Genomic DNA, 447,450 nt, shown 5'->3' with positions numbered 1-447,450 from the left:
GAAAAACAACAACAACAACAACAACAATAATAATTTATACCCCACCCATCTGGCCGGGCCTCCCCAGCCACTCTGGGCGGCTTCCAACAAAATATTAAAATACAGTAATACATCAAACATTAAAAGCTTCCCTAAACAGGGCTGCCTTCAGATGTCTTCTGGTAGTTGTTGTTCTCTTTGACATCTGGTGGGAGGGCGTTCCACAGGGCGGGTGCCACTACCGAGAAGGCCCTCTGCCTGGTTCCCTGTAACCTGGCTTCTCGCAGTGAGGGAACCGCCAGAAGGCCCTCGGTGCTGGACCTCAGTGTCCGGGTAGAATGATGGGGGTGGAGACGCTCCTTCAGGTATACTGAACCGAGGCCATTTAGGGCTTTAAAGGTCAGCACCAACACTTCAAATTGTGCTTGGAAACGTACTGGGAGCCAATGTAGGTCTTTCTCTGTCCACCTCCTCCATGTGCAGAAAGTAGCCTTCTATACAAAAACAAACCTTTGCATTTGCTGCTGCACCCAGTTTTGCCCCTAGCCCCTGAGAAAAGGCATTGACCAGTGAACCACTCTGGGAATTGTAGCTCTGTGAGTGGAGCAGGGAGATCTTCCAACAATTCTCAGCACCCTTAAAATGCAGAGTGCAGCTGGGGCCTCAGTCTAGGTGCAGACGTGATCCAGCAACAGGATCAAGCCAAAGTCAATCTCTCATGGAGAGTGCACTTCAGTCAGGAGCAAGGAACCAAAGGCCTGTGGTGTTTCCAGCCCCGGGTTTCCTGACCCCCATTGCTCCGCCCCTTTTTGTCTCTGGCTCCACCCACCACACAGCCCTTGGGGGGGGGGTCTCGCATAAGGGGATACAGCCCTTGGGGCTAATAAGAGGTTCAGTATCCCTTGGCAGGTAGGATTGCAGTCTCAGCAGTTATTGCCATCCGGCAGCATGCCACCCTCACCTTCCTGGCTTAGTTTCATTTTAATATTGCATAATTGTTTAATTGCCCTTCTGTGTTTAACATTGCTCAGAGCCATCAGGAGACCGGTTGCTGCTGGAAGGTGGGAAGGCCCAGCTGGTCAACAAATTAAATAAATAAATCTTGGAACGTTGCACCCGATAGACGGAGTTTTATTTTCATTTTTCCCTAGGCAATTCCGACCCGGTGGAAGCACCATTTTTGATGCCATTTTAATGCACCATTACCAATGGCCAGGGATGATGGGCATTGTAGTTCAGCATGATCTGCAGGGCCAAAGTCTCCCCGCACGTGCCATAGAGCAAGGGCCGCCAATGTGGTGCATTCCAGATGTTGTGGACTACTACTACTACCATCCTTGGCTGTTTGTGGCCAAGATGGCTGGGGCTGATGGGAGCGGTAGGCTGCATCAACTAGAGGACATCATGTTGGGGAACGGGGACCAAGGCAAGACATTCTACAGCCTAAGGCAAAGGACACACCCACACCAGTCCACATACAGAAGCCAACAGACAGTTGAACTGACCTGACCTCTGAATCCAGCAGCAAGCCAGGCACAGAGCTGGAGGCTGGGGAGGCACCAGCTATGAAATGAGATCAAGTACAGGGCCTTGAGCTGTCTCCTGGAGATCAGGAAACCACTGAGCCGGAGACTATATAGGACAAGAACCCTCGGAAGTACCGTATTTTTCGTTCTATAGGACGCACATTTTCCCCTCCAAAAATTAAGGGGAAATGTGTGTGCGTCCTATAGAGCGAATGCAGGCTGCGCCGCTAAGCCCAAAGCCAGAACAAGAAGACGGAGCAGAGCGCTCCGTCTCGCTGCTCTAGCTTGGGGACGGCTGCGGGCAAACCTCTGCAGGGCAGCGGGGCGCTGCGTTCCAAAGGCTTCAGGGATCTTTGAGGCTGGCGGTGGGGGAAAGCTGCGCTTTGCCCCACCGCCAGCCCCACAAGCTCTGGTGAATGTACCTTGAACGCACCTTGTTTTAGAGGGGGAGAACAAGAAAAAAAAATTTCCCTGTTCTCCCCCTCCTATGGTCCGGTGCGTCCTATGGTCCGGTGCGTCCAATGGAGCGAAAAATACGGTACCTCCCAGACCAACAGGCCCTGTAAATTCAGAGCCTGGACCCTGAGCAGTGCCTTTTCCCAGGAACCAGATGTTTTCCACAACACTTCGCTTCACCAGTGGAACAGGAAACAGGAGGTTAGGTTAGGGTTAACAGATGGCCCCCGTTTCCCAGGGACAGCCCCCAGATTTGTGAATAAGTCCCCAGACAAATTCCATCCTCAGAATGCCACTGGATTTCATTTAATGTCCCCGGGAAATGCAGCAGCAGCAGTCTCAGCAGCCCAGAGCATTTGGCTCTGGCTGGCTTCAGGAGCTGCTCAGAGGTCCCCATGTGATGGTGGCGCAGGGGCTCTAAGATGCAGCTTCCGGGCTGCCTCCACCTTCCCTGACCCCAGCAACTAAGCTGTGAAGGGAGGCTTCGTGCTGCCTACTGGAGCAGCCTCCCAACTCCTACTTGCATGCAAGCAGGAGGGGGCAGGGATCTCTCAGTTAGGCAACGGGAAGCCTCCCTTCCCAGCTGAGGGATCCCTGCCCCCTCCTGCTTGCACTCAAGTAGGAATGGGATTGGGGCTGCTCCGATGGGAAGGGAGGCATCGTGCTGCCCAAGCCTTGCCACTGGCACTGCTCTCAGCTCTCCTTCTCTGCCTTCCACGCCTGACCCACCACGCACTGCTTCCACCACCACCACCACCAACTCAGGGGCTGCCCAGGCTCACGGAGAAAGGAGATAGAAGCCTCAGAGGAAGGGGAAATGTGGCAGTTGAGGTCAAGGTGGCGGCCACCCCTCTACCACCGCCATCACTGCAGCATCAACATCCCAAACGTGTAGTATGTATGTATGTATGTATGTATGTATGTATGTATGTATGTATGTATTTAGTCCCTGGATTCATTGGAAAAATCTGGTAACCTTAGGTTAGGTGATGGAGGAGAAGTGCCCCTCTTTAGACTACTTTGAGGTTCTGAAATTCTCCACCAGAGGGTGAATAATGGCAGAGGTAATCTGGAGACAGAGGCTTAAAAAGCCTCCAGCTGTGTACACATTACCGTTTACTCTGGTTCCAGCTTGCTCCCGTTGCTGGTGTCTCAAGCCAAGCACACAGGACATTAGTCACAGATCTGTACTTATCAGGTTTCTTGAGAAATGCTGCTGGCTGATGTGTTTCCCCCTTGGATCCGGATGGAAACCGCAAGCCAAACTCACTTTGCAGTGAAGCTGAGACATGTCCATTTGAGGCAGCCATTGCCCATGTGTGCAGATGACGGTTTTGTGAATCGGAGGTGTGAAGGTTGGTTTCAGGAATGGAGAAAGCAGCCAGGGGATATGTGTCAGGTGAAGACATCACCAGCCCCTCAGTTGCTTCCAAATGCAGTAGGTAAGTTGTAAGCAACCTCATCCACACTAACCTTTTGCCCCATGCTTTCCACGCACATGTCTGAGCACTTTAAAAAAAATGCCCCACCAGTTTCCCCAAGAAAACCTGCTCTTTAACACTGAAGTGGAGCAAACAACAATTCATGTTTTTTGTGGAATTGTTTTCAGCAATAAATAGGTTTTTGTGGGGCAGGGCAACAACAGAAGAAGCTTGAACATGGAGCTTTAAAGTTCAGACTGTGGCATGCAAGGAAGTCTGGATGAACCCTGTACAGTGGTACCTCTGGTTACAGATGCTTCAGGTTACAGACGCTTCAGGTTACAGACTCCGCTAACCCAGAAATTGTGCCTCGGGTTAAGAACTTTGCTTCAGGGTGAGAACAGAAATTGTGCTCCAGTGGCGCGGTGGCAGTGGGAGGCCCCATTAGCTAAAGCGGTGCTTCAGGTTAAGAACAGTTTTAGGTTAAGAACGGACCTCCGGAACGAATTACCGTATTTTTCATTCTATAGGACGCATATTTTCCCCTCCAAAAATGAAGGGGAAATGTGTGTGCGTCCTATGAAGTGAATGCAGGCTCCTTGGCTTCAGCAATAGCAACGTGAAGCCTCCGAAGTGCAGTGGGAGAGCTCCCCCCACGCTCCAGAGGCTTCGTGTTGCTTTCGCTGAAGCCGCCCGAAGCCCCCGGAGCGCAGGGAACTCCCGCTGTGCTCCGAAGGCTTGCGGATAGCTGCCTGAAGCTTTGCTGGAGAGGCGCTGCACAGTTTTCCCTCTCTGCGCAGTGCCCCTTCAGCGAAGCGGGAGGAGAAATGGAAGGGGCTCTGTTTCTCCTGCCGCTTCGCTGAAGTGGTGCTGAACATTTTTTTCCTGTTCTCCCCCTCCTATGGTCCGGTGCATCCTATAGAGCGAAAAATACGTCAAGTACTTAACCCGAGGTACCACTGTATTTTTTACGCCACAAATGTGTTTATAGCCCCAAGGCTGCTCACACCCTTTGTCCAAGTGAGGTGCTAGCTTGGAGCTATCCATGGTCCTGAAACTTATGAACATTAAGAACTGCTATACAAGGTATACCAGGACATTCTATACAAGATCTCAAAGTAGCTGTTTTACTACAAAGGAATTTCAGAAATAGACTGGAAAGAGAAACTGCTGAATTGCAACTCATTACCAAACTCAAAACCATGGAGAGACCTGGTCTGAACAGAGACATTGGATTCTTATCTCATTATACATGACTAAGCCATGTTTCACCTTCTCACCCCTTGCCTTTTCCTGTAAGACCTATTGCAGTCGTTAAGAGTCGTCAACAGGCTCATCTCAGCTATCTGCCAATCTCCCATTCCCACCACCCTTCTGAGTAATACCCCTCCCCACCTTCTCACTATATAGAAGGGTCTGGCAACTTCTGTTTCAGTGTATCTGAAGAAGTGTGCATGTACACAAAAGCTCATACCAAGAACTAACTTAGTTGGTCTTTAAGGTGCTACTGGAAGGAATTTTTTTATTTTGACTATGGCAGACCAACACGGCTACCTATCTGTAACTGTATTAGGAACTGCTCTGCTGCACCCGGCCAATGGCACTTTTTGGTTCAGCAGCCTGTTCTCGCAGCAGCCCACATCCATGCAGTACGGTTCCATTTCATCCAAGAAAGCTGTTGACTATGGCGCAGCTCCTCTGTCTCATTGGCCAGGCGCACATTTACCTTTAAATCCCATCTTTTCTCCAAGGGGCTCATGGGGTTCTCCCCCACCCTTCCTTTCCTCTTCACAACAACCCTGTGAGGTAGGTTATTATGATTTTATTTCATAAAATGTATACGCTTCTTGATTGTGAAAAAGAAAAAGAAACCTCAAGCATGCTTACAAAAAGATAAAGCAATGAAATCAAGAAAACCTTATAACCCTGCTCTAAAACATACAAAAGTAAAAATGCTAAAGCAGATTAAAATTTGCATCAACTTTCTGAGCATCTGGCTAGGCCTGTCTAAACAAGAAAGTTCTTAGCAGGCCCTGAAAAGAGTAGTGAGGGCACCTGCTTGATCTCAATAGGCAGTGAGTTCCAAAGTGCTACACTAAATGGTAGAGTTATTGCAAATGCAAAATGGGTATTATGTGACATGTGTAGTAGGGCCAATTTCGCAGATTGAAGCAGTTGAGCAGGCACAGGCAGGATAAGGGGATCTTGCGGGTAAACTGGTCCCAAGTTGTTAAGAGCTTTATATACTAACAGCAACACTCTGAATTTGGCCTGGTAACAAATCAGCAACCAGTGCAGATCTCTGAGCGCAGGTGTTATACGCGGGTGGCACTGTGGTCTAAACCACTGAGCCTCTTGGGCTTGCCGATCGGAAGGTCAGCGGTTTGAATCCCCGTGACGGAGTAAGCTCCCGTTCCTCTGTCCCAGCTCCTGCCAACCTAGCAGTTCAAAAGCACGCCAGTGCAAGTAGATAAATAGGTTCCGCTGTGGCGGGAAGTGGTGTTTCCGTGCGCTCTGGTTTCTGTCAAGGTGTTCGGTTGCACAAGAAGCAGTTTAATCCTGCTGGTCACATGACCCAGAAAGGTGTCTGTGGACAAACACTGGCTCCCTTGGCTTGAAAGCAAGACAAGCGCCGCAACCCCATAGTCGCCTTTGACTGGACTTAACCCTCCAGGGGTCCTTTACCTTTAACCTAGTGCTGTCAACTGTCGTTCTGCAGCATTCTTCACCAACTGCAGCTTCCGGATCAAGCAGGAGGGAAGCCCCACAGAGAGTGCATTGCAGTAATCCATCGCAGCAGGTTAGGGTGGACAAAATCAGCATTCATTGCTCCACCCACTTGAGCCTCTGGCCCCGCCCACCACTGGCATGCAGAAGGGAACATGGGACCTCAAGCTGAAAAACGGATCTCTATCTAGTAAAATGGCAAGCAATTGAACCCGCTGTCAAATTAACAGTGCTTTCACTGCTGCCTGGATTAGATGTCTACCATCATAACCTTCCTCGGCCTCTGCGTTTTCTGTTTCTGCTGGCAATTCTAAACAAGCAGTCAATCAATCCATTAATCAATCCTGCAGGTCTCTTTCTATGTACGCTGTAAGAAATTCTGATGCATGCTGCAAAAGTTGGCTCTGTTTCCTGATTTTTTTCCCCAAAGGTGGAGAGGGATAAGAAAGCCTGCAACAACAACAGCAACAAAAGCTATTGCGTCACCCTGTCTAGAGAGTGCCATTAAATCAAGCCCTTCTGTCATTTATTAAGAATTGCTGCTGGTTTGGAAAACGGGTATATATTTCACCGTTGACACACTTCTTGCAAGGAAGACTCTAGCCCTGCCAGGCTTGCTATTGTGCTGCTGTCACCAATTCAATCGTAAAGTACTTCCCCAAAAGCCACTGCCCGGCCAAGTGACTCCCCCGTGGGTGCTGGCAGGAGCGCTCCCAGTCGTAACCTGCGAGGGAAATTATGGTCCTAGTACAATACGCTATCTCCACCACCAAATCTCTCTCTTCCTGGCATAATAATAATAATAATAATAATAATAATAATAATAATAATTTATACCCCACCCTCCCCAGTCAGAGCCGGGCTCAGGGTGGCTAACAACAGTAAAATTACAGGAAAAAACATGAGGGGGGGCAATTTAAAATACAGGTTAAAATGCAAATTAAAATGCAGCCTCATCAAAACCATAAGGGGAGGGAAACATAAGGGTCAGACTGAGTCCAAACCAAAGGCCAGGCGGAACAGCTCTGTTTTGCAGGCCCTGCAGAAAGATGTCAAGTCCCGCAGGGCTTTAGTCTCTTGTGACAGAGCATTCCACCAAGTCGGGGCCAGTACTGAAAAGGCCCTGGCCCTAGTTGAGACCAATCTAACCACCTTGTGACCTGGGCAAGGCTTCAGGATCAGGCCAACAGCCTGCCTAGTCCAGCATCCCTGTTCTCAAGGTGGCTGACCAGATGGCTGTGGTGAACGAAGCAACCAGGCCCTGAGCACAGGAGCAACACTCTGTCCTCCTGTGGTCTCCAGCAAGGCATTCATTCAGAAGGATCACTGCCTCCAACTGAGCAGGCAGAGTATAGTCATCCTCAGTGTTTCCCAACCTTTTTTGGGCAACGGCACACCTGTTTAATGAAAAAAATCTCGCGGCACACCACCATTACAGCCCCGTGACGTCAGCGCGCAGCGTCACGCCGGGAGGGACGCACGAAAGTGAAAGTTTTTAATTTTTTTCCCTCCCCCTTGCCGGGGAACCTCCAAGCTTTGGGGGTGGGGGGGGAGGAGGCAGCAGAGCGAGGGACTGAGGGACGGCGGCAGCTGAGGCGGCGGCGGCTGTTGTGGTGGTGGCGGCGATAGCGGGCGGAGGAGGGGGCGGCGGCGGGAGTTGCTGCTGCTGTTGTTGCTGCTGCTGCCCGGACATGCCGTCCTCCTCCTCCTCCGCTGTCTCGCGCTCCTCCCTTTTGCAAGCGCTGCACCGCCGCTCGGCACCACCACCGCGGAGCCACCCCCGGCTCGACGCGGATCCTCGCCGCCGCCGCCTCTCACCGCCCGACTCACCCGCCTCCCTCCCACGGCACACCAGCCGACGTCTCACGGCACACTAGCGTGCCGCAGAACACCGGTTGGGAAACACTGGTCATCCTGGCTAGTAGCCCTCTAATATCTGTCTCCTCCATGAATTTGTCTACGCCTCTTTTTAAGCCATCCATGATGGTGGCCCTCATTGCCTCCTGCGGGAGCAAGTTCCAGTTTAACTGAGGTGCTGGTCACTGGCAGTGGCGTAGCGTGGGTTGTCAGCACCCGGGGCAAGGCAAGTAATTTGCGCCCCCTAACCCGTGGATTTGCGCCCCCTAACCCGTGGATTTGCGCCCCCTAACCCGTGGATTTGCGCCCCCTAACCCTAACCCCCAGATGTTGCGCCCGGTGCTGCCGGCTCCCCCTGCACCCCCCACGCTACGCCACTGGTCACTGGGCTGCTGTCAGGGCAAACTGGATTTTAATTGCTGGATCTAAATGTGTGTGTCGTCCTCCCCCCTCCCCCTCCCCCAGAAATGGAGTTCCTTTTTTCTTTTTGTATTTGTATTATTCTTATTCTTATTTGTCAGGGGTGCTGGTGGTTGCTCACGAGCAGACAGCCAGGGCTCTGACCTGCTTTTTACAGGTTTTATTTAGTGCAAACTATGTACAGGCAAGAAATCGAAAGTTCATGTCTGTCACTTGCAGATTCCGGGAGTGGCTTCTTCCTGTCCCTCCCCCCCGCCAGCATAAGAACTTAGACACCCCAAATCTCCGCCTCCTTTCTTTACATTTGACCCCCCCCCCTTGTGAAAACTAGGCGACGGAAGCGGCATGTCTGTTTCCCGACCAGTCTGGCTGGGCGAGGTGCCAGGGCTCACAGTAACCTCTTTGAGCCTTTGCCTCACTTCGCCTCTCCTTTCTCCCTCCGCTTCGCCGGAGGTGTCACACTCTCCACTCCCTGACGAAGTGTTACTGCTCAGCAACATTGGAGGCTCCCTGTACGCTTCTGCCCCCTCCCCCCTTTCGATGGCAGTACCCTGGCATTATTTTATTTTGACAAACTAATAATCATAAATAAATAAGAACAAAAATGTGCACCCCACCACCGAGACCATTCCATTGTAACTACCCAACCTCCCAAAATTTCAACACCTCTTGCGATGGTTTGACCCCTTTCCGTTTTAACACTACAAATTCTACAAACGCCCTCCATATCTCCTCAAAATCATTTCTCCCACGTATTCCCCTCTTACCTTAATGGCACATGTTCATTTATCATTAATAGCTGTATCCCCCACCTCTTTATACCATTCTTTCATTTTACATTCTGCGTGCCCCTTCCACTAAATGTGTTCTGATGCACTTTAACCCTTCTTTTTAACTGGCTTGTTTTTATGACTTTGTATTTTGTAATGGTGCTTTTAAAAGCTGGAAGCCACCTTGGGGTAAAAGGTAAAGGTAAAGGACCCCTTTACTGGAAGGACAGATCGTGAAGCTGAGGCTCCAATACTTTGGCCACCTCATGAGAAGAGAAGACTCCCTGGAAAAGACCCTGATGTTGGGAAAGATGGAGGGCACAAGGAGAAGGGGACGACAGAGAATGAGATGGTTGGATGGTGTTCTTGAAGCTACCAGCATGAGTTTGATCAAACTGCGGGAGGCAGTGGAGGACAGAAGTGCCTGGCGTGCTCTGGTCCATGGGGTCACGAAGAGTCGGACACGACTAAACGACTAAACAACAACAAAGGACCCCTGGACTGTTAAGTCCAGTCAAAGGCGGCCATGGGGTGTGGCACTCATCTTGCTTTTCAGGCCGAGGGAGCCGACGTTTGTCCACAGACAGCTTTCTGAGTCATGTGACCAGCATGACTAAACCACTTGTCAAGCAGAGGCTTGACAACCATATGTCAGGAGTGCTCTGATGGTGTTTCCTGCTTGGCAGGGGGTTGGACTCGATGGCCCTTGTGGTCTCTTCCAACTCTATGATTCTATGATTCTATGACTTCTCATGCAACAGGACACTGTGATGAGTGCCAGAGCACATGGAAATGCTGTTTACCTTCCTGCCACAGTGGTACTTATTTATCTACTTGCACTGGTGTGCTTTCGAACTGCTAGTTTGGCAGGAACTGGGACAGAGCAACGGGAGCTCACCATTGTCATGCAGATTAGAACTGCCAACCTTCAGATCAACAAGCCCAAGAGGCTCAGTGCCACCCACATCCAAGCCACCTTGAATCCTAGCTTGGGGAGGAAGGCAGTATATAAATATGTCAAATAAATAAAGGTGTGTTGTGGTTTGCACCTGGTCCACAAATCCTTTGAGGCTGCCGCAATGTCCCTGCCCAACAGAAAGCCTGCAAGTATAGTTTAAAGTCTTCCCCAGGTGTTGCTCCCTATCATCTGGTACTATGAGGTAGACTGCCTCTGCGTATGGAGACTCCTTTTAGCTGTCCTGGCCAGGTGGTGTCATTGCCATCAATCTCCCTTTCCCTCTTTATGGGTTTGTTTGGTCTTGTGTAAGCCGGTGTCGGATCCCACAAGCTGAAGGTGGTGTTTCCTGTGCGAAGGAGGGGGGCTTACCTTTTCTCCAAAGAGCAAGATGTGGGAAGATCAAGAGAGACCTCCCCGTCCATTCTTGGCACTTCAGGAAAACATTCGGTCGCAGATGGCCTCCCCGCTCCTAGCAAACCTGGCTCAAGCTTTGCACTTGGCATCCCAGTCATTCCCGTGCAATTTACCAAGCCATGCATGAAACGGTGGCCTTGAACAGTCCCCATCCCTATCTCTCTCTCTCCCCCCTGCACCACCCCACAGTCCCCTGGGCTAGCAGAAGACATGAGCTGGCTGCTTCCTGACAGCAAAAGCGCCACCCCCTCTCCCACCCTTCTGCGTCTCGGGGGCTTTTTAACTCAGCCAGACAATCCCCTGGAGAGATTTCCTGACTTTCTCCCTCTCTCTCCCGCAGCTGGGGAGCAGGAGGTTATCTGAGGTTCACAGGAAACAGCCCCCATGTGCTCCCCCCCTCCCTCATTCATTCACAAACACAAAAATCATTTCATCTCCAAACAAATCCCTTTTTCATTTAGCATCCAAAGGGGAAACAGCTTTTTTCGGTGGGGGGGTGGGGGCGGGGGGGAGGAGGCTGGTAGCATGAAGGGCATCTGAATTACTCATCTCTGACTGGGTAGGTCAAGTCAGAAACTTGTATCTGTAGACTTTCTGGCTTTTCAGAACCCAAACACGGACCCTGAGCATTTTGGACGAAAGGTGCTGTTTTCCACTAAACGTATGTCCATTCTGAAGAAAACCGTAGCTCAGAGCTTTCCCAGACCCTTTCACTCATGACTGAAGTCTCTCATGATGTTTTTGCTGGATGTGCAGCACCGAAGTGACCTCCCTGGGGTGCAAGCCTAGGCAGTGTGTCTGGAGGTCTTGGGCTGCCCAGACGAAAACACCACCACCCCTCTCTCAGCCTCGCTGGGGTGGTCCAAACAAAAGCAGAGCAAGACATTTGGCAGCAGCTTGGCTGCAGGAGTTGCCAGAAGGAGGTGTACAAGGCACCATCCAACCGTGTTAGGGACTCCGCTCTGGATTTGTGTAGGGCTCAGCTTTCCAAACTGTGTGAAATGACACATTAGTGCAGCGGTAGGCAACCTAAGGCCCAGGGGCCAGATGCAGCCCATTCGCCTTCTCAATCCAGCCCGCGGACGGTCCAGGAATCAGCATGTTTTTACACAAGTAGAATGTGTCCTTTTATTTAAAATGCATCTCTGGGTTATTTGTGGGGCCTGCCTGGTGTTTTTACATGAGTAGAATGTGTGCTTTTGCTTAAAATGCATCTCGGGGTTATTTGTGGGGCATAGGAATTCGTTCATTTTTTTCCCCTTCAAAATATAGTCCAGCCCCCCACATGGTTTGGGAGACGGTGGACCGGCCCACAGCTGAAAAAGGTTGCTGACCCCTACGTTAGTGTGTTGGTTGCAGTGTGTGGGTGTGTCACGCAAACGCTTCCCCCGGGGCTGGAAAAGGAATAGTTTAACCAGTGGTGAATGAAACACCTGGGGCAGAGTGTCCGGAGTGGGGCAAACTGCCCATAGGGGCAGGGCACATGGCGCCCATAGGGATGGAACAGAGGGCTCAGCATCCCATGCCATCCCTATAGGCGCTGCACACACACCCGTGCCATGCTGTGCCATTCCATCCCTATGGGTGTCGCAGCATGCCTCTTCCCTATGGGCTCCACATGCTCCATGCCATGATGTCCCATGTCATCCCTATGGGCACCATGGCGGCGCAGCCCATCCCTATGGGCACCGTGTGCCACAGGGCACACGGTGCCCATAGGGATGAGGCGTGGCGCCCATAGGGACAGGGAGTGCAGCGCCCATACAGGATGGGGCGTGACGCCCATAGGGACAAGATGTGGTGCACAGCACCCATAGGGATGGGGTGTGCGGTGCCCATATGGGAAGGGGCACTGTGGCCATATAGGGATGGGGCCACAGTGGGGCCTCAGCTGCTCTATAACTGGTGGGGAGGCAGAGGGCGAACGGTGTGGAACCTGCGGGCACCGAGACGCGTGGCTCGTGAACACTGCAGGCCCCGCCGTAACGAGTGGCGCCCGCCATTTTGTCACCCCCCATCAGGGTGGCACCTGGGGCAGACTGCACCCCCCTTTCTATGCCCCTGACTTTAACCTGTGATTTGCTAGTAAAGCTGATTGACTGTCACAAAATGACGCATGTCTAAAAAGTGTGTCACCAACGTGAAAGGTCTGGAAAGCTCTGGTGTAGCATTTACTCTGTAGCTTTTTCTTCTCCCAAAGATGTCCCCTGAGACAGCGGGCATGCGTTGTTCCTCAAGGTTTATTCCCAAAGCCTTTCTCACAACTCCCACCTTCTACCCATGCCAGGATTGCCTGGTCACTGACACACCTCACAGAACCCCCCATCTCATGGTTGTCACCAGGCTCCCCTAGCAAAGGAGTTGGGGGAACCTCAAGCTTGGGCTGGTGGTCCTTGCTGGCTTCCTTTGGGAGGGAGTTCCATAGTTTAACCACATCCTGCATGAAGTACTTTCTTTTGTCAGCACCAAATCTTCAAATATTCCCCTTCACTGAATGCCCCACATTCTAAGAATATGAGAGAGGAGGGAAAAAATTCCCCTCTGTTTTCCCCCCACCATTCATGACTTTTACTCTCTGTTTCCCTAAACTAAAAAAACTGCAAACCTTGCAACCTTTCTTCATCGGTGAGTCACTCTGATCCCTTGATCAGTTTGGTTGTCCTTTCCTGAACCTACTTCAGCTCTGCGGTACATACAATATACAGTGGTACCTCAGGTTACATTCACTTCAGGTTACAGACTCTGCTAACCCAGAAATAGTACCTTGGGTTAAGAACTTTGCTTCAGGATGAGAACAGAAATCGTGCTCCGGCGGTGCGGCAGCAGCAGGAGGCCCCATTAGCTAAAGTGGTGCTTCAGGTTAAAAACAGTTTCAGGTTAAGAACGGACCTCCGGAACGAATTAAGTACTTAACCTGAGGTACCACTGTATATATTTTGAGGTGAAGCAGTCAGAACTCAGCCTCATTGATTAGAAGCAAAAGTGTGCAATGTAGGTTTCAGGCTACATTGGAAAAAAAGAACCCTGCAAAAACTGTTTCAGCAAAGAAATACCCCCGTGGGACTTGCATAAGCGTACAGCCTGTTCCTCAAGCACCCTTCAGTTCCCAGAAAGAATTCTGGCCCCCCTTAACTTTGTGTCGTCTTCCCTTTCAGCATTTCTCTTTAATTGGCTGGGATTAGCTACTACAAAATTAAGACAGAAAACCGGGGCTTAGCGTTTGTCATGGTGGATTGCAGATCCTCAGTTCCGGCATTTCCCTAGACATCCGCTCCTCGCCTTAAAAGATGGGCGCTTAACACAACTTGTGCTGCCACTCATTCCTAAGGCACGTTGACTCAAGGGAGGAGAAGAGACAGCCGATTGCTATGCCTGCTCCCTGCCTATTATTAAATCCCTTCTTAACAAGAGGGTGTGAAGAATTAGTCAGGAATAACGGAGGGAAAGGGGGGGGGAGATTTCAATCCAAAGCTATTAGAATCTTGTCAGACGCACCACTATAGCAGTTATCATGACTCATGGGCTCTGTTCTTTATAAAAATATTCCTAAGTCTTCGGGATATATATTTGAATTTCTAAGCAAACGCCTTCTCACATAACAAGCAGCCTGCACCTCGAGGCTGCTGGATGAGGCCACTCTCATAAGCAGGACGAACTACCTAGCGCCGCAGCCCATTGGGGGGCCTTTTCAGCGGTGGCCCCCACAGCTACAGAATCCTTTTGCCAACAAAAGCACCACTGTTTTCTTTTAGCAAACAGGCCCGGATTGCCCCACTTCCAACAGGCTACCAGAGACTGATGTCATTTGTGAATAATTTTGACACTGCTGTGTATTATGAATTACTCATTGTGAATTGCATTTGTTTGTTTCTTGGATCAAGACACCAACGTCCCGCCAATTAAAAGAGGGGTGCGTGTTTTTCAGTGCCACGCTCCCGTGCGAGCCAGATGGAGCTTCCCTGTCTAAATTCCCTGTCCCCGTTACCGACAGCAGCTCCCACAGCAAGTGCCGGACTGGCCCCTCCAGTTTCCCCTCTTCCCTGCCATCAACCTCATTTTCAATGACTGCTTCTCTTCCTCAGGCAGAGGAGGAGGAGACTCTGGACCTAGCGGGGGCAGCCTGGCTTGCACGACTAGCATCTTCCCTTCCTCCACCTCCATAGGCTCTCACTCAACCACCTTCTTTTGCGTGAAATGAGCACATTTTTCTTTGCTGAGCTCTCGCAGGAGCCAGCTGACTCACATGACAGCACCAAAAACGCAACAATCCAAAGCCAAAATGGCTTCCGTAATTCCAGGATGTCCCCATCGCATCGGGACAGTTGATAGCTATGCTCTCTGCAGCTCTGTTCCTGCATCACCTGAAACCAGACAGGTGAAGAATCAAGTCTCCTTCCTGTCACCTGAGTCCTTCATCTCTGCCTCTTCCTCCCCCTCTGCAGATTCTTCCCTGCCAGCCATGTCTCTGACATTTGCTCTCGTACTTTCTTTCTTTTTTTGTTAAATCGTTTTTATTAATTTTCCAATTAAAAAAACCAACCAATTAACATATCAAATCATAAGCCAATAAAAATAAAAAAGATCAAATTATCTTCCAAACTGTAGTTATTAATTTTTGGGCTCCTGGGCCCCATGGGAATTTGCTCTCCTACTTTCAATACCCACCGGGTTCTGGGAGGGGTGAGTCTGGAATGCTTTCTAAAGATGCTGTGTCCGTCATCTGTCCCCCCTCTGGTTTCTTCTTCCTCCTCTCCCATTATTTTCCAGCGTTCCTCTTCATTTGCCTCTGAGCTGTGACCTTCCTCAAGCCCCTGTTGTAATTCTGAACTGTCTTCTTCTTCTCTGGAAAGGTGGTCTCCAGCATTCCTCCTCTGCCCAGTCCCTAACATCACCATACTTTTAACATTTGGGCAAAGGTTACTGCTACTGCATACTCTTGAGCAGTGGCGTAGCGTGGGTTGTCAGGACCCGGGGCAAGGCAAGTAATTTGCGCCCCCTAACCCATGGATTTGCGCCCCCTAACCCTAACCCCCAGATGTTGCGCCCGGTGTGGCCGGCCCCCCCTGCACCCCCCACGCTACACCACTGCTCTTGAGTACCCCAGAAAAAAAACACTGTCATGTCTGGCTGATTGGGACCTTTCCTCCGATCCAACAAAACAACTCTATTGGCGCCGTCCCAAAACCACGGAAATGCTATGCAGGCCAAGAACAGCCATCTAGATCCTCAAGTTCTTTATTTCCACCCCTTCCTGGATCTCTCTGGCTGCGTCCCCAGCATTGGCTCCAGATAGCCTGGTAGGAACAAACATCCTGCCGGTTTGCTTCCTCCTGCAAGAGAAGGAGCAAAGCCAGCAGGAAGTCCTGTATCCCCCACCGATGGGCAGAACATTGCAATCGCGAAATGTCATGGAACATATGAGGTCCAAGGGGGGGAGGCCGCATTTGAGGATGGGCGGGGGGTGAGAGCCAAACAGACCCATCGTTTCTGTTATATAGCCATCCTCAATTAATGTCATTGCTATTTAAAAACAGTGGTATAAAGCAGAAAACACCACCCCATATCCCATAAATTATAGAATCGCAGAGTTGTAGGAGATGCCAAGGGTCCTCTAGTCCAAACTCCCTGCAATGCAGAAATCTCAGCTTAAGCATCCCTGACAGATGGCCACCCAACCACTGCTTGAAAACCTCCAAGGAAGGAGAGCCCACCGCCTCCCAAGGGAGACCGTTCCGCTGTTGAACAGCTCTAACTGTCAGGAAGTTTTCCCATATGTTTGGTCGTACAAAGCCTCTTCAATTTTGAAGTGCGGTTGGGGAACGCAATGAATGAGAATGACTTTATTCTCGGTTTGGGCACCTCGTCTTTGATAGCTGTGAGTCCTGAATTGCAGGGGGATGAGCCTTGGGGTTTGGCAATTGATGTCGGGCAGGGCTTAACGCTGGCATATATCACTTGCGTGCTAAACCCCGGAGAGCCGACGGATGGAACTGGCTCCACTGGAAAGCATATTGCTGGCGTTGGGAGTCTTGCAATCAGCAGAGTGAGACCCAGCAGAGGCTTAGGGCAAATTGAGTGCTTCCTCATGAGTCTAGTGTGGTGTAGTGGTTAAGAGTGGTGGACTCGTAATCTGGGGAACCAGGTTCGCTTCCCCGCTCCTCCACATGCAGCTGCTGGGTGACCTTGGGCTGGTCACACTTCTCTGAAGTCTCTCAGCCTCACTCACCTCACAGAGTGTTTGGTGTGGTGGAGGAAGAGAAAGGAGATTGTTAGCCGCTTTGGGACTCCTTAGGGTAGTGATAAAGCAGGATATCAAATCCAAAACTCTTCTTCTCTCTTCTTCTCCAGTAGAAGCACCATGGGAGAGGCTGGCCTGATCCTGAAGAATGGAAGCAGCTCAGAGAACTGTGGAAGCTGGACACAGCCATCAAGGCCAATAGCCATCAATAGCCCTCTTCTCCTTTAATTTGTCTTTCAAGCCCATCTAACTTGGTGGCTGTCACTGCCATCTGGGGAAACAAGTTCCATGGGTCAGCGATACACTGATTTTCTTTTCTCTGTCCTGAAATCTTCCAACATCCAGCTTCATTGGAAGTCCACAAGTTCTAGTGTTATGAGAGTAGAGGGTGCGGGTGGCACTGTGGTCTAAACCACTGAGCCTCTTGGGCTTGCCGATCAGAAGGTTGGCGGTTCGAATCCCCGTGACAGAGTGAGCTCCCGTTGCTCTGTCCCAGCTCCTGCCAACCTAGCAGTTCGAAAGCACGCCAGTGCAAGTAGATAAATAGGTACTGCTGTGGCAGGAAGGTAAACAGCATTTCCGTGTGCTCTGGTTTCTATCATGGTGTTCCATTGAGCCAGGAACGGTTTAATCCTGCTGGCCACATGACCCAGAAAGCTGTCTGTGGACAAACGCCGGCTCCCTCGGCCTGAAAGCGAGATGAGCGCCACACCCCATGGTCACCTTTAACTGGACTTAACCCTCCAGGGGTCCTTTACCTTTACGTAAGTGTTATGAGAGAGGGGAAAAATATTTATCTATACCAGACATCCTTATATACACTTCTTTTTTTAAAAAAAAAAACAACACTTTTATTAAAGATAGCTTCATTCACTTCTATCATGTGGCCACTTACTTGCCTTTTCTCAAAAGCAAAAAGTCCCCAGTGCCAAACTGGGGTAGCTCAGTCGGTAGTGTGAGAATCTTAATCTCAGGGTTATGTGTTTGAGAGCCCCATGTTAAGTGAGAGGGTTGGAGGAGATGATCTTCATGGTCCGTAGAATGCTATGATTCTAATGGCCTATGAAATGCTGCAACCTTTCTTCTTTTTTTAATTTTATTTTATTAACTGTAATGAATATAGGGGTTGCTCATGTGTAAGTTGCTGCCACTCCTGGCTATGTTGCCTTGTTAAACCTTTCCTGTCTGGACAGCCCTTCACTTCGTGGCTGCCTCAGTCGCTAGCAGAATCCGTCAGTGGGCGTTTCTTAAACCTTTTCCAGCATAAAAGCTGTTTGACCCCAAGTCTCCTCCTACTCTCCCTGCGTGGAAGTCTTCTGTGCAGGGAGGGTGTGGGTAGTGGAGGACCCGTGCTCTCCCCGCTGGTCTCCGGCAAGGAGTCCTGGAGCCCCCTCGCCGATTCTCCCATCTGCCCCCCTTTATCCCTGGTGTTACGCTGATTTCCTTCCCCAGCTGATGAGCTGCCTCTCTCCCTGCTGGGCCCTTCTCCAGCATCGCTTGAGAGCCTTGCCTCCGCCTCTGGCTCCTCCCCCCCAGGACCCCCTCCACCCCCAGCCATTAACATTCTTATGTCACATATGTATACATTATCATATTACATTACAGGGCATATTATAATATAATTTCCAACATGTATACAAATTTATATACCAAATTTATGTATCTAAAAAAAGAAAAAAGAAAAAAAAGACATAAAGCTGTTTCAAAATAATATTTGTACCAACACTACGGACTTCCTGTCAATCTCGTTGTATGTTCTTTTTTTACAAATGAATGTACTCTTATTATTGTATATTTCTTTACATTTCATCTCATACATTCCTATATCAATATGTACCCTTAATCTTGTTTCTCAACTCAATTTCTCTCCAACGTCAATTGAATGTTAGCATAGATAGCGAACCTCTACTATATTTTTGAATATATATCTTATATCTATCCCATGGGATGGGATAGAAATGCTGCAACCTTTATTCTTAGGGGAGACAATCCATTGGATTGAATGGAGTCACCTGCCATTACCTCTGACCATTGGGCATGCTGGCTGGGACCGATGGCAGTTGGAGTCCAGCCACGTCCAGACAGTCGGAAGTCTCCCATTCCTGCCATATCGCATTGACAAGGAAAAAAGCAGAGGGAGCAGAGGGAGAAAAATCACTCTGCTGAAAAGCCACTTGGTTTCCATGCCAGACTTTTTAAAAAATCACCAGGAGCCCCTCTGGGGGTCCCTATCTGCTCTTTTTTCGGAGGGTCATTGTGGCGATCATACACAGGGCCCCCGGATGTTTGACAGTCTATTGACCCTGTGCCGCCACTGCGATTGCTTTTTCCACTGCCACCACCCCGTATCTCACGGGGACACACGGAGTCCAGTCCGTTGTTAACATAAACAAATCATCAAGTTTATTTTTAAATGCAGGAACAAGCTTATGATTTCAGTTAGTTTTTCTTGACAGTTCCTTAATCTTAGTTCCTAACAACTTCAAATTGATTATTCCCAACTATCTATCTGACTCCACCTAACAATTCCTCTCACAACACAACTCTACCAACCCACACCTAAACCTCCCTCTTCCTTCTTCAACTCCCAAACCTCAACTCAACTCAACTGACTTTCAAAACCTCCCGCTCTAACTTTTATTCCCCCCTTGCATTCTCACTGGCCAATCGCATCACACCTATTTTAACCCTTTCTTTATGACCCATCCTAGGAGGCAAACACCACAGTCATGTTTGCTCTTCAAGCTGCTGTGCGGCGTTTTGTTTTCAAAGGCTTTGTTCGCAGAGCTGGATCCACACATTTACAGCACACACCGTCCCCCAAATAATGCCTGGGGCTGTCATGGTTTGCTTAAGAATGCTGGGAACTGTAGTTTGGCGGGGATGAAAACATAGTTCCCGGCTGGTGGGGAGGAAGCCGCGTGCTTCAAATATGTGTCGGGTGGGCTTTAGAAATTGGTGTGGGTCTGCTGTGAGCAATTTATTTAAAAACTGGGGCTATTGGGTGGGGGAAGAACACAGGCTTTTTGATACGAGGCCAGAACTCAGGGGTGAACCACATGTACCGTGGGTCCAGTTTCAACCCCACACATCTGAGGTAGCTCAGTTGGGTACTGAGAATGCCAAGGTTGCAAGTTTGATCCCCGTATGGGGCAGCTGCATGTTCCTGCACTGCTGGGGGTTGAGCTAGATGGCCGTCCGGGTCGCTTCCAACTCTGCAATTCTGTGCTTCCATCTCCAGGTATGTCTGATCCTTGTACAGTGGTACCTCGGGTTAAGTACTTAATTCGTTCCGGAGATCCGTACTTAACCTGAAACTGTTCTTAACCTGAAGCACCACTTTAGCTAATGGGGCCTCCTGCTGCTGCCGCGCCACCAGAGCCCGATTTCTGTTCTCATCCTGAAGCACTATTTCTGGGTTAGCGGAGTCTGTAACCTGAAGCGTATGTAACCTGAGGTACCACTGTAACTGGAGAGGGAACGGCCATACATAGCTCAGTGAACAGAGCACAGATGGGCCGGGGCTCTGACTCAGTATCATAAGTCAGTTTCTACGTTTCCGTAGCTAGTAAGGAAACTTGTCATGTGGCAGTGATAATCCATGTCTTAGCCCATAATTTGGGACTTTACTGAGACTTCTTGTTTATGACGTATTGCGTTTCGTGTCATCTATATTTAGAGGGCTGCATAGCAGAATGATTTTTTTTCCCCTGCCCTAGTTTTAATATAAATTATTACACTTGAATCAGCTTCTGACCTAGATCTTGAGGAACAGGAGATTTCGTAGCTGGGATCCAGAGAGGTTCCCCCTGCATAGTGACAGCATCCGTTCTCCTAGGGGGCCCTGGCACACAGCTAATGAAGAAAGGAAAAGACTGTGCCTGGGAAGAGGGCTGCAGCTCAGGGGCAGAGCATTTTCCTTGCATGCAAACAATTCAATCCTGGGAATCCTGGCAATGTCCTCTGCCTGAAACCCTGCTGCCAGGCAATACTGAACCAGGTGGCCTGATACTGCCTCATTTGCGGGACACTTTAGAACAGGCATAGGCAAACTCGGCCCTCCAGATGTTTTGGGACTACAACTCCCATCATCCCTAGCTAACAGGACCAGTGGTCAGGGATGATGGGAATTGTAGTACCAAAACATCTGGAGGGCTGAGTTTGCCTATGCCTGTTCTAAGGTGTCCGCAAATGAGGCAGTGTCAGGCCAGTGTCAGCCAGCTCCTGGAGCCAAGCTGAAGCTTGCAAGCTGCATGTATAGTCTCTTTAACATATATAAAACAATAAAGGCACTCTCTCCCTCCTGGAGATTCAACACACACACACACACACACACCACCCTGGCTGCCACTGGGAGGTTACCAGGTAACTTGCAGACTTCAGGTAAGCCCCAGAGGTCTGGCAACCCTACCAAGCGCACTGATCTTGAGTTCTTGATAGTTGGCATCCCCGGATCCCTGCACTTCTGTTAAACAGCAAAGGAAGACGCCACTAGGTCATTCCTTCCATGGGGCTTTTTCAGATGAAGGCAGATGCGCAGCCAGGGATGCTGCACAGCAATGGGGAAATGCTTAATGAGAAGAAAAACATACACAACACTCTTAGCCCCGCCATCACGATAAGGTATATTGAGGAGGGACCATAGTAGAAGATCCAGACATTTGCAAGTACAGAAAATTCTGTGCTTGTGTGAAGAAAGAAAGAAAGAAAGAAAGAAAGAAAGAAAGAAAGAAAGAAAGAAAGAAAGAAAGAAAGAAAGAAAGATGATTGATAGATACAGTGGCGTAGCGTGGGTTGTCAGCACCCGGGGCAAGGCAAGTAATTTGCACCCCCTAACCCGTGGATTTGCGCCCCCTAACCCTAACCCCCAGATGTTGTGCCCGGTGCGGCCGGGCCCCCCTGCACCCCCACGCTATGCCACTGGATAGATATAGAAAGATGATAGACAGATGATAGATGGATAGATAGATGATAGATAGATAGATGATAGATAGATAGATAGATAGATAGATAGATAGATAGATAGATAGATGATAGATAGATAGATAGATAGATGATAGATAGATAGATGATAGATAGATAGATAGATAGATAGATAGATAGATAGATAGATAGATAGATAGATAGATGATAGATGATAGATAGATAGATGATAGATAGATAGATAGATGATAGATAGATAGATGATAGATAGATAGATGATAGATAGATAGATAGATGATAGATAGATAGATAGATAGATAGATAGATAGATAGATAGATAGATATAGATAGATAGATATAGATAGATATAGATAGATAGATAGATAGATAGATAGATAGATAGATAGATAGATAGATATAGATAGATAGATAGATAGATAGATAGATAGATAGATAGATAGATGATAGATAGATATTTAAATGTATATTCTGAAGGAGCCCAGAGCATCAAACAAACAAGTGATAAAATCTGGGGGGATGCAGGGGTACGCATACACCTAAACATTTTGTGAGTCTTTGTACTTTTTCTGATTTGAACTATGAAATGGTTATTTTCTTGAGTCAAAATGAGAGTACCCCCTTAATTTTTTTTAGAAAAAAAGCACTGGATAAAACAACCAAAATGTCTAAAAACAAATCCAACACAGATGTAGATAGGGAAAGATCTCTACAGTCGTACCTTGGAAGTCAAACGGAATCCATTCCGGGAGTCCGTTCAACTTCCAAAACATTTGGAAACCAAGGCGCAGCTTCTGATTGGCTGCAGGAAGTTCCTGCAGCCAATCGGAAGTTGCAGAAGCCCCATTGGATGCTCAGGTTTCAAAGAACATTTGCAAACCAGAACACTCACTTCCGGGTTTGTGGCGTTTGGGAGCCAAAAGGTTCAACTTGCAAGGCGTTTAGGATCCAAGGTACGACTCCCCTTCCCTTCTGCCCAGCTGGTAAGCCGACAATAGCGACCGGTGGAACACTGGATGAATTTTCATGCTCTCTGGCAGCCTCAACCTAAAGGCCACCGGGTTGACTTGCTGTATGATTTCAAAGGGACCCACCCTCCTGGGTTTGAGTTTCATACAACCCCCTTTCCTTGTTGGAAGAGGAAGGTCTTCAGGAGGCACCCAAAAACAAAACAATGATAGAGATGAAACCTGTGTAATATGCCATGGGAGGGAATTTGAAAAGCCCAATTCCTATATTGTACAGAACGAACCTCCTGATAAGATGGGTATCTTGCCTGAGGCCTTCACCTGCAGAGTGAAGTGATTGAATGGGCACATAATGAGTGAAGTGTACGTTTTTTTGGGGGGGGTGTTAGTATCTTTATGCCAAGTTATGACTCCATAATTCAGTTGCATCCGTTCAGGCAGGCTCTTTCAGACAAAAGCTGGTGCCGTAATAAATCCATTCTTCCTTTTAATTAAAAAATGCAAACTATGACAAAAGAGGGAATTCTTTCTTTACAAAGGCAATAAAACAACCCCACCACCAAAAACACTAAAAGCATAAATAACGTAATATCCAGAAGACAATTACCCTATTTTCCATGCAAGTAGACACACATACCGTATTTTTCGCTCTATAACACGCACCCGACCATAACACGCACGTAGTTTTTAGAGGAGGAAAACAAGAAAAAAAATATTCTAAACGAAACAGTGGATATATGATTTTTGTGGTTCATGCTGTGGCCACAGACATGTGATCTGACAGTGAGTTTGGAGTAGCCCAATGCAAAAATCCTGAGGATCCATGTGGATCCATGCTTTGTAACCACGGAGGAGGGAAGGAAGGGGAACCATGGATCCTCTGCTCATGACTGCAGTAGATCCCCCCCCCCCTGCCACCCGCAGGCATTCGCTCCATAACACGCACAGACATTTCCCCTTACTTTCTAGGAGGAAAAAAGTGAGTGTTATGGTGCAAAAAATACGGTACTTTCCCCAAAAATGAAAGGATTAACAGTTAGCATCCTTGTTTCCCTTTGCTTTTCAGTTACAGTCAAACCTCGGTTGTCAAACGTAATCCATTCTGGAAGCCTGTTCGGCTTCCAAAATATTTGACAGGCTTCTGATTGGTTGCAAGAGCTTCCTGCACTCAAGCACAAGCCATGCCTGACATTCAGCTTCCAGAAAACATTCGAAAACCGGAGCATTTACTTCCAGGTTTTCTGCATTCTGGAGTCTAAACGTTCGAAAACAGAGCCATTCGGGAACTGAGGTTTGACCGTACTAATAGTCCAACCAAAATATAAAGAGTGCAGTGGTACCTTGGGTTACATACGCTTCAGGTTATAGACCCCACTAACCCAGAAATAGTACCTCGGGTTAAGAACGTTACCTCAGGATGAGAACAGAAATCGTGCTCCGGCGGCGCGGCGGCAGCAGGAAGCCCCATTAGCTAAAGTGGTGCTTCAGGTTAAGAACAGTTTCAGGTTAAGAACAGACCTCCGGAACGAATTAAGTACTTAACCCGAGGTACCACTGTATCCGCCTACCTAAATGTACTTTTCTTTACCTTGGAGTAAACAAGAAGGACCATACACCCACTGGCTTCTTCATTTGCCCATAAAATCAAGTCGTGGCACAAAAAGAAATAATCATCAGTCTCTGGAGGCAAGTCCTCTAGCCGCTCTCAGCTTGTGGGAAATCTTTTTCTAGAAGAGCAATTTGCCAGACTTTTGAATGCCAGAAACCTGATTTAAATGCCTTCGAGAAGTTGGCCACTGTTGCTGTGGCCGATAAATCTATTAGACCTCGACATGCCACAGCAGGGGCTCTTTCAGTTTGCGTTAGATTCAACCGCGAAAACACAGCGGGCCGGACAGATGGGTAACTGTTCACTTTGCGACCTCCTTCTAGAACCCAAGTTCCCCTGTTCTATAAATATTCCACTGCCGGCACCTGTTCCCTGGGCAGGCGTGCAGCAGAAAGCATGTTTTCTCTCCTCTCCCCCTTTCCTCACATTCATTATGGATGAGGATGGAACGGATTAAACAGCCAAGTCCCGCTTACGAAAGGATCTCTGCTTCTGCCCTTGCTGGGCAAGTGCAATGAGCTTCACAGCAGGGCCCCAGCCACACAGATGTGAACGAGGACCACTCACACTTCCCAAAATACATGACCTTCAGGGAGGAGGGGAAATAATTAAATCCAGGGCCATCAACCAAATTCCTCTTCTGGATGTAAAGGGAAAAGGAGGCCAGCGGGGAGAATTCACAGCTTCTTTGGATTGCAAGCTGTGGTGGGCAGAGACCTGTGTTTCAGAGATGTGCCTTGTGGTTTGTTAAAGGTAAAGGGACCCCTGACCGTTAGGTCCAGTCGTGGCCGACCCTGGGGTTGCGGCGCTCATCTCGCTTTATTGGCCGAGGGAGCCGGCGTACAGCTTCCGGGTCATGTGGCCAGCATGACTAAGCCGCTTTTGGCGAACTAGAGCAGCACACGGACATGCCGTTTACCTTCCCACCAGAGTGGTACCTATTTATCTACTTGCACTTAGACGTGCTTTCGAACTGCTAGGTTGGCAGGAGCAGGGACCGAGCAACGGGAGCTCACCCCGTCGTGGGGATTCGAACCACCGACCTTCTGATTGTCATGTCCTAGGCTCTGTGGTTTAACCCACAGCGCCACCTGCATCCCGCTTGTGGTTTGTTAGGAAACCCCTATTGCAGACCCTTCGAGTTTTCCTATATCCCAGGGACAGTCCTGGAATGACAGAAGCCATCCCGGTTCTTGATTTGACCCAAGAATGTCTCAGTTCCCCTTTTTCCTCCCATCCACATCTTGGAGAACAATTAAAAGTGGTGGGTGTGTGGGTGGGTTTGGGTGGGTGTGTGTAGGTGAAAAATGGAGTCCTGTTTATACTGAAAATAAAATCCCTGCACCAAATGAAGGAAATGGTGAAGGCGGCATACGAAGGCCTTCCTATGCTTTTGAAGGAAAATGTCACCAATCCATTGTGAATCCTTTAACTGCTATGTTTCAGCAGCCAGCCATTTTTAAGGAAATGCTTGGAGTGACTATTCCTTTATCGTAAATGGCGCCACACGGTGCCTACCGAGAAGTAAGTCCCGCTGTGTTCAGTGGAACTTACTCCCATGTAACTGGGCAGCCTTGCATTGCAATCCTAAGTGTTTTTACTCAGAAATAAGTCCCACTGAGTTCAACAGGATTTAATCTCTGGTATGTTCCTGATCATTCTCACAGCTTCCATTCTTAATATCCCAGTTGAAGGCGTTGCACACGATCCCTTCCCTCACACCCTTTTTTTCCTTTACAACAGTCCTGTGAGGTAGGTTAGGCTGAGAGGTTGCAATTGGCTCAAGGTGACAGATGTACGTATCTGTGTATAGACACCTATGAGTTTGGAGAAATCAAACACGGGAGAAGCTTCCTGGTGTACAACAGAATGTCCCAATTTTCATCGGAGAAATGCTGGAGGGCATGCTTTTGCCTCTGCACAGCTACAATCCTCAGAGTTGACTGGGAAAAGGGATTGAGGGGGGATGAGGGTCTCCTCGCCGCTTTCAGCACCCATAACAAACTACAGTTCCCAGGATTCTTGGGGGGTGGGGCTAGGACTAAAGTGGTGACCCCTACTGAATTCAGTGGGGCTTACTCCTAGGTACGTGTGGTTAGGATTGCAGCCTTCTTTCCTAGCAGAGCAGAGATGGGGAACCCAGTGGCGTAGCGTGGGGGTGCAGGGGGGGCCAGCCGCACCGGGCGCAACATCTGGGGGTTAGGGTTAGGGGGTGCAAATCCACGGGTTAGGGGGCGCAAATCCACGGGTTAGAGGGCGCAAATTACTTGCCTTGCCCCAGGTGCTGACAACCCACGCTACGCCACTGGGGGAACCTCAGGCCTGGACCCCTTAGGCGGCCCTCTGGGTCTCTCTATATGGCCCTCAGTACCCTCCCCAGGCCGCACACACTCTCTCCTGACCACACTCTACTTTGGATTTGTGCCTCAACTCTGAGAATAGATGGAGGCTAGGGAAGGACGTGTGAGTGCCTGCCGTACAGAGGTAAGATTTGCATTCATTGCCTCGCCTGCTTGTGGCTCTGGCCCCTCTCACCACTAGCAAGCGGCCCTTGGAAGGTTCATTGGAAGAGAATGTGGCACTCTAGGCTGAAAAATGTCCCCCGTCCCCTGTCTCAGGGAATAGTCTCTTCCGAAATACCTTCCGTGCCAAGGTTACTGTGTCTGTCACTTGTTCCATGAGATCAGCTTCAAACGGTGCCCTATCAGTGTTGTCATCCCCGTCTCCATCGTCCAAGCCGCAAATTAAAGAATATCTGCAAAAAGGAACTGATTCATGTTCATTTTCCGAAGCGCGAAGACGTGCCAAAGAGGCTCTGGCAGGCGTTCAGACTCTTCCTGGCTGATTATAATCACGGGAATATATTAATACCCGTTCTGCTAATTTGGCCCAGGCAAGCTTCTAAATGGCTAGCCTTCTCTCGGAGAGCAACTCGGATTAATTTTGTCTTTTATTAAGGCAATCGATCACCCTCTCCCGGGGAGCAGGAATGCAGGCACTGTAGGGAAACAAATTGCTTCTGACCTTCTGGGTGGCATCTCCCGGTTCTCAAACGAAGCGCAGAGAGGCCAGTGGTTTGAGCAAGATAAGAGCCACAGCTCGCTGGAAGAGCATCTGCCGTGGGTGCAGAAGGTCTCGGGTTTGATCCACAACATCTCCAGGTAGGACCGAGAGAGAGAAAGAGACAGACTCATGTCCAAAATACTGACGAGCCACAGCCAATCAGGGCAGAGAATACCAAGCAAGATGGATCAATGGCTTGGTTCAGTATAAAAACCCAAGGTGGCCTAATGGGTCAGTGCACCTGGCTGGTAACCAGAAGGTTGGTGGTTCGAGCCCAGCCAGGGACAACTGCGGGGAGAATTCCTGCGTTACAGGGGGTTGGACTAAATAACCCTTGGGTTCCCTTCCAACTCTACAGTTCTATGATTCTATGATTCCACCATCAATTATCTGTTCTGGGCCATATGCAGTCATAGGGAAGATCATCTGCAGATCATTTGGGGGTGAGGATGAGACCAGGGCTCTCCTGGGGGATTTTATCTACAAGGGAACCTCCCAAACTATGATCTAGCATAAGACATTTCATTGGCCAAAAAAGTAGCAGGAATTGTGTTGTGTTGCTACAACCCAATTGGGTGACGATAGCATTATAATGTACATACAGTGGTGCCTCGCAAGATGAAATTAATTCGTTCCGCAAGTTTTTTCTTCTTGCAAGTTTTTCGTCTTGCGAAGCACGGTTTCCCATAGGAATGCATTGAAAATCAATTAATGCGTTCCTATGGAAACCGCTTGCCAGGCTGGCGGTGCGGAGAAGGGCTTTTCTCCCCACCGCAAGCCTTCAGGACAGGTACGGGAACAGAGGGGAAGGGGCGCAGCGCTTCTCCTCTGTTCCCGGGGCTTGCGGTGGGAGGAGGGTTTTCCTCCCCACCGCCAACATTCAGAACAGCATTCTGAATGTTGGCGGTGGGAAGGAAAACCCTCCTCCCACCGCAAGTCTTCAGGACAGCCATCCGAAGGCTGGCGTGGGGAGAAGAGCTTTCCGCCCCACCGCCAGCCTTCGGAGCAGCCTTCCGAAGGCTGGCGCGGGGAGAAGGGCTTTCCGCCCCACCGCCAGCCTTCGGAGGAGGTCTGAGGACAGTGGGGAAGAAGCGCTGTGCTTCCCCGCTGTCCCGGAGATTTCCCTATGGGCTTTCGTCTTGCGAAGCAAGCCCATAGGGAAATTCGTTTTGCAAAGCGCCTCCAAAACGGAAAACGCTTTCGTCTAGTGGGTTTTCCGTCTTGCGAGGCATTCGTCTTGCGGGGTACCACTGTATATAGGAAGGTAAATGATTTGTTTATGAATTTCCTTATATACAATGTTTATGACAGTTACGCATGTCATGGAGAAGGTGGATATAGAAAAGTTTTTCTCCCTCTCTCATAACACTAGAACTTGTGGATATCCAATGAAGGTGAATGTTGCAAGATTCAGGGCAGGTAACAGAAAGTACTTCTTCGTGTAGTGCATGGTTAAAACTATGGAACTCCCTCCAACTGGAGGCAGTGATGGCCAGCAAACTAGATGACTGAACAAATTCATGGAGGATAAGGCAATTGATGACTACTAGCTGTGAAAGCTGTGTTCTGCCTCTGTGGCCAGAGGCAGTAGTAATAATAATAATAATTTATTATTTGTACCCCGCCCATCTGGCTGGGTTTCCCCAGCCACTCTGGGCAGCTTCCACAGAAACCAAAAAACACTAAAATATCATACATTAAAAGCTTCCCTGAATAGGGCCGCCTTAAGATGTCTTCTGAATGTCAGGTAGTTGTCCATCACCTTGACATCCGATGGGAGGGCATTCCACAGGGCGGGCGCCACCACCGAAAGGGCCCTCTGCCTGGTTCCCTGTAGCTTTGCTTCTTGCAATGAGGGAACTGCCAGAAGGCCTTCGGCGCTGGACCTCAGTGTCCGGGCAGAACGATGGGGGTGGAGATGTTCCTTCAGGTATACTGTGTTACCATAAAGCACCAATGCTGCAGCAAGCAAAGGCTCCAGCAGCTCAGTCAGCTGCTTGTGGCTGGAAAGCCAGACAGGATGTTTGTGACTGTTGCCATGGAAACAAAGGGGCAGTCCAATCTGAACTGAGCACCGGATGTTAGCTCAGTGTGTGTGTCATATGACCTGTACTGGAAGTACATGGGTGGAGTTTCTTCTTGCTGTTGTCGAGTGCAGACGTGTTTCTCTGTACTGATATGAGAGACAGAAATAAAAGATGTAAATAGTTTTCTGTCTGCTTCTTTCCCCTCCTTGGGGACACCAAAGGGGAGAGAGGGTGAACGGTGTGTTCCTCTCACACATCTGAGATGAATCGCCGGGACCTCGCCTGCTTATCAGCAGAGTGGAGACGCGGGGAGGTCGACAGGAATATCTGCCGGTGCCTACGCTGTGGCACATTCCTCTGACCCAAGCAGAATTCCAATAGTGGCAGCCTTCGGATGGTTGCTGTTTTCTTCGATCCATCGGACATCTGCATGAGAGGCTGGTGAATTGTCCTCCTCTGCTCCATGGAAGCCTGATTTGAGAGGCTGATTCTCTGCAGCCAGAAGCTGACCAGAAGAAGCTGACAGCCAAGCCGATGCTCAAGGTATGAGACTTTTAAGGGCTTAGAAGAGTGAATGCAGATTGATTCATTCTCTGCTTCACGGAGAGCGAAGTGTGGGAAAGCAGCTCCAACTTAGAAGAGGCCTGCATACCAGGCATTTTTGTGGTTTCCTGTCCGAGGAAAGGAATGCGCTGTTGCTAAGCAACGTCCTTCAGAAGGCTGTGCCTCAGACAGGAGAAATGGAAAGTTAATCGAGAGGGCTGGACAGTCAGACTATGCCTCAGAGAGGCGAAAACAAAGTTTTGTTATGACTAGGTCCTCACGAACTGCTGGAAGGGACTTTCCAACGCAGCCAGTGTCAGAGTTGCCAGGTGTCAAGAGTGTAAACAAGCCAGCTATTGGATTTTAGAGGCTTGTGTTTTAGAGTCAGTGCAAGGACTCAAAATGGATGCTAAGAAGGGGGGAGGCTTGCCTTCTCCACCCCTCCTGACCAATGACAATTATTCATCTTGGTCTGTAAAGATGAAGGCCCTGCTGCAAAATCAGAGACTGTTTGGGGTGATTGAGAATCCCATCCCAGCAGCACCAACGCGTGCTTGGGAGTCACAGAATGTGAAGGCTAGGACTGCTATAATTCTGTGCGTCTCAGATGATCAACTGGTGCATATACAGCATTTGGAATTTGCGCAAGAGGTTTGGAACGCGCTGCGTACAACGCATCAGAGAGATGCTGGTTCTTCAGCGTTGCTGTATTTTGAGAAGTTGACCAATCTGAGATTAGCGCCTGATGGAGATGTTCAAGCGCACCTGACAGAGATGAAGTTTCTGCGTCAACAGATGGTGGAACGCGATTTCCGTCTACAGGAGGAAGTGTTTTGCTTCATGATGATAAACAGCCTTAGCCGCACCTACAAGGTTGTTGCCAGTCAGCTTGGTTCCCTACCTGCCGCGCAGCTAACCGCGGAAAGAGTGTGTGCTGTGGTCCTGAACGAACACGGCAGACTTGCTGCACTGGAAGTGAAAGACAGAGGGAGGCAAGAACAGAGTTCAAATCTTCCCACTGGTGGTGCTACCTCAGAGCATGCCGTAGCATTGAGTGCCGTCCGATGCTATAATTGTGGACAGACTGGGCATCTACAGCGAAATTGTAGGAAGCCGCGACAGTCAAAAGGAGCCAAGAACAGCTCTACGAAGCCTGAGGCGTCAAGCAAAAGCCGTACCAACAGCCAGTTGAAACCTGCAAAGGCGATGATGGCGAAAGGAACCACGCCAGATGTTGGGAACGCATTCATAATCGATACCGGCGCCACGAAGCATCTCTGCCCACACAGAGAACTGTTTTCGACGTTGAGGAAGCAAAGCTTCACTGTGAAACAAGCCAACGGTCAAGAACTGGAAGCGACCGGAATTGGAACTGTGTATCTTGAGAGTCTGAACTTGACTATAAGCGATGTTTACCTAGTTCCAGAACTGAAATTTAGTCTGCTGAGTGCTTCGCAGATTGCAAAGAAGGGACTAAAACTGTACTATGATGCTAAAAGATGCAAGATCTACAAAGATAGAGAACTGTTTCTTACTGCCAAAGAGAAAGATGGACTGTATTTGTTGACTTTTGATCAAAGTGATTACATGAAATGTAATACTTCTGATTCTAATGAAATTTCTCTTGCAGGTGTGACCAGTGTGGACACCAAGAAGGTGACCAAGAAGGTCCACAGAGCTTTTCAGCGGGTGTTTGCTGATGTGATTGGTCCTCTAGAACAATCTAGAGGCGGTGCAAAATACTACCTTGTGTGTGTTGATTGTTACACTAATTATTCTTGGGTTTACTTGATGAAGAAACCGCAGGAAACTTTAGAAAAGTTTCAGGAGTTTTGTGACAAGGTTAAAAGTATGCATGATGCTAACATTGATTGTCTTTTCACAGATGACAAGCCAGTTTTTCTTTTACAGGATTTCCAGAGGTTCCTGGATGAGAAAGGAATGAGACACAAACTTGCTACTTCCGAAGAAGCATGGAAGAAATGTGTCTGTGTTAGGGTGAACAAAGAATTGCAAAAGGGGATGCATGCGCAATTGCTGAGTTCACATTTACCACATGATTATTGGGCCGAATCTCTAGCGTCCTATCTTCATGTGTGGTTGAGAAAAGTCTCAACAGAGTTGGGATGTTCTCCTTTTGAGAAGCTGTTTAATAGAAAACCTTCTGTTGCCTATTTCAAGGTTTTCGGGTCTCATGTGAGAACAGAAGCTCCAAGTGGGGTAAAGAATGCCAGAGGCATCTTTGTGGGTTATGAAAAAGGTCTCTACAGAGTAATTTTGTCTGAATCTGGTCAGGTGATTCTCACAAAGTTTCTAGAGAGTGCTCCTGAACAGGAGAGAGTGATTGTTCACACTTTTTCCACAGATGATTCTGATGATGATGATGATGATTTTTCTGATGTCACAGATTACAGTGGTACTGATGATGATGACACTGATAGCTCAGACAGCTCAGTTGTCACAGTTATTGAGAGGAAATCTCAAATAATGACTAGACCCTCAGAAAAGGAGGATAAACCACTGATTAAGCTTAGTACTGGTTCTCCAGAGTGTTCAGAGGCTGAACCAGAAAGCAGAGAAGAGCAGCAGATCTTACGAAGATCTGAGAGAGCAACGAAGGGTGTACCACCCAAGAGGTATTCAAAGGATTTTGCTAACCTTGCATATGTTGCTGTTGTAAACGATCAAGGAAAGATTGAAGCTGTGTCTGAGTCAGAGACAAAGGCACAACAGAGAGTTGTTAACCAAGGAAATGCGAAGTCACACAACCAGAGAGGTACATTGGTAAAACCAGTGGCGGGTAGTTCCAAGGGTGGAACTGAAACAACAGGGGAATGTTATAAGTATAACAACTGTTTGTTTTCTTCTCTGGATGACGCTTTGCTCGCAGCACGCATTGATACTTTAGGGGGAGTATGTTACCATAAAGCACCAATGCTGCAGCAAGCAAAGGCTCCAGCAGCTCAGTCAGCTGCTTGTGGCTGGAAAGCCAGACAGGATGTTTGTGACTGTTGCCATGGAAACAAAGGGGCAGTCCAATCTGAACTGAGCACCGGATGTTAGCTCAGTGTGTGTGTCATATGACCTGTACTGGAAGTACATGGGTGGAGTTTCTTCTTGCTGTTGTCGAGTGCAGACGTGTTTCTCTGTACTGATATGAGAGACAGAAATAAAAGATGTAAATAGTTTTCTGTCTGCTTCTTTCCCCTCCTTGGGGACACCAAAGGGGAGAGAGGGTGAACGGTGTGTTCCTCTCACACATCTGAGATGAATCGCCGGGACCTCGCCTGCTTATCAGCAGAGTGGAGACGCGGGGAGGTCGACAGGAATATCTGCCGGTGCCTACGCTGTGGCACATTCCTCTGACCCAAGCAGAATTCCAACATACTGGACCGAAGCCGTTTAGGGCTTTAAAGGTCAGCACCAACACTTTGAATTGTGCTCAGAAACGTACTGGGAGCCAATGTAGGTCTTTCAAGACCAGTGTTATGTGGTCTCGGCGGACGCTCCCAGTCATCAGTCTAGCTGCTGCATTCTGGATTAGCTGTAGTTTCCGAGTCACCTTCAAAGGTAGCCCCACGTAGAGCGCATTGCAGTAGTTTAAGCGGGAGATACCTAGAGCATGCACCACTCTGGTGAGGCAGTCTGCGGGCAGGTAGGGTCTCAGCCTGTGTACCAGATGGAGTTGGTAGACAGCTGCCCTGGACACAGAATTGACCTGCGCCTCCATGGACAGCTGTGAGTCCAAAATGACTCCCAGGCTACGCACCTGGTCCTTCACTGGTTCTAAATGGCTAGCCTTCTCTCGGAGAGCTGAAGACCAGTTGCTGGAAACCACAGGAGGATAGACTCCTCTTGTGCTCAAATCCCACTTGTGGGTTTCCATAGGCATCTAACTGGCGACTGTGAGAGCAGGGTGATGGACTCGATGGGCCATTGGTGTGATCCAGCAAGCTCTTCTTATGTTCTTATAGCCCACCTTTCTCCATCAAGGAACCAAAGGCAGAATGGGTATGAATCCATGGAGGTTTCCCATCCAGGTACTGGCCAGCTCAACTCCTGCTGGTGGCAACCTCACATGCCTTCGCACCACACCCTGCTCAGCATAGTTCTCACTCAAAGCACATGCCTGAACTGTACAACCAACACAAGCGCAGTAAACAGCCAAGTTGTTGAGTTCACCCAGGGCCGGATTTAGGTTTGAGGAGGCCCCTAAGCTACTGAAGGTAATGGGGCCCTTTATATCTCCAGCTGTCCTTTGTCAACAACAAATTGTCGCTGTTTCTTGTGTTGAATATATGCTATATGGTAATTTGCACATAACAAAATATGTATTTTATCAAAGTAATTGTTGAACTGACCAGCAACCAGTCCATGTAGAATGTAGGCATCCTATACAGTGGTACCTTGGGTTACATACACTTCAGGTTACATATGCTTCAGGTTACAGACACCACTAACCCAGAAATAGTGCTTCAGGTTAAGAACTTTGCTTCAGGATGAGAACAGAAATCGGGCTCCAGCAGCACGGCGGCAGCAGGAGGCCCCATTAGCTAAAGTGGTGCTTCAGGTTAAGAACAGTTTCAGGTTAAGAACGGACCTCCAGAATGAACTAAGTACTTAACCCAAGGAACCACTGTACATAGAAATGAGCAAACCAGTGATATTTGAGGGAGCAGGCTAGCAGGCGGGGCCCATGACTTACCTCATAGGAGCCTACACAACACAAAACACTGTTGCTGTATGTAGATTTATTTTGTTTTTTATCTTATATTTTGGAAATGTACATCCAGTGGGGTTTTTTCCCTTTAATATTTTTGGGGGGCCCTCAAGAAAGTGGGGCACTAAGCTATAGCTTGTTTAGCTAATACATAAATCCAGCACTGAGTTCACCATCCCTCATGCTGATGGGTGAGTTCATGAATGTGCTCCATCCATAGCAAGTCAGTGCAGACGCACACACACAGGGGCTCTTCTTCGGCAGAAGTAGATGTGCAGGTTGCAGAGCAATCTTGTAACTTGGCAGCACATCTGTTGATTTTGCCAATTCCTCATTTCCCCACCCCCCTAATATTCAGCTGTCTTTCCCACATCTCTGCATCAGAACGCGCTTTTGTTGTTTTTAAAAGAGCTCTCTCAAAAACGCTTCGGCATCTTAGCTTGCATGATAGGAGGGTCTGGAAGCCAAGCCTTACAAGGCATGGTTGAGGGCAGCGGCGGAGGAAGCCGCTTGGGCGCCTGGGGCGGCACGCCCAGGAACAGGGCAAGCCAACCATAGGGTGGGGCCTCCAGAGTCTGCCTGCCTCCTCCCACTCAGCCACCCTACAGCTGGGGGGGCAGCGGGCAGACCGTTTGGGCAGAGCAGAGCCTGCGCTCACCCAAGCCACCGCATCTCTCCCAGGGGAGAAGCGTGGCTCGGGCACGCTGCAGGCCCTGTGGTGAGTGCCGCCCAGCATTTTGTCATGTTCCTCAGTGGTGACACCCGGGGCAGCCCACCCCCACCACGCCCCCTTCCTCCACCCCTGGTTCCCTGGTTGAGGGAGCTTGGTATGTTTGTTTAGCCTATGTGCTGGGCCCGGGGGTAACCCGAGTAACACGGTCCAGGTCCGGTCCTGAATCCAAGGGTTCCGCGAGGAGCCAGTCCAACAGGACCAAGGCAGGACACAGGCAGGAAACCAGGCAAGGTCAGGCACGGTGTCTCAGGTAGGTTCTAGCAAACAGCAATGTCGCACCTGCAACCTGGGGCGGGGTCTGACAGTGTTTATCTTTGTCGGGGTAACGGCCAGTCCTGATCCCCCGGTGATTCACCTCCCTGTCTTGCCCGAAGGTGAGCACTCATCTTGCGAGTACGCAGGTCTCTCCTTCTCTCAGACCTCAGTCTCTGCAGCTCAGGAGGTGTCGATGGGTTACTAGACCCAGAGGCCGCCTCAGCCTCCCCTGACCCAACTGGTAGTGGAGCAGCTGTAAGTAATGGCCCAGCTGAAGGTAACGATGTAATCCCCACATCTGGAGCCAGGGCAGGCTCAGGCCCTTGACTCGGCCCAGCTGGTGCTTGTTGCAGGGGAACCTGTGCAGACTGGGGCTCTTCAGAATCAGGCCCCAGACTAGGTGCAGATGCCGCCTGAGGCAAAGGATCCAGTGCAGACTGAGACTCCTCTGGTTCCGAGTCTGAGCCCAAGTCCCAGGCCATCACAGCCTGGAGAAGAGGAGTCTGAGAGCCATCTTCAGATATCTGAAGCCAGGCTATCATATGGAAGATGAAGTAAACTTGCTTTCTGCTATTCCATACAATAGGAACCTTGGGGTAAGAAATATTATGAATGAATGAATGAATGAATGAATGAATGAATGAATGAATGATGGATCAAGGAGCACCCCCAAGCCACAAACCTGCTCCTGCAGTGTAACATCATCCAGAACAGTTTTTCTACCCAATTCTGGGACCCAGGAGCTACCCACCCATGGAGCCTCTTCCTTGCTGGGATTCAGCTTCAGCTTATTGGCCTCCATCCATCCCACCACTGCATTCAGGCACCGGTCCAAGTCCTGCACAGCCACACCTCATTCAGATCTCAAGGAGAAGGAAACCTACCTCAGCTGCTGCCCAGTATGTGTGATATAAGACACTGTGTTGCATGACACCCCAGTGTTTAGGAATGTGCATTTACACACTTGAGAGCTAGAGACAAGGGGGGGGGGGGACACAAGACCCTAAGAAAAGATCTGTTGGATCAGGCCAATGGCCCTTCTAATCCTGTTCTCACGGTCGTCAACCAGACGCCGGCGGGAAGCTTGCAAGCAGGATCTGAGTACAAAGGATCTGTGGTTTTCTGCAACTGGTACTCAGGACCATTATTGCCTCCGAGTGTGGCTAGCAACTTGTCCCGTCAGGCTTCGGGAAATCGGCTTCCTCCCCCGTGGCCATAAATGAACAGATCAAACGAAAGGGAATTCTTACCAGTTAAGTTTCTTGAATAAACACAGCGAAGGACGAAAGAAAGCTTCTAACCGGAATGGTGGTGCTCCCAATTAAGGTCATCTCCCTTCCATCCCTGTGATGGCCTGGGATTCAGATTTGGATGCTGAACCTGAGGAATCCCAGCCTGCACAGGACCCCCCGCCTCCAGAACCAGCTGAGCCGGGGCTGGGGCATGAGCCTGAAGGGTCCTCACCTGTGCTGGATCCTCAGGTGCAGGCACCAGCTGACTCTGCTCTGGCTCCTGAGGTGATGGAGGACCCATTGCCTGCAGGTGCTCCACCCTCAGCCTCGTCAGAGGAAGGTGAGGTTGCCTCTGGGTCCGGTAACCCTCCAGCCTCTCCTGAGCTGCAGAGGCTCAGGGCAGAGAGGCAGAGGGAACTAAGTTCCCGCAGGAGGAGTGATCGCCTCCGGGCCAGAAGAGGTGAGTCATCTGAGGATCGAGGCCACCCTATGCCTTGGGGCAGATAAAAGCCAGCCAGCCCCAGTCCCAAGTTGTGGAGCAACATTGTTGGTAGCCAGTTCCTGCCTGAACCCTGTCCTGCTTTCCTGCCGGAGCTCTTGACCTCACCCGGCTCCCTGCCCTGCACCCAGCTTCAACTTTGACGGACTGCCTCCATATTGAACCTTTGACCTCAGACTGGACTTGGACCTCGCTTCTCGGTTAACCCACGGGACCAGCACAGTCCCTATTAATCTATGTCACTCCTACATTTTGTAATCTGAACTTGTAGCCTCTGAGCTTTCTGTTCTGCCGCTTTCCGAGCTCTCTGTGACTTTGGAGAAGGAGGGGTGGATGCTATCCAGAGACTGTGAATCTGTTAACTCTCTCTCTCTTCTAGTGTTTCTTCTGCTAGCTGTTCCCCATCCAGTATTTCCCAGCTTCTGCCTTCTGAACTGTGCTCCTCTGCAAACCACTGTCCTCCTGCTCCTGGGAAGTAGTTTAACTATGCACTATATACAGAAACGCTTTCTTTTATCTGTGCTGTCTTTGAACGTTCAGCTTCCTTGGAGGTCCAGGCCTTCTCGCGTAATATGAGTGGGAGAAAAAAACTTCTCTGTCCACTTTTTCTACCCCATGCAGAATTTTATAGTTTTATGCCTGTTTTCCTCAAACCAAGAGTCCTGTATCCAAGTGTGGGATCTACAACATCAAAACGTTGAGAGGAAGCTGAATTGTGAAGGCCGGACCTGCTTAGCCCAATCCTTGCATGAACAATTTCACCAGGAATGCCTTCCTGCTACGTGTCAACATATTGGGTAGAGTAGGGTCTCCCAAACTTGGGTCCCAAGCTGTCTTTGGACTACAGTCCCCATCATCCCTGACCACTGGTTCTTAGGGATGATGGGAGTTGTAGTCCGACAACAGCTGGAGACCCATTTTTGGGAAACCCTGGTTTAGAGCAGCCTTCTCCAACCTCCTCCCCTCCAGATGTTGTGGACCTTTAGGGGTCATCCACTTGTCCTATGCCTAAAAAACATGGGTCCAAGGGGTTTTCTGCTTGTCGCGTGCTTCTAGACATGGAACTGAGAAGTTTCCCCTGCAGCTTTCCTTGTGAAAACCAGTTTTTTATGACTGAATGGGAGCAAACATCATAATAACATTTCAGTATCCATCAATTCTATCCAAAGAGAGAGCATAGTGTGTGTGTGTGTGTGTGTGTGTGTGTGTGTGTGTGTGTGTGTGGTGTGTAGAGCATGAGACTGTTAATCTCAGGGTTGTGGGTTCGAGCCCCACATTGAGCAAAGGATTCCTGTATTGCAGGAGGTTGGACCAGATGACCTTCATATTGTTGTTTTTTAGTCGTGTCCAACTCTTCGTGACCCCATGGACCAGAGCACGCCAGGCACTCCTGTCTTCCACTGCCTCCCGCAGTTTGGTCAGACTCATGTTTGTAGCTTCGAGAACACTGTCCAACCATCTCGTCCTCTGTCATCCCCTTCTCCTTGTGCCCTCCATCTTTCCCAACATCAGGGTCTTTTCCAGGGAGTCTTCTCTTCTCATGAGGTGGCCAAAGCATTGGAGCCTCAGCTTCAGGATCTGTCCTTCCAGTGAGCACTCAGGGCTGATTTCCTTCAGAATGGAGAGGTTTGATCTTCTTGCAGTCCATGGGACTCTCAAGAGTCTCCTCCAGCACCATAATTCAAAAGCATCAATTCTTCAGTGATCAGCCTTCTTTATGGTCCAGCTCTCACTTCCATACATCACTACTGGGAAAACCATGGCTTTCTCCTTCATGGATCACTGCCTTGCTGTGGCAGAGAAGCTATGAGCTATGCCATGCAGGGCCACCCAAGATGGACAGGTCATAGTGGAGAGTTTTGACCAAACGTGATCCACCTGGAGCAGGAACCGGCAAGCCACTCCAGTATCCCTGCCAAGAAAACTCCATGAACAAAGATGACCTTCATAGTCCCTTCCAACTCTACAATTCTACTGTGCAAAGCGGGCCCTGGAAGGTTCCCCAGAACGAAATGTGGCCCTTGGGCTGAGAAAGGAGAAGGCTTCAGAGCTGGTCCTTTGCATCTGGGCAGAGTTCAGACAGGAGAAATCCATTATTGAGACACTCGTCCTTCTGTGTTAGATGCATTCCAAATTCACTTTTCTCCCTTGGAGAGCCTTTATCTTTATTTCTCACTCACAGCGTTAAATCTGTTTACATGCCTTGCTTTCCCTTGAGAGTGGCGGACAATTCATCGGGGTTCGAGGGATGTTTAGTTCCAGCCTGTTAGTTAAAAACCGGGAGAAGTGCTCTCTGCAGAGGAAAATAACATCTCAGCTCTCCACCAGATACATCAATAACGTTTTAACCCCCTGCAGTAGCCAACAGCTCCTCAACAGGGATCCTTTGCACATTTCCGGAGATGGACAAGAGATCCCATATCCAGCAATGCAAGTTTAATGCGCCCTTTTGAAATGGCACAGTGGGAACTGTGTTTGACAATCTCACCCGATGGGAAGTGTTGAAAAATACTAGGAGGAAAGGGAAGGGGAAATCACAGCAGAGCAAGAACAACAACAACAACAAAAACCACATACCAGTCCCTCAGGACCAAAACAGCTGCTTGTAATGTAGAGTCAGAGTATGTGAGGTGTTAGGGGAGGGGTTTACCTCTGGTGGGATACGCATTGTGCTCCTTCTGGGGTAGTTTGTCCACCTTTGGCCCCCAACCTGCAGTCAGCTCCCACCTGTGGCTCCTAGAAGCTGTCAGCAGCCACAATCCCAGGAATGGCTTAGTTTAAGGTTACCAGACGTCCCCGTTTCCCGGGGACAGTCCCTGGATTTACAGATCAGGCGCTGTGGGTTAAACCACAGAGCCTAGGACTTGCCAATCAAAAGGTTGGTGGTTCGAATCCCCGTGACGCGGTGAGCTCCCGTTGCTCGGTCCCTGCTCCTGCCAACCTAGCAGTTCGAAAGCAGGTCAAAGTGCAAGTAGATAAATAGGTACCGCTCTGACGGGAAGGTAAACGGCGTTTATGTGCGCTGCTCTGGTTCACCAGAAGCGGCTTAGTCATGCCGGCCACATGACCCGGAAGCTGTACGCTGACTCCCTCGGCCAATAAAGCGAGATGAGCGCCGCAACCCCAGAGTCGGCCACGACTGGACCTAATGGTCAGGGGTCCCTTTACCTTTTCCTTACCCCATGCAAAATCTATTGAAGTTGAAAAGTGTCCCCGGATTCATTGGGGGGGGGGGGAAATCTGGTAACCATAGTTTAGTTTCTGCTTTTAAATGCCTGTTGAAAACTTTACTATTCCATCCGGCTTATGCGGGTCCCGAAGAGTGCAATTGTCAGGAGGCTGTAAGGAGCATCTGGCTGGTTGTCCAGGAAAGTATAAAGACAAGGAAAAGTTTCTTACTATCCTTTTTTATTTCCAACTTTACAGAGAGAGACTATAGAACCCCCGGCCTCTTGGATAATGGTCTGGTCCCAAGTGAATCTCCACCCCTGTCTCTTCCACTTCCTCATTCGTCATACGGGTGCTGCTACGTGCCCTCTGTCTTTGAGCTCTTTACTCTCCTACTTTTAAGGCCTGCCAGGTTCTGGGCGATGGAGGGTCTGGAATGCTTTCTAGTGACGACGTGTCAGCCAGATGTTGCTGCGGTTCTGCCTGCTCCTCCTCTCCCATTATTTCTGATTTTATCTTTCTTCGTGCATATGCTTTTCATTGTATGGCTTTGTGGACAATTGTCGTAAACTGCTGTGTGTGTGTTTTTTTAAAAAAATGATCAGCGGTATATAAATATTTTCATAATTAAATACATAATACTTGCACAATATTTTGAATAATATTCCATATACAGAATCGACAGACGGAGAATTGGAAGTCCTTCTTCATTTATTTCTCTCGCCTCTCTTTTCTTTTCCGTATTTTTTTTAAATTATCCTTATTTCCTGTCTTCTTGCATCTTCTATCCACTCTGCTCTTGTTTTAAATTCTATTTTTGTTTAGACTGTTTTATTTAGACTGATTTTTATTGTATTGTAGGCTGAAGAGCTTCAGTAAATAATAATAATACTTGCACAGCCAATGTTCACTTGCAGAGACCACATTCACTTCGGAAAATGTGTTATTACAGCAGCGAGACTTTTATATGAGCAGAGATGGAAGGACTTGTCACTACCGACAACAGAAGAAAGGCTGTTAAAATTAACAGACTTAGCTGAGATGGCAAAACTGTTTAATCAGAGAAAAGTCGTAGTTAACATTTATTGAACACTGGAAACTTCTCATAGACTATTTGCGTGAGAAAGAAAATGAAATAATGACATTTGAATATGAGGATGGAAGATAATGTTTCTTTACAGAACGTGGCTTTATACCGGCGTGGCAGAAGCAAATATTGCTTATATACTCAGACGAAGAATTGGAAGTTCTTTAATTTCTGAACTTTATTTTCTTCTCTCTTGTCTATTTCTTCTTTATTTCTCTCTCTCTCTCTTTCTATTTTCCCTGCTTTGCTTTTCTCTCTCTTCTTTTCTATGTTCTTTTTAGATCAATGTTTTAGTTTGGGGCAAAAAAAAAAGATATTTGATATTATTTCTCTTGATAAAACCTAATGAAATTTATTCCAAGAAAAGAAAAGAAAAGAAAAGGGAAGGTTTGATAGCTATCAGCCACCAGCCAGCAAAAGCCATTGAGCTGGTGCACTGCACTTCTTGACTTAACAACTGTTTCCTTGTTTGTGTCAACCTCTGAGAGTTTCTCAGGGGCTCTCACACCTGAGCCCGAAGCAAAAACAACCCAGGTAGAAGCAATTTGATATCTGTGATATATGGGGGGGAATTCGTCCGCACACTGCTCTCATGCTCCTTCCTTACTTCCCAGGGATCCATTTGGAATTTTATTAAGTGCTCATTGGACATGTTGGCACTCAGTTGCACAAATTATTCAAGAGCTTTTTGTGGTGCATGGTCTCAAGGCAATTCAGCCCCCCCCCCCCCGGCTGAGCAAACTATAGACCCAAAAAAACGAGGGCATAAGTGGAGAGGCAAACAGAGCGGAATTGGGATAGAGCTAATGGTGTTCCTTAAAACAAAAAGGGGAAAAAAGGAACATTCAGGAAACATGCAATTTTTCTCTTTTTTTGTAAAAGGAGGTGCAATCCCAGGGGTTTGCTAACAGCAGATGAATATACTCATCTATTCAGACAAAAAATATATTTTAAAGCATTGCAGTTAAGGTAGGTTTCTTCTATCTAGAAGTGCTACAGACCGCTTTTTTCGGGGGAGGGGTACGCAGAGGTACGCACACCGCTAAACATATTGTGAAACTAAGTTTGGCCTCATTCAGGGGCAGGATTTCAATATGAGTAGGAAAATGAGAGTACCCCTAAATGTCTTTTGGGGGGAGCACTGCATACATTAAGAATTGGTTCAGCCTTTTCCTGCTTCCCTTAATCGTCGCCACCATCATCATCATCATCAAACCTTTATTGGCATAACATACAAACATTCAGAAAAAATAGGCCAGTGTGATCCTGTCGCCATTTCAACTGTACAGTCATTTGCCAAAGGCAAGAAGAGGCGAGAAATCTATTTCATCTTTGTGGGTCTCCAGCAAGGGCAGGATCCTGTAGCGTATTTCAGCGACAAAAAAATCAAATATAGGAACTTAGCTACTGTCTTGGTAAGCTCCTGGTCTCTTCCCGGTAATAAGAAGTATATAACCTCTGTCTCTGGTTTCCATGTTGGAATACATAGATGGTCTAAAAATTGTTGGCAGAGATCATCATACCTTTTACATTTAAGGGCCATGTGAGCTAGAGTTTCCACCAGGTGGGCATCACATGGGCAGATCCTATCTCCTTCTGCCATACCTGCGAACCTACCCCAAAGAAGGTTAGAAGGATTAGAATTGAACCTAGCCAGCGAAAGAGCCCTTCTTTCTTGTGGGTTAAACAAAAATTGTAAATAATTAAGGTTAAATTCCTGCGCCCAAGAGAGTCGCAAATAAAGAGGGGAACGTGTTTTTTCCGCAGCTGAGATTAGCTCCTGGCGACTTCCCTTAGTCACAGTGGTGTAATGGAAAGGTAGCACAGGGAGCTCCATGACTTACCCCCCCCCCCAAAAAAACCCCAAAGGAGTGATGATGTCATGTGCCAGAATGCTAAGAAAATTAATAGCAGATCTTCTTTCCCTTGGCAAGCAAATGAGGTGATGAGGCATTCGAGTTTGTGATAAGTTACATAGAGGAAGTCAGAGAAGGAGGAAAAATAGTTGAGCAGAGGCATCATCTTCCCTTTTTTTGATGGTGTTCCTACTTCACACCACTAGGTTTTTTTAAAAAAAAATATATTTTATTAAGGATTTTCTTGTTTTACAGAAGTAAGTGTAATGCCTCGTTTTTTTTTTTCCATGTAACATTTTTACAAATCCGTTTCATTTGTTGAGGCATTAGGGGGAGAAGGGGAAAAAAAGGAAAAAAGGGGGGTGGGAGGGAAGATGGATGGGGGTGGGGGTCGGGTGGCGATGTTTCTATTATGCTTAATGTATGTAGAGTTTGATGTCAGCGTTGCTTGTGTTGTTCACTTGTGTTCCTTTGGTGGTGAGAGAGGTTGGGGTTGGCCTAGGGTGTGATTGTTTGTTTGTGATTGGCTGTGGTGATCTTTGTTTTCATGTGTGAGTGGGGTGGGTGGGTGTTTTGGATCAGGTTAGCCATATTGATTTGTATACTGTTGGTGGATTATTGTCATTGTCTTGTTGGGCTGTGTATGTGATAAAGGGGAGCCATACCGGGGTGAAGGCGTCTTCTGTTTGTCCCCGTGTCAGTTTCAGTTTATTGGTTAATTTTTCTAGTAGGGCTGTTTCCCATACTATTTGGTACCATTGGTCCATGCTTACTCCTGACAGGTCTCTCCAGTGTCTGGCTATGATGCTTCTGGCTGCTGAAAGTTGGTGGGTTATGAGTTCTTTGTGGTGTAAATGGGCATTGTTGTCTTGGAAGACTTTGCACCACTAGTTTAACAGAACACTGCTTTGCCGCGCAGTTTGCTTTCTAATTTCTAAGCTCTCCTGGTGGTTTTAGCACCCAGGAAGGTAAATGGTTAAGCAAAACAGGTTCTGGAAAGCAATATTACGAGGAGGAGGAGGAGGAGGAGGAGGAGGAGGAGGAGGAGGAGGAGGAGAAGAAGAAGAAGAAGAAGAAGAAGAAGAAGAAGAAGAAGAAGAAGAAGAAGAAGAAGTTGTTGTTGTTGTTGAAGTTGTTGGTGTGATTTACTTTCTGCAGCCTCTCAAGCTAGCGTGCTGCTTGTTGCTGAAAGTCACTTTGATCTCCTCAAGTAATTCAGACTGCGTTTTTCTCTGAATGACACCTAATCCCTTATTAGCTCATCCAATGATACAAGTGTCTGTTCTGATTCCATGAAACTATCCAATCCTTCCCATGGGATGCAAGTTTTTGTTTTGTTTTTTAAGCACTAATGCAATATGATTTTCTCCCCTTGGCTTTTCCTTTTCCCTTTCTCTTCCTCTAAACCTGTGGATAAAAAATAAACTGGGCAGGATATAAATATATTATTATTATTATTATTATTATTATTATTATTATTAATTATTAATTATAATTTTGTTTCTCTTAAGCCCTTATCTGTGCTATACATTCAAAGCTGTCTCATGCCCCTTTAAATAGCCATGGCTTCCCCCAAAGTATCCTGGGAAGTGTAGTTCATTAAGGATGCCGAGAATTGCTAGGAGACCCCTGTTCCCCTCACAGAGCTGCAATAGCCAGCGTTCCCTGGGAAGAGGGATTGTGAAACCACTCTGAAAATTGTAGCTTTGTGGAGGAAACAGGGGTCTCATAAGAATTCGCAGCACCCTTAATGAACTACAGTTCCCAGAATTCTTTAGTGGGGGACCACAAAAGTGGTATGATAGTACTTTAGCTGTATAGGGCAATTGCATGCCCTTCAACTTTTCTCCGATGAAAATAGGGATGTCCTATTCCATTATTATTATTATTATTATTATTATTATTATTATTATTATTATACACCACCCATCAGACTGAGTTGCTCCAGCCACTCTGGGCGGCTTCCAACATATATAAAAACATAAATATTAAACATTGAAAAACTTCCCTATACAGGGCTGCTTCCAGATGTCTTCTAAAGGTTGTATAGTTACTTATCTCCTTGATTGAAGGGGTCACAGAACTCCATGACCTCCAACATATCTCCGATGAAAATAGGGCCGTCCTAAGGAAAAGCGGGACATTCCAGGATCAGATCAGAAACCAGAATGGCTTCTATAAATCTGAGACTGTTCCTGGAAAATAGGGACACCTGGAGGGCTTGCAACTAAGGCCTTACACTCAGCTCTCCTCCGGAAGAGGTTTAGCTCCGAAACTTGGAATGTGAAATCCTTTTTTCCCTTTGCTGCACATTTAGGAAGAAATCAAGTGAGGATCAATAATAAAACTGAACACCTGCAAGCTTCTAGTGGCCAGAAGAACTCAAACCTTGAATTAGCATGATCACGACACCAGTTGTTCCAGAAGCTGTCGATAAGGAGCATATTTCAATGAATTGATCGTCCTGAAACATTCCAGATGATCAAATTCTCTTCACATCCTTCAGATTTGGCAGACCACACCTGGAGTCCTGTGTCCGGTTCTGGGTACCACGTTTTAAGAAGGGTATTGACAAGCTGGGGCAAGCTTGTTTCAGAGGATAGAATCCAAACCCATGGATTCAAATTACAAGAAGGAAGATTCCAGCTAAACATTAAGAAGAACGTTCTGACGGCAAGATCTGATTCGACAATGGAAGCTGATGGACTCGCCTTCAGTTTTGACAGAGGTTGGATGCCCATATTTCAGGGGATTTTGAACTATGATTTTGTGCATTGCAGGGGCTGGACTAGATGGCTCTATGGGTCTCTTCCAGCTCTACAAGTCCATGGTTCTAATCTTCATTTTAAGCAAATCAGGGTGAATGACCAATACATAGGTTGTCCAGAGGACCTCAAAGATGGGGGAAGAATTGGGGCAATGATTTCGAGGGATGGGGACCTGAACAGAACTGCCTCATGCCAACTGCAACATATACAGCTGCAATGTATGGGGTTTTTTTCTCTCCAAATACTCTGCAGTATCGTTCGGAAAACTGCGCCCTAAGGCGACTCTGAATTCTGAACTGATCTGAGTGCACAGAACATCCTTAAAGTTGAATATTTGTTATAGAGCTCCACCTATTGTCAACATGAATTAAGAGAGGTCCTGCATCTCATTTCTCCATCGTGGAATTTATGGCGGATCTTGAAAAGTCCTTTTCTGGACAACCAAATGCTGTTCTCACCACAATGCCCGCTACCCACCACTGATCAAAGCTGCCAACCTTTCAACTGGTCTCTGTCATAAGGTGAGTGTGAGTTATTAACACTGTTGCACTGTGAAAAGATTCGCTCTGGAATTGATTTTTGTGTGTCAAACTGCTGGTAAAATTGCAAAAGCTGTCCAGCGTGAGCTTTCCCCCCTGATGAACTGGCAACCCTGATACTGACACAAATCCTGATAAGGGGGCTGCTTTCAACAAAAACACAACACGCAACAATTTCTTTTATACCTAGGGTTTTTTAAAAAAATGTACACCCAGCCCAACATTCTCAAATGAAATTGTCTAGAGCACCTAAACTTTGGAACTCCTGGCCTCTTTACATCAGGCAAGCTCCTTCACTGTCCAGTTTTCAGCACCTGCTAAAAATATTTCTGTTTAGGCAAGCCTCTCTGAACATGTAGAAAGTTGGTGTCTGTTTTAATCTAGTTTTTAACATGTTGCTGATTTTAACTATTTTGTGAATGTTTTAAATGGGTTTTTAATAATTGATAATTTTACCTTGCTTTATTTTTTCAGTAAATCCTTTTAGGTTTTTATTGCTACCAAGCGGTATATGTATTTTGAGAAAGAAATAATTTTTTAAAAAAATAAAGCAGAGAAATTTCTGGCCTGTGGTCGTGATTTGGCCTTTGACACCCTTGATATTTGTTTTCAGGACCCATTCAATTCCTGTGACTCTAACTTGTTCTAAACTGTTTTAATATTGTTTTTAATATTAATACTGTTTTTAATTTTGCTGCCTTCAGACGGCTCGGGGGTTGGATAACTCCATACCCTCCAAAATTTCTCCAGTGAAAATAGGGCTGTCCTAAAGAAAAGGACACGGGTGGCACTGTGGGTTAAACCACAGAGCCTAGGACTTGCCGATCAGATGGTCGGCGGTTCAAATCCCTGCAACGGGGTGAGCTCCCGTTGCTCGGCCCCTGCTCCTGCCAACCTAGCAGTTTGAAAGCATGTCAAAGTGCAAGTAGATAAATACCGTAGGTACTGCTCCGGCAGGAAGGTAAACGGCGTTTCAGTGTGCTGCTCTGGTTCGCCAGAAGTGACTTAGTCATGGTGGCCACATGAGCTGGAAGCTGTACGCGGCTCCCTCGGCCGAGTCGGCCACGACTGGACCTAATGGTGAGGGGTCCCTTTACCTTTACCTTTACCTTTAAGGCAAAGCAGGACATTCTGAGATCAAATCAGAAACTGGGATGGCTTCTGTAAATCCGGGACTGTCCCTGGAAAATTATTATTATTATTATTATTATTATTATTATTATTATTATTATTATTATTTATTTATTTATTTATTTGTACCCCGCCCATCAGGCTGGGTTTCCCCAGCCACTCTGGGCGGCTTCCAACAAAGATGAAAAATACAGTGGTGCCTCGCAAGACAAAATTAATCCGTTCCGCGAGTCTCTTCATCTTGCGTTTTTTTCGTCTTGCGAAGCACAGCTATTAGCGGCTTATTGGCTTAGTGGCTATTAGCGCCTTAGCGGCTATTAACGGCTTAGCGGCTTTAAGAAAAAGGAAACAAACTCGCAAGAACTCGCAAGACGTTTCATCTTGCGAAGCAAGCCCATAGGGAAATTCGTCTTGCGGAACAACTCAAAAAACGGAAAACTCTTTCGTCTTGCGCGTTTTTCGTCTTGCGAGGCATTCGTCTTGCGAGGTACCACTGTACACTAAAATGTCACATAGGATGTTAGCAGCTTGCTGACTATTGCAAAGTAGTGGTATTGTGAGGTTAGGCAGGGAATGTGTGAGAAAGGTCAAAACACTGCAGAGGAAGCCAGAGTCATAGCTGTCTTGATTCAAGCTGCTGCCTAGCATTTGAGGCAAAATTGAGTCTTTTTGCTTCCCTCTTCTCATATATCCCATCACAATGGGACAAAGTAAGATGCAGCAGAGAATACTTTTGTCTTTGTTCTGCACCATCAGTGGATTATGCCCCCCTAGAAAGTTGGCCATTCAATAAGAAATCTCAATTTATTTGAAAATAATTATATTAAATTGTGGAAAGAGGTTAAGAAAGAATTGGAAAGATGGGAGAGAATGAAGCTCTCCCTGCTAGGCAGAATTTCAGCCATTAAAATGAATTTATTGCCCAGGATGCTGTTTTTATTCCAATCAATCCCAATTGTAAACAATTCAGGCTGCTTCAAAGAATGGAAAAAAGATATTTCTAAATTTATTTGTGGGGGGGGGGGAGCCAAGTATTAAACATAAAATTGTGATAGATATAAAAGAAAGTGGAGGTTTTGCTCTGCTAGACCTGCAAATGTATTATGAGGCAGCCTGTTTGTGTCAGTTAAAAGAATGGATTACATTGGATAATACAGATATGATTTAAAATTTGGCTGGCATGCATGTCTTTGGCATGGGAAGGTGAAAATTTATAAAAGTTTTATGAAACCTATTCTTAGGTAGAATCTGTATAGAGTTTCGGAGAAATATAAAAATCTGCTAGAAAGAAAAGCACGTTTATGGCTATCTCCTAACAAGGCAATTACAATTAAGAGAGTTAATATGGATAGACAATGGGCAACCCACAGGGAATTGCTGCATTTCACAGGGTGGGGGGTGGACCCAAACTGAAATCAATGGAAAACTTAAGGAGTCATGTTATGGACTGGTTGCAAGATCATCAGTTACATTATATGTTTAAATTAGATAGAAATAATGTTTTTTTCAGACCAAAGCTCACAATTTGAAAAAGAACTCCTACAAAACAAAGATAAACTTTTGTCTAAAATGGATAACCTGTTATTAGAATGAGAAGCAAAAGACGAGCTAGTCAAAGCCTCAATGATGCACTGGGCAATAGATAGAGGACACAACATACTGTAGATTTTAACCTCTGGGAGAAACTCTGGAAAAGCAACTTGAAATTTATAGCATGTTATTCTTTGAAAAAGAACTATTTGAAAATGATTCATAGATGGTAACTAACTCTGAGTAGGCTTGCTAAATTTTACAAGGCAGAATCAGATAAGTGCTGGAAGTGTAAAGAGGGAACGTTCTTTCACATGTGGTGGACATGCAAAAAGGTAAAAGAGTTTTGGGAAATGATTTATAATGAATTGGAAAAAAGTTTAAAATTACTTTCCCAAGAAAACCAGAGTCCTTTTTGTTGGGGATAACTCAGACTGAAATCCCCAGGTGTCAGAAAAGGTTATTTATGTTTGCAATAACTGAGGCCCGTGTTTTGTTAGCCCCAGAATGGAAAGTGAGCGAGGTCCCAACTAAAGAAGATTGGCAACTTAATTTGACAAAATACGCACAACTTGCAGATTTAGCATATAGAATAAAAGAGCAAGAATAACATATGTTTAAAGAAGATTGGGAAACGTTTATATGGAAAATAACTGTGCACAGCTGAAAACGCTGGCAGCCTTAAGATAAATTCAACAGAGTAAATAATCTTTGACGGGTGTAATAGTGGAAAACCGATTGGAATAGTTTTGTAAAATATGTAGGGATGTAAGATATGCAAAACGAAGCATGGAAAGAGAAGAAGGGAAGTCACTGATGTTTTAAAGTGTGTAAAATAATTGTAAAACAGAAAATTATATATATAAAGTTTGCCATGAAGGAATGTAGTCCTCAGGCGGCAAAGTTTTCCTAGAACCAAATTAAATGATGTGCTCCTGTTTGCAAGTACAAATTCCAGGTGCTTAAAACTAAAATCTACAGTTCAGAGACTTTAAAAATGAACCCCCCCCCCCAATTCTGCCCCCGCTTGCCACTCCTAGTTAAAAAGGGAGCTGGCCACAAGCCCTGAGCTCTGCCGTGAGTTAAAAGGGCTGTCAGATACACTTGCTGGAGGAAGTGAGTTAATAACAAAGGTTTGGTGTCCTAGAAACGGTAATTGTGATGAATCAAAAAGACGAAGAGAACTGTTGGGACTACTCGAAAGTTGTGTGTGAAAAGGACTACTGCTGTCAGACAGAGACGTGAGTGGCAAGATCTGGCTCAAGAAGTCATTATTTTGTTGAAATAAAGTCCCAAGATTGGCAGAAAGATGAAGGCTACAATCTGTGGCAAGTTCTCAACAGTGCCTTGACTCTTTTGACAGGAACTGATGCAGGTATTTCTGTGTGGGTTACCCCTCAAGGCCATTTCTATTCAGCTATAACAATAATAAAAGAAAAATCCTTAATTATTTGATTTTAGATGGGAAAACCTTGGGGTGGGAAAGGCTGTCTCCTGGTGCCAAAATGACAACTGGGTGACGTGTTGCCATTTTCGTCAGCGGATTTCTAAAAATGTATTTTATTTTTATTTGGGTAATGTGGCATTTTTATCTGTGAGTCCCCTTTGTCGGCTGAAAAGTGGCTCATCCCAAGATTTGCATAGAAATCCTTTTCGTCTTTCCTCCCCCCAACCAACCCATGCCATGTAATTCTATTTTGCAAACTGCATGATAACAAAGCAATCAGTCCCAGATCTCTCACGTGTCATTTATTATGGTATATGATTTGGGGAGGAGGGTTGGAGCGAGATAAGCATTAAACTCAAATAAACAGTAAGTAAAGCAAACATCTGACATAGCCCCTCCAAAGCAGCTGTAGGTTGTGAACTCTCAAGAGAAGCATTTATGAAAGTCAGGAAAGGAAGCCCTGCTGTGTCAAATTGATTAGACCAGTGTTTCCCAACCTTTTTTGGGCAAAGGCACACTTGTTTGATGAAAAAAATCTCGAGGCACACCACCATTACAGCCCCGTGACGTCAGCGCGCAGCGTCACGCCGGGAGGGACGCACGAAAGTGTAAGTTTCAATTTTTTCCCCTCCCCCTTGCCAGGGAACCTCCAAGATTTGGGGGTGGGGGGGAGGAGGCAGCAAAGCGAGGCAGGAAGGAGAGCGCGGCTTGGCTGGGTGAGCTTTGGCAGGGGCAGGGAATGAGAGCCGCGAGGCGGGCGCTGCGGACGGAGGCGCTGCCCGCCGAGCTCGCAGGCAGCCAGGCAGGCAGACGGCGAGAGCCCCGCGCTGGGCGGCCTCTCCTCGTCGTCGTCGCCCCGCCTCTCACCGCCCGACTCGCCCGCCTCCCTCCAGGCAACATCTCGCGGCACACTAGTGTGCCGCGGAACAGTGGTTGGGAAACACTGGATTAGACGTCCCCTTCCTTTCTGCATATCAGGCACGAATCTTTATGCATGTGAGAAAAGAGAGGACAAGCACACTCATTCCAATTTGCAATCAAAAAGGCAGAGGACATTTTGTGAGACCATCATCACAGTCTACATTTAAAGCGCTATGATTCCACTTTAAACAGTCATGGCTTTCCCCCAAAGAATCGTGGGAATTGTAGTTTGTTAAGAATTTTGAGAGTTGTTAGTGTTGTAAACAAAGTCTGCCCTTTTCCCCTTATGGGGTATCCAAGAGCCCGCATAGAGTCCTTATGTGGGTTCCCTATTGGTAGGAGAAAATAACAGAGGCCAACCAGACAATATTGAGAAGCAAACCAGCTAGTAAGCCTGATCTTTATTAAAGCTGTTGCAACAGGGTTTTCCCCCATACGCAGGGGGACAGAGGAGAACCCAGAACCAAGGTGTGCCTGCCCTTATATAGACATTTTAAATTTCCTGCCCTGGAGCTCAAGACCACTCCTCCATACATCATACATACATCACAGAAGGGGTGTAACCCAAGACCACCCCCACAGACATCATACGTACATCACAGAAAAGGTGGTCTACAACAGAAATTTGAATGTTGTTGTTTTTCCTGTCTGCCAGGTTATCTGATTGCCTTTCCTGGTAGTCTGCCCATTCCTTTGAAATGGTGATTACTAAATTCCTGTAACAAGGAAGGTTTTTTTCACCTCCTCCCTCCTTGCAGAGAAACATTTGGTCAGCTTGGGAGTCAAAATGGTTTCAGGACTGTCTTCCTGTGCTGCGTCAGACATGTGGTTTATATATTATATACGTGTTTGCTTGGTACATTTATGAATGTTTATTATATATCTAAGACCTTAAAATTCTTATTACATTGGGAAACCCCATTTCCCCCTCAGAGTGTCACAATTCCAGAGTGCTTAATAATCAACACCTCTCCCTAGGAAATCCTGGGAATTGTAGCTCGGGGGGGGGGGGCATAGCCGCATTCCAACAATTCTCAGTGCCTACAGCTCCCAGAATTCTTTATGAGAAATCCATGAGCGTTCGAAGTGGTATCATAGTGCTGTGGTAGGTAAAGGTAAAGGACCCCTGGATGGTTAAGTCCAGTCAAAGGCAACTATGGGGTGCGGTGCTCACCTCACTTGCAGGCCAAGGGAGCCGGGCGTTTGTCGACAGACAGCTTTCCAGGTCATGTGGCCAGCAGGACTAAACCGCTTCTGGCACAAAGGAAAACCGTGACAGAAACCAGAGTGCACGGAAGCGCAGTTTACCTTCCCGCCACAGCGGTACCTTTTTATCTACTTGCACTGGCATGCTTTCGAACTGCTAGGTTGGCAGGAGCTGGGACAGAACAATAGGAGCTTACTCCTTTGCGGGGATTCGAACTGCCAACTTTCCTATCAGCAATCCCAAGAGGCTCAGGGGTTTAGACCACAGCGCCACCCGCATCCTACCTGTGGTAGGACTATGTATTCAACGTGGCAATGAAGCAAGGGTATTCTGATAAACAACAGACAAACAGAGTTTGAGGGAAATCACCTTTATTTCATAACTGCAGTTACGGTGCCCTGTCTGAGGCAAAGTATGCAGCTCAGTCCAGGATTTTATAAATTTCGAAAGGTATGCCCACATGATACAAGAGCACCTAGATCCATCTCTCTTATGATACCAGATGAGCAACAGTTCAAGAAGGTCATTACAGCAGGCAAGCGTGTAGCCCCAGTTTCTTACATGGCTTTCCATCCTTCCCTTAGATCTTTTACCAAAGATATCATGGCCACTGGTCCCATCACCTCCTGGCAAATAGAAGGGGAAGAAATGGAGGCAGTTTAGTTGTGTTACCGGAAAAATCCGAGGGCTCCCTTGGACAAAAAGTAAAGACACCAACCAGAGTAAATTGGAGCAAATCAGCAGCCTGTAGGCTTGGCCTTTATTGAACTGTTGCAACAGGGTGTTCCCCTCACTTGCAGAAGAGAGGGGAAAAGCACAGAAAATGGTGTGCAAGACCTTATAAAAACTTTTGAAATTCCCATCCTCTAGGTCAAGCCCACCCCCAGAAACATCATGCATACATTACAGAAAGGAGGGGTTGAGGGAGGAGTTGTGGTGGTAACCTGAGTGTCCTGTCACCTGGCTGGTTCCCTTCTACCCCTCCCCATGAGTCATTTTCTGAAGACAAAAGGTAGTCACAGTTTCCTGCCCCCTGAGGGAAGATCTAATCATTGTCCTTTGTTCCAGTCCATGCTGAATCCACTCCCATATGCAAGTTCTTTGTGATCTTGATTGTCTTCTGTCTGGGATCATCAGGGTTGGCATAGCAACTGGGCAGGGCTCCTGTGGATGTGCTGGTATGGTGAAGGGATTATGGTGCCCTGTATCAAACCTTCCCCATTTTGTAGTCTTTCCTTCGTGGAGTAAAATAAAAGTGGAACAGTGCAAATCCGATGTATGGTTGATTTTCTATGAATTTATAACAGAAGTGTAGCGTATGTAGTGTGTGAGTGTGTGTGAAGTTTGTACAAACTGAATGGTGGGGGGGGGGGTCCTGCTACAGTTGTTTTTACTTTCTTGGGCTCCATGATCACTGCAGATGGTGACAGCAGTCACAAAATTAAAAGATGCCTGCTTCTTGGGAGAAAAGCGATGACAAACCTAGATAGCATCTTAAAAAGCAGAGACATCACCTTGTCAACAAAGGTCCGTATAGTTAAAGCTATAGTTTTCCCAGTAGTGATGTATGGAAGTGAGAGCTGGACCATAAAGAAGGCTGATCGCCGAAGAATTGATGCTTTTGAACTATGGTGCTGGAGGAGAGTCCCATGGACTGCAAGAAGATCAAACCTATCCATTCTGAAGGAAATCAGCCCTGAGTGCTCACTGGAAGGACAGATCCTGAAGCTGAGGCTCCAATACTTTGGCCACCTCATGAGAAGACTCGACTCCCTGGAAAGGACCCTGATGTTGGGAAAGATTGAGGGCACAAGGAGAAGGGGACGACAGAGGAAGAGATGGTTGGACAGTGTTCTCAAAGCTACCAGCATGAATTTGACCAAACTGCGGGAGGCAGTGGAAGACAGGAGTGCCTGGCGTGCTCTGGTCCATGGGGTCACGAAGAGTTGGATACCACTAAACAACTAAACAACAACAACAATTGACCAGCTTCCTGGTGGGTTATGCTTACCATACAAGTACCTCTAGCTAACCTACATGCAAGCATGTTAACATGCGAGGATTTCTCTTCAAAGAAACCTTTCATCCTTCCCCTTTGATAGCTTGCCAACTTCCTATAGCTGCTCAGATCAGATCAGTTCAGCTAGGCTCCCTCTTGGCGAACTGCACCTCTTGGCGAACTGCAAATACTGCAGAGGGAATGTTTGCATGGACAGGCGAAGTCCCCCAAACCCTGGGCGCGTGGAATAAAGACTCAAGACCACGTGCTATGGGATTAAAATTGGCCACAACTTTATTATGTTTCAGATGTGGGTAGACCTTGACTCAGGCACTGGGCGTTTATCCCTCCCAGTCCCCCACCGGGGATTTGGGGAACACCAGGGTTATCCAGTATGTGGGGAGGGATGGGCTGGCTCTGGAGAACATATGTTCAAGCAGAGAAAGCCTGCCCCTGTTACACCGCCGTCGCAGGGGAGAGCAATTACAACCTCTAGGCGTACAGTGGACGTTTGGGTTGCAAACGTGATCTGTGTGGGATGCATGTTTCTAACCCGCAGCGTTCGCAACCCACGTCTGCGCATACACAGATTTGTGATGCGCAAAGCACAATTTAGCACTTCTGCGCATGCGCGACCGCCAAAACACAGAAGTAACCCATTCCAGTGCTTCCGGGTTTCAGCGGTCCATAACCCAAAAAAGGGAACCCGAAGCGGCTGTAACCCGAGGTATGACTATACTACCAAAGCCTCCCCTCAAACAACCCCTTTAATGGGGAAGAAGAAGAAGAAGAGTTTGGATTTGATATCCCGCTTTATCACTGCCCTAAGGAGTCTCAAAGCGGCTAACATTCTCCTTTCCCTTCCTCTCCCACAACAAACACTCTCTGAGGTGAGTGGGGCTGAGAGACTTCAGAGAAGTGTGACTGGCCCAAGGTCACCCAGCAGCTGCAGGTGGAGGAGCAGAGACACGAACCCTCTGGACACTTCCTGGAGTCCTTTTTCAAGTGGAAAATAGCTTTGGAATGGAGGAAACTGGCAAAGGAGTTGATTTTATGTTATTTTTAAAGCTAGGTATCTTCCCTGAGCTGTCAAGTTGAAAGGATACATTCAGGCATAATATTTGTAACATTTAACAACTTTAAAGATGTGCCCCCCTGCCGTAATTTCCGTAACCGTTCCCTTAGCAAGTATGCGTCCAATTGCAGCCTAATTTCTTTTCTTTATAGATAGAGGTAGATCGATAGATTCGTGATCGCACTGGCTTTTTTTAATCATCACTCATAAGATGGATCCTGAGTTGACAGTAGTCGTATTTAATCCTGAGACAGTTGTCCAAAAAAAAATAAAAAGGAGACAAGGAACAAGGAAAGAAAGGGTTCAATGTGTTTGCGCCCTTTTAAGAACCAGTGAGCTGGAGGAGGGAGTGATTTAATGTTGCCCCAGCAGCCTTCGCATTTTTCGTGAGTGCAGCCTCAAAACCTCCTGCCTACTGACATTGCCTATGACTCTAGGCAATGTCAGCTTACCAAGCTGGGTCAAAAAGAGGCCGCTTTTTCCTGCTTTTTAATTAGACAGAAATGAGCTCAAATAGGTTGGTTGACTTACGACAAAGCCCACACCAACCCTAACCAGCTTTGCCCCGGGGAAATGGTGGCCAATTAAGTCGATTGTGGCTGCCATGTAGATGGGTGCAGAATTTGCAGGAATCTAAGAACAAGGACGCGGGTGGCGCTGTGGTCTAAACCACAGAGCCTAGGGCTTGCCAATCAGAAGGTCGGCGGTTCGAATCCCCGCGACGGGGTGAGCTCCCATTGCTCGGTCCCTGCTCCTGCCAACCTAGCAGTTCGAAAGCACATCAAAGTGCAAGTAGATAAATAGGTACTGCCCCAGCGGGAAGGTAAATGGCATTTCCGTGCGCTGCTCTGGTTCGCCAGAAGCGGCTTAGTCATGCTGGCCACATGACCCAGAAGCTGTACACCAGCTCCCTTGGCCAATAAAGCGAGATGAGTGCCGCAACCCCAGAGTCGGCCACGACTGGACCTAATGGTCAGAGGTCCCTTTACCTTTAAGAACAAGGAGGAAGCAGTGGCATTGCCCCCCTGTGCAGTTTACATTATATCCCTGGGTTTTTATTGATTTATTTTATTTTATTTTAAAATATCCACACACAGCATTACTAGACTTGCTCTTCACAAAACATGATTGATCCCGGGGTGAGGAGCAAAGGCATAAAGTAAATAAATAAACAGGAAAGTAATATGCCAAAATCATATAAGCAGGTCCAGTCAACATCGGCAATTCTGTCCTAGGTTAAACTGAAGCGGGAGGAGGAATTTTACCCTTATGCTATTCATATAATCAGTTATCAGTTATCAATATATTCACATATGCTCACACATAACCAGAGTTTTACAGTGATTTTATAGTCCATTTGAATCATAAAAGCTTTTGCCTGCCTAACAGCGAAACTGCTTGAAACCGCAAGTTTACAGAATGAACCTTGCCCTAGTGCCTTTTGGGGTCTCTACAAAGAGGAAGCTATAAATCAGGAGATGTTGATACATCTCCCCCCCCCCCTCTTGTCCAGACTCAGTCTGTACACGAAACAGGAAGGTTCTGACCACAATGTCCTTAAAATGAACAGATATTGCAGGGGAGTTACAGTCAGGAGTTCCTCCTAGCTTTGAGTTTCTATTTTCCTTTTGCTCAATGTGGGGGAAAGGTCAGACTGTGCAGACAAAGAAAGCAGAAGTTGGGAGTAGTACTCTGTACATGGTCAGGAGCCTGGCTGAATGTGCTCATTGGTTATTTTTGCTGGCGTTCGCGTATGTATTTGATTGTGTCATGATCTATGATACTGTACTCAGATATATAACCCCAGAACTTCAATGCTCTGGGTCCCAGTCTTTTGGAAAGGATTCCAACTGGGTCCATTTTATTGCTCAGCAATAAAACCTCACCTTCTTTTCTCCAGTTGCTGTGTCTGTCAATCCTTCAACTCTATTTCAGTTGGTACCATTGCTAAAATATTTGCTTCAAAACCAGCAAAAAAGCAAAAAAAAAAAAATTGTTTCCCGCGGTCGGAGATAACCCTTGAAGGAGCCCCATGCAACCTGAAAATGTGATCTACAAACAATCTGGCTGTTTCCTCTGCCGTGACCGCATGTGAGCAAGCTCTAAAATGGCACATTTTTGTTAGTAGATCGACCACTACCATGACCGCTGTCTTCCCCCGGGACTTGGGCAAATCGGTCATAAAATCAATGGACACCACCTCCCAAGGTTTCCCCGGCGTGGGTAAGGGTTCCAGTAATCCTGCGGGGGCAGCCCGCTCCCCCTTTGCCCTTTGGCAGCGGTCGCACCCCCATACATATTCATGTACATCCTCCCTCACCCTGGGCCACCAGAACTGCCTGGTGACGAGCATCATGGTTTTGTGCTGTCCAAAGTGTCCAGCTGTGGGGTTGTCATGGAGTTGTTTGAGTACCTTCCCCCGTAGGGTCTCCCCCGGTACATACAGCACCCCCTTATAGTACAGCACCCCTTCCTTCTCCTCAAACCCTCCTTGGGCTTCTCTTCCGTCTCGGAGTTCCCGGATTTTAGTTTGTGCGAACACGTCGTTTCTAGTAAGTCCGGCCAGTTCTCGTTTCCCCACCAAGGTTCCCCCACACACCCATCGGTCCTCGGGGATCACGTGTCGTATCTCCGGCGGCCCCTCTCCTTCCATGTACTCCAGCTTCCAGGAGAGAGCATCTGCTCTCTCGTTTTCCTCTCCTGGCCCGTATCGGATTCCGAAAGAAAACTTGGAGAACTCCTGTGCCCATCGAATCTGTCTCTGGTTGAGCACTCGTGCGGTCCTCCAGTATTCCAAGTTCTTGTGATCTGTACAAACCTGGATCTTGTGCTGCGCCCCTATTAGTATATGTCGCCATCGACGAAACGCTGCATAGATCGCAAGCAGTTCACGGTCATACACAGTATAGTTTTGCTCCGACTTGTTCAGCTTTCTCGAGAAAAAGGCACACGGTTTCCATTCCTTCTCGCTCCTCCCTGGCTGCAAAAGAACTGCCCCAATGGCTCTGTCGGACGCGTCGGTCTCTAGCCTCATGGGTTTCTCCAGATCCACGTGCAGGAGCTGCTCTTCCAATGTGAATGCCTTCTTCAGTTTTTCAAAGGATTGCTGGGCCTCCTCTGTCCAGACGAACTTCCTTTTGCTACTGAGACAATCTGTGATGGGTGCTGTCAAGTGGGCGAAGTTCTTGATGAACTTCCTGTAGAAGTTACTGAACCCTAGGAACCTCTGCACGTCCTTCCAGGTTTTGGGAGCCTTCCACTCCAGCACTGCCTGCACCTTGCTTGGGTCCATCGCTAAGCCTTTGTCCGACAACTTGTACCCCAGAAACTCGACTTCTCTGGCGTGAAACTGACATTTTTCCAGCTTGACCCACAAGTGGTGCTTCTGCAGTCGTTTTAGCACTTCCCTGACGTCTCTGGCATGTTGCTCCTCATTGACCGAATAGATTAAGACGTCGTCCAAGAAGGCTACGCAGTTCTTGTACAGCAGGGACCCCAACACGTGGTGCATGAAAGCTTGAAAACAGGCGGAGCCCGACTGTAATCCAAAAGGCATAACTAGGTACTCAAAGGCCCCCAGGGGTGTGAACATTGTGGTCTTCCATTGGTCCCTCTCCCTCATCCTAATCAAGTTGTATGCTCCCCTGAGATCAAGCTTGGTAAAAATTTTCCCCTGCCTCACCCATGTTAAAATGTCGTCAATCCTGGGCATTGGGAAGGTCACTGGTTCCGATACCAAATTGACGGCCCTATAGTCCACAACGAGCCTGGGTTGATTAGTGTCCTTTTTGTCCACAAAGAACACCGGACTGCCCCCTACCGCTTTTGATTCTCTTATGAAGCCTCTTTTCAGGTTCTTGTCAATAAATTCCTGCAACTCCTTCATCTCCCTGTCCGACATGGCATACAGTTTACCCACCGGTAGCTGCGCCCCAGGGAGCAAGTTGATTTGGCAGTCAAAGGGCCTATGGGGGGGTAGTCTATCTGCCTCCTTCTCGCTGAAGACCTCCTGCAGGTCAGCATATTGTGGTGGCACCTCCCCTTTCGGCTCCACAGCTATCCCAGCCACCCTGGCCACGGTCATTCTTGGGGTTTCCCCCCCTAGACAGTGTTCCAAGCAGTAAGCGGACCCAAAGGTGACTGTCCTCTGATGCCATGCCACCACTGGATCATGTTGTTCTAGCCAGCTCATCCCTAATATTATTGGGGGCCCTGCCAGTGAGGCTACATGAAAGGCAATGGTCTCCGTGTGCCTGGCAACCCCCCATTCTCATTGGTGGGGTCTGGTGCATCACTTCCCCTCCCAGAAGCTCCCTGCCATCAATGGTGGTTACTTGCAAGGGGAAATCCAGGGGCAGCAGGTGGAGCTGGAGCTCTAGTGCAAAGTCCTTGCTGAATAAATTGCAGGAACTGCCTGAATCCAACAGCCCCTTCACCTTGACTGGGTGCCCATTCGGGAGTTCTAGCACCACTTCTATGGCTATAGCCGCCCTGGGGGGGTCTGGTTGGGGCACTTCTATTGGTTGCTGGCCTGGCTGCTGTGCCCGCTGAGTGGCAGCCAAGCGTTGGCGTTTCCCTGCTCCTGCCCCTTTACCATCTCCTCCTCACCCCCTGCAGCTCCCACCATCCCTTGCCAGGCCTTTCTTTGCGGGCAGACCCAGGCAAAATGTCCTGGCCGCTGGCAGAGAAAACACTTCTTGGTGGAAAAGACCCTGATGCTGGGAAAGATGGAGGGCACAAGGAGAAGGGGACGACAGAGGATGAGATGGTTGGATACTTTGGAGGAAGCTATGAGTTTCTTAAAAAGCAGAGACATCACCTTGCCAACAAAGATCCGTATAGTTAAAGCCCTGGTTTTCCCAGTAGTGATGTATGGAAGTGAGAGCTGGACCATAAAGAAGGCTGATCGGCGAAGAATTGATGCTTTTGAATTATGGTGCTGGAGGAGACTCTTGAGAGTCCCATGGACTGCAAGAAGATCAAGCCTATCCATTCTGAAGGAAATCAGCCCTGAGTGCTCCCTGGAAGGACAGATCCTGAAGCTGAGGCTCCAATACTTTGACCACCTCATGAGAAGAGAAGACTCCCTGGAAAGGACCCTGATGTTGGGTAAGATTGAGGGCACAAGGAGAAGGGGACAACAGAGGATGAGATGGTTGGACAGTGTTCTCTTTTTTTATTTTAAATTATATTTATTAAAGTTTCAGAAAAGATTACAAAAATTAAAAAAGAAAAAAGTAAATACAAAATACAGAAAAGTAAAAACAGATAAAAACAAATCAATCTTTCCATGTCTTGTCTTTCATTTACTTGTTTCCCTGACCTCCTCACACCTCCCTTTTTTGTATTCCAGTTCAGTTAGTTAATTCAGCAAATCCTTTCCCTCTTTGTTTTTATCTTAATCCTTTATCTTAATATATTATACCTTTAGATTCTCACCTGTTAACAATCCAATTTTTACATACTCCTTTGTAACATTGCTACTAAAACCACTTAACTTCATTCCGACATCATTCTAACATTCATTAATTTTACAGTATTTCTGTAAATAGTCTTTAAATTTCTTCCAATCTTCTTCCATCGACTCTTCTCCCTGGTCTCGGATTCTGCCAGTCATTTCCGCCAATTCCATATAGCCCATCACCTTCATCTGCCATTCTTCCAGAGTGGGTAGATCTTGTGTCTTCCAGTACTTTGCAATAAGTATTCTTGCTGCTGTTGTAGCATACATAAAGAAAATTCTATCCTTCTTTGGCACCAATTGGCCAACCATGCCCAGGAGAAAGGCCTCTGGTTTCTTCAGAAAGGTATATTTAAGTACCTTTTTCATTTCATTATAGATCATCTCCCAGAAAGCCTTAATCCTTGGGCACGGGTTGGACAGTGTTCTCAAAGCTACAAACATGAGTCTGACCAAACTGCGGGAGGCAGTGGAAGATAGGAGTGCCTGGCGTGCTCTGGTCCATGGGGTCACGAAGAGTCGGACACGACTAAACGACTAAACAACAACAACAAAGCTGAAAACATACACAAGACCATTCCAGCAGACCCCTTCAACACAACGCATCAATACATTTGTAATGTCATGGAAGCATAAACGTATTAACTAGCAATTTATAAAGTATCCTAAGTATTATTCTTAGGCTTATAAATAAACATTTTGCAAAAGAAACAAAGCTCTCCGCTGCAGGTGAGTCTGTGAAGACCTTTGTTGAGCCTGGCTGAATTGCCAAGAACATAGACTGCATCACTTTGATACACAAAAAAATGTAGTTAGCAGAACTCCCGGAAACATCTACATTGTCTCTTTCTGTTAGAAGTAGTAATTTGGTACTTATCATAACAAAGCCCAAGAACATGTGGGTGTGAATGGATTGGTATTATTATTCAGCCAAAGCAGTATAAGGCTGTGTTTCCCAAGGACAAAGAAAGCCAGAGGAGGTTCAAAAGAACTGCAAATAAACTGAGACTTTGCAGCTTAGTGGCCTCCAATATCCTGTGGGGTACAGTAGGTAAAGGTAAAGGACCCCTGACAGTTAAGTCCAGTCACGAACGACTCTGGGGTTGTGGCACTCATCTCACTTTACTGGCCGAGGGAGCCGACGTTTGTCCGCAGACAGTTTTTCTGGGTCATGTGTCCAGCATGACTAAGCCGCTTCTGGCGAAACCAGAGCAGCACACGGAAACGCCGTTTACCTTCTTGTTGGAGCGGTACCTATTTATCTACTTGCACTTTGACGTGCTTTCGAACTGCTAGGCTGGCAGGAGCTGGGACCGAGCAACGGGAGCTCATCCCGTCGCGGGGATTCGAACCGCCGACCTTCCGATCAGCAAGCCCTAGGCTCTGTGGTTTAGACCACAGTGCTGTCAGGAGCTCAGCCTACACTTAAGTAGGACCCTGGCAGAGACACATGCCTGACTGTCAGGTTCCCTCCCTCCTAGTTGATCGTCCGGAAGCTGCAAAAGCTTTCTTCAGCCCGAACATCACCCCCTCCATTCCATTAATCTACGTCACTCCTACGTCAGGTAATCTGAGCTTGTTGCCGCTGTGTTCTCTGTTCTGTCACTCTTAAAGTCCGTCTAGTCTTAGGAGAAGGGGGGGGGGTCAGGAATGCTTTCCAAGGACACTGAATCTGCCAGCTATCGCTCTCCTGGTGTTTCCTCTTCTAGCTGTTCCTCACCTAGTATCTCCCAGCTTTTCCCTTCTGGGCTATGCCCCTCTGCAAACCACTGTTCTAAATCAATACTGTCCTCTTGCCCATGCTAAGGTTCAGGAAAGGGGGGGGCGGCTCCCACCATTCCTCCTCAGTCCAGCCCCCGACAATAATTGGATAAAGCGGAGGGAGGTGTTTCTTGTCAATATATATATATATATATATATATGGCTGCATGGCCATATATTTAAGTAGGACCCTCAGATTACCTGACGTAGGAGTGACGTAGATTAATGGAATGGAGGGGGTGATGTTCGGGCTGAAGAAAGCTTTTGCAGCTTCCGGACGATCAACTAGGAGGGAGGGAACCTGACAGTCAGGCATGTGTCTCTGCCAGGGTCCTACTTAAGTATATATATATATATATATATATATATATATATGAAAAACGCATTGTATAAGGGGAAATTGCTTTGCAAAAATCTGTACAGTGATACCTCGGGTTAAGTACTTAATTCATTCCGGAGGTCCGTACTTAACCTGAAACTGTTCTTAACCTGAAGCAAAACTTTAGCTAATGGGCCTCCTGCTGCTGCCATGCAGCCAGAGCCTGATTTCTGTTCTTATCCTGAAGCAAAGTTCTTAACCTGAAGCACTATTTCTGGCTTAGTAGAGTGTGTAAACTGAAGCGTATGTAACCGGAGGTACCACTGTACATTACAAGAAACTTGCACTAAACTGTTGGTGAGTACGTTAGGGTTGCCATATTTCAAGAAGTAAAAATCCAGATACAAAAAGTTTTAGGAAAGTTGTTTAGCTTTTGGGGGGATGGTTTCAAAAACCCAGACATTTTCGCTATTTCCAAAAATTTCCCCCAGACGCTACTTCTGGCGTAGGAAAATCCGGACATATGGCAACCCTAGAGTTAATTGCAAGCTACTGTGCAGAGCTGAACTTAAGATTGGGAAAATGAGAAGAAACAGAAATGGAGGGATTCACTCATCCCGAATCTTATAATTGATTTCTCTAATGGAATTGTTTAGTCATTCAGGACAGACAAAAAGGAAGACTTCTTCTCACAGCGCTAAACAACTGTATGGATTTTGCTGCCAGAAGATGTGATGATAGAATAATATTTACATGAAGATATACAAATTTTTGACATAAGCAGGAGAAACACAGAGCAAGAAATCCAGAGCAGAACAGCTGATTAGCAAGCAGACTTGTCAACAGCCCACAAGCAGATTAGGGTGAATGCGGACAAATGCTTGTTGTCATACAACAAATCAGAATAAATGTTCAATGAAGACATCATATAACCACTGAATAAGCTTTGCACAGGCAAATGAGGATGAATGCTGAATAAGTGGGCAGTCTGGAGGAGTCTTCAGTAACTGCTCTGGAGGAAAATCCCCCACAACCAACTGATACACATAATAGATTGTGCAAGTGCTAATTAGTTCCCAGAACATCTAACCAAGGAGATGACTTTGTTTAGCATTAATTAGCTCTGAACAGTAACAATAAGGCATCTTTCCACAAGTACCCCTGTTAAGTTGGGGGTGAACATATCAGACGACACAGCAATTCTTCAGATAGCTCTTGTTTATTCACAGAACAGAACAGAACAGAACAGGGCTGAAGGGTGCAGCCAACCTCCTTATACAGAGCTCCACTACAACACAACAGTAACAACTTTCTGTAACTATCCAGTCACTGAATGTCACTTTCAATTCCTTATTTGCATACGTGGACCTGAGTGAAAACTATCTACAGTATCCCCCTGCTGGCCCAGGGTGAGAACTTCAGTACATAACAACCCCCACCCCTTGTCATTGGATTAAGTCTAAATTGACATTTTGCAGGAAATCTATTTCCTTACTCCCTGCCAGGAGGGCACCATCATCTCCTGCTTGTGAGTCCCGATTGGCCAGAGACCCCTTGTGACCTCCTGGCCCCTGTGCAGCAGGAAACTTGCACCAATGTGCCTCGCAATGACTCGGTGCTTGAGTGAATTAGCTTGCAAGGTCCTCTTCTTTGATGCAATCATTTCTCTGTTGCGAGTACGCGTGAGAGCTCGGCACCCAAAATGGCTGCCAAGGTCTCGCGTGAAAAACAGGATGTGATTCGAGAAATCCAGGGAGTAGAAGGCTACTGATAGCTACTAGCCATGATGGCCATGCTCTGATTCCATGGGAGGGGAGCGTGCTCTTGTGTTTGGGTCCTGCTTGTGAGTTTCCCTCACCAGTGTGGTGTAGTGGTTAAGAGCGGTGGACTTGTAATCTGGTGAACCGGGTTCACGTCTCCGCTCCTCCACATGCAGCTGCTGGGTGACCTTGGGCCAGTCACACTTCTCTGAAGTTTCTCAGCCCCACTCACCTCACAGAGTGTTGGTTGTGGGGGAGGAAGGGAAAGGAGAATGTTAGCCGCTTTGAGACTCCTGAAGGGGAGTGAAAGGCGGGATATCAAATCCAAACTACTACTACTACTACTACTACTACTACTACTACTACTACTATCCTTCTTCTTCTTCTTCTTCTTCTTCTTCTTCTTCTTCTTCTTCTTCTTCTTCTTCTTCTTCTTCTTCCAGGCGACCTGCTCACTGAGCATTCATCCTGAGGTGCCCTCCACACACATTTCTCAGTTGTCAGGGACCGTGCTGAAGAGGGCTGCACTGAGGAAGAATAGTGGGAGTCATTGACCGTACACCCATATACAGCCCACGTCTTCAGTGCCTTCATGGGCTGGGTGTTGGGAGCACCTTCTTCGACCTTCCAATCACAGGAACACAGGAACAACAGTGCAGCATTCCTGGTGCAGTGGACTCACATTTGCTATTGTGAGCACCTCAAAAGCAGCAGAGAAACGGAAACAAAACTGTGGAGGTTTCGTTGCATACCTAATTTTATTTCTACTGATTAAACAAATAAAAGAACATAACAAACATGTACGAGAGATTCAGCTCTCTCATACTGCCATCTAGTCTCTAGCAGGGACGCGGACTTAGAAAAAATATTGGGGGGGCCCGGGAAAGCTCATGAATAATAAATAAGCTCATGAATATGCAAATAAAGTGGCTCCAGCCCTAAATAGGGCAAGCCACGCCCCCCAGCCAGCCGATTGGTGTGGCCAGTCGGGATTCCCCTGTTCTCGCGGGATTTCCGGCAGTGCCTCCGATTAGGGCGCGCGGCTGGCTGGCTGGCGAAGGAGCAGGCGGAGGGAGGAGGAGGCGAGGGACGGCGGCGGCGCTCTGCTGAAAGGGCGCCCGCCCGAGATTATTGGGGGGGCTGAGCCCCCCAAAAAAATTTTTGAGGGGGCTCGAGCCCCCTCAAGCCCCATGGAGTCGGCGCCTATGGTCTCTAGACAGATCAAAGAAAACAGGGCACAATGCTAGGGACGGCAGTCTAGAAGAGTGGTTTCCGCCCCCTCCTTTCTCTGAGACAGAAAGTAAAACAAACATGATCTGGTGATCTTTGCAATGGGAGGGATGAAAATACTGGCAGTCATCCCCTTCCCCTGATCCTGATCCTGAGCAGGAGGACAGCACAAATTTGGAACAGTGGTTTGCAGAGGGGCACAGCTCAGAAGGCAGAAGCTGGGAAATACTGGATGGGTAACAGCTAGCAAAAGAAACACTAGAAGAGATAGAGAGTTAATAGATTCTTCACAGTCTCTGGATAGCATCCACCCCTCCTTCTCCAAAGTCACGGAGAGCTCAGAAAGTGTCAGAACAGAAAGCACAGAGGGTACAAGATCAGATTACAAGAGGCAGAAGTGACGTAGATTAATAGGGATGGTGGGGAGAGTATCCCTTAATTGGGAGCACCGCCATTTCTAGGAGATGTGTTCTTTCTTCTCTCGCTGTGATTATTAAAGATTCTAACTGGTAAGCCGTTCCTTTCATTTGATCTTCCTATCCACTGCCACGGAGGGGTGGAGGCCGATTCTCCAAAGCCTGACACCAGTAAAGGTAAAAGGTAAAGGTAAAGGAACCCTGGACGGTTAAGTCCAGTCAAAGGCAACTATGGGGTTGCGGCGCTCATCTCGCTTTCAGGCTGAGGGAGCTGGCATTTGTCCACAGACAGCTTTCTGGGTCACGTGGCCAGCATGACTAAGCCACTTCTGGTGCAATGAAACACCGTGATGGAAACCAGAGCACACAGAAAAGCCGTTTACCTTCCCGCCACAGCAGTGCCTATTTATCTACTTGCACTGGTGTGCTTTCAAACTGCTAGTGTAGCATGTGAAAGTAAAGTAGATGCCCACTTAGAGTGAACAAGGATCAGGCAGACACAGCTTTTTGGAGAAAGAGAAGGTGAGGTTTTATTGCTGAGCAATAAGGACCCAGTTGGAATCTTTTCCAAAAGGACTAGGACCCCGAGAAACACAAATCCTGAGGTCTTTATACCTGAGCAAATCACAGCAAATCACAGATCATGAGACAATCAATCATGAGACAGTCACGAACGCCAGTGAAAATTAGCCAATTAGCGTGCTTCTTGCTATGCTCCCAGCTCCTGGTCAAGCGCAGAGTTCTACTCCCAACTTCTGCTTTCCGTTGTCTGCACAAATGATGCACAATGATGCACAATCTGACCTTTTCCCTAGTTCTGACAGAACAGGGAGCTTTGGAATTTTTGTGGTTTGGCCCTTCCTGTTCTGTGGACTATTTTAGCCTGCATTTTGTACCAGTGTCTCTGATTCATGTCTTCCCCTTTGTTCAGGGTACAAGGATGTTTCTAGGGGAAAAGTCAGTTCTAAAGTTGCTGTTCCAAGCAGTTTGCTGTTAGCTAAGGCAAAAGCTTTCCTTTGATTCAAAATGGATTATAAAAATACTGTAAGCCCTGATTATGTGTGAGCATATATGAATATATTGATTACTGATAACTGATTATATGAATAGCATAAGGGTAGCCTTTCTTTTCTTGCCTCACTAGGTTGGCAGGAGCTGGGACAGAGCAACGGGAGCTCACTCCATTGCAGGGATTCGAACCGCCAACCTTCTGATTAGACCACAGCACCACCCGCTTCCCCATTTCCCAGTAACCTCACAGGAGTCCTTGCGATTGCCACACCACTCATTCGCCTCATTTTCCTTCTTTTATTCCAAGTTCCTCTTTTGTAAATTTTCAGCCACTGTACCTACATGAAAGGGTCATGTCTCCGCTGGAGAAGCGCTGCGGCTCACTGGTAGACCATCTGCTTTGCATTCAGAAGGTCCAACATTCAATATACGGCATCTCCAGGTAGGGCTGGGAGGGACTCTGATCCAAAAACCCCTGGAGATCCCCCTGCAGGTCGTTGTAATTGACGTGGGCAAAAGCTCACCCAAGGTTCGGGCATGGCGAAGTCACTTCGTGCCAGCAATGGCGAGACACAGCCAAGAAGCACTTCAAACAGACCGATTCAGATTTTGTTTCTACAGCAGCAGAATGGTAACAGCTTGTCAGGCAAAACAGGAAAGCTTGTTCGGAGATGCACCCCAAATTGAATTGTTGCAGACCCTTTTATACATGCAAGTAAACAAGAGAATTTTTCCTATAGTCTATCTGTTAACACGCCACCACCTTAGCTAACCACTAAGAACATCCTCCCACTAACCACATCCTATAGAAATCTTTTGCAGCAACAATAAATGCAGAGCCAGCAAGTTCTTGTTTTCAGCACATGACTTTAAGCTGTGTCACTGGAGTCAGATGCTGGAGTTTTTATTTAAGGCAACGGACATACACTTAGCAACAGTGTCACATAAAGAGTCACTTCTCTTTTTTGGTCATTGTCTGCAATGACTTAGTTGGATCGGAGACGAGTGGATAAAAACCCAGCCCTCCGCACACTGCAAAAGCAGTGCTACTTTGCCAGACAACCTCTCCTATTGTGCCTACTAGCTATTTTCCCCCTGTTTATAAAGACAAGTTGGATCCTTGTTCGTTTGAGCTTAAGCAGAGAAAAGTAGTTATGGATGCACCACGGAACATTAAGCAGTAATTTGGAGGGCAGGGGGACAAGAGACAAAATTAGCTCGTGCGACAGCATCCTTTAAGAGAGGTTAAGCTGGCTGACTTCACCGAGACTGTTGGTGCATAGCGACGGAGCGCTTTCTCTTCTGCATAAAAAGATCATCACCATCATTGCCGTAAGCATTTAAACTGTCCTTTCTCAGTGCAGAACACTTTGCATGCACGGTTAAAGTAATAAGAAAAGAAGAAGAACCCTGCTGGATCAGACCAAAGACCCCATCGAGTCCAGAATCCTGTTCTCAGCTTGGACCACCAGAGTACCATATGAAGCCCACAAGAGGACCTCAGTACAGCAGAAAAAGGTAAAGGTAAAGCAGAACCCTCCCCACTTGTGAACCCTAGCAACCTCCAGATTGGTGATTTTCTGCAAGTTTGTTCTGCAGTATATATATAGTACACAAAGGGATGCGAGTGGCGCTGTGGTCTAAACCACTGAGCCTCTTGGACTTGTTGATCGGAAGGACAGCAGTTCAAATCTGCGCGATGGGGTGAGCTCCTGTTGCTCTGTCCCAGCTCCTACCAATCTAGCAGTTCGAAAGCATGCCAGTGCAAGTAGATAAATAGGTACCACTGCAGCGGGAAGGTAAACTGTGTTTCCGTGCGGTTTGGTCATGCTGGGCATATGACCCAGAAAGCTTTCTGTGGACAAACGCCGGCTCCCTTGGCCTGAAAGCGAGATGAGCACCGCAACACCATAGTCTCTTTTGCCTGGACTTAACGGTCCAGGGGGTCCTTTACCTTTTTTATATTTATAGTACATTAGTGGTAGATTTTACTGGATTGTCCAGGCATCAGTCTGCTTTATTTCTGTAACTATCCAATCACTGAACGCCACTTTCAATTCCTTATTTGCATATGCGGACCTGAGTGAAAACTATCTACAGTATCTACACCCTGCTGGCCCAGGGTGAGAACTTCAGTACATAACAAAAACCTTTTGAGATTTTGCAAAGCTCAACAATTTCTGTGTCCGGATTTTCACTTTTTGAAATATGGCAACCCGAGTAACGAAATTGTTTCATTTTTCTTGTAGTCAGCAGTAACACAAGCTTAAGAGAGAAACAAAGAAGAAAAAGCGCCCCAGATAGAAAACTCTTTCGCAGGAATGCCAGTGGATGGAATAGTGTCAATAGCTACATTGTACTCAGTAGGGCTGACTTCTGAGTAGATACACATCAGATTTCCGGGTCAGGCTGTGCTTTAAAAATTCACTGTAACATTGTAGCCTGCTGTGGTTTGTACAAGCTAGAATCCAAGGTCAGCTTCTTATATTTACACAACAGAGAAAGGCAGCAGTAAAACCTGGAGAGGGATATTAATGGCAAAATCATAAGTCATAGATCATAAATTGTGGTTCCTTTCAGGAATTCTGATTTAGTCTGAAATTGCTTCTTCAAGGACCTATACCTTTGCTTGGACACTTTAATAAATTTTAATAAATTTTTAAAAATCAGCAAGCATTTGCCACTCGTTTAGGGGATGAAGCTCTGTTTCTATGCCCCTGCTGTGATAAGTTCTTAAAAAGCAAAAGTTAACAAATCTCTGAACTCGTTTACTATCCTCTGTGAACCAAGTAGATAAACTGCTTGCTTTTATTAGAGTGGCAGGTTATAAACTTGAGGACAAGGCTGAAAGTTTCAGGTCAAAATCCTGTGTACACTTATCTAAGAGTTAGCAGGAAGTGGGACTCACTTCTGAGTAAAACACACATACGGTAGGATTGGTGCTGTAGATTTCAACTCCTACTTATTTACTTCATTACTTCTTTTTAGAGACAGTAAATTGGAATGGTCAGGTAACAGAAAAGCAAGCAGAAAATGGGGAGGAAGGAAAAGTAGAAAACAGAACATATATAGTGAATTGTTGCGATGGCTGCGAAGTTAATTTAGAACCCGAGGGTTGCAAAAAAAAGGGGGCAGAAGGTTGCAACAGATTATTATGCTAAATGAGATGTGTTTAATCTGTGTATGAGAGAGCAGGTTGCTTTGTTGGAAATGTCAAGGGGCGTAATTAAGATGTCGGGACAAGGTCTAAAACGGGCATGGAAATGTGCAGCTCCGTTTTAAAAGTTTTGTTTTCATGAAAGAGAGCGGGCGGTGGTGGAGTGCTTAAAGAGTGTCAGACTAAGACCTGGGAGGGACCAGGGTTTGAATCTCCCACTTAGCTATGATGCTCACTGCATACCCTACAACAATTCTCCAATTATAATAGGGACGTCCTAAGGGAAAGTGGGACATTCTAGGATCAAATAAGAAACCTGGAAAGCTTCTGTAAATCCAGGACTCTCCCCGGAAAATAGGGATACTTGGGAGGATATTATTGTTATTTATTCTGACCACCTCACAGGGTTGTCATGGGAATGAAATGAGGAGGGCGAAAACCACATATGCCACTTTGAGCTCCTTGGTGGAACAGGTGAGATACAAATGCAAGAAATAAATAGAAGCTCTTTCACTTTTAGCTTGAGAAAGATTTGTGGTGAACTTAAGGTTGTGCATACACACATACTTATTCCGGCTTGGCATTTTTCAAAGGGTTAGATTAGAATCAACCTCCTGCAGTGCAGGAATCAATAGGTCCTGTGTGTTCAGTTGGACTTACAGCTGTGTAAGTTTGCAAAGGACTACAGCTTTGTTGTTTAAAAAGAAACGACTTAACTTGTTGCTATGCTTTTTTTAAAAAAATAAATGTATCATAAAATCAAATAAGGAATGCAGAGAAGCCAGTGTGTTTATCAGCAAAACAAGAGTGCTCTTCATCTGCCAAGTTGTGTCCCATTAATCTCCAGGCCCATTTCACACGTTCCAGGTCAGGAAATTAAATTGGCCCCAAAGGATTGACGTGACTTTAAGTCGGTTCGCTTGAATAAATCTTTGCTCCTCTCTACCCCCTGGGCAACTGTAGCCACTGCCGGCCCTCTGCTGTGAGCTTCTGCAATGCATACGTGTTCCCCACGTTCACACGTTACACGCGTATGAACAAGCCGAGGAAACCACGCGTCTCAGTCCCGCCCACCCCCGCTCCGAAGAAGAAGATGCTGCTCTTTCCGGGCTGTCTCCCGCTCCAGATAAATTATAGCCTGCGCTCGCCGCTGATTGGCTAAGGCGCTTGAGCGAGGAGGAGGAGAAGGGCGTGGCAAGGCAGGATACGACCGCTCCTGATTGGCCGAGCGGACGTTCTCCCCAGGCAAGACGAGGCTCAGCAAATAGCCAACGCTTTTAGCGAGGAGAAGGATGCCTCGGCTTCTGATTGGACAGAGAGAATAATTGCTTGATGGTCTCCTTGCTTTAAGCGCCTGCGCGGTTAATTCCTCCGGTTGCTGCCCTTACCCCTCTTTTAACGCCGCACGTGCCTTAGAACGATGGCGCCGTGAACGTTCCAACGGCCTCCAACGGCAGACGCGGCGCGAGAGGGCGGCGCGAGGCGAGGCGAGAGAGAAAGAGAGCGCGGAGCCTCCGTTGAGCGCCTGCCGCGCCTGCGCAGACTGGTGAGTAAGTGGGGGAGGGGCGGCGTCTGTAGTTTTTTTGTTTTATATCCCAACTTCTTTTGTCCAAGGAGCCCGAGGTGGCGCGCGTGGTTTCTTCTCCGTTATTCCCCGTGTTATAAACACTACAACCCTGTGAGGTAGGCTAGCCTGAGAGGGAGTGTCACACCCAGTGAGCTTGGTCGATAAATGAAATAATATGTAAGTTTGTTCTGGGTATAAGCTCTGTATAAGAACAAACTTAGTTGGTCTCCAAGGTGCTACTGGACAGTTTTTTTAATTTTTTTCGACAGCTACCTAACTGAATCTGAAATAATGTGTGTGTATATATGCATAAATATACATAATATACATATATACATAAACACATGCAAATATATTTCTAGGGAGGGAAAATACGCTTCAGGTGGTAATGGAAATAATTATCAATTTTTTTCGACAGCTACCTAACTGAATCTGAAATAATGTGTGTGTATATATACATAAATATACATAATATACATATATACATAAACACATGCAAATATATTTCTAGGGAGGGAAAATACGCTTCAGGTGGTAATGGAAATAATTACCATTATTTATTACCCAACCCTTTACAATAAGATCCTGGTTACGTATCTAAGTATGCAATGTACTCAGGTTTTATTAGTATTTGCCGCTAATTATTGTCATTCACAATAATTGGCATAAGACTCTTAAATGTGTAATGTGTAGATTGGGGCCAGGTGGGAAATGGTTGCTCCAGGAAGACGGGAATAAACCCCCCAAAATGGAAATAGACAATATTTTTATTTTTATTAATTGAATTGATTTGCCGCCCTATACCCTGAGGCCTCAGGGTAGTTCACAGAACAAAATCAAAACATAAAACCACAGAATCTATAATCGAAATAAAAGCAACAACCCAGTGCCGCCACCCCCCCCCCCCGTATTTAAGACCTTCATTTAGCTTCCGTGGATATACAGTTAGATATAAAAGGTTTAAAACTCAACAGATTGTGGATCCGTTCAGATAATGCGTAGGTAAATAGGTGACAATGTTCCTGTTTATACTGCATGCATTACATTTAGTGTTTGTTTATTGCAGGGGACTCTGCAATAAAACTAGCAGTAATCTGGGAGGTTCAGGTCAAAGTTGCTGACCTTTTTTTAGGAAGGAAAGTCCAGGACAGAAATGTTCAACTTTTTTTTGGAGGAGCAAAAGCTGTTGAGCTTCTTTGGTGGGAGCCAGTGATCTACTACAGGCATCCAGTGATCTACCTGTTGGACGTGCCTTTTCCCCCTCAAGGTGGCATGCACAGAGTTATGGGTGATCATTTGTAAATAGCGTAGTATAGCCAGTCTATGCTTCCTTGCATGTACCGTTCACTTGGCCAGAACATGCACATTCCATTCCATTAGCTCTTTGATCAACACAGTTTGTTATTAGTTCATCAACAGCATCCATTTTGTGGTGGTGGTCTTCAGCCATTTTAGGTCCATTCAAATAATACCATTCATTACAAAAGTAAGTCCTGGCAGCTTCTGGATAGACCACATCAGTTTATTTACAGGAGGTGATCATGAAACACCTGTGTTTGATAGATAAGAATGATATTATTCTTAGGATATTTTGCTTGAGCAAAAAGGCATAAATTCAGATTATTTCTTATTGGCCAAGATGTTATTTGAGAGAATTCGCATTGACATTTTTTAAAACACACACACGTAATATCATTTATTTTTAGCACTATAATAATAATAATAAATTTTATTTATATCCCGCCCTCCCCAGCCGAAGCTGGGCTTAGGGCGGCTAACAACAATCAAAATAGTCCAACATTCTAAAACATTCATTATAAAATTAATTAAATCAAATTAAAATCAAATTAATGGCAACCAAATTAAAATCAAATTAATGGCAACCAAATTAAAATCAAATTAATGGCAACCAAATTAAAATCAAATTAATGGCAACCATCAAGCAAAATTTTGTGCAGATTGCCAGAGGAGGGGGTCAGGCTGCGCCCTGACAAAAGGCCTGGTGGAACAGCTCTGTCTTGCAGGCCCTGCGGAAGGATGTCAGGTCCTGCAGGGCCCTAGTCTCTTGTGACAGAGCGTTCCACCAGATTGGCGCCGCGGCCGAGAAAGCCCTGGCTCTAGTTGAGGCCAACCTAACCTCTCTGTGGCCTGGGATCTTTAGGGTGTTTTTATTTGCAGACCGTAAATTTCTCTGTGGGACATACCAGGAGAGGCGGTCCCGTAGGTACGAGGGTCCTAGGTCGTATAGGGCTTTAAAGGTTAAAACCAGCACCTTAAACCTGATCCTGTACTCCACCGGGAGCCAGTGCAGCTGGTATAATACCGGATGGATATGATCTCGCAGCGAAGACCCCATAAGGAGTCTCGCCGCGGCATTCTGCACCCGCTGGAGTTTCTGGGTCAGTCTCAAGGGCAGCCCCAAGTAGAGCGAGTTACAATAATCCAGTCTGGAGGTGACCGTCGCGTGGATCACAGTGGCTAGGTCAGGGCGAGAGAGATAAGGAGCCAACTGCTTAGCTTGACGGAGATGAAAAAATGCCGCCTTTGTTATAGCTGTAATCTGCGCCTCCATAGAGAGGGAGGTATCGAAGATTACACCCAAACTCTTAACGGACGATGCTGGCACTAATTGCACCCCCGCAAGAGATGGGAGTTGCCCCCTCAATCCCATATCGCTCCGTCCCAGCCAGAGGACCTCTGTCTTCAAAGGATTTAACTTCAACCGGCTCCCACGTAACCATCCAGCCACAGCTTCCAGACATCTGGTCAGTGTATCTGGGGCCGAGTCAGGATGGCCATCCATCAACAGATAGAGTTGGGTGTCATCAGCATACTGATGGCAACCCAGCCCAAAACTCCGGACAAGCTGGGCGAGGGGGCGCATAAAGATGTTAAAAAGCATCGGGGAGAGAATCGCACCCTGAGGCACTCCACACACCAAGGAGTGGTGCGATGACAATTCCCCCCCAAGCGCCACCCTCTGTCCCCGACCGGAGAGAAACGAGCGCAGCCATTGAAGGACTGTGCCCTGGATCCCCACGTCGGCAAGGCGGTGGTCCAGAAGTTCGTGATCGACCATGTTGAAGGCTGCTGACAGGTCTAGAAGAATCAGCAGCCCCGACCCGCCTCGATCCAGCTGCCTACGGAGATCATCTGTTAAGGCGACCAGAGCCGTCTCGGTCCCATGACCAGCGCGGAAGCCGGACTGGAATGGATCGAGAGCAGATGTTTCATCCAGAAACCTACCAAGCTGTTCAGCAACGCTCTCTCAATCACCTTACCCAGGAATGGAAGATTCGAAACCGGGCGGTAATTGGATAGATCTATTATCGTCGGACGGCGCCGGCTCCCGGCCTCTAGAGTGAGATGAGCGCACAACCCTAGAGTCTGACAAGACTGGCCCGTACGGGCAGGGGTACCTTTACCTTTAAAGGATCTAATGATGTTTTCTTTAAGAGCGGGCGCACCACTGCCTCCTTCAGTTCCCCTGGGAATATCCCAGTGCCAAGGGACAAATTGATGTTATCACCCAGGGGGGCCCGCACCTCGCCTGGACACGCTCTAATCAGCCAGGACGGGCACGGGTCAAGAGGACAAGTGGTGGGCTTTCCAGCTTGGAGGAGTCTGTCCACATTGGCTGGGGATACCCGGTCAAAGTGGTCCAATACTGGACCCGAGGACAGTCGAGGGGCCTCCAGTTCCTTTATTGTATCCAAATTGGCAGGGACCAATTGTATAGAGACCAAATTGGAATTGAATGAGATTGATGTAGCTCGCAGAACCTGGAGAGAGCTATTAAAGGATGTGTATTGCAGGTGGGAGAGATCTGGAGCAGGTATTGGGAATATGAATACCAGATGACCTGTGGGGGTCAGGTTACCCGAGTTTCAAGTACCATTTAACAACCTGGCCTTTGCTTTGGTTTTATAGGGAGATCCTCACTTTATTTATTCAGACATTTGCAACACACACAGGTGCCTGTATTGTTTTATCACATTCCTCATATATACTGTATATACTACAGATGCTAGGATAGTGAACTGGTGTCGTTAATTTACTAATATGTGTCCTCCCAAAGGAGCCTGGAGTGGCAAGCAACAAGTGATAAAACAATACAAATGCCTTTAAAACAATTGCAGCACAGGTGCAGACTGTCAGGATTTAGTCAAGTAAGTCCTGTACAGTGGTACCTAAGGTTACAGACGCTTCAGGTTACAGAATCCGCTAACCAGAAATACTGCTTCAGGTTAAGAACTTTGCTTCAGGATGAGAACAGAAATCGTGCTCCAGCAACGCGGCAGCAGCAGGAGGCCCCATTAGCTAAAGTGGTGCTTCAGGTTAAGAACAGTTTCAGGTTAAGTACGGACCTCCGGAACGAATTAAGTACTTAACCTGAGGTACCACTGTAATTGAAATTGGTAGGGTTACGTTTCTAATTTGGCCTTTTCTTCTTGGGAGTAGTTTAGGGGAGCATGAGGAAGCAAATACTGGTTTGGGGAAAATCTAGGGCCCAAAGGAATTTAATAATATAATTTTTATTTTTACCCCGCCCTCCCCAGCCAAGGCCGGGCTCAGGGCGGCTAACAAGCAATAGTAAAAACAAGTTGAATGAATACAACTTAAAAACAAGATTAAAATACAACAATTAAAATATTGAAACATTAAAATGCAGCCTCATCAAAATTATTCTCAGCTGCTTGGGTTTTAATAGCCCTATGAAGTTCTCAAGGTCACACCCATTCTAAATTGGTGATAACTTGCAGCTGGGCTTGTTTCCAGCTATCATCTCCTGAGTAGTTCTGGAAGAGTCATGAGTCCCGCCCCCCGCTTTTGGATTGGTGGGGGAATAAAAATGGGCTGTTCCCTTTTCAACATGATATAGAACATATTTCACCTTGCAATTTGTTGGCCTGTTGCCTGGTCACTAAGTTGGGACGTGCCAGGCCCGTCTCTCGGGGAGCAGGCACTGCCAGTATTGGTAAAGGAAGTGCAGGGTAAGTTTAACTAGTGAAGTCTTGATTATTATTATTTTATTGTGTGGTGGTTCTGTAATTACAATGTTTAAAACTTCTAATTTGTCTTATTTTGTGGAAATTCTACCTGTGCATTGGAGTAGAGCAGTGGTTCACAAAGTAGGTGAACCAAAGTAGGTGAACCAGGTTAAGTATGACCTAGGTAGGTGTAAATGACTCTGAAAAGCTGAAAAAATTGTCCAGTACCACCTTAGAGACCAACTAAGTATGTTCTGGGTATAAGCTTTCATGTGCACGCACGCTTCTTCAGACAGGTAAAATGGATTAATCAGTTCCAGACTTTTAAAAACAACCCCTAAAACAACAATTTAACATGAATTTTACTATCTAATGAGACCACTGATCCATAAAATGAAAGCAATAATCGATGTACTGTACTATAAAATAAGTAAGACAGTATTGTAGATGATAAATATATATATATCTTACTTGCACTGATGATAGTCATTGTTTGGATGGGGGGCTTTTATCCATTTCCACAGTCACAATCAGTCAGTAGCTGAACTGGCTTCCACACAGTTACAAAAACAAATTGACCAAAAAAGCCTCAAAAACGCAAAATAAATAGCAAAAACAAAAGCGCCAAACTTAATCCATTCTGGAAGTCCGTTTGACTTCCGAAATGTTCAAAAACCAAGGCGCAGCTTCTGATTGGTGCAGGCGCCCCAGAAACAATAACCAACAACCACATCGGATGTTCGGCTTCCGAAAAATGTTCAAAAGCTGGGACACTTATGTCCGGGTTTTCGGCATTTGGGAACTAAGGTGTTTGAGAACCAAGGTGCCACTGTAATCCTTTTTATAGGGTAGGGTAAGTTAAGGGGCACTGGGGGTGAGTTTATAAACCAAGGAGTCAGAGGCCTCTAGAGGTTTGGGAGCCACTGGATTACAGGATCTGTGTGGCTGTTCCCCGATAGTTTTCTCTTGCTATAAAAATCTGTGAATTCATGGAAAAGACTGTGGTCCTAAATTCAGTGTTCTAGATTGCTGAGGCTTCTGGTATAGAGAATTCTTTTTATTTCTTTTATTAGGAATGTGCAAGCAGGATAAGTACTAAGGCACATTCCAGCTCCTGAGAAGCCCTGGTTGCTAAAGTTTTGAAATTGTACCCCTACTGGTCTATAAGTCTGGGTGGTGGCAGTATTTATCTATTGACTAAGTGGGCATTGGGACCGGTATTTTTATATCTCACAAGTGGGGATTTGAACCCTCATCTCCCAGTTCCTAGTTCCACACTCGAATCACTGCACCACACTGGCTTCCTAGAGGAGTACTGCTATGGGGTTACACGTATCAATTAAGAAGGTAAATAAATAAATTTACTTTTGCTGGTTCTGTGCTGTGGAACGCTGTTCCACCAGAGACTTAGTAAGCATCCTAGCTGTTGACTTTCAGGCATCTCTTAAAGACCTTTTGATGTCAACAGGCCCTTGCTGCTGTTTTGATTTTTGATTAGCCAGCCACCTTAATGGTTATCTGTAGTTTTATTTTTTAACACGGGGTAGTATGTTTTTACATTGTGCACCACCTTTATATTTTATGATATAGCAGTGTGGAGAAATAAAGATTTGAATGGCAGCCACCACCAGAGAGCCAGAATTGTTTGAGAATTATCCTGGTTGTGGTGAACATTTATACTTTTTTGTTTGTTTGTTTGTTTACTTAATGGTAAAGGCCTCTAGGAGAGTGTACAGGAGGGGTTGGGCAGCCTAGTCTCCTACATGTTTTGGGACTTCCATCAGCATACTGGAAGATGGATTGTAACTCGAAGAAGCGTAGTTGGTCTGGTGCTATTAATCCTTCATATCACTGTTAAATGAAGGCTGTTAGAAAAACAGACAACCCCTCTTTCTGTCTCAGGCCTGACAGTTGCTTATATTTGCCCGACCTGAATTCCTAACGGAAGCCTCTCATAGCTGCCGAGCTTGCATGGCAGAGGCATGGGCCTCCCTTGTTTAGAGATAACGCGGCTGTAATATATTGGGAGGACTCCAGGATTAAATGCATTTTAGGCATGCAGCCCAAACCATGGGATCTTAATGTCTGGTGTGATTAATTTGGCAATTGGATTTTGCAATTGCGCCTAATGCATATAAACCTCTAGAATTTGACCCAGAATTTGAGCCTCAACACAAACCAGGAACAGCAATGCTGTTGGATTGGCTAGACTGGGGTCTTTCTCTTGGCTTTTGTCTCTGGAGCTCCTGGAAGCTGAATCAAAGTGGGTGCCATCTGTTCTCTGGGTATGATGTTGTACTTCTGTATAGGTTGCCTGCTGTTTAATAAACCTTAGACTTTCTCACCACTTGTGTGTCTTGCGTTTGCTTTTGAACCCCTGAAGAAAAAGAACCCCCTTGCCTTTGACAAGACATTAGCCCAAGCATTGGCTAAGAGCACGGTGGGAGTTGTAATCCAACAACATCGGACAGGCACTCAGTTGGGGAATTGTTGGCAAAGTGGATTTATGGGTAGAGAGGGATATGTGCCCTCTCCAGATGCCTTCTTGTAGAGTTGTATCAATTCTCTTTCGTGTGGTCTGAATTCCCATTCCCAATTACTTGGTCTGTTCAACCCACAAGCTGAAGTCAATATTAACATACGAAACACAGAAGCCACCAAATGAATTTCCAAATAAGGGAGTCCACTTCTCAAGGTGCTGGTAACTTAATGGTGACTTAGTTTTTCCCAGCAGACCAATGTGTTTCAGCCAAAAGGTTACCTTCAGGGGATTTCTATAAAAGAGACGTAAAAGGAATGTTGGTGTAATGCAAACAGTGGGTTAAATTACACAGTGCTTGGGCTCATGTCTTGAGGAGCACCCCCCAAAAAAAAGTCTGGATGTTCAGAGATAAGGTGCCAGGTGCGCTGAGTTACCATAGCAACACCAGCAGGGTTGAGTGTATGACTTGCTGAGTCATTCATCCTCCCATTGTTTCAGGAAAAATAGAGACAGATCTAATAATTTCAAGAGCACTGCTTTCATGATGTCCTGTTTGCATGTCGGGATTTTGCATATCAGCGTTAGCTAGCATGGTGAAGGTGTTAGTTGATCTCTGTATATATGTATCTTCAGAGACCAGAAGAATTGTTTATAGTAGGCAGTAGTGTTTAGATTTGTCTTGTGTTGGAGACAAGAAACATTTTGTTACTTTGAACTGCATTGGAGAGCAGCTTTCCCCTTAACTGGGGACTCTGGAAGAAGCTGTTTGGAGGAGAAGGATATCTCTGAAGACTCTGCTGGGGCTCTGCATGCTCTGAGGTGTGGTGAACTACCAAGTGACTCCCACAAGTAACCAACAAGGAACACCTGCAAAGCATAGTATTAATTCCGTATATACAGTGGTACCTCGGTCTAAAAACAGTCCTGTTAACGAACAATTCAGGCAACGCACTCCACAAGACCAGAAGTAGGTGTTCTGGCTAGCGAACTTTGCCCCGGAAGACAGAAGCCGACCGGTGGTGGGAGGCCTCATTGGGGAAAGCATGCGTCAGTTTAAGAACACTTTCGGTGTAAGAACGGACTTCTGGAACGAATTAAGTTCGGAAACGGAGGTACCACTGTATAAACATCCATCAAATAGCTCCAAACTTAAAAAAAAAACCAACCAAGATAAATGTCCAAAAAGGCAAGTTAAAGCATAAGTGGTAACCATGATTTGTTCTTGGCATACTGCTCATGGTTTGAGGAAACTAGCATGAGCCTGGGTTCAGATGTAATGGCAAGTTTCCACTTATGGGCACCTTGGTTTTAAGAAGCATACTGATGAGCTGAAACGCTTGTGGATGATGGTGTGAGAAATGAGGATGTTTCTTTTTCACATAAGCCACAAAAGTACCCAATTCTTACAAGGGCAACCAAGATGATCAAGGGTCTGGATAGCAAGCCTTACAAGGAACGGTTGAGGGAATTTGGGTATGTCTAGCCTGGGGAAGGAGACTGAGAAGGAGATATGATAGCCCTCTTCAAATATCGAAAAGGCTGTTGAATGAAACATTAGAGCAAGCTTGTTTTCTCCTGCTTCGGAGAGTAGGACCCGTAATAATGGCTTCAAGTTACAAGAAAGGAGATTCCAACTAAACATCAGGAAGAACTTCTTGACAATAAGAGCTTTTTGACGGACTTGGGAAGTTGCAGACTCTGCTTCCTTGGAGGTTTTTAAGCAGAGGTTGGATGGCCATTTGTCATGAATGCTTTAGCCGAGATTCCTGCATTGCAAGGGGTTATATTAGATGACCCTTGGAGTCACTTGCAACTCTACAGTTCTGTGATTAATAATAGTGTGTGGTGTGCACACAGGCCTCTGATATATTGAACTGACTGCATTTAAATCTGGTGTAGGTTTAAATTAAATGTAGGTTACCTGACTCAAACTTTAATTAGCATCTTAAGGAAAATAATGTTTGATCTCGACTCATAAGATTTAATTATTGTGTTTTAGGGTGCAAGAAATTAATCCAAACATGGATATCAAAAAGCCCTTGCGTGCCAAAAAGACGATGACTCCAAGCGCCCGAAAGCAAGTGAAGATGCTGCGTGAAATGAAGGCTGTCCAAGCAGCAGAAAAATTGGCAAATGGTACCTCCGTTGTGGATAATCATGTCCATTTAAAAAGGGCTGAAACAAGTGGCTTAAGTCAGAAGTCTCTGAAAGAACCTAACCTTCAACCGGAATCGAAAGGAACTCTGTTGCACCCTCCAGCATTAAGGGAGTCCGTAACCAATTTAGTTGTTAATTCTGAAATGAAGGCTGTTCAAGCAGCAGAAAAATTGGCAAATGGTACCTCCGTTGTGGATAATCATGTCCATTTAAAAAGGGCTGAAACAAGTGGCTTAAGTCAGAAGTCTCAGAAAGAACCTAACCTTCAACCGGAATCAAAAGGAACTCTGTTGCACCCTCCAGCATTAAGGGAGTCCGTAACCAATTTAGTTGTTAATTCTGAAATCAGTATTTATAACAGTAGTCGTGAAGGATCCCAAGATCTTCCCTACAAGGTTTGCACTGAAGAGTCTGATTTGGAGCAATTTCTGAATGCTGGAGCCTTACAGGATCTACTGTATTATTACCTTCAAAAAGAACCCAGTTCCTCATCGCATAAGCCGGTGGAAGTACACTTGAACTCTGAGCCGCTTGCCCAGCTTTCTGGCCAATCGGAACATGAGCTTTCAGTGACTTCTCCTATGCGCAAGATCCCTGCCTTAGAAAAGGTAACCGAAATAAAAGATGAACCACTTGTTAAGCAAACCATGCCAGTATTGGAACAGGAAGGCGACAGATTCCAATTGCTTGAGAAAAATACTAATTCTTCAGTTCGGCCAGGTAATCATTTTTTTAAGTTATTGTTTTTACAATCATTAAGATAGTGTATCCTCTCAGGGCAATGTAGAGTAAATGTAACCAAAAGTGCTAAACACAAAGAACGGTAGATAAATTTGAAATGGGGGGGGGTGAATACAAAATAGGATACTCATAACAGAGACTCACTCATTCAGCTGGGAGAATCGTTAGAACAAAAATGTCTTTGGTTGTTCCAGAAGGTGCAGATAATGGACGCCTGTCTTATCTCGTTACGGATATAGGGCTAGGTGATATATCATCCAAAACCAGCTTGAAGTCCATATTGTGATACTGGCTTCATAGTTTTTGACCTGACAATACATTATGAATCACGGTGTGTGCGCTATGGAAAAATCAGTGTGGGGAAAACCATGAAGGCTGCCTTGTGTCACCATAACCACTTCCTGTCCACAATGCTCACTATTCACATGGAATACAGCTCAAGAAATCGTTGCTTAAGCTTTAGAAGACCAGATTTTGTTGCTAAATGGTGGCCACTTGCGGAATTTCCCTCCTGTTGCCTCTTTCCAAGAGTGAGTGTGATGCTAGTTTGAGGCGGTTACAGAAGACACTGTGCAGTTCATTTTAATCAAGTGAAATGACACAGTTGCTTAACTTCAGAGTGTTGGCGTGACTGAGATCACAGTACCATTTCAGGCCCCGTTCATTTCTGCAGAAACTAGAAAACTGCAGCCTTTTTTAAAGTTTGAACCCTTCTTACATAACACTGCTCCAAAGCTTTCAGGGGGGTGGGTAGGTGTTTGCTCTTGGCTAGTATGGGATTTTTAAAAATATAACTTACTGCAAAAGTTGCCTACTTCTTCAAAAACTAGAGCGAAAAACTTATTGCAGTACTGATTTGGCTTCACAAAAATCTGTTGCAGTGCATTGCTGATGTGATATAGTGGTTAGATTGTCCGATTAGGACCTGTGAGACCAGACTTTAAAGCTCACTGGGTCACTTTGGTCAGTTGCTGTACCTCGGCTTAACCTACATAGTGTTGTTATGAGGATAAAATGGGGAGGGGAGGACCATGTACTCCTTGGACAGAAAAGTGGTATATAAATGTTGTAGTGGTAGTAGCAATGCTTTCTGGATTTCTTAGGGAATCCCTTCTGTCTCCTCAAAGATGGGGCTCCGAGGAAAAGGAGAATTTCAGAAACTAATGAAGGCATCTTTTCCAAATGCATCAAGAAATCCGATGAAGCCAGAAAGGTTGGCGACAAAAGCTCTGAGAAAAGACATATTGCATTGGAGCAGGTGAGTTGCCTTGTATGAGAAGTCACTGCAGTTGTGCTGAAATAATGAAATTAAAGCAGGGTTGAGAATGGAAAACTGTTCTGGGTGTGTGGCTTGTGCTGTTCTGGTCATCCTAAGTGTGCTCTTGGACTGATTTTTTTTTTTAAAAAAATGGCGGGACTGAAATGTCTTGATAGTTTTGAGTTGTTCATTTCAGCCTTGCGTAACTGCTGCTATTTTTGTTTCGATAGCTCACTTCAAGCCCTCCTGGGGCTGGACAAGTCCAAAGGTAATGCTGCACATGGCAGTGATGTTGCTGTGTAAATTGGGGTTGGGACTCTCCCACCAAACTTAAGCCTTGCATCAGGGCTGACTGCCCAGTTCTAGTCCTGGATGCAGCCAATTCCCTCCATTTCTAGCCTGTTCCGTTCTGAAGGCTCATAATGAGTAACAAATTGTTTTTATTTCTTAACCAAAACTCTTTAATGAAAGCTTTATTTTGCTGTCTGATCCAGGGGCTACCAAGTATTTCTAGTAGGCATCACTATTATTATTATTATTAATTGAATTTATTCCCTGCCCTTCACCATCAGGTCCCACACAATTAAGAATAGTTAAAACACATTACAGTCACAAGAATGTGGTGGGTTCTGAAAACGCACATCTCCAGTAAAGAGGTGTGTTTTCATTTGCCCAAAGCAAAGTTGTTATCACTGAACTATGGCCCTTTCCCACTGAAATGCACAGGGAAATGCTGTAGTCCAGTTCAGAATGTGCCTTTCTGCATTGTATGCTTTTCTCTGTATTTCTGTTCCTCTTAATCTTTTGCTTTTCAGTTAACCAAAGCAGCACCATCAGTAATAAGCAAAGAGGGCACATAGCTCTCCTAGACCCCAGTAACAGAACTTATAGGCTGATACCATGTCAATTAGAGACTGACCAGAGCCAGTGGAAGATGATTGACAACTTGATAAGATAAAGGGAGTTTTAGGTAAACAACTCCAAATATGGGGTGTCCAGTTGGAAGGCCAGGTAAAGAGTCCATGAATATTGCAGAGATGATAAGGGCACGAGAGCATGTATTCTGAATGCTATATAGATGCCTTGAATTATGTACAGTGGTACCTTGGTTCTTAATCCGTTCCAAAACCAAAGCATTCCAAAGCCAAGGCGCGCTTTCCCATAGAAAGTAATACAAAACAGATAGATCCATAAAATGAAAACAATAATCGATGTACTGTACTATAAAATAAGACGTTGGATGAAGATTTTCTTTTTTTCTATTTTTTGTTATTAGGACTATTCTATATAATTGATGAATATTAGAAGGATGTATGAAATGAAATTGCTTGGCTCTGGTATAAAAGTTCAAGGGATTAAGAAAGAATATAATGGTCAAGAGAAGTTATTAAAAATAAGATTTAGGTTAAGGTTTTTTATAGGATAATGAGGAGAATAGAGTAAGGTAATGTAACGAAAGATCAGAATAGGGTAAAAATTGGATGGTAAGGATTTGCTGAACTAACAAACTGAATTGGAATACAAAAAAGGGAGGTATGAGGAGGTCTGGGGAAATAAGCGTATGGAAGATAGGTTAAGATGATTAATGTGTTTTTAACTGTTTTTATTTTGTATGTTTTTTCTTTTTACTTTTCACTTTTTTGTTATAACTTGAAAACTTTAATAAAATATCTATTAAAAAAATAAGAAAGTATTATAGATAAAAATACTGTAAACTTAAAAAAAACCTTAATTGCACTGATGATAGTCATTGTTTGCAGGGCCTACAAGACAGACCTGTTCCGCCTGGCCTTTGGTTTGGACTCAGTCTGACCCTTATGTTTTCCCGCCCCTTACGGTTTTGATCTATGGTCTCCTTTTAAAATGAGGCTGCATTTTAAATTGCATTTTAACCTGTATTTTAAATTGGTTCCCCCCCCCCATTATGTTTTTATTGTGTTAGCCGCCCTGAGCCCAGCTCTGGCCGGGGAGGGCAGGGTATAAATAAAATTAATTTATTATTATCCATTTCTGCAGTCACACAATCAATCAATCAGCTGAACTGGGTTCCACACAGTCACAAAAACAAATGAACCGGAAAAGCCTCAAAAACGCAAAATAAATAGCAAAACCAGAACTGCCAAATACAATGGTACCTTGGTTCTTTAACTTAATCCATTCCGGAAGTCAATTTGACTTCCGAAATGTTCAAAAACCAAGGCTCAACTTCTGATTGGTGCAGGCACCCCGGAAACAATAGCTGACAGCCGCACCGGATGTTCGGCTTCCAAAAAACATTTGAAAACCGGAACACTCCACTGGGACTTCCAACACGCCTTTCCCTTGATTGGGAAAGGACCAGGCGTAATTTTCAGGGCTTCTTTTTAAAGGGTAACAGTGCCTGGGTATATGCTGTTGTTGGAATTGGACTGTACATTAAGAACTCTGCCTCTACCTGATCCTGGACAAGAATTTCCCCAGTTAATTTGGGGGGGGGGACAGCTGCATCTACACCCTCCTGTGTGGCAGAGGAGGGTGTCTATTCATACAGAAGTCCTTAGCCCAAATCCAAATAGCTGCGTTTTAGCCTCTTCAATTACATGGCTTTCAGCAGAGATTTTGCAGGTACCCTCGCTTTTGACTTTGAGACATATTTAAGCTGGCAGGCCTTTATCACAGTTTTAAGTTTGTTTGTTTGTTTGTTTGTTTGTTTGTTTGATCAGCCAGTCTCACCTTAATGATTATCTGCAGCTTTATTTTTAATTTTTTTTTAATGGTGTTTGTTTTATGCTAAGGATGATGTGATGCTAATGAACTGCTTCAGTTAATCAAAATCCACAAGGACTTTTGCACATGACTTTGGGCAGGCAGCTTGACCTGGATTTACGTACGCATCATTTTAAAAAGTATTCCATGTATTCAAGCAACCCGGGTGCATGGAGTTTGTTGCATGGCTCTTTGGATCCCGGCCTGGGTGCATGCTGGATGCCCGTGAAGCTGTGGTTTGGGGTGAGCAATGGAAGGTGTTGCAGGAAAAAGTTTTATTTGTGTTGGACTTGTTGCTTACTGCCATGCAAAAGGTGCTGTGCGTCGAGTCAGAGCTTTTAAAACTTCCCGCTTTCTAAGAATTTCTTGATTTAAAGGGTGCATGCTTATATGTGTTGTCCCCCGCCCCCCCATTGTAGGTCAAATGCTTTATTCAAAGTCAGCTGGACAAGTCAATGAAAACCTTGGATCACGGGCTCGAACTTCTAAAGCAAAGAATCGACCACACGCAGTGCCTCCGGAAGCATGAAGCGATAGCTATTAAAATTGTAGTAAGGCAATGTTCCATTTTAAAAGCCTTGTCTGTCAGTCATGGTTTAATACATGAAAATTATAGGACACAAACTTGTACATATGCACAAGCAGGTTTTTTATTTTATTTTACTGGAGCCTGTCGTGTCTCTAAGAAGCTGGCATCAGAAGCTGGTGTTATCAGGCATTTGCCAAGGCCCATATCCGGACAAGAGGTTCTTTGATGACCTCTGGCTCTGCTTTGCCTCCCTGCTGTCACTGCCTGTCCCTCTGCCTTCTCTGAGTGTTCAGTGGCAGGAGCAAGGCAGAAGAGGAGGGAGCATTTTGCCAAGGGCCCCTGCAAAACCTGGAGCCAGCACGTTATATATCTGTATATAGAAATATGGCCCATAAGTCACGTGTTGTAGAGATCCCACTGCTGGCTGCTGTTAGACTTGTCAGTTTAACCCATGGTGTACAAATGTCTGACACCTTGCATGCAGCTGAGACCCTCTACTTGGCATGTTAAAGTGGCACAGGAAAGGGTGCTGGCCTGCCAGGGTGGCTGAGGGATGCAAAGAGGACTTAAGGGGGAGGGAGTTTTAGGAGTGGGCAGTTCAGGAGCAGAGGGTTAAAGAAGTAAGGCAGAGAAGGGAGCAGTAAGTCAGGGAAGCAACACTAAGGAGGAACAGAGAGCAAGTGCAAATAAACCTTTTTGTATGGCAGAGAGGGTAGCAAAAGTCTCTTTGTGGTTGCCATAAAAGGGGTGAGAGGAAGGGATGATAGACTTGCAGTTGGCGCAAGCAGTTTGGTGGTGGGATTCCTTTTCAGACACTAGGAAAAGGGGAAGTAGCAACTCGGGACATTCCGTCAGATTTGTTAGAAGCCATTGGTCATTGCAGAAACACAAATGATGTTAGAAGTACATCCTTGAGCCTACTAGCCAAACCCTTAGCTCCAGATATTTAGAGTTGCTTCAGTGCAACTGTGAATGTTGCTCCCCTTGTTCTAAAGTTTTTCTGCAGGCCAGTGCAAGCTCTTCTTTCTCTTTCTCTTGCAGAAGAAAATCTCTAGGCTTGACAGACGCATTGATGCTGTAATAACAAGCCAGAAGAGAGAATCATCTAGAAAAGTAAGCATGCTACAGCACTATACAGTGGTACCTCGGGTTAAGTACTTAATTCATTCTGGAGGTCCGTTCTTAACCTGAAACTGTTCTTAACCTGAAGCACCACTAGCTAATGGGGCCTCCTGCTGCCGCCAGAGCACGATTTCTGTTCTCATCCTGAAGCAAAGTTCTTAACCTGAAGCACTATTTCTGGGTTAGCGGAGTCTGTAACCTGAAGTGTATGTAACCTGAAGTGTATGTAACCCGAGGTACCACTGTATTATACTACAACACTCCATCATCGACAGAAACAACTATTGCTAAGCCATTTTCCCAGTGTCTTAATTCTCTTGAGCTCAGAAACTGCTGCAGTGCCTCAAGGTGACCAGTGCAACACAGTCATATGCATGCACTGTAATACCATATGTGTTTGAGTATGACTGGTTAGGCGTGCAGAAGGGAATCTGCAATGGATTCTGCGCCTTGAAAAAGAAGTTCTGGCTTCACTTCATAACAGAGTGCCTGACAGGCCACTGCAGGGAGGTTGGAATTTTAAAATGTGAAGGGGTTGAGTTGCCTTCTAGGGAAACTAGCAGTGCAGCAGATGACAACAACAAAGCCTTTATTTATTTTTTGTGGTGGGGTAAGGCTTTATCTTTCCATCTTTAGACAGCCGGGTTTTAAGAACAGTGGAGAGCAGCTCCTGTGTCTGCTTTCACAGCCGCAGTTCCCAATGTTCTTCACAGACAAACTGAATGAAGCAGTGGTCTGTGGGGACCCATGATCTAATGGGTTTAAGTCAAAAGTTTCAGGTGAGCATCAGGAAAAACTTCTTGACAGTGGGACCCAGATGTTTACTGATGGAGAACAGAAATAAACTTTAGTTAGCATGTGAGAGAACACAACAGTTACACCGGCTTTAATACTAGCAAGAAGGAGATGCTTCCTTTATGAAGGAGCCTGATTATTCATACTGGAATATGTGGAATAGCACAGTGTACAAGTTATTTTTTTCTCTTTCCTTCCCAGGCCCTCCCTACAAGACCACCTTTGCAAATTGAAATAATGAATTGCCCCAGCCCTCAGCATGGCAATGCAAACAGCATGCCAGCACCGTCAAAAGAGAAGCCATCCAATCTTAACAAAGCTATCCCTAAAAACACAGAAAGGTAAGTCTCCCCACCAGCATGGCAGCTGGCCTTGTTCATTTGCTGCATGCTTGGGAAGTGCAAGTATTGGTCCATGAAAAGCAGGCTTACATTGCTGCTCTCTGCATTTAGCAACACACGTGCTATAACGCCTACTTCCCCCATTATTCATTTCACAAGTAAGACTTTGTTGCCTTAAGTGGAGGGGCTGGGTTCTTTTACATTTCTGCACAATCTATTTTGCTTTCTTTTTTTAATCAGCTCTGAAGACATTATATGCCTTTCTTGGGGGGAAAAGAGCTCAGACGTGGGAACAGTGAATCCTACAGGTACATGAAACTAAATTCTCCTTTCCCCTATTTTAAAAGAAACTTTTCAACAGTATGAGTCTTGTTTCGCAGCTGATTATTAGGTATGTGTTATATATGCACACCATCTGCAAAGGACAATTAGCATAGTTCGAGAGGCAGAATAATACTCTTTCATAGAATTGTAGAGTTACATGGTACTTGTAAGAGTGTAAGTCCCATTGATTGCCTCGTCAACTGAATTAATCCTTTGACTCAGCTTGGCTGTCAAACTTGGCGGGCAGCTCCTGGGCAAAATTGCAGATTCATTTGGACATAATTTGATGCCAGAGTTTGGCAATACGTGATTGAGCTCAGAAAGAAGACACGTCATGGTACATCTGCAAAACCAGATTCCTTCATCTGCCCCACCTGCAGTAAAGCACGTTTCTCCTATACTGGTCTCTACAGACAAAGCAGGCACTGTAGCTCTCCAACGGTTTGACTTTATCCTGGATGATGCACTCTTTCATTGTTGCAAATCTGATTCCACGTCCAATTTAGCAGATTGGTGAAGGCTCTGTGGCAAGACCACCTGGAAGAATTCTACCTTCATGATTTCTATATAACCATATATCCTAATGATGATTTTTATATATCCGTGTATCCTAATGATGCTTAAATCACTAAGGCTTCAGTAGGGCTAGAAGTGCCTAAATCTCAGGAATCCAAAGTTTCCCTTTGCCCTACTTCTCTCTGCCCTGCTATCGTGCTTGAAGGAAACAATAAATCTGATGTGTTGGCATTTCCTATAGGGAACCTTCCCCAGACTGTTTCTCATGCTCATGAGATGGAGGGTGAGATGGAGGAAACGGGAAAGAGAAGTCGGCCACAGAATGCAATGTTCTAGCCAATAAAAGATGGCGGGGTTACTCAAGCTTCAACGGTCAAATAGGTTTATTTTCCTCTTTATAGCTGAAAATTAGGGTAAAGGGCATCATGATGCACTATATTGGAAAAGCAGAACTATTCTCTACATGGGCATAGGAAGGGCTTTGCCCCGCTCATTGGCTTGATTTTGCTGCAATATGTAATGCCTGACGATGTTTGTAATCAGGTATATAAACCCAAAGCCCAAGGGGCTCGGGTACCGAGGCTCTGGAAAGTATTCCACTGGGTCTTTATTGCTCAGCAATAAACTTTGGCTTCTTTTTCTTCACTGCTATGTCTGTCGATTCTTGGACACATTTGAGTGGGCAACAGGTATTCCTTTATATGCTTGCAACAGCTGCTGCAGAGGGAAGCCATGATCATTTGTCAGACAAGTTCAAGCGTTTTAAAATTTTCACTTCTTTCAAATTCCCTTAGGTGTTCAGCAGAAAGAAACTTCTGTAAATGCCTCTACTTCAGCTGAAACTCCATGCAACTCTAAGGTCAGCTTTAACATCTCTTCCCCCACCCCACCCTGTCCATAGAATTGTAGAGTGGGAAGAGACCCCAAGGGTCATCTAGTTCCCCCAAAGGTCCACCCCCTTCCAAGGTAGTCCATTCCACGTTCCTAAAGTTTAGTCAGAATCTCTGTTCTTGTAATTCAAAACCATTGGTTTGGCACCTGCCCTCGGAGAAGCAGAAAATAAGTTTCCTCCATATACCAAGTATTCTTTAAGATTCTCTTCTCTGGTGCAACTAGGATTTTATTCCTTTCCCCCATCCTATAATGAACGGATTTGAATGATGAATGACTTTAAAGTGTGTGTGTGTGTTTTTTTTTGGGGGGGGGGTTAAGCGCAATAAATAAATGTGTCATCCACATCATCTGTGGCTGTGACATTTTGGGCCTTGCCACATGATCAAAGTGTGCCCAGTTATACTGAATTTGGGGACCCTCTTAAGAGATGGAACCCTCCGAATCTTGCTCTGCAAGGTAAGTTGCCCTGGCCTCATTTGAAACACTTGCCTGCCCATCTGCGCCAGCTTCAGTCCCAAAGGAATTTACAGTAGGCGAACGTTACCATGGGAATCTTGATCAGTGGCAATGTACTACCTTAAATCTAGAATATGAACAGCTTGTTTTATCATAGAATCATACAGTTTGGTTTGTTTTAGGAACATATAGTAGGAAGTATGCTGGAACGGTTCGGCAAGTTGCTTTCCAACGGCTTACAGAAGTAAGCCGTTCCTATGCCCTCACCCCAGTCTCCATTCATCCTCCATCCAAGCAAGCGGGAGCCATGATCAGAGTTCAAGGACCTACACCAGCCAGGCAAAAACATTTGAGCGGGAGCACAGAGGGAGAGGCCTGGGGAAAATGTCTGAGAGCCAAACAACACTGGAGGGAAGCATTCAGCCATCAGGCTCCCCAGTCCTATTACAGACCAGGACCAATCCTGAGAAACCTCTAACTAGTTTTCGGCAGGGACGAGCCCCTTGTCCCAATTTTTGGCAGCACATTTTTAAAATTAGTTGTAGTACAGTGGTACCTTGGTTCTCAAACGCCTTGGTACCCAAGCAACTTGGAACCCAAACACTGCAAACCCGGAAGTAAGTGGTCCAGTTCATAAACTTTCTTCAGAAGCCAAACATGCTCCGTTTTAAGTGTTACGCTTCCGTTTGGAGTGTTACGCTGCGGTCTGTCTGCTTTTGCTATTTATTTTGCGTTTTTGTGGCACTGTGTGTGTGTGTGAGAGAGAGAGAGAGAGAGAGAGAGACTGAGACTGTGTGGAACCCTGTTCAGCTACTGATGGATTGTGTGACTGCAGTACATTGAACAATTCCTTCCTGTAGCACCTTAAAGACCAACTAAGTTAGTTCTTGGTATAAGCTTTCGTGTGCATGCACACTAGTACATTGTTTATTGCTTTCATTTTATGGATCCATGGTCTCGTTAGATAGTAAAATTCGTGTTAAACTGCTGTTTTAGGAGTTGTTTTTAAAAGTCCAGAACAGATTAATCTGTTCTGCATTACTTTCTGTGGGAAAGTGTGCCTTGGTTTTGGAACACTTTGGTTTTGGAACAGACTTCCGGAACAGATTAAGTTTGAGAATCAAGGTACCACTGTACTTTATTAGCCACCATGGCTAGTAGCCATTGGTGCAACATTCCAGCGTCAGAATACCAACTGCTGGGAATTGCAGGTGGGCAGCTGGAGGCAGCAATGTTCTGAATACTGTTTGCTAGAAACCACATTTGTGCTCAAGCCCTGCTTGAGAATTTTCTACATATGTTTGGTTGGTCGCTGTGTGAGAACAGGATGCTGGACTAAGTGAGCCTTCGGCTTGATCCAGCAGTCTCTGCTGAGGTTCTTATGCTTACACAATTTGAATTCTCTTAATTGCAGGACCCATTATTTATTGATTTGACTGATGAAGGAGATGACAGCAACAAAGGTGAGGAAAGTGCGTGCTTTCATATCCATGTTAATGTATTGGCGATGTTTGAAATGTATAAATGACTTTTCCACACGCAGTGCCCAGAACTAAATAGGAAATGTAAAACTACATAAGCAGTATCTTGCGGAGCAGCAGTATAGCCCTGCATTTAATTGATACATATATACTTTAGTTTTCTGGTGAGTTGAAGCTGTTGCTGTGGTGGAATGTGACTGGCACTATTGGTTTCCTGCCTTTGTTGTTGTTGCTGCAATGGTGGACTTGAACATACAACTGATTCTGCTAAATAGTAATAATAATAATGTTATTATTTGTACTGCACCCTTCTGACGCGGGTGGCGCTGTGGTCTAAACCACTGAGCCTCTTGGGCTTGCCAATCAGAAGGTCGGCAGTTTGAATCCCTGCGACAGGGTGAGCTTCCGCAGTTCAAAAGCATGTCAAAGTGCAAGTAGATAAATAGGTACCGCTCCGGCGGGAAGGTAAACAGCGTTTCCGTGCACCGCTCTGGTTCACCAGAAGCGGCTTAGTCATGCTGGCCACATGACCCGGAAGATGTTCACCGGCTCCCTCGGCCAGTAAAGCGAGATCAGCGCCGCAACCTCAGAGTCGTTTGCGACTGGACCCTAGCGATCAAGGGTCCCTTTACCTTTACTTTATCTGACTGGGTTGCCCCAGCCACTCTGGGCAGCTTCCAACATAAATAAAAACACAGTGAAACATCAAACATTAAAAGTTTCCCAGTACAGGGCTGCCTTCAGACATCTTCTAAGATTGTATAGTTATTCATCTCCTTGACATCTGATGGGAGGGCATCCCACAGAGTGGGTGCCACTACTGAGAAGGCCCTCTTGTCTGGTTCCCTGTAAGCTGTCAGTGAGGGAACTGCCAGAAGACCCTCGGAGCTGGACCTCAGGGTCCGAGCTGAACAATGGGGGTGGAGACGCTCCTTCAGGTACACAGGGCTGAGGCCCATGTATGTTATACAGCTGGCTGGGGGCTTATGGGAGTTGTAGTCAGACAACACCTGGAGGGCAGCAAGTTGAGGACAGCTGATGTATATGCTCGGTGCCAGCAATATTTAAAATGCTTCATTTTGTAGGAGTTGGTAAAGAAAAAAAGTATTGCAAAGAAAACCCTTTTTTTATATATATATAACATTTTATTGATTTTCCAAAAATAACCAAAATAAAAAACAATGCAAAAACAAAACAAACAAATTGACTTCCCTCTAATCCCTTCCTTGGTTCTATTATTAAGATACTGCATGTCCATTGTTAAATTTGTAACCTATTTATATCACCTTCGTAATAAATTACAAGTAATCTTAAAACCCTGCTAATGTACTAACCTGTGTACATCGCAACTGTATACAGTGGTACCTCTGAGTACGTACTTAATTCATTCCGGAGGTCTGTTCTTAACCCGAAGCACCACTTTAGCTAATGGGTCCTCCTGCTGCTGCCGCGCTGCCGCCGCACGATTTCTGTTCTCATCCTGAAGCAAAGTTCTTAACCCGAGGTGCTATTTCTGGGTTAGCGGAGTGTGTAACCTGAAGCATCTGTAACCCGAGCTACCACTGTATATGCAATAAACACCTTCCATTCTTCCTTAAATTCATTATTATCTCTTCCTCTTAATTTCATTGTCAATTTTGCCATTTCAGCGTATTCCATTAGTTTAATTTGCCAGTCTTCTTTAGATGGGACACCTTCTTCTTTCCAATATTGTGCTACTAAGAAAACCGATTCACCCGTAGAAAGCGTGGTCCTAAATCATCCTCAGCCTGTCCTGCAAACATCAAATGAGGTAGCTAAATGATTAATTCATTCATTCATTCTTAAGGGTATTTGGGGTGTAAAGGGAGGAGTAGTACCTCCAGTGGGGGGGCATGTTGTACTCCTTCTGGTTTGTTCAGGGTCGTTTGTGCTGTAGATGGAAGTGAGGGACAGATGGGGTTTGTCAGCTTGCGAAGAACTCTGATACTAAACCTCCACTGCCTTGTGGGGTATCTTCGGGGGGAAGAAAAGGCTAAGGAGTAAACCCTTCATAAATCTGGAGTGGAATCCCTAAGACAGTTGGATGGTGCTTTGTATGCCTCCATCCAGCAACTCCTGCAGCCAACGTCTTGCTCTGCTTTCCTTTGGACAACATCAATGAGGCTAAGAGGAGGATCTGAGCAGCCCAGGACCTCCATCCACACTGCTCAGGCTTGTGCACTGTGCAGGGTCACTTTGATTCTGTTAACGCAGCATTAACAAAATGGGAGGCAGCGGTTGTGTGTGAATGGTCTCTGCAGCCACAGCAGGCGCCGTGATTCTCCAGCAGTTTGACTTCACCCCTGAAGATGCACTCCATTGTCTCTCGAGACTGGTGCCAGCGATATTAATTCTTAATGGCACTAATGCCTTTTTCCCAGCCCTGGTGGTGCCCATGAGTCTCAGAGGATAGCCTGAAGGCATCTGAAGCAGTCCCACTTTACTCCCAGGTAGGTGTGCATAGAATGGGGAAGGATGAGAGCTCCGTGGGAGAGCATCTCCTTTGCACGTACAGTGGTACCTCGGGTTACAGATGCTTCAGGTTACAGACTCCGCTAACCCAGTAATAGTACCTTGGGTTAAGAAGTTTGCTTCGGGATGAGAACAGAAATTGCGTGGCGGCAGCAACAGGAGGCCCCATTAGCTAAAGTGGTACCTCAGGTTAAGAACAGTTTCAGGTTAAGAACGGACCTCCAGAACGAATGAAGTTCTTAACCCGAGGTACCACTGTAGATGGATTGGTCCCAGTCTCTGGAAGTGCGATTCAGGGGGCAGCGGCATCCCTGTGGCAGAGCATCCACTTCACATGCAAAAGTTTTCAGGTTCAGTCACTGGCATCTCCAGTTAAGAGTTGGGTAGTGAGCGATGGGAAAGATCGTTCATTGATTGTTTCCTATTTAATAAAATATATGGACCTCTTTGTTGGGATACTGCCAGGGAGATAAAGTCCATCATGGCCCCCAAGCTGGCTGCCGGACGATCCATCGACCTCCCGTAGTCACACAGTATGAGCTATTAGCGACACGAGTTTCCTGGAAATACCTTGCCACATTCCAGGGCTCGTGCACACTCTTATCAGCAGATAATGCACAGCCAGAAGTCGCACTCAGGAGAGCATTATTTACAAGCTTTTATTCAGTTTGTAAAATCTCAAAGGGTTCACAGTATATACAACATTTGCTAAAATTACTTCAAAACTTAAGGACCCTGCTGAATTAGGCCAATGACCCATCTAGTCCAGTGGCCAGCCAGGCGCTTGTGCAAAACCCACATGCAGATGGGATCACAAAAGCACACGGCCCACCCGCGATCCAGTGGCACTTTTTTCTTCCTCCGGGCTACACTTTCAGAATAAAAATTTGCTCGCACGACACCAAAATTTTAATTGAAAAGAAATGCATTGGAAAGAACAACTAGGATTGTCTTCAGTATATCACTTGATGCTCTTGGTTCTCATTTTGAAAAGATACCTTTCCACGTTCTGTTAAAAAAAAACCCACTATAGTATGCTAAACTATGCGAAAATGATTAATTTTTTCTTGGATCATACTTGAATCTTCCTGCCACACTTGCCATCCTCTCCTGCCACATGCAGCATAATAATTGTAATAGGAATTAATAAAAATAAACTGCAGCAGACAGAACTAAACCATCTTCAGTATTGACAGGTGAAAAACTCCAAGCTAAACCCGGAGCTGTTGGTAGAAGCAGTCCCCCCTTGGTGTGTGCCTAGTCTCCACGGGGGTCTCATTCTGCAAAGCAGGAAACAGCCCTGCTCCTCATCACAACCAGCCATATTTCTGTACAGCCAGGAGAGACCCACCTGCAAACCACAGGAACCTCCTCTGCCCAAGACCCTGCAGAGCCGCTGCCAGTCAGAGTAGGTGTTGCTGGGCTTAGATGGACAAATAAGCTGGCACAGAATTAGACAGTTTCCAATCGGGTGGGTAGGTACGCTACTTTGCTGGCATTAAACTCTGCTGTTAAGGAGGGGGCCCCCCCTTGTCCCCATAGGTGAGTCCCAACACCGTATCTGATTTCAGCACACAGTCGGATCTGAAATATCAACAAGAATTTGTCAGGCACTGATGGCAGAGAAGCATTCCACCCAAGCCATACCGAAGGATGAGCTTCATCCTCTTAGCCACTAGAGGGCCATCTTGCAATATAAGCTGCACATCTCTTAGCCCCAGCGACAGGAATGCTACAGCACTTGGCGTTTCTTCAGTTCAGGGTTTCCCAAACTTGGGTCTCCAGCTGTTTTCGGACTACACTCCATCTTCCCTGACCACTGGTCCTGCTAGCTGGGATTTGTAGTCCAAAAAACAGCTGGAGACCTAAGTTTGGGAAAATGCTTTAGTTCAAGGCTGGGAAACCACATGTAATTGGACTCCAGATCCCATCAGCACAGCCAGTGGTCAAGGATAGTGGGAGCAGTAGTTCGAGAACAGCTGAACGGACACAGGTTTCGCACACCTGATGTAATTGGGGTTCCCAGATCAGAATAACGCCAGTTTGGCAACACAGGGAGCACGAATCAAACATGCTCTGTGGAGAGAGGGGTTTCGCTTTGAACGTTGTCTCTTAATAGTTTTGCGTTATGGAGAAGTTTAGGTGTGGGAAGACAGGCGCATCAAGCTAGTTGTGTCTTTTCCTGCTATGCCAGAGTTGGGCTTTTTAGAAAATTTTGAACTAGGTAAAAATTGCGGTGATTTGCCTTTACCAAGCTTGTGCCTTTACCAGGCTTTACAAAGCTTGCCTGATGTTTATCTGCAACCCGCATCCATTCATTGTTTACTAATGGACCTTGGTGGCGGCGAAGAATAATGCGTATAAGATTATGATACTGCAAAGTAAGAGCAGTGACATAGCAACAAGAATCCGCAGTTCAGTGGCCAAAGAAACCTTTTTTTTATTTTTAACCTCTATTGCAAGCCTAAACTCAATTCTGAGTTTTAGCCAGCCTGACGTTCACCACGCAACTTTCGGCCACTCATGTTTACTCCTTTGTGATTTCCCCTTTCCTCCATTTCGGATGCATCCCCTTCTTAAATCTCGGCTCATGTGTAAGTTCCTTATGCAGCCCCACTGGTTTCTGTAGATGCCCACTTTCCTTTCCTGTTGGAATTGTCTGCATTTGTGCCTTCAGTATTTCACCGTTAAGAATTCTAGGAAGGAAAACAGCATGTGTTTCATAATGCAACATTCCCTGTGGGATTCTTGTTGCTGTAGCCACTTAACAAATAATGATTTTTCTCATGGAGATGCGGATCTGCTAAGTGTCCGGCAGCTTGCGGGGGGGGGGGTGTTGGACATACTCCTTGGCTAAGCTGGTGATTTAGCTTTGCATGTGGTCTTGATTATTAGTCTTATTTCATAAAATTTCTATACTGCTTGATTGTAGAAAAAAACCTCAAAGTGGTGGCAGGTGGGTGAGCAATTGGAAATGTAAATTTACATTGTTGTGATTTTGCTTGTTTGCTGTATGACAGATTTGCTTAATTGTTTGCTGGTTCTATTTATATGTTTTTGTAATTTTTGTATATTTTCCTCCATTTATTTCTGTTGCTTTGTTTCCTGCTCTGGGGTTGAAAGCATCCGATGAAGAGCTTGCTATTAATACTTTAAATGAGTAATATATAAGCAATGCAAGCAAGGAGAGTAGCCTCGTTTTTTGTGCGTGAGACATACACAGGGTTGTCGCCAGTTCCAGTCCTACACAGAGTAGACTCATTGAAATTAATGGAACCACTTTAGTCATGACCATTAATTTCAGTGGGTCTGCTCTTAAGTGGGAAAGCCCGTACTTCCTTTCTCTGCACGGAAGTCCCTTTAGTCAGACATGTAAATGGTTGAGCTGAAATGGATTGTTCCGGCCCTTTTTAGCCGCCCTGTTAACCGAAGCTCCTGCTTTCTCCACAGGTCCCTGAAGCATTTCGGCACCTCCCTCCGTTACCACAGGTTGAGCAGCAGCTGGAGAGCCTGTCCAGATTCAGATATACCCGTCCACCTCAAAAGCTGCACCTCACTGTGGTTCAGGTGGAGAAGCCCAAAGGCATTGGCCTGCGGTGGGAGGTCAGAAAGGTGGAACCGTGGTGTGCACCTCTAGATAGCTTCCACTTGTTCGTTTGCATGGAGTTCGTCGGTAAAGGTGTGCCGGCCAGCTGGCTTAGGGTGCGGGAAATTAAGGCCATGCCTCTCCCCATGGGTTGCTCGTTAGCCCAGATTGCTGATTGCTCCAAGTGTTACTTTACCATCCAGTCAAAGGACATTTATGGACGTTATGGACCCTTTAGTGACATTCATGCCATTTCGATGACGTAGCTCCTGTGAGGGGGGATCTAGGCTCCTACAGGACGTCTACTTTATGTGTCCCTCTTCTCTCTATGCTGCCTATGGCTGGCGCCAGTTTCAGGATTCCAGTTACGGTAAGGTTTGACACCTCACTTCTGAGACTTCCCGTTGACCTCTTGCCTTTCTGCGAGGGGCGCACTTAACATTTTAGATTTTGGAGGGGAGAGAGAAAGGAGCTTTGGCTTTGCTGCTGCTGTTACACTGCAACTCCCATCATCCTGGCCTGTTCACCATACTGGCTGGGGCTGATAGGACTTGTAGTTCAACAGCATCTGGACTGCTTCGGCCCCTTTCCCCTGTTAGTTACAGTTCCTATAAGCTCAGACCACCAAAACGGTCTCCCTTGCAGGCGTGCCGGGTAGTGGGGGCTGAGGAGTCTTCAGCTCCCCCCCCAAAAAAAAATTCAAGGAGTCTTCAGCCCCCCAAAACCTTGTGGTCCGCTCCCCCTCCTCACCCAATATTGCATGGATAGGAGGCTGAGCGTGGATCCTGGGGGCTGCGCTCTGCCTCTTCCTGCCCAATGCTGTGTAGGGAGAAGGCAGCCATTTGAGCGCTGGCATCACAGCAGCGGGGGTGGGACACCAGTGTGTCCCGGCCCGGCACGCTATTTGGGAGCGGACGCGTCATGTGATGCGCCCCCCCCCCAATGTGGGGGGCAAGTTGACGCCCCTGCTCCCTTCAATGTATTTTCACATATCTTGGCAGAAAGAGATTCATAATTGCACCCATAATGTCCTCATCTATGGCCTCTTCCAGGTCTCTCTCCCACATCACCTTTAGTGTGCCTTTAGCAAACATGGAATTTGGTTCCTTTTGCTTTATAAATTAGAAACTTGGCCTTGCCTGAAGGGCAGGTTTCAAAAGCCATTTGTGATGCTCCAAAGCCACCTGCACTACAAAGAAGGCAAAAATACCCCCCTCCCAATTTTGCAGCTCGCAGACCTACTACAGCTTAGGGTCACCAGTTCCTCCTCTGAACTTCTAGATGTGGAAAACTCTCCAGCCATATCTGATCTGCATTCCTGGTGGCTTTTTTTAAAAAATTAAATTATGCCTGTAGTGTATAAACCCTGCTGGTCATCAGAGCTAAAATTCATGGTCACCGGTGGCAACTTTCCTCGTGGGACCCTGTCACAAAGAAAGCCGGTGTCTTTGTCACCTGTACTGATTCATCCAGTTAAACCTCTAGTTGCTTAGTGCACATATTATTTTTTGCTTTTGTTAGTCATGGGGAAAGAAGGCAAAGCAATTAAAGCCTTTGAACACTTGAAATTCTGAAGACGCACAAAGCTGCATGCCTTCTACCTCTGAGTATCCAGTCAGGCGCTGCTTTCAAGCCTGTCTTCCCAGTCCTTCGGGCTAGAAGGCTGCTTGAGAACGAAATGAAAGTTGCTAGTCTCAGAACGCTTGGTTGAACTCGGCAGGCGTTTGTGTGCCTGGGTGGTACAATCCCGCCCACTCCTACCTCTTCTTCATCTTAATGTCTAGCACCTCTTTTAAAAAGCTGGGCTTCCCTTCAGCGTTTAGGCAGATGCTGTCAAGAAACCAAACTGCAACACACTATCGGCACAATACTGGTTGTAACTTTTATTTCCGTGTACACAGATGGTATATAAAATACAAAAGAACAGAGGCACAGTCGGTAGAGCTAAGCTAGCAGTCTTGACAATCACTGTCCTCCGCTAAGCATTTTTGGATTTCTCAATTTCTCCCCCAACCCCAGAACTTGAAAAATGGTAGTACTAACGGACAAAGGAGTGCCTATTATTCCCAGGCGAGTGGCAAAGGCAATAATAGCATTGTCAGAATTGGGGGTTTTTGTATTCTCTGGTTATATTATGATTTGCAATTCAAATTTCTATTAAAGAGTTCAGAAAATATAATTGGCATAATGTTATCTATGTATGTACAGGTACATTTTTTTTGTTTTGTTTTGTTACATAAATACAAATTCTATCTATATAAAAAACACACCTGGTCAGACTAGTTCATTCTTTAGAACAGAGAATAAATGGTGGCACAGATTCTTGCATACAATGTATGTGTGGCTGCATGCAGAATGTCTGGGGATTTGGGAGGATGGTGCAGGAATAGGGTGCAATAAATCTGGGATCGCGCGGAGGGGGGAGAAACGGCAACAGAGTGTGGGCAACCTTTCAGTGGCTTTATGCCAATGGTGGGTGGAGCAACAGATCTGGTTCTCTTTGCACAGTAGGGTCTATCCCAACCATGCAAAAGTCATGAGGTTTCTCTCTATACACCATCGCTTCAAAGATGTCACTACGGGCACACAAAAAGTATGGTTCTATGTTCCATACAGGAGCATAAAAGTGATTCTGGGAGGAGCTGGGATCATCAACTTGGCCTGATTTACTTAAAATGAGTTCTCACCAGTTTATCCATTTGGCCAAATGTTTTTGTTTGCAGGATCTAAAACACTCCCATCCCTTCCCCGCCCCCCAGGTTTATGCTAACATTTCAAGTTGGGCATACCTTTTAAAAATACCTTTTCTAGAGCACCATTTTGAGAGATGAAAGGGGGATTACAGAGGGGAAGTGGCCATACGAAGATGCAAAAGAAAACATATTTAACACACACAAAAAGCGCTCCCACTAAAAAATGCCCTTCCACACCGCTCACAATGGTTGTCTGTTAAATAGCTGCATTCTTGCACATTCTCCGAAATCTCAAAAAGGCCCCTCGTATTGAGAGATCAAATGAGCTACATGCACATTTAATTTAAACTGGATGGCAGCATGATTCCAAAGGCAGCTGATGTTCAAGTAAGAGGATGCAGATCAGCTGACAGCCCTGCAGACAGAGAAATCCTAAGCATGCTTACTCAGAAGAAAGTCCCTGTTGGGTTTAATGGGACTGATACCCTAGGAACAGAGAGGCGGATTTTGCAGCCTTAGTGATCGATGGGTCGTCCTTTTCCATTAATATCTTTTAATGCCCTATAAAGCGATCTTTGTTGTTAAGGCGGTCAGACATTTGTAGCTATACGAACAAGGCTCCTGGGTGAAATATGGGATCCTTAAGAGCAGCCTGAGGTTATTCAAGGTTTCTGCACCTGCTAATAATAAGAGCCTCTGGGGTTTTGAAAACCAGGTGACTTGTTAGTGGGTAAATTTGTCAGACAGATTGGAAAGACCTGATATATTTGCCAACAAATATGCCAGATAGTTAGCCAAATACTGGCTCGTTGGTTGGTTGAAGCCGTGATCTGGGGCAATCAGGAATCCCAAACTCTTCTGGAATAATACATTAGTGTTGGGTGGCTCTTTCCTGGTTGTAAAAATAAAATTGAGTCTTCCTGCCTGCTGTATTTGCCTCAAAGTAGGGAAGCTGTGCTTTAGCACTGACATTTTCCTGCTAAAATGCCGTCAAGCTGGGTGCCCAGTGCTTTCTTCTGAGTCATGAATTTTGGTTTGCCTAAGCCTAATATTGCCTACAGCAGGGATGGCAATCCTAAGGACCATATCTGGTCCCCCAAAGGATTTTTGCCAGCCCCCCAACAACTTGGCGATGTTATTTGTCTTCTGACGGCCACTATGCTGACAGCTCGCCATGATCCACGCAAGGAAAAGGTGCTTCCACAGCCCTGCTACCTAGGATCCCTTTTGAGTGGAGGGATTGAGTGCCTTCTCAAAGACAAGACAGCCTTTCCATTCAAATTCTTCCAAAACACAGAGAAATAGTAAAGATTAAGGCACGGTTGGACTGTTGCCGCAGAAACAAGCTGAGAGGTGGTGGGCTTGGGAAAGTGCCTCTCTGGATGTCAGTCAAGGCAGTGACCATCTTTGCGGCTTCTTGAGGTAGCTCTGGATACATGGTTCAGCAGGAAGAGGATCGGTCCCAAAGCAATTGTTTCAGCCTTAGGCAAGTAATGTTCTCTGAACCTTTCAGGGCTCTTCACTACACACCTATCGCAGCAGAACACTATCTTCCGTAGCGATAACTTAAGACGCTCCCAGCTGGAATTATTTTGAAGCATGGCATGGGCAGATGTATCCAAGCTGGATTTAGAGCAGGCTGTACCCCTGTTCTGCTGCCCCCTGCCATGACCATTAACCACACGGGCACTGCGCCAAACCAAATGGACCCTTGAGATCAGCCCAGAACCATAGCGTTGAGCTTGCCAGCATCACACCAAACCATTGCTTTTTAGAAAGAACCTCCTAGGCTGGCATTCAATCACTGGAGGAACTACTGGCTGCAGGATTATCTCCCAGATCCACAGAATTATTCTGGGGCCAAGGGCAGTCTAGAACCGCCCCCCATCCCTATTTCTCAAAAGAATCCCAGGCGTCCAGTTGAACACATGTTGCTAGCGACAGAATAATGTTTGCTGTGCTCTGCCAGCTGTTCACATCTGTCCTACAGAGCCATAACCAGCTGTGGGGAGGGATGCTCTTTTTATTAATGCCTAGTAACATTACCTGTTTTGAAAGCTGTATAAGAAAAGGAAATAAGAATAGGTACAATCAATGACTTTTGGGAGACTACCATAGACATGGGTTGCCTTTAAGGTACCCCACCCACGCCAGGGGGAGGTTAGCTGTTCCAGTTCACCTGCATTTTCCCCCTCCCATAGTCCTTGTTTCAACACCAAGCAGGGAGAAGGAGGAGGAAGGGGGCCGTGGCAGGACAAAAAATACAGACAATAACTTTTCCTTACTACAAAACCGCTCTTCTGCTATATACAAAATAGTTACTGGACTCCCAGTACTGCGAAACGGACAGACCGTTTCCTTTTCTCTCTCTTCCTCCTTCAACTAGCCGCTGCAGTTTTATTTACGCTTCCTTAGTATTAGGTACATGATTCCACTGAGCAACGTGAAAGAGAAGGCGACCCACGCCAGGACATAGGAGTAGCCGTACTGCCCGCTGGACACCTGGAAAAAGTCGTACTGCGGACCCACGTGAAACTCCTCGTGGCGGTCCGTGTAAATGGATGCGGCAATCATCACGCACAGACCTGGGAAGGGAGATGAAATATACTCAGAGTCACAAAGTGATTTCATGCTCTTTATTCAGCTCAGTGGTGAGGAGGAATGAATGAAAGTCCCCTCACAGTATCTGCTTTATATACATTATTTACACAATGGGCTACACATGATTGGCTAATTCCGGAATTCTACTGTAAGCCAATCCGGTTGTGGATTCACTTCTATCTGGAGCAGGATTGGGTGGTTCCTGCCAACCAATCATACTGCTGCATTGTTCTAGGACCAATCAGACTGCTGCATTCTGAATCCTATTGAACTCAGTACATAACAGGAGAGAAAGGGGAAAGCCTATGAATGGGCTGAGGATAAACCTGCCCGGAACCAGCCTCCTGGTGTTCTTGGCAAGTTAAGACTGAAAAGATCTCTAAGAAATCAGAAAGAAGCACGAAGCATCCACGAAACCAGCTTGCTGTCAAGGTGGTCTGGGTTTAATCAGTGCCTGGATAAGGGAGAGTTACCGTATTTTTCGCCCTATAGGACGCACCGTCCCATAAGGCGCACCTAGTTTTTTTGGGGGGGGAATAAAGGGGGGGAATTATTTTTCCCCCAGGCGCGAGGCTGGGGCGGGGGAAGCCCGAGCTTCCCCCGACCCCAGCCCCCAGAACAGGCAACTCTACGCAAGCCATGGGAGCCTGGTGCCGGGCTCCCGCGCCTTGCGGAGAGCTGCGTGCTGAGCTCAGCGCGCCTAGCCTTCGGCATGCAAGCAACTCTCTGCAAACCGCGGGAGCCCGGCGCGGGCTCCCACGGCTTGCGGAGATCTGCGCGAAGCCTGGAGAGCGAGAGGGGTCGGTGCGCACCGACCCCTCTCGCTCTCCAGGCTTCAGCGAAAGCCTGCATTCGCCTCATAGGACGCACACATTTCCCCTTCATTTTTGGAGGGGAAGAAGTGCGTCCTATAAGGCGAAAAATACGGTAGGTCTCAGGTCTGGCCCCAAAAATCTCAGGGTCTGGAATGCAACCCAAGGGCAGCCCCTGGTGATGCCACGGGGATGGCGCCAGTGGTGTCATGGGGTGGGCCCTGGAGACGGAGGTTAATTGGGAGAAGAGATGGGGAGCACCCTCCCCAGACTCTTTGTGCTGTCTTGTGGCGCAATGGCTCAGTGTGACAGCTCCTTGTCACGACTCCATGCTCTTTTGTGAGAGCGGCCGCTGCACATCCTTTAACCGGGAGGAGGTACTCACAGGATAGCAGCTGGATGATGGATGTTAAGACGAATCTCTCGCCTTGCTTTAGGCGGAACAGCTGGAGGATGAAAACGAAAAAGGCCACACAGCAGAGGAGGGTGGAGAGGATCATTGTCGCCTGAATTGCCTGGATAGACTGGTAGTCTGTAAAACATACATGGGGAGGAATTAGCAGTTACAATGCATTTAGGAAGATTCCTTCATTGCAGGGGGTTGGACTTAGATGACCCTTGTGGTCCCTTCCAGCTCTTAGGATTCTGCGAGTTCTACAAGGACAACCCTAGGACTTAAGGGGGAGACAGCCAGTGTCAATCCCTCATCTGAATTTAAGCAGGTAGGAGAGGATTGGGATTGCTTCTCACTGCGAGAAGCAAAGCTACAGGGAACCAGGCAGAGGGTCTTCTCAATAGTGGCACCCGCCCTGTGGAGCGCCCTCCCATCAGATGTCAAGGAAATAAACAATTACCTGACGTTCAGAAGACATCTGAATGCAGCCCTGTTCAGGGAAGTTTTTAATGTGTGACATTTTAATGTATTTTTAATCTTTGTTGGAAGCTGCCCAGAGTGGCTGGGGAGACCCAGCCAGATGGGCGGGGTGCAAATAATAAATTATTATTATTAAGAGCAATTTATTATTTATATGCCACCCATCTGCTGACTGGGTTTCCCCAGCCACTGGGTGGCTTCCAACAAAAGATTAAAAATACAATAAAACATCAAACATTAAAAACTTCCCTAAACAGGGCTGCCTTCAGCTGCCTTCTAAAAGTCAGATAGTTGTTTCTTTTTGACATCTGATGGGAGGGCATTCCACAGGGAGGGCGCCACTACCGAGAAGGCCCTCTGCTCGGTTCCCTGTAACGTCACTTCTCTCAACGAAGGAACTGCCAGAAGGTCTCTATATGCTGCCACCCCTCCCAAACCGATATTGCTGGGTCAGATCTTCGATGGTCATCCTTGGATGCTGTAGTCAATGGTTCAAAATACATCTGCAAAGCACCTCTTGACAGTTGCCTTCCCACGCTAGCAGTCTAGTCCCTGCACCGTCTCAGTGCTTCCCAAAGGGAAGTTTGTTTTCTGAGGTTTCGACAGTCACATTTAATTTCTGGGCTGGTTGTTTTTTAAAAAAATAAAAGTTATATTATATAAAAAAATAATCATCCCATTAATTTTTCCTTCTTGGAACCCACCTGCATCCTGCCAGCGACTTCCTCCCGCCACTGCTTGCGCAGAGTGACAATAAGAAAAGGTGTCAGCCTCTTGCCAACTCTCCTGAATCCATTTCCTCCCGCCCTCCTGCTCCCCAAATAAATGCAAATTCCACAAAGAGGAACTTTTCAGAGTCTGGCTGCGCCAGCCAGCCCTGCCTTTCCTTCTGTTGTTCTTCAGACATCAGCGAAATCAGGGGATTAACTACGAGATGCAACCAGGGCAGGTAGAGGCATTAGAATCAGAGAATTGTAGAGTTGAAGGGGACCCCGAGGGTCATTCAGTCCAACCCACTTCAATTGCAGGAATCTCAACTAGAGCATACATGATAGGTGGCCATCTAACCTCTGCTTCAAAACCTCCAAGGAAGGAGAGGCCACCACCTCTCATGGGAGTCTGTCTCTGTCTTCCACTGTCAAACAGCTCTTCCCAACCACCACCTCCTGCCTTGCACACCTATATTTCACTGTTTAAACTAGTTGCCAATTAATATAAAAATTGCTGAGCATAATCTTTTTTTAAAAAAAAAGTCATATGACTATACCATTCTTGTTTTGAAAAGCAAGCTTTGAGATGGATGCTTGCGTCGTATTTTAGCGTAATGGTTCTACCAGCTAGCCATTTATAATCTGGTTTACCTGTATCTACAAAATGAGATACTACTCTGTGCTTAAGCAACCTAGAAAGAACTGGTGTATTATCTACTACAGGGGTCAGCAAACTTTTTCAGCAGGGGCTGGTCCACTGTCCCTAAGACCTTGTGGGGGGCCAGACTATATTTTCTTGGGGGGGGGGGATGAACGAATTCCTATGCCCCACAAATAACCCAGAGATGCATTTTTAATAAAAGAACACATTCTACTCATGTAAGAACACACTAGTTCCCGGACCATCTGCGGGCCGGATTTAGAAGGCGATTGGGCCTGATCCGGCCCCAGGCCTTCGTTTGCCTACCCATGATCTACTAGTTTCTTGATCAGAAGGAGAAAGTTTTACTGTAAGATTTATTCACAGGAGAGCATTTCTTAGGCAAGGTCTCCAGCGCTGCTGCTAATTGCTACTGTGGTACATGGCCGGCAGCCGTGGCAAGGGCACAGCACAAAAGGGGGCCCACGTGGCTGGCACCCAACTATACCCATCACCCCATAAGTAGGTTCCCTGCCAACGCACAGCGAGCCTCTTCCACAGTGCCCAGCTCCTGCATAATGCCAACACCCAACGGCTCCTGAACTGCAGCCGCCCTGCAACAGCTGAAGCAAGCTTCTCCCGGCCACGACCCAGATTAGGACACTGCACACTATGGCCCGGCCTCTCAACCTCCATCCTCATCTGCATGCCCTCCCCACTCTCCGTCTCGGCTACCATCGTCGCTTTCTACCTCCTCCCTCTTCTGGCATCGGACGCAGCATCCAGGACAGCCAATGGGCAGCGAGATTGGAACTGCCTGCATCCAATCACAGGGTCGGCTTCACCACAGAGGCCCCATGGGAAATGTAGTTCTTTTTAGGAGCCAAGCAAAAAAACCAGGAACCAAAATTTTACCCCCCAAAACGAGGACATGTTCAGGAAAATCCGGACATATGGCAACCCTACTCAGGAACATCCTTAAAAGAGATTCGCCAACACCCATTCTGCATGCCATGATGTCATCACATTTCCCAGCCGATGAAGAAGAGAAGTGCATGGGAAAATATTATTGTGATGATGTCACATTTTTTATATATAAAAAATACACTCTCCTGGGAAGACATTGATGGGGGGAGGGGGACGAAGTAATCCCACCCTGAGATGCATGAAGAGCCGTCTGATACGATATGATATGATCATCTTTATTGTCATTGTCCCATACAGAACAACGAAATTGAAAAAATCTACATCAGACATTCAAAAACCAACAAGCCTGCTATCCCAGCCTGGTTAACCCCCTAAAAACTCTGATACCCCATAATTAAATACAATATACTCCCATAGAGACTACCTTACACTGCATTTAAAACCAAAATCGCATTTGGATAGAAACTGTTTCTCAGGTGGCTAGTCCTAGTCTTTATAACCCTGTACCTTCTTCCAGAAGGCAGAAGCTGAAAGAGATCATTTCCGGGGTGCACACTATCCTGCTCTGTCTCTGCAGCTTTCTTATGACACCTGGAAGCATAAATTTGAAGCATAGATGACTCACCTGGGAAGGTCTCGTCCAGGGCTGTACAGTTAGTGCCATTGAGGCAGCGATGCCAGACGTCTGTGGAGAAGTCCTCCCCGACCCACCAGGCCTGGAGAAGGATGATTTTAAAAAGCGCATGAAAGTATAATCTTGGAGGACTGATCGGTCGATTTCACTTTGATGTCAGTTTTCCACAATCAGCTGTGCCCAAAGTGGCTTCCAGCAGACATTCGAAACATCAAAATACAAACAGAGCATGTTGCTAAATTGAAAAATGACAGAAATCTGACAAACACAGAAAAAAATCAATATTACTCTCCCCCCCCCAAAAAAAAAGGTCTAGGTTTAAGTAAAACCAGAGTTAACTGGCAATAAAGTTTCTGGTGCCGGTCTTCCCAATTTGATTTGATTTAACATTTGTTTTCTGCTTTTCCAATGCTGAGCAAATGCTGAGCTCAGGGCAGCCGGCTCACAAGAATCACAATAGCATTTAAGAAGCAGTCACTATATCACCAAGTACCATAGTGCATAAATAAAGCAAATAGCAAATTCATGGAAATGATTACTACAGTTCAATTAAGCCAGGCATGGCCAAACTTGGCCCTCCAGATGTTTTGGAACTACAATTCCCATCACCCCTGACCACTGGTCCCGCTAGCTAGGGATGATGGGAGTTGTAGTCCCAAAACATCTGGAGGGCCAAGTTCTAAAGATCAGAAACCATCCATCAAAATGATCAATACACTTCCTGCACTCCAAGGAGCCTGGCTTATATGCAGCTCAGAGGGGAACGGTCCTCTTACCAGGCTAGGTGGCTGGCTCCCATATCCTTACTCCAGAGGAGGCTGAAAGCAGCCAAAGGCCAACGTCAGGGAGGGCAATGGTGGCAACAGGTTCAAAACATCCAGCCCCTCCAGTAAAATACATAGAGTGTCTCCACTTTCAATATGTGGAGTCTTTTTCACTTCCATTTCGAAGACTTTCTTTTAATCATTGAGCACCAGGCACACAAACACACACCCCAATAAAAATTTTAAAAATGCTGTTGGCGGGCAACTTACGCTGTCAATCGTGGCGATGAACAGAAGGGCAGCCGAGCTGATGTGGAAGACGATGATGAAGGCGAGGAGAATCAGCATCTTTGCGAGGGGAGGGTTGCACTAGTCTAGAGGAAGAGAATGCTGTACCAAAAGACAAGGAGGGAAAGTGGTTCAGAGCTTTGGAAAGGGGTGCTTACTGTGAAATGATGGTGATTTCTTAATTAAATTTATATACCACCTTTTTTTCAAAAGACCGCCAGGTGGCTTAAAACACAGAACGTAAACAATACAATTCCATATGTATCATGGTATCTATACAACACACAAGGTTTTATAGGTACCATTGTACTAACGCATACATACCTAATGCAAACTCTCACAAGAAAAACACTCCTATAGAATAACTTTTTTGCTTCCACCTTCATCCATTGCTCAGATAGACAGACAGACAAATCAAAATTGCCTTCACACACACAAGCTTTTATTCTTCTTTATATTATATTATTTTTATTTTTATATCCCCCACTGCACAAGGATATAATTACTTCCTTCAAGGAGTTTGAAGTGGTGCGCCTGGTTCTCCCCCTTCCCGCTCCTCCCCCCCCCCCCCAACAACAACCCTGGGAGGTAGATTTAGCTGAGAGGAAATGTTTGGCTCAAAGTCACTTGCTGAGCTTCATAGAAGCTGAGTGTGGGGACGTGAACCCAGATCTCCCAGCTCCTAGTCCAAGGGTGGGGAATCTGAGGCCTTGGGGGGAGATGTGGCCCTCCAGGCCTTGTTATGTGACCCTCAAAACCCTCCCCAGGCCACACCCTGTAAAGGTAAAGGGACCTCTGACCATTACTTCCAGTCGTGGCCGACTCTGGGGTTGCGGTGCTCATCTCGCTTTATTGGCCGAGGGAGCTGGCACACAGCCTCCGGGTCATGTGGCCAGCATGACTAAGCCTCTTCTGGTGAACCAGAGCAGCGACGCCATTTACCTTCCTGCCGGAGTGGTACCTATTTATCTACTTGCACTCTGACATGCTTTCGAACTGCTAGGTTGGCAGGAGCTGGGACCGAGCAACGGGAGCTCACCTCGTCGCGGGAATTCAAACTGCCGACCTCCTGATCGGCAAGTCCTAGGCTCTGTGGTTTAACCCACAGCGCCACCCGCGTCCCTGTACCTCCCTCAAATGTGCATTTATACAGTGAAAATTCCACTTGCTTGCTTGGAACAGAGAGGGGTGTGTGGGAAGACCCTGTACTTTTGCACTTCAATGTAGCCTAATTATTTATTTCACTAAATTTATATAAAACATAGCCGCGTAAGCCTTTGGCAATTGCACAGACTAGCTGAGCGAATCCGACAAAGGACGGGGCCCACTGCAGCAGCAAGCTTGGAAGAAAAATGAGCTGCGCTTATTTCTTACTGAAAAAGGGTCTCTCTACTCTGACTCCAGTCTTATCATACCATTTCTGGCAGTGTGTACTTTGAGAAGGCTGGGAAGAAATAGATTTCTGTAATATCTGTGGTTTAAAGAAGATTTTTTCTAAAGGTTGCAGTCATAAGGCCTAGAAACCTGAAAATAAATTCATGCATGAGACACACTGCAATTTTCACATGCTCCCGCAGAATGGAAGCAAGCGAGGGATTTCTTGGAAGAAACGAAGACAGACGTATCACTGGGAATTCGTGAACCACTGAGAATCTCGAAAGTTCTCATGCACAGGTCTTTGTCAACTAATCCGCTACAGGGCTTTCATATACTTTTATTTATTGCTTCAACAATCCCCTTTAGATCCAACGTTCCATATCTTTTGGCAAGGCAAAGGAACATCTGTTGCAGCTTGCTAAGCTAACACTGTGGCATTCGGGCATGCAAACTAACCCAGCCTGTGTACCTTGATTCTTTTTTCTTTTTTTGGAAATGAAAATACAAAACGAAGCTGGTAGCCCCAGACAAGCTGTCGTCTTTCATTTTGAGCAGACTAAGGGTTGTTGCTTTGTGGCTTAAAAAAACAAACGTTTTCAAAACAGTTAAAAAGACCTAAGTCTTGTTTTAGCATCTGGTTTCGATCAACTCGGATTGCTGAATGCAAAGCCAAAGGAGAGCAGGTCCATCTTCTGGGGGATGGGGTGAATAAATTAACAACAACAACAACAACAATAATTAATCTATACCCCACCCTTCTGGATGGGTTTCCCCAGCCACTCTGGGCGGCTTCCAACAAAAGATTAAAAGTACATTAAAACATCAGTCATTAAAAACTTCCCTAAACAGGGCTGCCTTCAGATGTCTTCTAAACGTCCGATGGGAGGGCTTTCCACAGGGCGAGCGACACTACCCAGCTGCCAATGGGAAGAGGACAAATACACCCCACCTCTCCCAAAGCTGCACCTCTCGCCACTCCTACTTTTCAAGTGTTTTTACCTGGTGGGAATCTGCCTTTGAGCTGTGATAATGCCTCTTGCCTGCCTGGATGCAGGATGGAGAGGCCAGTGTGCGCATGTAGAAACCTGTGGCTTTGGGATGGCTGGAATGTAGGCGTCACACCTGTCTCTCCACCCACCTTTGCCTCTGGACCAATGCACCACTGACATTGGAGCACAGCCAGATGCCCCTGGGAATCCCAGAAGCAGGGCATCAAGGCAGCCGCCCTTCCCCATGCTTTGCCCCTGGAATTTGGTACTGCCAGATAGATTGCCTTGGTGCATGGAAGCTCTCGCTCTCTCTAACTAGCTCAGCTAATTGAGGTCCAGCTAATTGGTGGTTCCCTCACTGCGAGAAGCCAAGTTACAGGGAACCAGGCAGAGGGCCTTCTTGGTAGTGGCGCCCGCCCTGTGGAACGCCCTCCCACCAGATGTCAAAGGAAAAAACAACTACCAGACTTTTAGAAGACATCTGAAGGCAGCTCTGTTTAGGGAAGCTTTTAATGACTGATGTTTTAATGTATTTTTAATCTTTTGTGGGAAGCTGCCCAGAGTGGCTGGGGAAACCCAGCCAGATGGGTGGGGTAGAATTACTATTACTACTACTACTACTACTACTACTACACTGAATGACAGTGGCTTTCTGGGATTTCAGACAGCGAGCTTTCCAATCCTACCCAGGGAGCCGGGAACCGAACCTGTGACCCACTGCATGCAAGGCAGTTGCTTTACCACTGAACCACGGCCTGTCCGTAAATGTCACCCTACATTTGTCACTTTGGTCATTATGGGTTTTGAGAGGGAGTTTTCCCAAGGCTCCAGGGAGGGCAGACACCATCCTCTTGCTATAAGAAAAAACTGCCCCTTTCCCTTATGGGGTATTCCAGAGCTCGTACAGAGTCCTTACATGGGTTCCCTATTGGTTGGAGAAAATAACAGAGGCCAACCAGAGTATATTGAGAAGGAAAGCGGCTAGTAGGCCTGATCTTTATTGAAGGAAAATAAACTGTTGCAATAGGGTCCCCACTCACCACATGCAAGAGGGAGGAGAACCCTAACAGTGGTACCTCGGGTTAAGTACCGTACTTAATTCGTTCCGGAGGTCTGTACTTAACCTGAAACTGTTCTTAACCTGAAGCACCACTTTAGCTAATGGGGCCTCCCACTGCCACTACGCCGCCACTGCACGATTTCTGTTCTCATCCTGAAGCAAAGTTCTTAACCCGAGGTACTATTTCTGGGTTAGCGGAGTCTGTAACCTGAAGCGTCTGTAACCTGAAGTGTCTGTAACCTGACGTACCACTGTACAGACTCTTGAAATAGCCCACCCTGTACCCAAGACCACCCCCCCCCAAACATCATACATACATCACAGAAGGAGGCGATCTACAGCCAGGATACCTGATAATGGTCACTGATTGCATTACCTGGGCAGCAAAGCCATTCTTTTGTGGCCATTTACTTTAGTTCCTGAATACAGGTCACAGGCCCACCCTATTCATGCACAAATACGCCCTTAAAACAGGATTTGTAAGCAAAAAGACAATGGGAAGGCTTTCCCCATTTGCCTCCCTTACTGCGGAGGTATATTTGAGGTCACTGGGAGAGTCAAAATGGCTTCAGGATTGCTCTCCTGTACTATTTCAGACACATGGTTCATATATTTAGATAGGTGTGCATTTATGAATATTTATTCTATATTTGAGACTCTTTTGCAAACTCTCCTTAACAGGGATTTTTTTTACTTTCTGCAAGGCCAGGATATTTCTCCCCCGTTTCGTCGGTCCCTCCACAGCACGGCGTGGAAAGGGAAAGTTGGAGTTTGGTTTGGAACAAAGCACTTGGGTTTTCCTTTCGGCAGGCCAAGGCAGGAAGCTGAATTGCCGTTGAACAAACAGCTGGCTGTTCAGGTACACAATAGGCAGGGGTCAAAAAGTTTGCCCTGAATGGAGAAGACCACTCAAGGGTGGGCTGGGGTGCAGTTTGAGAGAGAAACAGAAGGCATGTACAGCCCTGACCCGTCCAAGGTGGGAGACTCGGTATCATCTCATCCATTTGCCAATCCCAAAATAAGACACAGGCCTTGTTCCTCCTGCTCAAATGTCTCCCTTGGAAAAAGGGAATACGTGCCCTCTGCTGGGTGCTTAGGGTTAGGTCAATGTTTACTGCATTTACAAAGCCTTTCCCACAACAGAAAAACCCTGAAGCAACAGGAATGAAACCCAGGAATAAAAAAAAGAGACAAAGATATATAGACCTCAAAAAACCAGCCATGGATGCTGGCCAAATTCCAGGGAAAATAGAAATGGTGAAAAGTTGGTCCCGTAGAACCATAGAATTGTAGGGTTGAAAGGGACCCCAAGGGTCATCTAGTCCAACCCCCTGCAATGCAGGAATCTCAACTAGATCATACATGATAGCCAACCTTTGCTTAAAAACCTCCAATGAAGGAGAAACCACCACCTCCCCAGGGAGTCAATTTCCATTGTCCAACAGCTCTCATTGTCAGAAAGTTCTTCCCAATGTTTGGTCAGAGTCATTTTTTCCTTGTCATTTGAATCCATTGCTTTGGTTTCTACCCTCTGGAGTAGCACAGAATCAGAGAGTTGGAAGGGACCCAGCGGTTCTCAACCTGTGTGTCCCCAGATGTTGTTGGAGTACAACTCCCATCATCCCTGAGCTCTGGCCTTGCTAGCTAGGGGTGATGGGAGTTGTAGTTCAACAACATCTGGGGACACACAGGTTGAGAAAGGCTGATTCTAGTCCATGGGTCGGCAAACTAAGATCCGCAGGCGGATCAGGCCCAATTGCCTTCCAGATCCGGCCTGCGGATGGTCTGGGAATCCAGGCAGCCGGCGTAGCGCGCGCGATGGTTTTTGCGACTCAGCCAGGCTTGGGGGTCAAAAAGTGAGGCAAGAGAAAAGCCCCTTCTCCGTTCGTCGCACACAGCAATCTTTTCTTCCGGGGGGTGGGGAAGAGGGAAAAGGAGCTACAGTTCGGATTTCCACCATGGACCTGCCGGCGACTGACCTCAGGAAGGGCAGTTGCGGTGGCAGGGGCTCAAAGGCGTCTCGGGAGTAATGCCCACCGGGGTCTGTGGCAACGGTGCTCCCTGCCAAAGGAAGCGGGGAGCGCCTGGGCGGCTGGACTCCAAAACAGTTCTGTGCTTTGCTGGGGACGCCGCTTGTTAGCTACACGATGCAAGCCATGGAAAGGTAAATAGCCGCCACTGCCTGGTCTTCCCTCATGCGCGGAAAAGAACGTTTTTGCTTGAGCATCGCCGGCCTTAGTGTGGCCAACGGCTTCTCCCTTCACCCACGCATGTGCACACGCTCTCCAGGGATGACAGGAATGGCACACTTACCTCAGCCCCCCCACCCCCCGCCTTACGAGAGAAATAACTGTCAATGCATAAAATGCAAAGGAAGCAGCTGTCCCTTACGGGGCTCGAACCTGCAACCTTGGCATTACTAGCACCTCACTCTTACCAAATTAGCAATCCAGGTTCACAGAACCCATTTTGGGTACCGCAATCTTGTGCACTCTTGAACCCCCCTCTTGCCCCCCAAAAGCACTTTTGGGGGGAGCTGCAGAAGATCGTGCCCCCCAAATAGCGCTTTTTTTTGCCGACTGATTGTGGCGCATGATGCGCGTCCTGTTTTTTTTTGTTCTGAAAAAATGGGACGGTATGGCACCTGTCTCAACATGACTGCTTCCCTGCGAGCTGGTGATGTGCATTTTGTCAGAGGGAAAACCCAGAAGCTGAAACAGCTTTGCCTATTCGTTGTACCACTGAAGTATCCCAGATACTGAAATTTGTACTGCACATCGCTGACTGAATATTGATTTTCCCCCAAGCTTGCATCGGGGCCCGAGTGGCATCTACTCCCCTAGAAATCCTGATCCTATACAATCTTCTTTAGCAGATCCAGGTTTCTCTGGCCACAGCTGAGATTACTATTTGGAATAAGACCTATTTGAATAGTTTCAAACGAGGCCTGTCAAAGCTATTTTGACATATTTTCACATATCCTTCCAGTTTGCATTCCTTATCTCATTCCTTCTCTGGGTTGTTTTGACAGATTGTGTGCTGCAATTTCCCAGGGGGAGAAGGGCATCTGGCTGGACTTTTCTCGGAAACAGGATGCTCTGGTCTGGTCCAAGAAGACAGTTCTTAGGTTAAGACTCTGTCTTCCTCAGACTGGCAGAACTTGAGGGCTCAGGCCAAGGCAGGGACTTGATTTTTACACCGTTATACTGGCTAAAGGGATTACCGTATTTTTCGCTCTATAGGACGCAGTTTTCCCCCTCCAAAAATGAAGGGGAAATGTGTGTGCGTCCTATGGAGCGAATGCAGGCTTTCGCTGAAGCCTGGAGAGCGAGAGGGGCCGGTGCACACCGACCCCTCTCGTTCTCCAGGCTTCAGGAAGCTATCTGCAAGCCTGCGGAGCCCGGCTGGAACTCCCGCCGGGCTCCAAAGGCTTGCGGATAGCTGCCTGCAGCCCGGGGAGCGCGGCACTGTGCACCCCGGGCTTAGGGCAGCTATCCGCAAGCCTTCGGAGCCCGGCGGGAGTTCCCGCTGGGCTCAGAAGGCTTGTGGATAGCAGCAAGCTCTGGGAGCGATGGCGAGGTTGAGCGCAACCGCGCCTTCTCTCCCGGACCCCCAGCCCCGAGGCTAAAAACGAAGCCAAGACAGCGAGCGGGATCCATCCCGCTCGCTGTCATGGCTTCTTTGCTCTTTGGGGCTCAGGGGGGAAATACAGTGGTGCCTCGCAAGACGAAATTAATTCGTTCCGCAAGTTTTTTCTTCTTGCGAGTTTTTCGTCTTGCGATGCACGGTTTCCCATAGGAATGCATTGAAAATCAATTAATGCGTTCCTATGGAAACCGCCTTCAGACCAGGTCCGGGGACAGTCTGTCCTCCGACCTCTTCTGAAGGCTGGGGGGGTGGACAAGGGCTTTTCTTCCCACCCCCAGCATTTTAAAAAACCCCGGGACAGCGGAGGACTTCTCCGTTGTCCGGGGCGATGTAAAAGCCCCTGGGAAGGCAGGCAGGGGGGACAAAGACTTTTGCCCCCCACCCGCCTTCAGAAGAGGTCCTGGACCTCTTCTGAAGGCGGGCGGGGGGCGAAAGTCTTTGCCCCCCCCCCCGCCTGCCTTCAAAAGCCGTCCGGGACAGCGGAGAAACGCGCTGCCTTTCTCCGCTCTCCCGGGAAGGCAGGCAGGGGGGAGCAAAGACTTTCGCCCCCCGCCCGCCTTCAGAAGAGGTCCAGGACCTCTTCTGAAGGCGGGCGGGGGGCGAAAGTCTTTGCTCCCCCCTGCCTGCCTTCAAAAGCCGTCCGCGATAGCGGGAAGCGCTTCCCTGCTATCCCGGACTGCTTTTAAAATGCTGGCGGTGGGGAGCAAAGCCTTTCGGCCCCCGCCGGCCTTCCTGGACCTCTTCTGAAGGCCGGAGGGGGGGAAAGGCTTTGCTCCCCACCACCAGCATTTAAAAGAGGTCCCCAGAGATTTCCCTATGGGCTTTCTTCTTGCGAAGCAAGCCCATAGGGAAATTCGTCTTGCGAAGCGCCTCCAAAACAGAAAACCCTTTCGTCTTGCGGGTTTTCCGTCTTGCAAGGCATTCGTCTTGCGAGGTACCACTGTAATTTTTTTTTGTTTATTCCCCCCCCAAAAAAAAAACAACTAGGTGCGCCCTATGGTCCGGTGCGCCCTATAGAGTGAAAAATACGGTAGATCATGCTCTTGCAGAATTTCCATGGCGGGGATTGAGAGAGACCTGGGATGCCTCCAGACCGTTGCTATTTTCTGGGATACCAGCGGATACCAGGAAATTAGTTTTGTGCAGTTGAAGCAGATTAGAGCGCTCTGTTGCACTAGTCGAACAAATCCACTTCCAAAAATAAACTGATTTTTGCTGTTAGGAAAGTGACAGGGAAATGCATTGAAAAGCAGAGAGTGAATGCAAGATCAATGGGAAGATAATTAAAGGAAAAACCCAGGATGGACTGTCCCAGAAGCAAATCAGAACAGATGCATAATAAAGGCAGGTTATAATCTAACTCCTTCATAAACCAGGTGCAAGAAAATCAGGATGAATGTTTAACAAATAGGTCATCTGGGAGAGCCCCTTGTACTACGGTACTCTGCACCAGGTGTCTCTAAGTGCAGAGTAAGAGAAAGAATGCTCATTCACACTTTTGCTTGCGCTGTAATATATACTGATAAATGCAAAATGCAATCTTGCCTGCAGAACTGAAACTCGCGTTAGCAAAATATTTCTCTGGGTTTTCCACTGATAAGATCCTATTCAGCTGGTAAGATCGGGTTTTTGCAGCATAGCGTACATAGCTTTATTTATTTATCAAATTTAAATTTTGCCATCCCCCCCCCCGAAGGAGCCCAGGTCAGCAAGCCATCCTATGTTTTAGGGGTTTATTTTATATGTTTTTTAAAGTTAAAACTATGAACATCTTATAATTGATCAGGATGCCCGTGAGCCAGGGGCGGAAGAAGGGGGGTGCGGTCCGTCCCGGGTATCATCAGTTGGGGGTGTGTGTGACAAAATGACAAAAATATGAGTTGCTTTTTTTTTTTAATGGGCTCACGAAACTTTTTAGTTCAGTCCAGAAACGTAATGTAAAGTGGCTGGTGCTAGGCGCCTGCCCACCGCCTCTCCCTCACCCACCCCACAGCTGAGGGGGAAGCCGAGGAGGGTCTCCACACAGCGCCCCTGCCTTGGCTTGCCCCACCCCCATGGGCAGCTCTTCTTTCTCTGGCTTCATCCCTCTCTCTCGCCTGCCTTCGCGTTGCTTCCATTTCCCCCTAGTCGTCTTCCTTCCTTCGCTCTTGGATTTCTCCCCACTTCCTTCGCCGCTCCCCACCCCATGTGTCTCTTTGATCTTCTCTCCCCTCGCCCATCCCACCCTCTTTTCTCTGCAGCACCCCCCGTCTGGTTTGCTGGAGGAGAGAAGTTGGAGGGTACCCGCCCAGTCCAGTCAACTGCAGCAAGGGCTGCATGCGAATCTCCACCTCCTGCTCCCTCTTCCTCCTCCTCATCCCGGGCTCCTTGCAACCTCAGCAGTAGCAAGAGCAGCTGCCACGGGGGGGCGTGGCCAGGCAGGGGGGCTGTGAAGGGGCGGAGCTCCTGGCAGGGTCCCAGAACGAAGTGAAGCCCCGGCCGACGCATGCGCCATACCAGGCGCCGGAGTGGTTAGCAACGCCGCTGCCGGGAGCCTAGGAAAAAAGATCTCCCTTGAACAATCCAAATGGAATTGCCTTGTCAACAGGCTGAAGACCAAATTGTCCACCACCAGCCTTTGTTTCCTTGAAAGAGAAAGCCTCTCCTTCTTACAGAGGGGAGGCGTTGTGAGCAGGAGCCATTTCCCGCGTCTGCGGGGGGACGGGACGTTCTGGCCCCTGCCCAGCTGGCCTGGCTGCCACGCCACGCCCCCAGGTAGCCAACCAATCAGGTGGAGGCTTGGGGGTGGGGTTTAGCAAGTTTTGTAAGGAGGAATATATGAAATATTGCAAAGAAGATAAAGAAGAGAGACATTAGTTATGAGTAATAGCGAAAGTAAGAAATGTAAATTAAGTGGAAAAGAGTGCAAAATTTTCAGATGTGATTGGCGGAAGTCAAAAAAAAATGTATAAGATATAAAAGTATGTTTTGTAATTGTTGAAAATGATATGTGTATATGTGTGTGTGTATGTGTGTGTGTGTGTGTGTGTGTGTGTGTGTATATACACACATACACCGTATTTTTCGCTCTATAAGACGCACCAGACCACAAGACACACCTAGTTTTTGGAGGAGGAAAACAAGAAAAAACATATTCTGAATCTCAGAAGCCAGAACAGCAAGAGGGATCTCTGCGCAGTGAAAGCAGCCATCCCTCTTGCTGTTCTGGCTTCTGGGATAGCTGCGCAGCCTGCATTCGCTCCATAAGACACACACACATTTCCCCTTACTTTTTAGGAGGGAAAAAGTGAGTCTTATAGAGCAAAAAATACGGTATATAAAAGAGAGAGATTTAAAGCTGCAAAACTGTAAATCGAGAGACTGTGCATCTCAGCTCCTTTACTGGCTTGTAAGGATTACTGGGATAACCTGCGTGACACATTTAGGAAACACTGTGTTTTTGTGTGTTTTTAGAAAACAAAGTGCAGCTCCAGGCGTGGTGATCAAGCCACTCTCTGTGCCCAAGGGTGACCTTTTGGCTGGCGTTTCCTTCCATTCTCCCTGGCAACTTTTTGCCCAAGTAGGGGAAAGAAGTCATTGCGATGAGTCCGGTGCCGCCATCTTAATTGTTCTAATAACATCCTTGTGAGAGTCTTGGGGCTTTTCATCCTGGAGCACGAGGAAACTATCCTTCATGGAATAGGGTTGCTTCTGTCCTTCGGCTGATAGCGTTGATCCTATCACATGCCATTTGTCAAATGGGCGTGGGGATGTTAGAATCTTCGACTACAGTGATACCTCAGGTTACATATGCTTCAGGTTATGTACACTTCAGGTTACAGACTCTGCTAACCCAGAAATATTACCTTGGGTTAAGAACATAGAGGAGGGAGAAAGGTTGTTTTCTGCTGCTCCAGAGAAGCGGACACGGAGCAATGGATCCAAACTACAAGAAAGAAGATTCCACCTAAACATTAGGAAGAACTTCCTGACAGTAAGAGCTGTTCGACAGTGGAATTTGCTGCCAAGGAGTGTGGTGGAGTCTCCTTCTTTGGAGGTCTTTAAGCAGAGGCTTGACAACCATATGTCAGGAGTGCTCTGATGGTGTTTCCTGCTTGGCAGGGGGTTGGACTCGATGGCCCTTGTGGTCTCTTCCAACTCTATGATTCTAACTTTGCTTCAGGATGAGAACAGAAATCATGCAGCGGCAGCGCAGTGGCAGTGGGAGGCCCCATTAGCTAAAGTGGTGCTTCAGGTTAAGAACAGTTTCAGGTTAAGAACAGAGCTCCAGAACAAATTAAGTTCTTAACCTGACATACCACTGTAGTTGGAAGGAGACCTCCCAGTGGTAGACCAGTCCATTCCCTGGAATGCAGGAATCTCAGCTAAAGCATCCATGGCAGATGGCCACCCAACCTCTGCTTAAAAACTTCCAAGGAAGGAGAGTCTACAACCTCCCGATGGAGACCGTTCCACTGTTGAAGAGCTCTTACGATCAGAACGTTCCTCCTGATGTTGAGTCAGAATCTCCTTTCTTGCAGCTTGAATCCATTTGTTTGGGAGCAGGAGGTCAGCACCAACACTTTGAATTGTGCTCAGAAACGTACTGGGAGCCAATGTAGGCCTTTCACGACCGGCGTTATGTGGTCTCATGTAGACAATTCTGAGCAACATGGAGCAAAGGTCTCAGTGCATGCTGATTCCCTATGCTCTTGTTTAGTTTAACCCTTCACTGAGAACCATGAGGACTAGAATCCTCCTTTAATTTTAAGGAAAGGGCTGGAGCTCAGTGGAAGAACATGTGCTTTGGAATGCAGGAAGTCTGAAGTCTCCAGGTGCAGGTAATGGAGACCCCTGTTCGAAATCCCAGAAAGTCACTGCCAGTCATTGAACCGTAGAGTTGGAAGGGATCCCAAGATTCATTTAGTCCAATGCAGGGATCTCAATTAAAGCCTCCATGACAGATGACCATCCAACCTCTGCTTTAAAATTTGCAAGGAAGGAGAGTCCACAACCTCCCAAGGGAAACAGTTCCACCATCCAACAGCCCTTTGAAAAATATTGGAAGTTAGAAATTCAGGAGCAGATTTTATATGAAGATTGGGAAAGAATCTTTCGGCAACCATCCTTTGTTGCGACCTCTCAGATAATCCAGGAACAGGGGTTGAAGTTGGTACAAAAATGATATTATACACCTGTAAGGTTATATCATATTACAAAATCTGGAAGTAAGAATTGTTGGAGGAAATGTGGAGTGATGGGAATGTACAGTCATATGTGGTGGGATTGTCCGTTAGTTAATGAATTTTGGAAACAGATTGGTATAGAAATATCAGGAATTGTGGGTAGGAAGGTGGGAATATCTAAATTAGTGGTTCTTATTAGTCTGAGTAGCACCGAGTTAAAAACAAAAGAGGAATGTAAATGGGTAAAATTGATGGTAACTGCAGCCAGACAGGTTATAGTGAGTAATTGGAAAAATGCAGAAGAGCTAGGGGTGAACCAATGGAGGAAAAAACTGAATAATATTATAATTTTAAAATATCTAACTGTGAAGATACACAGAATTAAAGGGTTTAAGATCAGTGAGAAAGAGGAGGATTGGTTTGAGAAGATTATTGAATTATTTGGGCAGGTTTGAACAATTTGGGGCAATTAAAATGTTAAAAGTTAAATAAACTTTGTGGATGGAGGAGTGTTAAGTTATACAGAAGTCTACATATGGTTGATTTGAATATGTTATTATTGATTATGTATACCCAATGTATCAGCCGCCTGGGGGGTTTCACTGTTTGTGTTTGGTTGTTGGTAAAAAATTAAATACAGTGGTACCTCGGGTTAAGTACTTAACTCGTTCTGGAGGTCCATACTTAACCTGAAACTGTTCTTAACCTGAAGCACCACTTTAGCTAATGGGGCCTCCTGCTGCCGCCGCACCGCCGGAGCATGATTTCTGTTCTTATCCTGAAGCAAAGTTCTTAACCTGAAGCGTATGTAACCTGAAGAGTATGTAACCCGAGGTACCGAGGTATCTTCCATGTGACTGCCCTTAAGATATTTGAAGATGGCTATCATATCTCTTCTCAGTCTCCTCTTTTCCAGGCTAAACGTACCCAGCTCCCTCAACTGTTCTTCACAAGGCTTGGTTTCCAGACCCTTGATCATCTTGGTCCCCCTCCTCTGCACATGTTCCAGCTTGTCGACATCCTTCTTAAACTGTGGTGCCCAGAACAGGACACAGTGTGTAAACAATACTGAGCTAGATGGATCAATGATCTGACTCACTATAAGACAACTTCCTCTGCTGCCACTTTTCCATCAGAGGCCTGTGGCACTCTCCTTTTCTTCCAGCTTTAAACGTCCATCATCCACAGCTCCATCACTCTGCAGTCTTCTGTCCTGCATATTGAACTAGGGGCTGGTGGGAATTGTAGTCCAAAATCTCTGGTGGGCACCAGTTTCTGCAAAATTCCGTTCCACCACAAAAGAGCTGCAGATGTTGCAAAGGCCCCCTACATTGAGCTAATGCCGATGGGATTTTTAAGATAACTAAAAATCGGTGTGAGAGGGAGAGAGGTTCCAGAACCAGCAGCTAACACAATATTATCTTCCCCCAAAACATTGTAATTTCTATTGATACTGATCAAAAGATATACAAAAGTTTATACCCAACACCAAGTATCTTTTTATAACACCACCAGAATAAAAGAAATGCTTTTAAAACCTAATCTTAAAGAAACAAGAGTAAAGAGATGGAAAAAGAAATCAAAAGAAAAGAGAGTGAGGAGAATAAGAAAAGAAAAATATGGAAAGGCTTCCAGTTCTCCGCCTGTCAGCTAAATATAGCAACTTATTCAAAGTATCCACTCAGATTGGACATCCTACTATTCTATTTTCTACAAGCCAATATTTTTCCATCTTCAAACCCAGATATTATGAGCCCATTTTTCTTCTTCCATGCAACAAGTCCAGAAGAAGGTTCCCAGTCCTTAATAAATGTCAGCAATGGTTTTTCCTCTGATTAAACACATTAAATCAGCCACCACAATATTCTGAGGACACAACCACTGTTCAGTTTCGGTTTCAGTTTCTGTTAATTGGTTCTCGTGGGAAACTTGCAGATTCTAGCTTCACCAATTAACTCCAGCTGGTGTCAATTTACTCTTGGCAGAAAGCCCAGGTCTGCTTGACCTAGAAACTACTCACTCTGATTGGTTAACGAGCAGCACTCAACTCTGTTATTTAGGGATTGCTAGCACAGTTTGATGTGAGGTGTGTTAGGAGTTAGAAGTGCTGTGTATGATTATGAGAGAGAGAAAGAGAGAAAGAGAGGATTTATTTTGCTTTTATTTGTATGCAGAAACTCTGCTGGTTTTATTTTTTCCTTTTAATAAATCCTGTAAATAGTTATTCTGAGTCTAGCTGACTAGTCATTACTGCCGCAACTAGCTTCCTCGCTGTGCAGGAAAACTCTGCTACGTTTGGGCTAAAGCCAGTAGGGCTATGCCTGACACTTCTAAGTTCCATGAGGTTATGGGCATTGTGCTGCCAGCCTGAGTTGCGGTGGTGTCAGCATCAACGGCGTTGGTTCCAGTAGTTCCAGAAGTTGTTGTTCCTGGCTGGTTCCTGACCGTGGTGAGCTGGTGACGCAGCGGACACAAGGACAACAGCTGCAGCGTGTGAGTGCTGGGTGCTGTGGTTCCTGTTTTCTCTCTCGGTGGTCGTGAGTAGCTGGTTCCGGGTTCCAGGGACATCGCTCTCAAGATGGCCTCACAACCAGTTCAGATGGCTTTTGAGCGTCTGAATGACTCCAATTACTTGCTGTGGTCGGAACGCATGCAGGCAGTGCTGCAGAGGGATCGTCTCTGGCAAGTGGTGAGTAAGTTTCCTGCGAAGCCTGATGATGAAGACCTCGATAAAGACCAAAGAGCAAGGGCCACAATTGTCTTGGGGCTGGAAGATTCCCAGTTGCCGTATGTGAGGGGAATCAAGACAGCTAGAGGTGTGTGGCAAGCACTTAAAGAACTCCATGTGCGTGAGACAGCGGTTTCCAAGCTGTTCATTCGCAAGGCATTGTACAAGGCAACGTTACAGCCTGGGGTTACAATGCAAGAACACCTACACAGTTTACAGTTAAAGTTTACTGCGCTCCAGGAAAGAGACTGTGCACTAGACCAGCAGGAGAAGGTGGCTATTATTTTGAGTTCTCTCCCGGAAAGCTGGGATAATTTAGTTTTGTCTCTAGAAGGCATACAGGAGCGTGATTTATCAGTCAGTTACGTTACTGGGCGTTTGACTGAAGAATGGCAGAAGAGGCAAGAAAGGTCGTTGGCTGCAGATGCTTCTACAGGTGGGCGGTTTGGAAGGAGTTCTCATGCCGTGCCAGAGGTGACGCAAAAGCAGCGTACCGGTGAGGAGTCAGCGTTTGCTGTTAGGCGTTGTTTCCGATGTGGGTCTTCAGCGCATCTAAAACGACAATGTCCGGAGTTGGTCAAGTCTCAGTTGCCGGTGCAGGAGCAGAGACGAGATCAGCAGCAGCAGCAGTGTAAAAAGAAATTCTTCAAACGAAAACAGTCGGCTCAGCTGGTGACCGGCGAGGTCAAGATTGCTGATGAGAAACAAGCGGTCTGGGTGGTCGATTCGGGAGCATCTCGCCACATCGTGAATTCAGATGAATTGTTTGTTTCCAAGAACTCAGCACAGCGCAGCCAGGTGGCTCTAGCAGACGGAAGTACTTCCGAAGTGATTTCGGGGGGTGCAGTTTTTGTCCCTTGTCTTCGTGAATGCCTGCAAAATGTACTTTGTGTGCCTTCATTAAGGAGCAATCTGATGTCTGTAGATTGTTTGCTAAAAGCTGGGTTTAAAGTGTATTTTGAAGGAGACAGTTGCATAATTAAGAAGGCTGGTGAGATTTTAGGCACTGCTAAGTCAGAGGGAGGCTTGTTTTGGCTTAAAGCAGGATCTCAAGTTGCAGCAGTAGTCAGTAAATCTCAGCCTGCTAACAAAGCTATACATGACAACTGTGTGCACTTATTGCATAGGAAAATTGGGCATGCTTGCTGGAAAAGTGTACTAAAAATGTCTGAATTGGCTGATGGGGGTAATTTAAAGAGTTGTAACAAGTACCTTGATTGTAATGTGTGTAAAAAGGTTAAAACCCACAGAGTCTCTTACCCCAGAAGTGACAGAGTTAGTGAGTCACCGCTACAGCTGGTTCACATGGACGTAATTGGTCCATTTGCTGTAAGCAGGGGTGGATCGCGTTTTTCACTAACAATTGTGGATGACGCCACGCGTTATTCTTGGGTTTTTCCCATGAAGAATAAGGGTGACGTGTTCACTAAGTTTAAAGGCTGGGTGGCATCTGTGGAAAGATTTCTGTCTGTTAAACTCAAAAGGATACAGACGGACAGAGGTGGCGAATTTATGTCAAATGCCTTTAAAGATTGGTTACAAAAGCGTGGCATTGGGCATAGAAAAACGAACGTTTTTTCCCCAGAGGAGAATGGCGTTGCAGAGCGAAAAAACAGATCTTTACAAGATATGATGTTTGCCATGCTTGATGATGCTGATTTGCCCATGTCTTATTGGGGGGAGAGCATGCTCACCGCGTGTTATCTCCAAAATAGGCTCTTTCATCAAACAATAGGTACAACCCCGTACTTTAAATTGTTTCAGAAAAAACCTAAAATTGACCATTTGCATGTGTTTGGATCAAAAGCCTGGGTATTAATTCCGAAACAAATGAGAAAGAAGGGAGATCCTAAGACCAAACAGCTAGTGTTTGTGGGTTACCAGGAGCTGGGAAAAGGTTTCCGCTTTGCTGAAGGGACAAATGGCATTGTGATCTCCAGGAATGCCAGTTTTTGTGAACATAGTGGCTGGGAGAGACTACATGCCAATTCTGAGGTTTGGTTTGAACCTTCCCAGGAGCTTCATGACTCTGAAGGTAGACACAGAGAGTCAGAGTCTGAGGGGGAGGAAAGTTCAGATAAGAGCTCTCAAGAAAGTGAAGTTAGCCAAAGACCAGTTGCTAAGCAACAAAAGAGAGGTCGTAGTTCTGAGGAGGAAAGTGGGTCAGAAGAAAAATTTTCTCCCAGAAGATCTAAAAGACAAAACAAAGGAGTGCCTCCAGTGCGTTTTTCTCCAGATACTGCAAATGTGTTTAGTGTAAGTGCAGAACCCAAGAGTTTTCAGGAGGTGTTAAAGTTACCAAAAGAGGAGGCAGAGCGCTGGAAACAGGCAATGGAGGAAGAGATGTCCTCTCTGAATGAGCATAAGGTCTTTACACCAGTAGCAGCGCCTGAGGGGGCAAAGATTGTAGGCTGCAGGTGGGTGTACAAACTTAAACCTCTGGTGACAGGAGAGTACAAATACAAAGCTCGTTTAGTGGCTCAAGGATATTCTCAGAGGCCTGGAAAAGATTATGACGAGACTTTTTCCCCTACTGCTAAGGGGGACAGTGTAAGACTGATTCTAACGCTTGGAGCAAAGAGAAAACTCCTGTTAAACCATTTTGACATTCAGACTGCATATTTACATGCACCAATATCAGAAGACCTGTATCTAGCCGAACCGCCTGGTTATGAGACAGGTTCCAATAGAGTGTTGAAGTTAAACAAAGCTCTATACGGTCTCAAACAGGCTGCAAGATCTTGGAACAGATGTTTCCATGAGGCCTTAGTGTCATTTGGTTTCAAGCAGAGTACAGCTGACAATTGTGTTTATGTACGTGGTACAGGCAGTGATCAAGAGTTTTGTCTGATTTATGTAGATGATGTATTGTATGCCTGTAAAACAGATAAACAAACCAAAAGGTTTGCCAAGCAATTGTCCAGTAAGTTCAAAGTGAAAGACTTAGGCCCGGTTAGGACATATCTAGGGTTGGAAGTGTGCTGGGCCCAAGATGGCAGCTGCCTAATTAGTCAGCAGAACAAAGTTAAACAACTACTGACTACATACAGGATGCAGGATTGCAAAGGGGCAGCGGTGCCTATGGATCCAGGTTTCATAAAAACACTTCACATAGATGAGAGTCCTGAATTTGAACATCCTGATGTATATCACTCTGTAATTGGAAGTTTATTGTATATAGCACAGTGGTCCAGACCTGATATTAGCTATGCAGTAGGCATATTAAGTAGATTGGTCTCAAAACCCACACTAAATGCCTGGAAAGGGGTAAAACAAGTTCTGAGGTATCTCAAACAGACAATTGGCTATATGTTACAATTAAATTCTTCAGAGGATGAAATGTTGAGTTGCTACTGTGATAGTGACTGGGGAAATTTGCCGGATAGAAAATCTGTCACAGGACTAGTCATAATGGTCGGTGGAGCTTTAATCAGCTGGCGGTCTCGCAAGCAAGACGTTGTAAGTGTGTCATCAACGGAATCAGAGTACGCCGCATTGAGTGAATTGTGCAACGAGGTGATTTATTTCAAGCATTTGATGGCAGATTTAAATGTAAATTGTGGAGAACCAGTACAAGTTTACATTGATAATCAAGCTTGTATAACATTAAGTAAAACAGAGGGTTTCAAATCGCGTTCCAAACATATCTCTGTAAAATACCAAAATGTACGTTGCTGTGTACAAGACAATGTAATCACCTGTACTTATGTGTCAAGTGAAGAAAATGTAGCAGATGTGTTAACTAAACCATTGGCAAAGATAAAGAACAAGCGAATGTGCAAGGGTTTAGGTTTGCTGGAAAAATGATCTCCTACATAGGTGTATTTGGTGATAATTGTTCAGCAGAATCTGTGAGGGGGTGTTCAGTTTCGGTTTCAGTTTCTGTTAATTGGTTCTCGTGGGAAACTTGCAGATTCTAGCTTCACCAATTAACTCCAGCTGGTGTCAATTTACTCTTGGCAGAAAGCCCAGGTCTGCTTGACCTAGAAACTACTCACTCTGATTGGTTAACGAGCAGCACTCAACTCTGTTATTTAGGGATTGCTAGCACAGTTTGATGTGAGGTGTGTTAGGAGTTAGAAGTGCTGTGTATGATTATGAGAGAGAGAAAGAGAGAAAGAGAGGATTTATTTTGCTTTTATTTGTATGCAGAAACTCTGCTGGTTTTATTTTTTCCTTTTAATAAATCCTGTAAATAGTTATTCTGAGTCTAGCTGACTAGTCATTACTGCCGCAACTAGCTTCCTCGCTGTGCAGGAAAACTCTGCTACGTTTGGGCTAAAGCCAGTAGGGCTATGCCTGACACTTCTAAGTTCCATGAACCACGTCATTGTCTGACCCGTTTCTGCCACTAATTCCCAAAGCGTAGCTCTTTCCCCGCTTGTTGGCCCTGAGACTCCCACCCCATTTTGAAGGTTGACTCATGAGCTTGACGGGGCCAGAGGAGCAGTTCATCTGCAGGATAACCGGGCGGGGAAGCAACTGTCTGTCAAAATCCTGAGTGGCATTCTCTGTCTCGCCACTATATTCCGTTCAACTTTGGGGTGTGCCCGACCTCCACCCCTCAGCCAGCCAGGGCAAAGTCATGGCCAATGACAGCCGTGCGATTCTTAGCAAAACTTTCCCATGCCTTGCAAGCCCTTGGACCCTTTGCTCACCCAAGATGACACTTTCAGAAAACAGGATCCCTCTTGCTGTTCTGGCTTCTGAGATTCAGAATTTTTTTCCCCTTGTTTTCCTTCGCCAAAAACTAGGTGCGTCTTGTGGTCTGGTGCGTCTTATAGAGTGAAAAATACGGCAATTCGTACTTTCCAAAGCAACTCACGAATCGAAATGCAGGCTGCTTTTGACATTCACGCTTCTGCAAAAGTCGTGGCGCAGTTCTGCAGCCGAGTGATGTGTATAAGAAGGCATATACTAAGGTACAGGGGTATATGTTGCTGAAAACAATATTCAGTGCTACCTTGGTTCTCAAACTTAATCCGTTCCGGAAGTCCGTTCCAAAACCAAAGCGTTCCAAAACCAAGGCACACTTTCCCACAGAAAGTAATGCAAAATGGATTGATCTGTTCCAGACTTTTAAAAACAACCCCTAAAACAGCAATTTAACATGAATTTTACTATCTAACGAGACCAGTGATCCATAAAATGAAAGCAATAATCAATATACTGCAGTCACATCGATCAGTCAGTAGCTAAACTGGGTTCCACACAGACACAAAAACAAAACAAAAAAACCAAAATTTCAAAATAAATAGCAAAGACAGACAGACCTCAGCATAACACTCAAATCGGAAGCATAAAACTCAAAATGGAGCACGTTCGGCTTCCGAAAAAAGTTCACAAACCAGAACACTTACATCGGTGTTTGCAGTGTTTGGGTTCCAAGTTGTTTGAGTACCAAAGCGTTTGAGAACCAAGGTACCACTACACACAAATGCATTACAGAAGGGCTATTTCCAAAGATTTGCAAAAGGTGCATCTATTAGGCAAGACCGAATACAAATATGTATGTTGTGGGAAATTAGCCGTGAAAATGCTGGTTAATTTTCCGGCTGGCGTTAAAAGAAGAACCCATTTGGAAATGTGAAGGACTGGATTTAAAATTTGAAAAATGAGGAACTGAGAGGACAAACATTGATCGATTCGCTCATCACTATGCTGAGTCCCAGCAAATGTGGTGTTTGGGGGGGGGTGCATTTCCTCCCCTGCTCACTAATGACAAGGAAACCCCATGGGAACAAAACCTAAGATGATCAGTGCTGGATCAAACCAAAGGTCCATCTAGCCAAGCATCAGTCAACCACTCCCTCAGTGTTGGGGCACGTGGCCAGTGGTGAGACCAGCAATTGGAGCGGGTTGGTCTAGATGACCCCTGGGATTCCTTCCAGATCTACAATTCCATGTTTCTGTAACTTTCGGCTCCTCCTCTCCTTGAACTCTTTCCATCCCAGCTGGTCAAGAGAACAGCTGCTCTAGCTTTAAAGACTTGCACCCAGGTGTGCCAATTTCCTCCTCCCTCCCACTCTATTTTCCTTTTGTGCCATGTCTTTTGAGATAATCCCCATTTAAATCTACCTATCATCACATGCAGAGGCAGTGAGTTCTGCGGCTTAATGCTGAGCTGTGGAAAGAAGGGGTTGCCTTTGTCCTGATCTTTTCTTGTCAATCAAGTTTCCCAGGGATACTCTGCACTCTAGTTTTACGAGGGAGAGGGCAAAAGCATTCTCCATCTTTTACAAACCTCTGTCCCATCCCTCTACCACCACCCCTCTTATTTGCTTTTGGGGTGGGTCAGAATTAAAGGGCCCCCAAACCTTGTAGCTTTCCTTTGTAGAGGGTATATTACTCTAGGCCAGTGTTTCCCAACCACTGTTCCGCGGCACACTAGTGTGCCGCGAGATGTTGCCTGGTGTGCCGCGAGATGTTGCCTGGAGGGAGGCGGGCGAGTCGGGCGGCGAGAGGCGGGGCGGCGGCGGCGGCGAGGAGAGGCCGCCCAGCGTGGGGCTCTCGCCGTCTGCCTGCCTGGCTGCCTGCGAGCTCGGCGGGCAGCGCCTCCGTCCGCAGCGCCCGCCTCGCGGCTCTCATTCCCTGCCCCTGCCAAAGCTCACCCAGCCAAGCCGCTCTCTCCTTCCTGCCTCGCTTTGCTGCCTCCTCCCCCCCCCACCCCCAAAGCCTGGAGGTTCCCTGGCAGGAAGGAGGGAACTTAATCCTCTCCAAGGGCTGCGGAAAACAGACATGCAAATGGGGGCTTGCCAGCTCTTCAAGCGCCGCCGGCTTTCTTCGGGAATTACTGCCCGCCGAGCCCGGTAACGCTGACAGGCCGAGCCGCGGGGCTTGGCAGCGCAGCCGGCAGAGTGTGGGAAAGGGCGGCCGCCACGCGCCAGGTAAGGCGAGACTCGACGGGGAGGACACCGGCAGCAGCGCCCCCCCCCCCCAGAAACCCGCTCCGGACAGGTAATTCACAGAGAGTGGACAGAAGGAAGCCTTAAAGGGCTTCAGCCTCCCAGAGTAGCGAGGAATAATAATAATAATAATAATGATGATGATGATGATGATGATGATGATGATGATAATAATAATATTGACAGGTGGTGTTTTTCTAGGTGAGGGGGTGGGGACTGTAATAACAAAAAAATCAGCTGTATATCAACCGCTGTTTTGCAATGAGGAATTGCAAATAAGATCAAAAGGAGAATTTTTTTGGGGGGGGGGGACTCTCTTCCTCTTCCTCCTCCTCCTCTCGTTCTTGCTCCTCTTCCTGGCAAAAGGGCTGCTGAGACCCCTTCTCTCTTGGGTGCCGGTGGGTGCTGTGACGTTGACGCTGCTGTGGCAAGTGCCTTTACTTAGCAGAGTGCATTCCCCTTTACACAGGAGGGGAGGGGAAAAAATTGAAACTTACACTTTCGTGCGTCCCTCCCGGCGTGACGCTGCGCGCTGACGTCACGGGGCTGTAATGGTGGTGTGCCTCGAGATTTTTTTCATCAAACAAGTGTGCCTTTGCCCAAAAAAGGTTGGGAAACACTGCTCTAGGCACTAAAAGATCAATGCAGAACAGGTTGTGCCGACATAAAGATGTCTGTACTTTTGTAACCTGGGAAAATCTTTAATGAGAACAATTTAAAAAACAAAAAATCAGAACAGGTGTTTTGTGGCACCTCTAACTGTGCCAGTTCCAATAGACTGAAGCAGACCAGTGAGGTAAAGCGATTGTGCTGGTAAAAAGGGTCCTAAATTATGGGATTTACATACTAAGAGTAATACCTTGAACTCAGCCTGGCAGCAATTTGGCAGCCGGTGCAGAGCTCTGAGGGCAGGTGTTCTATGCTGACAAGGCCTCACTCCTGTCAGCAATCGTGCTGCAGCATTCAGCACTAACTGCAACTTCTGGGTCAAGCACAAAGGAAGAAAGCCCCACACAGAATGCATTACAGTAATCTGAACATGAAGTAATTAATGCATGCGGTCTAAACCACAGAACCTAGGGCTTGCCGATCAGAAGGTCGGCGGTTCGAATCCCCACGATGGGGTGAGCTCCCGTTGCTCGGTCCCAACTCCTGCCAACCTAGCAGTTCAAAAGCATGTCAAAGTGCAAGTAGATAAATAGGTACCGCTCCAGTGGGAAAGTAAACGGCGTAAGTAAAATAAGTGAAGGAGAGAAAAAGTTGAGAACTAATCCGAAGTCAAAAGAGGTGCTAAGAGAGATCAAATTCCATCAAGCACAATATTCGAAATTGATTAATCAAGAGATTGAGTGGAAAATTAAACAAATGAAGCAAAGATCGTTTGAATCAGCAAATAAATGTGGAAAGTTGCTAGCTTGGCAATTGAAAAAAAGACAAAAGCTAAACACAGTCACAAACCTGGAGATTCAAGGAAAAATAGTTCAGAAACCAGAAGAAATAAGAAAGTGCTTCCACAGATACTTCAAGGAACTTTATGCACAGGGGCCTCAGAAAGAATCGGAAATAGACCAATTCTTGAGGACAAATGGACTATCTAAAATAAGTCAAGATAAAAGATCAATTCTCAATAGTAAAATAACTCAACAGGAAATTGAAGGTGCCATCCAAAATATGCAACTTGGCAAATCTCCAGGCCCAGATGGTCTCACCTCCAAATATTATAAGACTCTGAAGGATTGTTTGATACAACCGTTGTTGGAGGTTTGCAACCAGATTATGGAGGGGAGAAGGGCACCGGAAACGTGGAAAGAAGCATTCATCACATTGATTCCTAAGTCAGAGAAGGAAAAGACTCAGCTCAAGAACTACCGTCCCATCTCACTCCTGAATGTGGATTACAAAATATTTGCAGACATTTTAGCAAGTAGACTTAAAAACGTTTTAAACGAAGTAATTCACAAGGACCAAGCAGGCTTTCTCCCTGGTAGACACATGTCTGATAACACCAGGAACATTATTGATATATTGGAATTGTTGAGAATTAGAAATACAAGGGCTGCCTTAATCTTTATTGATGCGGAGAAAGCATTTGACAACATTTCTTGGATGTTTATGAAGAAAAACTTGAAGGGGATGGGAGTGGGACGGGGGTTTGAAAATGGACTAGAAGCAATTTATTCAGAGCAAAAAGCCAAGTTGATAGTGAACAATGTGGTGTCGGATGAAATTCTAATTGAAAAAGGGACACGACAGGGGTGCCCTTTATCCCCTCTGCTATTTATCTCTGTTCTGGAGGTATTGCTGAATATGATTAGGGAGGACCAGTTGGTGCAAGGTATAGAGGTCGGAGCGAAACAATACAAACTGAAAGCCTTTGCAGATGACCTAGTCTTGACAGTACAGGAGCCAGTATCTAGCACAAAAAGAGTTTTGGAACTTATCCTGGAGTTTGGTCGGGTGGCGGGATTCAAGTTAAACAAACAAAAAACTAAGGTTTTGGTCAAAAATTTGACACCTACAGAGATAGAGGGGTATCAGAAAGAGACAGAGCTAAGTGTGGTTAAAAAAGTGAAATACCTGGGGGTATACTTGTCCACCAAAAATTTAAATCTTTTTAAAGATAACTATGAAAAATGTTGGTTGGAAATTAAAAAGGATCTGGATATTTGGTCAAGATTGAAACTTACCTTGTCAGGCCGAATCGCAGCTATAAAGATGTGTGTTTTGCCAAAAATGCTATTTTTATTTCAAACCCTTCAGGTCGTGGACAGAATGGAATGTTTTGGAAAATGGCAGAAGGATATTTCTAAGTTTGTCTGGCAGGGCAAAAAGCCCCGAATAAAATTTAAAATATTAACCGACTCAAAAGAAAGAGGGGGGTTTGCCCTGCCGGACTTAAGGTTGTATTATGAAGCCGCAGCCCTCTGCTGGTTGAAGGATTGGTTCCTGTTGGAAAACACCGATGTCCTAGATCTGGAGGGGTTTGATAATGTGTATGGTTGGCATGCATACTTGTGGTATGACAAGGCGAAGGTCCATAAATTGTTCAAAAACCATATTGTCAGAAAATCAATTTTTGCCGTCTGGATGAAGTATAAGGATTTATTAGAAAACAAGACCCCGAGGTGGTTATCACCTGTGGAAGCCAAGATTTCTAAAAAAAAGCCCAATATGGAGGCCTATTGGCCAAAATATTGGGAACTGATTGAAAGAGTTGGAGACAATTGGAAGCTCCAAAGCCAGGACAAATTAAGAGGTAAGGTGCGAGATTGGTTACACTATGCTCAAATTCAAGAGGTATTCAAAATGGACAAAAAAGTGGGTTTCCAGTTGGAGAAATCGAAACTGGAGACGGAGTTACTAGAACCAAAGACTAAGGTACTTTCGAGGATGTATGACTTGCTGCTTAAATGGAACACCCAGGATGAGACAGTTAAATCTGCTATGATAAAATGGGCACAGGATGTAGGACACAACATCATGTCTGAGGACTGGGAAAGGTTATGGAACACCGGTATGAAATTCACGGCATGTAGTGCCTTGAAAGAGAACATTATGAAAATGGTATACCGGTGGTACATGACCCCAGTCAAGTTGGCTAAAATATACCATCTTTCTGATAATAAGTGTTGGAAATGTAAGGAGGCAGAAGGGACATTCTTTCACCTCTGGTGGACCTGCCCGAAAGTAAAGGCCTTTTGGGAAATGATACATAATGAGTTGAAAAAGGTATTATACCTTTTCTAAGAAACCAGAGGCCTTTCTATTGGGCATGGTGGACCGGAAGGTGCCAAAGAAGGACAGAACCTTGTTTATGTATGCAACCACAGCAGCTAGGATTCTTATCGCAAAGTTCTGGAAGACACCAGATTTACCCACACTGGAGGACTGGCAGACGCAGCTGATGGACTACATGGAGTTGGCAGAAATGACCGGCAGAATTCGAGATCTGAGCGAAGAAACAATGGAGGAGGACTGGAAAAAATTTAAGGACTATTTGCAAAAACATTATAAGTTGTTTGAGTGCTAAGACTGTGCACGATTAAGAAACGTTATGCTTCTGCAATTTATTTTAAGTAAATGATAAAGTAAGTATTGATGGGAAAAAATGAGACAAATTAGAAACAAAATATTATGTTTATTAAGAGTGTTAAAATTAAATTACAAATTTTTGAAACTGGTAACATAATAAATACAAAGGCATAATAAGTCGGGAAATAAGATAATAAATTGCTGAATTGGTTAGAATGATGAACGCAATGCTGAGAGGATGCGAGGAGGTCCAAAAAGTTGTCGAAGAAATTTTGTGATGATCTTTTCTTTTTTCTATGTTTTTTTTTATATATATGGAAAATGTTTCTTGTATATTGTTGTCCAAACAAATTTGTTTACCTATGGAAAGAAACGCAATAAAAAATTTTATAAAAAAAAAAAAAAAAAAAGCTCTGAGGGCAGGTGTTCTATGCTGACAAGGCCTCACTCCTGTCAGCAATCGTGCTGCAGCATTCAGCACTAACTGCAACTTCTGGGTCAAGCACAAAGGAAGAAAGCCCCACACAGAATGCATTACAGTAATCTGAACATGAAGTAATTAATGCATGCGGTCTAAACCACAGAACCTAGGGCTTGCCGATCAGAAGGTCGGCGGTTCGAATCCCCACGATGGGGTGAGCTCCCGTTGCTCGGTCCCAACTCCTGCCAACCTAGCAGTTCAAAAGCATGTCAAAGTGCAAGTAGATAAATAGGTACCGCTCCAGTGGGAAAGTAAACGGCGTTTCCATGCGCTGCTCTGGTTCACCAGAAGCGGCTTAGTCATGCTGGCCACAAGACCCAGAAGCTGGACGCCTGCTTCCTCGGCCAGAAAAGCAAGATGAGCGCCGCACCCCAGAGTCATCCGCAACTGAACCTAACGGTCAGGGGTCCCTTTACTATAGCCAGGCCTTCACAAATATAATGTTTTAACTGCATTATACAAATGTGACACTAGATGGCGATGGTGAGCTTAGAGCAAATCAATATATTTTTCAAAATGTTTCTTTAAAAAAACATTTTCATAGTGGGTTTTTTTATATGTGACTAGAGTCCCCCGCCCCAGAATGGCCATAGCTGTCGAAACAATTGAAAGTTCCTCAGGGCAGAGACCCGTCCAATAGGATACTGCCTTCCGCTAGGTCAAACCCTTGATCCATCTAGCTCCATATTGTCTACATGGACTGGCAGAGGCTCTCCAGATTTCAGGCTTGGAATTGGCCTGCGAGCGCTCCAATTGGAGAACAGCCTTTACCAAAGGTGTCATGGTCTTTGAAGATGCTCAAACTCAGGACGAAAGGGAGAAACGTGCTAAGAGGAAGGCACATTTGGCAAACTCTGACCGTGATCAACTCCTGCCCGGAAACCAATGTCCCCACTGTGGAAGGACGTGTGGATCCAGAGTTGGCCTCCACAGAAGACAATCTTACTCGGCTAAGAGGGATTGCCAAAGAAGATGATTCCTAGTCCTCAGGACTGAACCCAGGGGCTTCTGCATTCGAAGCAGCCGCTCTGCCTCTGAGCGACAGCCCTTCCCCTGACCACAGCCTCGCCAACAGGTGCTGTACCTTCTTCCCCTTGGAACTGAACCACCGGGGACAGCGCATAGCAAATATTTGTGTGGCTGCCACCCTCGAATGCACACTCTGTGGTTCCGCCAGAAGAGATTTCTGCTTGAATGGCATTCCCTCCCTGGATAAATTCCCTCCTGTGAGAGAGCTGGATGCTGGGAGCTCAGTGGTACAGCTTTTGTTTTTCATGCAGAAGGCCTCAAGTTCAACCCCAGACTTCTCCAGGGAGGGTTGATATAGACTTCCTCTCTAAAACCCTGGAGAGCTGTTGCCAGTCAGTGTAAACAGCCCTGAGTTAGATGGACCAGTGGCTGACTCAGCATATATCGCAGGAAACTGCCGTATACAGAGCGTTCTCCAATTCACATGTCTCCCTTGGACTCCATCTCCACTGCCAGGCGTAGTACTATCATACAAGGTGTTTTGTTCTCAGTCTTATAGCCCCGCCCTGACTCTCCTCCCCCCTTTAGCCACACCCATTAAGCACAGCCACCTCCCCTCCTTGGCCACACCCCCTTTCCTTAAAGAAGCAGGTGGAGTTGGCTAAAATAAATAAGAGTGCCTCTAAGCGTGTGCAGAGAGAAACACGCTGCAGGTTTTCCACTTGGAATTAAGGAGCAGGGATTCCTACACAGTTCCAAAGCCTCATGTTTTATCCCTTGACAAAGTCCAACAACTTGAGATTGTAAAGTCTCAAGTGTGGCCCAGCTGTTATCCCTGATAAATTGTATGCATCTGGGACAATACTTGCTCAGCATAACCACTGAACCTGTTCATTTCCATTCCAAAACACTGTGTTATTTTAAAAGCGCAGCAGCAGAACCATAAAGCATATGTAGCATTTTGGAACAATGTTTCTATTAAAATCAGACAAGTACCTGCAGTGTTGATATTCTGCCCCCCATGGAAAGCCTTTTTGTTTTGCCAAGTTTTTTAGGTTTTTTTGAGAATCTGATTCCGTGATCTGCTCAGTATTTTATCATCCAACGGTGTATTCATGATTGCAGTCTACACCTCCATGATTCTCCACCCCTTATGAGTTGGCAGCTTACAGATATTCTTATTGTAAATAAATAAATGCCTCTCCCTGTTGATTTGTGCAGAAATATAATGCACTTCATCACATTCCCTCTAATTGGCTGTTTGGCATTCCAGATTCATTCTGATTGGTAGTTCAGCATTCCAGATTCTGGCCCCATTCACATATTTAAAGCACGACGACTCCACTTTAAATAGTCACAACTTTCTCCAAAGAATCCTGGGAGCCCCTCCCAGTGCTACAATTCCCAGACTGGTTTAACAGCCAAGCCCTCTTCCCAGGGAATCGTAGCTCTATGAGGGGACTAGGCAGTCTCCTAAGAACTCGCCGCACCCTTAAACTACATCTCTCAGAATTCTTTGGGGGAAGCCATGACTCTTTGATTTCGTATGATACTACTTTTAATGCTCCTTATTCAACATGCTCCAAATGCTAAGCGAGTTGTGAAATGAGCTAAGTGCTCTTGAAATCAAGCGCCTCTAAAATTCCTCTTCGAGCCGCAGGTACAACAACAACCAAAACTTCTAAATATGCACCAGCGCCCATTTGTGGCCTGATTCATGCCAACCATTTTGACACGGATAGTCTCTTGAGTTTTGTTTGCTCAGTTTTGCAGGATTTGCATCCACAGAACCAGTCACAGGGATGGTTCAGCAAGCATCTCGAGGGCACCACAAAAGCTTCTTTTCAAAGAGATCTGTGCCAACAAGGATTTCTTATTGATTCAGTCTCCAGCCCACTCCATCCCCTTTGGGTGGGTGAGCAGACAGCATGTCTAATCCACACACATGGAAATACAGTTTTTTAAATGAATGGTGTCGCTGGTAAAATGTATTTGTGAGTAGGCTTTTAAAATTGTTTGTAAGTCACTTGGAGACCTTTAGATGTCTAGTAAATAAAAAGGATTGCATTTTAAGCTGTCCTTAAGACCAGTTCCAAGCAGATGGGGAACATGAAATTCTTGTTAACGTTAGCATACAAAATACGGTTCTGTGAGGCTGGCCAAAATGTTACATTGGTTTCATATGTTCATAAGGGTTTTTTTCCCCCTTTTCTCTTAAGTGCATTCACAAATTTCCAGATATGAAGCAACAGGGCAGATCCACACAATAAACTCAGTGCACATTTAAAGCACTTGACTTCCTCCAAGGGATCATGAGAACCGCCGTTGGCAAGGGTGCTGGGAACTGTAGCTCAGTGAGGGGGCAACCTAAAGTTCCCAGGATTCTTCAGTGGGGGGGGGGGGAATCATGTGCTTTGAATGTGTGCTGGGCGTGCATGGGAACTGTGGTCGGTTTGTTTTTTAACCTGAATGTGGATAGATCTATGCATTACATTTTGCACCCTCCTGAAACCGATCCCCATTAGCGATGGAATTGGTGGACTCAATGCGCAAACGATTTCTCTTTTGGGAGGGCAGCAGCCAGCCCACCCTTCCGCCTTGCCACAGACTTTTGCACCCATATATTCCAGCCACTTGGGGTGTCAATCCTGGGAGACTCACAGCAGCTGGGACGGTCACAAATCTATTACTTTGTTCGGCTACTGCTTTGCATAGAGGACATTCGATTCCGGGGGAAAGTTGTACAGCATCTGCTTTGCATGCAAATAAGTCCAAGGATCGACACCTGGCGCTGCCAGGTGGAGCTGGAAAAATACTCCCTTGCCCTAAACCCTGCAGAGCTGCTGCCGGTCCGTGCAGGGGATAATGGGAAAGGCGCACCGATGCCCCGATTCTAAGGCCGCTCCCTCTTGTCCCTTGATCCTTTCTTAACTGGAGATGTCAGGAACTGAACCTGGGACTTTTTGCAAGCCATCCACGAGCTGCCTCTTGCTCAGCTATGACGACCCTCGTGTGGGTCATAATAAAGCCACGAACCAGAATTTACACTTAGCTGGCCACGATGGGTGCTGCGCGCGCGCGCGTGCAGGTTGAAGCTGCAAAGCGAGCCGAGACGCAACCACAAAGCGCAAACCGACATGTGGTGAAAAAGCTTGGCTGAATCCAAGAGTAATCCCCTTTCACCCCACTAGAGGGGAGACAGTCGTCAACCCACAAGAAATGCCGGCCACCCGTGTGGGGGCTCAATCCCAGGAAAACATGCTAGAAAACAACTTTTAAAACACACACACACGAGACAGATCTACTTGCATGCAACCTGGAGCAGCCCCTGACGGTGCTAACTTTGTGGGGGGGGGGTTTAAAAGACAAGAAACGGATTTAAACCCCCCGCTCTGTAAAATCCAAGCTTGCTGCTTCTTTCTCAGATGGGGGAAAAATATATACTTTGCATTTTAGACTGAGCCACACAAACACTCCTTGATCTCCCCTGCCTGCCCTTGCATCTGAAATAAGCGCAGTGCAAACAAAATTGCAAGGGGAAAAGCAGGATTTAAAGACGCCCCCCCCAAAAAAGAAACAGCTGCAGAAAGAAGGCACTTAAGAGGGCGGCGCGGAAGAGGGAGAATTACTCTGGCTGAAGTTGTTGAAAATCGCTCTCCGCGCCTTCCTTTCCCTCCTCCTTTGTTAGCAAAGTTCCTCTCTAATTCGCACCGAGATCCTATTTCGCTTTTCTGCATCCCTTCCTTCCTTCTCACATCCGGCTCCCAACCTTATTCTTTTTGCATTTAAAGAAGGATCCGTAATTTCCCTAAAAATCTCTTCCTTCCCCCGTCCCCTCCCCCCCCCGTCCCAGCCTCCCACTCTCTCCAAGTTTTTTAGGGGCTACTCACCGGCTGGGGTTGTTAGCCACGGAGGGCTGGCTAGGTTCTTGTTCACAGGGCTGGCCGAGGCGGCGTAAAGCGCAGCTTGTTTTGAAGGGCTGCCCTTGGCCGCCGCCTCCTTCTGGAGCAATTGGTGATGTCAGAATCCGAGCTGGGTGTGGAAAAGGGGGAGAGGGGAAGAAAAGGATTTTTTTTTTCCAAATGTGCCAATCAATCTCTCTCTTCACTCTCTGCAGAGCGGCGGGAGAAAGAGATTTAAACAGGAAAGCCCCAGATCTGCAAATTTCACCCACCACCGACCACCACTCCCAAATGTTTAGGGTACGTTCCCATAACTGGGGAAACTGGGAGAGGGGCATTTGTTTGTTTCCTGCCCCATCACTGGAATAAACTGTCTTCCAGATGTTCTCCCTTGCCTTGTGAATTTATGGCTGCAAATATGGTGTTCCTTCCAAGAACTGTGCTGCTTTGCCCCGTCTCTGAAGTTTTAGACTTTTCATTCTCCGTAAGGTTTTTCTAAGCTGCAACTTGGCTGAGCTTTTTCTTAAAAACCAGGGGACATTCTGCGTTTTGCTGAGCTGAATTAAAAGTGCCTTCTCTCCCGTCCACCCTCAAATTGTACTTAATCACGTTTTTTAAATATATATATATATATTTTAAAGGTGTTGGCTTCAAACTACATTTTTAAAATACAACAAAATACAGCAAAAAAACCCCACCCCACCCTAAATTACTTTAATTTTTGAATTTCACACATGCAACAAACCTGTTCCACCTCCCAAGCTACTGAGATCACTTCAAATTGGATTTCATTCAGTGAAATCTTTCTTTAAAAAAAAAAACCAACTAAAGCCAAGAATCTCTTGCATGCAAGTTGGAAACATGTGTGGTGTCTGTTGAAAAGGCTGGTGGATAATTAACAGTTATTTTCTTAATGGGCACTGATGACTAAGGCTTTTTCCTCAATGGTTTTTGATGGCTGCTGGCAACTAGTAGTACTATTTCATACTTATTTATTGCATTTATGCCCCCACCTTTTCCTGCAAGAAGTTCAAGTGCGGTTCGCCCCCTCCTCATTTAATCCCCACAAAAACAACCCTTTGAGGTAGACTCAGCTGAGAGACAGTGACTAGTCCAAAGCAACCCAGAGTTTCACTTTTTAACCCATTCTTTTTTACAGTACGAAAAGAATAATTCTGATGTCCTCCTTGTATATTAATTTTTAAAACACATACTTTATTTCATTTATATTGATAAGGCTTTGGGGTCGACAATGACTTTATTTGTTCATCAAGGGGTCTGTGAAGTCAAGGTGTTTGATAAACTGTGCCCTGTGCCTTTATTATCCTATCTTTGGTCTCCTGTTTAACCTGCACCTATCAGATTCATGGAAGTGTAGAGATGGAAGGGAACCCAATGGTCATCTAGACCAACCCCTTGAAATGCAGGAATCTCTCTACTCTAGCATCCAAACCTGTTTTTCTAGACTGTAATGTGCTCAGGCAAGGGACTTGTACCTCATAGTGCACGTGCTGCGATGACAGTCTATTTTGTTTCTCTTTATATCCTTTCATAGAATTTATACATCACTCAATTATTCAAGGGAAAACCCTCAAGGCGATTTGCAAAGGGAATAAAGCAGTAACATTACAGGTATTATCTCAGAACTCGAACGTAATCCGTTCCGGAAGACCATTCGACTTCCGAAACATTCGAGTTCCGAGGCGCGGCTTCCAGTTGGCTGACAGCTAGGTTTCTGCACAGCGGAAGCCCGTGTGGGACATTTGTTTTCCGGGGAATGTTCAAAAACCGGAGCAGTTACTTCCAGGTTTTTGGCATTCGGGAGCCGAAATATTCGAGAATGGAGCCATTTGAGTTCCGAGATACCACTGTGCAGTGGTACCTCAGGTTAAGAAGTTAATTTGTTCCAGAGGTTCGTTCTGAACCTGAAACTGTTCTTAACCTGAAGCACCACTTTAGCTAATGGGGGCCCCCGCTGCCACCGCTGTGCGATTTCTGTTCTCATCCTGAAGCAAAGTTCTTAACCTGAGGTACTATTTCTGGGTTAGCGGAGTCTGTAACCTGAAGCGTCTGTAACCCGAGGTACCACTGTATCAGTAGAAACAGTCAAAAGTAACTACAGTGGTACCTCGGGTTACATTTATCTTAATAAATGTCATCACACAGGCAATAGGAAGTAGCAGCTTCTCTTCAGAACAAACTGCTGATTTTGCCAACTTAACAAGTCAGCTTAGCTGCAAACAGCTGACTTGCTGGCTGGAAGGAGCTCCAAGTAAGTGAATTATAGTGGAGGGACATGCTCTGTCCAAGGCGTCTTTGCCTGAGAACAGTGAGAGGTTTGTGCTTCGAGAGGGACATGTTCTCTGGCTCTCAACCAGGCGCTATAGCTGAAGGGGAGACATAAAATCAATCAGCCAACCAGCTCCAAAGCCAGCTGCTACTGAAATGTAAAAGCATTTAAGGCAGGGGTCAGCAACCTTTTTCAGCCGTGGGCCGGTCCACCGTCCCTCAGACCATGTGGCGGGCCGGACTATATTTTGAAAAAAGAAATGAACGAATTCCTGTGTCCCACAAATAACCCAGAGATGCATTTTAAATAAAAGCACGCATTCTACTCATGTAAAAACACCAGGCAGGCCCCACAAACAACCCAGAGATGCATTTTAAATACAGTGGTACCTCGGGTTAAGTACTTAATTCATTCCAGAGGTCCGTTCTTAACCTGAAACTGTTCTTAACCTGAAGCACCACTTTAGCTAATGGGGCCTCCTGCTGCCGCCACACCGCCAGAGCACAATTTCTGTTCTCATCCTGAAGCAAAGTTCGTAACCCGAGGTACTATTTCTGGGTTAGCGGAGTCTGTAACTTGAAGCGTCTGTAACCCGAGGTACCACTGTAAAAGGACACATTCTATTCATGTAAAAACACACTGATTCCTGGACTGTCCATGGGCGATTGGGCCGCATCCAGCCCACGGGCCTTAGGTTACCTACCCCTGATTTAAGGGGAAGAGGCTGATATCAACCAGAAAAACCCAGCACATCCCCATCATTCATAAGTCTTCATAGGTTGGCTGCATCTTTATCCCATTCTCACTCCAAGGAAACTAGGTGGTATATATAAGGATCCTCCGCCTTTTCTCATTTACTCTCATGACAAAACTGTGAGGTAGGCTATGCTAGCCGAAAACCCCTTCCTTCCAGATCAGCTTGCCAGGTCAGGAGCATCCCAGACCCTGAGGTTTTCAGCGCCCACACCTGAGAACTAGGAGCAAGACATCTGGTGACGTCATGGAGGGGAGGCCCTTGGTGGTGTCATGGGGACAGTCCCTGGAGATGGAGGTTAATTGGAAAGGGAAGTGGAGGAAGTCAGATCTTCCCAGAGTGTCTCTGCTAGAATTTGCAGCTGGCTTCTGCTAGGCTGAAGCTTGTGGACTTCTTAATCTCTTTACGAAAGGCACTCTTGCCCACCTGAAGAGGCAAGCCCTCTGCCTGCCACCTGGAGAAGGCCAGGTAAACCTGGAGACTTCAGGTCAGGTGTGGCAGTCTCTCAAGATCACCAAAAGGTCCAGGCCCCAAAGCAGCAACCTAGCCTGTGCCTAAGGACCCAAAATCCTCAAACACCTCGTCAGGAGGATTCCTCATGAGCAAGTAACCCTTGCAACTTCCTTGACCTGTGGTTCAGGTGTGGTCTAGGAAGCCTGAATATAGAAGGTCTCCCTCCTGAGTATTCTCTTTCCTGAAAGTAATACAGGCTTCTGGCTTGTCGTTTCCAAACTTGGTCTTGTTCACTTGCTACCTGGGCTGCCTGTGGGATTGAACTTGCCTCTGAAGGCTGGTTTTGGCGCCTCAGCCGATTCCCTGGGCTTGAACCTGGCTTGCTTGCACTGCCCTCCACCTTGAACTCTGCTCTCCTCAATATGTGTTTTGGTAAGAGGCTAAGGCTTCCAGCGATTGGCTCCCTCTATCTATCCCCTGAGGGCACCCAGTTGGAACATGACACCCAAGTCAGTTCTACCAAGGGTGGCCAGGCTTGTGCATTGCCTACACAAAGGGAAAGCGTTGCCAAAACAAGAGGACAAGTTTGCTTAACATTTGCACATGCTAATTTAAGTGCATAGGCACACATTTCGGAATAATGACAGTAGGTTGGAGATTTCATTTCATGAACAGGCTATGAGGACCCTTTTACACCTTTGAAATATTGCTGAACTCAGTGGATGGCATATCTAAGGGGCTGGTAGCCAGGATCTATAGCTTGCGTGTCACAGCAAGTGCCAGATTTATGTATGAGCTAAACAAGCTATAGTTTAAGGCCACAGTCTCTTGGGGGCCCAAAAAAAATTTAAAGGGGAAAAGAAACTGGATACTTCTTCTTAATTGTCCATAAATTACAACATAGCATATATTCAACACAAAAAACAGCGACAATTTGTTGTTGACAAAGAACAGCTGGACATATAAAGGGCCCCATTACCTTCAGTAGCTTAGGGCCTCATCAAACCTCAATCCGGCCCTGGCCACAGCTGATATAGAGACGGCAGAAAAACAGGTGGCCATTTGGGAATAAATTATTGGAACTGTGATCATCGTCATCTAACATACGTTTTGTGGAAGCAAATTGGGATGAATGCTCAACAAATGTGTCAAACAGAAGAGTGCAACCTGTCTAACTGAGTGCTAACTGTCACCGTCATGGGACGCTGGTGGTGCTGTGGTCTAAACCACAGACCCTAGGGCTTGCTGATCAGAAGGTTGGCAGTTTGAATCCCCACGATGGGGTGAGCTCCCATTGCTCAGTCCCTGCTCCTGCCTACCTAGCAGTTCAAAAGCACGTCAAAGTGCAAGTAGATAAATAGGTACCGCTCCAGTGGGAAGGTAAACGGCGTTTCCATGCACTGCTCTGGTTCACCAGAAGCGGCTTAGTCATGCTGGCCACATGACCTGGAAGCTGTACGCCAGCTCCCTTGGCCAGTAAAGCGAGATGAGTGCTGCAACCCCAGAGTCGGTCAAGACTGGACCTAATGGTCAGGGGTCCCTTTACCTTTACCTTTACCTTTAGAAGGAGATTTGCTGCCTAGGCTTTCAAATCTCCTTTCCTCTCCATCTCATAAGGAGATTCCAGCTAAACATTAGGAAAACCTTTCTGATGGTAAGAGGCGCTTGGCAGTGGAACAATCTCCCTCGGAAGCCGGTGGACTCTCCTTTCCTGGAGGTTTTTGAGGAGTGTTTGGATCGCCATCTTCCAGGGATCCCTTAGCCATGATTCCTGCATTGCAGGGGCTTGGACTAGATGACCTTTGGGGGTCCCTTCCAACTCTACATTTCTACGATCCGATGAAACTGGGGAGACAATCATAAAGATAAACGAATGCAACCTATGACTGTCAAACCCAAAGCCTTTGGTGATGCGTAATAACAGTGGAGAGTGCAGGCTTTGGTATGAGAACAGGGGCGTTCACAGGGCGTCCCTCGCAGAAGCCACAGGACAGGCTGCGCAGTCAGGGCCGCAGAATGTGGAAGCCGGAAATCATCCTTGACATGTCGAGGACGCATGGCAGCTTGGAGAGCCCCCACCCTGTTCCCTGACTGATGCCACTCGCAAGGCATGGGGAAGTGCCAAACGGGGTGATATCATACTACAAGGCTGTCCTGTTTTTGTTGTTTGACTAGATGGTTGCATGGGAGACGTGAGTTGGGAGCAACTACAGGGGTGCAACCCCCTCTATCCTGTCCTTTAAGCCCCTGGGTCACAGCTGCAGTGTTAGCTCTTGTTCTTTTCTCCAGAAGTGGTCCAGCACCACGGTCAAGCATGAGCTTTGCAAGCAAAACGTCCTTGGTTCATTCTTATGTGGTATCTCTAAGTTAGTTAGACACACACACACACACAGAGAGAGAGAGAGAGAGAGAGAGAGAGAGAGACAGGCTCCCAGCCCCTGCCAATTAGTGTAGACCAGGGGGTCACCAACCTAAGGCCCATGGGCTGGAAGCAGCCGCAGAGGTCATTTGACCGGCCCACAAGCCGTCCCCAAACTGAGCCACCCACTAACGCGCTGCACTAAACCAACGCAGCGCAGTGTGGGAACTCGCTTCCACAACACCGGAAATCGTGTCTACGCAGATCCCAATAATTGCGGGCAGGCACGCAATCCGGCCCATGGAGGGTTCTCCATGGGACCGATCCAGCCCAGGCAAGATAAACCTTGCTGACCCCTGGTATAGGCGATACTATGCTCAACAGACCCCCCCCCCACGGCCTGACTAGCTGTAAAGCAACTCTCTCTGTTCCTCAAATGCTCTTTCAGTGCTAACGTTGCAAGCGACTTGTAAGCCCCAGCGAAGACTCCCGCCGGGAACTGCCAAGATAAGCTGGAGAGTTACCTCTGGAAATGTTATTAGCGGACCAGACGTAGCCGAGTTGCCAGAACCATGACCTCATTCCTGAGGCATGCAGCTCTGATTTTGGAAGTCCCTACAAGTCACTGAGGTGGATCACAAGCCATTTGCTAGTTGTTTGCTAATAATCACCGTTGCACCTTTCCTGGTGAAACCCACCCACCTAGATGTGGGTCCTTCTGCCTCCAGCTTCCTGTGTGCCTTTATCCCAGGAATGGCAAGCTTGTGACCTTCTGACTGAACCATAACTCCCATTGGCCCTGATCATTGGCCAGCCTGGCTGTGACGGATGGGAGTTGTAGTGCGGGTGTCATCGACTGGTTGGACACAGAGGAATGGTGGGAGGAACCAGCTGGGGAATCATCAAAGGGGAGAAAGCTCAGAGTCTGGGGAGTGGTGGTGGGATCAGAGGAAGAAGACTGGGAAGAGGGGGTGTCGGAAACTAGAGTGGGGGGAGTCTGTGGTAGAGAGAAGTCCAGAATCAGAGGCAGAAGTAGAAGCAGGAGAGCAGGCTGAAGAAGGCCAAGAGGCAGAAGTGAGTCAGGCTGGTGAAGAGGCACAAATGTCTTCCTTTTTTTCTGCAACAAGCTCCCCTCCTGCCTTAATTCCCTGGACCAAGAGAGGCGTGAAACAGGAGGAGCAAAGGCAGGCATGCAGGCACAGTCTCAGATTGCTTGGGGCGGAAACCCTGGAGAGGAAGGGACTTGGGCACCTATGGGGAGATGGGGACCTTCAGCCTCAGCAAGACCTGAGTTGCTGTGCTCATTAGGCCTGATGCTCCCGTGCCGATCCTGTTTTGCTAACGAAGAGTTAACCACAACTCACTCGGTGCAATTTACTGCTTGCTCCTGTCGGCAGGGGATGGTGGGAAGGCACACGAAGCTGCCACTGTGCTGAAGCCAAGCAGGTCTTGGAGACCATCAAGACCAGGCTTCCTCAACCTCGGCCCTCCAGATGTTTTGAGACTACAATTACCATCATCCCTGACCACTGGTCCTGCTAGCTAGGGATCGTGGGAGTTGCAGGCCAAAAACATCTGGAGGGCCGAGGTTGAGGAAGCCTCATCAAGACTGTTGCTGCTTTGCTGGTAAGATCCAGTCTCAAGCTAGCAAATCCAGGTCCCGCAATTAATGCGGACCAGGAGGTTTTGCGCAACAAACCAGCTTCCTGCTAAAGACGGGGCTTTTTGCCAGAAGGAAAGTGATGCACCGGAAGGGCTTTGCTTGATTCAGCAGAATCAGACGTCTCTGTGAGTTAGAATGGGTGTTCTATGCATAGCAGCAACAGGGGTTGTAGTAGGGTGCCAACTGGGTGCTGGGGTGCCCAGGTGGCAGAGAGGCTTCAGTTGCAAGCCTGGCCCTCAACAAATAATAATAATAATAAATTTTTATTTATACCCCACCCTTCCCAGTTCAGAAAACTGGGATCAGGGCGGCTAACAAAAAATTTAAAACACTTAATTGATGCAACAAAAAATAGTATAAAATACAGTACAAAACATGAATAACAATAAATTCAGAATTCAAAAATCAATTTAGGGGGAAAATCCATCCAATAAACATTAGATGATCACCAGGGCTAGCTGGCTAAGTTAGTCCTATTTGGGCCAACGAGGAGACCAGGGGAGAATTAGCTGTGGGATCCCAGAGCGGGTAATCTTCATAAAAAGGGGAGAGGGAGGGAAGAAAGGGGAATAAAAGATCAGGCTAAGTTCAAATTGAAAGCCAGGCGGAATAGCTCTGTCTTACAAGCCCTGTGGAAGGAAGTTAAATCCTGCAGGGCCCTGGTCTCATGGGACAGAGCATTCCACCAGGTCGGAGCCATCACAGACAAACCAGCAAGGCAGCTGCCCACAGGGTTCACGGGGCAGCAGTGTGGAGTGGGTGGGGGAGCTCATTTGGCTGCGCCTCCCAATCAGCTGCCTGAGACGAGATGTTCAGCATGCCTCCTGGTAGGGCCGGCTCTGATCTCAAGTTAGCCAGTGAGGAGTGACTCGAGGGAGAAGGAGATCGGGAGTGATGAAGAACTGGATTTGACCAAACACAGCTGGGCAGGGCTAGGCTTTGCTGTGGTTTGACAGCCCGGACGTGGTGAACGGAAAAAACAGGGGCATGTGTTGCTGGCTTCGCCAAGCCCTGCTGCAAAAATGCAACCCTGCAGCCCTGTCAAAACAGAAATAAACATGCTGGTGTTGCAGCTCCTGGTCTGGCATTCCTTTGAGGTCATCACTATCATTTCTAGTTACTGGATCTCTTACCTGCCCTCCAGCATGAGCTCCCGGGATGATGACATCTACATCATATTGATAGCTGGTTTGCCCCTTCCTGCTCCAGCATGGCTGGCTGGTGTGGTTTCGCCAGTGAGAGCGCATGGTAGGCAATGGTGCCCTGATAGCTGGATGTCTCTCTCTGTGTGCTTTGAATGAGATACCCATGTGGACTTGAAGAAAGTCATATCCCAGCAGCTGATGAAAAGAGGCAGAGAAGAAGTTTTGATGAACAGAGATACAGAAGCCTTTTTCAGGTGTTATTCTAGGGCACAGCTGTCAACTTTTCCCTTTTCTTGTGAGGAATCCTGTTCAGAATAAGGGAATTTCCCTTATAAAAAGGAAAATGTTGACAGCTATGTTCTAGGGTTTCACAAAGGTGTAAGGAAAGAGGGTGCAATATGGCAGAAGGAAGCTTTCCCCACCCCCAAAAACCTGTGGGCATTGGTAGTGTGTGTGTTGCTCCCCACCTCACCCTGAATAAATAATGTCAAAAAGATCAAGCAGTTTGTGGGGGAAGAGAGAAAATTGTGACTTTCTAGCTGGTGTTGACTGAAACTTGTTGAAGTCATTCTTTGAGCAACCTTCTGGCTGGTAGGAATGTCTGCTGTCTGTCTCTACTTAACACTCTGTTTATATTTTTGTAAAAAAAAGCAAACAAGCAGGATTTGCAGCAGAAAATGTTGCAATGTTGAGTGCTCCTGTTTGCTATTCCAGTCATCTCAGCCAGCCAAGCCCCGCTTCAGGTTTCTCCATTCCGTCTCGCCTCCCACCTGGTTTTTCTGTTCCCTCCCCCAGCTGTCAGTCAGTGTTCCATGGACACCAAACATGCCCAGACCCCATTAGGCTGTTTTAGGGGTTTGCACACATGTGTGCGTACACACACACACACACACACACACACACGTGTGTTTTTCCCTAAAGATTTGTTTTGTACTAACTTTGGGATTTCCCCAAAGCTGCTCACCTGCCTCTTTTGTCTCCCTAAGGAATGCGATGCACAGCTCAGACCCTGGAAACGGAAGGAGCAATATTCTGTTCCCCCCCATAAGATTTTATTAAAGCTTTTCATAATAAAATGAAATATAAATAAAAACAGAAAGAGAAAAGAAAACACAAGAGTCTTTGTCAGGTGCTGATGGTGGTTGCTTGTGAGTAACCAGGCAGAACTCCAATATGTCTTTTACATGTTTTATTGGTGCAAACTATTTAAAGTGCAGAACCCCAAAGTTCATGTCCGTCTTAGTCACTTGCAGATTCCGGGAGTGGCAACTTCCGGTTTCTCCCCCAACATAAGAACTTAGACACCCCAAATATCCACCTCCCCTCCTTCCGTTTCATCCCTCTGTGCAAACTGGGTGACGGAAACGGCATGTGTGCCTCCTGGCCAGCTGGGCTAGGTGAGCTCTCAGCAGCATCTTCGAGCCCTCCCCTCTCTTGGCTGCCCCCTTCCCTCTCTGCTCAACTGGAGGTGTGGCTTTCCCCACCTCTACACTAAGCATCGGAGGCTCTCTGTATCCCCCTGCCTCCCTCACCTGTTCCAATGGCAGTTCCCTGACAGTCCTTTATCAAAGGTACCGTATTTTTCGCTCTATAAGACGCACCTTTCCCCTCCTAAAAAGTAAGGGGAAATGTGTGTGCGTCTTATGCAGCGAATGCAGGCAGGAGGCTCTGTCAGCACTCCCTTTAAAGAGCCGCGGGGAGCGTGTGTTCGGCTCTTGGGGGCTTTTCCTGAGGAGGGAGAAGAGCTGCCCTTCTCCCTCCTCGGGAAAAGCCCCCAAGAGCCGCACACACACTCCGCGTGCTCTTTAAAGGGAGTGCAGCTCTTGGGAGACACTTAGCCGCCCGCAGCTTCTCCCGGGCAGGGGATGAAGGCTCCCCTTGCCTGGGAGAGGCTGCTTGCGGCTAAAGAAGAAGCCATTACAGCGAGTGGGATCCCGCTGGCTGTCTTGGCTTCTGGCTTAGCCACGGGATGAAGTCTCTGCAGGGGAGCGGGGAGCCTCCCCTAAAAACTAGGTGCGTCCAATCGTCCGGTGCGTCTAATAGAGCGAAAAATGTGGTATCTCTTAGTCCTTGTCTCTCACCTGGCAGCTTCCCTTTCTTCTCCCAATCTCTCACCCTTCAAGAGCTTCCATTCCCTGCCTCTCACTCTGGGTCCTTCACCAACCATCCAACACCTTCATATGGGAATCTTGTGGGTGCTCGGGCACCCAGAGCCCCAGGGAGTCAGCACCTATGAGAAGGAGAGAAGAAGGGGCATAGAAGAACGAAGGAGTCCTCGTGGAAGAAGTCCTTGTGGAAGTCCACCAGCACTTTAGGACAAAAGTCCCTTAACGTACGCAGGCTTTGTATGCAATTTCGTTTAACGTTTACGCAGTTCTGCAAAGCAATTTCCCCCGATAGAAGTGCATTGTTTTGTGTAGATTTCACTGATCTCTGCATTTCTGTGCACACTTTCCCGCATTTGTGCACACGTGACTTGGCTAGAGAACCGCTCTGCAGAATTCAGATAAGGGCAAAAGCTGCGTTTGGGTTTGTGTATTGTTTTGGGAAGTACAATTTAGTCAGGTTTGCCTTTCAATGCAAGCTGGATCGAATCACACACAACCCCGCCTCTCATGCCTGCCTAGAGCATTTGAACATGTTGCTGAGTTCCGTTTGGTCCATAAAAAAGGAGAGGCCTTTAGCCCAATTCACCAAAAGGAAGGGGGAAGGTTGTGGGTACACAATGGGGTGGGTGTGCATATCCCTTTTCCCCATAAAGCACACACATCACTGAAAAGGCAGTGCTCCCAAGAGCAGGAAATATGACGCGCAGTCTTGATTTCTTTTTGCGCTGAGCTTTGCCAAGTTTGCTCTGTTTCCATTTGGGCAGGAAAGCAGACAAATGAGAATAAGGAGGGAGAACGAAGTCCTTTCGTTCTGCTGCTCCCGACTTTCACAAAGCCAGGCCATCTGTTTTGCAAAAGACCTGGCTCTGAGGAGGGAGAGGGACAGCGAGGGTTTAAGTCTGATGTTTCTCAGAGAAGCTTGCCAGAACTGTAAACGGGTCCAAACGCCGGCAACTTCTTTGCTGGGTTTTCTCGAGTGACGTTTCGGATGTGCAAAACGGTGAGCCCCAGAAGTGGGTTAGTCCTCGAGAAATCTGAATTCGAAGGAGATTTGCATGCAGATGTTCCTTCCATTTGAGGACTTCCTGATTTCTGAGAGAGAGCCAGTGTGATGTAGTGGTTAAGTGGTGTAGACTCGTAATCTGGTGAACCGGGTTCGCTTCCCCACTCCTCCACATGCAGCTGCTGGGTGACCTTGGGCTGGTCACACTTCTTTGAAGTTTCTCAGCCCCACTCACCTCACAGAGTGTTTGTTGTGGGGGAGGAAGGGAAAGGATATTGTGAGCCGCTTTGAGACTCCTTAGGGTAGTGATAAAGCGGGGATATCAAATCCAAACTCCTCTTCTTCTTCTTCCTGCTCGGATCAAGGTGAGGGTAGTCTGGATGGAAGTCTGCACCGCAAGGCAGGTTCTGGATGTGAATTCAACGGTGGCCCCCACTCTCACTTTACAGGGGTTGCCAATGCAGTGCCCAGGGGCAGGCATGTGTTCACGGAGATCTTCCTTGGTGCCCTCAGTATTTCACCCCCTTCTGAAATAAGGCTTGGGAGAAGTATTCTGCTTCAGGAAAAGCTCAGGAAAGGGCAGCCAAAACGATCAAGGTGGCGGAGCGGAACAAACTACAGTTCCCAAGATTCTTTGGGGGAAGCCAGGATGGTTATGAGTCACATAAGAGTGCTTTACATGTATTTTTAAAATAATTTTTGATTGGTTTTTTCATATTTTAAGCATTTTAACATAACCATTTCAAACGTTAAAGTACAAGGTTCTTTTGAAGCTTCAGGCCTCCTTCCCTGCCTCCATGGTTTCCATGTTTAAGATTAGATTTGCTCCATCTTTTACCATTATCCATCTGTTAAATGACCATCATAATCGTAAATAATTCCACGTTACAAGTGTCATTGCATTCCTGCCAAAGATTTTAACTTTTTACAGTGGTCTTTTAAATAAATTAGAAATTTACTCCAGTCTTTAGAAAATATTTGATATTCCTGGTTTCGGATCTTTCCCATCAGTTTCGCCATCTCTGCATAGTCCATGAGTTTCATCTGCCATTTTTCTTTTGATGGTACTCCTCCTTCCTTCCATCTCTGGGCTAGTAGCATTCTCGCTGCTGTCGTTGCATACATAAAAAGTCTTTTATCTTCTCTTGGTAACTCTTCACCTATTATACCTAGTAAAAAGGCTTCTGGGTTTTTTAACAAAAACATTTTCTTTAGCTCATTATTTATCATTTCCCAGAAAGCCTTGACCAATGTACATGTCCACATATGGTAAAAAGTACCCTCCATCTATTTACATTTCCAGCACAGTTTTGAACTTGTTTTGTACATTTTTGCAATTTTACTCAGTGTTAGGTACCAACGGTACATCATTTTCATATAATTTCTTTCAACGAACAGCATAAGGGTGCTTTATATGTACGGCACGACCCACATTACCCACCCCAACCCCCCAAGAAAGACCCAGACAACCTAAATTGGACTGGTTTTTGTTTGAAAAAGGTTCGCAGCCAAGGCAGAACGGCAGCTGGAACATGATCTGCCCCTGTGGAAAAGCGCTCAAATGTCTGTATGGCTAGAAATCAAAGGCCTAGGTCTGTTGGCTTTCCAGGTGTGTGTTCCGGAGCGGGAAAATCCTTTTGTTTCTACAGGGTGGGGTTGCTTTTTTATTTTCTTAGTTCCCTATTGATAGGGCACAATGAGAGCTTCCCTCGCTCCCCCAGGTTCTTTCAGTCATGCAGAGCCTTCCAACAGCATCCTTGCTTCACAAACCAGATTGGAACCTTCTCTGCAATCTTTCCATTCATATATATTTTTTGTTTACAGTTCTAATGACTTATATTAAAAAGGTGAAGGACCCCTGGACGGTTAAGTCCAGTCAAAGGCAACTGTGGGGTTGCAGCGCTCATGTCGCTTTCAGTCCGAGGGAGTCAACATTTGTCCATAGACAGCTTTCCAGGTCATGTGGCCAGCAAGACTAAACCGCTTCTGGCTCAACTGGACACCGTGATGGAAACCAGAGTGCACAGAAACACCGTTTGGCCTTCCAGATTTCACTGAACTCCCATCTTCCCTGGCCATTGACCATGCTGGCTGGGACTGATGGAGCTTGTAGTCTGGTGACAACTTGAGGACCATAGGTTCCTTGCAGCAAGTGTCAGGAGTGCGTGCAGGAGCCAGGCCCTGTGACCAGTAGGACTTCGCAGGACTGGGGCCTTCCTGAGTTTGTTCTGGAGAGGCAAGGCACGGCCGCACAGGTGAGGGATAGAAGGTCAGCATTTCCCTTCGGCTCTTCGCCACAGCAACATGTTTCCTGCCTTGCTGCGTTTGGCTTCTTGCTTCCTGATCCTCGGACCTCGGCTTCTTGACTCAACCCTTGTCTTCGTGACTCCCTGCTTCCTGACCCTCGGACCCCTGGCTTCTGGACTCTCATTCCTGCTCCCACCCTGCCATCTTGCCCCCGGTCCCGACATCCTCATCTGGGACTTTGATCACCCGTAGACCAGACCGTGACAGCAAGACTATGTGAACAAGTCCTTCCTTTCCCCTGCCCTAGAACTTCCAACATTCATCTCCATGGGATGTATGTATGGGTTATCCTTGCTGCCTTCCAGTTCTCCCTGAGGGCTTCCTGGAGGCATCCACTGTGAGCAAAGAGATGCTAAACATCGTGGCCCATGGGCCCGATCCACCAGGATCTTCTTACACTGTTACGTTTAATTGCACGACAAACTACCCCATGGCAACAGGGTGCCCTATATGACACTCATAGGAAGCCAAGGTCCCTTTGCTTCCCTGCCCCCCGTAAAATATTTGAGGGGGTCCCCCCAAGATAATGGGCATTGCCATTCAAATGGTGTGCATGCACCGCACTGTGTGATTGATTATGCAGGGTGCGGCGTACTTGCCCTCCTCAATATATTATTCAAGTTGGCACCCCAATGGCAATCATGTTTGGACATGGGCATAGCCAGGATTTTTGTTGGGGAGAGAAAGGCTTTTGTTAGGGGGGCAGAACCTCAGATTTGCATTGATTTGTGGGGAGCTGCCGTCCTCCCTGCCCCTCCTTGGCTACACCCATGCATTTGGGCCATCCCAACTTTGAGTCCAGCAGAAAGGCCTTCTGTGGGACTCGGAAGCTTGCCAGCCTGCCCCACGCAGCTGACACAAAGCACAGCACTCCATTTGGCTGTTTTGGTCTGACCCAACAGGGGTCTCCGTCTGCATGGGAGGCAATTGGTGATAGCGATGCTTGTCCAAACCGGCAAGCGGCAAGAGGGAGCTCCTCATCTGCTCTGCCAGCTTCAGGGTGGGTGTGGAAAGAAAGAGAAAGCGCTGTCGGAACATGTCTAAGTGAAAGTTTGATAGTGCACAGCAAAGCCAGGTGCCTAAAACAAATACCAACGTTTCCGGGAGTTTGGCATGGAGCGCTCAGACCAGGTGGATGATGGTTTTGTTTTCAGGGAGGGGCGTCTCTCAAGGTGCTGAGAATATTTCTCACAAGTCTGGAGGTCCAGGGGCCAAGTGTGGTCCTCCAAGCCATGCTATCAGGCCCTCAGGATCCCTCCAATATTCAGAGAATGAGTGGCTATGTTATGATTTGCATAACGTTTTCTAAACGGTGAATTAGAGAGGGTCACCTTATATCTTCAGTTGAGATGCTTTAGTTGAGATTCCTGCATTGCTTAGACGAACATTGGATTCCCTTCCAATTCCACGATTCTATGAAATCAAACCGAAACAGATTTCTCCCTCTACTTTCCTAACAGGCAAGCCCTCTCCGCTCGCGCAGTGAAGCCAGTTTGGCAAACCGGCTTCCGCTGTGCTGGCACCCGTTCCGTTTACGTAGGGGAAGCACGTACAGAAGGAACGTGATCGATGGGCACTTAAGCCTGGAGATCATCTGAGGCATGTTTGGACGGGGCAGGAGGATTAGCTCGAGAAGAGAAGAAAAGACGGGGAAGAGAAGGGTTTGGTGTGGCTGAAACAGGAGGGGTGGGAACGGAAAGCATGTGCGATGCGCCTATTGTCTATATGGCAGGAGGAAATGCATTTTGGGTGGTGCAGAAGGTGTGGGGGCACTGTAGGAGTGGCAAGGCGTTCATTCATTCATGAGTGCAGGTTGCGTGCCCTCCATGTTTTGGTGAACTCCAGCTGCCATCAGCCCCAGCCAGCAAGGTTGATGGTCAGAGATGACGGGAGTTGGAGTTCAACAACAGCTCATGAGCCACGGCATTGGTCAGGCCGTGAGTATTAACCTTAAAGGTAAAGGATCCCTGACAGTTAAGCCCAGTCGTGGACGACTCTGGGGTTGCGGCGCTCATCTCGCTTTACAGGCTGAGGGAGTTGCCGTTTGTCCGCAGACAGTTTTCCGGGTCATGTGGCCAGCATGACTAAGCCGCTGCTGGCGAACCAGAGCAGCGCACGGAAACGCCATTTACCTTCCTGCTGGAGTGGTACCTATTTATCTACTTGCAGTTTTTGACATGCTTTCAAACTGCTAGGTTGGCAGGAGCTGGAACAGAGCTTTTCCTTAGGATGTCCCTATTTTCACTGGAGAAATGTTGAAGGGTGCAAAGTTATCCGACCTCTGAACCATCTGCAAGCAATCCTGTATAGCAGTGGTGTCCAAACTTTTTTCAAAGAGGGCCAGATTTGATGAAGTGAAGGGCCGCGAGGGCCGACTGAAGTTGTTAATCTTTTTTTAAGAATGAAGTTGTTCAGCTTTTTTTAGGGTTGAAGTTATTGAGGTTTTTTTAGGATTATAGCCCAGGATATAAACTGCTGCAGGGACTGGATTAAACTGACCAGTGGGCCGGATTAGGCTCCCGAAACAGATTTTGGACATGCCTGCTGTATAGGGAAGGGTTGGTTTTTTTAATGTTTAATGTTTTCTAATGTTTTTATATATGTTGGAAGCTGCCCTGAGTGACTTGGGGCAACCCAGTAAGATGTGTGGTGTATAAATACAGCGGTACCTTGGGTTAAGTACTTAATTAATTCTGGAGGTCCGTTCTTAACCTGAAACTGTTCTTAACCTGAAGCACCACTTTAGCTACTGGGGCCTCCCACTGCCACCGCACCGCCACCACGTGATTTCTGTTCTCATCCTGAAGCAAAGTTCTTAACCCGAGGTACTATTTCTGGGTTAGCGGAGTCTGTAACCTGAAGCGTCTGTAACCTGAAGCATCTGTAACCTGAAGCATCTGTAACCTGAGGTACCACTGTAGTAAAATTATTGTTATGGAATGGGACGTCCCTATTTTCATCGGAGAAATGTATGCAGAGACCACTTTGAATTTTCACTTGGAAGACACTATGCGCTTTGACCAACAGATGTTGTCGCAGCTTGTTGGCTCTCGGATCATTACCAGCCTGTAAACCCAAGACACCTCCTCAGACCACACAGCCACAGGTCCACGCCTTCCAGGATGCAGGCTGGTGTTAGCTTAAGCAAAGTTAATCCCCGGCAGCTCAGAGCAGAGCCTTCCCTGGCCAGCTTGCAAACAAGACACAGAACAGGTCGGTCTGACACTCTGCGAGTTACCTGGCCTGACTCATCATCGCTTTGGGCAAGGGAGCCATAAAACCATCTCTCTTCTCTCTCTCTCTCTCCCCCCCCCCACTGCCTCACCTCAGCCAAGCTCTTCCCAATGCCCAAACCGGCTTGGCAAGTGCTGGAACAGGTTCTTTTGAGGGCGCCTCCAGCCCCTCCAGGTGCAAGGAAGGTGCGGCTGGCCAGGTAGGAGGGTGGCGACTCTGCAAATCCTCCCCACCCCCCTTGCTTCAAAGCTGGGCGTGGCAGGGATGAAGGAGAATTCCTCCCGAAAATATGCAGGCTCCAAGCCTAGAGGAGCCTCCTGCTGCACCCACAAACCTAGGCCTTGCTCAATAGCGATTTCTCTCTTGCCAGATCTGCTCCAGTCCTATTTTTCACACCGCCTTGCAAAAGACTAGGATCACCAAGCGGTTGCAGTCTTGAGAAGAAGGGCCTCCGCCCACCGCATTCTGGGACCGGAAAAGCCACAATTTTGCGACGGCAGCAAACGCCGGAGAATGCAAACTCTTGCATATCGCAAGCTTAGGATGGGCATCTCTGCCAATCTCGATTTCTTTCACATTCTGCAGTCTCTGGCACTCTGCTGCTCTGCATGAGTTTGCAATGGATTTTTAATTATTATTTTTTACGCCCTCGCGAAAATTCATCTGCAGCGGAGTGTGAATTTCTCGCAGTGTGCACAATTTTTTAATGCTGTCTTGCCAAGCAGGAAACACGTTTTCGCAAACGTCTCGTGCATTTTATCTCCTGTGAGGAGGCAGCGCTGTATAGTGGTTAGGGTGCTAGACTAGGACCTGGGAGACCAGGTTGATGTCTCTTTAACATGCCAAGGGGTGATGGGAATTGTAGTGCAACAGCGTCTGAAGGTCATCAGGTTGGCTCCCTTGCCAGCTTCCTATGATGATAAATACAGCTCCATCTTCCCTCAACCTCATTGGGAACATTCTTTCATATGTGGTGGACTTGTAAAAGGGTAAAAGAATATTGGGAAATGATCCATAATGAATTGAAAAAAATGTTTAAAAGTACTTTTCCAAAAAAAGAGAGTCCTTTTTGTTGGGGATAATTCAGATGGAAATTCCCAGGTGTCAAAAAAGGCTATTTATGTATGCCACTACTGCAGCCCGTGTTTTGTTAGTCCCAAAATGGAAAACGAGCAAGGAAGGTCCCAATGAAAGAAAAATGGCAACTTAAGTTGACAGAATATGTGCAGCTTGCAGGCTTAACAGAGTGAATAAAATAACAGGAAGAACATACGTTTAGAGAAGATTGGAAAATGTTTATTGAATATATGGGGGGAAATTGTGTACACTTGAAAACGTTGGCAGCATTAAGATAAGTCCAACAGTGTAAATAAGTTTTGGTGGATGAAATAATGGAATACTAAATGGTTCACTTTATGTAAAATATGCAGGGATTTATGATATGCAAAATGAATCATGGAAAGAGAAGGAGGGAAGTCAATGATACTTTAAGGATGTTTAAATGAGTATTCTAAATTGTAAAGCAGAAAATATATACAGTGGTATCTCAAGTTAAGTACTTAATTCGTTCCGGAGGTCCGTACTTAACCTGAAACTGTTCTTAACCTGAAGCACCACTTTAGCTAATGGTGCCTCCTGCTGCTGCCGCACCGCCAGAGCACAATTTCTGTTCTCATCCTGAAGCAAAGTTCTTAACCTGAAGCAATATTTCTGGGTTAGCGGAGTCTGTAACCTGAAGCGTATGTAACCTGAAGTGTATGTAACCCGAGGTAGCACTGTATATACAGAGAGAGAGAGAGAGAGCACTTTTTTCTAAAAAAAATGTTTAGGGGTACTCTCATTTTGACTCAAGAAAATCACCATTTTATAGTTCAAATCGGGAAAACTAAGTGCAGTAAATGGACAAAAGTACAAAGATTCACAAAATGTTTAGGGCTATGTGTACTCCTTCCCCCCCCCCCAGAAAAGAAGCACTATCTATCTATCTATCTATCTATCTATCTATCTATCTATCTATCTATCTCTATCTATCTATCATCTATCATCTATCTATCTATCTATCTATCTATCTATCTATCTATCTATCTATCTCTATCTATCTATCTATCTATCTATCTATCTATCTATCTATCTATCTATCTATCATCTATCTATCTATCTATCTATCTCTATCTATCATCTATCTATCTATCTATCTATCTATCTATCTATCTATCTATACACAGCTCCATGAAGGAGGGATGGAATTGATCCAGCAAATAATGCCCAGCGTAGAAGGCAAAGGGTGGAACTTTTTCCACTTCAAACTTATTTAGCTTTAGAAAAAAAAAAATTCCAGCTGAACCAGGTGAAGATGAAAGCAAATGTCAGCCTGTTCGCCAACAATCATTCCACTTAATTTGTTTGTTTTTAAATAGATCTGTTTAAAGAAGAAGAAGAAGAAGCGAGGAGGATTTCTTTCGCTCTTCACATAACACCCTACCCATCCTTCAGGCCAAAACAGCAAGGAGCTTTTTTTTCTAAAAAAGTATATGGCTTCCTCTGGTAAAACCGGCATTTCCAAAGAAACACCTTGATGGTTCCTGCCTAACCCGCCATCCAATCTCACCGTGACTGATGATTTTGGGTCACTGTTGTACATCATTGGACCTCCCCACAGACTACCTGTTTATTGAGCATACCTGTATATCCTGGTTTGCTTGCACAAAGCTGTGTTCGTGCGACAAAATTTATATGTACCAGTTGGTTGGAGGAAAACCCCAAGCGGTTTACAAAGAATGTTACAATTATCATTTTTTTAAAAAAAAAAAGCTTAAAACCATTTGAAACATGCAAAACATCATTAAAATTAACAGCAACAGAAGGAAAAAACACGTCAACATCTACATGCCTGGCTAGGCTTGCCTAAACAAAAATATGTTCTTAGCAGGTGCCTAAAAGACACAGCGAAGACGCCTAGTGCTGCCACACTAAATGTGGAATGTGGCATCTAGGGCAATGCCCGTTCTGCAGATCGAAGGAATCAAATGGGCATATATGGGGCAAGGCAATATGGTAGCTAAACTGGTGCGAAGCCATTCAGGGCTTTATATACCAATAAAGTAAAGGTAAAAGACCCCAGGATGGGGTCTCTGCAAACATTCCATTCGTATACTTTTGTTTACAGTTCTAATGACTTCTATTAAAAAGGTAAAGGACCCCTGGACGGTTAAGTCCCGTCAAAGGCGACTCTAGGGTTGCGGTGCTCATCTCGCTTTCAGGTTGAGGGAGCCGGCGTTTGTCCACAGACAGCTTTCTGGGTCATGTGGCCAGCAGGACTAAATCACACACGGAGGGCCATAACGAAAACCAGAGCACACGGAAACACCTTTTACCTTCCCACCACAGCGGTGCCTATTTATCTATTTGCACTGGTAGGCTTTTGAACTGCTAGGTTGGCAGGAGCAGGGACCGAGCAACGAGAGCTCACTCCGTAGCGGGGATTTGAACCGCCAACCTTCCGATCAGCAAGCCCAAGAAGCTCAGTGGTTTAGACCACAGCGCCACCCGCATTTATATACCAATAGGAATTCTTTGGCCCAAGATTAGCAGAACTCATACTCTGCCTGCTCTTTTTTAGACATTTGTTCTGATTTGTTTCCATGGAGGGTATACAATAAGGAGCATTCCTCCTGGTTTTCCTTGCACTGCGTTCATGCATCTGTGTTCATAATCTGCATATCACACATCTTCCCCCTCCCATGCATTTCTGTGTCGCTTTCCTAACAGCAAAACGTCCATTGCTATGTCAAGAGGATTTGTTGCCCCGGAGTAACAGAGCACATTTTAATCCGCTGTAAATTTTGCAAACTTCTTTGCACTTCTTTGAAGCCCTCCTACAAAATGCTCACTTTCTGGAGGCAGCCTTTGACAACATCCTCTGTTTACTGAGCGTGCATTCTGATTTATTTACAGGGCTATGTCCTGCTTCTGCCGTCAGAGGCAACCTGCCTCTGAAAGCCAATTGCTGGAAACCGCAGAAGGCGAGAGTGTTGTTGTTCGCATGTGCTGCTACAGGGAATCTAGGTTGGCCACTTTGAGAACCGAATGATGGACTTGATGGGCCACTGATCTGATCCGGCAGCAACGCCTTCTGTTCTTACGAGAGGCCATACGATGTTGTGTCAAGCAAACGTTATATCGCACTTTCCTGTCACTTTCCTGGTTGAAAAACGTCCAGTTCTGGGAAGGAAGTGTGATCAGCTTTAATTCTGCTACCTGGATTTGCCAGCGAGCAACGAAATTCCACCCGAAAAGAGCAAAAGTCCTGCGATGACCTGAGCTAACACCGCCGCTACCCAAAATGCAGAGGGTTGCTAAATAAAAATAAATCAAGGTCAATCTCTTTTCCAAACTCTGCCCCCCTAGTTTGTGATTGTTCATCTTTTCAAGGCAGCTGTCTCCTTTGTAATCACTGGCCAAGCTCAATGGAATGTTTTGGAGTCTGCTTTTAGAAAGTTAACACAGCTTGCAGTATTTGGGGGTGTATATAATTAGTTTTCCATTTATTCTAAGCTTGTTCTTTAAGGCTGACACCTTTAAAAAAAAGTTGTCCTCACTCTATAGAGTTTTTCACGACAGCTCAACAGGCAAAAGCAATTCTACCTTCTTGGGTAAAATATTTCTGTCCCGCATTACTGTACAAAGATAAAAGCCTTGCAAAGTGGCTAAGATTGTTTGCTGTTGTGCTCAGGATCAGCTTTGGGGCTTTGTCTGGGCATCTGGCTGGCCACTGTGAAAACAGGAGGATGCATGAAATGGGCCACTGGTTTTTCTGACGTTCGTAAGTATGGCAAAGACCCAGAAGCAGCCATGAGAAGACCAAGCTGAAAGCCATTCAACAGCAGCCATTAAAAAGAAACCAGTACTGTGACAGAACTTGGGTGCCACACTGACTCTCTGCCAAGTAGTAGCAGAATTCCAGGAAGGCTCAGGATTTATGCTCCCTTGGAGAATTGAAGATGTGGCAGAGACTGTCATAGCTTTAAGAAATATAATCTATCCACATCTTTACACCTTCAGACTGCATGGAGGAAGTCCTGGTCTTACAGCTTGGTCCTCTTAGAAGGGGCCTTTTCCCCACAGCAGGGCAGCCCTGGAGTCCAAGGCATCTCTCCCAGCCAGCCTTCAGCCAGCCTGCCCAAGATGGATCCCAGTCTTTCTTCTTCTTCTTCTTCTTCTTCTTCTTCTTCTTCTTCTTCTTCTTCTTCTTCTTCTTCCTAGCACACCTTGCTAAAGACCCTCTTTTCCTGTCACTTTGCACCCAGTTACCCTGGCAACCTTCCGTCTGCCCAGGCCTCAAATTCCTCTCAGATGAGCCATCGACACCTTTTGTCCTGTTAACAACTCTATCCCAGGTGAAGCCCTGGCCAGGAAAGAAATACCGTATTTTTCGCTCTATAAGACGCACCAGACGACAAGACGCACCTAGTTTTTGAAGGAGGAAAACAAGAAAAAAAATATTCTGAATCTCAGAAACCAGAACAGCAAGAGGGATCGCTGCGCAGTGAAAGCAGCAATCCCTCTTGCTGTTCTGGCTTCTGGGATAGCTGCGCAGCCTGCATTCGCTCCATAAGATGCACACACATTTCCCCTTACTTTTTGGGAGGGAAAAAGTGAGTCTTATAGAGCAAAAAATACAGTATTTGCCTATTATTTTCCCACTAGCCTGCAATCTTCCCTTCAATACTCAAAATAATCCAAATCCTACTCTCTTTTTTTCTTCATTTCTAGGGTTTAGGGGGTTCCCCCACCACCACACCACAAAAGCAGCACAATGCTATTTGTGGAAAGCTCAGGAAAACGAAATTGTGTTCGCAAGGGTCTGGAGCTGGAAAACGTTCATTCACAGACACGGTGTGAATGTGAATTGCCCCTGCAAACTGGCAGTGCCACATTGCCAATGGGTAGCACCTTCATGCAGCCAGTCCCAGTGTGGCTTGCTATTAGCCCTAGAAAGCGAGTCCTGCTTGCCAAAGAACAACCCTTAGCTGTCCCAGGCAATGTAAGGAGGAGGGCATGGGAGAATGGAGGTGGAACAATGGTCTGACGTGGTGTAAGGCATGTTCTTAACTGCCTAATAATAGTCTTCCTCCACATATATTCCTGTTCTCCCCCATCCCACCCAGCCGCCCCTCTGCCTCCATTAATCCAAAGAGTCTCCCTTGCTTGTGTTCCCTCAGGGGATGAGTTATTTCTGCCGCATTATCCTTCAGCTGCTTTATGGTGACACCACACACAGGTCTCCACAGCAACTAATTTACGATGTTACGGGAGCAACTCCTTGACTCCTGGAGATAAGTCAAGGCGCCATATGAGGGCACGATCCTGTCGCCAGGCCACCACGAGCTATAATTTTCCTCAGCCACAAATTGCACGAGGCCATTTACACGCAAGAAATCCTGTCAATTAATGGCTTGGCAGAAACGGTTTTCCCGGAATGCACCAAGGCTGAATCAGTTTGCCTTCTGTGGCACTCCATGGTTATTGTCAGCATGAGAGAATTCACAGGGACGTCAAGCTGGGAGATGGATGGTACCTGTTACGAGAAATAACTGCTCCTTTTCCCTTATGGGGTTGTTGCAGGAATTTATGTATAGTTTGGGGGGGTTGCCCCTCCAGCAGATATCATGCACATGCAGCCCACTACCAAAATCAGCACAATCACTTTTGTGACTTGTCCCCACAAAACACTTCATCACGGTTTCTTCCTATCTATTCAAAGGGCCTTTGCTGCACAATACCAAATGTAAGAATTCACTGATAAATGTATCTATGTACTGGCTCACTGGGAAAACTTCAGAAATTCATATAGACATGTGAGCTCAGCTACTCAGCAGCCCCTCTGCCTGAGTGATAATCCCTGGCATCCTGATACCTGAGTGCTAGATAGGTAGCCATTCCAGAAATAACAAACCCAGATGAAGACAAAAGGGTGTGATTAACTTGGCTGGGAAAGGGGGAAATGTAAATATCTCTTTTGTTACCCTTGATGGGTGTTTGGTGGAGGGCAAGGGGAACCATGGGGCAGGGTCCAGGATGCTCAGATTACTGCTACCAGACCTCCCCTTTCATGATGTAACCATGATGTATTAGTGATGTAGTTTGGGTGCGGGGAATGTAACATGAGGATGAGCAGCTAATAAAAGTTTGGGTTCTCTTTTGTTCGGGGCTTCCATCTTGTTCCACCTTGTGGCAGGTGGGAGTCCTGTGGCGACAGTCTTCAATAAAGACCAAGCCTACTGGCTGCTGTTTTGCTCTGGTATTCCTGGCTGGTGTCCTTGTTTTTTATCCAAGGAAGCCCTCAGAAACAGGGTACCCAAGAGCCCGTATAGAGTCCTTTTGTAGGTTCTCTATCGGTAAGAGAAAATAGTCAGAGAATATTGAGAAGCAAAGCAGCTAGTAAACCTGATCTTTATTAAACTGTTGCAACAGGGTCCTCACTCATCACAAGCAGGAAAGAAGAGGAACCCAGAACAAAGGTGTGCCCGCCCTTAGTATATAGACTTTTTAAATTGCCCACCCTCAAACTCTAGACCACCCCCAGAAACACACATACATCACAGGAGGGGCGGGCTACAACAGAAATCTGAGTGCATTGTTTTTTATCTCTTGTCTGCTAGGTTACTTGATTGGATTACCTGGGCATCCTGGCCACTCTTTTGTTACTCAGTTCCTGAATCCAGGTCACAGGCTCACACCCGATTCATATCTTAAATGTGCCCTTAAGACAGGATTTGTGAAAGAGACAATGGGGAGATTTCCCATGTCCTTCGACCTTGCAGAGAAATATTTGAGGTCATTTTGGGAGAGAGAAAATGGTTTTAGGACTTTTCTGTGGGTTTCAGACAGGTGGTTTACATATTTATATGTGTTTGCTTGGTACATTTATGGACATCTATTATATATATTGGGTCGCGGGTGGCGCTGTGGGTAAAACCTCAGCGCCTAGGACTTGCCGATCGCATGGTCAGCGGTTCGAATCCCTGCGGCGGGGTGCGCTCCCGTCGTTCAGTCCCAGCGCCTGCCAACCTAGCAGTTCAAAAGCACCTCCAGGTGCAAGTAGATAAATAGGGACCTCTTACTAGCGGGAAGGTAAACGGTGTTTCCGTGTGCGGCTCTGGCTTGCCAGAGCAGCTTGTCACGCTGGCCACGTGACCCGGAAGTGTCTGCGAACAGCGCTGGCTCCCAGCCTCTAGAGTGAGATGAGCGCACAACCCTAGAGTCTGGCAAGACTGGCCCGAACAGTCAGGGGTACCTTTACCTTCTATTATATATATATATATATATAAGACCTTAAAATTCTTATAACAGTGCCCAAGTTCACTGAGGAAATCCAGCTAACACTGTATAGGAATCAGCCCTTTGGGTGGGTTGTTGATCGGGATGCGGAAGGAAATTGCTTTGAGTTTTCATTTTCAGAGGAAATTCACAACTGCTGAAAGAATATGCAAGGCAACATGCTTTCTCCACTTTTCCAAATTTTGCAAAATAGTGATTGCTCTCCAAACAATCAATGTGCCCCCAAAATTGTGTATAAGTGTAAGGGGGAAGTGTACATCAAATGCATCTATTTTAATGAAAGCTGTGTCACATCTTGGAGATTTGCTTGCAAAAAGATGGGTCCAGGCAGATAAATCCACAGTAAAACACAGACAAAATTTCATGAGAACTTAAAAAAGAAATTGCAATCTGATGCAGAACTGTGGCAGACTGAAGATTAAGAAAAGGAGGGAAACCAGAATGGATACATTTGACCATTCCTGGTTATCAGAGCCTTAGTCAAATCCAAGGTGTAGACAGGAGATTAAATACTAGGCACGCTGACTCAAAAGAAATAAATCCCAATCTATTCAATGAGATTTATGCTCTTCTAAATGTGTTGAGGATTCCAGTCAAAAGGAAACTTTCTGTTTCTGCTGCTGCTTTTACTTAGATCTTCAACCTTAGATTCGCAAGGCCAGGGGACAGATTTTCAGCCAATGAAGACAACCAACCAATGCAGCCAACCCAATGCAATTCTGCAAGACCTTGTAGGCATGTTCAGGTAGATGTTGACCTGCATCCATGGACCAAGGGGGTGGATCAGGGTCAGGTGCGCAAATCTTGTCTCCCAACATCACTGTGCGCATCACCCTTTGCAACCAGTCCCCATACCAAGTGGGGAAGACCCACAGGGGACTTCTACCTGGTTTTGTTTGAATGTGAGTAGAAATGTCCATGCAACCAGGGTTCCTGACAAAACAGGTCCCCTGATTGTTTGAGATGAACATGAGTAGAAGAACCCTGGTTGACTTTCCCTACTTTCTCGGGGACCAAGGAGGGAGAACGATGTGCACAAGGACACCAGGGGAACGGGGCTTCCATGTCCGCCTTTGCCTCTTCCACACTGACTGGCAGAAGCTCTCCCTGGTTTCAGACTAAGGGTGTCTGCCAGCCCTACCTGCATTGAACCTGGGAGCTTCTGCATGTAAAGCAGATAATGCTCTACCACTAAGCTATTGCCCTTCCTTTGTTCATGGGTGTTTTCAAGTCTTTCAACAAGGGATGATGCAACACCTCGCTCAGTGCATGCAGGGGCAGGAATCAACCCTCAAGCACCACAGAGCTGATTGAGAGCCTCTCTCCTTCTGTGAGAACACATTTGTATTCTACGGTGCCACCTAGTGGAGAGCCCACAACCAACCCTCCAACAAATAAAGGCTATACTACTACAGTAGTACCTTGGTTTACAACCATAATCAGTTCTGGAGGTCCATTTGTAAACCAAAACAGGTTGTAACCCAAGGCGCGTTTTCGCCAATGGGGCCTCCAAAAATTTTTTGTTCGTAATCCCCCCCAAAATGGGTTGTAATCCAAAAAAAGTTTGCAAACCGGGACATGCACTTCCGGGTTTGACGTGTTTGTAATCCAAAACGTATGCAAACCAGACGGTTTGCAAACCAAGGTACCACTATATAAGGTTGTACTACCAACCTTACTGTATGCTTGTGAAACATGGACCACTTACAAACACCATCTCCAACTCCTTGAAAGATTCCATCAACGGTGTCTCTGAAAATTCTTACACATCACTTGGGAAGACAGGCGAACTAATGCCAGTGTACTGGAAGAAGCAAAGATCACCAGTGTTGAAGCAATGATTCTTCAACATCAACTTGGACTGGTCATATTGTCTGGGTGCCTGATTGTCGTCTTCCAAAGCTACTACTCTACTGTGAACTTAAAAATGGAAAGCGTAATGCTGGTGGTCAATAAAAGAGGTTCAAAGACTCTCTCAAGGCAAATCTAAAAAAAATGTAGTATAAACACCGACAACTGGGAAACACTGTTCTGCGAGCGCTCCAGTTGGAGAACAGCCTTTACCAAAGGGTCATGGGCTTTGAAGAAAAATTCAGGATGAAAAGGAGAAATGTGCTAAGAAAAAGGCATGCTTGGCAAACCAAACCCTCACCATGGTCAACTCCTGTCCGGAAATCTATGTCCCCACTGTGGACGGACATGTGGATCCAGAATTGGCCTCCACAGTCACTTATAGAGTCACTGTTAAAACCATGTTTATGGAAGAAATTTTTACTCAGCTACGAGGGATCGCCAAAGAAGAAGTTGTCTTCCTCATTTAAACCATCTTTAATACAAGCAAAAAACACCAATTTTTGATGGGAAAGAAAAATGACACATGACGTTTCGAGTGATGGGTCTTGTGTTAGTGAATCTCTTTTGACCCTTGTGGTGCAGGTTTTTAGAACCCACCTTCTTTTTCAGTTACTGCAAGCTGTTTAAAGCCGTTTTCAATATTGTGTGATGTAGTATCTTACTCTCAGTGTTGCATTTTAATGGTTGTAACCTTCCTAGGGGGGTCTTGGGGGGGGAGGGCAGACAATAATAATAATTAATTCTGAAAAGGTTCTCCAAGGAGACTGGCAATTGCAAGTGATATGTGTGGGTTTTTTAACAGCTCTGTGACAAACAGAAATTCAACAGGAGAAGTCCCTCCTCCCCTTACTTGCTCAAGGAAAATATTTGCCTGCTGAATATATTACTTCCCACACAGCTGTTCGAGGCCTGGGAAACTAGCCAGGAAGCAGGAACTGGGTGGGGGGAGAGAAGGCTCATGCTGGCAACCCTTTTTATAAATACTGTATAAATGGTAAATATTAATGCTCTCAGATTAACAACTGCCAGAGCAATTTCAGACACTGGATTTGGTCTGTAGCTTCTGTTGTGAGTTAGCATAGGGATGTCAATGGTAATTTATTTTGTTTTTTAAAAAATAGCAATCCACAGTCCACAGGGAGAAGCTTCGGTTACTATCATCACGGCCATCATCTCTTTATTTGCAGCCAACAGACCATTTAAGCAAATTTTATGACAATTGACAATTGGTAACACTAATAAAGATGTGCATTAGTGCAACTGGAAAACACACAATTATAATGCTAAGCAGCCTGTGTGTGTTCATGGATCAAGCAATCATAAATCACATTCAAAAACTTTGCCAATTGCTCTCTGACTGATGTATTCCCTTTGTCCTGACCAAACCTCAGCCTTACAGCCAAGAATCATGGGACTATGAGGGACCCAGCAGATGACATCTCAGTTAAGACTGTGTAAGCATAACAGGAAGAATGCTGATGGCATCTGGAGGAGCCCCTGAAGTAGATTTTGGCCTTTCGCTTGCTAAGCAATGACAAAAATATATTTTTAAATGTTTTAAAAATGCCCTTTGAATTACCACCATGTCTATGTTAGCAGACCTTGCAGCTTGGGTGAATTAGATTGGAACAATTACTTCCAGTTTCTGGGGTTCAAAGGCTTTATTCATGCAGGAACTATTTACATGATAGGTAGATATGTGTGAGAGAGAAACAACAAGAGACATATTGTCTCAACAAGTTGGAGAGAACAAAAAGCAAAATGGCTCAGCTTTTAAGAGTGGAGTTAACTTACAGAGCCACAAACAAATGCTAGATAGATTGCTGTACGCACAGTGCACTCGTGGTTTAAAGTAACACATGCATTAACTACAAACTCAATAGAAGGAAACGTTATTGCTTTTCTCCAACAGTCCAATGGCAGTGAGTTAACTTTGCATTGCTTGCTGGACTTTTCTTTTGTTCATTCTGAATCAACCAGGGTCAGTTTCATTGGGTCAACCCCAGTTTTGAGTATAATGAGAAATGGAGAAAAGCTTCTCTCTGTCTTCTTTCCTCACACCGGGAATCATTTTATAAACCTCTCTCATGCCCTGCCCCGTGTCCTTTTCTTCTCAGAGTGCTTAATTGGGGGAGGGGGGAGAGAGAGAAGACCCCTGATCCTTTTGGCTGCCCTTCTTTGCACCTGTTTCAGCTCCAGAATATCCTTTTTTGAGATAAAGCGATCAGGAATGCACACAGTATTCCAAGTGCGGTTGCAGATTTATTTTCAGTCTCTTTCCCAACTGATCTCCAAGCTGGAATTTTCTCCCTCCCTGCCCTCCGAGGCCCGTAGCAGCCACTGAGTTGATATTAGTATCCTGCTCTTCAGCCAAAAAGGCTTGCATAGAATCCATTAATATAGTCCCTGTCTGCAGGCTTACAGTCGAAATAAACACAACTCACCAGGGGAAAAGGTCAAGGAGGGAAGGCGAGGAAAGAAATCAAACTCAGACACCAATTCTTTAAACAGTAGTTGTTATAATGAACAGCTGGCACAGTTCAGAGGCAGGAGGTGCCAAATGGACCTGGGTTTTTTTGGGAAAGTGATGGAGTGAACCTTTTGCTTCTGCTTCCCATCTCTCCCACTGAGACGGTCCAATGGAATGGTTGCCCTCGGTGAAAGGAGAGAGGAAAAGAGAGCTGGTGGAAGTGTAAGATATTCTGATGGCTTTTTCGCTTGTGCGTTCTCTGCCCTGGGCTCCTCAGGGAGCAAGGGTATAAATTTAAATAAGTTATGCTAGATTACTGCAATGTGTTGTACATGGGGCTGCCTCTGAAGATGCTTCAGAAACTTCAGCTGGTGTAGAATTCAGCGGCCAGGTTGCTCAATGGAGCAAGACGGTTTGAGAATTTTACACCGATCCTGGTCCAACTGCACTGGCTACCAATAATAATAATAATAATAATAATAATAATAATAATAATAATAATAATAATAATTTATTTATACCCTCCCATCTGGCTGGGCTTCCCCAGCCACTCTGAGTGGCTTCCAACAAAGTATTAAAATACAGTAATGCATCAAACATTAAAAGCTTCCCTAAACAGGGCTGCCTCCAGATGTCTTCTAAAAGTCTGGTAGTTGTTTTTCTCTTTGACATCTGGTGGGAGGGTGTTCCACAGGGAAGGCGCCACTACCGAGAAGGCCCTCTGCCTGGTTCCCTGTAACATGGCTTTTCACAGCAAGGGAACTGCCAGAAGGCCCTCGGAAATGGACTAAGGTCCGGGGGCCGGATCCAGCCCAATCGCCTTCTAAATCCAGCCCATTGATGGTCCGGGAATCAGCGTGTTTTACCTGAGTAGAATGTGTCCTTTTATTTAAAATGCACCTCTGGGTTATTTGTGGGGCCTGCCTGGTGTTTTTACCTGAGTAGAATGTGTCCTTTTATTTAAAATGCACCTCTGGGTTATTTGTGGGGCATAGGAATTCTTTTTTCTTCTTTTCCCCAAAATATAGTCCAGCCCCCCACAAGGTCTGTGGACCGGCCCCCTGCTGAAAAGGTTTGCTGATCCCTGCAGTCTACGCCCTCCCTAAAGAAAATGAAACAAAGGGCTGCAGTGGGTTTCGAATATTCCAAACACAGGGCACCGGAGGGGAAGCACAGCAGAGCGGTGGGTAGGAGGAATCTGGCCTCAGCTGTGTTTCCTGATTTCCCTCCTGCTTGCCTCAAGCCAGCCTTGCACTGGACCGGCTTTCCCTTGAGTGGGCAGAGTTTGTTTGCGATCAGAAAGATAAAACGAGGAGCCCGGAACAGGATGCATAATCGGCTACAGCTGTGAGTCAGCTTTGCTGTTCCACTTAAGGATGCGAGGGGAGCCTCGCTGGAACGGCTGTCTCCTCCGGCTCTCCTGCTTCCAATAGGAGCCGACCAGGTGCCCACGAAGCAGGGCTGTAGGGCAGCAGCCCTCCTGCTTCTTGCCCCCTTGAATCCGGCACACGTTAAGGAAGGTAGACTGCCTCTGAACATGCAGGTACCATTGCGGAGTGGAGGAAGGGCGCTCCCTCCGTTGAACGTCTCTCTGTCGTGATGTGCAGGTGTTGGGCGCAAAGGAATCCAACCGGGCCTAGAGAGGAGGGAGCCACTACTGCTCCAAACTGTAGTGAATCTTTGCTGACTATATAATGACAGGGAGGTGTACATTCAGGAGTATTCAGAGCCTGCTGAATCAGGCCAGTGGTTCATCTAATCCAGGAGCCTGTTCTCCCAGTGGACAACCAGAATTTCTATTTACTAATTTATATCTTGCCTCCTTTATATGTGCTCCTCCTTCCGGCGACTCCTGCAGACAAGCTGGTGCCAAACGATTTGCTCTGCTTTCCTTTGGCACTGCCTTCCATCAGAGAGTACAAGAGGGGAATCTTGTCATCTGGGCAGCCCAGGACCTCCAGACACGCTGCCCAGGTTTGCTCCCCAGGGAGGTCCCTTCGGTGCTGCTAATGCAGCGGTTTGACTTCACCCCTGGAGGCATACTCCATTGTCTCTCGAGACAGACAGATGCCAACAACTGGACCACATGGACAACATAGATAGATAATTTATTACGGTCGGAGACCAGCTTATAAAACACACTTGGGGGTACAGTCCCAGAAGGAAAACAAACAAAACAATGTACAACAATAAATCTAAAATTTATAAATGCAATAAGCATTGTTGTTTAGTCATTTAGTCGTGTCCGACTCTTCGTGACCCCATGGACCAGAGCACGCCAAGCACTTCTGTCTTCCACTGCCTCCCGCAGTTTGGTCAAACTCATGCTGGGAGCTTCGAGAACACTGTCCAACCATCTCGTCCTCTGTCCTCCCTTCTCCTTGTGCCCTCCATCTTTCCCAACATCAGGGTCTTTTCCAGGCAGTCTTCTCTTCTCATGAGGTGGCCAAAGTATTGGAGCCTCAGCTTCAGGATCTGTCCTTCCAGTGAGCACTCAGGGCTGATTTCCTTCAGAATGGAGAGGTTTGATCTATATGCGATAAGCATATAGACATTTAAAACTTTAAGATAAACTACCGCAGAGAGCTGACCCAGAGTCACCCATGGAACTGAGTTTGGGGATTTTCTTAACGAACTGGTTTGAGTCAGGAGATGGTCTGCACCCACAGATCTGTACACAGAATCTGGCAACCATCCGGGTCGTCTTCTGATCTTTGCCTAACAGCAAAAGGTTGAATTTTTGCTTTTCCGGGAGGTCAGCGAGCCTCACCAGTAGGGGATAAATGGTCTTACTACGTGCCTCTTCATGAAAGGGAGCTACATGGACAATATCTTTGGGAGAAGAAAAGGCTAAGGAGTCAAGCCCACACAAATCCAGAGTGGAGTCCCTGAAATGGATGAGTGGTGCCATGTACGCCTCCTTCCCGCAACTCCCACAGCTCAGCTGGTGCCCAATGTCTTGCTCTGCTTTCCTTTGGTCTGCCAGCAAGGCCGAGATGGGGGTCTTGTTGTCTGGGTGGCTCAGGACCTCCATACACCCAGCCTGACCTCAATCCCAGAGGTGCATTGTCTCTTGAGACAGATGGGTGCCAAAGATATCCCACCTTTCCCACTGGTGGGACTCAAGGCGGCTTACCGATGAAAACAAGAACTGCTAAAATTATAGGAAAAGCCAGAATTAAAAAAAAGAATAAACATTGATAGAATTAAACCAGATGCCCACGAGAATCTCATAAGCAGGACCTCTGTCCAGTAGTAGAGCTCTCCCCACCAGTGATTCATAGCAACCTACACTGGCTCCCAGTACGTTTCTGAGCACAACTGAAAGTGTTGGTGCTGACCTTTAAAGCCTTAAACAGCCTTGACCCAGTATACCTGAAGGAGCGTCTCCACACTCATCGCAGAGCCCGGACACAGAGGTCCAGCGCAGAGGGCCTTCTGGCAGTCCTCTCATTGCAAGAAGTGAGGTTACAGGGAACCAGGAAGAGGGCCTTCTCGGTAGTGGCACTCTCCCTGTGGAATGCCCTCCCATCAGATGTCAAGGAAATAAACAACTATCTGACTTTTAGAAGACATCTGAAGGCAGCCCCTTTTAGGGAAGTTTTTAATGTTTTATGTTTTATCGTATTTTTTATATTCTGTTGGAAGTTGCCCAGAGTGGCTGGGGAAACTCAGCCAGAGGGGCGGGGTATAAATAATAAATTATTATTATTATTATTATTATTATTATTATTATTATTATTATTATTATTGGTATTCAGAGGCACACTGCCTCCGAGAGAGTAGGGCGAACATAGCCATCGTTGCAAGAAGCCACTGACAGTCCTCTTCTCCATGGATTTCCCTCATTCTCTTGCAAAGCCATCCAAGTTGGTGGCCATCCATGCTTCCTGTGGCAGTGAGTTCCACAGTCTATTTGCACGAAGCAGCCCTTTTCTCCACCCTAGATCTTCCAACATCCGGCTTCCAGCTTCCTTGGATGCCCACAAGTCCTGGTATTAGGAGGGAGGCAGAAAATGTGAATATAATCACTAGGATGGCCCCATCTCCACTTGGAAAATGGGCAATGTAGGAGAGGGCCTCTGAAAATGGGGACCACCCTTCCCTGCACCTTCTGCACCGTCTCCACCCCCTTGCAGACAGGCAGTAACTTCTCTCCCAGGTCCTGCTGCCCAGGGACTCTTCAGAAGCTGGAACGTGGCCTGGTTTTAGAGCCTGCTTGAAGGACTGGCCGTCCTTCTTCACTGCAAGCCTTTGTTATGCCCAGCACACCCACCAGAGCCAGTGCTCTGCATATTTGGTGGTGGCAAGACAGGGCGGCAAGAGGTCCGCTTTGTCCAAACGCCAAAGCCAATGACGCCACATGACATTTTGCAGAAGGACAAACCTAGCAAAGTCTCCCCGCCCACCCTGGCCGTTCCTCCTTCCCTTCTTCCCCTGTCTCCAGCACCCACTACGGGTAGGAAACCTTTGCACACACACACACACACACACAGAGAGAGAGAGAGAGAGAGAGAGAGAGAGAGAGAGAGAGAGAGAGAGAAAGCTCCACTAGATCCACCACAAACAGCTGGATGGGGAAACTTTTCTGCATTTGCAGATGATCTGTTTTGCATGCTGACATCCCCATTTTCAGCCCCAGCATCTCCAGGTTAAAGGTAAAGGTAAAGGGACCTCTGACCATTAGGTCCAGTCATGACCAACTCTGGGGTTGCGGCGCTCATCTCGCTTTATTGGCCGAGGGAGCCGGCGTACAGCTTCCAGGTCGTGTGGCCAGCATGACTAAGCCGCTTCTGGTGAACCAGAGCAGCGCACGGAAACGCCGTTGACCTTCCCGCCAGAGCGGTACCTATTTATCTACTTGCACTTTGGTGTGCTTTCAAACTGCTAGGTTGGCAGGAGCAGGGACCGAGCAACGGAAGCTCACCCTGTCGCAGGGATTCGAACCGCCGACCTTCTGATCGGCAAGTCCTTGGCTCTGTGGTTTAACCCACAGCGCCACCCGTGTCCCATATCCAGTTTACGGCTGGGAAATTCCCATTCCTGGGAACCTAGAGAGCCGCTCCCGGTTCCTGTGTCAAGAATACTGAACTAGACAGAGCCTGACTCAACATAATGTGCCTTTCTGTTTTCCTGAAGGACAGGCAGTTTTGACCTGCGGCACCCGGTCCAGTCAGCCCATTGAAACCAAGGCAGGAACCTGGCAGTTATTGTTGATGTCTGTCTTGAGAGACAATGGAGTACACCTCCGGGGGTGAAGTCAAACCGCTGTGTTAACAGCACCAGAGTGACCATCCTGGGGTGCAAGCCTGGGCAGTGTGACTAGAGGTACTGGGCTGCCCAGACAACAAGACCTCCCTCTCTGCCTGGCTGATGGGGTCCAAAGGAAAAGCAGAGCAAGACATTTGTCACCATCTTGGCTGCAGGAGTTCCTGGACGGAGGCATACAAGGTACCATCCAACCATCTTAGGGACTCCATTCCGGATTTGTGAAGAATTTACTCCGGAGCCTTTTCTTCACTCAAGGATACCCTGCAAGGTAGCAGAAGTTTAGGGCCAGAATAAATAAATTGGGGGGGAATAAGGAAAAAAAAATAAGGAAAAAAGTCAACACCACAGATCAAAGTTTGCTTTAAAACTAGCTTTGGTTAATTAAAAACAAAAGAACCCCCGTCATGCAATGTATTAAATCCAGCATTTCCTCACCCTACATGTATTGGGAGCTCAAAAAGACGTGCCGCATATATAAATACACATCAGTTTTAGTCCCGCGTGAGGCCTACCCAGCTTGGCCTGGTCTCCCTCCATCTTCACGAGCGAGCGCCGGATGAGGTGCTGAGGCAAAAAGCAAGAGCAAATGGGTGGCAGTTCACCTGGCAGCAGGCCAAGGCCACCAGGCCAACGGCTTTACCGATCGCTGCCACTGCGACCAGCTCCTTGTGGGCCCACCTCTCCCGGCTCCTTCCACCAGCGGCCAGGCCACTCCACCCTTGCTTGCCTGCCCCCTCACCTGGCCACACTGCCCTCTTGGCCTTTCTCCGGCAAGCCTGCAGAGCGTTGGGTGGGAGGCTTTTTTCAATGAAGCCTGGCTCCAGGCTGCTGAGACTGCTGCCGCCACTGCCACATTTCCTGGGGACATTTAATGAAATCCGGGGACATTCTGGGGACAAATTTACAAATCTGGGGACTGTCCCTGGGAAACGGGGACGTCTGGTAACCCTATCCTAAATGAGCAACCTTCTGAGGTGGATGAGACCCATCTGTCCGTCACTTCCTTCTACAGCATGTGAAGAAACCGTCTTCATGACCTTTGGACCTCCTCTTGGTCTTGTTGGCCAGAGCCTGTCTTCACATGCAGGGGAAGTCCATAACTCACTGAGGGTTTGAGACCCATCAGCTACCTTCACCTGGTTTAGCTGGCCAGTCAAAACCTTTCCTGGGTGTTGTGTACTGAGTTGAATAGGATCCAAAAGGCAGAAGTGATTGGTCCTAGAACAATAGGGTCCAGAATGCAGCAGTCTGATTGGTCCACAGGAGCCACCCAATCCAGCTCCGGGTGGAAGTAAATCCGCAACCTGATTGGCCTACAGGTGAATCCGGGAATTAGCCAATCACGTGGGGCCCATTGTGTAAATAATGTATATAAAGCAGACACTCTGGGCGAACTTCCATTCCTCCTCACCACTATGAACTGAATAAAGAGCATGAAATCCACTCTCGACTCCGAGTATATTTCACTGGCAACGAGGATGGGATCCCGCTGAGCTGACCGCCACACACAACACTGCAGCACCGCCACCTGCCGCACCGCTGCCTCGCACCATGTATCTGGGCACCACAATTCAAGAAGGACACTGACAAACTGGAACGTGTCCAGAGGAGGGCAACCAAAATGGTCAAAGGCCTGGAAATGATGCCTTATGAGGAACGGCTAAGGGAGCTGGGCATGTCTAGCCTGGAGAAGAGGAGGTTAAGGGGTGATATGATAGCCATGTTCAAATATATAAAAGGATGTCACATAGAGGAGGGAGAAAGGTTGTTTTCTACTGCTCCAGAGAAGCGGACACGGAGCAATGGATCCAAACTACAAGAAAGAAGATTCCACCTAAACATTAGGAAGAAGTTCCTGACAGTAAGAGCTGTTCGACAGTGGAATTTGCTGCCAAGGAGTGTGGTGGAGTCTCCTACTTTGGAGGTCTTTAAGCAGAGGCTTGACAACCATATGTCAGGAGTGCTCTGATGGTATTTCCTGCTTGGCAGGGGGTTGGACTCGATGCCCCTTGTGGTCTCTTCCAACTCTATGATTCTAGGATTCTATGATCTAGGCTTCAGCTCCGGGACCCAAGGAACTCAGAAGGCAATCGACAGCAGCTTCATCCGAGTATATTTCACTGGGATTGTGGCCGCTGTCGCATGCTGACAGCTTCTAGGAGCCACGAGTGAGAGCTACGTGTAGGGTGAGGACTAAAGATGGACAACCTACCCCAGAAGGAACACAAAGTGTTGGTCACCAGAGGTACAACCCCATAGCACATAATGTCACTATTAGTTTCAGTGCAGGAGAAATTCCCTGCGGACCTTGCTGCATGTTGAATGGTGGCACCTGTATTTTCCAACACAGTTACCGAAAGGTCTTTGGCCCATCCGTTCCAGCTGCATCACAACATCAAACAACAACTCCCGTCTTCTGGAGGGTGGGGAAAGAATCTACTGTCTGCCTCGCTCTTCTCTCCACGGATGATGAATCTTTCTATTCTGTCTCAGAGCAAAGGGAAAAAGAAAGGGGGGGACTTCTCAAAAGAGGAGAAACAAGTTGCAGTTCAGTCAATAAATTATCCAGGTATTCCTGGCAGCGATGGTTCTTTGAACTAGAAACGGGTTAATGCTGCAAGCTGAAACTCCAAATGTGGTTTCCTTGCTTTCTCCATGGTCCCAGGTCCTTGCCAGGTTAGGCCAATTCATTCCTTCTGTACGGAGCGTTCCGGACCCTTCCCTCTGGCTTTTCAAACGCCAGTCCACCTTTTTTTCTGAGCACCAGCTAGAGATGAGCTCAAATATTTGGCTCCGCTTGAAGGCCTAAACAGCTCCGGGAGAGAGAGCTTTCTTCATCTGTGGCACAGAAACAATCCCCCCATCGTTAATTTATGGCCTGAACTGAGGAGGCTACCTTGAGCTCTGGCCCAGCTCTCTGTCTTCTGCGGACTCTGTGTTCTTTCTCGACTGCAACAGAGCTTTAACCTGTGCCTTGACATAAGGAGAGTTCGAGAAGAGACTCAGGAGAGCAGTTTTGCATCCACAGCAGTTGCTAAGGGTGGGCAAGAAATCAGATTTGGTTTGTTTTTCTGCATGAACCAACTCACCATTCCTGGAAGGAGAAGCAAACTGAATTTTGCCCTTCTCCGAACTTTGCAATGCTGCCTTCTGGTAAAAAAATAAAAATAAAATGGATACAAAGGTGCATACAGTGGTACCTCGGGTTACGTACTTAATTCATTCCGGAGGTCCGTTCTTAACCTGAAACTGTTCTTAACCTGAAGCACCACTTTAGCTAATGGGGCCTCCTGCTGCCGCTGCGCCGCTGCTGTGCAATTTCTGTTCTCGTCCTGAAGCAAAGTTCTTAACCTGAAGCACTATTTCTGGGTTAGCGGAGTCTGTAACCTGAACTGTATGTAACCTGAAGCTTATGTAACCTGAGGTAGCACTGTATATAAATGGTGAAATGTGCATAAATATGATTAAAGGTAAAGGTAAAGGGACCCCTGACCATTAGGTCCGGTCGTGGCCGACTCTGGGGTTGTGGCGCTCATCTCGCTTTATTGGCTGAGGGAGCCGGCACACAGCTTCCGGGTCATGTGGCCAGCATGACTAAGCTGCTTCTGGCGAACCAGAGCAGCACACGGAAATGCTGTGTACCTTCCCCCCCAGAGTGGTACCTATTTATCTACTTGCACTTTGATGTGCTTTCGAACTGCTAGGTTGGCAGGAGCAGGGACCGAGCAACGGGAGCTCACCCTGTCACGGGGATTCGAACCACCAACCTTCTGATTGGCAAGCCCTAGGCTCTGTGGTTTAACCCACAGCGCCACCCGCATACATAAATATGATTAGAATAGTGTAAAAGGTGTATTATATTCAGAGAAGTTTCATCCAAGATGAGTGCATTAGGAGAAATGCTTATGAATTTTAGTGTGGCCTCTTAAAAACTATTTTAAAAAAGCAAAAGGACAAAAATGTGTTGAACTGAGCTTAAGATGGCTGGAGAGGAAATGAGAAACTTAAATTGACAGATTTGCGTATTGCTAGCAGATGCAGGTTATAGTGAATGGTGGGAACGAGATCAGCGATTGAAAATGCCTACATTGGGGGTGGAGAAGTTCAGGTTAGTTCGGATTTGTGGGCTACCGTGTCTGATGTTCATTTCCTGAAACTATATGCAAACTGAACCACAGAATTGTAGAGTTGGAAGGGAACCCTGGTGGTCATCTAGTCCAACCCCCTGCAATGCAGGAATCTCAACCAAAACATCAATAATAATAATAATAATAATAATAATAATAATAATAATTTATACCCCGCCCATCTGGCTGGGCTTCCCCAGCCACTCTGGGCAGCTTCCAACAAAATATTAAAATACAGTAATGCATCAAACATTAAACGCTTCAGGGCTGCCTTCAGATGTCTTCTAAAAGTCTGGTAGTTGTTTATTTCCTTGACATCTGGTGGGAGGGTGTTTCACCAGGCGGGCGCCACTACCGAGAAGGCCCTCTGCCTGGTTCCCTGTAACTTGGCTTCTCGCAGTGAGGGAGCCGCCAGAAGGCCCTCAGAGCTGGACCTCAAAGCCACCCAAACTCTGCTTAAAAACCTACACGGAAGAAGAGTCCACAACCTTCTGAGGGAGTCCATTCGACTGTCAAACAGCTTTTAGTGTCCACAGTACGAGAAAACAAGCTTGCTCCATCTTCCCTGGGACAGCCCTTGAGGTATTTGAAGATGGCTAGAGTCCCATGGACTGCAAGAAGATCAAACCTCTCCATTCTGAAGGAAATCAGCCCTGAGTGCTCACTGGAAGGACAGATCCTGAAGCTGAGACTCCAATACTTTGGCCACCTCATGAGAAGAGAAGACTCCCCGGAAAAGACCCTGATGTTGGGAAAGATGGAGGGCACAAGGAGAAGGGGACGACAGAGGATGAGATGGTTGGATAGTGTTCTCGAAGCTACCAGCATGAGTTTGACCAAACTGCGGGAGGCAGTGGAAGACAGGAGTGCCTGGCATGCTCTGGTCCAGGGGGTCACGAAGAGTCAGACACGACTAAATGACTAAACAACAAATCCTATCTCCTCTCAGTCTCTTCTTTCCCAGGCTAAACACACCAGCTCCTTCAACTGTTCCTCATGTGGCTTAGTTTCCAGACTCCTGATCATCTTAGCTGCCCTCCTCTGCACACATTCCAGCTTGTCAACATCCTTCTTAAACTGTGGTACCCAGAATTGGACACAGGACTCCAGGTGAGGACTGAGCAAGGCAGAAAGAGCAGGACACTCACTTCCCTTGAAACACAGCCATTGTTCAAAATGTGCACTTCTCTGAATTTTTCAGTCCACATCTCCAGTCAAGTAACGTGTAGAAACATTTATTTATTTGCTTGTTTCTTACATTTATAGACCACCTTTATCTTCCAAGGAGCTCGAGGTGGTAGACATGGTTCTCCTTCCTGTTTCCATCCTCACAACAACCCTGTGAGGTAGGTTAGGCTGAGTTAGTGAAAACAGCACACAAAAGGCACTTTAAGAACTTGCCCTTGAACTTGCTTTTTTCCTCCTCCCTCTCCTCCCATTTTCCTCATGTGCCGTGCCTTTTCCAATCCCAAGCCTAAGCAAAAGCCTCTCCACAAGTCTATTAGGATGGAAGGAGGGAGGCATAAGTACCATGGATAAATCTTAAAGATGGTGGACACCTTCCTGACATCTTAGAAGGCTGCTTCTAAAATGAGAATGCAGCAGCCGAATGCGGCTGTAAGGACCAATGGTCTGATTCCCCATGAGCATGCCAAAGATGGTAGGTTGAATTTATCTTTTTTTGCACGGAGGTGTGAGGTATTTGGCAAGCGACTGGGGCCGGGGGGAGCCCTGCTACCAGCTCTCCACGTTCCAGAACACTTCGCCTGCATCGAATGGGTGTTAGCTCTGCAAACCTTAGAAGAATGTTCTGTATGCAGGAAGTCTGACAACATTAAGAGGAATCTTAATTGCTTATTTTGTGCCTTTCCCTCCCTCCTTGCCCCACGTGGCCGCGAAGTGACTACTTGTTCCAGAAAGGGGAACAAAATGCCACTTTGTCCTCTGCTCAGACCCTGACATTGCTGAGGAAGGGAAAGAATGCAGCCAGATTATGGAAGAAACGGCAGTCCGCAAAGACTATCTGAAGGCCATCTCGCGATCGCACTGCTTGGCTAAACCTGGACGGGTCACTAGTTGCAAGAAGCACTGGGAGACTTTGCCTGCATGATCCAGACCTCACTCCAGTTGTAAACTGGGGACCGGGGGTGAAACTGGATTTAGTTCACGCTTAAAAGCCAACCTATCTAACTCATGCTTTCTGAAACACAGCCATCCCTTTACCTAATTTTGCAACGCAGTTCTCCAGCCAAGCACTTTGTGCAAATACGAATCTGTTATAGCGGAAGCAACATGCCAAAATGCAGTCGATTGGGCAGAATTCCTTTGCAAAAACATGTAAATTCTAGGAGAAATGTTCGCCTGCATGCTGGTGAATTTTCACAAAGTCTTTTCTTCGGGGGGGGGAGGCAAACTGATTCAGGGATGTGGAGAACTGAACGTGGGAAAATGGCAAATGGAGAAAAACTGAAATGGACATGTTTGCCCAACCCATATACTCGAATTTATATGTGTGGATGCGCATGCACACACATCATTGTGCCATCTGTGCTGAATCAAAAATCAGAAGGATTAGAAGGAATCAGAGGCTATTTTGCTGGAGATGTAGATATGCAACTCCTCAGGAAATACTCTGGGCATTATTTGTGTTTGTGTTGGTGGGGGACAAACTTGCATGTTGCCAAAGTATTTATTTGAAAATGAAAACCCTGCAAAAGAAGTTTTTAGTCCTCATGGCTGTGAGGAGCGGCGGCGTGCTCTCCCACTCCCCTTCCCACACATTATAGCATGCTGCTTGGGGATGCCTCCTGGTAGTCCAACATGAATAAGAGCTGATCTATACAGTTCAGTTCCTCAGCTTGAGGCTGAGGTCTTGAGCCTGAGTACGTTTGTGAGCACAGTTCAAAGTGTTGGTGCTGACCTTTAAAGCCCTAAACGGCCTCGGCCCAGTATACCTGAAGGAGCGTCTCCACCGCCATCGTTCTGCCTGGACACTGAGGCCCAACACCGAGGGCCTTCTGGCGGTTCCCTCATTGCGAGAAGCCAAGTTACAGGGAACCAGGCAGAGGGCCTTCTCGGTAGTGGCACCCGCCCTGTGGAACGCCTTTCCCATCAGATGTCAAAGAGAAAAATAACTACCAAACTTTTAGAAGACATCTGAAGGCAGCCCTGTTTAGGGAAGCTTTTAATGTTTAATAGGTTATTGTATTTTAGTGTTTTGTTGGAAGCCGCCCAGAGTGGCTGGGGAAACCCAGCCAGATGGGCGGGGTATAAATAAATTCTTCTTCTTCTTCTTCTTCTTCTTCTTCTTCTTCTTCTTCTTCTTCTTCTTCTTCTTCTTCACTATGGGTCATAGACCCTCCCAGCCTATTATTCACCAGGCCTGGACACCATTTGCCTCACGTCTTGTCGGTCTGGTCCTCCCTTCTTCCTATTCCATCTACTCAAGCTCCCGTCTGCCCTGGACATTAAATGCAGTATTGAACCACTTGGCTTCCCTCAAAGAATTCTGGGAGCTGTAGTTTGCTAACAGTGCCAAGAGTTGTTCGGACACCCCCTTTGCTTCTCACAGAGCTATGATACTCAGCAGTGGTGTAGCGTGGGTTGTCAGCACCCGGGGCAAGGCAAGTAATTTGCGCCCCCTAACCCGTGGATTTGCGCCCCCTAACCCCCAGATGTTGCGCCCGGTGCGGCCGGCCCCCCCTGCACCCCCCACGCTACGCCACTGATACTCAGTGTGGTTTAGAAATCAAACCCTCTTTCCAGGGAACTTGGGGAATTGTAGCTCTGTGAAGGGAACTCCAGCAGGGTTTCTGAACAACTCTCAGTGCCAAACTACAGCTCCCAGGATCCTTTGAGGGAAGCCACAACTGTTTGAAGTGGCATCATAGTGCTTTAAAATGAAGAAAACCGAAGGGGCCTCACAGGGCTCCGTCTGAATATTTGCAAATAGATTAATGAGCAGGCGCCAGAAGAGTCTCCTGAAGGAGACTAATCCTGTAAAGATTGCCTTGTTTGTGGAAGGGGTGGAGGTGATGAAACAGCCCTTTGAATCCAGAGGGAGCTGGGGACACAATAGTTCAGGGCTGTGTGCTTAAAAAACGCCATAGGATCATAGGGTACCCCAAGCTGAGATGGCAATTTCAGGTGCTCAGCTGGTCATGGGTCATGCAGATGTACCGTATTGGCCTGAATATAAGCCACACCTGAATATAAGCTACACCTTTAAATTTCAAAGGGGGGAAAGGGGAAAAAAGACAATACCTGAATATAAGCCGCTCCCTTAAAATTCCGCAGGAACTCACACCCGTTCCGTTTTACTGTATGTCTGTTTCAGCAGCGATAGCGTAAAGGCCCATTTTTGTAAGGTCGCGAATTTAAGCTGCACTTTTAACTTTTCATGATCAGAATTGGGGAGGGGAAGCTTATATTCATGCCACTACGGTAAGTCGTAAAGAAGGAGGTGGGGATTTGATTCTGTTCGCATTTTGTGATGTATTTATTCGATTTGCCCTTCTTGAAACCAGATAAGAAGCGAAACACTACCATCCTCCAAAACTTGCGCTTATCCAAACTTTGCGATGCCGTTCTCCACCCAAATCAAAGGCCTGCATTTGTGGGAAATTGTGTACAGAAACGAACACGTCAGAAATACATTACGTTGGGAGAAATTTCTTGCAAAAAAACCCAACAAACCGTGCAGATGAGTCAAAACCGCATAGGAGAAACGCGGAATGATTTTCAGGAGGATTTTAAAAACAAACTGCTGCAGAAATGTGGGGAAATGAATTTTAGACTGGCAAAAGGAGAAACTGAGAGAGAGATCAGATCTTTCCATCCATACTCATCAGCAATTCTGGGTTGTTGGCACAACCTGCCTTAAGTTGTTCCTACAAATACAGTGGTACCTCAGGTTAAGTACTTAATTCGTTCCGGAGGTCTGTTATTAACCTGAAACTGTTCTTAACCTAAAGTACCACTTTAGCTAATGGGGCCTCCGTGCAATTTCTGTTCTCATCCTGAAGCAAAGTTCTTAACCTGAGGTACTATTTCTGGGTTAGCCGAGTCTGTAACCTGAAGCATCTGTAACCTGAAGTATTTGTAACCCGAGGTACCCCTGTACAGGGGTAGAGAGGGAGGCAGTTTGATTTTGCAGTGGTTCCAGCAAAATAAGTCATTGCCGCTCCCCAAGCATATTGTTGTAGATTTGGGGTGCGGGTAGGACCCCCAAAACCCTAGAGATTAATAAATGGTACAATTTTGATTATTTGGGATGTGAAGGGAGAAATACAAGCTGCAGAGGAATTCTTGGGCTAGCCTATTCAAAATGACCTGGCCAAGCTAGGGCCATCAAGAAACAATTGAGGGCCATTGGGAATGCAAGAGAGCTGTCCTCCCCCGCTTGCCTTGAAGTGTGAACAGAGACTGGGAGTTCGGACGGTTGCCAGGGTAACTAGGTGTGAGGTGACAGGAAAAGAGAGTTTCTGGAGCAAGGTGTTCTGGAAAGGAGGGAGAAAGGCTGGGGACTCAACACATCAGTTAAAAAAGAACAAGAGCTTTGAATGCGTTATAAACATGCAACACCAGAGGGCGCTGGAGAGCAAAGAAAATCTCTTGGCGGTTTTACATAGCGTTGTTTTTTTTCTCTTTTGTTATGATTTCATTTCTGACTTTTTTCCCTGTGTGTAGATCCACCCTTAGATCCACTCATAGCTGTCAACATTTCCCTTTTCTTGCGACGAATCCCATTCGGAATAAGGGAATTTCCCTTTAAAAAAGGAAAACGTTGACAGCTATGGATCCACTTTGGACAGGCCGGCTGCAGAGCTGATTCGGAGAGAAGCCTTGGACTCCAGGGCTGCCCTGCTGTGGGGGACCAGCTCCTCTCAAAATGACCATGATTTAAGATCTAGACTCCCTCCATGCAGCCTGAAGGTGTAAACACGCGAATAAACCATATTTCTTAAAGCTACGACAGTCCCCGCCGTGTCTAAATTCTCCAAAGGAACACAGACCCTGGGCGACCCCTTGGAATTTTGCTGCCACCCAGCAGGGAGTGTGGGTGGCACCCAACTTTTGTAACAGTATGGAATCCATTTGCACTGTAAGTTAGGAATGCGCAGTATCTGAACTTGGCGGAGGCCCAGCCCAAGATCTCTTTTCAGAAATTTAAAACAGACGGTTTTAGAAATGAAAGTAAGGCTATATATAGAGACTCGGAGGTGGAGGCCTAGGGCAAGAGAGTCTCTTTGAACAGGGCACCGGAGGAAACAATGATCTAATGACGGGTTCCCTGAGAATATATTCCTGCGTGACATACGAGGATTTGACTTTTTGCTCCGCGCTGCCTTTAGATCAGAACGGGGGCGGGTAGAGGGGAGGGGAGGGCGGGAAGCCCTGAATTGCTCTGTGTTTCTGCACGCCCCGTCGCAGGCATGAAAACAAGTCTTGGAAGACAACATTGCTTTCTGCACTTTGTCTGAGCAGACTCAAAGGGCGCCTCCTGATTCTTGCTATTTATGGGCGGGAATCAACCGCACATTGGCAGAACCAGAGGGTTTCGGTGCTTCTGTGCATCTAATATACTGCCCCACAAAACCGGTCTTTTGGCAGTAACTAAAAGGATGGGGGATTGCCCCACACACAAATCAGAATCAAAGCTCAGCAGAGAGCCAATGTTGTACAATCTCCCCGTAAACTTCATGCAAACAAATCCTGATGGATGCTCAATAAACCACCCATCTTGGAAGATACCATAGGTGACTTTAATATCAATAAATGTCATCCATGGTTTTTTTCCCTTTAATGTCAACTTTACCCCCAATAATTCCTGCCTCCATGCTGAGTAATAGTACTGTATTTTTCGCTCTATAGGATGCACTTTTCCCCCTCCAAAAATTAAGGGGAAATGTGTATGCGTCCCATGGAGCGAATGCAGGCTCCTTGGCTTCAGCAATAGCAACGCGAAGCCTCCGAAGCGCAGAGAGAGCGCTCCCTCTGCGCTCTGGAGGCTTCGCGTTGCTTTCGCCGAAGGCTGGAGAGCGAGAGGCACCGACCTCTCGCACCGACCCCTCTCGCTCTCCAGGCTTCAGGGATAGCCGCCTGAAGCCTGTGGAGTGCAGCGCGAGTTCCTGCTGCACTCCGCAGGCTTCGGGTTCCTTTCGCTGAAGCCGGGAGAGCAAGACTCTCCCGGCTTCAGCAGAGAGGGAGAGCTACGCAGCACCCCTTCAGCCAAGTGGGAGGAGAAATTGAAGGGCCTCCGTTTTTCCTGCCGCTTCGCTGAAGGGGCGCTGAGCAGAGAGGGGGAGAATTTTTTTTCTTGTTCTCCCCCTCTAAATCAAGGTGCGTCCTGTGGTCCAGTGCGTCCTATAGAGCGAAAAATACGGTGAGTTCTTCCATCCGTGTCCATATGAGATCACATTAAAATATTCAATTTCCAAATGTTCCACAATTCTTTTCTTGCTATATATATTCGCACCCAGTTCAGGATCATCTGGAGGGCCAAAGGTCCCCCATCTCTGGACTGTGATCTGGAAGACCAGCATCCAAATCTCGACTTAGAGATGAAGCTCATTGGATAGCCTTAGGCCAATCGCTGCCCACATCCAAACCACCCATTTAAAGCGCATGGCGTCCTGCCCAAAGAATGCTGGGAACTGTAGTTTTGTCAAGGGTGATGGAATTCTAGCTCTGTGCGGGGCAAACTACAACCCCCAAAACTCTTTGAGGGAAGCAATGCACTTTAAATGTATGTTGTGGATATAACCACCGTCTCTCAACCTAACCTACCTCGCAGGATGAAAATGGGAGCGGAAAAACCACGAACACTGCCTTGATCTCCTTGGAGGAAAGGAGGGGTAGAAATGTGATAATACAACAAAGGACTCGGCTATAAAGCTGCAAATGTAACATTTTAAGTATGTTTTGAGTGTATTATACAAATGTTTCCTTCTTTCTTTCCCCAACTCTCATAGCCAAGATTGTCTTCCATGTAAACGGTCTTAACAGTGGGTCTGTAAGTGACTGTGGAGGCCAGTTCTGGATCCACACATCCTTCCACAGTGGGGACAGAGGTTTCCGGGTGGGAGTTGATCACGGTGAGGGTTTGCCAAACGTTATACAAATGTGACACTAGATGGTGATGGTGAGTTAATGGCAAATTCAATATACAGTGGTACCTCGGTTTTCGAACGTAATCCATTCTGGAAGACCGTTTGAGTTCCGAAACGTTCGAAAACCGAGGCACAAAGGGCAGTCTGCAAATTTAATAGAGAAAATTGAGAAAAACTTAGCGGTACCTCAGCGGAAGCCGTTCAGCTTCCAAGGTGTGTTCAGAACTGGAAGAATTTACTTCTGGGTTTACGGTGTTGAGTTCTGAAACATTCATCAATGGAGATGTTCAAGAACCAAGGTACCTCTGTATATTTTTAAAACTCTGTTTAAAAAAGGATATTCACAGCAATATGTGTCTAGATTCCACCAAAATAACCAAATAAAAAAATGAAGCTGGGACTTCAAAAATCTGCACCACACAGGCAAATGCGCTTTCCTTGAGCAAAGAGCCCTGAAGTCAAGGCAGCAGGTGGGCTTGCCAGGACAGAAAGGTGAGCCCCAGTGCCCAATTCTTTCCCAGGATGCATTGCGTGGACTGTAGCTCCTCCCACAGCAAGAGACACCCCCCCCCCGCCTCGCGTTTTCCCCCTGAGCAACAAAAACCTGCGACCCTTTTTCTCCGATTTGGTTTCTCTTATGCTTTATTGCCATCCAATTTCTTTCCTCTCTTTTTTTCCTTTGTCAAGTTGGCTAACCGAACAAACAAAGAAAAAAAATAGCAATGAAACGAGCAGAACGTTCTCCCATCATTTGCAAACCTTTTATGTCAGAGCAGAGGTCGCCGGGAAAGCTCAGGTGTAGCCGACCAGGCGTGGGGTGCTGGGGAAGGTCTTCCTCATCCCCATGCACTTCTCCTTGTCGATGAATAGGGAGTTGGCTTTCACCAGCAGGTCGTGCTCCAGCTTGGACTTGTTGAGGATGAGCAGCTGGAGGGTGTCGTGAGCCTCGCGCAGGCGCAGTTTCAGGGTCTGCAGCGTGTCATCGATGGTGTAAACCTCATTCACCAGCCTGAAATGGGGGTGGGGTGGGGGACACAGATACTGTTAAGTTGTGGGCGAACATATCAGACGACACAGCGATTCTTCCAAAGCAGCTCTTTATTTGTAAGCTGGAACAGAACTAACTGAGGAGCTCAGTCAGCCTGCTTATATAGAGCTCCAGAACAATTGTAACTGTTGCAACTTTCTAATCTTTCTATCCAATCACAGAACGTCACTTTTCGATCCTTCATTTGCATACAAACTATCCAATCACTGAACGTCACTTTCGATCCTTCAGTTGCATAACTATCTACAGTATCCCCTGCTGGCCCAGGGTGAGAACATCGGTACATAACAGATACTTTGTTACCGGAGAAATCTGAGGGCTCCCTTGGACAAAAAACAAGGACACCAGCCAAGAATACCAGAGCAAAACAGCAGCCAGTAGGCTTGGTCTTTATTGAAGACTGTCCCCACAGGACTCCCACCTGCCACAAGGTGGAACAAGATGGAAGCCCCGAACAAAAGAGAACCCAAACTTTTATTAGCTGCTCATCCCCATGTTACATTCCCCCCCAAACTACATCACTAATACATCATGGTTACATCATGAAAGGAGAGGTCTGGTAGCAGTAATCTGAGCATCCTGGACCCTGCCCCATGGTTCCCTCGCCCTCCGCCAAACACCCATCAAGTGTAACAAAAGAGATATTTACATTTCCCCCTTTCCCAGCCAAGTTAATCACACCCTTTGTCTTCATCTGGGTTTGTTATTTCTGGAATGGCTACCTGTCTGGCACTCAGGTATCAGGATGCCAGGGATTATCACTCAGGCAGAGGGGCTGCTGAGTAGCTGAGCTCACATGTCTATATGAATTTCTGAAGTTTTACCAGTGAGCCAGTACATAGATACATCTATCAGTGAATTGTTAAATTTGGTATTGTGCAGCAAAGGCCCTTTGAATAGATAGGAAGAAACTGTAAAAAAGAAGAAAGTGTACATACTTTCTTCTTTTTTTCTTTTTTCTTACTTTTCTAACTCTTTTTTCTTATTTAATGTCTTTTTAATGTGTACTGGCTGTGTTTATTCTTGGATGTGTGTGATGAAGAAAATTTAATAAAAAGCAATTAAAAAAAAAGATAGGAAGAAACTGTGATGAAGTGTTTTGTGGGGGCAAATCACAAAAGTCACAAAAGCGATTGTGCTGATATTGGTAGTGGGCTGCACGTGCATGATATCTGCTGGAGAGGCAACACCCCCAACCTATATATAAATTCCTGCAACACTCAGAACCTCAGAAACATTTTTGGGGGAAGCAGTTTGCAAATCATTGAAGGAAGGGACAAATAAACAGAACACCAGCTTCCGCCTAGAGGTAGCATCAGCAACCCGGAATAATAATCAGTGCCAGATTGACGTATAAGATAAACAAGCTATAGCTTAGGGCCCCACTCTCTTGGGGGGCCCCTGAAAATTTAAAGGAAAAAAAGAATTGGACGTACATTTCCAAAATATAAGATAAAAAACAAATAAAACAAAACTGACATACAGCAACAGTGTTTTGTGTTGTGTAGGCTCCTATGATGTAAGGCCTGCTCCCTGAAATATCACAGTTTTGCTCATTTCTATATATAGGGTGCCTACATTATGCATGGAGTGGTTGCATGTCAACATGTAGTATGCAGCTGCAGACTGCAGTGCAGCACAGTTGAATGCAGCTCAAACAGTTGTACCTGTTATCTAAAGAGTGCTTGTAGACTGATGATCAGGCAGCGTAGACTAAGGGCATGAGTCTTATGCCTGCTGATTGATTTCATGTAATACAGTGGTGCCTCGCAAGACAAAAAGAATCCGTTCTGTGATTCTCTTCATCTAGCGGTTTTTTCGTCTTGTGAAGCAAGCCCATTGAAGGATTAGCGGATTAGCGCTATTAGCGGCTTTTAGCGGTTTATCTGCTGAGCGGATCAGCTGATAAGCGGCTTAGAAAGAGGGGGCTAAGGAAAAAAAACCAGCAGGAACTCGCAAGACATTGTCGTCTTGCGAAGCAAGCCCATAGGAAATTCGTTTTGCGAAGCACCTCCAAAATGGAAAACTCTTTTGTCTAGCAAGTTTTCCGTCTTGCGAGGCATTTGTCTTGCGGGGCACCACTGTACATAATTTTTTTATATTGACCCCGTTATAAAACAGCTGGACATATAAAGGGCCCCCATTACCTTCAGTAGCTTAGGGCCTCATCAAACCTAAATCCGGCCCTATTTATTTATTTATTTATTTATTTATTTATTTATTTATTTATGCATACCCCACCCATCTGGCAGGGTTTCCCCAGCTACTCTGGGCGGCTCCCAACAGAATATTAAAACACGATAAAACATCAACTGCAGACTGTGCTGCCAGATCAGAGCCCTGCAGCCCTTCACTATAAATAATAACAGAACTTCCAAGTGTCCCTTTTTTCCAGGGACAGTCTCAGATTTACAGAAGCTGTCCCAATTTCTGATTTGATCCCGGAATGTCCCGCTTTTCCTTAGGACATCCCTATTTTCATCAGAGAAACGTTGTAGGGTGTGGAGTTGTGCGACTCCCAAGCCAAGGAGATAAGTTACTATACAACCTTTAGAAGACATCTGAAGGCAGCCCCTGTACAGGGGAGTTTTAAAAAATGTTTAATGTTTTATTATGGTTTTATATATGTTGGAAGCTGCCCGGAGTGGCTGGGGCAACCCAGTCAGGTGGGTGGGGTATGAATAGTAAAATCACCACCACCACCACCACAACAACCACAACAACCAGTGCTTTTTTAAGGGAAAAAAGGTGTCAGTATTCACCATGTAGCTATTCCAGTAAGTGCCACACTTTTAACATTTGGGGAGGAAAAAGGTACTGGTGCTGCCAAGGAGTGTGGTGGAGTCTCCTTCTTTGGAGGTCTTTAAGCAGAGGCTTGACAACCATATGTCAGGAGTGCTCTGATGGTGTTTCCTGCTTGGCAGGGGGTTGGACTCGATGGCCCTTGTGGTCTCTTCCAACTCTATGATTCTATGATTCTACTGCATACCCTTGAATACAGTGGTGCCCCGCAAGACGAATGCCTCGCAAGACAGAAAACTCGCTAGACGAAAGAGTTTTCCATTTTGGAGGTGCTTCGCAAAACGAATTTCCTATGGGCTTGCTTCGCAAGACGACAATGTCTTGCGAGTTCCTGCTGGGTTTTTTCCCTCCAACCCCCCTTTTTCTAAGCCGCTTATCAGCTGATCCGATCAGCAGATAAGCCGCTAAAAGCCGCTAATAGCGCTAATAGCGCTAATCTGCTAATCCTTCAATGGGCTTGCTTCGCAAGACAAAAAAAACACTAGACGAAGAGAATCACAGAACGGATTCTTTTCGTCTTGCGAGGCACCACTGTACCCCCAGGGGAAAAAAGCACTGTTGATGATTGAATAGGATGTCCCTATTTTCATCAGACAAATCTTAGAGGATATGTAAAGATGATGTAATGTCATACCTTGGTTTTCGAACAGTTTAGTTCTCGAACGTTTTGGCTCCCAAACGCCGCAAACCCAGAAGTGAGTGTTCCGGTCTGTGAACTATTTTTGGAAGACGAACGTCCAACGGGCTTCCGATTGGCTGCAGGACCTTCCTACAGCCAATCAGAAGCCATACTTTCATTTCCACACATTTTGGAAGCCGAACAGACTTCCGGAATGGATTCCATTTGACTTCCGAGGTACCACTATAATTATAATAATAAGCCACCCATCTGACTGGGTTGCCCCAGTCATGCTGGGCGGCTGTGATAGGAATTTTATGGTCTTAGATATATGGTAATATTCATAAGTGTACAAACCAAGCACATACATAGATCAGCACAGGAAGGCCAACCTGGAACCATTTTGATTCCTAAACTGACCAAATGTTTTCTCTGCAAGGTCAAAGTAGAAAACCTCCCCATTGTCTCTTTCTTCACAAATCCTGTCTTAAGGACACATTTAAGATATTAATAGGGTGTGAGCCTGTGACCTGGCCCAGGAACTACCGTATTTTTCGCCCTATAGGATGCACTTTTCCCCCTCCAAAAATGAAGGGGAAATCTGTGTGCGTCCTATGGGGCGAATACAGGCTTTCGCTGAAGCTTGGAGGGCAAGAGGGGTCGGTACGCACCGACCCCTCTCGCTCTCCAGGCTTCAGGAAGCTATCAGCAAGCCTGGGGAGCCCGCAGCAGTTCCCGCAGGGCTCCCTACGCTGCGGATAGCAGCCTGCCGCCCAGCGCATGGGGCGCCCTGAAGCAGAGTGCCCCGCGCTTCGGGCAGACATCAGCCAGCCCCACAAGCTCGGGGGACAGCGGGGAGGCGCAGCGCCGCCATCCCGCTGTTCCCCAACCTGGTTTGGTTTCCCCGACCTGGTTTTGGGGGGGAAATAAAGGGGGGGAAATTTCCTTTATTTTCCCCCCAAGAAAACTAGGTGCGTCCTATGGGACAGAGCATCCTATGGGACGAAAAATACGGTAAGTATTTATCACTACAAAAGAATGGCCAGGCTCCCCAGGCAATTGAATCAAGTAACTTGCCAGACAGGAGATAAACAACAACAGGAGAAAAACAATATTCAAATTTATGTTTTAGACCGCCTTTTCTGTGATGTAGGTATGATGTATCTGGGGGGGTGGTCTTAGGTTACACCCCTTCTGTGATGTAGGTATGATGTTTCTGGGGGTGGTCTTGATCTACAGGGTGGCAATTTCAAAAGTCTTTATAAGGCCTTGCATGCCATTGATCTGGGTTCCTCCTCCCTCATGTGTGTGGTGAGTGAGGACCCTGTTGCAACAGATCAATAAAGATCAAGCTTAGTAGCTGCTTTGCTTCTCCATATTCTCTGGTTGGCCTCTGTTATTCTCTCCTTCCAATAGGGAACCTATGTAAGGACTCTGTGTGGGCTCTTGGATACCCCATAAGGGAAAAGGGCAATTTTTGTTCGCAACAGTGGCTTCCAACAGATATAAAAGGACTGTAAGATCTTTTTATATCTGTTGGAAGCCACAGATGGGTGCCATACAATTATTATTATTATTATTATTATTATTATTATTATTATTATTATTATTATTATTATTACTACTACTACTACTATTATTTCTGAAACCCTGGAGAGCTGCTGACGGTCAGTGTAGACAATACTGAGCTTGCTGGACCAAAGCTCAATATAACAAGCCTGCTTGCTGTGTTCCTATTGTGTGACACTCCTTTTCTTCTCTCTCTCTCTCTCTTTTGTCCCTGCTCTTGCAGAGGACGGAGCAGATTCCGTGTTTGCAAGCTCTGCTATAAAACCCCTTTGATGCTTAGCCAGACCCTGTAAAACGCTTTGTGCTGCTGGAGATGTTATCACTCCCACCCACTGAGGCTCATACAGGTGCACTAGGAAAAGATGAGTCAACCCCTTTTTTTCTTTTCAGAGGGGGAGGGCGGCTTCGAAAAAACGATTTCGGCAAACAGCTTCTCCGACCCTTAACACGATAGCCACCAGCGCCTGGTGTCAAAACATCCTGTGTCTCCCAACTTTATGAGAAGGGAAAACAGGGTGGGGAGGCACACCGAGCCCCTTTGTGGCTAGGAAAAAAGCAAAGAGCAATGGAACAGAAGCATTGCAGGAACATAGGGCATGGTTAGCCAACGTGGTGCCCTCCATCTATCACTGGATTCCAACTCCCATCAGCCCCAACCAGTATGGCCAATGGTCAGGGATGATGGGAGATGCAGTCTACAACAGTCACATCCATGCCAAAGCGGAGGACTTCTCCCACAACAAAGAATCCTGGGAACTGTAGTTTGCTGAGGGCGCCCCTGGGAACCGTAGTTCTGTGAGGAGCAAAGTATAGTCCAAAACACTATTCTATGATGCTATGAAATGCAGAGAGAAACACTCATGGTGCTATCAGGGCAGTCGTACACGATCACCCCTTCAATACTATTTATTTTTATTTATTGATAAAGATCTTTATATACCTCTATGTCATGAAAAATATATCAAGGCAGTTTACAGCAATCGTAAAATTGTACAATAAACATCATAAAGAAGGTTTAAAGCAGACATTAATTAGCCATTGTGAAAGGATGTATTCTTAATTGCCTGCACTGGCCTGGCAGAATATAAAAGTTGGCAGAGAAGGCCGGCTTCTGCACCTGCAAAAGTTTTAGAGCAATCACACGACTTCATTTCAACTCCTGCTGAAGTCGCATAACTTTTAATTCCGCAAATGTTCTGGTTTATTCATGTTCCACTTTTGTTACGCTATAGCTCATCCAGACAGTAATAATGTACTTGCATTGTGGAAGCGTCGCATAACAGACATAAAGCAGAATAAATCCACCATTATTATTGGGCCCATCCACACTCCCGTTTATCCCATGTTTTCTTAGCCAGAGGTCCAAGTTTTTTCTTTCTTTTGGTCCTGCCACTTTCCCTGGGAAAACCCACGGCCTACTGCTGAACTGGAACCAATTGGGTTTTCTGCATATTGGTATTTGTTCCAGTTCAGCCATAAACCATGGGAAAGCAGTGGGACAAAATAACTCCTCTTGGACAAGAAATCACAGGACAAACAGCAGTGTAGACGGGCCCATTGCGTCAAAGGCATCTTGCATAATACTCCTGCAATAAAGCAGTTGGGTCATGGTGTCCTTAAAGGTAAAGGTAAAGGGACCCCTGACCATTAGGTCCAGTCGTGACCGACTCTGGGGTTGCGCGCTCATCTCGCTCTATAGGCCGAGGGAGCCGGCGTTTGTCCGCAGACAGCTTCCGGGTCATGTGGCCAGCATGACTAAGCCGCTTCTGGTGAACCAGAGCAGCACACGGAAACGCCGTTTACCTTCCTGCCGGAGTGGTACCTATTTATCTACTTGCACTTTGATGTGCTTTCGAACTGCTAGGTTGGCAGGAGCAGGGACCGAGCAACGGGAGCTCACCCCGTCAGGGGATTCGAACCGCCGACCTTCTGATCGGCAAGTCCTAGGCTCTGTGGTTTAACCCACAGTGCCACCCGTGTCCCTTTAGTCATGTAAAAAGATGTCTAGGAGACTTGGCTAGGGACACCAACTGGTTTGAACTCTTCTACCGGCACTGTGTTTCTCAAACATGGGTCCCTAGCTATTGCTGGACTACAGTTCCCCATCATCCCTGACCACAGCTCCTGCTAGCTAGGGATGATAGGAGTTGTAGTCCCACAAAAGGTGGAGGGGACCCAAGTGTGAGAAACGCTGATTGCAGAATTCCATCTTGCAGAAATAGAAAGCGAAGGGAGCTCAAAGACGGCGTCCAAACCGACTCCCCGAATCCTGTAACACTAATAATCCTCGATGCATTTTGCAACAACAGCAAATAGATCTGGAATGTGATAGGCCTTCAGGCGGCAATATCTGGAGGGTGGGAGATGAGTGGGGGGGGCTCACTCACTTGTACTGGGGTACGTCCCGGCACAACTCCATATTTGGCCGCCATGTTCGGGCTTCAAGGCGTGTCTGGGCTACCTTGAGTGGGCTCTCCTTAGCCATTATGGCTCTTTCCAGCAACATTATTGTATTTTCTGTCTGAAAGATTTCTTGCAGTGTCTGAAAGGAGAAGGAGGAGAAGAAAATGGTATGGTTGTTAAATTGTGGGTGAACATATCAGACGACACAGCGATTCTTCAAACAGCTCTTGTTTATTCACAGGCCAGAACAGAACTGAACTGAAGGGTTCAGCCAGCCTGCTTATATAGAGCTCCACTACAACGCAACAGTAACAACTTTCTGTAACTATCCAATCACTGGACGTCACTTTCAATTCCTTATTTGCATATGTGGACCTGAGTGAAAACTATCTAGAGTATCCGCCTGCTGGCCCAGGGTGAGAACTTCAGTACATAACAGTTGTTGTTTTTCCCCTACAGTGCTTGCTGCCTCCTTGACTGATGCGACTTTTGCCACTGTCCTCTGGTGTTCAGGGAATCTGATCCCTCCCACAGTGGCAGCCAAGAAGCAGATAAACGAGAAGAGTTCTTACCAAGTGTTTTATTCAATATTCACAGAGAGACGTAGAAATGCCATCTCTTTTAGACTATGGCGTTGCTCCAGGTAAATTCCCACCCCCTCCATCTCTCCTATTCTACATCATCCCTGCGTCGGTTGATCTGTGCTTTCTGCCTCTGAGTTTTCTGTTCTCCTACTCTCAATGCCCGCCGGGTCCTGGGAGGGCGGGGTCAGGAATGCTCTCCAAGGAGAGAGTCTGTCGCTGCCTCTCCCCCAGTGCTTCTTCTTCCTCCTGCCCCTCTCCCAATATTTCCCAGCTTCTCCTCTCTGCAGCCTCTGAACTATGCCCTTCTGCAAACCACTGTTGTTGTTGTTTTAGAGCACAAATTTTATTAATTTAATAGACTACCAGCTTTTAGTACAGTTCCATGCAGTGGCTTCAATTTAGGTGTACAGCAACAGACAATGTCATAAAGAACAAAGTTTAGTCAGTTAAAGGGAAAGATTGCAGAGGAGGCTTGTGGGGTTTCTTGCAAGAGTAAGAAGAAAGCAAGATGAACTAGGGAATGTATCAAGTTTTGTTTAAATCACAGTTCTCCAGAGCTTTTGCTTTAGTTTAAACAAAACTTATGCAACCATACATTTTGTGACATTATGTTAGGGAAAATAGGGGGAAGCACTATGGAAAACATTTGTTGAGAATTCTGACTGGAATGCAAACCACTGCTGTAAATCTGCTGTATTGTTCGCTCCATAAGACGCACTTTCCCCCTCTTAAAATCTAAGGGGAAATGTCTGTGCGTCTTATGGAGCGAATGTGTAGTCCCTGGGGCTGGGGGGGGGGGGACCCGGGCTTCCCCTGCCAGCCCCGACCTGCTCTTTGAGGCTGGGAGTGGGGAAAACCCGGGCTTCCCCCGCCAGCCCCACAAGTTCCTGAGCAGCTCTGGGGTAACCTGCGAAGCCTCCACAGGGCAGCAGGGAGCCTTCAACCCGCTGCCCTGGGGAGGCTTCGCGCGGCTATCCCTGGCTTTTGCGGGGGGGTGGGGGAAGGGACAGAGCGAGGCTCTCTCACTTCCCCCACCTCCCTCAAAAGCCCCCAAGAGCAGCTATTTTTTTTCTTGCAACCCCCCCCCCCAAAGTAGGTGCGCCTTATGGTCAGGTGCGCCTTATGGAGCGAAAAATACGGTATACTGTCCTCCTCTTCTTGGGAAGGTTCAGGGGAAGGGGTGGGGCTGTCTCCACCATTCCTCCTCAGTCCAGTCCCTGACATCTGGGCCCATTCGAATGGAAAGTATTTCCTTCTCAGGGCTTCTTTGGAAAGAAATGTGCCTGGGGGAATGGGGGCGGGAGAATATAGTGGTACCTTGGTTCTTGGATGGCTTAGTTGTCAAACAAATCGGCTCTCGAACACCGCAAACCCGGAAGTAAGTGTTCCGGTTTGCGAGCGTTTTTTGGAAGCTGAACGTCCAACACAGTTTCTGCTTGAGTGCAGGAAGTTCCTACAGCCAATCAGAAGCTGCACCTTGGTTTTTGAATGGTTTCGGGAGTCGAATGGACTCCCGGAACGGATTAAGATCGAGAACCAAGGTACAGTCATACCTCGAGTTGAATGTGCTTCGGGTTGAGCCTGTTCGAGTTATGCTCTGCGGCAACCCGGAAGTAACAGAGCATGTTACTTCCGGGTTTCGCCACTCACGCATGCGCAGACACTCAAAATGACATCATGCGCATGCACGGAAGCAGCGAAACGCGACCCATGCAAGCACAGACGCGCCATCGTATCCTGTGTTCCTCTTGGGATGCGAACGGGGCTCCGGAATGGATCTCGTTCGCATCCCGAGGTACCACTATACTACTGTACATCGGAATGGGAAATCTGTGTGGAGCTTTTTAGGAAGGATCTGCCAATGAGTTGGCAACAACCACGGCAACATTAATCAAACCCTCCAGGTTTTAGTTAAGTTTTATGGTTTTAGCTCCATTGTTTAAGATGTTTTTAAACGTTCTACGGCTGCACCACACTCCCCACCTTATTTTACTTAATGGTCAACGTCACTGCAAAATTCGGGGAAATATAATTTTCAAAAGGCGGCTGTGTTTTGGTTCAAACTCAGGCGAGTTTGGCAGATTTGACATTCGATGTGAACCACATCAAATCTCTCCCCCATCCCTAATTCAGAATTGCATACATGTCTGCCCTTTGGGCCCTCTGGCAAAGGGCCGATTTGTTCCCCTGGGGCTTCTGCAAGAGACCTTCCTGCCAGATGGTGCCCCCAGAGGAAGAGGATAACTGATAACGCAGGCAGGAATCTCTTCCCTTGGCAGCCTCCGAAACAAAATATTGTTCGAACCTTTAAGTGAACTCCCAAACCAAACACTGCCTCGTCTTTTTAACCCACAACTAGGAGCTTAATAGTATGTTTGGTTTTAAGGTCATCCTGCCTTCCTGGCTGCTGTCTCCTGTCTTCTTCCTTTTTTCCGTTTCAAAAGTATAATTAAGAAGCTGGAAGAAGCTGGGAGAGGGAAAGGGGCTTGTCTCTACAGAGCAACTACCTTTCACACCTGGCAGAAACTTGCTACAAGTGGCTTTGGAGCGCACACTGCGATTTACACATTGGTCCAGATTAAACTCGCATCACTTGAAAGGACTTGGAACGGATTGGTGGGGAAAGTCACCAGATTGTATTGCACCAAACTACATCATTTCGTGGCTATATTCCAAGAATTAGGAAGCAAATCTCTCTCTCTCTCTCTCTCTCTCTCACACACACACACACACACACACACACACACTCCAGAGGCTGGGTGGAGATCAGTTCATATATATAGCTGCCAAACCGTACACCCATCTCTTGCAGAGAATAAAGTACAAGTCTGCCCTCTGGCATCCTTCACCATTTGTGCAAATCTCCACCACCACACCTCCATCGTAGGCAGGGAAAAAGCATGCCTTGCACTCAATTTTTATGGTAATGCCCCTCGTTTTAAAATATTCTGCAATGGGTGAGTGCAGCACATTTCATTAAGGTGTGCACCCAGGATATTTTACTTATTTATTTTATTTCAATGAAGGAAGAAGGGAGGTCGGAAAATGACAAGACGAGCAAGAAAGAGGTGGGGGGCAACGACAAACAAAGCAACCAGAACAAGAGGGGTCGAGAAGCCAAAACAGGAGATTTTAAACTTCAGAGAAAAATAGCTGTGCCAAGATTTCCAGAGGCAGGGCAGATCTGGAGAGGGCTGAGGGTGCAATGCCTCCTCCTCCTCCTCCTCCTCCTCCTCCTCCTCCTTCTCGTCTTTGCTTGTGCATCTCAAAAGCAACTTCTCGCCCCCAAATATCTCTCTCCACAAACAGTAGCCAAGGGAGCTCAGATGGAGACAGAGCCATGAGGCAGAGAGAGGTGCAGGCAGAAGAAAAAGGCTGGAATGGATCTGTAGCTTCTGCCTGTGGAGAAGGCAGACACCTCCTTCCTTTCTGCCTGCCACTGCTGGAGCTGCCAATCACCCCACCTCACCACCGTTTCCAGAAGCTTTCTTCTCTCTCTCTCTCTCTCTCTCTCTCTCTCTCTCTCTCTCTCTCTCTCTCGTTCTGTTGTTCCCCACCTCCTGTACACAAGTGTTCACCTTATACAAAATTCCACACAGAGCAAGAGCTGCGGCGTCATGCATACACAAAAGGGGTGCGTCTCAGTGTGAATAAGGAACCACCTAGCAAATTTGGCATTCAAATTGGGTGGCTAAAATGTGTCAAGTGGTATTCAAGATGAGGGAGGTTAAAGAATGCTGCAAGTGTTGGCTCTCAAACTCCCGACAATCCCTGGCGTCGTTGTTTCAACTGTGCTATTTTTTTTAATTGTTTTTAAGAGAACAATGACTGCAGCAACTGTAAAATTAAAAACAAAACACATAAATACACCCACCAGTGTTACAGAGTGCATGCGTCTTGCTTGGTGACTCTATATATTGTCTCATTAAATGGGCTTGTTATGCATAAAAGACCATCTTCGTATTCGCGGCATACAGATTGCAGAGGCAATTTGCACCAAAGAGTCTCTCCTGAATGGCACCTGTGGCGTTTTGACTCTGAATTCATGCTTTCTGACTTCCAGTTGATCTGGTTATCAATTTCATCGAGATGCATTTAATTTTTTGCACCACGTTTGCAGGGAGCTAATACAGCATCCACAGTTTCTGCGACATTTGTCCTGATTTGTTTGAACCCTCTCCCTCCTGCACACAAAAACATTCTTCAAAATGGAAAAGGTTGGGTTTTTTTAATGGGGAGAAATGCTCATTAAATATAGGTATTAAGAGTCAATACTGGGTGAAACAAGATTATCAAAGATCTGGAAACCAAGCCTTATGACTTTATACTAGAGAGTGCTGGGTATGTTTAGCCTGGAAAAGAGAAGACTGAGAGGTGACATGATAGCTATCTTCAAATATATGAAGAACTATCGCATGGAAGGTGGAGCAAGTCTATTTTCTGTTGGATGGCCATCTGTCAGGGATGCTTTAGCTGTGATTCCTGCATTGCAGAGGGTGGAAATAGATGACTGATGGGGTCTCTTCCAACTCCACAGACCTACAATTCTATAATGCTGTGTCTTTGCCTTGGAGCCAGTGTGGTGTAGTGGTTAAGAGCGGTGGACTCGTAATCTGGTGAACCGGGTTCGCTTCCCCACTCCTCCACATGCAGCTGCTGGGTGACCTTGGGCCAGTCACACTTCTCTGAAGTCTCTCAGCCTCGCTCACCTCACAGAGTGTTTGTTGTGGGGGAGGAAGGGAAAGGAGATTGTTAGCCGCTTTGAGACTCCTTAAAGGTAAAGGGACCCCTGACCATTAGGTCCAGTCGCGGACTCTGGGGTTGTGGCACTCATCTCGCTTTACTGGCCGTGGGAGCCGGCGTACAGCTTCCGGGTCATGTGGCCAGCATGACTAAGCCACTTCTGGTGAACCAGAGCAGCGCACGGAAACGCCATTTACCTTCCCGGCAGAGCGGTACCTATTTATGTACTTGCACTTTGATGTGCTTTCGAACTGCTAGGTTGGCAGGAGCAGGGACCGAGCAACGGGAGCTCACTCCGCCACGGGGATTCGAACTGCCGACCTTCTGATCGGCAAGTCCTAGGCTCTGTGGTTTAACCCACAGCGCTACCTGTGTCCCCTCAGACTCCTTAGGGTAGTGATAAAGTGGGATATCAAATCCAAATTCTTATTCTTATTCTCTTCTTAGAGCAACAGCACCAGAATCATGGCCAATATTGAACAAGTTTTACTTGAAAGCAGCAATTCACTGTCACACTGTCACAATTCACTGAGCCTGGACAGCTCGGTTGGTTAGAAGCATGGTGCCCATAACGTCAAGGATGTAAGTTCGATCCCTGTAGGGATCAGCTGCGTTTTCCTGCATTTGGGGGGGGGTGCACTAGATGAGCCCCAGGGCCCCTTCCAATTCTTTTTTAAAAAAATAAATTCATTTATTTGGTTTTTCAAATTAAAGTTTTTCAGTCACATATCCAACATACAACATAAAAACAAGATTCCAAAGAAACTCCTGGACTTCTCCCCTTTGTGGGTCCTATTGTTAGTCATTTCCTCCTGCATCTTTTATAATAATTCAAATTTTTTACATCTCCATTATATCCAAAATTCACCATTAAACTACAAGTGTTATTCCAACCCTACTAACAATTTTAACTGTTTACAATGATTTTTAAGATAAATGATAAATCTTCCCCATTCCTTATTAAAATTTTAGTCTTCCTGATTTCTGATTCTTCCAGTCATTTTGGCCATTTCGTAATAATCCGTCAACTTAATCTGCCATTCTTCTCTGGTCTTTATCTTCTTTCCATCTCTGGGCCAATAACATCAACAGAGCCATGGCCGCATACATAAATAATCTTTTCTGCTCCATTGAGATTTCGATACATTGGGCTTTTTGGGTCCCTTCCAATTCTATGTGCCTCCTCTCCCATACTGAGAGCAAAGACGGAGAAGAGAAAATGATTGCCGGACCTCCTTTTCATGTCATGCCCAACCTTAGTGGGGCTTGCCACGTTTCCCGTGCTCATGCCTTTTATGACTGCCCATTGTTGGGTCTTGTCCGGGTTCTGTGGCATGGTGACATCACAGTGCAGCTTGGGTGGTCTACACATCCCTGAGCTGAGGAATCCACAAGGCCAGCTCACTCGACTGAAAGGACGGCACCCACCATGCCAAAAGTAGCAGCCTTCAAAAGTTATCATCTAGGACAGCTGCCCCCCACTGCAAGATGGTAGGAAAATCCTTGCTCATGGCCCTCGAGGGCTTTTTGGGCGGCCCTCCCCAGCCTTTGCGCTGCCTACCCAAAGCCCGGTAAGTGAGTCCTAGAGTCTTCCCTCCTCCTTCCCAAAACCTATTTAGAGTTTGCCCAGCTAGGGGAAAGAGGTGGGAGAGCTCTCTTCTTCTCCTTCTTCTTCTTCTTCTTCTTCTTCTTCTTCTTCTTCTTCTTCTTCTTCTTCTTCTTCCTCCTCCTCCTCCTCCTCCTCCTCCTCCTCCTCCTCCTCTTCTCCTATCACTCGTAGCCAAGTAAGATTGTCTTCCATGAACATGGACTTAACGGTGAGTCCGTAAGTGACTGTGGAGGCCAATTCTGGACCCACACGTCCTTCCACAGTGGGGACATAGATTTCTGGGTAGGAATTGATCACGGTGAGGGTTTGCCAAGTGTGCTTTCCACTTAGCACGTTTCTCCCTTGTGTCCTGAGTTTGAGCGTCTTCAAAGCCCATGACACCTTTGGTAAAGGCTGTTCTCCAATTGGAGCGCTCGGAGGCCAGTTGTCGGCATTTATACTACATTTTTACAGGAGGTGTGTTTATACAGCTAGGGAAAAGAGGTGGGAGAGTTCTAGGAGCACCAAAACAAAGGATCTTAGCAGCTGGGCAGTTTCGTATTGGGAAATATTGGCGGTATTCACTGGTTTGGTTTCCATTCTGGACCCAGGAGGAAGGAGGGAACACAGGCAATTTCCACTCCTGCCTCCATTTCCACCCGAAGTCTCTTCCTTCCCCAGCACTCAGCATCTCTGCCTAACCCGCCCAGCCTCTTGAAGACCAGCGCCCTCCTACCTTGGCCAGCTGTGCCTGCAGCTGGTTCTTGGAGTCCGCTATTTCCGAAATGCGGGCATCGAAGGCCAAATTCGTGTTTGTCCACTGCCTCCACATATCGTCGGAAGTGGTTTCCAGGGTGTGGTCTGCTTCGCTGCAGAGGGTGGCTGTGTTGGCACGTGCGTTCTGTGAATACCGGATGTTGTCATCACTAAACTTGGCCCACGTTTCGGGGACCGTCACTCTGCAAGGTATAAGAACCTGGGTTACTGCGAAAAACCAGCATGATGTCCTGTGTTCCAGGGTGCTGTGGGACACTACGCAAAATAAATTGCGTAAAGGTAAAGGTAAAGGGACCCCTGACCATTAGCTCCAGTCATGACCGACTCTGGGGTTGTGGCACTCATCTCTATAGGCCGAGGGAGCCAGCGTACAGCTTCTGGGTCATGTGGCCAGCATGACTAAGCCGCTTCTGGCGAACCAGAGCAGCGCACAGACACGCTGTTTACCTTCCCACCGGAGCGGTACCTATTTATCTACTTGCACTTTGACATGCTTTCGAACTGCTAGGTTGGCAGGAGCAGGGACCGAGCAACGGGAGCTCATCCCGTTACGGGGATTTGAACCGCCGACCTTCTGATCGGCAAGTCCTAGGCTCTGTGGTTTGACCCACAGCGCCACCCGCGTCCCACAAGGTAAAGGTAAAGGGACCCCTGACCATTAGGTCCAGTCGTGACCGACTCTGGGGTTGCGGCGCTCATCTCACTTTATTGGCCAAGGGAGCCGGCATACTTTTTTTTAAAAAAAATTATATCCACGACATCATGGCACCATACAATTTGTAATTATACAAAAGGATTTTGCATACAAATTTCTGCATGTTCAAAGGCCAAATTCACAAACACACCAAGTGGAAGCAAAATGTTGTGGCCTCCCCCCTCTGAAGCTTTGCTTTGTACAATAGGTACAACTGCTCATCTTTGAAAATCCAAGAAGTTTACTTTCTGTTTATTAGGATTGCTTTCACCCCTGGATTTTAAGAGGTGTGGGCTCGGTGTCTGTCATATACCCAGCATGCTCAATAATAATAATAATAATAATTTATTATTTGTACCCCGCCCATCTGGCTGGGTTTCCCCAGCCACTCTGGGCGGCTTCCACAGAAACCAAAAAACACTAAAATATCATACATTAAAAGCTTCCCTGAATAGGGCCGCCTTAAGATGTCTTCTGAATGTCAGGTAGTTGTCCATCACCTTGACATCCGATGGGAGGGCATTCCACAGGGCGGGCGCCACCACCGAAAAGGCCCTCTGTCTGGTTCCCTGTAGCTTCGCTTCTCGCAATGAGGGAACTGCCAGAAGGCCTTCGGCGCTGGACCTCAGTGTCTGGGCAGAACGATGGGGGTGGAGACGCTCCTTCAGGTATACTGGGCCGAAGCCGTTTAGGGCTTTAAAGGTCAACACCAGCACTTTGAATTGTGCTCGGAAACGTACTGGGAGCCAATGTAGGTCTTTCAAGACCGGTGTTATGTGGTCTCGGCGGCCGCCCCCAGTCACCAGTCTAGCTGCCGCATTCTGGATTAGCTGTAGTTTCCGAGTCACCTTCAAAGGTAGCCCCACGTAGAGCGCATTGCACTCTAGTAATGGATATTATAAGCAGAGTGCCCCCAGACTTACGTTCCATCTATTTTTTCCACTCCGTGGTAGAAATTGATGCTGTCGGAAGTGTTCCTCAGGTTATAGCACTTCTCATCGATGAAATGGGCCGAGTTCTTGTCTCCAAGATCCCTCTCGAGAGCATGTTGGGCATCTCTGTTAACACTGTGTAGGAGGACGAGGATTTCTGTTATAGCAGCATATTTACAATTTTAAAGCCTTTTGCAGGTGACAATGGGCAAGAAAGAAGAAGTCTTCGAAATTCCATTTCCATAGTCAAAAACCGTGAAAACAAGCTGTGGATTTCGGCCTAAAATATGAGCGGAATGACACCGGTGCCTTTTACCAGGCAGAAGCTGAACAGGTAAGGAAGATTCACCAATATTATTGCCAGTAAATGCCTTACCTGTTGGATTTCTGCCTGCTGTGAAGTTATAGAAACCCCATCGGGGGGGTGGGGTTAAAGGAAAACCCAGTAGTACCAACAATTATGCTGCTTCTTTTTTTAGCAGCAGGGAAGCTTTTGCCGTTCCTCCCTTTGAGGGCTGGGTGTGACTTCCTGGGTAGTGTTGTGAATTCTGGGTCCATTCCAGATGGCCGAGCAACCCAGGAAGGTTAGAGGGCTTTTGTTGTTGAGAACTGCCAAGAGACCTGATGGCCATCCTTTGGAGAACTACACACTAAAAGAGGATTTCTCGAGGCAAAGGCTGCTGAGTTCTAACGGTGGCTGAGACATCGCAAATGAACGGGGTGCCCAATTCACCGGCCGCCTTTAAAGGCCATGTATATTTTGTGCGTGTGTGTGTTTAAAAAACTTACTTAATTTGTTGTTCAATCCTTTCTGCAAGCTTCCTCATTCTTTCTTGGCATGCTCTGATCAGGTCAACCTCCTGTAATGGAAAATAGACACCTGCTGTCATTGATCCTGCAAAAATGGAGGTTGAAAGAGCATCCTTTATCGGACATTCTCAACATCCACCAAGCCTCCCTCCATTGTGCTGTTGTTTGGTTGGGATGTTGTTGGTTTCTTGGGGAGAAGGCTTGCCTGGTTTTTTAGGCGTGTGTTTTGTTTCCTTCCCAGGCTGCAGATGTCTTGCCTGTGCTTTCAAGGGAGTATGTTGAGCATCCGTGTTTTGTGGTACCCATGACAGTTTTGTACATTTCCAAATTTGTCCCCAGACCCCAGAAATCTGGGGACCGGTGAGCAATGGGAACGTGCACAGATTCCTGGTTGCATTCTGCTTCTCGTACTACAAAAGTTGCTTCCCACACATGTCTTCCTCAATAGGGATCTTAGCACGAACGAGTGATTTATGGAAAGCTGGTCACAAAATTCCTGAACCAGGCAGTTTGATTCTACGGCTTTAGGCTTGAATAGAGACAAAAGATTCCTCGCCCACTACAGCTGTGCATCAAGGCAGCAAAAGAGGTTTAAAGACACGTGCCACCTTGAACATCTTAGTAGGATAGAAATGCAATCATAATAAATGCCCATTGAGGGAGGATAGCACATCTCAAATGTGATAAAATGAGTCCTAGTTCTCCATCCATAAATCTATTTGTCCTTAAATTAAGGTGTGTGTTTTTATTTGTTTTGATTTTTGCTTTAATGCACTAACATAATTATAAATTTTATGTCAGTTTGGGTTTGGGTCAGTTTTCCTAAACTTGTTTCTGGCGTGAAAATAGCATTTTGCTGAAAGGAATCTAATGCAGCTAAACTTTAGACTTCTGAGTAACAATGCACAAAATCCCCCTACCCCCCCCCCCAAAAAAAAGGAATTTAAATGCACTTTGGGGATAGCTTTAAAACCTGGCCCTGGCCTTTCCCAATGTACACCTGTGATGCACATCTCTTGAGCTTTATAAAAATAAAAATATTAAGGAACACAACTATCTCCTATGTACTTTAGGTTCAAATTGTGCTTGGTTTATGCATATGATTTATTATCATATGAATTTTGGACCTTAGGTCTTCTCTGCTACCAGATTGCGGTTCCCAGGTCTTAAGATGCAAGACTCTAGCATTTCTGGTGTTTGACGACAAGTGTCAACACAGCATGACCATATGCCAACAAAACAAAAAGCCATAAGTCACAAGCCATAATTGTTTTGGGCTTACTCCTAAAGCCCCTGATCCACTTGCACAGGATTCATGAATCCGCTTGCGGGTCGTTGACCCAGAGGCTGGGAACTGCTGCTCTGAAATTTCAGGTCAAACTTGGACTTCTCTGAGCAAGATAGAGAGCCAAGGGAGAATCCAAAAAAATGGGTTTTATCAAGAAAACGGAACACCTGTCTCGAGTGCTATTTCTGGCTACCTTCTGCAAACTCATTGCTGTACCTGGATGAGATTCTTTTCCACGTCATCATGGACCAAGTCGATGCCCATCCGTTTCTCCCGATTGTATAAGCATTCCAAAGCCACCTGAAAGCAGACAAGAAAACCACGGGTTCAGATAACTCCTTCAGAGGGGTAAAGACTAATAGTGAGTCTTTGGAAAAACACTGCAAGGTGTTTTTCTTTTCCACGTTCGATCTCCTAATAGAGGAAGAAAACTGTTCCAAATATATCTGCGAATGGTTAACCTGTAACTAAAACATGTGGATGAATGGATGTTTGTTTGTTGCTAGGACCCAAAGCGCTGGATGATCAAAATGGCAATTAGGAGACCCATTAGCGGCTAAATTACTGGACCCTTCCCCCCCCTCTGGGTCAGCCTAAGGACACACAAGGAATTCAATTTTTGTGTGTGAATTTTGACACAAACACTATTCGATCCACACTTCCCCAAACTAAGGTGTAGAACAGCGCTGAGGCTGCAAGCCTAACCCTACTTACCTGGGAGTAAACCCCATTAATGAGACTTATTACTCATACACCCAACAACCGCTGGGCCACCCCAAGCTCCCCTGCCCCCCAGAATCCCAACCCCCAACGCACAGTACAGACTTCCATGCCTCCCTGCAACCCCTCCCTTCCAGTGTGGACCACCACCCTCACACCCTGAGCTCGCTACACTACTGGAAACTTTGCTCTTATGGTTGGTATTGCACTCCTAGTTATCCACTGACTTTCACACTTCCTGGATGCCCCAATGTTGCTGTCACTTCAAAAAAATAAATAAATGTGTATTTTGCAGGGAGATACCTTTTAAAATATATATTTTAATACTTGTCCACATGCATTTCTACCCCCTGAAAATTCACAGATTAATTTCTTCTTCCATATCTGCCCTTATTATTAAGTGCTGATGCTTAGGGAAGATTTGTACATCTTCAAGTTTGTCCAACTGCATGCCTAAGCTGCAGACATTATGGGAACTTCAGCCATCAGCCAGCAATCAGATCGCCCGCCACGTTTCCATATCAGTTTGCAATTCATTTGTTTTAAAAGGTCCTTGTGAGAATTCGTCGGTGTTGTGGTATGAATTTCTCCTAATCACCACATTTCTTTTTTGTACCCAATTTTGCCTAATGCACAGATTTTTGCGAACCCCCTAATATGAATTTTTGTATGCTGCTTTTGCCAAACAATACCCCACCCCAAGTACTTCAGATAGAGCAAGGCTTGAATGTCCTTGAATGTCAAATTCCCCTCCCAGAAGACAGCAGTATTGTTTCATCCAATCACAGCACATGGAACAAAGTTGTGGAAGGAAAAAAACTAAGATTTCAGTGGTGTAGCAACCCCCACTGGCGCCCGGGGCAGACGAAAGTTGTTCAGCTTTCGGGTGAAAATCAAAGTGGATCAGCTTTTTTTAGGACAGCCGCTGATTTCAGGGACGCACAACACACCCAACAACCACTGGGCCACCCTCAAGCTCCCCTGCCCCCCAGAATCCCAACGCACAGTACAGACTTCTGTGCCTCCCTACGACCCCTCCCTTCCAGTGTGGACCACCACCCACACACCCTGGGCTCGCTACACTACTGGAAACTTTGCACTTCTGCCTCTAGACCCCTGTCAGGCTTGAAGGGGACATGCAACGCGTCTTGGCTGCTCTACCCAAAAGAAAACTGAGCCACATCTATTTGAAAAGCGAGACTAGTACACCACCTTGTGGCCAGTTTTAGACTCAAAAAGCAAGACCGGACTAGGAAGAGTCAGGGCAAGGGTGCTATCAGCCTTGACCGCTGCACGTCACTTTTCAACAAAGCCTGCCATTTACTCTCTGAATTTTGGGACCTGTGTGTTGTGTGCACTTTTCTACAGCTTAAGGGAAGAGTGCACGCTTTTTTGTTCCGAAACCAAAGGTTCTCAAGAGTCGGGTTAAAGAAGTGATCCCCAAGCGCACAGATAAAGCATCTGGCAAGGCCCCATGGGGCTGTCTTTGAAGATAGTTCAGAACCCGCTCTTCAGTCGTCTTCGCTCAGGGCTTCTGGCGACAGGGCTGGTTAAGTGAATCTCGCCCATTTTCTTCTGTGTGCCCCCAATATTATTTGTCGTTCTCACTGCAACAACCTGAGGGTGCAGTCCAAATCTACACCCATCCACAGTGGTGCTTTATGAAGCGGCAGAGCAGAGAGGGGTCAGTAAGATTGCTTCGGGAGTCTGGAGCTAGCACAGCGAATGGGCCCAAATTGGTGTCCGATGCTGTCACTCAGTGGCAGGGAGATTGGTCCAAGATCCCACAGATCGCAGGCTGGTCAAGCCCCACACCCACCTCTGGACTACACCCCATAGGCGCCGACTCCATGGGGCCTGAGGGGGCCCGAGCCCCCTCAAAAATTCGTTTGGGGGGGATCGGGCCGCGGCGTGCAGACTTCGAGGCCTTGCGTTGTTTGTTCCACGGTGCCCGCGGCCCCGCCTTGCGCTCCCGACTCTTCCCCTAACCAGCCCCCAGCTCCCCCTCCCCGGTTCCAGAGGCGGCAGTAGGCGCGCGCGTTCCCGGCGTTTCGCGCGCTGGGAAGTCCACCACCAGGGCCCTGTGGGGCCGGGCGCGCGCCTTGGGTTTGCTGCTGCGGGCGCGCTCGCGCCGCTTCTCCTTCAAAGGCGCCGACTCGGGTGCAGCAGCAGTCGCAGGCGAAGTTCCAGGATGAGGCCGGCGGGCCCTAGTGCTGCAGAGACCCTGGGGAGGCGGCCAATCTTCCTCACTCTTCCCAAACCCCTTCGGCCGCCGCCGTTGCTTCTTCTCCTCCTCCTCCTTTTCACCTAGCCATTCGCGCGCCAGTTTCTTTCGACCAAGGGTGCTCATCCCCACCCTTGGCCAGAAGGCTAGAATAAATGGAGGCGAGGCGGATCAAGGCGGGGCCTTTTCGGTGTGCTGGCCTTGTCTAGGAGCCTGCAATATTTACAAATACTGTACCTAAAAGCGCTTCGGGCTGTGCATTACAGTGGACCGTTGAGTGTAGCCTTGTACAATACCTCTGACAGGACAGTTAGGCTTACTTGAGTGATTCTCTCTCTCTCTTCCCCCACCCCATACACAAGCTGAGTAAGTTTCCCTATTCAGCTGATTTCAGCTGTATGATTATCAGTCTCCGGATTTCGTTTTCCTTAAAACCGATAGATACCTTTTAACACTGCTGTTTCCCTGCAACCAGTGGCTGGGGGATTATTTGCCCTATTTATCATTACTAATGATAAAGAGATGAGTGGCGGAATCTACCCTGGGCCCTTTCCTGGCTTTCAATTCCTGTGGGTCTGTCATGTGAACTATTCCTTTAGCATCCCAAAGAGAGTTTTGTAGTACTTGAAAACCTAGGTTTTTGTGGATAAGACCACCTTTTGTTCCTGTGCATTTTCTTAGCGCTCTTCTAGGCTTTCGGACCCTTGGCTGGAGCATTTGTAAATGTAAAGCACAATATGCTACCATTACTATGAAAATGCACTAATCAACTTTTATGCTAGCATGTGCCTAATGTCACAGACATGTCTTGATCAGTAGGGTGGGCAAAAGATTTGCCCAGATGGAACTGAGAATCTTGCTGCTTACTTGAATAATAGCACTAGTAATAAACAACTGTAGTGGGTGGGTGCATATAAACAAGAGGTTGCAGGTTCAGCCCCCCACAATCTCCAGATAGGTCTGGAAGTTACATTATTCTGAAACACTGCGGTCCTGCAGATGTTGCTTGACTACAACTTGCTTCATCCCAAACCATTGGCTGTGTTGCTTGGGGACGATGGAAATTTCATCAGTATCTGCAGGGCCAGAAGTTTCCCACACCTGGTGTAGATGATACAGATGTTCAATACTTCCTGTATCTCCTGCAGCCATGCCTGCGTTCTTTCACTTGCTTCCTCATTCAAGGTTTCTGAAACCTTATCCATCTGCAAGCTTTTATGCTAACACATTTTTACCAAGTTAGTTTATATTCTTTCCACCTAAACATTATATTCTTTCCACCTAAACATTAGGAAGAACTTCCTGACAGTAAGAGCTGTTCGACAGTGAAATTTGCTGCCAAGGAGTGTGGTGGAGTCTCCTTCTTTGGAGGTCTTTAAGCAGAGGCTTGACAACCATATGTCAGGAGTGCTCTGATGGTGTTTCCTGCTTGGCAGGGGGTTGGACTCGATGGCCCTTGTGGTCTCTTCCAACTCTAGGATTCTATGATTCTATGATTCCCTTCAGCAGGCCGTGCTCACAACTCGGCCCAGAGACCCCCCAGCAGTGGATCTCCGGCCCAGCTGAAGAATCCGGCAACAAGCCCCCTGCTCCCCAATCGGCCCTTCCGAAATACGCTTCAAAACCCCCCAGATAGGTTGCCGGTTGCCAAGTCTCGTGGCGCCCTGAGCGAGGGTCTCTCCCCAACACCGCCACCTCGAACTGCGTTCTCCCGGCTACCCGAGCGAACCAGCGGCAGGACCCCGGTATGGGCCCCCCCAATATTTTTTATAAGTCGGCGCCCCTGACCCCATCTGGGGGCTATACTGGGCCCACCACCTTCTGGCAAATAGAAGGGGAAGAAATGGAGGCAGTGAGAGATTTTACTTTCTTGGGCTCCTTGATCACTGCATTAGGTGACAGCAGTCACGAAATTAAAAGACGCCTGCTCCTTGGGAGAAAGGCGATGGCAAACCTAGACAGCATCTTAAAAAGCAAAGACATCACCTTGCCAACAAAGGTCTGTATAGTTAAAGCTATGGTTTTCTCAGTAGTAATGTATGGAAGTGAGAGCTGGACCATAAAGAAGGCTGATTGCCAGAGAATTGATGCTTTTGAATTCTGGTGCTGGAGGAGACTCTTGAGAGTCCCATGGACTGCAAGAAGATCAAACCTCTCCATTCTTAAGGAAATCAGCCCTGAGTGCTCACTGGAAGGACAGATCCTGAAACTGAGGCTCCAATACTTTGGCCACCTCATGAGAAGAGAAGACTCCCTGGAAAAGACCCTGATGTTGGGAAAGATGGAGGGCACAAGGAGAAGGGGACAACAGAGAACGAGATGGTTGGATAGTGTTCTCGAAGCTACCAGCATGAGTTTGACCAAACTGCGGGAGGCAGTGGAAGACAGGAGTGCCTGGCGTGCTCTGGTCCATGGGGTCACGAAGAGTCGGACACGACTAAACGACTACACAACAACAACAAATTATATATATATGTGAACAAATGCTGGTCCAATAATTCGAAGACTGTGGGCAGTCACTGTTCACCGGATTTGGAATATGTGGCTGTTAAATGTAGACCAGCCTATCTCCCTAGGGAGTTCACAGCTGTTATGTTAACTGGTGTGTACGTGCCACCAGATGCCAATGCCAACTTGGCTTTGGGATGCCTGCAGGACCTTATCAGCAGCCAGCAAGACAAGTATCCTGAAGCTGTGCACATCATTGCGGGAGACTTCAACCATGTTGAACTTAAAACAGTGCTCCCAACGCTCTATCAGCATGTGAAATGTCCCACAAGAGGGGACAAGACACTGGATAAAGTTTATTCGAATGTAAATCACGGCTATAGGGCTTTACAGCTGCCACACTTGGGCCAGTCCGACCATATGTCTCTGTTCCTGGTACCAGCATATATCCCAGTCAGGAAACGGGCTCCCACAATATTAAAATCTGTTAAAATCTGGCCTGAAGGTGCTATTCACCAGCTGCAGGACTGTTTTGAGAGAACCAATTGGGATATTTTCGATAGTTCAGACCTGGAGGAGCACACGGCGGCAGTTCTGTGCTATATCAATCACTGCACAGACACTGTCACTGTAAATAAATCCATCCGGTTTTACCCCAATCAGAAACCCTGGATGAATAGAGAGGTCCAGTGCCTGTTGCGGGAAAGGAACGGCTTTCAGGTCAGGCGAGGTGCAGCTTTACAGTGTAGCAAGAGCAAACTTGAGGAGGGGTATTCGACGGGCAAAATTGGATTATAGGCTGAGGATTGAGGATAATTTAAGGAGCAACAACACAAGACAGATGTGGCAGGGGATTCAGCATATTACCAACTACAAACCTAACCTTGGTGCTGTCGACGGTGACCCCTTGCTGGCGGAGGAGCTTAACCTCTTCTTTGCTCGCTTCGAGAAGGAGCCACCTGAGACGCCGGTATTACAGCCACCAGCCCATAGGGGCCCCTCATTCACGGTAGAGGAACATGAGGTGAGACAGGTTTTGAGGATGGCGAATCCGAGGAAGGCGGCTGGACCTGATGGCATCACTGGAAAGGTGTTGAAGGGCTGTGCGGATCAGCTGGCGAGGGTCTTTACTAAGATATTCAATAAGTCCTTACACCAGTCTATTGTCCCACCCTGCCTGAAGTCGTCAACTATTGTCCCTCTGCCTAAAAAATCCACAATCAGTAGTTTGAATGACTATAGACCAGTTGCACTGACTCCAATCATCATGAAGTGTTTTGAGAAACTGGTGCGCCGTCACATTATTTCCTGTCTTCCATCAACTTTTGACAACTACCAGTTTGCATACAGAGCAAATAGATCCACAGAAGACGCCATCAATACCACTCTCCATGCTGCTCTGTCCCATCTGGAGCAGCCGGGGAGTTATGTGAGGCTGCTGTTTGTGGATTTTAGCTCTGCTTTTAACACTATCCTCCCCCATAGACTGGTGTCCAAGCTAGAGGCGATTGGACTCTCCAACTCCACCTGTCTCTGGGTTTTGGATTTTTTGTCAGAACGTTCTCAGAGGGTTAAAGTAGGGTCACACATGTCCACAGCCCTTAGCCTTAACACCGGCTCACCACAGGGTTGTGTGTTGAGTCCCCTGCTCTACACTCTCTATACGTATGACTGTACAGCCATCTATTCCAGCAACAAAATCATCAAGTTTGCTGATGACACTACGGTGGTGGGGCTCATTTCAGGAGGGGATGAGTCCGCCTATCGGGACGAGGTGGAGCGGCTCTGTGTTTGGTGTGGAGAGAACAATCTGGCTCTTAATACGGCTAAGACCAAGGAATTGGTGGTGGATTACAGGGAAAAAAGGCGGACATTCAGCCCTTGTATATCAACGGGGAACGGGTGGAGAGGGTGGCGGAATTCAGGTTTTTGGGAGTAGCTATCGATCAGGGCATGACTTGGAGCGCACATACCACCGCTCTGGTGAAGAAGGCCCAGCAGAGAATTTATTTCCTCAGACTTTTAAAGAAGAACAATCTGAGTGAGAGACTGCTGGTGTGCTTCTACCGAGGCTCCATAGAGAGCATTCTTACATACTGTATTTGTGCTTGGTTCTCCGGTTGTACAGCTAGGGAGAGGAAGGTGCTCCAGAAGGTCATAACCACAGCCCAAAGGATTATTGGTCATCCTCTCCCATCTTTGGAAGAACTGTACGGTTCCCGTTGTCTTAGGAAAGCAAATAACATCCTGCATGATTCATCTCACCCGGGACACGGTCTGTTTGCACTACTGCCTTCTGGCAGGAGATATAGAAACATCAAGTCAAAGACAAATAGACTGAAAAACAGTTTCTATCCAAGAGCTGTGGCCTTTTTGAATGCTGTAACTCGATAGTGTGACCTGGGAGTTTGATGGGTGTGGTGTGGGTGTGGCTGGAATGTGGTTTGTTTGGTTGTTGTTGTTGTTTTGCTTTTGATGTTTTAAGGGATGGCATCCAATTTCGTTGCACTTTGTACAATGTTGCACTTGTGTAATGACAATAAAGAATCTATTCTATATATATATATATATATATATATATTTGCTTTCGTAGATTTTCACGGGTACAGGAATGCAGGTTTTGGTGTCTTCGGGTGTCTTCCCGTGTAAGAGTTGGGGTGTCTAGGCGACGTTTCGACGAGGTCTCACTCGTCATCTTCAGGCTGGTGCTTTCGGCTTCTAGTTACTGGAACAGAGCCCAGTAACTAGAAGCCGAAAGCACCAGCCTGAAGATGACGAGTGAGACCTCGTCGAAACGTCGCCTAGACACCCCAACTCTTACACGGGAAGACACCCGAAGACACCAAAACCTGCATATATATATACATATATATATATATATATATATATATATATATATATATATATATATATCTCAACATAACAAATTATCAAAACAAATCCTCTTCCTTGCCCCCCCATTTCTTTCCTCCCCCCAACAAACCTTCCCTCCCTCTCCCCCAAGACTTCCTTCAGCTCTTCTCTCAGATTTCTCAACTCATGTTGTTCTCTGCATATTGTAAAATTGCATACATCCTTGTATTATCTATCTACTATGTTGACCCTCACTAAATTTGGTATGTTTGTTCAAAACCTGCCAAGGAGTTCAGTTCATTTTGTAGTCTTTTTAAGTAATCTATAAAAAGTTCCCATTCTTCTTTAAAGTCGCAGTTGTCCTTATCTTGCAATTTGTATGTCAGTTTCACCAGTTCTGCATAGTCCATCAATTTCTCTTGCCACTGTTCTTTTGTTGGGGTTTCTGCATTCTTCCATCCTTGTGCTATCAAGACTCTTGCCACTGTTGTAGCACCATCTGGGGGCTTTCTGCCAGCTACCACTGGTGGGCACCCCGTCCTCAGCATTCCTGCCCACCAGCACATTTTGCAGACAAAGCGGAAAGTGACATCTCGCTCCATGGGTAGCAGAAAGCCAGCTTAGCTGGAGGAACACTCAGTTCAAATCTCCCCCTTGCCTGGTGCAAAGTGGGTCTGGGGTGCTGTGTTAAACGTAAAGGGACCCCTGACCATTAGGTCCAGTCGTGGCCGACTCTGGGGTTGCGGCACACATCTTGCTTTATTGGCTGAGCTCACCCCATTGCAGGGATTCGAACCACTGACCTTCTGATCGGCAAGTCCTAGGCTCTGTGGTTTAACCCACGTGACTACAAATGGCTTTTTCTCAGTGGACCTGTTCTGGATGGTGTTTTTAAATAAGATTTGACTGCGGTTGCTTGTGACCATCTAGATCAGGCACGACCAACCCTGTAGAGACTGAGATCTACTCCAAGTATAATAAAACTGGCAGTGATCTACCTATTGTCATTGCCCATAGTTCTTGAGCTTTTTTTAGGGAAAGACACCAGAGTTGTTGAGCTTTTTGGGGGGGGCACTCCCTCCCTTCCCCACTTGCCGCCAGCACAGCAAATACAACCTTTCTAAGCAGCACCGGCGGAGGGCAGTGGCGTAGCGTGGGTTGTCAGCACCCGGGGCAAGGCAAGTAATTTGCGCCCCCTAACCCATGGATTTGCACCCCCTAACCCTAACCCCCAGATGTTGCGCCCGGTGCGGCCAGCACCCCCTGCACCCCCCACGCTACGCCACTGGTGGAGGGGCGTGCCGCAATCACTAAGGAGAAACCAGGTGGTCACTTTTATTACTCCTGCAGTCGACCGGGAGCACCACAGCAATCTACAGGTTCAACATTGCTGATCTAAATCATTGCTTTTAGATTATTATTATTTTTAGTGGTATTTTTAGTGGTTTCTTACTCATACTTGATTTGTTGGTTATCTCGTTTCTGCTGATTGCCTTGATTGCAGTTTTATGGAAAGGTATCAGAACATTGGAAACGAGCAGTGCTATTTTTCTAGAATTCACCATACATAACCTCCCTTTTTCTCTTACAATGGCAATGGCACCCATCTGAGAGGTACCGGGACTGAGTTCCAATGAGTTCTGGCTGAAATAAAGCCCTGGAAACAAGCAATAAATTACAGTACTCCCAAGGACTTGAAGCACGACTGTCGTTTTGAAGATCTGGGAGTCGTGCTGTTTTGATATTAGAAACAAGGAATGGTTCTATTAAGGGAGGGAAGGCGGACCACCACTTTGGTCACAGAGGTTGCCCAAGAGAAAGCCAAATGGCTTCTCAGCACAGTTGCATACCAAACCAAGAGTGTTAAAGTTAAGAACACCCCTGTTGTTCAGCCCAGACCCTGAGATCCAGCTCCAAGGCCCTTCTGGAAGTTCCCTCACTGTGAGAAGTGAGGTTACGGGGAACCAGGCACAGGGCCTTCTCGATGGTGGCACCCGCCTTGTGGAATGCCCTCCCGTCAAAGAAAGAGCCAATGATACAACCTTCTGTAGACATCTGAAGGCAGCCCTGTATAGGGAAAATTTTAATGTTTCATGTTTTACTGTGTTTTCATATATGCTGGAAGCCGCCCAGAGTGACTGGGGCAATCCAGTCAGACAGGTAAAGGTAAAGGGACCCCTGACCATTAGGTCCAGTCGTGGCCAACTCTGGGGTTGCCGTGCTCATATTGCTTTATTGGCCGAGGGAGCCGGCGTACAGCTTCCGGGTCATGTGGCCAGCATGACTAAGCTGCTTCTGGCGAACCAGAGCAGTGCACGGAAACGCCGTTTACCTTTCCGCCGGAGTGGTACCTATTTATCTACTTGCACTTTGCCGTGCTTTCGAACTGCTACGTTGGCAGGAGCAGGGACCGAGCAACGGGAGCTCACCCCGTCGTGGGGATTTGAACCGCCAACCTTCTGATCAGCAAGTCCTAGGCTCTGTGGTTTAACCCACAGCGCCACCCGCGTCTCTTCCAGTCAGATAGGCAGGGTACAAATAATAAAATCATTATTATTCTTATTCCTGGACCACCCTCAGCACCCACCTGCAGTGGTCCCTGGGCTTCATCCGCAGCACATTCTAGGCGCCTCTTGGCTGTGTCCAACATGCGGGTGTCGGACAGCAGCCGTTCGAGTTCATAGGTCAGCTCGGACCTCCAGAAATTGATGTCCGCTAGCCTCTGCCCGATATTCTTCCCGGAGTCTTCCTGCTGCTGCCGTGTCAGCTGGTCTTTGTCCTGTACCAGCCTCCCGGTGTCGGCGTTCAACCTCCCGGCCCAGTGCCGGTAAGCCTCCGAGCCCTTGATCTGGAGCTGGTTGGCTTTGTACCAGTCGTGGGGGCTGTAGCGAGCGTACAAGGAGGACCGCACCGACGGCAGGATGGTGGGAGGCCGCAGCGGGGCACAGAGGCGCCCCGCTCCCTCATCGTTGGGCCTGACGGCGGACACTTTGTAGAACAAGCTGGGGCGCCATGAGTTCAGGTAGCGGTAGCCTGGCAGGTAATAAGACTGGTAGCTGTCCTGGCTGATGCTGGTTGGGGCCACCTCTGGAAGGAAGCAACTCTTCCGAGGTCCGCAGTAGCTGGCGGTCTGGGTAGTGCCAAGGAATTCCATCTAACTCCCTGAACCAGCCACTCAACCTTGCTTGAAGGTCAGGGGCATGAGACAAGGCAGAGGCAGCTGCCCCGTGCACTGTGACTCAGTGACGGTGTCACAGAAGATTAGTGAGGGCATCGTGGCCCCAGCAAAGGGGTCTTTTGAGGTTCACTCAGCCTGCCTGTTTTGTTTCCTAAAAACATTTGTATCTTTAAAAAAGCAAACAAACCCACACCAGAAAAGGCAACTCTAAACATGGGGCGATAAGGTCTGGTGTGGCGTAATCATTACAAGTGTGTCTAGTGTGCAAGAAAGCCACTCCTGGATCAAATATTTTGGGGGGTGGCTGGGTTAAAATCAGTCAGGGACTGTGCTGAGGTGGGCTGCACAGATGAGGAATGGTGGGAGCCTCCCCCTGAATTCAGGACCCTGAATTTTCCCAGGAGCAAAGGGAGAGTATAGATTTGGAACAGTGGTTCGCAGAGGGACATAGTTCAGAAGACAAATGTTGGGAATAACTGGCTGGTGAACAGCTAGGAGGAGAAGAACCGGGAGAGAGAGTGTTAATGGACTCCAATTCACTGGAAAGTATGCAGTCGATGGGTCCAAGGTCACGAGATTAGATAAAGTAGCTGCACAGAAGGCAAAGTGGTTGTGAGATCAGCTTGGAAGACGAGGAAGTGATGAGGGTGACTCGGGGGGGAAGAGGGTGTAAACCTTAACTGGGAGCACCTTTACTCCGAGAATGGACTCTTTGTTCTTTCACTGTGATAATTAAAATCTCTTTAAATGGTAAGAGACTATTTTTGCTTTGTTCTGCTTATCCACGGCCAACGGGAGGGAGCCGCTTTCCCAAAACCTGACATTACCATAATCTAGCCGTATCTGGATCAGAACTGGGGGCAAAGCCGAGTTAGCAGTCATGGCTATAACGTTCCATTTTATCTTGGCTTGATATGGGCTGAAGGAGCCCACACTTGAGAGATCTAGCATTTTTACATATGTTTGCATATGCAACAGACCTGAAAAGCAGCACATGGGTTGGGATCGATGACACGGCGCCAGGCATGCGCACTGTGAGGAAATGCATTTGACCACTGACAAAAAAAAAAAGCTAGCCTTTATTTTAGGAAAAAGAAAAAGGAAGTGAAACCTAGCGGCCGACCCAAATCGCTGGCATTTGACACAAACATTATGGTACCACACTGAGTAAATGCCAGGAAATTGCATCTCTCCCCACCTCCTCTTCCAAATAAAAGCTAATTTTTCATCAGCAAAGTTAGATGCAACAGCAATATTTTCTCTGAGCATGCATGCGTGGCCATGTGTCACTGAGCTCAGTGCATGTGCTGTTTCACAGGTCTGCATATGCAAACATATGTTTTTGAAAAAACCTGTTAAAAAGTTTTGAGGCTTTTTACAATCAAGCGGGATATAAATCTTGTGAGATGAAATAAAATGCTATGTGTAGATTTGCACTGATTGTCACATATCTGCAACAACAGGGGGGAAACTGACCCAAGTTCAGCCCACACCAGCCAGGAGAAAATGGAAACCATGGACAGTGCTAGCTCTGCCCCCGATTTCCTTCCAAATACTATTATATTTAATATCTCAAAACCTACGCAAGCTCGAAAACAGAAATGTCAACTCTAAACATAAGGCAATAAGGTCACATGATAGAGAGCTGGTGGTGTAACATGCTGAGTAAAAGTGCAAAAAAAAAGTCCTTCCTGGTTTAAATATTTCCAAGTCTCTGTGTTTAAACCTCTTGGTATGTTACCATAACTTTTGGGGTAAATGCCAGGAATTTGGGTAAGCTGCTGGATTGGTCAGTGTCAGTGCCGGATTTACGTATGAGCTAAACAAGCTACAGCTTAGGGCCCCACTCTCTTGAAAAAAGAAAACAAAACCTGCATGTACATTTCCAAAATGTAAGATAAAAATATTTTTTTTTAAAAAAAAAAAACCTACATACATTGTGTTGTGTAGGCTCCTATGATATAAGTAATGGGCCCCACCTGCTAGCTTGCTCCCTCAAATATCACTGGTTTGCTCATTTCTATATATAGGGTGCCTACATTCTGCATGTGAAAATGGCTTGAGATACCTATTAGGTCCATAAATTACCATATAGCATATATTCAACACAAAAATCAGCAACAATTTGTTGTTGACAAAGGACAGCTGGACATATAAAGGGCCCCATTACCTTCACTAGCTTCCGCCCTCATCAAACCTCAGTCCAGCCCTGGGTGTGCTGCATGTGTGAACACTGCCGTGGATTTGCACCCATTGCCACAGACCTGCAAACAAACACTTCATGCTGGATTTCCCAAGGATCCTTCAGCCTGTATCAAGCCAAGATCAAATGGAAACTTAGAGCCATGAATGCTAACTTCGCTTGCCCCAGTTCCTATCCAGACACCACCATATTTATTTAAAAAACAAACAAACCCTGAAACCCCACACTCGAAACAGAAACATCCACTCCGTGTTTATTTATTTGATTTGACCTTTTATCACAAAGCCACACAATAAAACGCACCAAAAGAAACTGCTATGAATGTAAAGCAAAACAAACAAAAAAAACAAAATAAAAAAATTCCTTCCTGTAGCACCTTAAAGACCAACTAAGTTAGGATTTTTTTTATTTTGACTATGGCAGACCAACACGGCTACCTATCTGTAAAAAAAACAAAAAACCAGGATGAAAGCGATGGAAAACAATTCCACATATAATGGCAGCTGAAAATATAGAAAATATAAAGGTATCCATTTGAGAGAGCTGCTGAAAAAGGAAGACCAGAGGACCCCAAGTGGTCATAGGCCAGAATCATTACTAAAAGCAGTGCTTTTTTTCTGGGGGGGACGCAGGGGGATGCATACTCCTAAACATTTTGTGAACATTTTGTGAATCTCTATACTTTTGCTCAAAATTAGAAACAGAACTGTTAGAGCCCAATGCTAAGAATTTGTCAAGAATGTATAACTTGTTGCTGAAATGGAATACACAAGATGAAACAGTTAAATCAGCTATGATTAAGTGGGCACAGGACATTGGTCATAACATTATGTTTGCTGACTGGGAACAGTTGTGGACCACCGGTATAAAATTCACGGCATGTAATGCCTTAAAGGAAAATATTATGAAAATGATCTATAGGTGGTACATGACCCCAGTCAAGCTAGCAAAAATCTACTATTTGCCTGATAATAAGTGTTGGAAATGTAAAGAAATTGAAGGTACTTTTTACCATCTTTGGTGGACGTGCCTGAAGATTAAGGCTTTCTAGGAAATGATACATAATGAAATGAAAAATGTACTTTCCCTAAGAAACCAGAGGCCTTTCTCTTGGGCATTGTCGGCCAATTGGTGCCAAAGAAAGACAGAACATTCTTTATGTATGCCACAACAGCAGCAAGAATACTCATCGCAAAGTATTGGAAGACACAAGATCTACCCACTCTGGAAGAATGGCAGATGAAGGTGATGGACTACAGTACATGGGACTGGCTGAAATGACTGGCAGAATCCGTGACCAGGGGAAAGAGACGGCGGATGAAGATTGGAAGAAATTTAAAAACTATCTTAAGAAATATTGTAAAATCAAGGAATGTTAAAATGTCGAGGTTCTAGAAAAAAGGGGATTACAGCAGTAAAAGATTAAGTAAAAGAAAAGAGTAAGGAAAATATGATAAAGTTAAGGGGTAGGATTTGCTGAAATTAATTTGGAAATTAGGATGTAGAAAGGGGAGGTATGGGGAAGTCGCTGAAATAAGGTTTAAGAAAAAAGGATTCGAAATTATACATGTTTGTTTATGTGTTTGTTTGTTTGTTTGTGATGTGTAATGTTTGTCTTTATAAAAATTGTGAAAAACCAATAAAAAAAATTATATAAAAAAAAAAATCTTCGAAAGCAGCCTTTTTAGTTTACAACTCTTTTTCCTAGCCAGCTGCTTCTATTAGCTTTTGCCCTTTTTAACCTTATGAAGATGTGGCTCTCTGATGGGAGGCACATGGTATATTATCTGTTAAACAATAAATTTCACTATTTACCAACTCTTAATTGTGTCTTTGCAGCTTGATTGTATTCTGCAATTTGTATGGTCAGTGTGACCTTTTGCTCCAAGCCTGTAATTTCCTTTTACAACCCTGAGGCACTTGCTTAAACAGGGGCCCTTAAACAGGAAGATAAACAGCTGCCAGAGTATTCAGGCAGCTGCTTTATGCCTGGCATGAGAGAATGAGAGATACAAACATTTACAAATATATTTTTTAAGCTCATTTTAAAAATGCAGGTCTTCATCAGATGCCTCAGTACTAGGGGAGAAATGGGTAGATCTTTTTGTTTTGCAGAAATATTCACGGAATTGAAAAAAAAGTTTCAGTTTTTCATTGTGAAGGAAGGTGAGGACAGGTGACCTCACCTAGGCCCGAAGTCACCCCCCCCCACCAAAGCAGGCTCAAAGCTTCTCAAAATCATTTTCTCAGCAGCTAAGCATCAGAAACATTCCGCTCTGCTGTAACAAAGGTAGAGAACAGTCCATTGTTTCTCAGGCCTTTCTCATGCCTTCTGGCCTTGCTAAAGAACCACATTGCAACTTACTTTCTGTCCGGGAACCATGCCAGAACAAGAGATTGAAACATATCTGAACACTCTGAAACCCCTTTCCTGGGAAGGGCGCCAAGAGTCCCAAGAGTCCCAAGACAGCTTTCTGTTCATGCTCAGAGGACTCCTGAGCAGGGACGCGGACTTATAAAAAATATTGGGGGGGCCGGGGAAAGCTCATGAATAATAAATAAGCTCATGAATATGCAAATAAAGTGGCTCCGGCCTTAAATAGGGCAAGCCACGCCCCCCCAGCCAGCCGATTGGCTGGCTGGGAGGTGTGGCCAGTCGGGATTCCCCTGTTCTCGCGGGATTTCCGGCAGTGCCTTGGCAGTGGCGGTGGTGCTGCGAAGCAGCGAGGCAGGAGCCCCCGCCCCCGGGGATTCCCTAATCTCGCGGGGGATGGCCGGGGCTCTCCGATTAGGGCGCGCGGCTGGCTGGCTGGCGAAGGAGCAGGTGGGGAGGAGGCGGGGGACGGCGGCGGCGCTCTGCTGGAAGGGCGCCTGAGATTATTGGGGGGGCTGAGCCCCCCCAAAAAAATTTTTGAGGGGGCTCGAGCCCCCTCAGGCCCCATGGAGTCGGCGCCTATGCTCCTGAGGGAGGAGAAAGGAGGAGGGAACTGGAAAGGGGTATATATGCTTGTGCACATGACTGTGAATTTCGTGCATGCCTTTTGTGACTTATCACACTTGCTCCTTCTACCAGTTCATGGATGGTAGAAATAAAAGCCTTTTCTCCGAAACTATTCCTTGAGTGTCTGTTGACTCCCACTTCCCTTTCCCAGGCGCAATATTTTTCCCACCCGAGGGCAAAGCCTCATAAGGCTACAATTGCCTTTGGTTATTTTCACGTATGTGTGTGTGTGCTTTTAATGCTAGCATGGCTCGCTGTTTTCAGCTAGAGGGAGCACTTTTTTAGGAATAACGTGTGAACGAACGCCCACGTGTCACGGAAAACACGCGGTTTTCGCCGCCCGTCCCGGACTGAAGGAGCCGCTCGAGTTCCCTCAGCGAACTCGCACAAACTCGCCTCGGGGCCATCCAATCGCAAACGCCAGATCAGGCCACGTGACACTGCAACACTTTTCGCCCAGCTCGCCTTCTTTCAATGCTATCCCTTCGCCCGACCCGCCTTCAAGCATACGCATGCGCACCTTTGCGTCGGGTAATCGGGCGGGGCTCCGGGATGCTGCTCCTCCTCCTTCCTGCTTGCGCGGGCCGTAATCGAAACGAACGTCACCGGCTTAAGCTAGGGGAGGACCCATTTTCGAGCGCGAAACCGGAAGTGGGGAAAGGGGGACTTCTTTGAAGGTGGCGCCCCTCCCCGGAAGTGCCTGTATTTGTGTTTTCGCCGCGTTTCTCCTCAGCTGGTTCCGCCATGGCTGCGGCGGCAGGGCCGGCCTTGCTGGACGTGCCGCCTCAGGGTGAGGGGAAAGGCAGGGGTAGGCGGTGTGTGGTGGTGGTGGGGGGTTGCTCTTCGCCGGCTTCCACTAACGCGAGGCCTTCTCTTTCCTTTCGCCTCTCCCAGAATGCCCCGGCACCGGCAGCGACCAGGCGGGCAAGGCCGAGGCCTGCCAGGGGTGCCCCAACCAGGGCGTGTGCTCCTCCAGGGGGCCCGTGGGACCCGACCCAGGTAAGGATCGCCTGGAACCGTGGAGTTGGGAGGGGTCCCGGGGGGTCATCTAGTCTGACCCCCTTGCATCGAAGGAGCCTGGTATGTTTAGCCTGGGAAGGAGTAGGCTGAGAGGAGATAGGAGAGCCCTCTTCCGATATCTCAAGGGCTGCCGCACGGAAGACGGGGCAGGCTAGTTTTCTCCCGCTCCGGAGGGTAGGACTCGAACCCATGGCGACAAGAAAGGAGGCTAAGGCTCAACATCTTTCTGGCAGTAAGAGCTGTTTTGGCAGGGTAATGGTCTCCCTCGGGAGGTGGTGGACTCTCCTTCCTTAGAGGGTTTTTTAAGCAGAGGTTGGATGACCGTCTGTCATGGAGGCTTTAGCTGAGATTCCTGCATTGCAGGGGGTGGGCTGGATGACCCTTGGGGATCCCTTCCGATTCTATGATTCTACAGTGCAGGTATCTCAACTAAAGCATATCATCTCAAGACGGGGGTGGGGGGGAAGAGAGGCACTGCCATGCTGCTTCAGGCGCAGGTTTTATTCTAAATTCCTTTCCTAATAAACCTCTCTCCCGGCCCTATTTACTAAAAAACCCAAATGTTGTAACCTTTTCTCTCATAGGAGAGCCACACCATCCCACTTGGATCACGTACTTCTTCACACAGCACTTAGTTAAGCTGTGGAACTCCCTCCCACATAGGTGATGGCCACAAACTAGAGGATTAGACAGATTCATGGAGGAGGATAAGGTTATCAGTGGGTGCTAGCTGCAATGGCTTGGCTATGCTGTGCCTCAGGGGTTGGAAGCACAGGTGCTTCTGAACACCACTTGCTGAAGTCCACAGGAGGGCAGGGGAGAGTGCTGTTGTGCCTGAATCCTGCTTGCTAGCTTCCCATTCTGTGAGAACAGAATGCTGGACTAGATGGGCCATTGGCCTCATCCAGCAGGCTCTTAACGTTCTTATTTTGGTTTCCCTTTTCTGAACATTGTTTTCCCATTGTACAAATGTGGCAATGGGCAAAGCCTCACCTGCAGACTTTATTTGTATCCCATGACTTGTACAGGCAGCTATTAGAGCTGCAGCATTAGGAATATCTTTTAGCAGAAATTAATCTGCAGACCTGGTTATGTAGTTGATAGAGCTCCCTAGGAACTGGGCACCTTCATGCTGCATGAGGGAACAGATTCTGTTTAGAATGGCATCCTTCCCACACAAATTCTGTGCTTTGCCTTTTCCCCCTGTCTAAGCTATTGAGGAAATCAAGGAGAAAATGAAAGCTGTGAAACACAAGCTGCTGGTGTTGTCTGGGAAAGGAGGCGTAGGGAAGAGCACATTCAGTGCTCACTTGGCGCATGGCTTGGCTGAAGATGAAACCAAACAGGTGAGTGTGATCCTGTTTATATCTTTTGTTTGTTTTTGAAGCCCATATTATTCAATTGCAAATGGTGACAAAGAAGACAATTCATCTCTAAATACAGGTGAAACTCAGAAAATTAGAATATCATGGAAAAGTTCATTTATTTCAGTAATTCAACTTAAATGGTGAAACTAATATATGAGGTAGACTCATGACATGCAAAGCGAGATATGTCAAGCCTTTATTTGTTATAATTCTGATGATCATGGCGTACAGCTGATGAAAACCCCAAATTAACAATCTTAGAAAATTAGAATATTAAATGAAATCAGCAGAACAAGGATTGCAAAGAGCGCAATATTGGGCCTCTGAGAAGTAGAAGCATGCATATGTACTCAGTACTTGGTTTGGGCCCCTTTGCATCAATTACTGCCTCAATGCTGTGTGGCATGGATGCTATCAGCATGTGGCACTGCTGAGGTGTTATGGAAGACCAGGATGCTTCAATAGCAGCCTTCAGCTCTTCTGCATTGCTCAGTCTCATGTCTCTCATCTTTCTCTTGGCAATGCCCCATAGATTCTCAATGGGGTTCAGGTCAGGTGAGTTTACTGGCCAATCAAGCACAATAATCCCATGGGCATTGAACCAGGTTTTGGTACTTTTGGCAGTGTGGGCAGGTGCCAAAGTCCTGCTGGAAAATGAAGTGAGCATCCCCATAAAGCTCGTCTGCGGAAGGAAGCATGAAGTGCTCCAAAATCTCTTGGTAGATGGCTGTGTTGACCCTGGACTTAATGAAGCACTGGTGTTGGTCCACTGTACTTCACTAAGTGGATGACCAGTAGGGCAAGGATGATGGGAGGTGACTGAATAGCATCTGGAGAGCCACAGGTTCTCTATTCCTGATACGTAATCATGGCAAGGTCATGCTTCAAGTTCTAGGCCTTATGTAGCCAGAAATGGCACCATCCATCACAAGAGGGAAATTCCAGCAGGCTTGGGGGAATACCTAGGTTTGCAGTACAAAAAATATTTTGGGGGAAAGCCTTAAAGGGGTGGGAGGTTACTTCAAAACAGCCCAATGAGCATACTTAGTGATCACAGTGTGCTGACTTACTGCTAGGGAGAAGGGGACAAAAAATGTCAGGTGTCTAGTAACTTGTAACAGGGCATAACTGTCCACAGCTCTGAAAAACCCTGGACAGACATGCAACATTTTGTTGCAAGTCCTGCTTGCTCACTTCTAACTTCCCCTTCCTCAACTTACTTCCAACTCCCTCCAGGTTGCCGTGCTGGACATTGACATCTGTGGTCCATCCATCCCTAAAATCATGGGCCTGGAAGGGGAGCAGGTATGATATGACTTCATAAATTGAAGAAAACACTGTGGGACCACTGCCATGTCTGATATGCCTGGTCAGATGTTTCTTTAGGGTTTGTTAGACTTGAAGCGCCTCTGCCCTGTAGCTGACTTTTGGAATAGGTACCACTGTGGCGGAAGGTAACCAGTGTTTTCATGCACTGGTACTCATCTTGCTTGGCAGGGGGTTGGACTCAATGGCCCTTGTGGTCTCTTCCAACTCTATGATTCTATGATTCTATTCTATCACATTCTGTTGCACCAAAAGCAGTTTAGTCCTGCTGACCACATGACACAGAAAACTGTCTTTGGACAGACCCCAGGTTCCTCAGCCTGAAACAAGATGAGTTGCCTTTGACTGGACTTAACCATCCAGAGGTCATTTACCTTACTTTTATACAAATTTATAAGCCAAGATTTTGGCTGAATGAGCATAGGGCTCCCTTTCAGCTTTGCTTCAATGGTTCTTGCAGCAGGGAACAGCTGCTTAGACTGCACAAAATTGGTGATAAACCGCTACCATTTAGGTTCTGTTAAAAAGCTCGAAAATGAAAAATGACTTGGGAGGAGTCTTGATGAGTCTCTGTGCAGGGTTTGGCTCACCAGGAGCCTTTGTTAGAAAGAAAAAATGTGGTTTATGTGGGGGAGAGTATGTGTTTCTGTTCTGAAATAAAAGCCTTTTCTCCGAAACTATTCCTTGAGTGTCTGTTGACTCCCACTTCCCTTTCCCAGGTGCAATATTTTTCCCACCCGAGGGCAAAGCCTCATAAGGCTACAATTGCCTTTGGTTATTTTCACGTGTGTGTGTGCTTTTAATGCTAGCATGGCTCGCTGTTTTCAGCTAGAGGGAGCACTTTTTTAGGAATAACGTGTGAACGAACGCCCACGTGTCACGGAAAACACGCGGTTTTCGCCGCCCGTCCCGGACTGAAGGAGCCGCTCGAGTTCCCTCAGCGAACTCGCACAAACTCGCCTCGGGGCCATCCAATCGCAAACGCCAGATCAGGCCACGTGACACTGCAACACTTTTCGCCCAGCTCGCCTTCTTTCAATGCTATCCCTTCGCCCGACCCGCCTTCAAGCATACGCATGCGCACCTTTGCGTCGGGTAATCGGGCGGGGCTCCGGGATGCTGCTCCTCCTCCTTCCTGCTTGCGCGGGCCGTAATCGAAACGAACGTCACCGGCTTAAGCTAGGGGAGGACCCATTTTCGAGCGCGCAACCGGAAGTGGGGAAAGGGGGACTTCTTTGAAGGTGGCGCCCCTCCCCGGAAGTGCCTGTATTTGTGTTTTCGCCGCGTTTCTCCTCAGCTGGTTCCGCCATGGCTGCGGCGGCAGGGCCGGCCTTGCTGGACGTGCCGCCTCAGGGTGAGGGGAAAGGCAGGGGTAGGCGGTGTGTGGTGGTGGTGGGGGGTTGCTCTTCGCCGGCTTCCACTAACGCGAGGCCTTCTCTTTCCTTTCGCCTCTCCCAGAATGCCCCGGCACCGGCAGCGACCAGGCGGGCAAGGCCGAGGCCTGCCAGGGGTGCCCCAACCAGGGCGTGTGCTCCTCCAGGGGGCCCGTGGGACCCGACCCAGGTAAGGATCGCCTGGAACCGTGGAGTTGGGAGGGGTCCCGGGGGGTCATCTAGTCTGACCCCCTTGCATCGAAGGAGCCTGGTATGTTTAGCCTGGGAAGGAGTAGGCTGAGAGGAGATAGGAGAGCCCTCTTCCGATATCTCAAGGGCTGCCGCACGGAAGACGGGGCAGGCTAGTTTTCTCCCGCTCCGGAGGGTAGGACTCGAACCCATGGCGACAAGAAAGGAGGCTAAGGCTCAACATCTTTCTGGCAGTAAGAGCTGTTTTGGCAGGGTAATGGTCTCCCTCGGGAGGTGGTGGACTCTCCTTCCTTAGAGGGTTTTTTAAGCAGAGGTTGGATGACCGTCTGTCATGGAGGCTTTAGCTGAGATTCCTGCATTGCAGGGGGTGGGCTGGATGACCCTTGGGGATCCCTTCCGATTCTATGATTCTACAGTGCAGGTATCTCAACTAAAGCATATCATCTCAAGACGGGGGTGGGGGGGAAGAGAGGCACTGCCATGCTGCTTCAGGCGCAGGTTTTATTCTAAATTCCTTTCCTAATAAACCTCTCTCCCGGCCCTATTTACTAAAAAACCCAAATGTTGTAACCTTTTCTCTCATAGGAGAGCCACACCATCCCACTTGGATCACGTACTTCTTCACACAGCACTTAGTTAAGCTGTGGAACTCCCTCCCACATAGGTGATGGCCACAAACTAGAGGATTAGACAGATTCATGGAGGAGGATAAGGTTATCAGTGGGTGCTAGCTGCAATGGCTTGGCTATGCTGTGCCTCAGGGGTTGGAAGCACAGGTGCTTCTGAACACCACTTGCTGAAGTCCACAGGAGGGCAGGGGAGAGTGCTGTTGTGCCTGAATCCTGCTTGCTAGCTTCCCATTCTGTGAGAACAGAATGCTGGACTAGATGGGCCATTGGCCTCATCCAGCAGGCTCTTAACGTTCTTATTTTGGTTTCCCTTTTCTGAACATTGTTTTCCCATTGTACAAATGTGGCAATGGGCAAAGCCTCACCTGCAGACTTTATTTGTATCCCATGACTTGTACAGGCAGCTATTAGAGCTGCAGCATTAGGAATATCTTTTAGCAGAAATTAATCTGCAGACCTGGTTATGTAGTTGATAGAGCTCCCTAGGAACTGGGCACCTTCATGCTGCATGAGGGAACAGATTCTGTTTAGAATGGCATCCTTCCCACACAAATTCTGTGCTTTGCCTTTTCCCCCTGTCTAAGCTATTGAGGAAATCAAGGAGAAAATGAAAGCTGTGAAACACAAGCTGCTGGTGTTGTCTGGGAAAGGAGGCGTAGGGAAGAGCACATTCAGTGCTCACTTGGCGCATGGCTTGGCTGAAGATGAAACCAAACAGGTGAGTGTGATCCTGTTTATATCTTTTGTTTGTTTTTGAAGCCCATATTATTCAATTGCAAATGGTGACAAAGAAGACAATTCATCTCTAAATACAGGTGAAACTCAGAAAATTAGAATATCATGGAAAAGTTCATTTATTTCAGTAATTCAACTTAAATGGTGAAACTAATATATGAGGTAGACTCATGACATGCAAAGCGAGATATGTCAAGCCTTTATTTGTTATAATTCTGATGATCATGGCGTACAGCTGATGAAAACCCCAAATTAACAATCTTAGAAAATTAGAATATTAAATGAAATCAGCAGAACAAGGATTGCAAAGAGCGCAATATTGGGCCTCTGAGAAGTAGAAGCATGCATATGTACTCAGTACTTGGTTTGGGCCCCTTTGCATCAATTACTGCCTCAATGCTGTGTGGCATGGATGCTATCAGCATGTGGCACTGCTGAGGTGTTATGGAAGACCAGGATGCTTCAATAGCAGCCTTCAGCTCTTCTGCATTGCTCAGTCTCATGTCTCTCATCTTTCTCTTGGCAATGCCCCATAGATTCTCAATGGGGTTCAGGTCAGGTGAGTTTACTGGCCAATCAAGCACAATAATCCCATGGGCATTGAACCAGGTTTTGGTACTTTTGGCAGTGTGGGCAGGTGCCAAAGTCCTGCTGGAAAATGAAGTGAGCATCCCCATAAAGCTCGTCTGCGGAAGGAAGCATGAAGTGCTCCAAAATCTCTTGGTAGATGGCTGTGTTGACCCTGGACTTAATGAAGCACTGGTGTTGGTCCACTGTACTTCACTAAGTGGATGACCAGTAGGGCAAGGATGATGGGAGGTGACTGAATAGCATCTGGAGAGCCACAGGTTCTCTATTCCTGATACGTAATCATGGCAAGGTCATGCTTCAAGTTCTAGGCCTTATGTAGCCAGAAATGGCACCATCCATCACAAGAGGGAAATTCCAGCAGGCTTGGGGGAATACCTAGGTTTGCAGTACAAAAAATATTTTGGGGGAAAGCCTTAAAGGGGTGGGAGGTTACTTCAAAACAGCCCAATGAGCATACTTAGTGATCACAGTGTGCTGACTTACTGCTAGGGAGAAGGGGACAAAAAATGTCAGGTGTCTAGTAACTTGTAACAGGGCATAACTGTCCACAGCTCTGAAAAACCCTGGACAGACATGCAACATTTTGTTGCAAGTCCTGCTTGCTCACTTCTAACTTCCCCTTCCTCAACTTACTTCCAACTCCCTCCAGGTTGCCGTGCTGGACATTGACATCTGTGGTCCATCCATCCCTAAAATCATGGGCCTGGAAGGGGAGCAGGTATGATATGACTTCATAAATTGAAGAAAACACTGTGGGACCACTGCCATGTCTGATATGCCTGGTCAGATGTTTCTTTAGGGTTTGTTAGACTTGAAGCGCCTCTGCCCTGTAGCTGACTTTTGGAATAGGTACCACTGTGGCGGAAGGTAACCAGTGTTTTCATGCACTGGTACTCATCTTGCTTGGCAGGGGGTTGGACTCAATGGCCCTTGTGGTCTCTTCCAACTCTATGATTCTATGATTCTATTCTATCACATTCTGTTGCACCAAAAGCAGTTTAGTCCTGCTGACCACATGACACAGAAAACTGTCTTTGGACAGACCCCAGGTTCCTCAGCCTGAAACAAGATGAGTTGCCTTTGACTGGACTTAACCATCCAGAGGTCATTTACCTTACTTTTATACAAATTTATAAGCCAAGATTTTGGCTGAATGAGCATAGGGCTCCCTTTCAGCTTTGCTTCAATGGTTCTTGCAGCAGGGAACAGCTGCTTAGACTGCACAAAATTGGTGATAAACCGCTACCATTTAGGTTCTGTTAAAAAGCTCGAAAATGAAAAATGACTTGGGAGGAGTCTTGATGAGTCTCTGTGCAGGGTTTGGCTCACCAGGAGCCTTTGTTAGAAAGAAAAAATGTGGTTTATGTGGGGGAGAGTATGTGTTTCTGTTACTAGGGTTGTCTACACATAGTGTCTACCCTGCTTATGATCAGGTCTGCAGGTCTCTGGCTCTCTTTCTTTGTCAGGTATATTGTGTTGCAAATATCCAAGGCTGGAGTGAGCCTCAGGGAGTTTACATCTTAAGTTCTGTTTTACCACCTACCTTTTCCCCCCAGTAATGTTTTAAAAACTCCCTGTCACAAATTGTGAGCAGCAGCAGGGTATTGAGGTTCTTATTAGATAACTGGTGTGCTTGTTCTATGTATACTAGCCCTTGACCTAAATTCGTGCTGGTGGGGTGAGGCCAGAGGTATTGGAGGAGGAGGAGGAGGACAATTGGGGATGGGAGCCAAAAGGAATTTATTTTTATAAAAGTATTTCCAACTGGCTGAATAGTTTTTTTAAAAACAAGAACTCTGAGCTGTATGTACAATATGGAAACAATATCGATTAAAATAAAAATACAGCCTAAAACTAAGAAAACAATTTAAAAGCAAGTAAAACAGATTTAAGTGGGCTTACACACATAAGAAAGGGTCCAGTCTTATAGTCAGGGATAGCCTGGGCAAAAAGAGAAGTATTTGAAGACATCTCAAGCAACTGCTTCAGGTACGGCAGAGGGAAGGGCCTTCCGTGGAACGGGGCAATAGCAGAGAATGCCACTAGGGGGTTCACCACCCTGTGATATTCCGTAGGATACGGTGCTGCAAATAGAATTTGCCCAGCTGATCTTACAGGTCTATACAGCAGCAGGCAATCTTTCACGTAACCTGCTAAAAGTGGTTAAGGGGTTTATATTTTAACAACATGGCCTTGAGTGTAGCCCAGGAGCTGATGGGAAACCAGTGCAGTCCCCCTTCATAGCCGTGGAATATGTGTGTGTATCCACATGCTCCTTTCAGAAAAACTGATTGCAGCATTCTGTACCAGCTCCAGCTTCTGGACCAGTCCCAAGGGAAGCCCCACGTAGAGCGCTTTAGAGTACAGTCACGAGGTTCCCAATCCAGGTGGAGCTGTGGCAAAGCCCTCTGCAAGCAGTCTGTCCAGACCCCTGGCAAAAGCAATGTGCCCCACTCTTGGCAGCCCACTACATGGGGAGAGGGAGGGAGTAAAAAGGGGTGGCCCCACCCATTGGTGCTATTATTTGTTTATTTGATTTCTCTACCACCCTTCATCTGAGAATCACAGGGCAGTTTTACAGTATAAAAACAGGAAAAAGAAATGCATACAAAAATAACAAAAACAAAATAATCCCCGCACACCCTCAGTTGTTATTTTGCTAGTTTTGCCTCCACCCAACACTGTCATGCAGCCCCTAAAAGGAGATCCCTGATGGAATGCAGCCCTCGACAGAAACCTGCTCCCCGGACATACACTAACATAAAATGTTTACTTTTTCAGGTTCACCAAAGTGGTTCTGGATGGTCTCCAGTGGTGAGTTGTTTTTTTAAAAAACCATGTGAATACGCTTCCTGGTTCATGGAGGCAATGATAACAGCACCTTTCAAAAAAAAAAAAAGAGTGTTGGGGGAGGGCAGGGGAAATATTATTGTTACACGCAGTGCCTCACCTGTGTTGGAAAGTATTTTGATTCTGAACTTCCTGATGCTGCCTACTGGCTGGTTGTATGCCAGGTGATTTGCATCAGGCAACTAGGCTGGGTACCAGAAAGTTCAAATTTTCACTTTGTTTATACACACACATGCATATCTATGCTAGAAGTGGTAAGACAACCACAGCTGCTTGTTCAGAAGCAGAAACAATTTATTTAATCTACATTGTCCGTTTTGCCAAACACGTATGTGCTTTCGTTTGTAGTACGTTGAAGAAAACTTAGGAGTCATGTCAGTGGGATTCTTACTCGGCAGCCCTGATGATGCCGTTATTTGGAGAGGACCCAAAAAAAATGGTGTGTATCTCACAATGATCAGTACCAACAAAGACTTGCCTCGTAGAATGCAAGGGACTGAAATTCAATTAGCTCAGTGGTTATTTTTTAAAGCCTTAGTTCATAACATTTTAAGTTACTTTCACTGTTTGATAGGAACTGTCAACATTTCTGGTGCTTTGCTTGAGGGGGTGGTCACACAGAAAAGAAGTAAAGAGGGATTGTGAAGCTGCAATGTAGAGTCACACTTGATAAAATCTGACTTCTGTCAGCTCGTGGTAGAGATGAGTTGGGGCTAATAGCATTGTGGCTTTAAGGGGTATTTTTTATTTCTTTTAATTTATGAATAGCATATCTTGAGACAGGCTTTCAACAGAGTTCACAAGTAGCTGACACACACAAAAAGTTTTAAAACCAACCAAAGCATCTTCAAACTAGAAATCAAAGTAACTTAAGCAACTGTTGCATTATCTGTTCTACGAAGTAAAAAAACCACTAACCCTGTTTCAGAATTCAGCATTTTCTATGCATTGGATCTTAGCTCCACCGATTACCAGCTGAGAACATGCATCATCTGCCTTCGTCTGTTTGCTTACGCACACTGCTCCAGTGCTTCTTAAACCACTCCAGAAACCGGAGGGGGGAGGAAATCATGTGTTGTTTCCAGACCACCTCAAGCATGCTTGTCAGAATTGAACTGTGTAGTTCTGAGTTCAGTTCCCTCCCCCACTTTTCTTTTTTTGCTAGTTCATGTTACACATGCTCTTAGACCTCTAATGGAGACAGCAAACACTGCTGAGGCACAATTCTCATTTGAGTCACAGAAATGGTGGCAGCTGGATACAGTTTCAGGGAGCTAAATATAAACACCCAACTTTAATCATGCGTGTTATGTTTCCAGGAATGATTAAGCAGTTTCTACGTGATGTGGACTGGGGCGAAGTCGACTACCTTATTGTAGATACACCTCCAGGAACATCGGATGAGCACTTATCTATAGTACAGTACCTCAGTGCCGCCAACATAGATGGGGCAGTGGTAATCACCACCCCTCAGGTAAGGTACACAACTCCAGGGGTTAAAACTCAGAGATTTAGCTGAGTAGGAGACTCACGGCACATCCACTTGTCCTGGGCCCAGCAAGTGTGGGTCTGAGTGGTTTTCCACTTGTCCCAGGCATGGATCTGAGTGGTTTTGCCTCTGCCCCAATGCTTTCCCCTGGGAAACACACTCTTTAGTGCTAAATCGGAACCAACAGCAATCTGCAGAAAACCCAGTTGCCATTTGTTCCAATTCAGCGATAAAGATTGGGCTTCCCCAGGGGGAAAGCAGTGGGGCAAATAGAGGTGGAGATAAGCCCTAACTAAATGACTTTTGCTCAGCTCCGCCCATCTCACTTTTCTTTTCTGGAAGCTTCAATAGGAGGGAATACTTTGATTTCACTGTATAAAAACTGTGGGTGTCAGACCCAGATTGAATTTGTACAGTGACTAGTTCTCTAGCTCAATATAAAAAGAAGGTTAGGATTTCTGTCACAACAAGAGACCTAGAATGCAATAAAAAGGTTAAACAGTGCAAATGGCGGGAGCATAATGGGAGGGAGGGAGGGAGGGAGGGAGGGCTTGCTCTTCCGCCGACTGCGCTGTAGGAGCCAGGTGCAGTCAGGTTTTATATGTTGCTAGCGGACCGGAGTGGAAGCATCACAGTCTGCCAGCGAGGGTACCCTCGTACCTACGGGACTGCCTCTCCTGGTATGCCCCGCGGTAGGTCTTTGGAGGTCCCGAGCCACAAGGTGGTTAGATTGGTCTCAACTAGGGCCAGGGCCTTTTCAGTACTGGCCCTGACTTGGTGGAACGCTCTGTCACAAGAGACCAGGGCCCTGCAGGGCTTGACATCTTTCCACAGGGCCTGCAAGACAGAGCTGTTCCGCCTGGCCTTTGGTTTGGACTCAGTCTGACCCTTATGTTTCCCTCCCCTATGGTTGTGATTTATGGGCTACTACTAAAATGAGACTGCATTTTAAATTGTATTTTAACCACATTTTAATTAACTGATTTTTTTCTTCTGCCACCCACTTTCCTATTAAGTTTTATTGTAATTTTATTGGTATTAGCCGCCCTGAGCCCAGTTCTGACTGGGGAGGGCGGGGTATAAATAAATTATTATTATTATTATTATTATTATTATTATTATTATTATTATTATTAGGCCCCTAATTGGCACCTTCTAATTGAAGGATTTGGGCAGGCAATCCTGCCCTGCCGGATTCTAAGTGGCTGGCCTGGAGGTGGTGGCTATTTTGGCTGCTGGGGATGGCAGCTGATCGGCAAGAGGCCACAAGCACCGCCCACCCAGAAAGAGAGTAATCAGCCATTCTCTGTAATCTCAAATATTGCTTTAAACCAAGAATGGGAGGAGTTGTGCCCCACCCCCAGTGCTGTTTGGGCTCCAACTCCCATCAGCCGCAGCCGACATGGCCAGAGGTCAGGGGTGGTGGGATTTGTAGCCCAGCAATATCTGGAGAATATTGGAGATGATAGGACTTAACAGTTTGGCAGCAACCAGACGACCTCAAACTCCCATCCCTGCTTTTGGCGCAGAGCTGGCACAACTAATAGTGCAATCCTAACCAATATGCTCTGTTGAATGCATCGGGGCTTGTGGGTAAACAGATTGCAGCCTGAGTTTATCAAATGGGAGGCTGTAGGGCAATTGTCCTCTGGGAAAGCCTCTCTGCGGAGGGGAGGTGTTGTGAGCGAGGTATAACCAAGCCCCCGTGTCATTGAACCCTGTACCTGCGTCACGCCCCCTGACTGGCCAATCCGGCTGGGGGGGCGTGGTTTTTGCCGTTCAAAACAGCCACAGGCTCATGGGCTCCTCCTTGTTCCTGGCTTTGTCATTTGGCTCCCCTTTAATTGTGCAGAAAGGGCCTTTCAATGAACTGTACAGCATCCCTGTGAAGAAATAGGCTCTGCTGTCTCATTATAATAAACGGGGGGGGGGGGAGAGTATTAAACAGATCTGGGGAACCTGAATTAACATTCTGTTGGGTTACTGTTCTGTTTTTAAATAGGAAGTCGCTCTTCAGGACGTTCGGAAAGAGATAAACTTCTGCCGTAAGGTGAAGCTGCCAATCATAGGAGTAGTTGAAAATATGAGTGGCTTCATTTGCCCGAAATGTAAGGTAATATTTCTTGCATACATTTAAGCATGAGAATTATTCTTGCTCTACCGGGTCATTAAGCATCAGAAGAATGTCCCCCTTAAGCTGTTTTGATGAGATGCTACCCTGCATTTCCCCCAGCTTTATCGCGACTGACACACAAATTATTGGTGTATTAATTCACGGTTCCTTCCACCTTCTGACAGGGTTTGGATCCGTATTTCCCAGGAGTTTTGTGGCCCCTGCTCAAGGCTCATTGAGACAAACTTGAGTTGGCCCCTAATACCAAGGATGTTTCAAAATATGCCCCAGTTTCCGTCTGGCTGAGCACTTTGAGTGGCAGGACTGCAGCCCTATCGATATAGGAGTGGGAAGTGTTAGGAAGACAGGAAGCTGCCTTATACGAAGTCAGATCATTGGCCCGTCTAACTCAGTACAGTGGTACCTCGGGTTACATACGCTTCAGGTTACATATGCTTCAGATTACACACTCCACTAACCCAGAAATAGTGCCTCAGGTTAAGAACTTTGCTTCAGGATGAGAACAAATCGTGCTCCGCTGGTGCGGCAGCAGCGGGAGGCCCCATTAGCTAAAGTGGTGCTTCAGGTTAAGAACACTTTCAGGTTAAGAACGAATCTCCGGAACGAATTAAGTACTTAACCCGAGGTACCACTGTACTGAGGATTGTAATCTAGATGGAGTTCTGGACTTGAAGTGTACTAGGCATTATAAGACTCACATCTGCTGACCGCAAGCTTACAACCAATCTCTTTCTTTTTGTATCTGCTGGGTTCATGTTCAATGGCATCTTCATCTTACAGAACGAGTCGCAGATATTCCCCCCAACAACTGGTGGCGCAGAGGCCATGTGCCACAGTTTGAACGTGCCTCTCCTGGGCAAGGTGCCTCTGGACCCACAAATAGGTAATGCCGCACATTGAAGCACCTTCCGAGCTTGCTCACGGTCTCAGTACACTTTATATTCAGTGGGATTTAAGTTGCACACAAACAAACAGTGCAAATCTCTTTAATGCAGGGATAATGAACCTGTGGCCCTCCAGAAGTTATCAGGGTCCAGTTCCCATCAGGCCAAGCTAACATGGCCAGGGGTCTCAGGGAATTGTAGTTTAATGGGTCTGGTGGTAGCAGCTGGCATAGAGTCAGCGGCTGTAAATGGGGCGAGAGGCTGATGTATGCCACTTACTATCATTTAGTGGGAAAAGATCTTCCAGCTACATCTGGAGGTCTTTCAAATTTCCCATCCCTCTTGCGCTGGGTTCTTTGGAACATAAATGCAAGTATGGGGTGTGAGAAAGACTATTGAGCTAAACACTGGCATCCGTCTTTGTGTCCTTTGACTGGAGTTTACTTGTTTCTTCCGCCGGGCTAGGAAAAAGCTGTGACGCGGGACACTCGTTCTTGTCCGAGGTACCTAATTCTCCAGCTACGTTATCCTACAGGAATATCATCCAGAGTAAGTACAGTATCCAGGAAAGAGTCTGCAACCGAGAAACTTTTGCACTCCTCCAAATTTTTAAGGTGCACCCACAAGCGACTCTTGGTAGCTCCGAATGGATGCTTTCCACGTTTACCATGTTGGCCTAGCCAGCCAAGTCCGTTACTGAAGACAGCTTGTGGCTTGTAGATGCATATGAATAGCTGGGAGCCCTAGTTCTTTTCTATCGGCATGTCCAGGATTCTGAGCACATTTAACTAGAAGAAGAAGAAGAAGAAGAGTTTGGATTTGATATCCCGCCTTTCACTCCCTTTAAGGAGTCTCAAAGCGGCTAACATTCTCCTTTCCCTTCCTCCCCCACAACAAACACTCTGTGAGGTGAGTGGGGCTGAGAGACTTCAAGGAAGTGTGACTGGCCCAAGGTCACCCAGCAGCTGCATGTGGAGGAGCGGAGACGCGAACCCGGTTCCCCAGATTAGGAGTCTACCGCTCTTAACCACTACACCACACTGGCTCTCAGAAGTGACTCATACCTAGCCTGAAAGTTGTTAAACACCTAACCAAGTAAGTCACAGGTTACTAGGCGTTCAGTTCTAGATCTGATTCCTCCCCCGCTGCCAGTTCCTAATTAAAATGTCCCCACTTTGAGAACTAAAGTGTCATACTTGACCTTGTGCAAAGTCATACTTCTGTTTCAAAATGAGCTGACATCAGTGGAGGCAGCTCTCCCATGATGGCAGGTGACCGCTGCAGTGATCTCTGCAGCTAAGGATGGGCAGAGTGAAGGGGTACCGTATTTTCCCATGTATTAGACAAGGTTTTTTTAACTAAAAAATCATGTCAAAAAACTAGGGTCGTCTTATACACAGATAGTGGCGTGCGGAGCTGTGGGCGCGCAATTCCCCCCCATGCCGCTGCAAGATGCGCATGCTCTAGGGAGCGTTTCCCGCAACAGCGTGGAGGTGAAGCCGCCAGCCAGCTGGTTGGCAGCCCGTGCTCTAGGGAGCTTCCCTCCCGCAGTGGTGGTGGTGGGAGCAGCTGCCCACTTTGCCAACCCCCAGCAACGGCCCTGCTGGGGTGATGGCTCTCGTACAATTCCCCATTTAAAAAGCTCAACAACTTTGGGCCACCTCCCCTCATTTTCTTTAAATTTAGTCCCCCAAAATAGGGCGTGTCTTATACATGGGGGGCGTCTTATATATGGAAAAATACGGTACATTAATGCTGGGGCCTAGGAAATTCTCCAGGGCAAATTCTCCACTGACCAGAGCTCCTCTTCTGGTCAAACATGGCTTGCGGTGGAAAATGCAGTGAATTGTGCTGCAGGCACAGAGAGGTGTGTCCTTACATTTCCAGCCTCCAGTGCAAAAACCTGAGGCAGCATTTTGATTCATCTTGCATTGTGTCTTTCTGCAGGAATCCAAGACTTCTGTAGCCACAACGCCCCGCAGGAAGAAAACAGTACTTGAACAGCAAACTACGGAAGGGTCCTTAGGAAAGCGTTGATCGCCTTAAGCCTCTCTGTATAGGAATATATAAAGCCTTTGTTTTGCAAGCAAATAAATTTTTTGAGTCATTTCCCGGCTTTAGTCGTCTTTCCCCCCCCAATCTCTCCTTCCTTTTGGACAGCGGCACAGTATGCCTGTTTCAGAATGCATACACTGAGCACATGTTGCAAGTCTGCTTCTGATTGCTAGATTACCCTTAAGGGCTGTTACCTTCATCAGCAAAAGTCCTTGAACATTTATTTATTTAATAAAACCTATACACCACTTGGCTGTTTAAAAAAAAAAAAGCCCTCGAAAGCTACTTACAAAGAACATAAAACAATAAAGTTTTTGGTAAAAAATCAGTTTTAAAACTACTATTTAAAATAAGCTAAACTAAAATTAAAACACACATATCTCGGTAGAAAGTTCTTTTATTTAGAAACGTACATCTCTCTCTTTAAGGAGAGTTTCTCACAATCATTTCTGCATTCTGCTTCAGCCTCCTTAGTTTCGTTTTCAGTAATTGCCGATGAATAAAGTTGTTGGGGGTGATCCATATTTAGACCGCAGGTTCTCTTGACTGCCAGTCTTTCTCCGTGAAGGATCTGGAAGATCAGAATACATTTAAGAGTTATAATTTAAATAGCAAATGTGTTAGTGTTTGTTTAGCGGGGTTCTGTGCTGTGGACTAGAGTAGGGAACCCCAGGCCCATGAGCAAAGTCTGCCCCCTCCATGTCTACTGCTAGTTCCCAGGAACACAGGAAATTGTACAGACCAACAGTCCATCAAACTTGGTTTAGTCTGCGTGAACCAGAAGCAGCTCTTCAGGGTGGAAGATACATCTCTCCTAGCCTCGAAATGCCAGGGATTTATGCAACGTATACTCTACAACTGACATCTGCCTCTAGAATTAAATATTCTAGTCCTCATGGATTCTGAAGAAAGGGCTCAAGGAAAGAGGAAAGTTGCCTCTCACAGATTGATGCCATTGGGCCACTTTGTTTGGTACTGTCTACTCTAACTGCCAGAGGCTCCTAGGTTCCAGGCAGGAAACCTTGCCGATTATATAACTAATTAGTGCTCCCAACTACCTCCCTGACCGCAAGAAAAAGGTGGTGCCAAAGTGCATACACTTGTTTGTGGACCAATGCCCCTTCAAAAAACAGCAGTGGGGTCCCACACTCCCAGTTCTTTGAAGAAATAAAATGGCCAGCAGGAACATGACTGACTAGGAAATGAAAATTGGATTGGACTGAATATCTATACCATGGGTAGGCAAACTTAAGGCCTGGGGGCCGGATCAGGCCCAATCGCCTTCTAAATCCGGCCTGCAGACGGTCCGGGAATCAGCGTGTTTTTACATGAGTAGAATGTGTCCTTTTATTTAAAATGCTTCTCTGAGTTATTTGTGGGGCATAGGAATTCATTCATTTCCCCCCTCCAAAATATAGTCTGTCTATCCACCCCCTTGCCAAGGTCTGAGGGACAGTGGACCGGCCCCCTGCTGAAAAAGTTTGCTGACCCCTTTCCTATACGATGCTCCGGCTCTGCTTAGGGGTCTGTTGACAGTGTGGGTCAACAACGCCCTTTGGAATTGGCAGAGCCCATGGGGCAGACGAGCCTTGACTGATGGCTCCCGAGGCTGGTTGTGAGGACGGGTGGAAGCGGTTTGTTTCAGTTCCTCCTCCGCGACCAAAGTTGCCAACTTTTGTGCTAGGGATGAGTTGGACACAGGGCAATACCAGAATCTCTAATAGAGGAAGAGACAAGAATAGCTTGCAAAAGAAGGGAGGCGACAGGGACTCGGTGGGTGGCTAGTGCCGCTGAGTGCAACAGATAGTAGGTGGGAGATGGTGTTGCATCTGGGCTTTTCAAACAAAAAGCTGATGGTCTTCCTTTAGCACCAGAACAGTGGTATCAAATTGTTCCTACCGGGAATCAGTTTTCCCCACTTCTTTCTGCTCTAATGGTTTCGTGTCCCCATGCCCTTCAGGACGGTCTTCTGAAAATCCTCTGGCATATCCTGCAACATACATAAAATGTCTTTCGTCTTTGTCACAGCAGCCCAAGCCCCCTTCAGAAGTCTCTGTTAGATTGCATCAACTAGCCGTGCTCAGTCCCCCGAAAACTGAAGAACGCAGCAGCTACTGCTTTTCCTCTCCTATCCAGCCTTGCTTGTTGGTCTTGACTACAGTCATACCTTGGAAGTCGAACGGAATCTGTGCCAGAAGTCCGTTCAACTTGCGAAACGTTCGGAAACCAAAGCACTGCTTCTGATTGGCTGCAAGAAGGCCCTGCAGCCAATTGGAAGCCATGGAAGCCCCGTCGGACGTTCGGGTTCCAAAGAACGTTCGCAAACAGGAACACTCACTTCTGGGTTTCCGGCGTTTGGGAGCCAAAACGTTCGACTGGCAAGGCGTTCGGGATCCAAATTATGATAGTATATCGCTTTGTGTTCAGGCTGTATTGATTGAGAAAAGGAGAGAGAGAGACTGCCCTCTTCTGCCCTGGGCCTTTTTAGAAGGAATGCTACACATTCTATTCTATTCTATTCTATTCTATTCTATTCTATTCTATTCTATTCTATTCTATTCTATTCTATTCTATTCTATTCATATCTTTTGGGATGCTAGTTACGACACTTAAAGGTAAAGGACCCCTGACAGTTAAGTCCAGTCGTAGACGACTCTGGGGTTGCGGCGCTCATCTCGCTTTATAGGCCGAGGGAACTGACATTTGTCCGCAGACAGTTTTTCCAGGTCATGTGGCCAGCATGACTAAGCCGCTTCTGGCAAAACCAGAGCAGCACATGGAAACGCCGTTTACCTTCCCGCCGGAGCAGTACCTATTTAACTACTTGCATTTTTGGTGTGCTTTCAAACTGCTAGGTTGGCAGGAGCTGGGACCGAGCAACGGGAGCTCACTCCGTGGCGGGGATTCGAACCGTCGACCTTCTGATCGGCAAGCCCAAGAGGCCCAGTGGTTTAGACCACAGCGCCACCCGCATCCCTTAAGGACACTTAAGCGGCTATCTAAGGCCATTGACTTGCAAAGAAACTTGTCTGACCAAATCGGCAACCTCCTCTCTTAGATGCTAACCCTCACTGGGTACAGGAGCCCAAGAATTGGAAGGGACTCGAGGCATCATGCAAACTCAACCCCACCAACCCACAGCAATGTTGTCCGTCTATTTAACCTTGACATATCACAATTGCAATCTGCATTTCCATTCCTTTGTGGTATTGGACGTGGACCAGCCGTCCCTCACCTTGACTCAAGGCTGGCTAAACAGCTGGCGCTAACTCACCCTCTGGAACATCTGTTGCGCCGGGAATCTCGAGGTCACTTTGTGGATGGTTTGCGAGCCTCCTAATTTGCAGTGGACGTAGCCGTAGAGGTTGGCAGCTTGGAGGCAGATGCCAGCTATCACGAGAGCCTGCAACAAACAGCAAACAGAAGCAGGTTGGGACGTTTACCAGCAAGTGTGTTGGCAGTGCACAGAATGCACCACTGAGTGTACTAATAATAATAATAATAATAATAATAATAATAATAATAATAATAATAATAATAATAGAAGAGACAGAGAAGTAGGTACACCACTTTGAGCTCCTTGGAGGAAAAGGTGGGATAGAAATGCAAAAAAACAAATTATCTTGTCAGATATTCTGTTGGGAGTTACTTATCTATCTTGACTAGAGATGGATAGATCAGTCAATTTCGGCTCTCTCAGTTTTCCCGTTTTCCAATATGAAATTCAGTTCACATTTTGCAGAAATTTGCAAAAGCATATGAAATCCTTGTGAAAATTCCAGCAGCATTTTGTCGTGAATTTCTCCTAACAAACACAAATGGAGTTTTGACGAATGCACCTATTTTTGCAAGCAATTTCCCCTAACGTAAAGCATTTTTCTCTGTATTATTAATATTATTATTAATTAGATTTATATACTGCCCTTCGTCATTAGATCTCAGGGCCGTTCACAGAATCATATATATAATATTCATGAAGATCTTCCTCTTCATGTATGCTTTCCCCTAATATCAATGCCTTCTTGTAAATGTTAGCTGGACAGCTGCATTGCAAAATTCAGACAGGTGCAAATTTCAAAGGGCAGCTGCGTTGTAGGTCAGTGCGAATTTGATAAATTGTCTTTAATTGTGTACTGAGTCAGTTTTTTTCTCCACCCCTAACCTTGGCTACCTTCCTAGATTGAAGAGACTTCTGTGACTCTATTGCTTTTCCCCCCTTAATGTAGATCCCCAAGTTTTTTCATCAGAAGCTGGGGGGTGAGTTATGACTGTTCTTCCACGTGCCGTGACATGGGTAGGCAAACTAAGGCCCGGGGGCTGGATGTGGCCCAATCGCCTTCTCAATCTGACCCACGGGAGGTCTGGGAATCAGCGTGTTTTTACATGAGTAGAATGTGTGCTTTTATTTAAAAGCATATCTGGGTTGTTTGTGGGGCCTGCCTGGTGTTTTTACATGAGTAGAATGTGTGCTTTTATTTAAAATGCATCTCTGGGTTATTTGTGGGGCATAGGAATTTGTTCATTTCCCCCCCAAAAAAAAAAATAGTTTGCCCCCCCCCCACTAGGTCTGAGGGACAGTGGACCGGCCCCCTGCTGAAAAAGTTTGCTGACCCCTGTGCTATGATCTGGGTGTGAAGAGCTATAGCCAATATTATTTATCGCATCCGTATAGGCTTGTATCCAACAAAGATGTCCCATTGGTGCAAGGACTTCTGCCTGTGCAACAGGCCTTCCTCTCCCTCCATGCCCCACCTCTGCCCCCTGGGCTTTTGCAAACTTTTGTCCAACCCCTTACCAGCCATTTCAGCTTCAAGGAAAACAAGGTACTGAAGAAGAAAAGTGTCCAGATGACCGGGCAGATAATCAGGCCCAGCCAGAATATCCGGGCTTCGACTTCGGTGGGGGCAGCTACAGTTGACGGGACCTATGGTGGAGGAAAGTGGGGGAAAGAGAGGGGTGGGTTACCATCCGCTGAAATCTCTGGGAAATTGACGCAGAATTAAACAGAAATGGGAACTTCTGCCATATATAATCTGATTCTAGGAAAACAGATTCATTTCCTCATTATCGGCAATAAACTTCCTTAAAATTTGGTACCGTGTTGGTGGATATGTTGGTCCCATGCATTTTAAAAAAGGCCTTTGTTTTCGTTTACTCAAGAAATACTGGCCACGTCAATGTAATGGTCACTGCAGAATTGCATTTTATGCTCATTTTACAGTTTGATAAACATTGCCTTCATTTGCACATGGCTTTAGGGGTTTTTTAAAACAAAACAACGAAACAACTAAGCAGTATTTTAAATGGAAAAACTGCAATAGATTTCCAGAACCCCCACACCTGGAATCAGGTGTGGGACAGATGAGCGTGGTTTGGGCAAAATGGCGTCTGTCACCAAATGTGTAAGCAGGCAGAGGGTAGGGTTGCCATTTTTCAAAAAGCAAAAACCAGGACACCCCCAAAAGTTGTTGAGCAGATTTGGCATTTAGAAAACATCTAATGGCAGCCCTGTTCAGGGAAGTTTTTAATGGTTGATGTTTTATTGTGTTTTTAATATTTTAATTTTAAATGTTAATTTTGTTGGGAGTGGCTGGGGCAACCCAGTCCAGTCAGATGAGTGGCATATAATTAACTAAATTAATATTATGTGGACCACCCTTGCTATACACATAAGTTGGCATAAAAATCGCAGGCCTAAATGAGGCAAGTGTTGCTTGGTTTCCCCCATTTTGGATGGCTTGTGTGCATCCAACAGTGGTGTAGTGAATAACTTAATTGCATATTATTTGACGAAGTCCTTTCTTCTGTCTGCCATCTATGGGAGGACTCCGAGCAATAATACTGTGGGGGAGAAAAACTTATCTCCATCCCCCCAATTCTTGAAATTACGTACCTCTTCCTGCGCTTTCCCTGTATGCTTTAGACCAGAGGTTCCCAAAGTGAGGAGTAACTTGCCCTGGGATGCTTGGGATTAGCTAGGATTACCTTGTGAAGAGGCAAGGGAGCAGCAGGGGGCGGCTGGAGATGTAAATGACCATCAGATTTCGAAAGGCTGGTCTCACTGCATCATGTCCATCAATTTTGTCAAATTAACTAAACTAAATGGTCTCAATTTGGATTTTGAATGAATGTGTACTTAATTGTTTCTGCTTTGAATTTCACGTGTTATTATCTTCCTTAGGGGCTTGTGTGAGCCACTATTCTGAATTATGCTTTCTAATAGGGATGGGGAGCACTGCTGATGTGTTTATGGAACCGAGGCTGAGTCTGAAAAAGTTTGGGAACCACTTAGAATAATAGAATCATAGACTTGGAAAGGACCATGAGGGTCATCTGGTCTAACTCTCTGCAATGCAGGGATCTTTGGCCCAACCTGAGGCTCAAAGCCCCAACCCTGGGAGATTAAGAGTCTCAGAATCTACCGACTGAGCTATTGCCCGCTGCAACACATGGTCCACCAGCAAGGGCCCTTCTATGCTCTGAGAAAGACAATGTAAAGGAATACCTTTTTTGCTTCGTACACCCAGTGGCTCTTCCCGTCCTCATCAATCTGGTTCCACCATCGCAAACCGACCAGCAGCCTTCCAGTGACATTCTAAATGAGAGGGTGAAAGCCAGCCAGCTAGAGAGGTCTGTATTTTTGGTTTTTTAATAATAATTTTTATTTGATTTCACAAATGTAAAGTTGCAACAATACCAAATATATATCCATATTTAGAGATTTCCCAGAATCTCCAGGCAGCTCCCCATCCCCTCCATGGGTTCTATTGTCAATTTTTTCAACTGCATATTATTTCATTATCTGTATTTTGTATCTGTCCATATTGTCCGCAGTGTTTGTTTTCATCTGCTAATAGTGGTCTCCTAAATAAATGAAAAATGTTTCCCATTCTTTCCTGAAGGTTTTGTCTTCTTGGTTCCTGGGCTTCTGGGGGTTTTTTTTAAGTAAAAGTTATTTTAAACATTTTTTCAGTTCATCATATATCATTTCCTAGAATGCTTTTATTACCTTACACAACCACCACATATGATAAAAGATACCTTCTTTTTCTTTACATTTCCAGCAGGTATTTGTACTTGCATTTTTGCTAACTTACTAGGAGTTAAATACCACTGGTACACCATTTTCATAGAGAGATCTGTATTTTTGGATCAGGATGCCAGGCTAGCTGGGCCACTGGCCTGATCCAGCTTCGGGGCTCTTCTTATGTACTTATGCCACGACAAAGGCAGTGTTGGATGGTGCCCATTGGGACTGGTAGGGCAGAAGGCAGGAGGACCAACAGTAGGTGGCGCCAGAGTCAATGCCTGACGGTGCCAATGGAGCCTGGTTTTGTCCCTATCCTCCTTCTCCCTGCAGAGCATTACAAGGGCAACACTGATACTAAGGGGAGGGGAGATGGCAGACTGTTTCACGCCATTGGATGAAAGACAACATGGCGCAAGGTGGCATAACGTTAGAGTTGTGAGATGCCTAGAGTGTCCTTACCTTCACAGACCAGAAGTCGAAGGACAGGAGGAGGAGAATGAGGACGAAACAGGCAATGAAACTTTTGCTGAACCAGTCGCAGACTAGGTAGGTCACGATGGCACTCACTCGGAAAAAGAGGTGGAAGAAGGTGGCCAGAGGGTGCCTAGGAGAGAATGATCCGGAACATATGCTAAGCTGTTTTGTGTTGCATCCCGGAAGTCAAGACCCAAGTTTGGGGCAAGTACTCTCTGGTGAGAGAAACCCAGCAGACAGTTAAAATCACAAAATATGCAGCAAAGTAAAGCATGGAAGTATAGGTGTAAAACCTTTTAAATGCACCTTTCCAGTGAATTACCATATTTTTCACTCCACAAGACACACTTTTTTCCTCCTAAAAAGTAAGGGGAAATGTCTGTGCGTCTTATGAAGCGAATGCTGCGTGGAGGAGTTACGTGTAAGCGGCTCCTGTCCGCTTTGCTGCTTTAAAGCGAGCCATAGAGGAGGGAAGGAAGGGGAGCCATGGCTCCCGTCCATCCCTCCTCTGTGGTTCGCTTTAAAGCAGCAAAGCAGACAGGAGTCGCCCACTTTGCTGCTTTAAATAGTTTAGTACAACATTTGATTCAGAATAGTTTTTTTTCGTGTTTTCCTCCTCTCAAAACTAGGTGCGTCTTATGGTCAGGTGCATCTTATGGAGCGAAAAATACGGTATATATTGGTTCCATCTTAGTCATTCGAACCACTTCTATTGCATTTAACAGGCTCTTTGGGCAAGCTGGGCAAGTTTGTTCTTAAAAAGGAATTGGAATGTAATTTCAAAAAATTAAAAATGATGATACATGGAAACATTTAAAAACTCTACTTGCAGACAACTTGCAGCAGCCACACTTGAGATCCCTTCGCTGTAAAGAGACAGAATCAGAAGCGAAGGGTCTCTCATTTCCTCATAGATCTGTATGTTCTGTCTGGTGTTGTTTTTAACAGAAGCCTGGGGTTCCCCTTTGTGGAATATGGTAAAAAATGAAGTTGCACGTGGAGTCGTATTAGCAGCTGTGGTTTAACAACAACAACAGAAAAGTCCCAAACTTCTCAGCTTTCTATGTACATTGAAACGTGCAGCCGAGGTTTCAGAAATGGAGCATCTTTTCTGAAGTTCTTATAGATCATTTAGTGCAGAGTCTCCCCAGTTCCACCGTTGTGAGACTCTTCAAGACTTGAGAAGTTGGCATGTTCCTGGGGCCAAAGCATCTTTTCCACAGCCTCCCATATCCAGATTCAAATTTCACTAACAAGGCAACCAAATGCTGGTTGTAGCCAAACAGAACAGTATAAGCAGAAAATATACATGATAATTGCACAAGAAAACAAAAGGCTTGGCCTATGCGATAAATAAAGCATGCATTAAAAAAACACAAAAACATAGAATCTTAAATTTTGAGGGTTTCTAGGTTAGGAAAGCTCCCCTGTGAAAGGAAAGCTGTGTTAAGCATTATGCGCCTGTCCAAACCAGACAACAGATATCAAATCATATTGATGTCACTGAGGGTAGAAAATTTTCTCCAGATGTTTTTGGTTAGGTGTTTCACACAATTTACAGAATAGCATATAATGCATAGCATCCTCTGCCCAGGGTCAAGTGCATATGCAAAACCACTGATCCCTGCGGATTTTCTTTAATTGCCCTTCAAAAAAATGGACTTGATAGTGTGAAAACGCAGGGCTACAACATCTTTGAGGAGGAATGCTGGGTCCCTCGGTCTGAAAGTGAGATGAGTGCCACAAAGTCATAGTTGCCTTTGACTGGACATAACCGTCCAGGGGTCCTTTACCTTTACCTATCATACAGGCTTCAGCGATGCTACTGCTTAGTAGGGGCATTGCTAGGGATTCGGCACAGCTCAGTCGTGATTGAAATTGCAGTGATTAAGAGGTTTGCACTGAGCACACTTCCTGGAAGTGATTTTTGGATAAGTTTGCAATGAAACGCTGGTGAGTTTTCAGGAGGACTCAAACCGAAATCCACAAAAGGATACAGAAACATGAAATGAACTTGGAAAGCGAGAAACTGACCCATTGGCCCATCCCTACCTATCACGAATAATTATGACCTACGAACACACATTTCTGCAATTGAATTTTGGAGGGCTGGTGTAGTGGTTACAGTGTCAGACTGGGGCCGGGAAGACCTGGGTTCAAATCCCCACTTGGTCATGAACCTCACCTTGGAGTCAGTCTCTGTCTCTTAGCCAAACCTACCTCACAGAATCATTGTGGGGATTAAATGAGGAGCAGGAGAACGACTTACATCACCTTTGGATGAGGGACGTTGGAATATAAATCCAAATTGTAAAATCGATAAATACAGGTACATCCCTAATTTATAGAAGCAGTCCCGGTTTCTGATTTGATCCCAGAATGTCCCGCTTCTCCTTAGGATGTTCCTAATTCCATTGGAGAAATGTTGGAGGGTGTTGAGTTATCTGACCCCTGAGCTATCTGAAGGCAATTCTGTACAGTGGTACCTCAGGTTAAGTACTTAATTCGTTCCGGAGGTCCGTTCTTAACCTGAAACTGTTCTTAACCTGAGGTACCACTTTAGCTAATGGGGCCTCCTGCTGCTGCCACGCCACTGGAACACAATTTCTGTTCTCATCCTGAAGCAAAGTTCTTAACCCAAGGTACTATTTCTGGGTTAGCAGAGTCCGTAACCTGAAGCGTCTGTAACCTGAAGCGTATGTAACCCAAGGTACCACTGTATAAGGAAGGTTTTTTTAAATGTTTAATGTTTTATTATGTTTTTATATATGCTGGAAGCTGCCCAGAGTGGCTTGGCCAACCCAATAAGATGTGCGGGGTATAATTAGTAAAATTATCATTGTGGAATGGGACATCCCTATTTTCATCGGAGAAATGTTGGAGGGTATGTAAATAATAAAATTAATTTACTTCATTTACCTGATCTTTGCTTTCCTTAAGGCCAACTCCTCTTCGTTTCCGAAGTCAAGAGACACGTCTTCAGTGTCGTCTGCTAAAGTCTGGAAAAGACACACGAGCACACATGCGTATTTTAAACAAGTACTGATCAAAGGAAGGATGTAGTGGAAATTCCTTCCTTCCTTCGCTGTTGACGTCATGCATGAGCCTCTTCCCCAAAGACCAGAAGTCCACCATACAGAATCAATCGAATCAGGAAGGAGGATGAGATTCATCCCCACAGACGAGAGTGATAGCCGCCAATCTAGATGGCTTCAAAAAGAATTAAATGACATAGAATGAATTGAAAAATATGTTTAAAATAACGACTGTAAAAGCAACCACCCAGAGGCTTTCCTTTAGGGAATTATAGGGACAGAACTACCCAAACTGTATTGAAATTTATTCATGTATGCGACTACAGTGGCAAGAATGTTACTTGCCCAAAAATGGAAAGAAGAGAAATCCCAGCGAAAAAAGAAAGGATGCAAAAAATTATGGCGAATGCGCAGAAGTGGCGAAACTTACCAGAAAAATACGAAAACAAGATAACAAACTTTTTATAAAAGAATGGAAATGGTTTATTGAATATTTACAAAACAAACTGTAAACGGATAAGAACATTGGCAGGATTATCGTAATAAGCTGCAGTTTTACAAGGGTATATATTTAAAGCAGATGAATAAATGAGCAAATTAAGAGTTACCGCATTTTTCGCTCTATAAGACGCACCAGACCACAAGACGCACCCAGTTTTTGGAGGAGGAAAACAAGAAAAAAAATATTCTGAATCTCAGAAGCCAGAACAGCAAGAGAGATCGCTGCGCAGCGAAAGCAGCAATCCCTCTTGCTGTTCTGGCTTCTGTGATAGCTGCGCAGCCTGCATTCGCTCCATAAGATGCACACACATTTCCCTTTACTTTTTAGGAGGGAAAAAGTGAGTCTTATAAAGCAAAAAATACGGTAATTTGGATTTGCAGAAAATATTAAAAATAAATTTAAGGAACCGCAGAAAGAGGGGGAAGGAAGTCAAGTTTTGAAATGTTAAAATGATTGTAAAATTATTGAAATGTATAAAACCGAAAATCTATCTACAGTGGTGCCTCGCAAGACGAAAAGAATCCGTTCTGTGATTCTCTTCCTCTAGCGGTTTTTTCGTCTTGCGAAGCAAGCCCATCGAAGGATTAGCGGATTAGCGCTTTTAGCGGCTTTTAGCGGCTTTTAGCGGCTTTTAGCGGCTTTTAGCGGCTTATCTGCTGATCGGATCAGCTGATAAGTGGCTTAGCGGCTTAGAAAAAGGGGGGGAGGGAAAAAACCAGCAGGAACTCGCAAGACATTGTCGTCTTGCGAAGCAAGCCCATAGGAAATTCGTTTTGCAAAGCACCTCCAAAACGGAAAACTCTTTCGTCTAGCGAGTTTTCCGTCTTGCAAGGCATTCGTCTTGCGGGGCACCACTGTATATATCTATATCTATGAATTAAAGAAAGTAATGGAGGAAAGGGCGAGTGACGGCTACTATCCACATTGGCTTTGCTCTGTCTCCATAGTTTGTGGCAGCCATGCCTCTGAATACCAGATGCTGGAAACCACATGAAAGGACAATGCTCTCATGCTCCTATTCTCCTTGCTGGTTTCCCACAAGCATCTAGTTGGCCTCTGGGAGAATAGGATGCTGGACTCAGTGGGCCATTGGCCTGATCCAGCGGGCTCTCCTATGAAATTGCCTGCAGGAAAGCATTTACTCAAGCAGGTTCAGTGTGTGAAAAAGAAATACAGTGGTACCTCAGGTTAAGAACTTAATTCGTTCCAGAGGTCTGTTCAGAAGAAGAAGTAGAAGAAGAAGAAGAAGAGGAGGAGGAGGAGGAGTTTGGATTTGATATCCCGCCTTTCACTCCCTTTAAGGAGTCTCAAAGCGGCTAACATTCTCCTTTCCCTTCCTCCCCCACAACAAACACTCTGTGAGGTGAGTGGGGCTGAGAGACTTCAGAGAAGTGTGACTGGCCCAAGGTCACCCAGCAGCTGCATGTGGAGAAGCGGGGAAGCAAACCCGGTTCACCAGATTACGAGACTACCGCCCCTAACCACTACACCACACTGGCTCTTAACCTGAAACTGTTCTTAACCTGAGGTACCACTTTAGCTAATGGTGCCTCCTGCTGCCACCACACGATTTCTGTTCTCATCCTGAAGCAAAGTTCTTAACCCGAGGTACTATTTCTGGGTTAGCGGAGTCTGTAACCTGAAGCGTCTGTAACCTGAAGAGTCTGTAACTCGAGGTACCACTGTACATCCAAGTGCCGTTCACGCACATCCAGTAATTCAATAGCTGGGAATCCACAAGCAGAACCAGGAAGGCCAATTACTTCATACCCAAAAGAATTCATTTGGCCTCCAGCTGGAAATCTGAACCTCCGGGGGAATTAGGAAAGGCGTTTACTACATTGGGAGTGGCTGAAATGAATCTGAAAGTTGCATGACCACAGGAGGTCCAGTTCGGGGGGGGGGGGGAGGAGTCCAAACAGGCATGGGATGTCATCTCTGAGGAATGCTTTTCCCAGCAAACGGGGGAATTATCATTCCAAATGTGGGGAAGGGAGGGAGGTTAAAAGAAGGCTGTGCACAGCCAGTGTGAACCCCCTGGAACAGTCCCCCATCGTATTTTGGCACAAAGCAGATGGGAAGCTTAAAATGGTTGGGTGGCGGGCAACTTTAGGAGGAAATGGAAGCCAGTAAGTTGAAGGTGACCAAACAATGGTCCCGAACAACGATGCTCGGTTGCTCTAGTCTAGGGCATGCGGTAAGGAATCCTGGACCTGCCAGACATTGCTGAACCACGACTCCCATCATCCTTAGACATTGGTCACACTTGCTGGGGCTGATGGGAGTTGTAGTTCAGCAGCACCCAGAGGGCCAAACGTTAAGGGCATAAGAAGAGTCCGCTGCATCAGGCCAGTGGCCTATCTGGTCCAGCATCCTGTGTTGGAACTCCTATTTGGGGACTTCCCTGGCTTTTTTCTGGCCCATGTAGGACCAGTCTGGGTAGTTATCCTTGGTGAAGACTTGACATTTTTATCCCCCAAAAAGTTTTTGATTGAGTTCCACTGAAATGAGGCTGCATTTTAATGTTTTAATGTTGTATTTTAATTTTGTTTTTTAAGCTGTATTCTAATCAATTGTTTTTATATTTGGTGTTAGCTGCCCTGAGCCCGGTCTTGGCTGTGGAGGGCGGGGTATAAATAAAATTTATTATTATTAATATTCTGTTCTCATAATGGCAGACACCTCCAAGTACCTCTATTTTCTAGGGACAGTCCTGGATTTGCAGAAGCCATCCCAGTTTCTGATTTGACCCTGAAATGCTCCGCTTTTCCTTAGGACGTTCCTATTTTCAGCTGATAAAATGTTGGAGGGTACGGAGCTATGCGACCCCTGAACCAAGGAGACAGGAAACTATATACAGCCTTTAGAAGACATCTGAAGGCAGCCCTGTAGAGGGAAGTTTTTTGTGAATGTTTGTTTTATTATGTTTTTATATACTTTGAAATCTGCCCAGAGTGGCTGGGGCAATCCGGTCAGATGGGTGGGGTATGAATAGTAAAATAACAGCAACCACTGTTGGGTTGAAATAAATAAATACCACTGTGCTTTTTTTAAGGGGGGGGAAAAGTGCCAGTACTCACCATGCAGTTGTTCTAGTAAGTGCCACACTTTTAACATTTGGGGATGAAAAAGGTGCTGGTACTGCATACCTTTGAGTGCCCCCAGGGGGGAAAAAGCAATGATGGTGATGATTGAATAGGATGTCCCTATTTTCATCAGAGAAATCTGGGGCAACCCAGTCAGATGGGCAGTGTAAAAAATAACTATTATTATTATGATTATTATTATTATTATTATAGTGGTACCTCGGGTTACAAACACTTCAGGTTACAGACACTTCAGGTTACAGACTCCACTAACCCAGAAATAGTACCTCGGGTTAAGAAGTTTACCTCAGGATGGGAACAGAAATCGTGCTGTGGCAGCGGGAGGCCCCATTAGCTAAAGTGGTACCTCAGGTTAAGAACAATTTCACGTTAAGAACGGACCTCCAGAACGAATTAAGTTCTTAACCTGAGGTTGTTGTTGTTGAGTCATTTAGTCGTGTCTGACTCTTCATGACCCCATGGACCAGAGCACACCAGGCACTCCTGTCTTCCACTGCCTCCCGCAGTTTGGTCAAACTCATGCTGGTAGCTTTGAGAACACTGTCCAACCATCTCGTCCTCTGTCGTCCCCTTCTCCTTGTGCCCTCCATCTTTCCCAACATCAGGGTCTTTTCCAGGGAGTCTTCTCTTCTCATGAGGGGGCCAAAGTATTGGAGCCTCAGCTTCAGGATCTGTCCTTCCAGTGAGCACTCAGGGCTGATTTCCTTCAGAATGGATAGGTTTCATCTTCTTGCAGTCCATGGGACTCTCAAGAGTCTCCTCCAGCACCATAATTCAAAAGCATCAATTCTTCGGCGATCAGACGCCTTTATGGTCCAGCTCTCACTTCCATAAATCACTACTGGGAAAACCATAGCTTTAACTATATGGACCTTTGTTGGCAAGGTGATGTCTCTACTGTATTATTATTACAGTATTATTATTGAATAGGATGTCCCTATTTTCATCAGAGAAATGTTGGGGGGCATGCAATGGCCAACAGTGGGAAGATCACAAGCAGGACTTGAGTTCAAAAAGTACTCTCCCCTCCTGCGGCTTCTAGCAACTCGTATAATTCTTTTAAATAAACTGCTTCCCCACATCTAGCCTAGCTCAACCAATCAAAAGAATAGAAGAGCAGCTCGCTGGATCAAGCTGAAGACCCATCAAGTCCAATATCCTGTTCTCAGAGCAGCCAACCAGATGTGCATTATGGGAAACGCGCAAGCGGGAACAGAGGTCAAGAGCACTCTGCCCTCCTATGGTTTCCATGAGAATTTAAGAAAAGTCCTGCTGCGCCAAGCCAATGGCCTATCTAGTCCAGCATCTTGTTCTCACAAAGGCTGACCAGGTGTTCACAAGGGAAACCCGTGAGCAGGATCCGAGCAGAAAAGCACTCCCCCCACCACTGCGATTTCCAACAAACCGATATTCAGAAACATGGCTGCCACTTTGTTTAGACACAGACTTCTTGCGGTTAAGAAAGTGACAGGAAATGGGTTGAGACGTGGTGTGGGATGAGCAAACAATTAACAGGAAGATTTATGAACCGAAAAAGTCTGAGGAGTTTTATGGTTTTTTTTAGCATGGGTTTGTCGTGCCAGCGAAACTGAGCTCTTCAAAACGCTTCAGTTGCGCAAAGCTAAATTTCCAGGAGCCCCTTGAGTTCCTTCTGCAAAGTGGAGGTGACCAAAGTTAAAATATTTAAAGAGGCAGCCCAACAGCTGTTTCACAATGTAAGCAGTTTTGCAAAGAGACAACTAAGAAAGCTGTGCAGATGTTTTTTTAAAAAAAATAATAATAATGGTGTTCAACAGCAAAAGCGACACAAATTGGAATTGGGCTGGTCTTCCCCTCAGAAATTAGAGCTATTTAAAGGCAACTTAGACTTTTTATAGCCGGTTTGTTTAAAGCACACTCACCCAGTCAAAAAAAAGAATCATGGGAGTTGTGGTTTACCCCTAGCAGTGTTACGAATCCCAGCACCTGGAACAAACTACAGTTCCCAGGGTTCTTGGGGGGGGTGCTGCAAATGTATGTCATGTACACTGCCTAATAATAATAATAGTAATTTATTACTTATACCCTGCCCATCTGGCTGGGTTTCCCCAGCCACTCTGGGCGGCTTCCAACAGAACACTAAAATACAATAACCTATTAAACATTAAAAGCTTCCCTAAACAGGGCTGCCTTCAGATGTCTTCTAAAAGTTTGGTAGTTGTTTTTCTTTTTGACATCTGGTTATTCCCAAATGAGGCTGCCTTCACCTTTTCACACCAAAAGCCTTGCCAGCTCACACCAACCATTTCCACACTGAGGCCCCGCAGCTTCACTGTCACACCTATGCACCCTGTAGGCCCATTGACAACAACAACCCATAATACTCCCCTCCCCATTTGACACTCTCCTGCCCACGGTCCCCTGCAGCTTGCGGCATTTCTCCTTCCCCTCACCTGCTTCATCATCGCAGCCTGGGCTCCTTCCCTCCCTTCCTCTTCTCTGTGGCTCTGCGGATGTGATGTGATGCTCAAGGGACCTTCTCCTTCCTGGCCGGTTGCTATGGAGACGGGAGTGCAATGATGCAGGGAGATGCAGGAGAAGAAGGCAGGTTGGGCAGGCTGATGACGTAGCCAAGCTGGGTTGCAGGGAGGGGCAGATGCCCTCCCTAAATCAATAAAAATCAATAGCAAGCTGAGGTTCTGCTGCCCCCCCACAAAAGGCCTGCCCCCCCAAATCCTGGCTACGCCCATGAAGGCTGATGGGAGAAGAGGAGAGATGGAAGGAAGGTGGTGTGCTGGGAGGAAGGACAACTTGAGAGCAGAGTGAGAGGGTTTGCCTGGATTGGGGGGGGGGAGGGTGAGGTAGGGGAGTTAACTGTTATCAGATTAAGAGCAGCTTTGCAAAAGGGCAGATTTGTGGACTGTATACTGCTGACAGGTGCCTCTAATTTTAAAGGGCTTTTTAAAAAAAGCCCAGTCCATTAAGTTGCAGCCAGCGCCAGAGTATCCCCCTTGGAAATGATAGACATGGGTCCTACAGGGTCATTGATTTCTGATTCCAGGTAGGTAGCCGTGTTGGTCTGCCGTAGTTGAAACAAAATAAAAAAATTCCTTCCAGTAGCACCTTAGAAACCAACTAAGTTTGTTATTGGTATGAGCTTTCGTGTGCATGCACACTTCTTTAGATACTTTCTTATACTTCTAATCTGAAGAAGTGTGCATGCACACAAAAGCTCATACCAATAACAAACTTAATTGGTCTCTAAGGTGCTACTGGAAGGAACTTTTTAATATTGATTTCTGAGTAAAGCTTCCATGACAACAATCCAGAGAATGTTCCTCTTTTTCAAGAAACACCGCACACAGATATTCCTCAGCACATTAACCAAAAAAGCATTGTGATTATTCATTTATTTATTGCCTGTCCTTCACCCTAAGGTCCCAGAGAGGGCTAGGAACAATGAGAACACCATGGTGTTGCTTTAAAAAGGGAGGAATTCAAAAAAGGAAATATAAACACAAGCCCCTCATAAAGAGAAGCTTCCCTCCCCAAGAATATAGAGTTTCAGATTTTCAAATGTGAGTCCGCTGGTTGCCACTGAGCTGGATGGTCTGCGCAGCATGCGATGAAGAGGTACCATGTGTGTATTAAAATCATCCTCGTCTCTCTCTCTCTCTCTCCAGCAAAAGCTTTCCCTTCCTTGGTCAGCTTTCCTGAGGGCGCCTAAAGAATTGAAGGCCTAGGCAGTGTGTCTGGAGATATTGGGCTGCCCAGATAGCAAGACTCCCCCCTTCCTGTTTCCCTCACTGATGGGGTCCAAAGGAAAGTAGAACTGTAGGAGTTGCTGGGAGGAGGCAGACAAGGTGCCACCCAACTGTCTTAAGGACTCCACTCTGGATTTGTGTAGGATTTACTCCTGAGCCGAATGGAGGATGAAACTGATGGACAATGCAGAATTAGATAAACTAACAGGAAGGATTCAAAACCTGGGGGACCAGAGATTCTCAGAAGACTGGAGTAAATTTACGGACTATTTGAAAAGTAACTGTGATGAACAGATTACGCTAGTAAACAAGGAACCCTCTGGAGAGAGAGGGAACCTTTTTCTCCCAAGCAATGATGACCTGGACCAGAATTGACCAAATTTGGATTACTAGTGGCATGGCTCCAAAGATTAAGAAGGTAGAAATCTGCCCAAAAACTTGCTCCGACCATAACGCAGTGAAGATGGAAATGAAACTTACAACAACTGGTCAATTTAGATGGAGAATGAATGACACCCTCTTTCGAGACAAGGAGATTCTCATGAATAATAATAATAATAATAATTTTTTATTTATACCCCGCCCTCCCCAGTCAAGGCCGGGCTCAGAGCGGCTTACAAGCAATAATAATGAAGGCCCAAAAAACCTTAAAAGACTATTTTGAAATAAATTTGAGGGCCGACGTGGAGAAGAGAGTGGTCTGGGACGCAGGCAAAGCGGTGATGCGAGGCTTTCTGATTCAACAAAACTCAATAAAGAGGAAAAAACAAAATGAGAAAAAAGAAAAGATTTTAGAAAAGATAAAGGAGGGAGAGAAGAAACTAAGAGCAAAACCAAAGTCCCAGGAGATTTTAAGAGAGATTAAATTATATCAAACACAATATATGGAATTGATGAATCAAGAGATTGAATGGAAGATAAAGCAAATGAAGCAAAAGACTTTTGAATCAGCAAATAAATGTGGCAAACTTCTGGCGTGGCAATTGAAGAAAAGGCAGAAATTAAATACAGTTACCAGCCTAGAAGTGGACGGAAAGATCATATCTAAACCCAATGAAATTAGAAATTGCTTTTTGAGTTATTTCAAGAAACTTTATACTCAAGGCCTGCAAAATGAAGAAGATATAGACAAATTCCTTGATAAATATGGATTACAAAAAATCTCTCATCAAAGTAAGATGGATCTGAACCAGAGAATAACAGAACAAGAGATAGAGGCTGCCATTCAGAATATGCAACTGGGCAAATCTCCAGGACCAGATGGACTGACTTCCAGATATTACAAATCTTTGAAGGAGTGGTTGATTCAACCATTAAAAGAAGTCTGTAATGAGATCCTAGAGGGAAAAAAGGCACCTGAATCGTGGAAAGAAGCGTATATTTCACTCATACCAAAGACAGAGACTGAAAAGACTCAACTGAAGAACTACCGCCCAATATCATTACTTAATGTGGATTACAAAATTTTTGCAGACATTTTGGCAAAAAGATTGAAAAAAGTGTTGATGGAAAAGATTCATAAGAACCAAGCAGGCTTTCTCCCAAAAAGACACCTATCAGACAATGTAAGGAATATAATAGACATTTTGGAAAAGCTAGAGGTGAATATAAATACTAAAGCAGTACTGATTTTTGTGGACGCGGAGAAAGCCTTTGACAATATTTCTTGGAGTTTTATGATAAAGAATCTTCATGGGATGGGGGTAGGTCAAGGTTTTGAGAATGGTGTGGCGGCAATATACTCTGAACAAAAAGCTAAACTGATTGTAAATAATGTAATAACTGAGGAACTTAAGATAGAAAAAGGAACACGACAGGGGTGCCCAATTTCCCCATTACTCTTTATTTCAGTTCTGGAGGTGTTGCTGAACATGATTAGGAATGACCAGGAGGTTAAAGGAGTGCAGGTCGGAGCTAAACAGTATAAGTTAAGAGCATTTGCAGATGACCTAGTTTTGACTTTGCAAGAGCCAAACACTAGTACGAAAAGGGTCTTAGAAATAATCCAATTGTTTGGCCAGGTGGCTGGATTTAAGCTGAATAAACAAAAAACCAAAGTTTTAGGGAAAAACTTAACAGATATGGAAAAAGAGGAGTTCCAAGAGGAGACAGGGCTGACGGTGGTCAAGAAGGTTAAATATCTAGGGGTTTACTTGACATCTAAAAATGTGAATTTGTATAAGGATAACTATGAAAAATGTTGGTCAGAGATTAAAAAAGATCTAGAAATATGGTCAAATTTGAAATTGTCAATGTTAGGCCGAATTGCAGTGATTAAAATGAATGTATTGCCTAGAATGTTATTCTTGTTTCAAACCTTGCAGATACTTGATAAGATGGAATGTTTCAAGAGGTGGCAGAAAGATATTTCGAAATTTGTCTGGCAGGGCAAAAAGCCCAGAATCAAATTTAAAATACTGACAGATGCCAAAGAAAGAGGGGGGTTTGCCCTGCCGGACTTAAAACTGTATTATGAGGCAGCAGCATTTTGCTGGCTGAAAGAATGGATGCTCCTCGAGAATACAGATATTTTAGATCTGGAAGGTTTTAACAATGCTTTTGGTTGGCATGCATATTTATGGTATGACAAAATCAAACTGAATAGTGCCTTCAAAAATCACATTGTTAGGAAAGCATTGTTCAATGTTTGGACAAGATATAAAGATCTGTTGGAAAACAAAACCCCTAGATGGGTCTCACCAGTGGAGGCCAAGGCAGTGAAGAAACTCAATATGGAGGTCGGATGGCCGAAGTATTGGGAAATTCTGGAACAGGATGGAGATAAGTTCAAATTACAAAGTCATGAGAAATTGAAACATAAAGTAGAAAATTGGTTTCAATATCACCAAATAATGGAGTTTTTTAAACAGGATAGGAAAATTGGCTTCCAGGTGGAAAAATCAAAACTAGAAACTGAATTGCTAGAACCCAATACTAAGAATTTATCTAGAATGTACAACTTGTTGCTGAAATGGAATACACAGGATGAAACAGTCAAATCGGTTATGATTAAGTGGGCACAAGATATTGGTCATAACATTATGTCTGCTGACTGGGAATGGTTATGGAACACCGGTATCAAATTCACGGCATGTAATGCCTTAAAGGAAAACATTATGAAAATGGTCTATAGGTGGTACATGACCCCAGTCAAGCTGGCAAAAATTTATCATCTGCCCGATAATAAATGTTGGAAATGTAAAGAGACTGAAGGTACCTTCTATCACCTTTGGTGGACGTGCCCGAAGATTAAGGCTTTCTGGGAAATGATCTATAATGAAATGAAAAAGGTACTTAAATGTACGTTTCCTAAAAAACCAGAGGCCTTTCTCTTGGGCATTGTCGGCCAATTGGTGTCAAAGAGGGATAGAACTTTCTTTATGTACGCTACAACAGCAGCAAGAATACTCATCGCAAAGTATTGGAAGACACAAGATCTACCCACTCTGGAAGAATGGCAGATGAAAGTGATGGACTATATGACATTGGCTGAGATGACAGGCAGAATCCGCGACCAACGTAAAGAGACGGTGGAAGAAGAATGGCGAAAATTTAAAAGCTATCTCAAGGACTATCATAAACTTAATGAATGCTAAAGTGTTGTGGTTTATAGAAACAAAGGGATACAGCGATATAAGATTAGAATACAGAGAGGATTAGGATGACAGAGATTGAAAGTAACAATTGGGAGTTGCTAAAAATTTTGGACATTGGGATGCAGAAAGGGGGGGGTATGGGGAAGTCCTAGAAAAGAGGTTTAGGAAAATATGTTATGACATTATATGTGTATGTTTGTCTTTTTAAGTGTTTGTTTGTCTTTAAAAAAGTTTGTAAAACCAATAAAAATTTTATTTAAAAAAAAAACAGATTACGCTAGTAGGTCTGCAAGAAGTTTTGTAAGGTGAATTATTTGAAATGTTGCAAAAAAGACAATGAGGAGAATTATTAGTTAAAGATAATTAAAGGTAATATGAAATTAAGAAATGCATAATAAGTGATAAGAACGGAAAACAATCAGAGGTGTTGACGGAAGTCCAAAAAATATTGTATAAGATGAGAAGTTCTGTTGTATGAATGTTAATTAATATGTTAAAAACTAATAAAAATGCTTTTTTAAAAAAGGATTTATTCCTGAGCCTTTTCTTCTTCCGAAGATACCTGACAAGGTAGCGGAGATTTAGGACCAGAGTTCTCCTTCTCCTACATGCATGGGCTCGCTTCCCAGCTTGATGAGCCCCATCTGCCCATAAATCAGGATGAATGCTCAACAAATAAATAACCTGGGACAGCGGCAGAGGAAGCTGCTTGGGCGCCTGGGGCGATGCGCTCAGGGGCAGGACGATCTGCCCATAAGGGCGGGGTGAGAGCGGGGTCTCGGAACAGGTCTCTATTTCGATTTCTAGGAATGGAGTTGAGAGATGACCTAACCTGGGGAGAAAACAGTAAAGACCTGATGAAGAGAGCACAGCAGAGATTATATTTTCTGAGAATCCTCCGGAAAAATAATCTCTCAAAGTACCTGTTGATGGCATTTTACCATTGTACTGTTGAGAGTGTATTAACTTATGGTCTGTGTGTATGGTTTGGGAGCTGCACAGTCAGGGGAAAAACAATGCTGTCCAGGGTTGTAAAGACTGCGGAGAGAATAATTGGGTGCACTCTTCCCACCTTGGATCAAGTCTATGTTTCCAAGTGCCATAGGAAAGCTGCAGAGATAGCGCAGGATAGTACGCACCCCGGAAATGATCTCTTTCAGCTTCTGCCTTCTGGAAGAAGGTACAGGGTTACGAAGGCTAGGACTAGCTGCCTGAGAAACAATTGTTATCCGAATGTGATTATGGTTTTAAATGCAGTGTAAGGTAGTCTTTGTGGGAGTATATTGTATTTAATTATGGCGTATCAGAGTTTTTAGGGGGTTAACCAGGATGGGATAGCAGGCTTGTTGGTTTCTGAATGTCTGGTGTAGATTTTTCCTATGTCATTGTTCTGTATGGGACAATGACAATAAAGATGATCATACCGTATAGGGGTGGGGCGCACTGCGTGGCCTCTGGAGTCTGCCTGCCTCCTCCACTCAGCTGCCCTACAGCTGGGGGGGGGCAGTGGGTGGACAGTTTGAGCAGCGTGGAGCCTTCGTGCGCCCAAGCCACCATGTCTTTCCCAGGAGAGACGTGTGGCTCAGGTGAGCTGCAGGCCCCGCGGTGAGTGCTGCCCGCCATTTTGTCACACCCATCAGTGTTGACACCCGGGGGGGGGACCGCATCCACCACACCCCCCTTCCTCCGCTCCTGACCTGGGAGAGTCTCTGGTAGTGTTGTACACCAAAAGTATCTTAAGTTCAAAGAGAGAGAGAAAAGGTGGGGGAGGGAGAGAGCTTAACATTTGCCAGAGCTTGAAATCAGATATTCTGCTCCTAGGGTTAGGGATGGGTGAATCTGCAGGGCATAGTCCAACCACCATATAAGGTAAAAAGGTAAAAGGTAAAGGACTCCTGGACGGTTAAGTCCAGTCAAAGGCGACTACGGGGCTCCGGCGCTCATCTCGCTTTCAGGCTGAGGGAGCCGGCGTTTGTCCACAGACAGCTTTCCGGGTCATGTGGCCAGCATGACTAAACCGCTTCTGGAGCAACGGGACACTGTGACGGAAACCAGAGCACACAGAAACGCCGTTTACCTTCCCGCAGCAGTGGTACCTATTTATCTACTTGCGCTGGTGTGCTTTCGAACTGCTAGGTTGGCAGAAGCTGGGACAGAGCAACAGGAGCTCACCCCGTGGTGGGGATTCAAACCGCCGACCTTCTGATCATCAAGCCCTAGAGGCTCAGTGGTTTAGACTGCAGCGCCGCCTGCGTCCATATAATGGGGTTCCCCAACATCCAGAATTTCCTGGACATAGCCGGGATCCGGCCGTCGGAAACAGTGTAAAATCTGGGAAAATCCAGATGTATGGCAACCCATGTCAGAAGTGTAGAATTTGGTGGATTTTCTTCAAAGATTTTGCAAAAAAAAGAAAAGCTGGATTTTCACCTTTTGAAATGTGGCAACCCTACTATGTAAGCTTTCTGCTACCAAATCAGGATGAATGCTGGATAAACAGGTCATCTGCGGGAACCCCTATTTTTTATATTGCATTACATTAAGGGGGAGGATTGTGGCTCAGTGGTGGAGCGTCTGCCTTGCACACAGAAGGTTCCAGGTTCAATCCCTGGCGTCTCCAGGCAGGGCTGGGAGAGACACGCTGCCTGAAACCCTGGAGAGATGCTGCCAGTCAGTGTAGACAATGCTGAGCTGGATGGACCACTAGCCCAGCTCAGTCTGAGGCGGCTTCCTGTGTTCTTATGTTCATGCTGATGTATTCATGCTGCTTGTTGACACCAGGCTCACAAAAGAGCATACCAGGAAGAAGAAACAAATATTTATTCTCCAACATTTCTCTAATTAAAATAGGGATGTATAATAATAATAATAATAATAATAATAATAATAATAATAATAATAATAATAAATTATTATTTATATCCCCCCCCAAAATATCTGGCTGGGTTAACAAGCCACTCATGGGCGGCTCCCAACAGAATATTAAAAACAAAATAAAGCAGCAAACACTAAAAATTTCCCTAAACAAGGTTGCCTTCAGATGTCTTCTAAAAGTCAGATAGTTGTTTATTTCCTTGACATCTGATGGGAGGGCACCACCACCGAGAAGGCCCTGTGCCAGGTTCCCTGTAGCTCCACTTCTCACAGTGAGGGAACTGCCAGAAGGCCCTCGGAGCTGGACGTTAGTGTCTGGGGTGAACGATGGGGATGGAGACACTCTTTCAGGTATACTGGAAAAAGCAGGATATTCCAGGATCAAATCAGAAACCAGGACAGCTTCTGTAAATCTGGGATTGTCCTGGGAAAATAGGGACACTTGGAAGGTCTGAACAAATAGGTAATAAAACACAGCAGAAGTCAAACCAGTCCAAAACTAGCCATTGCCTTTGATGATTTAATTTCAGAAAGACAGGCTTGCTCCTGAATCAGGCTCACTGCTATGCTGGACAGAGTGCAGCAATTTTCCAATGAGTCTCCCTGTTCAGAGAATCTGGTTGTTAGTTACTCAAGCGTAGGATAAGGGCCACATGCATACAAACCCACATTTCACAAAAATAACTTTACTGTTCTTTAAGGGAGGGGCGGAATAATAGCTGAGCTGCCTCCACCCACTAGGTTGTTTCGGTTTTTAAATGATCTTTTTGCTTTCTGATTATTTGCAAGATCCGTTCGCTTACAATCATAGAATTGTAGAGTTGGAAGGAACCACGAGAGTCATCTTGTCAAACCCTCTGCAATACAGGAATGTTTTGCCTAATCTTTTGCTTGAACATACAACTCTTAGATTATAAATCTCGTTCATTACTGACTGAGCAACCCACAAGGCTTCTTGCTCTTGACATATTTTAATCGCTGACCTCTGAAGCCGAAACTTGTCTTCTATGTTTATCCAAGTGGTTGCCGTGCCAGCGTTAACCTGTTGATCTGGGAGGGAAGCGTTTTGTAGAAAACAGAGCAGAAAAATCACGTGACTTCTGAGAACTCAGGCCAATTGTCTAACAGAAGGCAATATACAGTTGGCTAAAGGAAATCTTTTTGGCAGTTACCTCTGGCAACCTCCCAGTTTCAGAAAGCTTAAGAAATTAACCGTGTCAAAGTTGCCTCTGAGAAAGGAAGGAGGAGGGAGTCCGTTCATTTTGCATTGGAAGCTGAACCTATTAAATTTGCATTTCCTTAAACAGTACGAGAACCAAAACATAGCTGTCGTATGCATACCTTCCAACATTTCTCCAATAAAAATAGGGACGTCATTCAATGATGATGATGATACTAATAATCATAATTTCATTTTTATACCCCGCCAGTCGGGCCAGGATCGGTGCAATATGCTCAAACCTTCTTGCCCCGTTAGGAAGCTGGCTACCGAATTCTGCACCAGTGAAGCTTCCGAACCACCTTCAGAGACAGCCCAACCTATAACACATTGCAGTAATCTATCCTAGAGGGTACCAGAGCATAGGCAGAAGTTTTCAAGCAGAATTCAAAGTGTTGCTGCTGACCTTTAAAGCCCTAAAGCTTAGTAGGCTCTGTAGACCAGAAGGTGTGTCTCCACCCCCATCATTCAGCCCGGACACTGAGGTCCAGCGCCAAGGGCCTTCTGGTGGTTCCCTCACTGTGAGAAGTGAGGTTACAGGGAATCAGGCAGAGGGCCTTCTCAGTAGTGGTGACTGCCCTGTGGAACACCCACAAGGCGCAGCTTCACAGGTGAAGCCAACTGGTAACTCACAGCACCTGGTGGCAAGAGCCGGGAAGGGATATAAGGTCAGCTCTTTGCCACAGCAACACATTTCCTGCCTTGCTGCATTTGGCTCCTTGACCCCTTGTTTCTTGATCCTCGGACCCTTGACTTCATGACTCCTTCTTCTTGATCCGTTGACCCTTGACTTTGTAATTCCTTGCTTCCTGACCCTTGGACCCTTGACTTCATGACTCCTTGCTTCTTGATCCTCAGAGCCTTGACTTCGTGACTCCTTGCTTCCTGACCCTTGGACCACTGGCTTCTTGACTCCTGGCTTCTGGACCCCCGTTCCTGCTCCCACCCCGCCATCTTGCCCTCGGTCCCGACGTCCCCAGCCAGGACTTTGATCGCCCATGAACCGGACCATGACACATGGCTTCTTCCCCCAAAGAATCCTGGAAGTGTAGCCCATTAAGGGAGTGCTGGTCTGTGGTCTTCTCATGAGCATCTGCTTGGTCACTGTGAGACCGGGATGGGGAACCAGATGGACCCTGAATTCTTCTTCATAGGTGCCACACATGGTTTGAAGATATTTCTTGCTGCGCTAGCATTAAATCAAAACATTGTGGTTAGATTTAGTTGGTAGTCACATTCATAACTTCAATTAAATGAGGAAATGCACTTGCAAGAGTCCTGAGAAACTGTTGCTACAACTCTTTTTCACTTCAACTTTTTGCGTGTTTTCTTTTACATGCATACAGAATAAGTGTCCATAATCCGGAGTCTGTCTCAAATCGTCTTCACACCGTTGACGTCCCCGGCATGGATCTCTTTGGGAAGATCTTGCCAGGGGTCAGAGGAATCATCTGTGATGCGTCTCCCACCCAGATTCAGGCACTTTTAGACCTCATGTTGGAAGGAGGAGTCATATCCAAGGAATACTACCAGACGTTGCTCCACGAAAGGGACAGAGAGGATCTAGCAAGGAAGATTTCGTTGACCTTGGTGGAAAAATCGGCCATGCAATTGAGCCAACATGGTGCAGCATCAGCTAGAAGCATGAGTAGTAAGTTTGCTTTTTCTTCCTTTATCATACACTTGCTCAACATTTTCAGTGCAGAAATTCTGCCGTCCATCCGTTCTCAGTTCTGCGAGTGATGGGATGCACTGTGTGTCTTATTTATCAATGGACAGTCCTCTATTCCAAAGGCATTTCTGGGCAAAGGAGCCTTTCATTTTAAGGGCTACCCAGTCTAGTAAAGGAAAATGACCAAATACTTAGCAGGCTGTCACATGGATGATGAAGCAAGCTTGTTTTCGGCTGCTCCAGAGGGTAGGATTCTGCAGGAATTTCATTTCCTGGCATGTAGGACACTTGAATGAGTCCTTTCTGAATACACTCTCTTGCATGATGTAACTTAATCTGCAAGTATTTGGTTCTTTGCTTGCAACTCTGAGTTCAGCAAAGCCAAACAGGATCTATTGTCTTGATACACCTGTATAGGACATTTCACAGAAACTCTGATGTCCTGAAACAGTTGCATCAACCATTCACAATCCATGAGTGAAAATGACAGGGCATTGAGTTCTGCTTCACAGGAACTTAGGCTCACTGTCGTCTGCTTTCTGCACAGCCAGTCAAACAGACAGTGGTTGTACATGTAGCACACTCCAGAAGTGCTGGTACCATCCATGGTGTCACTTCCAAAACTAGCATCTGCAAAGATTTCAAGACATCCAGTCTTCTGACTTGTGAACCTCAGTCTGTAGTGCAAAGTCCCCTTCAAATAGCGGGCTATGCGCTTCAAAGCTTTCCAATCCTGAACAGTAGGACTGTTGGCATGTCTGCACCAATGGATTCAAATGACAAAAAGGGGATTGCAGGGAAAAAACATTAGGAAGAAGTTCCTGGTGATAAAAGCCATTTGACAGTGGAATGTGGATTCCTTAGGAAGGTGGTAGACTGTCCTCCATTGAAGGTTTTTAAACAAAGGTCAGATGGTCATCTGCCCAGCATTATTTCATTGTGAGTCTTGCATTGCAATGAGTCATAATAGGGGTTCTATGACCCTAAGAGAGAGCAGGGACTTTGAGGTTGCACATCAATGTTTAGCACATGGAGAGCAAATGGAGAAGGCAATAGGGGCGGGTGAATCTATCAATTTCCCTCAGTTTCTCCTTTTCCCAATCCTAAATTCAGTTCTCTCCATTTCCGCATCAGGTTACGATTTACTGATTTTTAAAGTTCTCTTGAAAATTCATCAACGGATCCCTCCTGATCCACGCAAGTCTGTGTTCAGATTTCGCCTGCACCTCCCACATTTTTGCAAAGCAATCTTCTCTCGCTTTTCACAAATAGATGTGTTTTGTACGCATTTTACCTGAGCATCACGTGCATTTCCTTTGAGCTTGTTTGGCACTGCGGCATTTGGAGAAGTCCGGATGCCGGGGGTTGGGCTGTGTTTTGGTTCCTGTATTGTTTTAGAAAGCGAAGATTAGGGGCAGTTTGCCTTCAGATCCAAACTGAATCAGATCACTTCCCCATCCCTTGCAGGCATGACCCCTTTAGCCAGCAGTGATCTGGGCACAGAGTTGGGTGCTTCAGGGGCGTCAGATATGAAACCATGTCCGGGTCAGGGCTCAGAGGTGGCTGCAGAAGATGGGAAGATGTTGTGCCTGAGGCAATTGAGCTATAACTCCCAGAGGAACCTCCTAGACCAGGGGTCAGCAAACCTTTTCAGCAGGGGGCCAGTCCACTGTCCCTCGGACCTTGTGGGGGCTGGACTATATTGGGGGGAATGAACAAATTCCTATGCCCCACAAATAACCCAGAGATGCATTTTAAATAAAAGGACACATTCTACTCATGTAAAAACACCAGGCAGGCCCCACAATTAACCTAGAGATGCATTTTAAATAAAAGGACACATTCTACTCATGTAAAAACACGCTGATTCCCAGACCGTCTGCAGGCTGGATTGAGAAGGCGATTGGGCCGGATCTGGCCCCCAAGCCTTAGTTTGCCCACCCATGTCCTAGACCACCTTCTTCTTCTTTGGCGATCCCTCACAGCCGAGTAAGATTGTCTTCCATAAACACGGTTTTAATAATGAGTCCGTAAGGACCATGGAGACCAATTCTGGACCCACACGTCCTTCCACAGTGGGGACATTAGGACCTCCATGGCCAGAGCCTGGAGAATAAGATTCATGGAGGAGAGTGCTATTGGTGGCTACTAGTCATGATGGCTATGCTTCAGATCCACAGCTGCAGGCAGCAATGCTTCTGAGCAGTGGCGTAGCGTGGGTTGTCAGCACCCGGGGCAAGGCAAGTAATTTGCGCCCCCTAACCTGTGGATTTGCGCCCCCTAACCCTAACCCCCAGATGTTGCGCCCGGTGCAGCCGGCCCCCCCTGCACCCCCCACGCTACGCCACTGCTTCTGAGTACCGTAATAATAATAATAATAATTTATTATTTATACCCCGCCCATCTGGCCAAGTTTCCCCAGCCACTCTGGGCGGCTCCCAATCGAGTGTTAAAAACAATACATAATTAAATATTAAAAACTTCCCTAAACAGGGCTGCCTTCAGATGTCTTTTAAAGATAAGATAACTGCTTATTTCCTTCACATCTGAAGGGAGGGTGTTCCACAGCGCGGGTGCCACTTGCAGCAAACCACAAAAATAACGTTCTGCGTTGGGTGTTAAGCTGGATACCAGACCCACCTCATCTCTAGAACCAGGTAGTGTTAGAAATTAATCAAAGCTTCTCATTCTTGGACTAGCCAGGATAGCCTGAGGGTGATTGGCAGGGCGATTAATAATAATAATAATAATAATAATAATAATAATAATAATAATAATAATTTTTATTTATACACAACACAAAATCAAACAATTAGTTTAAAATACAATTTGATTCACATTTAAAATCAAAATAAAATTAAGTGGGAACCCGCGAATCATAACCGTAGGGGTAGGGAATTAAAAGTTCACCAGGCCCGGCCACTCGTGCTGGTCCAATATGGCCCGACAGAAAGAGTCATGGAGGCCACGTACATAAAGGGTCCCATAGAAATCATGGGCCATTAAGGAGGACTAAGGGGCATGGTGCAAGACTGCAAATGGGTAGGGCCCCCCTCCTCGAGAAATAAAGCCAGAGTTTAGAATAGGGAGTTTTAGAGGGGTCAGTGTGACTCAGAAGTGAAGCAGCAAGCTGGAGAGAGAGTCGAGCAGAGACTCAGAGGCAATGTTTGCTTTCTGCTTTGATTCAAAGCCTGTGGCTTTGGGAGAAACAAAACCGTATTGCGGTGTTCAGAATGCTATGGAAACCCTCCATCGTAGGCTCAGGTTGCAAATAGATGTGTAAATAAGCCAAATATCCTAAGGACATCACAGGCTCCGCTGTGCCTCATTCCCAAATGGAAACACGAACCCTGGCAGGCAGGTGTGGGACATTCCTGCTCCTGAATGAGGTAACTGTGCCCCTAAAGGAACAAGTGCACAACCTTGGAGTCATTTTGGACTCACAGCTGTCCATGGAGTCGCAGGTTAATTCTGCTTCCAAGGTGGCTGTCTACCAGCTCCATCTGGTATGCAGGCTGAGACCCTACCTGCCTGCGCACTGTCTCGCCAGAGTGGTGCATGCTCTGGTTATCTCCTGCTTGGACTACTGCAACGCACTCTACCTTTGACTCGGAAACTGCAACTAATCCAGAATGCAGCAGCCAGACTAGTGACTGAGAGTGGCCACCGGGACAATATCACACCGATCCTGAAAGACCTACATTGGCTCCCAGCACGTTTCCGAGCACAATTCAAAGTGTTGGTGCTGACCTTTAAAGCTCTAAACGGCCTCAGTCCTGTATATCTGAAAGAGCGTCTCCACCCCCATTGTTTAGCCCAGACACTGAGGTCCAGCTCCGAGGGCCTTCTGGCAGTTCCCTCACTGCGAGAAGTGAGGTTACAGGGAACCAGGCAGAGGACCTTCTCGGTAGTGGCGCCCGCCCTGTGGAATGCCCTCCCATCAGATTTCAAGGAGATAAAAGAAGTTTCTGACTTTTAGAAGGCATCTGAAGGCAGCCCTGTTTACGGAAGTTTTGAATGTTTGATGTCTTATTGTGTTTTAGTTTGCTGGAAGCTGCCCAGAGTGACTGGGGAAAACCAGTCAGATGGGTGGTACATAAAGAATAAGATTTATTATTATTATTCTTATTATTATTATTACATCACTTGGAGGTAGGGGTGGTATGCAGCAATTAGTCATTCTGTTGGAGTTAATGTGGGAGTGTACCGCAGGCTTCCTGAACAAAGTATGCAAGATAAATTTGGATCACAAGCAAAAAAATAGGACCGAAAGTGAAAATAAAGCACACTCTTGCCTACTTTCACTTCTGCTCTCATGAGCTGCATGTTGCATGGACGGTAAACAGAAGGTCTCATGTGGTGGTCTCTTTTTATTCCTGGGGTGGGACTGAGGCTGAGGTTTCGTGTGCTGTCTTGACATTCAAGGGGGAAGAGCGGAGCGGAGGGCTCTCCCAGCGTCTGGTAAGTTTCTGGCTTTGCAAGGTCTCCTTGCGGGAAGGACTGTGGGTTTGTTTATTTCTTTTGCAGCGAGGCAGATTAGGAAACTAAATGGGGCTGCCTTCAGAGTTGTGCAACAGGTGGCACAGTTAATGTGTGCAGCAGGGAGGAGGATGTTTCCTGCTCTTGACCGGTGGTGCCAGAATAAAAGGGGATTTCCTATTTTGTCCCCTTTCCGGGATTTCCCCAGTATTGTGATGGCCAGTCCCAAACTCCCCACTTCTGGGTTGTGCAGAGAGAGAGAGGGAGGAAGAGGGATCAGAGAGATCACTTTAATTAGTTCCTCTTCTGTTACACGACTGAGCTGCTTCTTGAGCATCTCAGTTGTAAAACCTGCACCTTGCAGATTTTCGGAATGGGACCATTTGACAGACAGCTTCTCCAAGGTCAGTTTTCCTCCTCTTTCTCATCCTCTCCACATGGCCTTCTTTCTCGCCTCCTTTTCTCCTCCTGTTCCCTGCTTTGCCTACTGGAAAATCTTTGGGTCTGGGCAGTGCTTTCCACGGTTTGGGGGTTGGTTTGTTTTTCGTTGCCTCCTCTGGGAAAGTCTATTTGAGCCACAGCAAATCCAACCAGCTCTTACTTTGCTTTCTTGTCCTCACCTGGGAAATTGCTCTCTTTATTTTGCACCCGGGTTTTTTTTGCCCTCAGAGGCATGGTTGCCTTATGTGTTTTGCTAGATTTGTCTTTGTTCTGGGCCTCTAGGTAGGGGCTCAGTGCTACAGTACTGTTGCTCAGATACTGCAAATGAGGCGTTGGCAACTGGGTGGGGTTCTTTTGGTAAGCTCGTTGGCAAGGCCTGCGCCAGCCTTTGGGAGCTCGGGGAGCTTGGCATGATGCCAACAGTGGGACTCACACACATGTGCCCTCTGGCCAGGTCAGGACTTGGTCTGACCGCAGCAGCCGTGAGCGCCACTTGTTTCCTCTGCTGCCACCACTAGGGGCAGCATTGCTCTGTGCCCGCCACTGGGGCCCCAGACATACTTCAACTATGGATGGGTAGAAGTGCTCTGCTTGCATCTAGAGACCCAGCGGGAGGATGAAGGGCGCCACCAATGAGTGGGGCTGGTGAAGGGGCTCCCATTCCCCCCTCTCCCTGGACCCTCAGCTGCTGCTCGATCTGGCAGACTTGCTGGTGCTGGGCCTGTTTATCAGGTTCACCCTGGGGGAAAGGGTTAAATCCAGTATATCAGAGGGAAGGGAAATAGAGGAGGGCATTTTCATGCCAACGGCATTGTGCAAACACTGTGTAAATCTTGCACGGGTGGAGGGAGCAGAATGAGCATCTATCTGGAACGCTCCCTGCTGATTTTCAGGTGTCTGTGATATGTTCTTCTCTGAGTAGGGCGAGGATCAAGAGTGTGCTAACATGACCTAGAGCTCAGCTCCCTCCTCTTAAATTTCTGGCTCCATGCTTATCCCCTTCACCTATGGGAACCCTCAGTTCCTGTTTCCCAAAGGTTGTGAGTAGGGATATGATTTGGCTAAATGTATGGGGAGTCATAGGGATGCGGGTGGTGCTGTGGGTTAAACCACTGAGCCTAGGACTTGCTGATCAGAAGGTTGGCGGTTCGAATCCCTGCGACGGAGTGAGCTCCCATTGCTCGGTCCCAGCTCCTGCCAACCTAGCAGTTCGAAAGCACGTCAAAGTGCAAGTAGATAAATAGGTACCGCTCCGGCGGGAAGGTAAACGGCGTTTCCGTGCGCTGCTCTGGTTCGCCAGAAGCGGCTTAGTCATGCTGGCCACAAGACCCGGAAGCTGTACGCCGGCTCCCTCGGCCAATAAAGCGAGATGAGCGCTGCAACCCCAGAGTCGTCCATGACTGGACCTAATATTCAGGGGTCCCTTTACCTTTTTATGGGGAGTCAGAGAGTTGTTGTGGGTTTCCTTAAGGCACCCACCAATATGAGTACCATCATGCCTATTGATGTTGCACTAACCGAGGCCAGTCCTTTGTTGTGTTTCCCTCTCCCCCCCCCCCCCGGCGGTGAGCCAATGAGTCATTAACCGCCATAACAAAGCTTCAGGTGCTCTTATGATTCAGCAAAATGGCATTCAGAGCTACTGGCGCCCTGCTGATAAGGAAAAGTTGGGTTTGATTGGGTTTGTTGCCTGTTGTGGGGTTTGGGGAGTGGGGCAACAATATGGGCTGAAAGCAAACAGTGGGGCGGGGGGGGAATTGGGGTGAGCACATCCCAGGGGTCCACCACCAAAACCCCAGGTATTCAATTTTCTTTTAAAAAGGGGGGGCATAAAAAAGAGCATGCAAGGGGGATTCTAAGCCCACTTTCTCAGTGTGTGGTGCCCAGTTTACAGTGGAGAGGTCCAGCCTTTGGGATGGGAAGGACATTGGATTCATTTTGCATTTGAAGGCAGGTTTCCGCTCAGGGTCGTCTTTAGCATATGTGGCGCCGGGGTGCAAAGATCCTCCCAGAGCCCCCAAATTTAGGGTGTCCTGGAGGGAGGGAAGCCCGCACTGTGGTGGGTGGCGGGTTCCCTGGGCGGGAAAGGAGCATGCGCGTGGCCGGCGGAGCTGACATCCCTGGTGCCAGGGGAGAGGTTATGTCCATCTGTTGGGCTTGGCCTAAGGCACTGCCACAGCTGCGAGGGGTGGTGACGCCCCCCGCTGCCGCCCCTTGTCCTTCTTCGCAAGAGCCGCCCTGTGGCCCGCTTCTTCCTGCAGGAGCACTGCAGCAGCCGCCCGTCCAGCTCCACCGCGCGTGCGCCGCTGCAGATGCTTTCCCCCACCTCCTTCCTCATCCTCTTCCCCCAGCCAGGGCTATGCTGGGCCCAGGGGCAACCCATGAAACGCGGTCCAGGACCGGTCCAGAACCCAAAGGTTCCGCTAGGAGTCAGTCCGACAGGGCCAAGGCAGGACACGAGGCAGGAAACCAGGCAAGGACAGGTACAGGATCTCTGGCATACAGCAATGTTGCTCCCGCAACCTGGGGCGAGGTCTGACAGCCTTTTATCTTTGTCAGGGTAGCTGCCGGTCTTGATCCCCCGGCGACTCACCTCCCTGTTTCGCCCAAAGGCAAACACTCCTCCTGCGAGTACTCAGGTCTCTCCTTCTCTCAGACCTGAGTCTCCGCAGCTCGGGAGATATCGGTGGGTTACTAGACCCAGGGTCTGCCTCAGCCTCCCCTGACCCAACCGGTAGTGGAGCAGCTGTAAGTGATTGCCCAGCTGAAGTCAACAAGGTAATCCCCACATCTGGAGCCAGGGCAGGCTCAGGCCCCTGACTCGGCCCAGCTGGTGCTTGTTGCTGGGAAACCTCTGCAGACTGGGGCTCTTCAGAATCAGGCCTCAGACTTGGTTCAGATGATGCCTGAGGCAAAGGATCCGGTGCGGACTAAGACTCCTCTGGTTCTGAGTCCGAGCCCAAGTCCCAGGCCATCACAAGGGCTCTGGGCAGTGGCAGTCGGGCACACATTCTAATCATGTAAAAACACCAGGCAGACCCCACAAATAACCCAGAGATGCATTTTAAATTAAACGACACATTCTACTCATGTCAAAACACGCTGATTCAGGGACCATCCACGGGCCGGACTGAGAAGGCGACTGGGCCGGATTCGGCCCCCGGGCCTTAGGTTGCCTACCCATGCACTAGTTGAACTGCAAAATGTCCCAGTTAGATCTCTCCAGCATTCAGAATGCGACTGAATACAGATACATTTCAAATCAGAGGAGACATCAAAACGGTGGGGGGGGGGTTGCACACACCCCTTCTGCTCTTTCCATGTAAGCTGAGATCTGTGGTTTAATGTGCTCCCTTTAATCCTGGTTTTATTTTGTTCTTCAGTAGCTTTACAAAAACCACACACCAAGGTATAAATTAGCCACAGAAAGGGGCAATCTTGTTGTTGTTTACAGTGGTACCTCGGGTTACATATGCTTCAGGTTACATACTCTTCAGGTTACAAACTCCGCTAACCTAGAAATATTACCTCGGGTTAAGAACTTTGCTTCAGGATGAGAACAGAAATCATGCTCCGGCAGTGCAGTGGCAGCAGGAGGCCCCATTAGCTAAAGTGGTCCTTCAGGTTAAGAACAGTTTCAGGTTAAGAATCGACCTCCGGAACAAATTAAGTACTTAACCCGAGGTAGCACTGTATTTTTTAAAAATCAAGGCTTCTTGCCTTCTGCTCTGCTCCCCCTTTCTTCCCACCCAGGGCGGCTTTGCCTTCTGCCTGCATCTCAGTGATATGATAGTGCCATTGGCAGTTCAGGGTTCTTATCTTGCACTTTCCATCATAATTTTATTGCTGCTAATTGACTTTTTTGGTAGTCAAGCTAACCCTTGGACTAACTCTTCTCTGCTGCAAGAATGAGCTTGTCTATGTTTACCTTCTTGCTTTGTTATCAGCTAATTGGCTTGCTTTGATGCTGTGCTAAGCATCTGTGAGCGTGGGATGCTTGGCCTATTGGCCTAGGGAAGGGAGCTACTGTATCTGTAAGACTTGGATGCCTGCCACCTGCATCGGCCAGGTGGACCAATGGGAGGTTCTGGCCAAAAAGACATATGCCAGTTCCTGTATGAGTAATGCGTTGAGACGCTTGCTAAGGCGCAGAGAAGTCACAATAAAGGCTTGCTGTTTTGGCATCCATCCCTAGTCTCTAACAGCAGCAAGGTTCTGCAAGCCCCCTTTTAAGTTCTCACCTTCTTCTAACGGACCGCTCTGCTGTTTTTGACATCCTTCTTTGGCGCTCCTGCACCAAACCATCTGCACAGACCCTCCTCTTTGGGCCAGTGGACCAGGAAACCCGTGTCCGAGACACAAGGAAACCACTGCTCTCCCCTCAACCTGGCAGGGTCTTACTGCATGCACAGCACTGATAGAACATGGTCATGGGCCTCCGAGGACACAAACGCCGTTTGTGGAACAGTACCTTCATTGAAAAACTGAAATGACTTAGAAGTTAAATATAATTAAATAGGTGTTTTGTGCTTCTGAGTGGGGTGGGGTTGTGGAATATTGATGGTTGCCTCGTGTGTGTGTGTGTAGATTTAGGGAAAGATTGAAGGCACAAGGAGAAGGGGACGACATGGTTGGACAGTGTTCTCGAAACCAGCAGCATGAGTTTGACCAAACTGCAGGAGGCAGTGGAAGACAGGAGTGCCTGGCGTGCTCTGGTCCATGGGGTCACGAAGAGTCGGACATGACTAAATGATTAAACAACAACAACAATGTATATGTATATGTATATACATATACACATACACACAGTGCTTTTTTCCTTAAAAAATGTTTAGGGGTACACTCATTTTCTTACTCATATTGAAATACTGCCCCTCAATGAGGCCAAACTTAGATTCACAAAATGTTTAGGGGTATGCATACCCCAGAAAAAAAATAGATAGATAGATAGGATGGTGTTATGTGGTCTTGGCAGCCACTCCCAGTCACCAGTTTAGCTGCCGCATTCTGGATTAGTTGTAGTTTCCAGGTCACCTTCAATGGTAACCCCACATAGAGCGCATTGCAGTAGTCCAAGTGGGAGATAACCAGAGCATGCACCACTCTGGCGAGACAGTCTGCGGGCAGGTAGGGTCTCATCCTGCGTACCAGATGCAGCTGGTAGACACCTGGTCACAGAATTGGCCTGCGCCTCCATGGACAGCTGTGAGTCCAAAATGACTCCCAGGCTGCATACCTGGTCCTTCAGGGGCACAGTTACCCCATTCAGGACCAGGGAGTCTTCCATACCCACCTGCAAAGGAAGAGGGGACTTTGAGCTCATTTAGCATCCTGCTTCCTGTTATACCAGTGCTAAGTCCCGCACTTGGATCCAAGAAGCTGCTTAGGGGCTGATTCTCCAGCAGGAGTTACTTTCTTGTCTTATTCGGAGCCAACTGCCATGCAAGCTACGCTACCAAAACAATACTCAAATCGAAACGCAGAAAGTTGTTCCTGTTAACAGCAGCAGTTTGTCTATGGGCTGGGAGAAGGAAAATGTCCAAGGAGGGAGGGGGACCGTCAAAGTGGCTTCCGTCTAGTCTGGCATTCTCTTCCCCCACAGCGGCCTGCCAGATGCCGCCAAAGCAGAGAGGCGTTTCACATGTTGTGACCACAACCAGGGCGTGGTCAGGAGGCAAAGGGCGCCACCTCCGCTCTAATGTTTTCAGCGTCCTCCTACAATTTAGGATTAAAAGAGCACCTTCTGAAAAGCAAAACGTGAAGCTAGCTAATGCGCCAGTTTTACTCAAGACCGATTCGCAAACTGCCAGGGCTTCAAGGCTAGTTGGCTGCTGTTTGCACCTCGACCGCTTGACAGTTAAATGCAAAGCCAGCTTTCAGACCCTCCAAGTGTCCCTGTTTTCCAGGGACATCACTCAGCCTGATCTTTTATTTCCCTTCCCTTCCCTCCCCTTCCCCTTTTATGAAGATCACCCGCTCTGAGACCCCACGGCTAATTCTCCCCGGTCTCCTCGCTGGCCCAAGTAGGACCAATTCAGCCAGCTAGCCCTGGGGATTATCTAATACTTATTTCCCCTTAATTGATTTCAGAATTTTATTGTTATTCATGTTTTTATACTGTATTTTATGCTGCTTTTATAATTAAGTGTTTTAAATTTGTTGTTAGCCACCCTGAGCCTGGTTTTTGAACCAGGAAGGGCGGGGTATAAATAAAAAAATATTATTATTATTTAGAGAAGCTGTCCCAGTTTCTGATTAAATCCTGGAATGTCCCACTTTTCCTTAGGACGTCCCTATTTTCATCGGAGAAATGTTGGAGGGTATGGCGTTATCTGTCTCCCACGCCTATTGAAGGCAATCCTGTATAGGGAAGGTTTCTATGTTTAATGTTTTATTATGTTTTTATATATGTTGGAAGCTGCCCAGAGTGGCTGGGGCAACCCCAATAAGATGTGGGGGGCGGCTATAAATAGTAAAATTACCATTATGGAATGGGACATCCCTATTTTCATCGGAGAAATGTTGGAGGGTATGAGCTTTTAATTGGAGAGCAAGAGAGATTGCCATATTTCTTTGTTTTTAAAAGAAATTTAACTTGGAAAGACTCATTCATTGTTGGATCCCAACCAATCAGGGATCCTGCTGGGAATGTGATGTTGTGACAGATTATTGCTGAGGTAGTGCAGTGCAGTGGTCAGAGTGCTGGAGAGCTGCAGGTTCAAATTCCCCCTCAGCCATGAACATTGTTGGCTGACACTGAGCCCAGACACTCTCATTGTCAGATAAAACTACCTCACAGGGTTGCCATGAGGTGAAAGGGGGCAGGAGAACCATGCAGATTTCTCTCCGGATGAAGGTTATCTATTAAATTATCCATGCCAATCAGACCAAGTTGCAAGCATTTAACACACACACACACACACACACACACACACACACACACACAGTGGTACCTCTGGTTAAGTACTTAATTCATTCCGGAGGTCTGTACTTAACCTGAAACTGTTCTTAACCTGAAGCACCACTTTAGCTAATGGGGCCTCCTGCTGCTGCTGCACCACCAGAGCACAATGAAGCGTATGTAACCTGAAGCGTATGTAACCCGAGGTACCACTGTACTGTGTGTGTGTATATATATACATATATATGTGTGTGTGTGTGTGTATTTCCTGTTTTTGAGCACTGGGGGGCACTTCCCTTTAAAACACTGAGCACTGAGGCAAATCAGCACCTGCGTTTTAAAAATGCACACAAATTCACACCTTTTTGTACAATTTTGACCCGTGCTAGGAAAAAAACCCCACCCCAGAGGTGGGCATTTTTTGAGGCGTGAGAAAAACACGAGCTAAACAGAGCAAGTCCTAACTGGTTTCAGCACTAATATAGAGGAAATGAAACAAGTTTTATTAAGCAAAGGTCGGTGTGTGTGTGTGTGTGTGTGTGTGTGTGTGTGTGTGTGGACGGGTGCGGGAATTCGGAAGCGTGTAGAGCGGAAGGGGACCTGTGAGCCAGGCAGATGCCAGAAGCGGCTGAATCATACATCTTCCGTTTTACTGATGATGGTGGCGATGCTTTCAGGTGACACCATGGACCCAGGAGTCCTGACTGGGAAGAGCTACCTGGACCTACTGTTCAGTGACGTCGACATACCGGTTCTGTATAAGGAGGTGGTGGAAACAGGTGAGTGTCCCCCCCCCCCCGGGCGTCGTGAAGAATAATCCCTTGCTTGTTTTGTTTTCTCATCTGCCTGCCACCCCATAATTTTTTGTATTGTGAAAGCTGCAAAAGACACGTCAAGAGTCAGATAACCAAGGGGACAAGATGAGAACGCAGAAACAATGGAAGAGACCTTTCCAGGGCAGTTCTGCCTGTCTGCATCTAGGAAATATAGCCAGGTTGGCTGGTTTGGGGTACATTGCAGCTGCTGCCCACATAAATACTCATCCTTGCTTTCACAGTCCCCCTGCACTGACCAGTCTTCTTCATCCTCTATTTTGGACTGGTCAATGGCTGAGGAAGGGCGGCACAGGAAGTACCGTACTTTCCCGTGTATAACACGCCCCTGAGTATAAGACGCCCCGACTCAAAATTAAGAAAATGGGGGGAGATTGTCCAGAGTTGTTCAGCTTTTTTGGGGAGGGGAATCTCTCACTCGTCTGGCCAATGCTGACAATAACACACATCGCAGAGGCCAAAAATCGCCTGCCCGCTCAACGCCAGCAGCCGCCAATCGCCCACCCAGTTGCCGCAACGACAGCCAATCAACAACAGCCCTTGCCGCAGCCACCAATCACCAGAACAATAGCGGCTGACAATCTCCTACTCGTGGCAGCAACCAATCACCCATCACCACACTGAACTAGCCACGTATAAGACAACTCCAATTTTTAAACATTATTTTTGCAGGGAAAAACCTCGTCTTATACAGTGGTACCTCGGGTTAAGAACTTAATTCATTCTGGAGGTCCGTTCTTAACCTGAAACTGTTCTTAACCTGAAGCACCACTTTAACTAATGGGGCCTCCCGCTGCCGCTGCATGATTTCTGTTCTCATCCTGAAGCAAAGTTCTTAACCCGAGGTACTATTTCTGCGCTAGTAGAGTCTTTAACCTGAAGGATATGTAGCCTGAGGTACCACTGTACACGGAAAAGTACAGTACTTTCTGGGAGCCAGAAATCCAAAGTATTCTCTGAGGGCAACCTCTGGCCAAATCAGATATTTTTGAGCTGGTTTTTCCAACTGGCTTCTTGTAAAAAAAGAAAGGAACAAGCAAACAACAACAAAGACTTTAAAGCGAAATTACGAGAGCAATGGTAGGAACTGGATGGAAGAGGGGTGTTGAAGGAAGGTGTATTTAAACCTCTGCCTTGACCCGTTTTCCTAAATGCCCCCCCCAAAGCAGCAATGGGTCAGGAAAACAGTGGGGGTTAAGCAGGTACTCTGCCAGCAGGGATGGATGAGAAATTCGGTTCCCGACCTAATTTGCATTTTCCAAGATGTTCTAAAAACTGAAACACATCCAGCCTTTGAAACTTTAACTTCTCTGAATTTTGCAATGCAGTTCTCCAGCCAAGAAATATGTATTAAAATGCATATACAAGGGTATGGTGTGTGCGACAATACATATACTAATGAAAGTTTCATACAGAAATGCATTATATCAGGAGAAAATCCTTTGCAGAAATGTGTATATTCAGGGAAATTACATACCAAAGTGTGCCTATTAGGTGAAATTTGCCCCTGCGTGTGAAACAGCCCACCTGTCAATAGTGTGATGTTCTAGTGGTGTCTGTGATTGGCAGGTGAGTTGCCCCACCCACCTTTCCATCCTGACCCACAGAGTGTTGCCAGATAAAGATCTGGTCCTGGGAGCCAGAAAAGTTTCTGATTTCTATGGGTTTTGCAGGTATCTAAGGTGTTTCTGCGGTTGATGCTTTGTGTAGTAAGATAAAAGTTGCATAGATGTTTTTGTGCACTACTAATGCCTCTTTCGTTCTATTTTTTTAACTCTAGAACCTGACGATCAGGAAAACAACCCGGATGTCTTTTACACAGTGGAGAGTAATGAGAGTGGAGAGCAAGTCTGCCTGTGTGCGGACACTAGAGAGGCCTATGATAAAATAGGTAGGAAGCTGGAATGTCGAGGTTGGAGAGGAGCTTGTTTCTTTGTTTGTTAAATATTGTTAAATTTGTATACCGCCCTATACCCTCAAGTCTCAGGGTGGTTCACAACATAAAATCACAATGAATGAACGAATAATGAATGAATGAATCTTTATTTGCATCAGCCATTGGCCACAGCAATAAAACAACAATACGATATACAAAGAATAAAAATAAAAAGTCGATTATATAAAATACATTTTAGGGTTTTGAATCAATAGTCAAATAGTGGATCTTATTCTAATTGCCCCAGCTAAAAAGCTTGCAACCTTTGCTGTCGCCTGCTCATCTTGATCTGCCAAGAGAAAGGGCACTGTGGCAGTGGCTGGGCGAACCGGAACAGACAATAAAAGAGGGGTGATGAACTCCTTTGTCAAGTCTTTATAAAGAGGGCAAGCCAGAAGGTCATGCGCAGCACCCAGAGGTTCCCTACATCTGCGGGGAAGGTTTGAGCTTTTATTTGTAGAAGAATTCACCTGTACAGCTTCTCACTTTGTATTCTTTTTCTTTTTTTAAAAAAAAAAACAATTTAGCTTCCTTGGCTGAATACGTGCTAAAAGACCAGGAAGAAAAACCTGAGGAAGATCTGTTCGGTAAGATTCTTGTGTGCCCCAACCCCTTCCAGAAGAACGATGCATTTGAGATGCCCTCATGGCAGTCTATCTCACAACAGACTTCAGTAGGTACAGCCTCTAAAGGTCTTGATGTGGCCTTGTCTAATCATGAATAAACAGCCTGTTCTTCCCTTTCTTATTTCAAACCAAACAGGAAACCTGGTTCTAGATGAGGCAGCGGCTGAAACCCCAGGGGAGGCCAAGAAACGGGGTGAGCAGGAGGTGAATCGGTGGGGTTCGCGCGGCAGCCGAGGGCGGAATATCTTGCAGTTCCTTGTTTATTTTAGGCTTTTATTTTAGGCATTTATAACCAGCCTTATGCAAATAGCCTCAAGGCAGCTTACAAAAGCAGAAGAGAATGTATGAAAACGCATGAAAGCAACATGTTATAACAGGAGACGAGGAGAATAATAATAATAATAATAATAATAATAATAATAATAATAATAATAATAATAATAATAATAATTTGTACCACGCCCATCTGGCTGGGTTTCCCCAGCCACTCTGGGCGGCTTCCAACAAAAGACCGAAAATACACTAAGATGTCACACATTAAAAACTTCCCTGAACCTCACGATAGTTATTTTTAAAGCAGGTGTAAGGAACCTTTGACCTTCAAGCTGTTTTTCTTATTTCATAAGTCTCTAGGGGAAAGGAAGGGCTCTCAGAATCTGTCCTGGCATCAGTCCTCACCCAATAGGAATGTAATTTAAAATCGCACAGAAATCTGCAAATATCAGGGATTCTCCCAGCTGTGTGGCTAATTCCATCCCTGCTGTTATGGCAGAGAGGAGTCACACCTACTGAAGTCATTGTTCAAGGCGCTGGGACTTCATCTTCCTTTCTTTCCATCCCCAGGCAGCTGCTCCGATGCTCCAGAGCCCAAACGCAGGAAACTCGGTGAGTTGGGGGTTCATAGCTGTCAACTTACAGATTTGAAAATAAGGGACCAGCAGCCAAAATAAGGGACCTGCAGCCTCACCTGTTCCAGACACTCCAGTCTTCCTGTGCTCCTGCAGTCTGGTCAAACTCATACTGGTAGCTTCGAGAACACTGTCCAACCAACTTTGTAACCAGAGGTTCAACTGAATAGAATCTGAATCACATGCACCACAAGGCCTATGCAGCCTCAACTTAAGATGGCTCCCCGGCCTGGCTTTGCACTGCAAAGTTTGCAGCAGCACGTGCACCAAAATGGCGTCCAGCATTCAAAAAACCCCTCAGCTTGCATTAACTAGCCACACACAAGGCATGCAAGCTCCACCCCCCCCAGTCGTTCTTAGACTTCTTATTGGGTGAGCAACACAGCCAAGCAACACAGTTGGAGCCTCCCTCCTCCCTGGCCGGCAGGGAGGGAGGGAGAAGAGCTGCTTCCTCTGAAATTTATTGGACATCGTTTAAGGGACATTTAAGGGACATCCATCAATAAGGGACAGCAGCAGGACATGGCACTGGAATAAGGGACTGTCCCTTCAAATAAGGGACACTTGACAGCTATGTGGGGGTTGCGTCAATAGCTGGGCACCGCAGCGAGATAGATGCGCCTAGCCAGGGCAGAGTAAAACAGCTTGCTTCTCCATTAGACGTGCATAATGGAACGTGCCTCTCCAAATCTATGTCCTCTCTGCAAAGAAACCCACACACAATGTTCTTATCTCGTTTTCCTGTTGCAATTATACTTGCAAATGGCGGGTGACTAAGTCGTAGGATAGGAGAGCTGAAAATAATGCCAATATTGGTAAAGAGAAAAGGGAAAGGACCCCTGGACGGTTAAGTCCAGTCAAAGGCAGTTATGGGGTTGCAGCGCTCATCTCGCTTTCAGGCCGAGGGAGCCAGAGTTTGTCCACAGACAGCTTTCTGGGTCATGTGGCCAGCATGACTAAAATGCTTCTGGAGCAATGGAACACCAGAGTGCATGGAAACGCCGTTTACCTTCCTGCCGCAGTGGTACCTATTTATCTACTTGCACTGGCGTGCTTTCGAACGGCTAGGTTGGCAGGAGCTGGGACAGAGCTCACTCCGTCACGGGGATTCCAACCGCCGACCTTCTGATCGGCAAGCCCAAGAGGCTCAGTGGTTTAGACCACAGCGCCACCCGCGTCCCTTTAATGCACATATATTTCACATCTGACAACCAATGCACTCCTTTGGTTTCAGAAAGTACATGGGTAAATGAGTCTGAAAAGCCTGGGACATGTTTTCACGGCCCTCCAGCCGCTATGGTGGCTCATTTACCAGAAGTCATATATTGAGCATTAACTCTGGAAGTGTGTACTCTATTCTGATCAAACTGAGCCTCCTGATGCATATTGCGCTCATGTACACGATTGTGCATGAGCATGCATAAGTGGCGGAGAGGAGGGAGATGCCTGTGTTGTCATAAACTGGCTGTGATACATTTTTATGATACAGCGGTATACAAACATTTTTAAAAATAAATAAATAAACAAGCCAGTCCTGAGCCTGATAGTAGCCTGGAGATGAAGTCACACCAAAACTGCCTCCCCGTGACATCGCTCTGCTTTTGCTTCCCCGCTCAGGGCATCCACCGGCTCTCTGTGTCGTCAGCGGCAATTGCATCACCATCCCTCTGAGCTGCTCCCCGGCCAACACCCTCTCGTCGCCCGACTTCCACATGGAGTTTTCGGTGACCACCATCAGCCCTGCCTTCGGTATGAGAAGCGATACTTGTGGGTTTGCGTTCTGCACCCTTTGGGATTATCGGTACAGTGGTACCTCGGGTTAAGAACTTAGTTTGTTCTGCAGGTCCGTTCTTAACCTGAAACTGTTCTTAACCTGAAGCACCACTTTAGCTAATGGGGCCTCCCACCACTGCCATGCGATTTCTGTTCTCATCCTGAAGCAAAGTTCTTGACCCGAGGTACTATTTCTGGGTTAGTCTGTAACCTGAAGTGTCTGTAATCTGAAGCGTCTGTAACCCGAGGTACCACTGTACAGTGGTGCCTTGGTTCTCAAACGCCTTGGTACTCAAACAACTTGGAACCCAAACACTGCAAACCCGGAAGTAAGTGTTCCAGTTTGCGAACTTTTTTTGGAAGCCGAACATGCTCCGTTTTGAGTGTTACGCTTCCGTTTTGAGTGCCACATTTCCATTTTGAGTGTTACTCTGAGGTCTGTCTATTTTTGTTGTTTATTTTGCATTTTTGTTCTTGCCGCTCTTTTTTTTGGTGACTATGTGGAACCCAGTTCAGCTACTGCTTGATTGATTGTGTGACTACAGTACATTGTTTATGGCTTTCATTTTAAGGATCAATGGTCTCGTTAGTCTGGAACGGATGAACCCATTTTGCATTGCTTTCTACGGGAAAGCGTGACTTAGGTTTTGGAACGCTTGGGTTTTGGAACAGACTTCCGGAATGGATTAAGTTTGAGAATCAAGGTACCACTGTATTTTAAAAAAGAAACCCACAACTGCGTAAGACATGCCAAAAATAATCGAAAGCAACAATAAGCTCAAAAGGCAACCAAACACACATGTCAGCGTTCTACGTGCCCTGGCAGGCTTGCCTAAACAAAAGTGTTTTTAGAAGGCAGGGAGTTGCATCGTGCAGTTGCAGCCACGCTAAAAAAAAAAATCTTGCAAATGTGGAACGAAGATTTTGTGGCATTTCTAACAGTTCCAGTTCCGCAGATTGAAGTGGTTGAGTGGGTATATATTGGGTAAGGTGCTCTATAGTAAATAGGAACTACAGATTCCTATGGAGAAATCATCACTGACACAGGATGTAAGTAAGGAGCAAAACACAGTTTTGTGTTCATCTGGCTTTTTTTCTAGGTGTTGGATGGGGAATTTGATGGTTTTGATGGATGTTTGATGGGGAATTTGTGCAGCTGGAAAAAAATATCTGCTTAACAAAAACCCTGGTGTGATGGCCTGGGATTTGGTCTTGGAGGCCGAACCTGAGGAATCCCAGCCTGCACAGGAGTCCCCGCCTCCAGAACCAGCTGACTGGGGCTGGGGCTTGAGCCTGAAGGGTTCTCACCTGTGCTGGATCCTCAGGTGCAGGCATCAGCTGAGTCTGCTCTGGCTCCTGAGGTAATAGAGGACCCATTGCCTGCAGGTGTTCCACTCTCAGCCCCGTCAGGGGCAGCTGAGGTTGCCTCTGGGTCCGGTAACCCTCCAGCCTCTCCTGAGCTGCAGAGGCTCAGGGCAGAGAGGCGGAGGGAACTAAGTTCCCGCAGGAGGAGTGCTCGCCTCCAGACCAGGAGAGGCGAGTCACCTGTGGACCGGGACCACCCTATGCCTCGGGGCAGATAAAAGCCAGCCGGCCCTATCTCAAGTTGTGGGAGCAACGTTGTTGGTAGCCTGTTCCTGCCTGCACCCTGTCTTGCCTCTCTGCCGGAGCTCCTGACCTCACCCGACTCCCTACCTTGGACCCAGCTTCAGCTTTGACAGACTGCCTCCCTACTGCACCCTCAACCTCAGACTGGACACGGACCTCTCCTCACGGTTAACCCTCGGGACCAGCACACCTGGTGACTTAGAGTGGTGTGTGTATATTTTACATGGCAATAAGCATCTCTCTTGCATTCTGCAGCCTCCCCAGATGCCTTCATCTCCTGATTTATAAAATTTCCATGGGCGGAGTTACATCATCGCTTCTTCCCCTGGGCTTTAACTGAAGTGCAGGAAGCCAGGGAGGCTGACTACCGAGTGCCTAAGACCAGTGCACTCACTGACCTTGTTTTTAAGGAAGGCCCTTTCATTTTAACTTAAATCAGCAGTTCTCAACCTGTGGGTCCCCAGATGTTGTTGGACTACAACTCCCATCATCCCTGAGCTCTGGCCTTGCTAGCTAGGGGTGGTGGGAGTTGTAGTTCAACAACATCTGGGGACACACAGGTTGAGAAAGGCTGATTTAATATATATATATATATAATTTTTCCGCTGATCGTGTCTTAGGGCTTTCTGGAAGTGTGGGCACCCAGGGAGGCTGCAGGGTGCAGGCCACCCGAGAGATTCTCTGCAGAATGGGGGGGGGGACGACGACTCTCCCAGACATCCCTTGGCCACCTCAAAAGTAAGGTAAGCAGCACAAGAAAAACTTGGCACTCCCATCTCTGGGGATATCACTGAGATTTTCTCTCCATTCTGACCATTGCTGAATGCAGTTTCTGTCTCCATTAAGTGATGGAGGTGTTTTTGGCACTGCATGGGTTTCGTCGCAGCATGCTGAAGCTGTGCATGGACCTGTGGAAGAGTTTGGAAACTGGAGTTCCAGCATCAGTTTGGGATTAGAGTTACAGCATCATGTAAGGGGTGGGGGGTTGGGGGACACTTTGCTTGGAGAACTGGTCCCTGTTGGCACCAGCCCAAGCGTGTGTTATCTGGATGGTGAGAACAAATATCCAAGTGAGGCCGATGCAGAAGCGTAAAGGCTGCAGGAGATCAGGTTGCATAGGAAGCTGCCTTCTCCGGAATCAGAGAATGCAGCTCAGTGTCAGATACACTTGGCCTGAAAGCGAGATGAGCACCACAACCCCATAGCCACTGAAATATACTCTGAGTCGAGTGTGAATTTCATGCTCTTTATAGTAGCAATGAATGAAACTTTCCCCAAAACTTCTAGCTATATATACATTATTTACACAATGGGCCCTGTGTGATTGGCTAATTCCGGGCTGCTCCTGTAGGCCAACCAGGTTGCGGATTCACCTCCTCCAGAAGCCTGATTGGCTGCTCCTGCAGGCCAATCAGGTTGCTGACTAACTTCATCTAGGAGCCTGATTGGCTGCTCCTGCAGGCCAATCAGGTCGCTGATTCACTTCCACCTGGAGCTGGATTGGGTAGCTCCTGTGGACCAATCAGACTGCTGCATTCTGGATCCTATTGTTCTAGGATCAAGCTCAGTACATAACAGTTGCCTTTGACTGGACCTAACCGTCCAGGGGTCCTTTACCTTTTTACCTTTACACTCTCCAGCAGCTGCTATGCAGAGGCAGATATCATAAACTAGTTTTGTTCATTCGCAAAGCACTTAAGAGCTCTACCTAAAAAGAGCCGTGCAGGATCGGATCCATAGACCATCTAGTCCAGTGTTTCCCAGCCTTGGGTCTCCAGCTGTTTTTGGACTACAATTCCCATCATCCCTGACCCCTGGGTATTGCTAGCTAGGGATGATGGGAGTTGTAGTCCAACAACAGCTGGAGACCCGAAGTTGGGGAACGCTGATCTAGTCCAAACAGTCTGTTTGCACAGCGGCCAACCAGGTGTCCCAGTTGGAAGCTGGGAAGCAGAACCCGAGCACAACTGTGATTTCCAGTAACTGATCTTCAGAGGAATAACTGCCTCTAACATTGGAGGGAGGAGGTGTACAGGTGAAACTCGAAAAATTAGAATATTGTGGAAAAGTTCCTTCCCCACGATTGTGCTTCCTACTGAACCAGACTGAGAGACCATTTAAAGGCTCAGGAGCCCATTGCAGGTTATGGATTGAATAGCTACTGCACCTTTTCACAATGTTCTAATTTTCTGAGATTGTTAATTTGGGGTTTTCATCAGCTGTACGCCATAATCTTCACAATTATAACAAATAAAGGCTTGACATATCTCACTTTGCATGTCATGAGTCTATCTCATATATTAGTTTCACCTCCCCCCCCCCATGATATTCTAATTTTTCAAGTTTCACCTGTATCTTTGTGGTGGGGCATTAAGAGTGTTTAAGCTCAGGGAGGGGTTTTGGAATGGTATTGGAACACTCTTGCAGGCCCCACAGCCTCCTCCGGCACTGGAACAGCCACGCAGCATTCCCAGGAAGGGGTCCTGGTGTTCTGGGACTCACAGCTGCTCTCTTGTGAACACCTTGTAAAGGTAAAAGGACCCCTGACCATTAGGTCCAGTCGTGGCCGACTCTGGGGTTGCGGCGCTCATTTTGCTTTATTGGCCGAGGGAGCCAGCGTACAGCTTCCGGGTCATGGCCAGCATGACTAAGCTGCTTCTGGTGAACCAGAGCAGCACACGGAAACGCCGTTTATCTTCCTGCTGGAGCGGTACCTATTTATCTACTTGCACTTTGATGTGCTTTCGAACTGCTAGGTTGGCGGGAGCAGGGACCGAGCAACGGGAGCTCACCCCATCGCAGGGATTCACACCGCCGACCTTCTGATCGGCAAGTCCTAGGCTCTGTGGTTTAACCCACAGCGCCACCCGCGTTCCGAGCACCCAGTATAGTAGAGTAAAAGCAGCGCAGACGCCGTTGAGGAGGTATCTGGGCATACCTACTTTACTTCTACTAATTACAGATTAAAGAACATAACAAACACGTATGAGAGGAGCAGGCCTCATACAGACATCATGTCTCGTCACAAGACAGAGCAGAAAGAAAAAGTACAATAGTACCAGAGACGGAAGTCACACAGACTGGCTTCCTTTCTCACGGAACAGAAAATAAACAAGAATCAGATGGTCTTTGCAATGGGAGGAGTTAAATGCTAACAAACACCACATGCCTCCTTGCTTGCTCCTCTGGAAAAGCAGAACCTCAGGTCACCCTGGGACCTTCAAGTAAGGTATCTCAGGGTACCAAGGATGTTTAGAAGTGTTTTGTCTTCAGTCTGGTGGACTTCTACTTTTCACCTAGCTGCTTTTTTGTTTATGTAAATGATTTTTGTCCCCATCTCTGGGTCCGAAGTCTGCTACCCGCAAACAATATCAGGCAATAAAGCAGCCCGTTAACGCGAGAACCGAAAACGGCTCAAGAAAACAAACAAAGCAATGGGCAGCATCAGAGAAGCAGGAACTGAAATCCTGCTGAAACTATGTGGGGCTGGATGTCATCATTCAGCTTGGGGTTGGTGCCAAGAGTTAGACTCAGAGGCTCATAGAATTGTAGGTTGGTGGTATTTAACACCAGTCAGGTGAAATCAGATGAACAAGGAATATTCGGTGTTATGTTGGAGGGGATGCCAGGAAACAGGGAATTATGCTCACATGTGGTGGGGGTGTAAATATTTACTCTATCTATCTATCTATCTATCTATCTATCTGGCAAAGGGTGTTTAAGGAGATAACAGAAATCACTTGGTTAAAGCTGACCAAAAGTCCAGAGGTAGCATTATTACCAATTTACGAAGGGGTGGAAGGCTATGAAGGCCTCGCTCACAAATTTATTGACAGCTGCATGAATTATTATAAGCTAAGAAGTGGAAGGGGCACGCAGAATATAAAATGGAAGAATGGTATAAAGAGGTGTGGGATATAGCTATTAATGATAAATTAACATGTGCCATTAAGGTAAGATGGGGAATATGCAGGAGGAATGATTTTGAGGAGATATGGAGGGCCTTTGTAGAATTTGTACTGTTAAAACGGAAAGCGGTTGAAACCATCACAAGAGGTGTAGAAATTTCCGGAGGTTGGGTAGTTACAATGGAACAGTCTCTGTGGCGCAGTGCACATTTTTATTCTTATTTATGGTTATTACTTTGTCAAAATAAAATAAAATATAATAAAATATAATAAATTGTAGGTTGGAAGGGACCTTGAGGGTCATCTGGTCAAACTCTCCAGCCCACAACCATCACTCAGTGGCCTCGAACCACCAACCTGCTGCTTAACAGCCAAACGCCCTCGCCCGTTGCACCACCTGAGGCAGTGAAAGCACGCACATATACAGTCTGCATTTCCAAGCAACCTGCAATTTAGGTTCTGCCATTTGCTTCAATGCAGTGCCACTCTCCCAACTTTCAGCTCTACGTACTTTCAGGGTAGCCACCCTGAAGGCCAAGGGGGTAAGCGAGTGAGTGGGAAAGCTCAGGGGCCTCATGAGCACCCAAGGGAGACTTCAGGGGCGCCACTGCACTCACAGTCACCCCATTGGCACCCTCTGCTTTCCACACTGCAATGCCAACCCACTGCAAGGCGGGCTTCATTCAGAACCCCGTGTTGTGGCTGAGGAGTTGGACTGCATATTGCTTTAAGGCCTCCTTGCCAAATGTACGATAAAAGGGAGATTACATCATGGTTCCCAGCTGGCAGTCTCAGCTACTCCAGTGTAGCAGCTCTCCTCCTGCTGTTCTGGGCAGCTCCCCACCACACAGATGGAGAGGGCCAATGATCCTTGTAAGGCGGGCCCTGTGTTAACAAAGTCACTCTGGAGTCCAGAGGGAAAGGAAATCCTGAAAGCACTTGGTTGAGGAAATGGGACAAATCAGTGTATAATTTGAGTGGAAACAAACAGAGCGGCGTCCTTGTCTTCCTTCCTTCCTTCCTTCCAGCGTTATAAATGTCAGGAAGACATGCAATCAAACATACAGGGAGTGTGTGTGTAGAAACTCCCTCAGAACAACACTGCAAATCAGAGCACGAGAAGATCCTGTCAGTTTGCCTGGTTGCTAGTTGACTTTCACGCTAATGGAATTAACCCTTGAGTTACAAACAGAATGAGCCCTGCTGTTGCAGTTGTAGCAACAGGGGCAACGGTTGCTTGTTGCTGAGCCGATGTTGATGATCAAACCCCTCTCTCCTCATTTGCAGAGCCTCTTGCAAGCCCCAACCTTTACTACTGCCCACTCAGCGTGGAAGATCTTCAGGTAGTCTTTGCCTTCGAGCCTCTCGATCAGCGTGGGAATATTCTTGCTGAGCCAGAAGGTGCCATCATTAATGCCTGTCCTGGTAAGCGTCATGATTTTTGCTGCAATTGTCCATAATCTGCACCCCTCTCTGCCCTTTTTATTCTCCCCAGGATGAGAACAGCTCTTGGTTGCAATATCAGCTTCTGGACTTGGGGGGGGGGGGACTCTTGTTGGAAGAATTGTATGGGAGGCTAGGGTTATATGACCTTGCATTGGGGCTGCAGCCCTAATCTAAAAAATAAAATTTAAAGTCCTCCCCGCTTGCAAATGCAAAGGCATGATTAAGGTAAAGTTCCCTTTGGCTCTTGGAAGACATTTGTCGGGCACAGAGATCTTAGAATATCTTTGCAATCCTGCTGGGAGAATCAGCTCCGCTTTCCTCACTCTCTGCTGCCCCCCGGAGGTTTAGTGCTGTGGTAACGTGGAAGGCAAGGGACGCAGATGACGCTGTGGGTTAAACCACAGAGCCTAGGACTTGCTGATCAGAAGGTCGGCGGTTCGAATCCCCGCAACAGGGTGAGCTCCCGTTGCTTGGTCCCAGCTCCTGCCCACCTAGCAGTTAGAAAGCACATCAAAGTACAAGTAGATAAATAGGTACCACTCTGGCAGAAAGGTAAACGGCGTTTCTGTGCGCTGCTCTGGTTCGCCAGAAGCAGCTTAGTCATGCTGGCCACATGACGCGGAAGCTGTACGCCGGCTCCCTCGGCCAATAAAGCGAGATGAGTGCTGCAACCCCAGAGTCGGCCACGACTGGACCTAATGGTCAGGGGTCCCTTTACCTTTACCTTTTAATGTAGAAGGCAAAGCTTGAAGGTAAGATTACGATGCAAGCCAGGAATGAGCTTAAGGTCAACCCTGGACCGCTAGCCAGCTTTGGGCAGGCTGCCCTAGTGCCTCCTAGTTACTGGGATGTTTGCAAAGCACCCTGGGCTAGTTGGACCCTCGTCTCTTCCAGCAAGGTGCTCCTTCAGTTTGATAACAAGTGAGAACCCACAGGCTAGCTGTTCTCTTTCCCTGCTGACAGCCCCATGCCCTATTGCTTTATCAGTCAAAAATGCATCCAGTGGACTATGGGATTCCAGTAAAAAGAATGAGTGGTTCATATCAGATTTTTGCTTGTGCATTTAAAATCCTTTGCTATTGCAATGCGAACATGGGTGCAATCATAGAATCGTCGAGCTGGAAGGGTCAAGCAGCTCAGACCTCTTTACACACTGAGCTTCTCAAGTAGATGGAGATACAGCAAGGTAAACGGGTAAAGGACCCCTGGACGGTTAAGTCCAGTCAAAGGTGACCATGGGGTTGCGGCGCTCATCTCGCTTTCAGGCTGAGGGAGCCGGCGTTTGTCCACAGACAGCTTTCCAAGTCATGTGGCCAGCAGGACTCAACCACATCTGACACACTGTGACGGAAACCAGAGCGCACAGAAACACTGTTTACCTTCCCGCCCGAGTGGTACCTATTTATCTACTTGCACTTTAAAGTGCTTTCGAACTACTAGGTTGGCTGGAACTGGGACAGAGCAATGGGAGCTCATTCTGTTTTGGGGATTCGAACCACCGAACTTCTGATCGGCAAGCCCAAGAGGCTCAGTGGTTGCGTCCTGTCCCCAAGGTGAGGGGGAATGACCTAGCTAAGCCTGGCAGGACAGCTTACTCTATGACATTAACCCCTTCATGCATTAATTAGGCTTAAGCAAGTTAGACTTAAGGCTGGTTTTCGCACGGTTGGGGGCGTTACAGGGGGTTTACAGGCCTGCTGTCTTTCAGTATGCTCCCCTTTGTCTCATAGATGTGGCTGTGGCTGACAAAGGACCTGAAGCCCCACCTGTTCATTCAGAGCGAGCTCACAAACGACTAGGTGAGTGTCGCTGCTTTTTAACCTGTTTCAGTGCTGAGGGCCGGTGCTGCAAGCCAGGTAATTTGAGAGTAGGAGTGGCTCACCTGTGGCCACAGATCCCTCATCCCTGTTTTTGAGGAGTGTCTCCAGAAGTTCCATTATTCACATCAAAACCACGCACCCGCCAAAACCTGAGAGGCCAAAAGATGGGCAAAAAAAGCACCCACACTGAGGGGTTTTTCCTGCTGCTGGTCTGGTTCATTCAGAATTTCAGAAAGCCAGATTTCCCACCTTAAGAATGACAAAGAATGAATGAAAGGAAGATAAAAGAAGAGTGCTTGCAAAACGATGGTGGACGCCCTGTTGAAAAACTGCGCAGGTAAGGTCCATCTGGAAAGATTTTGTGCCTCTTGGGATGTTTTTTATGCAGCTGTTGAAATACTTGGCAAGTTCATTTAAAAAATAATAATTAATTGCAGTTTTGGTTGACCCCTTCCAAAAAGGGATTACCATATTTTTCCGTGTATAACACGCCTCCTTGTATAAGATGCCCCCTGGTTTTTTTTACAAAGGTTATTTTAAACATCTTTTTCATTTCATTGTATATCATTTCCCAGTGATCTTTAACCTTACTACAAGACCACCACATATGATAAAAAATAACCTTCTTTTCTTTTTAATCTTAGGCCCTGTGGACGCATTTCGCAGGAGGCTAAAAGACCACTTCCGGGAGACGTGCCAATTTGTGCCCATGGAGCGAGAGTTTGCCCTGGACCGCCTTTACATCGAACGCGACATGGCGCTGTGCCTCGTGGAAAGCAAGAATGCCGGGAAAAATGCCGACCCCAGGCCCTGCGACCTCAGAGAGAAAGGGAAGGTTGCGGTGGGGAGCAGCCAGCTCTTACAGCTGCCGTGGAAGAACAACCTGGGAACCAAAGTCGTCGTCGTCTTGGGGAAAGCCGGAATGGGGAAAAGCCTGCTGGTCCAAAAGATCTGCCTGGACTGGTCCAGAGGACATTTGCCCAATTACGGCTTCCTTTTCCGATTCGATTGCCGGATGCTGGGCCTGCTCCCTGAAAACCGCTACAGCCTCAAGCAGCTGCTGTTTGAGCTCTCCACTGGGCCTCAAGATGGTGGTGACGACATCTACAGGCACGTTCTGCGGTACCCAGAAAAGGTCCTCCTCATTTTTGATGGTTTTGAAGAACTGAAGGACCGGGATGGCTTAACATCTGGTGTAGACAGCCTGCCCCACAAGGAGCCCTTGGGAATTGGAGGCATCCTGGCCAGAATCTTCCAGAAGAAGATTCTCAGCGGCTGCACGGTGCTTCTAACCTCCCGCCCCAAGGACAAGTTGCAGCAGCATTTATCGAAGATGGACGCGACGCTCGAACTGGCAGGGTTCTCCACGCAGCAAGCTGAGTCGTACATTGCTCGATACTTTGAAGGATCGCCCTGCTGTGGCGAGGCGGTGGCTTTGATCAGGAAATGCCCTTACCTCTTCAGCCATTGCTATACTCCTGACCTGTGTCGCTTCGTTTGCGAGGCCGTGTCTGAAGCGGGGTGCAAGGAACTGCCTTCCACGCTTACCAGCCTGTTGGCCAAGTTCCTCCTCCAAAAACTGATGCATTCGTCAACGCAGAGATCTTCCCCTAAGCACCAGAATATCGCCGCTTTAGCTCAGGTGGCCTGGTCTTCCGGACAGGACCACCGGAACACACTCATGAGCTACAACTTTCCATCCACGGAAGTGAAGGAGTTTGCTCTCAGCTGTGGACTGGTGGTCCCCCTCGCATTCCCAAAAGACTCGAGCAGCGGGAAAGAGGAATGTGGCTACGTGTTCCCTAGCTTCGTGGTCCAAAATTTCCTGGTTGCCCTACATTTGGTACTGGCTAAAGAGATCAAGGACAAAACGCTCACCAAATACCTTCGGCTGCTCACCAAATCCAAGAAGTTTCTCTTCTCTTGGAGCTTGGTACCTTGTTTTTTGTCCGGCTTGCTATTTTTAGGGGGCAAACTGAGATCCTCTGTCCTTTTCAGAGAGGAGGGAGAGATGGACACCAATAGAATGGCCGGCAAGAAGCAGAGAAGCTTCTCAAACTACGTCCGGAAACTCATGGAACGTGATTTCCCTCCGGACAAGCTCCTTGATTTCCTCCACTGTCTCTACGAAACTGGAGATCGTTGCCTTTTGAAGCAAATGGCTTTAGAACTCAAGTGTGACCTCTCTTTCTCGGGGTTTGCTCTCACCCCACCCAATGTCTACATTCTCCACTCTGTCATCAAACAAGCCAAAAGGAAGTTTGCTTTAGATTTGAGAGGGAGCGCCATTGACTCAGAAGGATTCAGACAGCTGGTCACTCTGAAGAATGTTGCATCATTCAGGTATGTTTGAGATGTCATGGGGCCCAGGGACCCATTGAAATCTGTGGAGTGGATTGCTGGAGGTTCCCATCTTCTGCAAAGATGCTCTCAACCTCAGTGTGGCATGTTGATTCTCTGCAGGGCATCCCTCAGCGATGCCGTCCGGCTCTGGAGGCAGTTGTGGGAAGCTGAGGAAAGAGACCAACTGCAGTCCGCCATTGAGAAGTTTATTGTTGTTCCGTTCAAAGCCAAGACGATGAGGGACATTGATGACCTCTGTGCTCTTGTCGACATGCAGGAGAAAATGACGCAAAGGTAGGAGGGTTTGTTCTTGTTATAGGAATTCTAAGATCTTATATTTATAAAATAAATGTTCGTAAATGTACAAGGCAAGCACATACATAAGTATATAAACCACGTATCTGAAATGGTGCAGGAGAACAATCCTGAAGCCATTTTGACTCTCCAGAATTGATCTCAATATATTTCTCTGCAAGGAGGAAGGAAATGGGAAAAGTCTTTGGACTGTAGGGGCTTACACCTCCCTGTAAATACAGCCTGGCAAGTATCTGTTAAGCTGAGCACACTATCAATATGCCTAAGAGATTCAAGAACTAAGTACAGTGGTACCTCTGGTTGCGAACGGGATCCGTTCCGGAGGCCGTTCGCAACATGAAAAGAGTGCAACTCGCAGCGGTGTGTCTGCGCACGTGCGGGTTGCGATTCGCTGCTTCTGTGCATGTGCGTGATGTCATTTAGCACTTCTGCGCATGTGCGAGCGGTGAAACCCGGAAGTAACCCTTTCCAGTACTTCCGGGTCGCCGCAGGACGTAACCTGAAAGAACATAACATGAAGCAAACGTAACATGAGGTATAACTGTACCGGTATTTAGCATCTCAAAGGAATGGCTAGGCTACCCAGAAAATGAAATCAGATAAGGCAGTATCAGGTATCCTGGCAGACAGGAGAGAAGCAACACACTCACATTTCTGCTGGGGACCACCTCTTTCTGTGATGTATTTATGATGTTTTTGGGGGTGGTCTTGAGCTACAGGGTGGGCAATTTCAAAAGTCTATATAAGGGCTTGCACACCTTTGTTCTGGGTAACTCCTCTTTCCTGCATGTGGTGAGTGAGGACCCTGTTGCAACAGTTTAATGAAGATCAAGCTTACTAGCTGCTTTGCTTCTCAATATTCTCTGGTTGGCCTCTGTTATTTACTCCTACAGATAGAGAACCTACATAAGGACTCTATACGGGCTCTTAGATACCCCATAAGGGAAAGTGGGCAGGTTTTTTCTTATAGCATTCTTTTTTTGTCAGTATCACTGTATCTAAATGTATATGACTGTCAGGGAGTGGACATTGGAGGAGGAATGGTAGAGACTGCATCCCCCTTCTCCTGGACCTTTCCGAGAAGAGGGGGACAGTATAGATTTAGAACAGTGGTTTGCAGAAGGTCATGACTCTTAAGACAGAAGAAGAAGAAGAGGAGGAGGAGGAGGAGGAGGAGGAGGAGGAGGAGTAGGAGTTTGGATTTGATATCCCGCCTTTCACTCCCTTTAAGGAGTCTCAAAGCGGCTAACAATCTCCTTTCCCTTTCTCCCTTTGGAGAAAACAAGCAGGATATAAATGTGATAAATAAATGCAATCCATAGCAGAGTACAGTGGTGCCCCGCAAGACGAATGCCTCGCAAGACGAAAAACTCGCTAGACGAAAGGGTTTTGCGGTTTTTGAGCTGCTTCGCAAGACGAATTTCCCTATGGGCTTGCTTCGCAAGACGGAAACGTCTTGCGTTTTTTGCAAGTTTGTTTCCTTTTTCTTAACACCGTTAATACAGTTGCGACTTGACTTCGAGGAGCAACTCATAGAACGCGGTGTGGTAGCCTTTTTTGAGGTTTTTGGTGATTTTTGAAGCTTTTCCAAAACTTTTCCGACACCGTGCTTCGCAAGACGAAAAATTCGCTAGACGAAAAAACTCGCGGAACGAATTAATTTCGTCTTGCGAGGCACCACTGTACAACATACCTACAATTTCTCCTGAGACAGCTCAAGACGCATGGCTTACACCCTAGAAGAAATACATTCCGGGGTTGGGGTTGTGTCATCTTCATCTTTTTCAAAAATGTTAAGCCCTGGTAATATATCTAACAAAATTCTCCTTGTTGTTTTGTTCAGCGAGGCAGATTCAGCTGGCAGTAGCGCCCGCCTCATCCCTGCCGTCGCAGAGCTTAAACAATTAGAATTCACGTAAGTAAGAGAGGGTTTTTAAAATGGATCTTTTGGTGGGTGTAAATATGTACAACTTTTTGTGGCAAAGGGTTTTAAGGAGATAACAGAAATCACTGGGTTAAAGCTGACCAAAAGTCCAGTGGTAGCATTATTGTCAATTTACGATGGGGTAGAAGGTTTGCAGGCGAGGAAGGACTCGCTCACAAATTTATTGACAGCTGCAAGAATGATTATAGCTAGGAAGTAGAAGGGGAAAGAAGAATATAAAATGGAAGAATGGTATAAAGATGTGTGGAATATAGCTATTAATGATAAATTAGCATGTGCCATTAAGGTAAGACGAGGAATATGCAGGAGAAATGATTTTGAGGAGATATGGAAGGCGTTTGTAGAATTTGTACTGTAAAAACAGAAAGGGGTTAAACCATCGCAAGAAGTGTCCAAATTTTGGGTGGTTGGGTAGTTACAGTGGAATGGTCTTGTGGTGGGGTGCACATTTTTATTCTTATTTATTTATGGTTATTACTTTTTCAAAATAATAAATAATGATAATAAAAATGGATCTTTAAAAACCAGTTGAGGAGATGGGTCTCTTAGCAGCTATTGGTGAAAAGTGAAACCTCCATATGCTAAGGCAGTATACTGCTGAGTTCCAGATTAACCCACAGGAGAGGGCAGTTGCCTTTGAGCTCTGCATCTGAGCAGTGGCGTAGCGTGGGGGGTGCCAGGGGTGCCGGCCGCACCGGGCACAACATTTGGGGGGGCGCGTTTGGCCGGCCCCCCTCGAGGAAGCAGGAACCTCTCCAAGGCGCAGCGCGCCGTCGGTGGAGGAAAAGAGCCGCGCAGCAGCAGCAGCAAAGCCGGGAGGAGGAGGAGGTGGAGCGAGCCTGCTAATTGCTTGCTGGGAATTAAGCGGCTCAAAGAGGCAAAGGAAAAGAGGTGGAGTCGCTGGCCCGGCCGGGAGGAAGCTGGAGAGAGCAGCGCGCCAAGCGCACGTGACGCAAAGGGCCTGCCCACGTGCAGGCTGAGCTCCGCGTGGCGGGGGCGGAGGGAGGCGCTCTGCACGTGCTTAGGAGGCGCTCGCTCTTTCCAAAGAAGGACCCGGCTACTGGATCAAGGCCACAAGGGCCCATGTAGAGTGAGTGGCCAAGCAGACGCGTCAATGAGAAGCACTCAAAGCAGGACCTGGGGCACAGGAGCGCTCTCCCTTCCTGCTGTTTCCAGGGGGTGGAAGCGTCGCTGCCTCGAGGGCTTCCGAGATACCCTGGGGTGAAGTCCCGCTTCACCTTCTTGGGAGTCCCTCTCTTATGCTTTGGGGGGGGGTAGCAAGGGGGAAGAATAATGATTTCCTCCACCACCAGCCCCAAATTCTATAGTAAGAGAAATTGGGGGCCAAGCCAACTGGGGAAATGGTGAGTCTCTAACTATAGAGCTCAGGTACTGTGGTGCCCCGCAAGACGAACGCCTCACAAGATGGAAAACCCGCTAGACGAAAGGGTTTTCCGTTTTGGAGGCGCTTCGCAAAACGAATTTCCCTATGGGCTTCCTTCGCAAGACGAAAGCCCATAGGGAAATCTCCGGGACAGCGGGGAAGCGCAGCGCGTCTTCCCCACTGTCCTCGGACCTCCTCCGAAGGCTGGCGGTGGGGCGGAGAGACCTCCTCCTGCTGCCAGCCTTCGGAAGGCTGCTCCGAAGCCTGGCGGTGGGGCGGAGAGACCTTCTCCCCGCGCCAGCCTTCGGATGGCTGTCCTGAAGACTTGTGGTGGGAGCAGTGGCGTAGCGTGGGGGGTGCAGGGGGGGCCTGCCGCACCGGGCGCAACATCTGGGGGGGGCGCGGAAGAGACTCGAGTGCTAAAATCCACGGGTTAGGGGGCGCAAATTACTTGCCTTGCCCCGGGTGCTGAGAACCCACGCTACGCCACTGCATCTGAGCCTTCATCTAGCTGTGCTACAGATGATGGAGAATGCAAATCTTGTTAAAACCTTGGTCTGGCGCAGTTATTTAAAAGCTGCAGGAATAACTCTTTGTCGGTGTTTTTTGGAACCAGTTTATCTGAACTGAGTCCTGTCCCCCCCCCCCACTCATGGTACAAGGGAACAGGGTTGTAGATCAATGTTAGAACACCTGCTCTGCATGCAGAAGGACCCAGGAAAGGTTATTATTATTAATATTATTAATTAAATTTGTGTATCGCCCTTCATCTATAGAACTCAGGGAAGTTCACAGCATAAAGTTGCCATATTAAAAACACCAAATACATAGTGAAAATAAAAACAAAACAATAATCCCCACGACACATTTCAAAGAGCATCAGGTGCCAATAATAATAATAATAATAAATTTTTATTTATACCCTGCCCTCCCCAGCCAGAGCCAGGTTCAGGGCGGCTAACACCAGTAAAATCAGTCAAAGGCCTGGTTTAAGTACATAAATTAACACTTAACACTCCATGGTGGAGGGGCACACTTCACCTTGCATATAACCACACTGAGGGTGGATCTACACACAGGGGGAAAAACCCCCGCTATAAATAAGTCAGAACTCAAATTGTTATAACGGGGGGGGGGGGGGGGGAGAGAGAGAGACCGGGGACCACTATGGAAAATCGCATAGAATTTTCTTTTTGCTCTCCAGCGCCATCTAATGCTGCATGTTTATAACGCATTCAAAATGCTACTTTTGGCTAATGTAGCCGAGTCCTGAGACGCTTACTTTAAGAACATAAGAAAGCTTAGTTTATTGCAGGAAATACCTGCTTAAAAGGGGTGGGGGTGGGGAATCCTAGTTCTAATCAGCTAAGGTTCTTGCTCTTGCATCTCAGCAGCAGAGACACAAACGATGCCGCTTCTCACAAGGGAGGCCTTGAGAACGAAGGGGAAGTGAGGTCAGCAGCCCTAAGTGTATCTGTCTAGCAATGAAGGAAGTTCAGCAAATCAGCCCAGGGAGACTGGGAGATTCCAATCTCCCCATCCCATGAAGGATGGCTGAAATCTCCAGAGAGCCACTGCCAGGCAGTGTAGAAAATGAATTAATTAATTTTATTATTATTACGGTCACAGACCAGTTCCGGCTCACTTACAATATCAGGAAAATCATAAAACACAACAGGAATACATTGAATTGCAATTGGGAAAAGACAGTGGTACCTCGGTTTATGAACATAATCCTTTCCGGACGTCCATTCTCAAACCAAAACCATTCTTAAACCAAGGCGCGCTTTCCCTAATGAGGCCTCCTGCCACCGGTGTCCTTCCACCATTTGGCTTCCGTTCGTAGACCGAGGTAAAGTTCGCAAACCAGGACACTACCCCTGGTTTTGCGGAGTTCTTAAACAGAATTGATCATAAACAGGGCTGTTCTTAAACTCAGTACCACTGTACTGAGTAAGAGGAACTGATGGTCCGATGTGGTTGAAAGATACTGTTTCCCCTTCTCCCACCCATCTCCAGACATGTTTGGGGATGGGACTTGACTCAGCCCCTTGGAAAAGGCAGAAACAAACTTTGTCGGCTGTGCTTTGAGACATCTTGGAGGGGCGGGAGAAGCCAACAAGTTATTTTCTTCTTTGCTGTGCAGATTGGGTCGTGTCTGTGGCTTGACAGGCTTCCGAAAGCTGGTGGGGATCCTGGGCACGTTTCCTGCGCTGCAACATTTAGAGTGAGTGGCAAAGCGGTGGGGAAGGGTGAATGGGAGCCATGCCTCCGGTTGACGCAGATGGAAATCAAGATATACCCAGATATCGATAAAAGACAAAAAAAGCTGTCGCAACTCCCTCTATATCACCACAATATTGTTGTAAAATTTAGGGTGAAATGAATAAATGCTAGGATTTGGGCTATGGACGTAAAATGCAAGCTTGCAAATGAATTTCTGGGCTAGCTGATGCAAAGCAACCTGGCTGAGCTATCAAACGAATAATTGAGGGACACTAATTCCATACAAGGGAACTGCTACCCCCTTGCCCCAGGTGTCAGCAGAAACTGGGTATTTGGAAGGTTGCCAGGGTAACTGCTTGGGGGGGGGGGGACAGCAAGGGTTGCTGGGAGGAAGAAGGAGCGAGAAGGGCAACTTTGGGGGAGGCTGACTGCTGGCACTGCTGCCTCTGAAACGACCATGCTATAAGATCTGGACGGACTCCATACAGACGGAAGGTGTAAATAGGTGAAGAAACCATATTTCTTAAAGCCACAGCAGTGTCAGAAGTGTCTTCTAATCTCCAAAAGGACACAGACCCCCATGTAGGTGCCTGGGACGCAGGTGGCGCTGTGGTCTAAACCACTGAGCCTCTTGGGCTTGCCGATCGGAAGTTCGGCGGTTGAAATCCCCTCGACGGGGTTAGCTCCCGTTGCTCGGTCCCTGCTCCTGCCACCCTAGCAATTCGAAAGCACACCAGTGCAAGTAGATAAATAGGTACCACTGCAGCAGGAAGGTAAACAGCGTTTCCATGTGCTCTAGTTTCCGTCACGGTGTCCCATTGTGCCAGATGCGGTTTAGTCCTGCTGGCCACATGACCCAGAAAGCTTTCTGCGGACAAACGCCGGCTCCCTTGGCCTGAAAGCGAGATGAGCACCGCACCCCATAGCCGCTTTTGACTGGACTTAACCGTCCAGAGGTCCTTTCCCTTTTCCCTTTACCAATATTGACATTATTTTCAGCTCTCCTATCCCACGACTTAGTCACCCGCCATTTGCAAGTCCCTTACCTTTTCCATAGGTGCCTGGTACCCAGTGGGCTCTTGCCAACGCTCAGTCACCCAGCTTTGGTGACCATCTTTCCCTCTCATTTTTGCAGCTTGGATTCTCCCAACGAGAACGAGATCGGAGACGAAGGAGTGACTAGCCTCAGCAGCGTCCTTCCTCACTTGTCCTACCTGGAAATGTTAAAGTAAGCTGCCTGGTTTAAGGCGAGAGAAATGCCATCCTCGCCGTCACCCTTGTCCCCAAAGGAACTGAGCGCAGGTCCTGAACTTTGCAATGCTTTCTTCCTAGCCTGTCGGGGAACAAAATAACAGACCTGGGGGCAGAGAAGTTAGCCAAAGCGCTTCCGTCGCTGCGTTCGCTGAAGACACTAAGGTGAGTGCTGCTCTTTTCATCTTTAGCATGTCCATACCAACAAAGGTCTGTATAAAGCTATGGTTTTCCCATTTATGCGCATTTATGTTTCACAGGGTGCAAAAGAAGGGCTTTGCACCTTGCCTGGCAGAGAAACCAAGCGCCTTGCGCCCCTCCTGGGCAGCGCCCGCTTGCCCGTGACTCCCGAGCCTCTCCCGATCTGTCAAAACAAAGGGGGAAGGGGGCAGGAGATCTGTACCGCCAGACATCCCTGGTTCCCCTTCGGCAGCGAGCAGCTCCTGAAGCCAGCCAGAGCCAACTGCACTACCAGGCTGGCTCCGGGCTGCAGAGGCTGCCACTGCCACATTTCCCAGGGACAGATTTGCAAATCCGGGGTCTGTCCCCGGAAACCGGGGATGTTTAGTAACCCTACTCTAAGGTGCCACAAGAGTTTCTCCTGTTTTTGTTCTTTTGGAGTAGGGGCTGGAATCACTTGTCTGTGCTTGTCATGGGCTCTGGCGCCACCTAGTGTTGGGCTCCCTGGCTCCTGCCTTACCCGTTCCAAAGGGCACCAGCCTCCACCGTCCTTTTGACGATGGGAATTATAGTCCAACAATTTCAGGAGGGCTACAGTCTCTCCATCCGCGACCTAATCCTTTTTCCAAACATCTCTGACCTTCTTTATTTAAAAATGTCAGCTCCATTGGGCAAGCCGGACTGTGTTTGCATGATTTGTTACTTGAAGATGGACGGAGGCTTTTGGATGGGTCAAAAACACACGTACGAGCAGAACTTTCTTGTAAAGCGATGCTCTGCCCTGCTTCTCATAGGGATCCATGGTCACACTTGCCTTTGTTTCCTGCAGCTTATACAATAACAACATTGGAGATGCGGGGGCAGAACATTTTGCCAGAGTGCTCCCAGAGACAGCTTCTTTGAGAGTGCTTGAGTGAGTATAAAACATTTGGCCATGAAGACTTAGGGCACGTAACTCCCACAAAGAGCCAGGTTCAAGGTGCTTTCACAATGGTTGACTGGTGTCTGCTTATAATGGCTTTTTAGTGGTTTTATTGCTGTAAGCGGCTTTGGTATTTCCCCCCATGATATAATGGTATGCAAATATTTTCTATACTCCTTTCTTCCTCCCCCACCAGAACCTGCCCAAGCCACCCAAACCAAAACCTCACTTCGGGGATGCCCTTCTTTCTGCCCTACATGGGATGTGGGTGGGGCTGTAGTCTAAACCACTGAGGCTCTTGGGCTTGCCGATGGCAAGGTCGTTAGTTCAAATCCCGGCGACGGAGTGAGCTCCTGTTGCTCTGTCCCAGCTTTCGCCAGCCTAGCAGTTTGAAAGCACACCAGGGTGAGAAGATAAATAGGTACCGCAGCGACGGGAACGTAAACGGCGTTTCTGTGCGCTCTAGCACTCATCACGGTTCTCTGTGCGCCAGTAGTGGTTTAGTCCAGCTGGCCACATGACCCGAAAAGCTGTTTGTGGACAAACGCCGGCTCCCTCGGCCTGAAAGCGAGATGAGCGCCGCAACCCCAGAGTCGCCTTTGACTGGACTTAACCATCCAGGGGTCCTTTACCTTTTACCGTTTTTTTACATGAATCACAAACCATCATTTGCTGCAGACATCTTGTAAGGCTGTATCTTTCTGTCTCGGCTTTCCCTGTTGCATGAAATCAGGCCCCTGCTTCTTTCTGAACAATTCCCCCCCCCCATTACATTTTTATTTATATGTATGTTTGTGGGTGGGTGGGTGGGTGGGTGTGTGTATATATATATATATATATACACACACACACACACATACATACACACACACACACACACACACACACACACAGTGGTACCTCGGGTTAAGAACTTAATTCGTTCTGGAGGTAAAGTTCTTAACCCAAGGTACTACTTCCGGGTTAGCGGAGTCTAACCTGAAGCATTTGTAACCTGAAGCTTATGTAACCCGAGGTACCACTGTATATATATATATATATATATATATAAACACACACACACACACACACACACACACATATATATATATATATATATATATATATATATATATATATATATATGTAGGTTTTGGTGTCTTCGGGTGTCTTCCCGTGTAAGAGTTGGGGTGTCTAGGCGACGTTTCGACGAGGTCTCACTCGTCATCTTCAGGCTGGTGCTTTCGGCTTCTTGTTACTAGAACAGAGAAAGCACCAGCCTGAAGATGACGAGTGAGACCTCGTCGAAACGTCGCCTAGACACCCCAACTCTTACACGGGAAGACACCCGAAGACACCAAAACCTACATTCCTGTACCCGTGAAAATCTACGAAAGCAAATATATATATATATATATATAATATTTATATATAAATGCCTTTTTGACTACTGTTATTGATTTCTTTAACTTACACCCCACCTTTTCCACCAAGGAGCTGAAGGTGGCGTTCCAGATGCCTTAGCTGAGATTCCCAGAGAGCAGGGGGTTGGGCTAGATGACCCTTAAGGTCCCTTCCAGCTCTACAATTCTATGATCCTCCCCCTCCTCATTTACTGGTGGTGGTTTTGCTTTCATGGCGCTGTTTGTTGTTTTTATGTTGTGAAATGCTTAGGGTTGAAAAACTGGGAAATCTGGGGGTGGGGGAGAAATGAAGTGTGTGTGTGTTTTCGTTAAATGTCTTAAATATTTAAAGCAAATGAAGTAAGGAAACGCAGGACCACCCTGCTACTGCTGAGGTTTAGCAAAGGCTAACAGCTGGCACGCTCGTTTCTTTCCAGCATCCATTGCAACAAGATAACGGCTGCTGGAGCTCAGCACCTGACGGACAGCTTGAGGAAATGTCCCCGCGTCCAGAGCGTGGCGTAAGTCTTTGGCTGGCTTGATATCCCACCTTGATCACGCAAATGCTCTCAGCTGGGTGCCGTCCCTGGTCATATCCAAACCATGCATTTTGAGCCGTATGTTACCCCTTTGAACAGTCATGGCTTCCCCAATGCACCCAGTAGACCACACGGGTAGCGTTGTGGTCTAAACCACTTGGGCTTGCCGATCAGAAGGTCGGCAGTTCGAATCCCCGTGATGGAGTGAGCTCCCATTGCTCTGTCCCAGCTCCTGCCAACCTACCAGTTCAAAAGCACACCAGTGCAAGTAGATAAATAGGTACCACTGCGGTGCAAAGGTAAATGGCGTTTCCGTGCACTCTGGTTTCCGCCAAGGTATTCCGTTGTGCCAGAAGCGGCTTAGTCCTGCTGGCCAAATGACCCGGAAAGCTGTCTGTGGACAAACGCTGGCTCCCTCGGCCTGAAAGCAAGATCAGTGCCTTATGTTTCCCTCCCCTTATGGTTTTGATCTATGGGCTACTTTTAAAATGAGACTGCATTTTTAATTGCATTTTAACCTGTATTTTAAATTGGTCCGCCCCCCATTATGTTTTTACTGTAATTTTACTGGTGTTAGCCACCCTGAGCCCAGCTCTGGCCAGGGAGGGCGGGGTATAAATAAAATTAATTTATTATTATTATTATTATTATTATTATTATTATTATTATTATTATTATTATTAACCCCATAGTCGCCTTTGACTGCCGTCCAGGGGTCCTTTACCTTTACCATTAATACACAAAACCCATGATTGTGAATCTTTTCTCTATATTATCTGGATTCCCATTCCCTTCTACCAGGGTCTCTTCCATTATTTGCATATCTTACCTATATGTGCGTGTGTGTAATTTTACTAATAATGGTGGGGGAGAAATACAATGCAGTTAAACATTTGAAAGGTGAACACACTTTGCAAATTGCATGAACTGAAACACAGCCGTTTTCGAAATCTTTGCTTCTCCAAATTTTGCAATGCGGTGCCAAGTAATGTGCAGAAAGATGCATGCACCAGGATAAAGTGTACATAAGAATGCATATTATTGAAAAATAACATTAAAAATACATTGCATTGGGAGGAAATGCCTTGCGAAAACGTCTGTATTGGGGCAACAGGGCATGCAAAGCTGTTTGTATTAGGAGAAATTTGTACTAAAATGCTGATATTTAATGAAGACTTTGAAAGAAATGCAAACTTACATGGAAATGAAGAGATTTGAAATTGGAAATACAAAATCTGTGAGAAACTGAAATCCATAGATTTGTATATCCTTGCTCAAGATAAGGGGCTTCAACAAAGCAAATTTCCTTATTCTGTTTTCTTTTCTTCAATCCCCCCTTTTTCAGGCTATGGAACCCCACTATTCCCCATGGACTTCTAGATCATCTGCAGCAGCTGGATTCTCGAATCAGATTACTCTAGATCCAGCAAAACCAGGGCCAAACAAGGTTGGGATTTTGAAATGCGTAAGTATTTTGAATCAGTATTTAGGATGTTCTTGGCTCCTGCATTCTGCTCTCCTGTAAAAAGTGATAGTCCCTCTTAATGAAATATTCCTGCTGATTTCCAACCCCCCCTCAAATGACCATGCCTTTATCAGGAGTTCAATATGTGGAGCTGGAATTGTCTGCCAGCCATCTCAGATACTGTGATCAGATATTAAAACCCCCAGATTCTGCCGCTAGAATAAATTGTGTCCGTATATGTAGTTTAAATGTCATTTATGTCTGAATTCTGCTAGCACTGATCTAAGGTACAATTTGCTCTATACATTTAAAGCAGTATTATGCCACTTTAAATTGTCATGGCTTCCCCCAAAGAATCCTGGGAAATGTAGTTAGTTAGGGCCTTGTTCGGAGACCCCTGTTCCCTCCAGGGAGCTACAATTCCCAGAGTTCCCTGGTAAGAGGGAATGACTGCTAAACCAACCTGGGAAATGTAGGTCTGTGAAGGGAACAGGGGCTTCTTCACATTGCTCAGCACCCTTAGCAAACTACACTTCCCAAGATTCTCTGGGAGAAGCTGTTCCTGCTTAAAGTGGTACGGTAAAGCTAAAGGTACCCCTGCCCGTACGGGCCAGTCTTGTCAGACTCTAGGGTTGTGCGCTCATCTCACTCTAGAGGCCGGGAGCCGGCGCCGTCCGCAGACACTTCCGGGTCACGTGGCCAGCGTGACGAAGCTGCTCTGGCGAGCCGGCACCAGCGCAGCACACAGAAACGCCGTTTACCTTCCCGCTATAAAGCGGTACCTATTTATCTACTTGCACTTAATGGTGCTTTCGAACTGCTAGGTGGGCAGGAGCTGGGACCGAAAGACGGGAGCTCACCCCACCGCGGGGATTCGAACCACCGACCATACGATCGGCAAGTCCTAGGCACTGTGGTTTTACCCACAGCGCCACCCGCGTCAGCTTAAAGTGGTATCGTGCTTCAAATGTACAGCGCTGAAGGGACCTGAACGCCGAATAAATTTTAAATGGGTATGAAAGCAGATCAACTAAAACAAAAATACATTATTATTATTATTATTATTATTATTATTATTATTATTATTATTATTTTAAAAAACTGTTCAAGGTATCATTCCACCTATTGAAATGTGTAGTGCAGATGGGCTCTGCCTGTCACTGGCTCTGGCGCCACCTACAGTTGGAAGGCAAGGTTGGAAATTGATTCTGTTGCCCCTTTTAGCCCACTACAGGCCTTTAGTTCCCAGGAGGCTTCCCAGGAGGGAATGCCTCTCGCTGGCTACTGCAGGTCTAATCCAGCTCTTTCTATGTCCTCTTGGCCCGCTTGAGAGGTCTTAGCAGGAAAGTGTGTTTGAGTTGTACTCAGCTAGCTTTTGCTCAGAACAAACCCATTGAAAGCAACGGACCTAGCTTAGCCACGTCCATTTATTTCTATGGGTCTGCTCCGAGTTACTGTTAATTGGGAGACCACCCTTAAGTCTTTGCATTGCTTAGCACCGCAGGGAGAAGATCGCGTGAAAACGTTGGCTTCAGAATGCAGACTAGGGGGCTTTAAAAGAGGATTAATGGAGGAGACGCGGGTGGTGCTGTGGGTTAAACCACAGAGCCTAGGACTTGCTGATCAGAAGGTCGGCGGTTCGAATCCCCGCGATGGGGTGAGCTCCCGTTGCTCGGTCCTTGCTCCTGCCAACCTAGCAGTTCGAAAGCACGTCAAAGTGCAAGTAGATAAATAGGTACCACTCCGGCGGGAAGGTAAACGGCGTTTCCGTGCGCTGCTCTGGTTCGCCAGAAGCGGCTTAGTCATGCTGGCCACATGACCTGGAAGCTGTACTCCGGCTCCCTTGGCCAGTAAAGCGAGATGAGCACCGCAACCCCAGAGTCGTCCGCGACTGGACCTAATGGTCAGGAGTCCCTTTACCTTTTAATGGAGGAGAGGGCTACCGATGGCTACTAGCCCCAAAGGCTTAATCCACTGCCTTCACAGTTGGAGGCAGGGATGCTCCCAGATAAATGGCAGGTGCTGGAAACCACAGGAGAGGAGAGTGTGGCTCTCGCACTCGGGTCCTGCATGGAGGTTTCCCATCGGGGCGTCTGAGTGACCACTGTGAAATCAGGGTGCAAGACTCTTCTGATGTTACGCCCTTAATAAAAGCAAGCCAGAAAAGATGTGTGTGTTTATGACTTGACAGGCACATCCTTCTGAACGGAGGATGAAGAACCTGATGTTTTTCATGGGATGCTTCATGAATGAAAATGGGAAATCGACAACATCCGGCTACGGGAGGCCTCTGTCCTGGAGGCATGGATTTGGGAAATAGCTTGACACGGTTTTGAGGAGCCACAAGAGAATGCAAAGCGCAGTTTCTGCAAAATGATCTTTAGCAGCTGAATAGACTGTGGAGCAGTGCAAGGTCTTTTTGTGTATACAGTGGTATCTTGGTTCTCAAACTTAATCCGTTCCGGAAGTCCGTTCCAAAACCAAAGCGTTCCACAACCAAGGCGCGCTTTGCCATAGAAAGTAATGCAAAATGGATTAATCCGTTCCAGACTTTTAAAAACATCCCCTAAAACAGCAATTTAACATGAATTTTACTATCTAACGAGACTATTGATCCATATAATGAAAGCAATAAACAATGTACTGCAGTCACAAAATCAATCAATCAATCAGTAGCTGAACTGGGTTCCACACAGTCACAAAAACAAACAAAAAAGAGCCGGAAAAACAGACACTCCAAATGGAATTTTAAATTGTATTTTTAACCTGTATTTTAAATTGCCCCCCCCATTGTTTTTATTGTAATTTTACTGGTGTTAGCCGCCCTGAGCCCGGCTCTGGCTGGGGAGGGCGGGGTATAAATAAAAATTTATTATTATTATTATTAAGTGTGTAACACTCAAAACAGAAGCGTAACACTCAAATTGGAAGCATAACACTCAAAACAGAGCATGTTCGGCTTCCAAAAAAAGTTCGCAAACTGAAACACTTACTTCCGGGTTTGCAGTGTTTGGGTTCCAAGCTGTTTGAGTACCAAGGTGTTTGAGAACCAAGGTACCACTGTACACACATTTCTTATTAGACCATTGTAGATTTCCCACGCCCCCTCCCTGTCTCTGTCTGTGAGTCATTTGAACACGGTTTTACCGTGTGTGCAACCTTCAGTAAATATGCATATAATCTTCAATAAATGTGTGCTAAATCTTTTAGGTAACCTCTTTGCAAGCGCCTTCTTTGATGGTTGCAGAGAGGGCTATTTATCCTAGAAACATAGCTGGGGCTGCAAATCCAACCGCAGGCAGAATGCAGCAGATCTACTGCTATCCAAGCTCAGCTTAAAAGCCTCTAATGGAGGAGGCAGCGCCTTTCAAGGTTTCTTCTCAACAATTCTGCTTGTCATTGGAGCACAATGGCTCGGGTCCTGCTGTCTGGCGCGACACAAGATAACCGCAAGAAGACATGGGAACTGAAACCGCTTCACAGATAAATGAATGAGCAACACTCTCGATCAGTTGACCTGCATACTTGTGTATTTGAAAGAGGCTGGTTATCAATATATTGCTTTTTACATTATTATTTTTTTAAACATAAGAACTGCATTTCAACACTAGGCAAAATAACGTGGGAATTAACAAGACCCCCTTCCTTTCCCAAAATTACAAAAATACTTACAAAAGCAATTCTTTCCCGTAACACTGTGTGGCAGACGCACCGACTCGCTGCAATTCTCTTCATTTTTTATTCTTTAAAAGGCGACATTTTGAGGGTTATGAAATGAGTTCCTGAAGCTTAATGGGATTAGGGTGGGGGTTTTTTTTCTTTCCGAAAAGTGTGACCTGTTCTATAGCTCATCAACAGCAAATGCAGATTGTCGGCTGGGAGGTTATGATGATGGCAGAGTAGATCCTGCACATTTTAGGAAGGATGCAGACTGCAGTCCCTGTGGGCTAGTAACAACTCCGGATGCAAGTGTTCCCACATCAAACTCTCCCTTGCTTGCAGAAATCTAACATGTCAGGGAGAAGGCTCCTTTAACAACACGCAAACTTTCCATACACAGACAAACTTCGACATGGCAGAGATTTTTTAAAGCAACCACTCACGTGCATTGCAGAGTTGTACTGGTGATACACAAGGAATGCACCAGGTCCTGAACCGAAGGTGGCTACCCTTATGAGACCGGTCTGTGCAAACTGGGCCCAGGACCGCATGCAAGGTTGTGGGGACGGCCAAAACCAACCCTCTAACTGTGTGCAGACGGTGCAATAATGTGCCAGGGCTCTCTTGCAATACTTCTTGAGATCTCATGGCGGTTTTTCCAGCCCCCCTTAAAAAAACAGGGATTGGGAGCCTTCCAGATGTGGTTCAGTGCCAACTCCCGTCAGCCCCCAGCCAGCATGGTTGATGCTCAGGGATGGTGGGAGTTGTAGTTCAGAAATATCTGGATAATTGTTAAGTCTCCCCCACCATGTAAAACCATGTCCCATCTTGCTCCATCAACCACTTTATCAGGTGTGGGGAAAATCTTTGGCCCTCCAGATTTTGCTGAACTGCAGCTCCCATCATCCCTGGGCTTTGGCCGTGCTTTCTGGGGTTGATGGGATTTGTAGTTCAGCAATATCAGGTCCCCCTCTCACCACACACCCGCAGTCAGGCTTCTTATCCTGACAGTACCACCTAGCTCAACATATCGGCATCGACTTCTCCGTTCCCTGGAAGTTTGTGACGTGTGATTGGCAGCCCGGCTCACCGTTAAAAATGACCCGGCAGTGTTTCTCGTGACTTGGAAGCCCTTCTGGAATCTCTAAGCAAATTCTGATAGCTGTGCATAATCGGTTTCCTGCAGAATCATGGCAAATCCCTGAAAAACAAGCAAATACTGAGGACATCCTCAGCCAGGCTGTTAGGAAGCCCACGTTGCTCTGGAAGCCGTTTTCTCTCGCAGAGATGCAAGTTCACGACCGTGCCGTCTTGCCCCGTAATCTGGTGCTCCCAGCTTCTTTTTCACATGTGCAGAAAACGTGTGCAAATCTGGATTTCAAAAAAGGAAAAGGAAACGTTACACAAGAGTAAAGCACGCCCAGGGAGAGGACAGAGCAGGATGAAATTAAGCAGGAAACAGAAAGTGATTTCCCTCCCTGTTTCAGAATGCTCAAACCCTGATGGGTTGCATTTCAGTGTTTGTCCCGTTCAGAGTAGATCTATTGGAATTAATGGAGACTACTAACACAGGCAGGGACGCGGGTGGCGCCGTGGGTTAAACCACAGAGCCTAGCACTTGCCGATCAGAAGGTCGGTGGTTCGAATCCCCGTGACGGGGCGAGCTCCCGTTGCTCGGTCCCTGCTCCTGCCAATCTAGCTGTTTGAAAGCACGCCAGTGCAAGTAGATAAATAGGTACCGCTCTGGTGGGAAGGTAAATGGCGTTTCCGTGCGCTGCTCTGGTTCGCCAGAAGAGGCCTAGTCATGCTGGCCACATGACCTGGAAGCTGTATGCCGGCTCCCTCGGCCAGTAAATCGAGATGAGCGTTGCAACCCCAGAGTCGTCCGCGACTGGACCTAACGGTCGGGGGTCCTTATACCTTTCCCTTTACTAACACAGGCATCTGGCTGGAGACTGAAAACAGGATGCTGAATTAGAAAGCCTTAGCTCCAATTGGGCGGGGCTCTTCTTACTTTCCTAATACACGTTTGTCTCTTAGGAGTATAAGAAGCTGCCTTATACTGAGTCAGTGTCATAGAACTGTGCAGTTGGAAGGGACCCTGAGGGTCATCTAGTCCAACCCTGTGCAACGAAGGAATCTCAACAAGCATCCTTGATAGACAGTCATCTGACCCCCAAGGAAGGAGAGTCTACCACCTCTTGTGGGAGTCTGTCCCACTGTCAAACAGCTCTTACTGTCCAAAAGTTCACCCTGATGTTTAGTAGGAATCTCCTTTCTTGTGACTTGAAGCCATGGGTTCAGATCCTACCTTCTGCGTAGCTCCTGGTGTTACCTACACTGACTGGCAGGGTATCAGGCAGGGGTCCCTCCCTGATGCTGGAATTTGAACCTGGGACCTCCTTCATCTGAAGCAGATGTTCCACACCCCAGAGTTATGGCCATTCCCCAGATAAAGCAAGATCCTACAAAAACCAGGGCATGCCATTTTAGGGTCTGAAACGTAAATGTTTGCACATTTCTGCAATGAGGGGCCTTAAAAACAAGCTTTTGGGTGTGAGGAATTCAGACCTGCTATTATTTTTGTGAGTGGACAATACTTAGCTTGGTGTAAGAAGCACATAAACTGCTTTTGGAAAACCAAAGAAATTTAATGATTGATTGATTGATTGATTGATTGATTGATTGAATTTATATACCACCCTATACCCAGGGGGGGTCTCAGGGTGGTCCACAGAATAAAATCAAGATATAAAACCATAAAATGCCTAGTAAAAATAAAAAGACCAACCCAATACCCCCCCCCCACAAAACTCCCACATCATCATCATTATTATTATTATTTATTTTACCTTCTGGAAATGCCGGGTATGATAATAATAATCATCATCATCATCATCATCTACCATTTGTATTGAGTTCTATGCAGTTTTACACACATTTTACTTAACAAGAAAAACTAAATTATATTAATTTAACCAAATCATCTTTTGAATCCCCAAGTCATGTTACAACTTCTTAGCACCCCTCATTTTTTGAATTTGAAAGTTAAGCTATTCAACATGCCCTGATCCCGCATGGTTCTGGAAAAAAGGTTGAAATAGGAAGTTAGGAAACTCTCCTTTATTGAGTCAGACAATGGGTCCAACTATCCCAGAACGGACTGGTAGCACCTCTCCAGATTTTCAGACAGGACTCTTTCTCCACACCCTATTTGGAGATACTGAGGATCAAACCTGGGACCTTCTGCATGCAAAGCAGGTGTCCTACCCACTGAGCTACAACCCTTCCCCAAGGCTGATGCCAATTATCACAGGTAATGCAAGCAGGAGGGACGCGGGTGGCGCTGTGGGTTAAACCACAGAGCCTAGGACTTGCCGATCAGAAGGTCGGCGGTTCGAATTCCCACGACGGGGTGAGCTCCCGTTGCTTGGTCCCTGCTCCTGCCAACCTAGCAATTCGAAAGCACGTCAAAGTGCAAGTAGATAAATAGGTACCACTCCGGCGGGAAGGTAAACGGTGTTTCCATGCGCTGCTCTGGTTCGCCAGAAGCAGCTTAGTCATGCTGGCCACATGACCCGGAAGCTGTACACCGGCTCCCTCAGCCAGTTGTGAGATGAGCCCTGCAACCCCAGAGTCGTCCGCGACTGGACCTAATGGTCAGGGGTCCCTTTATCTTTACCTTTACCTAATGCAAGCTGGTATTATTATTTTCCTATTCTGCCGTTCCTACTGCAGGAACCCATAAACCGTTTTACCCAGCTTTCCTGGAGGCTGAGCGGTCAATAACATCTTCTGTTTTGAAATCAGATCATCTCCTGCGCTTGCTAAATCTGTATGACATTGATGGATTCCCGAGGCGCAGGCAGTGCCAAGCCAAAGCCTTCTACTTTTTATATACCCTGCATTGCAACAATTGCCACAGCTTTGGGCAGCGACAGATTCCTTTTAATGCTTTCCGTCTGGCCACCATCTTTCTGCAAAGTCAGTGCATTAACGGTATTTCGGCTCAAATGGCCAAAAGTGCACTTTGCGAGTCAGGACAAAGGGAGGGGGTGCTTTGGGAGACCTGTGAAGAGGAACCAAATGCTCTGATGGGGGAAACGTGATGGTCAGCTCCCAGACTCACCCCACACCGGGAGCACAGCGTTGTGCAGTTCAGACAGTGCCGTATTTATGTATAAGTTAACAAGCTATAGCTTAGGGCCCCACTCTCTTGGGGGCCCCCAAAAAAAATTAAAGGGAAAAAAACCTGGATGTACATTTCCAAAATATAAGATAAAAAAACAAATAAAATAAAACCTGCATACAGCAACAGTGATTTGTGTTGTGTAGGTTCCTATGATGTAAGTAATGGGCCCCACCTGCTAGCCTAGGGTGGCGCTGTGGGTTAAATCACAGAGCCTAGGACTCGCCAATCAGAAGGTCAGCGGTTTGAATCCCCGTGACAGGGTGAGTTCCTGTTGCTCGGGCCCTGCTCCTGCCAACCTAGCAGTTCGAAAGCACGTCAAACTGCAAGTAAATAAATAGGTACCGCTCCGGCAGGAAGGTAAACGGCGTTTCCGTGCGCTGCTCTGGTTTGCCAGAAGCGGCTTAGTCATGCTGGCTACATGCTCCCTCAGCCAGTAAAGCGAGATGAGCGCCGCAACTCCAGAGTTGGTCACGACTGGACCTAATGGTCAGGGGTCCCTTTACCTTTACCTTTATGTATAGGGTGCCTACATTCTGCATGGACTGGTTGTAACAATTACTTGGATAAAATACATGTTAACATGTAAATGGCTTTAGATACCTATTAGGTCTGTAAATTACCATAGAGCATATATTCAACACAAAAACTAGCGACAACTTGTTGTTGACAAAGGACAGCTGGACATATAAAGGGCCCCATTGCCTTCGGTAGCTTAGGGCCTCATCAAACCTACCAAATCCATAGCTGTCAACTTTTCCCTTTTCTTGCGAGGAATCCTATTCGGAATAAGGGAATTTCCCTTAAAAAAAAGGGAAACGTTGACAGCTATGCCTAAATCCGGCCCTGAGTTCAGACCTAGGCAAACCATCTGAGGAAGGGGGCAAGTTTGTGACCCATCTGCACTACACATTCAAAGCAGTATCCTATCACTTTAATTAAGCATGGCTTCTCCCAGTGAATCCTGGGACTGTAGTTTGTTAAGGGTGCCAGAGGCGCAGCGTGGGGGGGGGGAGGCTACCAAGGTGATCGCGCTGGGTGCAACCATTGTTAGGGGGGTGCCTCTGCAGCTGCTGCCCCGACTGGAGGTGCTCCCCGTTCCGCCCGCCTCACCGAAGCAGCACACTGAGCAAGAAGTGGGGAGGATAGGCCAGTGGTGGCCAAACTCGGCCCTCCAGCTGTTTTGGGACTACAATTCCCATTATCCCTGACCACTGGTCCTGTTAGCTAGGGATGATGGGAGTTGTAGTCATAAACAGCTGGAGGGCCAAGTTTGGCCACCACTGGGGTAGGAGGCCCTTGTGTCCCCCACTGGTGGTGGAGGCGGGCAGAGGGCAAGGCTCACAGCGGTGGCAGCGCCCCAGCCTGAGGAGGTGCACACACATGTCCCACTGCTGCTCTGCAGCTTTGTCCAGCAGCAGTGCTGCAAGGAGGCATAATAATTTCCTTGCCCTGGGCTCTGGCAACCCATGCTACACCACCGGTATGGCTTGACAGGGCCGTCTCAGGACATTTTGCCGCCTGAGGCAAAATGGACAGATTGCCACTGAAGGGTGCTGAAAGTCGTTAGGACTCTCACGGAGCTCCCATTCCCAGAGCTCCCTGGGGGGAGGAAAGCGACTGGGAAACCACTCTGAGAACTGTAGCGGCATGGAATAGAGGCCTCCCAGCAACTCACAGCTCTTGAGCTATAGTTCCCAGGGTTCTTTAGGGGAAGCCATGACAGTTTCCATTGGTATGGTGCTGCTTTAAACCAGCGGTTCTCAACCTGTGGGTCCCCAGATGTTGTTGGACTACAACTCCCATCATCCCTGAGCTCTGGCCTTGCTAGCTAGGGGTGATGGGAGTTGTAGTTCAACAACATCTGGGGACCCACAGGTCGAGAAAGGATGAAATATATAGTACAGAGGGGCATTGTATTGGCAAGTTAACCCTTTCTCCCCTTTGGTGTTACCTTTGTTGGGGGCGGGCACCCATGCAAGTGGTGGGCGGGGCCAGAGGCAAATAATGGGTGGAGCAACAGATGTAACTTTTGCCTCTGCTACATTCCAGCCTCACAACACTCAGAGGCATCTTCAAGCCTCTATCCAGGCAGGCAAGCATCTTCCCAGTTCAAGGACAACATCCCAGCCAGTTTAATGGACTTGAGGAGCGTCCATTGCAGGGGCAATGAGGGGGTTAGCCCAGGTTTGCCAAGCCAAGCTCACGGGCAGCACCAATGGTTTTGCAGGCACCTTTGCTGGTCTGCAGAGAGGGAAAGGTTCCTTTGCAAACATGACTTGCATCCACTTCAAAGGGGTTTCATATAAACCCCAACCAGCCAATAGGCACCCCTTTGTAATTGTCTCCTGCGTCAATGTGGTGGTGGTGGTGAGGATGGTCAGGATCTGGCCCACGGGCCAAATAACTGAAGTGACAGCGAGTGTGGTTTTCTATCTGATCCGGATCCAGAGAACTCCGTTTCCTGGTTATATGTTCACGACAACGCTCAATACAAATCAGTGTGCTTAAAAATATATCATACAGTAGTGCCCCGCAAGACGAACGCCTCGCAAGACGAAAAACTCGCTAGACGAAAGGGTTTTTCGGTTTTGCGTTGCTTCGCTAGACGAATTTCCCTATGGGCTTGCTTCGCAAGATGAAAAACATCGCAAGACGAAAAGACTCGCGGAACGAATTATTTTCGTCTTGCAAGGCACCACTGTATATCATGATGCTGATAGCTGCATATGGAAGGGAGATCTGAACCTCATTCGTTTATGGCTTAAACGGCTTTCGCTGACATTTTAAATGGCTCCTCTCTTCATATTCTGGAGAGATACCAAGAAATGTGATAATATAACTCAAGTTTAAAGGGAAAGGTGAGGGAGCTGAGGGCCGGCTAGCGAGGAGGTTGGGAGGGTTAACAGAGAGCAACCCTCCCCCAAAAAGGCAATGAAAGCAGGTGCTCAGGCAAGAAGTCCCTCCTGGGTCCTGACTTGCATTATCCTACCAGCACCACCTTGCTTTGATCTGCTGCAGCTGCTTAGGATGTGCTTTAGCAGCACTCGGTCTTCCCGTCTGTGAAATGGGAGCAACAGAGGTCTACCTTGTAGATCTGGTTGGTGCAGGTGCTTAAGATATGGGGCTTAATTGCAGTTACTAAATGAATAAATGGCAAGCACCGTGCTAAAACTATGTCCATTTCAGCTGAGGGAGCAGATACTGAGCAACTAACAGTGCCGCCCTGAGGGTAAGGTAAGTTTTTCATGCCATCTGAAACTGCTAGTCAAGCGCAACTCATATAAGCTAGCTGGGTAGCAAAAGTAGAGAGAAAACAGAAATCCTTTTGGCCTTGAATAGATAGAAACATCTGGCAGATGTATAAGATCAGATCCAAGGTGTTGTTTTTTTACTTCAATCTGAGTTTAATCTTGCCTCTCTCGACCTGGCACCCTCTGGACTACAACTCACATAAAGCCCAGTCACCATGTCGTCTGTGCCAGGGCCACAGATCAGAGCATCTGCTTTGCATGAAGGTCTCAGGCCCATAGCTGTCAAGTGTCCCTTATTTGGCGGGACAGTCCCTTATCCCAGAGCCATGTCCCACTGTTGTCCCTTATTGATGATGTCCCTTAAATAAGCTACTGAAGGTAATGGGGCCCTTTCTATGTCCAGCTGTCCTTTGTCAACAACAAATTGTTGCTGTTTTTTTGTGCTGAATATATGCTATATGGTAATTTATGGACCTGATAGGTATCTAAAGCCATTTGCATGCAACAAAATATGTATTTTATCAAAGTAATTGTTGATCCCTTATTTTGGCTGCTGATCCCTTATTTTCGAGGCTGCTGGTCCCTTATTTTCAAATCTGTAAGTTGACAGCTATGCTCAGGTCCCATCCACTCTCTCTGCATAATACTCATTCTGCATTTGCAAGAAATCACACTTTGAGTACCAACTGTGGTAGAATGTCAGATGAAGATGATGGATTTTTTGGAGCTAGCCGACCTGACCGGAAGAGTCCGTGACCAGAAGGAGGAGTATCAGGAAGAATGGACGAAATTGACTATTTAGTTAAATACGCTAAGTTAAATTAATTGGAAAAAGCTTGCAATTACCAGATAGGCTTAGGATTTAAATATGTAATGTGATGAATTAATATGTTTAATGCTGAATCGGTAAGAAATATGTTAAGTGATTAAGTTAAGTTTATAAGAATTTTGATTTGGAAAACTGTTAAAATCATTTGCACTGAAATTCAACTAGGGGGCTACGAGGAAATCACTTAATGTTAATAAGATTAGTTTTAATAAGGTTATGATTTATGTTTGTTTGTTTGTTTGTTTGTGTGTCTATAATTTTGTGAAAATCAATAAAAAAAATTGAAGGAAAAAAAGAAATCACACTTTGGAACTCCCTGCCTATTGACGGCAGGCAGGCACCTTCACCGCACTCTTGGCACCTGATGAAAGCTTTTTCGTTCAGGCAAACATGACTTCCCGCTGGAGAATCCTGGGAACCGTAGTTTCACCACACCAAAGCTACATGTCCCCAGAAACCTTAACGAACTGCAGGTCCCAGAATTCTTTGGGAGAAAGCCACACAATTTTTAAGGATGTGCGAAATGCATGGTGCGGATCTGAACTATGCACACAAAATACCCTTGCCGAATGTGTTGGGAGGAGACGGGGTTTTGCAGAAATGGGTGCCCCAGCCCCATCTTATGGGTGGGTTAGGAACGAGTGAAACTGCACAAGCAGCCTTGTGTGGGGGGGTTCATTGCATTTTCATGGCTGGTGTTCATGTCAGATTAGAGGCATCACATAGGGGAGAGTGCTCAGTGCTAAACATGCGTTAGACCAGGGGTCTGCAACCTTTAAGACAAAAAGAGCCACTTGGACCCGTTTCCGAATAAAAAAAACTGGGAGCCGCAAAACCATTGCGACATTTAAAACAAATATAATACTGCATATATTGTTTCTTACCTTAATGTCCGATCTGACAGCGAGCGGAAAGGTGACGTTGGGACGGTGCGTGACTAACTCACGCACCGCCCCCATGCGACGTCACAGCCAGTACAGCGCCTGCCACAGTGGGGAGTATCGGGGCACACAATGCGCCTCCTCCCCTCGCTAGTATCTGCCCCGGAGCCGCGGCAAAGGTGTAAAAGAGCCACATGCGGCTCCAGAGCCGCGGGTTGCAGACCCCTGCGTTAGACAGAAGGTCGCAGGTTCAATCCAGGGATTGTCCCCACTCTACAACCCTGGAACGCTACAGCCGGCCAGTGTAGACAATACTGACCTCAATCTGACTCTGTATAAGGCAGCCTTTTATACCGGATCATGAGGAATGGGATTCTGTAGAATCGTAGAGTTGGAAGGGAATCCTGCCCACAGCCATCCCAGGGTGGGCTTGAACCACCAACCTCCTAGTTAACAGCCAGACACAGGGACTCATTGCACCACGAGGCTTCTTACTTTGTATCTAGGGATAGGGCTGGCAGCCCAGTCGATGTGGAGCGCCGCTGCCAGTCCGTGTCGACAATACTGAGCTAGATGGACCGACAATCTTACCCTTTCTGTGTTCCACTGCGGTTTGGGGGGAGCACCTAGCAGTCCCTTCTACCTGGGCGAGTTTTGAACCTGCTCTGCCAACGGGGAAAGGGGAAGGTAGATAAAAGCAACCGCTTGGGTCATCATAGAGGCATGCCAATATGTAGAAGAGCCTCTGCCCAACTACAACTCCCATCACACACACCCCAGCCAACGCACCTGTTGTTGGGAGTCGTAGTACAAAACCTGGAGGGTGCCAGCTTGGCAGAACTCTGATATAGGATCATACCCCCGCCCCCAGACCTTTCCAACATGCAACTTCTTCCCCACTGCACAGCTGGATCAAACCGCAAAATGCCACTTACTTCAGTGCCCCGAAGGGACCCTGTCCGTCCGTGCCAACTCTGGCTCCCTCTTCCTGCCTCGTCGCTGTCTTGGCTGCCTTTAGCATGGCACCCCCAAAAGTCGGTGGCCCTCTCCCCAGTCTTTCCAGCTCAAGCAGAAAACCCACGACTGGGGCAGGCGGGGCAGAGGGCTTCCTGGCACCTGCCCAGCTGGGCTGTCCCTGTGCCCTCATCGCAGTCTACAAAGGGTCCATCCAGCTGTGCCCACATCTGGATGCAGCGACGCTCCTCTTCCCAGCCCGTGCCAGTTGCTCTTTCGGGGAGGGGGCCCGAGTTATTCCCAGTAGCCGTCCAGCACTTCCACCTCGCTGTCCAGCTCGTAGAGTCCCAGAGCCGGGTCGGAGACCACCCCGAGATCCACCAGGGCCTGATCCATGTCCTCGGGCAGGAAGACGATGCCGACGTTGAGGGCGATGTACTCCAGCAGGAAAGCGTAGTAGAGAATCAGCAGGTTGACGAAGAACAAGCCCACGTAGAACATAGAGGGCGGCAGCGGGGGCGGCGCATGGGGGGCCCACGGCTCCAGCTGGGCGCAGGCGGCAGAGGGCATCCAGCGTGGAGGAGGCCCGGGCCCAGCGGAGGCTGGGGACTGGGGGAGGGCACCAGCACCAGCAGCCAGAGGAGATCTCCAAGAATCAAAGAGAGCCCACTACCTTCGCCTGCCTGCCTGCCTGCCTACCTACCTGCCTACCCACCCCTCCCTGCAGCAGTCTGCAAACCGAAGAGGACGCCCCCCAGCGATGCCCTTGCTGTCCTCAGCCCACCCCCCATGCCAGCGCGCCCTCCTTCTCCTTTCCAGCCTCTGCAAATCTCTACATCCAGAAGCGGGCGGTGCAAGCGAGCAACTTCGCCCTGCGGCCCCCCTCCATGCAACTGGCTCCCCCCACCTCACTTTTCAGGCCTCAGATGCGCCGCAAGAGGGGGAAGGCTTTGCAGAGGCGCCTCTTCCACCCCCCTCCAGTCTTCAAAGAAGCAAAAGCTCGCTCCCGCCCCGTTTTTTAATGCAAGGGGCTCGCTGCTCCTCCCCGCTCAGCGCAGCCCCCCTTTTCTTCCAAGGGCCCCCCTCCTTCCTCTCTTTCTGCATCCACACTCCTCAGACGCATCACTTCCCTCCGCGTAGCAGAAGCAGCTGTTCCCGCAAGTGCCAGGGGCCCGCCTCTCCCGAGCGCGGATTGGCTGGCGCCGGGAAGGGTGAGTGACAGCCGCGGGGTGGGGAGGGGGGAGAGCTTGGAGGAGGTGGGGTTCCCAGTGGGTTGCCGCCGGTCCTGTTAGGTAGGCGCCTGGACAGAAGGGTAGAATTGGAAGGGACCCCCAGAGTCATGTAGTCCAGCCCTCTGCAATGCAGGTATCTTTGACCCAACCTGGGACTCGAACCCGCGACCCGGAGATCCAAGAGTCTCACACTCTGCCGATTGAGCAATCCCGGATCAATTGTGCGCTTTGTCCCATTGCGCTCGCTGGGACTGACTTCCACGTCAATGTGTCTGATTGCTGGTTCCTTGCTTCCCTTGGCAGGACCTGAATTTGTTTACTTAAATCATTTATGGATTGCTTTCCTATGATAGTGCCAGATTTATGTATAAGCTAAACAAGCTAGAAGCTATACCCTCTTGCCCCCCCAAAAAACAACAACTGGATGTACATTTCCAAAATATAAGATAAAAAACAAATAAAATAAAACCTACATACAACAACAGTGTTTTGTGTTGTATAGGCTCCTGTGATGTAAGTAATGGTCCCTGCCTGCTCCCTAAAAAATCACTGGTTTGCTCCATTCTATATATAGGGTGCCTACATTCTGCATGGATGGGTTGCATGGCAATATGTGCAAATGGCTTTAGAAACCTATTAGGTCCATAAATTACCATCTAGCATATATTCAACACAAAAAACTGGGACAATTTGTTGTTGACAAAGAACAGCTAGACATATAAAGGGCCCCATTACCTTCAGTAGCTTAGGGCTTCATCAAACCTAAAACTGGCCCTGTTCCTATCCAGGGATGCGGACTTATAAAAAATATTGGGGGGGCCCGGGAAAGCTCATGAATAATAAATAAGCTCATGAATATGCAAATAAAGTGGCGCCGCCTCCTCGTGAGCGAATAGGGGAGAGCGTGCTGCGCCTATTAATCAGCTCCAAAGGAAATTGGGTGGAGCTTTTGCTCGGGAGGGAGGGCAGGAGGCATGCAGCCCGACCCTCCCTGTGCATTTTGGGCTGGGGGAGGGGCGGCGATGGCGCTCTGCTGGAGGGGCTCCGGAGATTATTGGGGGGCGGAGCCCCCCCAAACGAATTTTTGAGGGGGCTCGGGCCCCCTCAAGCCCCATGGAGTCGGCGCCTATGTTCCTATCCCCAGCTTTTCCCAGTGTGGAGATAAAGCGATGGGAAAGATGTCATCTTGCTTAATGTTTTGAGTGTCTGGTTGGTATTTGCTTGCGGCTCTCTAGGCTGAGAGTGAGTGACTGGCCCAAGGTCACCCAGGGAGCTTCATGTCTGAGTGGGGATTTGAACCCTGGTCTCCCAGAACCTGGGACGCAGGTGGCGCTGTGGGTTAAACCACAGAGCCTAGGACTTGCCGATCAGAAGGTCGGCGGTTTGAATCCCTGTGATGGGGTGAGCTCTCGTTGCTCAGTCCCTGCTCCTGCCCACCTAGTGGTTCGAAAGCACGTCCAAGTGCAAGTAGATAAATAGGTACCGCTCCGGCGGGAAGGTAAACGGCGTTTCCGTGCGCTGCTCTGGCTCGCCAGAAGCAGCTTAGTCATGCCGGCCACATGACCCAGAAGCTGTACGCTGGCTCCCTCGGCCAATAAAGTGAGATGAGCGCTGCAACCCCAGAGTTGGTCACGACTGGACTTAATGGCCAGGGGTCCCTTTACCTTTACCTCCCAGAACCTAGTCTGACACTCTAACCACGAAACCACACTGTTAAGAGTAGTTATTAAGGCAGCAAAGTCCTTCCCTGTTTCTAAGGTTTCTGTGACAGGCTGCTGTTGAAGATTTAAAGCAGAGCTGAAGGCCTCCTGCTATCCTTCCCAGGTGTTGCTAGACTTCAGCTCCCATCAGCCTCCAACAAATTTGGCAATAATCATAGAATCACAAAGTTGTTAGGGACCCGGAGGGTCATCTAGTCCAAACTCCTGAAAAGCAGGAATTTTTCTCCCAGTGGGGCTTGAACCCACAACCCTGAGAGATTAAGAGTCTCATGCTCTATGGACTGAGCTATTCAGGCGTGGCTGCACTGATGGGAGTTGGAGTCCAGCAACATCTGGGAAGGTGAATGGGGTCTCCTGCTGTCTCTCTCGGTCGAACCTACATTGCAGGATTGTTGTGGGGATTAAATGAGAAGGATGGGGGAGAACCATGTGTGCTGCCTTGAGCTCCTTGGAGACAAAAGGTGGGATGCAAATTACTGTATTTTTCGCCCCATAGGACGCACTTTTTCCCCTCCAAAAATGAAGGGGAAGTGTGTGTGCGTCCTATGGGGCAAATGCAGGCTTTCGCTGAAGCCTGGAGAGCGAGAGGCATCGGTGCACACCGACCCCTCTCACTCTCCAGGCTTCAGGAAGCTATCCGCAAGCCTTGCAAGCCCGGCGGGAGTTCCTGCGGGCTCACAAGGCTTGCGGGCAGCAGCCTGCAGCCCCGGCGAGTGTCCGCAGGCCTTGCGCGCCCGGCAGGAGGTCCCGCCGAGCGCGCGAGGCTTGGGGCGGCAGCCTGTCACCCAAAGCACGGGGAGCCCTCCGGAGGGTGCCCCGTGCTTCGGGCAGGTGTGCACAAGGCTTGGGGCGGCAGCCGCAGTGGGGGGGGATTTTTTTATTCATTCCCCCCCCAAAAAAAACCGAGGTGCGTCCTATGGGCCGGTGCGCCCTCTAGGACGAAAAATACGGTATATATAGTCTCCCTCAAGAATCCTGCGAACTGTAGTTTATCCCTCACGTAGCTGCAAGGCCCAGGACCCTTCACAAACCACAGGGCCCAGGATTTTATTTTAATTTTTTGTGTGGGGATACAGTGTGCTTTAAATGTATTGTGTGTGCATATCAACCATCTTTTGCAAACCACTTGGAGGGTTTCTTAAAATCAAATGGTATATAAGTTTTGTTAAATCAATCAATAAACCCTTCCTGATTTAAAGGTCCTGGAGCAAGGTCGGGGAAACGAAAAGTGTCATTTCATCCCCTTTCTTTAAAAAGAAACTGTAATGGCTAACGTGTCATTTTGCACACACACCTTCTGCTGTACAGTGGTACCTCGGGTTACATACGCTTCAGGTCAGGTTACATACGCTTCAGGTTACAGACTCCGCTTACCCAGAAATAGTGCTTCAGGTTAAGAACTTTGCTTCAGGATGAGAACAGAAATTGTGCTCCGGCGGCATGGCAGCAGCAGGCCCCATTAGCTAAAGTGGTACCTCAGGTTAAGAACAGTTTCAGGTTAAGTATGGACCTGCAGAACGAATTAAGTACTTAACCTGAAGTACCACTGTAGAAGGAAGTGAGGGGCAGATGGGGCTTGTTGACCTGGGAAGGCAACCCATCTAAGGAGAAGGACAACTCTGATCCTATACCTCTGTTGTCTTGCGGGACATCTTCAGGAGAAGAAAAGGCTCAGGAGCAAACCCTACACAAATCCGGTGGGGTCCCTAAGACAGTTGGATGGCGCCTTGTGCGCCTCCTTCCAGCAACTCCTGCAGCCAAGCTGGCGCCAAACGTCTTGTTTTCCTTTCCTGTCGACGGAGAGGGGAGTCTTGTAGTCTGGGCGGCCCAGATCCTCCATGCACACTCTGCCCAGGGCATGTACCCCAGGGAGACCACTATTAATGCAGCAGTTTGACTTCACCCCCAGGCATAGGCGCCGACTCCATGGGGCTTGAGGGGGCTCGAGCCCCCTCAAAAAAATTTTTTGGGGGGCTCAGCCCCCCCAATAATCTCGGGCGGGCGCCCTTCCAGCAGAGCGCCGCCGCCGTCCCCCGCCTCCTCCTCACCTGCTCCTTCGCCAGCCAGCCAGCCGCGCGCCCTAATCGGAGGCACTGCCAGAAATCCCGCGAGAACAGGGGAATCCCGACTGGCCACACCTCCCAGCCAGCCAATCGGCTGGCTGGGGGGGGCGTGGCTTGCCCTATTTAGGGCCGGAGCCACTTTATTTGCATATTCATGAGCTTATTTATTATTCATGAGCTTTCCCGGCCCCCCCCCCCAATATTTTTTCTAAGTCCGCGTCCCTGCCCCCAGGGGCTCAAGAGACAGATGCCAACCCCTCAAGGTGGTGCCCAAATAAAGAATACAGTGGTACCTTGGGTTACATACTGTCAGGGCTGCCACTCAGTCCCAGCTCACATAGGACCACGCTAGCCAGCGTTCAGGTTAAAAGAGTCTTTATTGGATTACAGGTTCCATTTCCAAACTGCAATGTGCAGCCCTACTTCTTCTAGGTCAGACCGGCGAAGACCCGTCTGAGTCTCCGCCTCTAGCACACCAGCTTAATACCCTAGCCTTGCTCCACCTCCTGCGCCTTTCCTTCCGTCTCTGGGTCCTTCTGCCCCCCGGGGTCTCTTCTTTCCTACTCTCTTCTGACGCGGACCCCCCTGACCCTTCCGCCTCCTTGCGGCGGGCTTTGGGACCTGGCTCACTCTCTGGGCTGCTTACTGCGCCAGCTTCCGCTACATTTGAACTTGGCGCGCGCGCCCAACTCTCCACCTTCCTCTTGATCGTTTCGTCGCTCCCCGAGGTGGGCGTGACTACTCCTGACTCATGCCCTCCCTCCTTCTGAAAGCCTCCGGAACCCGATATCTGGTCCCCTTCCTCCCCGCTGCTCCCGGCTGGGTACGTGGGTCCCGATCTCCAACTGCTGCTCTCTGATCCCTCTCTGGACCCTTCTTCCTGGGGTGTCCCCCTGTTTTCCCCCCTTGCTCTGACCGCTGGCGCTCCCTTCTGGGAATCCTCGGACTCACTGGATAAGCTCGGCGATCTCGGTTCGTCATCCCCACTCATCTTTCCTTCGTATTCCTCCCCCTCGCTCTCTGTCTCCTCCCTTCTCTGCGTCTCTGCTCCTGAACCCCTGACACATACGCTTCAGGTTACAGACTCCGCTAACCCAGAAATAGTACCTTGGGTTAAGAACTTTGCTTCAGGATAAGAACAGAAATCATGCAGTGGCGGCGCAGCGGCAGCAGGAGGCCCCATTAGCGAAAGTGGTGCTTCAGGGTAAGAACAGTTTCAGGTTAAGAACAGACCTCCAGAACGAATTAAGTACTTAACCTGAGGTACCACTGTAATTGCAAATACAGTAAAATAATAACAAAAACCACCCCTCTAACAATTGATTACGAACCGGCATTTATGTCATAGAGTCATGGAGCTGAAAGGGACCCCAGGGTCATCTAGTCCAGGCATAGGCAAACTCGGCCCTCCAGATGTTTTGGGACTACAACTCCCATCATTCCTAGTTAACAGGACCAGTGGTCAGGGATGATGGGAGTTGTAGTCCCAAAACATCTGGAGGCCGAGTTTGCCTATGCCTGATCTAGTCCTTGCTATGCAGGAATCTTTTGCCCAACGATTAAGCGTCTCCCTCCAAATCACAGCAAATAAGGTTATTCTTGCACTACCAATTGCGAATCATTCCAAACAAAACCACTGCAAGCGCTTTCCGAATTAATTCCGAATTATTTCCAAAGAACTACACCGCTAACAATTCATTTCCTATGGGGGAGGAACCCTCCTCCGCCCCTCCCTCACCTGCCTTAAAGGCCCCGCCCCTCGCGCAGGTCACAAAGACCCGCCCCCTGCCCTGCGCCGGGGACGCAACCTTCCTCGCCCCTCCCACTTCCGGGTTCCCACCTCCCACCTCCGCGCGGGGCACGCCGGGACTCGCAGTCCTCTGGCTCGCCTTCTACGTATGCCTTGGCGAGAGTAGCTGCGGGCCGAGGAAAACTACTTTTCCCGGCGTGCCCCGCGCCGCGGCTCCGCGGCCGGGTCTGTGCCGTCGCCTCCGCCGGGGCGGAATGTCCGAGGGTGCGCGCGCGGGCGTGGGGGCGGGGAGGGTGCTGGGACTCCTTCCGCCTGAGAGGAAGAGGAGGAGGAGGAAGAGGATGGCGGCGGCCGAGAAGGAGGATGAGGCGGCGGCAGCCGAAGCCGTGAGGCGGTAGCGAGCGAGAGAGAGCGAGCTGAGAGCGAGAGAGAGTCTCTGAGCGCGGCCCTCCCTCCGTCCGTTTTTCTCCCCTCAGGATGTTCGGGCGGTCGCGCAGCTGGGGAGGCGGCGGGCACGGCAAGGCCTCGCGGAACATCCACTCGCTCGACCACCTCAAGTGAGTTTTCAGGGCGGGAGGAGGCTGTGAGGGTCTCATATGCCGGAGGGGGGAGGGGCCTCGAGGCAGGTGCGCTCAGGTGGACGCCCCTCCCCCGCTCGCCTCCCAACTGCCTCTGGGGCTCCTGTCACGCGGGACCAGTGGCGTAGCGTGGGTTGTCAGCACCCGGGGCAAGGCAAGTAATTTGCGCCCCCTAACCCCTAGATGTTGCGCCCGGTGCGACCGGCCCCGCCCTGCACCCCCCACGCTACGCCACTGCGCGGGACCCACTATACGCCCCCTCCCCAAAAGGTCCTCGCTTATACGAACGCCAGGAGTTAGTCCCAGAATTCAGGTGTCTGGACTGCGTGCAGGGCCCGGATTTAGGTCTGATGAGGCCCTAAGGGACTGAAGGTAATGGGGCCCTTTTTATGTCCAGCTGTCCTTTGTCAACAACAAATGGCCGCTGGTTTTTGTGTTGAATATTTGCCCTATGGTAATATAAGGACCTAATAGGTATCTAAAGCCATTTGCACATAACAAATAGGAGCCTACACAACACTGTTGCTGTATGTAGGTTTTATTCTATTTGTTTTTTAACTTATAGTTTGGAAATGTACATCCAGTTTTTTCCCCCTTTAAATTTTTTTTGGAGCCCTAAGCTATAGCTTGTTTAGCTTATACTGTATGTAAATCCAGCACTGACTGTGTGCACAAGCACACAGTGGGCTAGATTGAAATTGAAATACTTTATTGTCACTTGTACAACTTGTATACAGTGAGATGACCCGGGAGGGTCCCCTTCCCACTTCAGGATTCTGCGATTCCATGAGCAGCCTTATAAGTGAACCTCGCTGTTTTGTGTTTGCATTTCTGACAGCCAGTTGATCAGGGAGGGAGATCAGACAAGTGGGGAGAGCGTTTTTTCCCACTTGTCTGCTTTTCTTCTTCTTCTTCTTCTGAGGTTTCCCTGGGTTCCACACACCCTGATCCTTTTGAAGTCAAGGTTGTGTTGGTTGGGAACTTGTTGGAAATTTCCACATAGGAATCAGTTATGCAAACGCTCACCTAAGGAGCAATTCTCTGACAGCACATTGTTTTCAGATGGCAGGACCTGTGTCCGTGTTTATATATTTGTTTGTTTATTGCATTTAATATCCCGTTTCTCCCAAATACCTCAAGGTGGTGTATGTGGTGAACGGCCCCCAAAGTCACACCCAGTGGGCTTGTATCTATATATAACACATCTTTCCGTATAAATATTTTTGTGTGAGAGAGAGAGGCTTTAAGAGAGAGAGAGAGAGAGGACACTTGAGGAAGTAATGAGGGAGAGTAATGTGCAATGCGTATGTAGTTACCTTTTGTTAGTATTTGTAGCCAGTGACCATTAACAATATCAACACAAATTCTTACATGTAAAAGCACCAGTGGTCCAATAAGGCAAAGATAAACCTCTAGAATACAAATAGGATTTAAAGCATTCATTTGGCTTCTACGGATACAAAATTAGATATAAAAGATTTTTAAAATGGCAGATAATGAATCCATTCAGATAGCATGTACATAAATATGTGTCAGTGTTAGTATATCCTGTATGTGTTATGTTTAATATAGGCAAATATGTATTGCTTTATTCCCACCTTTTTCTCCAAGGAGCTGAAGGTGGAGTACATAGGGTCTTTTCTCCTCTCTTCATTTTATCCTCACAACAAGAAGCTTGTGAGGTAGGTTAGGCTGGGCTTGAGCGTCATGACTGAGTGGGTGAGCTCGAGCTACTACTATCCATGGGTGTAGAAGAGGCCTGCTGAAGGAAAAAGTTGTATTGGGGGCTCCTTTTTTTAGCTTGGGGGAAAGTGAGTAAGGAAGGGCTAGATGATGATGGTGTGTAAATCATGCATGGCATGGAGATGGTGGATAGAGAACAGTTTTTCTTGATCTCCAGTCACATTATAACTTGTGGAAATCCAGTGGAGCTGAATGATGGAAGATTCAAGGCAGATAAACAAAGGACTTCTTCACATAGCACATAGTTTAACTATGGAATCCATTTCCACAGGAGGCAGTGGCAGTCACCAACTTGGAACGCTTTGAAAGGGGATTAACCAAATTCATGGAGGACAAGATGATCAATCTGCCTGCCCTAATGCACATTGTAGACCCCTAAGTGCCTCATTTAATTCCCCCTTGTGCATGAGGCTTTCTCCTCCAACAATGGCTGTCCCGTGATTTCTGCTCCCTAAATCTGGAGATTGCTCTATGTTTTGTTAATGCAAATAGAAGAGCTGCATCAACTGCATAGAGAATCTCCAGATTTTGGGAGGAGAAAGTATGGGACAGCCATTGTTGGAGGAGAAAGCCTCATGGATGGGGTGGGAGGGAATTAAAGGAGGCACAATCTACATTAAACCAAGGTATGGGCGAGTCCTTAATGCCACTTGCTGGGAAGATAGAGAGAGTGCTGTTGCGTTCAGGTTCTTCCTGCTATCTTCCCAGGGGCATCTGGATGGCCACTGTGAGAGCAGAGTTCTGAACTAGATCCACTTTTGGCCTGATCCAGCGGGCTCTTCTTATGTTCTTATGGGTGGATGGACTGACTGGAGTGACATGATTTGTATTAGGTTTATGAGGTGCCTGATTAAAAATCAAATTCTCTTGATGATGTACACAGTAAAGGAGGCCAAATTAAAAGGAAACCATGCAACAGCTCAATAAAACCATAAATCAATAAAACCAACCCAGCAATAGGCAAGATCCAGCCATAAAGTTCATCATAGCCAGTTGCAAATTAAACGCCAGCTGCCAATTCAACCAGTTACAGCACAGGTTGCCAGTACAGTGGTACCTCAGGTTAAAAACTTAATTTGTTCTGGAGGTCTGTTCTTAATCTGAAACTGTTCTTAACATGAGTTACCACTTTAGCTAATGGGGCCTCCCGCTGCTGCTGCCGCACCGCCACCACACAATTTCTGTTCTCATCCTGAAGCAAAGTTCTTAACCCGAGGTACTATTTCTGGGTTAGCAGAGTCTGTAACATGAAGCGTCTGTAACCTGAGGTACCACTGTATTCTGCAGAGGCAAAAATAATATGAATGATGTGCCCATCAGATCAATGATCCATCTCGTCCAGCATTCTGTTCTCACAGTGGCCTGTGGGAAACCCACAAGTAGAACCTGAAAAATATTTCAGATCCTTTTCTAAGTAACATTTTGCTTTCCTCATATTTATTTACCTATTTAATTTATAGAGCTGCCACATAGCAGAAGTACTCTAGGAAGCCAGTGATGTGGTGTTAGAGTAGCACTTGGGAGATCAAGGCTCAAATCCTTACCCAGTCATGACCTGGGTGACCTTGGAGTCAGTCACAGCCTACCTCACAGGGTCGTTGTAGGGATTAACTGAGGAGGGGGATGAAAGGAAAAGGTGGGATCTAAATGCAAAAAATAAGCTCTTCTGTTTAGCTGCTTTAGAAAGCGGGAAGGCCAGCCAGATGGAGAGGTCAGTCACCAGCCTGGCGTCCAGAGATCTCCACAGGGTCACAATTGGACCTGCGTCAGTTGCAAAACGTGTCTAATATGGAGAGGTGCACCACCTCTGATACTGGAGGGATTATATGGCCACCATGACTGATAGCCTCTAATCCTCTTTTAAGCCATCTAAGTTGGTATCCATCACCATATCTTGTAGGAGAGAATTCCATAGTTTCTGTACCATGTGAAGAAGAACTAACTTTTGTCTGCCCTAAATCTTACAATGTTTAGCTTCACTGAATGTCCCCCATTGGATTCTAGTATGTAACTTTTTTTGAGTAAGGAAAAGTAGAATACAGTTTACTGTTTTGTATTGAGAACACAGCACATATTGTGTGTGTGTGTGTGTGTGTGTGTGCATGCGTGCATGTACACATGTTTGCATGTTTGTATATATGTATATATACAGTGATACCTCAGGTTACATATGCTTCAGGTTACATATGCTTCAGGGTACAGACTCCACTAATCCAGAAATAGTACCTCGGGTTAAGAACTTTGCTTCAGGATGAGAACAGAAATCGCGCTCTGGCGGCACAGCGGCAGCAGGTGGCCCCATTAGCTAAAGTGGTGCTTCAGGTTAAGAACAGTTTCAGGTTAAGAACAGACCTCCAGAACAAATTAAGTACTTAACCTGAGGTACCACTGTACACACATACACACATGTGTAGTGGTTAAAGTGTTGGGGAGACTGTTGTTCAAATCCCCATTCCGTCACGAACCTCACTTGGCGACCTTCATCCAGTCACTCTTAACTCAGCTTAACCTACCTTGCAGGGTTGTCGCAAGGGGGGGGGGAAGGGAGAGGATCCAGCTATATATCCAGTCTTCAGATCCTGGGAGGAAAGCTGGGATAGGAATGTAATGTAATGAACATAATTGTATTGCATCCAGCTAAGTCCTACTCAGAGCAGAGCAGAGCAGAACCCACTGAAATTAATGGACCTAAGTTGATTAGGTCTGTTAACTTCAATGGGTTGACTCTACCATCCATTTTCACAGCACTTTACAAAGTAGGAGAGGGCATCTCACTGACCTAAAAACAGCTACAAGGGAGATGAGTGTTCAGGGATGGAGGTGGAGGCAAGGGTAAATTTAGAAATGTTAAGAGTTCTACTTCAGTACCAAACAATAAGCCAGTGCCATGAGAACCTTCCAGTTTAAAATTTGACACAAGGAAGAGGGAGGAGACGGGAAATAGAGACAAGGATGCATGTTTCATTAAATGTAATTATAATGTTGCATGTGAGACAGAGGAGTGTGTATGTGCACACTTCATGATGACCTTGTGCATGTGACAGGCTTGTTCTGATGTTTGTTTCCTTTTATTTGTGGTGGGTGTTGGTGTAATACATACATCTAACTAAACAATGTTAAGTCTCTTGCCTTGCTGGTTGTTTATTTACACACTCTGTGATATGTAGGCAATATGTTGACACTTTGTATGTTCATTTGTATTTAAATGATTCCCCCCCTTTAGAATTAAAAAAACACCCCATAATAGGCAACTTACAAAATTAGATTAAGACAAAAATAGCAATATGTCAATCTGGTAAAACCCTACCAGGAATAACAACCGCAAACCAAGGAATGGTGTGTGCAATTATGGGCACACATACATAGATGTGTGCATTCTCCTGGACTGTTGTTATATTGATAGGCAAGTGTGTGTGTGCACACACAAACTCTCTCTTTCACTCTACATAAATACTTCATATTATTATTATTAATTTATTACCTGCCCTTCACCTTAAGGTCCCAGGGCAGGTTGCAACAATTAAAACACAATATTAAAAGCAGTTTAAAACAACTTGCAACCACAGAAATAAAGTGGGCCCTAAAAATACCTATGCATCTCGAATGTCAGAAGCCAAGGTAAAGAGGTTCTTCTTCAGCATTCCCCAAAAGCTGTGTCATGAAGGTGGTAGGCGTACTTCTGTTTGTGTGTACACACACACACACACAGTATATTACATATAATAGCCTGTTTGTTTTTTTAAAAAAAGCAGCTGACAAAACAGAAGCAACTTGAAATTATTTAGTTGTTTTGGTGCTTGCCTTAGCCTGAAGTACGACTGGTCAGAAACACAAATGGATTCCCCTCCAGGTTCTGGGAATCAAGGTGGTGTCAGTCACACTACTGGATTCCAAAGCAGAGACAGATGATGAAAGATGATGAAGTGTTTACTTTTAGAGCCAGTGTGGTGTAGTGGTTAAGAGCGGTAGTCACGTAATCTGGGTAACCGGGTTCGCGTCTCCGCTCCTCCACATGCAGCTGCTGGGTGACCTTGGGCCAGTCACACTTCTTTGAAGTCTCTCAGCCCCACTCACCTCACAGAGTGTTTGTTGTGGGGGAGGAAGGGAAAGGAGATTGTTAGCCGCTTTGAGACTCCTGAAGGGGAGTGAAAGGCGGGATATCAAATCCAAACTCTTCTTCTTCTTCTTCTACTTTTGAGCTCCTCTCTCTTTTGACATGCCGATTTTTGAAACCAATTCCATCTTGATAGGCCTTAGAACCTATCTGAAAGCAGCTTTGCTGAATTGTCATCTACATGAAATCTGTATGTGGATTTCCAGGTTTGGTCCAGTGGGGATAAGGAGATTGGTGCCTTGTGTATGTGGTGTGGTCCGGTGTGCACTCAGGAGGAAAAGATATATCCAGGATTTGACCATCTGTGATCATGAGGGTTCTGTTTTGCATGGGTTGTATGTAGTGTTCAGCATAGAATACAGTGGTACCTCGCAAGACGAATGCCTCGCAAGACGAAAAACGCGCAAGACGAAAGAGTTTTCTTTTTTTTTAGTCGTTCCGCAAGACGAATTTCCCTATGGGCTTGCTTCGCAAGACGAAACGTCTTGCGAGTTCTTGCGAGTTTGTTTCCTTTTTCTTAAAGCCGCTAAGCCGTTAATAGCCGCTAAGCCGCTAATAGCTGCTAAGCCGCTAATAGCTGTGCTTCGCAAGACGAAAAAACCGCAAGACGAAGAGACTCGCGGAACAGATTAATTTCGCCTTGCGAGGCACCACTGTATTTGTGTACCGTATTTTTCGCTCTATAACACGCACCTGACCATAACACGCACATCGTTTGTAGAGGAGGAAAACGGGGGGGGGGGATTCTGAATGAAACAGTGGATGTATCATTTTTGTGCCTCATGCTGTGGCCACAGACATGTGATCTGATGGTGAATTTGGGGTGCCCCAATGCAAAGATCCTGAGGATCCATGTGGATCCATGGATGGGTCCGTGGGTGCGTGATTTATTTGGTGAAGGCTGTAGCCATGGACATGCTATGTGATCTGATGGTGAATTTGGGGTGACCCAATGCAAAGATCCTAAGGATCCATGTGGATCCGTGCTTTGTAACCACATTTTAAGTGGGGAGGGAAGGAAAAACACAGAAGGGACAAGGAGCACGAGAGGGGTGTGCAGAGAAGCAGCTGGCTAAGAATGCAGGAGAGGGTTTTAACGGGAGGGAGGAAAGGAAGGCAAAAGTTTCCCCCCACCCACCCAAGCCAGCCCCCCTCCCTCTCCTACTTGCATGTTTTCCGGCTGCCTGCGAGTCCCTAAAATGCTTCCCTGGATGCAGCAGCACCGGAGCACGGAGAGGAATTAGAAGGAAGGACGCGATCCTTTCCTTTCCCCTCTGCTTGCCTGGAGGGGAGGGGATTTCCCTGCTCTTTGTTCCGTTTGAGCAAACAGCAACCGAAACAGAAGAGGGTGGGCAGTAAGACCCTGAGGCAGAATGCAGGAAAGCAACAGCTTCCTCTCTCACAGAGCTCCCTCCTCCCTGACACGCGATCGGATTTTTGCCTGATTTTTGCTTCTGCACTCGGGCCAGTCGGCTCCACGGACCACACATTCGCTCAATAACACGCACAGACATTTCCCCTTACTTTTAGGAGAAAAAAATCTGCGTGTTATAGAGAGAAAAGTACGGTATGTCTTTGTTTAGGACTGTAGAGTTTAGTCACCTAGCATGGTGAGACTCATACTTGATTGTGAGTGTTGTAGAAGGCTAAAAAGCCACAGAGAGTCCTGTAGGGTGAAAATAAGGAGGGTGAGCACATGCGGATTGATGATGTGGGTGCAGAGTTTGGGCATGTAAGGCTATGAGCTATTTCTTTCTAGGCAAGATTCGGAAAACAATTCTGACACAAAATTGTGCTGGGCACATTGCTGACTCTTGGCCTCAGTTTTCCTTCTCTGTGAAAAAAGAGCCCCAACCCATATCCATTTTCTAAGGCCTTAGTGAGGACTCGCAATCTTGTGAGTCTCCTTTATGTGGGCATTGATTCACTGGGGTTTACCACTAAGAAAATATGTCTGGGGATTGCAGCCTCATATTATCTTGATGCAGGAGTTTTTCAGAGCATTCCACAAGCATTTTAAATAACTCCTAGTGCAGTTGTTTGTTTAAGGTGCTCCTTGATTCATCAGAGTCGACTGACTGGTTCTCAGATAGCTATGGCTGGCTGCACCAGTGTATTGAAGCAGCCATAAAAAAATGTTGAACTGCTCGTAGACAATGGACAATTGGAAGCACTTCACACAAGAGAGAATAAGCTCCACTGTCTTTGAGATGTAGGGATGGGTACCAACTTTGAAAGCTTTGAAAAGGACTGGACAAATTTGCCATGATAGCTGAGTGGAACTTTCAGTGTTCAGAGGCGGTATACTTTGCATCTCAGATGCTGAGGGCAAACAAAGGGGAAAAGCCATGTCCTGCTTGCGAGCTTCCCAGAAGCATCAGCCTGGCTGCTATAGAAACAGGATACTGGGCCAGGTACATCCTTGGCCTGATCTATCACAACAGTTCTTGTGTTAACTCCCTAATTGTCATAATCTACATACCTATACATTTTACTAAGGCTTTGGATAAATCTAATTTATTATTTTGTTCAGTGTCTTAGCAATGGAAGCTTGGAGCTTGTGTAAGAAATGTAGTCTGTATCTTTGTAATAAAGTGGATTAGAAGTTCCACAGAAATGAAAAGGGCTAAAAATAGTGTCATGGTTAGTGCTCCAGGAGGTGTGGTTAAATCTGTATAAGTAGAATCATCTGGTGCAGTTCTCTTAATTTGCCGTATGAAATACTGGAACTGATTTTCTAAATTAAAAAGATCAGCATGTTGTGTAGTCATCCTCCTAAATAACACTTTTTGCCTGGAATAGATTTGCCAAAGCATGGAGTCCAGATTTCTTGAGTCTTTAGGGCACATCAACATCTGAATTGTGATTGGAAAACCATACTGTGGTCGGTGTGGTCCATTGTATGGGACCCGTTGCTGTGAGCAGCAGGCTTTGAAAGCGCAATTCTTTGGCAGACAAGTATGTATGGGACAGGCTCCCTAAAAGTAGAATGTTTGTACCATATTTAGTGTAGTTTAATAGCTGATGTTTGTATCAGTTATTGTTAATTTTCATTTGCTGGAAATGGGCTGCTCTTTGCACCTGGAAACCACCTTAGAACAGGATGTGCAATTGTTTTTGCAAAATAGTGTTTCATAAGCAGGGGTGGAGAATCTTCAGGCCTCTGGATGTTGCTGATCTACATCTCCCATCAAGCCCAGCCAGCATGGCCAGATGCAAATTGAAGTCCCAACAGCACAGGGAGTGCCTTCGTTCATTTGCAAGTAAAGTAGCAGAGCCATTTCAATTGGCTGCACTTCAACCTGCTTGTTGCAATCAGTGTTTTCATATCTTTTTTCTTGTTTGCTTGTCTTTCAGGTATATGTATCATGTTCTGACCAAAAATACCACTGTGACTGAACACAACCGCAACCTGTTGGTGGAGACTATTCGATCTATAACTGAGATCCTAATATGGGGAGACCAAAATGACAGTTCAGTGTTTGAGTAAGAGCTTTTAAGTGTTTGCTTTTGAATACAGAATATAACAGTATGAAATATAAGCTGATACGCCACTGATGCAAGGGAAGAAGTAAAATGAGGGTGTAAATCCTACCTATGCGTACTCAGAAAGTCAGTGGTGCTAAATCCCAAGTAAGCCCATGTTGGACTGCAACCATCGTAGCTTGATTTAAATCAGTGATGTGCAGCCCAATGCTGTGTTTACTTCTACACAGGTGGGGGAACCTATGGCTTTTCAGATGTTGATGACCACCAGCTCTCAGTAGCTCCAGCCAGCATGGCTGCAGGTTCTCAATGTCTGGTTTAAGAAGTCCCATTGTGGTTTAGTGAGCTGCAGCCTCAAATTGCTCACAAAAAAGTAGTTTCTCATTGGTACCTCATACATTTTCTAAGCTGCGGTGGACTTATAGTACAGATTGGCCTGGTTCACATGCAGTGTTAAATCAGTTTAAATTTAAACTGTGGTTTACTAGGAATTTTCAGTGTGTTTATGCACACTGCTTAATATTGCCCTATTTGCTCCTCTTCCATTCATGTGCTTGCCACACTGGGAGGAACAAACCAGAGAACGGGCTGATTGTGTTGAACAAACCTTGGATTCCAATATTAGTGCATTTGGAGAAAAAACACAATTGCTGGTTCACATGAAACGCTAAGCCTTTTGTTTTTACCCCATTGTGGCAAAAGCAGGAGCAAATTGCACTACTGAGCAGCGTTCACTAGCATGCTGCTCACTTGTGTTAAAACACAATTTACTTTAAATGATAGTTTAGTGTGACATGCAAACCAGGCCTTAGTAGGCTCTGCTTCTTTTTGGTGGTTCTGCTCTATGTTTTGCATCTGTTTTTGTGTACTACAGAACTCTTCAGCATTGCCCCAAACTCATCCTTAACTCAAAGTAGTAATGTTGTACCTTTGCCTGTTTTACAGACAGCTAAGTGTTTCAGAAGCGAGGCTTGACATTTACCAGTCAGTTATACCAAATGTCATCTCCTGGAGCCAAAGAGCAATTCCCTGTGCCTGTGATGACTCGATGGCCTCCAGTTTCCAGCCCATAATATAACATAGAACCTATTTTTAAATCTTTACTTATTTTTCCCATTAAAAAAAAAGAATACGTGGAAAAAAGTGCCTTAACCCAATGGCCATGGTTCAACACCAGCAATGGTCCCACAGTCTTAAACAGGACTTGCTACCTAGTAACTGCAGCCGAAATGTTTTGCAATAATCTTTTTAAGGATTGATTGATTTCCTTCATGTAACAAACAGCAAACAAATCAGTAACAACTTTCAATGTTGTTCTAGTTTTTTCTTGGAGAAGAACGTGTTTGTGTTCTTTCTGAACATTCTGCGTCAGAAGTCTGGCCGTTACGTGTGTGTGCAGCTCCTACAGACCTTGAACATCCTTTTCGAGAACATTAGTCATGAAACGTCTCTCTGTAAGTATGCATGCCTCCATGTTGCCTTTAACAAAATAAGCGTAGTTTTGGTTTTGCAGTACTAAACCTTTGCTGCCTGCCTTTCTCAAGTGGGATGTGAGGAGAGGGCTAAGTGTCCATTTTCCCAGGTCAGGAACTGGGAGGTGCTACTTTGCTGTTCTGAAGATTCTGAGTTTGCAACTTGCACTGGATGGTTGTTGTCTGTCAGCTGGGCTACAAATTAGGGCCCTATTGGTTGAGATAGGGATGGCAACCAAGGCATGGAGCAATCCATAGCCGTAATCCTATGGAAATGGCTCTGGCTGACTTAATATTATTAAATTGTTTTCCCTGATAGTTTATTGGGCCACACATTTCCTTCACCTCCTTCCTACCCATTCTAAATCTGAAAAAGATAATTTGGTTTTCATAGACCTTCTAGGTTCCTGTGGTCCAAATAAATAAGTAAATAGCCACCTGTCTGTTTAGAGCAGTAAATAGGAAGCCTTCATTCTGAGGAGGTAGGCGGGGAAATGGAATAGAGACACATGGAACTGGGAAGGAGTCGTGTGATAGAAGCATTTAAAAGTTGGTGTATGCAACAAAGGCTGCTCCTTACATTGGAGAAAAGTACGCTATTAGGGAGTTGAGACATATTCTTTGCTATGTCTTCACTTTAAAAGGGATCTGCTACTAGGTTGAAGTCTCTTATCTAAAACTAGAGGGGGATGAAGAAACAAGATGGCATCAAAAACTCATGTGCAGGCTTTTGAATGTGCTTCTAGCAGACTGATTTTTTAATTGTTCCCATTGTTGCTGTCTGACTTCTCTTTAATCCAGCCTTTCTGAACTTGGTGCCCCCCAGATGTTTCTGAATTGTAGCTTCCATCCACCACAGACCACATGGTTGTATTGACTGGGGCTGAACATCTTGAGGGCACTAGATTGGCAGAGGCTGTTCTAATTGGGTGCTGGAATACTTTTAGGAAACATTGCTTAATAGAACAATTTCTGTGAATCTCTTCATTTTTGTGCAATTTATAACGTTTGTACTGATTATGAATGTGTCCCCCCCCCTTCCCAGACTATTTGCTTTCCAACAACTACGTAAATTCTATCATTGTGCACAAATTTGACTTCTCGGATGAAGAGATTATGGCATACTACATTTCGTTCCTGAAAACACTTTCTCTGAAGCTCAACAACCACACGGTTCATTTCTTTTACAATGAGGTAGGCAGAGGAACCCCTTTCAACTTGAAAATAAAAAGTTGCTGCTGCAGTGGATCTATGAAATGTGGGTGGTGAAAATGAGGTTCTTAAATTGGCCCCGCAGCCAAGAGGGTGGTGACCAGGCAGGAATCAAGAGGCTAAGATCTGTTTAGAAGGGTTTATTTAAAATACCCCTGCAAAATACTCCTGAATGCATTTCACTTTGTGAAAGATGTAAGTGTAGTAGCGACAAAGGAAAATCACCAGCATATTATACCTGAATGATTCTTGGGGAAGGGAGAAATAGGGAGCAATATATGAAAATATTTATATGGCAACACAAAATAGAACATGAGTATGCGACTTAGCTATACTTAACTTGGAAAAACATATGCAGATTTAAATTAACTGCAGCTTAGCTAGTCAAGGTTCAGTCTAACCTAGGGCTGGGAATCTCTGGCCCCCCAGATGTTGCTGGGTTCCAACTTGTATTATCTCTGGCCGTTGGCGATGCTGGTTGGGCCTGATGGAATTTGAAATCCAATAACTTTTGGACGGCTACAGGTTTCCCTCGCCTTGATCTAGCACTGTACTGTTAATGTACTACTGCCCAACAGACTGTGGACATTAGGAGCTATCTCCTTGGACTCGAGCAAAGATCTGTCCCACGAGACACCACTTTGGCAGTGTTGCAATGGAATAAATTTTTTTCCTGCTTTTTTTTGTCCTTTATCTGCTTCTTACCAGGAGAGGGCACCAGAGCTTAAGCAGTCTGACTTGGCATTAGATTAAATGTCTCCATCTTAACATAGTTATTTGTTTGTTTTTCTGTGGAAGAGGCAACATGTTGATCATTAGCTACAGCTGCTTTCACTCAGCAAGTATAACATTGCAAGCCTGTCTTTATTGCAGGCATGGGGAATCTTCTCTGGCCAGTGGGCTAGATAATTATTGCCCTGTCCCTTGTTGGACCAAACTTGCACAGTTGAGCAGAGTTTCCCACCTGTCAAGTCACTGTGCTTTGAAGCCCAAATGGTTGGGACTGTACATGAGTTTTGCTGAGGGGCTAGAGAGGAAGGGCTGTATTTTTTGTATGATAAAAAGAATTGATTTTTCACTTTCTTTTTTAAAAAAAGCTGCTCGGTGTCTTGCGCTGCTGAGTGTTGCTGTTACCATTTATTGTTCATCATGTTGCTGTTATCATTTATTGTTCATCATTTGCACCTTATTTTATTATGTTAGCTACTGTATTTTTCCGTCTTTAAGACGCCCCCTATTTTGGGGACCTCAAAATTTAGAAAATAGGGGGGTTGAGCTTTTGGGGAGGACCTGCAGCAGCCCGCCGGGGCAGAGCCCGTGGCCGCTCTAGCCAGAGCATGGCCACGGAGGGGCTGCACTGGCTTCCCATGGCTAGCAGCTCAACCAGCCGATGGATCCTGGCGAGTGGAGGTGGCTGATCAGGCCCAGAGAGAGAGCGCAAAACAGCCAACCGCAGCCTTTCCACTATCAGCTCCCCGATCACCGCCAGCGTGATTAATGGTGGCGATCAATCAGGCAGCTGCAGCACAAGTGGCTGTGTGCTATGTTCTGGCAGGTGAATGATTTTCAGGATTCCCCCCCCCAAAAAAAATAAAATAAATCAAGCTGCCAATGTGGAAAATCGCTCACCCGCCAGAACAAAGCGGGAGCCTGAGTTTTTAAGTGGCAAATGGCCACTTGATTGTTGGGGGGGAGATGCCCCCCTCAGCACTACCCGTGTATAAGACGAGCCTAAATTTTGAACCTCATTTTTGAGTCAAAAAAGCTCGTCTTATACACGGAAAAATACGGTAATCTGGAAATTATCATTATTTATCACCCGCCCTTTGCCCTAAGATCCCAGGGCAGGTTGCAACATCAAAACACAGTGTTGAAAAGAGTTTAAAACAATTTACATTTGTATTGAGGGACAGGATACAAATGCGTAAAACAAATTAATTCCTTGGACTTAACTGTCTTCTCTTTCAGCACACAAATGATTTTGCCCTGTACACTGAAGCCATTAAATTCTTCAACCACCCAGAAAGCATGGTCAGGATTGCTGTTAGAACGATAACTTTAAACGTCTACAAAGGTAGGTTTTCCTAAACCTGTAGCCTTAGAACAGCTAGTACTTGGGTGACAATTTTTTTGTAAATAGTGAGGCTTGAATGCAAAGGTGAAAATAAGACCTAACAGTTTGACAGGTTTACTAAACGAGAGAGAGAGAGCAAAACTATGAGTGTTGCCACTTTTAAAACTTTCATCTCTAAAAGAAGAGTTCTCCAGAATAGTGTCCCAGCAGTGAAAAGTATTTAAAGGGTTCTATAGAAGTTGTGTCTGTAAGAGAAATACACTGTAAGCGCCACCAGAGGTCATTCTTTGCAAGATCATGCATGCATGATACATGCTGAAGAATGTGCAAATCGTTGTGCAAATGGGGAACGTTAAGTTGCATGATCAAAATCTCTTTCTTTGAATGTTGCGTGTCTCTCTTCCTTTGTTCATCAGTGAAGAAAATGTCAGTGTGCTGTAGAATAGAATTGAGCAAAATATTTCCTGTCTCGGGAAATATGAGCCATATTTATCCTTGCAAAGTCATAAAAGATGCTAGAATCTGAGAGGGACCCATGAATTAGGAATTCATTTTGAATGCGCTAACTTGCCTATTGAGGTCCAGTGACCAAGTTCCAAAGAATCAAGTGAAAGGGCAGGAGGAGTACTTAGGGCTGCCCCCAAGCTACTTCCTCTCGCCTTTGGATACCAATAATAAAATAAAATGCTAACGTGCTGAAGGATACATTTAAGACCCTGAATGTCCGAAATACCTCAGTAGATCCTGGGTTTGGTTTTTTCTTTGACACTATTGCACCAGCAATACAGAGCGATTTTACTGACATTTAAGTCTGCAGATTGATGCATCTCTGCAGCTTCTGCATAAACATTTGAACAATGTGAAATAACTTCCAAGCCTCTCTGGAGATTTCAATCCTGCATCTCTTCTGGTCTTGCACCTGCATTTCTCTAGGTCTTCCCTTTCCCCACCTTTCGGGAAACTCTTCAAGAATTAAGCTGGCTATTTTTAGCTTGAGCTCTAGCAGTTAACATCACTAGAAATTCCTACTTAGAAGTGCTGCAGTTGCCCCATATGCGCTATATATGTAAACAGCACATGTTCCCAAGTTCACGAGAAGATATTTGAGGAAGGAAAAAAGAACAGCTGATGTGTAGTAAAAGGCAGGTTTTGTAATTGGGGGAACGTTTTATCCACCGGTTTGAGTGAAACAGCATAGCGGGCATGCTTTGCTTTACATGTCCTAAATACTGTAGAGCAGAGGATCAGGGACGCGGGTGGTGCTGTGGTCTAAACCACTGAGCCTCTTGGGCTTGCCGTCTGTGGATCAGTTCCAGACGGGAGCTGCTGCTAATCCCTTGCAGCTGAAACTGCAAAGGATTCGGTGGCACGCCTGAGAGCCTTAAACTTGGCCCTCCCAAGCCTCTCAGTCTGGCCCTTTGGACTCCCTCCAGCCACAGCCTCCTCTCTCCTCACCAGCCTCGCTTTGCAACCTCCTTGAGTGCTTTTGTTCAGCTGGATTGTGTCCTTGAACTCCATTAATGCCCTTTGCTTACCTGGATGGAGGATAGAGAGGGTGTTGGCGTAGAAACTAGCTTACTGTACAAAGTTAAAATTTACATCTGTTGCTCTGCACATTTCAGCCTTTGGCGTGTGGCCCCTGGAAGGTTGCCTAGAAGGGAATGCGGCCCCTGGGCTGCAGTAAAAGTTTCCCCACCCCTTCTTTAAAGGCTCATGCCTTCCACTGTGGCACACACTTTTGTGAACTAGACCCTGCATTGGCAGGTAATAATAATAATGATGATGATGATTTTTTATTTATACCCCGCCCTTCCCGGTTCAAAAACCGGGTTCAGGGCGACTAACAACAAATTTAAAACACTTAATTATAAAAAGAGCATAAAATACAGTATAAAAACACGAATAACAATAACATTCAAAAATCAATTAGGTAATCCCCAGGGCTAGCTGGCTGAATTGGTCCTACTTGGGTTACTTGCACAGGACCCCTGAACGTGGAGGCAGATGGAGAAAATAGACCCTTATAGTTTCCTGCATTGCAGGGGGTTGGATTGGATGATTCTCAGGGTCCCGTCCAACTCTACAGTTTTATAATTCTATGATCTTCCCTTCCAGTGCTCTTCTGTAGCTGAACCCTGTGTCTGTTCCAGGGTGTGCTGCAATGCAGCGGCCGCAATCCCTTTGACTTGGCTAGTGCCCTCAGCCAGCCAGTCATGTCCCCCCCCCCCGGCAGCACAAAGGGGAAACAGTGTCAGAGACCCCGCAGCAGATACATCCATGTGGAAAAGAGTTCTCTGAAGGGAGGAAGTTTCTGACAACCGCTGCCCCCGAGTTGAGTTTGGAGGCTGCCATGCCATGTCACTTGGGAGGCGGGGAGTGGGCTCAAGGTGGTAGCATGCGCACAGCATGGTTTTCTACTGCTATCTCCTCCTAACCTCTCTCTTCTAGCTTAGATGCTTTGTGCTTTAGCTACTGAGCCCTTTGGAGGATGTCTCGCCATCCCAATTCCTAACCCTGTTAACCATTGTCTGTTTTTTCCCTCCCTTTCTTCACTGATGATCCTGTGTTCCTTAATGCAGTGTCATGTAAGTCTGCTAATCACTTTGACTTTCAGCCTTATTGCTTTTATTCTTGCACTTTTGTCCAGTTCTTTAGAAAGTGAGAAATGACTGGTTTCACCTGCCTGTTTTCAGAACGATGCAGGAATAACTTAAATGTCACCTTAATGGACTTGTTTAACCTCACGAGGGACGGAAAATATGATGAACTGTGATAGATAACTTAGGCATGAAATAAATCTGGTTTGGGCTTCTGCTACTGAAAGACAGCCTATTTATTGAAAGGGATTCGTGGGTTGTATCCAATGCTAATCATACTCGGAGTAAACCCATTAAATTAGTGGACATGACTGACTTAGGTCCATTAATTTCAATGTATCTGCTCTGAGTAGAATTTATTTGATTTGCATTTTACTTCTTTTTCGAAATGGATCTTTTAAAAGATTTCTCCCCTCCCTCTTAAGTGGACAACCAGCCTATGCTGCACTACATACGAGACAAAACTGCTGTCCCTTACTTCTCCAATCTCGTCTGGTTTATTGGGAGCCATGTGATTGAACTGGATAACTGCGTGCAAACGGATGAAGAGTAAGCCCTATTTTCTAACTCTCGTTGTGAGGAGGGATGTCGCCTGATCCGAGGAAGCTTAGTCCGTTGTATTAAATCTGCATACATTGGCATATGCATTAAAAGAAAACAAAATCCCAGGAGGAAAGGGGAGAAGGGAGCTTGGTGCTATTGGCTGTTCCATTGTGGCAAATGGGGCACTGCCCCACCAGCCCCCATCTCTGTTCCTCCAAGCCCACCTTTCCGGTTAACTGCAATAACGTATTTTTGGGGGGAGGTGGGGGTAATGTATACAATTTTTTTTTGTTCTGTCCCCCCCCCACACACATAGGTACTATTTCTTTTCTTTTCATTCTGCCTTTTTTGTCGTATTTTACTCTGTGCATTTGTAATCATGTACTTTTCAGTCTTTCAATAAGGAGCAATAATTAAAAGCCTACCTTCCTGATTATAACCAGCCCGGGTGGTGGGAACTGCCTTCCTCCTTCTTTGTCTCACTTTTGTTCTTGTAGAACAGGGAGGAGGATAGGGGCATTTTTATTAATCATTATCACTATTATTTATCACACTTATTAGTTCCTTTTTATATTTATATTTCAGCTTAATGGCTTTGAATGGCTTCTGTTTTATTGTTTCAAATTTAGTGGGGTCCTTTTTCCCCCTCCTCCCCCTTCTGTCCAAACAGACAGAATTTCCCTTAATGTTCTAGCAATACACTAGCTAGCACCCTCTGACACCGACTCAGAATTATATATATTCCTGCTGGAAATTAGGGAGTGCCACCTCTTCCCAGCAGCTGTTGGCCCTCTGCACAGTTACTAGAGGCTCTGTGCCCTTGCCCTTTGGCCATGGGGCAATTAACTGCTGCAGAGAAGCTCTGCTTACGAGGGAAGGGATGTCACTCAATGGTAGAAGCGTATTATTTGCATGCAGAATGTCCCATGTTCAATTCCTGGCACTTCCAGGCACAGCTGGGGAAGACTTTGGGCTGAATCACTGGAAAGCCACTGGCAATCAGTGTAAACAGGACTGAGCTGGATGGGCCAAGACTCAAGATTTGCATTAAGAGAGCTCCCGATGTTCCTGTGTTCCCACCAGCTGCAATTATAGGTGGGGTCACGACAGTCACTTTGATCCTGTTGCCGCTAGACGCATCTCAATTATTTGAAAGCTTTCAGTCAAGCTGACAGAGATCTTTTTTGGACTTGTCCAAGCCAGCCATCTCTTGTTCTCCCATTAAAATTCTTATGGAATGCGTTATAAAAAGCACAGCCAGCAGCATACTTACTAATTGTGACATAAGTCGTGTGGGACCCTGTCATCTTATTTTTATTTTGTTGGACTGGATGAGCCTCTGGGTTCTTTCCAACCCGGTGATTCTATGATTGTAAGTAAGGGGCAGTTCAGGCATGTCACAGGCATAGCAAGTGAGCAAGAATCGACTTTCCACTTAACGGACAGTTTATGGGAAGAGCTCAACTTTTGCTGAGCAAAAATATACTTCTGAATAAGCTGTAGGGATGAGCACTGATAGGTTTTTATCAGGAAAGCATGGCGGTGGCTCCAAGGGAGCACTTTTAATTCTGCTGATTGTGGAGGAACAGTTTCTCCCCAGCGCTAAAAAATCTTCAAATGAAAAACTTTGCAGGAGAGTTGGGGGTCGTAGAGGTGAGAAGAAACAGCAGAATTCTTCCTTGACATCAGGCAGGCCCCTTCACTGTGTTCTTTTTGATGCCTGCTAAAAACATTTTTGTTTAGGCAAGCCTATAAGGACATGTAGAAGCCGGAATTTCAACACCTATCTTTTTAGCTGATAATTGATAATAATAATAATAATAATTTTTTATTTATACCCCGCCCTCCCCAGCCAAGACCGGGCTCTGGGTGGCTAACAACCAATAATAAAAACAAGTTGATTAAAATACAATTTTAAAAGATTAAAATACAACATTAAAACATTAGGATGCAGCCTCTTCACAGGAGGAGAAAAGAAAAAGAAAGAGGGGGAGGGAATCAAACTGATTCTAAGCCAAAGGCCAGATGGAAGAACTCTGTCTTACAGGCCCTGCGGAAAGAAATCAGATCCCACAGGGCCCTGGTCTCATGATCCTAATTAGCTTTTGACTGTTTATAAATACCTGCTTTTAGCAGCCTTTTATTGATAATTCTAATGTTCTTTTTTTATTTTGCAAACCGCTTAGAGGTTTTTATTACAATCAACTCTCTCTTTTGCAGGCACAGAAATAGGGGGAAGCTTAGTGACCTGGTAGCCGAGCACCTTGACCATCTTCATTACCTAAATGATATCCTTATCATTAACTGCGAATTCTTAAATGAGGTGCTCACAGACCACCTGCTGAATAGCCTTTTCCTGCCTCTCTATGTGTATTCATTAGTAAATCAAGATAAGGTAAGGCATTAACCATCTTTTAACAACTGAGAGGTGTCAAAAGGACAAAAATTGTTGAAAGTAGTGTTATAGGGACTTAATTGTCAGTTGCACCTTTAAGGCTGCCTGAAATAATTCTGTTGAAAGAACATTTCTCTTAGCTCTAAAGGTATAACTGAAACCTTCTACTTCTTCTTTGCTAAACCTCACACAGTTAGCCTTGTGTAACTGTTCTGTAGAAAGAGCTGCTGGTTCATATCTGTTACATCACCTCATTGTTTACAAGAAACCTGTTTGAACCCTTTTGCTTTTAGAGGAAAATAAAGGAGAAATGGATTCTTGGAATAATGATTAGGAGCCATCTGCAATTTTCCCTGAGCAGAAGCGGTGACAGAATTAGTGATAGGACATGATTGCTCTTTTACCAAGAAACACTGATGAGGATGTTGTTGTTTTGTGGGCAAATACCTGGGAAGCCTCTGCTAGGAAGGTGATGCCGGCTGTTTCTTATAAAACCACGGAGTCTTTGTTGTTGTTATTTTCCTGCTCCTTCTGAGCCTCTGGCTTTTAATTCCCCAGAGGGGCAACTGTGTGTCTGCCATAGACTTCATAGCATGCACTCAGCATTTATGGATGCTGGCGGTCAACGACAACCACCTTGACCTGCACCTCCTGAAGGCATCTCTTTGGCTTCTGCTGGAAATTCCATTTAATAAATTGATATCCCATTTTTGATGTTGGGGCAGGCGACGTGTTGCCCCAGGTGCTGTTGGACTTCCAGCAGCCAGTATGGGCAATGGCCAGGGTTGATGAGAGCTGCAATTCAATGCCATCAAGAGGCAAAGGTCCATAGCTCAGTGGCAGAGGATCCGTTTTGTATGCAGAAGGTCCCAAGTTCATTCCCCGGCATCTCAAGGAAGGACTGAGCTGGGACCCCTGCCTGAGAAAATTTGGAGAGCTGCTGCCAGTCAGTGCAGACAATACTGAGCTAGATTGGTGGAGGTTCCACAGCCCTCCTCTAAGGGGATCAGGATTCTCTCTCCACTTTTTTTTAATTACCCCACTGGGCTGAGAGGTCTGCTTCATTGTCACCCGGGGGGGGCTTCACTATTTGAGCCCAAGTCTGCCCAATCTTAGTCTGAGGCTCTAGCCTTCAATACTAGAAGCAGAATGCTGGATTCAGTAAATGGTGGTTTTGATCCATCAGGGCATGCCTGAATTTTTTTAAGAACAAGATGGAACTTCCATGTTCAGGTCCAGTCTAGCTATGGATAAAAGATGCTGGGAGCAGACAGCATTGTGGGAGGGGGTGAGCTCTGGGCTTCCTGGTGAGCTCTGGTTGGCCACTGGTGGCAATAAGGTAGTTCTTCATTCTGCATGCGATCTGGCAGGCTGTGCTCCCAAAGGACCAAATGTGGGCTTGGACACTTGTGCTGTGCTTCCCACTAAATTGTCTGAAGCAGCCAGCTATGTGCTGTACTAAGCCTAACTAGAGAAACACTCAGCCACAATCTTTCAGATGAACTGAGACAAATCTGTTGAGTGCAGCATCTGTGCACAGTATTTGCATCCTAGAGGCAGAGAGAGAGTTGTGATGGCTGAAGGGCTGGGAGTTATAGTCCAAAGCTTCCCCAAAGCAGCTTGGAGATTTTGCAGATATATATTTTTAAGTGTTTTATTTCTGCATTGTAAACTGATACTAGCTATTAATTGAACACACTCACCACTTTTCTCTTGACCCTTTTCTCCTTAGGGTGGAGAACGTCCGAAAATCAGCCTCCAGGTTTCGCTGTATCTGTTATCGCAAGTACGTCTTTAAGTATCCATAGTTGGTATTTGGGGTATTGCTGATAATTTCAGGATTTTTGCGTGTGACTCAAAGTGTAGCACCAATAATACGTATGACAATTATGTAGTTGGGTCATCCTTTGGATATTTACCATTGCTATCCCATGGATGAAAAAGGGTGAGCAGGTAGATAGACAGGGAGATCTAGACTTGGGGACAGTTTGCAGGCAGTGGAAGAGCAGTTATGGCAAGACCAGGTTTCCTTGGGAAAGGCTTTGCCAAGGAGCCAACATGCAAACAGAGCATTATGGAACAGCCTGAGAAGGACTGCACCACTACAGACTGCAGGGGAGGCTTCTCTAGTGGACAAACAAGAAAGATTTATTTCAATTACATGCTGAAAGCTGATTTCATATCTTAATGATGATAGCAATGTTCAAATGACTCCTACGCATTAGGCTTTTAAGTAAGAATATCACATGACCTCAAGGGCATTCCCCTGAAACTTATAAATAGAACAGATATTTTAAATAATTTCACCACCACCCCAGTATCATAGACTCATAAAATTGTAGAGTTGGAAGGTACCCGAGCATCTTCTAGTCCAACCCCCTGCAATGTAGGAAGCAACAAAAACAATTTTCCAGGGAATATGAATGAAGCAACCGAAATGTGTACTTCATGTGTGTTGCTTAATTTTAGTTTTCATTCAGGTTTTTTTGTGGGCATCTTTCTGCTGTTGTGTGTTATTTAAGTATAGGTTCTTGTTTATGTATATATATGAATGAATGAATATATATATATATATGTATATGTATGTATGTATGATTCATGAAACACCCAACCCACTTTAATGGAAAGCTACCACCTTGCCAATAAGACTTTTCCTGGTGTACTAGCTTTCCACTGCAGGGGATTATTGATTTGGAGAAGCCTTCAAATATGTGACACTTCTCTCCCTGCCCTCTCAAAAAAAAAAAAGAAAGAAAGAAAGGTGGGGGGAGAGTAAATCTGCAACCCTGCACAGCCCTGTCCCAGGACCTCATTGTGCTCTTTTTGCATATTGGAATTGGCACCCCAAAAAATGGATCTTGAGGGGATTGATAGTGGCCACCCACTATCAATCACCACTGTTGTCAGAAAGCTGCTTGGGGTCCTGTGAGCAGCAGTTTCTTTGTAGGTTCCATCCTGACATTCTGCTTTTCTGCTGCCTCATCCCAGGTTTTCCTGATCATACATCATGCGCCTCTGGTCAATTCCCTGGCCGAAGTTATTCTCAATGGAGACTTGTCGGTGTTTTTTTCAAAAGCTGAGCAAGACATCCAGAAGAGTTCGGTAAGTGAAAGGAGCATGTGCGCCTTTGCATCCACAACCCCAGGGGGCCCTGGGCCAGGGTTTGTGCACCTGTTTTTGTTTAGCAAGAATCTGAGCATGCAAGGGGGCTGCTTAACTTTTGCAGCTTGTGGTATGTAACAGGTGGCCAGGCCGCTTGCGTTTGGCAGACCTTGTTCTGTTTAAAAAAGAGAGAGAAGTGGGGAAATGTTGTGAGAATGTTGACCGGATCCTGTATGTGAACTGAAATATTAAATGGAGATAACAGTTACACATGAAAACAATCTTGTCTTCGCAGCACATTACCTCATGCTACGTCTCGCCCATTTTTCTTCAAGTAGGTTCTGTTACTAGGAAATCTGTGGTCAGAAGCTTCTGGCCTTTTTCTGCTGCAGCAGTTTTACTTCCACCAAAGCTGTTTTGCAGAATTTTCTCGGGCTTGAGGTTTTTTGTTTTAATTGATTTATTTTGAACTGCGTCTTTGTGTGGTTGGGGAAGGTGGAGGTTACGCAGGACTAAACATTGTCTTCTTCTTTTTTAAAAAAAATAGTTTTTCTATGTAAATGTAAGCGTTAAGAAAACCGAAATGTTCTATTGCTAATTCTGGATGTCCGTTTCCTATCAGGAGACGAGAGAAGAAAATGAAAAAAGATGCGCTCTGTACCTGCTTCACAATCCGGGAACTATATTGTGCACTGAGCAGCGTTTGTTAAGTAGGGCAGCGGAGCCCATCGGCCTCAGCCAGCACAGTCTGGAAGGTGCTGAGTTGGCCAGGACTGCAGTAGCAAAAGCCTTCATTTAGCAAAACAGAGAGTGGGCTTGCTGCTGTAGAACTGCAAGTGGGAATGGTGTGAAGTTGGACTATTAAGCACAGGGCTTCAATAAAGTCCTTCACCCATTTTCCTGATACAGTGGTGCCCCGCAAGACGAATGCCTCGCAAGACGGAAAACTTGCTAGACGAAAGAGTTTTCCGTTTTGGAGGTGCTTCGCAAAACGAATCTCCTATGGGCTTGCTTCGCAAGACGACAATGTCTTGCGAGTTCCTGCGGGGGTTTTTTCCTCCCCCCCTTTTTCTAAGCCACTAAGCTGCTTATCAGCTGATCCGATAAGCCGCTAATCCGCTCATCCGTCAATGGGCTTGCTTCACAAGACGAAAAAACCGCTAGACGAAGAGAATCACAGAACGGATTCTTTTCGTCTTGCGAGGCACCACTGTATATATTTTCTATATATCCTGGTGCATAATTGGAAGGGGTGAAGCTATGGCCCTGCAGAGACAAATGATGTAGCCCAGGGATGTCCAACAGGTTGATCATGATCTACCAGTCGATCCCTGGGAGGTTTTGGTAGATCACGGTCGATTGTTGGCTCCTCCATCCGGCCTCTCCCCGCCCTCTAGATTGCTATGCCGGAAGACGTAGTTCTCGCTGCGAGGCTGACTGTTTCATTAACGATCTCCTGGTGAACACCTTTTTTATTTATTTATTCCTTCGCCCTGATCCCCCTAAAAAACGGAATTTCTCTCCCTAAAAAAAGTTCAACAACTCTGACCTGAACACTCCCCCCCCAAAAAAAAACCTGGATGTTCCTCAGTAAAAAAAAGCTCAACAACTTAGACCTGAGTAGTTGTAGATCTACTGCCAGTTTTTAATTGTGTGAGTAGATCGCAGTCTCTTGGAAGTTGGCTGTCCCTGATGTATCCCATTTACTGCATATTACTGCAGTTGCACTCAGTACTGTGTGGGCGCCTTTGAAGATGACTCAGAAACTTCAGCTGGTCTTTGGGGCCCCCCCCGATTGTTCACTGGAGGCTCAGGTGGCTGAGAGTTCCTCTTTCCAGATTTGGACCCTTTTGCACAGAGATGGCTTGGCCTCTGTTTTCAATGCTCATGTAGTATCCAGAGCGGATTGTTGCAATGTACTCATGCACTCTACTTGGGGCTGCCCTTGAAGGTGACTCGGTGGTCAAAAATGCTCAGCCAGATTACTGGCTACGGTTCCATTTAGAACCCACGTAATCCCCGTTTGAAAACAGCCGTAATGCTTTCGAGTCAGTCCCTGGGACTATTTTAAGGTGCTCACATAATATTTAAAGCATGAAACGACATAGGCCCCAAATATCTGAAAGACCACCTCCTTTCCTACAGGCCCCGTTGGCTGTTAAGATCAACAGAGGGGGACCTCTCAGCAGCTGCACTGTCCTCAGATGTTTGGTGTGTGTATGATCAAGCAGAGGGTATTATTTTTGGCAGCCCCAAAGATGTGCAACTCCCTCCACACTTTCACTGTATTCATTGAATACTGAAAATGCATCTCTTTACCTACAGCTCACTTGAGCTGTATATTTGTAGGACCCACCCTCTTCTTTTTGTGATTGCAAGGGTTGAAGTTTGGGGAATTTACAATAACAACAGCAGCAGATGCCCCCACCTCCCCCCAAAAGCTGTTTGCCTCCAAATAAGAGAAAGTTGTCAGAAGAAAGAGTACAGCCCGGCTAATTTTGTGTTTGTGTGTGTTGTGAAACCTCTGTAGCAGGTGTGGGGAACCTCTGACTCTCCAGATGTTGTTGGATTGCAGCTCCCTTCATCTCTATAACTTTTGACTGCTGGCTGGGGCTGAACTGAGCTGGAATGAAGCAACATCTGGAGGATGACTGCTGTGCAGTTTTTGGCATTGATTCAGTGGGATGAAATGGAGCCATCCTCACTGTAAGAAAGCTTACTGCAGCTACAGGGGGTGGATGGGAGAGCAGAGAAGCAAGGAGCTAGCCCTGTCTTAACGAGAGTCTTCTGTTAGTGCAAAGGGGGTACGAGTGGCATTTACAAGCAAGGTGTCTGAGCAGCATAAGTAGTGAGCCTGGACATGAGAGGGAATGCGGTGTTAGGTACTGCATCTGTGTCTTCTTGGAGGTTTCTTCTTGAATCCTTTGTAGTGATAACAGTTTTGAGTCCAGTGGTAGAATCATTTCAGTCCAGTATATCTGAAGGAGCATCTCCACCCCCATCTTTCTACCTGGACACTGAGGTCCAGTGCCGAGGGCCTTCTGGCGGTTCCCTCACTGCGAGAAGCCAAGTTAGAGGGAACCAGGCAGAGGGCCTTCTCGGTAGTGGCAGCCATGGAACGCCCTCCCACCAGATGTCAAAGAGAACAACAACTACCAGACTTTTAGAAGACATCTGAAGGCAGCCCTGTTTAGGGAAGCTTTTAATGTTTGATGCATTACTGTATTTTAATATTTTGTTGGAAGCCACCCAGAGTGGCTGGGGAAGCCCAGCCAGATGGGTGGGGTATAAATAAGAAATTATTACTATTACTATTATTATTATTGTCATCTGGAAGCTGCCTTACACTGAGTCAGACCATTGGTCCTTCTGGCTCAGTATTATTTACATGCACAGGTGTGGCTCTCCAGGGTTCTAGACTAAAGTCTTTTACTTGGAGATGTGGTAGGATTGAACTTGGCAACTTTTGCATGCACCCTTCTTTCCCCCTGTTTTTTTACACTACACAGGAGCAGCTTGAGAGCCACTATTTATCCCTATGAATAGAGGCACACATTTTATTTCGTTGTAATTCGCATAGCTTAGTGGTAGAGCACACTGGTGTGTAGAAAGCCCCATGTTCAACTCCAGTTAAGGAAATTTGGAGTAGCAATTTTATTTGTGATGCTGGAAAACCTCGGCCAGTGAGATTGGGCAGCAGATGTCTGTAGAAAAAACAGAACTCATGCATGCAACAACGTTTTTTAAAAATTGCATATGTATTTCAGTCAGGTGGAAGCTTGGTGAATTGCACCCGCAACTAGCTCTTTATTTTTCTTCTTCAGAGCAGCAATAACTGTTTTCTGGTTTTGCTTGAAGTGTTCAGGTGTTACAGAGGAGCGTGCTTGCCTTGCTATGAGATGTTTCAGAAACCTGAGAAGTGTGATTGTGTTCCCAGCAAGGGGAGGTGGCACGATGGGGTGGTCTCGCTGCCTTGCGGTTGTCTTGGGTCAGTGAGTCATGTGCTTTCACAATATACACCGCATGACGTGAGGCAGAAGTCACATTCGGCACTTACCTTCCTTCCTGTCAGAATGGTTTCCACTTGCTTCCTGCCCGAATCGGATGTGGCTGGTTCCTGCTGCTTTCTGCTTAGCCTACTTTCTCTCCTTCCTGTAACCTAGAGGTGGTACTTAGCTTGCATGGTTTGATTTCTTATTTTCCTAGCAGGCGTCCCAGCCCAAATGTTAAAAATGCATGTTTTGGTTATACAGTGGTACCTCGGGTTACAGACGCTTCAGGTTACAGACGCTTCAGGTTACAGACTCAGCTTACCCAGAAATAGTACCTCGGGTTAAGAACTTTGCTTCTGGATGAGAACAGAAATCGTGTGGTGGCGGCGCAGCAGCAGCGGGAGGCCCCATTAGCTAAAGTGGTACCTCAGGTTAAGAACAGTTTCAGGTTAAGAACAGACCTCCGGAATGAATTAAGTTCTTAACCTGAGGTACCACTGTAATACACTATTCATTTTGTAGGCGGAATTCAGACTTTGCTTGAAACAAAACACAGCCGAGGTTAAGGGGAAACGCCAGCTGCATTTGAACATCATGCTAAACTGCAGATAGAAGAGGTAGTCAGCTGCATTTAGTTTTGCTTTCTGGCTGGTTTCAAAACAAGCCAACTTCAAACCATGGGCTGTGAAACTGGCTTGTTAAACTTAACTGCATTTGTTGTGAACCACAATCCACAGTCTGGACCACCTAACAAGCTGAGACTCACAGAAAGCATAGCTAAGTGCTCATCAGGGATGGGGCGCACATGAGCCCAGGGGTAAGGCTATCAGTAGCTACTAGCCACAATGGCTATGTTTTACCCCCAGTGATGGAGGCTGTGTATCTCTGAATACCAGTTACTCCTTTAGACGTTGCATGGAAAGAAGCAATAGGCAGCTGCTGGATCTCAAAATTCCCTCGTCTAACCCTTGACTCCATGCTTCAGGTAAGGAGCAAGTCGCCTAAGTGCTACCACACCTCGCTGTTTTGGACTAGGAAACCTTTTTTGGTTCCAGTTGAAGTTCTAGACACAGGATGTTTCCAGATGACCTGTTCATTGAGCATTCATTCTGATGTGCTTGCAGGGCGGCTAGATGACGTCGTGTTAGAGTTATGGCACATTTCCCAGTGCATTTTTCTGTAACTTTCCCTATCACACAAGTCTGATATTTAGGGGAAGCAGGTTTGTTGCTCAAAACCTCCCAATCAGCTCTCAAGCATTCCACCTGAATTTGCTGGTATGTGATTGAACTCACCCAGAAATAATGGCAGCCTGGATGTGTCCACAGTGCGAATTCTGGCATGGTAATGGTTTTCCCCAAGCCGAAGTTGGGCCGCTTACATGTTGCTGTGTGGCTCTGTAAGGAAACACCTGGAGTTGCTTTGCCTCCTGCTAAAGAGTAACACTTACCTTTGTCAAACATTTTAGCTCAAGACTGGCATCAGATGCTTCATTAAACCTACGGAGACCTTAGAGAGATCCCTGGAAATTAATAAGCATAAGGGCAAGAAGAGGCTGCAGAAGAGGCCTAATTATAAGAACGTTGGGGAGGATGAAGAGGAAGAGAGGGGGCCAGAGGACGCCCAAGAAGGCACAGAGGGCCTGTCCAAAGGCATCAAGCCCACTGGGGAGAGTGAAGGTAAGCGTGCCAGTAAATGAAAACCACAACCAGTAATTCACCAATTCCTACTGGGGGTTTATCTTGTGCACATTGGAGATACATTGTGTGGCTTGATTTGCAATGGATGATTCTTCTCTGGAGCACAGAACTTGTTTCCCACACTTGGTTAATTTTGGGTTTGTTAACTCCCTATTATTTTGTCTCATGACCTGAATACTGTCAGTTGACCCTAATAAAGAGAATGCACCTTGGTAGCTCAGTCAGTAGAGCATATGACTCTTAATCTCAAAGTTGTGGGTTCAAGCCCCATGTTGAGCAAAAGATTCCTGCATTGCAGGGAGTTGGACTAGATGCCTCTTGTGCTCCCTTTTAATTCTAATATTCTATGACGGATTGCCTTGTGACCAATGCTCGATATGGAATTGTGCCTCAAGCACCCTTTGTTTATTGCTTGTAACACTTTTGTGAATCATCTAAGTTGAAACATTCTCTTGCAGAGCTATAAAAGGTAACATACAATTCACCTTTTGTTTTCTGTACCTCTATGTAAGGTGAAGTGACGTTGTACATGGTCTACTTTCCTTCTGCCTACCCCTCCTCTCTCTTTTATTAAAAAAACCTAGAATCCCTGTGAGCCATCATCATGCGTTAAGTTTATAAATCAGTAGTTAATAGGACCTCTTCACTGTTAAGATGTAACAACTCTGTTCTAAGTGACCCTGAGTGCTCTTCCTTGAAAAAAGCATTATCAGACCAGACCAGCAGCCTTTGCAAGAATTCCAATGGGCAATGGATGAGCCATTAACTTCTGACTACCCCTGTACCTTCTAACAAGTACAATCCCCTTGAAATGTTTCTAAATGAGCTGCTGTTTCTCCACAGAAATCGAGATGGTCATCATGGACCGATGCCAGTTGTCTGTCACTGAGCAAAACATCACGGATGAGGAAAAGAGCGCAGCCGCTTCCGAAATGTCAAACTGGAACAGGTACGGGAGGAGATTTGACACTGTCAGATAAGCTCCTACCTGAACACTAGGTTCTCCCAATGATGCTGGGATGCCCAGCTTCCACCATCTCTCACTCTGGGCCATTCTGGCTGGGGCTGATGGGAGTCGGAGTACCACTTGTAATTATCTTTCTTGCTTTTCCTCCCTCTACCAAGCCGCTATTTTAGCTAGTGCCGCAGCTGAAGGCCAACTTGAGGCCCACGTAATGTCCAGCACACCTTCCAGTTTGAAGTGCTGCCTCTTGCATTTAAGCAGCCTGGTGGTGTTAAGCGACACTGCTGAGTCTCTGAATGGAGCAGTTCAGTCCCCTTCCTGGGAAATCTACGCAGTGGGGAACCTCTCCTCTTGCCCTTTGTAAAAGCATTGTGTACATTGAGGGTGTGCTTTAGTTATAATTACCCAGAAGCTGTATGCCAGCTCCCTCGGCCAGTAAAGCGAGATGAGCGCCGCAACCCCAGAGTCGTCTGTGACTGGACATAATGGTCAGGGGTCCCTTTACCTGATACATGGCTGCTGGAATGTTCCCCTCACAAACACTCATCACCCCCTTTCTTCCAGGCCTTTCCTTGAGATGGTGTATAATGCCCTGGAATGTGCTGAATTTGATTACTACGCTCTCTTTGTGCTGTGCCTCCTGTACGCCATGTCTCATAACAAAGGTAAGACTGAGCCCAAGAGTGGGGTTTCAACTTCCATCAGCTCTTGCCAGCATGGCCAACCCTTGGAGTGTGATTGGAACTGTAGGCCAGCCTTTTCAGGGGTGTTGTAAAAAGCTCATGATCTGGGTTTGGCCATGAAGAATTGGTCAAAGCTGGCACTTTTAATTGGACTTGGAAACTGATTGGCAGCCAGTGCAGTTGGGCCAGGATCAGTGTAATAGGCTCAGCCCGTCTTGCCCCAGTGAGCAAGCTGGTTGCTGAATTCTGCACCAGCTGAAGTTTCTGAACCGTCTTCAGAGGCAGCCCAGCATTGCAGTTATCTAACCTCAATGTTACTAGAGCATAGGCGGCAGATGTTAGTCTATCCCTGTCCTGATAGGAGTGCAGCTGGGCCACCAGCCCAAGCTGATGGAAGGCACTCTGCGCTGCCGAGGCCACTTGGGCCTCGAGGGACAGCAAAGGATCCAGGAGCACTCCTGCCACTTTTTAGAGGGGGTGTAACCTCGCCACTAACAGTGCCTCAGCCTTATCTGAATTGAGCTTCAGTTTGTCGGCTCTCATCCAGTCCATTACCGAGGCAAGACAACAGTTCAGCACCTCCACTGCCACACCTGCAGGCGTAAAGAAGAAGTAGAACTGTGTGTCATCGGCATTTTGCAGACAATGTAGAGTGTCAAGAACACCTGAACCCACATACTGTTGTGTCAAACCCACGGATCCATCTAGCTCAGTACTCTCTAGGACAGTAATAGAGAGTCTGTGGCCCTCTAAATGCCTTTGGACTTCCAAATGCTCATCAGGCACAGCCAGTTTGGTCTGTGGCCAAGGATGAAGGGAGTTGTAGTCCCCACAACACTAAAAGGATCACGGGTTCTCCATTCTGGGTCTGGTGGCTTCTCTTTGAGAGGTCTTTTACTCCTCAATCACGACCTGAGATCCTTTTTCATTGGAGACGTCTGCTGTGGAACCACAGGGTTGGCTTCCTTGGGGGACCCTTGTTGGACTATATCTTCTGTCACCAGGCTTTGGCCATGGTGGGGCTAATGAAAGCTGGGATCCAAAAATCAGCCAGCAAAACACATGTCCTCTGAGCTGTGTATTGTCCTCCACAGATGGGGAGGGGCTGGCTTGATCTAATCCAGACTTTAGCTTTAGAATTCATGGTAAGTCCCAAGCTTTTGTGTGGTGAAGAGTGGTTTTGTGTGTATAGTGGATTTTAAAAATCCCTGGGAATCTATGACATAATCTGTTCTTGCTTACATTTTCCCCAGGGATATTATTTACAGAGTATCGTGGTAGTTGAGCTGCAGAAAAAACAGTAGAATTTTCAGAACAGTGTAATACTCTTTTCTTGTGGGTGACCCTCTCCTGATTTTATTTAAATAAACATATGTATAAAACATCAGTTTCACTTCATAGGTGTTCTTAAGATTGGAGCAGCCAGTCCCTCATTTGTGCAGTGTAGGTTGAAAATGATTTTACTGGCAATGCTTGGCCAGTTGAGTTCAGGGTTGGTAGGCATTAAATGGAGAGGAGCAAATTGTCCTGCTTTCATGACGGAAAGATTTCTTTGGCTATGTATAACTACGACAATCAGCTTTTTGTGCACAGGGCTTAAATATTACAAAAGGTTCTTACTGTACCATGCATTGTCAAGCAAGGATGGCATTTTGAGACAGCCTCTTCTGAGAAATTGGCTTGCTGCGTTACAGGAACAGCTTGCTATATTATCTGGCTTTAAATTACTTGGAGGCACAAACAAGCCAGTAGTTCCTTCTGTCAGCTCCATTCCCCAAATTTGTGCATGCCTACGTGCTGTGCTGCAATGGTTGTCAACCTCTTTAGGTTTCAGGACTCAATTTTCACCCCAGCCTTCTGCACAACACCCCCTATCCCTGTTACATCTGTCTGTCTGTCTTCTGCTTCTTTCTCACTCACCTTTCCTGATCAGGTTCCAGCCTCCATCCCCATTTTTCTGTTTGCCCTCCCTTATCTTGTCACTTTAAAAATAAATCAATACAAGAAACAGTGCTTATGCCCCCAGCAGTGTTAGAAACTCAGATATATAAGCTAGGTGCCAAATGGCTCCTTAAACCAGGGTTACAGTTGGCAAAACCGAATGTCTCGTTGCCATTTTGGGGCCACACTGCTCGAAAGTCGTATTTTTCAAGGTGACTTTTTGGCTTCTGAAATTCATTCTGTTTGTGCAGATAAAATATAACAGGTAGGATTCTACAGTCAAGATCCAAGGATCCCCTGGTATGCACCTCCAGATGGTGTAGACGTCAGGCGCCATCCTGGTGCCCGCACATTGTCACTTGGTCGCAAGTGGCCGATAGGCAGGTGCAGAATGTGCATGGCGAATATCAAACGTTGGCCCTCAAGTGTGACTCACCTGAAGTTGGCCTACAACCCATCATTGCAGCCTTGCTTAACCTTGTGTCCTGCAGACATCAGACTCCAGCTCCCATCAGCACCAGCTGGCACAGTCAATAACCAGCTGGGAGTTGTAGCTCATCAACTTCCGGTTGGGAAATGAACATAAGGAACTGCAAGGAATAGCCATGGTTGATTCTTTCTTTCCTTGTTGTGTTTCTGCAAGGAGTGGAGAACCTTCTGGAGCAAGAAGGCTCACTGGCTGCAATCAAAGCAGCTCCGCTGGGAAGGGAAGATTAGGTGGGGTTGTTGGTGAGGGGCAGGGTGATATCAACAGCCTCACCTAGCAAGGGAAGGGAGGAGGCTGGAGAGGCAGCAAGGTGGGCTGTGCAAGAGGACAGCCAAAGAGGTAGGAGCACCCCTGAAAAAAGGAGGTTGGTGGGGGTTCCAGGAAGCTCCCATGCCTGCTAGGTAAGAGCCCAGAACTCTCTTCAGCTTCACTCCAAAGCAGTGTCCTTAATGCCTAGTCAGGTTTCCCCTGAATGAAGGTGCAGCCACCTGGGGAAACCTAATCTGATGAAATTTGAGACACTAGAGGAAAAACAGGAGTTGGAAGTAGCCATACCAGAGCTTAGGACACCACAGTATTCCTATTAGAGAAAGGAGTGGTCTAGGGCAGGGGAACCCTTCTTTCTTAGGTTAGATGCTCTTCACTGCCTTAGGTTCCCTTTTTTGTGTGTGGCCTGCCTGTCTTTGAAATAACAGCAGCATCTCACCAAGGCTTTTATGTTGCGTTTGCCTTGTTCTGTCGAATACCAGCCTGCCGTGCTTAAGATCAACATATACTACTGACGGTGGGGGTGGATTCAAGGTGCCCTAACCTCTTGGTGTGTTGAAAAAACTAGTGGATCTTGAAATTGGATCAGGGAGGCCCAGATCTAACTGGCTACTCAGTTGTGAATCTCACTGGGTGCCCTTGCTCACCCACCTCCAACTCTTGTATATCCCTCACCCTCACTCCTTTTGCTGCATTGCTGGGTCAGGATAAAACAGGGTGATTCCCCGCGTACACCGCCACCCTGAGCTCTTTGCAGCAAAGGCTGAGATACAACTGTGATGAATCATCAAGGGTTAGACCTGATCAAGCTTGTTATGCTAGTGCCGGCATCCCCAAACTTGGCCCTCCAGATGTTTTGGGACTACAGTTCCCATCATCCCTGACCACTGGTCCTGTTAGCTAGGTATGATGGGAGTTGTAGTCCCAAAACATCTGGAGGGCCGAGCTTGGGGATGCCTGTGCTAGTGGATTCTCAAACCACATGCCCATAGGCTCGTATCCAGCTAAGCCCTACTCACATTTGACCCATTGCAGTTAATGGGCCTCAGTTAGTCATGTCTGTTAACTTCAGCTTTGAGTAGGGCTAGCAGTTGGCTGCAACCCATAGACTCTGTCATGGAACTGCTACATATACTATATGATATAAACAAGCAAAGTTGTCTGTCTAGGTTCCAGCCCTGCAGCTAGACTGGACTGAAGACCTATAAACCCCAGACGATTATCTCCATTCACAAGTCTTGTCATGTTACTCAAAGTTTATACGTAGATCTTCGGATAGATGAGTGAGAGCCTAGCCTTATATCATATGTAATGCCAGAATCATTCCTAAATGCAGGGAAAGAGATGCTTCCCGCTTAGCAGTTGGATTAACATACTATTTTAGTGAGCTGCAAACAAGCGTCTTGATACGTTGAAACCAGTCTTTGGCCCCCATCTGCACCATGCATTTAATAATAATAATAAATTTTTATTTATACCCTGCCCTTCCCGGTTCAGAAAACCAGGCTCAGGGCGGCCAACAACAAATTTAAAACACTTAATTGATGCAACGAAAAACAGCATAAAATACAGTATAAAATGCGAATAACAATAAATTCAGAATTCAAAAATCAGTTTAGGGGGAGTCTCATACCTCTTCAAGTAGTTGTGGCTCCTCCCAAATAATCCTGGGAACTGTAGTTTGTCAAGGGTGCTGAGAGTTGTTAGGAGGCCCCCTGTCCCCCCCCCCCGTACAGGTCCAGTTTCCAGAGTCCCCCGGGAAGAGGGATTAATTGTTAAAGCACTCCAGAATTTGTAGCCTTGTGAAGGGAATGGGGACTCCTAACATCTCTTAGCTCTTTTAACAAACTACAGTTCCCAGGATTTGGGGGACGCCATAGCTGTTTAAAGTGGTATGCTCCTGTTTTAAACGTATAGTTCAGATGGAGCCCTAGTGGAATATGCTTTACTCAGCCTTGAAGTCTTTACTAGAGCCTGGATAGCTCAGTTGGCTAGAGCATGGTGCTGATAATGCCAAGGTTGCAGGTTCGATCCCTGTATAGGACAGCTGAATATTTCTGCATTGCTGGGGTTGGACTAGATGATCCTCAGGGTTCCTTTTAACTCTACACTTCTATGTTCCCATGGTTGTATTGAGAGTTCTGATCAATCTTTGCTGGCCTAGCACAAGCCACCTTCCGCCTGTTGTGGGATTTCAACTTTCCTTCCAACTGGGTGAGATACTCTTTAGGGTTTGTTGCTGGGATCAAGACTTAGTTTGGGGGATGTGTTATCATTGCTTTTATCTGGCTTGCTAAAAGACCACCTGGGCGGGGGACAGGTGAGACCTGATCCACTCATTCTCCTTTTAAAAATAGTTGCTGACCGGGCAATCCCCATCAAGGCAGTTTTGTAACCCCGGCAGTGGTTACCAAGGTTGTTATCAAGATTTTGCTGTTGGGTGGTTGAATTGGTGATGTTGATCAGGGCATTTTGTGCCTCTAAAGACTTATGGGGAGCGCTGGGAGGATTTCAACTGCTTTTATCTTTTTGTTTCTCACTGCCTCCTCATCTTTCAAAATCTATGTGTGGGTAACTTGGGAAGCTGGTGCTTTCCCAAGGCCTGGCTGCCTTTCTTAATTACTGGCTTCTTGGTTCCTTGGAAGTGTGCTTTGGCAAACTGTCACATAGCTGCAATAAACACTTTTTCTGTCTTCAAAGGAATCGAGCCAGTGACGCTGGAGCGAATTCAGCTCTCGGCACTGGATGCTGAGGAGAAGACCTCGTACAATCATGTGCTCGCTGAGAGGCTCATCAGGATAATGAACTATGCTGCTCAGCCAGGTAGAGGGTTTTTGTCAATCTTCTTTTTTGTGCTAGCAAGTGCTGAAACCAAGAGTTTGCAAAGCACCATCCTTTGTGGACCAGAAGGGCTTTTGCTATAGGGTAGTCATTGTCGGCCTATTGCCCTCCAGGCATTTTAGAACTACAGCTCTCAGCAGGTTGGCAAAGACTCCTGTAGGACAAATTTGCAAGCCTAGAGCCTGCTTTGCTTTCAAGACAGGAACTCGGAAGCTGTGTTTGACGATGGAAGCATGAAGCAGCAAGCCAACGCCAAAGACATCTTCAAACAATGACCATAGCTCACATCAGCAGTAGCAGAGAACAAGAAGTCATTGACTCTCAGCCTCTTGAGGCAAAGTCTTCTTGTGGGAATGTAAAAAGATCAGTTGTTTAACAGAGGATGTTGCGGGCAGAATCCTACCAGAGCTCAAGGGGAGCAATTCCAGATACAGTGCAGCCACTTACAGCAAACGTCTCATTGAAAAGGGGTGTGTGTGTGTCTACAGCTTGCTTCTCCAAGTCCTGTATTGAGCAAGAAAGAATTTGGAATAGGCGGCAATGCTGACATCCCAGATCCTTTCTTCCTTGCGTCTTTTCAACGAGGCGTTTGCTATCTGCTGCCAAAGCAGAAAACAATTATGCAAAAGAAAAGATCTTGCAAGTTCAGCAAATTTGCATAATTTATACAGGCATGGGATTTATACAGCTTTGAGACTGTTGTTAACAGCATGGACCACACCAGAGGTTGGGGAGGAGTAAGCTGCCGCACTCCAACTATTGACAGACTCCAGCTGCCTTTATCCCCAGCCAGTGTGTCCAGTAATCAGGGCTGATGGGAGTTGGAGTCAGCAGCTGGAGGGCCAGGGGGTAGCTGCCCCTGCAATACACAAAGCACAGGTTTTGGGACTGCCTAGGCAGGTGATGAATCTAACCCCGAGCCTTGATATTCAGCATGGACATGAGATTCTCTCTCCCCTCTGCCAGGGAAGCTTCTAACTTTCATCGCATGGGGGAGCTCTGATCTCATGCCCTTCCAATTAGGTCATGAAAGGCTGACCTGGTTCACATGTAACACTAAACCAAACCATGGCTTAGTGGGAACACGCGGTGGGCGGTTCCTCTTGCCCCAGACAAACTCTGAGCTGTAACCAGAGGCTTTTGCCTTTCTGGCTTACAGCTCCGTGGTTTGCTTGGAAGAGAGACAAACCACGAGCCTGTCAAGCCAGCCCACAGCTTAGATCGCTGCAATGCAGAAGGAGTGGAGGAGGAGCAAAGCCGCCGTGATCTCCTCTCTGGGAACCAGCTTGTTCATGTGTTTGCATGGGTTGGCCTAGCATTATGTGGGAACTGAACCGTAGCCCTTTTGATATGCCCAGGTATCTCAGTGCTTTTCACTTGCGTTTGTAACCTGCTACCTTACTGTCTCAACTGCTGCTCTTTTACTTGCGTTAAAAATGGTTGAGAATGGCAAGGGGCAATATAAAATATTTAAATAATTGAAGTAAACACCTGTTGTTGTTAATAATAATGGCAACAACATTATTCGGCTAAAAGAGGCTCTCGGAGCTGCTCATAAATATCTGTGACAGTCCCAACCATCAGGTTCACGGTCTTAGGAGATACAGTCAAACCTCGGTTAATCCGTTCCGGAAGCCCGTTTGGCTTCCAAAAAGTTCAACAACCGAGGCACGGCTTCCAGTTGTTTGCAAGAGCTTCCTGCACTCAAGCGGAAGCCGCGTCAGATGTTTGGCTTCCGAAAAACATTCAAAAACCGGAGCATTTACTTCCAGGTTTTTGGTATTTCAGGAGCCGAAACGTTCCAAAACGGAGCCGTTCGAGAACCTAGGTTTGACTGTACAGTGGAACCTCGGTTTTCCAGCATCTCGGAAGCTGAACAATTCAGAACCCGAACGCTGAAAACCCAGAAGTAATTGCTTCTGTTTTCAAAAGTCCCTGGAAGTCAAACAGCTTCTGAGGCACGTTTTTCACCCCTCCCCCCGTTGACTTTGCAGCCAGCCCTTTGATCCTTGGTTTTCAAATGTTTTGGAAGTCGAACAGTCTTCTGGAACAGATTATGTTTGAAAACCAAGGTTCCACTGTACAACGGGGGGGGGGGAGAGATGAGGGGGGGAGAATGCGAAGGTGGAGTTAAAAGTTCTTAGTTGTAATGATCTCAGTGAATCTTTCTGTTAATCTCTAGAGAGCACGGCTTCTTTGGCCAAATTGTGGGTTTGGGTTTTGTTTGGACTAAGCTGGAAAGGCTTCCACACTACTGCAGAAGAGAAACAACAGTCAACAGTTCTTTCCCAGTTCTTTTCCAAGCTCCAGTGTTTGTTTGAGTGCAAGAAGTGTTTTGCATTTTGTACTTAAAACATGCCACAGTGCTGAGATACTTGAATTTGACTAGTGGTGCTAAAGCGCTGGCCTGTAAAGCTGTGACGTCAGCAACTTGATCTCAACAATGCAATGAAGTTTTTCCTAACTTTTTGCTGCTCTCCCCCTGCCCCCAACATACAGATGGGAAAATTCGCTTGGCTACATTGGAACTTGGCTGCTTGCTACTGAAGCAGCTGGTGATGTCCAAACATGGTAGAATTATAAAGGATGTTCACCTCGCCTGTTTGGAGGTGAGTGAGTTTGGACACCTTTCTCCTCTTGACTGCTGGTATGAAAGTGTCAAAAGTGCTCTGATTGCTAACAGTCCACCTTTATGAGTAGAACTCTGTCAGCACGCATAGTAAAAAGATGAAATGAAATTTCCAGAATATGTTCATTTTAAAAAAAATCTAAGACTTTTTTTTTTGCTAGCTGTTCTCTAAACCAGTGTCTGATTGGGCTGGAATCTATGCCTTAGTACAAGCAGAACTGAGAGCAAAGAGTTAGGAGTCGAAGAAAATGCTACAGCTCTGTCACCAGGGTGTGCCGAATCTGACTGCTTTGTTCCACATCATTCCATTGGTCTTTCTGGTCTCATCATGGTCTTGGGAAGGGAAGGGGTAATTTCCCAGTCCTGGGAAAATTTAATCAGTGATGCTAGGGATTGAGCCTGGGACTTACTTATTGTATTTATTAGATTTCTATACCGCCCTTCATCACAAGTTCTCAGGGCTGTTCACAAGATAAAAATACAGGGCAAAAGCACAAATAAAGAGTTAAAATGAAAACGACACAATATATGAACAGCAATATGTGGGCTGCCACTGGGTTACAGTTGCTATTGGTACATGTTAGCACCTCCTTCTTAATACGGGCAACCCCCCTGTTTACACATGTGCAACTGTGTGTACGCACATCGCACCAAACTCAGAAATGTAAACGTCACTGAAATGTTGCTAAAAGGGCAGAACGGGGTATTTGCAGGCTTTTTCGATATGTTTCAATTACCGTATTTTTTGCCCTATAGGACGCACTTTTTCCCCTCCAAAAATGAAGGGGAAATGTGTGTGCGTCCTATGGGGCGAATGCAGGCTTTCGCTGAAGCCTGGAGAGCGAGAGGGGTCGGTGCGCACCGACCCCTCTCGCTCTCCAGGCTTCAGGAAGCTATCCGCAAGCCTTGGGAGCCCATGGGAGTTCCCGCCGGGCTCTCTAAGCTTGCAGATAGCAGCCTGCATCCCGAAGCCTGGGGCATGCTGAGCAGCGCGCCCCGGGCTTCGGGCAGATATCCGCAAGCCTGGGGAGCCCGGCGGGAGTTCCCGCTGGGCTCCCTAGGCTTGCGGATAGCAGCCTATTCTGGGGGCTGGGGTGGGGGGAAGCTCGGGCTTCCCCCGCCCCAGCCCCGCGCCTGGGGGGGGGAATTATAAAAAAAATTCTTTATTCCCCCCCAAAAAAAACTAGGTGCACCCTATAGGGCGAAAAATACAGTACATGCAATTTCACTGATGCATGTGGTGCCTTGGAATGTAACCCCCACGTAAAGGTTGGGGGCTGAAGACGTTAGAACCTTTCTGAAGCAGTCTGGATTCTGCCCATCTCATCAGGTAGGGGTAGCTGACATGGCGCCCTCCATATCTTGTTGGACTCTAACTCTCGTCATCCCAATCATTGGCTGCACCGCCTAGGGCTGATGGGAATCCCGCCCCCACCAAGTTTGCCACCCCTGCACTGGAGAGTGCCGTGAGATGTCCTTCTCTTTCTTTTAACTGGCTTTCCAGTGGGGAAGCAATGGTATTGGGGAAAGACATTTGCTGCTTTTAAAGCCTTATTGAAAGCTGCCCGCCACAAAGTAGAACTGAGCCGTATCCTTTTCTTTCTAGGGCGCGAGAGAAGAAAGCGTTCACTTGGTGCGGCGTTTTTATAAGGTGCAGTATTCTCATGCTTTCCATGTTTCCCTAACCTCTGAATACAGGGGAAGATAGAGGGAGCCAGCAGGGAACCTTTTAAAGTACATGGTTGCCTTTTCGTAGCTTAATAAGAATAGAACCTAAGACATCACTTACTGGACAGGAATTACATGGTGCTTTCACCAGACTCTGGTAATGCCAACATGGTGGACTCCTCTAGAAAATGTTGGACTACAACTCCCATCATTACTGGCTATCGGCCATGTTGCTTGGTGCTAATGGGAGCTGTAGTTCATCAGGGCCTACAGAACACCATGATTAGTTATCCCAATCTAGACCAAGGGTGGGCAATTCTGAGGGCCAATGAGCCACGTATAGTCAACAACACCATCTCTGTCGCCTTTGAAGTCACCTCATGCTAGTAGAGTTGCTAGCAGGTTTCTACCATAAACTATACTGGTTTATGAGCACAAAACGGAAGTGCTGCCGCTGCCTTCAGCTAAGTTTTTCTGGCCCCTGAGATCCTACCTATTTTGGTGGTGGCGGCCAGTGACTGGGGTCCTTTTGCCGCTGCTGCTGCCTTGCATGTGAGTCGACCCTTAGCTGACTTCCTATTTAAAGGTCTGGAATAAACAGGAAGATCAGCAGAAACGGCCTCTTTGCCAGGCACTCAAGCCGTTTTGTGGCGATGACCCATTTCCAAAGCTGTTTTGTTTAATTGAGGCCAGGTGCCATGTTTTTCCACATGAGGCAAATCAAGCAAGGCACCCACCAGGCGTTTAGGAATTGCAGCCTTGACAGGGGGAGATAAACAGCTGGCAGCTTATCCAGATAAAGGGAGGCTGTAGCTCTTTTCATTCCTAGTTTGGTCAAAAGTGGTCCTTGAAGAATGTGGGTAAGGTGGGAAGTTTTAAGACCATCGTATAATGAGAAGCAGAGGGAATGTTTATGGAGGGGCAAATGCATTCCTCTTGTTTCCTTTTACAGGGCGAAGAAATTTTTCTGGATATGTTTGAAGATGAATACAGAAGCATGACTGTAAGTAATTCATGAGATGGCCGTGTGGATGGAGAGGAGCAAAAGGGAATGTTAACATGTCTCATCTTTAAAAGTACCACACTTTAAAATAATAATAATCTGGAGGCTAAACAATAATTGTGTGCACACATGTGTAGAAATGTTAAAATACTCAGAACTCATAGATTTATAATGTGTGAAGTTATCAAAATTCCACATCATTTGCTTATCATACATAACAACATCTTAGACAAGGCATGGAATATCAGCACAGTGGTAAATATGGCAAATTATCATTTGGTCTGACCTAACAGGCTTTACAAGATGGAAAAGTTCCATGTACACAATTTTTTGTTGTCTGACGTAGTATAGTTAGCTAGTTTTTAACTATTATTATTTTAATAGTTAGCTACTTTTTAACTATTATTATTTTAACAACCTTTCCGCAGGAAGAGGGTGGGGAAATAGTATTAAAGGTACAGTTGATTTTAAGGTTGCGCTTGGGTTTATGTCACATGTTAAGTGTGAAATTCCTTTCCCAGCTTAAGCCCATGAATGTCGAGTACTTGATGATGGATGCCTCCATTCTGCTGCCGCCAACAGGAACCCCTCTCACTGGGATTGACTTTGTGAAGAGGCTGCCCTGCGGAGATGTGGAAAGAACGCGGAGGGTGAGGTTTTTTTAATTCAGTACATTTTTATCCCCCTTTCCCTCCCTCAAATGTGCTCAGAGGTGTGGGTGTGTGGAGAAGCCTTCCCCAATCTGGTGCCCTTCAGGTGTCTGGGGCTGCAGTTCCCATCAGCCCAGGTGACTACTGTTTCGTAGAATTCTTCAGTGTGGTGGGAGGATATATAATTGCTTCAAAAACCCATCTTATTTCGAATGAATATATGTAAATGAAAATATCAAATGCTGTGGAACAGTGTTCATGTAATAATGAAGAATTCTACGAAAGAGTAGTCAATATCCGGAATCACTGTTCAGTGTTCGACATCATATTGGCTGAACGCACAAAGCTTCACAGCTTGTCTTTCATCGTACAAAGTCTGGTACCTCGCTTCATTTAAAGATTTTCAGAGACTTTTAGACTAAAGATTTCATTTTGGACTTGTTATGGTTTGAAGGAATTCTATAAAAGATTGTCTATTGAATATGTACATGGTCATCGTGTTGCCTAGACATTGCTGGCGTTCTCTTTGCAACACAGGGGTTTGTTTGTCACCTCTGCTTTCCAGCCTATCCTCTTAAGAGCTGGCATAGGGCAGAAAGGACTGTGGCTGCACTGCCCTTGGCATCCTTTCTTCCTGTAGAAGCTGCCATGGGGACAGGATCAAGGCAGCAAGCCTGTGTTCTCTTTCCCCCAGTAGTTTTGTTGTGTTTTTTGCAAGGCTTGGCTGGGAAAGAGCTAAGAGAGTGTTGGTAGCATTAGTCGCTGCCATGCCATGGAGTCCTGTTGATTAACCAGAAGGGAGAAAAGAAAGCCACACTTCTTACTCTCCTAGAAAGCCCCACATTTGCTACAAAATTTGGGAGCAACACATCCAGCTGTTCTGACATGGGTGTGTGTTGGGGTTGATGATTGCTGGCATTTGACTTTTTGGTGTAATCAGGCTGTAGATAAACAATAAGCCAGAGAGTTACAGAGGTGTCCTCACCACCACCTAGAGATCTTTAGAGAGGTTCCATGTTGCTCTTTGCACAACAGACAGGTTAAGCACACCATTTACATTTTCCAGTTGCTTCTTGACACCTCTCTGATAACATCGCCAGAAGCGAAGGGAGGATCTGGAGATGCTCTGAAAAAGAAAACTCTTCTGTTTGTCCTAGTAGGGTTTGTTTGTTTCTTAAGGTGTTTGCTGGATCAGCAAACCATGTTCTTCTGACTGTGAGGCTCCTGGTGAGCTGAACAACCTGTACTCAAATAACCTTCCGTTTGGAGCTCTAGCTAGGAAATTGATTTGTTTCATTTTCTGCAGAAAACACAATACCACATAGATGTGCTTGCTTCCGTTGTATTGATGGCACACTCCAGTTTAGGCCGCTTTCATCCTTTCAGCGTACATAGAATTGCTGTATCTTCAGGGAGGAAGAAATGAATTAGCGACAACATCTTTTTTTTCTTTTTGGTCTTGAGAACTTTCTTGGAAATACCAGCAATCAAGACGGCCTTTCTAAGCTCTTCTGTTTATTCTGCCTTGTCACTTCGAGACACAGGATGTATCTCTTATCTCGTTTGCTTGAACTTCTTGGAAAGCCAGGGACCCTTATTCCTAGAACAGAACTTTGATTCCTTTTGAGGCACTTCTGATTAGCTAGCAGAGTTGTTTTCTGAAGTTCAGAAACACTTTTTTTCTTCTTCTGTGTGAGCCTTGAGCCATTCCATCCTGATTTCCAAAGCTAATGCACTTATCTTTTAAAGCAGGCAAAGCTAGACCAGCTGTTTGAAGCTTTCTCCTTTTTTAATTGTTTTTATTCAAAATTAAAACAAAACATGTTATCCAAACATGTTATCCTTGTTTCCCCCCCTTTTTTTCCTCCCTCCCACACAAAACCCACCCGCCCCCACCCCCCAACTTCCCTCAGTTCCAGTCTTTGGTTTCTCTGAGACTGCTGTTTTCTGCATGTTACAAAGTTGTATAGATCCTCAAACTATTTAGCTGATGAAGCTTTCTCCTTTAATCTGTCATCTCTTTGTAGAAATAAGTGGTGGTGGTTACCTTCCTCTTCATGCCCCAAATTTGTTCTTAAAAACAAAGGTTGCATTCCAAGGATTCATTTCTCTCTCTCTCTCTCTCTCTCTCTCTCTCTCTATACACACACACACACACACACACACACACACACACACACACAGATACACACACATATATACATATACATATACATATACATATATATTGCATTTTGTCTATATAAAGCCACAAACCACTTCCTTCTTGTAGAGCCCTTTAGGGCTTATTGCTTTGACTAACACAGGTGAATGCTCCAGTTGCCCCCTTTCCTAAATAAAAATGAGCCTGGCCGAGGTTATTCAGGCTCAATTTATGATGCGAGGCTTTCACCAGAAGGTTCTCGGAAACTAGAATTGGTTTCAGAGGCAACCGCCAGGCCTCTTAGCTGCAGAAAAAACAAGGTTCAATTAAAGAAAACAAACAAACAGGTTCACTGGCTGCCAATGAATTTCCAGGCCAGTTCTAGATACTGCTGTTGATTTTCAGAGCCTTCTATATTATCTGGATACAGAAAGCATAAAAAACTACACTCTCCTGCAAAAAAATAGGGAACCTACTCATAGTTAAAGATATTCTCCGGAGTCCCTGTATCGGGTCCCTTCAGCAGACCCTTCAAGTAAGCCTCCTTTTTGGCCAGATGAAATCACCATTGGGTGATTATTTGCCGCCTCCTCTTCCACTGCTAGGGCTGCTAAAAAGAAATATTTATTTCCAGTAAAACAAAGCCAGAGTAAGGAGTGATTCTCCATTAGCCTTCACCTGGCAGGGCCTTGTCTAAGATGGGATAGCAGCAGTGCCCCATGATTCTGGTAAACGTTAGGGGGGGGGGAACTGGGACGGATGGTGGTAAGGAATCCCATTGCTCCCCATAGGTTGTACAGTGGCATTAAGATCTGTGTGCTATCAGCAAGCCCCACTTGCCTAGGGAACAACTGGAAGCTCATCCGATTGTTCCTCTGGAGCCACATCCTTACTTTGCCTCTCACATGTAGGGTGTCAGGTGTGGGGCAGGGGGACTTGGTATGGGGAAGATGTCCTCCGTGGCCAAATTGCCCACAGGCCAGAGGTCCCCACCCTAATCTAAGCCAGGTTTTGGTTTATTATTATTATTACCTTTAAAAAGAAAGAATCAGCTTTTCTCACTTGTGTTTTCAGGCAATCAGAGTCTTCTTCATGATGCGGTCCCTGTCGTTGCACCTCCAGGATGAGCCAGAGACTCAGCTGCCGTTGACGAGGGAGGAGGACTTAATTAAAACCGACGACGTCCTAGACTTGAGTGAGTAAACAGTGGCACTTGGAATGAGGACAAAAGTGCATTCTCCAAAGAAAGCCATTCAAAGCCTCAGGGAAAGAAAAATAAGGATTAACAAGACAGTGCTGAACTGGAATGCCTAGGCTTCTTGGTCCTGTTGGGGTTTGCTAAACCCCTCTTTTTCTCACTCAAAAAGGGAGAGAGGAGTTTTTGCAAGAATAACTTGAGTTCCCTGCTCTTCCAAAGACTGGGCCTTTGCAAAACTGCCCACAATGCATAATAAGATCCCTATGGTTTTCCTTTGTCCCAGAGAATGTTTGGAGCCTCCTAGATCAAGTGGTTGAGCTTAGAAGAGACTTGCAAATTTTTTTGGAGTGGGAACAAGTAAAGAATGTTGGGGGATCTCCACATCTCTTGACTCTTCTACTCCTAGTCTCCATCTACCTCCAAGAGCTTCTGGAGATGACCAGATTGTTGAAGGCTGTCCTATTATCATCCTGGCTGCCTAAGTTGGGTTCAGCGGTGATGCAAATGGCGAAGCAGTTCTTAAAGTGAGGGGTATCTGAGCTAGGTGAAGAGGGCTGGTTTCCCCTCACAAATGGGCAAGTAGGGGCATTTTTTATTTGTGAGGGTCTTTATCTTTGTTTTTGACGGGAGGGTTAAAAAAACCTGTTGCCAAAGTAACACTAACTGGAAGTCATGAATACCCAAAATAGCCATACGACATTCTGGTAATGCCCCACTCTTTTGTTATGAAAATAAATTGCGTTTGCTGGGAAATCTAGAGTCCTTGTTTCCATCTTGGCACATGCAATACATATTAATAGAAAATGTCAGTCATATTTGGTATTTCAAAGAATTAATCTTACTGTAATGGCTGTTCTAGGCAGTTGAGCCTTAAGTCAATTCATCTGGCCCTCCCTTGGCCGGCGACATTGAACAAGCCCAGCTGCTCCAGCTCACTTGAATAAAACAGAGATGTAGTTGTGAGAGATCTCAGTTCCACCCACCCCACTGCACAGGCTTCTGGAAGAGGCATTGGTACTCCCAATCAAAATAGCAGGATCTGTAGCCACAGTGAGCATGTGCTATTCCGAGATCAAAGTCTGCTGAAAGCTAAATTCCATGGATGATGTTACTCGCACCTGGAAGCCGACCCATTGAAATTAATGGATCTAGATAACATTGTAGGGTAGATAACTTGAGACCAGATTACCTAAGGGGTCAGCTTGCCCCTTATATCCCCGCTTGGCAACTGCACGGCTCAGGTGGGGCACTGCTGAGAGTACTGCATGTCCCAGAGGTATGCTTAGTCTGTACTAGAAATTGGTATCTTAGTGGTGTGGATCCAGTCCTCTGGAATTGGTTACCAACTGGAATTAAACAGGTGCCCAGCATCGTGATTTATGGATGCCTACTGAAGACTGTTTGTTTCACGTTTTTCCTGAGACGTGACCTAGTCATATATGAAATACTAAGTGTAAATCCACACTAATGGTTTCCTTGTTTTAAGAATTTGTATTCTTTGTATTTTATTGTTGCTGTACATTGCTTTGGTGTCCTTTGACTTGTCAAGCAGTTCATAAATTTGTAAAATAAATAAATGTCAGTCCACTGATTTCAGAGGGCCTGCTCTTGAGTATGACTTTTATCACCCCATGCTAGGAATTGCTAGGAAAGGAATAGAAAGTAATTGAAACAGCCAGTGTTTTAGTGCCCATATGTGACACTATGTTGCAGCTACCTTTTGAAATACTGTGTGCAATTCTTGTCACTGTTCCAAAAATGGCACCCTATAATTTTTTTTAAAAAGATATTTGAAATTATCTCAGGTGGTTGGCGTACTTTCCCGGTGAGGAAAAGGGAACATGTTTAGAAAAAGTGGATAGAGAAAAGTTTTTATCCTCTCTCAGAACACTAGAACTCATGAACATGCAGTGAAGCTGAATGATGGAAGATTTAGGACAGATGAAGAAAGTCCTTCACGCAGCACATAGTTAAGCTGTGGCACTCACTCTCACAGGAGACAGTGATGGCCACCAAGTTGGATGGCTTTAAAAGAGGATTAGAAAAATTCATGGAAGAGAGGACTATCAATGGCTTCTACCCACGATGGCTCTGCTCTGCCTCAACAGTAAAAAGTTAAAGGGACCCCTGACCATTAGGTCCAGTCGTGACCGACTCTGGGGTTGCGGTGCTCATCTCGCTTTATTGGCCAAGGGAGCCGGCGTACAGCTTCCAGGTGATGTAGCCAGCACGACTAAGCCGCTTCTGGAGAACCAGAGCAGTGCACAGAAACGCCGTTTACCTTCCCGCCAGAGTGGTACCTATTTATCTACTTGCACTTTGACGTGCTTTCGAACTGCTAGGTTGGCAAGAGCAGGGACCGAGCAACGGGAGCTCACTCCGTGGCGGGGATTCGAACCGCCGACCTTCTGATCGGCAAGTCCTAGGCTCTGTGGTTTAACCCACAGCGCCACCCGCGTCCCACCTCTACAGTGGGAGGTAGTAAAGCTTCTGAATGCCAGGGGAGAGAGCTCTTGTGCTCCACTCCTGCTTGCAGGATATTTATAGAATTTTGCATGGTGGAAATGAAGGATAAAGAAAGAATTTTCTCCCCTCCCTCTCTCATAATTCTAGAACGTAGGTTCCTCCATTTAAATGGACTGGCAGTAGATTTAGGAGAGAGGAAAGCACTTCTTCACCCAACACAGGACGGATTCGTGGAATTTGCTGCCACAAGATGTGGAAATGGGCATGAGTTTCTTCTCCAAAGGGAGCGCTGAAATGTCTTGAAGTCAACACTTTGTTTTGCGATGTGCTGACAACATCTGTGCACATCTGTTAGCACAAGACGTGGAGCATGACTGTGAAATTGCCGTTTGGAGAATAGGCAGCGCATTGCCAATTAGATGTATTTAGGGGAATGTCAAGGCTGAATTGACACCATTTCTTATGGTCCTAGGAATTGTGTGCGTTTGAGTTTTTAGCCTTGGTTCTGTCAGGAAATGAACTCCCTGTGCAGAATTTAAGTAAGCAGCTTGTAAGCTAACGGGAAATGTGATTATAATCTATCTGTCGGGTATTTTATATGGGTGTTCTCAAAGCAAATCAAATTGCAATATTCTTTTTTGGCTTTCAAATGTAATGGTGTCGTCGTTTCCTGCATATTGATTGTTTGATTGGTACCTGCCTCCCCCTGCTTCATTGATGCAGTTTAATGTATATTCCTGTAACCTTCCTCTGTTTTTATAGAACAATCACAATTGAGCTATGAGGCATTAAAGTGCATTTCGCAGTTCAGTTTTCCAATGTCTCTTGTCTAAACGCACACCGTTCCCCAGCCCCCTGATATTTTTGCCATTGCAAAGATTAAATATCAGATTGGTCACTTTTCCTGGAAATTCACATTATTTATAGTCTGTGGAGACTAGCCATTTTCCCCCACAGAGATTTTGCTGTAGGTTTAGATCATGGGGTGGGGGGAGAGAGATGCTTTCATTGGTCTAGCCCGGACTTTACAACACTTTACATCACTTGGGGACCAGTTGGAGATGGAGGTTTTTCTGTGGCACCTCCTACTTGGGAGCTAGCATCCCCACCCAAAAGGCTGCTCCTATACATGCAGAGCATGTTTACGGTTGCTTGGAGCACCAGATGTCCCTTAACGAGGAACCAAAAACTATGTAGTTTGGCCGGCTTACCCCTCCTTTCCAAGGAAATGGGTGTACACTTAGCTTGGTTGTATTGCAGAAGCACAAACACATTATTTCAGACAGTATGTAATGCACCTCTCCTCAATAGGAAGGGGACGCATCAGGACATTTTGGACTTTTCAGTTAAGAACAAAAGGCAAGTAAGAGGTGACGTGATCGAGATACATAAAAATATGCATGTTGTGCAGAAACCGGACAGAGAAAAGCCTTTTTCCCTCCCTCACGGTACTAGAATTTGTGGACATCCAGGGAAGGTGAACGTTGGAAGATTCGGGGCAGACAAAAGAAACTGCTTCTTTGCAAAACACGAGTTAAGCTGTGGACTTTGTTTCCACAAGTGGTAGTGCTGGCTGCAAGGTGGATGGTTTTTAAAAGAGAACTAGACAAAGTAATGGAGGGCAAGGGTCTCAGTGGCTACTAGCTGCAATGACTAGACTCTACCTCAACCGTCAGAGGCAGCTAGATTCTGAATACCAGCTGCTGGAAATCACAGCCGGGGAGAGTGCTGTTGTGCTCAGGCTGTGCTTGCTTCCAGGACAGCTAGGGTTGCTGTGTGTGGGTCTCTGCATGGGGCCTTAACACACGAGGGATTTATTCCCAGAAAAGCATCATTGCAGCCATCCACAACCTATTGCCCACCAAATATGGTTGGATTCCAACGCCTATCATCCCTAGCATGGCAAACTGTCAAGGGATTATGGGAGTAATAACAATAATAATATATTCATATCCTGCCCATCTGGCTGGGTTTCCCCAACCACTTTGGGCAGCTCCCAACAGAATATTAAAAATATGATAAAACATCAAACATTTTAAAAGTCCCTATACAGGGCTGCCTTCAGATGTCTTATAAAAGTCAGATACTGTAGTTGTTGATTTCTTTGACATCTGATGGGAGCATGTTCCATAGGGCGGGCGCCACTACCAAGAAGGCCCTCTGCCTGGTTCCCTGTAACTTCGCTTCTCGCAGTGGGGAAACGGCCAGAAGGCCCTCGGAGCTGGACTTCAGTGTTGTGGTCCAGAGACATCTGGAGGGCACCAGGTTGGAGAAGGCTGTATTGAAAAACGTAGCAAGAAAAAAATGCATGCAGTAGATTGGTGTAGATGTCAACAAAACTAGTTGAGAATATGAAAGCACTACAATCAAAGGTACCTCTTGAGAATATTGTTTTCTAGGAAAGTAACCAATTGCCTCTCATGATGCTTCCTCTCCTCTCCCCCCTTCCTTTTTCCATTTCAGATAACAGTGATTTAATTGCCTGCACTGTGATCACAAAAGATGGCGGTCAAGTCCAGAGGTTTCTGGCAGTGGATATTTACCAAATGAGTTTGGTGGAGCCAGACGTTGCCCGCTTAGGCTGGGGAGTGGTGAAGTTTGCAGGTCTTCTCCAGGTGAGTGTAAAAAGATGGTAAGGTTTAAACCAGCAAGTATCATGAATCAAACCTTGTGCTCTAGGGGGATGAGGCATCAAAACAAGGTGCATCCTTGGTCACCAGTGGTGAACAAAGATTGCCTTAAGGCAGTGAGGCACAAGCCTTACTCCCAAGTTGAGCAAAACCACTCTGCCTTGCTACCTTTCTCCTGCAAGCGGAGGGGTTTGGGGCAGACACAGGACCTTCTGAATTGTTTGCGTGGCATTCACTGAGTGGTAGAGCATCTACTTTGCATGCCGGATGCCCCAGGAAGGGCTGTGAAAGACCCCTGCCTGTATCCCACAAAAGCCTTTGCCAGGCCCGTGTATACAATGCTGTTCTGGATGGACCCAATGGTCTGGCTCAGCTTACTGGGGTAATAGGCAGATTACTTCATTGAGGCTTGTCCCAGCAAAATGTATTTATAATATTAATAATAATTTATTATTTATACCCCGCCCATCTGGCTGGGTTTCCCCAGCCACTCTGGGCAGCTTCCAACAAAGTATTAAAACATTATCTGTTAAACATTAAATACAGTGGAGTTTATGTCTTACCTTGTGTGTCGCAGAACATGTGATTTAAATACTACTACTAGGGATACATTTTCAGAACGGGGTTCTGTGAGAAAGCATTTCTGCAATGTACGGAAGTTCCTTTCTGCAACACTTCCCTCCCTGTCAGAGTAATATTCATTGCCTTTGCTGCCTTGGCTACCTTAACGGAAAACTCTTCGTTCCACATAAGTTCATTAGTAACAATGAATGCCACAAATGCGATATCAGGCATACTTGACCGTTTCAAAGCTTTGTTTACTAAACACATGTAAAATGAATGTGCCAAATTAGATCACTCTCCACGGCATTAGAAGAAATTTTCCAGTGCAAACTGGACATTTTCAGGTGCAAGTTGGCCCGATTTGCATAGGGATTTTTTCCCAGGAAACCCACTGCACTGCATGCACTGCTTGACACCGGTTCTGACCCATGCAAAAGCTGCCTCTCTCCCCCCCCCCCCCGGTGGGGTCAGCTGTGAGTAATGATTTGGAGACAGCACAGATGTTGAGGAGAGTTGCCTATAAGACTGTACAGCAATGCTAGGAGGCTTCCTGGAAACATCATCTGGTGCAGACATTGCTGAACTCCAACTCCCATCTGCCTAGGTCAGCATGGCCAGTGCTCATGGACGATGGGATTTGTAGTATAACAACAGTGTCAAATGTTCCCCATCCCTCGTTTAGCGGATCCCAAAGAAGCTGGCGGATCCATCTCTCAGCTGGACTTTGAGGAGTGGTTCCCACTCAGAAAATTCCTCTTAATCCTAGGCATACTCAGCTGGGAGTCAGACTGACACAGCTAAAACAGGTCGAGTCAGGACTCATTTCATATGAGGCTTGGCTGGAACCTCAGTCTCTGTGCTGGTTGCATCTGTGCCTGTGTTTTGGCAAGGAATCTCCTTGTCCTCAATGTCCCTTCCTTTTGAGATGCTGAAATGTGAAGCAGCCTGAGCCACACCACTCAGTCTGTCTAGCCCGTCTACATTGAAAGATGCTGCTAGACAAAGGCCTTGCAGGAGGGGGGGGGTCTTACCCAGCCCTGCTATGGGAGACGCTGGTAAATGGGACCCTGACCCCCTCCTACATTGAACATTTTGAGCTCTGCCATTGAGCTGTAGTAGAGCCCATCCAGTTCTGTTCTCTCATACCTTGCTAGGCTCCAACTTTATCCTTGGGTGAGCATGGTGCTGTGGCAAGAAACTGGGTCTTAATTCTATCTCTGCCATAAACATTCTTCTCTACTTTCCCACCTCCACCTCAGGATATGCAGGTGACCGGAGTGGAAGACGACAGCCGTGCCCTGAATATCATCATTCACAAGCCAGCCTCCAGCCCCCATTCCAAGCCTTTCCCCATCCTTCAGGCCACCTTCATCTTTTCGGATCACATCCGTTGCATCATTGCAAAGCAGCGCTTGGCAAAGGGCCGCATCCAGGCTCGGCGTATGAAAATGCAAAGAATAGCAGGTAACTCTCGCTCTCCGGATAAACGTACCGTGTTTCCTTGCCGCTTGTAAAGTTGCATTGCTTTACACTGGGGAAAGGGAACCTCGAGACCAGGTTACACCTCTCGCCAGCCCTTCTTTGCACCCTCGTTGGGTGTGTGTGTGCCTGGCTGGAACACGTCATTGAACTCTGATTATGTTGCTTTGCTCCCTGGACGGAGGGGGATAGAAAGGGTTGGGTGAGTAGAGACCTGTCTCCTTGTAGGAAAGTAAAATTTACATTCATTGTTCCGCCTGCTTTCGCTTCTGGCCTTGCCCACCACTGGCATGTGGACTCTGAAAGGTTGCGCAGAAGAGAATGCTTTTGTAGGGATGAAAAAGGCCCCTTATCCCTGATTTCCGGCTTGGTAACTGAAAGCAAAGCTGCGGGAGGCAGTGGAAGACAGGAGTGCCTGGCGTGCTCTGGTCCATGGGGTCACAAAGAGTTGGACACAACTAAACGACTAAACAACAACTGAAAGCAAGCATTGTATAGAAAAGGAGAACAATGTTGCGTACATGGTAAAAGTCTATACCTGTAACAGCCATAGTAGTGCTCTGTTCATACCCGCAAGCTTAAGTTATTTACTCATATGCTGTTGCACAACTACGTTCACTTTAGTGGGATTTGCACAAGAGGACTGCCAGTGAACTTTGAACCTGCTCCCCGCTTGCTGTGCTGCCCTTAACAGCCCCCAAATCTGCTGCCCGGCATTCAAAAAATAAAAGTAAAAACAGCAATAAACTTAAAACATGTACCATCATTCTACATGTCCATTAATTTCAATGGGCCTACTCTGAGTAGGACTAGCATGGGATACATGCTAGCATTGGTTGCAGCGTTAACATCATTAGTTTTGGAAACTTCCAAAAACGCTCAGCATTGATTCTCCAGTACCAAAAGACACTGCAAAATTGTCATCTTCCTCATAATCAAAAGTTGGCTTTTTCCAAAAATTTGTTCCCTCCCAATTATGTACTGTTTTGTTTGTTCTTGGCAACTGTCTTGTAGCAAACGCAAGGGTGATGCGGGAAGCCTGTGTCCCTCCAGATGTATTTTTTGGCTGGCTCCAATTCCCGTCAGTTCAGGCCAGCGTGGCTTGTGGTCAGGGATGAGCAGTCCTGTAGCCCATCTGCACCTGCAGGACACCACATTCCCCATCCCAGATCGGAGTGAATTCTTCCCATCAAGTGTGATAATATCAAAACTCCCATTCCGTGGAAAGATTGCAACAATCTGAATTCGGAGAATTGCCACAGCTGCAAGGGCCATTTATTTCTTTATTTATCGTCTATCTATCTATCTATCTATCTATCTATCTATCTATCTATCATCTATCTATCACATTCCAAGGAATAAAACATGTATGAAACAGTTACATATAGAAAAACAGTTAAAATACTTGCAAACACAAAAGCAGTTAACCTTTTTTTACAGATAGAAGCTTTAAAAAACATTTAAAACAACAGCAGTACGTACGTAAAACATGTTGCAGATCTAGTGCAGAGATACCAACTGGGGGATAAAGATCTCCATTTAGAAAGCTTGTTACATTTTGGTAACCCAGGGATAGGGAGTCTGTAGTCCTCCAGATGTTGTTGGACTACAACTCCCATCATCCCCAGGCACGGTTTTGACAAGCTGAGTTACCAGGTTCTTCAGCTGATGTAGATTTTGAAATGTGCCTTGTTTAAACCCAGCTCTCCTAGACCTTCCGGTCCAGCCTTCAAATGAAGTGATGGGCTTTGGACATAGCTCAGCTTCTGCATCTCAGCACCTGCCGTTCCGGTTTTACGACCAAGCCCGACGTGGCAGCTGCGACCCTACTGTACAACGCTCCGTGTTTGCGTCTGTCGACAAGGTCCCAGGTAAGCCCTTCCTGGCTGGCACACTTTAAAAAAGGTCCTCTGTCATGAGATAATCAGCACCGTGGGAGAGAGAAGCTTGTGCCAACGCAGATTAGTGGTTTGATTTCTCTTGCTGTTGCTGCTGCTGCAAATAAATAATAAGGGTTAATATAATTTTAAACTCTAAAGCATTATAGAAATACAATGCGTTCCACATATGGCATTTATAATCCTGCAGGATAGGTGAGTAATATGTTTCAGGTGGGAGAAGCAAAGGCAGAAAGGGAGAAACTTGCCCATGACCCCCCAAAGTTTATACCAAAAGCGAGATTCAAATCTGCACATACTCCTTCATAGCTTAAGCCAGCTTTGCCAATCTGGTGTCACCCATGAACTTCAGCCAGCACAGTTTGAATGCGTTTCTTGATACTTTGAAGGAAGTGTATTGCAGGGCAATAAATAAAACCTAGCTCTCGTTGCCAAAAGGAAAGCCCATCTTTATTTAGCACATCTATGGTAGGATTGCAAGAGATGGAAAAGTGTTTATCTTTAAATCTCAGCCCCAACAATTAAACCAACTCAGCCTTTAGCTGAGTTCTTGACCAGTTAAACCAATTAAAGCTTGCAGCCCTCGCAGAAAAAAGATATATTAAGTACTGAAGTTAGCCTAATTCAAATTCAGAACAGTTGAAGTTGTTTCCCCAAATCAGCTGCAAGTTGGCTGCGTTCATGTGTGTGTACCGAGCACATAAAATCACAAAAAAGATTGAGAACAGTACATTTGCTTATAGAGGTCACGGCAGCCATCGCGTGGAAACTGTGCCGCTCTCGGCTTTCTGCTGATTAAGTTACGACGGGGTGGAGCAACTTCTACCATCTATTTGTGATTTTATGTTGTAACCACCCTGAGACCCGCAGGTATGGTGCAGTTTACAAATTTAATTAATAATAATAATAATACATAATTCTTCAAAACCTTCTGGAGGCTGCCTGTCAGCAATGAGTGGGAGCAGGTGCAAACGCGGGTGGACCAAGGAGTGTGACTCTTAACCGTTCGCACAGTAGCCTACATCCCAGGCGTGCAAGTCGGCCACACACACGCCCTCTCCCCATCCTCCACCCAGGCATATAAGGGGAATTACCAGAACATTTCCCAGCCAGGGAAAAGCATTCAAAGAGAGTAACAAACAGGTTTGGCAAGGGGTTGCAGTCTAGGGAGAGGAGCACGTGGTGTGGGGCGAATCTGAGGGGCCAGATAGAGAAGCCCAGAGACCCACATTTGCCTGCAAGCCTCTGGTTCTCCCACCCCTGGTTTAGGGTAAAACTTTGCCCTAAATCTTTAATCATGCCTGAGAACTGGCACAGATGAAGACGACATCCTGGATGTGTTAAGACGTGCTGGGTTTCCTTGAAGTAATAACCTCTTTCTTTCCTCCTGTGTCAATCCACCTTTTGGTTTTGTTCCCTTTACGTGCAGAATTTGTACCTAGTGCTGTGCAGCGAATTTTATTTATGTTCTAATCCCACGCGTTCATCTTCTGGTATCTCAATCCAGTAACCTCTCAAACCACATTTACTTGGGAGTTAGCCCCATTTTCTTGCGCTTGGGGGGTGGGGAGTATGCCTAGGATAGCACTGTTAGATTTCTGTCCCATTGGCACCTTATAACTCTGTGTCTCCCCCTTCCTTTCTTGTTTTTTAATTCCTATTCCCGGCAAGGACTGTCATTTCTGCATTGCTACATAAACATTGCATAGTCCTGGATTAAATTTGATTTTAGCCTCGTAGCGCTAGGTTGCCAGTGCTGCAGTGCAGCCTTTGTATATTATTTGTGTATTTACCCAGGACACTATCCCTTTCTCATGCAGGGCTGCTCTTATCACCAACTGCCCTGTTGAAAGGATCCTGGTGACATTTTATAACATTGATTTTGTTTATTTTACTTTTTATTTTTATTTTTATAATCATATTTATTAAAATTTCCAATAAAAACAGAATAGAAAAAATAGAGAAGATAAAGAAAAGAAAGAAGAAGAAAGACCAATTTTAAACCCTTATTTTCATAACCTTCTTTCTGGGACTCCCTCCTTCCCCTCCCGACTGTATTCCCCTTTCCCTAAGTTGATTCCACAAGTTCTCATTCCCAATTTAAACCTAATATGTTATACCTATTAGCCAATTTAAATTACAATCTTAACAACACTCCTCATCTTTAACAAAATAGAACAAAGATTTTCCCCCCAAGATCAGCCCCGTTTCCTTCCACGAATTCCCCTTTTTTCCCCAAAACATATTAATTCAAAATACCAAAGTTATATAGAAAGATAAAAGATAGAAGATAGAAGAAGATTCCAAAAGTTGGTTACATAGCCTTTGGATTCTAGAGTTCCCCCTCCCTTCCCCAGTTTGGATTCCCCATGTCCATCAGTCTGTATGTTGTCGGCCTGGAGGTCTCAAGTCCACAGCCAAATTTTCCTCAATCCATCTTGCCGGTATTCTTTGAATTTGCTTGTTTTGATAATGTTTAATTTCAAAACTCCAGTCTAATAGAGGCCTTTAATTTCCCTTGGTCGTTGTTGTTCCTCCCATTGTTCTTTCCGTGGCGTAGTTGGTCCTTTGCTCTTTTGTTTCTTACTTTCTCAGGTTTCTGTCTTGTTCAGCTGCAAAACCATTCTTATTCTGAAATCTAGTATCTCTACAGAGGTTTGTTATTCAGGAGCAAAAACTTACGTCCAGTTCCTACCTTACTTCAATAGAAAGATTCTATTGTGTTGTCACCTCTGTAGACAAAACAACATTTCAGTTTTGCTACTTTCCCAGGAGCTAAGACCAGTACACATCCCAGAGTAGTTTTCCACATACGCCACTTGTAATGTCTCAAAGCCCCTCTAGGGGGGTTGCTGTAACTTTATGTCCTCTAATCCAAAAGTCAAGTTGTTATTTCTTTTCCCCCCCGACATTTTGTGTCCATATTTATATCCAATTGTATCAAAATTAACCAGCAAAATGCTTGTAACAAAGTCCTCTTTGTATTCTCAAGATTTGACAGCTACTTTGACAGCTGTCAAACTCTCCATCTCTCTCCGCCAGGTTCTCCGAATCGCCCCGGTTCCCAGGGGGGGGGGGTTGCCTTTTCCCTCTCACCCTCGACTTTTCTCCTCCAGCACAATTCTTGTAGTATCCCATCGTGGAATTGATATTTTTTGTCAACAATAAACTTCTGAATCGATCTTGGTTTCTCAGTCCTTGTTTTAGCATGTTTACAATCAGGGAGGGGACTGACTTCCTTTTTAGATCCCCCCCGCTCGTGCCGAATCCGAAAAAAATTCCTTTTTTTCTCCTTTTGTACCCGGTTACCCAATTACTCACGGGTTGTTGTTAAATGTCCAAATTTCCAATAGAAGAAGCCAGCGCTCTCCGACGAATGGCATGCGGCTGCGCTCGGCAGGGGAAGCGATAGACTCACAGTACCACGCTGCTCCCCGGCACCCGATCCGTAGCCTTTAAAAAGGCTCCTTCACGAGTCGGGAGGGCGCTGACGGTACCAGCCGAGTCCCCATGTCCACGGGCTCCGTGCCCATGGTTTTTGAGGGTCCCCGCGTCGCCGGCGCGGTAGGACCCAGCCCCTGCCGAGCAGACTCCCTCCGGAGCTCGGAGGGAGTCCGCCATTCGGCGATGGCGCCAACCCGGAAGTCTTTATTTTACTTTTTTAAAGTAGCTTAACACTATTTGTAAACTGCCTTAAAAGGATTTGTATATTAAAATGCAGGATATAAATATTCTTTCCCCTGATATAAATATTTTTTATAATAAATCAAAAAGAATTTTGGTGTTGGGAGGAACCTAGAGGGTCATCGAACCTCCTGGCTGGGATGTGTCATTGTTGAGTGTGTGTGTGTGTGAATGTGTTTAGGTTAATTGAGGTGCAGACATGTGTTAGTAGATGTGGATATTGAGCGACTATACTGAGTGAACGAAATTCTGTGTTTTGGAGCTTGATATATTTTATTATTTATGGAGGTTGATCGTTTCCCACACTGCATTCAATCTTTAATATATTACATAGTCTTTTTTACTTTGTAAGCTGCTTAATTATCTTTTCTGATGAAAAGGGGTGCATAAATACTTTAAATAATAATAATAAGCGTTCTTTTTATATTGTGTACGAGTATGTGGGGTTGCTTGGCATAGATCCTGGATTTGCATAATTTTGTGACATTTCCTGTGTTTCCAATCTGTATTGCATCCTGGGCAGAGTAAAAGTTTTGTAAAGGCTATTAGGTAGGCATGGCATTGAGAAAGCGGACAGAGAGAAGTTTTATCCTTCTCTCTTGATGTTAAGAGCCCAAAACCATCAAATGAAGCTGGTGGGAGATTCAGGACAGACTAAAGGATGGAGTGCACACCTGAACTGTGGAATTCACTGCCACAAGATATAGGGAATTAGGTAAAATAATGGAGCATGCAGCTATTGATGGCTACCAGTCGTGACTGCTGGCATTGGAGGCTGTATGCCTCTGTCGCTGGGGACTGCAAGCAGAAGAGGGGTATTTTCTGATATTCTGCTTGTGGGATTTCCAGAGGCCACTGGTTGGCTGCTATGGGAGCAGCTCTGGACTACATAGGCCTTTGGTCTGATCCAGCAGGGCTCTTCCTCTTTTAAGTTCTGACTTGTTTTGCAGAAGAGGTTTCAATGTCAGCATTGCTTCCAGTGAAGCCCTACCCTGAGCTATGGTGGCACCTGGAGGAGTGATTTATACATGGTCACCTCGGTAGAAGGCCTGGTCCCTTTCTGCTCTGCTCTAGAAACATTTATTCAAGGATATGGGACTGAGAAGAGGGAGCCCACGCCCCTTTCCCCAGTGATCGGTTTTACTCCTCAGGCCAAACCTGCAGGAGAGTAAGCCAGCAACTTGCACTTTTTAAACTTGTGCACGTTCAGCTTTCTGTGTGTGGCATAAAATAAAATAAAAACTAAAAAAAGGGGCAGGAAAAATGACTGGCAATCCCACCTGCCATTGAACCCAACGGGTTTTGACTATACAGTAGTGCCTCGCAAGACGAAAAGAATCCGTTCTGAGAGTCTCTTTGTCTAGCGGTTTTTTCGTCTTGCGAAGCAAGACCATTGACGGATTAGCGGATTAGCGCTATTAGCGGCTTTTAGCGCCTTATCGGCTTAGCAGATAAGCGGCTTAGCGGCTTAGAAAAGGGGGGGGGGAGGGAAAAAACCAGCAGGAACTCGCAAGACATTGTCGTCTTGCGAAGCAAGCCCATAGGAAATTCGTTTTGCGAAGCACCTCCAAAACGGAAAACTCTTTCGTCTAGCGAGTTTTCCGTCTTGCGAGGCATTCGTCTTGCGGGGCACCACTGTACATGATTTTGGTTTTAGGCACAATCCCAGGAATGTAACCCCCGCCTAAGTTGCTGGCCTACTGTGTCATACATCCCACAAATTGATCCTGCAGCAAGCATCTGAGTCACAGACTTGAGCTACGTTCAGGTGCAGCTGCTGTTTTAGGGCCTGCCTTGAGCCGAGAGACGCGCTGGTGTCAGGATGCCCTCCGTCCCGCCAGATCCAATGTGTAGCGAGCTGTGTGCACTGTTAGCTTCTGCTGGTTTCTTTCAGCAGAAGTGACTCTGGCCTTTTTTAGGAGGAGGAATGTTGCATTAGCCTAAAATAAAAGTCAAGATTGCTGTTAACTTTCGTTCCTGCATTTGTATTCCACCTTGTCTCCAGTAAGCTCAAGGTGATGTACATGGCTCTTCCTCCTCCAGATTTATCCTCCCAAGAACCATGTGAGCTGAGACTTGGTGGTTATTTGGTGGTCTTCATGAATTGTAGAGATTGGAGACCTGGTCTCCCGGATCCACCTTCTGCTTCAGATTTGGGGTGTAACTGGAACAGGAAGTGGCAATGTCCAGCCACAGTGAGGTCTGGCAGTTCCCCACCTGCAGCGGGTCTGCTAACCCTTCACCAAGGTCAGAGATGACCCCCCCCCTTCCTGCAGCGTGCATCTCACCAGTGCTGCAACTGGTGACTTGACACCTGCATTTTTGAAGCTCAGCTTTCCCCATTTCCTCTGTGATTTGAAAACCCATCTTTCCTGATCCTTTCTCTATAGAGTTTTTTTGAGGAGGAGAGTTGTGGCATGGTGTCCACTTGGCACTGCAGGAGGGGCAGTTCTGATAAAGGCTTAGTTGTACTGCTGCTTTCTGAACCAAGGCATGTACTTCTCAGTCCTGGGTGAAAGGGACTGACAGCTTCAAACGTAATGTCTACGCTGCTGGCAAGTGCTCTTTGAGAGATAAATTAGCGTACCTAGCTGGTTTAAGCTGTCAACTGAAGCCATGAGTGATGTGACACAGTGGAACCATGGAAAAAAGCGCAGAGCATGATAACTGGATGAAAAAAAAAAGACTTCTTAAGAAGCCTGGGGGGGGGGGTTGCAGCTCTTCAGGCTTCACAAATATGCTTGAAAATGTGTGGGCAGTGTTTGCTGAAAGAAGCCAGAGGAGCAGCTGAATCATGATTTTGGTGAACTAAGTCGTAGCAGGTGGGGTGGGTGTCTTCAGTCTCTTTGCCTTTGCCTTGAGACTAGCAAAACCAGACGAAATGTATGCAAACTGAAAGCTGTGCAACTTTGCAGCTCGGATACAGGCTGCAGATTTCAGTTTTTTGTCCTGGCCCAGAACTTCAACTTTAATTTGCACATCACTTGTGCACAGCCCTGACAGCAGTCAACAGCCCGGTCCAGACCCTAACCTGCCTGGCCCAACAAAACATGATTTAGGGATGGAAACAGGCAAGGTACAGTACTCTTGCACCTCTATCCTCCTCCTGCAGCCGAGCACTTTTCTCATTTGTTAAACCAAAGTTTTCCACGTTATGTCCAAAGTGATAAACCATGGTTTAAGCCCGTGGTGGGTAACCTCCAATTTCCAGTCTTGCCTATTGGTTTATTGGTTTATTTATAAGCATTGATAAACGTCTTAATACTTCAAAAATCTCCAAGTGGTCCTAAGTTGAAGAGGTCCTAATTTGGCCCACGAGGACATTTTCCGCAAACCACTTGCCACCTGCCAATGTGTAAGAAGCAACGAGCCAGGACTTGGTTCGATTGCCGAAGCGTTTTGCTCTGCACTTGCTCACAGGTTTCCTCTATCAGCCTTTCAAAAGCGTGAGAGCTAAGCGTTGGCTTAAGGAAAATCCTGCGCATAAGACTTTCCATGCCACATGGCGCATGCTTTCGGCCCATATGGGAAGGTATGGTTTAGGAAGTTGTGCCATGGTCCGAGCAGATTGATTACATGAGAGTCAATCTCTTTTGCAAGCAGGGGCACAAAAGAAGAAACTTCCCAAAAGTGACCACGCCCACCATCATCACAACCACCAACACATCTGGCTTCCTTTCTGGAGGAAGAGATAGTCGAGACAACCCGCTGTTGATATTGTTGGAGGAATTCTGCAGAGTGGGAAGAATAAATAACCGTTCTTAAAAAAAAAAGCCTGAGTGGAAAATTTGATATGTACCAGAGACTTGGAACAGTGAAAAGCACAGATTGCTTTTATTAAAGGAATTGGGCAGTGGATAAAATTGGGGGGGGGGAGGTTGGGTAAAGGCAGAGATTAGAAAATACAGATATTGGGTTATAAATTGGAGGCTGGGGACAGGGACCAGATGCAGAAAACATAGGACAGAGTTGGGATGGCACATTCTGCCTGCCTTAGCATGTGTTCTGCCGCTGAGCCGTGGGTCCTAGGCATGGCATGGGGCCATTTGGCCCACACATTGTTGCCAGTTCTGAGCCCCTCTTTAACCCTGCTGTTAACGATGCGATGATTTTAAATTGTTCCGCTGTCCTGCCCTGAGGAGTACACTCACAGCGACTTGAAGACTGGCGGGGTGGGGTGGGGGGAAATTATGTAACTAAATCTGCTACTTCGCAAGAATTTACCGAGCTGCCTGCCCGGCTGGGATACTTAAAATATCATCATTCTCATTAATTGTGATGGTGTTGCTTTTAAAGGAAAACAGTTTGAACAGGGCTGTGGCTGGGCCTGTTTTTTTTAATTGCGAACAGGAACCCTGTTGTGTTCGCAGCAGTGTTGCACAAGACTTCCACAGAAGTTATAAAAGCCACCATAATTCATCTGGCAGGTGCTTGTCAAAGTACCTTTGCACTGCCCAATCTCTACATGATATCCAAATAAGCTCTTCCGAAGAAAAGCCGGACACGGATAGAATGTTCTCTGTGTCTTTTGTGTAAGATAATAACAATTCCTGTTTCTCAATTAGCATTGCATTTCACCAGGTTTCATAACGCTTGGCTTTATGGTGTTAGGTTGCGGCGTGCTAATCACCTTTGAAGTTAACTGAAATAGCTGCCTACGTGGTCCGTGTGTTAACAGAGGTTTATTTTTCCTAGTACCCTGGAACCCGTCTGGGCTCAATCATAAACGAACAGCGCATTAATGTGGTATTTAGCAAAGCACTTATTGATCTGCCTGGGTAAAACGCAGAGGTTAATAGACAGACAGGTCACCTGGCTCCAGTTTTCTTTCTGCCTTTCTTGTGCAAGGCCACCATTAAAGAGCAGAAGATGGGCAGAGGCTGTCTTGAGCTGCTTGCTTTGGAACATACCTTACCCTGACACCATCGTCTCACTTGGCTGCGGCCATTGCTTACTGATCTCCCGCCTGTCTTCGTTGCTGTTTTTGTAACTGGGCAGCGGCACCAAGTCAAAATTCCACTGAATCGTACAGGGAACGCTTTCGTTGGCTGCTTGGCAAAAATCGTCAACGGTAGTTTTTTCAGTGTCAGAGAAAGGTACATTTAAGCCAAAGCAGAGCAACGGGGGTAAGCGTGAAGTTGGATTACCGTCATCATTCAGACAAATGGAAATGCCAGTCCTCTGTGGTGCAGGGAAAGGAGCGTTTAAGGGAAATACTGTATTTTTCTGTGTATAAGACGATGCTTTCTGCTAAAAAAAAAAAAAATAGGCAAAATTGGGTGTTGTCTTATACACACATAGTGAATGCAGAGGGGGGACGTGCAATTAATGGCAGCAGCAAGCAGGAAATTGGCAGCAGCGATTGGGCGGGTGATTGGTGGCTGCGGCAAGGCCTGCTGCCGATTGGCTGTTGCTGCGGCAATTGGGCAGGCGATTGGTGGCTGTGGCGAGGTGGGCAGGCGATTGGCGGCTGCGGCAAGTGGGTGGGCTGTTGGTGGCAGCGAGCAGGCAGACAATTGGCGGCTGCGGCAAGGTGTGCGATCGGCAGTGGCTGTGGCAAGCAATTGGGAGTGGTGGGAAGGCGGATGAGCAATTGGTGGAAGTGACCTCCCCCACCCCCAAAAAGCTAAACAACTTAATTTCTTAATTTGGGGTTTAAAAAAATAGGGGGCGTATTATACATGGAAAAATACAGTATGTTCTGCTGCTTCCAGACTGTTGCTGTTTTGCGGGTAGGATTCAGTCACTACCAGCAAATTCCAGCTGCACAGTTAAAGTGGATCTGGCAGGCTTGTGCAAGAAACCTGCTTCCAAAAAATAAATGTAAAGTAAAGTAAAGCCCGGGGAAAATGGACTGGAAAGTGCGAGGTAGGAATTGCTTGATGTGATGTCATATAACCACCCCCTTAAATCCATAATGAACCCTCGGTCAACAGTTGCCGTCATATATCCTTCTCGGAATTGTTGTGCAAACAAATCAGAATCAATGCTTAATGCTTAATACTGAGGTGGTTGGGAAGCGACTTGTATGGTGATGTGCATGAACAGAAGCGCTGAGTAGGCAGGCTCCCAGTTTCTGGGGCAGATCTTAGGGCAATGCACTGCCAAAGCCAAGGGGCTCTGTGTAGATGATTCAGGATCTGTCCCTGGAGATCCTGCCTCTGTAGGCTTGCAGCTGATAAGAAGAATTGTGCTGGAGGAAACAAAAGATGCCTTAACTCCTTATAGAAGACCATGGTGCAGATCTACCTGCTTAGAAGAATTCTGAACCATGTTTTATATTAGCCAAAAGCACCAAGCAGCCGTTTCAGTTCAAGGCTGCAAACTGGCACACTCCCTTTTTAAAAATTGATCTCTGCTGATGGGCCCCTCCTCAGATAGGAAGCAACAACTCTCCTTACCTACAAGTTGTCTCTGGTCCTGCAGATTCTGTCTCTCTTCCCCCACTCTGGTGCAACAGAGACCTCCTCTTGGGACCTTTGCCCTGCACCTAATGGACCCACCACCAGCTAGGCTTCTGGGTGATGTTGTGCATATTTCATCCACATAGCATCAGACTATGGCGCTGTGGTCTAAACCACTGAGCCTCTTGGTTTTGCCGATCAGAAGGTCAGTGGTTCAAATCTGTGTGACTGGGTGAGCTCCTGTGGCTCTGTCCCAGCTTCTGCCAACCTAGCAGTTCGAAAGCACACCACTGCAAGTAGATAAACAGGTACCGCTGTGGTGGGAAGGTAAACAGTGTTTCCGTGCGCTCTAGTTTCCATCACTCTGTTCCGTTGCGCCAGAAGCGGTTTAGTCATGCTGGCCACATGGCCCGGAAAGCTGTCTGTGGACAAATGCTGGCTACCTCTGCCTGAAGCAAGATGAGCACCACACCCCATAGTCACCTTTGACTGGACTTAACTGTCCAGGGGTCCTTTATCAGACTCTTCCCCAGGAGCCAGCTCTTATTTGGGAGATTCTGCTGCACCAGTCTGGAAGTTGCAGCGGCGTTGGGAGAACCCTATTCTGAGCCTTCTGCGTCTTCCTGGTGAGCCACAATGAAGGTGGCAAAGATCAGCTATCCGAAAACTACTGGAAGATGTTCTACAAGACAAGTCTGTTCCTGGAAGCAGTAAAAATAATCTGCAACAGGAGAGAAAATCTGTAAAAACACCCAACACCACCACATACACAGCCCAAGTTAGAACCTTCCACATTGCTGCATTCTTGGGTGTTAAAAGTTGGTGCTGTCAAGATGATTGAATGCAGAGGACCAAGCTGGCATTTAGCGCAAGAGACCAGGAGATGCCCCCCTTGGGCTCCCCTCCCATTCTTGTCAGTGAATGAACTCTTCTGAGAGTCAGCACCGCAGTGCATTTTTATGTGAGATTTAATAGGCAATTAGAGTAAAGTGATAAGGTCTAATTGCCTGCCGTTAAATTTCTTGTTTTGAAAGCCGAGGGGGTGGGAGGGGGGCATCACTTAAGCAGGAATTCTAGGGCCTATTCCAACAGCATCTTGCGTCCCCGGGATGTGACTTCCAGAACTATTCTTGCAGAAGTTATTGCCTACAATGCAGCAGGGGAAGGGCACACTCACAGACGCCACCTTTGCTGAAGGTATCCTTGCAGATTTAAGAGAACGCACAAACCTTCCTTCCTTTTTTTCTTTCTTCCATCCCATCTGCCACTGGAGAACTCCCAGCCCAGGGAGAGAGGGGGGCAGCCTGAAACCACTCTTCCAAATTTCAAACAATATTTGGCCTTAATTGATTTTGTAAGAACGTAAGAAGAAGCCTGCTGGGTCAAGCCAAAGGGCCATGGAGCTGAGCATCCTGTTCTCACAGTGGCCAAATGGATGCTTGTGGAAAGCCCATGACCGGGACCTGAGAAAAACAGCTTTCCCCCACTTGTGATTCCCAAGAAGTGTTATTCAGATGTATACTTTCTGCAGCGGTGGAGGTAACTAAAAGATGGTGGTGATGGGAGAACAGGGGTTGGAAATTATTACTATTGTCAGTACCATGACTATTATTAAAAGGTAAAGGGTCCCCTGACCATTAGGTCCAGTCGTGGCCGACTCTGGGGTTGCAGCGCTCATCTCGCTTTATTGGCCGAGGGAGCTGGTGTACAGCTTCCGGGTCATGTGGCCAGCATGACTAAGCCGCTTCTGGCGAGCCAGAGCAGCGCATGGAAACTCCGTTTACCTTCCTGCCAGAGCAGGACCTATTTACTTGCACTTTGACGTGCTTTCGAACTGCTAGGCTGGCAGGAGCAGGGACCGAGCAACGGGAGCTCACCCCGTCGCGGGGATTCGAACCACCGACCTTCTGATCGGCAAGTCCTAGGCTCTGTGGTTTAACCCACAGCGCCACCCGCGTCCCTATGACTATTATTATTATCATCTTATTTTAAATTTCATACATGCCCTCGACCACGATTTAAAAAAATCACAGCAATAAAACCAATTAATAAAACAAATGCCAATCAAGGGAACAGAGTGGGGCCTAAAAATATACAGGCAACTCCCCGCTTGCACAGGAGTTGCATTCTGGGTCCTTGTGCGCTTGTGTGGAATTGGAACCCCAATGACGGAGTCTGCAAATGCCTTGCTCCACCCCTGCCCGCCCCCATTCCAGCCTGTTAGTGATGTTTCAGTGACGCCTTTATGACGTTTCTGCGCACATACGGGTTGTGCCTAAAACGGGACTTGCCTGTATGTCTCGAGCATTGAAGGCCCAAGTAAAGAAGGGCCTATTTAGCATACCATGGAAGCCATAAAATGAAAGTCCCAAATGTACCCATTTGGGAAGGGAATCTCTCAGCTTAGGGCCCCCGCAGAGAATGCCGTCTCCAGGGCTGGCAGCACCTCTTGAACTTCTGGGGGTTGTGCAGAACTACCAAGAAGGCCCTCTCTGCCAATCTGAACGCCCAGGAGGGTCTGGAAGGCATCGGGCAGAGAGACGGAGAACATAGAATGGTGGTGGCCGGCAGAGCCCAAGAGAAAGACATGGCAGAGCCTTTGTCCCCTGTCCTAGCCCCAGCCAACCACCGAGGACTTGTGCCTGCCTGCTGCTTGCGATGCCCCCTAGTAGCCATGGATGGGGAGACAGGAGGGCTTTGCAGACTGGGGGGGCTGAGGTTTCTTCTGGCTGCTCAATATTTTTCTGTTGGGGTTTGTTGTTATCCCCACCCACTGCCTCCCTGATAGGCGCAGTGGATGTTCCCAAGAGGAACGCGTCACTTCAGAAATATAGGCACTGGTAGATGTATGAATGAAAACCTCTTTGGCAGCCTTCCATCCCTTGTTCAGAAATGATTGTTGATACCTTAATAGAGCCAAGTCACAGGATTGTTGGGAAGCTTCTTTCAGCTTAAAAGCCTTGCAGTGCCTTTTAAAAGAGCCCTGTGAACGAGAATCTTTTTAAAAAAATGAATAAATCTGGATGTCATTGATGACTGCCTTCCTCTGGGCCTGGGCAACCAGGGTTGGAAAAAAAAAAGTTTATGAATGAGATAGCAGCAAGTGGCGGCTTCAAAGAGGACAGCAGCCTTCTCTCTCCCTGCCGAATTTTGGTGGTTCCAGTTCTACTCGTTACCAACCTCGCCTTGTAAAATACACATGGGGCTCTTCGGATCCTAAATGCTGCCTGCGGGGAAGCTGCCAACTATTTACAGCCCTGCTTGAAAGAACTAATGCAGACCAATCCGGTCAGTGATTAATTCCTCCCGTCAAACTAGCAGTGTTGACTAATCAAGTACAAAACTAATGCATTTTCGGGAAGGCGCCTAGCTCAGTGGTGGAGCACATGCCTTCCAGGGGAAAGGTCCCAGGTACAACCTCTGGCATCTCCAGGTAGGACAGGCAGAGACTTGCTGCCTGAAACCCTGGAGAGCTGCTGCCAGTCAGTGCAGACAGTACTGAGTTAGGTGAACCAATGGTCTGGTTCAGTAGAAGGCAGCTTCCTATGTCCCTAAGATGGAGTGAAAGCTTCCTATTTTTCTAAGTGTGTGTGTGTGTTACCTATTGGTTCTGGATGCATCTTATACCTCTACTTTCCTTATTTTTCTCGTTCCTTGTTTATTTCCTCCAAGAGCTCTTTGATGCTATTTTTTTTTGGGGGGGGGGTCCCTCCCTCCATTGTTCAGCAAACACCCAATTCAAAGCTACTTTGGTAACCCCATGCTCACTTGCTCAAACCAATCCCTCCTCCTGCCACTGAGAGATTTACCTTCTTGCAAAACATTGCTTACCATTCCAAGAAGGGGTGGTTTGGAAGATGAATTGCCCTTGCCTTTGGACGGCCTTTGCCTTCTAAACCAGGGGTAGCCAGCGGGGTTGCTGTAGATCTTGTCATCCCTGACTACTGGCCATGCTCAAAGGGGCTGGTGGGAGTTAGAGGCTGAAAACATCGGGAGGGTACCGCTGTGGCCACCCCTGCTTTAAATCATGCGCAGCACAAGGCAGGGCCCTTCGTCTTTGCATGGTTAATGGTGAGAAAGGAGCTTCCAGAGTTTTGCAACATGTGCTTTCATGTTTTGTTAATCCAGGTGTTGTCATTCCGTTCATCAGTGTCTGGTGCTAATAGAACCAAAGCTGTTTCCTCCTTGCCGTATATTGTTTGAAAATGTTGAAAATGTACAAGTGCTTTGTTCTGAGGTTTGAACTTCCTGCTCTCGAGGCTTAGTTTGCTTCCAGTTCTTGGTTGAAACTAAGCCTCCTGTTACTGGTACCCTGTTGTCTAAAGATTCCCGTTTGCCTTCCTGTAAGTTGTTAGATAAATTTGCAGCTTGTACCTTTGCCAGGAATCACTGCTTGGATTGTGGCGTGACCTCAGAACTGCGCCTCATGAGAGAGAGAAGATCATACAAATGTTCACAATCATTGCACATCTATTCATGGAAAAAATGCTGCCTGTGTTTTAATGCTCAGAATGCAAGGTGTTTGAGGATAGATCTCGGGCGCTTGAGGGGAACGGAGTGTTTCCACCCTACTGAGTCACAAAGACACCCACATTGATCTGATTCATTATTATTTGGATTGATATTCCTCCCTATCCTGAGAGCTTAACGTACTTGTGGCTATTCCAGAATAAGACCAGGCAAGTGAATTGTACATTTTCAAACAAAGCAGTTGCTCTTGAAGGCATGGGTTTTTAAGGTAGAAAACAAATGCTTTTTTAATTCTTATGGGTCACTGACTGGTATGCTTTGGAGACGGCTGGTTGGGGATGGAAGTGTGAGTTGCGGTTTCCTTGCTCATTCCCAATTTTATGTGGCTTATTCTGATGAGAAACTGGCTCATCTTGGATGATCCAATCAACATTTACGTTGCCCTTTTCCATACGTTTTCAAAGCACATCCCATGCATCAGATAACAGCCCTGAAAGGTAGGTCACTAATAGCATCCCAGAGTTAATGATGTGGTTATGATGCTGAAAGTTGTGTACCCTTTGGCAACCTAGTGAGTTATGTGGCTGTTTTCGAGTTTCTTACCCACCTTTCACCATAAGAACCCCACATGGATTGCAGCAATATTAAAATGCAATATTAAAATCAGTGCAAACAATTTAGAAGCATGGGGGGAGAGGAAGCCAATAAGGCAGATGCAGAAGATTCATTTGCATAAATCAGAGTCCAGTCTTGCGGGTCTGGGGAAAAGCAGAGTATTTGGAAGAAGTCTGAAGCAACAGGTGGCTGTTGTTTCAAGTATGGCCGAGGAAGGGCATCCTATTATTATTATTATTATTATTATTATTATTATTATTATTAATCAACAACAATTCAGCAGAGCGGGGCAACAGCAGAACTGCCTGTTTTCAGGTCACTAAATCTTAGAGTTAGACCCACAGAAGATCTCTTGGCACAGTTGGCATCACCATTTTGCCCAAACTGAATTGAGATGGCACGGGGTGTTCATGGCTTCCAAAGTTGGCAGCTCTGACTATATTATTATTATCAGTGCTTTTTTTCGGGGGGGGGGTGTTTAGGGGTACTCTCATTTTCCTACTCATATTGAAATTCTGTCCCTCAATGAGGCCAAACCTAGATTCACAAAATGTTTAGGGGTATGTGTCCCCCTGCGTCCCCCAGAAAAAAGCTCTTCTTCTTCTTCTTCTTCTTCTTCTTCTTCTTCTTCTTCTTCTTCTTCTTCTTCTTCTTCTTCTTCCCAAGTTTAAAGAGCCCAGTCACTGTGGGGAGGGCAGCCTTAATTATCTGACTGCACTTCCCCAAGAGCCCAGCATCTTCCCATTTGCAGAGAAGGTTGCATTAGTGGAGATAGATATATAAGAGTTGCAACTTGAGCGTAGATGTTTGTTGAACCTTTCCAAAGTTCAGGCATACCAGGCCTCCTGGAACTCTCTGTCCAAATTACCGTAACAGTCTAGCTCTGGGGACCGAGGGGTTTGGTTTTGGATACTCTCCGATTTTTCTGCCTGCTCTGTGTGTGGAGTGTCCTGAGATAGCATCCTCTCTAGTAATGTCGAAAAGACAACTCGGCAATCAGCAGGAATGCGGAGGCCCCCAAGGGCTCCCCCCCCCCTATGATTTTTAAGAAAAAGGAAAGCAGAAAGGCAAGAAGCCATTTTGGCTCCCTTCCCTTCTTTTCCAAGCTCAAGCCAGCATTGCTCTTGCAAATTCTGTTCTGGAAAATGTGTTAACATTCCTGGGCCAGCTGACCACCAGCAGCCCTACTTCCCTCTTGGGTGCTCAAAAGCATGAGGCCTTCAACTTAGTAGGTGGCATGTGTGTGTTTTGCAAGGAAGGCGATATCTGTATGGGAATTCTGTGCTAAGAAAAGCTAAATTCTGTAACTATATTAACCCAGTGCAAATTTAAAATGACACAGTTCCCTCTCCACCCACCCACCCACTTGGTTACTGTTTTGCATGATTTTATTTCCATTTTAATAGCCAAGGGAGAGAGCAAGTAGGTGTGCTGACCACTGGAATCTGTGCTCTGCCTCCCTGTTTGGCTCCTAAGATTTCAACAAGTGCTGCCCACCAGAATGTGTTTTGCACCTCTTCTCAGCCATGAGTGTGGGAAGCTTGCTTGTAATCATTTTTTTCACAAAATTCTCAGGAAGCTGAATTTCTTGCCTTCTGCACGCCCATGGGATTGTGGCCTGTGCACAACCCCCTGCTCACAGTGGAGATGCAAAGCACGAAGAGTTGAGGCTGAAACGTATTGTTTTATTAACCACCGCAAGCTTTCCACTAGGCTTCATAAGAGCAGCTGACTGCACAACCGCTCCCCTAGGGCGAGTAAGAATTTTCTCCAGAAAATGACTAGACATGGAAGCAGATGCAGATTTAGGAAATGAGTGTGGTTGTTCCTTTTAGATTCTTGACATGGCACAAGTGACCGTCTGAGTTACTTATTTTATTCATTAGAATTTTTACCTCATTTTAGCCATAAGGTCCCAGGACGGGTTGCAGTATAATCATAGATATTTTTAAAAAGTAGAACAGCTAACAATGATAAAGAATAAGCAAAACGGTTCCACGGAACAGAAATAAGGTGGGTGCTAAAAATACACACCTCCCTAGGTTGCTCAGTTGGTTAGAGCGTGGTGCGGATAACGCCAAGGCTGCAGTTTTGATCCCTGTACGAAACAGCTGCATATTCCTGCATCACAGAGAGTTGGACTAGATGATGATCCTCAGGGTCCCTTCCAACTCTACAATGCTACGATTCCAAGTATCAGGAGCCAGGGCGAAGAGGTGCGTCACTGTGAGCACCTTGAACTGGGTCCAGAAACAAACTGGCAACCAGTTAAGTGTGGGCAGGAGAGCTAGGGGCAGTTTGTGGGCGAGTAACTTGAGTAGACTTATCATTTAGCAAACCTGCTTTGTTCTCCCTTAGTCAAGCTCTGCTTCTGTGTCCAAAATAGATTCTCAATAGCCTCAAGTGAGGGAGAAGCAGAACAGCCTCTTCCTGTGACTCTGGCAGTATAGCATTTTTAGGCTTACCTCTGAGCACATTTGGCGTTCTTCAGTTGTCCAATGATGATGATGATTTAATCTACCCTTCTTGCCAGCCACCAGCCTGCTCCACCTGATCTCGTGGCCTCTTGAAGCAACATGGTGATTTCCCCCATATCGACCCATATCTATCTTTCTGTCAGCCACCATGAACTAATGTACACTGATGCTTTTTGTGCTCCCAAGGTCTTCCTAAACTACATGTTTGTTTGACTGCTTCAGAGAAACTGTGGTTTTTAAAAGCATGGTATTTTCTGGCAGGCCCAGGTGCTGTTTCCTGTTGCCAATATTTTTTTATAAAATAATAATAATAGATTTTGCATCTCTCTTCAAGTAATGATGGCAAAGTTTCCATTGACCCATCATTTCTGAAATACCCCCTTCTTCAGTCACAACTCACTGGGAATAAGGATTGAGGATCTTAAATCTAGGGAGGGTCGTCCTCCAGGTAGGGCTGGGGGAGGGCCTCTGCCAGTCAGTGCAGACAATACTGGGCAAGATGGACCCAGTGGTTTCCCCACTTGTTCTTGCAGGGGTTCAAGTTTGTCCTCTAATTTCTCCAGAGATGCCTGTTGTCTTGTGCAGGGTTGTAAGGCAGCAGCAATTTCTATCCTGTCTTGTCCTCGGTTCATTGCTGTTTCTGTTCTGATTCCACCAAAACCTACGTCATCTGTCTCACTATGCAAGGATTTACATAATTAATTTTGATGCGTTTCAGTGGAAGGGACATGTCAAAAACTCACGCAGAAAATAAGCATGCAATTACGCAGGGAAACATAAAATGAAAATCAAGAATAGTCAAAATACATTGAATTTAATGTCAGGTGGGATTGCCAAAGTATTTTTTTTCTTGCCCCACCCCCCGCAGCAGCACATAAACCTGAATGCACCTAAGTTAAAGGCGCGTAAGTTGCAGGCTTACTATAACATAAATATTTACCATAATTATTTTACCATACTTATTTTAGTTTGCAGACTAAACTCCCTGCCCTGACAATAGCAAATGCCACTTGTATATTCTTGCATGATTGCCGTTCATGACCTTGCACAAACATACAAATTGCGGGAATTTCCATTTGCGACGGAATTTCCCAAGATTCCTAATCTTAGGTCAGGGTCCGTGGTTGTTTGCGATACGGAAAGGCCTCCCATTTACTTTCCCATTCTTCCTCGAATTTGATGCCACCTTGCACATTTATACAGGGGTCGGAGCTCAGTGGCAGAGCAAATCCTTTGCATGCAGAAGCCCTGGCATCTCCAGTTGTTCTTCCATCCTTTCTTTTTTAAAGGATCCAGTAGCAGGTGGATGGAGTGGGAAAACTTGCTGGAGCTACTGCCAGTTAGTGAGATCATTAAGCAACCCAAACCATTCTTGTGTGCCCTAAGTACTGGGCAGCTGCAGCGGTGGGATAAATGCCTCTGGCTGTGTGGTAAAGCACCCATGCAGAAGGTTCCAGACTCAGTCTTGGGCTTCATAGCTTAAAAAAGGGCCTCGGGTAGCAGATCATGGGAGAGACCTTCCCCTGCCCTGAGAACAACCCACCCACCTGCCTTGCCCCAAAGAGCCACTATCAGTCAGAGTAGACAGCACTAGTTTGATTAGATATGAGGGACCTTCAGGTGTCCATATGCTGTTCCCTGTTAAGGAAAATAAGCATTTGTTCTGTTGAACAAATACTATTGAACAAATCTCCACTTCAGTAGTTTTGATTTCTGTTAGGCAACTCTCCCCCATGGTCCTTCTGGTGACAACGTTTTCAGTTTCATGCATTTCATGTGTCTTGCTGTTCTCCATCTCTTTATTGCTTTTATGGCTCATCACTGGGGATGCGCAGGCAGATGTAGGAGGAGCTCACGGCTACAAAAAGTAAGGATTGATTACTTGTCAGGGGGAGGTAAGCCTGTTTCTTGTGCCAAATTTCCATGGGGAGGATGTCAGTCTCTTAAAATAATATATGGCTAGGAGTATTTAAAGGTAAACTGGGTGCTCAAACACTGCATTGCTTTAAACTGCCCCCCGCCCTCCTCAAACTCTTTTTATAAAGACTCATAGACAAGCCTTCCCCAAGCTGGTGTCCTCCCAGATGCTACAACTCGCATCAGCCCCAGTGCGACCTGTCATCTGGGAAGATGGGAGTTGTAGACCAAAACATAGGGAGGGCACCAGGTTGGGGAAGGCTGTTGTAAATCATGGGTGGCAGAAGCTGTAAGACATGTGTGGCACCACCATGGTCACATGCCTGACTGTGGCGTAGAGTCACTTCCCATATGTATGCCTGCCTGCCCAGCTCATTAGACTGCAGTCCAGTTGCATCACGTTCAGAGGTAACATTCCAGAGGCATCTCATATTTGCAAAAGTCACATATAGCCCCAGATGACTTTTTTAAAAACAAACAAACACAACCTGGCTACTAGCTGGCATGGGATGGGGGGAGGCCCTCCCTGTGTCTCTGCTGCCTTGCCTCACTCCTCCACCAACAGGAGGAGAGGAGAGGGATGGAGGCAAGCAGAGAGAGTTGCAGGCAGAAGAAAAAGGCTGGAATTGATCTGGAATAGAGCTGCAGCCAAGCTCCAGTTAAATTTGTATGGATGCGACTTTATAGAGAATTGCATTGTGATGCCCTCCAAGGTGGCACTTTTGCATTTGACACACTTCCTATAAAAAGTTGGTCACCACTGCCCTAACAGAGAATTGTTGGTCCTGAAAACATCACCTTGCAGGCAAACGCTGAACCCCAACAACTTCCTAGCAAGCTCACTAAGCCTTTTTTTCACCTCCTGTGTGGCCTTCGTCTCCTTTGCTTCCTGCTGGCAGTGGTGGCACTTTCCTCCCAGCTTTGGCTGCCTACAGACCGAACCTGCAAGCTCGTGAGCTTCACGTTATCCTCACTTGTTCTCTGACATTGTGCTCTGTTTTATTGCCTTTCCCAACATCTAAACTTGGCATTCATTGAGATGTTCGGTATTGACTGAGATGTGGCTTGTATGTAGGTTTGCTTGAAACAAGAAATGTTTGGAAAGGCCCTGGCTGGTTATTATATCACATGCAAGGTGAAATGAGGCGCCATAAAATATATACTGAGCTTGTCGCTTCCTCTTAGATAAGAATTAGCTGTGACTTCATCCGAAATGAGGAAGGCTTTTGTGCAATTCAGAACCGAGCACTGTCGTTCACAAGGACAAAATTTCCCTCCTGCATCTCTTTTTGTCGCTTTCTGGGTCAGCCACACCTGCTGTAGATTAGCGTGTTGTACTTTTGCAGAACTGTGAAACCAGGCAAAGTGTGGTTCCTTTGAAAATCTCTTGGAAATTTAATCCATTTCTGAATATGTAAAGTGAAGTGGTAAGGAAGTATTTAATTGCAACTATCTGATTCCTCTTCCTCTCCCCCACCCTACCCAATTATGTGGTCTTTTAAAGCTCCTTTTTTCAGCCCATTTGTCGTGAGTCCTGGGATTCAGACCATACCCAAAAACAAATACATATTTTCTTAAGAAAAAGAACAAGCGCCACTGTCTATAACTGCACCGCAGAGTTTATTCCAATCTGGGATAGTTTAGAGTCTGGGTTGGCTTTCATAAACCACCAGGCGCCATTGAGCATATCCTCTGAGTTAATACCTCTACAATGGTTTTGGCTTTTTTTGTAAAAACAGTAAGAAGAAAGAAAGCATTTTTTTGCAAGTTGTTGATCTATGAATAAACAATGCCTTAATAGGGAGCAGATTCGCCAGTGTCTGCCTAGTCCACAACCCTGGAGCCATGACACTTCATTGTAAAGCATTCCTGGATGGGTTGGGCAGGATTCGGAGAACCAGGGAAGCAGTTCTTGTGATCTCTGAACAATCATATTCTGTGCAACACCAAACACGTGGTGTGGGTCTGGATCTCTGAAATGGTTGGTTTTCTCATAGTTTTTATCTAAAAGCATCTGCCGTGAAACCTTTCATGTGAAGTCACTGGAGCAGAATGGAGTGACCTTCTTGATCATGCTTTAGCATCTCCCATGCTCAGTTCGTGCTTGCAGGTTTGGCATTTACCAACTTGTAAAGCCCTGCTTTACTTTTAGCTATGCATACTTGAGAACGTGAGAGCCTCTTGGATCAGGTCAAAGACCCACCTAGCATCCTGCTCTCACAGGGGCCAGCCATTGCCTCTGGGAAGCCCAGGAGCAGAATCTGAGCTTAATAGCACTCTCCCCAATCCCCCCATTGATAGTTTTATCCTCCGTGAAGAGGTACTTTCTTTTGTCTGTCCCGATTCTTCCAGCATTCAGCAGGTATCCATGAGATCTAGAGTTCTATGAGAGGGAGAAGAGCCTTTCTCACTGCTCTTTTCTCCATACCATGCATAGTAAGAAAACACCTTCTCCTAAATTGAATCAAAGTGCTCTTAAGAAGGACCTAAAACTTGTTCCTGGCTCTATTGCCTAGGCCACTGGCATGACGAGGGCATGTCAAAGAATGGCCACATTAGCTGACTGCCTTGCAGCCGCCAGATTTTTTCTGTCTAATGAAGACTTAGCAAAGCTTGAACATATGTATTCTGCAAGATAGCGCTGGGGCTAAGTGGGAAGTGAAGGGTCAAAAGAATCTATTGTATAAAGTAGCTTTCTATGTGCTTATGTGTGTGTGTTTTAAAACCCCAAGTGGCATCACACTGGCGCAAGTGGTTGAATTGATTGGCTGAAGATATCTTGCTGAAGATACCCGCTTGTTCATTTCAGTGTGGCGTTTGTAGAATGCTTTGCAGGAAGTAGATTGTGTCCATTGGTCGGATTGGCCCACCTCTCCCATTCTGCCAACCCTAGTTGCTATCATTATTGCTATTAATGAACTTGGTGCTTGGCAGACTGCAAGGTGGCAGGTCCCTGCTGCAAGGAGCTGGCAAAACGCAGGGCATCTGCATCTCAGTCTACAAAGAACGGGGGATATCCCTTGGCGCAGGTTCCTCGTAGAGCAGCTGTAAGCTATGGAGGAAGTGGAGACTGAGTCACAAGTCTGGATTCTCTTACGAAAATAGCAACTTGGCATGCTTTGTAGAAGCCTTCTCTGACCTGGTGCCCTCCAGATGTTTGGAACTATAACTCCCATAAGCCCCAGCTAGTGCAGTCTTGCCCATGTGATTTTCAGGCATGTGTTCATAGTCCTATGACCTACAAACAAGTTTAAAAAGCAGCAGCAGCAGCTGACATTCCCAGGAACCTGAGTCCTGTACCCTGCCGTTCTCTGGAATCGCAGGAGTTGCACAAGCTCGGTCATCTCATCATGTTTCCTGGTCATTTTGGCTCCAGGCAGCTAATCATTGTTAAGCTACTCCTGTGTCATTCCTTTGGGACTCTTCAGGGGGTTTAGCAAGCTGCATTCAGCAGGATACGCCTGTAACTTACCTGAATTCACAACACTGCCTTGTAGGGAGGCAAATCGCCTTTTCTTGTATTTAGCCATAAGCAAGGGGCAGGCTAGGGGCTGAATGTGGCCCTGCAAGGATCGTGTGCCTCTCTCCCTGGGCCATGCCCCTTCCTGGACTGTGTTTGCCTGTGGGAATGCATCCTTTAATTGTGATAATGCTCTTCCTTACCTGGATGGAGGACAGAGAGGGCACGTGTGTGTTTTCCATGGCTGGAATGCAATCCATGGTGCAAGAACCGCTTCTGTTGCTGCACTCACCTTTGCATCTAGTTGCGCCCTCTTTTGTCTTCAGCCCCACTCACCACTGGCATGCAGCTCCCAGAAGTCTGCCCATAAGGGAACGTGACCCTTGGTCTTAACAGTGTTCCCCTCCTCTGCTGTAGGTCTCCTGTGGGTGCTGGTGCCTATTGGGACTGGGAGGTGGGAGCCCAACAGTAGGTGGCGCCAGAGTCGATGGCAGACAAAGCCAGCTCATTCTAGTTCTGGCCCCATCCTCCTCCTTCCTGCTGTGTTATGGGTATGAAAGAGGAGGAAGCTGGCAGGTGGGGACTTGCTAAGGATGGTGGGGCAATGCCCCATTTGCCTGAATGGAATACCCAGCACCTGCATAGGCTATTTTGGTGAAACACTGGTCCTAGTGAATGCTGGAAGTCACTAGGGGTGCCAATGAAGCAAAACATTATCTTACACCAAGTCCAGACTCTTGGTCTATTCAGCCCAGTTTCTACAGGGTCGCAGGCAGAGGGAGGCCACGTTTTCCATCACCAGCTGCTCCTCATCCTTTTCAACCTGAGATGCTTCCCTGAATGCAGTCTGAGGCCTTCATGCAGAGCTCTGAGCTGCCAAGATATTCGGAGAGCGTTTTGGGAGCTCCCACAACTAGCCGCAGTTGGGAGGCACAATGCAGGGTTGGAAACTTCCCCAACTGAACAGGTGTCAATTTGGGACTCCAGCAGAGCACTGGATGAAGAAGAAGAAGAAGAGTTTGGACTTGATATATCCCACCTTTCACTCCCCTTAAGGAGTCTCAAAGTGGCTAACATTCTCCTTTCCCTTCCTCCCCCACAACAAACACCCTGTGAGGTGAGTGAGGCTGAGAGACTTCAGAGAAGTGTGACTGGCCCAAGGTCACCCAGCAGCTGCATGTGGAGGAGCGGGGAAGCGAACCCGGTTCACCAGATTACGAGTCCACTGCTCTTAGCAACTACACCACACTGGTTGCTTTCATATCCCATAGCCCCACCCAAGGAGCTTAGTTGGAATATATAGTTCTCCCATTTCATGAAGTGAAATGCACTTTGTTAAAATAAATTTCCTTCATTCCCCCCCCCAGCCCCCGTTCAGTGTTAAGTGGCAGGGGTGGCACTGTTTCTTAAAGGGCCACCTCTCATCTTTTTAAAAAAGGAAAAGGAAGAAGGTCATGTTGCTAAAAGGATGCACCTCAAGTGTACACCTAAAGAAACATAAAAGTGTGAATGCAGCTTACATCTGTTTCCACACACGATTGACTGGCGTCCCCTGCCAAGGACATACTGGTGGGTGAGCCAGGCTTAACTGCTGTGTAATGTGTGGAATGGATTCAAATGTGGCAGCCACTGAGGTTTCACAGCTAGGCTGCCCAACTCCAACCTTTGGGCATTCCTCCTGTTTGCTTGTACCTCTTCCTGGTCGGTAGGCTTAGGGATGAATGAGCAGCTTTCGTACCCAAGAATGGGAGCTTCCACTTGCTTCAATTGAAGGCTGTAGTTTCGGAAGGAACCAGGCAGCTCCCAGAGTCTTTTCAAGCTCTGCTCAAGGGAATCCTGGAATTCCTTGGAAATTTCCTCATGTCAATCTGCATAATGGGTTCTTTCAGCGCTGTTTCCATTTATCACTCTTCATTTTCCTGTTTAACGGGATCAACAAGTTTGTTCGAGGAAAATAAAATGGGGAGTCACAAACTTAAATAAGCTACAAGTACTGTTTATTCAGGCATTTGATGACTGAAGGACACTGTTCCTGGCAACCCTGAGATCACTGGCTCAGAGAATGATTCTAACTGCTTTTAGAATGCTTTTAAAAAGTGTTTTGTGATTAAAGCGTTTACCCCTCAACTCCCTGGGCTCCTCTGGGAGGAAGGGCAGGATATCAGTTGAATAAACAAGAAATAAATAAAATTACTTTGAAATCCAATCAATCTGTGGCACCTTTCCCCTTTCTCAGCAAGGGGGAGGGGGGTTTCTGCTGATCCAGACATCCCTCTTTGCTTTTGTGGAGGAGGTTAAGAAGGCAGAACAATAGCTTGAAGTGTCACAGGGAATGGGATTGACAGTATCTGTGGCTTTGCTTCTGTGGAGGAAGGGAACTGCAGCACAGTGGGTAGGAGAGAGCGTCTTCTTTGCATGCAGGTGTCCGTTCAACCCCCAGCATCTCCAGGTAGGGCTGGTGAAGATTCCCTGCCTGAAGCTCTGGAGAAATAGTCCAGCTCTGGGTCGGGCAGCTCCCTGTTTTCCTCTCAGTTCATGAGGGGTAGGGAGCATTGTGTTTCATGAACTAGTCTACCCTGCAGGGCTAGTGAGAGCACTTTGGAGATGGGAAGCACGAATGAATGGGGTATGTCTCCTTCTGCAAAACATAGAGGGTTCCATGTCAGATGGTGATATGGAAAGGTTTTTCCTCGAGAGAGAAAAAATCCCGATGTACTAAATCAATGCTGTGAGCTTTCAGCCTTTTCTCAGTGAAAATCATGCTTTCCCCATTTCTTTAGTAGATTAGATTCATTTCATGGAGGAAGAGGAGAGGTCTCTCCATATTTGTTAATTGTGACTTCTGCGTAGAACCTCCAGGCTCAGAGACAGCCTGGCTCTTGGCTACCAGTTGCTGGAGAGCAATGGCAGGAGAGGTGTGTTAGCCTCAAGCCCTTCCTAGAGCCTCAAGCCCTTCCTGGTTGACCAGTACAGGCAACAGGGTTCTGCTCAAGCTGCAGGGCTCCTGAATGAAACCACTATGTCCAAGGGCCCAGTGAATGCGTACAACAGGGGGTATTCTCTTTCCTTCCCTGAACTGCTTCCAGGCTTCCAAGAGGCCTTTGGTTATCCACTGCAGGGAGCAGGATGATGACACTAGATGGATCACTGGGCTCTTCAGATGTATCCCTTAATTTACCTAACAAAGCACTGAACCTCATGCAACATTTCATGGCTTTCTCTTGTTCCTGTTGGCCAGTGTAGCTTCGTTTTTCTCCTTCCAGCTGATGGCACCTGTCCACAACACATCCATTGTCCCTGTCCTTCTGTGAGGAAGTGCTTTTGCATTTCTGGCCAGCTTCCCTCTGTGTAAACTCTTGCTTTCCCTCCCTTGCAGGTTTCGCCGTCGCCCAGTGCATCAACCAGCCCAACCCCTCGCCGCTTTCATCTCCATCCCCTTCGTCCAGCGGGAGCACCGGGCGCTGTGACTCTGCCACCAGCTCCACATCGATTCCTTCCATGGTCCAGAGCCCGTCAGGTATTGAAGCCTCTTGCTCTTAGCTCCTGTAGGCTGTTTTATAGACTGCTTGAATCCACCTGCAGGTTTTTAAAGAGACTTCCTAATCTTAATATTTTATCTCCTGTTCATTAAACTTGTTTTGGAAAGGGTACTCGAGGGTGGGGGGTTCAGATGAGTCCATACAAAACTGGGGGACAAATTATACGAGATTTTGTTTCCCCCAGTTGTGGCTTCAGTCCTGCAAGTCAGGCAGGTGGGTGAGCTTGGCAGACCATTCTGCATCACTCTCTTGGTTCAAATTGTATGAGACAACAATATTGCTTGCTGCAGGATCCTGCCTTAAAACGCTTTGTGCTAATGCTTAACTTCTTCGCCTGCTGGAGCCCAGACCATTCCAGAATCCACACTCCCCTGACTGAAAATCCTATTCCTACGATCCCAGATAACTTAAGATCTGGCACGGCTGCTCAGTAGTAAGACAAAGGCGCTCTGCACATGCTTAAAGGCACTGTGTGTCATTTCACACATTCCTTGACACTGAGAACAAGTTGGACTCCTGGTTCAAATTTAAGTCCTGCTGCAATAATAAGCTGGCCAAAAAAAAATCAAAAGTGATCTCTCTGTCCTTTGGCACTTGTGTTTATATCCTGGTTCTTTATTTCCATTGAAATGATCTGACTGCTTAATCTGAATGTGTGTGTATGGGAGTGAAAACTAAATTTCAAGGTCATCTTTTAAGGAATGTTCATGGTGCCAAACAAGATGCCCACCCTAGATATAGTTCAGGGATGGAGAACCTGCAACCCTCCAAATGATGTTGAACTGCAGCTCCCATCATCCCTGACCATTGTTCATGTTGGCTGGGGCTAATGAAGTCCAAAGAGACCTTGTGGTGGGGCACAGGTTCCCCATCCTTGCTTTTTAAGGAATTGGACGTTGTTGGCTACCAGGAACAACTGCAAAATATTGCTTCATTCCTCATATCTGGTAACCTTTGCATTTTTTGTGTGTGTAGTTTTAACAGCCTGATCTTAGATGCAAGTCCTGCTGTATAAATTTTGAATTGTACTCTCTTCCTTTTCCCTTCTCTTCCCCTCCCACAAGTAACTTCTTTTGCAGGGATACTCTTTTTTTGCAGAAAACCTCCACAGGCAGCTTGTCTGTGCCATAGTGACCTTAAACTCAGCACACCTGTATTTCATGGCTATCATAAACTCTGGAAATGTACAGGCTTGTTAAAAGCAAATGCTGGCCTGCCCTTCATACAAATGCATTTGCTGACAGGCTATTGATCTTCTGTAGAGGTTTCCAAGGAAGAAGAAGGAGGTGATTGTGTGTTTCCCCCCCCCCCCAGCCCTAGATACTTTTGCCTTTGTGCAGAAGTTCCTCCTCCCACCCCAGCTTTATTCTCCCCACCCACACTTGATAGACGGCACTGATTTGGACTGCCGGTGGGGTGTTTGCTCCACCACATGTTTAGCCTAGTTGTGTGGGTCTTAATTAAATTAAAGCCCCCAAATGGGAGTGGAGTCAGCTGTTCCTTGTTAAAGTCTATTTCCAGCAATTACTGGCAGCTCTGTGTGACATTAGCAGTCTTTAAACATGCGGCTAACAGTTTAAATCCTAAAAAGCGGAGTAGGTGTAGTATCATTGGGAAATGAAAGCTCTGCCTTCAGAGGGAGGGTTTTGTTAAAGAACTTGTATTCCTTGGAAAACCACACACTTCACGACGAGGAGTTAACTTTCCAAGCTGGGCCCTTGCCGTGATGGATATGAGCTGCTCAGACAATCAACCTGTTTCTTCTTCTTCCTGGTTCGAGGTCACAAATACTGATCCGCAGTATCTATCTAGTGTCCCTCCGCCCCTTGGCTGCATCGTGGCAACTTTCATCCCGACTATATTTTATTTCATTATGTCAGGATTTTTTATTAACTTCTGTTATCTGTTCCACTGAGAAGCAAGGGGCCTTATTCGTAGAGTGTGGCCACACCTCCACAGTTTCACTTAAAAATGTGAAATCTGGTTCTGCTCTAATCACCTGGAACCTAAACTAATGCTGAAGGCAGCAATTCACCCTTTAATATTACAAAACCTGGTTGAAAGCTGACTGCTGTATTGGAGAGGGGAAATAAAACCCATGGGAGCTGAGAAGCACAGTTTGTGCTATGAAATTAAGGCTGTTAAAGTTCTACTTTATCAACGCTTTGATTTATTTTAGGAACAAAGGTTTTTCTTCTTCAGAAGTAACTGTTTCTTATTTATTTATTTATTTATTTATTTATTTATTTATTTATTTATTTATACAAATATTTATCTACCGCTACTCATAACAATTGAAACTTTTAAATAACACACAAAACAATATGATAGAGAATATTTAAAAGTTACAGTCAGAAATCAGCTAAGCATTGTGGAAAGATGCATTCTTCATTGGCTGCATAATAAGCCTGTAAGGTTTGCAGCAGGTGTTTAAAAGCTGAAACAGAAGGCACACTAAGGACTCGATTTCTTGTTGTCATTAAATGAGCCTTGCCAACTCTGGAAGCAACCGGTGATGTTAGGTGACTTTAGAAGCTTTTGTCTTGGGAAGTGAGGAAAGTCCCTTCTCAGTGCAAGGATGCCAGCTGCAAACCTTAAACAGGTGTGTGTGTGTGTGTTTTTACGAGCACTTTCATTCAGATCAAAGCACGTTCCCCAAACTACTTTTGCCATCAACGCATTTCACAATCTGAGAGCCGCTGTGCAGTCCCTTGGTTGCTAAATTAGTGAAATGGCTTTGCCTGTGGGTTAAGCAATCCTTCCTCCCCTTTGTCCGCAGCACTGTCATTGACTGTGCCTCATGCAAAAGGCACAGATGAGATAAAGCTTTCGCGTTACTTCTGACGGCAGTCGGGAGCTTGCCCAACTCATTAAATAAGCAGCCTGCAGTAATTCTGACGGGTTCTTACGTCATCCCAAAGCTTACTAAGAGCTCTTCTACACTAAATTTGACCCCTCACCTTTCCACCTTTCACCAGAAGCATTGTCCTCCAGAATCCTCCCAGCTCATCCTGCGCAATAGACGCCAAAGAGCTGTTGCTAAAATGTTCAAATTAGTTGCATTCTTTGTTTCATCAGTACAGCAATATCTTCCTGCCTTCCTTCCTTTGACCTTTTGGGGTAACATGCTGCAAGTGTTATCCGTAGCTCGCATCCATGACTCAGATAAGGAGCTCAGGAAAGGGCCAGGGCGCTGTTTTTCCTTCTTCTTTTAGGGAGAAAAGTTGGTGTTTTAGGAACTTCACAGTGTTCGCATTCCACACACACACCCTTTAAAATGCATGCGGATATGAAGAACGTCTAAGCTTCTTGCCTGTTTAAAAGGGACAGCACAGAGGAAGGCTGAGAGGGTTGTACAATGTCGTGTTTGGGATGTTGTCTGAAACTTCCAACTCCTAGCAGTGCTTGATTTATAACACAGAACACAACTACTTTATAGTATGATCTTGGGACATCCAGCAAGTATAAAACAATGCAGCTACAGAAGAACATGGATCATTCCCAAAATATAATTATAAATGGGCCTCTTACATATGTACCTTAAGTATGCATATAAACTCAGTGAGATGTATGAGCTTGCTTTTGCTGGGTAATCTCGTTTATATTAGCTTTAATTTGCGACAAACAAGCTCTCATCTCCTCATCAACACAGAGATGCCTGTCTCTTCTCTGACCTTTCATATTGAAAAACCCTCTTCACAACAACATGTCTTGGAGAACTGCAGGAAGAATAGCCAGCACTCTTGAATACTGTTTCTGGTTGTATATCCAAATTATTTGGATACCATACCATGCTGCACTGAAATGTTTAAATGTTTCTTTGATCGCCCTTGAATCTTCCTGCCCCACTCTTTGAGAACCTCTGCCCTGGGGCACATGAGATGAGAATTCTGGACTGAAAAGGCACAGAGGGTGAGGATCAGATTAGAGCTCTGCTGAAAATTGCTCAGCCATGAGAAAAGAAATTGCATTGCAAAACATGTCAAAGGGGAGATAAAGAAATTGGTGAAATTCTGAAGGGTGTGTGTGCCTGGTTGATATCACGCTCGCCTGCCTTTTGAGGTGGCTGAAGGGTGCTTGAGAGTGCCTTTTCTTACCTCCATCTCACTGAGTGGTCTGTGCTCCTGGGGAATATTGCCAGGAGGAAACTCCTTCCACAATACTTTTTTCAGGCAGCCTGGGGAGGTGGCAGAGTGTTGGAAAAATGTTTCCCGGGAAGGGAAAAAGAAAGAAACACGCCACCCTCTGCCACATTGCTGCAGCATAGTAAGCTCAAATCCCAGCACCCACCAAAATTCTGAAGTGTCCTGAGAATGAAGGCTTTAAAAAAAGATTGTCTAGGCTTTAGGCTGTTATTAATTTATTAGGGTTTTTTTTAATCGACAATTTACCATATGGTCCCATGGTGGGTTTTATGAAGTTTGTATACTGCTGGTTTTAACCGCTCTCCACCATACGTATAGTGTTGTTTTAATGTAATATTATTGTGAGCTGACTTAGGCTGCCTTTGGAGAGGAGAGACAGGTAATAAATTTGGGGGGAAAGTTAATTTTAAACAATCGTATCTACTTAGATCCCCTCCCACATTGTTTCTGGTTAAGACAAACCGTCATCTTGACCATTATTGCCTATTATTAACATTGTTGTAATTTCATTTCTTTTTCTAGTCCACCCCAGGATAGTTAACAATAAAATGCAACGTTTAAACCACAGTGTGGATAGATGACCCTCGGATAGATGACAATTCCTTGAACCTATTATATAATAAATATGCAATTCAGCAGTAGACTGCCTTGTAGCCCACTGGTAGAGCACCTGCCTTTTACGCCAGAGGTCTCAGGTTCCAACTGTTGCATCTCCTGGCAGCACTAGGAAAAACCCCTGTCTGAAACCCTGGAGGGTTGCTGCCAGTCAGTGTAGACAGTACTGATCTAGATGGACCAATGGGTCTGACTTTGGTATAAAGCAATGTTCTATGTTCTGATATGCTGCAAAAGCTGGAGAAAGTAAGTATTAAGCTGGCCCTGAATGAGAATAATGTGCCGGGTAATCTGATCACAACAACGAGGGAGTTCCCTAGCCAGGGTGCGGCCACGAAGAAGACTCCGCTTCATCCACTCCCCTACCAGAGTCCCATTCACCAAGGGCACCACAAACAAGGGCCTCACTGGCAGAACTCACAGCCCAGGCATGCCATGAGAGAGGCAGTCATTCAGCAGTTTGGATTCCGCCAGCGCCTTGAATAGGACCCAGTCACTGACAGCCAGCACAGGATGCTTCCAGGATTGCTGTAATGTGATCCCATCTTACTTCCCCTAAACCACAAACAGGCAGCAGTGCCCTGCCCCGGCTGCAGCTTCCAGGCCGCCTTCAAGGGAAGCCCTCTGTAGAGTTCATTGCAGTAGTCAAGCCAGGCGGGGCTTATCAGAGCACAGACCCAGAGGTGGGTCATCCCCATCCAAGAAAGTAGAGTGTAGTCAGTGGCTATCAGAATGTGCTTGGGTCCTTGTTGCGAGTTTCACGTAGGCATCTGGCTGGCCACACTGAGAGCAGGATTAGATGAGCCATTGACCAGATCCAGGCGAGCTCTTCTTAACGTTCTTAGGATGACTGTCACCGCTATTGGCACTTTATCTCTATTGGCACTTTATCTAGTGTGCTAGACAGACACTTTAGGCGTGTGGGGCTGCCATATTGCAGTCTGCCATTCCCAGTCTCCCTCGGCTTACGGAAGAGTTTCTAGTGTGGTTGGGTAAGGCTGCTGCTGCTTGGGACACACAAATTTGACTCCTCTCCCATGTCCTATGTTGTTCTTCAAGTCTGAGCTCCAACCCTCTGTAGGAAACACATTCCGTCTACACGACCCTGGTTCTTCCATCCTGGCTGAATCCCACACATGACGATGTTTGTTGCACCTGTTGTTCTGTCTTGCTCTTTGTTCCACCGAAACGATGTTTTTCCAGAAATCTTCTGTGTTTGCAAAATTCCGTGGTGTTCTGTTTGTCTTTCCTCCCCGTTCTTTTTTTTTTTTAATTGCTTCCCATTGGATCTTCTTTTTTTTCCTTTTTTTTAAAGAAAAGAAATGTGCTGCACTTAGCTTTGACTGTAATCCAAGTGCTGTATTTTACAGGCTTCCTTTCTCGAAAGGGTAGATTTATCTGACATCCTAATTTATCGCTTGCTCTGGGGGAGACGGAGCATCCTCCGGCAATTTATTACCATTAAGTGGGACAGAATATTGCTAACCCACGAGAAATCTGTAAAAAATTGCTCTTGCCTCTTTTTTAAGTGGGTCGCCGAGGTTCCCCTCCCCCCTTCCCCATCGTTTTGAACCCGAAAGCATTCCTGTTTCCTTCCCTGGCGCTTAGCCACTGTCATCGCCTGGCAATCCTAAGTCGAGCCAACCTGAACACGTGGCATTCTTGAGGACGGTTTGTGTACTCGGTAATGGGCAAACCTCTTCTCGGCCTCTCGGGGCTTCCGAAGAGAGCGAGACCGCAGGATGCCAGCTGTTTGTGAGCATGTTTGTGGTGTTGGTGATAGTCGTTTTGATGTTTACTCTTAATACAGACTCCCTGCAACCCCCTGGGGCACCTCCTGATCTTTTCGACCACAAATCCCGGCCGGCAGGCCTTGTGGCCCGAAACCTCTTGAGGGCACCGGGTTGAGGAAGGCTGCTATAACATGTCTTCTTCCTTCCCATCTCTGTGAGTCCCCACCCCATGCCCTCTCCCCACCCACCCAATTGTTAATGGCTTCATGTGATCTATTGCTGTGTTTTCCTCTAGTTAGGCCTGGCAGGAAAGGACGGCGGCGGGTCTTCAGTCTCTCGGAGGCTGACAGTCACGGTGGACACTGGGTTTAGGCCTTCCGGCAGCAGCTGCAGCAGCATCAGTCCTTGCAAAATCCCTTCAGGCAGGTTTCTCCTTGGATGTGTATGTGGTGTATGGCTCCCCTTCTCACTCCCCTCGTCCTCCCCGAAAAAGAGATTACGGGGCCAAGGGAGTGTTGCTGCGATCCTCTTCCACGCATGCAGAAACAGCCAGCTGCTGTTCACAGTGCAGTATCTCACATCCAGGGTGTATAGAGGCCTTTTCCACCCTTCCTGGCTAATTCCGCTGAAAGAGAGCACCTTGGTTGTTCAGCCTGGCTTCACCCCACAGCCACTCCCTTGCTTTCTTCCTTGAAACAAAGAGCAGCTCTTCCCACTGGGTTGCGGGAAGGTTATCCAGGTCTCCACCGGAAAAGGTGGTCCCAAGGTTCAAGATCTCCTGTATCTTTTGGCTCTTGGGTAGCGTAAGGCTCTTACCTGGCACCTGAGCTGTCGGCGGCTTAGCGTTCGGCAACTGGGAACTCACCTGACAGTAGGGATGGAGGTGGGATGGAGGTGGGAGTATTTCTGCCACCCTGCCGTAGCTTCAAGCATCAGTTCAGATAGGTGAGAATGAACCCCAGTTCTCAGAACCTTTTAGCAGGAATTGGTTCAGGCAAGCTGTGTTCACAGCATGACGGAATTGGAGTTTTGTGTTTCCTTTCAGTTTTTTTTAAATGTGTAAAGTCTGTGTTGCTGCTTTCTCTGTGTGTTGGACGCTTTTTGGCTCCCTTCCTTACAATATTGTTTGCTACCTGCTTTTATTTGCAGCCATTGTCCTTCGAGGCCATGATCAGTTTGCTTCTGTATATTCTGAGATCTGCCTTTTCCTTGCAAAGCGGTTCTCATGAGAATTTGAGGCACCCCCTCCATTTCCCCAGATCATTTAATGCCTATCTCAGGGCATGGGGAAACCGTGGCCCTTCTGAAGTTGCTAGACTACAACTCCCATCACCCCTGACCATTGGCCACATTGACTGGAACTGAGTCCAGCAACATCTGAAGGGCTACAGCTTTCCTATCCCTCTCCAAACTCTTTCATTTGTCTAGTTCATCTTGCCATTTGGGTGCTGTTTGGTCCAAACACTGGTGACAGTGGCAGGGACTTCATTTATTTACCTTTCAGGGGCATTTCTCTTTACGCCAAAGTCAAAGCAAGTAAGGATAAGCATTTCGGGACAGAAAAGTACTTTCCGCACAAACATTCAGGTGTAGAAATTAACCCAAAAGGTCTCCCTTTCCATTCTGACTTGATTTTCTCCACCCCATGCCTCTTCTTTATGTTTCGGGTGGATGAAGGCAGATAGGAAGACTCCTTCTGCATGCATTTTTGACATGTGAAGACTGACAGTGAGCCATACACATCTTGCAAATCTCCCATCAGGCCATTCACAGACCTTGCATGGCTGTGAAAAGCGAGATGTCCCTTGGATTCTTCCACCTACCACCATCAGTCCCACTTTGCAAACAGAGCTCGTCCAATTCTATCCCATAATTCTACAAAAGAAGGCTGGTGTGACTATATAGCCTGCTGCATTGAGGAATGACAGCCAAAGATTCCCCGGCCTGCATCTTCGGCTCTCTTTGAATTGCGGCAATTTGAAGGGTGAATTTTACTTTACAGGGAAAGCTTCAGTCGATAGCATTGATCAGTCAATTAATCCTCATAGCCCAACTGAGAAGTGCTATAGAGATTGTGCTCATTAATTACTCAATGTCTCTCGGCTTGCCGGCATATCGGACAGCAGAGACTAGCATGGTCCCAGCGGGTACAGATTCCAGTAGTGCAAAAGAAAGAAAACCTGTCAAAGCTGTCTCAGCAGTAACCCATCTTCTCCAGCCCACCCACCCACCCAACAACCTGGTGCCGTCCAGTTTTTATTGGATCACTCCCCACATCATACCTGACCGTTGGCCATTCTGTAGCTAATGGGAATTGTCAGCCAACAAAACCTGGATGGCACCAGTTTCGGGAAGGCTGATCCACACCCAACACTGAACTGTGCGTGGTGATTTTTAAGAGACTGTTGGCTGGGTTGCATGTTCTCACACAAGCCCTTGGGCAGGAAGCTAGGAAAGACCTCTTTGATTCTCATACACATTCTGTGATGTCCTTGCCCATCCTAAGGCCCACAGTGCAGCTGGGAGTTCTGCCCAGGATCTCTTGTATAGGTGATCCTTGGGCACAGGATCCTGGGGCCCTTTCTTCCCGTGCTGCTTCATTGCAGGCCCTAAATGTTTCATTATTATTCATTTACTCATTGTTACATTTCTGCCCCACATTTACTCCAAGGAGCTCAAGGTGGCATACACGATTCTCCCCATTTTATCCCCACAACAATGCTTTAAGGCTGTGAGACTATGACTGGCCCGAGGTCACCCAGTGAGCTTCATGGCTGAGTGGGGATTTGAACCCGGGTCCTAGTCTGACTTTCTAACCCCAATGATGAACTTGCTTGTACAGTGTGGACAGTCTAGGCTTGAAGGAAACAATAATAATAATATACCCCGCCCATCTGACTAGGTTGCCCCAACCACTCTGGGCAGCTTCCAACAAATATAAAAACACAGTAAGACATTAAAAACTTCCCTATACAGCGCTGCCTTCAGATGTCTTCTAAAGGTTGTATAGTTACAGTGGTACCTTGGTTTTCGAACATAATCCGTTCTGGAAGACCGTTCAACTTCCAAAACGTTCGAAAACCAAGGTGCAAAGGACAGCCTGCAATTTCAATGGAGAAAATGGGGGGGGGGGCTCAGTGGAAGCCGTTCGACATCTGAGGCCCATTTGGAAACAGAAGCAATTACTGTTTTCGGGTTTTCGGCATTCGAAAACCAAAACGTTCAGCTTCCGAGATATTTGTAAACCGAGGTACCACTGTACTTGTTTCCTTGTCATTTGACAGGAGGGCGTTCCAAAGGGTGGGTGCCACTGCCGTGAAGACCCCTGCCTGGTTCCCAAAGCTTCATGTATTGCAGTGAGGGAACCACCAGAAGGCCCTCGGAGCTAGATTTGTTCAGCCGGGAAGAGACTGGCCATACCCTGGTCTCCTAATTAGTGTCCATCCACTTCCAGAGACAGGGCCTGGACTGACAATTCGCATGGGCTCAGTTTCACAACACGTCACTCTAGTTCCCATTCTTCCTAGTGTTTTTTCCCCTTGGGCTTTAGAAGCCGCGGAAGCTGCCTTATTCCCAGGTCAAGCCACTGGTCCACCGACCGGCAGTGGCTCTCAAGAGGTTCTTCTAATGCCGAGGATTGAACCTGAGACATTCTGCATGCGAGATGTTGTACTGCTGGGCTGCAGTCCTTCTCCTTTCATTGTTATTTCCTTCTCCCACTCCCCTTACCAGGAGAATTGAACTGGCTCCAATGGGCCAGACCATTGTCCCATCTAGCCTAGCAAGATCTACTCCAGCTGGCTCTCCTGGGCAGAGAGAGAGGCCTTTCCAGGGATGGAACCTGACGTAATTGTTATTTTAAACATTAAAAAAGCCATGTTCTGCCAACGACCTCCCCATTACTGAAAACTGGCTGGAGTTTTACTCCCTCCCAGCTGACTTCCTTCACATGTTTGCATTAGCCCAGCTCCCTTGTTTCTGTGTGTATATAACTCCTCCCTCCCTCCTGTTCTTGCAGACACGCCCCCCCAACCTCCAACAGACTGTACAGAATCCCAAGCCCAAGAGTAGACATTCAGAGGACCTGCGATCTACAGTCTTCCATTGCATCCTTCCCTCTGAGCCTCTGCGATCAGGCGTCCCCACCACTTTGCCAGCACAGACTGAACTGGTCTGCGTTGTATTTGCATTTTTGAATTCAAGGAAACACTGGTGGTGGTGTTGTTGGTTTCTCCCCCTTGCCCACCCTGAGCTGAAACAACTCTGCCCTTTTCTCCTCTCCCTCCTTTTTTGGCACAAGCCCTGCACCTTTAAGCAGGAAAAAAAAACCTTCTTAAAGGGGTGGCAGACCCCCCCCCCGCTATATATCTACTCTCCAAAAATGTGGGAAGGATTGGGGAGGGAGAGAAAGAGCTTTTGGTCTCTTTTTTCCCTTTCCTTACAGAGCCGTGGTTTGGGGCTGCCAAGCAAAGCAAAAATTAAGTTATATTTCCCGGACATTAAAAATATGCATTGGCTTGAAGTCCTCTTCTGTGAAAATAAGCATAACCAACCCTTTACCCATGAAAGGAACGGCTGTCTGTCATTTCAACTCCACCCAGCCCTCTCATTTCCCCCACGGTACTCAAGTTTAATTCTCAGCTTCCCTCTTCCCTTTTCTTCCACTGCTGGTTTTGGCTTTGTAGTGTTGTTGTTGTTTTTTTAAGTTATGCAGCACCCCTGCCTCTCTGTAGGATTTCTGTTGATTCTGCACAAGCAAGAGTTCCGTTTGAGAATGCCAAATCCATCGTGTCCACCACTCACTGCATTGCTTCGAGGGTCGTTCTGCAGATACCTTGTGCTGAAAGGGAGATATTGGAGTCGCTTTGCATTCGGCCAACTTGCCCAGTCCGACCTCCTGAAACAATATGCAAACCGAAGCACCGCCAACCGTTTGAAATTTGCGCTTCTCTGAATTTTGCAATGCGGTTCTCCAGCCAGCTAATGCATTCAAAAATGCCAATGCTGGGGCGAGATGTCCATTGAATTGCACACAGTAGTGAAAACAGTGTACAAACTGCATTATGCCAGGGGGACGCGCTTGGTAGAAATGAGCGTATGAGGCCAACTTGCACACCAAAATGTGTGTATTAGATGAAATCGCACAAAAAATGCTGGGGAATATCCATGAGGATTTTTTTAAAAATTGCACACTGAGAGTGGATAAGTTTTTTAGAATAAGAAAGTGAATGATGCTGTCAGAACAGCAGGGTAAAAACATTTTTGTGGGAAGTGATAAGAGAGTGCTTTCTGAGGTCACTGGGGTGCCCGGCTCTTTTAGAGGCCAGCAGTGTCGCATGATGCACTTAGAGGAGATTATGTGCCCATCTGAACCAAAATGCCTGGAGCAGTTGTCTCTTGGGTGTCACAAAAGCTGGGGATGTTCTGCAGCAGTCACACAAAGAGAAACATGAAGGCAAGCACAGCTACTGAAATTGCATTGCTTGGTGCAGCTATTTCCCTCTTTAGTCAAAGCTCACCTTTCCAGGGCTTCTTTCACCCAGTTTCTTTATTCTGGACATAGCCATCCATGCCTCTGTTGCTGTTCTTGTTTCCCAGAAATCTGTCTCTTTTCTGCCCAAGGGTCCTTGTACCCCGAAGAGCCTGGAATTGGGGGCTGCTTCTGTCAGTGGATGCCCACAGGCGTCAGGGATTGCTCCCTGAACACTATCTTCAGTACCAACCAACATAAGAGGACCGAAAGTGAGATTGTGCAGGGACAATCTGTAAAGCTTCGCAGCCCATCATTGTTTTATTTCCTTCTAAACCTGCATTACAGTTTTAAACTTCTCAGAGAGGAAAGCAGGAAAGCCTGGCAGTAAGGATGGTAATAACAGTATCACAGAAATAACTACAAGCAGTAGGAGGCATTAAAATATTATGCCGCAAACAAGTCAGCAAAAGATAATAAGATCTTGCTTAAAAATCACGCTGTATTCTTGAATAGGAGGACTCTCAGATGAGAGGGCTCTTCTTCCTCTTTGGCAATCGCTCGTAGCCAAGTAAGATTGTCTTCCATCGAGAAAGGTCTAGCTAGTTAACAGTGTTTCTCAAACTTAGGTCCCCAGCTCTTGTTGGACTACAACCCCCATCATCCCTAGCTAGCAGGACCAGGAATCAGGAATGATGGGATTTGTAGTCCAACAACAGCTGGGGACCTAAGTTTGAGAAACACCGGAAGACACCATAGGTCAGCCTTCCCCCAGCCCTGGCCCCCTGCAGATGTTTTGTGCTACCACTCCCAGCAGCCTGCGCTGACGGCTTGACGGGAGTTGTAGCGTGAACCATTTGGAGAGCGCCAGGTTGAGGAAGTCTGCTGTAGGTGGACCTGCTGCCTCCCCTAGATGTGCCCCTTTCCTGATCTCAGCAAACGGAAAGAGAGAACAGTTGCAAATCAGAGGTGGTCTTTGTTGCTGGAGAGGCAAGGTCAAATTTTCATAGTCTTTTTTCAATTTTAATTTTTAAAAAGCCCTTTGAGAGTGGAATGTGTTTTTCGAAGAAGGGATTAAATAATGTTGTCAAAACAGCAGGGTAAGAAGAATTTCGTAGGAAGAGATAAGAGAGTGAGTAAGGGAAGCCAGAGAAAGGCAAGGCAAGCAGAGTTTGCAAGTAAACACTGGAAATAAGCACTGAGTTGGCAAAATTAAAACCACAATGTTGAGTTTTGGTATTTGCATGAAGGTTCTGCAGAACTAACCCTTCTTCCATGCTGTTTTTTGTTTGTTGTTGTTTTAAGCTACAACAGCTCCTGGTTCTTGCCACGGGTGCAATGTAGTCAAGTAGCACTTTCCACAGGTTAACTAGGACTAAAGCTGCACCAAAGGTCTGGGTCAGTGTCAGGCAGCTGTCTGTGTGGCTAGGGAGGCATGGGGAACCTTGTGCAACCTTTGGCCCTCCAGATCTCGCTGGACTTCAAGTCCCATCAGCCCCAGCAAGTGCATCCAAAGATCAGGGATGATGATGAGAGTTGCAGTTCAGCAGCATCTGGGATGCCAAATCTCCCCCTGCATCTAAACAAGGTTATCATGGAACCCACAGGTGACTTGAGGCCAGACTGTGTCTGAACTGAGATTTGAGCCCAAGCCTCCTTTTCACCACCCTGAGAAATTATGTTTGCCATGCACAATATTATCCTTTTACTGCAGCTATGCCCCACTTTTTCTCTCCAAGGAATTCCAAGTGGTGCTCAAGGCAGTTTCTCCCTGTCCCCATTTAATCCCCACAACTATCCTGTGAGGTAGGTTAGGCTGAGAGGCAGAGACTGGCTTAACGTCACCCAGTGAGCTTCGTGGCTGAGTGGGGATTCAAACCCTGGCCTCCCAGGTCCTAGTCCAGCTCTCTTGGCCGCATTGATTTCTATCTGAAGAGGTGGCCCTTTTCGGTTAATGATAACGCTCATTACACCCAGGCATAATATGGTTGTTTTCCTTCTCTCTCTCTCATTCGCCTGAACAGATGACTCAGCAGCCACTGAGCAGCCTCAGGCATCCTCTGGTCACTTGCCGGCAGCCGACGACTCTTCTGCGCACAACTCAAAGCCTGGCAAGAGGAGCACAGAAGCGGAAACGGCCAATTTATCTCCCAGCCTCATTCCTGCCCCGCAGCCCACCATCTCCCTCATCTCAAATGACAGCACGGACACCTTGAGCGTGGAGTCCCTGACGCTGGTCCTGCCCATAGACACGGACAGTATTCTTGCCGTCGGCGGCAATCAGCCGCCAGCCGCAGAACCAGGTGTTTCCACAGAGACTGACGGACAACAAACTTAGCCGTGCGTCAAGCCGCGGCTCAGAGCGTCGGGGACGCGAGCGAGCAAGCACTCTCCCGCGAGCAGTTGAGCCAGCGGAGGCGTCACTGGCTGCTTAGCGACGTCCCTCAACCCGTGTCCATCTGCGTCTCTTGATGAAAATTCAGCGTGCGAGGCGGGCTTTTAAAAATAAAGATGGGAGGAACCTTAAACTTCAGTGCAGGACTGGCCTTGCACGCTGGTGTTACAGGGAGGCGGGAGGAAGGAACCTAAGGGAATTGGTGACGGATGGTATTTTGGAAGTACCTGGCTGCTTTTTCCTCTTTTCTGTTGCTCGTTTTTAATGCCACTGTCATAGTCCCACCTTCAAAAGCCATGACTGCAACCGAGCAAACTAAACTCTGTCGTGATCCGAACCAGTTTTCTGTCCGTGTGATGCTTTTCCACTTCATTTGGAGGAAAGGGCCGTAGACCAAGGAACTTTAGTAGGGTGTGTGTGTGTGTGTCCCATTTGGACAAATCTTCCTTCTAGCCTGCTGAGTTCTAGTTTTCGTTTTGTTCGGAGGCATGAGCATTCTGTTGGGAATCCCAGCCAAGCTGGCCGCTTGTATTTATAGCACTGTAAAACTTTAATATCCAACTTGCGTGTATTCTGTGTCTGAAATAATTTTAACTTGAAGTTGTACGCACATCTGTTGGCGGGGGGTGGGGTGGCTTTGCAAGCGAACACGAGAAATTCGGGTCTTTGGCATAACTCTAAAGGGCTTTATTTGGAGGAACACATGGGGGAATTGCGGGCAAAGTTTTGTGTAAGAGATTTCAGAGGAATGTAAAATATTTTGGCATACTGATGTCCTCGTTTATTTTGTGGCTTCTTTGTCGTCGTCCTTGGTTCTCTCCTGCCGCGGCAGCCTTCAGAAGGAACTTTGTTTATATCCTCATAAATCCAGTTCACATCCTACTGGCATTAGTTTCTGGGTACCAGCATGCATTCTACTCACTTCTCAAGCAGGTAAAGAGACCTGCCCTACCATTAAACAGAATGAGGCAGCTGCCTCAGGAGGCAGATGCTCAGGGAGAACAAGCAGCAGCCCCTCACTTGTCCCCCGAGATCTCTTAAGGCAGCCAGTTACCCCAGTGAAGGATGCTGTCGTCACCAGGGTTGAAAGAAGCTTCAGGTGCCAGTTCAGCTGGATGCTTTAGGTAGAATGAGAAGGCAGCCTCTAGTCCAGCGGTTCTCAACCTGTGGGTCCCCAGATGTTGTTGGACTACAACTCCCATCATCCCTGAGCTCTGGCCTTGCTACCTAGGGGTGATGGGAGTTGTAGTTCAACAACATCTGGGGACCCACAGGTTGAGAAAGGCTACTCTAGTCCTTTGCTAGAAAATTGTTCTATTATGTTTCACACCTGTAAGGTCCTAGCAATGTTTGGGATTCAGCAATTGAGTCCCATAAGCAGAAGCCCTGTGCAAGGACTCCTATTTACACAGCGCGGCTGTCCCCCCGTGTGCCCCCCAAAATTGGGAAAGGAAGGGGAGGGGCGATTGTTTTATCTGGCAAGCTGCAATGCTTGTCCTGGCAGAATGATAGACATAGTGCAATGTAGAATTCCTCCCAGCATTAAATCAGTTAAATTAATAGTCGAGTGCAGGGGTCAGTGGACTTTTTCAGCAAGGGGCCGGTCCACTGTCCCGCAGACCTTGGGGGGGCAGACTATATTGGGGGGGATGAATGAATTCCTATGCCCCACAAATAACCCAGAGATGCATTCTGAATACCGTATTTTTCACTCTATAGGACACACCCAACCATAAGACGCACCTAGTTTTAGAGGGGGAGAACAAGAAAAAAAATCTCTCCCTCTCTGTGCAGCGCCCCTTCAGCTAAGCGGCAGGAGAAGCGGAGGCCCTTCCATTTCTCCTCCCGCTTCGCTGAAGGGGTGCTGCGCAGAGAGGGAAAGCTGCGCAATGCCTCTCCAGTGAAGCAAAACCAGCAGAGCAAGAGGGATCAGTGTGCACCGACCCCTCTCACTCTTCCAGGCTTCAGCGAAAGCAACGCGAAGCTTCTGGAGCGCAGCAGGAGCTCCTGCTGCGCTCCGGAGGCTTCGGGCAGCCATCCCTGAAGCCAGGAGAGTCTTGCTCTCCTGGATTCAGCGAAAGCAACGCGAAGCCTCCAGGGCGCAGCGGGAGCCCTCCCGCTGCACTCCAGAGGCTTCACGTTGCTTTCGCTGAAGCCATGGAGCCTGCATTCACTCCATAAGATGCACATACATTTCCCCTTAATTTTTGGAGGGGGGAAAGTGCGTCTTATAGAGCGAAAAATACGGTAAAAGGACACATTCTACTCATGTAAAAACACACTGACTCCCGGACCGTCCGCAGGCTGGATTGAGGCGGCGATTGGGCTGGATCCAGCCCCTGGGGCCTTGGTTTGCCTACCCATGGTCAAGAGAATAGGACGGGACCCAAAATCTCAAGCATCAAGGGTAAAGAGGTGCATTGTCGGCAAACATTGGAAACGATGTAATGAAGGTTCCACATTGCCCCTTTGTGAGGAAGGAGTGCCACAAGTTGACGACTGTCCTAGAGAAAGCCTCTCCTACCCCGTCACCCTTTGAACTTCTACCAAGAGGTCCCCCTCTTCTGATCTCAACACTGTAAGGAAGGATGCAATCTTTCAGATGTTTGGGGCCAAAGTCATTTAGGGCTTTGAACGCTGATGTGAAAACCTTGAATCGAGCCCAGAGACAAACTGGTACCTGGCTGTTTTAAAACTGGCGTCGTATGAGTCCTAAAAGGAACCCCAGCAAGTAATCTGGCCCCTGCATTTTGGACTAGTTGAAGTTTCTGAGTCATCTTCAGCAGATGCACATTACAATAACCCAGTCTGGAAGTTAGCTGAGCGTCAAATACGGGGGCCAAGTCATCTCTGTCCAAAACAGGCAGCCTCTTTGCTGCCTGGTCCTCCAGTGACAGCCCAGGAGAACTAGCCAAGATGACTATACTCTTCCCTCCACCGGCTGAGACAGGAATGCTCCTGAAAAGCAGTTCCTGAAGACCACAGGGGGAGACAGTGTTCTTGTGTTCAGGTCATCTGAGGATCACGGCAGTTTGTAATGCAGTGTTACCTCGGTTTAAGAACAGTCCTGTTTATGAACGATTCGGTTTATGAACTCTGCAAAACCGGAAGTAGTGTCCCAGTTTGCGAACTTTACCTCGGTCTAAGAACGGAATCTGAATGGTGGAAGGGCACCGGCAGCAGGAGGCCTCATTAGGGAAAGCGCACCTCGGTTTAAGAACCGTTTCGGTTTAAGAACGGACATCTGGAATAGATTAAGTTTGTAAACCGAGGTACCACTGTATTGTGATAATGGTTGGCCACTGCAAGAACAGGATCCTGGACTAGAGGGCCATTGGCCGGATCCAGCAGCATTGGCCGGCTCTTATACAACCCTAAAGTAAAGGTAAAGGGACCCCTGACCATTAGGTCCAGTCATGACCGAGTCTGGGATTGCAGCACTCATCTCGCTTTATTGGCCGAGGGAGCCGGTGTACAGCTTCCGGGTCATGTGGCCAGCATGACTAAGCTGCTTCTGGCGAACCAGAGCAGCACACGGAAACGCCATTTACCTTCCCGCCAGAGCGGTAGCTATTTATCTACTTGCACTTTTGACATGCTTTTGAACTGCTAGGATGGCAGGAGCAGGGACCGGGCAACGAGAGCTCACCCCGTTGCAGGGATTCATACCGCCGACCTTCTGATCGGCAAGTCCTAAGCTCTGTGGTTTAACCCACAGTGCCACCCGCATCCCTATACAACCCTACCTGTAATCAAAATACACAAGATGTTTTCTTTCTATTCTCACAGAAACTCAAGTCTGTTGTTTCTTCCTAGTTTGGGACTCCACAAGGTTATGCTCCTGTTGAAAAGCCTTTGCTTTGTACCAATAACCTTTTCCCTGACCCCATCTTTTGGTCGCTTCTGGTTCAAAGGCTTCTTCCCCAGAACAGACTCTTGGCAGCTTTGGCTGAGAGCTCTTGTTGGCGCTTCTTAGGATGTGCAGGTTAAGGGGAAATAATCTGCACGTCAAGGGCTGGGGTTGGAGCAAGCTAGAAAGTGTCCTCGGTTTCCCTCCCTAGCTGTTTTCTGTTCATTCCTGGGATATAGCAAAGTGGTTAAGTCATCACTCTGGGAAGGAGCTGCTGCATTCAGATTACCAGAGTTCAAGGACGCATTCTAGCCAGGCAAGGACCACTCAAGGAGGATGCAAAGATGGGGCAGTGAGAGATGTGGCTGGGGACATATCTGAGGGCCAGACGGAGAGCTCTTGAGGGCCATATTTGCCACACACATGCACACCAGCCATAGCTTTGCTCATCAGAAGTTTAAAGCCAGGCAATGGCTGGCATTATATAAATCACATATATAAAGCAAAACAGACTGACTGGTCAACTTGAATCTGCTGGCGCTGAAGGAAAGTTTTTCCAACTGCTGCTTTTCAGTATTTCAATGACGCAAATGTTCTTGGAAATCGAGCAGGCGCAGGATCATGTCCCGAGGGGAGAGACCACCTGCGACCGTGAACTGCTTTTGGAACGGTGCCATCCTCCCAATAATCTAATGTCTGGGAGAGAGAGATGGCTGGAGAACCCAAGGGCTTCATTGTTCATTTTCCTGCCTCCAAGCCAAGATCCCTAAATCCAGTGAAGTCATGCCGACATTCTGATGGCTGGATTTTGGTTGCATTTCATTTTCATTTCCCCTTCCTTTTGTAGCATACGGGCTTATTCTTAACATATTCATGTTTTCTTGCACTCTTCTGTTCGAGACCGTTACAGCTGCTCCCAAAATTTTGCACGTAAGATTTGTTTCGCAGTCAAGAAACATCCAACCAATTTTTGCCCTCTAGGGTTTTGCAAACGGTTGCAATGGCCTTTCACAATCAGGCATCCTTCTCCTGATTTATAATAGCTTCTGAAAATACTTTGTTAGCGCTGGCAATTCCACCACGTATACTTAAAATCTGCCCTGTTCCCTTAAATCTCCACGAAGTGGCATCTAGGGTGCTCAGAATTCTTCTGATCGCAACTGGGGTTTAGCGCTAGAGGTTTGGTTTATTTAAAAATGTGTTTTACAGCAGCCGCTTTCATTCTGTGGGTACGCTGAACTGAATATGAATTCAAGAACTGTTCTTGGAATTTTTGGAAAGAGTCCAAGTGAAATCTAAAGGGGACTTATGATGCACGACGTTCATTTAGCAAAGTTAAGTATCCAACACATCATTGACTTTAGAAGATGCCTTGCAGACCTAGACCTGGAGCTACTATCTTATATATGGGCAGACAGAAAAGATTTTAGGGCCAAAAATAGCTACGCTGCTGTTCAAATCAATACAACCCAGCTTGTAAAGTTATGATGTGGTAATTAAGCTGTGGAATGTGATTGATCGCTCCCGGGCTCCCGAGCCAGTTGGCTCTCGAGTAAACGACCAACACTTCAGAAGTACAATAATTAGCCAGTAATTGAGTGCCTTGCCACAGATAGTAAAGTAGATTTGATTCACAAAACCGAAGGGAAGCCGTGGAGATTCTTCCCCTTATCGTCTTGCTTGCAGAAATGGCGCAAAGTTGGTTCTTGTGTGAGCCAGTGTTAGAAACAGATGTGAAAGTTAGGAGCTAAATGGCACCTTAAACCTAGGTTATGGGTGCAGCAATGGAATGTCTAGGTAAAGGTAAAGGGACCCCTGACCATTAGGTCCAGTCATGGCCAACTCTGGGGTTGCGGTGCTCATCTCGCTTTATTGGCCGAGGGAGCCGGCGTACAGCTTCCAGGTCATGTGGCCAGCAGGACTAAGCCTCTTCTGGCGAACCAGAGCAAGCGCGCAGAAACGCCGTTTACCTTCCTGCCTATTTATCTACTTGCACTTTGATGTGCTTTCGAACTGCTAGGTTGGCCACCGAGCAACGGGAGCTCACCCTGTTGTGGGGATTTGAACCACCGACCTTCTGATCGGCAAGTCCTAGGTTCTGTGGTTTAACCCACAGCGCCACCCACGTCCCTGTCAACGGAATGTCTAGGCCCAGTTTTTTTTGTAACAAGAACACAAAGCTGAAAATGAATGAACTGCCACTAAAATTTTACGTTCCTTTTTCATATGATCCAGTCCTTCCTTCCCACCCCCCTAATATTCTTAAGAGGGTCTCTTCTCCAGTCTCCAGAGAGTAGCTGGAAGTGGGGAGGCAGAAAAAGGTCCTCTTTTCCTTCCACTCTGCAGTTACGATCTGAAATCTTAGGCGTGGTACTGCGCCCAGAGCTCAGAAACTGCTTGCACTAATGAAATTCCCTGTCGCAAAATGTGCCTAGAACAACGGGAGTTTCGAACACTGGTGTGAGCCCAGAACTTGCCGTATTTTTTGCTCTATAACATGCACCAGACCATAAGACGCACCTAGTTTTTGGAAGATGAAAACAAGGGGGGGAGTCTGAACCCCGTAAGCCAGGACAGCAAGCGGGATCGCTGCGCAGCCTCTCCCCAGCAATGGGAGCCTTCATCCCCTGCCCGGGAGAGGCTGCACACGGCTAAGGCTCCCCCAAGAGCCGTGCTCTCTTTAAAGAGCGCACGGAGTGGGTGTGTGGCTCTTGGGGGCTTTTCCCCGAGGAGGGAGAAGGGCAGCCCTTCTCCCTCCTCCGGGAAAAGCCCCCAAGAGCCGCACACACGCTCCACGCGGTTCTTTAAAGAGAGTGCTGAGCAGAGCCTCCCACCTGCATTCACGCCATAAGATGCACACACATTCCCTCTTACTTTTTATGAGGGGGGAAAGTGTGTCTTATAGAGAGAAAAATACGGTACTTAACATAAGAAGAGCTCTTCTGGATCAGACTAAAGCCCCGTCTAGTCTAGCATACTGTTCATACAACGGCCAACTGGATGCCTCTGGGCACTCTCCCCACTTATGATTCCTGGCCACTGGCCTTCAAAGAGTTGGAAGAACATAGCAGTTTCTGAAGCTTCTCCATTGAGGGCTACCACATGGAAGATGGAGCCATCTAGTTTTCTCCATTTTCTTTCAGCCGCAGCATCAGTCTGTGAAATGTGGTATTAGCCACCCACCTTATGGGCAGGGTGTGTGTGTCGCTACTGAGATAATGTTCTCAGAATTGAGATACTGAGACTTCCTGGCTGTAAAATGCCCCAGAATGAATGCAGCCAAGTGGAAATCAAGCCTTATGAACAGGCTTCCTCAAACTCTGCCCTCCAGATGTTTTTGGCCTACAACTCCCATGATCCCTAGCTAGCCGGACCAGTGGTCAGGGATGATGGGAATTGTAGTCTCAAAACATCTGGAGGGGCTGAGTTTGAGGAAGCCTGCTTATGAGGAACGGCTGAGGGTATGTTTAGCCTGGGAAAAAGGAGGACATACAATAGCCCTTTTCATTTATCTCAAGGGTTGCTCCCAAGATCAGGATCTGAACTATTAGCTTTGAGTTGCAAGAAAAGAGATTCCGACTAAACATCAGGAAGAACTTTCTCATGGTAAGAGCTGTTACCTCTCTCGCCCTTACCTAGCCGTTGTGATCTACACGACGGTCACCTCCAGACTTGATTATTGTAACTCACTCTACATGGGGCTGCCTTTGAGACTGGTCCAGAAACTCCAGCAGGTGCAGAATGCCACAGCAAGACTCCTTACGGGGTCCTTGCCGCAGGATCACATTCATCCAGTGCTATAGCAGCAGCACTGGCTCCCGGTGGAGTACAGGGTCAGGTTCAAGGTGCTGGTTTTAACCTTTAAAGCCCTATACAGCCTAGGACCCTCGTACCTATGGGACCGCCTCTCCTGGTATGTCCCACGGAGAATGTTACGGTCTTCAAACAAAAGCATCTTGGAGGTCTCGGGCCACAGGGAGGTTAGGCTGGCCTCAACTTGGGCCAGGACCTTTTCAGTACTGGCCCTGATCTGGTGGGATGCTCTGTCCCAACAGACTAGGGCCCTGCAGGACTTGACATCTTTCTGTAGGGCCTGCAAGACAGAGCTGTTCCACCAGGCCTTTGGCCGAGGCACAGTCTGACCCCCTCCTTCAGTAATCCTCACAGAGCTCTAGCCCAATGGTTGCCATTAATTTGATTCTGAATTGATTTTAGAATGAATTGATTTTAGAATCCATTTTGATTAATTGATTGTGATTTTATGTAAACTGTGTTACTTTTACTGTTGTTAGCCGCTCTGAGCCCGGATTTGGCTGGGGAGGGTGGGATATAAATTATTATTATTATTATTATTATTATTATTATTATTATTATTATTATTATTATTATTATTATTATACAGTGGAATGGTCTCCCTCAGAAAGTGGTGTACTCTCCTTCTTTGGAGGATTTTAAGCAGGGCTTGGACGGCCATCTGGCGTGGATGCTTTAGCTGAGATTTCTGCATCGCAGCCGGTTGGACTAGATCCTTGGTGTCCCTTCTAACTTTGCAATTCTATGAATGGAACTTGTACAGCTGCATTTCTCTGAATGGGCTGCTGCAGCTCTGCCAGCCTCTTATCTCAGATCCTCCGATTTTGAGGCTTTCTCTCTTGTTCAAAGTGCAGCTTTTCAGCGCAGGAGACAGGAGTTCAAATCCGTCCACAGCCAGGAAGCCTGAATTGTGGGCAGAGTCTCTCGTCTGGAGCTTTCCTCGGAAACCCGCAATTGATGCCACCCTGAGCGCTCTGAGCTCAGAATGGAGGAAGGAAATGACTGCTTCGCACGCAGTGCAGTCAAACGGTGGAACTCGCTCCCCTGGGAGGCCGGGACCGCCGCCAACCTAGACGGCTTCCAAAGATGATTAGGCAAATTCACGGAAGAGAGTTTGCTTTGCCACCGCAGGTGGAGGCAGAAACGCCACTGAGTGCCAGAAACCACAGGAGGGGGGAATGTTCTTGGTTCCGGGTTCCTCACTGGCAGGGTCTGGTTGGGCGCTGTGAGAACAGGGTGGTGGACAAGAGAGGCTACTGGCTTGGTTTCCTCTTGGCTGGGGGCCATTTTCCAGCAAGGAATTGTTTGTTTTTTTTTAATATGATTTTTATTAATTTCTTTTTTAACACAATATTTCAGCACACCAATAACAAAACAAATAAATTCTTTGCTCTACTGAGCTTGTGACTTCCCTCCATCCCTTCAACTGGTTTTTAATTTTATATATATATATATATATATATATATATATATATATATATATATATATATATATATTTGCTTTCGTAGATTTTCACGGGTACAGGAATGCAGGTTTTGGTGTCTTCGGGTGTCTTCCCGTGTAAGAGTTGGGGTGTCTAGGTGACGTTTCGACGAGGTCTCACTCGTCATCTTCAGGCTGGTGCTTTCGGCTTCTTGTTACTGGAACAGAGCAGGATCTCAGTGTTTGAGTTCCTATAAATACTGTTGAGGGGGTGTGGTGTATAGCCTCCAACATTCTGGGCAGAGAGGAAGTTCCCAGGTTAGTGTGCCTTTTCTTCTTTTGTTCATTAATTACTTGAGGGATATCTTGAGTGATTTCTTGAGTGATATTCTGAGTACCACTTAGGAGGGTCATTAGGTGTGGATTAGTTGCTAACGCTTTCGTGTCTTGACCTCTTGAGCTTGTGAAGAGTTTTTCTGAGAAGATGGCTGTACTGCAAATAGTTGTGCTCTAGCTTGGCTTCGTGTATAGGGGCGAGCTGTGGTTTTGTGCCCTGTGCCAGCCAGATCTGTGTAGGGATTGCAGGGGGGTGCAGCATCCGGAGGTGCCACTATGGTTTGGCTACTGGATGGTGTCTGTAATTTATCTGTGGAGAGGGTCTGGGTTTGGGTCTGGTGTGGTTGATTGGAGATGGCGTTCTGTGTGCCTCTGGTTCTGGTGTCGGTTTTTGTGGGGAGGGCTAATTTCCAGATGTCTGGCAGGCGGGACGTGTCGTCACGCTTGTTCATGTTGTGAGGGTGTTTCTCTATCTCGATGGCTTCCATGATTATTCTCTTGTGGTGATGTTCCATGTTAAAGAGCAATTTGGAATCTGCAAAATTAATTTCGTGTCCTGTTTCTTTCATGTGTTGGTAAAGAGAGGAAGTTTTTTCTTCTTTTTTGACGGCATTCTTGTGTTCTGCGATACGTGCATTTATTCGTCTGTTTGTTTGTCCAATGTACGTGGCTGGGCAGACTTTGCAGGGTATTTCATAGACCCCTTGGTTTTCTAGCTGGATTTTATCTTTGGGGTTTCTGAGGATATTGGCTATTTTTTGGTTGGTGCAAAAGGCTGTTTTGATATTGTGTTTATGGAGGATTTTGCTAATTTTATCTGTAGTGCCCTTGATATAAGGAAGGAGGGCCATGCCATTGTTTTCTTCTGTGTCTTGGTTTTTGGGGGGTGTTTCTTTTTGGATTAGCTTCGTAACCCTGTTTTGCTGGTATCCGTTGGCGATTAACACATTTGAGAGATTCTGTAACTCAGTTGTCAAGTGGTCTTTGTCAGCCAGGCGTTTGGTTCTGGAGATGAGAGTCTTGGCTACGGAGTTTATTTGTGCAGGGTGGTGGTGTGATTGTGCATGTAAGTAGCGGTTGGTGTGTGTTTTTTTCCGGTAGATAGTGTGTCCTAGGGAGCCATCAGGTTTTTTGTAGATTAGGACGTCAAGGAAGGGAAGTTGGTTGTTGGCTTCTATTTCCATAGTGAATTGTATTTTGGGGTGTAGGCTGTTGAGATGTGTGAGGAAGCTATCTAGTTTTTCCTTCCCGTGTGGCCAAATTACAAAGGTGTCGTCAACATATCTGAGCCAAAGTTTGGGTTTGTGTTCTGACTTGTCTAAAGCATTGGTTTCAAAGTGTTCCATGTACAGATTTGCGATGACCGGAGAGAGGGGTGATCCCATAGGTGCTCCTTCTATCTGTTTGTATCTTTGTCCATTGTGGATGAAGTACGTGTTGGTTAGGCAGTGGTTGGTCAGGTCCAGGATGTATTCGGGGGGATTGTATTTGTTTTGAATGGCTGTCAAGGCTTCATTAATGGGCACTTGTGTGAAGAGAGATACAACATCGAAGCTCACAAGTAGGTCATCGGGATGTAGGTTTTGCTTCTTTATTGTTTCTATGAACTGGAAGGAGTTTGTAACGTGTGAAGCGATAGATTCTGCATAGGGCTGAAGTTGCTTAGCGAGAAATTTAGCGAGATTTTGTAGAGGTGAGCCTATGGAGCTGACTATTGGTCTGAGTGGTGTTCCTTCTTTGTGTATCTTGGGGAGACCGTAGAGTTTGGGGCATCTGGATGATTTTTCTCTGGGGATGATTCTTAGCTGGATTTCTTCACTGATAGGAGAGGCTTTTATTTTGGATTTGGTGGTTTTTTCCAGATAGGTGGTACTCAGAATATCACTCAAGAAATCACTCAAGATATCCCTCAAGTAATTAATGAACAAAAGAAGAAAAGGCACACTAACCTGGGAACTTCCTCTCTGCCCAGAACGTTGGAGGCTATACACCACACCCCCTCAACAGTATTTATAGGAACTCAAACACTGAGATCCTGCTCTGTTCCAGTAACAAGAAGCCGAAAGCACCAGCCTGAAGATGACGAGTGAGACCTCGTCGAAACGTCGCCTAGACACCCCAACTCTTACACGGGAAGACACCCGAAGACACCAAAACCTGCATATATATATATATATATACACACACACACACACACACACACATTTTAATTAATTTTTTAACATATCATTTCCAACAGTCATTTAACGTAACTTCTTCTCTTATACAATATTTTAGACTTGCGTCAACAACCTCTGAAAATTTTCCGTTTTCTATCGCTTATTCTGCATTTCTTGATTTCTCTATTACTTTTAATTATCATTAACTATTAATCCTCTTCATAATCTTCCTTGCAATATTTCACCAAGTCCTCCTTACAGAACTTCTTGCAGTCCTACTAGCGTAATCTGTTTATTACAGTTGCTTTTCAAATAGTTCAAATATTTACTCCAGTCTTCTAAGAATCTCTGGTCACACTTGGTTGTGTTTACTGGTGTTCTTACATTCATCAGTGCCAGTCTTTGTCCATAGTAAGGGGCACAAAGAAATCATTTACAGTGTTACCATGGGTTAATAACTTAATTTGTTCTGAAGTTTCTTAACCTGAGGTACCACTTTAGCTAATGCGGCCTCCCGCTGCTGCCGCGCGATTTCTGTTCTTATCCTGAAGCAAAGTTCTTAACCCAAGGTACTATTTCTGGGTTTGAGGAGTCTGTAACCTGAAGCTTCTGTAACCCAAGGTACCACTGTATGTTGCCCAGTTGTTAAATCACATGTAGTTCAGAAGAATACCTTCCTCTGAAATTTTTAAAGTTTTCCGCACAGTCATAATTATATCATCTGCTCCTTTTATCCCAAAACTTAGTAAGTGCAGGACATTGTCAAAACATTCTGACTCATAATTCTGACTTATAGCTCGTGCCCATAGCCACTGCCAACCAGCCCTCTGTTGTTGTTGTTGTTTCAGACCATGACTCCCTTTTCCCCTCCGTTGGTGTGGAAATCTGAGACAGCTCACTCTCAAAGCGTGCTCACTCCCCACCCTAACCCCAGGCCACTAGGTAATTCCACTCTCTTTCTGTCACAAGATCAGGCAGGAGGAAAAGGCATCTGGGGAAGGGCTATAACTCACTGTTAGAGCATCTCCTTTGCAATTCAGAAAGGTTGAATCCCCAGGTATGTGAAATCATGGAGATCCATTGTGGCCCGGCAGTTTGGACCAGAGCTTTCCGAACTTTTCATGTTGGTGACACACTTTTTAGACATGCATCATTTTGTTGTTGTTTAGTCGTGTGCGACTCTTCATGACCCCATGGACCAGAGCACACCAGGCACTCCTGTCTTCCACTGCCTCCCGCAGTTTGCTCAAACTCATGTTTACTAACATGAGAACACTATCCAACCATCTTGTCCTCTGCCATCCCCTTCTCCTTGTGCCCTCAATCTTTCCCAACATCTGGGTCTTTTCCAGGGAGTCTTCTCTTCTCATGAGGTGGCCAAAGTCTTGGAGCCTCAGCTTCACGATCTGTCCTTCCAGTGAGCACTCAGGGCTGATTTCCTTAAGAATGGAGAGGTCTGATCTTCTTGCAGTCCATGGGACTCTCAAGAGTCTCCTCCAGCACCAGAATTCAAAAGCATCAATTCTTCGGCGATCAGCCTTCTTTATGGTCCAGCTCTCACTTCCATACATCACTACTGGGAAAACCATAGCTTTAACTATACGGATCTTTGTCGGCAAGGTGATGTCTCTGCATCATTTTGTGACACAGCAATTCAGTTTTACCAGCAAATCGGAGGTTAAACTAACCCCTTTCCAGTCCTGAGAAGAGCGTTCATGCAACACACCTATACCTGGCAGCCGACACTTAAATGTGTCCTGACACACAGTTTGGAAAGCGCTGGTTTGGACAATGCTGAGCTAGATCGCCCAATGGTCTGACTCAAGGCCTGCTTCCCACATTCCTTCTTTTTTTAATATTTTTTTTATTGTTTTCCAAAAAATCGACACATGCATTTCAGTACATAGTAAAACATTTTTTCTTTGTTATTTTTGTCAACTTCCCACCCCCTTTTCCATGGGGTTTTAATTCCTCTCTGTAACACCCTGTCTTCTATATCTTAACATAACCACTATATAAGTCCTCCTGTTGCTCATAGTTCAAATCCTGCTCACGTATTCATCATATAACAATATTTCCTTAAATAGTCCAAAAAGGGCTTCTATTCTTCCACAAAACCTTTGTCTTTAGGTTCTCTTATTTCGGCTCACTTTGCCTGTCCCGCACAATCCATTGCTTTCCTTATCTATTCTTCTTTGATCAGTTCCTCATAAAGTGATTACTGTGTGAGGACTTTTTTTAAAAGAAAGAAATGAAATAAAATACCCAGGGCTTGCTTAGGACAAAGTTCACATAATGCCTGATTGCTTTTGAGCCACACCCATTGGCCCATCAGAATCCAAACTGGGTGGGTGTGACTCTTGGATTTCAGACAAAGGGTTGTATCACACATTAGTCACGTTCAGAGTAGATCTTTCAAAACCATTGCCTATGACTAACCAGGGATAACAACAGGATTTGACCTACTTCACAGGACTGTTGTGAAGATAAAAGGTAGGAGGAGAGGATAATGTACCCAACCTCAGGATTCTGGGAAATATTGATGATGTGAAGAAAAATAAGCATGTGTCACACCCAGTGCCGGATTTACATATAAGTTCCACCATAAAAGCCAAACAAGCTTTAGCTTAGGGTCCCATTCTCTTGGGAGCCCCCGAAAAAAATCAAAGAAAAAAAACCTGGATGAACATTTCCAAAACATAAGATAAAAAACAAAATAAAATAAAACCTACCTACAGCAACAGTGTTTTGTGTTGTATAGGCTCCTATGATGTAAGTAATGGCCCCGCCTGCTAGCCTGCTCCCTGAAATATCACTGGTTTGCTCATTTCTATATATAGGGTGCCTACATTCTGCATGTGCAAATGGCTTGAGATACCTATTAGGTCCATAAATAACCATATAGCATATATTGAACACAAAAACAGTGACAATTTGTTGTTGACAGCTGGACATATAAAGGGCCCCATTACCTTCAGTAGCTTAGGTAAAGGTAAAGGGACCCCGGACCATTAGGTCCAGTCGTGACTGACCCTGGGGTTGTGGCGCTCATCTCGCTTTATTGGCCGAGGGAGCCGGCGTACAGCTTCCGGGTCATGTAGCCAGCATGACTAAGCCTCTTCTGGCGAGCCAGAGCAGCGCACGGAAACGCCGTCATAAAAAAACCTAAATCCAGCTCTGGCCACACCAGAAAAAAACCAGCGCCTGCCTTTTTAAGAGCCCCTTTAAGCTGCAACGTTAAGTTGGCCTGATATTTACAGAAAAACACCAAAACCAAGCCTCATAAAATAAACGAAAAATTCGCCTGTGTTTTAGTGCAGATGTAATATGCACATGTTTGTATGCATATTTATATTTTTGCTAAACAAACAAACAAGCATTTTGGTGCGAGTGAAATTTCTCCCCGACTCCTACAGATTGCACAGTGCAATTGAGAAATAAAACAAATGTGGAGTGATTTCTTTCTTTAAAAAGCATTAGCATAGAAGCAGCAGGTAGGTCTCAAAATGCTGTTTGGGTTGCCAGCAAAAATGGGCCACCCATGAGGCCTCGTAAACCGGTTGCCTCGGGACGGCTGGGAGAGGCAGCAGAATGAATGAATGAATCTTTATTTGCGTCAGCCATCGGCCATAGCAATAAAACAACAATACGATATACAGAGAATAGAAATAACCAGTCAATTATATAAAATACATTTTAGGGTTTTGAATCAATAGTCAAATAGTGGGTCTTATTCTGATTGCCCCAGCTAAAAACCTTCTGCTGTCACCTGCTCATCTTGATCTGCCAAGAGAAAGGGCACTGTGGCAGTGGCTGGGTGACCCGGAATGGACAATAAAAGAGGGGTGATAATCTCATTCCTCAAGTCTTTATAGAGAGTGCATGTGCCACCGATTCGGTACTGCCGTCTCCACAGGGACATAGTCCCACGGAGAACCGCACGGTCTTCAAATAAAAACATCTTGGAGATCCCAGGCCACAGGGAGGTTAGGCTGGCCTCAACCAGAGCCAGGGCTTTTTTGGTTGTGGCCCCGATCTGGTGGAACGCTCTGCCACAAGAGACTAGGGCCCTGCGGGACTTGACATCTTTCTGCAGGGCCTGCAAGACAGAGCTGTTCCACCAGGCCTTTGGCCAAGGTGCAGTCTGACCCCCTCCTTCGGTAATCCTCACAGAACTCTAGCCCAATTGTTGCCTCTAATTTGATTCTGAATTGATTTTCAAATGCATTTTAATTAATTTACTGTGATTTTATGTAAATTGTGCTATTTTCACTGTTGTTAGCCGCTCTGAGCCTGGCTTTGGCTGGGGAAGGTGGGATACAAATAATAATAATAAAAATATTATTACAGTGGTACCTCTGGATGCAAACGGGATCTGTTCCGGAGCCCTGTTTGCATCCTGAGTAGAACGTAACACGCGACTGCGCGACTGCGGATCGCGTTTCGCTGCTTCCGCTCATGCGCGTGACATCATTTTGAGCGTCTGCACGAGTGGTGAAACCCAGAAGTAATGTGTTCCGTTACTTCTGGGTCGCCAGAGAGCATAACCTGAAAACGCTCAACCTGAAGCATATTTAACCCGAGGTATGACTGTACAGGCGTTTTTCGTGTGTTGGAATCGTCCCTCAAGGACAGCCGAAGGCAATATATTCATTCTTGTGAGAGAAGAAGAAGAGTTTGGATTTGATATCCGGCTTTATCACTACCCGAAGGAGTCTCAAAGCGGCTAACATTCTCCTTTCCCTTCCTCCCTCACAACAAACACTCTGTGAGGTGAGTGGGGCTGAGAGACTTCAGAGAAGTGTGACTAGCCCAAGGTCACCCAGCAGCTGCATGTGGAGGAGCGGGGAAGCGAACCCTGTTCACCAGATTACGAGACTACCGCTCTTAACCAGTACACCACACCACACCACACTGGCAGTTAGGGGCAGCGGATCTGGGCCTGCAAGCAGTGTGGTTCTGCCACGGCTCCCATCACACACACAGCCTGCTAGCCTTCTTTGAGGCTTCCTTTTTTCTTCCCCCTCCACCTTTGCTGGACTTGTCAGCAGCAGCAGTCTCTGTGTTACCTCAGGCGGCCAAACACCCCGGGCCAGCCCTGGTTGCCAATGTTTTCCCAGGCCCGGAGCAGCTTTCAAAATGCATGCGCCGAATGATGGATGGAAGAGCAATTTTTTTTCTGTGTGTTTTTTTTTCGTTGTTGTTCGGTATTTGAATAATCTTTATTAATTTAAATTACACCCTTATACAAAGAATTTACAATCTCATACTACAAAAAGAAAATTAAAGAAAAAAGAATTAAGAAAAAAGAAAATACAGAAAAAAGAAGAAAAAGCAAATTTATGTACATAAAAAACCCTTAATCTTCCTAATTAATACTTACTTAAACACTTAAATAAAAAAGACTTCTGACAAAACGGGTCTTCCAATCATTCTCATTGTACTGTTTATACTGTCGTTTCCCCCCGCACAGTTTTATATTCTTTAATATTGTTCCCATCTACTCCACAAACGGTATTTGTTGTGTTTACAAGTATCACTCAAGTTCTGCTCATATGGTGTGATTGGTACAATATGATTTTTTTTTTTATAATCCTTAAATATTCTCCATTCTCCAAATATTTTCTGCTTTCGAAATGCATGCACCAAATGATGGATGGAAGAGCAATTTTGGGCTTCCCGCAAAAACGTTTTTGTCAAGCCGCTGCTGCTTCCTCTGGCTGTTGATGTGGGTCCATCTACAGTCAACTCCCAAATGCAAAACAGCTTCCTTGTTTTATTTCTAATGATGCTTTTGGAGGAACTCCATGCTGGGTTTCTCTGGAAGCAGCTGTCAAAGGTCGCAGGGAAATGTTCTCCTGAATTGCAGCTTCCCAGTTTGAGTGTGGATTGAATCGGCTCTTCCGCTCTTTGCCAACAGACAGGTGGCTTTCGAAGGACTGGGGTGCAGGCAGTGACCCCCCAAACACCGGAGAATTTGTTTCGATCAGAGTCAGGGTGGATTTGATTTAAATCAAATCAATTTAAATCACTAGTCAGTCAAGCTTGATTTAAATCACTAGAAAGACTCATTCTTGCTGGTGAAATCTTAATATTTACAACCAGATGAAGGTTTCGTTTTCAGAATAATAAATTTTCAGAGTGGTTTTTACAGTTATATCAAAAATTACTGATCTGGTTATACTATTAGAAATACCTTAACAGGTAATTATGAACTTATTGTGAGGTTTGATAAGTTAACTGTTTATATTTGGACAACTTTTCTGCTGTACTTTATTGGAAGGAGAAAAATAATCATTTCCTTAATATCAGTTGAAGCAATTTAATTAACTAAAACAATAACATTATAGCATATTGTCAGAGCTGCTTCCAGATCCTAGCTCACAGAGGATCACGCTAGCCAGCGTTCACTTTATAAAAGTCTTTATTGAGTTACAGTTTCCATTCTCAAGCTGCTGCGTGCAGCTCTACGTCTTATGGGTTAGACCGGCGAAGCTCCGTCTGAGTCTCCGCCTCCTGTACACCAGCTTAATACCCTAGCCTTACTCCACCTTTTCCGCCTGACCGTTCTTCTCTGGGTCCCTCTGCCCCCCGCTGTCTCTTCCTTCCTGGACTCTTCTGACGCGGACCCCCCGGACCCTTCTGTCTCCTTGTGTCGGGCTTTAGGACCTGGCTCCCTTTCTGGGCTGCTTACTGCGCCACCTTCCTGTGCATTTGAACTTGGCGCGCGCGCCCAACCTTCCACTTTCCACTTAACCGTTTCTTCGCTCCCCGATGGAGGTGTGGCCACTCCTGACTCATGCCCTCCCCCCTGCTGCCAGCTGCCAGAGCTCGATACCTGGCGCCCTTCCTCTCCACTGCGCTCTGTTGGTGACGCTGGCCCCGATTTCCAACTGCTGCCCTCTGAGCCCCCTCTGGACCCTTCTTCCTGGGGTGTCCCCCTAGGTTCCCCCCTTGCTCTGGCCACTGGTGCTCCTTTCTGTGAATCTTCTGATTCACTGGAAAGACTCGGAGATCTCGGGTCGTCGTCATCACTCATCTTTTCTTCGGCCTCCTCCCCCTCGCTCTCTGTTTCCCCCCTTGCCCTCGCCTCTGCTCCTGAACCCCTGACACATATGTATCCATGTTTGTTAACTGATGTGGTTAAACAATATGTTTTTTTAAAAAACCTTAGACTGAGTTTTAGCACACATGAAAAACTTAAAACAAATCCTTATTTCCTGATGAATAGCCTTTGGACTATAATGTAACTTAAATAGAAAACTATCTTTAGAAAGATTTTCCCTCCAAAAGCATTTTATTTTTAAAATCCGATTTAAATAGGGGAAAAACTGATTTGTTTGTTTGTTTGTTTGTTTGTTTGTTTGTTTTAATCATTGATTTTTAGCCACCCTGAACAGAGTTGAGGGAGTTTTAGAACCACGTCCCTTTGTTGGTGCTGCCCTCCCCATTGATCATCACCAATCAGCAGCCCAGAAGCTTCTAGCCCAAAGATGGAAGGAAGATAAAATATCTACAGAAGAAGAGTGGACAATAAAACTGATGGACTATGCAGAGATGGCCACAATGACTGGAAAAATCAGAAACCAGGATGACAAAAACTTCAATAAAGACTGCGGAAGGTTTGTAATCTATATGAAAACACACTGTTAACAGTTAAAAATATTAGCAGGCTTGAAAGAACACTTGCAATGTGAAAAGAACTATGGATTTAAATAGAGTACTATGAAAAAAATTAGAGGAAAACATGATATGCAGTGAGAAATGTTGACAAGTGGACTCCATGCAGGGGAGGATGGAAATCTGTCAACTCAGAGAATTCTACAATTTATTATTTTATTTTATATTTGAATGTAAACTTAAATTGTGAAAAACTAATGAAATATTTTTTTAAGAAGATCATCATCAATCAATCAATCAATCAATCAATCAACCACTTATTATACTGTCACAATCCCACTAAAACAGAGCACACAAAAAGTATGAGATCTACGGATGAAGGGCAGTATACAAATTTAATAAATAATTATAATGAGCCCAAGCATTAAAAGAGAATGCATGTTTGCAGTACAATAGAATACAAAGGATAAAACTTACACTTATTTCAAATATTCTGTGCTACAAAAGATAACAATGTAAGATACAAATTGTAATAAAATTTATTAAATTTATATACCGCCCTGTTCCCCGCAGGTCTCAGGACAGTTCACAGGATAAAATCACAATATGAAAACACAAAACTTTGTTGTTATTGTTTAGTCGTTTAGTCATGTCTGACTCTTTGTGACCCCAAGGCCCAGAGCACGCCAGGCACTCCTGTCTTCCACAGCCTCCTGCAGTTTGGTCAAACTCATGCTGGTAGCTTCGAGAACACTGTCCAACCATCTTGTCCTCTGTCGTCCCCTTCTCCTTGTGCCCTCCATCTTTCCCAACATCAGGGTCTTTTCCAGGGACTCTTCTCTTCTTATGAGGTGGCCAAAGTATTGGACCCTCAGCTTCAGGATCTGTCCTTCCAGTGAGCACTCAGGGCTGATTTCCTTCAGAATGGAGAGGTTTGATCTTCTTGCAGTCCATGGGACTCTCAAGAGTCTCCTCCAGCACCATAATTCAAAAGCATCAATTCTTCGGCGACCAGCCTTCTTGATGGTCCAGCTCTCACTTCCATACATCACTACTGGGAAAACCATAGCTTTAATTTTATGGACCTTTGTCGACATAATCAGAAAATAAAAGCAGAAATGACCCATGACCCTGAGATTAAGCCTCATGTTCTACCAGTTGAACATTGTTCATCTGTTTCATTCCTCTCTATGAACGTTACATTCAAAGAAGAGACGACCCAACATTTTGACTGTTTTGCCCCCACAGGGACATCATCAACCCTCGTATGGGACACCTGGATAAGGCCCTTCCAATATGGACCTCCCCATCCAGGTGAGCAGCAGCGACCCCCCAAGGAAGGCAGAATCTGCATCATATCCTTCCTTTCTCACATTTAAATACCACCTTTCCTCAAGGTGGGGTACGTGGTTCTCCCCTTCCCCATTTTCTCCTCACAGCAACCCTGCGCGGCTGGGAGGCAGTGACCCCAAGAGGCTATGGATACCCAGTGATACCCAGGGATACCCAGTGAGCTTTGTGGTTTAAGGAGGACTCGAATCCTCATGCGTTCATGAATCAAGACTTCCCCTTCCACGCTTTATCAGTTGTTTTATCTCTCCAACAACCAACAACAGTGTTTATTTTGTCGCCGTGGGAACCTTGGCATCAGGGTGATGGAGAGGATATTGTCAATATCCCCTTGGCTTTCTTCCTCTTTTTATTCTGTTTTGGTGAAGCCGGTTGCTATTTGTGTGGCAGACGTGGGAGGGAAGGGGAGAGAGATGGAACCCTTGCCCTGAGATCTTCTGAGGAAGACTGGTGCTTATTAAGAAGAGAGGAAAGCAAGAAAGAAGCCGCAAGCTAAAACCCCAAAAAGCCACCGCTGAATAAACGCTG

General features: G+C 46.6%; 9 protein-coding genes and 3 long non-coding RNA genes across 26 annotated transcripts; 7 read left to right on the top strand and 5 right to left on the bottom strand.

Moving 5' to 3' along the window:
• Positions 1-1,921: 1,921 nt before the first annotated feature.
• LOC308573154 lies at positions 1,922-287,072 on the bottom strand. The gene is made up of 3 exons (XR_014001971.1): positions 287,011-287,072; positions 25,204-25,327; positions 1,922-2,047 (listed from the first exon to the last, which is right to left on the bottom strand). It is a non-coding gene; the product is annotated as an uncharacterized lncRNA (long non-coding RNA).
• Positions 68,928-101,944, top strand: ATF7IP2 (activating transcription factor 7 interacting protein 2). 7 transcript variants are annotated; one of them, XR_014001902.1, is made up of 12 exons: positions 68,928-69,560; positions 82,239-83,116; positions 84,241-84,395; positions 87,560-87,691; positions 88,711-88,782; positions 89,788-89,927; positions 90,168-90,235; positions 91,562-91,626; positions 93,532-93,580; positions 95,284-95,390; positions 96,001-96,069; positions 99,542-99,668. XR_014001902.1 is itself a non-coding variant. In XM_081169516.1 (11 exons), the coding sequence occupies exons 1-11, from the start codon at positions 69,523-69,525 to the stop codon at positions 99,941-99,943; spliced, it is 2,106 nt and encodes a 701-aa protein (XP_081025642.1). In that variant the 5' UTR covers positions 69,088-69,522; the 3' UTR covers positions 99,944-101,944. The 7 variants fall into 7 exon arrangements, 5 of the variants coding, with proteins under 5 accessions (XP_081025642.1, XP_081025644.1, XP_081025640.1 ...); XR_014001903.1 differs by having other exon boundaries at positions 68,932-69,560; positions 95,248-95,390; XM_081169516.1 differs by lacking the exon at positions 96,001-96,069 and having other exon boundaries at positions 69,088-69,560; positions 99,542-101,944.
• EMP2 (epithelial membrane protein 2) lies at positions 101,535-142,010 on the bottom strand. Its single transcript, XM_081169782.1, has 5 exons — positions 141,865-142,010; positions 110,603-110,722; positions 109,560-109,650; positions 106,169-106,315; positions 101,535-104,955 (listed from the first exon to the last, which is right to left on the bottom strand). The coding sequence occupies exons 2-5, from the start codon at positions 110,678-110,680 to the stop codon at positions 104,768-104,770; spliced, it is 504 nt and encodes a 167-aa protein (XP_081025908.1). The 5' UTR covers positions 110,681-110,722; positions 141,865-142,010; the 3' UTR covers positions 101,535-104,767.
• On the top strand, positions 156,975-163,598 carry LOC308573333. Its single transcript, XR_014002044.1, has 3 exons — positions 156,975-157,089; positions 161,610-162,246; positions 163,147-163,598. It is a non-coding gene; the product is annotated as an uncharacterized lncRNA (long non-coding RNA).
• On the bottom strand, positions 189,990-220,695 carry TEKT5 (tektin 5). Its single transcript, XM_081169605.1, has 7 exons — positions 220,055-220,695; positions 209,439-209,522; positions 207,914-207,984; positions 207,116-207,259; positions 205,458-205,680; positions 197,791-197,945; positions 189,990-190,374 (listed from the first exon to the last, which is right to left on the bottom strand). The coding sequence occupies exons 1-7, from the start codon at positions 220,619-220,621 to the stop codon at positions 190,158-190,160; spliced, it is 1,461 nt and encodes a 486-aa protein (XP_081025731.1). The 5' UTR covers positions 220,622-220,695; the 3' UTR covers positions 189,990-190,157.
• Positions 204,521-221,836, top strand: LOC308573128. Its single transcript, XR_014001943.1, has 3 exons — positions 204,521-204,704; positions 207,313-207,458; positions 221,047-221,836. It is a non-coding gene; the product is annotated as an uncharacterized lncRNA (long non-coding RNA).
• On the top strand, positions 226,525-229,685 carry LOC308573739 (cytosolic Fe-S cluster assembly factor nubp1-like). Its single transcript, XM_081170976.1, has 4 exons — positions 226,525-226,639; positions 226,744-226,848; positions 228,082-228,215; positions 229,473-229,685. Exons 1-4 carry the CDS (start codon positions 226,594-226,596, stop codon positions 229,545-229,547), a joined length of 360 nt encoding a protein of 119 aa, XP_081027102.1. The 5' UTR covers positions 226,525-226,593; the 3' UTR covers positions 229,548-229,685.
• Positions 230,778-242,568, top strand: LOC308573031 (cytosolic Fe-S cluster assembly factor nubp1-B-like). Its single transcript, XM_081169703.1, has 11 exons — positions 230,778-230,916; positions 231,021-231,125; positions 232,359-232,492; positions 233,750-233,818; positions 235,882-235,914; positions 236,299-236,389; positions 237,270-237,424; positions 239,442-239,552; positions 240,354-240,456; positions 240,923-241,006; positions 242,405-242,568. The coding sequence occupies exons 1-11, from the start codon at positions 230,871-230,873 to the stop codon at positions 242,455-242,457; spliced, it is 984 nt and encodes a 327-aa protein (XP_081025829.1). The 5' UTR covers positions 230,778-230,870; the 3' UTR covers positions 242,458-242,568.
• Positions 242,894-259,300, bottom strand: TVP23A (trans-golgi network vesicle protein 23 homolog A). The gene is made up of 8 exons (XM_081169715.1): positions 259,093-259,300; positions 252,936-253,015; positions 250,002-250,146; positions 249,018-249,107; positions 247,308-247,436; positions 245,787-245,915; positions 244,412-244,502; positions 242,894-243,083 (listed from the first exon to the last, which is right to left on the bottom strand). Exons 1-7 carry the CDS (start codon positions 259,102-259,104, stop codon positions 244,443-244,445), a joined length of 645 nt encoding a protein of 214 aa, XP_081025841.1. The 5' UTR covers positions 259,105-259,300; the 3' UTR covers positions 242,894-243,083; positions 244,412-244,442.
• CIITA (class II major histocompatibility complex transactivator) lies at positions 269,352-313,609 on the top strand. 5 transcript variants are annotated; one of them, XM_081169397.1, is made up of 19 exons: positions 269,352-269,743; positions 282,263-282,364; positions 284,199-284,309; positions 284,882-284,941; positions 285,117-285,173; positions 285,824-285,865; positions 287,506-287,637; positions 294,465-294,602; positions 296,354-296,422; positions 297,088-298,786; positions 298,907-299,080; positions 300,945-301,016; positions 304,577-304,657; positions 305,792-305,884; positions 305,989-306,072; positions 306,917-307,000; positions 308,829-308,912; positions 310,276-310,395; positions 312,587-313,609. In XM_081169397.1, the coding sequence occupies exons 1-18, from the start codon at positions 269,500-269,502 to the stop codon at positions 310,349-310,351; spliced, it is 3,402 nt and encodes a 1,133-aa protein (XP_081025523.1). In that variant the 5' UTR covers positions 269,352-269,499; the 3' UTR covers positions 310,352-310,395; positions 312,587-313,609. The 5 variants fall into 5 exon arrangements, with proteins under 5 accessions (XP_081025523.1, XP_081025524.1, XP_081025527.1 ...); XM_081169401.1 differs by lacking the exon at positions 269,352-269,743 and adding an exon at positions 273,976-274,220; XM_081169400.1 differs by lacking the exon at positions 269,352-269,743 and adding an exon at positions 273,976-274,225.
• A 294-nt stretch (positions 313,610-313,903) lies between these two features.
• Positions 313,904-325,332, bottom strand: DEXI (Dexi homolog). Its single transcript, XM_081169807.1, has 2 exons — positions 324,144-325,332; positions 313,904-315,426 (listed from the first exon to the last, which is right to left on the bottom strand). The coding sequence occupies exon 1, from the start codon at positions 324,730-324,732 to the stop codon at positions 324,457-324,459; it is 276 nt and encodes a 91-aa protein (XP_081025933.1). The 5' UTR covers positions 324,733-325,332; the 3' UTR covers positions 313,904-315,426; positions 324,144-324,456.
• Positions 325,333-331,165: 5,833 nt separating this feature from the next.
• Positions 331,166-427,143, top strand: CLEC16A (C-type lectin domain containing 16A). 5 transcript variants are annotated; one of them, XM_081169411.1, is made up of 24 exons: positions 331,167-331,485; positions 340,721-340,849; positions 342,170-342,303; positions 343,367-343,515; positions 345,502-345,607; positions 348,630-348,753; positions 350,968-351,142; positions 352,875-352,928; positions 354,131-354,244; positions 359,705-359,915; positions 360,780-360,885; positions 361,465-361,565; positions 366,979-367,101; positions 369,619-369,728; positions 371,355-371,399; positions 372,369-372,419; positions 372,941-373,069; positions 376,287-376,407; positions 381,340-381,491; positions 383,330-383,534; positions 385,253-385,420; positions 411,851-411,991; positions 418,806-418,928; positions 426,001-427,143. In XM_081169411.1, the coding sequence occupies exons 1-24, from the start codon at positions 331,406-331,408 to the stop codon at positions 426,312-426,314; spliced, it is 3,165 nt and encodes a 1,054-aa protein (XP_081025537.1). In that variant the 5' UTR covers positions 331,167-331,405; the 3' UTR covers positions 426,315-427,143. The 5 variants fall into 5 exon arrangements, 4 of the variants coding, with proteins under 4 accessions (XP_081025540.1, XP_081025539.1, XP_081025537.1 ...); XR_014001900.1 differs by having other exon boundaries at positions 331,168-331,485; positions 418,802-418,928; positions 426,001-426,136; XM_081169412.1 differs by lacking the exon at positions 418,806-418,928 and having other exon boundaries at positions 331,173-331,485.
• The last annotated feature ends 20,307 nt before the right edge of the window (positions 427,144-447,450 follow it).

The sequence above is a fragment of the Podarcis bocagei genome (assembly GCF_964188305.1).
Source record: "Podarcis bocagei genome assembly, chromosome: 14".
Lineage (NCBI taxonomy): Eukaryota > Metazoa > Chordata > Lepidosauria > Squamata > Lacertidae > Podarcis > Podarcis bocagei.
The sequence above is the reverse complement of the archived record's forward strand: the minus strand, read 5'-3'. Positions and strand labels throughout refer to the sequence as shown.

Coding starts and splice junctions, on each gene's coding strand:
- ATF7IP2 (XM_081169514.1), top strand. CDS start 69,523: ATGAAGCCCACAAGAGGACCTCAGTACAGCAGAAAAAG. Junction 83,117..84,240: donor TAATTCTTCAGTTCGGCCAG/GTAATCATTTTT, acceptor TGGATTTCTTAG/GGAATCCCTTCTGTCTCCTC. Junction 88,783..89,787: donor AGAGAGAATCATCTAGAAAA/GTAAGCATGCTA, acceptor TTTCCTTCCCAG/GCCCTCCCTACAAGACCACC.
- EMP2 (XM_081169782.1), bottom strand. CDS start 110,680: ATGCTGATTCTCCTCGCCTTCATCATCGTCTTCCACATCAGCTCGGCT. Junction 109,651..110,602: donor TCATCGCCACGATTGACAGC/GTAAGTTGCCCG, acceptor ATCCTTCTCCAG/GCCTGGTGGGTCGGGGAGGA. Junction 104,956..106,168: donor CATCATCCAGCTGCTATCCT/GTGAGTACCTCC, acceptor CTCCCTTCCCAG/GTCTGTGCGTGATGATTGCC.
- TEKT5 (XM_081169605.1), bottom strand. CDS start 220,621: ATGGAATTCCTTGGCACTACCCAGACCGCCAGCTACTGCGGACCTCGG. Junction 209,523..220,054: donor AAGCCCAGGGACCACTGCAG/GTGGGTGCTGAG, acceptor GTCTGCTTTCAG/GTGGCTTTGGAATGCTTATA. Junction 207,985..209,438: donor TGGAAAAGAATCTCATCCAG/GTACAGCAATGA, acceptor TTTCCATTACAG/GAGGTTGACCTGATCAGAGC.
- LOC308573739 (XM_081170976.1), top strand. CDS start 226,594: ATGGCTGCGGCGGCAGGGCCGGCCTTGCTGGACGTGCCGCCTCAGG. Junction 226,849..228,081: donor GCCCGTGGGACCCGACCCAG/GTAAGGATCGCC, acceptor CCCCTGTCTAAG/CTATTGAGGAAATCAAGGAG. Junction 228,216..229,472: donor CTGAAGATGAAACCAAACAG/GTGAGTGTGATC, acceptor AACTCCCTCCAG/GTTGCCGTGCTGGACATTGA.
- LOC308573031 (XM_081169703.1), top strand. CDS start 230,871: ATGGCTGCGGCGGCAGGGCCGGCCTTGCTGGACGTGCCGCCTCAGG. Junction 233,819..235,881: donor TGGGCCTGGAAGGGGAGCAG/GTATGATATGAC, acceptor TTACTTTTTCAG/GTTCACCAAAGTGGTTCTGG. Junction 239,553..240,353: donor TCATTTGCCCGAAATGTAAG/GTAATATTTCTT, acceptor TTCATCTTACAG/AACGAGTCGCAGATATTCCC.
- TVP23A (XM_081169715.1), bottom strand. Junction 250,147..252,935: donor TTAAGGAAAGCAAAGATCAG/GTAAATGAAGTA, acceptor ATTCTCTCCTAG/GCACCCTCTGGCCACCTTCT. Junction 249,108..250,001: donor TCGACTTCTGGTCTGTGAAG/GTAAGGACACTC, acceptor CCTCTCATTTAG/AATGTCACTGGAAGGCTGCT.
- CIITA (XM_081169397.1), top strand. CDS start 269,500: ATGGATCTCTTTGGGAAGATCTTGCCAGGGGTCAGAGGAATCATCTGT. Junction 269,744..282,262: donor ATCAGCTAGAAGCATGAGTA/GTAAGTTTGCTT, acceptor CGATGCTTTCAG/GTGACACCATGGACCCAGGA. Junction 287,638..294,464: donor CACCATCAGCCCTGCCTTCG/GTATGAGAAGCG, acceptor CCTCATTTGCAG/AGCCTCTTGCAAGCCCCAAC.
- DEXI (XM_081169807.1), bottom strand. CDS start 324,732: ATGCCCTCTGCCGCCTGCGCCCAGCTGGAGCCGTGGGCCCCCCATGCG.
- CLEC16A (XM_081169411.1), top strand. CDS start 331,406: ATGTTCGGGCGGTCGCGCAGCTGGGGAGGCGGCGGGCACGGCAAGGCC. Junction 331,486..340,720: donor CACTCGCTCGACCACCTCAA/GTGAGTTTTCAG, acceptor CTTGTCTTTCAG/GTATATGTATCATGTTCTGA. Junction 376,408..381,339: donor CGACGACGTCCTAGACTTGA/GTGAGTAAACAG, acceptor TTTCCATTTCAG/ATAACAGTGATTTAATTGCC.